At 43.8% G+C, this 474,876-nt stretch overlaps 1 protein-coding gene across 1 annotated transcript; it reads right to left on the reverse strand.

Moving 5' to 3' along the window:
• Nucleotides 1–17,978: 17,978 nt before the first annotated feature.
• Nucleotides 17,979–455,122, reverse strand: SCARA5 (scavenger receptor class A member 5). The gene is made up of 9 exons (XM_077489221.1): nucleotides 454,885–455,122; nucleotides 432,389–432,515; nucleotides 359,317–359,445; nucleotides 257,349–258,023; nucleotides 211,050–211,130; nucleotides 195,458–195,556; nucleotides 134,582–134,635; nucleotides 54,870–55,064; nucleotides 17,979–19,075 (listed from the first exon to the last, which is right to left on the reverse strand). The coding sequence occupies exons 2-9, from the start codon at nucleotides 432,498–432,500 to the stop codon at nucleotides 18,939–18,941; spliced, it is 1,482 nt and encodes a 493-aa protein (XP_077345347.1). The 5' UTR covers nucleotides 432,501–432,515; nucleotides 454,885–455,122; the 3' UTR covers nucleotides 17,979–18,938.
• Between the last annotated feature and the right edge of the window lie 19,754 nt (nucleotides 455,123–474,876).

A 474,876-nucleotide genomic window follows, 5' to 3' on the forward strand; every position in this document is an offset into this window, starting at 1 on the left:
ATAGCCAGATGGGTTCCATATGGAACTTTATACCCGGAGGAAGGTGCTGAGAACCTTTAGATCTAGTATGGGACGGATGCCCCATTCAGTTTTGGGCATGGTGAACAGGTTTGAATAAATGAAACCTGTCCTCTTCTGGGACAGTGGCTATGACCTCTTAAGAAAGTAGCTGCTCTAAAGCAGCATGAAGTTCCAACAGTCTTTGCGGTGATGTTGGCATGTTTGACAACATGATGCACGCTGGAGGCAAAGACTTAGACTCCAATGTGTAACCCCTGGATATGAACATCTCCCATGTCCAGGGACCGGATGGCCCACTAACTTAGAAGAGGACTTGGAGGACAGGGGGTCCAGGATCTAATATCTACTAGCTCATTCACACAAAAGAATAGGGCCACAGGCATAAACTCCAGTTGCTGTCAGGATACAATATATCCAGGATCCTGAGAAATAGCTTTGGACCAGACAGCTAGAGTCCGGCAGATGGACATGGTCACAATTGCAGGTTGCAAGGCAGGATGTGAGAGGGAGGATAAGGCCTTAGAAAGGGCCTTTTTATCCCCTAGGTCTTTAAACACAGGGCTTTCCTCGACAGGCACAGTGAGGGTTTTGTTAAAACAGGAAGTCACTTGATCCATAATGGGAGCAAACCACTTTCTCAGGAACCTCTCCTCCATAGATTATTTCTGGATAAAACACTTAGGCCGCGTACACACGGGCGGACTGTTCGCCCAACTTTGTCCGTCAAACAGTTTCAGCAAACAGTCCGCTCAAAATTAGCATGGACGGACTTGCCCACACACGACGAACGAACAGTTTGCTGAAACCGTGCGCGATGACGTGAACGGCACGTACGACGGGACGGAAAATACAACGTCCTATACACTGCATTACAACTTTCGGCGTGTAAATCCTTTCTGAGCATGCGCGGAACTTAGTTTGACGAACAAGCCTACACACGAGGGGACTGTTCGCTGAAACCAAGTTTCAGCGGACAGTTTTTCGGAAATTCCGAAAAACTTTGTTCAGCGGACTGTTCGCTGAAACTGTCCGCTGAAAGCCCACACACGGGCGGACTGTCCGCCGAAACACTGTTCAGCGGACAAAGTTGGGCGAACAGTCCCCGCGTGTGTACGCGGCCTTAGAGCAAAGACCTTTTCCAGGTTAAGCCCATCATCATGCAATAGGGCAGTGATGATGAACTTTGGCACCCCTGATGTTTTGGAACTACATTTCCCATGATGCTCATGCACTCTGCAGTGTAGTGGATCATCATGGGAAATGTAGTTCCAAAACATCTGGGGTGCCAAGGTTCGCCATCACTGCAATAGGGAATACACTAAAAAACTAAAAAAGTTATAATGGGTTGAGGGCTTTTTACAGACCCAAGGCTATACACTTTAGGAGTAACTGACAAAGACAGTTCCAAATCTAGTCGTGTGCAGAAGGAAGCTGTATCCTTAAAGTCGAACTAAATGTAAAACTTTTTTTTTTCATTTTGGATAAAGCAACATTTGTCTACCTTAGGGGAGATTTCCTTAATTTCTTGTCCTATACCCAAAACAGGAAGTGAGAGATAATCCCTGCAAAGTGAGGGAACCCTGAGGTGTCACTAGAGATACTAGAACTAGTGCCCCTTTGGAAGATTTCTCCTCTTTTACTTTCACTTTGGATTAGAATGGTAAGCAGGACAAATAGAGAGGGTGAATCTCACTAAGCCCTTGTACACACGGTCGGAGATTCCGACAACCAAATCCGTCTGAGTAATTCAGACGGATTAATTTCCGGAAGTGATGTTGCATACACATGGTCGGACTAAATTGTCGGAAAATCCGATTGTACATAACGTGATGGCGTTATTTCGTTACGACGGGACTACGTTCAGGCTACTAGCCAATAGCTTTGGTCTAGGAATTTGATCTGAGCATGCGTGGCACTTTGTCCGTCGGAGTAGGCTACACATGATCGGAGTATTTCCGATCTGAGCATTTTGTCTGAAAATTTTACCAGCAAGTTGGAAAAATTGGTCCGTCGGATATTCCGACGGAAACAGTCCGATGCATACCACACACAGTCGGATTATCCGACAAAACGGTCTGATAGGAAACAGTCCAACGGAATCTCCGACCGTGTGTACAAGGGCTAACAGGGACAAAAACAGCAAAAAAAAAAAACTGACAGGTATTCTAATGCCTCTAGACTCTATTCTAAACTAAACAAAAAAGTTTTGCCTTTAGTTACACTTTAAGATATGGAGTCTGTAGACTGTGACCCCACTTGTATCAAGTCCTCAAATAAAGATAAAGTAAAATCCTCATCATCCTCTTCTGAGTATGCAAAATCAATTGCAGCCTCAGAGAATCCAAGGATGGACACTGGATGAGAGGGCATGGAAGCATTTTTGTGGGCCCTGCATTCTGATTTATCTCAAACGCAAATTTCCAGTCAGCTGAAATACGGGTGGAGCGCAAACCGGCAAATCCTATACAATACATGCTGATCCATGTCTTCTTTGATATAAGTGCAGTACAAGCTTCTTTTTTAAAGCGGTGTTTCAGCCCTAAGTCAGCAGCTGAAACAAAAGTAGCTGCTGACTTTTAATAAGGAGACTTACCTTTCCAGGGCGCCCGCGATGTCGGCCGCCGAGGCTGACATGTCCCTCGGCTCTCGGGTCCCAGCGCTGCCATCCTCACCGAGGGAAACAGTTAGTGGACTGCCCGTTTCCTACTGCACATGCGCGAGTCGCGCTGTGCTCTGTGAATGGGACGCGCTGTGTTAGGGAACACACAGTTTCCAGAACACAGCGCACCCCATTACCCAGAAGACAACATGGAGGAAGGGAGAAGACGAAGATCACAGAGGAGCAGGAAGAAGGCAGACTAGGAAGACTGCCTAGAAACAGGGATTTCAGGCCAGGTAAAAAAAATTATTTTTTTTCAAATGTTTTTTTTTTATTTCTTTTTAAGAATATTAATGCTTTTTATTTTTTATTTTTTTAGGGTGGCCCTCCACTTTAAATAAATGATTTGAAATACTGCACCATTAGACTGTTCTTTTCTCTACTTCTCTATATGGCAACACTGGAGCTTTGAATACTATATATATCTATATATCTATATAGATATATATATATAGTATCTCACAAAAGTGAGTACACCCCTCACATTTTTGTAAATATTTTATTCTATCTTTTAATGTGACAACACTGAAGAAATGACACTTTGCTACAATGTAAAGTAGTGAGTGTACAGCTTGTATAACAGTGTAAATTTGCTGTCCTCTCAAATTAACTCAACATACAGCCATTCATTTCAAAAACTGCTGGCAACAAAAGTGATGTCCAAATTGGGCCCAAAGTGTCAATATTTTGTGTGGCCACCATTATTTTCCAGCACTGCCTTAACCCTCTTGGGCATGGAGTTCACCAGAGCTTCACAGGTTGCCACTGGAGTCCTATTCCACTCCTCCATGATGACATCACGGAGCTGGTGGATGTTAGAGACCTTACGCTCATCCACCTTCCATTTGAGGATGCCCCACAGATGTTAGGTCTGGAGACAGGCTTGATCAGTCCATCACCTTTACCCTCAGCTTCTTTAGCAAGGCAGTGGTCATCTTGGAGGTGTGTGTGTGGAGGTTATCATGTTGGAATACTGCCCTGCAGCCCAGTTTCTGAAGGGAGGGGATCATGCTCCGATTCAGTATGTCACAGTACATGTTGGCATTCATGGTTCCCTCAATGAACTGTAGCTCCTCAGTGCCGGCAGCACTCATGCAGCCCCAGACCATGACACTTCCACCACCAAGCTTGACTTTAGACAAGACACACTTGTCTTTGTACTCCTCCCCTTGTTGCCGCCACACACGCTTGACACCATCTGAACCAAATAAGTTTATCTTGGTCTCATCAGACCACAGGACATGGTTCCAGTAATCCATGTCCTTAGTCTGCTTGTCTTCAGCAAACTGTTTGCGGGCTTTCTTGTGCATCATCTTTAGAAGAGGCTTGCTTCTGGGACGACAGCCATGTAGACCAATTTGATGCAGTGTGTGGCGTATGGTCTGAGCACTGACAGGCTGACCCTCCACCCCTTCAACCTCTGCAGCAATGCTGCAGTAATGCTGGCAGAACTCATACATCTATTTCCCAAAGACGACCTCTGGAGCATGTGCACTCAACTTCTGTGGTCGACCATGGCGTGGCCTGTTCTGAGTGGAACCTGTCCTGTTAAACCGCTGTATGGGCTTGGCCACCATGCTGCAGCTCAGTTTCAGGGTCTTGCCTAAAGCTTGCTCTTCCTCCTGGGGTTTACCCAATGCCTACTCTCACCCTGAGGTTTTCCTAATTCCAGGTGTCCCCCTGAGGTTTCCCTAACGCCTGCTTTCGGCCTGAAGTTTTCCTGATCCCTGTTCTTCCCTTGAGGTTTCCCTAATACCTGCTCTCCCCCCAAGGTTTCCCTAATGCCTGCTCCCCCACCCCCAGGTTTTCCTAATGTCTGCTCCTCTGCTGAGGTTTTACTAATGCCTGCTCTCCCTCTGAGGTTTACCTAATGCCAACTCCTCCTCTGAGGTTTTACTAATGCATGCTCTCCCCCTCCCTGGTGTTTCTCTAATGCCTGGCCTGCTCTCCCCTTAAAGGTTTATCTAATGCCTTCTCCTCCCCTGAGGTTTTACTAATGCCTGTTCTCCCCCTAAAGTTCCCCTAATGCCTGCTCTCCCGCTGAGGTTTTTTTTCTAATGCCTGCTCCTCTGAGGTTTTACTAATGTCTGCCCCCAGAGGTTTACCTAATGCCTTCATCTCCTCTGAGGTTTTACTAACGAGTGCCTGCTCTCCCCCTGAGGTTTACCTAATGCCTGCTCCTCCCCTGAGGTTTTATTGATGCCTGCTTCCCCCCTGAGGTTTACCTAATGCTTGTTCTCCCCCTGAGGTTTACCTAATGCCTGCTCTCCCTTTGAGGTTTACCTAATGCCTGCTCTTTCCTTAAGGTTTACCTAATGCCTACTCTTTCCCTGAGGTTTCTCTAATGTCTACTCTCACCCTGAGGTTTCCCTAATGCCTGCTCTCCCCCTAAGGTTTTTCTAATGCCTGCTTCTCCTCTGAGGTTTTACTAATGCCAGCTCCCCCCCCCCCCCCCCCCCGATGTTTACCTAATGCCTGCTCCTCCTCTGAGGTTTTACTAACTAGTGTCTGCTCTTCCCCTGAGGTTTCACCAATGCCCACTCTCCCCCTAAAGGTTTACCTAATGCCTGCTCCCCCCCCAAGGTTTTATTGATGCCTGCTGTCCCCCTGAGGTTTATCTAATGCCTGCTTTTCCCCTGAGGTTTACCCAATGGCTGCTCCTCCTCTGAGGTTTTACTAACTAGTGCCTGCTCTCCCCCTGAGGTTTCATTGATGTCTGCTTTCCCCCTGAGGTTTACCTAATGCTTGCTCTGCTCCAGAGGTTCACCTAATGCCTGCTCTTCCGTTCTGCCCAGCAGCACATACTCAGAGGCTTTGTGAGGCCTTAGGCAAAACCTAGACATGAGGCCCCATCGATGCCCTTGAACTGCGCAGCAGGCCTTCACAGATTGAGATCCTCGTGCGGTGGATGGGAAAAGTGACTTGCGTGGACGCAACGTCACTCCTCATTGGCCAGGCAGAGCATCAGGTGTCTTAGGTTACGTGAGAAGTGAGTGTAACAGGGCTCTTAACATTGCCTGCACACAGCGGCATTAAGATGTCCTGTCACCTCTAAAATAAAGTGCTGCAGATCAGATGTTTGGCACATTTAAGTGAGACAGGGCTCTTAACGCTGCCTGAGCACAGCAGTTAAGGTCCCCTGTCAATGAAAACTGGGGTAATGTGTGTCACCTGGTAATTTTGGGTTCCCTATTCTGCGCTTCAACTCCAAGAACACCCTCAGCCCCTCTGACACACCTGGTTGATTGAATCAGTACAGACACATGTAGCGTATAGTACCTTTCAACTTACTGTAGGATATAGGAAATTGCACACATGCTTAGTGGTAGACACTATTTGTCTAGAATTAGAAACTTGCATAAATTACAAAAAGTGCAGTTCACAAAGCAGAGTAGAACTGCCCTCAGGTAATAAACGTAAACAAATATATCTATAAAGCAGCTTTATATCAATAGCAAAAAAATCAATACGAGACTAGGTAAATCAATATTTAGCAACAAAACTGTAATCTAAACGGGTCTAAAGGAATAGCAGTTTCCTAGTGGTTTTCGAGTGCATGTGACAAAAATTTGAGAAGGTGGGGTCCCCCTTTAAATGGCAACAACTGTTATCCCCGGTCCAAGAAGTGACGTCATACAGGGGAGGGCTGGCAGCCTGTCCAGTCAAGTGGCCCATTGAACCACCGAATCAGCTCATCCATGCCCACCTGGTTTTTCAATGCAGCCTCACCAGTGCCGCCTCATCAGTGCCCATCAATTCAACCTCATCAATGCCCATTAATGCAGATTTACCAGTGTTCATAAATGCAGCCACATCAGTTCCCATCAATGCAGCTTCACCAATGTCCCTAAATGCAGGCTCACCAGAGTTGTAGTTTCCTCTGCCCTGCTTGGGAACTTGAGCGTGGACTACAACTCCCGGAATGCAACAGCAGCCGGCTGGGCTGCCAGCCCAACTTCCTACATGAGGAAAAATAAAAAGGCAGCAGCCACCGGCTGTTTTCAACATAGGTTAGAGTGGCCTAGGCGGCAATTGCCACTCTGCCCCCTGGCCCAGCCCACCCCTGAAGCGTCATACATGACACTTCCCGGTCTGTGTACAGGAGGGTGGCTGAGTGGACGAAGGTCTACTAAGCTACTGCCGCCCTTCCCAGTGCCACCCACCATGACAGCCCCGGGCCCGCAGGTGGGACAGTGGTGCCCGGTAAACATGGTGAAGGGGGTTGCACATCGTGCCAGTGCTGGCAGTGATAGGCGGCTTCCTAGCCACTTGAAACACTTCCAGATGAAAGGCGACAGTCAGCTTTACTAAAGTACATACACTCCCAGCTGCTATAGGAGCTGGAAGTGTGTAAAAAAACAAAAAACAAAAAAAAATAGAGCACTGTAAAAATCAGAATCCCCAGCAAGTAGCTGGGGATTAGGATTTTACTGCCCCCCTATCCTGGCGCCCTGAGGTGGCTGCTTAAGCTGCCATATGGTAGTGCCGGCCATAGCCCTGGGGCCACTACAGTTATAGGGCAGTCTATAGGCTCGGTTCACACCAGTGTGCTGTGCAACCTCACATGTGATTCACACCACACCACACTGCAGTGCAAATCACATGTGAAGTCTGTGCTATGCGATTTCTGCCATACAGATAGTATGGCTAAATTTGCATCGCATTTGGACCAAGGTTATGCAGGACCCTTTTTTGGTCTGCACCAGAATCAGATCACCTAGGTGTTCACACCCTTGCGATCCGATTCATGTCTGAATTGACAGTTTGCACAGAAATATGTGAACCGATGTGGGGGTGTCATCAAAGAGGAGTTCCCCTTAAAAAAATAAAATTAAAAGTCAGCAGCTACAAATACTGCAGCTGCTGACTTTTAATAAATCGGACACTTACCTGTCCCAGGGTCCAATGATGTGGGGGAATAAAGCCCCGCTCGTTCCCCCCTCCGCTCGGCAGCACCGGAATTCTAACTGTTCGCACCCGGCTGTAGCTTCACAGCCGAGCACCCACTGCGCATGCGTGAGTGGCGCTACGCGCCATGATTGGCCACGCAGTCATCTGGGACTTGTCACGTGTCCCAGATAACTGACAGGAGGGAGGGGGCAAAGCTGAGCCCTTCCTGCACTGAGGGGAAGTGATGTCACCAGTCCAGGCACTGAAGAAGACAGACTACGAGGGATCCCCTAGCAACAGGCATTGAGAGGTAAGTTAAAAAAGAAAAATTCCAAATTTTATTTTTTTTAGGAATATTCATGATTTTTTTTTGTATTTGTATTGGCACTTCCAGTGGTTCGCATAAGGCAGTGTGAACCACCTGCAAGTTAGATGCGATGTGGGAACCCGCAGTGGATTCGCAGGGTTCTCGCATTGCACAAGTGTGAAGTGAACCGAGCCTAAGTGTTGGTTCACACTGCAGTGATGTGGGAACCCTGCAAACCCACTGTGGGTTCCCTCATCGCATGTCTCCCGGCAGCAGTTCACAGTGCCCTATGCAAACTGCTGGGAGTGTCAATACAAAGTTAATGACACCCCCCCAAATCAGTTTGCATGATCACAGTGTGAACTATAAATTCGGACAGGAATCAGATCGCATGGATGTAAACACCCATGCATTCCGATTCTGCTGCAGATCAGAAAAGAGGTCCTGTGCGAGTTTGGTCCGAATGCCATATGAATTCAGCCAAACAATCTGTATGGCTGAAATCACATTGCACAGAGATCGCATGTGATTTGCACTGCAGTGTGGTACAAATCACATCCGATGCTGAACATCGCTGCAGTGTGAACAAGTCCTAAATCTTCCTCTCTAATCGCTGGTGCATGTTGCAGATGTGAATAGGACCTGTGGGCAGTATCAGGGCCAAAGAATAACAGGGTGGGCAGTTCCTATAGATGGCAGTAGATAATGGCTGGCTGGCCCTCTTACCAGACCTGGGGACGCAGTAACAATGGTTCCTCCAATCAGGATTAAGCTGATTCTGGGTTGCCTGCGGCGACTGGGTAGTGCCCAGATCTGTATTCCGGAAATAACCTCATGCCTTTCTTAAGAAGGGACGGTTCTAGGCTGTGTGGATTTCTCTCTGGTGGTGCAGTGCAGTGGAATTCTCTCTCTGATGGAGTCCTGGGTGCACTTCCCCAAAATTCTCTCGGGCTTCTGCTTTTCTCTCCCTCCTATTCAGCTGGGCATGCTGGGGGGCTGCAGTTTCTTCCTTTAGTGTTGCTATGTCCAGCCCTCGGGACTACATTTCCCACAATCCTCCTCTCTGCTTAATTTTAGTGTTTTTTTCCCCTGTCCAATAAGAAGGAGGGGGAAGAAACACTAGTACAGTGGTGAGGAGGAGGAGGGGGGGGGGAGGGGGAGAGCCCGCAGCAGCTTCTCTCTCTCTGCACACAGCCACTCCGATCTTCTGCTCAACTCTGACAGGAGGAAGGAGGGGAATGGGCAGGAAGCAGAGAGAGAGAGAGCCTTCCAGTCTTTTAGCAGCGGCTCGAGCAGGAGGTAAAGGAGGTCAACCTGGACCGCTCCTGTCATTTGCAGCCGGGGAAAGCAAGCGGGATTGGGATCCACGGCACCCGCTTACACAGATCAGGCAAATTCGGCGATGGCGAGGCCCCTGCGATCGCGAGGCCTAAGGCGATCGCCTAATTTGCCTAATTGGAGAGCCGCCTCTGCACATACTCATCTTTCCTTTAGCTCCCTTACCACTTTAAAACCCAAAAGCCCCATGCCAAAAACTACCAGGATTCAAGTGACAAAAAACAGCTCCACAGAGACGTGGTTTGATAAGAGTGGTGTGGAAGAACGCAAGTGGTCTGCACGGAGCCTGGACTTCAACTCTACTGAATACCTTTGGGGGTGAATTTAAACAATAATTGCAAGCCAGGTCTTCTTATCCGACATCAGTATCTAACCTGTAAATGCTCTTTTGCCTGAATGGGCACAAATTCCAACAGATGCACTTCAAAATCATGTTAAAAGCCTTCTTAGAAGAGTGGAGACTGATATTGCTGCCATTGGCCATGGTTTTGAAAGAGGACGTCAAACAAACTGATAAAGATGTGATGGTCAATTGTCCCTTTGGCGTATATCTCCTGTTAGAGAGTAAACTCCTCTGTGGTGAAGCACATCGTAAGCATTTCAATGTTGTCAAACTGCTAATTGATATGTTCAACATTCAAAATTACCAAATTAAATTTTCACATTTGTGGAATAAAATTCTTGAAAGCACCTGGCATAAAAGGCAAGTTACCAAGTTTATTTACTTTAAAGTGTAACTCCACTTTCATGTGGAATAAATTGGAAATAAAGAAAAAATAATATAGCGCCTATAATTGCTACACTAATCATATTGTAATTGAGTGTTATTAAAAAATACCTTTCCTTTTCAATCTGCAGTCAATGTAATTTTCTGAGAATACATTGCTATATGGCTTCCTGGAGCTGTGTACTGACCACTCCCCAGAAACATAATTTCCTGCTTTTGTGATTGGCTCACCAATTTCCCAGAAGTCTGCCTAAGATACAAATCAGATTTCAGGCATCCCTTGCAACAAATATGTTATTTTTTGAGAGCTACTTTCAATTGGAACCCGTCTAAAGGGATGCAAGCCCAGCAGATTTCCTCATTAGGGATGGGTCAAACACCCCCCGATTCAGTTCGCACCAGAACATACTGAACAGTCAAAAAATTTGGCAGAACACACAAACACCGTTAAAGTCTATGGGACATGAACATGAATAATCAAAAGTGCTAATTTTAAAGGCTTATATGCAAGTTATTGTCATAAAAAGTGTTTGGGGACCTGGGTCCCGCCCCAGGGGACATGTATCAATGCAAAAAAAAGTTTTAAAAATTGCATTTTTTTGGGAGCACTGATTTTAATAATGCTTAAAGTGTAAAGTGTTTAGAACAGTCCCTGCACAAAATGACATTTCTAAAGGAAAAAAAGTAATTTAAAAGTACTCGTGGCTATAATAAATTGTCGGTCCCATCAATACAGATAAAAGAAGTAATTGAAAAAAATGGCATGGGATCCCCCCAGTCCATTATCAGGCCCTTTGGGTCTGGTATGAATATTATGGGGAACCCCGAACCAAAAAAAAAAATGCGTGGGGGTCCCCTCAAATTCCATACCAGGCCCTTCATGTCTAGTATGGATATTAAGGGGAACCCAGCGTCAAAATTAAAAAAATAGCATGGGGGTCCCCCTCAAAATCCACTCCAGACCCTTATCCGAGCACGCAACCTGGTAGGCCACAGGAAAAAAGGGGGGCGAGAGAGCGGTATCAGGCCACATGCCCTGAACATAGGTAGGGTGCTTTGGGGTAGTTAGTTACGTAAGTTTAGTTGCCTAAACGGACGGCCCGCCCCCTCTGATGCCCCGGGAAAGCCATGGGGAAGTCCTTGTGCGTCAGAGGGGGGCGGGGTCACCCGGGAATGTTACCGTGTGGCCCTGCCCTCAGTTATATCATTTTCTTTCCTTTTTCGGTCTGTCAGTGGAGCAAGAGAAGATGAATGGGCTACCCCAAAGCACCCTCCCCATGTTGAGGGCATGTGGGCTGGTACGGTTCAGGAGGGGGCCGTTCTCTCATCCCCCACTCTTTTCCTGCGGCCTGCCAGGTTGCGTGCTCGGATAAGTGTCTGGTATAGATTTTTGGGGGGACCCCCACACCATTTTTTTCTAAAATTTTGGCGCAGGGTTCTCCTTAAAATCCATACCAGACCTGAAGGGTCTGGTAGGAATTTTGAGGGGGGCCCCGTGCCATTTTTAAAACAATTTTGGTGTGGGATTCCCCTTAATATCCATACCAGACCAGAAGGGCCTGGTATGGAATTTGGGGGGACACCCACGCTATTTTTTTTCATTTTTGGTTCAGGGTCCCATTAATATTCATACCAGACCCAAAGGGCCCGGTAATGGACTGGGGGGAACCCATGCCATTTTTTTCAACGACTTCTTTTATCTGTATTTCTTGGGACCAACAATTCATTATAGCCACGAGTACTTTTAAATTACCTTTTTTTCCTTTAGAAATGTCATTTTGTGCAGGGACTGTTCTAAACACGGGCAAAATGCGCCACTTTACAGGCATACTATAGACGCCCCCCAGGTACGAAATTTAAAGGAATATTTCACTTTTATTGTTTCACTTTAAGCATTATTAAAATCACTGCTCCCGAAAAAAATGTCAGGTTTTAAAACTTTTTTTTGCATTGATACATGTCCCCTGACAATAACTTGATTATAAGCCTTTAAAATGAACACTTTTGATTTTTCATGTTAATGTCCCATAGACTTTAACGGTGTTCCAGCGGCTTTAGAATTTGCCCCGAACACCACATATTGTTCGGTGTTCTGCAGAACTTCCGAACAACCAAAGTTCGGGCCGAACTTATGCTCAGACAAAACCGTTCGCCCATCCCTATTCCTCATTAGTGCCCATTCAGCTCTACACCTGACAGTTAATTATGAAACTACTCCCATTACACTCACTTAGTACAGAGGCACAGACAAACACACAGGGATTTCTTCAGAATAATAAAAGGTAGGAATCTGCAACAAAGTTTGTTATAATTCTTGCAATGTACATAGATCACCCAGAGGAGAATGTTTTTTTTCTCAACAAAAGTGGAGTTACGCTTTAAAGTAACATCAAGGCAGGTTGTAATTCAGGTCATCACCATGCCGAGTGTCTCGGACTGCTTTAATTCTTGCACAATACACAATATGGTTTCCATGTTAATGCCCAAATCCATCCCATATGTTTGGTCCATTTCCCAGAGAGCAGGCTCACATCTTTTACAGATAAACACAATTCTTTACTGAAACCCGAGTTAATGTGCCGTAAAAAGTTTACATAGAGAATTACTTGTACTTCAGACCTTTCATTCACTAACATGTACTTTCAAAGACAACAGAGACGAAGGGCTTTTGGAGATTGTTGTAAAGTTCCAAAATGTAATACTGAAGCAGAACTAATATTGTGTACAGAGTTTTTGAGGGTTTCCCCCACTACTGCACAGCTTTAAACTTTCAGAATCAACCTCAACATTCTTATTGTTTTCCAGCAGCTTGATCTTGTAAAGGCTGGAGGAGAAGCCGGCCGGCACAGATAGTCCTTTGCCTAACCACTGACTATAACCTTATCTAGGGATACCTAGGTGTTACCAGGACATCTAGAAACTATAATCATGCAGCATGTTTTGGGTTTGCCCTTGGTCTCCTCTAAGCTGAACATGCCTTAGCCCTTGTACACATGGTCGGAGAATCCATCGGAATGTGTCCTATCGGACCGTGTCGTCGTATAATCCGACTGTGTGTGTGGTATTCATCGGACTGATTCCATCGGAATATCCGTCGGACCCAATTTTCCAACATGTTGGAAATATTTCCCGACCAACTGGGCCGGTTGGACATACTCCGATCATGTGTAGCGAATTTTGATCGGACCAAGTGCCACGCATGCTCAGATCAAATTCCTACATCAAAGCTATTGGCTACTAGCCTGAATGTAGTCCCATCGTAACGAAATTACGTCATCACGTTCTGAAAGATCGGATTTTTCGACAACTTAGTCCGACCGTGTGTATGCAACAGTTTCGGACAAGATCCGACGGACAAAATCCGATGGAGAAAATCTGACGGATTTGGTTGTGGAAATCTCTGACCGTGTGTACAGGGGCTAATACAACTCCTTGTTGGGGACTATTAAATAGGACACCCAAAAAAGCTCAACTAATGTCTCTTGTTTGGAAGAAGCAGTGGTCCTACTCTTAGGACCATGGTACACAAGCAGTCCTGTCTCTGTTGATAGCTTGCCAGTGACACTATTGGTTTATAGTGAAGATAGATACTCTGGGTTGGACTTACTTAAAGTGGTTTTAAACCTCAGACATGAAAAGTGTATAGTCTATTTGCCTTTAGTAAATCCACCACCCCAGAGTGTATATGTGCCATGAAGGCCTCTGTTCAAGCACTTCATTTTATTGGGTGACAACCATTAGTCCCTGAAGAGAATTCCCCAAGGCTGCCTGTCATAATACTGTGAATCACATACCCAAGTCCACTGTATAAGAAAATATATGCATTCTTGAGCCCTGATGAAGAGGTCACCTTTGGATCCACTAAATGCTTTGGACCCACAACATATTATACAGATTCTACTTGAACTTCATATGAGAATAAACTTGTTTTATATAGTTTTAGCACTTTAATGTGGTGCTCCAATCCTTAGTGTACGAAATGTCATCTGGTTAGGGATGGTAGAACACGGAGGGATGGGGGAGTTTGTTTGAATAATAAAAATAAAATAAATAGTGTTTTTGGATTGTGGTGGTCAGATGCAGTGTAGTTCCATTTTAAGGGCTTGTTTCTACTGGCTCTTGTTCTTGTTGGAGGGGTTTTGCATTTTTATACAAGTCTATGGAAATGCAAAACCCACTTCAAACAGGTCAGGAGGTCAACTGCAGATTAAATGCATCTGTCAACAAATATTAAAAGATCTCTGATGAATCTCAAACTGATGCCATTGACACAAGACATGGCATTGACTGAAATTGACTTAAAACTGAACTGTGGGAATTAGACAAATCCTACCCTTGCAATACCCCCCAAATCCCACCCTGCAAGGATCAAATACTTGTTTAGACTAGCGGTGCAGTGATAAGGTGTAATACTTCATTCTTCACTTTGTCAGGGTTGCTCAATCTCTGCAACCAGTTTAACTCAGAGTTATCTAATTAATTTTGCTTCGCAGTTCCAAGCTTGCCTCCTCACATATACACTGCAGGGTAATAGCCCCTACGGTACACAATTTAGGGTAGCAGAGAAAATCATTGGAACCTACTGGACGGAGGAATAGGGCCCCACTGCAAGAGTAGATTTTGTCTCATTTTCAGAGTTCAGCTTTAAAATTATTTGAATGTGTTAAAGATTATTGCACTGAATATGATGACACAAAGGGGCCACCAATTGTCCTGCGCTTCGGGTGAAAGAGAACAGTGCTGGAGCCTACTGAACCGAGGGGTGGAGTAAGTAATCCACATTACCCCTGCACCTCTACTATAATTGGGGACCCCACTGTAAGTGTAGTGTTGGTCAGCTTCATTAATGTGTTGAAGATTACTGGATTGTACGTGATGACACTAAAATGACCGCCCACATCTTGGAGCTTCAAGTAGAAAAGAACAAAGCTGGAGCCTGCTGGATCAAGCGGTAGGGTAATTACCTCTCCAGGAACCCTCTGAAGATGTTCTTTGGGACGATACGCATTAGGGCGGAGGCAAGCAGTGACGCCATCATCCGCCCAGGTCAAAGTTTGTCTTTCATACTCGTACCAGGCTGTTCTTTGATTGTAAACTTGTGAATAAAGTATATATGGATGTTTTTAATAATAAAATAATGTTTGTAAGTACTGCACTCCTTTCTCTGGCCATTCATTTCAGTGCGAGGGATTTTAAGGCACTTTTTTTTTTCCTGGCAACAGTTAAAGCGATATTAGATCTCCCTTTACATGAGGTCTCAGGCTCTGATAAGGTTAGTTTATGTGGTGGAGGCTGAAGCCCCTTAGGCTGATGAAGGCTTTCATGAATTACAGCTCACGGTTGGCGTATCACCTTGGGACTTTATTGTGTAATATAAATTTTATAGTTGAAATTGTTTTGTGGACTCAATTTATTTATGACAGCGCAACACAATCTTCTATGCAAGGATAATTATTGCATCTTAAAATAATGTTGCTGTTTCTTCCTCCTTATGTGTAGGATGCTGCCTTGAGTTGAAGCGAAATGTTGGTGGAAGCCAACCATTCATTCCAGTGCAAGGAATTTTAAGGCACCGCCTTTCTGGCAACAGTTAAAGTGATATTAGACCTCCCTTTACATGAGATCTCAGGCTCTGAAAAGGGTGTTTATACTTACTCCATTCCTTGCTTTGTCAAGGTTGCTTGATCTATGCAACCGGTCCAACACAGCATTCTCTCTAAAGGTGTTTTGGGCTGCAGTTCCAAGCTTGCCCTCTCACATAGTCAAAAATATTGGTACCCCTGCATTTCTGTCAGATACCAGAAAATCGTTGAAATTACAAATGTTTAGACATGCTCGTGTTTATTTATTTTGTTTGTATTGGTATGACACAAAAAAGTGGAGAAACAAAAAGCATTTGACATATTTCACGCAAAACCCCAAAAATGGACTGGACAAAATGATTGGCACCTTTTGGCACCATAAGCAAGAATTCCAATTCCAAGTTTGTGATGCTCCTGTAATTTGTAATCAAACTCACCTGTATCAGTTAACAGTTGCTGACAATATATATATATCACACAGGCAACCAGTTAAAATTGTAAAAATGTACTCAACCTTTCTGTTGTGTATCTCTGTGTGCCATATAAAGTGTGGAGAACAGAAAGAGCAGCAATGAATTGTCTGAGGATTTGAGAACAAAAATCTTGGAAAAGCATGGACAATCTCATGGTTACAAGTCCATCTCCAGAAATCGTAATCTTCCCGTGTCCACTGTGACCAACATTGTCAAGAAGTTTACAGCCCATGGCACTGTAGTTAATCTCTCTGAACGTGGGCGAGAGAGAAAAATTGATCAAAGAGTATGCCAAAACAGATGTTTTGGGGTTGCTTTGCTGCTTTAGGCACTGGATGTCTTGACCGTGTGCATGGCATTATGAAATCTGAAGACTACCAAATAATTCTGGTGTGCAATGTAGTGCCCAGTGTCAGAAAGTTGGGTCTCCAACAGAGGTCATGAGTCTTACAGCAGGACAATGTCCCAAAGCACATGTCAAAATGCACCCAGAAATGGTTTAAGACAAAGTGCTGGAGAAAAGAATACAATCCCTACAGTCAAACATGGTGAAGGTTCAATTATGTTTTGGGGTTACTCTTCTGCTTCAGGCACTAGATGTCTTGAATGTGTACATGGCATTATGAAATCTGAAGACTACCAAAGAATTCTGGGGTGCAATGTAGGGCTCCAGTGTCAGAAAGTTGGGTCTCCATCAGAGGTCATGGGTCTTACAGCAAAAAAATGACCAAAGCACACGTCAAAAAGCACTCAGAAATGGTTTAAGACAAAGCGCTGGAGAGTACTGAACTGGCCAGCAATGAGTCCAGATCTAAATCCCATAGAGCACCTGGTGGAGAGATCTCAAAACACCACTAGGGAAAATTCCAATCTGAGAGACCTGAAGCAGTTGACAAAAGAAGAGTAGTCCAAAATTCCAGTTGAGAGGTGTAAAAAACTCAGTGATGGTCATAGAAAGCCATTGATTTCATTTAGTTTTTACAAGGGATGTGCTACCAAATATTAAATTGAGGGTGGTAATAATTTTGTCTAGTCCATTTTTGGAGTTTTGCGTGGAATGTGTCAGATTTGGCTTTTTGTTTCTCCACTTTTATGCCATACCAATACAAACAAAGGAAATAAACATGAGAATGCCTAAATATTTGTAACTGCAATAATTTTCTGGACGAAGGGGTGCGTTATTTGACAGAAATGCAGGGGTGCCAATATTTTTGCCCATGACTGTACACTGCAGGGTAATAGCCCACAGCTTCAGGAAGCCCCCCTAAACCACGCATCCGGCACCTAATCTACATGCAGGGCGCCGGATGCATGGATTCCAATGTTTTTTGTTTTTTTTCGAAGCACGTGATTAGAGCTGGAGGCTCTAATTGATTTCAGAGCAGTGCGCCCCAAGCCCACCCACTTGTGTTACAATAGAGAATTAATATTAGCTATTGTCTTCCTGATTCTCCTCCTAGTCAATCAGGAAGCAGGTCCTGAGACCCAATTGGCCCGAGAGGAGAAGCGACTGTATTGGCCACCGAGGAGGAAGAGATGCAGGGGAACCCACTGGGAAGCCTATGAAGCCGCCAAGGAGGAGGAGATGCAGGGGAAGCCACTGGGAAGCCCGTGAAGTCACTGAGGAGGAGGAGATGCAGGAAGTATCCGAAGATGCCCATGCCCTAGATGGGGTAAGTACTGGGCTGGGGGACGGACGAGTGAGTGATGGGGGGACCGCCCGATCAACCGCGTGGTGGGTGGCGCGTGGTTTGTTTGCCCCCCCCACCAAAAAATGGAGCACCAGCTGCCACTGTACCTTACCCCTCCACCCCTAGTCTAAATGGGGGCCCTACTGCAAGAATAGATTTTGCCAGCTTTAAAATTAGATTACTGTATTGAATATTACATGAAATTATAATGAGCTGGTGTACACATAGTATAAAATGATTACATTCGCACACAAGCACACACACAGAATAATTTGACAGCAAAACAAATATAATTTTAAAAAAAAACCTTTACTTCACACTTTAAAATTTTTACAGCAAGTTATCACAATATCAGCTGCTGAATTCTCTGTGTGGCTCAACAGCGTCCACTCTTCAAGCTCTAGTACCGCGCATTATATAGCTGCTCTTCATTGGCTGACAGCCATCGGCAGCCATTCTGTTCTACACCAAGCCTCTTTGGAAAAGCTTATAGAGCATCTAGCACTCTGTGGCTCTCCCATATCTAGTGTATATAAAAGTAGAAAAAAGAAGCACAGTATAAAGTAAAATAAACTTTTATCATATAGACTAGTGTGCGGTCTGCCTGTAAACTATATCTGTGCTGATTTTTTTTTCTTTTTTTTTTTTGGATTTTTAAATGCATTTGTCAATATAACATGGCTCTTGAGTGTTTTTTCTTTGGCATAGTAAACACTTGCAATACATGGAAGTAGAAGCTTGGCACATTGATATTTCCTCCTTCTTGTGACAATGGCGAACAAGCAAAATCCCATCCAATCATCTCATCTCCAGGATGCTTTGTGAACTGTCCAATCACAACTTGCCATTTTAAAGGAAAACTCCATATAAAGCGCAAAATCCAGTAAATATGCTTTGTGAATACTTATTTACCCGGGTTAGTTGTTTTCAGATGAGCAATTAAAGTTCTGCTCCATATGTGTTTGGGCTTTAGCAGACAGTAAAGCCTACCTGTGACACCATTCTTTCTTAAAATACCTTCTGACACACGTCCATAAAGGCTATGATAGCAAATGTTCACAACGGTTTTGATATCTATTCTGTAAGTACAGGGACATCTGCAGCTCACATTTTTAAGAACTATCAAGTGCACATAAGGTGACACGGTATATCTTTACTGGTCATATTACTCGTAGCCAGAGTTCTCCTTTATTGTCCCATGTGCCACCTGGATTAAATGTCTTCAGAGACAGGCTCCCAGTGTGTTAGGCTCACTGCTTGATGCAAGTCACCCCGGCGTCTTCAGCATGGCCGCAGTTGGTTTTGCCCCAGGTGGAGAACAAGCATTGCAGGATAGATTCCTCCGTGCCCTTGCAAGCGACATCGTCCATCCAGATACGCCCCACACCTGTGAAGGCAAGATGCCATTTGTTAGTACAAAGGCCAAGATATACAATCTACAGAAGCAATCTAAGGGTGAACTGAGGCTCTTTGTAACCATTTAGCATCATAGCTAGACACAAGTAGCAGGTGTGTGTTTGATGGCCATAGGCCTAGATTAGTCTCCAAACTGCGGCCTGGGAGCCATATGCAGCCCTTTGCTTGCCTTCATCTTTCCCTTGGGCCACTATTCCTTGCATTGATACAAGACACTGTTTCTCCCACTGACATCAACAGTGGGGAACTATTCCACCCACTGACACCAACAATGCGACATATTTTCTGCCCCTGACATCAGCAATAGGGCATTATTCCTCCCACTGACACCAACAATAGGGAACTATTCTTCCCACTAATAACAACAATATGGCGTTATTCCTCCCACTGACGCCAACGATGGGGCACTATTACTCCCAATGACACCAATGATAGGGCACTATTCCTCCTACTGACATCAACAATAGGGCAATATTCCTCCCACTGACACCAGGGATGGGGCACTATGTCGCCCACTGATACTAAGAATGAGGCACTATTCCTCCTATTGATACCAATGATGGTACACTATTCCTCCCACTGATACCAATGATGGGACACTATTCTTCCCCCTGATACCAATGATGGGGCACTATTCCTCCAACTGATACCAATGATGGACCACTATTCCTCCCACTGATACCAATGATGGGGCAGTATTCCTCCCACTGATACCAATGATGGGGCACTATTCCTCCCACTGATACCAATGATGGGGCAGTATTCCTCCCACTGATACCAATGATGAGGCACTATTCCTCCAACTGATACCAGTACAATTTCTACTCCCAATGGCCACAATCCGACCCCCTTAACCATTTGCCGACCAGCTGCCACAGTTGCACTGCAGAATAATGGCACGGCTGGGTGAAGCGACCCTATGTTACTGCACGGCCCCCAAGCCGATGCGAGTTCCCGGCGGTCAGGATCACCGCCAGGCTCCCGTGATCGCTGCTGACACACGGAGAACCGGGATCTATGTGTGTGTAGACACACAGTTTCCAGTTCTCTGAGGGAAGAAGTGACAGATTGTCTGTTCATACAGAGTATGAACAGAGATCTATCTCTTCCTCTACACAGTCCCATCCCCCCTTCAGTAAGAAACACAAACAGGGAACACAATTAACCCCTTGATCACCTCCTAGTGTTAGATCATTCCAGGTGTATTACCATAAATTGTGTTGAGTTTTGAAAAGCACATAGGAATAATAACCCCCATGACAATAACCCCCACTGTCCACAACAATAATACCCACCATTGTCCCAGCAAAAAAAAACACCAACAGCAATGATAACTCTATCCCCAGCAATAATAATTAGGAATAATACCCATCCCCAGCAAAAATATCTGCGAGTAGCAATAATAATCTCCAGAGGCAATAATAGCCCCAAGCATTATTATCCACCACTGTCCCCAGAAATAAATACCCCTCAGCAATAATAACCCCAACAAAAATTATAATCCCCAGCCATAATAACCCCCAGTAGCAATAAAAAATATTAAAAACCCTCTGTGACAATAATGAAGCCCAATGAACCCCAAACTAAGTAAGAAGAATGGAGTGTCATAATGAACACATTGCCACCCCGAACTCTCCAAAATTCACGACCAAATCAATAGATTGAACAGTCAGCTTCAGACATAAAGCAGGCCATCATAAATCAACTTTCCAGTATCTATGACAAAATACAGGCTATTAACCCATTTGCAGAATCTCTTAAGCCATGTCTACTGATAGTGTCATAAATAGTGCCATGTCGTCAAGCCTGTAGCAGAACTCTTAATAGGCTGTTGTTAAGTCATTTAGAAACAATACACATTTGAGTCTGGCTTTAGTTCATCGGAAGCTGCCCTTTTCATCAATCCAGCTCTCAAACTCTACAAACAATCCATAACCCTGGATATGATAAAGTTACATTCATAACAAGCATCTACCCAAATGTGCCGTATATTTAAAATGGTGATCAGTTAGATACCAAACACCCCTATTCACTATATTGTCATAAGTATTGGGATGCCTGCCTTTACACACACAAAAAATTGAATGGCATCCCAGCTTAGTTTGAGTTCAATATTGAGTTGGCCCACCCTTTGCAGCTATAACAGCTTCAACTCTTCTGGGATGGCTGTCCACAATGTTTAGGAGTGTGTCTATGGGAATGTTTGACCATTCTTCCAGCAGCACATTTGTGAGGTCAGGCATTGATGTTGGACATGTAGGCTTGGCTTGCAGTCTCTGCTCTAAATTATCGCAAAGGTGTTCTATCGGGTTGAGGTCAGGTCTCCCTAAACTCACTCATCTATGTCTTTATGGAGCTTGCTTTGAGCACTGGTTAGAATAGGAAGGGGTTATCCCCAAACTGTTCCCACAAAGCTGGGAACATGAAGTTGTCCAAAATGTCTTGGTATGCTGATGCCTTAAGAGTTCCCTTCACTGGAACTAAGGGGCAAAGCCCAACCCCTGAAAAACAACCCCACACCATAATCCCCCCTCCACCAAATGATTTGGACCAGTGCATAAAGTAAGGTCCATAAAGACAGGGATAAGTGAGTTTGGGGTGGAGAAACTTGACTGGCGTGCACAGAGTCCTGACCTCAACCTCACAGAACACTTTTGGGATGAATTAGAGCAGAGACTGCGAGACAGGTCTTTTTTCATTTACATCAGTGCCTGACCTCACAAATGCGCTTCTGGAAGAATGGTCAAACTTTCCCATAGACACACTCCTAAACCTTGTGGAGGTAAAGCTGTTATAGCTGCAAAAGGTGGGCCAACTCAAAATTGAACCCTACGGACTAAGACTGGGATTCCATTAAAGGGGTTGTAAGCCCTCATGTTTTTTAACCTTAATGGATCCTATCGATTAAGGTGAAAAAACACTTGGCAGTGACCGGCCCCCTAGCCCCCCCATTTTACTTACCTGAGCCCTGGAATTTCCCACAGCGAGGCTGCACTGTCCCTCTGCCCGGGGGTTCTCGGCACTTGATTGGATAGATTGATAGCAGCGCAGTCATTGGCTCCCTCTGCTGTCAATCAAATACAATAACGCGGGCACCGAGGGGGGGGGGGGCAAGTCATACATTCGGCGGCTATGGACGCCAAATTATGGTTTCGGGAGTTCACCCGTAAGCTAACCCCCTGGGAGAGCACTTCTCCTAGGGGGTTATCTGATGCGGGGAGGAGCCGCAAGAGCCGCAGAGGGACCCCAGAAGTTGGTGTTTGGGGCCACTCTGTGCAAAACGAACAGCACAGTGGAGGTAAGTATGACATGTTTGTTATTTTTTTTAAAAGAGCTTTACAATCACTTTAAAAGTTCATGTGCGTGTAAAGGCAGGCCTCCCAATACTTTTGGTAATATAGTGTATATTAAAGCACAAGAGGCTTGACCCTCCATTTGCATCCATATAACTAAAACCACAAATCATAAGAAGAGAGAAGAAATTGGGAAAGAAAGAAAGAAAGAAAGAAAGAAAGAAAGAAAGAAAGAAAGAAAGAAAGAAAGAAAGAAAGAAAGAAAAAGAAGAGAAATAACTAATGGATTTGTTTTTATTATTGGCTTTATGTACAATCTTCCTTCAGAATTGACATTTGCATTATGGTGTGGTGCTTTAATTTCACATTTACGCAGTTCTGCCATAGCCTAAAGGTGACCATAGAAGCTCTTTGGCATGCAGAAGTCACTAGAAGCCCATTGTCTAGACACCAGAGGTCTAGATAAACACACTATTGGACAATAAGAAGACTTTAGCCTTGATTTACACTGACTGTTTTGTAACTCAGGGCTTCAAATCATTCAATAACCATGCTTTTAAATTGTGCCTGTATACATATAAGCCATTGGGTGCCTGTAACTCGAATGTAAACTTAAAAATCTTAAAAGTCCATTGTTAAAAAGGTGGTACAAGACGTCTTATCCATGGACATTTATGGCATTTGTAGCATTTGTAAGTTTATATAAGGATAAGTAGGAACCCAACCAGAGAGCGCACATTCTATAGGCCATATTGATTTGAGAAGTTGAGCTTGTCTCCTTCTGTGCCAGTTGCTCGATGTTTTGAAGAAGAAATATTTTTAGCCCCACAGACTTCAATAGTAGTGCTTACAACACCCTCGAAAATTAGCATTTTTTTTTATTGTCTAGTAACTAGCTTATCATTGTCCAAAATGAAAACATTCAAGCCTGAATATCCTCGAAAAAATGCACCAAAATGCTCCTAAATTGCATGTAAGCATCTACACTCAAGAATAAATGCAGCCTAAAGCGATGATCCAGTGTCATCAACCCATTCCTTTTTGTACAATGATAGGATGAAGATTAGTAAAAATAGAGAAACCGAGGAAACTCCTGTAAGTCATGTTCAATTTGAACCATTTCCTAGTCCAAAATAGATATGAAAGCCCAATCGCCTGGGACTCTATGGCAGATGACAAAGGCAGACTATTATTGGATAGAATTTTGTACATCCCAGCTGGCCAGTGTGTCCTGCAGATGAACCCGAGCGTGAGCGAGCGACATCGTCTCTAAATATGTCATCGGTAAACACTTTCTGCAGAGCTGGTCACAAAGCAGGACAAGGCGTTCCTCTCACTGTGAACCAGCTGTAGCAGTGAAATGCTATTTTTGGGTGGCGCTCTTCCAGATGTAAGATCTGTCTGGACTGTCTCTGTGTACAGTCCTTGGGCTGAAAAAAATGTAATTCTTTTAAAGTGAATTAGCATGTGAGATTTAAAGCAAGACCTCACTGACTTCTGTGGCTGCAGGCACTGCAGAGTTACTCATTCTCAAAACTCAAAACAGAAGCCCTTAAGTCATTCTAATCATTTTGTCAGCAGCGCAGCTATTCCATCCCAGCAGTGACTCAAATTCACATTTCCTCCTTCCAGAGCTTCAATATGTTTATACAGTATAGGAAAGATGCAGAGTCACTGCTAAGAGGGGGAGTTGATCTGCTGTGTTACTGTGGCTCTTCCATATCTGCTCCTATACTGACTATGGCTTGTTTACTGACTACAGTTCCTGCCCTCCCGCTCTGGTACCCGGCTGACTGCAAATTGTTGACTATGGCTTGTTCCTGACCTCTTCCTATTGGTGTTCCCTCATGCCCTGTCACTTCTAGGCACTAGTTAACAGCACTCTTGAGTTCCAGCGACATCACCATCCACCAACCCTTGTGCTACTCTTTCATCCCTACACTCCTTCTCTTCCTACCAGGGATGTTTGGACTGGGGCAGTGAGTAAGGCTGCCCTTACGATTTCAGGGTCCCCAGGTATATGACAGAAGAGCAGGGGAAGCTGAGCTGCTGAGTCTCTACTGGGAGGGGCATCTGAACGGTTGAGAGAATGATTTGGACATCAACACTGTTGTGAACTTCAAGGATGAGCTACTCCCAAGTACCTGCAGCCACATAGGTCAGTGGGGGCTTGTTTTAAAGCTCATATACTGCCTGTAAAAAATATGTAAATACTTGAATGTTCATAGCCTGACCACAGATAGATTTTTTTTTTAAATACTTTTTTATTTCGAGTTTTGCATGACGTTTGCAGTAAAAGTAGGCAGCTGAGCAGTCTGCTGCCAAAGGAAAAAAAAGAACGAAAAAAAAAATACTGAGTGTAGCTCCACCCTTGCAGTCTAATGCCAGGTAATACAGATGCTGGCAGGGACACATAAAAGCAGGAGATCAAGATATATGCGGAGAGTCAGAGGCCTAAGGGCACCAATTAGCACAGTTCTCCAAGCTTCTATCTTAGTAGAGTATGAAGGGGAAGACGAGGTAGAGAAGATCTCCGGGAGGGGAGCCCTGGTTAGAGGCTACACACAGGGAGTAATAGGGCAGGGGCCCAGGATGACACTGGGGGTCCCACTAAAAGTATGCATACTCATGATCCTGCTGTTGTATCCAGGTGCTCTAACCACAGGGTCCAGATTTTGTCAAATTTAGTTGGACATCCTCGACTATTGTAGGATGCTTTGTAAAAGGGGAATGCAGAGTTAACAAGAGTCTTCCACTTACGCAACAAAGGGGAAGTGGGCGATTTCCAATGTAAGACAATGGCTTTTCTAGCGTAGTACAGTAATATGCTTACAAGTATTCTAGTGCGCTTATGGGTGGCCAAAGGGTCAACCAAGCCCAGCAGACTTTCAGTTCCATAGGCACCAAAATAGTCCACAAATTCACTGTAATGTGGAACCAAAGCCATAACTTTTTTGGAGGTGGGTTGCAGCCCTACTCTACACAAGTCATTGTGTAGATTCCCTCACTTTTTGTTCTGGGGGAAGTGTGAGAAGAAAGACCTGAGGTTTGCCCTAGCAATTTTAAGTTTGTTAAAGTTTGCTAAAATTACATTTTTTAAGGGCATACCTTCCATGCTGATGGTCCACCACTGGTTAAGGATCAGTTTTAGGACCAGAATACCTCTTCTCTTACAGCCTGTCTCCAGGGCAATATTGATAGGATATGGAGATGTATAAACACCAGTGCCCCTCTTTCCCATGGATGAGACGTGACACCTGCCTCACTGTAAACTTGACCCTTTCTACTCCCTGGCCTCAGGGTATACGGTAATGGATTTCACCTGCCATATGTTTATTTTTATATTTTTCACATTAAGTCCTCGTGGACTTCCTCCGCTCACATGTGTTTTCAATTAGGTGGGCACTCTGTGGTAAAATGATTACAGCGAAAAAGCAAACACAAGGGACAGATCGGAGAAGAACTAATATCCATCTCTGGCTTAAAACTGTGGACTGTGAGACCGCCAGGCTTTCCACATCGTATCTGATGTGGCTCCCTGCCCTTCCGGGCTGCCTTGAGCCACCATCCTCCATCTTGTGTTATTTTCATGGTGAGTCAGTCTAGTTAAGTCTCAAGCTTTGCCACTTGGCACCGGCAAAAGGTGTTCCATTTCATCTGCCCGTGAAACGCTCAGTTAAGTGGCTTGATTGATAATTGTCTGGTTTGATCACAGCGTTCCCTGTTGGAGGTTGTTGTGTCATTATGTTAGAAGCAGAACGCACACAAACATCAGCACTTTTGCTGGCACTCTTGCTATGTGCCGGCTGGCCTCTGTGCGTATTTCAACACCTCTCCGGGATCCCAGAGCGCCACAGAAAACATCACCACGCAGGATTTATTTCAGGTCTACTGGCAATCTCATCTGCAGCCTAAACATCATTTCTACAATTAGTCCCAGCGAGTTGTTTGTCAGGAATGTGAAGCCTCACGGCCTATTTTTGCAATGGTTGTGTAACAAATAATGCAAGAAATAAAAGTTAAAGAGAAACTCTAGTGTTCTGAGCAAGTAAACATTTTGAGGTATTATTAACATATAACATATTACCTGAAAGTCATTTGTGACAGGGCTTTCCCCTTTTAAGTACGTGCATTTATATATACAGTATACAGTATATAAATATATATATATATATATATATATATATATATAAACATTTCCCCCTCTAATCCTTCTAATGGTCATTTCTGTATATGGAAATGTTTAAAGTGAATCTGTGGTCAGCCTATTGACATTCAAGTATTCTTAAACAGCAATAAATTAACTTTAAACTGAGCCTTCATCGACCTCTGTAACTGCTGGCACTGTGGAGCAATTCATCTACATGCTTCATGGCAGAAACATAGAAGCCATTGATGTAGGCTCTCTCAGCGGCTCGTCTCACCCTCAGTTTACCCCCTCCTTTCTAGCATTGACTCAGCAGCTGAGCTCAGCTCACCCTGATTCCTTCTTTGCTACGACCCAGCATATCAGCTCACCCTACTCCTCCCTCCCAGCACCCTCCTAACCCTGGGAATCCATCTCCCCAGTCCTAAGGACCCTTCATTGGCTAAACGTTAAGGATCGGATCACTTTCAAGACCCTCTGCCTCACCCAAAAATGCACGCAAGGAAACACTCCTCAATACCTATGTGAGAAAATAAATCACTACACACCCATCCGCAGACTTTGATCAACTAGTCAAAACCTCCTCCTCATCCCTAAATCCCGATAAAAATCCAAGGGAGAATGAAGATTCGTAGTCCAGGGACCTCGGCTATGGAACACTCTACCCACTGACATCCGCATGGAAGAAAACCATCGGGCCTTCAGAAAAAAACTTAAGACCCACCTCTTCTAACAAGCAGGAAGCACAGGACGGATCAAAGCGCCTCGAGGCGATTCAGTTCGCAGTTGCAGCGCTATACAAGTCTCTCATTCATTCATTCAGCATTAGTTTAGCAGCTCAGATCCCTCTGTACTCCCTCACCGGCAGTAAATCAGCAGCTCAGCTGGCGTTGTTGCCTGCTCTCAAAAGAGAATCAACAGCACCCACTGATTTTTCTTCCCAGGATTACTGACTCAGCAGATCAGCTCATCCCTCCCAGCATAGACTAAACCGTCCAGTTCCCCCCTACCTGCAGTGACTCTGCAGCTCAGTTCCCCCTGCTCTCCGTTTTGCTGCATTGATTTAGCAGCTCAGCTATCCCACCTTTTGGCATTTACTCAGAAGTTCAGATCACCCTACTCCCGCCAGCAACTCCTCATCCCAACAGTGACACAGCAGCTCAGCTACCCTGTGGCTATGCTCCTCTGTTCCCCCTTCTGGCATTGATTCTGCTTCCTCTGCAGCCACTCAGGGTAGTGGCTCAGCTCCCCCTGCTCTCCCCAGTAAGCGGTGACTTAGGCCCCTTTAACATGGGCTGTCCGATCAGGTCCACCTGTCAGTTTTTCAGGCGGACCTAATCGGGCACTCTATTTACCTCTATGGAGCAGGAGGATGTCAGCAGTGACATTTCCACTGACTCCCGCTGCCATCCGCTCTGATCCTCTCCACCAAAACAGACAGATGATGGTCCTATTTCCAGTCCATCTGGCAGATCGGATTGGATAAAAACAGACAAGCCTCTGTTTTTATCTGATCTCCCCATAGAGGAGAGCCGGACTCTGTCCATCTCCACTCTGCTCAGTAAGTGGAGACGGACCTGTCATCTGCCTGCTCAGCTGGGATTAGCAGAGCGATCCCCCACTGAGCAAGCGCCCCCCACAGAACGGAAGCGCCCATGTGAAAGGGGCCTCAGCAGCTCATCTCAACTTGATCCCTCTTCCAGCATTGACTTAGCAGCCCTCCCTCTCATTAGTGACCCAGCAACTCAGCTCACCCTGCTCCCTCTCCCAGTATAAACTCAGCAACTCAGCTCACCCTGCTCCCTCTCCCAGTATAAACTCAGCAACTCAGCTCACCCTGCTCCCTCTCCCAGTATAAACTCAGCAGCTCAGCTCACCCTGCTCCCTCACCCAGTATAAACTCAGCAGCTCAGCTCACCCTGCTCCCTCACCCAGTATAAACTCAGCAGCTCAGCTCACCCTGCTCCCTCTACAAGTATAAACTCAGCAACTCAGCTCACCCTGCACCCTCACCCAGTATAAACTCAGCAGCTCAGCTCACCCTGCTCCCTCACCCAGTATAAACTCAGCAACTCAGCTCACCCTGCTCCCTCTCCCAGTATAAACTCAGCAACTCAGCTCACCCTGCTCCCTCACCCAGTATAAACTCAGCAGCTCAGCTCACCCTGCTTCCCCACTTGCAGACTGAAAACCACATGGGCTCCAGGTCACTTATCCGGTTATCTATCTGACTCCAAAATTAGAAGAAGGATCCACGTTCATGAAAATGACTCTATCACTTAAAAAAAAGTATAAGGGGCAGGCACCTGGATAAAAGACAAATTTGGAGTTTCCCGGCGCTATCATATAAAACCTAAATTAATACTAGGGGCAGGTTGCAGCAAACCACCGACAGAGGTATAAGCCCTACCACTGAAAAACATATAACAAAATCAAATAAATGGTGATGCGCTACCTTAAGAGAATCTCTTAAGGTAGCGCATCACCATTTATTTGATTTTGTTATAGGCACCTGCATATGTTTTCAGTCATTCTACTCCACCTGAATGCTAGTTGAAATATTTCCTGATCCAATCACTATGATGGTCCGCCATACTGGCCAGTGGAAATGTCTGGGAGATGGATATGCCGACTTCGACACTACCAAGAAAAATTGGGACTTTGCCTGATAAGAACCATTTGGCGTTCCGTTGCAGAGGTTTTCAGTCAAACATTACAATGAAGATTCTGTATGTGCTTGCTGATAATATACTAGTCTATTTTCCTGTTGGATACCTTGTATATGTTAAAGAATGGAGAGGAGCCCATCTGATATAGCAGGAGGCATGTGGACAACACATGCCTGGCCAAATGATGGTGTGGGAAAGATTTCCATTTGTTTCTATTGGAGGGTTGCATAGCGTGCAATTAATGTATATATGTTTATCTCAGCAGGCAGTGGTCTAATCTAGCCTCAATGTGTTTATATTCATCAGATAGATGAGGAGTGAGATACGGTAAATTAAATATTAAAGGGTAAGCCTTCATTCACAAATGTCCTCCTGCAGATACTTGTGGCTGCAAATCCAGGTGTTATGATGAGGCTTTTCAAATGTTTTTATTGGTTTATTGGTTTACGGAACTATTTATAAATGTTTACATGTTGGTCCATGTTCCTATGTGTATGCAGGACCTTTTGGCATGCATGGGAACATGGACCTTCAGTTTGAGTTTTACTCAAGTTTCTAGCCGCATGCTCTTTGGGGCTGAGGTTTGGTGATTGATCGATGTTTTCATTACTGATTATCACCACTCTCAGAACACCTGCTATTGGGGCGGTCTATTTAAGATCTATTGGTTGCCTCAGTCATTGTAATGATTAAGCACAAGATGTATGTGTGAAACGCGTCTATGTGACCGCAGTTTGGTGTCTTTGGTGTTATCTTTGTGAAACAAAATAAAATTGGAAGTTCTGGATGTGTAGCCATTTCTTTCTTCTTTCCAGGCTTAGCCTGTATAAAGGAGCTGCAACTCTCCACCATTGTAGGCTTGTACCTGCATGCAACTACCTATGGTTAGGGACAGATGGTCGAACCCATGACATAATCTGTCTGCATCCAGGGGGGGACATCTGTGCCTAACCGCAGATAGCTGCAGGATGTGCAGATACCTGCAGGTAGGGCTGCTGTTAGAAATTATGGGGCCCAGTAAAGCCTACCTGACAGATGAGCATACATTTTTTTTTTTAAGTCAATATTCTTTTTTAAAGTGGAACTTCACCCAGAAGGGAAAGTTCCACTCTACCTTCTCCTGGTATTGACAGGTACCTGCTTCCACTTCTGGTCAGATCACCAAAGTGGATCCACCGGAAGTCCTCCTCCCACATTCCTCCAGCCCAATCCACCTCCCCTTGCAGCCTTCTGAAACACGTCACAAGTCCAAGAAGGCTGTGGGACCATTCACAAATCATTCACAAAGCACAGTGCGGCTCGTGCATGGGCAGTGGCCAGCTGGTTGTGAAGCCACAAAGTGTCACAGCCAGCTTCCCACATTTAAGTTGGGGGCCAGAAGATCGGTGAACAACTGGCCCAGTTGAGGACAGCTCTGGATCCCTGGACAGGTAAGGTAAAGCTCTTCTTTAAATTGTGTGAGCTTTATAGTTAAATTAATTATAAAGACTTCCAGAAACTTCCCCTTGTAATAGTCACAATAATTCTCAGGCAGGATGCCAGTCATATATAAAGTCAGGCACTGGCCGGGTATACATAAACCCATCTGTCGGCGCGGTGAAACCATGGCTAATGAACCAATGGCTTTGGACCTGGCACCTCTTCATAATATCTAAGTGTACCCATGCACTGACCTCCTGATCCTCCTGTATCCCAGCACCTGCAGCCGGCGGTAGGAAGCAGCATGGCGGGAGACACACAAGATGATCGATGCTGCAGGACTCAGAAGGGTGGTGATCGGTGCAGGGGGAGGAGAGGATATGCAGATAATGGAACCAATCTCCCTATGGCTCCTCCTGCAGCAGTGGAAAGGTGGCGGAAGCAGAGGAGTAGAAGCTGGCTGGGCTGCAGGGGAAGCTACAGGATGATCAGTTACAGCAATGAGGCAGTGCAGCCAGCTCTTCTACTCATCAGGTGCCCAGGTCCCTCTTTTAAACTGATGAGGCCTGGGCCTGATACAGGAAGGCTGGCTGTACTGCTTTATCAGCGGCCCTGCCTGTAGGTACAAGCTAATAGCCGCAGAGACACTGCTTAGTTATACAGGCTTAGCCACTACCGTTGATCATACCACCTGGGAGTGGAACGGCAAATATCCGCAGAAGGGATTTTTTTGCCCACGTGAGGCCTGAGTCCGAATTTTGCATCGTTCTTCACTCTACACCCATATTTATTACAGGGGCAGGGGTCAGGTGTATTTAGAGTACAGAGAGCAGGGGTCCGGTGTATATAAAGTACAGTGCAGGGGTCATGTGTATTTAATGTACTACATGCAGGGGTAAGGTCAACATAACGTGCAGAGTGCAGGGGTCAGGTGTATTTAATGTAAATAATGCAGGGGTCAGGTGTACATAATGGGCAGGGTGCAGGGGTCATATGTTTTGAATGTGCTAAATGCAGGGGTAAGGTGCACATAATGTGCAGAGTGCCGGGGCCAGGGATATTTAAAGTACTGAATGCAATGGGTAGGTGTTCATACTGCACAGAGTGCAGGGGTCAGGTTTAAGTAATGTACAGAATGTAGGGGTGAGGTGTACATAATTTGCATAGTGCAGGGGTCAGGTGTACAGTACTTTTCAAAAGTAGTAGTTTTAGGCAGGTGTGAAGAATTGCTGTAAAGTAAGAATGCATTCAAAAATATATATTTTGATTGAATATTTTTATCAATTTACAAGATGCGAACAGAACAAAAAACCTAAATCAAATCAATATTTGGTGTGACAACCCTTTGGCTTCAAACCAGCATCAATTCTTACACTTGGACACTTTGTACACTTGCACAAAGTCAGGTATTTTGTAGGATTCGAGTCAGGTGTATTATTAACCAATTATACCAAACAGCAGGGCCGGACTTACCATTGGGCTTGACTAGGCTCAAGCCCATGGGCCCCGCCCAATAGGGGGCCCCGCTGAGATAAATAGCCGATGGACATAACACAGGGACTGGGCATGACTGTGAGCCGAGCCGAGTACACTCAGTTACTCTTGGCTCCGCTAGGGACTGCGAGAGGACCCCAGAGCCACTGTAACAACATATTCAGCGACCCATCGCAGTTTGCTATGGAAGTAACGTTCCGTCACCGCCATCTTGCTACACCCCACACTCATCCACAGTAAGGCAGTAAGGATAAACTAAGAAGGGGTAAAGCGGACATGCTGTGACACCCACCGGAGTTTTGCATTTTAGACGTACTTATAACATTAAAGTTAGTACATAGTGAAATACAGTACTTACAACTCCGTCTGACAACTTAGATGTTGAATTTTAAAAGCAGTGAACTTCTGTCAGATTAGCAAACCTGTGAGATGAGCAGGGTTGCCGCTGTTTTTAAAATTCAAGATCTAAGTGGAGTTCTAAGTCCAGTATTTCACTATATAAACGGACTTTACTGTTATAAATACATGTAAAATGCAAAACTCAGGTGGGTGTAACAACATGTCTGCTTTCCCCCTTCTAATGCTTTACACAATCAGAATTCCGGCCAGAAAAAGACCGATGAGAGCTTTTCATCTGAAAATGCGACCGTGTGTATGCTCCATCGGAATTTAGCTGCCCGAATTTCCGCCAGCCAAAAATTTATAGCATGTTCTCAATTTTCCAGACGGAAAAACTTTCTATCGGTAATTTCCGATCGTGTGTATGCAATATCCGACATGCCAAAAATCACGCATGCTCAGATTCAACTACGAGACGGAAGCTATTGGCTACTGGCTATTGAACTTCCTTTTTCTAGTCCCGTCGTACGTGTTGTACGTCACCGCGTTATAAACGATTGGAATTTGATGTGACCGTGTGTAGGCAAGACAGCTTGAGCCGAATTCCGTCGGGAAAACCATCAGAGCTTTTTCCGACGAGAAATTCCGATCATGTGTACGCGGCATTAGTGTATCTTTACACGAGTGTGGGGTGTACCAATATGGCGGCGACGGAACGTCACTTCCGTAGCAAACTGTGATGGGTCGCCGAATATGTTGTTACACCGCCGAGAGGACCCGAGAGCCATTTTTAAACTTTAAGACTGCAATGACAAGGCTGCAAATGACACTGGGGCAAGGTTGCAAATGACAAGGCTACACTAACAAGGCTGCAAATGAAACTGACAAGGCTGCAATGACACTGGACAAGGCTGCAGATGGATGGGCAAGGCTGCAGATGGACACTAATAAGGCTGCATTGATGGGCATTTAAATGTAAGTTTTTTCCTTAAACTTCCCTCCTAAAAGTTTTTTCCCTTAAAATTCCCTCCTAAACTTGGGGTGCTTGTTATACGCTGGTGCGTGTTATACGCCGATAAATACGGTAATGTATAGAAGGTAGAACCCGAAAGTGACTCATGGCCAGGGGCCCCCGCCACCCTAAGTCCTGCCCTGCCAAACAGGTGCTATGGATCACCGCTTTCATATGTAGGTTGAAACACAGTCATTAACTGAAACAGAAACGGTTGTGTAGGAGGCATAAAACTGGGTGAGGAACAGCCAAACTCTGTTACTAAGGTGAGGTTGTGGAAGACAGTTTCAAGTCACAGGTCATACTCCATGGCAAGACTGAGCACAGCAACAAGACAGAAGATAGTTATACTGCATCAACAAAGCCTCTCCCAGGCAAAGATTTCAGAGCAGCCTGGGGTTTCAAGATGTGCTGTTCAAGTGCCTTTGAAGAAGCACAAAGAAACGGGCAAAGTGGAGGACCGTAGACGCAGTGGTCAGCCAAGATGAAAGACACATTATGCTCCCTTCCCTTCCACCTTGGAACTTGTCCAGCAGTACCATCAGCACAGAACTGGTGGAAACCAGTAGAACCCAGGTACATCCATCTACTGTCCGGAGAAGTCTGCCCAGACGTGGTCTTCATTGAAGAATTGCAGCCAAAAAGACATGGAAACAAGGCTCAGCAACTCAACTCTGCATGAAAACATAGGAACTGGGGTGCAGAAAAAGGCAGCAGGTGCTCTGGACTGATGAGTCAAAATTTTAAATCTTTGGCTGTAGCAGGAGGCAGTTTGTTGGTGAAAGGCTGGAGAGAGAGGTGCAATAATGAGTGTCTGCAGGCAAATGTGAAGCATGGTGGAGGTTCCTTGCAAGTTTTGGGCTGTATTTCTGCAAATGGAGTTGGAGATTTGGTCAGGATCAATGGTGTCCTCAATGCTGAGACAATACAGGCAGATAATTATTCATCATGCTATTGTCAGAGCTGGCTTAGCCCTTTCTCCTCTGGGCTGGCCGCTCAGCTGTCGGCTAATTGCCAGCTCTCTTCTCTTTCCACAGTTACCAGCTGTTCCTGATGACGCTTGTCTGACCTGCCTATTTAAAGCCTTCCAGCTCACATCTCCTTTGCCTTCGCGTTGGTCACATCACAGGGAAACATCTCCTGCTGTTTGTTTCAAGACTGGATTGCTGACATCCCTTCTGGCTCCTTATCCTGCTTGCTGTTTCTCTCCTTGGATCCCTGACTTCAGGACTGGCTGATTACCCGATCTGGTTATTGAACTTTGGACTGGCTGACTACTCGATCTGGTTATTGATCTTTGGACTGGCTGACTACCCGATCTGGTTATTGAACTTTGGACTGGCTGACAACTCAATCTGGTTACTGGACTCTGGCTATGCTTTGACTACGCTTTTTTTCTATTTACCTTTTTATTTTTATTAATAAACAAGTGTGATTTGATTGTACTTGTGTCTCAGTCTGATTCATGGTTTCTGACAGCTATACCATCAGGAAGGCGTGTGATTGGCCCCAAATTTATTCTGCAGCAGGACAACGAGCCCAGACATACAGCCAATGTCATTAACCACTACAGCCCCGGACCAATAAACACCTTAAGGACCAGAGGTCTTTTTCCAATTTCGCACTGCGCTGCTTTAACTGGTAATTGCGCGGTTATGCAATATTGCACCCAAACGAAATTTGCGTCCTTTTCTTCCCACAAATAGAGCTTTCTTTTGATGGTATTTGATTGCCTCTGCGATTTTTATTTTTTGCGATATAAATGGAAAAATAGTGAAAATTTTGAAAAAAAAAGATATTTTCTTCTTTTTGTTATAAGAAAAATCGAATAAACTAAATTTTAGTCATACATTGAGGGCAAAATTTATTCAGCCACATGTCTTTAGTAAAAAAAAAATGTCAATAAGCGTATATTTTTTGGTTTGCGCAAAAGTTATAGCGTCTACAAACTAGAGTACATTTTCTGGAATTTACACAGCTTTTAATTTATGACTGCCTATCTAATTTCTTGAGGTGCTAAAATGGCAGGGCAGTACAAACCCCCCCCCCAAATGACCCCATTTTGGAAAGTAGACACCCCAAGGAAATTGCTGATGAGTATGTTGAGCCCATTGAATATTTTTTTTTTTTTGTCCTAAGGGATTGAATAATGACAAAAAAAAATTTTTTACAAAAAGTTGTCACTAAATGATATATTGCTCACACATGCCATGGTTATATGTGGGATTGCACCCCAAAATATATTCCGCTACTTCTCCTGAGTATGGGGATACCACATGTGTGGGACTTTTTGGGAGTCTAGTCGCGCACGGCACCCCGAAAACCAATCACCACCTTCAGGATTTCTAAGGGTGCAAATTTTTGATTTCACTCCTCATTACCTATCACAGTTTCGAAGGCCATAAAATGCCAAAATAGCACAAAACCCCCCAAAATGACCCCATTTTGGAAAGTAGACACCCCAACCTATTTACTGAGAGGCATGTTGAGTCCATGGAATATTTTATATTTTGCCACAAGTTGCGGGAATATTACAAACTTTTTTTTTTTTGCACAAAGTTGTCACTAAATGATATATTGCTCACACATGCTATGGGCATATGTGAAATGACACCCCAAAATACATTCTGCTGCTTCTCCTGAGTACAGGGATACCACATGTGTGGAACTTTTTGGGAGCCTAGCCGTGTACGGGACCCCGAAATCCAAGCACCGCCTTCAGGATTTCTAAGGGCATACATTTTTTATTTTACTCCTCACTACCTATCACTACCTATCACAGTTTTGAAGGCCATAAAATGCCAAGATGGCACAAAACCCCCCCAAATGACCCCATTTTGGAAAGTAGACACCCCAAGCTATTTGCTGAGGGCCATGTTGAGACCATTAAATATATTTATTTTTTTTGTCCCAAGGGATTGAATAATGACAAAAAATGTAAAAATTTTTTTTTTTTACAAAAAGTTGTCACTAAATGATATATTGCTCACACATGCCATGGTTATATGTGGAATTGCACCCCAAAATATATTCCACTACTTCTCCCGAGTATGGGGATACCACATGTGTGGGACTTTTTGGGAGTCTATTCGCGCACGGCACCCCGAAAACCAATCACCACCTTCAGGATTTCTAAGGGTGCAAATTTTTGATTTCACTCCTCACTACCTATCACAGTTTCGAAGGCCATAAAATGCCAAAATAGCACAAAACCCCCCAAAATGACCCCATTTTGGAAAGTAGACACCCCAAGCTATTTACTGAGAGGCATGTTGAGTCCATGGAATATTTTATATTTTGCCACAAGTTGCGGGAATATTACAAACTTTTTTTTTTTGCACAAAGTTGTCACTAAATGATATATTGCTCACACATGCTATGGGCATAAGTCAAATTACACCCCAAAATAAATTCTGCTGCTTCTCCCGAGTACGGGGATACCACATGTGGGGGACTTTTTGGGAGCCTAGCCATGTACGGGACCCCGAAAACCAAGCACTGCCTTCCGGATTTAAATATAAAATGCTACCAAAAAAACTGTTAGCGATCGCAGGGATCAGGCCTGACTCTGCAATCGCTGCAGTTATGTGTTTAGTGTTTTGTAAGTGACAGTGATCGATCGATATTGCACTTGGGTGGGCTGGGCGGAGGGGCAAAACGCAGGTGCTAGCAGGTATCTGGGCTGATCCCGCTAACAATGCGTTTTTTTGGAACCCTGAACTGCTGGGGACGCTAGTATAGATCTGATCAGATCAGATATTGATCTGTTCAGATTCTATACCACTACGGGAGGTGTATGCTTTGCGCGTGGGTGTTAGCGGTACTGGCACTAACCTAGCGCTGCCTGGGGCGACTCAGACCCTGACCCTAAAACCTAATTGATATCACCCGCCGGGTGATCAGGGGGTTAAACCTTTATTGGGTAATAAATGGTGGGTGCCCTGATGCTATAAAAAGCAAACTAACCAGAGTCACCCGTAACACTTATACGGTGATCAGTGGTGAAAGGGGTTAACTAGGGGCAATCAGGGGGTTCAAATTTTTATTAGGTAGTATATGTGGGTCCCTGGCGCTATATAAAAACCTGATGGGGAACCTAAATAACTAACTGGCTAACCAGCGTCACCAGTGACACTTATACTGTGATCGCTGGTGAAAGGGTTAACTAGGGGCAATCAGGGGGTTAAAACTATTATTGGGTAGTATATGGGGGTACCTAACGCTATAAAAACCTGGCGGTGAACCTAAAAAAATAACTAGCTACCTAACGACACTAGTGACACTAATGCAGCGATCAGAAAAACGATCGCTTAGTGACACTGGCAAAAAGGGGTGAAAGGGTTAACTAGGGGCAATCAGGGGGTTAAAACCATTATTGGGTAGTATATCGGGTACCTAGCGCTATAAAAACCTGGCGGTGAACCTAAAAAAATAACTAGCTACCTAGCGACACTAGCGACACTAATGCAGCGATCAGAAAAATGATCGCTTAGTGACAGTGGCAAAAGGGGGTGAAAGGGTTAACTAGGGGCAATCAGGGGGTTAAAACCATTATTGGGTAGTATATGGGGGTACCTAGCGATATAAAAACCTGGCGGTGAACCTAAAAAAATAACTAGCTACCTAGCGACAGTAGCGACACTGATGCAGCGATCAGAAAAATGATCGCTTAGTGACACTGGCAAAAGGGGGTGAAAGGGTTAACTAGGGGCAATCAGGGGGTTAAAACCATTATTGGGTAGTATATCGGGATACCTAGCGATATAAAAACCTGGCGGTGAACCTAAAAAAAGGGGTCAGGGGGTTTGTGTGTCTGTGTGTACCTACATGTCAATGTAGTGTTGGTGCACACTTACTTTTAGTCTTCTCCTCGTAGTCCGGTCAAAAAGACCGCCCCGAGGAGAATGACATCACTTCCTCCTTCCTGTGTAAACAATACACAGTGGGAGAAAGTTCATCATTGGCCAGGAGCGATCCAGAGGGGGTGGCCAGAAACCAACGGCCATCCCCTCATCACAGATTGCTTCTGCAGCGAACCGGACCGCCGTATCCAGCGGGAGGGGGTCCGATCGGACCCCCCACCCGCTGGAAGGCAGGCACGTACATGTACGTGCTTGTGCCTGCCTGTGCCATTGTAATGACGTACATTGGCAATACGGCGGTCCTTAAGTGGTTAAGAACTATCTTCAGTGTAAAAAAAGAACAAGGAGTCCTAGAAGTGACGGTTTGGCCCCTACAGAGCCCTGATCTCTACATCATAGAGTCTGTCTGGGATTACATGAAGAGACAGAAGGATTTGAGGCAGCCTACATCCACGGAAGATCTGTGGTTAGTTCTCCAAGATGTTTGGGACAACCTACCTGCAGAGTTCCTTCAAAAACTGTGTGCAAGTGTACCTAGAAGAATTGATGTTGGTTTTAAGGCAAAGGGTGGTGACATCAAACATTGGTTTGATTTGAATTTCTCTTCTGTTCATTTACTTTCCATTTTGTTAACTGGTAAAAAAAAAACTATTAACACTTCAATTTCTGAAAGCATTCTTCATTTACAAGATTTGTTCACACCTGCCAAAGACTTTTGCACAGTAGTGTATATAATTTGCAGAGTGGAGGTGTAAGATGTACATAATGTGCATAGTGCAGGGGTCAGCAGTATATCATGTACAGAATGCAGAGGTCAGGTATATACAATGTGCAGAGTGCAGGAGTCAGGTGTACATAATGTGCAGAGTGCAGGGGTCAGGTGTAAGCAATATGCAGAGTGTAGGGGTCAGGAGTACATAATGTGCAGAGTGCATGGGTCAGGTGTAAGCAATGTGTAGAGTTTAGGGGTCAGGAGTACATAATGTGCAGAGTGCAGGGGTCAGGTGTAAGCAATGTGTAGAGTTTAGGGGTCAGGTGTACATAATGTGCAGAGTGTAGGGGTCAGGTGTATGCAATGTGCAGCGTGTAGCGGTTAGGTGACATAACATGTAGACTGTAGGGTTCAGGTGTACATAATGTGCAGAATGCAGGGGACAGGTGTACATAATGGGCAGAATGCAGGGGTCATAAGAACAGAGCAGCACCAATCTAAGTGTAGCAAATAAGAAATCAAAGTTTATTAACAAATTGTTGCACTCACTAGACATAAGTGGTTTGTAAGCACATTGATATTAGCAAATGTACATAATGTGCAGAGTGCAGGGGTCAGGTGTATGCAATGTGCAGAATGCAGGGGTCAGGTGTAGGCAATGTGCAGAGTGTAGGGGTCAGGTGTGCATAATGTGCAGAGTGCAAGGGTCAGGTGTGCATAATGTGCAGAGTGTAGGGGTCAGGTGCATGCAATGCACAGAGTGCAGGGGTCAGGTGTATGCAATGTGCAGAGTGTAGGGGTCAGGTGTACACAATGTGCAGAGTGCAGGGGTCAGGTGTATGCAATGTGCAGAGTGTAGGAGTCAGGTATGCATAATGTGCAGAGTGCAGGGGTCAGGTGTGCACAATGTGCAGAGTGTAGGGGTCAGGTGCATGCAACGTTCAGAGTGCAGGGGTCAGGTGTATGCAATGTGCAGAGTGTAGGGGTCAGGTGTACACAATGTACAGAGTGCAGGGGTCAGGTGTATGCAATGTGCAGAGTACAGGGGTTAGGTGTACACAATGTGCATTGTGCAGGGCTGAGGTGTACACAATGTGCATAATGTAGGGGTCAGGTGTATGCAATGTGCAGAGGGCAGGGGTCAGGTGTACATAATGTGCAGAATGTAGGGGTCAGGTGTACATAATGTGCAGAGTGCAGGGGTCAGGTGTACATAATGTGCAGAGTGCAGGGGTCAGGTGTACATAATGTGCAGAGTGCAGGGGTCAGGTATACATAATGTGCAGAATGTAAGGGTCAGGTGTTCATAATGTGCAGAGTATAGGGGTCAGGTGTATGCAATGTGCGGAGTGCAGAGGCCAGGTGTATGCAATGTACAGAGTAAAGGGGATCAGGTGTACATAATGTGCAGTGTGCAGGGGTCAGGTGTACACAATGTGCAGAATGTAGGGGCCAGGTGTACAAAATGTGCAGAGTATAGGGTTCAGGTGTATGCAATGTGCATAGGGCAGGGGTCAGTTGTACATAATGTGCAGAATGTAGGGTTCAGGTGTACATAATGTGCAGAGTGCAGGGGTCAGGTGTACATAATGTGCAGAATGTAAGGGTCAGGTGTACATAATGTGCAGAGTGCAGGGGTCAGGTGTACATAATGTGCAGTGTGCAGGGGTCAGGTGTACATAATGTGCAGAATGTAGGGGTCAGGTGTACATAATGTGCAGAGTATAGGGTTCAGGGGTATGCAATGTGCAGAGGGCAGGGGTCAGGTGTACATAATGTGCAGAATGTAAGGGTCAGATGTTCATAATGTGCAGAGTATAGGGGTCAGGTGTATGCAATGTGCAGAGGTCAGGTGTATGCAATGTGCAGAGTAAAGGGGATCAGGTGTACATAATGTGCAGTGTGCAGGGGTCAGATGTACATAATGGGCAGCATGCAGAGGTCGGATGCACCGTACATAATGTGCAGCGTGCAGGGGTCAGATGTACATAATGTGCAGCGTCAGAAATATATACAGACCACCACCTATTTCACCACCTATTTCACCACCACCCCCTTATGCATAGCACTTCAAGACCACCTTTGCACACACACTGCAAACACACATATACATACAGTATACATACATTTACACTGTATACACAATGCACACAAATAATATCGAGAGACCAACATAGCCATGTATGCTGTGCCATTGGGATTTTGGTTACGCTCAGACTTCCCAACCACTTTAACGGATATCTGCAGCTTGAAATGCGTTTACAAAGTCTTTTCCGCTACTCAAAGAGGCGATCTGTCAAACAATGTACAAGTCACAGAGCATGTCATCCCCCCGGGGAACGGTCTGCGTTATCCAATTCACTCTGTAACCAGATCTACAGCCGAACAATGTGTGCAGCACACTCTGACATAACGTGTAATGTTATAGCCACACAGGGCACGCAAGAGGTTAACCAGAGTCCAGATTTTCATTCCGCTTAAACTTAATTCTTTTCATAACCGCTGTGAGTGAAACCGACAGAGCAAAACATCAAGCTTCACCCGCCGACTGCCTAAAGAGAACCATGAATGAGAACCCTATCCGCTAACCCGCAAATGTCTTCAATTTCAAAATGTAGCTTTGTTTGGTTTTAATGTCCATAATCAAAACCTTTTTTTTTTGTTATTATTTGGAAAATTGTGAAATAATATTTTGTTCATTCTCAAACAAATAAATACAGACAAGACCAGAAAGAAAGCCGCATCAAGGTGGGTCCAGAGAAAAATAAGAGGAGTACCATAGTCAATTTACGAATCCAGTCCAACGTAGCCTGAGGACTTGCATATAAAAGAGCCACCAGAAAAAAGAAACTATAGGCAAAAAGTACATGTAACAATATATGAGAACCAAAATAATAATAAAAAAAAAAAAAAACAGGAAATATATTATATCCATCGAGTCTGCTTCATAATGGAAGGTCATAAACCAAGTAGGACCAAAAGAGAAATGCTACTTCATGGGGGAGAGTAGATAAACCCTCAACACCACCCAGGAGGAAGGTCATACACCAAGTAGGATGGTAGATGTGTGTTGTGAAGGTCTTCGCAAAGGCTCTCGGTTAGTAGGCATTAGCAGGGAAGGATCGTATATGAAAAAGACAGTTCTCCCGGAAAAATAAAAAATAAAAAGCGAGGACCAAAAGAGAAATGCTACTTCATGGGGGAGAGTTGATAAACCCTCAACACCCCCCAGGAGGAAGGTCATAAACCAAGTAGGATGGTAGATGTGTGTTGTGAAGGTCTTCGCAAGGCTCTCGGTTAGTAGGCATTAGCAGGGAAGGATCGTATATGAAAAAGACAGTTCTCCCGGAAAAATAAAAAATAAAAAGCGAGGACCAAAAGAGAAATGCTACTTCATGGGGGAGAGTTGATAAACCCTCAACACCCCCCAGGAGGAAGGTCATAAACCAAGTAGGATGGTAGATGTGTGTTGTGAAGGTCTTCGCAAGGCTCTCGGTTAGTAGGCATTAGCAGGGAAGGATCGTGTATGAAAAAGACAGTTCTCTCGGAAAAAAATAAAATAAAAAGCGAGGACCAAAAGAGAAATGCTACTTCATGGGGGAGAGTAGATAAACCCTCAACACCCTTCAGGAGGAAGGTCATAAACCAAGTAGGATGGTAGATGTGTGTTGTGAAGGTCTTCGCAAGGGTCTCAGTTAGTAGGCATTAGCAGGGAAGGATCGTATATGAAAAAGACAGTTCTCCCGGAAAAATAAAAAATAAAAAGTGAGGACCAAAAGAGAAATGCTACTTCATGGGGGAGAGTAGATAAACCCTCAATACCCTTCAGGAGGAAGGTCATAAACCAAGTAGGATGGTAGATGTGTGTTGTGAAGGTCTTAGCAAGGCTCTCGGTTAGTAGGCATTAGCAGGGAAGGATCGTATATGAAAAAGACAGTTCTCTCAGAAAAATAAAAAATAAAAAGTGAGGACCAAAAGAAAAATGCTACTTCATGGGGGAGAGTAGATAAACCCTCAACACCCTCCAGGAGGAAGGTCATAAACCAAGTAGGCTGGTAGATGTGTGTTGTGAAGGTCTTCGCAAAGGCTCTCGGTTAGTAGGCATTAGCAGGGAAGGATCGTATATGAAAAAGACAGTTCTCTCTGAAAAAAATAAAATAAAAAGCGAGGACCAAAAGAGAAATGATGCTTCATTGGGGAGAGTCGATAAACCCTCAACACCCTCCAGGAGGATAGTGGACCGCATATGAAATAAGCACTCATTCTCATTCTCAAGAGGTTAAGGAAAAGAAAGGGAAAGAAGAAAAGGATGGAAAAAGAAGGGTAGAAGAAGTTGGAGAAAAGCAAAAGAAAAAGGTTGGGTGCGGGCAAGGGGGACACAGCCTGACACCTAAAAGGTCCAGAATCAGGAAAAGATGGTATGAAAACAGGGAGAGTCCGAAAAGAATATCCCGATATACCATGTGGCCAAATAAACAGAGTTGTATCTTGATGTTGTGCTACTAGCTCCTCCAAACGTTGAATGCAAGTAAGTTCAGCCATCCATTCTGCAGTCCTAGTATAAAATGTTTACTAATCCCATTATGCCACGTACACATGACCGGACTTTGACGGTCTAGGTCCGATGGTCTTCCCGACGGACTTTCGGAACGAAACGGACTTGGACACACGCGACCCGACTAAGTCAGTTGGAAAGTCCATTCGTTTTGAACGTGATGACGTAAACGGGACCAAACAAGGAAGTTCAATAGCCAGTAGCCAATAGCTGCCTTGCGTCGTATTTGGTCCATCGGACTAGCACACAGGCGAAGGTTTTCCCGATTTTTAGTCCGTCGGACTTGAGTCCATCAGATAGATTTGAAACATGTTTTATTTCTAGGTCCGTCTGACTTTTGGGAAAAAAAAGTCAGCTTGAGCCCACACGTGATCGAATTGTCCGATGTATTCCGGTCCACCAGACCAAGTCTGCCGGAAAGTCCGATCATGTCTACGCAGCATTAGGCATGTTTTTTTTATGGACTAAAGTTCCTGCACAATGATCAGTAAATGCTTGCGTGAAATTCTCCTGTTTGTTTTGTTTGTTTGAATATATCTACAGTACATCTGGCAAATATGTATCCACGCTATTATCAAAAGTATTGGGACGCCTGCCTTTACACGCACATGAAATTTAATGGCATTCCTGTCTTAGTCTGTAGGGTTCAATATTGGGTTGGCCCAACCTTTGCAGCTATAACAGCTTCAACTCTTCTGCAAAGGCTGTTCACAAGGTTAATGAGTGTGTCAATGGGAATGTTTGGCCATTCTCCCAGAAGAGCATTTGTGAGGTCAGGCACTGATGTGGAAGAGAAGGCCTGGCTCGCAGTCTCTGCTCTAATTCATCCCAAAGGTGTTCCATCGGGTTGAGGTCAGAACTCTCTGCAGGCCAGTCAAGTTCTTCAACCCCAAACTCACTCATCCATGTGTTTATGGACCTTGTTTGTGGGTCAGGAGGAAGATCACTGGAGAGAGCCAGGAGGAAGTTGGTGGGAAGAAGTCCAACTATCCTGTGGTGATGTGAGTCTGCAACTCCCTTACTAGGAAAAGCCTTTGGATATCGACAGGAGGCAACTGATAATCCTGTGGCTAAGTGAGTAAATGACTCCAGTGCTGAGGAGAGTTGACAGAGTGTAGGTTCTGACCTCCTGAAGTACAAGTTACCAGGAGCATTGTGTGCTTCAAAGGGGGAAATAAGACCAAATTCACCAGCGGCCCTTATGGGGTGCTCTACGTGTAATATACTAGAATGCTGCCTATTCAGAGAAGCCTTTGTATTTTGTAAATTAGTTCACATAATACAAAGGCTTCTGTGACTGGGCAAGAGGAGGGGAGGGGCAGACATAGCATGTGCACCACCTGTAATGATGAAGATGCTTAGACCTGAAGAGTGCAATAAAACTGTCAGATGCAAATAATAGGGATAAGCCTAGGAGATGCCATGTAGCTCTTTGGACTTAACTCATAGTATGCCTTCACTTTTTACAAAGGATTAACTAGCTGACATTTTTATGACTTTTTTTATTTTAATTTTCCATCTTTTTAAGAGAGAACAAAATGTGTATTTTAATTCTTATGGTCATGGCATGTCTTACAAATGCCTCCTGATATAACTAAACATTTTTGCATATACTAGAATCATACCCTTGGTGGCTTAAGAATTTTTTGTAAATTATATATATATATATATATATATATATATATATATATATATATATATATATATATATATATATATATAAAACATCTCTACAATCACCTAGGCAGTTTTCTCCAGAACAAGTGTGTCCAATGGGAGATTTCCCTAGCCTCCTGTTCTACGGTCAACTGTGAAATTTTGGATTTTCCATCATTTTCTTTTTTTGGTAACAATGGCCAAGAGGACAAAGAGGTTGAATTGGGGTCACAGATGTTAAGATAAACTTTATCGTGGTTCTAACCCTATCAATCCTCTACCCAAAATGTTTAAAAATATATATATATATACATATACAATAATTCTTCCCAAAACATTGTATCAGAACTATTGAATGCTTGAGGAGTTCTCTTCTTGGTTGACTTGAAGAACCTACTCCTAAGTACTTAAAGTATAGTCATGGCATGGTAGGGAGATGGTGGAGTCACCTATTTAGGGGTATTCTGTAAATGAATGAGGTTTTTTTAGTAAGATTTTGGTGGCTTATTACGTGAAAAAGAAAAGCCAGATTATGTTTTGTTAACCATAACCATAACATGAGAAAGAGAGAGGTTGAATCTTCTCAGTGGGGTCACAGATAGTAAGTAAAACTTGACATTGGTTCTAACTCTTTCTTCCTCTATCCAAACATAAAAAAAAAATTAAAAAAAAATCTATACATAATAATCTCTCTTCTCGTTTGATTTTTGGAATCTATTCCCAAGGACCTAGAGTATGGTCATATTAGAGAGCTTGGTGGGGTCACCTTTTCAGAGGCAGCTTGTAAATAAACAAGGGGTTTTAGGTAGGTTTTGACGGTTTAGTGAAAAGGAAAAACCAGCTTATGTTCTCCACAACAATCTAGAGGAGAACATGTGGCTCAGGCTGTTTAAGCCGTAATTACTCCCATATGGGAGGCCCGTGATAAAACATAATTCACATGCCTCGCACACGCCTATAATCCTGCAGATTGTAACCTTATCTCAATTGGATTGAAGGTCAGGTTTCGCCGTGCTGAAGAGAACGCTCTTGGGTTTGTGTGGTGCTCGGCTGAGTATGCTACTTTTAATTCAGGCTCGTGGTTTGCAGCTGGCAAATTATATTTTCCAAAGCGTTCTTAACATGACACAAGGGCTTTGTTCAACGGCTGCTTTGAGGAGAAGCTTCAAAATGCTGTTCGAGATGAATAATAATAATAATAATAAAAAAAAAAGAATTCAGAAAATATAAAGTAATGTTAGACCCTCCTGTTTTTATAATGAACCCATTCATTTCCACCAGGCACACACTACAAAGGAACTCCATCCTACCTATCAATAATTAAACTTTAGGCCTTGTTCACACGGGCATACTGCAGCATACGCCCATGCCAGGGCTGTATTTGCTGTACAAGCATGCACAGGTCAGGCGTTCCATTCATCCCAGTGCAGGCAGTCCCATTCATGTCAATTGGGATGCAGTGGCTGTGTCTGTGCTTCTGCATTTGGGGACATGCACCCACATAGTTGTCAATTAGGGAGCAGTGGCTATGTCCATGCAGCCACTGCAGGCCAATACACATGAATGGGGCTGCCTGCAGAGAGATGTATAGGGCATCTCTGCATCCCTGTCCGGGAAAACACAGGGGAAACATTGCACTACACCTATGTGAATGAGACTGTATAGTCCTAATAGTTGTCCTTGTAAAAAATAAAAATTAAAAACATACTAGGTTACGGAGCGCAGCACTGTCTTGCTTGTAGGCAAAATTCCCCCTAGATTGCTCCTATCCAGTGCTGCAAGAAATAAGATCCACAGCATGTTAACGAATGTATCAGAAAAACCCCAGTGAATTGGCAGACACTCTGTAAATGCGTGAGAGCTTGCAAACTACCTCTTGGGATCGTGATGTAAACATCCCAGGAGGCACTTCACAGGTGTAGCTGGGTGTGCTGCGGACTGCATGTGCCACTCTCCTTTCACTTCCTCTCCCCACTGGACTTGATGTCTTGCGTACAAGGAGTTGTGAAAAGAACTATCGAGATTAACCCCTGGTGCCCACATTTATTGATTAGTGAGACTACCCTATTTAACAGCCCATCAGCGATCCTTTGTGTACAGCCTTAAAGGGACAGTTTCATGTGCACCGCTGACAGAAGGGCCCCAACGAAAGTCGGCCAACATTGACAATTAGGTGCCAGGTATTTTACAGTCACTTCCAGGGGTACACCTTTGCCAATAACACATACACCCACCTGCTATTGGGGCTGTATGTATAGTATACACACAGGGACACTTTTTGTGTAACTATTGCTCAGAGTTACAGTAAGGTTTCTTTCTGTCATTTATGTGTTCATGGTTGATACTGTTTTTACTGATGTTGTGTGGAATACCGGTATGGGGCTTAGCCTTATAGGTCCAGATTGAGGATATGAAGTTAATGTAGCATTCTTGCCTAACATTAACTAGCCTTAAATTGTCTTCTCTTCCTTCCTGCTACCTAGGCTGCCTAAACTGTTTAAAACAAAATGTGTAACATACTTATTTTCAGCTTGCTCCAATCACATGATCCAGCTCCACTGTGTCAGTAGGTGATGGCTGCAGAGGAGAGGATGGCTGACAACGGCTGGGCATAGGAGCTTATGGGTGATTTTATCACTCCCAGGAAATTCCTAGCCGTTTTCAAACGGTTTATAAACACGTCGGGGCCAGTAGTGTATTTAGGTTTTGTGCTGCCCTAGGCCTGGCTAAACTCGTGCACCCCCTAATTTAAATATGACCCACCCCTTCCTGTCAACCTTGGGGGGGGGGGTGCAATAGATTCCCTTAATTTGCATTGATTTCCTCTCACTTCCTGTTTGGCTATGGGGCAGTGAAGGGAAATCTCTGCAATGGGACAGGGATGGTAAAAAATAAACTGACAGGGGTTATAACCCTCCCTTACTATATCCAAAATGAAAACAAAACGTGTTGCCTATAGTTCTACTTTAAGCACAAAATTCTGATAATTTTATGGAGAGGACTAAGAAGATATAACCATGGCAATGGTGCAGCAGAAAACATATAACACAGTGAGGAAGGTTTGTGGTCCAGGATGAGAGGACAGTCAAAATTAGAAGCTGAGCCCCCCCCCCCCCCCCCCACAGTTGCGGAATGCCAGCCGCCCACATACCGGAAGTAGTGAGGCCTCTTTATGGGGGCACTAGACTAATTTGTCTCTCAGCCCACTCCACCCCATAAGACTGGCGCTACACTAACACAGTAGCGCAAGCCGGTGGGCACTCTTTCAGTGCTGCCCCCCTGCAAAGTGCTGCCCTGGACCTTTTCGGCCTAGGCTAGGATACAGCGTTGGTCGGGGCACCTACCCACCGCTATGCACACCGAAGTCACTGTAATTTTACAGCCATTATTTATGGTTAATTACTGATGACCTGAAAGGCCTTTTGAAGTATCGTCTATATACAATTTTGTGTATTGAAGTCTGCTGCTGTTTCACGGGCATGCCAAATTTTACATGACTTGACAGGTTGGGAATCTGTTTACGTGACACAACCTCTTCTTTCATATTTTACCAAACAATCGGATAATATATTGCATTTGTGTGCACTAAAACTATTTTTTGATGTACTTTTTTTCTGAAAATTTGAGCTTGATAAACCCCATTTTGATAAAAAATTATATAAACCTAAACGCTTATATTGTATGACCTAAAAACTTGGAACCACCAAGTGGTTCTCTTTGGGGATTTTAACAAATTTTTAGGCCTAAAATGTTTTTTTTTTTTAACGTGCGCAAAATAAAAAATAAACAAAGAAAGCAAAAACGGCTCTGGCCCGATGAAGGAGAGCATTTGAACCTCCAAAAAGTGTTGGACGTTCCATGCTTTCTTCCTATAAGCAAAAAATTTAATAAAATTAATAGTTTTTGGATTCTTTGATTTTTGATCTGGCCTTCTAAATAATATTTTTACAAGCAGTAAAAACTCAGAGGTTCTAACCACTCCATCCAAAATTAAGTAAAAAAAATAAAAATAAAAAAAAAAGCTTTTATTGCTAGGTTATGCACAAAAAACATACACACCCAGCAATTCAGTGGTGTTATGTAGGGATCCACTGCTCCACCAGGTCCTGTGCCACCATTTTCTTCTATGATGTCATTGGGAACTTGATCACATGCAAGGAGCATCATCAGGGGGCCACCTGCAGGAACTAGGAGGATACGGTTGTCTCCCTGATGAAGCCCTATAATGCATGTGCCGTAGAGTACTCCTAGGTCTCCTGGGATGAATGATATCGGTATTCCAGAAGGTTTCAGGCAACACTCATGTTATTCTTGCCTTGGTGGGAATCCAGAAGGTCTGCAAAAAGCTAATGGGTTAGGAGTGGACTGCAAGAAGGGGGATGTGGAGAGTGAGGCTACATTTTAATACAATGATATAGTAACCAGAATTGTAATCTGCAGTATACTGCAGTTGCAAAAAACTGAAAAAAAAAAAACACTAAAGAATTAAACGATTTTAGCTCTTCTTAGTCATTTCAAAGTGGAAATCTATTGTTTCCCCATCACTATGATAAAAAATATTATCTACTTGTCAGGCATTAGAGTGTTTGGAATATATGAGTGTCAGCTCCTTCATTCACTTGGCCATTCCAAGTAGCAAAATAGGATTTCTGGGGCTCACGTTTAGTGCAGGCACCTGATGGATGATAATTTGTTTCCAGCAAGACATGTCAGTATATTTCTCACTGTTCTTTCCCTGGAAAAAAACTCTTTATTGAGTTGGCTCTACAGTGGTGGAATCCTCTTATTTTCCCTTCTAACTGGCCTTTGTTCTCAGTGAAACTAATAAGTGTGCCACGTCCAGAACTGCGGGAAGAGACGGCACATCTGGATCTAATTATCCGAGAGAGGTTATCAATAGAAATAGAGAACATAAGCACATTTAACCCCAGCCTGTAATACTCCTTCATTACATGACCATTTTTCAGTTTTTAGTGCTATGATAGTTTGACTGCCATTTACTCCGTCATATAACACTGTATCCAAATAAATTGTATATCATTATTTTGAGACAGATAGAGATTTCTTCTGGTGGTATTTAATAATAAATGGGGTTTTAATTTTTTTACTATAAAAAGGGGAAAAGACCAAAAATTTGGGAAAAATATAGGAAATTTTTTTTTCATTATGGGTAGAGCAAGAGAGGGTTATAGCCCCCTGTCAGATTTTTGTTCACCATCAGTGTCCCATTGGGGAGATTTCCCTTCACTTCCTGTCCCATAGCCACAGAGGAAGTAAGATGAAATCCCTGCAAACTAAGGGAATCCCTTGGGGACCCCCAGGTCACCAGAACCAGTGTCCCCAGTGAAAGATCTCCTCTATTATTTATCTGAGGACAACCCAAAGTTTGAGATTTTCTTTACTTTCACTTTCAATGAAAATGGTAAACAGAACTAATTGAGAGGGGGAAATTCCTTAACGGGGGGGCACATACAGCAATACAAACTGACAGGGGCTCTAATACATCTACACTCTGTCCAAAGTTAAAGAAAACGTTTTGCCTTTAGTTATACTTTAATCTCTGGTAAAATAAAAATGCCAGGAAGGTGCGAACCCCCCCGAAAATTAAAAAGAAAGGACACCCCCAAGGTTTTCTGGCACAATTTTTTGGAAATGAAGAAACATGGTAGAATTGAGATGGGTAAAGTAGATGTAAATTCTTACTGATGACATTCAGTTTGCTAATATTCTGAACTAGGTTTGGGTGCACAGATAAAGTCGAGACCCAGTCCCCAAAACAGTACATTTCTATACATAAAACAGGTGCCAATGTAATTTTTGAAGCCTTAATTTTGCTAAAACATTATGCAATGTTAACATTATGTAATCTTAACCATGATGGTGGGTTACCCCACACAGTGTGGGTCAGTGTATGTCAGGTAGGTCAGTGTATGTCAGGTAGGTCAGTGTGGGTCAGTGTATGTCAAGTAGGTCAGTGTATGTTAGGTAGCTCAGTGCGTGTCAGTGTATGTCAGGTAGATCAGTGTATGTTAGGTAGGTCAGTGTGGGTCATTGTATGTCAGATAGGTCAGTGTGTGTCAGGTAGGTCAGTGTGTGTCAGGTAGGTCACTGCGGGTCAGTGTATGTCAGGTAGGTCAGTGCAGGTCAGTGTATGTCAGGTAGGTCAGTGTGGGTCAATGTATGTCAGGTAGGTCAGTGTATGTTGCTAGGTGGCAAAAAACAGGGGCTTCAGCCTGAAGTCCGAGCCCAGCCCGGGGGGGGGGGGCTGTTACCTACCTGAAACGCACTGACCTACCTGACATGCACTGACCTACCTGACATACACTGACCATTACACTCACCTACCTGACATATACTGACCTATCTGACACACACTGACTTGCACTGACCTACCTGACATACACTGGCCCACAACAGATGAAAAAACGAGCTCTGGACTGCAGCACTCTTCAGAAAACCACTTTCTTTTATTGGAAAATCACATCACAGCTCAACAAACACAGCGAACAAGGAAAAATTGCTGACGTTTCGCACCAGCTGTAGTGCTTAATCATAGGTTTTCTGAAGAGTGCAGCAGTCCAGAGCTTGTTTTTCATCTGTTGCTAGTGGTAATAGCCAGCACTTGTGGGACACTTTACAACCTGCATGTGTGCTCCTAGAGCGGTGAGATCCCTTCTCCTTCATACACTGACCTGCACTGACCTACCTGACATACACCGACACACACTGACCTACCTGACATACATTGACCTACCTGACATACACTGACCTGCCTTTTGGAAATGACTTTTGAAATGACATTTACATTTTAGAACTTCTATAAGATTTTATTGAGTGGATTTGCATCTACTCTAAAGCATTTGAAGCCAAAACCTTTTTGTCTCTTAGTTACAGATAGACTAGGGAACACCTGTCAGATTTTAACTGTGGCTGCATCCTCGATGGAAGGATTAACTCTTCCTGTCTTCCTTTGCCAAATGGCATTTTCCACTGCTGGTATACATTATTGGTTCCTAAGGGCCACAAGAGTTGAATTCATGAGACCCTTTAATACTGCAAATTAGTTCATGCGGTTTATTTACTCAAACTGGAGAGTGCAAATAAATCACCCCCATGAATGCCTCATATTTTGGAGTGAAGACCTGCGGTCTGAAAGTAGGTTCCATTATTCTCCTCCATGAATGTATAGTGTGCCTGAGAGGATCTGGTTGGCCGTAAGCTTCTAAAGACTACCGCGCAATGATCAGCTCTAAAATGTGCATCGTGTACAATCTGCAGTTATTTCTCAAAACAATTACCCCCCACCCCCTGCCGTGATGTGACAATAGGCACCTTCAACCGTGTAACTTGAACTATCAACACATGTCCCAGACATCATGCCACCACTGGATTGGATTACCAAGTTAGGTGAAAAAAAATGTGCATCGTGTATTCAATCTGCAGTTGCATCTCATAACACCTCTACCCTTGTGATATGACAATGGACACCTTCAACTATATAGGAAGAACTATGAACACCTGCCCCAGACATCATGCCCCTATGGGATTAGATAATGCAATTAGAATAAAAAAGTCTGGATCAAGTACACAATCTGCAGCTATATCTCATAAAATCTTTACCCTGGTGACTTGACAATGGATACCTTCAAACACGTAACATGAACTAGCAACACCCGCCCCAGACATCATGCCACCATGGGATTGGATTATGAAATTAGAACATGGTGGTTTCACAAACTTTTACAACCCTGTAATGTTCTTGAATCAGCAGTGAAATGTCTTCAGCATTACAGAACAAGTCCAGTTGAATGCGAGTAACTACGTGAAGATTTACCATGACCAGGATAGCAGGAGAACCTTCACAGATGTCTCACAAAGAAAATTGTCTGAAAGAGTTACAATACTCATCTTCTAACATCATCCTTTTTCTAGTCTAAAATGAGATATTTTGTCCCACGCCCAAACAATGTCTTTAATCCCATCATTTACTCATATCTAGGCAATATTCTGACATATTTGCAAATTTATGAGTCTAAAACAGGCGTCTCCAAAATTTGGCCTGTGGGTTGGATGTGGCCCTTTGCTTACCTTTATCCAGCCCGTAGGGCACAATTCGTTCCACTGATACGAGGCACAATTCCTTCTACTAACACCAATGATGAGGTACTATTCCTCCCACTAACACTGAAAACAGCAAACTAGTTCTCCCACTGACATCAATTATGGGGCACTATTCCTCCCACTGACACCAGAGACAGGGAATTAGTTCTCCTACCGACACCAAGTATGGGGCACTATTCCACCCACTGACACCAATTATGGGGCACTATTCCTTCCACTGACATCGTGGATAGGGAACTAGTTCTCCTACTGACACCAATTATGGAGCTCTATCAGAGAAAGGGAACTAGTTCTCCCACTGACACCAATTATGGGACACTATTCCTCCCACTGACACCAGAGACAGGGAATTAGTTCTCCTACTGACACCAATGATGGGGCACTATTCCACCCACTGACACCAATTATGGGGCACTATTCCTTCCACTGACATTGTGGATAGGGAACTAATTCTCCTACTGACACCAATTATGGAGCTCCATCGGAGAAAGGGAACTAGTTCTCCCACTGACACCAATTATGGGGCACTATTACTCTCACTGACACCAGAGACAGGGAATTAGTTCTCCTACTGACACCAAGTATGGGGCACTATTCCTCCCACTGACACCAGAGACAGGGAACTAGTTCTCCCACTGATATCAATTATGAGGCACTATTCCACCCTCTGACACCAATTATGGGGCACTATTCCTTCCACTGACATCGTGGATAGGGAACTAGTTCTCCTACTGATACCAATTATGGAGCTCCATCGGAGAAAGGGAACTAGTTCTCCCACTGACACCAATTATGGGGCACTATTACTCTCACTGACACCAGAGACAGGGAACTAGTTCTCCCACTGATATCAATTATGAGGCACTATTCCTTTTACTGACACCAGAGACAGGGTCAGGGAACTAATTCTCCTACTGACACCAATTATGGGGCACTATTCCTTCCACTGACACCAGAGACAGGAAACTATGATGTCATTTTTATACTCCCACTGACCACCAAGTCTATGGCATTGTTTACTCCCACCGATGCTGGGGCATTTTCTACTCCCAATGGCCACAGACTTGCCCCGCTAATATTTGAAGGTCAGTAAACTAGCTCCTTGTTTGGAAAGGTTTGGAGAACCCTGGTCTACAAAATCGAATTGTCTCCTGTACATTGGGACATTTAGGACGTTTTTCTCTATCCGTTTGGCAAAATCTCATTAATGTACCCAAAGGTGGCCTATTGGGTAATGATATTTATTCACCTGAACATTTGCATACAGATCTGCTAACATTCACACCATTTTGGGATCCAGGTCACAGAATTATATGATTTTACATAGATTTGACACCTCCTATCTGGTCATTTTAAAACAATATGGATCAACTAAATAATTGATTTGCAAATCAATTTGCTCATCGCTGCCAATGAGTTTAGATGGCAGATACTGTTCACTCCTGTCCCTCTCTGGTTTGTGCTGGATTCCAATGCAGGACCTTACCTTGTCCAAACCTGGCCGTCCTATAGACCTCTTCTGCTCCTTTGTACCCCAACATTCGGCAAACCACATCCCCGTCCTTCTTATCCCAGCCGTCATCACAGACTGTTCCCCAACGCTTTTCATGATACACTTCCACCCGACCTTCATGAGGACCAGAGCCATTCACAAGCCGTACCACACCTTCTTCTGCTGATCCTGCAAGACAGCATGGTGACATGTGTCAAATATGGAACATTGTGACACAAATGTGACATAATTCAATGATTTTGCAGCATGACCTATCAAGTTTACCATACTAAATGTAATTTATTGCAGCTTGCCAAACTTTAGATGTGGAGGCCTCATTCATTTACTTTTTTCAGCTTTTTTCCTTTAAATTTCACCTGGTGATCCTGCCAGCAACACACGTTTTGTCTCGAGTAACAACACACACTGACTGTATTGTATCTGTAGGGGAGCACCAATGTCACCCGAGAATGGGGATACAGAACACCTCCCAGTCTTATCTTATCCATAATATTATAGTCCTCATATATAGCTGACAACTATGTAATTGAAAATAATCATCAAAATAAGAGAACGCAGAAAGGTTTCGGCACACAAGATCTGAAGACAGTTATTGAACAGACATAACAAAACATTTGCAATGGTATATTGAAGAAGTCGTCTCACTTTGATTTTTAATTAATGTGTTTTTTTTCTAAGGGGACAAGGGGGGTATAGCCCGCAATGCTGATCAGTGTATTCTTACACTGGGGGAGTCTCCCCACTGTCAGAATACAATAGCTCAGTGGGCAGGATTCTGCTGGTTGAGCATAAAAAATGGGCCCATCTATGTTCAGCTTTAGACTAGATGGCCTAAAGGATGGACAGGATGCCCCTCCTCCCCACATGGCTGACAATGCAGCAAGGAAAGAGGCAGCTGCTTTGATAGATAGCACGTTTCTCTGTCTCTAAGGACTTGATCAAGACAAGCGTCTAATGAGGAATATAGAGGGAGAGGGTTTTGGCAGCTAGTATGTTCCAGGCAAGAGAGCAAGTGCTTGGAGATGGAGAAAAGTGCTGCCTGTCAAAGCAGCTGTATCATTGATCGCTGTATTGCTAGATGGCCGTGGTGGGAATGGGGGTGGCCTTATCCAACCTCAAAGACAACACCTAGGAAGATGGGGAAAAGTACTACATGAAAGTATAAAGGCAAAGCTTTTAGTTTTTGATAGAGGGAAGATGGATAAGCACACATCCGTGTTTATCATGGTCTGTGCCCCAATTAGGGAGATTCACCCTCTCTATTTGTCCTGTTTACCATTATCATCCAAAGTGAAAGTAAAAGAAAATCCCAAATTGTGGGTTGCCCCCAGAAAAGTAATAGAGGGGAAATCTTCTAATGGTTCTGGTGACCTAAGGGACTCCATGGAATTCCCTTAATTTGCAGGGATTTCCTCTCATTTCCTGTTTGACTATGGGACAGGAAGTGAAGGTAAATCTCCACAATGGGGCAAAGATGGCAAAAAAATAATCCTTACTGGGGTTATAACCATTCCTTACTGCAATGGTCATCAACCCTGTCCTCAGGGCCCACTAACAGGCCAGGTTTTATGTATTACCTTGGGGAGAGGCAGACTAGAATACTGCAATCACTGAGCAGCAAATGATATCACCTGTGATGTATTTCACTTATCTTGCACACCTGACCTGTTAGTGGGTCCTGAGGACAAGGTTGATGACCACTGCTTTACACTATCCAAAATGAAAAAAACGTTTTGCCTATAGTTCTACTTGAAGTTTGGGGAACAAAACACATAAAAAAAAGGGTGATACTTCTCCTTAATATTTTGATTCACAAAGATGCTAATAAGGACATTTTGAGTTTCTTTAGAGCAGCAATGGGCATACCTATATTTTTTAGCATGACAGGTACACTTTAATTATATGTGAGAAAATGAAGAATGCATAGAAAACATGGGAAAGGCTAGAAAAAGTTTAACCATTGCTTTTAAATGAGCTCATGACTAATGCCGGAGGCTCTGTACCATGTAATGGATACAGTGAACATAATTATAAGATTGCTTGTGATTCCTATTCATAAACAAATATGTGATTGGAGTGATTTGGGGCAATTTTGGCATGCAACTCACTGATTGGATAATTAAACTCTTAGATTTTTTTTAAAAACGTACTACTCTTGGGACACAGCTTACATAGCCTGAATGACAAAAAAAAAAAAAAACGAACAAAGTCCCAACAAGTTCAAGAGGAACTTAACCAATGCCCAATAATTTTACTTTTCATTTGCCACTCTGATGCTCCTTTATGCAGCATAAACATAATCACAAGCCCAACAAATCCTGTGTTGTTCTATTCTCACCCACTACTCTTCTGCTATAAATCTCCTGTACAGGGCCACCATCTTGAATTGGGAGTCAATTGTCTTTTCCTTGATTGCACAACTGGCCCCTTGATGGCAGTCCTGTGATCCAACTCATGTGCAGATATAGCTCAGGATGTTGTGGGTGGCCAATTAATGCCATCCTCATTTAGGTGAGGAATCGAGATGTGGGGGGTCAAAATACATCATCTTCTCCTAGTAAACTAGGAATTCAGAAGTAGAGGGCCAAAGTTGAAAAAATGCATTTGCTAAAGAAAAAAAAATTATCTCCAATAGTGACAAAGGGAAGTTGTGGGGAGCAGAGGAGAAGAAGCTGAATTTATATTTGAATGTCTGCTTTTAGTTTTTCTCAGATTCGATATCTATGTGGATCCAGAGTAGTGGAAAATACAACCATCCCCCAAGGCCAGTTCTGTGTCACCAGAGGGTGAGTTAGGATAAATGTCCAAATGCTTCTACTGTATATGTGGACACCCTTCCAGATGATTGAGTTCAGACGTTTCCATTGAAGGGTACTATTAATTCTATAGCACACAAAGATATTTTAGACACCCATTTAGACGGGTTACATGGTTTTACTGGACAAACTTTACCACTACATCTGATTATGAAGCCTTCTATGTCTTGGTCCTTCTCCTTAAGTCATTACCCTCAGCATGAAGACAGATTTAGGCAGGCAGGAGAATTGGAGGGATGGAGGATCCCCCCCAATACCCCCTCTTTCCTAACCTACCACCCTACACAACCCCAATTGTACCCTCTTTCTTTTCCCACCCACCAACAAGCACTGTATACCTATAAGCCTTCTCAACCCTTCTTTCCACCACCTAAAAATCTGAAAACCAACCCACACATTGACCACCACTAGTGATGGCCGAACGGTTCGCCCGGCGGTCGTTTCGCGGCGAATTTCCGACTTTCGCCGTCCGCGGGTTCGAACGCCTTTTTCCGTCGTTCGCCCCGGCGGACTTACGTGTTTAATGTATACAAGAACTTTAACCTTTCGTGACACGTTTATCATGTGTTACAGGACAACCAATTGAGACATGACAGCTCATGGACACTTGGACATTCCCCCTAACCTATAAATACACCCGATCCGGTGGCCATTTTACATTCTTTCTTCTGTCACTGTAGGGAAAGGATCCTGTGTGGAGTAGGGACAGAGAAAACGCTAGCTATTTGGTACACAAAAGTTCTTTTCAGGACTGGTATAGGTGTTAGGTCAGCAGCCTGAGTTTCTTTTGTCAGTTTAGATAAAGGGACAGAGCGCTGTATGCTGCTATTTTAGGGACAGCTCAGCCAGATTAGTCTTTCTTCATCATCATCATCATCATCATCATTAGCTGTTACTATCAGGTCCACAAAAGAGCTGTTCCAGCTAATCGTTCCAGCCTACTCTTTTTTGCCAATTTGTATAGGGACAGGCAGGAAGCAGTGTGTCAGGCAGTGAGGATAATTTTAAAGACTTGCTGTTACTATTAGTTCCACAAAGGTTCTTTTCAGGACTGGTATCAGTGGTACGGTAATAGGCTTGTACACGTATAATATTCTTTCTTCCAAATATAGAAAGAATATTATACTTGACTGCTGCCCTTCTGCTGCAGTCTGCTAATCATTCACAACTCACTTGTTCCACAAAGCTCTTTATCAGGACTGGTAACTTGGTCTGTCTAGGGTGCTACGGTACATAGGCTTGGGTGCGGTACAGTCTGCTGTTCTGTAAGGACCGCTATCGGTCCACAATACATAGGGTTGCCGTGCACTACTGCTGACCGCTGCCCTATACTGCAGCAGTCCTTCATTGGTATAGGGACTGACGTACAGTCTGCTAATCACTAACACACAACCTGCTTGGTCCACAAAAGTTCTTATAAGGACTGGTAACTTGGTATAGGGTGCTACGGTACATAGGCCTGAGTGCGTTACAGTCTGCTGTTCTGTAAGGACCGCTATCGGTCCACAATACATAGGGTTGCCGTGCACTACTGCTGACCGCTGCCCTATACTGCAGCAGTCCTTCAGCGGTATAGGGACTGACGCACAGTCTGCTAAACACTAACACACAACCTGCTTGGTCCACAAAAGTTTTTATAAGGACTGGTAACTTGGTATAGGGTGCTACGGTACATAGGCCTGAGTGCAGTACAGTCTGCTGTTCTGTAAGGACCGCTATCGGTCCACAATACATAGGGTTGCCGTGCACTACTGCTGACCGCTGCCCTATACTGCAGCAGTCCTTCATTGGTATAGGGACTGACGTACAGTCTGCTAATCACTAACACACAACCTGCTTGGTCCACAAAAGTTCTTATAAGGACTGGTAACTTGGTATAGGGTGCTACGGTACATAGGCCTGAGTGCGTTACAGTCTGCTGTTCTGTAAGGACCGCTATCGGTCCACAATACATAGGGTTGCCGTGCACTACTGCTGACCGCTGCCCTATACTGCAGCAGTCCTTCATTGGTATAGGGACTGACGTACAGTCTGCTAATCACTAACACACAACCTGCTTGTTCCACAAAAGTTCTTATAAGGACTGGTAACTTGGTATAGGGTGCTACGGTACATAGGCCTGAGTGCGTTACAGTCTGCTGTTCTGTAAGGACCGCTATCGGTCCACAATACATAGGGTTGCCGTGCACTACTGCTGACCGCTGCCCTATACTGCAGCAGTCCTTCATTGGTATAGGGACTGACGTACAGTCTGCTAATCACTAACACACAACCTGCTTGGTCCACAAAAGTTCTTATAAGGACTGGTAACTTGGTATAGGGTGCTACGGTACATAGGCCTGAGTGCAGTACAGTCTGCTGTTCTGTAAGGACCGCTATCGGTCCACAATACATAGGGTTGCCGTGCACTACTGCTGACCGCTGCCCTATACTGCAGCAGTCCTTCAGCGGTATAGGGACTGACGCACAGTCTGCTAAACACTAACACACAACCTGCTTGGTCCACAAAAGTTTTTATAAGGACTGGTAACTTGGTATAGGGTGCTACGGTACATAGGCCTGAGTGCAGTACAGTCTGCTGTTCTGTAAGGACCGCTATCGGTCCACAATACATAGGGTTGCCGTGCACTACTGCTGACCGCTGCCCTATACTGCAGCAGTCCTTCATTGGTATAGGGACTGACGTACAGTCTGCTAATCACTAACACACAACCTGCTTGTTCCACAAAAGTTCTTATAAGGACTGGTAACTTGGTATAGGGTGCTACGGTACATAGGCTTGAGTGCGGTACAGTCTGCTGTTCTGTAAGGACCGCTATCGGTCCACAATAGATAGGGTTGACGTGCACCACTGCTGACCGCTGCCCTATACTGCAGCAGTCCTTCAGCGGTATAGGGACTGACGCACAGTCTGCTAAACACTAACACACAACCTGCTTGGTCCACAAAAGTTTTTATAAGGACTGGTAACTTGGTATAGGGTGCTACGGTACATAGGCCTGAGTGCGTTACAGTCTGCTGTTCTGTAAGGACCGCTATCGGTCCACAATACATAGGGTTGCCGTGCACTACTGCTGACCGCTGCCCTATACTGCAGCAGTCCTTCATTGGTATAGGGACTGACGTACAGTCTGCTAATCACTAACACACAACCTGCTTGGTCCACAAAAGTTCTTATAAGGACTGGTAACTTGGTATAGGGTGCTACGGTACATAGGCCTGAGTGCGTTACAGTCTGCTGTTCTGTAAGGACCGCTATCGGTCCACAATACATAGGGTTGCCGTGCACTACTGCTGACCGCTGCCCTATACTGCAGCAGTCCTTCAGCGGTATAGGGACTGACGCACAGTCTGCTAAACACTAACACACAACCTGCTTGGTCCACAAAAGTTTTTATAAGGACTGGTAACTTGGTATAGGGTGCTACGGTACATAGGCCTGAGTGCAGTACAGTCTGCTGTTCTGTAAGGACCGCTATCGGTCCACAATACATAGGGTTGCCGTGCACTACTGCTGACCGCTGCCCTATACTGCAGCAGTCCTTCATTGGTATAGGGACTGACGTACAGTCTGCTAATCACTAACACACAACCTGCTTGGTCCACAAAAGTTCTTATAAGGACTGGTAACTTGGTATAGGGTGCTACGGTACATAGGCCTGAGTGCGTTACAGTCTGCTGTTCTGTAAGGACCGCTATCGGTCCACAATACATAGGGTTGCCGTGCACTACTGCTGACCGCTGCCCTATACTGCAGCAGTCCTTCATTGGTATAGGGACTGACGTACAGTCTGCTAATCACTAACACACAACCTGCTTGTTCCACAAAAGTTCTTATAAGGACTGGTAACTTGGTATAGGGTGCTACGGTACATAGGCCTGAGTGCGTTACAGTCTGCTGTTCTGTAAGGACCGCTATCGGTCCACAATACATAGGGTTGCCGTGCACTACTGCTGACCGCTGCCCTATACTGCAGCAGTCCTTCATTGGTATAGGGACTGACGTACAGTCTGCTAATCACTAACACACAACCTGCTTGGTCCACAAAAGTTCTTATAAGGACTGGTAACTTGGTATAGGGTGCTACGGTACATAGGCCTGAGTGCAGTACAGTCTGCTGTTCTGTAAGGACCGCTATCGGTCCACAATACATAGGGTTGCCGTGCACTACTGCTGACCGCTGCCCTATACTGCAGCAGTCCTTCAGCGGTATAGGGACTGACGCACAGTCTGCTAAACACTAACACACAACCTGCTTGGTCCACAAAAGTTTTTATAAGGACTGGTAACTTGGTATAGGGTGCTACGGTACATAGGCCTGAGTGCAGTACAGTCTGCTGTTCTGTAAGGACCGCTATCGGTCCACAATACATAGGGTTGCCGTGCACTACTGCTGACCGCTGCCCTATACTGCAGCAGTCCTTCATTGGTATAGGGACTGACGTACAGTCTGCTAATCACTAACACACAACCTGCTTGTTCCACAAAAGTTCTTATAAGGACTGGTAACTTGGTATAGGGTGCTACGGTACATAGGCTTGAGTGCGGTACAGTCTGCTGTTCTGTAAGGACCGCTATCGGTCCACAATAGATAGGGTTGACGTGCACCACTGCTGACCGCTGCCCTATACTGCAGCAGTCCTTCAGCGGTATAGGGACTGACGCACAGTCTGCTAAACACTAACACACAACCTGCTTGGTCCACAAAAGTTTTTATAAGGACTGGTAACTTGGTATAGGGTGCTACGGTACATAGGCCTGAGTGCGTTACAGTCTGCTGTTCTGTAAGGACCGCTATCGGTCCACAATACATAGGGTTGCCGTGCACTACTGCTGACCGCTGCCCTATACTGCAGCAGTCCTTCATTGGTATAGGGACTGACGTACAGTCTGCTAATCACTAACACACAACCTGCTTGGTCCACAAAAGTTCTTATAAGGACTGGTAACTTGGTATAGGGTGCTACGGTACATAGGCCTGAGTGCGTTACAGTCTGCTGTTCTGTAAGGACCGCTATCGGTCCACAATACATAGGGTTGCCGTGCACTACTGCTGACCGCTGCCCTATACTGCAGCAGTCCTTCAGCGGTATAGGGACTGACGCACAGTCTGCTAAACACTAACACACAACCTGCTTGGTCCACAAAAGTTCTTATAAGGACTGGTAACTTGGTATAGGGTGCTACGGTACATAGGCTTGAGTGCGGTACAGTCTGCTGTTCTGTAAGGACCGCTATCGGTCCACAATAGATAGGGTTGACGTGCACCACTGCTGACCGCTGCCCTATACTGCAGCAGTCCTTCAGCGGTATAGGGACTGACGTACAGTCTGCTAAACACTAATACACAACCTGCTTGGTCCACAAAAGTTCTTATAAGGACTGGTAACTTGGTATAGGGTGCTACGGTACATAGGCTTGAGTGCGGTACAGTCTGCTGTTCTGTAAGGACCGCTATAGGTCCACAATAGATAGGGTTGACGTGCACCACTGCTGACCGCTCACCTATACTGCAGCAGTCCTTCAGCGGTATAGGGACTAAGAGTTTTGTCACAGGGTCATTTAAAAAATGACATGCAGAGGAAGAGGCAGGCCCTTCCGCAGGGGTGGTAGGGGTAGGGCAGGAGCAACAGGCTTGAGCCAAAGTGGGAAGTTGCAGAAGGTGCGTTCAATTACTTTAAAGGATGCACCAGACTTGGTTGAGTGGCTCGCTCAGCCTTACTCTTCTGCACCCTCCTCATCCTCTCGATCTGCACCCTCTTCTTCACTCTCTGCTATGTGCACCCCCAAAGACACTACCACCAACAACACGACCACCACCACCACCACCACATACCTTCCGCTTGAGTCACTGGAATTATTTTCCGATCCATATCAAGAGGACATTTCTGATGCGCAGCCACTCTTGGTATTGGATCAGGAAGAGGAGGTAGCAACAAGCGCTACTCAGCAGTCTGACGCCAGTACCCAGATCAGCCCAAGGAGGAGGTTGGTCCCCGGTGTTGCTGCCTACTCTACTTATAGCGGTGGGGAAGGTGACGTTGATGATGACGTGTCTAGTGATGTCACGTGGGTGCCCACAAGAGAGGAAGAGGAGGGGAGTTCAGAGGGAGATATGGACCAGCAGATAGGGAGGAGAAGCAGCAATGACTTACATTGCACAGCAGGGACAAAGCAGACTGCAAATGTATCAGGAGCGAGTCATCGACCATGTACGGTCACATCTGGCGCTCCCAGGACACCGGCACATGGCTCCGCAGTGTGGGCTTTTTTTAACGTGTCCGCTGCTGACAATAGCGTTGCCATCTGCAATCTTTGCAGTCAACGCGTTAGTCGCGGTAAGCCCAATACTCACCTAGGGACGACCGCCTTAAGAAGGCACATGAGCAGCCATCACCGAGCCCAGTGGGAGCAACGGAACACACAAAGCCACACTGCAGGCTCTCACCGTCCAGCCTCGTCTTCTACTTCTCCTTCTCCTCTCTCCTCACAATTGTCCTCCACTCCACCTTCCATCACGCCAAGCTCACATTTTTCTGCAAAAAGGCAGGCTTCCGTGGGCCTAATGTTTGAGCGTAAAAAAATGATGACGCCGGATAACCCTCTTGCCCAACGGTTGGCGGCTGGCTTGTCAGAACTCATAGCCCGCCAACTACTGCCATATAAACTGGTGGACTCGGAGGCCTTTCGCAAATTTGTGGCCATTGGAACACCACAATGGAAGGTCCCAGGAAGGAAGTATTTCTCAGAGAAGGGCATCCCAGAGCTATATGGCCATGTTCAGCGGCAAGTGAATGTATCTCTGGCACACAGTGTCGGTGCCAAGATACATCTGACCACAGACACGTGGTCTAGCAAACACGGGCAGGGAAGGTATATCAGTTTTACTGCCCACTGGGTGAACCTTCTGACGGCCGTCAAGCATGTAACCCGTGGCACCCGTGTAGATTTGGTTTTACCGCCACGGATTGCATGCAGGCCTGACTCTTCTTCTCCTCCTCCTACTCCATCCTCCTCCCTCTCCTCCTCAGCTGCCTCCTCCTTTTCCGCTGCTAGCGTCTCTTCCACTGCACCGCCCAAGCTCCCCAGAACCTATTCCACATGCCAGGTGAGACGTTGCCATGCCGTGCTGCGTCTGTTGTGCCTGGAAGCAAAGAGCCACACTGGCCCGGCACTCCTTTCAGCTTTGCGTTCACAGGCAGATGAGTGGCTAACACCGCTCAATTTGACAGTTGGTAAAGTGGTGTGTGACAACGGTGCCAATCTGCTTAGCGCATTGAAACAGGGCAAAATCACGCACGTGCCGTGCATGGCACACGTCTTAAACTTGGTCGTGCAGCGATTCCTTGTCAAATACCCTGGGGTCCAGGACATCTTGCGGCAGGCAAGGAAAATCTCGGCCCATTTCAGAAGATCTTACACGGCCATGGCTCGCCTTGCTGACATTCAGCGGCGACACCATCTGCCGGTCAGACGTCTTATTTGCGATTGCCCGACGCGATGGAACTCAACCTTCTATATGCTTGATAGGCTGCTCCAGCAGAAACGTGCAGTTAACGTCTACCTGTATGAACTCTGCGAAAGAAACGGTTCTGGGGAGCTGGGTTTTTTTTCACCGCGCCAGTGGCTGCTCATGCGCGACACATGCAGACTTCTGCGGCCATTTGAGGAGATCACCAAACTGGTCAGTCGCAGCCATGGCGCCATCAGTGACATGGTACCTTATGCCTTCTTTCTGGAGCGTGCATTGCGTCGTGTCATTGATCAGGCTGTGGAGGAGCAGGAGCGGGAAGATGAGGAAGTCGCAATGCTGGATGAATTCCCAGGGGGGGCTACTCTATCTGAGACAAGTCAACAACAGGAGTCTGATGAGGAGTCAGAGGAGGATGGTGCCGGGGCGGATGAGCAGGAGCAAGAAGAGCATGCTTTAAACCTTTCTGGGATCCCTGTTGTGCGAGGATGGGGAGAGGAGAATGAAGAGGACGACATTATCCTGGATGATGAGCAGGAGCCAGGCCACCACACCGCTTCCACTTTAGTGCAAATGGGGGCCTTCATGCTCCAGTGTTTTAATAGGGACCCCCGTATAAAAAGCATGAGGGTCAAGGACCAGTACTGGGTGGCAACGTACTTAGACCCCCGGTACAAACACAAAATGGCGGAAATGTTACCGCCGTCGCAGAGGGCTGTCAGAATGCAGCACTTCCAGGCCTTGCTTCGAGAAATGCTGCATTCTGCTTTTGCGTGCGCTGGCAGAGGAGCAATTCCCACTCCCAGAGAAGGATTTGCGGGTACCAATCCAACAGCGCCTGCAAGAAGAGGCCGGTTTGAAGATGTGTTGGTGACTTCGGATATGAGGTCATTCTTTCAGCCGACCCATCGACAGGTGTCATCCGGATCCAGCATCAGGGAACGCCTAGACCGTCAGGTGTCCGACTACATTGGGTTAACGGCCGATGTGGACGCTCTGAGGAGTGATGAACCCCTAGACTACTGGGTGGGCAGGCTTGACCTCTGGCCAGAGCTTGCCCAATTTGCAATCGAACTGTTGGCTTGCCCCTCATCCAGTGTCCTGTCCGAAAGGACGTTCAGCGCAGCAGGGGGGATTGTGACCGATAAGCGTACTCGCCTAGCTCACCACAGTGTTAACTACCTCACATTTCTAAAAATGAATGAGGCATGGATCTCGGAGGAATTCAACACATGTGATCAGTAGACCATGTATATGTCTATAAACAATTTTTGGAATCAAGCACACAGACCTTCTTAATTCATTTGGCTCACTTCCCTGACCCAAAAAAGCACACCGTACTATATGCCCCTACCCTCCTCTTTGAAGAGGTTGAGCGGTGTCATATTTCTACTGGGGCTGCTTATTATGAGGGGTTCCCACCATCCCTGTGCTGTGCTGACTTCCTCCTGGGTGTTCTTATTATGAGGGGCTCCCACCATCCCTGTGCTGTGCTGACTTCCTCCTGGGGGTTCTTATTATGAGGGGATCACACCATCCCTGTGCTGTGCTGACTTCCTCCTGGGGCTGCTTACGGTGCTGCTGTCAGCGCTGTATGTCACGGAGCTGCTGTCAGCGCTGTATGTCACGGAGCTGCTGTCAGCGCTGTATGTCACGGAGCTGCTGTCAGCGCTGTATGTCACGGAGCTGCTGTCAGCGCTGTATGTCACGGAGCTGCTGTCAGCGCTGTATGTCACGGAGCTGCTGTCAGCGCTGTATGTCACGGAGCTGCTGTCAGCGCTGTATGTCACGGAGCTGCTGTCAGCGCTGTATGTCACGGAGCTGCTGTCAGCGCTGTATGTCACGGAGCTGCTGTCAGCGCTGTATGTCACGGTGCTGCTGTCAGCGCTGTATGTCACGGAGCTGCTGTCAGCGCTGTATGTCACGGAGCTGCTGTCAGTGCTGTATGTCACGGAGCTGCTGTCAGCGCTGTATGTCACGGAGCTGCTGTCAGCGCTGTATGTCACGGAGCTGCTGTCAGCGCTGTATGTCACGGTGCTGCTGTCAGCGCTGTATGTCACGGAGCTGCTGTCAGCGCTGTATGTCACGGAGCTGCTGTCAGCGCTGTATGTCACGGAGCTGCTGTCAGCGCTGTATGTCACGGAGCTGCTGTCAGCGCTGTATGTCACGGAGCTGCTGTCAGCGCTGTATGTCACGGTGCTGATGTCAGTGCTCTGTATTACGGTGCTGCTGTCAGTGCTCTGTATCTCCTGCACCCTCTTGTTTGCCTACCCTGGTCCCTGACCTTCCCTCTCCTCCATTGCCTTCATTAGCTCCATAGTCCTGAATTGTCAGAACAATTTCCCAAATAAAAAAAAAATGCTTGTAGTTATCGATCCCAAATTCACCTCATACATGTATTATGCTATTGTCCAGGTGGTGGGACTACGTGCTACCCCCTAATAATTACCCCGTGGCCGCAAATTCGACCTAAAGGTTTGCGAAATTCGCCTCCCATTGAAGTCAATGGAGCCCGCGGCGAACGGTCATTTTCGCGAACGTTTGTGTCCGTTCGCGTTTCGCGTTCGCGAAACGTCCCGTCGGAAGTTCGTCCATCACTAACCACCACCCTTTCTAACATTGTTTTCAGGGGAGCTCAACTCCATGTATATGTTTAATGTACTCTGTACTGCCTATCCTATACAATATATGTCAAAGAAGGACTACCTCTGAAACAACAGAGGTTCCTTGTATGGTGATGTATTGTACTCAATGTAGTAATTTTGGAATAAAGAATGCATAAAAAATACATTGTAGACAATAGTGCTCCACCATTTGCTCCTCTGTTTACCAACAAACCATAAAGACATGGTTTGTCCAGTTTGGTGTGGATGAACTCATGTGGCCTGCACAGATCCCTGACCTCAACCCCTATACCGAAACAAGTCTTCTCATTTAACATCAGCACCTGACCTTACTAATACCCCTTTAGTGGAATGGGCACAAATTCCCACAGACCTTTTAAACAATTGTATGCTTACAACCTTTGTGGTAACAGTTTGGTGAAGGATCTTTTCTGTTTCAGCATGGCTGTGACCCTCTGCACAAAGCCAGCTCCATAAAGACATGGTTTGACCAGTTTGGTTTGGAGAAACTCAAGTTTTCTACACAGAGCCCTGATCTCAACCTCCATTCCGAGCAAGGTATTCTCATTTACCATCAGTACCTGACCTCACACATGCTCTTTTATCTGAACGGGCACAAATGTCCACAAACATTGTAGACAATTGTGCACTTCCGACCTTGTGGTAACAGTTTGGGAAAAGTTATTTTCTCTTCCAGCATGACTGTACCCTTGTGTACAAAGTTAACTCCAAAAAGACTTGGTTTGACCAGTTTGGTGTGCAGAATCTTGCTTGCCAGAGCCTGGAGTTGAGTTAATACCTCTAATGACAGTATTTAGTATGAGAATATTCTTTTTTTCACAGGTCGTTATCATTTTTTTCCTCACCTATACATACAAAACCAAGCTATCCAGCAAAACTGACAGTTACAGGAGTTGGATCAGGCAGACGGTTTGTCTCCCTTTTTCCAGTAAATTTTCTGGCAGGTATATATACATGGCTTCAGGTTATATTTTGTTTGTGATAGTTGTGTGAATTTTTCTATTATGATCTGGCTATATTGCTATATTATTAGGACAAGTCTTTTTGCCACCTACCTTCCGCCTGGTCTACTACCTGCACACACATTAAATGGATGCTCTATCTATTGAGGTGTAGAGGCCATAACTCGTTGCAGGGTGGCCTTGACTTAATGGGCTTACCGGTTACCTTCTCTCGGGCCTGCTCCATCTAGGGGTTCCCAGGGTTGATACCCAACAACTTGTACACTGACACAGATAAAGTCCTTTCAAAAAGGTATATTTTGCAGTAGAACTTTCACAAACACAGTCTCTTTGGGAACAGAGGGCATGGGTGAAGAACTCAGGTACCTTGAACTGCAGGTTTAGCAAAGTCTCTATTTCCACCCAGAGAGTAGCCACTCACAGCTGGGTACTTCAAGGCTGAAAAGATCTCTAGCCAGAGATCATGGCAGTCAGCACATTGACTCAAAAACTTGAACAATCAACCGAGGGTATACAGGAACCTTTTCCCAACTGTACCTGGAACGTTTCCTGCTTCCTTTATGGTAATGAAAATTGTGAATTCGTCAATGTCCTTCTCAACTCAGTAACCAGGCACTTCTCAGGATACCACTTGTCGGCCCTCCTCCGAAGTGTCCTCCCCCGGTCACTTCCACGAGCTGCGGTGTCCCTCCAAGCTGAGAGCACACCCAGACACCCTGAATCCTCCCTCAGTTACTGCGCCTCGGACCAGTCGGGTCCGAGACTCGGGAACAGATGGATCCCTACCCCAGACCAGGCAGGTCTATCAGGGACCACTGACAGGAACATGTTGCGGGGTGTTGAACACGGGGCTACCCCGGTTCTGGAACCAGACCACACGGGTCTCGTGAACAACTCCGGAACCTCAAACACGTAACCCACACCTATATAAGTACCCCCTCCCAGACTCCTCAGCGTGCCCTGGCCCTCCTGCTGATTGGCTCCGGGAAGGCCGATACCAAAACATCCAACCAGACTCGGTTCTGGCCTGTCATGTGCACCTCACCGTTCACATGACCAGGCAGAACTTTTAAACATAGCATGGCCAGACTGGTGTTAGGCCTACCTACAATAATTAACCCTCAGGACCTTTATTGTCCTGAGGTAAAAAACTAAATGTACAAGGCGTGTGACATTTGATCCCAAATGTCATCCGCTACACAGGGATACAATGTAAATGTGTTAGTATATGATTTTTGTATTATATATCTATATTTCATATGTCTTTTTTCATTTATTTTTTTTAACCTCTAGTCATTACTGCTGCATTCACATGCATTCTGAGGAAGCGGACTGAGATAAACGCGTTGACCTATGATGACTCACGACCACATTATAAATCCTAATGCATATAAAATATTTGAGTATGTATTGCCCGGTAGGATATCTAGTAGTCTAGTGAGTCAAACAAGATTTGAATAGTTCACAATCCAACCATAAAAACAATCAACACTTAAAGTGGTTGTATGCTCAATTTTTTAACTTTTAGCTACAGGAAAGCCTATAATAAGGCTTACCTGTAGGTAAAAAAAAAATCTCCTAAACCTGTACGGTTTAGGAGATATTCCCCTCGGTATGCGCCGCTGACTGCAGCAGCGCATGCGCACAAGGGGGTTCTCGCCATGAAAATCCGGCAGCGGCCAACCGGCCGGACTGAAATCTCCCGCGCGCATGCGCAGGAGTGACGATATCGCGGCTCCAGCCACTCACAGCGCCGGAGCCGCGATACACGGAAGAAACGCTGAGGGAGCATGTCAGCTCCCTCGGCGTGTATCGGGCCAGATGTCGGGGCCTCGTTCTAAGGTAAGTATTTCATAATGAGCTAGTATGCGGTGCATACTAGCTCATTATGCCTTTTGCTTTGCAGGTTTAAAAAAATAAACAAAAAATGTGAGGGTTTACTACCGCTTTAACAGGCAACAAACACTCCATATTAATTAGGACTTAGAATAAAAGGATGAAGACTTTTAAGGACTCAAAACTGAACCAGAGGGATCTGCATTAACCACTTACCGACCTGCCACAGTACATATAATGCAACGGGGTGGCTCCTACAGGTACCACGATATACCTGTACGTCGCTACCTGTTTCCGTGTTTCAGGCATGCCCCCACCTGCCTACTCCCCTGTGATTTGACACAGATCCATGATCCAAAGATTTATTGCCAGGACCTGCTTATTGGCTGATGTCAAATCACAGCCCAGAGCTCTGTGTTGACAATCAGCACAGAACTCTATAAAAAGGGAACAATCATTTCTAAATTTATTGGTTACCATAGTAACCATAGTATTAGTTACCATAGCAACCTAGTATTCTATATTTCTCTGTTTACCATAGTAACACCGTACAACTCTAGGGAGATGATCAGGATTTTAGTTTTTTTGCACACTATGATTGCTTATAGCAGTGACTGTTATAAGTATTTTTACTGAATGAAATAGATTCATTCAGTGTGTATAACTGTGATTGGACACAGCTAATCACATAGTACAGATAGGCTGTGATTGGTCCTTTCTGTACCATGTGATCACTGTGACCAATCACAGAGATCAACACAATAGTACACAATGAATGGCATAAATCAAAGCCATTCCTTGTTTACAATTGTCACGTGATCTTCTGTGACTGGTCACAGCGATCGCATGGCACTGGCAGCAGGCTGGTTCACTGATCACTCATCCGCTGTATCTGGTGTACACAGCGGGTGACAGATCGTGCTAGAGGGCGAGGTGCGTTCTGGGGAGGACGTCATATAACATCCACACAAAACAATAGGGCTCCTGTTCAGGTGTCAGTTTACAATGGCCCGGACAGGTAGCAGTTAAACAAACTGAATACCAATAAAGGAACAGGGGCAGACCAGGGACAGCCAGGATTGGGAGGAAGGTCTAGATGATTGCGGACAGCCCTCCAGAAAAAAAGACGGGTTCTACCAGACTTGCTGCAGCTTCTAATGCACAAAGCTCACAGTGTGCATCTGAGTCGGTAATGTCAGTACAGGAATGGAGCCGGTACAACTGTGCAAGACAGAAGACCATAAAAATCATTTTTAAAACAAGGAAATTTCGATTTGATTGATTTTGGATGGAAGATCCGCCACGCTCCATCTCACTCACTCATTATGCATCATGGATTTTGGCTAACAATATTTGTGTACACAACCATTCAGACTCTAAAGAAGAATGATAATAGCAGCAAACAGTAAAATCAGCCTGCAACCCAGCCTCTGTGTCCAGCTGTGCGGAGAGCTGAGCCTGTGTATATAGAACTCGGCCTGCTGAGAAAAAGGACACATGGCGGCGTGCAGCTGGTGAGTGAGAGGTCGCCTCATTGACCTTTATCCCATAATGCGGAACATCTGTGAGCGCAGTTCATCGTCCAATCAGTGACTGAGTTTTCTTCCTGGTCCCCCCCGTTGTGTATCACTATCTGGTTATTACACCACTCACACAGATGTTCAGCCAAGTGCATGTGACCTGCGAGACGCAAATTACCTTCTTCCTAGATCATTATTCTGCTTACTGCATATTGTGTTCATAGCATGCTTCCAGCCCTTCTAAGTCCAACAACACTCAAACTATTTCAGTATTGGCTGGGGTACACGTGTGCAAGTGAATGCTGAACTGCAGGAAGATATAAAAAGGTACACACTTTTGCAGCTCTGTATTCATTAATCAATTTACCACTGGAAGATTTTACCCCCTTCATAACCAGGGCATTTTTTGCTATTCGGCACTGCATTACTTTAACTAGTAATTGCACATACAACACTCATTAAAGTGGTTCTAAAGGCAGAAGTTTTTTTTTTTTATCTTAATGCATTCTATGTATTAAGGTAAAAAAAAAAAAAAACATCTGTGTGAAGCAGTCCCCCAATACTTACTTGAGCCCCATCTTGATCCAGTGATGTTGCATGAGAGACTCGGCTGTCCGGGACTCTCCCTCCTGATTGGCTGAGACACATAGCAGGCGCCAATGGCGCCAGCTGCTGTCAATAAAAGTCAGTGAGCAAATGAGGAGAGGGGACGGGGCCGAGCTGCAGTTCCCTGAATGGACACACAGAGCAGCGACTCAGCTCAGGTGCCCCCATAACAAGCTTCTTGCTGTGGGAACACTTGGGAGGAGGGAGAGGCCAAGAGCAGAGGGACACAAGAAGAGGAGGATCCGGGCTGCTCTGTGCAAAATCTTGCCTTCAACAATGTCTTTCTTCTTGCCACTCTTACATAAAGGTCAGATTTGTGGTGAGCTCAACTAATAGTTGTCCTGTGGACAGATTCCCCCACCTGAGCTGTGGATCTCTGCAGCTCCTCCAGAGTTACCATGGGCCTCTTGGCTGCTTCTCTGATTAATGCTCTCCTTGCCCTGCTTTTCAGTTTAGGTGGACGGCCATGTCTTGGTAGGTTTGCAGTTGTGCCATACGCTTTCCATTCTTGGATGATGGATTGGACAGTGCTCCGTGAGATGTTCAAAGCTTGGGATATATTTTTTTTATAACCTAACCCTGCTTTAAACTTCTCCACAACTTTATCCCTGACTTATCTGGTGTGCTCCTTGGCCTTCATGATGCTGTTTGTTCACTAAGGTTCACTAACAAACCTCTGAGGGCTTCACCGAAAAGCTGCATTTATACTGAGATTAAATTATACACCGGTGGCCTCTGTTTACTAATTGGGTGACTTCTGAAGGCAATTGATTCCACTAGATTTTAGTTAGGGGTATCAGAGTAAAGGGGGCTGAATACAAATGCACGCCACACTTTTCACATATTTATTTGTAAAAAAAAAAAAATTGAAAACCATTTATTATTTTCCACCCACTTCACAATTATGTGCCACTTTGTGTTGGTCTATCACATAAAATCTCAATAAAATACATTTAAGTTTTTGGTAGTAACATGATAAAATGTGGAAAATTTCAAGGGTTGTGAATACTTTATCAAAGCACTGTAGATATCTAAAAAAATGTTTTAAAAGATTGCATATTGTGATAAATGGAAGTTTTTCTCTAGTGATTGTGATATGATCTGAACTGATCTAATTGGCCTAGAGAACACATCTTCCATACTGTGTACATTCCAGCTGTATGTGGTCATAGCAAGAACGGGACACATGTGCGTTGCTGGTTCCTGACATTACGCTCTGACAAATGAAGTGCTACCCATCTGGGCAATTATTAGCCGGCAATTATTAGCCTGCAGAGGATTCATCAAGGTGACATTTCAAATGCATCTTGAGTCTTCGCTTTGCTGTCTTTCCTATGGATATTTACTTTACGCACACAAGGTACGCTGATTGCTGACCATACATGTGCAGATGATTTAGTTCAGTCTTCGCCTCTGTAACATTTTCAAAATACGTCCCTTCTTAGCCAATAGCATTACTAAGCTACCAATTCACTCGCTTATTATCTCCTGCCTTGACTATTGCAACTTCCTCCTTGTTGGCTTACCTCTACACCGTTATACCCCCTTCAGTCTATTATGAATTCTGCTGCCAGACTCATCTACCTTACCAACCATTCCACGACCTCCACCTTTCTCCACCTATCCCTCCACTGCTCGCCCAACCGATAAAATTCAAATTATTAACAACATACAAAGCTATCCACAACTCTGCCCCAAGCTGCAAGGTGCGACTATAAAACAAAAGGTTTGTGCATGAGCATTGGAGAATTCACTTGTCAGGCCAGAGTCCCATAGCCTTTTCAGAATGTTCACGTAACAAGGCCAGTTGACCGTTGTACTAAGTTCTATGAACTCGTAGTGAACTATTTCCGTGTGATCAAAAAAAACAGCGTGAGCATATGAGAATTCATACTCTGGTCAGATTTAGATCTGTTCTTGGCTGCCCGCGTTGTGGACATATTTCTGCCCCTCCTTAAACTGCCTAAGCCTTTCAAAAACACTTGATTTCTTCATGGATTGTTCACCATAAATCCATTTTAACAGAGCTAAAGTTTCACTTTTTCCATTTCTTGCATAAAATTTGATGTTAATCTGCTGCTCCAGATACATGTCACCCATTTTCCTCCAATGGTGCAACACACACACACACACATGTTATTTCTTCTACTACTTCATAAAGACAGAGTAAACTGGCCTATGACCCAGGCAGGGCTGGATTAAGAGCATCATGTGCTTGGTGCTGAGGAATTTGATGGACCCTTTACTGGGCACCCTTCTGTGTTTCGAAGAGGCCTGTGTTGGGATGCACTCAAACTCCAAAGGGCGCATGCCAACTTAGGGAAGCTTGGCATTTGACTTGCCAGCTTGGCATTTGACTTGCCAGGTTGCCGTAAGGGCTGTGCATTGGCGTGCACTCTGAGGTGAAAAAGAGTGCAGCCGAGCAGGCCTAACACTATGGAAGCCCCAGAATTCTGCAAGAGCCCTGCACTGGCGTGCCCCAGGCTTCCATTAGGACTGCTCATGCGGCGCCCATTATCAATCCCATCACCCTGCCCAGGCAGTGCATGCGGAATGCAGGGCCCGTCAGCGAAGAACTCTGTTGGCCCATTGCTTTTCATGAGCAGTGTGTTCTTTTTGGGTGGCTGGGCCTATATTAAGGTAGGGGCCTGGGGCTGCAGCTCCAATAGCCCCTACGTTAATCCAGCCCTGGACCCAGCTGAGTGGCAAGTCAGAACACACTCAAGTGCAAATGGCTGTGTGCTTCACCACCATAGTGCTATGTCGTAGGCATTCTGGGAATTAAATTGTCATACCATGTATATCAACAAAGTCATCTCAAAGTATCCCTAAACTGTCCTCTCCACTCCTCCAAAGACCTCCTGCACTCTATCTCCCTATTTATCTCCTCACATGCTCTCCTCCTGGACTTCTCCAGAGCCTCTCCCATCCTCTGGAATTCTCAAACTCAATCTCTCCAGCTATCTCCTACTCTGACCATCTTTAGGCAATCCTTAAAGACAAATCTCTTCAGGGAAGCCTATCCTGCCTCTGTCTAACAACTAATCTTGTACTTTCTCCGTTGTATTGTAAGGACACTTCTGAAGTCCCCACCCCACTTCTTCTCAGATAGGACAGTGACCTACTGCTGGTAGTTACAAGCCTTCACCATATTATGCCCATTCCTTACCATAGGTATGCCCAGGACATCATTGGCCATTAACCTTTATTAGCAGAATATCAGCGCATCACTTGTAAGCCATCTTCCACCTGTACTTCTTCATGAAAGCACCACAGTGTTTAGATTATGGGGCCCCCAGGCAATCAGACATTATGGGGCCACACAGTATACAATCACACAGTATACACAGACATGTTTCTATTGGCTGAGAAGGTACTGGAGAGGTAGGGTAGCTATAATCTAAGGATTTTTAGACCAAAAGGATGTTGGTAAGGGACATTTCATAGACAGATGTAAAAAAAAACAACAGATTTTTACATACTTTCACTGGTTTTACTGAGGCTGGCAACCCTGTTGGGGCCCCCTAGTGGCACAGGGCCCTTGAGCAGTGCCCGAGTGGCCCAATGGTCAGTTCGCCCCTGCCTGTATACTAGACTTTAGCATTCTGCTCTATTCAAAAGATTAAAAAGGTGAGGCATCCTGTTCTGTCAGCCAAGATTAACAAGGCGTTTTCTGTAGTATACCAGTCTCTCTCTTTCTATGGCCCTCTCCATAGCTTTACCCAGCCGACCATGCCCTCAGATGTTAATCTCACTACCAGGTATACTAGTGCTCACTTAGCCTTTTGTATCTTGCTCACAGTCCACCATAATTTGAGTCAGAGTGATTACAGCGGATTCTTCTGGGTGATGAACTACCTCACCTAGAGTTCATTCCCTTTAAGGGCCCTTGGCAGTAGCTGACTACATCCACATGGCTGTGGAGTGTTTGACTCCCATTCTCCAAATCTCTAATCTCCTCCCCTCATTTATATGGGTACTAACTCCACATTACACCATTACAGGAAGCTTTATCTAAAAGAGGACCTAACACCCAATTACAAAATTCCCTATTACCACACTATTTTGGGACAGAGCCACCTAGTGGCAAACTAGCTAACTGCACATGCTTACCAGCTCATCCTACACACATTTGCATTCCCCGCTGATTGCAAGATCTCACAAGCAGGGCCCTCCTAACATTCTTGTATTGAATTGTATTTTAACTGTAGTTTCTCAATTTATATTGTAAAGCTCTACACACGCTGTTTGTGCTAAATAAATCTTGTTCGATTTTATTGAAAATAATAATAGTTATATTAACAATAATGATTTGGTCTAAGCATTTTAATAGTTGGATGTTTAAAACAGTTGATGGATGTAGGGTAGAAGTTTAAGGGAAAGGAGTGAAGAACAAAAAACAAAGAATAAAGATAGAGGAAATTGTAAAAGCAATGCATTTCAAAATTAATTTACTTATTTTATCACAAACTATAAAATAATGTTTATGATATGTAGGATAGTGGTGTGGTGTAGTATATTTTGATTTTATTTTCATGCTGTGTCGGTTGAATAGTGTTATGTGGAATGTTACTTGGCTTCAGAGTCTACATTACACATGCTGGAGCTGTGTTGAGTCTGGACGGGGGCCAGTAACTGGAGAAACAGGAATCGTTATGTCGACATCAGTTATGGACAAACTCTGCTGAGGAAGTTCCAACACAGGATACACTATGAGGCCAAACGTTTGAGGACACCTGACCATCACACCTATATGATCTTGTGGGACTACCTATTCTAAAACCCAGTCATCATTTGCCTCCTCTTGGTGGACATAAGAGCCTCCAGTCTTCTAGGAGAACTCTTTACAATATTTTGGAGGGCGTCTGTGGGAATGTGTGCCCCTTTTTGAGGTCAAGAACTGATATTGGATGAGAAAACCTGACTCACATTCGGCATTCCAATTTATCCCAAAGGTGTTCAGTTGGGGTTGAGATCAGGTACTAATGTTAGAGGAGAAGACCTGGATCACAATTAGCATTCCCATTCATCCCAAAGATGTTCAGTAGGGATGAAGTCAGGGCTCTGTGCAAGCCAGTCAAGTTCCTCCACAACAAAATGCTCAAACCATGTCTTTGTGGACCTGGCTTTGTACACGGGGGCCCAGTCATGCTGGAACAGAAAATTGCCTCCACCAAACTGTTACCACAAGGTTGGAAGAGCACAATTTTCTTCAATGTCTTTGTATGATGTAGCATTAATAGTACTCTTCAATGCAAAGCCCTGAACTCATTTTGGCCATATCTATAGGTAGAGGCATAATTAGAACCTTCAGGGCCCCCGGTGCAAGAAACCATGAAGCCCCCCCCCCTTTTCATCGGTCCCACAGCCCTTTCCATCGGTCCTGGGGGCCTTACCTTTGAGCCAAGGGCCCTTCTCTCCACAAGTGCGACCTTTAGCCACTGTCTATAGTTGTTATCAGCGCCGCCCCAAGTGAGACCTGTCTCCCGATTGGCCAAAGCATTTGGCGATGCTATTGGATGCCTAACGCTTTGGCAGAAGAGGAGACAAGGTGGAAGAAGCCTGAGGAGCCGAGCAAACCCAGGAGCCGCAGCTGTGGCTTTCCGCCACTACAGAAGAGGAGGAGGAGAGCCCCGTCACTCCAGGAGAGGAGCAGAGCCCTGCTACAGGAGCGGTAAGTGCTGTCAGACTGGCCAAGGAGGGGGGGTTAGTGAAGTGGCAGCTGAACCGGGGGACGCTCCAGGCTGCATTTGATGGACACAAGTGGCTGCATATACTGGGCACAAGTGGCTACATTTGTGGGGGCAAGTGGCTGCATTTGATGGGCACAAGTGGCTGCATTTGATGGGCACAAGTGGCTGCATTTGATGGGCACAGTGGCTGCATTTGATGGGCACAGTGGCTGCATTTGATGGGCACAATGGCTGCATTTGATGGGCAGAGTGAGGCTGCAATTGATGGGGGGGGGGGGTGTTTCAGTATTTTTCAGTATGTTAGCACGCCCCCCCGCTCCCCCAAAAAAAAATTTGAGCACCAGCCACTACTGGATAATAACATGCCTGCTGCATGTTATTATCCAGTAGTGGCTGGTGCTCAAATTTTTCCGCCACTACAGAAGAGGAGGAGGAGAGCCCCGTCACTCCAGGAGTGGAGCAGAGCCCTGCTACAGGAGTGGCAAGTGCTGTCAGACTGGCCAAGGAGGTGGGGTTAGTGAAGTGACAGCTGAACCGGGGGCTGCGCCAGGCTGCACTTGATGGGCACAAGTGGCTGCATATACTGGGCACAAGTGGCTACATTTGTGGGGGCAAATGGCTGCATATACTGGGCACAAGTGGCTACATTTGTGGGGGCAAGTGGCTGCATTTGATGGGCACAAGTGGCTGCATTTGATGGGCACAATAACTGCATATGATGGGCACAGTGGCTGCATTTGATGGGCACAGTAGCTGCATTTGATGGGCACAGTGGTTACATTTGATGGGCACAGTGGTTGCATTTGATGGGCACAATGGCTGCATTTGATGGGCAGAGTGAGGCTGCAATTGATGGGGGGGGGGGTGTTTCAGTATTTTTCAGTATGTTAGCGCCCCCCCCCCCCAAAAAAAAATTGAGCACCAGCCACTACTGGATAATAACATGCAGCAGGCATTTGTTGTCTCTCTAACTCCCCCCCCCCCCCCCCGGATCACAAGCATGGGTTCTCAGATCTCTACCAAAAGGGACCATGGACTACAGCAGAGTCAGGATGAAATACTGAGCAGGTATGCTGCCCATATGAATCTCAAGGCTTCTTATTCAATTAAGACCAGTGTGTACCTTTAATGTATAACACATATCCTTCAGTATTGTCATGGTTAAGCCTAAAGGACAACACCCTATTAGTAAAAACAACATCCTATTGGATGAACAAATTGTACTGCCAATTTTTCTTAAAGATCGCCAACAGCTCGTAAAAGTAGCTTAGTTTTGGGATCTCATCGGGACCTATAAAACTGTCTTGTGTTCAGTGACGCCAGATTAGCACTAATGAGTCTTGAAATAGTAGTGTACAGGTGCTACGGTTGAATTGTGCACAACAGTTTACTCATCAGTAGTAAAAGTGCCAACAAGGGACCTAATAAACCCTTCAGCAAGATTTTAACGATAAGTATACAAGTCTGACCATTGACCCCATGAAACATAAGTTTATGAAGCCAATGTTCCGAAGATCAGCTTAAATAGCTGGACTGATGAAACAGTGAAAACTTCCCATAGGCAGGAGTCAGCTCAGTGAGTAGTAGACTGCAAGTCTTAACCTAACTTATACCTACCTCCAAGTTACAATACAGATAATGTCTTACCATGATGACTTAGCCATGAACCAGGCAACAACAGTTTTTGAGGGACTTGCAGAAAATTTTCATATATATTCGGGAGAAAAGTAAGAAAAGAGGAAAAAAAAAATCACACAGGAGAGATCCAAATAAGTGTAGGAGTTTAAATATAAAAAAAAATAGGTTTTATGAAGATCTATAAAATATAAAATATGTGTACTCACATCTGTAAAGTTTCAATAAGCCCAGCTGGGGGGTCAAGCAACCTGATATAGGGTTTGCAATGAATTTGTCTATCTCCACGCAGATATGGTGGGTGCTCCCTCTCAAAGCTCGTTGAGATATTCTGGATCAGCCTTTCTCAACCTTTTCAACACAGAGGAACCCTTGAAATTGTTCTCTGGTCTCGGGGAACCCCTGCTAAAAATTAGAACAATCTACAACTCATGATACACTAGATGGTCAGTGGGAAGAATGGTCCTTACACTTGTGGTTTTTGGGAAGAATTACCTCCTTACAGATAGCTAAAAAGATCAATGGAGTCAGTGGGAACTTATCTGAGAGGCAGAAATTACCCAATGCTGAAGGAACCCCTAGCAACCTCTGGAGGAACCCTGGTTGAGAATCACTGTTCTGGATGATGGTATACCTGGCTTCATAAGGATTCCATTAGGCAATGAAGTAATAGATCCAAAAAATGTCAGCAGAGGAGCCTGTGTTTCAAGAGACTTTGACTTACCTTTTTAACAACTCTTTTACCACGAGTGCCTCTGTTGACATCATCTCCATTTTTGGTGCTAAAGTCATTAACTCCATTGCACACTAGGATCCTAATAGTGCCAGATATACCATCATCCAGAACATCTCAACAAGCCATGACAAACACTGTCAGGTATGTGATCAGCTACACAATGCTTCAACGAACATTAAGAGTGGCCAACCACCATATCTGTTGACATAGTGTATTCTTCATAGGCACTGCAGCAGGTTGCTTGACCTCCAGTTGGGCTTATTGAAACCTTACCAGTGTGTGTACATGTATTTTCTTTCAAGTTTATTTATAAAACCTTTTTTTTTTCATTAAAATACACTGGCAGCACTAGGGCCACCTGTTCAAATGCCAACTACAACACTACCTGCCTGGAAATTGCATGTTCTCCCTGTGCCCGTGTGGGTTTCTTCCGGGTACTCTGATTTCCTCCAACACTCCAAAGGCATGCTGGTAGGTTAATTGGATCCTGTCTAAAGTGGCCCTAGTATTTGTATGCATAAAGAGAAACACTGCGCCGCTTTAACTGACAATTGCGTGGTCGTGCGACGTGACTCCCAAACAAAATTGACGTCCTTTTTTTCCCACAAATAAAGCTTTATTTTGGTGGTATTTTATCACCTCTGCGGTTTTTATTTTTTGCGCTATAAACAAAAATAGAGCGACAATTTAAAAAAATTACTTTTTGCTATAATGAATATCCCCCAAAAATATATAAAAAAATATATTTTTTCCCTCAGTTTAGGCCAATACGTATTCTTCTACATATTTTTGGTAAAAAAAAATTGCAATAAGAGTTTATTGATTTGATTGGGCAAAAGTTATAGCGTCTATAAAATACTGGTTCGTTTTATGGCATTTTTATTAATCATTTTATTTTTACTAGTAATCGAGGCGATCTGAGGTTTTTATCATGACTGCGACATTATGGCAGACACATCGGACAATTTTGACACATGTTTGGGACCATTGTGATTTTTACAGCGAACAGTGCTATAAAATTGCACTGATTACTGTAAAAATGAGGGGTTAACCACTAGCTGGCTAGGAAGGGGTTAAGTGTGTCCTAGGGAGGGATTCTAACTGTTAGGGGGCATGGCTACGAGTGACATGTCACTGATCACCACTCCCTATCACAGGGAGCTATGATCAGTGACAGTGTCACTAGGCAGAACGGGGAGATTCTTGTTTACATTAGCATCTCCCCGTTCTTCCTCTCCGTGAGATGATCGCGGGTATCCCCGCGGTGATTGAGTCTGCGGGACCCACGATCCTACTCACGGAGCTCGCGGCAGGGTTGCGCACATGACCACACAGTGGAAAATTAAAAAGGGACCTACAGGTAAGCCCATTTGCCTAGCTGTGCCATTCTGCCTACGTATATGTACATGCGACGGTCGGCAAGTGGTTAAAATAAGACAATGTGCAAGTCACATTGTAATGAATTCAAGCAAGCATGTATAATAATCCATGGCCAGGCGTAGAGAGACCTCCCGGATAATCCTAGTAAGGAAGTGGCAGCAGTACAGAGGAGCAGCGTTGACAGGAACACCAGGAAGTGGCCACGATCTTGTGTTCCACACCAGTTTGGCACCATCTTGAGTTCCATACTGGTTACTCTTCCTCTATAGCAGGCATGTTCAAAGTACGGCCCGCGGGCCAATCACGGCCCGCGGCCCAGTTTTGAATGGCCTGCCTGGTAATCTAAACATATATATCTTTTGTGGCCCCCGACGATCTCCCAGCGCCAGGGCCACAAAAGATTTATAGTCCGGCTGCATTGGAGATAAGAGGCTGTACGAGCGCCGTTCACACAGGAGTATTTCCTGTTTACACGGCAGCCTCTGTAATAGGAAGTCCCGTCTCCGCCATTGGACGACTGTTCTATCCATCAAAGGAGGCGGGAGGCCGCTGTGTAAACAGGAGATTTTCCTGTTCTTTGGCGCTCGTCCTGCCTCCTCCATGTCCCCTCCAAGGCTGCACTGATGGCAATGGTGAGTACATTCCTGGCTAATGGTGGCTGCATTCCTGGCAATAGTGAGTGAAATCCTGGCTAATGGTGGCTGCATTCCTGGCAATAGTGAGTGAAATCCTGGCTAATGGTGGCTGCATTCCTGGTAATAGTGAGTGAAATCCTGGCAATGGTGGCTGCATTCCTGGCTAATAGTGTGTGAAATCCTGGCTAATGGTGGCTGCATTCCTGGCTAATGGTGAGTGAAATCCTGGCTAATGGTGGCTGCATTCCTGGCTAATGGTGGCTGCATTCCTGGCTAATAGTGAGTGAAATCATGGCAATGTTGGCTGCATTCCTGGCTAATGGTGGCTGCATTCCCGGTTAATGGTGGCTGCATTCCCGGCTAATGGTGGCTGCATTCCCGGATAATGGTGGCTGCATTCCCGGCTAATGGTGGCTGCATTCCCGGCTAATGGTGGCTGCATTCCCGGCTAATGGTTACTGCATTCCCGGCTAATGGTTACTGCATTCCTGGCAATAGTGAGTGAAATCCTGGCAATGGTGGCTGCATTCCTGGCTAATGGTGGCTGCATTCCTGGCTAATGGGGGCTGCATTCATGGCAATGGTGGGGGCTGCATTCCCGGCAATGGTGGGCGCGCAGATGGGCACTGACCCTTATTTTGCTTCACAGTATTTTATTTAAAATTTTAAGTTTTTTTCCTGAAACGTCCCTCTTATTCGCCAATAAATACGGTATATCCAAATAACATGCCCAAGCTCATCTCTTCAACACACACAGCCACAAAGGCGAGATAATTCTTGTTGGGCCCTGTATTAGTGTTTGAACGAACACACTTAGACCACATTTTAATGGTTCAAAGAATGTCAGGCAAAATTGTCGGCCCTCGTGCATGTTCACTTTATCAAATCTGGCACTCTTTGAAAAAAGTTTGGACACCCATACGGTATAGTAACCCTTCTTCTTTTTCATTGCAGGTAAAAAATGGATTCCATGCAAAAGTAACACCCCCTCGTAGAGTTCTTGAAGAAGGATGGGTGCAGGCTGTTCAACATTAAAGGTCTCCAACTTTGTGTTTTGTCTTCAGTGCTGGTTTCCCCTTCTTTAAACTGCTTCATCCAACTGTGCATATTACTCTTGTTTATGGTGTTATCTGCTTAAACATTCTGTAGCCTTCTGTGAATGTTGGACAACCTGTACCCCTTCTTCCTCAAGAACTCAATTACGGTACTTATGCTTGGAATGCATTATTTACCTGCAATGAAAAGGTAGAAGAGTTACTATAGAGGAATAGTTACTCTACCAACATATGAAATTACCTACTGTATGTCAATTACTAAAAAAAAAAAAAGGTTATAGACACTTTTACATTACTTTCGGTACAACCCTCGTATGAAAAATCAGCAGGAATTTTCTAACAATACTATTCTTATTAGAAGGAGATGCATTATGAGAAAATATAACACTGAGAACAGTGACGCCAGTTGATAGACTTCAGAAAGGAGAAGCAGATACTTTTGCTTTATTGGGAAACCACCAGTTCTAAAATTCTGCACCGCCATGGGACCAACACATCTGTTTAGAATGGGCTAGAAACATAAGTGGCCAGAGTAGAACTGGCACGGATGCTCAAACAGAGCACCGCATCCCTAATTAACAAATTGAAAAACCATAGCAAAGTATAAAATGGGACTTCTTTGATGCTCAACACCTCAAAAATGTGCACACATGAAGGTGTGTTTAAAAGAAATTCTATTTGTATTGCATACAAAAGATAAAAACCACAAAATGCAATGATCGGTAATAATACATATACCAGGCACAAATAGCCTTCAGTTCAATTTGGCTAGTACAACTAGTATAAATTGCAGCATCACCACCATACTAGATTATATTAAAGTGATGTAACACTTAGAGATGAACTAGAGGGGAGGGAACTAGAAGACTATAGTTTCTCTACGTGTTTCGCTGCAAGAGCTTCATCAGGAGGCCACTAATTGTGAGCTGGTATGGGTGTATAAAGGTATCGGTGTGTGGTCAATCAAGGAGAGAGTAGGTCAGGCCATGATCTGCCTACATTGCACAGAGAAGCAAGGTTGAGTCTTAAATAAGTAAGGTATGTGATGAAAACGGAAAGGTTTGTTTTGAGAATTTCTTTAGCATATTGATTTTGGCTAAGATCAAGTGTAGTATCTGTTCTTATCAGTGTCCACTAGGGGTGCTATGCTGTCATTCTGGCTTAACCAGGAGTTGGAGTGGCTGGCTATGTAGTATCCCTGCTGGAGTGATGGGGGCTCTGAAGACTAGTATTGGCTGGAACAGAAACCGGGGCCTCCAACAGGCTCTTGGGGCATGGGAGTAATTCCTCTGGGAAAAAAGGATGGGCCAGTGTGGGACCCCACAGTGTGAAAAAGCACATGGTCATGGTCACCAAAACTTTTTCTGCACTCTTTAACTTTTGTGTGTGTTTATTTCTCACTAAGATAGAGGGTGTGAGTCCACAGGCTTGCCCTGACGTCTAAGGGGAGGATGGGTAGCCCTCAGGTTCTTTCCTCCCCTGCCCCTGTGAGGTCTCACTTCCGGAGAGCCCATCAACCTAGTACTTGGTGGTCAGCTTCGGCTGGCCATGAGGAGAGGGGTTCTACCAGGCTATCTGGCTAGGTAGACCATGTCCAACCCTATGTGCCTGGAGACTTGCGCCTGGGGGGGGATCAGGGAGAGGTCCTACCCCTTTGGGGGTCGGACAAAGCACGCCCTTAAGTGCACTTTGTAGTGTGTGTTTCACATGCTCGTTTTTTGTTCACTAAACAGTTTTTCTGTTTTAGTTTTTCAGCACCACCACGGATTAAAAAAATTAAAATAAAATATTAGCATGTTGATTGGGGGGGAGGGAGGAACCAGGGAAGATAAAATATAAGCAGATTAGACTTCAGCTTTAATGCAAGAGTTCATAGAGTTCATTTTCAATACTTAGCTAATGAGTTTAATTTTCCACTAGAAACTGACACCATAATTATACCTTCAGCTACCAATCATGGCTGTACATAATATATATAATATGTCTGTCAATCTACTAATTACCATTAGCCCATAGTTAAAGTAACATTCTTCGGAAGGGTCTTCCATGAGAAATATGCAGTCCTGATGCCGGAGGGGGGGGGGGGGGCCTTACCCTATGATCTGTCTGTCATCCAATAGAACAAAGAGTTATCACCGTGTCAGGCTGCTTTCCGGGCGAGCTGCATGGCGTCACCAGTCATCGCAAACAGACACGACGGCCTTCCAAACATCATTACGCCGGCATTCGAAGTCTAATCTAATTTGTTCTGTTTTCCTTCTGAATTTGACGTCCGAATTCTTACAGCTACCGCAAAAATATACACAGGCTTGTTCAATTACACAGCCAGGAATAGAGCGTGTGAAAGGTACTAAATCACAGCAGCCAACCATGTCACAGTTTACTAGGGTTAAAAAATTGAACTGTATGTCCAGGCAAAATTAATTTTCTTTGTTTTGAATGCAATGGGGAAGGATTAGAGCCCCTGTCAGGAACACCGTTAGAGAGATATCCCCCCCACTTCCTGTCCTACTGACAACCTTTCACCCGTTAGTCCCGTTATAAGTGGCTGATCGCCGCCATTACTAATAAAAATAAACCAATATGTAAATAAATAAAAAACTAAATAAAAATTCCATAAATACTACAGTATATCCCATAGTTTGCAGATGCTATAACTTTTGCACAAACCAATCAATATACGCTTATTGGAATTTTTTTTACCAAAATATGTAGCAGAATACATATTGGCCTAAATTGATGAAGAAATTATATTTTTCTAAAAACATTTTTATCGGATATGGTTTACAGCAGAAAATAAAAAAATATAGATTTTTTATATTGTCGTTCTTTTTTTCTTGCACAAAAAATAAAAACCGTTGAGGTGATAAAATACAACCAAACGAAAGCTCTATTTGTGGGGGAAAAAAAGGACATACATTTATGTACAGCATTGCACAATTGTCAGTTAAAATCCATATCGGACCCAAAAGGTCTTGTATGGAATTTATGGGAGATCTTACACCAATTTGGTGAGGTACTTTATTAAAATTCATACCAGACCTCAAGGGCCTGGTGTGAATTAATGAATAACCCCAACGTGTTCCTGGCCAGTAAATTAATGGGGTTGGGTGATGTAACTACGTGTTTTCTAAGGACACACCAACTATTTCCTTAACAACTCTTGACAGGAAGAAGAAAGATATTCAAGATCTTACCAAATGGAATGAAAGTCTGGTCCTTAGATGGATCTGTAAACAAGCACGGTTCGGTTTAAACCTGTGTTTGGACCGAACCAGGGGCTCATCCCTAGTGACCACCTGATGATGGAGGGGAAAGTTTTCCGAGGCTGTGTACTTCATCTGAGAGTCTAGTAAGTAACAGATTAGGCTGCAGATACAATGTTCTGGTTGGGGATGTTGTTGATTCCAAGTTGCACATTCCGGGACCATCAATCCATCCTTGTGGTGTCAACTAATTTTAGTTCTGGAATTTTCAAGTGGTAAGGGTGGGGAATAGATTGGGTGGTTAGAGGGGCAGGCTCAATCCTAATTAATCTTTTCATGTGATTTCCATTTGGGAAAAAAATTTACTTATTTTATTGTAATGTGCTAGGAAAAGTTTGATCCAGAAAAAGATCCCTTGCCGTCTGTTACCAGCATTTTTTTCGTTTTTAATATACTGTGTATATGGCATGTGGTGAGGTCACAAGCATAAACATTACATCACTTCCATGCATTCCAAAATGAAACAATACAATTCAAACTGTCTACATGGCATTGAATGAAATTCTTATGCCGCGTACACACAACCGGACTGGCAGAAAAGGTCCGAAGGTCTTCCCGACGGACTTTCGACGGACTTCTGAACGAATGGACTTGCCCACACATGAACGGACTAAAGCCTGTTCGAAAGTCCATTCCTTTTGAACGTGATGATGTAAGTTCAACAGCCAGTAGCCAATAGCTGCCCTTGCGTCGTATTTGGTCCGTTGGACCAGCATACAGGCAAATGGTTTTCCCAATAGGAGTTGAGTCTGTCGGACAGATTTGAAACATGTTCTATTTCTAGGTCCATTGAATTTATTTAAGAAAAAAAGTCAGATGAAGCCCACACACGATCGTACTATCCGACGGAATTATTCCATCTGATCTTTTCTGCCGGAAAGTCCGATCGTGTGTACGCGGCATTAGGGGTTTCAAATTAAATTTGTGGAGTCACTGATGACATCACACAATCACATGATCTGACAATTTTTTTTTTCATGATTTCAATATGAATATTTGAATGAAATTCTACCTGCATATGGCTAATATAAGGGTCGCTGTGCCAATGTTTCAGGCAGACCTAGCAAAGCTACATAGTCACCCTATAGGGGTAACTGTTCATAGCAAGATCAAAAAAAGACAGAACATTTTGACATTTTGAAAAAAAAAAAAAAAAAAAAAAAACAACAATATTTTCTACTTTCTGTTATAAAACATATCCAATAAAAAAAAATCTAACTTCTTCATACATTTAGGACAAAAATGTATTCTGTTACATGTTTTTAGTAAGAAAAAAACAAATCCCAATAAGTGTATAGTGATTGATTTGTGTAAAAGTCATCGTGACTACAAACTATGGTATTTATACTTGAATTTACGCATGCATAGACACTGGTATGGGCCACACCCATTTTTCATCATCCTAAATTCAAGGATGATGGTACCCGCCCCTATCCCTTCTTATTATCTAGATTGAGGCATTACCTTATATTATACTGGTATTGGCGGTGAACAGTGACTTATACTGGGACTGTGATAGGGTGGTGGGTGATCTGGCGCTAACAGGCACTGGCTGGGAAGGTCACTAACTGACACTGACATCGCTAGTGACACTAATAGAGTGGTCAGTGATAATACTGTCAGTGGCGTCACTAGGGTTGGTGTCACCCGGTGTAAACATGGTGTCACCCCACCCACCAACTATAGTCGCCCCTCAGTACAGACCCCCCCTCAGGATAAACCTCCCCCTCCATCAGTGCAGACCCCCCCGGGATATATCACCCCCCCCCAACCTTCAGTGTAGACCCCACCTGGGGATAAACCACCCCCTCCATCAGTGCAGACCCCCATGGGGATAAACCAACCCCCTCCATCAGTGCAGACCCCCTACCTGGGGATAAACCACCCCCTCCATCAGTGCAGACCCCCCCTGAGTATAAACCATCCCCTCCATCGGGGCAGACCCCCCTGGGGAAAAACCACCCCCTTCCATCAGCGCAGACCCCCCTGGGGATAAACCACACCCCTTCATCAGTGCAGACCTTCCCTCAGGATAAACCACCCCCTTCATCAGTGCAGACCTCCCCTCGGGATAAACCACCCCCTCCATCAGTGCAGACCGCCCTCAGGATAAATCCCCCCAATAAGTGCAGACCCCCCTCAGGATAACCCCCCCAATAAATGCAGACCCCGCTTGGGATACCTCCCAAATAAGTACAGACCCCCCTCAGGATAAATCCCCTCCCAATAAGTGCAGACCCCTCAAGATACCCCCCAGTAGGTGCAGACCCCCCTCAAAATAACCCCCCAATAAGTGCAGACTCCCCTTAGGATAACTCCCAAATAAGTGCAGACTCCCCCTCAGAATAAATCCCCCAATAAGTGCAGAAGAAACAGTCAGATTGCTGTACTGTGTGTTTGATCAGCAGGTTTGCAGCCAAAATCATTGGCTGAAATCTGCTGCCAAACTCATGCTGTGTCCATACACAGCACAGGGCAGCAGGGGCGGTGCCAAATCAGGAAGTACATCGCTACTTATGGGTACGTCACTGTGCCTGGCTGCCCTGCCACTCGCAGTACATCTACACCGAGCAGGTAGGCAAGAGATTAATAATTACAGGGTTTAATATCAAATTAATTGTACATAATGTTTAATGGTCCGCTTTGAAGTTGAAGATACACACAGGTTCTTCAATGCATCATTTACTTGCAACTGATGTTAATTGCAAAAGTGAGTGAAAAGTGGACTCAGATCATCAGCTGGACCAACAGTACAAAGAATGCATTATGCAGTTTATCGATTGCCTAGAACTATCATTGCTGTGTCAGGAGTCACAGAGTGCTCAGAGCTGGTGGGCCCCATGTCAGACATGAATGGGGCCTTTAATCCCAGTTTTCAGGCTCAGCGTCATACTAAACACCAGGAAAGCCAGACATTGTGTCATCCACCTTTCTGCAGATAGCCCAGTCTGCTCTCTGTTAATCACAGCCTGTTCACTGGGGTACCGAGTGTACGGGACGGCTTGTGTGACTCCTATTATATCAAATATTCTTATAATCTCTAAGGATTAAACAGTAATCTGTTTATCCAGACAGGATTGTGTGCCAGAAACATGTTGTTGTAACTAATTCAATGAAAACTGAAACCACACTGGATTCTTTGGGTTGGTGAACTTTGCAGGTCATCTTTGCCCTGTGCAAGAAGTGAGGCCTATGACACTAGAGGAAAAATGCCATCAATAGGATTGGGCTAGGAAATGTATCTGTTCCTTTTTATCAATGACAGTATTGTTTTGGCAGCATTGTGGCCAGCAAAGGAATTGTTTCTTTGACTTCTTTATCGATCCTGCGGCCCGGTAAGTCACCACTGGATCAGCTACTAGATCACCAGTGTTCAAGGACTAAGAACATTGGCCAACTGAGAGTAGAACATAACAGACATGATGGTCCTTAGTCCTGATGCTCTGTAAGTCACTAGTGGATCAGCTACTGGATCATCAGTGTTCAAGGACTAAGGGCGCTGGCCAACTGTAGATAGAACATAACAGACATAGTCCTTGTGCTCTGAACAGCTTGGCTGACTTATTACATTATTTATATGTCCTGGAGGGTTTCAAGAATTGAGTCTGGAACTCACAGTGAAAGGTTGACACCACCACTAGAAGCTGAGGTCATAGCAAGCAAGGTTAAGCTCCAATCGTACTTGAACATGAACATTTTTTGTGCATATTTTAAGCTTTTTTTATTTATCTTCAAGCTTCAAACATTTTTTATTTTGGCCAATGGAAAGCGGTGCTGCCAACCACAGCCAGAAAGAACCACCCTGACCATTGCTATGTTAATTAAAGTGGTTGTAAACCCTTACAAACCACTTTGACCTACAGGTAAGCCTAGATTAAGGCTTACCCGTAGGTCCAAGAAATATCTCCCAAACCTATATGGTTTAGGAGATATTTGCCTGAAGATGGGCACCGCTGTCTACGGCGCATGCGCCATAGACAGCGGCGCGCAGGCACACTGAGCATGGCATCGTCGATGACGAAGATGCCGCACAATGCCGTGTGTCTCGGCTCCCGTGCGCATGCGCGGGAGTGACGTCATCGCTGCTCCGACGAATCACAGCGCCGGAGCAGCGAGACCCATGGAGACCCACCAAGAAGATGGACGCTCGGAACTACAGGGGACAGCGGTGACTGCGCTGGCTCCTGTGTCAGGTAAGTGACACATAATGGGCTACTATGCGATGCATAGTAGTCCATTATGCTTTACCTTTGCAGGGAATGAAAGAGGAAGTAAACTCATCAGGGTTTACTTCCTCTGTAAGGAACGGAGTCTAAGAAATGCTCTTTTCCTGAGTTCCTGATGATCGGGATGGGTTGGCTGTTTCCCACTCCCAGGTCGCTATCTTGGTTACTACCAACCAAGGCCAGTTGAATGAGAGGTTCCAGTGAGTTGCCACTAGAATGGTGAGTGATGGATTAGTACTGCACACAGGTACTAAGGGACTTAGTAGTAGTAGTAGGGTACTACTCACTGTGCAGGATTTCTAGGGACAGGTGAGCAGCAGAACTTCCAGGGACATGAAGCCACAAAGGACATGGCTCAGTGATGCGTAGACAAACATTGCTCGGGCAAGGGTGGCTTATCTGAGCACAGCAGACTGGGTGGAGAATGCGCCTTTATAAGACAGCAGATGGAATCAGGTGGCGTTCAAAGCTGCCAGACCTGTGCAAGAGTCAGATGAGAGCCGACCAGTCGTTGGGACCACAAGTGATAGTTCAGTTTTTCAGCCATAGATAGGAAGGAGCAGTCCGCATGACTGTAGGACTACAAGGAAATGAATCAGCTTTACAGCTGATCTGTGACAAATATGATCTGCGACATTATATGTCATCATCTTCCTTATATCTCCTTCCTGGTTTTTCTGTGCAGTGATGCGGTGGTAGAGTGTCTTGTTCTATCAGAACTGTTAAGCCAAATCTGTTATTCCAGTTTCTTCCCAGGTCCTCTGTCTCTTGCAATCGTTCTTGTAATGGGCATCACTGGGGTCGTAGAGGTTCTTGTGGGTCCTCACCAGGTGGACAAAAGTCTCCACATCCAATACTCCTTTTTTGCTCACAAGTCTGAAGTTGATAGGCGTTAGGCTTTAAAATGCTTGTGTTGCGTACTTTCAGGCACTCCCATTGAAGTCTATAAGGCCAAAATTGTACGATTCTACCCAAAAAAACAAACAAATTTTCTTTTTTGCTATGGAAGATTTTCTAAGAACTAAAGAAGTGGCTGGATAAGCTATGGAACATCTTCTAAGAACTGAAGAAATGGCTTGGATAATCTTCGAAACATCTTGTAAGGATTGAAGAAGTGTCTGGATAAGCTTCGAAACAAACTAAGGACTGAAGATGTGGCTGGATAAACTTCAAAACATCTTATAAGAACTGAAGTGGCTAGATAAGCTTTGAAAATCTCCTAAGTACTGAAGAAGTAGCTGGATAAACTCCGAAACATCTTCTATGAACTGAAGAAGTGACTGGATAAGCTTTGAAACATTTTTTAAGAACTGAAGAGGTGACTGGATAAGCTTTGAAACATTTTTTAAGAACTGAAGAAGTAACCGGATAAGCTTCGAAACATCTAACTGAAGAGGCTTGGATAAGCTTCGAAACAGTATAAGAACTGAAAATGTGGTTGGATAACGTCATCTTCTAAAGACTGAAGATGTGGCTGGATAAGCTTTCAAACATCTTAACATTACAAAACAAGCTCATGTGATTGTGACTACTAATAGTGATCTACAGTGCTGTACATCAAAAAACATAATGTTAAGTTACAGTTGGTTGGCATTGAGACAACTGTAGGGCAATCATATCCCGGGATCAGTCTACAAAATGTGAGGTATCAGGCAGTGGCGTAACTAGAACCTTCAGGGCCCCGATGCAAGAAACCATGAAGAGCCCCCCTGAACCCCAGCCAGGGCCCTTCCCTCCGAGTCCGGCGGTGGAACTCCAGGGCGTGGTCACAGGTATGACCTTTGTGAGCCCTGTAGTTCCACCACTGGTATCAGGAGTTTTTATTTATTTATTTTTTTACATTTTTAGGTGCCCCATTGGGGGACTGTCCCTAGGCAGAATTGGGCCCCCATCCCCAAAAGAGATGAGGTCCTTTTCTCCAGGGCAGATGAAGTTACTGCCCCCAGGTGAGAGGGGGTCCCTGTCCCCAGGGGAGGTGGGGGTCCCTGTCCTCACGTGAGAAGGGGTCCCTGTCCCCAGGGGGATATGGAGGGGGTATGTAATAGTGTGTGCTAGCTGCCTATGCTGCTGTCGGTCATATGTAGAGGGAGCTGCATGGGCCCCCTGCATCACAGGACCCAGTTGCGGTCGCAACTGCTGCACCCCCTATAGTTACGCCCCTGGTATCAGGCATATTTGATGAGAATTCTGCAGTTCAGTTTTCACAAAAAAGTAGCTTCCAACCTAAGAAACAGCATACATGCTTGTTAGAATTTTTAGGATGATTTACTTATATTCACCTCCACTGCAGTAATGTAGTGCCCATGAGCTCCATCTACGTCCTCCAACCAGCTGTTTTCAGGTTTGGCATCTGCAGTCATGTTGGTTGGCCTGCATGTGGTGACTTTTACTACTGTATCCTTTTTTGTTTTGTTTGTTAATGCTTTTAGTGTTGCATCAAAAAAATAGCGGTTTTCAAGGCTTTCTACTAGAATCGTAATTTCGGTGTGATTTCAAATAGAAAAAAATATAAAATAAAATGCATTTTATCTACAATATGTTTTTATTTTTAAACTAACTGATCAATACAGAAAACTGTACACAGGTTGTGTGTAGTACATCCAGTTTTTCCACCCTACTTTTGGGACCTCCCCCTCCCAGTATACAGTAATTGTCAGCTTTGAATAAGCAAAGCTGGCATTACTGTACTCAGAGAAGGTGTCAGCAGCTTCCGCTGTCCACAAAGCAGTCTGAATCTGTGATATAAATAAATAATAATAATAATAATAATTGCTCATACATGAATATAGAAAGATACACAGTACCATCATGTTACTTTTGTAGTTTTATCTTCATTCATCTGCAGATCGAATGGTTGTAAATTATGTCAGTTGAAGCAACCTGACAAGTTAAAAAAGTTTTTATTTTTTTTCATTAATCCTTAACTTCTTCTCGCCCGCGCTATAGCCGAAATACGGCTACATCGCTGGACTTATTTGCCGGGAATGTGTCCATGGACATCCTCCCGAGCATGTGCTGTCAGTATGTACCTGCGGGTCGTGCGTGGTACACTCTGTAATTGCCAAGTATATGAGACTCGAACCCTGCCCCTTACCACGTGATCAGCTGTCAGCCAATGACAGCTGATCACGTGATGTAAGCAGAATATTGGTGATCTGTATATTTTTTCCCTTCACGCTGTCAGCATGAGGAAAACAAAAAGCCGATCACCGGCTTCTGTTAGAGGGACTTCGGTCCCTCACACAGAGAGTCACGGATGCTTCATCTGTGCCTACCAGTGCCAACTGCCAGTGCCACCTACCAGTGCCCACAGTGCCACCTACCTTTGCACACCAGTGCCACTTATCAATGCCCTCCAGTGCTGCCAATCAATGCCCATTAGTGCCTCGTTATCAGTGCCACCGATCAGTGCTGCCTATTGGTGTGACCTACCAGTGGCTATCAGTGCCAATTATCAGTGCCACCCATCAGTGCCAACCATCAGTGCCCATATATGCCACCCATCAGTGCCGCCTCATCAATGTCTATCAATGCCCATCATTGCCACCTTATCAGTGCCCATCAGTGCAGCCTATCACTACCCACCAGTGCAGCCTATCAGTGCTCATCAGTGCAGCCTTATCAGCGCACATCAATGAAGGAGTAAAATCACCTGTTTTCAAAATTTTATAACAAACTATGAAACTGTTTTTTTTATTTATTTTTTATTTTGGTATTTTTTCTTTTTTTTTTTTTGCAAAAAAGAAAAAACCCAGCAGTGATTAAATACCACCAAAAGAAAACTATTTGTGTGGCAAAAAAAATTATACCAATTCAATTTGGGTACAGCATTGCATGACCGCGCAATTGTCATTCAAAGTGTGAGAGTGCTGAAAGCTAAAAATTTGTCTGGGCAGGAAGGGGGTTTAAGTGCCCAGTAAGCAAGTGGTTAATTTACTCTAATCAGCCCTAATTAACTCCATATTCTCTTTCTCCCTTCAACTATTGTTTTCCTGCTGATTTTTTTTTGTTTGTTTCTAATTTTGTTTCTATTTTATTAACTATTAATATTTAAACTTCTTTCTGTTTTCGTGTTGTTTGTTAATATTTTTACACCTTTAACATTCATTTACACATTTCACATTTAAAAAAGCTCAGAATAAAAAAAAAAAAAAAAAAAGAGGCAAATGCTTTGTACCAGAATGCTAATTTTCTGTGTACTTTTACTCATTACACATTTTTTTATTAATTTATATAAATATATTTAGATAAATATATTTATCTATTTTTTTATATTCTTTATTTAAAGCAACAATTCAATAAAAAAAAAATAAAAAAAAGTTACAAACATATTATACCTTAATAACTTGTAAATCCAACATCTAAAAGAGAGTAGAAAATCCCCCATAATATATATTAAATACCATAAAATACCTGCAAATTTGAACTCTATTTATTTTTAAACTAACACTGCTTAAAAAAAGAAAAAAAAAAGAAAAGAAAAACTGTGTTTTGTTTAATTTTGTTGCATGTTATTGTCTAAGGATCGTGAAAAAACAAAAATCATTGCTGCAAGACATGAATTATATCATGTATAATATCATTAATTACCTTGTTATCTTAAGTAATGAGAATGTTTTTGCTGGAAAAAAAAAAAAAAAGAATTGGCCCATAGCCCATAGCAGTTACTATACTATATGTTCAGAGTGCCTCTTTAATACAAGGCTGACCCCTTTCATTCCAAGCACTATGCACATATGGAATATGAATGGCAGTGGGAATAGATGTGGGGAGTGCAGCGTACAACCACATTCCCACTAATGAGAGTCGGAGTCACTCATAGAAGGATAATTGTCATAGAAGAGACGGGATGAGCCGAGTTCACCCTCAGTGTATTCATCCCCCCAGAGATCCCCTCCAGATTATTTAAAGCATATGAGCGACCTCAGGACAGCACGAGGGGGGATGAGGAATGGTTGTAAACTTAAATTACAGTGCAGCTCTGTACTTAAAGCTGAACTCCGGGCAAAAAAACCCCCATTCATTTAACCACCTCCTGCCTGCCATATTGTCAAATGATGGGCGGGTGATGGTTCTCTCGTTCTGGGATGAAGTCCCACTCTCCCCAAGCTTGCACACCTCTGGGGGCATGCGGCGATAGGTGCTGTGCTCTGTCCAGTGGCAGTTGGTGCTCAACATTTTGTGGGGGGGGGGGGGGGCACAAACTGAAAAATACTGAACCCCTCATCAATTGCAGCCTCGCTGTGGTCATCAAATGCAGCCATTGTGCCCATCAAATGCAGCCACCTTGCCTATCAAACACAGCCACTGTGGCCATCATATGCAGCCATTGTGCCCATCAAATGCAACCACTTGTGTCCATCATATGCAGCAACTTGTGCCCATCATTTGCAGCAACTTGTGCCCATCAAATGCAGCCACTGAGCCCATCAAATGCAGCCACTGAGCCCATCAAATGCAGCCACTGAGCCCATCAAATGCAGCCACTAAGCCCATCAAATGCAGCCACTAAGCCCATCAAATGCAGCCACTAAGCCCATCAAATGCAGCCACTAAGCCCATCAAATGCAGCCACTAAGCCCATCATATGCAGCAACTTGTGTCCATCATATGCAGCAACTTGTGCCCATCATTTGCAGCAACTTGTGCCCATCAAATGCAGCCACTGAGCCCATCAAATGCAGCCACTGAGCCCATCAAATGCAGCCACTGAGCCCATCAAATGCAGCCACTAAGCCCATCAAATGCAGCCACTAAGCCCATCAAATGCAGCCACTAAGCCCATCATATGCAGCAACTTGTGTCCATCATATGCAGCAACTTGTGCCCATCATTTGCAGCAACTTGTGCCCATCATATGCAGCCACTGAGCCCATCATATGCAGCCACTGAGCCCATCAAATGCAACCACTTGTGTCCATCATATGCAGCAACTTGTGCCCATCATTTGCAGCAACTTGTGCCCATCAAATGCAGCCACTGAGCCCATCAAATGCAGCCACTAAGCCCATCAAATGCAGCCACTAAGCCCATCAAATGCAGCTACTAAGCCCATCATATGCAGCAACTTGTGTCCATCTAATGCAGCAACTTGTGCCCATCATTTGCAGCAACTTGTGCCCATCATATGCAGCCACTGAGCCCATCAAATGCAGCCACTGAGCCCATCAAATTCAGCCACTGAGCCCATCAAATGCAGCCACCAAGCCCATCAAATGCAGCCACCAAGCCCATCAAATGCAGCCATTGTGCCCATCAAATGCAACCACTTGTGTCCATCATATGCAGCAACTTGTGCCCATCATTTGCAGCAACTTGTGCCCATCATATGCAGCCACTGAGCCCATCAAATGCAGCCACTGAGCCCACTCGCAGGGTTTGCAGCTCTGGCAGCACCACACCCCCCCCCCCCCCCCCACACGCTCTGACAGAGCTGAGGGGACTTACAGCAGCACTGTCTGCAGCAGATCCTCTCAGAGTGGCGATGACCTCCGCTCCAGCGTGAGTCTCCTTCGCTTCTCTTCCTAAGCGCCAGGGATCCCATAGGGTGGCCTGGCGCTTTGGCCAATAAGGAAGCAGGTCTGATATCATAGTTACATAGTTAATAAGGTTGAAAAAAGACACAAGTCCATCCAGTTCAACCATAAAAAAATATAAAAAATATCGTACAATCCAATATACCAAATTCTATACCCACAGTTGATCCAGAGGAAGGCAACAAAACCTCAGCAGAGCATGATCCAATTTGCTACAGCAGGGGAAAAAATTCCTTCCTGATCAATGCCCTGCCTCCTGATAGGCGGGGAGGAAGGTTAGTGTGAAAATAGCGAAAATGTATTCGCTATCATCACACAATTGGGTGGGATCAGGGCGCACTCTCTGTGCCCCCGAGCCCACCCTATTTTCAAGCCTATTAGAGCCTCTGGCTCTAATCAGGTGCTTCAAAAAATACCACCCCCTCCCACCCCCGCCATTGCATGCCATTGCTGAGCCTGTCATCTACTACAGTGTTTCTCAACTCCAGTCCTCAAGGCGCCCCAACAGGTCATGTTTTCAGGATTTGCCTCAGATGAAATGGCTGTAGTAATTACTGAGGCAATGAAACTGATCAAATCACCTGTGCAAAATAATGGAGGGCCTGAAAACATGACCTGTTGGGATGCCTTAAGGACTGGAGTTGAGAAACACTGCTCTACTAGGACCCCCAGGTCCTTTTCCATCCTAGATGACAATTTGTGCCCATCAGTGAAGACAATCAGTGCTTAGCGGTGGTGCCTTTTAGTGCCCATCAGTGCCTGCTTATCAGTGCCGCCATTTAGTGTTAATCAATGCCACCAATCAGTGTCCATCAGTGCTGCCCATCAGTTCCCTGATTATCAGTACAGCCCCAACAGTGCCCAGCAGTGATGCCAGTCAGCACCCAGTAGTGATGCCAATAGGTGCCCATCAGTGATGCTAGTCAATGCAGCCTTTCAGAGCCCATCAGTGCCTGTTTATCAGTGCCACCCATCAGCGCCGCCCATCAGTGCCACCAATTAGTGCCAATCAGTGACAACTATCCATGCTGCCTATCAGTGCCCATGAGGGCCGTCTATCAGTGCCCTGATTATCAGTGCAGCCCCAACATTGGCCAGCAGTGATGCTAGTCAGTGCCCAGCAGTGATGCCAATAAGTGCCCATCAGTGATGCTAGTGAATGCTGTCTTTCAGCGCCCATCAGTGCCTGCTTATCAGTGCCACCCATTAGTGCCGTCAATTAGTGCCAGTGTCACCAATCAGTGCCCATCAGTGCCAACTATTCATGCTACCCATCAGTGCCCATGAGTTCTGCCTATTAGTGCTCTGATTATCAGTGCAGCCCCAAAAGTGCTCAGCAGTGATGCCAGTCAGTGCCGAGTAGTGATGCCAATAAGTGCCCATCAGTGATGCCAGTCAATACTGTCTTTCAGTGCCCATCAGTGTCTGCTCATCAGTGCCTATCAGTGCTGCCAATTATTGCCCATCAGTGCCACCAATCAGTGCCCATCAGTGCTGCCTACGTGTACCACCCATCAGTGCCCATAAGTGCCGCCTATCAGTGACCATCTGTGCTACCTCTCAGTGCTGCATATTAGTGCCGTCTCATCAGTGCCCATTAGTGCCACCTCATCAGTGCCATCTCATTAGTGCCCATCAGTGCAGCCTTATCAGAGCACATCAGTGAAGGAGAAACATTATTTATTTACACTTTTTTTATAACAGAAACAAAGAAAAATAATTTCCAACATTTTCAGTCTTTTTCCGTTTTTGTTTTGCAAATAATAAAGAACCCAGAGGTGATTAAATAAGAACCAAAAGAAACCTCTATTTGTCTCCAAAAAATTATAACAAATTCATCGGGTACAGTGTTGTATGACTGCGCAATTGTCATTCAACGTGCGACAGCGATGAAAGCTGAAAACTGGCCTGGGCAGGAAGGGAGTGAAAGTGCCCGGTAGTCAAGTAGTTAAAAACATTGTTCAAAAACCACAAAGTACATGAATCCACTTTGCAAAGCCAGATATTACCTTGCGAAAGTAGCAGTGACATCAAGTTAAAGCTGACGTTTGATCTGCTTACATTTTGCTTTCCCAGGTTCCTCTCTCGCCTCCCTTCCTCCTCCCCCATTTTTTAATTTGACTTTTCTGTTTTCATTGCATGTCTTATTCTCAGTCATCAGCGGGTCATCAGCGGGTCTCTGCGCTTCTCTAGACATGGCTGGTGGGAGGAGCCGGCTGGGTGCTGTACATAGCTTCCCCAAAAACATCCCAGCACCCTTCCTCAGTACTCCCCTTAGGAGCCATCAGCCCTGATGCAAGCAGTGTGGGGGGGGGGGGGGTATGCAAATATCACAATGCCTTGATGGGTGGGAGTCAGTCTGGAGGATTGGGCGTTCCTCGAAAGGCTGCATTTCCACATGTGATGCTGCGCCTCCATGACTGAAATCCAATGAAAGAAAGGGGCGGGCCAGGGACAGTCAGGCTGGGGAGGGCTAGACTAGGATTGCCATCTGTCCAGGATTCACCCGGACAGTCTGGGTTTTTAATCGTGTGTCTCAGACCGCCTGAAACTGGGACATAATATTCAGAATGGACTGTGGCTCCCCAAGTAACCAAGTACCACAACTGCCCAGTGCATAGGTGTGCACACGGGCCCCACCCCCATACACAGACAGGAGAGGAGAGAGGGCTTGATCTGCTCCTCCTCCTCCCACCCCTACTCATCACTCACACTCCAATCGCTTTCTGTGCCTCAGGAAAATGATGTATGGGCTGGAAGTTTGAAGCTTAGCAATCGGCAGATACTTTGTGGATGAAAAGTATTGATGCCTGAGCCTCCATCCATGGGTGAGTGAGCTGAGCTCACCATCCAATGTCTGCGACTGAAGTCTCCCTTCTCTCTCTCTCCCCTCCCTTCCTTCTCTCTCTCCTGCCTCCAAGCGAGGGACTACACCAAGATAAGGGGAGCCCTGTGGACTCTGTTGCAAGGGAGGCTTTGGAATCCTAATTTAAGGAGGAAAGCTAAAAAATAATTATAAAGGGTGCAAAAGATAAACAATAAAAAGTATTCATACCCCTTGCGATTTTCCACATTTTGTCATGTTACAACCAAAAACGTAAATGTATTTTATTGGGATTTTTATGTGATAGACCAACACAAAGTGGCACATATTTGTGAAGTGGCATAAAAATGATAAATGGTTTTCAAATTTCTTTTACAAATAAATATGTGAAAAGTGTGGGGTACATTTGTATAGCGCCCCTCTGAGTCAATACTTTGTAGAACCTCCTTTCACTGCAATTACAGCTTCAAGTCTTTTTGGGGGATGTCTACCAGCTTTGCACATCTAGAGAGGGACATTTCTGCCCATTCTTGTTTGCAAAATAGCTCAAGCTCTGTCAGATTGGATGGAGAACGTCTGAACAGCAATTTTCAAGTCTTGCCACAGATTCTCAATTGGATTTAGGTCTGGACTTTTACTGGACCATTCTAACACATGAATATGCTTTGAGCTAAACCATTCCATTGTAGCTCTGGCTGTATGTTTAGGGTCGTTGTCCTGCTGGAGGTGAACCCCCGCCCCAGTCTCAAGTACTTTGCAGACTCTAATGCCGCGTACACACGATCGGACTATCCGGTGGACTTCGCCCATGTGTGGGCTCTGGTGGACTTTGAAAGAATACATGACTCAAAATTGTCCGGCTGCAAATCCGCCCATCTGTGTGCTAGTCCGCCGGACTTTTCAAATGAACGTACTTGCCCACAGATGGAGCGGGACAAGACCCCCGAAGTCAGAAGATGACCCCCGCTCCTCCGCTAGTAAAAGAGCGGTAAAAGAGCAGAAGATAGCGGAGAAGCCGGGCGAGAATACCCCCGAAGTCGGAAGTAGAACCCCAGAGCTGTCTAATAATCTACTTTAAAAACCTGTGTTGTGTGTTTTTTATTTACTTTTTCCCCCCAGGTGAATGGGTAGGGGTACATCATAACCCATACTCATTCACATAGGGTGGGGGGCCGGAATCTGGGGGCCCCCTTATTAAAGGGGGCTCCCGGATTCCGATAAGCCCCCCGTCCGCAGACCCCGACAACCAACGTCCAGGGTTGTCGGGAAGATACCCTTGTCTTCATCAACATGGGGATAAGGTGCTTTGAGGTGGGGGGCCGCAGGGCCCCTTTCACCAAAGCACCCACCCCCCATGTTGAGGGCATGCGGCCTGGTACGGCTCAGGAGGGGGGGGGCGCTCGCTCGTCCCCATCCCCTTTCCTGACCGGCCAGGCTGCGTGCTCAGATAAGGGTCTGGTATGGACTTCGGGGGGACCCCCACGCCGTGGCGACGGGACTAGCAAGGTGTCAATATTGCCAATGTAGGCGGCGACATTGACTTCCGTCGCTAGTCCTGTCTACCTGGAGTCACATTCAAAATGAACGGACTTTGCTCTGGACTTTTCTCCGTGTGTGGGCAAGTCCGTTCATTTGAAAAGTCCGGCAGACCTCTGCCAAAAGTCTGGCGGATTGTCCGCAGGACCTAGTACGCTGGAAAAGTCCGGTCGTGTGTGGGCAAGTCCACTCATTCGGAAAGTCAGGCGGACCTCTGCTGCAAAGGCTAACTCTACTAAGTCCACCGGATAGTCTGATCATGTGTACGTGGCATTACAGGTTTTCTTCTAAGATTGCCCTATATTTGGCTCCATCCATCTTCCCATCAACTTCCCTGTCTGACCAGCTTCCCTGTCTGTGCTGAAGAAAAGCATCCCCACAACATGATGCTGCCACCACCATGTTTCACAGTGGGGGTGGTGTGTTCAGGGTGATGGGCAGTGTTAGTTTTCAGCCACACATAGTGCTTTGCTTTTAGGCCAAGGGCCTCTTGGCTGCTTCTCTGATTAATGCTCTCCTTGTCAGTTTAGGTGGACGGCCATGTCTTGGTAGGTTTGCAGTTGTGCCATACTCTTTCCATTTTCAGATGATAGATTGAACAGTGCTCTGTGAGATGTTCAAACCTTGGGATATTTTTTTATAACCCTACCCTGCTTTAAACTTCTCCACAACTTTATCCCTGATCTATCTGGTGTGTTCCTTGGCCTTCATGATGCTGTTTGTTCAAACCTCTGAGGGCTTCACAGAGCAGCTGTATTTATACTAGAGATTAAATTACACACCAGTGGACTCTATTAACTAAGTAAGTAACTTCTGAAGGCAATTTCTTTCAACAATGGCTTTCTTCTTGCCACTCTTCCATAAAGGTCACTAACGACTAATAGTTGTCCTGTGGACAGATTCTCCCACCTGAGCTGTGGATCTCTGCAGCTCCTCCAGAGTTACCATGGGCCTCTTGTCTGCTTCTCTGATTAATACTCTCCTTGCCCAGCCTGCCAGTTTAGGTGGACGGCCATGTCTTGGTAGGTTTGCAGTTGTGCCATACTCTTTCCATTTTTGGGCGATGGATTGAACAGTGCTCCGTGAGATGTTCAAAGCTTGGGATATTTTTTGATAACCTAACTGGTGTGTTGCTTGGCCTTCATGATGCTGTTTGTTCAAGAACAGCTGTATTTATACTAGAGATTAAATTACACACAGGTGTACTCTATTAACTAAGTAGATGACTTCTGAAGGCAATTGGTTCCACTAGATTTTAGTTAGGGGTATATATATATATATATACCTTGCCTGATCCCCTGCGCTACTGTGTGTGCTAAAATCTATGAAGACATAATAATTAATGTATAAGGGTATTCTGCTGGATTCCTGAAAAGTGAAATAATAATAGTGATGGTATAGTGCTCCCCCTACTGGATTATGAAAGTAAAAAAAATATTTCAATCCTCTATTAAATAATAATAAATTAAATAATAATAAATAATAACTCAGTAAACAATAAAGATAAACAACGACCAATAAGGGCAATCCAACAGTGTCCCTTTAAACAAATAAACATAATAGTGATAAATAAATGCAATAAACCACAGTGGTGATATCAGTGTCTATAGGTGAAAAACATCTTGCGTGTAGGCTAGTAACAAAAATATATATATAAAAATATCTGTGGCATGACAAAATATAGTCCAAAAGGTCACCTTGTTCCTTTAAGGGGTATATATATCCTCTGGTGGACCTTGTTCCTTTAAGGGGTATATATATCCTCTGGTGGACCTTGTTCCTTTAAGGGGTATATATATCCTGTTGTGGACCTTGTTCCTTTAAGGGGTATATATATCTTCTGGTGGACCTTGTTCCTTTAAGGGGTATATATATCCTCTGGTGGACCTTGTTCCTTTAAGGGGTATATATATCCTCTCGTGGACCTTGTTCCTTTAAGGGGTATATATATCCTCTGGTGGACCTTATTCCTTTAAGGGGTATATATATCCTCTGGTGGACCTTGTTCCTTTAAGGGGTATATATATCCTCTGGTGGACCTTGTTCCTTTAAGGGCTATATATAGCCTCTGGTGAACGTTTCTGGTGATCCCTGGCAGAAAAGGAATCCTGACAGGTGCTTGCACTATTTCCTATAATGGTCCCGAGCAGGAACGCTCAAAGAGGGATGGTGTAAGAGTCCACGGCTTACTACGCATGCACCAATGGCGCATTGCCGCAAGAGGAAATACATGCCAACTGAGAATGCGACAAAGATGCCTCAGGGCGCCAACCCGCACCTGCACAGAAGAATTGATGGAAAGGGGCAGGAAAATGCCCAGGACGTGCACAGGAAGTGACCTCAACCTGATGGAAAAAAGGCAGAAAATACCCTGGAGGTGCACAGGAAGTGACATCAACCTGATGGAAAAAGGCGGGAAATGCCCAAGAGGCACACAGGAAGTGACCTCAAACTTCCCTATATAAGCCAGACACTGCCAAATTGCTGGATTATCTTCAGACTCCCCTTGTTCCTGTGCTAGTGTGTGATCTGTCTGAACCTGTTGTGACCTGGAAACCTGTTTGACTACTCTTGATTGCTGCTTGCCTTTGACCTCGGATATGTACCTTAACCATTCTACTTCTTTGCCCCTTTTGTACTTAGCTGCCAGACTGGAACCGACCCTAGATTGGGTCCTGACCATTCTTCTTTTGATTAACCCTTTTATGCTTCGTTGCCCAACTGGACTTGACCTCGGCTCAGATCCCGGACTAAGGCTTGCACGGTGCTCCACACCCTTGGCACCCCTGCCAATCGGTGTCCCCACCAAGTCTATGTCTCGAGTACCCAAGCCTTTAAGGACCTGAGGTGAAAGGGAGGCCTCCCCACTACTTCAGGCTCACATCAGGTACGTGGCCCTTGTGACAGATGGAAAGGATTAACACAGTGCTGAATCTTTAAAAAAAAAAAACTTTAATAAAATGTATAAAATATAAAACTCACATTTGTTGGTGCTCTAAATCCGGTGCACTCAGATCATACACAGAGCGTATTCAGGGTGTGCAGCCCCCTTAAGAATAGCTTGGTTGTAGTGGTAGTAACTGACACACAGGATGAGAGATGTACGCTGACGTGTTTCGTCACACGTCCTGTGACTTTTTTAAAGCATGAATATGAACTTAATCCCATAAAAACACATTTCAATTGCATTTGTGAAGAAGGCTTCATGGTGTCCAAGAAGTCCAGCAAGCACCCGGACCGTCTCCTACAGTTGATTCAGCTGCAGGATCAGGGCACCACCAGTGCAGAGCTTGCTCAGGAATGGCAGCAGGCAGGTGTGAGTACAAGAAGACTTTTGGAGGATGGCCTGGTGTCAAGAAGGGCAGCAAAGAAGCCACTTCTCTCCAGGAAAAACTGATATTCTGTAAAACTGATAACTAAGTAGCTCGGGGAACCAAAACATGGATATTTTGGGTCCATGCCCAGGCAACTCCCCAGACCTTAATCGTATTTAGAACTTGTAGTCAGTCCTCAAGAGGCGGGTGGACAAAAAACCCCCCACAAATTCTCACAAACTCCAAGCATTGATTATGAAGAACGAACTGCCATCAGTTAGGTTGTGGCCCAGAACTTGATTGACGGCATGCCAGGGAGAATTACAGAGGTCTTCAAAAAGAAGGGTCAACATACATGTCATTGTCAATAAAAGCCTTTGACACTTATGGAAATCCTTGTAAATATACTTCAGTATACTAAAGGAACATATGACAGAAAGATCTAACAAAACTGAAGCAGCAGACCTTGTGAAAATTAATATTAGTGTCATTCTCAAAACGTGTGGCCACGGCTGTAAATCCTAACCGGATTTGCACCTCAGCTTTGCTGATCTCCTCTGGTCTCTGTCAGCCACTTCCAGTCTACATGCACTCGCCCCATAACAGGGTTATCCGGTATTCGTTTGATGAAAGCACCAGGTTTTAAAAAAAAAAAGATGAAAAACATCCTATGAAATGACGCTGTCGTGTTGGAGCTGATAGAAGATTTAAGTGATTAGGTTTAGATCTAAGAAATACGATTTGTATCTGCCGGTCTATGTGTCTATTTTGTCACTAGAGGGCGCCCAGGCACCAGTTATTATTCCAATGCTGTTTTTGCCTCTCTTTTCATTATTATTTCTGTGGTTTGGACTCGGAACGATTTTGGAACCGTTTTGTTTACTGCACTTCATAATTCATAATAGGGAACAGGTTTGAGGCGGCGTTTTAAAATCCGATCTTTTCCCCAAATATTAAATCAGATTGGTTGGTTAGACACCTGACTTCGCTCTCCTGTACATTTAACCCCTGCTGTTCCTCAATGCCTCCCTACATTTAAATTACTCTGATTTCACTGCACACTGTGAACCTCTCACAATGTGCATTAGAAGCTGCAGCCAATCAGAGAGAGCTTATCTAGCTGGAGGACATCCAGCGTCATCTAGCGCTTTCCTCCCCAGCCAGAATTTCCCTGGCCTGTCCCTTTCATTCATTGGATTTCAGTTTTTTTTCTCAATCGTGGAGGCTCAGCATCAAATGTGGGTGTTACCTAGGATGGTCTTCATGCATATACATCCTGCCTAGAAATGCCCACTCCTCCATATTGACATCTACCTGCCTCATTGCCTGGCTGGAGGACGTCCTGCATCATCTAGCGCTTTACTCCCCACCCTGGCCCATCCCTTTTATTCCTTGGAATCTACTTCTTTCAGTCATGAAATAGTATAAAGGTCGCTAGTAGACATGTGCGCTTCGTTTCGTTCCGAATTAAAATTCCGACTAATTTTCGTTATTTGGAAATTCAGATGTATGCGAATTTCCGAATTAGAATACTACCGAGTTTCCAAAATAACAAAAAAAAAATTCGCATGAAATTCGAATTTGAATCTTTTTTGAATTGTTTTCTAATACTTTTTAAATTAGAATAGTTTTCAAATTCGAATTTGAAAACTTTTCAAATTTGAAGTTTTACAATTTTCAAAGAGAATAAAAGAGAATAGAAAATAAAGAAATAGAAAAGAAAAAAAATTCTATTCTATTCCTTTATTTTTTCGTTCCGAATTAAAATTCGGATGAATTTTCGTTATTTGGAAATTCAGACGTATGCGAATTTACAAATTAGAATACTACCGAGTTTCCAAAATAAAAAAAAAAACAATTCGGATGAAATTCGAATCTTTTTTGAATAGTTTTCTAATATTTTTTAAATTAGAATAGTTTTCAAATTTGAATTTGAAAATTTTTCAAATTTGAAGTTTTACAATTTTCAAAGAGAGTAAAAAATAAAGGAATAGAAAAAAAAAATGATATTCTATTCCTTTATTTTTTCGTTCCGAATTAAAATTCGGACGAATTTTCGTTATTTGGAAATTCAGACGTATGCGAATTTCCGAATTAGAATACTACTGAGTTTCCAAAATAACAAAAAAAAATATTCGGATGAAATCCGAATTTGAATCTTTTTTGAATAGTTTTCTAATACTTTTTAAATTAGAATAGTTTTCAAATTCGAATTTAAAAACTTTTCAAATTTGAAGTTTTACAATTTTCAAAGAGAATAAAAGAGAATAGAAAATAAAGGAATAGAAAAGAAAAAAAATTCTATTCTATTCCTTTATTTTTTCGTTCCGAATTAAAATTCGGAAGAATTTTCGTTATTTGGAAATACAGACGTATGCGAATTTCCGAATTAGAATACTACCGAGTTTCCAAAATAACAAAAAAAACAATTCGGATGAAATTCGAATTTGAATCTTTTTTGAATAGTTTTCTAATACTTTTTAAATTAGAATAGTTTTCAAATTCGAATTTGAAAACTTTTCAAATTTGAAGTTTTACAATTTTCAAAGAGAATAAAAGAGAATAGAAAATAAAGGAATAGAAAAGAAAAAAAAATTCTATTCTATTCCTTTATTTTTTCGTTCCGAATTAAAATTCGGATGAATTTTCGTTATTTGGAAATTCAGACGTATGCGAATTTCCGAATTAGAATACTACCGAATTTCCAAAATAACAAAAAAAACTATTCGGATGAAATTCGAATTTGAATCTTTTTTGAATAGTTTTCTAATACTTTTTAAATTAGAATAGTTTTCAAATTCGAATTTGAAAACTTTTCAAATTTGAAGTTTTACAATTTTCAAAGAGAATAAAAGAGAATAGAAAATAAAGGAATAGAAAAGAAAAAAAAAATTATATTTTATTCCTTTATTTTTTCATTCCGAATTAAAATTCGGAAGAATTTTCGTTATTTGGAAATTCAGACGTATGCGAATTTCCGAAAAATTTGAATACTACCGAATTTCCGAAATAACAAAAAAAATTCGGATGAAATTCGAATTTGAATCTTTTTTGAATAGTTTTCTTTTCAAATTAGAAAAGTTTTCAAATTTGAATTTGAAAAGTTTTCAAATTTGAATTTGAAAACTTTTCAAATATGAAGTTTTACAATTTTCAAAGAGAATAAAATATAATAGAAAATAAAGGAATAGAAAAGAAAAAAAAATTCTATTCTATTCCTTTATTTTTTCGTTCCGAATTAAAATTCGGATGAATTTTCGTTATTTGGAAATTCAGACGTATGCGAATTTCCGAATTAGAATACTACCGAATTTCCAAAATAACAAAAAAAACTATTCGGATGAAATTCGAATTTGAATCTTTTTTGAATAGTTTTCTAATACTTTTTAAATTAGAATAGTTTTCAAATTCGAATTTGAAAACTTTTCAAATTTGAAGTTTTACAATTTTCAAAGAGAATAAAAGAGAATAGAAAATAAAGGAATAGAAAAGAAAAAAAAAATTATATTTTATTCCTTTATTTTTTCATTCCGAATTAAAATTCGGAAGAATTTTCGTTATTTGGAAATTCAGACGTATGCGAATTTCCGAAAAATTTGAATACTACCGAATTTCCGAAATAACAAAAAAAATTCGGATGAAATTCGAATTTGAATCTTTTTTGAATAGTTTTCTTTTCAAATTAGAAAAGTTTTCAAATTTGAATTTGAAAAGTTTTCAAATTTGAATTTGAAAACTTTTCAAATATGAAGTTTTACAATTTTCAAAGAGAATAAAATATAATAGAAAATAAAGGAATAGAAAAGAAAAAAAATTCTATTCTATTCCTTTATTTTTTATTCTATTTTATTCTTTTTGGAAACTGGAAAACGACTGGAATTCGAAAAAAAACTATTTGAAAACTTTTCAAGTTTGAAAACTTTTCGATTCAATTCGAAAACGAATAAACAAAACGAATTCCGAAAATGAATTAGACTAACGGAATAAATTTAACTAAACAAACTTATGTAAATAACTAAGGGAAACAAAACAAAATTCATTTTTTCGTTCTAGGATTTTAGACAAGCACAAAATAAGCACAAAATTTCTCAATTATATTAAAGAATGTATGTACAAAGCTTTATTTAATAAAACATAATAAAAACATATATTTTTCTTGTGTGTTTTTATATACATTGGCACCCTCAATCATTCTCCACCAAATCTATATAGTTTATGTTGGTTTTTGGTTGCGTCAGGAATAAAGGTTGACGCGTTTCGTGGGTTCACCGCTTCCTCGGGACCTCCTGTCTCATATATGGATGCAAAGGATAACATGTACTCTGAAAGCAAGAATATACGCTTAGTTTGTAATACAATACCAAAAAATGATTACTAATTTTAATATATAGAAATACACATAATATTGTATACTGACTATCCCCAGGACGAGGTGAGAAGGAAAGTATACCATATTATGTAGAGTATGTGTATCTCTATATATCAAAATTAGTAATAATTTTTTGGTTATTGTATTACAAACTAAGCATATATTCTTGCTTTCAGAATACATGTTGTCCTTTGCATCCATAGATGAGACAGGAGGTCCTGAGGAAGCAGTGACCCTGCGAAACATGTCAACCTTTGTTCAACCTTTGTTCCTGTTGCAACCAAAAACCACCATGGATTATATCCATTTGAGGGTGCCAATGTATATAAAAACACACAAGAAAAATATATGTTTTTATTTAAATGCTTTATTGGACAAAATAAAGACGTGTATATACTTTTAAATATAATTAATGAATTTTGTGCTTTTTGGGTGGGTGTCTAAAATCCTACCTACCTTTGTACTATTTTTTGACTTTAACCACTTAAAGACCGCCCACCACATGTATACTGCGACGCTCACTGCAATAATGTCACTGGTTCCCAAAAAAAGTGTCAAAAGTGTCCGATTTGTCCGACCGCAATATCGCAGTCCCGCTAAAAATCACTTCTCGCCGCCATTACTAGTAAAAATAAATAAATAAATAAAAATGCCATAAATCTATCTTATAATTTGTAGACATGATAACTTTTGTGCAAACCAATTAATATACGCTTATTGTTTTTTTTGTTTTTTTAACACAAATATGTAGCAGAATACATATTGACCTAAACTGATTTGTTTTGCTGTTTTTTTTTTTTTTTTTGCTGAATTACCTTAAAAAAAAAATATATATATGCTAGACTAGTTCATTAAAGTATAACAATAAGAAAAAATAGCACGCTAAAGTGCATAAAAAAATATAATTACAAAAGCTGCTGCTGTAACTATGAAATACACATAGATCAAAATATTATAAAATAAAACTGCAGCGCTACCATAAATATGAGAATATAAATTAAATCAATAAAGTGTATAATGATATAAGAAAAAAAATTACAAAAGAGATATAAATGTTGAGAACTATAAATTTTAACTAGGATAAAGCACAATCCAATCAAAAAAAGTCCAACAGTGAAGTGAAGATTAATGAAGGATGAAGGACCCACAATCCCTATTAACATGTGTACCAGTGCTGACAAAACCACCCGGTGTCAACAGTGCACCGTCACCACGTATGTATAAAGCGCTTACCAGAGGCAAGCTGAGATGAGCCTGCAATTATCCCACCAGGGCTTGTACAATGTGGGGTTGGATTATACCATCAGAAATGGAGGAAGCCTGGACAGCCAGAATGACAAGGTAAACAAACATGGTATAAAAACGGCCGGTCAAAAAAAAAAGAGAAAACATGTCGCTGAGAGAAGCACGATGACGTCAGTGCGTCTGCCTCCCTATGCGCGTTTCGTCATCAAAAGACGCAGTCTCGAGGATCAGGTGTTCACTTGGTTTGTGGCCGGCCGTTTTTATACCATGTTCATTTTATCTTCATACATGAACCTGCAATACTTTTTATTTATTAAACATAGTGTGGTACAATCTACACTATGGGTTTCTTCTTTTTATCTTGTCATTCTGGCTGTTAATCCATCCTTGAGTCAGTTTAAATTTGTGTCCAGGCTTCCTCCATTTCTGGTGGTATAATCCAACCCCGCATTGTGCAAGCCCTGGTGGGATAATTGCAGGCTCATCTCAGCTTGCCTTTGGTAAGCGCTTTATACATACGTGGTGGCGGTGCACTGTTGACACAGGGTGGTTTTGAGAACCTGATCACGGTGTTGAGAACCTGATCATGGATGTGGAAATATGGGGCAAGTTAGAAAACAGCAATCACAGGTCAATTAGTTTCAGTATAAATCACACTAATAGGAAACATAAGAGGAATACAAAGACACTGAATTTCAAAAGAGCCAACTTCCCTAAACTACGAGGCTTGCTAGAAGATAAAAATTGGAATAAAATCTCAGGAACAAAGGAGTATGCTGTCAAGTTCAGGGCACCAGTCCTCAGGAAGGATGTGTTGGAACTGGAGAGAGTCCAGAGAAGGGCAAAAAAACGAATAAAGGGACTGGAGGACCTTAGTTATGAGAAAAGGTTGCGAGCACTGAACTTGTTCTCTCTGGAGAAGAGACGCTTGAGAGGGAATATGATTCCAATGCACAAATACCATACTGGTGACCCCACAATAGGGATAAAACGTTTCCATGTAAGGGAATTTAATAAGACACGTGGCCATTCACTAAAATTAGAAGAAAAGCGGTTTAACCTTAAACTGTGTAGAGGGTTCTTTACTGTAAGAGCGGCAAGGATGTGGAATTCTCTTCCACAGGTGGTGATTTCAGCGGGGAGCATAGATAATTTAAAAAAACTATTAGATAAGCACCTGAACAACCACAACGTACAGAACTATACAATGTAATACTGACATATAATCACACACATAGGTTGGACTTGATAGACTTGTGTCTTTTTTCAACCTCGCCTACTATGTAACTATGTAACAACACAACCATAACCTGTTACCACCCAAAACATCCTTATGCTGCACAAATGCAGCCATTGGCAGAAGAGGTTTCTGTTCTGTGCTGTATTGCTCCCTGCACGGTGACCGAGCTGTCAAAGGCAGCTCCCGGACTCTAGTAATGATCAAGAGAAGGTGGGATCGGCTCCTAATCATGAGGCTACTGTGACAGCCAATCACAGAGGCCATGCAATCAGGCAGCCCCCCCCCTCCCCGGGAGTAATAGACCAATTAAAGTGGACCTTCCACTCATTGGAACCCTACCCACCTCCGACGCCAGAATTGGCACCTTTCAGGGGGGAGGGGGGTGCAGGTACCTGTACAGTACAGGTATCTGCACCCACTTCCGGTGTAGATTCTGCAGAAGGTACGCCCCTTTCCGCAGAATCTATTCCCCTTTGCGAAGGTCACCTGCTGCCTGCTGGGAAACACACGGATCCCAGAGACAGCGGGGACCATCCTTATTGCGCAGCGCGACTCGCGCATGCGCAGTAGGGAACCGGGAAATGAAGCCGAAAGGCTCCACTTCCTGATTTCCATACCCAAGATGGCGGCGGCAGCACCCGAGAGACAATCGAGAGATCGGCTTCGGGTGCCGACATCGCGGGCGCGCTGGGCGGGTAAGTGTCATTATTTTAAAAGTCAGCAGCTGCAGTATTTGTAGCTGCTGGCTTAAAAAAAAAAAAAAACGGCGGACTCCCGCTTTAAAGGAACGCCAAAGGTGGGCAGGAAAAAGTTAAAGTTGACATTCGGTAAGTTTAAAAGTCTGCATGAGTACACTCCTGACATGGTATAATAGGCAGCAGTAGTATAGGGTTCAAATAAGCCCCCCCCCCTTACAAATTTTGGCTTAAATATAGTAGAAAACACCTGTGATAATTCCCTGAGGTGGGGAGCAGTCAGTGCACTGGCTTGTAGTGCCCTTCTAGCACTCGAGAAAACATGTTGATAAAGGAAAGCTAGCAGCTTGATCTTCTGCGATGAATACATTTATTAATCCAGGTGTGGTACAAAAATAATAAAGCCTTACGCGTTTCAGCATGTAGCCTTAGTCATAGCCACGACTAAGGCTACACGCTAAAACGCGTAAGCCCTGTATTATTTTGTACCACACCTGGATTAATACATTTATTCATTGTGGAAGATTGAGCTGCCAGCTTTCCTTTATCTACGCTTTTATGTTCTAGAGCACCAGCTAGGACTTTGCCTAGGCTGAGATATTAGTCTGCTGCAGCCAGGAGGAAGCATTTCCTCAGTCTCCTCTCCCCCCAGTGATCAAGTCTTTACATTGTAACTTTGTAGCAAGTCAACCAAGAACTACACAGGCACCAGGATTCAAATCATTGTGTCATCTTCGAGCTGGCATCTCAGGCCAGATTGTAGATAGTAACCCTGGTGATGCCTGAATAGTGATGGTGCCATCCTTTTCCGTGTAGGTGTAGGTGAAGGCATTGTCGGGAAGACTACTGTGATCTCTTTGAGAAGTTATACCCCTTATGTTCTGTAGCTCCGGTTAGGACTTTGCCTAGGCGGAGATGATATCATCAGCCTACTGCAGGCAGGAGGAAGCATTTCCTGAGTCTCCTCTCCCACAATGATCAGTTGTAACTTTGTTGTAAATCACAAGGTAAGAGGCTGCAGTGGGGGCTGATCTGTGTCAGATGTTTGTGAATACAGCCAGGCACCAAAATTGACATAACTGTATTATCTCTGAGTATATCAGTCCAGGAAGTAAACCGTAAAATTCTGGAGAGAAAAGCAGATGAAGGCTCTCTCCAGGGGGGTACTATGATCTCTACCCATAAGTGTTACACTAACATATTACTTGGCATGTACAATCTATCTGATGTGAGATCCACTTTATAGATTATAGAGCCTGTTGGAATATCGCCTTGCTCTGTATACCATAACCAAATTATAACCGAAACCATTTTTCATGCCTTGGAGCTGATTTTACATGGTCCCATGTTGACTTACTCATTAAACGCCTGTTATAGATATCAAAAGACATCTGAATATTATTTGGCATGGCGCACTGCCTGGTCTTGGTATTTTGTTTCGTTTTATTAACTTTTTTACTTTTAGCTGGGATCAGCTTTTGTGCGGCTGAAGAGTACAAATTCCGCTCTTGGAAACCTGCTCGTTGTTGTGTTTTTTTTTTATCACCACCTGAAGCAGTGAATTGAGCACGTGGACGGTACCGTGCTGAACACGTCATCGACGGTGGGATTGTGTCTTCTTACTCTGCAGTATAACCAGGAAAGACTTGCGGTTGGATGAGCTTACGTTATGTTTTGGGTTCTGGGAAAGGTTGAGACGGGAGGGAAGTCGAGAAAAGTAAGGTTAGCAAATGTTTCCTGTCATAACATGGCCTAGTCTTACTAAGACCAAGGCCAGGATTGGCAGAGATGCATTTAGTCTTTCTACACACGATCGTATTTTCCGACAACAAAACCGTGGATTTCTTTCTGAAGGATGTTGGCTCAGACTTGTCTTGCATACACCCGGTCACGCAAATGTTGGTCAAAAATTCTGAACAGGAGAACGAGGTGACGTACAAGACATACGACGAGCCGAGAAAAAGGAATTTCAATGGCCAATGCGGCTCCTTCTGCATGATTCAGAGCATGCATGAACTTTTGTGGGAAAGACTTGTGTACACGCGATCGGACTTTCCGACAACAAGTTTTGTTTTCGGAAAATTTGAGAACCTACTCTCAAACATTTGTGTGTGGAATTTCCGACAGCAAATGTTCGATGGAGCATACACACGGTCGGGCTTTCCGACAAAAAGCTCACATCGAACTTCCGACCTTTAGACTAAGGTCAGGATTAACAAAAACAAGTCTAGTTTTTCTAAAACTAAAGCCAGGATTAGCCAAAACACGTCTAGTTAGGATTGACCGAGGCATGTCTAGTTTTATTAAAATTTAGGCTGGGATTGGCCAAGATCCATCAGGTCTTACTAAGACTAAGGCCAGGATTGGCCAAGATGCATCTAGGCTTACTAAGGCTATTGACCAGGGCACAGCTAGTTTCACTAAAACTATGGCTGGGATTAGGCTAAAATGCATCAAGTCTTACTAAAACTAAGGCCAAGGTTGACCAAGATGCCTCTAGTCATATTAATACTAAGGCCAGGATTTACTGAAATGTATTTAGTCTTACTAAGGCTAATACCAGGATTGGCCAAAATGCATCTAGTCTTATGCCACGTACACACGATCTGAATTTTGGTCGGGAAAAACTCTGATGGAATTTCCATCTGGATTTCATTCAAGCTGTCTTGCGTACACACGGTCACAACAAATTCCGACCGTCAAGAACACGGTGACATACAACACATACGACGGGACTTGAAAAAGGAAGTTCAATAGCCAGTAGCCAAAAGCTTCCATCTCGTAGTTGAATCTGAGCATGCGTGAGTTTTTGCATGTCGGAATTGCATACACAAACAGATTTTCGGATAGGAACTTTTTCCGACTGAAAAATTTAGTACATGCTCTCAATCTTTTGCTGGCCAAAATTCGGCCAGCAAAAGTCTGATGGAGCATACACATGATCGCATTTTACGACCAAAAGCTCTCATTGGTCTTTTGCTGGCTGAATTTCCGATCGTCGGCATTACTAAGACTAATTCCAGGGTTCACAAAGGCACATCAAGCCTCACTAAGTCTAAGGCCAGGATTTACCAAGATAGTTTAATCTAGTTGTAGTAAGCCTAAAAAAATGCATGTATGCTTACAAAGACTAATACTGGGGTACCTTGACGGGGCTCTGTAGCTTACGCATGTATTCGCAAATGTGTGCAAACGAAATCCCTGTTTTTAACGCAAATTGTTAGACAGGATAATTCAGTTGGTTGCAGGCTGGTTGGTAAGTTGAGCAGGGAATTTGTTTTGTTTTGCTTTGCATGTGTTGCCCTTCCACGTGCTCCTTCCTGCAACAGGCAGTTATAGGTGAGGGCAGTGGCCATTTGTTTGTACTGTTGATATATTGGTGACGGGACACACTGGACACCTTTGTTGCCATGGTGCTACAGTATATGCTGGATGTCCAGTGCGACCCTGTGCCTTTAAAGAGGAATGGGCTCCTTCCAGGCTCACCTGCCCTCTGCCTATCCATTATAGTGCATGTGCTTCCACTATGGAGGCTCTCATAAATTTAGAGTTAGAACTAAAGAAAATACTAGGGTGTCTTGATGGGGCTCTGCAGCTTAAAGTGATACTAAAGTCTCCTTTCAATGTGTAAAAACAAATACAAACAAATATGTCATACTTACCTGCTCTGTGTAATGGTTTTGCACAGAACAGCCCACATTCTCCTCTTCTGGATTTTTTGAAGAAAAACGATTGGAATATCCCACACACGATTGGAACATCTAACGGAATGATTCCGTGTGACCTTTTCTGCGAGAACGTCCGGTTGTGTGTACGCGGCATAAGAAAGCTAAATATCCACCCTTGTTCCGATCTTTAAGTTTTATTGAAGCATATCAGGTTACATGGATAACAACGCATGGCTTGTTTTACCCAAACATGGCCTTAGTCTTACTTAAACTAAGGCCAGTACTAGCTAAGACACGTCTTTCTTTCTAAGGTTTAGATTGCCTAAGATGCATCTAGGCTTACTAAGACTAAGGTTAGGATAGGCCAAGATATGTCTACAAAGACTAAGGCCAGAATTAGCCAAAATGTGTCCAGTCTATACCAAAGGCCAGGATAGACACAGATGTGCCTAGTCTTACTGAGACTAAGACCTGGATTGGCCGAGATGCGCCTAATGTTACTAAGACTAAAGCTAGGATTGGCCAAATAGCCTATAGTCTTCCTAAGACTAAGGCCAGGATTGACTAAGATGTGTCTAGTCTTACTAAGACTAAGGGTGGGATTGGCCGACATGCATCTATTCCTATTAAGACTAAGGCTAGAATTGTCTGAGATGTGTCTAGTTTTACTAAGACCAAGGACAGGATTGATGGAGACACATCTAGTCTTACTAAGACTAAAGCCATGTTGGCTTTGATACATCTAGCTTTACTTAAATGAATGCCAGGATGGACACAGATGTGCCTAGTCTTCCTAACACTAAAGCCAGGATTGACGGAGATGTGCCTAGTGTTACTAAGACCAAGGCCAAGAGTGGACAAAATGCTTCAAGTTTTTCTAAAACTAAGGCCAGAATTGAATGTCACACATCTCGTCTTACTAAACCAAGATCATAATTAGTCAAAACATGTCTAGTTTTATTAAGCAAAGGCCAAGATGAGTCTAGGGTTACTAAGATTAAGGCTAGGATTGGCCAAACTGCTTCTAGTTTTACTAAGACTAAGGCCAGAATTGAATGACACTCATCTAGTCTTACTAAGACAAAGGTCAGGATTGAATGAGGAGCATCTAGTCTTACTAAGACTAAGGTCTGGATTAGCCAAAACACATCTAGTTCTACTAAAACTAAGGCCAGGATTAGACAAAATGCTGGTCTTAGTCAAGTCTTACTAAGACTAAGGCCAGGACTGACCGAGATTCATCTAGCCTTATTAGGACCAAGGCCAGGATTGAGCGAAATACAAGGCCAGGCTTGGCAGAGACATGTTTAGTCTTACTAAAACTAAGGTCAGGATAAGCCAAGACATGTCTAGCCTTACTAAGATAAAGGCCAGGATTGACTGAAACATACTAGACTTACGGACACAAATACCAGGATTGACCAAGGCACATCTAGTCTTACTATGACTAAGGCCAGGATTAGCCAAAATATCTCTAGTCTTATGATGACTAAGCCCAGGAGTGGCAAAAACATGTCTAGTGTAAGAAAGTTCTAGTATGTGCTAGAATGAGACCACTGCATGCTCACCTCCAAGACTTCTCCAGAACCTCTCCCATTCTCTGTAACTCCCTATCCCAATCCATCTAGCTTTCTTCTACTCTGTCTGCCTTTAGGCAATCCATAAAAACTCATCTCTTTAGAGAAGCTTATTCCACCTACACCTAACACCTGAATGTCTTACCTTCTCCATCCCCACACATTTATTACATTTTGTATCCTTTGCCAAGCCCTATAGATTTTAAGCTCTCAGGGCCCTCTGAACCCTCCTGTATTTAATTGTATTATAATTTACCGGCTCCCTTAAAAGCAATGCATGAAGTGTAGGTGCTATTCAAATCATGTATAATATTAATAATACTGATCATGCTTATGTACTGCGAGATGTAAGTATAATCATTTGTAGGTTTCATTATTTGGGGTTCTCTGAGACTTGAAAACTATTTGAAGGATTCCCCAAGGTAAAAAGCTTCAGAAAGTCTGCCTAATGTGTCACATACACTGACAGACTGTGTCTCGAGCAACCATGGGAAAGGGCTCTTTGTCTGTCTGCTGCATTGATAAAACTGTGTGCTTGGATCCCGTTGTGACCCAAGAAATCCCTCCTTCAGACACATTTCTGAGATGAGTGGCGCTCAGCATCATGAGACCCATCTCCAGTCTCATCCAATGTATCACTTATATAAGGAAGACGAGGGCTCTGTTTATTGACATAAACTCTTCTTATCTGCCTGTACATTGACTCTATGAAGACTACACGCCATTATCCAGACTGCTGAGAGCTCTGAAGAGAGTTTTGATATCTCCTATCTGCGGCAGGACTTCCTGTTCATGTCTGCATTATACCGTTCGCCTTCAAACGGCTATTCATTATACTACATTAATGTCGAAGTAATTGACTTTTGTGCAAAAAAAGACACTTCTAAATAACCTCCATCATCCATAAACAATTTGTACCAAACACGTACAGGATCAGATGGTTAAGCTGGCCATACACCAGTAGAATTTACTGTAATTCACAAATTCTTGTTTTTGGCACGTTTGCTCGATTGTCTAATAGTTAGTGGGGTCAGTTCGACAAACATTTTTGACAGCTGTGACAAGAAAATTCGAAGGAGCAAGATGGAATTTTTATTTATTTAACAAAATAAAATTGGAAACATTGTACATATTGTAATGTACAGAAGATCCCCAAAGCCATCCTGAAAGAAATTTTATGAAACAAAATTCAAACTTTGAAAAGTCAGAATTTTGAGATTACAAGGTTATTTCACCTTTACAGAAAAAATGTCAAAGTGATTTAACATCCACAACATCCCAGTCCCCATTGTATCAACCTTCGGGGTTGCCAAGCTGTTAGTACCACCACAGCCAGTCCGGTGGTCAGGGGATTTGAAATCCCCACTGTTCTTTATTCTACATCTCTGTGATGGCCCTGACCAATCAGAACCAATTTAATCCATCCCAAAAGCAGTGATGGTGAAGAGGAAGAACAGTTGGGATTTCAAATCTCCCGACCACTGGACCGGCTGCCAGGGTGCTGAAAGCTAGGTAACCCCAGAGGTAAGTACAACAACAAGGGGTCGGGGTGGGGAGAGTGAACAGTATTAGTTTGCCTTTTCCTTTTTTCTGTATTCGCAAACTAACTCTGTAAGAGTCAGAATTCTGAGAGGAAAAATCTGAAGAATTTTGAGCCCTTGTACACACGGTCGGAGATTCCGACGGAATGTGTCCGATCGGACTGTTTTGTTGGATATTCTGACTGTGTGTGGTCTCCATCGGACTGTTTCCGTCGGAGTATCCGACGGACCAAGTTTTCCAACTTGTTGGTAAAATTTTCAGACAAAATGTTCTGATCGGACATACTCCGATCATGTGTAGAGAATTCCGATCGGACAAAGTGCCACGCATGCTCAGATCAAATTCCTACATCAAAGCTATTGGCTACTAGCCTAAACGTAGTTCCGTCGTAACGAAATAATGTCATCACGTTCTGAACGATTGGATTTTCCGACAACTTTGTCCGACCGTGTGTATGCAACAGTTTCGGACAAAATCCGTCGGACAAAATCCGACGTATTTGGTTGCCGGAATGTCCAACCGTGTGTACGGGGGCTTAGATTTAAAAAATCAGAATTTTGACATTAAGGCTGGGTTCACACCGCTGCGGGGGGAGAACCGGATGTGATTCGCACAGCAAATCACATCCGATCTCCGTAGCGCTGCGAGTTCAGCCATACAGATAGTATGGCTGAACTCGCAGCGGTCCCGCAGCAAACTCGCACGGGACCCTTTTTTGGGTCCGCAACGGAATCGGATCGCATGGGGGTTCACACCATGCGATCCGATTCCTGTGCGAGTCGACAGATCGCACTGCGATATGCCGACGGATCTGGGGGTGTCATTAACATAACATTGACACCCCCAGCCGTCCGCATAGGGCAGTGTGAACTGCCGGCGGGAGGTATGCGATGCGGGAAAACGCCGCGGATTCGCGGCGTTCCCGCATCGCAGCAATGTGAACCTAGCCTAAAAGACAAAATTATTCCAAGTTTCAAAATTTGAATCCTGAAATTAAAAATTAAAATGATTCCTAGTTTAAAAATCAGAATTCTGAGATTAACCATCAGAATTATTCCTAGATTAAAAATCTGAATTCAGAGATTAAAAGTCAAAATTATTCCTAGATTATAAATCAGAATTCGGAGATTAAAAATCAGAATTATTCTTATATTAAAAATCAGAATTATTCTTAAATTAAAATTCAGAATTCTGAGATTAAAAAGTCAAAATCATTCCTAGATTACAGGTCAGAATTCTGAGAATAAAAGTCTAAATTATTCTGAGATTAAAAAGCAGAATTATTTGTAGATTTAAAACCAGAATACTGAGATAAAAAATGAACGTTTTTCTTGGATTAAAACTGGGTTCACACTGTGTGTGGCGTGGCTTGCAGCAGGGGTCTGGTGCATCCCCATTTATTGTTTCAGGTCTGAATTAGGTCCGAATTTTTGGCTGAATTTGGACCTGAAACGGAGACAAAGGCACACGGGACTCTTCTGCAGTGCTCTCCATGGCCGCCCCAGAGATGTGTGAATCGGCTCCATTGAGAGCCGGTCACACTCTCCTACCATGCAAATTGGATGTGGGTCACAATAGTGTGAACCCAGCCTCAAAGTTAGACTTTTGAGATTAAAAATCTGATTTATTTCTATATTAAAAGTCAGAATTCTGAGATTAAAAATCAGAATTATTCCTAGAATGAAAATCAAAATTTTAATTTAGAATCACATTTTTTGGGGGAAAAAGGAGCGTCCTGGATTCCATTCAGGTAGCAGGTTAGGACAGAATTTTAGTGGCTTTTGAACGAAATTAGCTGACTCAATGATGGCAAAATGGAATGTTCTGATGAGTGATTTTTTTAGAATTTCTGTACAAACATTTGAATGAAATTCAACTTGTGTGAGGCCAGCTAAGTACCCTAGTAATGTAAATTTGGCCATATACCGTAGAATTTCATTCAAACATTTGTACAGAAATTCTGAAAAATTGTATGTCGGAACATTCAATAATTATATTACTCGACAAATTTTATAGGAAAATCCTGAACATTTTGTTCAAATGCCATACCAAATATCACAAATTCCACTTTCGATTTTGGGATGTACATATGCATAACAATAGGTCCGATTTTTTTCCAAATTAAAACCACATTCACAGTTAGAATTTGGTTTACTTAAGAAAAAATTTCCATCCTACTCCTTCAATTATCCTCAACGCTACAGTCGAAAACGATTGGTAATTTTATCTCATTAACCATTAAGGACTTCAATAAACAATCCAAATAGTTTCAAACAAAATTCTACAGGCGTATGACCAGTTTAGGAATTCCAAGATCCCGTATCTCTGCCCACGTCACTTTGTAAAACCCATGCTGCTATTTTAAATATTTATGTTAGTGGTGGTCAACTTCTGCTTCTTCATTCCCTGGGCCAGCCCGATGATGATCCCTGTAGCAGACTCACCCATATGCTTCATGAGATGTGGCATGGTTATATATACAGTTGTGCTCAAAAGTTTGCATACCCTGGCAGATATTTTGAAATGTTGGCATTTATGCCAACATTTCAAAATTTCTGCCAGGGTATGCAAACTTTTGAGCACAACTTTATATACTGTATATATGGCCCAAGAATATTCCAAAGGCTCTAGAATCTGACAGTAACATCATTAAAGCGAAGAGTCCTGTGGATTGATCCCCAATATGATTACACAGACAGACGGCTCTAATGTAAATACACTTAGCTAGCCTGACATCTTCTGTATATTTACTGAGTATATAAAGGATTCTGGGTCATGACACCAAACATCAGCATTCACAGAGGGATTCGTCCTGGCTTCGGATGAGGCAAATCTGCTTTTACTTTACATGAAGCTAAACATTCCTTATAAATGTAGTTTTAACAGATAGGCTGCTGTGTAAGTGTCCATTATGAAAACACAACAATCAGGGCTGTATTTAAAGGGTAACTCCTCTTTCGTGGGGGGAAAAAAAAATGGAAGATTTGGGAATGGAAATGGAAGAAAAAATAATATAGCGTATAGAATTGTGACACAAGTCATATTGTAATTGAATGTTATTAAAGAGGGATTCCACCAAAAAAAAAAATATTAAAAGCCAGCAGCTATAAATACTACAGCTGCTGACTTTTAATAAATGGACACTCACCTGTCCCGGGTTCCAGCGATGCCGGCAGCCGAGGCCAATCGATCGCTCGGCTCTCGGCTGCTGCAGTCACCATTCTAGGTGAGGGAATCAGGAAGTGAAGCGAATCGGCTTCACTTCCCGGTTCCCTACTGCACATGCGCGAGCCGCGCCGCGCAATAGGAAATCTCTGCGCTGTCACTGGGACCCGTGTGTGTCCCAGCAGACAGCGCGGCAGGACAGGAAATGGCGTAGACTCCCACGGGAGTCTATGCCCGGAAGTGGATGAAAATACCTGTCTTTGACAGGTATCTCCACCCCCCTCCCCCCTGAAAGGTGTCAATTGTGACACCGGAGGGGGGGAGGGATCCGATCAGCGGAGGTTCCACTTTAAACTGACCTTTCATTTTTAATCTGCAGGTCAGTAAATTTCTGATAATTTCTGAAAATGCAATATGGCTAACTGGAGGTGTTCTGTACACAGATAGTGTACAGAACTCCCCCCGGAAACATTTCCTGCTTGTGTGATTGGCTCACTGATTTTCCCAGAAGTCTGCACTAAGATACAAGTCAGATATCAGGCATCCCCTGCAACAAAAATTTTTGGTGAGATACTCCCAACATGAAATCATGTCTAAGGGGATGCAGACTCAGCAGCTTTCCTCATTAGAGCCCTGCAGGTGCACAACTGATTGATAATTATGAAACCACTTCCAATAGACTCACTTTCCCACATGGACACAGACAAACACACAGGGATTTCTTCAGAATAACAACAGGTAGCAATCTGCAACAAAGATTGGTATAATCCTTGTAATGTACATAGATCACTCAGAAGGGAATGTTTTTTCTCAACAAAAGTGTTAGGCCGCGTACACACGGGCGGATTGTCTGCCCAACTTAGTCCGCTGAACCGCGTTTCAGCGGACAATCCGCTCGTGTGTGGGCTTCAGCGGACTTTTTCAGCGGACAGTCTGACGGACTTAGTCTTTCGGAATTTCCGTAATTTTGTCCGTCCAAACTTGGTTTCAGCGGACAATCCGCTCGTGAGTAGGCTAGTTCGACGGACTAAGTATGGCGCATGCTCAGAAAGGATTTACACGGCCGAAGGTTGCATTGCAGTGTATTGGACGTCGAATTTCTAGTCGCGTCGTACGTGCCGTACACGTCATCGCGCAAGCTTTCGGCGGACTGTCTGTTCATCATGTGTGGTCAAGTCCGTTCATTCGAAAGTTGGACGGACTGTCTGTCGGATTGTCTGACGAACTTAGTTGGGCAGACAATCCGCCCATGTGTACGCGGCCTTACACTTTAAAACATCGTCCTGTCTAGTCACAATAGAGTGATGATCCAGTTCTGTACAAGCCTTACCCCTTGTGTCATGTGATTATCATAGTAAGACAAAAAAGATGTGTGTGTGTGTATGACTATATATATATATATATATATATATGTACCTGCTTTTATTATATAAACAAAATAATCATTATATATATAATATAATCATTATATATATAAAAAAAAATTCAAAGCAGATATAAAATTAAAAAAAAAAAATATATATATATATATATATATATATATATATATATATATATATATATATATATATATATATTATGCTTATAAACCTATAAAATAAAATGAATACAAAAATATAGTTTCCCTTTCAGGCTTTTTCACACTGGTGGATGGGGGGCTGTAAAAACAGCTGAGCAACAGTTCTACTCCTTCCCCCTTGCCCCAGCCAGCCACCTGAATTTCAACGTTACAGCCTGATGGGGTAGTACACATGCCGTGGCTGCAGTGGCGGCTGGTGCTCAAAATTTTTTGGTGGGTGCAAAGTGAAAATTTCTGAAAATAAAAACCCATCAATTGCAACCTCCCTGTGCCCATCAAACGCAGCCACTGTGCCCCATCAAATGCAGCCACTGTGCGCCATCAAACGCAGCCACTGTGCCCCATCAAATGCAGCCACTGTGCCCATCAAACGCAGCCACTGTGCCCCATCAAATGCAGCCACTGTGCGCCATCAAACGCAGCCACTGTGCCTCATCAAACGCAGCCAAGGTGCCCTATCAAACGCAGCCACTGTGCCCCATCAAATGCAGCCACTGTGCCCCATCAAATGCAGCCACTGTGCCCCATCAAACGCTGCCACTGTGCTCCATCAAACGCTGCCACTGTGCTCCATCAAACACTGCCACTGTGCCCCATCAAACGCTGCCACTGTGCCCCCATCAAATGCTGCCACTATGCCCATCAAATAGTGGCACTGTGCCAATCAAATAGTGTCACTGTGACGCCCCTGCTTGCCATCTGCCCGGCACTTACCCTGTCTTGGTGGTGGGTCAGGCAGCGGGTGACAGCAGCGAGCAGTGGGATCTTGCAGCGAGTCAGACAGCGACTCTTGTGTTCTCCATGCATCTCCTCCCCTCCTCCCAATAGGCGTTCAATCGTAGCACCTGTCCTTTCAGCCAATCAGGTGATGGGTAACAAACCCATGCACCTGACTGGCTGAGAGGCGGTTTGGTGTTAGGAAAGCAAATATTAATTTGCTTACCTAACACACCTGGGTAAACTGCGAGTGCAATGCTTTGGGCTCACAGTTCACCTTTTTTAAGCCTATTAGAGTCTATGGCTCTAATCCGGCGCTTCAAAAACACCCCCTGCTGCTGGAATTCAGGCGCCTGGTGTCTGAAAAAGTGTCGGGCACCTGATTAGGGGGTGGCTCTAGCGGCCATAGATATGCATGAATCTATCCATGATACATAGAGGGGGTGGCTGGAGAGAGGGGGCGGCCCCCGCATTCCCTTATTGGACGGGCCGCCCCTGCGTGGCTGTGATCCTTTGCTTTGCGGTCACAGTAGTTTTAACTTGGGCTGCAAAGTTTGAGAGGTGGCACAGCTTCTCAAACTTTTTTATGGAGATCAATGGGGCTGTACTGCGTCCATTTGACCATTAAAAAAAGAAAGAAAAAAAGTATGCGCCAGGAGGCATTAAACCACATCACACAACATTGGCATACTGTGCCACTTCACAGAGTGCTTTGCAATAAGTGCCATGCATCAGGTAAAAGGGCCGTCTTTAAGGCAGGGCAAAAGGGGCAGCTGCCCTGGGCCCTGTCATTGTTGTGGGGGCCCAAAACAGCTGGCTCATACTTGCCAACTATCCAGGTTTAAATTCCCTTGTCCCTTGAAGTTTTAGTCCTGTGCTGTGTCCCAATATCTCAGTGTGAAGTGCTGCTACTAATGCTGCCCAGATCTGCCCTATTGTTGTGTACAGATGACTCACCTGCAGACCCTGTGTTTACGTGTAAATAACCGGCATTCATATGTAAATAGCAATGGCAATACTAAGTAAATAGCTGCTGCCGGCGGCATTGATATGTAAATAAAGGAGGCATTTATATGTATATCATGCTCCCCTGCAGTGAGGAGACGATGTGCTGTAACCTCTAGCAACTAATCAGTGAGCCGTAATGTGTGCTGTAACCTCTAGCAACCAGTCGGTAAGCAGTATTTAGTAATGAAATGCTGTAACTGCTGGCAACCAATTGCATTTGCTGCCTGATCTGATACAGTAAACTGATTTTAAGTCTAGCTGATATTTATTGTATGTCTCAGAGAAGGTGGAGAGTGAAATTGCATTGGGGGGGGGTCCAAGAAAATTTTTGCCCAGGGTCCAAATCAATATTAACGACGGTAAAAGGGAACCCAAAGGTCAGGAGTTATGGAGAAGACTCCTCTAGAGCAAGGAGTCTCAGTTAGATGCAGGTTAACCAACATAACATTAACTAATTTTGTAATTTGTAATGACTATTATTATTGCATTCGTTTTTAGTCTTTTGAAGTATCCATTTGATCCAATAGATCTTCCAATGTTGCTCATTGCCACGGGGGATATGTACTCAGCAAGAAAGCCAACAATGGTACAAAACCCTACAACAAAAACTCCCATCGGGCACCACAAACACTTCAAAAACCTCTGAAGGCATAACAGAATAAAACAGGCAATGGAAAATAATACAACCTTAATTATGTCACTGCTCTGCTCTGAATATGTCACTCAGGGCCCTTCCACAATCCTCTATTCTTACCGGGCCCAGTTGATCGCCATGTGTTAAAATGAACCAGAGCAGGGCGGCGTACTTCGATCCGGTACAGAGAGGACCCTCAGACATAGCCGACAATCCTCTCATTCTTATAATAGTTGGAATGAGAATAGGAAGGCCTCTCCCAGCATGGCCGCCCTAAACCACCAGGAAATGTCTTACAAATGAGACATTCTTAGGGATAAAACAGATGCACGGGCTTCGGAACTGTTTTCCTTGTGGAAAGGTTAAGCATCTGTTTCTATCCCATAAGAAGCTCTCTACACTGACAACAATAAGGTTCTGTTTACCTATAAAAGAGGAGAGCAGAAAAGCAGCCGTCAAAGATGTCCACGTGGGAGGCGACCTCTCTACAGTTACATGATCTGATTACATGACTTAGGCCACAGCTATGCACGCGTTCACGCCATACTTTAATGACACGTGCTACCTAGGAACAAAGTACCACCACTGTATGGCTGAAGGTCCAGGTGTTTCACTTTAAAGTCTGTTTACTCAAGAGTACGGGGTGGATTTACGAAAAGGCAAATCCACTCTGCACTACAAGTGCACTGCAAGATCTGAAATGAGGGGAAGCTCTGCTGATTTTATCATCCAATCATGTGCAAGCTAAAATTCAGTTTTTTTTTTCTTGCATGTCCCCCTCAGATCTACAGCGACTGCGCTTGCAGTGCACTTGTAGTGCAAAGTGGATTTGCCTTTAGTAAATAGCCCCCTATGTGCTTTGAATATTTTTCTTTTTGTTTAACAAGAAACTTTAATGCCGCGTACACACGATCGAATTGTCCGGCGGACTTGGTCCGGCAAAGAATCCGGCAAACAATCCGCCGGACTTTATAACGAACGGACTTGGCCACACACAGACACTCCGAAAGTTCGGCGATTTCTAATGAGATGACGTACAGCAGGTACGACGGGACTAGAAAAAGGAAGTTCAATAGCCAGTAGCCAATAGCTTCTGTCTCGTACTTGCTTCAGAGCATGTGTCATTCTTAGTCCGCCGGACTAGTACACTGACGAATGGATTGTCTGCTGAAAGCCAAGTTCGGCGGACAAATTTTGAGTCAAAACTACTTTCTAAGTCCGCCGGACTTTACGATGAAAAAGTTCACTGGAGCTCACACACGATCAAATTGTCCGATGTACTGGGGTCCAGTGGACTAAGTCCGCCAGACAATTCGATCGCGTGTACGCGGCATTAGGAACTTTTTTTTTTTGTCAGGTTAAAATTACCCCATTTACCATTTTTGAAAAATTTAATTAAATTAAATTTAAAAAGCAATCCTTCACTGCCTCTGAACTCCCTTGGGTTCAAGAATGAAGCTTACTCAAAGATCTTCTGCATTCCATGTTTCCAGGAATGTCAGATGCTGATGTACCCCTCTGCGCTCTGTAGTTTCTTCCACCTGTACTCTACATCACTAAAAGGCACAGAGGTCAGTAGAAGGAACACAAACACACAGTGGGCGACTAGGCAGCTGACACAACCAAGGAGTGTGCTAAATGCTGAAAATCTTTGGTTTTAAACTCAGAGGAGTTTGGAGGCACAACCAAAGGAACACATTAGGAAATAAACTAATTTCATTGCAGAAACTGACCCCTGCAGTCTGTATGTTCCATACTTCTGACCAGGGCTGGACTGGGACAAAAATTTGGCACTGTACTTCTTCCAGACATGCCCATTTTAATTTTGCAGATATTAACAAAACAGTATATAAACTATAAGCAATTGCTCGCGGTGCACCCGCCCAAGATCTCCCCTGCAAAGCAGCCAGTGGGTCCTGCAAGGAGCTGGCCACAGGCCATGGCCAGCTTCCAGCAGGACCTACAGGCCAGTTCCAAGCAGGGCCCACAGTGTTAAGGCCTTTTTTGAGGTACTGGGTGGGCACTGGGGTAGGGTAAATGGGGGGTAGATAGATGGGATTTGGGGTCAGCTGGCCCTGGGGGTGTCAGGGTCTTTCACCTCAGCGATCCCCCCCCCCTCGGAGTTTGAGCATGCGGACTACAACTCCCAGAATACAACAGCTTGTGCCTGCTAGCTGGTAGCCATGCCCCCCAGTGAACTGACAGTGACAGCTCCAGCACAGCTGACTCTGTCCGCTCACACACAGCCTCCTGATCCATGTGGCTGGGGACAGGCCAGTGCAAGAATTTTTGTGTACTTAGGTGTAGCACCGGCTCCTGAAGAGCACGTGTATTTTGTCATTTAACTTTTCCTGGATCGGCATTTTGGTTTTGGGTTTAATTACTCAAAAATTTGACCTCAGTACCAGTCTGGCTGGACTGCATGGTGTTCTGCCTGACCATAGGGGGCGCTGTCATCCCTGGCAGGGTTTGGAACGCAGTCTAGTTAGGTGCATTAAGAGTTTATTATCTCTCGGAACCAGCCCAGGGGGAGTATCACTCTTGCTCTGCATTCTGGGAGAGGGTACTTAAGGTGCTGATGTCACGTGCTTTGGGGTTCTGGTCCAGAAGTCCTTTCTGACTGTTTGGTCCTGGTCCTCCTGACAAGCCCCCAGGGCTCTCATGGCCTGGGGTGCGGATCCACCCAACTCCAAGTCTCAGGGCTGGCTGGCCCGAGGCAAAGAAACTGAAAGAAGGATTCAGAGGTGGTCCGGTGCCGTCTCGGTTTGTGGAGAGGCCCAGCAACTGTGGAAGCATCCAGGGGAGGACATGGGAGAAGGCCACGCAAGGGTTGGCTTCACAGAAGGAGCCTGGAGGTTAAGTTGAAAGACCCCAAATGAATCTGGTCTTGTGTGGTATCGCCGGACCGGCTGCAAGAGACTGGTTCCATACGAGGGTTCTCCGAGTTGTCTACATCTTTCAGTTCTATTCAAGTGTTTTACAACAAGTCTGTGGCAGAGACTTGGTTTGATTTAAACACCCTGTTGGCTGCTAGGCCTGGTGAGAGAAGGACTATCCGATAAGGGTGTGGATCAAGCTGTGAATGGCTATTCTCTGGATTTCCTGATGTGAGAGACTTTTTCCTATTTGACTTAGTACTAAGAGTATCTGGACTTTCCTACCTAAACCCTGTAACCCTAATTTGAGAGACTGTGTTCGTTTATCCTTTTTTGCAAATAAAAATTCCTTAAGTGGATCTGGCATCAGTCTCGACAGTTCTTGGGCCATCTACCTTGGGAAACCCCTAGACACACACGAGGTCAAGAAGGTAACGGTAAGCCCAATTAAATCAGCCACTCCTTCGGGGGTCAGTGCTACATAGGCAACGGTGCATTTTACCACCCCCCACCCCAAGGCAATTGGATACGTCCCTGACTGCCATTTTCCTCCTATGCATACAGTCCTTTACCATCACAGACCCCACTTACAGAATGAGCCCCCCTTTACCATCAGATCCCCCACTCACAGAAAGATCCCCCCTTTAACATCAGATCCTCCGCTCACAGAAAGAACCCCCCTTTAACATCAGATCCTCCGCAACATAGAAAGAACCCCCCCTTTAACATAAGATCCTCCGCTCACAGAAAGAACCACCCTTTAACATAAGATCCTCCGCTCACAGAAAGAACCCCCCTTTAACATCAGAGCCTCTGCTCACAGAAAGAACCCCCCTTTAACAACAGATCCTCCGCTCACAGAAAGAACCCCCCTTTAACATCAGATCCTCTGCTCACAGAAAGAACCCCCCTTTAACAACAGATCCTCCGCTCACAGAAAGAACCCCCTTTACCATCAGATCCAGCAGCTCTTGAACTACAAGGTAAAGCGGGTCTCGGCCAGCCTGCCTGGCCAGAACATGTGACAGTCAGTAAAGCGGCGATGGTGGCCTTTTTAGGAGGCATCAGATCGGCACAGGGGGCAATTCCGGGACACTGTATTTTCACGGAATGAAAGTGCCAGGGACCCAGGATCCTGTCACTGAAGCCGGCCCACTGAGCTATCGGCCCACCGGGAAACTCCCGGTAGTCCTGCTGACCAATACATGTCTGCTTCTGACCACTGCACTCTATATATTACTTGCTTCTGGCCACTGCACTCTGTCTATTACTTGCTCCTGACCCCTGCGTTCTGTGCATTATTTATTCCACAGCCCTGCACACTGTGTGTCACTCACTCCTGAACTCTGGCACCTTTTCTCTGTGCATTACTTACTCCTAACCCCATGCACTTTGTGTGCTATTTGCTCCTGATCCCTATCAGTGGTGGCCCCTCATGCAGGGTGAAAGGGCACCGCCCCCCATCCATAAGTCCAACCCCCTAATCTACATGTGGGGCGCCGGAGGCATGGATTTCAATGTTTTTTATTTTGCAAGCACGTGATTAGAGCCTGAGCCTCTAATTGGCTTCTAATTGGCTTCAAAAAAGGATGGGCTCGGGAAGCAGAGCACTGCGCCCGTGCTCACCCACTTGTGTGACTTTAGTGAATTAATATTCTCTAATGTCTTCCTGTTTTTCCTCCTAGCCAATCAGCGAGTCATGAGACCCGATTGGCCAGTAGTCCTAAGACTAAGGACTAAGTCCTAAGACACCACTGGATGGATTCCAGGGCTCCTGATTGGCTGGGAGGAGACCACCAGGACTCTGGGCCAGGAGTCGGGTAGAGAGACAATAGGATGAAGCTACGTGCGGGGTTGGCGGGTGACGGGCGAGGGAGCAAAGCGGCACTTGACGGGGTGAGCAGCGGCGATCAATCGAGAGACAGGGGGGTGGAAGGGAGGGTTTGGTGGCGGCAGGATGAATGCATGGCTGGCAGGCTGGGTGGGGGCTGCGGGCCAGCCCCCCTAAGGAAATTTGAGTACCAGCTGCCACTAATCCCTATACTCTGAGGGGTTGATTTACTAAAACTGGAGAGTGCAAAGTCTGGTGCAGCTCTACATGGTAGCCAATCAGCTTCTAACTTCAGCTTGTTCATTTAAGCTTTGACAATGCAAATCCTGGCAGCTGATTGGATTCTTTGCAGCGCTGCACCAGATTCTGGACTCTCCAGTTTTAGTAAATCAACCCCTGTGTGTTAGTTACTCCTGACCCCTGCACTCTGTGCATTAACGCTCCTGAACCCTGCACTTTGTGCATTACTTACTCCTGAGTTTGGCATTATTAACTCCACACCCCTGCATTTTGTGTATTACTTACCCCGTGCATTCTGTGCTTTGCTTATTCCTGACACCTGCCACTGTGTGCATTATTAACTCCAGACCCCTGCATTCTGTGCATTCATTACCCCTGCACTCTTTGGTTTGCCATGGGTCTCTCGGAAAGCACAGGGACTGCAAAGGGGTCTGCATGTTGAACCTGCTTCAACTTGCTTACAATGACTCTGTATTTAATTTCAGGAGAAAAGGAAATGATCTGTGCTAGGTTCCCTGCAAAAGTTTAGACATTCTTAGGAAAACACAGAATTAAAGAAATAACGTACATGAAGCTCATGCAATTTGAAAACAATATATCTTTATTCTGTAACATAATTTCAAAAAATAAAAAAGTTAATTACAGGCTATCAGTTGTGATAAAATCACCACCTATCACCAGATAAAACCCATCCATATTATGCTCATGTAACATACCTAAGTTTGTGGTCTACCAATATGAAATGCATAGCTTTAATTGCAAAGATCCACCATACACTATTAGGTAGGTCCATAAAAGCTAATACTTTACATCCAAAGGTATATTAGATATAACTGTATGTTGTAACTTACATATATATGTGGTATTAATTAGGCAGCAAGCCAGTTCAGCTTAAAATGTATATCCATGTCCAAGCATTACCTAAATGTAACCCTTATGCTGTGTACACACGACCGGACTTTCCGTCAGAATAAACTCTGACGGTCTTTCCGAGTTTTGCTGAAACGGACTTGCCTACACACGATCACACCAAAGTCCCTTTGTTTAGAACGCAATGACATATGACAGGACTAGAAAAGGAAGTTCAATAGCCAGTAGCCAATAGCTGCCCTTGCGTCGTATCTGGTCCATCGGAATAGCATACAGACGAACGGTTTTCCTGATAGGAATTGATTCCGTCGGAAAGATTTAAAATATGTTCTATTTATAGGTCCGTCAGAATTTTTGAAAAAAAAAAAGTCAGATGAAGCCCCCACACAATCGGAATATCCGATGAAATTATTCCGTCTGACCTTTTCTGCTGGAAAGTCCGGTCGTGTGTATGCGACATTATACCTTTCTCTCATACTCTAGAGCATAATTATTATTACATTTGGGTAGGGATATACTACCCTCTACTTTCTGAATTTGTAAATGTCTGTAAATAATTTATGTATGCACTTCCTGCCCCCCTGGGTTTTTGGCTTTGAAACCCCTAGAAGGAGGGAATGGAGATGAGACAGAAAATCTCAGCCACGTGTCCTGCCCATGCTAAAGAAATTCTGAAACCAGAAGAGACTATTTACACTACTAGGCAGAGACTAAAGTTCAGACTGACTCTGAGTTCCAGTGCCACACCACACTTCCTGCTGGTGGGAAGTCCCATTCCAGGCAGGTTGGACAATGGTTGCAGGATACCCCTGTGTCTTTAGGTCTCCAACAGATGTGGCATCATCCTCAGGGGTCCCTGGAACTGGACTTTGCGGCAACATTCATCTGGAGGTATGTCTATTCATAACTATATATACCCAGTTATATGTGCACAAATCCACCAGGACTCCTATGTATGTACTGTTATGTGCTTGTATCACTTCTATACTGGTGTGCATCATTGTACTTATGGGTAATGTTATATATTGGTTGCAGTAGTTCTTCTGCTTCCAATTACTTTGATTACTGGTAAAATTAAAATTCCCAGAGAAGGAATCCATTCTGTTCACAGAAGTCCTGTCCTGGGTGGAGGCACTGCCAACTTTATTATTAAACCCACTATTCCACTTAGCACAAGGTTGGGATTCTCTTATTTACTTACAGGTTAACACAACATCCTAGTTGGGGAGGACCATTTCTCATAATCCCTTCCCAAAAGAAGGCTACATTTACAACTTTTATTACATCCTTTTTACATCATCACGAGACTTGTAAAATTCTTACAGGAGCAACTGCTGGGAGCTCAACTGTTTTAGATTTAGGCACGCCTCCAGAACTACATCCCCCAGGAAATCATCTCCCTACACACAGTGTGTGCGAGCAGGCTCTTAAGAATCCAGATAGCAGCACAGTTTCTGGGTAAGAAGTCAATGTATGAATATGGAGAGGGACAAAGATGGGTGAGTAATCGGGGAGTTCTGTAGTCCAGCAGGCAGGGCTGACACCAGTGGTTGGGATTTTACTGCAGCAGAGGCACTATGTTGTCAGCCCAAACAGGAAGTTGGAAGATCACTGGATTTCTTTACTTCCTGTGTTTTAAAATGAATAAAACATAGACAAAATAATCTAGACTACCATAGCCACTGGGCACTCTTAAACATCTAAAAGAACACAAAGAGCAGTTTAAATTATCTTACCTAATTCTCCTCTGTCCCCTTTGTCACCTTTCTCTCCTTTTAGTCCTCGGTCACCTGTAAAAAAAAAAAAAATATACTGTGAGATATCAAATACAACATTTGTATGGCAACCACCAAACATTTTTGAAGACCCACTAACTTAATACCGGTTTTCGATTTGTTTATAAAAGAGATCGTTGGGTTGTCCTACGACATATGAAGAGAGATGGGAAGATTTTTGTCAATGGCTAGAATTTTAGGCAGGATGGAGACAGCTGGCCACCATGGCCAAACGTTGGTTATGTGCAGTATTTTGATGTGCATGAAAAAGCTGACCCTATGGCAGTCTTTTTTGTATGCCTTAGATTGAACATAGAAAAAACCTTGTTGTGAGAGAATGTATGTTGATGGTCATCACATTACAGATATCGTTAGGACAATGTTTCCGAAGCTTTTTTCAGTCATGGCACCACTTAAAAGTATGCAAAATTTCGAGGTACCCCAGTTCAATAGCCAAAAAGATCCAAACAGGGGAAGCTTCCCCTCAGAATGCCCTTCTGAAATTGTGATGGTGAAGCAACATACGATGTCTATGAGTAGCTAAAGCAGGACAACTGTGGTAAGATATATTTTTGCCATTTCACTCAGGCACAGTAGCTTGGGTGCAATCACATCGATGCTATGAAGTTTGAGCTCCAAGGAGCTTAACAAGCAGCTTCGTAGAATAAAAGTATGACACTGAAAACATAATTTGTCACTTTGTGGCTTGGACATACCCCAAAATATAATAATTTCCGACCCCCAAAAAAGTAACATACATAATTAAGATTCAATCCATTTTGCAAATGGATTTGATTAAAATGACACTTTAATATCACTCTGCGGCTAATGCCGCGTACACACGGTCGGAATTCCGGCCAGAAAAAGACTGATGAGAGCTTTTCATGTGAAAATGCGACCGTGTGTATGCTCCATCGGAATTTAGCTGTCCGAATTTCTGCCAGCCAAAAATTGATAGCATGTTCTCAATTTTCCCGACGGAAAGACTTTCTATCGGTAATTCCGATTGTGTGTATGCAATTCCGACACTCCAAAATATCACACATGCTCAGATTCAACTACAAGACAGAAGCTATTGGCTATTGAACTTCCCTTTCTAGTCACGTCGTACGTGTTGTACGTCACCGCGTTCTAAACTATCAGAATTTGGTGTGACCGTGTGTAGGCAAGACAGCTTGATTGGAATCCGTCGGGAAAACCATCAGAGCTTCTTCCGATGAGAATTCCGATTGTGTGTACGCGGCATAAGTGTAATTTTCCGAAACTAGCAGAGAATTCAAATGGTGTTTCTTTGTCAACAAAGCAACATAGGAGGGCATTTTTGTGTTCAGAGCACCTCCAGAAATCTAATTTCTTGTCCGTGTGATTGGCTGATTGCTTTTCTCAGCATTTATTATCTTGATTGTTCCTAAAATGTTGGGACAGATCATGCCATTGTTGTAGGTAATCTCTCCCCACAAGCACTCAGGAAGAAGGTGTAGAGCCGACCATAGCACACTGAATCATGCAGGCAAAGTAAAAGTGAATTAACGAAATTTCAAATCTATTTTTTTTCCTATAATGAAAAACATCTTATGCTTAGTTTCTCTGTGCAATGGTTTTGCATAGAGGGGCCTTATTCTGGGGTCCCCCACTGGTGCTTTCCACTCCTCCTCTTCTCCGAGTGCCCCATAGCAAGCCGCCTGCTATGGGGGCACTCGCGTGGGCTTGACCCAGGCTGTGTGCGTATATAGACACACAGATTATAGCTCAGCCCCACCCCTCACTTCCTCCTTACAGGATTTGATTGACAACAGCAGGAGCCAATGGCTTTCACTGCTATCAGCAAAGCCCGTGAGACCAGAAAGAGGTGACAAGAGATGCTGCAAACGGGACAGCGCTGGATTGAGAATGGACTCGGGTAAGTATATTGTGCTGGGGAGCTGCTATTGAAAGAAACCCCTACAACTACCTCAACCTACAACAGTTTCTCAAAGTGCCGCCCCACAGGTCCCTTTAGTCTCCCACTGTTCCTCTGCAAAGTCTAGGTCCTCTTGGAGAGACCCAAGAAACCCCCCCCCCCCCCCTTCCTCAGAAACCTCATCCTCTACAGGACCACCAAGTCTGCCCATACACTTTTTGTGTGAGTGTAAACCTTTTTTTTTTTCCTGATGTGGAATTGGATGTTTTGGAAGACTTTATCATGTCCTCATCTTAATAAGGTGAACCTTAATGAAGAGAACCATTGATGTAAGACATGCCTGTTTCTTTCTGGTAATCTCATGAGAATTGGTGATGTCACTATTGTGCAGATCACTGTTTTCCTTGTTGGAGAGGAAGATGTACCTGGGAACTTGCACTGCAAACATCTCCCTGCTTCTGCTTTATTCCTTCCAACACCTCTCCTGCTTCCACCCACCCCAGTCATAAGATCCCCAGCCAATGACAGTGACACTTGGTGATATCACTATTGTGCAGATCACTGTTCTCTTTGTTGGAGAGGAAGATGTACCTGGGAACTTGCACTGCAAAGATCTCCCTGCTTCTCCTTTATTCCTTCCTACACCTCTCCTGCTTCCACTCACCCCAGTCATAAGATCACCAGCCAATGACAGTGACATAGATAATGAATGAGTGTAAAACAAGGCATGTTAAGTGAAAATATGGAAACAATCAGTTGCAAGTAGTTTAGAGGTAATATTGGTTACTAGTTCTTTGCCCTCTGCCTTTTTTATGGGCCTAGTTTCCACAGTTCTTTTTAAAAGAAACCTTTTTCTTGACCATGAAGGACAATGTGATAGTGTCTCTGGGAAGGGTAGTATCCCCCAATTTCCATATACTTACCTGATCTGTGATCCCACACAGTTTGTTGATTCTCTGCAATAAATGCCACTACCTGGCTTTTCCAGGTATGTGTCCTGCTCCCTTATGATGCTACAGGGCCTAGCAGAAAACCATAAGGGCCCCAGTAGTGTCACACGACTGAGGCATTGATGTCTTCACCCCCCCCCCCCCCCCCAGTTGCCAAAAAGAGCTGACTGCAGGACAGAAGAGCAAGAAGTTGGAAGGGAGCAAAGTAAGGTAAGTATCTGGAAGATGGGGATGCCCTTTCCAGAGGCATTGCCACAATGCCCTGCATGGGCAAGGTGACAGTGTGTCTTTAAGATTCTGTTAATGTCTGCACTCACAAGATTTGCTGCTGGTCACATGACCTAACATGACTGCTCAAGGCCACGTGACCCGAAAGCTGAAGTACTGTGGCACCTGTATGTCCCATTTAGAATTTCCCAAAACTGCCTCCATGATAGCTTGTTATTTTTCTGAAACTTTGTTTGGTCACCTACATCTGCACCATCATTTAGTGTGGTCACCCACAAAGATGATAGATTCCGCTTAACAATTCTCCAATTTTTTGTTTTCTTTAATTGCTTGCCTTTTAATGTTGTCTATTTCAAATGTTTGACTTCGTAGGCAATATTCTAGGCATAAGATGTTAGCACAAAGAGGTTATATCTGTTGTGTGTAACTGTAACATAAGGAATTTGCAGTCCGATAAGGATCAGAGTTGGATAACGCACAGCCAATGTTTCTGGATGTATTCCGAGTCCCCCCAGGCCCGTACTATCAGCAAGGCCTCTATTTGTCCACATTCCGGCACCAAACAAGGGTGGAACTGTACAATGTTCATAAACAAATTTCTTTTGTACTATCAACAATGATTATCTTGACTAGGAGTAAAGACTGGTTACCGCATTGAGAAGGATCTGGTTACATAACGCAGTTAGGGGGGATATTCACGGGGAGCAGGCGTTCCTGCAGAAAGGATAATTTCTCGCATGGGATTCTGAGGTCACGAGAACATCCTCAGATAAAGCCACAGGACGCGTATTTCATTGCCGCACTTGTTCCACTGCTCAGAACCATCTGCTATATTGACTTGGATTTATGAGGAACATAAATAGGCAGGGAATATTTAAGAGAATTTTCACTGACATTACCAAAGCTCCATAAATAGAATATATTGTCTTTTGTAAAGCCATATATCTGAATAAAAAGCCAGACATTGGACGCACAGAGCTTTTGTTCAAAGCCAGATTTAATGCTCATCACTGCTGCTCCAAGTATGGTATGCGTTCTCATGCCATAATGCCACCTGGCCAAATTCAATCCCCATAAGCAACTTGTATAATAGCTTCCTTCAGGCAGTTGGGCATGGGGAGAATATATGCTCTCACCCTTTGGCCACCACCCCAGTGGTTAGCCCAAAATAAACTATGCATACCATTGCTGATTTAGAAACTGGGCTTCTTTTACTGTAAAACATATGACAGTCCCTCTTTGTGTATCTGGAACAGACACCGATAAGACAGTATACCCCTGTACAGGCACATACAACCTGCTTGCAATAGAAAAAGTTATCTGTGCTGTTATCTAGTGCCCAGTTCAATATTATAACCCAACTACATGGCACACACAGATCAATTTATGTCAGATCTCTGCTCCATTAAAGGGCTCATAGAGTTAGGCCGCGTACACACGGGCGGACTGTCTGGCCAACTAAGTCCGTCAGACAATCCGACAGACAGTCCGTCCTACTTTTGAATGAACGGACTTGACCACACACGATGAACAGACAGTCCGCTGAAAGCTTGCGCGATGACGTGTACAGCACGTACGACGGGACTAGAAATACGACGTCCAATACACTGCAATGCAACCTTCGGCCGTGTAAATCCTTTCTGAGCATGCGCCATACTTAGTCCGTCCAACTTGCCTACACACGAGCGGACTGTCCGCTGAAACCAAAGTTGGACGGACAATATTACGGAAATTCCGAAAGACTTAGTCCGCCAGACTGTCCGCTGAAAAAGTCAGTTGAAGCCCACACACGAGCGGACTGTCCGCTGAAACACGTTTCAGCGGACCAAGTCCGTCAGACAGTCCGCCCGTGTGTACGCGGCCTTATGCTCTAAATCAGGGATATGCAATTAGTGGACCTCCAGCTGTTGCAGAACTACAAATCCCATGAGGCATAGCAAGACACTGACAGCCACAAGCATGACATCCAAAGGCAGAGGCATGATGGGACTTGTAGTTTTGCAACAGCTGGAGGTCCGCTAATTGCAGATCCCTGCTCTAAATAATACTCTTGGGAGACAGTTCTATACGCTATCCGATAGATGTACATTATATGGCCACAAATTTGTGAATACCTGGCCATCACACCTACTTATACATCCAAAAGCATGTGGGCACACAAATTAATGAGTTCAGGTGTTTTCCGTGAAGAGTACTAATACAAATACAATTGTGTGCTTCCAACCTTGTGGTAAAAGTTTGGGAAAGGCCTTTTTGTATTCCAAAATTACTATGCCCCTATGTACAAAGCCAGCTCCACATAGACATGGATTGACAAGATGTGGAGGAACATGAGGGGCCTGCACAGAGCCCTGACCTCAACCTCACTGAAAACCTTTGGGATAAAGAGTTGGTTACAAGCCAGGTCTTCTCATCCATCATCAGCACCTTACCTCACAAATGATCTCACGGCAGCAAAAGCCATGTTCTACAAAGCCAGCTTCACAAAGACATGGTTTGATACAATATGGAAGAACATGAGTGGCCTGCACAGAGCCTTGACCTCAACCCTACTGAACATCTTTGAAATGAAGAGTTGGTTGCAACTCATGTCTTTTGATCCAACATCAGCCCCTGACCTCACAAATCTCATGGCTGCATGGGCACAAATACACATAGACGGGTGAGGGGCAACTCTAGATGTTCATAGTGTGGAGCTCCACGTGTTCACTTGTTCCTTAAGTCTACTAAGAAGGAGATCCTCCTATGGGCCTGAACACAATTGCCTAACAATTTACAGCCACCCAGTGTGCCCCATACTCAGAGCATAGTGTATACCATCTAAAAAACATACAATAATTTGACCTTTGGAGTAAATAGTGTATGTTAACAGCATATCAGGATTCTTTGTTAAGGTGAGCTTAATTGAACTATAACAAATGCAATTCTACAGGGGTGCACAGAATCACCTTAATATAGCCACCACCAACACACACTAGGCATCAATAAATATCCCTTTCCATTTGATGACATTGTATCCCTCTTTTTGTTTTTACTTTTGGGGAATGTAAGGCTTTGAAAGAACTTACTGGGCCTTGGTCTCAATAAGATTGAGAACTACTGGTCTAGGGAATAACAGAAATCCTGCAATAAATAATAAGGCATATAAGAGATTGTATTTTATGTTATGTTGACTTTGCATTTATAGGGTCACTTTACATCCTAATGCATCCTAATACCCCTAGAACAGTGGTCTCCAAACTGTGACCCAGAAGCCAGATGAGGCCCTTTGCTTGGTCCGGCTCTTGGGGCACTGTTCCTCTCACTGATATGAGACACTATTCTTCCTACTGACACCAGTGATGGGGCACTATTCTTCCTACTGACACCAGTGATGGGGCACTATTCTTCCTACTGACACCAGTGATGGGGCACTATTCTTCCTACTGACACCAGTGATGGGGCACTATTCTTCCTACTGACACCAGTGATGGGGCACTATTCTTCCTACTGACACCAGTGATGGGGCACTATTCTTCCTACTGACACCAGTGATGGGGCACTATTCTTCCTACTGACACCAGTGATGGGGCACTATTCTTCCTACTGACACCAGTGATGGGGCACTATTCCTTCGACTGACACCAGTGATGGGGCACTATTCTTCCTACTGACACCAGTGATGGGGCACTATTCTTCCTACTGACACCAGTGATGGGGCACTATTCTTCCTACTGACACCAGTGATGGGGCACTATTCTTCCTACTGACACCAGTGATGGGGCACTATTCTTCCTACTGACACCAGTGATGGGACACTATTCTTCCTACTGACACCAGTGATGGGGCACTATTCTTCCTACTGACACTAGTGATGGGGCACTATTCTTCCTACTGACACCAGTGATGGGGCACTATTCTTCCTACTGACACCAGTGATGGGACACTATTTTTCCTACTGACACCAGTGATGGGGCACTATTCTTCCTACTGACACCAGTGATGGGGCACTATTCTTCCTACTGACACTAGTGATGGGGCACTATTCTTCCTACTGACACCAGTGATGGGGCACTATTCTTCCTACTGACATCAGTGATGGGGCACTATTCTTCCTACTGACACCAGTGATGGGGCACTATTCTTCCTACTGACACCATTGATGGGGTACTATTCTTCCTACTGACACCATTGATGGGGTTCTATTTCTTCTACTGACACCAATGATGGGGCACTATTCTTCCTACTGACACTATTGATGGGGTACCATTTCTTCCACTGACACCAATGATGGGGTACTATTCCTCCTACTGATACCAATGATGGGGTACTATTCCTCCTACTGATACCAGTGATGGGGTACTATTCCTCCCACTACTGACACAAACATCCCGCCTAAAGTCTGAAGAAATGTAAACTGGCCCTTTGTTTAGAAAGTTTGGAAACCTCTGCCTTAGAATGTACAGGGGGGGTTATATTTGTATATTAATATTCCTCAATGAACTTTTAGCACACATTAGTTCCTGGCATATCAAGCATTTGTGCAAATATAACTATTCATCTTTTTCTGTTTCAATCTGTTTATTAAATTTTTCCAGAATTACAGTTAAAGGTTGTAATTTAATACAAAAGAGTGCAAAATGTCTCTGACGACATGAACAGTCAACAAGTCATCGATAGCATGTTTTAAAGCTAAGAGATTAAGACTTAACTCCATGGAGAGCCACCATTGGGCATTAGAGACCGTGACATAGTAGTCAACTTATTACTGAGAAACATATTTGTTTATATGTCACTAATAGGTCAAACAACCCGTGGGCCTTACATCAGGCCAACCTTGTGCATTCGGCGGAGGGGTCACTATTCATCCTTTTCCTTGCAACAGCAGTCTTTTGTATAGGGCACAACTGTTGTTTCTGGTAGTTCCCAGGTAGGTTATTTCCTGATAAAGTTATCTGCAGAAAAAGGCTCTGAACAAGATGCTCCATCAAACAGAGCATTTGCGCAAAACTTCTAGACACTTTCTTGAAGTCATGTGCTGTATTGAAATGAGGGATTTTAGCAATGAATCAGTAAAGCTGGCCACACACCAGTAGAATTTCGCTCAACATTTGTATTTAAATTCAGAATTTTTTTTTCGACCTTGACATTATTGAGTCAACCTATTTCCACCCTTAAAGTGGTTCTAAATGAAGAAGGTTTTTTACCCTAATGCATTCTATGCATTAAGGTAAAAAACCTTCTGGGTGCAGCCCCCCTACTTATACTTACCTGAGCCCCATCTCGATACAGTGATGTGCATGAGAGCTGTGGCTCTACTGGGTCTCTCTCTCCTCATTGGCTAACACAGCAGCAGGAGCCAAAGGCTTCTGCCAGTCACAGCCAGTGAGCCAATGAGGAGAGAGCGGGGGGCAGGGCCTAGCAATGCTCTGAGTGTGAATAGAAAATGTCCATGCACAGAAGCATGGCTTACAAGCGAGCCCACTAGAGTGCCCCTATAGCAAGAGGCTTGCTATCGGGGGCACTCGACAGGGGGGAGGAGCCAAATTGATTCCCAGAGACCCTATATCGTCACAAGTATTGGGACGTCTGCCTTTACACACACATGTGGGCTCCTTGAGGGCAGGGACCGATGTGAGTGTGCAATGTACAATGTACAGGGATAGGGACAATTGTAGACACTCACTCAGGTTCAACTGAATGGACTGGTGTCTTTATTCAACCTTACTATGTATACTATGTATGAACTTTAATGGCATTCCAGTCTTAGTTTGTAGGGTTCAATATTGAGTTGGCCCACCCTTTGCAGCTATAACAGCTTCAACTCTTCTGGGAAGGCTGTCCACAAGGTTTAGGAGTGTGTCTATGGGAATGCTTCACCATTCTCCCAGAAGCGCATTTGTGAGGTCAGGCACTGATGATGATGAGAAGGCCTGGCTTGCAGTCTCCACTCTAATTCATCCCAAAAGTGTTCTATCGGGTTGAGGCCAGGACTCTGTGCAGGACAGGCAAGTTCCTCCACCCCAAACTCGCTCGTCCATGTCTTTATGGACCTTGCTTTGTGCACTGGTCTAAATCATTAGGTGGAGGGGGGATTATGATGTGGGTTTTTTTTTCAGGGTCTGAGTTAGGCTCCTTAGTTCCATTGAAGAGAGCTCTTAAGGCGTCGGCATACCAAGACATTTTGGACAATTTGATGCTCCCAACTTTGTAGTCTCAGTTTGGGGGATGGCCCCTTCCTGTTCTAACATGACTGCAAGGTCCACAAAGACATGGATGAGCAAGCTTGGGGTGGAGGAACCTGACTGGCCTGCACAGAGTCCAGGCCTCAACCCAATAGAACAGCTTTGGGGTGAATTATGCCCTGTACACACGGTCGGATTTTCAGATGGAAAAAGTCCGATCGGATTATGTTGTCTGAAAATCCGATCGCATGTGGGCTCTATTGGACTTTTTCCGCCGGAAATCCCGACGGAAAAAGTTTGAGAGCTGGAGCTAAAATTTTCCGACAAAAAAAATCCGATCGGACTTTTTCTGATTGTTTGTAGAGAATTCCGATGGACAAAGTGCCACGCATGCTCAGATTAAATTACGAGACCAAAGCTATTGGCTACTAGCCTCTACGTAGTCCCGTCGTATGAAACAAACGTCACCTAGTTCCGAACGATCGGATTTTCCGACAACTTTGTCCAACCATGTGTATACAAGACAAGTTTGGCACAAAATCCGTCTGAAAAAATCTGATGGATTTTGTTGTCGGAATGTCCGACCGTGTGTACAAAGCATTAAGGTGGAGACTGTGAGCCAAGCCTTCCAACATCAGTACCTGACCTAACAAATGCTCTTCTGGAAGAATGGTCAAACATTCCTATAGACACACTCCTAAACCTTGTGGACAGCCTTCCCAGAAGAGTTGAAGCTGTTATAGCTGCAAAGGGTCAATATTGAACCCTACGGACTAAGCCCACGTACACACGGTCGGAGATTTTGCCAACCAAATCCGTCGGATTTTGCCCGTCGGATTTAGTCCGACGGATTGTGTCCGAAACTGTTGCATACACACGGTCGGGCCAAGTTGGCGAAAAATCCGATCTTTCAGAACGTGATGACGTAATTTCGTAACGATGGGACTACATTCAGGCTAGTAGCCAATAGCTTTGATGTAGGAATTTGATCTGAGCATGCGTGGCACTTGGTCCGATGAAAATGCTCTACACATGATCGGATTAGGTCCGTCCGGCCCAGTTGGTCGGGAAATCTTTCCAACATGTTGGAAATTTTGATCGGACGGAGATTCGGATGGAATCAGTCCGATGCATACCACACACAGTCGGATTATCTGACGACGCAGTCCGATAAGACTCATTCCAACAGATTCTCCGCCCTTGTGTACAAGGGCTAAGACTGGGATGCCATTAAAGTTCATGTGCGTGTAAAGCCAGGCGCCCCAGTCCTTTTGACAATATAGTATATATTAAATAGGCTTCTGTTGTGCCTAGCACGTGTGCATTACAATAAGTTTCCCGAATAAAAACCATATTTACAGTTGGTTTAAGAAAAAATTTCCATCCTGCTCCTTTGAATTTTCTTTGTTAAAAAGTGGAGCTCAGCTTGTTTGCACCCTTCCCCCCTCCACTGCCACCGTTGGCACTTTTTTGGGGGGTAACCTGGTTTTGACAGGTACCTGCTTCTACTTCTGACTCAGCCCCCTGCAGAAAACTGAGCCAGAAGTTCGACCCCCCTCCCCTCCTCCTTCCCCCTGTAGTCCTCTGGGACACACCATAAGTCCCAGATGACCACAGAACCATTCACAAGGCATAGCGTGACTTGCACATGCACAGTAGGAAACCGGCTGTCAAGCCGCAAGGCTTCACTTCCGGTTCCCCTTACTTCAGATGCTGACACCTGCAGGGCCCTTTTTATTAGTGATTGGACCCTGGGCAAACATTTTCTTGTGCCCCCCCCCCCCCCATACAATTTTGCTCTCCACCTGCTCTGAGACATACAATAAATAGCAGGTAGACTCCAAATCAGTTTACTGAATCAGATCAGGCAGTGATTGTGATTGGTTGCCAGAGGTTACAGTGTATCATTACCGCTTCCTGACTGTGGTAGCTAGAGGTTACAGCACACATTACGGCCCACTGATTAGTTGCTAGATGTTACAGAACATGATTTCTGCTTGTTGATCGGTTGCTAGAGATTACTGTACAGTAATACTGCTCACTGATTTGTTGCTAGAGGTTACAGCACATCATCTCCTCACTGCTGGGGGCATGATATACATATGAATGCCACCTTTATTTACATATCCATGCTGCCGGATGCAGCAATTCACATATGAATGCCATCTCTATTTACATATGATTGCCGGTTATTTACATGTAAACACAGGGTCTGTAGGTGAGTCATCTGTACACAACAGTAGGGCAGAGCTTGGCAGCATTAATACCAGCACTTCACACTGAGATAGCAGGACACAGCACGGGACTAAAACTTCGAGGGACAAGGGAATTTAAACTGGGATAGTTGGCAAGTATGAGGCAGCTGCTTTGTGCCCCACAACAATGACAGGGCCCAGGGCAGCTGCCCCTTTTGCCCTGCCTTAAAGACGGCCCTGGACACCTGCACCTGAAGCCGATTGAAAGAAATGGCTCAGTTGAGGACATCACTTGATCCAGGGCTAGGTACAGTAAGTGTCTTTATACTAAAAGTCAGCAGCTACAGTATTTGTAGCTGCTAACATCTCTTTTTTTTTAAAGGGGAGCCTGGAGCTCCTCTTTAAAAGTGAACATCAATTTGACCCCTCTAACCATTCGAAAAATGAATGAATGCCTCCAGAAGAAAAATTGCTCAAACAAAATTCTACTGGTGTATGGCTAGCTTAAGGTAGACATACTTTACACATTTTTTTTTCATTTAAAGCATTTGTTCTTCGTTTTATGAGAGGTTGGAAGGATTCGGTCCGTTCTGGTATATATATGGTTTTATAGACCCTGCACCGGCACAAAAGTTGCAGTTCTCCTTCTTGTGGAAGTCATCCATGTAATAGAGGAGGGGTATAAACAGTGTAGAATTTGTAGCAGTAACATTTTATGTGGACACAGCACAATGGACAATAAACAAGAGAATGCTAATAAATAGCTTTATCCGTGTCAGGAGCCATACCCCACAGGAACAATTCTAGGACAGATGTTCCATTCCCAACATTATTAAGGCTCCAAGTTTCCTGATGATTTTACAGTACTGTCTACGTGTACACTGTATCATTGAATCTATCCGGTATCCACTTCTAAGTAAACGAGCTCTCGCTTGATCAGGAATGACCAAAGACAACAGTGGATCCGGGGAACTCCTAAAGAACCGGCATCACCAAATTTTTCTTTGCTTCAAATGGGTTGTGCATTCCCATATGGCAGTGCAACTACCACTTTAAGCAAGTCAAAGGAAGGTCAACTGCAGGACAAATACACCCGTCAATGAATTCTGAATGCATTCCAAACTGATGCCATCACCACAAGGCTGTCAATACAGGCCCTATGGGAGATTAATGGCATCCCTTAAAGCAATGATCTCCAAACTGTGGATCTTTGCTTGCTTTTATTTGGCCCTTGGGGCACTATTTCATCCACTGACACCAACGATGGGGCTCAATCATATCACTGATGGGGCACAATTTTTCCCACTGACGCCAAAGATGGGGCTCAATTCCACCCAATGACATCACCGATGGGGCACAATGACACCAACTATGGGGCACAATGACGGCAACGATGATGCACAATTCCTCCCACTGACAGCAAAGATAGGGCACAATTCCTCCCAATGACACCAATGATGGGGCTCAGTGACAGCAACAATGGGTCACAATTCCTCATACTTACACCAAATATGGGGCACAATTCCTCCCAATGTTACCAAGGATGGAACACAATGACACCAATGATGTGGCACAATTCCTCACACTGATAGCAATGATGGGGCACAATTCCTCCCTAAGACACCATTGGTTGGGGCACAATTCCTTCCAATGATACCAAGGATGGGACAAAATCACACCAACGGTGTGGCACAATTCCTCCCACTGACAGCAATGATGAGGCACAATTTTCCATTCCAATGACACCAATGATGGGGCCCAATGACAGCAATGATGGGACACAATTTCTCTAACTGACAGCAAAGATGGGGCACAATTCCTCCCAAAGACATCAATGATGGAGCAAAATTCCTCCCAATGATACCAACGATGGGACACAATGACACCAATGATGGGGCAAAATTCCTCCCACTGACAGCAATGATGGGGCACAATTCCTTCCAATGACATCAATGATGGTAACAATTCTGTCCCAATGACACCAATGATGGGGCCCAATGACACCAATGATGGGACACAATTTCTTCTACTGAAACCAAAGATGGGACACAATTCCTCCCAAAGACACCAATGATGGGGCAAAATTCCTCCCAATGATACCAACGATGGGGCACAATTCCTGCCACTGACACCAATGATGGGAACAATTCCACCCAATGACACCAATGATGGGGCCCTTAACGACAGCAACGATGGGGCACAATTCCTCTTACTGACAACAAAGATGGGGCAAAATTCCTCCCAATGACACCAATGATGGGGCACAATTCCTCCTACTGACACCAAAGATGGGGAATTGTTTTTTACCACTGGTGTTGGAACCTTTTCTACTCCCAATGGCCACAGTCTGGCCCCCTAAAATCTGTAAACAGGCCCCTTGTTTACAGGTCCCCTGCCTTAAAGTGTATATAATAAGAAAGAAAGGGACCTTTCTTTCTTATTGCATGTCCTTGAGGTATTCCATAACCTACAAAGGAGCTGTCAGAGACCACTGGTGACACTAATCCAGTTTACTCACATCGTCACTGCACAAACCACCTGGACTTTGGTTGTCATTAATTACCATTAATTGTCTATAGCCTTTTGCCATCTCTATGTCAGTGGAGTTCTAAATCACTGGCTGAGCTCAGCCTGAGGTTTTGTGCATGCTGAAAGTGTATGTACTATAGACTGGTGGTTTCCAACCTCAGTCATCAATGATCCCAAGAAGTCATGTTTTCAGGATTTACGTTGTCTTGCACAGGTGCTTTAAATTAATGTCAATGGCTTGGTATTTATAAAAGCTATTATATTTAGGGGAATTCCCAAAACATGGCTTGTTGGGGGCACATGAGGACTGAGGTTGGGAACCACTGATGTATACCCAAAATCTATTTTTCAGTATGTTTGGTATTACGCCTCACTGTATGCAGTTTACTTAAAATGGTAGTAAACTCAATTTTTTTACTTGTACCTACAGGTAAGCTTACCATCAGAGTTAGCTGTAGGTATAATGAATATCTTCTAAACACACACCGTTTAGGAGATATCCACATTGGCATCATCACATGTGCATGCGCAGTCATGCTCTGCTTTCAGGGCATACAGTGTGCTGTGAAGTGCAGAGTGTTGTGCCATGGTACAGCTGGAGCCCACAAACCAAGAAGGAAGACCGGGTGAAGATGGAAGTGCTGCGCTGGAGGGCTTTGTGTGCAGGCAAGTCTGTTATAATGTGCTAGAGTACCATGCATACTAGTACATTATGACTTAAACCAGCAGGGGGCCTAATTATTTTTTTATTTTTGTGGTGGTTTACTACCGCTTTAATCAAATATTATTATCATTATTATTATTATACAGGATTTATATAGCGCCAACAATTTGTGCAGCACTTTACAAAATGGGGGCAGACAGTACGGTTACAATACAATTCAATACAGGACCCTGTTTGTTGCAAAGCTTCTTAGCTGAAGATCCTGCCGGTAACAACATTTTCAGTTGCAGTCCAACATCACTAAGGCCGGGTTCACATATATGCAAATTGCATGGGTTTTTAACCACATTCCAATTCGCATAACAGGTGAATGTGACAGGCTTTCAATGGAGCCGGTTCACACATGTGTGGGGTTGCCGCAGTGCGGTTTTGAAAAGGGTCCTGTGCATTTTTGGGTCTGGTTCAGGTGCGAATTTAGGGAAAAAAATTTCACCAGAATCACACCTGAACCAGTGAACAGAAACACTGGATTCCAGACTGCAAACCACAACTCCATATACAGTATGTGAGCCCAGCCTTAGTCACTGCCTCACAATTAGCAGCAATGGCTCAGACATTCATGTGAGCTCACTCAGTTGGCCATTGGGCTGCTTAGTAGAGATAAGCTTGGGTGTCCTCTGAACTCATCTCTAGCCCATTCAGTTGGCCATTGGACTGCTTAGTAGAGATGAGCTTGGGTGTCCCCTGAACTCTTCTCTAGCCCATTCAGTTGGCCATTGGACTGCTCAGTCGAGATGAGCTTGGGTGTCCCCTGAACTCATCTCTAGCCCATTCAGTTGGTCATTGAACTGATTAGAAGAGATGAGCTTGGGTGTCCCCTGAACTCATCTCTAGCTCATTTAGTTGGCCATTAGACTGCTTAGTAGACATGAACTTAGGTGTCCTCTGAACCCATCTCTAGCCCATTCAGTTGGCCATTGGACAGCTTAGTAGAGATGAACTTGGATGTCCTCTGGACTAAGCTCTACCTGAGCTCTGAATCTCTTTTTATTCCAATGAGCTCCTGACCAGGTCATTCCCACCCCGCTGCTCACATAACAAAGAGGTTGGCTGTGGGGCATGAATGATCAAGCCTACAGTTAAATGGAGTAAAAAAAGGGCAAAAGTTCAGAGTTCGAAAGAAGATGAGTTTGGAGGATGCTCAAGCTCATCTCTACTGCTTAGCTCAGACCTGATAAGCCCAACAGCCAATTTAAGGAACTGCTGAAGGAGCGCCTGTGTGACCAGGCAACACTACTGTTAAAATTGCAAGGCAGTGCCATAGCATTGTCATAGACTTATTTTTAAATGAATTTGATAAAGACCTGCCAAAATACATGATCTATTGGATACACTGTTATTGTACAATGGCAATGCAATGCTTTTAATTAGAAGAATAAAGACTTGGATTTATCTCTATTTCGGAAGAGCTGATCATTTCTGCTGATTTTTTTTTTTTTTTAGGATTTAGGCAATGTCGGGTTAGTTGATTTATCACTTAGAATTGTCACTATGCAACAGGAAGTGCTGTTACTAGTTCCTACATAGACATACAGTATATTTATACTTTTCAACTGTCCAAGATTTCCCAGGACTGTCCTGGGATTTTATCACAATCCCAACATATTGGGGATCTTGGCTGTGTTCCAGACCCAGACCCAAGTGGCAGAGTGTTTGCTCTATCACCCAACTACAGCTCTATGCAGACGCTGTGTGGTGGATTGATCTCCTGCCCAACAGAGTCTGCATAGTAACAGCAACAGAGGGAGGAAAGGGGCAGCAGTTCTGGGCACAGCTTGTCCCACCATCGCTCCTCCTTACCCCCTGTCGGGCACAATTATCCCCCTTCACCCCCTACTGGGAACCATTGTTACCCCCCCCACTGGGCACTATTGTTACCCCCCCAATGGAAAGTATAATTCCTCTCTACCCCACACTGGGCACTATTATTCTTCTCCCATGATGCCCCCAGTTGCTGCACACTATTGTTCTTCTTCACTCCATACTGGACACAATTGTCCCCCTTCACCCCCTACTGGGCACCATTTTTACAACCAACTAGGAACTATTGTTCCTCGTCACCCCTCACTGGGCCCTATTGTTCTTCTCTCCTGATGCCCCACTTCACTGGGCACTGTTGTTCTTCCTCACTCCCACTGGGTCCTTTTATTCCCCACACATATTGAAGTTTCTATTTAAACCCCTTACCACAGCATTATGCCTATATGCATTGCCATTTTGTTCTCGGGTGCACTCCATTGGCTCCCCCAGAACTGTTACTAACAGCTAACACTCAACTACTGATGACTGGGAGCCAGTAGGCACTGCCTTCAATGACCTCAGCACTGTGCAGCCAAGATCAGAAGGCCAGACTAAGAGCTCTGGGCATCATGACCCATTTAAAGCGCTGGCTCCGGGCATCATAAATGGGGTTAAAAACGAAAAATCACCTGAACAGCATTATACCAGATGTGCACTTGCGTACCTCCAGCTGGCTGTGCTTTATTACAGCTATATCAGAATCAGCTTGTATATTAAATTCATACTCCACCCCAAGGAATTCCCAAAGGTAACAATTAGGCATTTCACTTGGGGAACACTGATTACCTTGATTGGCTTGGGGCCAAATAAACTAGCATGACCTGGGAAGGGGAAAGTAGGTGTTAGGGTGGTAGTACATGATCTCCAGCTGATGGATCACGTGTCAGGTCCTTGGAGGTCTGTACGCAGCCTACACAAGCTTTGGTGTCCAACCAACACGCCATTATCATTTTTGGGTGGACCATTCCCTAAACTGCAGAGATACACCTAAGAAGTCATTTAACTCTCAGCGTGGCTTAGTTTTCACTGGTAACAGAATATTTTCCCAGTATCAAAAACCATATGGCAAGCCAATGTAGAAAATGCAGATGGAACAATCACATGGTGCTGTTTAAAATGCTCTTCATTAAACAGGCCAGACCCCGCTTGTTTAATGCACAGCGGCATATTGTTTAAGCTTATATATAAAAATGGTAATATAAATGAAGCACAGGAAATTCTTGCCGATGAAACAGAGGACTCTGGGAAGGTATTGTTCCCGAGGGTCACGTCATTTGTGTGAACTGCACGGACGGACAGCTCCAAGCTCCTGCCGCTGATGAGAAGCAGATGAGTGTTTTCTGCGATTGTTCAGCTGAGAATGTGTTTACCAGTCAGTAATAAGGCCTGAGCTGCGCATGCTATGGGTGCACAGAGGGAATCTGCCCTCTGTACACCCATACGTGACACATTTACTTCCTTTTTTTCTAATACATTGAAATGATAAGTATTCTGCCCCCATCCCCTATTTTTCTATTTAAAGAGAATCCGTCACTGAGGTAAAACAAATTGCATATTAAAGCACAAAACATGTTAAACAATTACTTTTTATTGACTTTCAATGTAGCTCTGAACTTACTAGAAAATCAATTCTTTAGTATCTAATTATTCTCTGTGCTGGTCCAGGTCCTCTGCCCCTCACCTCCTTAAATAACATTTTAGGTAGGAGCCAGGGGGTAAAGTAAAAGTCTGCTGGGGCTGCTGACATATCCAAGATGGTGGTGCCCAACAATAGTCCTAATGCTTCTGGATGTTTATGCAACAGAGGATTATACAGATAAATATTAGGCTTGTGCAATTCGTTTCGTAACGAATCGAAATTCGGACGAATTTTGCATCTTTCGGACATTCGGATGCATCCGAATGTCCGAATAAAAAAATAACAAATTACAACGAATACGAAAGAAATATAACGAATGAATTCGAATGAATTCGACATGATTCGAAATTATTTCAACCGCATTCGAAATTATTTCAACATGATTCGACATTATTTCAACTGCATTCGAAATGATTTCAACATGATTCAACATTATTTCAACCGCATTCGAAAATATTTTGTGACCCGACTTTAGGGCCATGTATCTCGGGGTCACTTGGTGCTAGACACTTCAAATTTGGATATGTTGTAGAGCTAGTATTATTGTGTTTGCATACCAAATTTGGGGTTTCTAGCTATAAGTGACCCCGAGATATGTGGCCCCAAAATCGGGTTGCAAAATGTCATTCTCTGCTCTATTAACTAATAACATTTTGCGACCCGATTTTGGGGCCACATATCTCGGGGTCACTTATAGATAAACCCAAAATTTGGTATGCAAACACAATAGTACTAGCACTACAACATATCAAAATTTGGAGTTTCTAGCACCAAGTGACCCCGAGATACATGGCCCTAAAGTTGGGTCACAAAATATTTTCGAATGTGGTTGAAATAATGTAGAATCATGTTGAAATCATTTCGAATCCGGTAGAAATATTTTCGAATTTCGTTGAAATATTTTCGAATGTGGCCGATTTTTCGAATTCGGTAGAAAACTAAACGAAATCCGAAAACGAATTTAAGGAAGTTAACGAATATAACTAAACGAAATTAATGAATTAACGAATTAAAACGAAACGAAACTAAACAAATTTTTTCCTTTTGCACATGTCTAATAATTAACATGCATAAAATATGTTAAGTGCACACACAATCATCAGTCATAACCTTATGATCACCCACCTAATATTAAGTAGGTCCCCCTTTCCCACCAAAACAGTCCTGGCCCGTGGAGCCACTAGACCTTCCAAGATATGCTGTGGTATCTGGCACCAAGCTATATGTAGCAGATTATTATTATTATTAAGTCCTGTAAATTGTTAGGTGGGTGAGGTGGATTGAGATTTGAGAATTTGGAGTCAACACCTCAAACTTGTTGTCACGTTCCTCAAACAATTCTTCAATTCATCCAACCAGGTCACCTTCTTCCATTGTTTTGTGGTCCAGTTCTGATGCTCACTTGGTAGGTGATTTTGGCTGTTAGCATGGGCACACTCACCAGTCTGTATCTACGCAACCCCATACACAACAAACTGTGATGCCCATTTTTTCTGCTTTCAACACCAGTGGCGGCTGATGGTATATTTCTGGGGTTGGCAAATAGTGCACCCACAGCCACCCCCCTGTCCGGTCGGTCAGACGGTTCCCAGCCTGGCACTTACCCCATCTATATCGTGGGTGGCGGGCTGCTTCCCCTTGCCTCTCCTCCTCAGCATCGCAGCGTCTCCTCCCTCCTCATCCCTCCTTCTCCTAGGCCAATTGGAATGCTTCTCCTTTCGGCAAACCATGAAACGTGTCTCACAGAGGAGAATTAGTTTAACAATAGCAAATATTCATTCCCTATTGTCACACAACTGGGTGGGCTCTGGGTGCAGCCTCTGGCTCTAATCACGTGCTTAAAAAAAAAAAAAAACCCGATTGGAATCCATGCGTTAGGTGCCCCGCATGTAGATTAGGGGACCGGATGCATGGATAGGGAGGGCAATGCCCATGCGCCCCATATGGACAGGCTGCCACTGCTCGACACATCAACTGCAGCACAACATGCTTGCTGCCTAATATATCCTACTTACTTTCAGATGCAATTGTATCAGGATAATCAATGGTATTAAGTTAACTTTTCAGTAGCCATAAAGTTATAACTGATCGGTGTATTATCTCATGGGAAGAGTGCTGTTAAAATGAATGTTCCAACAACTGGGTCTTTTTAAAGTGACCTTGCCAATCTCATACAACTAATCTAACTTGAGGTTCCCCAGAACTGAAAAGGTGATATTCTCTTCAGCGGTTTTGTTTTTCACCTTCCCTCCATTCCAATGCTCAAGCATTCAAAAGACTCTCCAGTTGTCACATTTCCAAGAGTGTTGGATGCCTGTGTCCCTGTGACACTAAAGACCCGTCCTCTGGTGGTGGGGGACACAGCAACCATCACTTAAGAGTGTTGAATGATGAAAATCCTAATAAAGGCTGCAGCGCTGGAATGAAGGGGGGGTGGGTTACATGGGTCAGAAGAAAGCAAAGTATAATACCTCTTCTGTTTTAGAAAACAGTGGTGAGGTAGGTGACAAGGGACACCTGAGAGGGGAGTATAAAACGTCTTGTATTGCAGGGAACAGAGGGGAGGTAGGAGACATGGAACACTGGAGAAGGGAGTATAATACTTCTTCTATTACAGAAAATAGAGGAGAAGTAGGAGACAAAGGACACCGGAGAGGTGAGTGTAATAACTCTTCTATTACAGGGAACAGAGGGGAAGTAGGACACTTGAGAGAGGAGTATAATACCTCTTCTAATGCAGGAAACAGAATGTAGGGAGGAGACATGGGACACCAGGGAGGTGAATCAAATAACTCTTCTATTACATAGAACAGAGGTTAGTTGGAGACTGGGGGCACCTGGAGAAAGGAGTATAATTCCTCTTCTATCACAGAGAACAGAGGGGAAGTAGGAGACAAGGGAAACCAGGGAGTTGCGTATAATGCCTTTTCTATTAGAGGGAACAGAGGGAAGGTAGGAGACTTGAGACACTGGAGAGAGGGGTATAATACTTCAAATACAGGAAACGGAATGGAGGAAGGAGACATGGGACAATAAGGAGGTGAGTATACTACCTCTTCTATTACAGGGAACAGGGCGAATGTAGGAGACAAGGAACACCAGAGAATTATATATATATTAATGTCAGGGCTGGGCTCAGACCTCCTTTCTCAGAGCTCAGGTTGCTCAGCTGTCGGTTAATTGCCAGCACTCATCATTCCACAGTGACTCTCCTGGTGATCATTTCCTGCTTGTCAGCCAGCCCCTTCTATTGGTTCATTTCTCCTGTGCCTTCACCTTGGTCAACATATCTAGAGACTCTCTGCTGTGTTCCTGTTAAAGACTTGCCTGGCTGACGTCCCTTCTGGTTCTTAATCCTGTCTGTTGCCTCCAACTACGCTGATTACTGGCTTCCCGATTTCCTGGCTTGTTCTGTTGACCCGAATTGGCAACCAAACCCTGACTATGTTTTGACTATGTTTACTATTTGTAATATTTTTTTTAAACCACTTTATTAAAAGGTGTGATTTTTTTTTTACTGCATTTTTTGTCTCCGTCTGTTTAATGGTTCCTGACAATTACCTCTTCTATTACAGAGAATGGAGATTAGGTAGGCAACATGGAACACTTGCAAATAATATCTCTTCTATTACAGGGAATGGAGGGGAGGTATGAGACAATGGACACCAGAGAGAGGAGTATAATACATTTCTGTTGCAATGAATGGAGGGGAGTTGGAAACATGAGACGCCTGGAAAGGGAAGGGAGTATAATACCTCTTCTATTACAGGGAATATAAGTGAGGTAGAAGATACAGGACATCAGAAAGTGGAGTATAATATCTCTTCTTTAGCAGCTAATGAAGGAGAGGTAGGAGACACAGGACACCATAGACTGGAGTATAATACCTCTCCTATTACAGGGAACAGAGGGGTGGTAGGAGACACAGGGCACCATAGAGAGGAGTTTAATTCCTCTTCTATTACAAGAAATGGAGGGGAGGTAGGAGACACAAGACACCAGAGAAGGGAATATAATACCCCTTCTATTACAGATAATGGAAGGGAGGTAGGAGACACAGGACACTATAGAAGGGAGTATAATACCTCTTCTATTACTGGAAATGGTGGGGAGGTAAGAGACACCAGACACCATAGAGGGGAGTGTAATACCTCTTCTATTACAGGGAATGGAGGGGAGGTAGGAGACACCAGACACCATAGAGGGGAATGTAATACCTCTTCTATCACAGGGAATGGAGGGGATGTAGGAGACACAGGACACCAGAGAGGGGAGTATAATACCTCTTCTATTACAGAGAATGGAGGGGAGGTAGGAGACACAGGACACCAGAGAGGGGAGTATAATACCTCTTCCATTACAGGGAATGGAGGGGAGGTAGGAGACACAGGACACCATAGTAGGGAGTTTTACACCTCTTCTATTACTGGAAATGGAGGAGAGGTAGGAGGCACAGGACACCGTAGAGGGGAGTATAATACCTCTTCTATTAATGGAAATGGAGGGGAAGTAGGAGACATAGGACACCAGAGAGGGGAGTAAAATACCTCTTCTATTACAGGGAATTGAGGGGAAGTAGGAGACACAGGACAACGTAGAGGGGAGTATAATACCTCTTCTATTACTGGAAATGGAGGGGAAGTAGGAGACATAAGACACCAGAGAGGGGAGTAAAATACCTCTTCTATTACAGGGAATTGAGGGGAAGTAGGAGACACAGGACACCAGATAGGGGAGTATAATACCTCTTCTATTACAGGGAATGGAGGGGAGGTAGGGGACACAGGACACGAGAGAGGGGGGTATAATACCTCTTCTATTACAGGGAATGGAGGGGAGGTAGGGGACACCGGACACGAGAGAGGGGGGTATAATACCTCTTCTATTACAGGGAATGGAGGGGAGGTAGGAGACACGGGACACCAGAGAGGGGAGTATAACATCTCTTCTATTACAGGGAATGGAGGGGAGGTAGGAGACACAGGACACTTTAGAGGGGAGTATAATACCTCTTCTATTACAGAGAACCAAGGGGAAGTAGGAGACACAGGACACCATATAGGGGAGTATAATACCTCTTCTATTACAGGGAATGGAGGGGAAGTAGGAGACACCGGACAACAGCGAGGGGAGTATAATACTTATAATATTAAAAGACAGATGCATTTGCTAAATCTTCAATTGCAGGGAAGCCCCAGTTTGATATTATATGTGACTGATTTTTGTATGTGTGTGAAGGAGGAGGGAGGGGGGTAGAAAACTAATAATTTGGAGCCTTTATAAACAGACCCCTTGGAGACCCCAGCCAAGAGATCTCTGCACATCGATTCGTATCTCTTCCTCTCCCACAAGAAGGTGTCGCCCTCTGACAGCTGGACTCTCCAACTGTTTGTTTATTCTACATTATTGAGCATCCATCAGGGAAATATGAGAGCATCATTGGCTTTGTAATGGTCCCAGCAGTCGGATGGAACTGGGAAGTCTAGTGGGGATGTCCCTCCACTGGAGTCCTGGAGTCAGCATGCAATCCAACCGCAAAAAAAAATCAGTTTTGGTAGAACTGGCCTTTAAACTGATTAAAATCAGCCTAAATATTTCCCAAAGTATTTTAAAACCTATCCAGGGGATACGAAAATAAACTTGTACCCTCCCAGGACCTAACAAGATATTTTTCTATACTGTATAGACAGGACGGGGCCAGCTCTGCAGAAGGAACCAGACTTTAATAAAATGTAAATATGGATGGAGAGAGAAAGAGAGGAAGGGGCACTGCAGAGACCTCACAGCCCGCTACCCTGTCCGCGGCTTCGACGCGTTCCTGACTGTTTGTTCAGTTCTGTGGAGATTATGCAAGTGTGATGGCTGCTCTATATCAGAGTAGGAAAATATACACTGCCTTGACGTGATTCTGTACACTTCTCAAATTTCCTGATTTCAAGGGAGAAAAAAAACAAAAAAATGGACATCTGCAACTCTCAGAAACGTCATCTGGAATAGTTATTTATTTATTTAATGCATCAGGCAAGCGCTGGATATTTTTACCGCTTTGCTCTATGCGTTCACCTCTACCACCTCTCAGATGATATTTATATTCAGGCCAGGCGGCACCACTTACAACTGTCAGGGGACACTGAAGACTAGGAAATTGTTTAAAGGGTCAGTCCTTCCAAATGATTTTTCAATATTCAATAGATACTGCAGAAATCAATTACTTGGCCACTTCTACTATCTCTTGGGGGCTACTTTCGTGAGAGTTCCTGGGTCATTCTGAGGGGTTCCCACCATTCCTGCAATGAGTTCATGGATCTGTACATTTGCTGTGATTATTATGAGGGGTTCCCACCATCCCTGTGTTAAGTTACCAGGTCTGTACACCTGCTGTGCCCATTATGAGGGGTTCCCACCATCCCTGTACTGAGTTCTCAGGTCTGTACGCTTGCTGTGCCCATTATGAGGGGTTCCCACCATCCCTTTACTGAGTTCTCAGGTCTGTACGCTTGCTGTGCCCATTATGAGGGAGGGGTTCCCACCATCCCTGTACTGAGTTCTCAGGTCTGTACACCTGCTGTGCCCATTATGAGGGGTTCTCACCATCCCTGTGCTGAGTTCCCGGATCTGTACACCTGCTGTGCCCATTATGAGGGGTTCTCACCATCCCTGTGCTGAGTTCCCGGATCTGTACACCTGCTGTGCCCATTATGAGGGGTTCCCACCATCCCTGTGCTGAGTTCCCGGATCTGTACACCTGCTGTGCCCATTATGAGGGGTTCTCACCATCCCTGTGCTGAGTTCCCGGATCTGTACACCTGTTGTGCCCATTATGAGGGGTTCCCACCATCCCTGTACTGAGTTCTCAGGTCTGTACGCTTGCTGTGCTCATTATGAGGGGTTCCTACCATCCTTGTGCTGAGTTCTCAGGTCTGTACACCTGCTGTGCTCATTATAAGGGATTCCCACCATACCTGTGCTGATTTTCGGGATCTGTACACCCGTTGTGCCAATTATGAGGCCTTCCCATCTTCCCTGCACTGAGTTCCTGCATCTGTACACTTGTTTTGCCCATATGAGGGGTTCCTGCCATTCCTTGTGTTGAGTTCCTGGGTTCATACATCTGCTGTGCCCATTATGAGGGGTTCCCACCATCCCTGTGCTAAGTTCCCAGGTCTGCGGGCCTGCTTTACCTATTATGGGGGCTCCAACAATCCCTGCACTGGTCCATTATACGGGGCTCCCATCATCCCTGCATCAAGCTCTTCTGTCTGCATTCCTAGTGTGCACATATACTGTATAAAGATCCCAGAGCAATGTGCCTTGCAAATTGTACATTGTTCTTGTTTTGAGAGTCCTTTACAAATTGGGCTTTAAAACTTGGATGGCAGTTGTAATGCCTGCACTGGCTTCTGAAATGGGGTTAGAGCCATATATCAAGAGTTGGTTATACAGAAAACCTCAGACAGTGACATATTTCAGGCATCAAAAGAATAGAAGAGGGAGTGCTTGAGCTGGCATAGAGAGAACAGGAATAGATCCGGAGTCATGGGAAAGGATGCTGCAGATATGATGATAATTTTCTTTAACGTAAAGCAATCTTTGTGCATATTGGAGAACACAGACAAAGCAAAGATTGGGTCCCATAGAAAAGCATCTTCTACATGCCTGTGGTTAGGTTCTCACTTATGTACACCACATAACTTACTATACCACATAAATTACCGCTGATTGTATCTGCATGCACAGATATAATGTATATACGTCTCTTAGAAGCCCTAATAACCACCAAAGAGACCAACGGCCTTTTGGGAGTGCAGGACAATCTGACCACTGTTCTGTCTCACATATATATATATATATATATATATATATATATATATATATTATGAACTGCATCAGGTTGCTGTTGTTCTAAAGTATGCTTACAGTACATCTAGTGGCAGTTTTGAGCCAGTACAATTTGTTTTCTATGTAATTTGGTATCTCCCATTGTCCTCTCCTCCTTTTTCATGCTAGTTAGTTCAGTTCTAGCTAGACTCTCCCTGTTTCTTCCATGTTCCCTCAAACAGTGCTGGTACTTTGCAGAGAGAGGGCTTATGAAAGTTATTGGAGATGATTTACTAAAACTGGAGAGTGGAAAATCTGGTGCAGCTGTGCATGGAGGCCAATCAGATTTTATCTTCAGCTTGTTCAAATAAACTTTGACAAAAAAAAAAAAAACTGGAAGTTGATTGGTTTCTATGCACAGCTACATCAGATTTTTCACTCTCCAGTTTTAGTATATCAACCCCATTGTCTCCATCAACCTAAAAGACTGGAAAAACATCCTCTGTGCAGTACTGAAGTAAATTTGCATTGGATTCGAATTCTGTATCTTACTGAAGAGTTAAACTGCCTGTGGATGGTGCCAGTCAGCAGGTGACCATACTGTCTGCACAGACTGAGTCTAAAGACGTACAGTGCCTTGCAAAAGTATTCACCCCCTTGCTTTTTATCTATTTGTTACATTACAGACATTAGTTCAATGTTTTTTAATCTGAATTATATGTGATGGATCAGAATATAATAATCTAAGTTGGTGAAGTAAAATTAGAAAAATATATACATAAAACTATTTTTCACAAATAAAAAACTGATAATTGGCATGTGCGTATGTATTCAGCCCCTTTGTTATGAAGCCCATAAAAAGCTCTGGTGCAACCAATTACCTTCAGAAGTCACATAATTAGTGAAATGATGTCCACCTGTGTGCAATCTAAGTGTCACATGATCTGTCATTACATATACACACCTTTTTGAAAGGCCCCAGAGGCTGCAACACCTAAGCAAGAGGCACCACTAACCAAACACTGCCATGAAGACCAAGGAACTCTCCAAACAAGTAGGGGACAATGTTGTTGAGAAGTACAAGTCAGGGTTAGGTTATAAAAAAATATCCAAATCTTCGATGATCCCTAGGGGCACCATCAAATCTATCATAACCAAATGGAAAGAACATGGCACAACAGCAAACCTGCCAAAAGACGGCTGCACACCAAAACTCACGGACCGGCCAAGGAGGCCATTAATCAGAGAGGCGGCACAGAGACCTAAGGTAACCCTGGAGGAGCTGCAGAGTTCCACAGCAGAGACTGGAGTATCTGTACATAGGACAATAAGCCGTATGTTCCATAGAGTTGAGCTTTATAGCAGATTGGCCAGAAGAAAGCCATTACTTTCAGCAAAAAAGCGGCATGTTTTGAGTATGTGAAAAGCCACATGGGAGACTCCCAAAATGTGTGGAGGAAGGTGCTCTGGTCTGATGAGACTAAAATTGAACTTTTCGGTCATCAAAGAAAACGCTATGTCTGGCGCAAACCTAACATATCACATCCCCCAAAGAACACCATCCCCACAGTGAAACATGGTGGTGGCACCATCATGCTGTGGGGATGTTTTTCAGCAGTCGGGACTGGGAAACTGGTCAGAGTTGAGGGAAAGATGGACGGTGCTAAATACAGTATTATTTTTGAGCAAAACCTGTACCTCTCTGTGTGTGATTTGAGGCTAGGACGGAGGTTCACTTTCCAGCAGGACAATGACCCAAAAACACACTGCTAAAGCAACACTTGAGTGGTTTAAGGGGAAACATGCAAATGTGTTGGAATGGCCTAGTCAAAGCCCAGACCTCAATCCAATAGAAAATCTGTGGTCAGACTTACAGATTGCTGTTCACGAGCACAAACCAACCAACTTGAAGGAGCTGGAGCAGTTTTGCAAGGAAGAATGGGCAAAAACCCCAGTGGTAAGATGTGGCAATCTCATAGAGACTTATCCAAAGCTACTTGGAGCTGTGATAGCCGGAAAAGGTGGCTCTACAAAGTATTGACTGGGGGGGGGGGGGTATCTCATACCTGCAATACCTCCAAAACAAAGCAAAGCTAACACTGAACTTGTACTAGTACTCATGTAAGCCTATCTAAGTAAACATCCCATCTGTAAGCCTGCTTTCGGCCCCCCTTGTTTTATTGCCTTTTCGGGGGGGGGGGGGGGGGGGTATTTTTATGCACATTGTCTTTTTCTGTTATTTTGTCCTATTTGTTGTTTGCTTCACATTAAAAATAAAAAAATCTTCAAAGTTGTGGGCATGGTCTGCAAATTAAATTATGCAAATCCTCAAACAATCCATGTTAATTCCAGGTTGTGAGGCAACAAAACACGAAAAATGACAAGGGGGTGAATACTTTTGCAAGGCACTGTATGTTAATCCCATAAAGCATCATTTGAAAAAGAACATCCACTCCTAGGCATCTATTCTGGCTACCTAGCCCAAACTTAAAATGTGAGATCAGTCACAATTAATTCTGCTTTGGAACATCCCAGCTGAAAGCCGAAAGCAGGCTTATAGATGGAATGTTTACTTAGATAGGCTTACATGAGTACAAGTACACGTTCAGTGTTAGCTTTGCTTTGTTTTGTAGGTATTGCAGGTATGAGATATCCCAGGATGCACCAGGAAACCAACAAGTAAACTGGAAAGACATCATCAGCAGTCACTTCTGGGTCATGTGTAAATATTCTAGAACTCTCTGGTGCAGACGTCACATCTAATGTGCAGCTTGGAGCAGCAGGATGGTGAGCGGGGTCCAGACTGGAACAGATCAGCTAGCAGATACACATTGGAATGCTATAGCTGAAAGGGAACGGGGATGGGTGAGAGAGGACTGAGTGACAGAGGATGAGAAAAGATAGGGGACCGGAGCAGGAGAAACAACAGATGTCACATGTGGTAAGCAGTGTGGAAGTAATATAGCGGGAGATGAACAGGGACCAGAGAAAGCGGAGGATTAGCAAATCAGAGGATTAGCAGAGCTGGGGGTTACTACTGAGTTGGGGATCAGCAAAGCTGTGGGTACGACTGAGTGGGGCATTAGCAGAGCTGGGGGTACTACTGAGCAGGGAATCTGCTGAACAAGGCTACTAATAAGCTGACAATCTGCTGAACAGGGGTACTAATGAGCTGGGGATCTACTCAACAGGGGTACTAATGAACTGGGGATCTGATGAACAGGGGTAATAATGAGCTCGGGATCTGCTGAACAGGGGTACTAATGAACTGGGGATCTGATGAACAGGGGTAATAATGAGCTCGGGATCTGCTGAACTGGGGTACTAATGAGCTGGGGATCTGCTGAACAGGGGTACTAATGAGCTGGGGATCTGCTAAACAGGGATACTAACGAGCTTGGGATCTGCTGAACAGGGGTACTAATGAGCTGGGGATCTGCTGAGTGGGGGCACTACTGAGCCTTTTAAAACAAATAGAAAATCAACACCTATACAGGGCATTTGCCAAGCTTCATTAAAGTGGATGTTAAACATTTAAGAAATATGAGCTGGGCACATAGATCCACAGTGTTTTGTTATCTCTCTTCAAAGCACTATGTCCTGTAGCTGTCTTCTGCCCCATTCCTCTGTTATCAGCCTGACAAGTTCTCCATCACTATGATAAAAGCAGCTGGAGTTTTGTATTGGGGAGGTTGCTATAAATAGACTAGCACAGCTCTGAACTATACAAAGGACAGACCTCAGAGTCTCTACCAGGGGTGGACTGACAACTCATGGGGCCCCCGGGCAAAAGGAGATTATGGGGCCCCCAGGAAATACATTATGGGGACACACAGTATACACACAGTATACACACAGTATACACACAGTATACACACACACACACACACACACATGTACAGTATACACACACAGAATACGCACACTGAAAAGGTACTGGAGAGGCAGAGCAGCTATAATCTTGGTATTTTTAAAAAAACACTGATTTTTACATACTGTCCCTGGTTTTATTGAGGCTGGCAACCCTGATGGGGCCCCTTAGTGGTATGGGGCCCTCGGGCAGTGCCCGAGTGCCCGAATGGTCAGTCCACCCCTGGTCTCTACCTATGAGGAGAGGGGATGGCGTGCCTTTCCTCCAATCAGCTGTCTTGGCTGTGTGCCCAGGCTTCACTGCAATGATAACCAGGGAGAGAAAATATCCTAACACGATGTGCACTTTCTAAAGGATATATACAGCTGAAGAAAGCTGATATACATGTAAAACTTAGGTAGGGAGATTTGTTTCATCTCTGGGTATCATCTGAGGCTGTTCACTTCATTGGGTATTTAGAGAGTTTAGATCTGCTTTAAAGCTTCAAAAAAGCATCACAGATGCATCAAAAACACATAAAAAAGCATGTTGAAGTACTGTAGGAAGCGCTTTACTGTGTGTTAAAGTTGAAGCAAGTGTAAATGAACCCTTAAGGCTCTTAAGTATCTAAGCAGTGCTAGCTTAAAACTGCTTTTGCATTAATCGAAAAGTATTTTGACAAGTACCACAGTTCCTATATATTGTATAGGCGTTGAGCTTGTATTTAAAGGCCAACATCAGTTTAGAACAAATAGGTACATGCAGCTTACCTCCCACACCTTACATGCCTATGCATAGTAGCGGATAGGCATTTATGGGTAGGATGGGGTGAGTTAAGCAAAGATACCTGTCATTCTTCTATCTGTATGGATGAAAGACAGAATATAAGAGTTAATCTAGGAAACCTTGAATTGGGCTTCAACATTTTGGCTGGAAGGGACCTTTCTTGGGGTTGGATGACATTGGGCGCCATTCAACCCAAAAGCATAGTAGCGGATAGGCATTTGTGGGAAGGATGGGGTGAGTTGAGCAAGGAAAGCTGTCATTCTTCTATCTGTATGGATGAAAGACAGAATATAAGAGTTAATCTAGGAAACCTTGAATTGGGCTTCAACATTTTGGCTGGAAGGGACCTTTCTTGGGGTTGGATGACATTGGGCGCCATTTAACCCAAAAGCATAGTAGCGGATAGGCATTTATGGGTAGGATGGGGTGCGTTAAGTAGAGATACCTGTCATTTTTCTATCTGTATGGATGAAAGACAGAATATAAGAGTTAATCTAGGAAACCTTAAGTCGGGCTTCAACATTTTGACTGGAAGGGACCTTTCTTGGGGTTGGATGACATTGGGCGCCATTCAACCCAAAAGCATAGTAGCAGATGGGCATTTATGGGTAGGATGGGGTGAGTTAAGCAGAGACACCTGTCGTTCTTCTATCTGCTTGAATGAAGTACAGAAAATAAGAGTAAATTCAGGAAACCTTGAGTTGGGCTTCATCATTTTGGCTGGAAGTGACCTTGCTTGGGCTTGGATGACTTCGGGCGCCTTCAACCCAATAGCATAGCAATGGATAGGCATTTATTGGTAGGATGGGGTGAGCTGAGCAGACACAACTGTCATTCTTCTATCTGCATGGATGAGCCACAGAAAATAAACTCAAGTTTGAGTTGTGCTTTACATTTTTGACAGAAAGTGACCTTGCTCGACATGAACATGCATATGAACACAGGTCCTTGTGTTTATTAGTCCGTAACTATTACACACTTCACTGTCCTAGTTACTCTTTATGATTTACCAGCAGCAAATAATTATTCTTGGATCCCACAACACAAATATGGAGACAATGATTTTGTTTTAAAATATTAAACAACAAAGCCAAAGGAAGCTTCACTTGGCTTAGGATCACTTTGGCCCAAGACCGGATAGGAATACCAGGAAAAGAAAATCATATTTCTCTGTTAAATAATAATTGTCAATTAATAACAAATTATTCAGCGAAGGATCAAGCCATCTTCCCCCTGACGCAGCTGTCTTCCATTAGCCTATATACCTGGAAAGTGTTAAGAGTCCCCGGGACAAAAAAACAAACTTACTCATAGTGCCGTACGTACGAACATGTTCTTGTTCCAAGCGATTGTGTACAATATCTTCTGCTTTCTGTTAAAGAGGACCAGGCTGAGCCTCTGTGGTTTCCAAGTTATGGAAGATTATGTTTTGTGGTCTGGGGAATATGAACGTTGGGTTCCAAAAAGTTATGGGATTATGAGGGAACATTTGTGATGTGGAAAAATGAGAACTGCATGTGGTTCTGTTGGAGGAAAACATGTTTGCATAATGAGCCACATGAGTAAAAGTTCCAGTTTAGTGGAAAAGACTTTCTTCTCACCCTCTGCGTTGATTTGGGCTCATGGAAATATTTGTGGCTGGAGGTAAGCCCGATGTGTTGATTGAAGACTTATCTGATTTAATTTCCCAGACTGGCATGCTGAAGACCACAAATGCTTTACCCTCCAGATGTTTTGCTCACTTCTTGATTTGCTCTCCAATAACTGACAATAGGTCAGTCTACCCAGACCAATTTTTTAGTGTTTGATAGATACTGAAGAGTTAAACCCCCTAACAGTTTCTTATATCTCGTGGAAAATCTAGTGGTGAGATCTCTAAGCTGGGGTTTTGGGTCTTCACACCTGCTATACCCATTCAGAGGGGTTCCTGTCATCCATGTGCTGAGTTCCTGGGTCTGTACACTTGCTGAGCCCCATATGTAAGGCTCCCACCATCCCTGTGCTGAGCCCCATATGTGAGATTCCCATGATGCTAAGTTCCTGTGCTTAGGTCCTGGGTCTGTACACCTACTGTGTCCATTATGAGGAGCTCCAACCATACCTACTATGAGTTCCTTCCTGGGTCTCTACTCCTGCTGTCCTACTTGTATGCATTTTTTTCTGTGCTGCATTGCATTGCATCAGGTTAATATTTTTCTGTAGTATGCTGACATCTTGTTGTTTACTTATGTGAATTTGTATCTCCATTTGTCCTCCTCTCCTGTTTTGTGCTATCTACTTTAGTCCTACAGTAGCTAGAACCTCTGTGTTTCTTCTATGTTCTTTCAGTCAGCGTTAGCACTTTGCAGAGACAAGGCTAAGGCCCCTTTCACACATGCGGACAGTATATCCGTATTTCATCCATCCGTTTGCGGATGAAATACGGACATACATGCATTCCTATGGGATAGCGGGTGTCTGCGTATAAACATCCGCAGACACCCACTTTTGTCCGCCTCCGCTACTGTCCGATTCTGCAGACGGAGGAAAATCCTATTTTTCTATCCGTCTGCAGAGCGGATTGGATGAACATGGACAGGCGGTCCGTGCTCATCCGATCCCCCATAGAGGAGAGCAGAGAGCTGACAGGGCGGTCCCTGCACAGTGTGCGGAGACCGCACTGTCCGCCAGACAACGGAGCGATCCCCGCTGAGCAAGCGGATCATCACGGGGCGGATCATTACTGATCCGTCCCATGTGAAAGGGGCCTTAGGAAAGTTATCATCTTTTTACACTTCAAAAGACTGGAAAAACATCATATGTTCTGCAATTATATGAAGTAAAATTCTGTTGGATTATGAGTGGTTTACATCATCTCTATGCTGAGTTCCCGGGTCTGTATTATTACTGTTTTATGTATTATTTGTTATTGGTAATGTAATAGGAGGAGCTCGTTTTCAGATGCAGGAACCACTGGGAAATGGCATGGTGCAAAAGTACAGGCGATTTCCCAACAACTGTGGTGCAAAAATGGTGCAGGAACCTTTTACCTGCATGAAACACAGGCACCACAGCCTATTCAAATTAATGGGCTGCTGTGCCCGAGCAAATGTGGCCCAAGACAATTCCTCTTCATCCAATGTGAGCCAGGAGGGTCAAAATGTTTGACATTGCTGCTTTAGAAGATTATTGTCTATTGGGCTGTTGTTCCCAAGCAAATGCGGCCCAAGACAATTCCTCTTCATCCAATGTGAGCCAGGAGGGTCAAAAGGTTGGGCACTGCCGATGTAGACGATTATTGTCACTTTACACTTCAAATGCGCCTTACACTTCAAATGTGAACATCCCATGTTCTGCATTTTTACAAGTATAACTACATTGGATTAAACTGCCTTGTCTTATTGGAGAGTTGAGCTGTCTGTGGAGGGCGCTTATTCAGCAGTTGACCATACTGGCCAGATGGACAGAGGTCTAAATGGGGAATGGATAAAGTGGCACTTGAAACAGAACAGGTCGAGTAAACTCCAGAGAATGTTGTGCGTGAAAAGTTATAGAAATACTCAAACCATCCCATTTGGCCCCAACATTGCTGTGCTGCCATGCGATTGGCTAACTAGATAACTGTATGAATAAACCAGTGTATGGGCTCACCTAAAAATGCTCAGATTTAGTGATTTGCCAGCATTTTAGTTGTTCAGTCATGGCAATGTATTTCACGGGAGGATGAAAACCTCTCGAACTGACTCATATTAGGTAATCCCATAAACATAGTCAGTTTATTTACTTGGTGTAGGCGGGAACGCTGAATTAGTGGAACAACCAGGCTGTTATTATAATGCCGCGATCTTGATTAAAACCAAGTGTTCGAGTTGAAACGTGTTACACAGACATCCCAATGCCATGCAGTGGGTCAAAAAGCTCCATCAGACCTCACTACATTCCCATCTTTGACTTCATTCAGAAGATGTTCCTCAAGGTCTCACCTTTCCGTCCATGTGCAGACCTAATCATAACTGGAGAATGTTCTTTTTTTTTTAAAAAGTGCCTAATAATTCTAACAGTGCAATATACCGGAGCTGCCAGGTTCACTTAAATCTTCGGCCTTCACAAAGAATCTACAAAGGCATGTGATTGCATTGATTTCTTCTTGATTGAAGTTATTTTTTGATTTACATTGGACAGATTATTTATTCTGGCTCTCCTTCAACCCCATCCTTTCATTTCCATCATCTCATCCATTTAATGATCTTAATGAGCAATTTGCATTCCAGTTTGAAAGGCTGAAGCAGTGGAAACTGACAGCGTAAGAGTTTAAAGCTGAACTCCAGTCTTGCGCAGTTGTACAGGCTCATCTTCTGTACTGAAATGGCTTACTCTGATTGCACTCCACACTGTGAGCCTCTCACAATGTGCATTAGAATTTGCAGCAAGTCATATACAGCCTGTTGCGTCATTACCTGGCTCTTTCATCCGCAACCTAACTGCCCCCCTTCATTCATTGGATTTTGAGGAGGCTCAGCATCACGTACTGGGGTTACCAAGGTAGGACTGCATACAAAGCCTGCTTAAGAACACCGACTCCTCCAGAGTAACACTCACCCATCAAGGCATTTTGATATTTGCATAACTCCTCCCAAGAGCCAGCCCACTGCTTGCATCAGGATTGAAGGCCCTAGGAAGGAGTATTGTAAACCTCAGACCTGAAATATGAACAAAGCATATCTCTCTATAGTGTCTACTAATCTCAATCCAGAGCATTAAGTGTAATTTCTGTCTGTTGCTTTGTTCCTCTGCTATCAGCATGAAACAAACTGTGACAGGGGAGGGACCTCCAGCTGATTGACAGCCTCAGATCTGTTCCTGTGTGCTGTGTGAAGTGGGGTGTGTACCTTCCCTCCAATCAGCTTTCAGAGGTGTCCTTGAACTCTGCGTGATACTGTCACAGGGTCTTAAAGCCGTAGTAAGCCACCATGCTTTCTTTTTTAACCCTGCAAGGTAAAGTTACCGCTGAAAGGGCTTCTATCTTCACCTGGTCTTCCTTCTGGGTTGGCGGGTTCCAGTCCTTTGATTGGACTAGCCACGATGGCATCACTCCAGAGTATGCGCCGTGGAGCCACTATTCACGGCACAGGACTCTGAAGGTACAGCATGAGAATGTGCTGGTGGCGTCACCAGCCCATTCACAAGTTAAAATAAAAGTGCTATCAGTCAAAGCAGCTCTGTGGATTTTAAGGGGTTCCCTCAAAATCCATACCAGACCCTTATCCAAGCATGCAGCCTGGCAGGTCAGGAAAGGGAGGGGATGAGTGAGCGCCCCCCCGTCCCCCTTCTCCTGAACCACACCAGGCCGCATGGCCTCAACATGGAGGGATGGGTGCTTTGGCCCCCCCCCCCATGTTGATGGGGACAAGGGCCTCTTCCCAACAACCCTTGCCCGGTGGTTTTTGGGGTCTGCGGGCAGGGGCTTATCAGAATCTGGAAGCCCCCTTTCACAAGGGGGCCCCCAGATCGCATCCCCCCATGTGAATGAGTATGGGATACATTGTACCCTTACCCATTCACCAAAAAAAAAAGTAGTGTAGTGTTAAAAAATACAGTAGACAGCTTTTGACAAGTCTTTTATTAAAAATCTTCATCCCCTTGTGACGTCACAGACCCATCATCCCCCAGGCGGTGACATCACAAGGGACGTGGCTTCTGGATGATGTAATCCGATTGCCACGCTCCATCGTTATTTAAGAAATGCAGGACATCGGCGCGACAGATCAGCAGGACGCAGCATCAAGGAGGGTTGTCAGCGGGAGCAGCGGCAGAGGAAGAAGAACACCAGACAAGGAAGACAGAAGAAAAGTGGAAGAAGAAGCAGGGGGAGAAGGAAAAGATTGGAGGATGAAGATGCGGGAGATGATGGAGGAAGACTGGAGGAAGCAGAGAAGAAGAAAAAACTGTCTATTGTAATTTTTAACACTACACTTCCATTTATTTTAGTGAATGGGTAGGCCATACTCATTCACATGGGGGGCGGGATCTGGGGGCCCCCTTGTTAAAGGGGGCTTCCAGATTCCGATAAGCCCCCCACCAGCAGACCCCGACAACCACTGGGGAAGGGTTGTCAGGAAGAGACCCTTGTCCCCATCAATATGGAGGCAAGGTGCTTTAGAGTAGAGGGGCACAGAGCCACCCCTGCCCCAAAGCACCCACCCCCCATGTTGAGGGCATGTGGCCTGGTATGGTTTAGGAGGGGGGGGACACTTGCTTGTCCCCTCTTTTTCCTGAACTGCAGGGCTGCATGCTCGGATAAGGGTCTGGTATGGATTTTGGGGGGACCCCACGGCAGTTTTTTAAAAAATGTTCTCATGGGGGTTCGCTCCGGATCCATACTAGATCCAAGGGCCTGGTATGGACCAGGGGGGGGGGGGGGGGCACTCTGTTTTTTCTTTCCATTATATTTTAGCGGGCAATTTTTTTTACATTCAGCGGAAAGCCCGTTGACAACTGATGACTCATTGGTTGTTAAGGATGCGGCGGCCTCCTAAGCTATATACAGTGTAAAAAAAAAATCGCTGTAAAAACGTGTGTCCAAAAACGTGATAAGCACCGCAAAAAGCACTGCAGAAACGTTCAAAAGCAACATGCATAGATGTGCATCGTGCCTACACAGGTGGCTCAACCACATAGTTACCCAGAGCATCCAATTGGATGCTAGCTTTTAATTTTCTGCACAAGAAAAATGAGAGCTGCCATGGGATTGGTTGCTGACGTGATCACTCCTAATTCCCCCCCCCCGTCTGGTGCAGTTGTTTTGGTGACGTTATTTTGCTCCTGGTTATTCAGTACATTGCTAGGCTCATACAGTGAATGATTTTTTTTTATTTCCATTAAGCACACTTGGAAAATTCAATTTTCCTGGAATTTGTACCAAATCCGCTTCACAATAAATCTTTGTTTTCAGCCAGGTCACTTCCGCCCTTGTGGATTTGCACAATAGATAACCCATGTTTATTTTCATTTATATTCACGCCTGGAATCCGAAAGTCCAATATTACGGACTATGAAATACAGATGTACCACCTGCTGAACGAGGGTCCCCAGAGCTCCAAGCCGATGTTGTAAACATACGTTATACCAAGATTATCCTATCCATGGTAAATGCTGAACGCTCAACGCTATTCACAGTTTATGAATGCTACGGAAATTGATTCGCCCTTCTCCAATATAACAGAAAAGTTAAACTTAGAAAAAATTCTTTCTACAATGGAAAAGGCACCTTAGATAACTCTACATGTATGCAGCATATACATAAAAAGACAATTCCAATTTATTATAGCCAAACCATACAAAGATGGCTGCACTGAGACAAGGCTAACCCAACTTTCAAAACATACCTGCCTTTTACTTTTACCAAATTAGCTAATTTGCAGCTTGGGGGAGCCATCAGATCTATTTGAAGGCAATGTATAGTGTCTTCAAGATATATATATATATATATATATATATATATATATATATGTATATATATATATATATATATACACTATATTGCCAAAAATATTGGGACATCCCTCCCAATCATTGGATTCAGATATTTTTAATCACCTCCATGGCCACGGGTTTATAAAATCAAAGCATCTAGACATGCAGAATGCTTCTACAAACATTTGTGAAAGAATGGGTCACTCTCAGAGCTCAGTGAATCCAAGAGTGGTACCTTGATAAGTTGCCACTTGTGCAATAAGTCCATCCATGAAATTTCCTTGCTGCTAAATATTCCACGGTCAACTATTAATGGTATTATATCAAAGTGGAAGCAACTGGGAGCAACAGCAACTCAGCCACTAAGTGGTAGGCCAGGTAAAATGATAGAGTGAGATCAGCGTATGCTGAAGCTCACAGTGTGTAGAAGTCGCCAACTGTCTGCAGAGTCAATAGCTACAGACTTCCAAACTTCATATGGCCTTCAAGTTAGCACAACTACAGTGAGTAGAGAGCTTCATGGAATAGGTTTCCATGGCTGAGCAGCTGAATCCAAGCCTTAGATCACCAAATGCAATGCAAAGCTTTAGATGCAGTGGTGTAAAGCTCGCTGGACTCCGTGGAGACGTGTTGTCCAGAGTGACAAATCACGCTTCTCTGTCTGGCAGTCTGATGGACGTGTCTGGGTTTGGCGGTTGCCAGAAGAACAGTCCTTGTCTGACTGCATTGTGCAAAGTGTGGTGGAGCGTGGATAATGGTGTGGGGTTGTTTTTCAGGTAATGGGCTTGGCCCCTTAATTGCAGTGAAGGGAACTCTTAAGGCATCAGCATACCAAGACATTTTGGACAATTTCACGGTCCCAACTTTGTGGAAACAGTTTGGACATGGCTCCTTCCTGTTCCAACATGACTGCGTACCATTGCACAAAGCAAGGTCCATAATGACATGGATGAGTGAGCTTGGGGGGAAGGAACTTGACTGGCCTGCACTGACCTCAACCCAATAGAACACCTTGTGGTGCTGCTCATGCTGTCTTGGAGATTTCATCCTGTTCCAAAAGTAATGAGACATATTGGACAGTGGGCGGAAACCTAGCAGGCAAGAGTATGAATGTATTTACAGCCCTGGCCAATTAGAAGGGGATGTGCCCAAATGATTGCTGGGTACCTGTATTTAAGTCTGAAGAGCACATCCGCTTGTCATCCAGTCTTCCTCTGAGAGAGGTCCAGGAGGCTGTGGCCTCTGCCCAGCACAGGCTGCCATGCGGCCTCAGGTGGTTGACCTGTGGGCCTAAACCCTTGAAGCTACAACCCAGGGTTCCTTTGCAAGCTGACTGTGGGGAGGATGTCCACGGATCTGCTCTGGTATCACTGGTATAGAGTGTTGATTGGAAGTTGGAAGGCGGCTACCAGCTGTCCCTGGACATTTTGTGAGTATCGACCCCATAAAGGGATCCCTGGGACTGTGTGTGTTGCTGAAATGCCCCTCTTGGTCCCAGAAGTCAGTATACTGGCTTTGTGATCTAAAGGTGACACTGGCTAGTGTCTTGAAGATACAAAGTCCATTGAGTTCCTTCTGCTACAAAGGGACTTGTTTATCCCATACAGGCGCTGTATGGTTCTGCAGATTATCTGCTACACAGTTCTACAGAGAGAGTGGTCCTCACTTGTGCATCGTTAATTTGGAGTATCTTATGGATTCCTTACTCCTATCCAAGTTCTCCAAATAAAACAAAAAAACGCATCCCCTAGACTGGTCATTGGAGACCACGAACAGAAGAGTGTGTGCAACTGGCTGTGCGAAAATACTGTATATCTGGTTGTGGGTTAATCAGTGAGAGACCTGAGTACAAATATTCAGCAACCCCTATGGTGGCATTGCTATATCTTAAAAACATATACAGTATGTGTGACAAATGGTAGTTTGGAGAGCGGCCAATGTTTGAGTGCAGTGCTTTACGCGCTTACACGAGTTTACACGTCTGTAAGCATGGTAAATGAGTATATTACAACACTGCAATGCCCCACTGATGGATTTCTATTGGAGGAAACACGTCGGGTGAAGCTACAGCATTGACATCATCCCACCTGCCGGGGGGGCCAATTGTGTTATTCATGTGTTACATGTGATTTTATACCTTGTCTATTGTAAGTAGTTTTAACTTTATTAAATGCTGGATTTAAAAAACTACTACGCTATGCAATCCCCCTTTGCCTTTATTTTATACTGAGTTTAGTATGTGGATTACCCTGGCCACCCCAATGTCTTTCATCTGAGCCCTTGATCACATCATCCATCCATCCCAGGGGGATATCTCCTATAAGCACAGCCAGACCTCCATCCTTGAGGTCTTACCTGCTGGTAAGTGACCTGTCAGTGGGGTGTACACCCGGGTATAGAGCACGGCAAACCTACACTGGTTCACTGGAATCTGGCGACACATGAATTTGCATATGGACTTTTTGCACTGAGCACTTTTTATGCCTATGAGAGATTTCCTTTGGACTTTTTCGCATTGTTTGTCGCACAAGTTTCAACACCAATAAGCTTGTTTTTTGTATCTGATGAAAAGCTCATTTTTTTCTCTATATATTTGTTTACGCATTTACACTTTATTTGGATAGTGCAACACATTTCTATTACAACACTGGCAATGAAGAATAATTTTACGCATATTTACACGTGCCTATATGCATGTTTACGTGTGTGTATATATGCGTATATTACAATGCTGGCAATGAAAAAAAATCTTACGCTTGTATACGTGTTCATTCCTGTCCGATCCTTTCCGTGTGTTTACACAAGGTCTTTATGAAACAATTGGTCAAGAAGATCCTGAGTATATCAGTAGATCTTTACGTCTCTGTGCAACTGGCCTTAGTATAAGGCCTCTTGCACAGAGGAGTAAAAAAACGCTACATTTTTTACTGATTTAAAATGAGATGCATTGTTGTCTATGGAACAATGCACACAGCTGGGTAAAGATCAATAATAAAGAAATGCGTACAGAGGCATAAAACAAAAAAAAATAGAAAATTGTACATTTGAGTGCAGTAATTTACGCGCATATGCATGTTTACGCATCTATAAGCATGTTAAAGCGAGTGTAGGTGAGTATATTACAATAATGCAGAAACGTCCAAGTAATTTTACTTGTCTTACGCACCTTTACGTGCCTATACTCAACATAACTCAGGTCTTTACACAGTTTCTTTTTACTCAAGGGCTTTCTGTCAACAAGTAAATAACTATAAATCATGATGCCCATGTGCCAGGGGCTTAAAAGTGTGGTAACTGCTTCCTTACTGTACTTGCCTTGCCCATCCAGCAGCACGCTTTGCCTGTTTATTCTCAGCAGCGCTTTCTTTGCCCCTTAGGCTCCCACAGTGGCAAGTTGTGTGATGCCGCAGCCTATGTTGGTATCTCGTTCCTATACTCAGAAACACACACGCCCTCCGACCTCCTTCTGGGTAGTAATCTAAAGTTTGGCATTGCTCCCTGTTTAACTTAATGAGGTGTCTGATGGTCTCTGGTGGCGCTCAGAGAACGCAGCCAGATAAAAAAAAGTTCCATGAAAAGTGTCTCCTGATATCCTGGCTTTCAGGAATACTGCACTAACGAGCAATTATGTGACCCAGTTCTACTCACCAGGGAATTGCATTCCTTTGTAAAAATGCAGAAATCTACCAAATATGGTTTTCTGATTACAGTCCCCTGCCAGCTACATGGACAGAGCTTCGTAACGGCAGGCTGCCACTGCTGACTTGTTTTTAAAGGCGCAGGCTCCAGGGCTTCCATCTACAGTAGATCTTGGACTCTGACCTAAAACAAGCAGGCAAGTTGGCAACCTATGACATCTGAATGTTTGTTTCCATCCCATGTCATGCTTACCTGCTCCTAGGTCTCCTAGGTCCAGTGTGGGGTTTTCTCTATTTGTTACTGCTGGCTTCTGTTTTTTTTTTTTTTGGCACCACAGTCAGATCAGATCCCAAGCACTTCCTTAAATGGCTGGGTGATGTGTTAGTTGACATTTGAGCAACACATCACTGCACATAGACTGAGCCCCCCTGTGCCTCCAGAGTAGGCTTCTAAACACTCCAGAAACTCATGTACTTTGGTGCCTCCTAAGACCCCTGCACCCCTGTGCTTCCATTTACCGGGATCCTTGTTCCTCCAGTTATCACTTTTTTTTTCCCCCCGCCCTGACCTGCTACAGCAGTCCCTGGGATAAACAACACCTGAATGTCCCGGATTGTTTCTTTCCTTCATTGTTTTTAACGCAACAACTATACGGATGCAGCAAATTATTATGCCTCCTGGCAATACTTTATGGTCAGTACGGATGGTTATATTTTTTTGTTTTTCGTCATGACTATCTAATATTGTGTTAATATATATATGCATTTTTGTTTTTTAGTCTTTTGTTCCTTATTTGTTTGAATTTTCTGTATATTTCCTAATCAAATGCTCATGAAATATTCCCTTATTTACAGATATATGTATACCGTGCTATTTCCAATCAATGCCCCTGAAGAAGAGTGTCTTACTCGAAACGCGTCTGTTTTTTCCCCTCATACATGTAGTTCACATGTGTTATGGTTCTTATGATTGTGATTGCCTCCTACTGTATTGCTTTTGAGTTTATGTACACTGCATCCTATGTATTACTTGTCTGTACTTGTATTCCCTATGGAAAATATATTATATTTATTTTTTCTTTTCATATGATCACTTCAAATTAAATAAAATCCAATACGCACTCAACCCCAAGTAGTCTTTTTCCCACTAAAAGTCCCACTTAAGAGGAACCCTTTTAAACTTCATTGTCCATTTAATAGGGATGCAGGAAAACCCTACTTTTTAGACCCACTGGACACCAACCCCCTTTATCACTGCACTCCTTAGCTTTCAGAAACCACCGTGTTCCTGTGTCTCCAGCAAACCCTGGGTCTTCAGTGGTTCCTGGGTCTCCAGCGGTCTTAACATCTGAAGTTATCTAGGCGCTCCTGTGTCTTCCGTGATTCCCTAGTCCCTAGGTGACCCCAGTGGTTCCAGTGACTCCTGTGTCTCCAGCAACCCCTGCATCACCAGTGACCCCCAGACTGCTTTTGTTTAGTGACTCCTGTGTCTCCAGTGACCCAAATGCTCCTGTGTCTGCAGTGACTCCTGTTTCCTCAACAACCCCAACATCTCCAGTGAACCCAGACCCATTAGGGGTTATTTACTAAAACTGGAGAGTGCAAAAATTGGTGCAATATGTATTACATACATATCAGCGTGTTGCAATGTACTCACTACTACTAACGTTATCCACTCCTTCACCCAGGGAAAGGGAGGGGGGAGGTGCACAACCATTTGCCATCTTCTCTCGGGCACTGGAATACCTTATCCTGACACTGGCCAGTGTCACCAGCCTTCCTGTGTCTTCAATGACTCCTCTGTCTACAGTGACTTCTGAGCCCTCAGTAAACCAAGCATCTGTTTCACAATACAGCAGGGCACAAAAAAAACACAAAAAAACCCCCCCAAAAAACAATGCCCTTTGATAAAGAAATAACAGATATAGGTGATTGAGGGTGCCAAGAAATATTAAAATAGATCTCAAGACTTATTAACTGAAATTCAAATACTTTGCCGGGAAAAAACAATCCAACCTATGAATTAAATCTGTGCCTAGAGTTCAACTTTAACTTCCATTCATATTCTATAATTTAGAATTTATGGACATGAACATTGAGAAACCAAGAAAACCTCAGAGAAGAAAAATATATTTTCAGGAGCCCGTTGGACGCTCAATATAACCTCCTCCTCAGTAGTCTGGATTCTATTATCTGTATTTAATCACGAAGAGGAAATCTTCACTCTCTTGAATTATGTCGGGTCGTTAAGGAAGATGGAGAGAACATGAATATTTCTTTCCCCCAGTGTATTCAATTTCCATGTTTGAGAACATTCTGAATTCTGATGGAAGTTCTCTACATTCTAAAGACTTTTAGTGCCCAAATGTTTTTCTACATAATCCTTGGGGCATACCCAGGGGTCCAGAGGAATGTGCATTTATGGAATGCAGAAGATAAGTTGAGATAGAAGCAAGTAACACCACTACAAAGTTCCACAGGTGTATTGGGTGCTCGCTCGAGGGAATGGGCTCACTGCATGCACTGGGGAAAAAGGGGTGCACACAGGGTAAAAACCATTCAATTTATTCCGATCACTTATACATGCCATCAACTTCTTGTCTCAAGACCGATCCGGATTGATGCATTTCACCCATACAGGCTGAATGGTAGAGGTGAACCAATGATGTTCCTGGTGTGCAGCCCCTGTTTCCATTGTACAGCTGTCTCACGAGTCACGATCATGGAAAGATACTTGAGGCTCTGTTATGGTCAGACTCTGAAGACTCAAGAGGTCCTTGGTAAGGGTTTTTTTTTTTCACTTCCAAAACACTTCTTTCTTCTCCTTTCTCTTCTCACCAGTGTCTAGTCCTGCTTCCTTACTAAATACTCTATTTGCAGTACCAACTTCTTGTGTGGATTTACAGCTAGGTATGAGCTGAGTTTGGATGCAAACTCGGTCTGAACCTAGTTCACCAGAACCAATAGGAATCTGTCAAATGATTGCATTCCCACCAGCCCAATGAACTGTGGGTAGGAAATTCTTCACCCCACATTTTACAAAGGGGTAGGCATGTTTGTGAAATCAATGACCTAATATGGTCACTTGGCCATGGGATGAGCTGGGTTTGGAGCCATACGAATCCAGTTCACTTGAACCCATGGGAAGCTGTACCGTTAAGGCATCCCTGGGGGCCTAATGAGCTGTGGGTGGAAGATGCCACACCCCAACTAATGAAACAAGGGGATGGGGAAGCTTGTGTATTTATTGACCTAATATGAACACATGGTCAAAGGATATTTGTACTTATTATACCAAAGCATTCTTTGGATGTGGTGTGCTTAAACTTTATATTTATAATGAAGGCTTAGCCACTGGCAACTCAATGGGGCTATCAAGCCGGTTCATCTAAGTCTAGGTTTTCTTTGTTGAAACCTGGCACTGGGCTGTAGCCCCCAAGATCTCCCCAACATGGGGTGGCTGGAACAAAAGAGCTATGATGTGGAGACTATGCATGAGAGGGGGAGGCAAGTGAGTATGTCAAAGGCAGTCAATCATTAGGTAACGATTTTGTTCTTTAACCTGGTGTTTCCATAATTTTGTCCAAACTGGACCTTTGTAACTATGCAAAAATTGCCAAACCTAAACGTCATCTTTACATTTTAGGGAAAAGTGTGAAAAAATGCCTTGATAAAGGCTCTTCCTAATTGTAAATAATGGCTATAGATGATTGAGGATGCTATAGAAAATGTAAATAAATCTCAAGTACTGGATGGACAGAAATACAAATCCTCGCTTGAATCTATGAATTAAATCTTTGTGTTTAGCCGTTTGCTTGTTTAATGTTTGTTGACATTCCATCCATATTCCATAACTTAAGATTCATCTACATGAACACTGGACAGCCAAGAAAACCTCTGAAAAGAAATGTATCATTCTAGGAGACTGTTGGATGCTCAGTAAAACTCCTCCACTCTGGTCTGGAGTCTATTATCTGTATCTAATCACGAAGAGGAAATTTTCACTCTTTTGAATTATGTTGGGTCGTTAGGGAAGATGGAGGGAATGTGAATGTTTCTTTCCCCTGGTGGTTTTCATTTCCATGTTTTAGAACATTTTGAATTCCACCAGGAGTTCTCTGATTCCCAAAGACTTTTAGTGCCCAATGGTTCCTATATATAAACTAGGTGTGCCCAAGGGTTTCCAAGGAATCTGTGATTTATGTGACGTTGGAGATAGAGCTGAGGAAGAGGTAAATAATACCGCCCCAAAGCAAAACAGGTGTATCTGCCACTTGTTCACGAGCATGGGCTTGCTCCATGCGCAGAATAATCAGAACAACTGCCACACATTGGGTAAAGAAAAAAAGTGATGGTGATAAGTATACTGTATGTATATGAGTATATGTATATTTACTGTATATGTATAAGTGTACATGCTGTCAAAGTCTCACCTCAAAAACAGCCCTAAGTTGACATGTTTCACCCTTATGGGCTTATTTGAAGAGGTGAACCAGTAACATTATCATTATGCAGCCCTTATTTGCATTATACAGCTGGAGATAGAGCGTCTCATACCACACCTGAGCATGGACAGATACTTGAAGTTCTGTTATGATCAGACTGACTGTTTTGGAAGTCCTTGAGAGAGGGGTTCTTCACTTCCAGAAATGTTGGGTTCTTCTTCCTCCTTCTTCTGCTTCTTACTAACTTCTATGAATTTACACATAGAGATAAGCTGGGTTTGGATCCATCAGCCCAATGAGTTGCAGGCATGAGATTCCCTACCCCGAAACTTCATTGAGTTCAATATCACATCCTTGTGATATTATTGACCTAATATGATCACATGGCTATGGGATTACCTGGGTCTGGATCCAAACTTGGTGAAAATCCAGTTCATCTAACCCAATGGGAAGCCATCAAATCATTGCTTGCCAATGAGTAAGAGGTAAATAATACCACTCCAAAGTACCACAGGTGTATTGGGCACACATCCTCCATGCTCTGTATAATGGGAAAAAGGGGCACACAATGGGTAAAAAACTGACTTTAGACCCCTTTCACACTGGGACGTTTTTAAGGCGCTTTAGCACCCATGGGTAGCTTTCACATGATTGCATCAACAGGGGCCCAATGAGCTGCGGGCAGGACATTCCCTGCCCCACAGGTACATTTAATAAAGTGGTGGACTGGAGATGCGTGTGACATCATTGATCTGATATGGTCACATGGCCATGAGATGGGCTGAGGGCTCTTGGAAGGAGTATTGAGAAATGGTGTGATGTTTCCAGCAAGCCATGTGCAGCACCCTGCCAGCCCTGCCACTAGCCTTGATCTGCCTCCATGCATAGAGAAGCACAGAGTCCCATTGAGGACATCACTGCAGCTTAAATAAGGTATGTAATAGAAATGGAAAGGTTTTATTTTGAAATCTAAATGAATGAGGGGGGTAAAGGAGGGACCAGGAAAGACAAAATATAAGCCGATTAAACAGCTTTTTGGCTGAATTTTGACTTTTATAATTTGTTAACGAGCGGTCCTACAAAGTTTAATTACATCGCTTTGCTCTCTTTGGCCGGCTGTCCTCAGAGCTCTGTCCTGAGATTACCCGATTGTGTTACTTTTAGGTGCCATAATTCAATCTTCTCTACACATATAACGAAAAATATTTTCCTTGAAAAACGCGAAAGGCAAGACGATCCTCGCCATTTATTATACGCACAGACGGCTCGAAGCGTAAATACAGCCAGTTTATTTTTATCCCTCTATAATCCCTGCATTGTACATGGATAGTTTTTGGCAGGAGAGTAAGTGACTCTTTGTTCCGAGGTGCAAGGTGAGTGGCGAGAGCCAAAGGCGGGGAGGATCAGAGGCTCTCCGTGTTTATTTTTGCTCTCAGGTATCACCCTCCATACTGGGCTTTTCCCCCCCTCGCCTGCCCCTTGGCATTGCCCGCGAAGCACATTGTTTCACATTAATTCACTTTGCAGAAGTCCAGAAAACACGGTTTTCAAATCACCTCCGATAATTGCAGATTCGGGAAGGCCTGGACTAATGGGAATCTGTTACCAGGAAAGGAACCAAAGATAAGAGAGGAACCTGCTGTTATAGCATGGCAAAATGTTACAATAACAGGCTGGATGTAACTGAATTTTATAATAGCACAAAGTCTCCTTTGTTCTGCTGTGGGGCTTACAACCATTGAATATTTAAAGTGGACCTTTCAGTAACATTAACGTAGCCATTCGTCTAGTGAACCTGCATGTGCGAGTTGGGCAAAAGGGAATATTCTTTAGGCTATTTTCTCTTTGGAACGAATGCTCTTTTATTAAGAGCAGTAGTAAAATCCTGAATTTTGACTACTAGATGGGGCGGAGCAGCATAGAAAACCTTTTGTAACGACACTAGAGAACCAGTGCTTATATTTACAGTATCTCACAAAAGTGAGTACACCCCTCACATTTTTGTAAATATTTTATTCTATCTTTTCATGTGACAACACTGAAGAAATGACACTTTGCTACAATGTAAAGTAGTGAGTGTACAGCTTGTATAACAGTGTCAATTTGCTGTCCCCTCAAAATAACTCAACACAGCCATTAATGTCTAAACCGCTGGCAACAAAAGGGAGTACACTCCTAATGCCGCGTACACACAATCAGAATTTTGGTCGGAAAAAGCTCTGATGGTTTTTCCGATGGAATTCTGATGGGATTTCGCTCAAGCTGTCTTAAATACACACGGTCACACCAAATTCCGACCATCAAGAACACGGTGACGTACAACACGTATGACAGGACTATAAAAAGGAAGTTAAATAACCAGTAGCTAATAGCTGGCATTTTTGCGCATTGGAATTGCATACACACGAACGCATTTTTGGATAGGAATTTTTTCTGACCGAAAAATTGAGAACAATCTTTTGCTGGCTGACTTTCGACCCACTCGTTCTGTATGAATTAGAAGGGACAGAGGTCCAGACCCTAGTGGTGGGGGTGCTCAGGGATTTTGTGTTGCTGTTCTGCTGGGTCGTTTCCAGATGGTTCAGTCTGGATTCCTAATGATATGCTGAAGTCAGAGTTCCCACTGCCTAGGAGGATTGCTAGGGCTTGCAGTCCCTCCTGAAGACACCAATTATGGACTCAAGCAAAGATGGACTCTTTCCTGAAAAGGTTTGCTGGAGCAGGCACAAACCTAAGTTTGGGACTAGGGATGTTAGGGAAATGACTGCACTTTATTCTGGACTGTTGTTACTCAATGGATATAATGCATGTAACCGGCACACATGGGGGGAGGGGGGGGGGGATTTACTAAAACTGGAGCACTCAGAATCTGGTGCAGCTGTGCATGGTGGTAGCCAATCAGCTTCTAACTTCAACTTGTTCAGTTAGGCTTTGACAATAAAACTTGGATGCTGATTGGTTTCTATGCACAGCTGCACCAGATTTTACACTCTCTGGTCTTGGTAAATCAACCTCAATGTCTACAGCTTAGGTCACTAAACACATTGGGGTATGAAGATAACGGTACAAGAGTTAATACAGTGTGAAGATACAAGTGGTTACCAAGGCTAACAAAGGTTTCTCTAGCAGCCAGTCATGAGTGTGTACATGTGGCAGGTGAAATAGTCTCTTGCAGCAAGGTAGATGTTGTTGGCACTCCTTCTGCAGTGACCCATCTCCCATAGCAACGGGAACAGATCTGCACCGCCAAGATCCTAATCCTGTACACAGGTACGGAAGAATAGTTAAGTAGTGTAAAGTGCACACAAGGAGTCTACACAGGTGCATGGTGGAACCCCATGCCATTACTGGGAGTAAGGTAGTGGTGATACGCTGGACATGTGGAGAGGGCAAGGGCTCTGCATATCCCTCCTAAATGCACAAGTAACCATGATGATGTGACATTGTGAGAGTTTATTAGAGATCAGGCGGTTTTTCCAGTAAAGCTACCCCATGTGTAAAGCAGTGACACTGCGCCTAGCGTAGCCCAGAAAAACAAACTGCGGGGTAGGCCTCTCATGTGACCCAACAAGGAGGGAAACGTGGAGGACATGACGGCCAACCACACTCCACCAACCTCTACATGGTTCAACAGGAAAGTGGAGGAAAAACATCAAACTGGAGGCTGTTAGCACCATGTCTCTCTCTCTTCTTTGATCTTAATTCCTGACCTGGGACTCAGGCTTTCCTGAGCATAGGACTTTTCAGTTAATTCAAACCCTCTTTATGGTCAACTAAGAACAGGGGTAGGCAACCTCAGCATTCCAAGTGTGATAAAACTACTAATTTAATGAGACACTGCATGACTCTGACAGCCATAGGCATGACTACTAGAAGCAGAGACATGGTGGGATATGTAGCTTCATCACAGCTAGAGTGCCAAGGTGGCCTACCTTTGACTTAGAACAACTAGAACCAAGTGGAAGAATAATCATGGATAGTTTACTAACTCAACTGCACTGAATATTAAGATGGTCCGTCATGGCCAAATCCTCTAGTGGACCTGAAGCCCTTCAGTTCAATATTGTGTTCAGCAGATCTTAAATCATAATGGTTTTAGTATAAAATGTGTTATCTGTGGCAACACAAAAAGGTCACAAAACGTCTTCAACCTCCAGAAGCTTGGCACCATGAGGAAAACTGTAGCTGCAAGTCCTGCATGAAGAATCAGACCTTTCCTCTGCTGGACCCAGACCAAACCAACGAACAACACGGTAATGTCACCATGAATGGATGTTCAGAGCACAAATAAAGCTTAACAGGCATGAAGACCACACTTGCGTCACAGTAATAATAACATAGGACTTCTTTTGGCTGAAAAACTCAAGCACGCTTCCAGCCACAATGACCTAAAATTCCTGGATACCCAAGAATCTTAGTTTGGCACACTGCGTTCAGGTCCTTCTTGCTCTTTTCTGTAAACACAGTTATTTTAAGAAAATATGCATCATATAATGTTCTTAAGAAGGAAATTATTAGGAGCACTGAAGTGCAAAACAAATTAGGTCATTTGTAAAGAAGATGGCCAATCTTAAAAAGCCAATAACTTTGGATATTAGTTGGAGGCCAGCACACAGGCAGGTGCATGCTGATCTCCCTACACAGGTGGCGCTATTGCACTGACCTTGCAGGGAGAGCGGAGGACAGGAAGAAGACCCATTTCTCTTGGGCCTCTATATGTGTGATTTTGTGTGCTGCTGTACAGTTGGACGCTGCCACCCAGAGGACCCCTGCAGCCTTCTTTGGTGAGGGCAGAGCTTACAGAAAGCCCTGGCTCACTGCAGTTGGCATACATTCTGTGTGTGGTAAGGTTAGAAACAGGAGCCTGCTGGTCAAATAAAGTGAATCTAGCACAGAGACCAGTTCCAGAGGAGGAAGGACAATATAGGGATTGGCAAAGACTACTTTATAAACCTCTCCACTGTTCAGCCTGCCTTTTGCCTGTGTCAATGGCCTGTTTTTCGCTCTCCTGCTGTGAGTTCTATCTCCTCTGTGAAGGCACTCAATTGTTGTGTCTGGAACCCTTAACAAAATAGTCTGTATTCTCGACCACTGTGTGTCCTGAGCCTTTCCTTTGGGTGCCAACGGCATAGGGTCCTCACCAGCCCTCAAGCCCTACAAGCAGGTGCACTTAGTTCTGGAAGGACCTAGTGGTGAGAGTTCTGCACCTGAGCTCTTATCTTAACCTGCCAGTCTCAGCCATGATCAAATTGTCTCACATTACCAGTTGGAATGTTCATCTGGCAGAGAGATCTTACACTTCTATAGGAGCCCTCTCCTTTCAAGCTTTCACACTAATAGACAATATCTCCAGTATGGAGAATTTCGACTCACATATGTTGACATGTGCAATATATCGTGGCTCAAAAAATGAAGACCCAACTGAGCCACCATAGGCCGTAGCTGGTGGTGGAGAGCGCCGGCAGATCTTAGGTCAGTAGTGGGAGATTTATATGGGGTGAAGAAGGCCGGGGAGAGAATTCAACCCCAATTTGTCCTTCAACCCCTTCTGAAAAAACCTAACCACTTTTTATGCTTCATTCTCACCCTGTCCTGCATTGGCAGCCTTTGTAGGCTACTGTATTTTATGTGTGAGGGGATATTATACATTTACTGTATATGAAGAGACAACCAATTTCAGGTCCCCGAGATACAGCCTTGGTCTGACTAATGGACTTTCCCTGCACTTCAAGGGTCCCCCACAGACTGATTGGGGCTCAATGGTTGACCATGTTCTCTGGATTGCCTCCATGACGTGGGGCTGTACAGCAGAAGCGGGATACTCTGTGCAACGAGTAGACTAATACATTGATCTCATTGTTTCCTCAGCTGAGTCATATATATTGTATTGTATTTTTATGGTTGTTTCCAGCAAATGTCCTTTGGGCAATTGTTTAAAAACATGGAATTTCGAAATAAAAATTTTGTATAAATTTTAATGACTTGCTCTTTTCAATATCAGAGTTATATTCAAATTCCCACGCATCCCTTGTTCTGCTGTAGATGCCACTCTATACATCATTTAGAGACACTCCTCAGTGTAAAATGCAGAGGAATTTTTTTATTTTTTATTTGTCCAGTCACTATCTTAGCATAATTGAGTGGTGGTGTCTATGTGTGCCACAAAAATCTCAGGTCATTACAATTCCATAAGAAGCCCCTACTCTGGTGAATCCCAGTCTTTGCTTTCTTACAAAGCTACACCTGCCATTGGAATCTTTATCTTCAGACACTTCCGAGTGGGTTGGATGCCTGGGTCTCCCCGGGGCATGCTATGGCTCCACTCACTGGGCATGGACCTTCAGAAGGCGCAGTTGAGGTTGGGGGAACCAATGGGAACACGCAGGGAGCCAACAGACACAGAAACCCAACAGACCCAGAGGTGCTGAAAACTGAAGATTCTAGTGGCGGGTGTAGCTCTTCAACAGAGGAATAGATCTAATAGAGTCAGTATTGCAAAATATTGTTATGGTACTTTAACGGGTTACCTTTCTTAATTTTTTTTATTTTTTTTTAGTGCCACTGTCACTTTGAATATGGAGTGGTTGTCAAAGGATGCTCAAGTGGCCCTCCTGCTCAAGTCCCTAGTGAAATATACAGTATGTGCCCACTATGTTATCTTCATCTGCCTTGAGCAAGCTTGGGTTTTGCAGGTCTTTAAGACCTTGATTACACATGCCGCAACTTGTACAGCAGACCTCAGAAAGAGAAAAGAAGAAAGGAGCCAATCAAATGTACTGCAATGCAATGAGCATGCTTAAAATAAGGAAAAGCTAAGTGGCAGAGAGAGATATAGTAAGCTCATCAGTGCGTCAATTCTCATTTCACTGCCCAATCACAGGGTGGAGACCTGTAAGTGAAAGTGAAACTGCAACAGAGAAAGATCACATCCCCTTCCTTGAACAGGCAGAATAACTGTGCTGGATAACAGAACTGAGTAACTCTCAGGTCTGGATGGAACCAATACATATCCTTTGGCTGCTCCCCTACATGTAATTCATCCATGCACTTAGCTGTGTGTCTGGAATCTAGCTTTATGGAGTAATGATGGTTGGTAACCTCAGGGTACACTTGTTCTCAGTCTTTTTTTTTATAAACTTCCACGTGGGTGTTCCTGTGGAGTGGGAGTTACTCTAGTAGGGACAGGCTGATACTGGCCTATGGCACTTTTCTTATATTTGTGAACATATGCAAATTAGACATCTGTTGTTGTTTTTTTTTTTTAAACATTAAAACAAATTTTTTGTTTGTTTTTTTAAGAAGGGTAGTAGCTGGAGGGAGGCTGTAAATTCTCAGCTGTATGTTAATTATATCAATCCTGGAATTGACTTCATGATACTCTCATGGCTATGGAGGTGAATGCCCTCAGCCGAAAAGATTAAGTAAATTCTGGTGGCAGGGGTGGAATTTGAGGGCCCCACAGAACCAAGCGTTGTTTTAGCTGGCCAAACCATTCTTGAATGCCTGGGGGGAGTGAGAACGAGTGTGTCTGGTAGTTCTGAGGTACATTCTTAATGCAAGGGGAGATTTATCAAATTGTTTCGGCCCCCTGACATCACCAAGGGGCTACACATAATATTCAGTGTAAGTAATTCAACAGAGAATGTTTACATACTTCAGGAGATAATCAGACATGATACAGGAGATGGTCAGAGGCTCTAGATGTGGTACTTGAGATGGCCAGAGACTGCAGACATGGTAGAGGAGATGGTCAGAGGCTCTAGATGTGGTACTTGAGATGGCCAGAGGCTCTAGATGTGGTACATGAGATGGTCAGAGGCTCTAGATGTGGTACAGGAGATGGTCAGAGGCCCTAGATGTGGTACAGGAGGTGGTCAGAGGCTCTAGATGTGGTACAAGAGATGGCCAGAGACTGCAGACATGGTACAGGAGATGGTCAGAAGCTCTAAATGTGGTACAAGAGATGGTCAGAGGGTCTAGATGTGGTACAGGAAATGGTCAGAGATTGCAGACATAGTAGAGGAGATGGTCAGAGGCTCTAGATATGGTACAAGAGATGGTAAGGGGCTCTAGATGTGGTACAGGAGATGGTCAGAGACTCTAGATGTGGTACAGGAGATGGCCAGAGACTGCAGACATGGTACAGGAGATGGTAAGAAGCTCTAGATGTGGTACAGGAGATGGTCAGAGGCTGTAGATGTGGTACGGGAGATGGTCAGAGGTTCTAGATGCAGTACAGGAGATGGTCAGAGGCTCTAGATGTGGTACAGGAGATGGTGAGAGGCTCTAGATGTGGTACAGGAGGTGGTCAGAGGCTCTAGATGTGGTACAAGAGATGATAAGGGGCTCTAGATGTGGTACAGGAGATGGTCAGAGGCTCTAGATGTGGTACAGGAGATGGTCAGAGACTCCAGATGCAGTACAGGAGATGGCCAGAGACTGCCAACATGGTACAGGAGATGGTCAGAGACTCAAGACATGATACAGGAGATGGCCAGAGACTCTAGACATGATACAGGAGATAGTCAGGTACTCTAGACATGATCCAGGAGATGGTCAGAGACTCTAGGCATACTACAATAGATAATCGAGAGACTCTAGACATGATATCGGAGAAGGCCGAAGGCTTTAGATGTAATATAGGAGATAGTCAAAGACTGCAGATCTGATACAGGAAATGGTCAGACTATAGCCGTGAAACCAGAGATAGTCAGACCAGGTTTACAGGGGAGGACTCTTCGGGAGAAGGCCATGCAAGACTTGGCTTCTCAATAAAAGCCTGGACCGGTTGGAAGACCCCAAGTGAATCCAATCTCGTGTGGTATCGCCGGACCGGCTGTGAGATACTGGTACCATACAAGGGTTCTACAAGTTATCTACAAATTCTTCAGTTTTTACCAAAGTGCCCTGCACCAAGTCTGTGGCAGAGACTTGTATCTGATTTAAACACCTTGTTGGCTGCTAGGCCTGGTGAGAGAAGGACTATCCAATAAGAGTGAGGATCCAGTTGTGAATGGCTGTTCTCTGGATTACCTAATATGAGAGGTGTGTTTCTTTCATACTGGTTTAACACTAGGAGTACCTGGACTTTTTCCTTACCTAAACCCTCTAATCCCATGTTGAGAGACTGTGCTCGTTAACTATCTTTTTGCAAATAAAAATACCTTTGAGTGGATCTGGCGTCAGTCTCAGCAGTTCTTGGGCCATCTACCTCGGTAAACCCCTAGACGTTATTTAGTTATTTCGGATAATTCGTAACTTCGGATAAATTCGTAGAGTTAACTAACAGCCAAATTTGAAAGAACATTCCAATACCTCTAATTAGTTAGTTAGTTAGTTATTCTTTTGACTTTTTGGATTTTCTTTCATATTTTCGAATTTACAAATTTACAAATTTTCAAATTTATGAATTGCTATCATAACGAATGACCCAAAAAAAGAAAAAACTAAATAAAAACGAAAACAAACCAAATTTTTCGGCGGTGCACATGTCTAGTGAAGGGCACTGTTAATGCTGCAACATAGTCTTTTTCCAGCATGGTTGTGCTCCCGTGCATAATGCCAATTCTATAAAAACATGGGTTGATGACTAGTTCGGTGTGGAGGAACATGACTGCCTTGAATGGAGCCCTGACCTTAACCCTACAGAACAGCTTTGGACCTCAACCCTAGTGTAAACTAGAAATGTGCAGAATGAAAAAAAATAGTTTTGATTCGTTATTTACATGAATTAATTTAGTTTAATTCGTTTTCAGAATTTGTTTTGTTTATTTCGTATTCCAATATAATCAATTTGAATTTTAGAATTCAGATAGAAACGTTTTTGAATCAATTTGGAATAGTTTTCGAATTTCAAATAGTTTTCGAATACGAATAGTTTTCGAATTTTGAAAGAGAATAAAATAGAATAGAAAATAAAGGAATAGAATAGAAAAAAAATAGAATAGAAAATAATATAACAGAAAATAAAATAATAGAGTATAATAGAGTAAAACAGAACAAATAAGGATATAAAATAAAAGAGCAAACTATAATAGAATAGACATTAATACAATAAAAAAAGAATATTTAAAAAAAGAATAATCAAATAGAAAAGATTATAACCATCTTCTGAAATTCGAATAAAATAGAAAAGAATATAACAGAAAATAAAATAATAGAGTAAAATAGAACAAAATAGGATAGAAAATGAAAGAATAGAATAGAAATGGATAGAATAAAAAAATATAATTAAATAAATTATAGCCATGTTCTGAAATTCTAATAGAAAAGAATAGAATAGAAAATATAACAGAAAATAAAATAGAATATAATAGAGTAAAGCAGAACAAAATAGAATATAAAATATAAGAATAAGAATGAATAGAATAGAATAAAAAAAGAATATAATTAAATAGAAAGATTATAACGATCTTCTGAAATTCGAATGGAAATTCAAATAGAATATATATATATATATATATATATATATATATATATATATATATATATATAAAAATATAGAAATAATATAATAATTTTCCAAAATTCAAATAGAATCAATTTGAATAGAATAGAAAATAACACAATAGTATAGAAAAAAATAGAATAGAATATAGCCATCTTCCTATACTATTCAAATTTCGAATTGATTCTAATTCAAATCCAAAAACTATTTGAATTAGAAAAGTATTCGAAATAGATTTGAAAACTATTCAAATTTGAATTTCGTCCGAAATTTTTAAATTATTTTTTATTTCGGATTTGTTTAAATTCTATACTATAGTAATTCGGAAATTCAAATAAAAAATTTGTCCGAATTTCAATTAGGAACGAAACGAACTGCACAGGTCTAGTGAAAACCTTTTGACCTCAACCGTAGTGAAAACCTTTGGTCCTCAACCCCAATGAACACTGTTGAACTGAATTGGAATGCCAATTGTGAGCCAGGTCTTCTCATCCAACATCAGTACCTGACCTCACAAATGAGTATAAATTCCCACAGACACATTCCAGGATCTTGTGGAAGCCTTCCCAAAAGAATTGGAGGACAGTATAACCGCAAATGGATGGACCACCCTCATTTGGAATAGGTTGTCCTCCAAGCTCATATATGGTCAGGAGTCCACAAGTGTTTTGTCTTATCATATATTGGATCTGCCTTTGGTTCTTGGTAAGACATCTGGCTATCTATGGCCACTCTAAATATTCTTTGTCATAATTAGGCCACATCTGTAACCCCCAAAAATGAAAATACTAATGCATTGCCTCTATATTGTAGTTTTCCTTCGCTCTACTATGGGTTATTCCCCCGAAAACTTTCCTTGCAGGTTTACAAGCTCTGAAGCTGCCTCGGTGTATGTAAGTCAGTCTCTTTGGCTTGGCACCTCTTTAATTGTGGAGGACTTGGCAGGCCAGCTGGAAAGTGCTTACTAATAATATAAAAGCATTAATATAAGCTGCAATAACACAGGAACTGCTTACAGCCACAATGCGAATCCCATTAATCTCTGAGAACCTGCCGCAGTCACAGGACTCCTTGTTACGGAAAGACAGAGCTTACTCTAGCTCCGCTCGTAGTTAAAGGACATCTCCGCTTTCACCCTTATTGTCCTGGGCATCCTCCTGGGAAGTGTTGGGTTGATATTATCATTAAATTGTAGGATCCTCCTACCTTTCTCAATGAATATGTGACACCAGCCTCGGGCTTGCTAGAAATGTATATATATATATATATATATATATATATATATATATATATATATATATATATATATATATATATATATACGCACATGAACTTAGATGGCATCCCAGTCTTGGTCCGTAGGGTTCAATATTGACTTGGTCCACCCTTTGCAGCTATAACGGCTTCAACTCTTCTGGGAAGGCTGACCACAAGGTTTAGGAGTGTGTCTATGGGACTGTTTGACCATTCTTCCAGAAGCGCATCTGTGAGGTCAGGCACTGATTGTTGGACAAGAAGGCCTGGCTCACAGTCTCCGCTCTAATTCATCGCAAAGGTGTTGTCCAACACCAGTGCCTGACCTCACAAATGTGCTTCTGGAAGAATGGTCAAACATTCCCAGAGACCAGGGATATGCAATTAGCGGACCTCCAGCTGTTGCAAAACGACAAGTCCCATCATGCCTCTACCTCTAGAGTCTTGCTATGCCTCATGGGACTTGTCGTTCTGCAACAGCTGGAGGTCCGCTAATTGCATTTCCTTTCCCTACCATAGACACACTCCTAAACCTTGTGGACGGCCTTCCCAGAAGAGTTGAAGCTGTTATAGCTGTCTCCATCTCTATCTCTATATACTACATACTAAAATAAACCACAAAAAAGCCAAGTTGAAAGACTTGATTAACCACTTCTGTGTCTATTTATAAATAAAATTGCTGGTTGAAAATGACATGCATTTGGTCACTTTGGTGGCAAATTCTGCCCATATTTTGCTTTATATGGCTTAATACAGATAATAGTCGGCTCCATCTAGTGACCATAATGCGGTATTTTTCTTATTGCAGTATTTCAGCAAAAATATTGCATTATGGCCACAAGATGGAGCAAATGAGCATAGGCAATCACTGTATTAAGCAAAATGCAGTCAGAATTTGTCACGGCTGGGCAAATGTCTTCTGACATCAACCATGGCTGCCAGTGTCTGCGTTTGAAAGATACTCAATGTCGTTTAACCCCTTCCTGTGAGCTCAGGCTGTCAAGGATACATACCCCCGGGTTATTACATTGGCCTGGGCTTGCACAGTATTGCCGTACTGAACAGCGCTCACCAAGAAATGGACGGACCTGGGTGGTCACCGGACCAGCAAGATGACACCCCAGTATGTACTGTATGTATGTATGTAAGGATTTTAAAGCGGCACTAACTCTATAGATTTAACAGTTTTAAAAAAAACAGCTTCATCCCCGATAGGTGCCAGGAATATAACTGTCACATTGGTTCTCAACCAAACTGTCATAACTGATCACATGAGCAGCATTATGGCAGTTGCAAATCAAAGAGAGGCTAAGACCCCTTTCATACCACACCGCCCATAGCGTCGGCAGTAAAAGGCCGCTATTTTTAGTGGCGTTTTACCACCGGATTTGCGGCGCATTTCGGCCGCTAGCGGGGCACTTTTACCCCGCTAGCGGCCGAGAAAGGGTTAAAACCGCCGGCAATACGCCGCAATAGCGCCGTTTTGCCGGCGGTATTACAGTGCTTCCCCATTGATTTCAATAGGGAGCAGCGGTGGAGGAGCCTTTTCCTGACGCCCTGACGTCCTGCCATTGCATAGCTGCAGTGTGAAAGCCCTCGGGGCTTTCACACTACAAACAATGGTGCAGCAGTTTTAGGGTGGATTGCAGGTGCTATTTCTAACGCTATAGAACCTGCAAAACGCCCTGGTGTGAAAGGGGTCTTAGACGGGAGCTTTTTTGGCTGAAAATGATAAGAGGGTTTGGTTCCACTTTAACCACTTGCTTACCGGGCACCTAAACCCCCCTTCCTGCCCAGAACATTTTTCAGCTTTTAGTGCTGTCACCCTTTGAACGACAATTGCGCGGTCATACAACACTGTACCCAAATGACATTTTTATAATTTTTTTTTCCACCAATAGATCTTTCTTTTGGTGGTATTTGATCACCTGGGTTTTTTATTTTTTGTTAAATAAATTAATTAAAAATACAAAAAAAAAAAAAATGTTATATTTTGTTAATAAATTTTGCAAACAGGTAATTTTTCTCCTTGATTGATGTACGCAGATGAGGCTGCACTGATGGGCACCGATAGGCTGCATTGATGGGCACTGATGGGCACTAATAGGCAGCACTGGAGGGCACTGATGGGCGTCACTGATAGCTGGCAGTGATGGGCACTGATGAGTGGCAGTGATGGGCACTGGCACTGATAGGTGACACTGATAGGCAGCACTGCTAGGTGGCACTGATTGGCACCACTGTTGGGCATTGATAGGTGGCACTCATGAGCACTGATAGGTGGCACTGAATGCTGGCATTATTATGTGCTGGTGGGCATTGATTCGTGGCACTGTGGGCACTGGCAGGTGGCACTGGCAGGCGGTACTGGTGGGCACAGATGAGACAGCTGTGCCTCTTTCTCTTCGAGACCGATGTCCCTTCAACAGAAGCCGGTGAATCGGCTTTTTTTTCTCCTCGCACTGTCCGCATGAGAAGGAAAAAAAAACCTATTACGATCTTCTGTTTACATGACGTGATCAGCTGTCACTGGCTGACAGCTGATCACATGGTAAGGGTGCCGGGATCGACCCCTTACTCCAATTTGTGATCACCTGAGTCTCACTGACTTGGTGATGACAGCGCGGGGCGCGCCTGGAGCGTGCGAAGGGGAGGACGTCTATTGACAACCTCTTGGCAAAGTAGATCCACGCTGTAGCCCTCATTCGGCTATAGCGCGGACCTAAAGGGGTTAACAAAAATATAAATAGGTGCAGGGTGGAGGTTCAGGCATCATGATGGGAGGACTGGGGATGGGGGATCAGCCTTATGTCAATGTCCATGGTGCTGCGGCAGTAATTTTTCTCTTTCTATGGACTTATTGATGCTGCAACAGTAATACCTGGGGGTTGCCAGCTGCAGTTAGGAGATGACTTTTATATTTATAGCACAACATCCGTATTTAATAAATACTACATTTCCTCTCCTTCAAAACAATGAAATGTTGAGTAAAGAGAAAAGAAAATAGATCAGGGTTACCTTTAGGTCCTCGAAATCCCATGGGCCCTGGGGGTCCTATGTCACCCTGGTCACCTTTTTGTCCAGGAAGCCCCGGGTTACCTCTTTCACCTGGAAGACCTGGAAGAGAGAAGAACTTGTCAAGTACAAAACATCGTACCATGTGTGATATGAAAAATATCTGATTGGGGGGGAAAAAATGGAGATACGGAGATGAAGAATCCAAATTTTTTTTTTTTTTTAAATGATGAAGAGAATATCGAAGAAAACATAATTGACTGAAAGCTGACATCCAGCCTCACCTTCAGTCCTGCAATGTTGTAAAGGCCCCTCTCCTATACTGAAATGGCTTACTTTGATTTCACCATACACTGTGAGCGTCTCACAATATGCATTAAAAGCTACAGCAAGTCAGATAGAGCCTAGCTGTATGACATTCGGCATCATCTAGCACTTTCCTCCTCCGGCTGACTGTCCCTAGTACACCCCTTTCATTCATTGTATTTCTAGTGTCGGGGATACCAACTGCATGCATGCAACAGCAGGGCTGGCCAGATCTGAGGAGCACAGATCACAGGGTAAAACTGGAGATACAAGGAAACGGGGACCCAGGACTGGGATCAGGTACAAGGCAGCAGGGTAAGGATGCAGGACAAGAGTAGGAGCTGGATAACGAGATAACAGATTCTAGCTATAAGGGCAAAACACAGAAGAACTAAATACCCTACCAGCTGCCAGCATCAGTGTAGACTGATCACTGGGATCTGCTGGCTGCTGGGAGACACCCGCTGGTGGACACCGGAACTAAAACCTTATGTCCTGGGAACCACAATGCCACCAGCAGGTGATACAGGTCTTGGCCTGGAGTTGGCTGAGGACCACCCAAGCCTCCAGACTGACACCCACCCATCAAGACAATACAATTGCATAACTCCTCCTGAGTGCCAGTCGACTGAACTGAAGACTCTTGAGAGGAGTACTGAGGCACTGTGCTATGATGTTTTCAGAAGCTATGTACAGTACCCTACTGGCCCTTCCCACCAGCCATGATCTGCCTCCGTTGCATAGAGAAGCACAAAGGACTAGTGATAAGTCTAAAATATGGTATGCAATGAAAATGGACAAAATGGACAAATGTCATTAACATGTTAAGTCACAATAAATAAGCCAACCTTGCTATTTTAGTGCAAGGCCCGCTTTAATGTAATTCATATATGCCTGGTTTTAAAGGAATGATAACCCCACTGTGCATTATAAAGTGTCGGGACACCTGATATGCACACATATGTTCTTGGTCATTGATGTGCTAAATAATGAATGAAAAATGAAAGTGACAGTCCAAATCCATCACCTTCCAACCCAAAACAGCTATGGCCGCCCCCCACGTCTCCCTTTAAGTACCTCTGACGGTCTCAATTTAAGGCAGAACGCAAGTAGCGGAGGTGTTTCCAATTACTGCAACGTATTAAATGGCCAGACAGCTAAGTTTACCGAACTGCCGAAAAACCTTCTCCTCTTATTTCCGCCTGTAGCTGGGGGCTGTTTTAGAAACACGCCTGCCATGGCACCGGCTGTGGACATATTTACAAGGTGTTAAATAAATAATTTTGGGAATACAGTAAATGTTTTAAAATTAGAGGAGTGGATAGGATTTGTGTATTGGCAGAGCCGGGATGGAGAATTAGGCTTTGGCTTCAGGCTGACTCAGAGTGGGAGGGAGCCCGGAGTTTGTGGAAAGACGATCGTATCGCTTGGTGGTCTTGGTCTGGTTCCAGCAGACAGGTGTTTCCAGAGGAATGCAGTAACGGGATCATTCAGCAAAGCAATGCAATGAACAATTCTGATTATCAAAGCTTGGATAGTGAAGGCCAATCAGAAATTTCTCTGTACGTAACGCAGATCTATCTTCAAATTTTACCCAAATTCAAAAGTCCTCAAAAGATAACAGAAGCTGTTGCTCTCATGAGCTCTGCTGTCGAGAAGGTGGAGCCAATGTGATACTTCCAGCAGCAGAGGTCATGTGACAAAATGCCTAGGCTTTGGGTCATGAGAATAAACCAAGAACAGCAGTTTCTGCAATTAAGTGATTTCAGAATTTCTGTTGCTTTTTTGAGATTTTGAGGACGCATGGTGAGCTAGGGGTCTGGGGGTTGTATCTGAAAAACAATTCCTCTTTGAAGGTAATGTATAGCTTTTTTGGGGTTGTTTTTTTTCATTGTCTTATCTTTCTAGATATATAATACTTATCAACATTATGGTCTCGTATCTCAGGAACATTAGCCCTACCCACAGGCGCATTTTGTACCCCCCAATTTCCAGGTGAGGGTGCCCAAATCACGGCCACTTTGTGGGTTGGTCTTGTCCAGAAAGTGCATATTTAGAGACTGCTCACTCACGAGTCTCAGTGCCTTTTTGAGTTACTGCACATGTGCATTAATTCAGATAACATTGAGTGAGACTGTAATCCCGGGACATGGCCTGGGACATTAGGTCAATGGTACAGAGGGCCACTTTGTGGGTTGGTCTTGTCCAGAAAGTGCATATTTAGAGACTGATCACTCACAAGTCTCAGTGCCTTTTTGAGTTACTGCACATGTGCATTCATTCAGATAACATTGAGTGAGACTAAAATCCTGGGACATGCCCTGGGACATTAGGTCAATGGGACAGAGGGCCAAGATGCAGGATTGTCCAAGCAAATCCGGGACAGGTGGGATGTATGATACATGTGCATAAGGGATCATGTTAAAGTATATGCACCCATGGGGGCATTTAGTCCCCCCCCCAATTTCCAGGTGAGGGTGCCCAAATCATGGTCACTTTGTGGTTGGTCTTGTCCAGAAAGTGCATATTTAGAGACTGCTCACTCACAAGTCTCAGTGCCTTTTTTGAGTTACTGCACATGTGCATTAATTCAGATAACATTGAGTGAGACTGTAATCCCGGGACATGGCCTGGGACATTAGGTCAATGGGACAGAGGGCCAAGATGCAGGATTGTCCAATCAAATCCGGGACAGATGGGATCTATGATACATGTGGATAAGGGATCATCCCTAAGTATATGCACCCATTTGAGCATTTAGTCCCCCCAATTTCCAGGTGTGCGTGCTCAAATCAGGACCACTTTATGGGTTGGTCATGCCCAGACCCTGCCTATTTAGAGACTGTACATGTGCATTGATTCAGATAACATTGAGTGAGACTGTAATCCCGGGACATGGCCTGGGACATTAGGTCAATGGGACAGAGGGCCACTTTGTGGGTTGGTCTTGTCCAGAAAGTGCATATTTAGAGACTGCTCATTCACAAGTCTCAGTGCCTTTTTGAGTTACTGCACATGTGCATTCATTCAGATAACATTGAGTGAGACTGTAATCCTGGGACATGGCCTGGGACATTAGGTCAATGAGACAGAGGGCCAAGATGCAGGATTGTCCAAGCAAATCTGGGATAGATGGGATGTATGATACATGTGCATAAGGGATCATCTTAAAGTATATGCACCCATGGGGGCATTTAGTCCCCCCAATTTCCAGGTGAGCGTGCTCAAATCAGGACCACTTTATGGGTTGGTCATTCCCAGATCCTGCCTATTTAGAGACTGCACATGTGCATTAATTCAGATAACATTGAGTGAGACTGTAATCCCAGGACATGGCCTGGGACATTAGGTCAATGGGACAGAGGGGCAATTTGTGGGTTGGTCTTGTCCAGAAAGTGCATATTTAGAGACTGCTCACTCACAAGTCTCAGTACCTTTTTGCGTTACTGTACATGTGCATTAATTCAGATAACATTGAGTGAGACTGTAATCCCTGGAAATGGCCCAGGACACTATGTCAATGGGACAGAAGGCCAAGATGTGGGATTGTGCATGCAGATCCAGGACAGATGGGATCTATGATACATGTGCATAAGGGATCATGTTAAAGTATATGCACCCATGGGGGCATTTAGTCCCCCCAATTTCCGGGTGAGCATGCCCAAATCAGGACCACTTTATGGGTTGGTCATGCCCGGATCCTGCCTATTGAGAGACTGTCCACTCATAGTCTGAATGTCTTTTTAAGTTACTGCAAATGTGCATTAGCTCAATTAAGGTTGAGTGAGGCTGTGATCCGAGGGCATAGCCCATGACAATATGTCAATGTGTTAGAGGGCCAAGAAGCGAGATTGGCAAGGCAAATGTGGGACAATTGGGATCTATGATCTGAGTGGAACCTGTTCTGTATGGTCTTGGCCACCATGCTGCAGCTCGGTTTCAGGGTCTATGTAGTCTTCTTATAGCCTAGACCATATTTATGTAGAGCGATAACACCAAATTTAACATACCTGCTCCCCGTTCACACCTGAGACCTTGTAACACTAACGAGACGTTAACGAGTCACATGATACCGGGAGGGAAAATGGCTAATTGGGCCCAATTTGGACATTTTCACTTAGGGGTGAAATCACTTTTGTTGCCAGCGGTTTAGACATTAATGGCTGTGTGTTGAGTTATTTTGAGGGGACAGCAAATTTACACTATTATACAAGCTGTACACTCACTACTTTTCATTGTAGAAAAGTGTACCATATTTATCGGAGTATAACACGCACTTTTTTCCCCTTAAAATGAGGGGAAAATCATGGGTGCGTGTTATGCGCTGATCCCCGCCGATCTCCCACTGATTGTGATGAAAGGATCGAGCGGAGCCAAGATACACAAAGCCAAAATACACTCGGCTTTACTCGGCTCCTCTTGCAGTCCCGCCCACCTCCACTGATTGCGAGAGGAGCGAGCGCCGCTGACATACAGAAAGCGAGTGTACTTCGGGTAGTGTCGGCTCCTCTTGCAGTCCTGCCTCTGACTGTGAGCAGAGCCGAGTCTAGCCGAAGTACACTCGGCTCTCTGTGTGTCAGCGGCGCTCGCTCCTCTCACAATCAGTGGAGGTGGGTGGGACTGCGAGAGGAGCCGAGTAAAGCCGAGTATACTTCGGCTTTGTGTATCTCAGCTCTGCTCGCTCCTCTCCTCTCAGTCAGCGGGGGATCAGCGCCAAATTTAAATCAGGGCAATCCTGAAAAGAGACTGGGCAAGGCTGCAAAGTAACTGGGCAAGGCTGCAAAGAGACTGGGCAAGGCTGCAAAGGCATGGGCATGGCTGCAGATGGACACTGGGCAAGGGTGAACTGATGTACAAGGCTGCAGATGGACACTGATAAGGCTGCATTGATGGGCATTTAAATGTAAGTTTTTTCCTTAAACTTCCCTCCTAAAAGTTTTTTTCCTTAAAATTACCTCCTAAACTTGGGGTGCGTGTTATACGCCGATAAATATGGTAATTTCTTCAGTGTTGTCACATGGAAAGATAGAATAAAATATTTTCAAAAATGTGAGGGGTGTACTCAATTTTGTGAGATATTGTATCTAAAACTAACATTTTCCGGTGTTTTGGTGACAACTGTCAATCTCTCCTGTATAGCAAGTGAAGGGTAATCTCCCCAGTGACCAAAAAAAAAACTACCCAGGGCTCTGACCAATTTCTATTTCCCTACAAATCTCATGAGATGACATTGCAAAAGCGTCTCCTTGTAAGATTTGGATTGGATACTTCAGGCTTGCTTGGACACCACAGGCAAAAAAGGCACCTATACGATGTACCCCCTACTCATTTACATAGGAGAGAGGTATCTAGGCCCCTCCTGCCCACTGACCCCACAACCACTGGACCAGGGTTGTGGGGTAGAGATCCTCATCCTCATTAATATGGGGATAATGTGCTTTGCCAGGGAAGGAATCTCACCTGGCAAGTTACCCTTCCATGTTGAGGGCATGTGGCCTGGTATGGTTTAGGAGGGGGACATGCTCAGATTAAGGGTCTCACATTTGGTAGAGGTATCTGGCGCCCCCACCCACTGATCCCTACAACCACTGGGCCAGGGTTGCAGAGAAGAGGCCCTTGTCCTCATTAGCATGAGGATAAGATGCTTTGCCAGGGAAGGGGTTCCCCCCTGGAAAGGGCAACATACCCTACCATGTTTACGTCATGTGGCCTGGTGTGATTCAGGAGGGGAGCGTGCTCAGATTAAGGGTCTGGCGTGGATTCTGCGTTAAAATCCAAGCAAGACCAGGACAAGTATTTTTGAGCAAAAGATCAGTTGAAACAATCAAAATGATGATAAACTATTTATTTACAATAGCACTATAGGATCCTGTGTAGGCACTAGGGATGAGCTTCGAGTTGCCTGTTCGCCTGTTCACCAAACAGCGAACGATTTGGGGTGTTTGCCACAAATTCGAAAAGCCGCGGAACACCCTGTAAAAGTCTATGGGAGAAATCTAAAGTGCTAATTTTAAAGGCTTATATGCAAGTTATTGTCATAAAAAGTGTTTGGGGACCTGGGTCCTGCCCCAGGGGACATGTATCAATGCAAAAAAAAGTTTTAAAAACGGCAGTTTTTTCGGGAGCAGTGATTTTAATAATGCTTAAAGTGAAACAATAAAAGTGTAATATTCCTTTACATTTTGTACCTGGGGGGTGTGTATAGTATGCCTGTAAAGGGGCGCATGTTTCCCGTGCTTAGAACTGTCCCTGCACAAAGTGTCATTTCTGCAGGAAAAAAAGTCATTTAAAATCACTCGCGGCTATAATGAATTGTCGGCTCCCCGTAATACAGTGAACAGTCATTGAAAGTCATTGATAAATAAAAAAAAAAAAAAAAAAAGTGTGGGGTTCCCCCAAATTCAATTACCAGGCCCTTCAGGTCAATTTCCAACCCTTCAATTGGGGATGATTGGTAGTATGAATGTTCTTACACTTTTTGATATATGTATGCTCTTGTCAATGTTTTTTAACTGAATCAAATTAAAATGTATATGGATTTTTAACATTTTGTGAAGTATTTGTGTCCAGTGGAGGGGTATTAAAAATCCTACTCTATATTCATTTTCTATGTATCACATTACTGGGATGATACCCTTCACTTGCACTGTGATTCTGGGAGTCCCACTCTCACACACGCCACATATTTAAATTCATTTCTCACAGTAAATTACAGAAAAATTGTCCTTTCGGCCTCCTTCAGGACGCAGTTTTAGACTTGAGAACCAGGGAGTACGGCACAAACCTAATGACACCACTGGCATTTGCACAAACACAGGTGCCAACTACTTTTGCATTTTTCTCACGCTTGTTATGTCCTTTTTATATTTTAACTGCTTTTTAATGCACCTATTAACTTGTGTATGCCTTCTGCGACCTCACGCAAACAACTAAACTTATTTTGGTGCCTTTCTTTTGAGTTATGACTTTGGTGATGTTCAGAACTCTTGGGTTATTCTGCGTATTAATGGCTTGTTGTGCTGAAAACATCAAGGAGTTACAAGCTGCAGCAATATTAAATGGCACATCAATCATTACAAATGTGGGTTCATTAGCCTGTGCAAGGGGCCATTCTGCATAAGAAATTTGTAAAAACATATCAATCACTCCCATATTAGGCTAAGAATGTTGACAAAGTTTGAAAACTCCCTTCCTGAGTACTTAGATTGGGCCCCATTTTGAAAGGAGTCTTAGCCCTTGTACACACGGTCGGACATTCCGACAACAAAATCTGTCTGATTTTTTCCAACGGATTTTGTTCGAAGCTGGTGTTGCATACACACGGCAGGACAAATTTTTGTGGTAAAATCCGATCGTTAAGAACGTGTTCGTTACAATGGGACTACGTTGCGGCTAGTAGCCAATAGCTTTGGTCTTGTAATTTGATCTGAGCATGCGTGGCCCTTTGTCCGATCGGAATTCTCTACAAACGATCAGACAAAGTCTGATCGGACCATGTTGTCAGAAAATTTTATATCCAGCTCTCAAACTTTGTTGGTCGGACATTCCGACAGAAAAAGTCCGGTGGAGCCCACACACGGTCGGATCATCCGACAACACGGTCCGATCGGATATTTTCCGTCGGAATTTCCTACCGTGTGTACAAGGGCTTAGAAGAAATGTGCCACTAGCAAACTAAACTTTGGAATAGGCAATACCTATGTTGTTGGGGGCGCTGTTATACGTCTTTTATCCTCTGAGGAAGTTCGGCCTGTTGTACCTAAACATGGCTGACTTCAGGGATGGCTTGCTGTATGCTGCATCTGGAATGGCAATGTCCCTGTTGGGTAGACTGAATGGATAAAGTGTAAGTCCGGGCGATTTTGTTTTGATTTGGATAGGGTGGTGAAGGAATAAAACTTTGGTTAGGTTTTTATTGCTGGCTCAGTCGCCACTGGAAAGATTTCACTCACTTCTTTTCCCAGTGATCACCATCATAGGCGTGAAGAAGTTGGACAGAGCATGATCATCCCAGCTTTGGCCATAGGTTGCATGATAAATTAGTGAGAGCAAGTTTTAGTGCGTGCTATATAGTTATTATTTTATTATTTATTTTAGGTACTTATATAGCGCCGTCAATTTTACGCAGAGCTTTGCATATACGTTGTACATTTACATCAGTCCCTACCCTCAAGGAGCTTACACTAACTCACATTCATACATACATTAGGGACAATTTTGACAGGATCCAATTAACCTACCAGCATGTCTTTGGAGTGTGGGAGGAAACCGGAGTATAGTTCACCAAAGGTTTGCTTAAAACCAATCTGGAGGCAAGTTTGGAACATGAAGTTCCTCCATCCTTCCACTGCAAAGAAAATTCCACAAAAGCGCCTACATCCAGGTAACTTTAGTCTTAATTGGATGGATTGACTGAGTGGGTAAACGCCTATCAGTCTCTCAAGTTCCGTAAAATGAGTTGTAATTTATTTGAAGAACCACATAATCTTGATTAAAACATAGCAAAAAAAGTGGCATAAAAGGCTATGCAACTCAAAGACGCCAATGAACAATCTACATTGGCCAGTAGCTGAAAAATTGCTTAAATACGTTCAGTTGGAGAAGCCCTGGATGTATCTTTGCACCTGCCAGTTCCAGCCTGGACATTCAATGGCTGGGCTGGATGAGTGGATAGGGCTGATCTTCTTTGTTGTCAATTGTCCATCCTTCCACAGCATGCCACTCAATTTTTTGTTTTTGTTATGTAGAGCTACACCCACAGGAGCAACTGGTTATTGGTTCCCCCTATCCCTGCACAGCCAGGCAACACACATTTCCAACTTGCATTCGGATACAAGAAATCAGTCCATGGACTTGTTTTTGTTGTTGTGGGGAAAACAACTTGGGTAAGGTATAGGGATTTTGAGATGCCCAACTTGACTTGAAGAACAACAGATGAGGACAAACTTTCTTCTCTCTGTAGATCCTATAGAGATGAAGATCCTGGACTGTATTCCCTCCAGAATACATGCAGTCTCTATGGGTCAGTGCCAACGTTCTTTATGAACTAGGAGCTCTCAGTCCTCTTTAATGGAATAGCACAAGGTCCTGAACTGTATGTAGGAGTATAGTGTCTCCTCAGTAGAACATCACACAGTCATGATGTTTGTAGATACTACCAGCCCTTCTGGCTGCTTGAATACTAGCCCACCTGGCTGATTCTAAAGTATTCCCCAGGACAAGGGATACGGATTTAGCACCACGCTGCCCCTGGAAAGTATGCTATGTCTGGCAGTCTCTCCCCTTTGTATGCCCCTGGGTGTGCTGAGCTAATCACACTGTCTCTTGCTCCCCGCTGCACTGGGCAAAAATCCTGTTCAGGCCTCCAACTGATCTGATCTTCCCTTGCCAGTCCGGATGCCTTCTGCATAAGACCCAAAGGTAATGCAGATCCCCCTCTAGCCTTCCTCTCCTTCTTTTCCTCAGCGCCAGCCTGGAGGTAGAGCCCCCAGACCTGGGGTTCCACTCCCAGGCCACATGACAGCAACCTCAGCACTCCATCTTTCACCCGATTCCCCTTCTGGCCAGGCTCCAACATATTTAAGGGCTTACCCAACCACCCTGTCAGGCCCTCTGTCTGGGGATTGGCCAGATTTCCTCAAGTATGCAGATCAGGGCCTCCTGGCCTCTGCCCACTAAGCTTCTAGATTCAGGGGGAGGCACCAGAAACCTGCCCTGTAGAGCCACCCAGCCTGACCTGCAGTAATGTAACCTAATTACAGACACACACAACACATGAGTCAAGAAAATATATTTACCTACACTAGTTGCACACTAGAGGGTACTACATTTATAGTATCTCTCTTCTGTCAATACAGGTTCTGAAGTACAGGTACCACAATCCTTCCAGCTTCCAGCAGCAAATGGAGAAGTCTGAAGGGCATCCTACATGAGTCAAGTTCCTCCTACAGACCTAAGGGTTGTTGAGAAGACCAGTCATGCAGCACACAGATAAGCAGCCCAGGTGACCAGTTCCCTCAACAGGAATTGCCTTGGAAGGTGCTTCTTTACCTATCTGGCCTCATAATCAGGGCAGCACCCATTGTGAGGTGAAGAAAAGTTCTCGCAGGCTTCCCCCAAGCTTTGTGCCATGTAACAAGACAATGCTGGGAGAACTTCACTTACAGGCACATCTTTGATTGTGAGGTATAATGGGGGACAAGTACAGAAAAAAAAAACATGAGGTGTCCTAGAATTAATATCTATCAAAGGGTGAATAGTGTCATGGATTTTGGTTGTGTGTATTTGGTGTCATTGGCTCTTCATAAATAAATTATATCTTTATGTTCTTAATATTGTGCTCTTATGTTCAAAAATTGGGCTTTTTCTTTATTAGAGCATGTCTTATATTAAAACATGCTATACCAATGGCCATATTCATTGTTTTCCCCAGTGTGATTTGCTTGTTGCATCTTGTCGATTACAGGAGTGCCCAGTCATGCCCCAGATCTTTTGAAATCTTTTCAATGTTACTCTGTTTGTATGAACTTAGCCTTGGTGAATGCAAAGGAACTTTTAACATATAAAAATGAGCAAATACACTAGTAATTGCTCAATGTTGCAAGTCTACAGTCTCTCTTGACCCCTGTTGCGCATAAACTTTTGGATCATGATCAACAATAGACATGTGCATTCGTTTTCGTCCGAATGCATTTTCGTCCGAATTTCAGGTATTTTCGTTTTCGTTTTGACAAACGATAACGAAAGTGCAGATTCCGAAAAACGAAAGATCCGACATAAATAAATACTTTTTTTCGTTTTCGTTGTTACAACAGTTCGATATAGAATAGGAGATTCGAAGTGACCGTTCGATATAGAATAGGAGATTCGACGTGACTCCATATGTCTATTGAACCTGTGGTCGAATGTGCCTAAGTTTCGTTTACCTCTATTAGTCCTATTATATAGAAAAGCTTCGACAGAGAGTAAATATTCGACATAGAGAGAACCGAATCAACAGAGAGAAACGATACTGGAATTGGGTGGGGGAAGTAAATAAAAAAAAAATAATGATAATATTCGACGGGATCGTTGCACGTTTATAATAATATTCGACGGGATCGTTACACGTTTATAATAATATTCGACGGGATCGATGCACGTTTATAATAATATTCGACGGGATCGTCGCAACTATACGACACTGCAATCGTACATTTCGGCAATCGAATGCTCCGCCTATAGGCTATATAGTTTAGCAGCTCCATCAAATCTTCTTTATCCATTCGACAGATACCATAAGCCTTCCAAGACAGATTCGACCGTAATTCATGTGGATTTTCGGACGAATGCAATTTTTGCACGAAAAACGAAATAAATAAAAACGAATTTCGGGAGTAACTAAATAAATAAAATTTACGGACGAAAACGAAAAAACGAAACGAAATATTCTAGTCTGCACATGTCTAATCAACAATAGGCTCATGATGAGTATCCTAAATGATATTCAAAATAATCTGAACTAACATGACAACTTTGGATCCAATACAGCACCGAAGAGCAATCAATGTACAGTATTTGGACATCTTTGAAAGAGATCTCTGACTCCTTTCTTATTTAGACTGTGAGAGACTTGTGTTGTTGGGGGTGCTGTGATACGTCTTTTACCCTCTGAGGAGGTTCGGCCTGTTGTACCTAAACATGGCTGACTTCAGAGATGGCTTGCTGTATGCTGCATCTGAAATGGCAATGTCCCTGTTGGGTAGACTGAATGGATAAGGTGTAAGCCCCTGTACACACAGTCGGAGATTTCGACAACCAAATCCGTCGGATTTTGTCCATCGGATCTTGTCCGAAACTGTTGCATACACACGGTCGGACTAAGTTGTAGAAAAATACGATCATTCAGAACGTGATGACGTAATTTCGTTACGATGGGACTACGTTCAGGCTAGTAGCCAATAGCTTTGATGTAGGAATTTGATCTGAGCATGCGTGGCACTTGGTCTGATCAAAATTCTCTACACATGATCATCATGATGTTTGTAGATACTACCAGCCCTTCTGGCTGCTTGAATACTAGCCCACCTGGCTGCTTCTGAAGCATTCCCTGGGACAAGGGATTAGGATTTAGCACAACGCTACCCCTGGAAAGTATGCTATGTCTGGCAGTCTCTCCCCTTTGTATGCCCCTGGGTGTGCTTAGGTAATCACACTTGCTCCCCGCTGCACTGGGCAAAAATCCTGTTCAGGCCTCCAACTGATCAGATCTTCCCATGCCAGTCCGGATGCCTTCTGCATAAGACCCAAAGGTAATGCAGATCCCCCTCTAGGCTTCCTCTCCTTCTTTTCCTCAGTGCCAGCCTGGAGGTAGCACCCCCCAGACCTGGGGTTCTGCTCCCAGGCCACATGACAGCAACCTCAGCACTCCATATTCCACCCGGCTCCCATTCTGGCCAAGCTCCAACATATTTAAGGGCTTACCCAACCATCCTGCCAGGCCCTCTGTCTGGGGATTGGCTAGATTTCCTTAAGTATGCAGATCAGGACATCCTGGCCTCTGCCCACTAACTTTGAGAAACTTTGCCAAGCTTCTAGATCCAGGGGGAGGTACCAGAGACCTGCCCTGTAGAGCCAAGCAGCCTGACCTGCAGTAATGTAACCTAATTACAGACACACACAACACGAGTCAAGAAAATAAATTTACCTATACTAGTTGCACACTAAAGGGTACTACATTTATAGTATCTCTCTTCTGTCCATACAGATTCTGAAGTACAGGTACCCCAATCCTTCCAGCTTCCAGCAGCAAATGGAGAAGTCTGAAGGGCATCCTACATAAGTCAAGTGCCTCCTACAGACCTAAGGGTTGTTGATAAGACCAGTCACCCAGCACACAGATAAGCAGCTCAGGTGACCAGTTCCCTCAACAGGAATTGCCTTGGGAGGTGCTTCTTCACCTATCTGGCCTCATAATCAGGGCAGCACCCATTGTGAGGTGAAGAAAAGTTCTCGCAGGCTTCCCCCAAGCTTTGTGCCATGTAACAAGACAATGCTGGGAGAACTTCACTTACAGGCACATCTTTGATTGTGAGGTATAATGGGGGACAAGTACAGAAAAAAAACATGACGTGTCCTAGAATTAATATCTATCAAAGGGTGAATAGTGTCATGGATTTTGGTTGTGTGTATTTGGTGTCATTGGCTCTTCATAAATAAATTATATATTTATGTTCTTATACTAAAAAATTGGGCTTTTTCTTTATTAGAGCATGTCTTATATTAAAACATGCTATACCATGCTATACCAATGGCCATATTCATTGTTTGCCCCAGTGTGATTTGCTTGTTGCATCTTGTCGATTACAGGAGTGCCCAGTCATGCCCCAGATCTTTTGAAATCTTTGCAATGTTACTCTGTTTGTATGAACTTAGCCTTGGTGAATGCAAATTAACTTTTAACATATAAAAATGAGCAAATATACTAGTAATTGCTCAATGTTGGAAGTCTACAGTCTCTCTTGACCTCTATTGCTCATAAACCTAATTGGATCATGATCAACAATAGGCTCATGAGTATCCTAAATGATATTCAAAATAATCTGAACTAACATGACAACCTTGGATCCAATACAGCACCAAAGAGTAATCAATGTACAGTATTTGGACCTCCCTGACTCATTTCTTATTTAGACATGTGAGAATCGTTTTACAACAAATCGAAATTCTGACAACTTTTTTGTTATTCAAAGATTCAGATATAGCCCAATTTTCCGAATCACAATAGTAAGGAATTTCAACAATTCCAAAATAAATTATAAAAAAAAAATGAATTGTCCAAATTTGAAAAGGAATTCAAAGTATAAAATTAATTAAAATTTGAATTTGAAAATGAATTTGAATTTAAAATGGAAACAAATTGCAATAAATACAGTAAGGTATAAAAGTGAAATAAGATGATGATTCCTACTTAGGCTGCTTTATAGATTAAACAGAACAGAATATACAATAATAGAATAAAACAGAATAGAATAGCATGCAAAATTAAACAGAGTAGAACAGAATAGAATATAAAAGAATAGAAAATAATTGAACAAGATACAATAGACTAGAATTGCATACAATAAAATAAAATAGAGTGGATATAGGCCTCTTCCAAAATCCGAATTTTGAAATTCGAATTGATAATAACAAATATACAAAACAAATTGGAATATACTACATGAATTTCAAAAATGAATTATTCTAACAACGAATATGACTAAATTACAATATTAACTTAACAAACATATACAAAAATAAACACATTTTTCCGTTGTGTACATCTCTATTCTTTTTCCTAATTTTTTTTTCTCTTTTTCTCCTTTTTTTTTATTTATTTTTTTCTTCTCTATTATTCTTCTCTATTAATAGCCTGCCTAAGGGTTGAGCAGACTAAGTTAAAACAGAAATTTGCCATTTCTCGTAATGATCGGGCAAACCCGGGAATCTATTTTTGATGTTGAAATAGAATTAGGATTAACTGATTAATATGCTCCCCTGTTGGATGGCTTTGTGTTAGTAGGTAACTATCCAACTATGGCGTACATGAAACAAAATCTCTTATAGAGAAGCTTACTTTACCTTTTTTATTCGTTTTAGGGGGAAAGCTAGAACATCTTTCAGGTTTTTACTACGCCTCCATAAGGAGAAACATTTTGTTTGTCAACAAGAGTTAGGATTGACATTTCATTAATGTGCCAAAAAGTGGCCTATATGTCAGGCTCAGAAGCAAGTCAAATTCAGTATGGTCCTGTGTTGCTTTGGCTTTCTTTTGAGTTGCTCATGTGGTACTTGTAGGCAGGTGCAGTCTACTTTCTCCAATGCAAGTGGGGCTCAACTGCAGCGACATTGCAGAGGCAGAGGAAGTCAAGAGGAACATGGTTCCTCTATGGTTTCCTGGGTCACTGGGGAAGCAATTGGGTAGTGTAGGGACAGGTCAACGGTCTGTCAGGGACAGTACTAGCGGCAGGGAGAGGTTTCAGATGAGTAGGGCATGAGTAGGGATATGCTATCCTTCCTGGAAACCTCCTCTTTTGGGTGCAACCTGGCTAGGCCGCATCCCACCTATCAAGACTGATGCTGTCCATGCACCAGAGACCAGCTGTTATACCCTTCTTGCAACGTTCTGTAAGTGCACAAAACATGAAGCTTGATAGACATGGATTTCCTAGCGAAATAAGTTACTATGGTATGTGTTGATCATGGAACAACAAAAAAATTTGACTTACAAAGTGCAGAGGATGTTAAATTGTTGGGAAAATAATTTTACCTCTTAATCCAGGCATTCCAGGAACGCCAGGAACACCCTCCATTCCTTCATGACCTTGTTCTCCTTTTGGACCAGGAGGACCTAAAAAAGTGAAACAAAAAAGAAATGTCATCAAATGTAAACCGAACAGATCATTATATGAACAGAGGTTCCTATCATTATTGTGTCCATCATCATCATTTTAAGTCAGCTTAATTCCACCAAATTATGGTAGGGCAAAATTCTGAGAGTACCAGCTCAGACTCTGCGCAGCTTTGTACTTCAATTTTTTTTCCTAGCAGATTTTGCCTACACTAGTCACATGGAAACATTGAAGGTTAAAGCTAACTAAAGCCGAGAACAAAAATGCACAGTCTATAATGCCCCATTGGAAGTCGACAGTGGTTCCTATCATTAAAAATGGTTGGAAAGAGTACAAGAGATACAGAATGCAGAAAAATGGAGGCATCAGTGCACTGATACCTACCAAAATTACTATACGAAATGGGCTTTGTGGATTGATTTTAGTACCTCTGATGTATACAAACAGTTATTACGATGATATGTCATGGTGATGTTCATTCAAGCTTTATTGAATGCATTATTTTAGTATTTTTGGAAGCTGTGATTTGACTATGGGATATAGTCATTGTTTTGATTTGACTGGTCTTTGTTTATGCTGTCAACCTGAACGTGGATAGGCCTTGAGGTCAAACAACCTTAAGATCACCAGATTTTTTCTTGTCTGGCTTTTGCTTGTTATTTATATCTCTTCTCTCTTACTTTTTTGGGCCCATTGGCCTGCCATATTCAGGTGGGTTAAAGGGCTACCGTAAGGTGGGACCCTCAGTTGGAGTGGACTGGGTTGGGGCAAGGTTAGTCATTGCTATGTACCAGTGGCGGCCCGTCCATAGGGGGCGCCCGGGCGCCGCCCCCCCTTCTGTGTAGTCACAATTAAAAAAAAAAACAAAAAAAAGTTTAAAACTGCTCCTTTAAAAAAAAAAAAAGTTCTTTAAGGAAGTGCACTGTGTTCGAGCGCCGGACACAGTGCACTATGGGAAACGCCACGTCAATGCAATCATGAGATTGCAGACGTGGCGCTTCATTTGCGGGCGTTTAGCCCGCCTTGGGGCGCTTTCTGAAGCGCTGAGTAGCTTCCGCCCGGCGCTGTAGTTTGTATCACTACGGCTGGGCTGTTTGATTGACATCTGAGTTGACTCAGATGTCACTTCCTGTCTTCTCTCTCCCATTGCACATGAGAGAGGAAACAGGAAGTAAGAGCAATAAAGCACACCGCAGGAGAGGAGCGGAGAACACCGGAGAGGAGCACACAGTCCACAGGTAAGTGCTGTATCTCTACTCTAATCTCCAGCGTAAGTATGAAATAATGTATCAGCCACACTCCTTTCATAAAAAAAAAGAGTTTGCTATTAAAAGTATTTTATCTGCACCTGGCATGAATCTTCTTGTGCTACTATCATCCAGACACCTTACAGAAAGTCACTGACACCCGTCAGAAGATAGAAGCCGTTTTCGAGCCATAAAATAAATTTAAAAAAATGTGAATATTACATACAGAAGGCTTCAAACATTGTTAATGTAAGATACGTGCAATAATTTCTTCAGATATTTAAATTTAGTGATTTGGAATAATTCACTAAATAGCAAATAATCTAATACAGCATGGGAGTCTGATTCTGTGCTCCCATAGAGAAGGGGGGTGGAGGGGGAGGCCATGCATTAAATAGGAGGAATATTTCCATTAACATACATTATTTTCATTAATTTATGTTATATAGAAGGAAGGGAAGTGTTTGTAAGAAAGCCTTTTTTTTTCTTCTTCATTTTTAAGGTTAAAGTAATAGCTCCATACCAACTGCACAGATCCTGACTTAAAAAAAAAAAGATTTTCTCATTAGGACAAAAAGCAACATGTGAGTCCTCCATCCATGTGTGAGGGGGAGACTAGCTGGAAATCAAACTGTAGGTTGCTAATTAACATTAAGCGCCCAGGCTGCCATGAAGTAAGGTATGGTTACCAGGGACAATAACTGATGCTGTGTGGTTACCAGGGACAATAACTGATGCTGTGTGGTTACCAGGGACAATAACTGATGCTGTGTGGTTACCAGGGACAATAACTGATGCTGTGTGGTTACCAGGGACAATAACTGATGCTGTATGGTTACCAGGGGCAATAACTGATGCTGTGTGGTTACCAGGGACAATAACTGATGCTGTGTGGTTACCAGGGGCAATAACTGATGCTGTGTGGTTACCAGGGGCAATAACTGATGCTGTGTGCTGTGTGGTTATCAGGGACAATAACTGATGCTGTGTGGTTACCAGGGACAATAACTGATGCTGTGTGCTGTGTGGTTACCAGGGACAATAACTGGTGCTGTATGGTTACCAGGGACAATAACTGATGCTGTGTGGTTACCAGGGACAATAACTGATGCTGTGTGGTTACCAGGGACAATAACTGATGCTGTGTGGTTACCAGGGACAATAACTGATGCTGTGTGGTTACCAGGGACAATAACTGATGCTGTATGGTTACCAGGGGCAATAACTGATGCTGTGTGGTTACCAGGGGCAATAACTGATGCTGTGTGGTTACCAGGGGCAATAACTGATGCTGTGTGGTTACCAGGGGCAATAACTGATGCTGTGTGCTGTGTGGTTATCAGGGACAATAACTGATGCTGTATGGTTACCAGGGACAATAACTGATGCTGTGTGGTTACCAGGGACAATAACTGATGCTGTATGGTTACCAGGCACAATAACTGATGCTGTGTGGTTACCAGGGACAATAACTGATGCTGTATGGTTACCAGGGACAATAACTGATGCTGTGTGGTTACCAGGGACAATAACTGATGCTGTATGGTTACCAGGGACAATAACTGATGCTGTATGGTTACCAGGGACAATAACTGATGCTGTGTGGTTACCAGGGGCAATAACTGATGCTGTGTGCTGTGTGGTTACCAGGGACAATAACTGATGCTGTATGGTTACCAGGGGCAATAACTGATGCTGTGTGGTTACCAGGGGCAATAACTGATGCTGTGTGGTTACCAGGGGCAATAACTGATGCTGTGTGCTGTGTGGTTATCAGGGACAATAACTGATGCTGTATGGTTACCAGGGACAATAACTGATGCTGTGTGGTTACCAGGGACAATAACTGATGCTGTATGGTTACCAGGGACAATAACTGATGCTGTGTGGTTACCAGGGACAATAACTGATGCTGTGTGGTTACCAGGGACAATAACTGATGCTGTGTGCTGTGTGGTTACCAGGGACAATAACTGGTGCTGTGTGGTTACCAGGGACAATAACTGATGCTGTGTGGTTGCCAGGGACAATAACTGATGCTGTGTGGTTACCAGGGACAATAACTGATGCTGTGTGGTTACCAGGGACAATAACTGATGCTGTATGGTTACCAGGGGCAATAACTGATGCTGTGTGCTGTGTGGTTACCAGGGACAATAACTGATGCTGTGTGGTTACCAGGGACAATAACTGATGCTGTGTGGTTACCAGGGACAATAACTGATGCTGTATGGTTACCAGGGACAATAACTGATGCTGTGTGGTTACCAGGGACAATAACTGATGCTGTGTGGTTACCAGGGACAATAACTGATGCTGTGTGCTGTGTGGTTACCAGGGACAATAACTGGTGCTGTGTGGTTACCAGGGACAATAACTGATGCTGTGTGGTTGCCAGGGACAATAACTGATGCTGTGTGGTTACCAGGGACAATAACTGATGCTGTGTGGTTACCAGGGACAATAACTGATGCTGTATGGTTACCAGGGGCAATAACTGATGCTGTGTGCTGTGTGGTTACCAGGGACAATAACTGATGCTGTGTGGTTACCAGGGACAATAACTGATGCTTTATGGTTACCAGGGACAATAACTGATGCTGTATGGTTACCAGGGGCAATAACTGATGCTGTGTGGTTACCAGGGACAATAACTGATGCTGTGTGGTTACCAGGGACAATAACTGATGCTGTATGGTTACCAGGGGCAATAACTGATGCTGTGTGGTTACCAGGGGCAATAACTGATGCTGTGTGGTTACCAGGGACAATAACTGATGCTGTATGGTTACCAGGGGCAATAACTGATGCTGTATGGTTACCAGGGACAATAACTGATGCTGTGTGGTTACCAGGGACAATAACTGATGCTGTATGGTTACCAGGGGCAATAACTGATGCTGTATGGTTACCAGGGACAATAACTGATGCTGTATGGTTACCAGGGACAATAACTGATGCTGTGTGGTTACCAGGGACAATAACTGATGCTGTGTGGTTACCAGGGACAATAACTGATGCTGTATGGTTACCAGGGGCAATACCTGATGCTGAATGAATACTAGGGACAATAACTGATGCTGAACGATGACTAGGGTCAGTAACGGATGCTGAATGATGAGCAGGGGCAATGCCTGATGCTGTATGGTTACCAGGGGCAATAACTGATGCTGTGTGGTTACCAGGGACAATAACTGATGCTGTGTGGTTACCAGGGACAATAACTGATGCTGTGTGGTTACCAGGGACAATAACTGATGCTGTGTGGTTACCAGGGACAATAACTGATGCTGTGTGGTTACCAGGGACAATAACTGATGCTGTATGGTTACCAGGGGCAATACCTGATGCTGAATGAATACTAGGGACAATAACTGATGCTGAACGATGACTAGGGTCAGTAACGGATGCTGAATGATGAGCAGGGGCAATGCCTGATGCTGTATGGTTACCAGGGGTAGGGACTATGCTTTTATTTTTTTATTTTTATGGGTTACAACTGATGTTGCGTGATCCCTAGAAACAGTGGATACTGAATGTTTGTTTGTTCTTAGGGGTAAAAACTGATCACAATGGTGGTCTTGAGATATTAATTGACGCACAATGGCTTATAGGGGTAACCACTGTCTGATGGGTTTTATATTTAGGGGTAGCAGCCACTTAGTGAATAGTAGGATTATTATTATTCAGGATTTATATGGCGCCACCAGTTTGCCAACTGATTTTCTCAATAATCTGATTACAGAATGGTCCTTATGGGGTAACAACATTTTTTATTCATGGATTAGCAGAAATTCCTCTCCCCCCCCCCCCTTTTTTTTTTTTTTCCCTTTTAGAACGATTACATGAATAATTATACAGTTTGTGGTGGGTATGTTACTGTTATTAATTAAATTATTAAATATATCTTATATCGGATGTATGATGGTGGCATTGCAATAATAATAATTTATCGCGATGGTCATGTAATGCTGCCATAATCTTATTATCCTTTATTTATAGATTCCGCTCTTATAGCGATAAATGTATATGTCCCCAGCAATTTATTTTCTATAAAATGTTCTGAATGTTCCGTATAATCTGGGCTGAGGCTGATATACATTGAAGACAATGATAATTGCACATTTATGTACAAAATATAATAATCTCCGCTCTTGTCCAACATTGTACATGTATAGCTATTTGCTACAGTATAAGGTAATGCGTGCAAGTACATCATCACTATACAAAATATAGTATATTTTTTATTAAATACCGCAGTGTTTAACCAGTTGCTGACCGCCGGCCGTCAAAAAACGGCCAGGCGGCGCAGCTATTGCGGCGGGAGGCCGTCATATGACGGCCTCCCGTTTAAACAGGGATGCGCGCGATCGTGCGCGCGCATCCCTGTTTCTTCGGTGGCGGCGTGTCACGGAGACACCGCTCGCCACCGAAGGGGGTGAACAGCCATTCGTTATGGCTGTTTACCACGTGATCGGCCGTGATGAAGTCACGGCCGATCACAGATGGTCACACCCCCTACGTGCACGGCGCATGCGCGCGATCGCGAGCGCGCTGCGCGTGCACGTCGGTGGCGGCGTGTTCCCCGGGAACACTGCTCGTCACCGACACTGGTAAACAGCCATTGGCTGGCTGTTTACCCACGTGATCGGCTGTGATCCTTTCACAGCCGATCACTAAAAATGTAAACAAACCGCGGTAACGGGATGTTACCGGGTTCTCCTCCTCACACACTGATCGTGTGTGAGGAGGAGATTGCGGTAACATCTCGTTACCGCCTACAGTACACATCAAGCACACTGATTCCCCCCCCCCCCAATAAAGAGGACCTGTCACCACCCCTCATAATACCTGTCAATCACAGTCCATCAGAGTACCTGTCCCAGTCCATCAGAGTACCCGAGTACCTGTCCCAGCCCATCAGAGTACCCGAGTACCTGTCCCGGCCCATCAGGGTACCCGAGTACCTGTCCCGGCCCATCAGAGTACCCGAGTACCTGTCCCAGCCCATCAGAGTACCCGAGTACCTGTCCCAGCCCATCTGAGTACCCGAGTACCTGTCCCAGCCCATCTGAGTACCCGAGTACCTGTCCCAGCCCATCTGAGTACCCGAGTACCTGTCCCAGCCCATCTGAGTACCCGAGTACCTGTCCCAGCCCATCTGAGTACCCGAGTACCTGTCACAGTTCATCTGAGTACCCGAGTACCTGTCCCGGCCCATCAGAGTACCCGAGTACCTGTCCCAGCCCATCAGAGTACCCGAGTACCTGTCCCAGCCCATCAGAGTACCCGAGTACCTGTCCCAGCCCATCAGAGTACCCGAGTACCTGTCCCAGCCCATCTGAGTACCCGAGTACCTGTCCCAGCCCATCTGAGTACCCGAGTACCTGTCCCGGCCCATCAGAGTACCCGAGTACCTGTCCCGGCCCATCAGAGTACCCGAGTACCTGTCCCGGCCCATCAGAGTACCCGAGTACCTGTCCCGGCCCATCAGAGTACCCGAGTACCTGTCACGGCACATCAGAGTACCCGAGTACCTGTCACGGCACACCAGAGTATCCGAGTACTTGTCACGGCACATCAGAGTACCCGAGTACCTGTCACGGCCCATCAGTGTACCCGAGTACCTGTCACGGCCCATCAGGGTACCCGAGTACCTGTCACGGCCCATCAGGGTACCCGAGTACCTGTCACGGCCCATCAGGGTACCCGAGTACCTGTCACAGTCCATTAGAGTACCGAGTACCTGTCACAGTCCTTTAGAGTACCGAGTACCTGTCACAGTCCATTAGAGTACCGAGTACCTGTCACAGTCCATTAGAGTACCGAGTACCTGTCACAGTCCATTAGAGTACCGAGTACCTGTCACAGTCCATTAGAGCACCGAGTACCTGTCACAGTCCATTAGAGCACCGAGTACCTGTCACAGTCCATTAGAGTACCGAGTACCTGTCACAGTCCATTAGAGTACCGAGTACCTGTCACAGCCCATCTGAGTACCTGAGTACCTGTTCCAGTCCATCTGTGTACCAGAGTACCTGTCACCGCCCTTCAGAGTACCCAAATACCAGTCACCAAACCATCAGAGTACCTGTCACCAGGCCATCAGAGTACCCGAGTACCTGTCACCAGGCCATCAGAGTACCCGAGTACCTGTCACCAGGCCATCAGAGTACCCGAGTACCTGTCACCAGGCCATCAGAGTACCCGAGTACCTGTCACTAGGCCATCAGAGTACCCGAGTACCTGTCACCAGGCCATCAGAGTACCCGAGTACCTGTCACCAGGCCATCAGAGTACCCGAGTACCTGTCACCAGGCCATCAGAGTACCCGAGTACCTGTCACCAGGCCATCAGAGTACCCGAGTACCTGTCACCAGGCCATCAGAGTACCCGAGTACCTGTCACCAGGCCATCAGAGTACCCGAGTACCTGTCACCAGGCCATCAGAGTACCCGGGTACCTATTTGCAGCCCATGTCTCATAGAATATACGTTGGGGTGTTTACTTTCCAAAATGGGGTCATTTTGTGGGTAATTTCACTGTCCTGGTGGTCCAGGACCTTCAGAAGTGTGATGGGTAGGAATGAAATAAGATGTGTCATTTATGCTCCTAGAACGCCTGAACGTACTACTTCAATGTTCGGCCTCTCTATGTGGCCAGGCTGTGTAAAAGTCCTACACATGTGGTATCGCCATACTCGGGAGGAGTAGCAGAATGTATTTTGGGGTGTAATTTTTGCTATATACATGTTATGTGTTAGAAATATCTTATAAATTGACAATTTTGTGTAAAAAAAAAATGCGTTTTAATTTTTTTCCACATATTCCAAAAACCTCTGGAAAAAAATGAACCGTTCAAAAGACTCATTCTGCTTCCCAGATTATACGTTGGGGTGTTTGCTTTCCAAAATGGGGTCATTTTATGGGAAATTCCATTGTGCTGGTACTCCAGGGCCTTCAAAAGTGTAATAGGTGGTTGAGAAATGAGATGCGTAATTTTTGCTCATAGAACGTCTGAAGGTACTACATCAATGTTAGTGCTCTGTATGTGGCCAGGCTTTGTAAAAGTCTCACACACGTGGTATCGCTGTACTCGGGAAGAGTAGCAGAATGTATTTTGGGGTGTCATTTTTGCTATATACATGCTATGTGTTAGAAATATCTTATAAATTGACAATTTTGTGTAAAAAAAAATGCGTTTTAATTTTTTTCCACATATTCCAAAAACTTCTGGAAAAAAATTAACCATTCAAAAGACTCATTATGCCTCACAGATTATACGTTGGGGTGTTAGCTTTCCAAAATGGGGTGATTTTATGGGAAATTCCATTGTGCTGGTACTCCAGGGACTTCAAAAGTGTAATAGGTGGTTGAGAAATGAGATGCGTCATTTTTGCTCGTAGAACGTCTGAAGGTACTACATCAATGTTGGTGCTCTGTATGTGGCCAGGCTGTGTAAAAGTCTCACACATGTGGTATCGGCGTACTCGGGAAGAGTAGCAGAATGTATTTTGGGGGGTAATTTGTTGTATGCATATGCTGTGTGTGAGAAATAACCTGATAATATGACAATTTAGTAAAAAAAAAAAAAAAAAAAAAAAAATCTTCATTTTGCAAAGAATTGTGGGAAAAAATGACAACTTAAAAAAACTCACCATGCTACTTACTTAATACCTTGGGATGTCTACTTTGTAAAAAGGGGTCATTTGGGGGGTATTTGTACTTTCCTGACTAGTTAGAGTCTCAAGAAATTAGGTACACCTGATGTACTGAAGGCCTGATCAGAAGTGATGAATTTTCAGTGATTGGCACCATAGATTGTAGACTCTATAACTTTCACAAAGACCAAATAATATATACTAATGTGGGTTATTTTTACCAAAGATATGTAGCAGTATACATTTTGGCCAAAATTTATGAAGAAAAATTACTAATTAGCAAAAATTTATGACAGAAACGAAGAAAAAGGCATTTTTTTCACAAAATTTACGTTTTATTTTATTTATAGCACAAAAAATAAAAAACCCACTAGTGATTAAATACCACTAAAAGAAAGCTCTATTTGTGTGGAAAAAAGGACGCAAGTTTCATATGGATACTGTGTTGGATGACTGAGTAATTGTCATTCAAAGTGTGAGAGCGCTGAAAGCTGAAAATTGGTCTGGTCAGGAAGGGGGTGTAACTGCACTGTACTGAGGTGGTTAAATACACATCTAATATGTGTGTGTGAGATTAGTATATATCGGCTCCTATCACTGTCTGCATGTGTTTATAAGACTTATAATGTTATACCTGTGGCCCATGATCATAGTATGATCTCATACTACTACACAGAATGTGCAGCCTGGTATATGATGTGCAGAGCCCTGTGTATATGATGTGCAGAGCCCTGTGTATATGATGTGCAGAGCCTGGTGTATAATGTGCAGCCTGGTATGTGATTTGCAGAGCCCGGTGTATATAATGTGCAGCCTGGTATATGATGTCCAGAGCCCTGTGTATAATGTGCAGCCTGGTATATGATGTGCAGAGCTCTGTGTATAATGTGCAGAGCCCGGTGTATAATGTGCAGCCTGGTATATGATGTGGATTATATAAGGGGTGTGGCTTATGGGAAGTGGGAGGGGCCAGCTGTGGAGGGGCGTGGCCTTGCGCCCCCCCATCCTAAAACTTCACCAGCCGCCACTGCTATGTACTAGTCTAGCTCAGCCTCTTTCAACCAGGGTGGCCAGGTACCCGGGGTGCATTGAGGTTTCTTCAGGGGTGCCTTGTCAAAAATTAATCAAAAATTGCAAAGAAGCCAGAAGGTAGATGAAGCCTGCATTTTAGTGACACAAAGCCATAGGTTTTCATTATGCACCATTAGAAAGACACTGACATCCTAACAACCAATGGTGACATCAGTTAATAAGGAGGATGCCTGTTGAAATTGAGGGAGAAGAGAAACATTGGAATACTATTCAGTACCAGTGTGCAAAAGTGTATTTGCTTTGGAAGAATAAACCACCTCTAGCGTTGGGTGTCCTACATGTGGATGTTGCTGAATTGTGTAAAGCTAGAATTTACATTTACATTTTCGAATGGGGGTGCCTCGAGATTGTCATTCATTTTAAAGGGTGTCTTGAGATTGTCTATCATTTTGAAGGGTGTCTTGACTGAAAAAAGGTTGAGAAACACTGGTCTAGCTTAATGGTTGTCTTTCCCTATCTGATGGAGGCAAACGGCCCTCATTTTGTACATCTGCACCAAGACATATTTGGGCTTGATTTACTAAAACTGGAGAGTGCATAATCTGGTGCAGCTGCGCTTGGTAGCCAATCAGCTTCTAATTTCGGCTTGCGCAATTAAGCTTTGACAAAAAAAAACTGGAAGTTGGTTTTTGTGCACAGCTTCGTCAGATTTTGCACTCTCCAGTTTTAGTAAATCAACCCCATTTTGTTTATGTATATTTCTGTATGTATAGAAAACAGAAAATAAAAATGCAAGGTCATGTGAAAAAGTAAGTGCATCCCATGGAAATTGTTGATGTTTTTAGGTTAACATTAGATCTAGATTGAAACTCTAATCGGATTACCTGCCAATGATTGGAACAATCTTTGGGGAACGTGTAGGTTATATCTAGGGTCTGATGTATTCTTTGTTATTGACATATGTGATGCCATCACGCCAAGTCAACAGAAGGTCTTCGGAAAGAAAATTTTGGCTATAACTTTGGCAAGGTATTTAGAAAATTCAACAAATGTTTTGAAATCAATCATTGCATTGTAAAGAAAATAACCTACAAATGATCTAGATTTCAAACAACTGCTAAATTGTCCAGGGCTGGCCTGCCCAGCAAATTAAACCCAACCATTTGATGCTAAAACAAATTGTCCAAGAACTCCATAATTTCATTTCTAAATGTTCAGATAACTTTTGCTACAGTTGGGGTCAAAGTGAATGCTTTCACAATCAGAAAGAGATTGCATAAATCCGATATGCATGACAGGGAAGATAAGAAAGCCTTTGCTGTCCAAAGAGAACATTAGAGCATGATTACAATTTTCCATTGGAGATACAGACAAAGCCCAGGCCTTCTGGAACAATGTGCTGCAGACTGATCAATCAAAATTAGGGGTTGCTTTACTGCTCCAGGGCCTAGGCAGCCAACAGTTAGCAATTTAACTATACATACTGCATCATACTAAAGTGTGCTTGATGAGAATGTGAGGCCATGTTTCCAAAAGCTAAAGTTGAACCTAAAATGAGTCTTCCAATATCAACATTTTATTGTAGTATAAAAATATTAAGAGCAGCAACGTTCAAAAAAATCATCATAGAAAGTCCATGCGGCCAACATGTTTCACAAATCATTGGCTTACACAGGAGACTTGTAAAGTACTGCATAAAGTGCCATCAGGGTGCTCAAAAAGTGTTTGAGGACTCAGTAGACAAACCAATATTTAACAAATAGGATTGCACATAGAGACATCAGTGTCATAGGAGGAATACAGCCCAATATAGGAGCCACTTACATCAAGCAGCAATGGAAAAACCCAAGCAGTGATTCACTTAAGGCTGGAAATCCAGACCGCTCTGCCCAAATGTTCAAAAACAGCCCAATTAATCGGGTTCAGTGTGGGTACATATGTTCGGCCAGCCAGTGCGCCATGATGGGAGCCTTGTAGCCAGCTGGCACAGATATTATTTGGTTATTACAGTGATTGGTTATACAGGAGCTGACTGACTGACATATTTACCCACACTGAACCCGATTAATTGGGTTGTTTTTGAGCATCCTGGTGGAACTTTATGCAGTACTTTACAAGTCTCCAATACTCCAAGATGCCAATACTTGGTGAGCTGATGTTACTGTATCTACATTATGGCCACATGGGTCTTTAATGATTGTTCTATGAACATTGCCGCTTTTAAAATTTGTAAACTACAATAAAACTTTGACAATTTTCTGAATATATTGTGTTATGTCAATTATGGCATCTTAAAAATCCTGTCTTTTTATATATACACCTTCTGTAACTATTTATGGCATGCAGTGTCTTGATCCTCAGATACTCAGCTAACCACTATATCGAGTCTTCCAACATGATAATGATCCAAAGCACACAAGTATATTCACCAAGGAACAACTCAAAAAGAAGAAATCGAGGATTATGAACTTGTCTAGTCATAGCCCTGATTTTGGTTCCCATTAAAATTTTGTAGAGGGGCAGTTAATGCAAGGAAACCAACAAAGATCTTACAAGGGAATTTTACATGAAGAATAAAAGTCATAATTTGTAATGTCATAGACTTTCGGGCATTTATACAAAATGTCTAGTCATTTGCTATGGGGGCAATATTTATGCTTTGTACACACGGTCGGACATTCCGACAAAAAAATCCGCTGTTTTTTTCGACGGATTTTGGACCAAACTTGTCTTGCATACACACGGTCGCACAAAGCTGACGGAAAATCCGATCAATTTTCACATGATTGTGTATACAGTATATGTATGAGTGTGTACAGTGTATGTATATGTGTGTGTATATATATATATATATATATATATATATATATATATATATATATATATATATATATATATATATATATATATAATGTGTGTGTGCGTGTGCACATACATACATATATATATATATATATATATATATATATATATATATATATATATATATATATATATATATATGTAATGTTCGGGGGAGCAGGTAGATCGCAGGACACAGGCTTTTCATACAACAAAGGGTTTATTAACTTAAATAGCTTACAGCAGCCAAAAACAAAAGGAAAAAGGTTTGTAGTCTCATCGACTTGCAAAGTCCAGAATAGCTGTCTTTATCAGAAACAGAGCTTGATCTTGATGGCAGGCAGCTTCCCCTGCCAGGAGCCTTCCAAACAGGACACTGCTGTCCACTTCAGTTGCTGCAACCCAAAACAAACACCAAACACCATCCACCGTGTGTTCTCCACTCCTCCACACACACCTACCACTTCCTGTCTTGTTTTTTAAAGGCACTCCCTTAACAGGTGGGTTAATCAATTTTATTCATTTAAAAAGACCACAACCCAAACAGAGGGGAAATATAGCATCCTTCCAGGACCCAGCCACGGCGTCCTGTACATATCCCCCCCCTGTGCCCCAACGCCAAGGAGGTGGAGGTAACAGTGGAGCTCAAACAATGGACTCGGGAGAGGGCATCTGCATTTTGATGCAGTCTCCCGGGCCTATGCTCCACTACAAATTTAAATTCCTGGAGTGCCAGGAACCACCGGGTAACCCTGGCATTAGTCCCTTTTCCCTGTCTCAGCCATGTTAAAGGGGCATGGTCAGAAATCAACCTAAACTTCCTTCCCAAAAGGTAATATCTGAGGGATTCCAGAGCCCACTTAATGGCCAGACACTCTCGTTCAATTATGGCATAGTTTTTCTCCGCTGGTGTTAACTTCCTGCTGAGGAAGACTATCGGGTGTTCCTCGCCATGAATAACCTGTGACAACACCGCTCCCAATCCTACATCGGAAGCATCAGTCTGGACAACAAATTCTTTTCAAAAATTGGGTGCTACAAGGACAGGGTGTTGGCACAGCGCCGCCTTGAGCTCCAAAAAAGCCTTCTCAGCGTCTGCATTCCACTCCACCATGACCGATTTCCGACCCTTAGTCAGATCGGTCAACGGAGCCGCCAACGTGGCAAAGTTGGGTACAAACCTCCTGTAGTATCCCACTATGCCCAGGAATGCACGTACCTGCTTTTTTGTGAGGGGGCGGGGCCAATTCTGTATAGCCTCTATCTTGTTGACCTGAGGTTTCACTACCCCTCTACCCACGATATAACCCAGGTATTTCACCTCCTCTATTCCCAAAGCACATTTTTCAGGGTTTATTGTAAACCCCTCCTTCCAAAGAGAGTCCAGCACTGCCTGCACTTTGGGCAAATGTGATTCCCAGTCTTTGCTAAAAATGACTATATCGTCCAAGTATACTGAGGCATACTTCCGGTGAGGTCGTAAAATCCTATCCATTGCTCTCTGGAACGTGGCTGGAGCAGTTTGCAATCCAAAAGGCATCCTTTTGTACTGAAAACTCCCCTCTGGGGTAGAAAAAGCTGTTTTCTCTCTAGCGGCCTTAGTCAACGGTATTTGCCAATACCCCTTGGTAAGGTCTAACGTAGTGATATACCTGGCTGGACCTAGTCTCTCGATAAGCTCATCTACCCGGGGCATGGGGTAGGCATCAAACCGGGAAACTTCATTAAGTTTCCAGAAATCATTGCAAAATCGCAAAGTCCCGTTGGGCTTTGGTACCAACACAATCGGGCTCGACCACTCACTCTGCGATTCCTCAATAATCCCTAGGTCTAACATCTTTTTTACTTCCTCTGAAACGGCCTTCCTTTGAGCCTCTGGGATGCGGTAGGGCCGGACAAAAACTTTGACTCCTGGTTCTGTGACAATATCACTAGTGAGCCCTGGCAAGTCTGAAAATGTTTCTTTATTTCTCTGCAAGAACTCCTTTGCCTGCTGACTTTGGGTTTTAGACAGGGTATTTGCTACTTGGACACTCTCCACCCCAACCCGAGGCTCAAGTTTTGTACTAGCCAGGGAGGTCACTGGTTCCCTGTCTGTCCAGGGCTTTAACAAGTTTACATGATATATCTGAAAGGGTTTCCTCTTGCCTGGCTGGTGGACTCTATAATTTACCTCTCCCATTTTTTCTACAACCTCGAAAGGGCCTTGCCATCTGGCCAAGAACTTACTTTCCACAGTGGGAATCAACACTGCTACTCGATCCCCCACTTGGAAGTTCCTAATTTTGGCTGCCCTATTATAGACCCGTCGTTGAGCCTCCTGGGCTTTTTGTAAATGTTCCTTAACTAGCGGCATTACAGTTCGGATCCTCTCCTGCATTTGAGAGACATATTCAAGAACACTTTTATGCTGAATTGGTTCACTTTCCCATTCTTCCTTAACAAAGTCCAGTAATCCACGAGGTCTCCGCCCATATACCAATTCAAAAAGGCGAAAACCCAGTGGAGGCCTGGGGCACTTCTCGGATAGCAAACAGGAGGGCTGGTAACAGGCAGTCCCAGTCTTTCCCATCCCTTTGTACCACTCTCTTGAGCATAGACTTAAGGGTCTTATTAAAACGTTCTACCAATCCATCTGTTTGGGGATGGTAGACAGATGTGCGCAGCTGTTTAATCCGGAACAGTTTGCACACATCAGCCATAACCTTCGACATAAACGGGGTGCCCTGGTCTGTGAGAATTTCCTTAGGAAAACCTGTCCGTGTAAACAACTGGAATAACTCCCGTGCAATAGCCTTAGAGGAGGTATTCCGCAGGGGTAGCGCCTCAGGATATCGAGTGGCATAGTCGAGGATCACCAGTATGTAAGAATGACCTCGAGCCGACTTTACCAAGGGACCCACTATATCCATGGCTATCCTCTCAAATGGGACCTCAATTATGGGCAGAGGGACCAACGGGCTCCGGAAATGGGTCGCCGGAGCGGTCAACTGACAGGTGGGACAAGAGGTACAGTATCTTCTTACCTCTGCTTTCAAGCCTGGCCAGTAAAACCGGTCGGCGATCCGTGCCTCCGTCTTTTCAACTCCCAGGTGTCCCCCTAAAACATCATCATGGGCCAGTTCCAGGACCTTGCGTCTATACTGTTGGGGTACCAATAATTGTTCTACCACATTTTCTCTCACTTTAGTAACCCGATAAAGCAATTCATTACATATTGAAAAATGTGGCCACCGCTCATTAGCACCTGGCTCTTGGGGCTCCCCATTTATAACTACAACCTGTTCCCGTGCCCTGGCCAAAGTGGGGTCCTGCATCTGGGCAGTACCAAATGTCCCCTGGGGAACACCCAAATCTGGCAAGTCAGGGGTAGAGGCCATTTCCTCATCCTCTTCCCCCAGCATTACCTGAAGCGGGGAAGGTTCCCCCCCCTCAGTGTTCAGGTAGGTCTGAGAACCCCACATATTGACATCCTTAACAGTATCAGCACTATTTTCATCATTATTAACCAAAGTCTTGGCGTTTTTATCAACTGGGTCCATATTACGAATATGTGGCATCTCAGGGTTATTACCCTCAACAACAGGAACAGAGGGACTAGTTTCTTCCCAGTCTCTGGACCTTTCAGACAGTTCTCCTTGTCTCCAAAGTTTTGTAAATAACGGACAGTCACGTCCTATGATAACGTCATGTACCAAGTTCTTTACCACCCCCACCTCTTGAGTACCAGTGCCACATGCTGTGGAGATGGACACCGAGATGAGAAGGTACTCTCTAGTGTCCCCATGAATGCACACAACCCGCAACCTTTTGCTTACCGGACCGATCTTCCCAATTACTCTAGGGTGAACCAGGGTTATCATGCTTCCAGAGTCCAGCAAAGCCTGTGCAGGGTGGTGGTTCACTTGGACTTCACACTCAAACTTCCCCTCTCCAAGGTCAAGATGTGTTGTACACGCTTTATGAGCATAAAAAGACCCCCTCCGAAGAACCCCGCACTCCATGGGTTCTTCCTGCAATGGGCAGTGGGCCCGGGTATGGCCCCAGGCACGACATCGCCAACATTGTACATCCCCTCCTCTCCGATCAGGAACAGGTCGCTGAGGGGGTAACGGGTGTGACTCTTGGCCTTCCGGGGTGTTGGTTCCAGGGCTCCTGGGGACATCCTTTCGAAGGGCGGCAGTTGGTCGGAAGGGCCGTGGCAGACTGGGCCCTTGACGCTTGGTGGGGCCAAGCAGATCCTCCACCACCATATATCGTTCCACCATCTCAACAAGGCAGTTCGCGGTTTTGGGGTCTCCATGGCTGACCCACCGTTGAAGGTCATCTGGCAGTGACCTTAAGTATCGGTCCAGCACGACCCGCTCCACAATTTGGGGGCCAGACAACACTTCGGGCTGCAGCCATTTTTTTACTAGTTGCACTAGGTCATGCATTTGAGATCGCGGTGGCCGGTTTGAACGATACTTCCCTTGGTGCACTCGTTGGGCCCGAACGGCCGTAGTCACCCCCAACCGAGCCAGTATTTCTGCCTTTAGTTTTTGATAATTTTTAGCATCTTCTGGTGGTAGGTCAAAATAGGCTTTTTGAGAATCTTCGGTGAGGAAAGGAGCAATTAAGCCGGCCCACTGGTCCTGGGGCCACCCTTCTCTCTCTGCCGTCCTCTCAAATGTTGCCAGAAACGCCTCTACGTCATCACTCAGGGACAACTTCTGCAAAAAATGGCTTGCCCTTATGGTCACCTGGTTGCCAGGGGCAACGACCACTTGTTCACGGCCCTGAGAAAGCTGCTGCACTGCTTCTTTTAAGGCCACCATCTGAGCCTGCATAACCTCTTGTTGGGTCGCTAGCTGGGCTGCTAACTGGGCCACCAACTCGTTGTGGTGCGTTTTTTGTACCTCCAGCTGGGTTGCTAAGCGTTGATTAGCTTCCTCATGGCGAGTCTGCGCTTGTATATTAGCTAAGGACAGCTGTTTAATTAGCTCCTCCATTGTTTCAGCTTTCAACAGTTGTGCAGCTTTAACCCAGGACATAAATTCACTGTACTGTCCCTTTAAATGTCAGTTCAGATCCAATGCAAAAAAAAAAAAAAATAGCAAGAAAACGCCTGTTACTTTGTCCTGCCCGCATTCGAGCACCACTTGTAATGTTCGGGGGAGCAGGTAGATCGCAGGACACAGGCTTTTCATACAACAAAGGGTTTATTAACTTAAATAGCTTACAGCAGCCAAAAACAAAAGGAAAAAGGTTTGTAGTCTCACCGACTTGCAAAGTCCAGAATAGCTGTCTTTATCAGAAACAGAGCTTGATCTTGATGGCAGGCAGCTTCCCCTGCCAGGAGCCTTCCAAACAGGACACTGCTGTCCACTTCAGTTGCTGCAACCCAAAACAAACACCAAACACCATCCACCGTGTGTTCTCCACTCCTCCACACACACCTACCACTTCCTGTCTTGTTTTTTAAAGGCACTCCCTTAACAGGTGGGTTAATCAATTTTATTCATTTAAAAAGACCACAACCCAAACAGAGGGGAAATATAGCGTCCTTCCAGGACCCAGCCACGGCGTCCTGTACAATATATATATATATATATATATATATATATATATATATATATATATATATAAATATAAATAAAATCATATATTGTATCTTGCCACTCTTTAGCTGTGGTGGTTACTAGTTATATTTTTTTTAGGCTAAGAACATTTTCTACGAGTACAGAAAAATACTCTGTGACCTCTTGCCAAAAATCCACTGTCCTCGCAATTGAGCGAGGACAGTGGATTTATCAATATTCTCACCTATTATCTATGAAGTGCAAAACAAAGTGTCAGGAGTCAGGACCAGGTCTGCACCAGTGAGCTCAGCTGTGGCTGTTAATGTCTTTTCTTGCTGAGCCACCTGGGATGCTGGACAGCTCCTGGGCAATTCCTTGAATGATTTTGCCTTTGCACTTCCTGCTTGTCAGATTATGGTGCTCTCTCCAGGCAATATTTTGCTCTTGCCACTCCTGCTGCCGTCTGTATCTTCGCTACTATTGTTACTGACCTTTGGCTTGTTCTTCAACTATGCTTCTGCTTGATTCTAATCTGCAACCACTTGTTATCGACCTTTGGCTTGTTTACCAACTATGTTTCTATCCTTACCTGCTAAATCTGCTGCTAGACCCTGGCCTGCTCATCTCCTGGTGGGGCAAACCGGAGGACTGCAACCTGGTACTGACATGCAGCAAAACCCAGCTACACCATCAGGAGCTCTGGTGAACCAGTTAGTACTTAGACTCCACACCCAAGGTGAGCCCATGTCATCCGCCAGGTTGCCTTCAACAGTCCATCAGCCCATCGGTACAATGGAACAGTGAGCATAGCTACCTAAGGACAGGAGGTGTGTCACTGGCAGGATTACCAGATATTTTATTTCTTGGTAGGGGCCAGGGTTTTCAAATTAACCTGTTGAAATTTGGTCCATTTGGTCTGTTCAATTGAAAGCTCTTTGTTAAATTTGGTACACTAAATACCATTTTTTCCTGCCAGAAATCTTGTGAGCTTAAAACTTCTTGTGGCCACTGTTGTAAATTACATCAGTGTTTCTCAACTCCAGTCCTCAAGGCGCCCCAACAGGTCATGTTTTCAGGATTTCCCTCAGATAAAATGGCTGTGGTAATTACTAAGGCAGAGCAACAGATCAAATCACCTGTGCAAAATAATGGAAATCCTGAAAACAAGACCTGTTGGGGCGCCTTGAGAACTGGAGATGAGAAACACTGAATTACATTGTTCTCAACTATCTATGGGGAACTGCAGAACCACACCACATTATATTATGGAGAATAAGAGGGGAGTTCTGTGGTCATATCTTTTTTTTTCTGTTGTGTTGATACAGAAGGGTGAGTTAGCCTTGTCTCCCTAGGAAAGGATCACCGGGTGAAAATAAAGAATGAAAAAAAACTAAACAAAATCCGCGACCACTTCCAAGTGCTGACAAGATTCAATATATTGAAACATTTTCGTTTTTAGGTTTTGATGCACTTTAACGCTCAGTTTCGCTCATCCCTAATTAGCACTGAAGTACTCCATTCATAACTTTATATATGAGTTATATGATTGTTCTTACTAGACCTCTAGACAGAAAATGATTGAGACCTCTTGGCAGCAGGAGATGGGACTTTAATAGTATCTACCGTATGTTACTTTTCATCACAGGAAATAAACATGGCAGTGGAAGGCAGGCCTTGTCACAATGTCAATACTTCAATGATATCCCTGGCAGAACATTTATAACCACAATATTCAATCATCGTGTGCAAGGAACACAAAACACGCATAGGCTATCTCAAGTTTTCTTCTCTTTGGAGATCGTTTGACAAAACATCATGACTTGTGTAAACGTTATGCTCGAATGTTTGCAAAAATGTGATTACGTTTCTCTATTTAGAAATGCTGGCAACTAATACAGTGACTCAGATATTCTAAAATTAGCAATTGGTCTAAATTTTAAAAAATAAATAAAAAATCAGGAGGAAGGAGGTCCCGATTCATCTATATAGATCTTTATATCAGGAGAGGGGGTCACCAGCAGGAGGAAGGAGGTCCTGATTCCTCCATATAGATCTTTATATCACTAGAGGGATCACCAGCAGGAGGAAGGAGGTCCTGATTCCTCTATATAGATCTTTATATCACTAGAGGGATCATCAGCAGGAGGAAGGGGGTCCTGATTCCTCTATATAGATCTTTATATCACTAGAGGGATCATCAGCAGGAGGAATGAGGTCCTGATTCGTCTATATAGATCTTTATATCACTAGAGGGGGTCACCAGCAGGAGGAAGGAGGTCCTGATTCCTCTATACAGATCTTTATATCAGGAGAGGGGGTCACCAGCAGGAGAAAGGAGGTCCTGATTCCTCTATACAGATCTCTAGTGAGACCTCATTTAGAATACTGTGTCCAGTTTTGGAAACCTCACTTACAAAAAGATATTGATGAAATAGAACAAGTACAGAGATGGGTAACAAAAATGGTGAAAGGTATGACAGATAAAATATATCAGGAGAGACTGAATGAACTTTAATATGTTTAGTCTTGAGGATAGAAGGAAATCTTTAAATACATGTATTTATTTTTATTTGTTACACGTATTTACAGGGCCGCCTTTAAGGTAGGACAAAAGGGGCAGCTGCCCTGGGCCCTGTCATTGTTGTGGGGCCCAAAGCAGCTGCCTCATACTTTCCAACTATCCCAGTTTAAATTCCCTTGTCCCTTGAAGTTTTAGTCCTGTGCCGTGTCCCAATATCTGTGTGAAGTGCTGCTACTAATGCTGTCCAGCTCTGCCCTATTGTTGTGTACAGATAACTCACCTGCAGACCCGGTGTTTACATGTAAATAACCGTCATTCATATGTAAATAGCAGCGACATGCATGTGTAAATAGCTGAGGCCAGTGGCACTGATATGTAAATAAAGGTGGCATTCATATGTATATCATGCCCCCCTGCAGTGAGGAGAAGATGTGCTGTAACCTATAGCAACCAGTGAGCAGTATTACTGTACAGTAATCTCTAGCAGCCAATCAACAAACAGAAATCATGTGCTGTAACCTCTAGAAACTAATCAGCGAGCCTTAATGTGTGCTGTAACCTCTAGCAACCAGTCAGTAAGCGGTAATGTTATGCTGTAACCTCTGGCAACCAATCGCAATCGCTACCTGATCTGATACAGTACTCTGATTTTAAGTCTAGCTGCTATTTATTGTATGTCTCAGAGAAGGTGGAGAGCGAAATTGCATGAGGGCTCCAAAAAAAAATTTTTGCACTGGGTCCAATCAATATTAAATACGGCCCTGCGTATTTACAGTATCGCACAAAAGTGAGTACACCCCTCACATTTTGTAAATATTTTATTCTATCTTTTCATGTGACAACACTGAAGAAATGACACTTTTCTACAATGTAAAGTAGTGAGTGTACAGCTTGTATAACAGTGTAAATTAATGTCTAAATTGCTGGCAACAAAAGTGAGTACACCCCTAAGTGAAAATGTCCAAATTTGGCCCAATTAGCCATTTTCCCTCCCCGGCGTCACGTGACTCATTAGTGTTACAAGGTCTCAGGTGTGAATGGGGAGCAGGTGTGTTAAATTAAGTGTCATCGTTCTCACTCTCTTATACTGGTCACTGGCAACATGGCACTTCATGGCAAAGAACTCTCTGAGGATCTGAAAAAAAGAATTGTTGCTCTACATAAAGATGGGCTAGGCTATAGGGAGATTTTCGAAGACCCTGAAACTGAGCTGCAGTATGTTGACCAAGACCTTAACAGGACAGGTTCCACTCAAAACAGACCTCGCCATGATCGACCAAAGAAGTTGAGTGCACGTGCTCAGCATCATATCCTGAAGTTGACTTTGGGAAATAGACGTATAAGTGATGCCAGAATTGCTGCAGAGGTTGAAGAGGTGGGGGGTCAGCCTGTCAGTGCTCAGACCATACGCCGCACACTGCATCAAATTGGTCTGCATGGCTGTCATTCCAGAATGAAGCCTGTTCCAAAGATGATGCACAAGAAAGCCTGCAAACAGTTTGCTGAAGCCAAGCAGACTAAGGATGTGGATTACTGGAACCATGTCCTGTGTCTAATGAGACCAAGATAAAGTTATTGTTATTGTTCAGATGGTGTTGAGCATGTGTGTCGGCAACCAGGTCAGGAGTACAAAGACAAGTGTGTGTTGCCTACAGTCAAGCATGGTGGTGGGAGTGTCATGGTCTAGGGCTGTATGAGTGCTGCCGGCACTGGGGAGCTACAGTTCATTGAGGGAACCATGAATTCCAACATGTACTGTGACATACTGAAGCAGAGCATGATCCCTTCCCTTCAGAGACTGGGCCGCAGGGAAGTATTCCAACATGATAGCGACCCCCAAACACACCTCCAAGATGACCACTGCCTTGCTAAAGAAGCTGAGGATAAAGGAGATGGACTGGCCAAGCATATCTTCAGACTTAAACCCTATTGAGCATCTGTGGGACATCCTCAAATGGAAGGTGGAGGTGCGCAAGGTCTCCAACATCCACCAGCTCCGTGATGTCATCATGGAGGAGTGGAAGAGGACTCCAGTGGCAACCTGTGAAGCTCTGGTGATCTCCATGCCCAAGAGGGTTAAGGCAGTGCTGGAAAATAATGGTGGCCACACAAAATATTGACACTTTGGGCCCAATTTGGACATTTTCACTGAGTGGTGTACTCACTTTTGTTGCCAGCGGTTTAGACATTAATGGCTGTATGTTGAGTTATTTTGAGGGGACAGCAAATTTACACTGTTATACAAGCTGTACGCTCACTACTTTACATTGTAGCAAAGTGTCATTTCTTCAGTGTTGTCACATGAAAAGATAGAATAAAATATTTACAAAAATTAGAAGGGTGTACTCATTTTTGTGAGATACTGTATATAGTGCTGGAATTGTATGCAGTCCTTTACATATGGTATATTGTGCATTCACATCAACCCCTTCCTTCAAGGAGCCTGCAAACTCTACTTACTGTGAGTGAGAAATGGGCTTTGAAATCAAGACTATTAATCAGAATTCCTCAGACTACAAACTAACTTTAATATAGCAAGCACAGTGTGTATTATCCACCGTAGGTGGCACTTGACTGCAGTGGTAATACAAATGGGGAGTAAATTGAGAGGAACTTGGTTCCTCTATGATTTCCTTGGTCACAATGAGGCAGCTATGTGTTTGGATGTTGGTTCCCCATGTGACTTCAGTGGCCATCCTGGGTCAGGCAGAGTCAATTTAAGACTTTGACCCCTGGGTTTGGCATGCCTGCACCCACCAGGATAACTACCTGTTGCCCAGGGTGGAGGAGTCCCTCATGGTACTGGAGCAAGCCATGTTTTTTTCTACACTTAATCTGGTGAGGGGCTATTGGCAAGTTTCAGTAAGAGAACAAGGCCGAAAAAAGACTGCCTTTGTCACACCCATAGGACTATTCCTTTGGACTGAGCAATGCCCCCAGTACATTTCGGCGCTTGATGGAAAGGTGCTTGGTAAATTTCAATTGTGAGATTGTGTTAAGCTGGTTACACATTATATACTTTTTATACAATTTTCTTGTACAACTTTCCTTTAGATTTACCAAAACCATATACCATAAGGTCAAGCCCAAACACTGTTAAATTGTATGCAATCAGTAGAAAGCAGAACAGTAGAAAGTTTCTGGCCCTAGGCTTTGGACCCAGTGGCGGTGCGTCCATAAGGGCGCACGGGTGCCACCCCCTCTCTCCAGCCATCCCCTCTATCACCAATAGATATATTCATGCATTGCATGAGTCTATCCATGGCCGCCGCTGCCACCCCCTATTCAGGCACCCGGCCCCTTATCGGGTTCCGGGCGCCTGAATTACAGCGGGGGGGGGTATTTTTTGAAGCACCTGATTAGAGCCTCCATGCTTGGCGCTCGCAGTTCACTCAGCTGTGTTAGAAAAGCAAATAAATATTTGCTTTCCTAACACTAAACTGCCTCTCCGCCAATCAGGTGCTCGGGTCTGTTACCGTCATCGGATTGGCTGAAACAACAGGTGCTGTGATTGGATGCCGTCCAATAATAGGAAAGGACGGGAGAGGACATGGAGGAGCATGGAGGACACCACCTGCTGTCCGCACCTGCTGCCCCACCGAGACAGGGTAAGTGCCGGGCAGATGGGGGGGGGGGTTGGACACAGTGGCAGCATTTGATGGGGCACAGTGGGAGCACTTTGATGGCACAGTGAGAGTATTTGATGGCAAAGTGGCAGCGTTTGATGGGCACAGTGGCAGCATTTGATGGGCACAGTGGAGGCATTTGATGGTACAGTGGCTGCATTTGATGGGCACAGTGGTGGCCATTGATGGGCAGAGTGGCTGCATTTGATGGCACAGTGGCTGCGTTTGATGGGCACAGTGGCTGCATTTAATGGGCACAGTGGTTGCGTTTAATGGGCACAGTGGCGGCAATTGATTGGCATAGTGGCTGCGTTTGATGGCATAGTGGCTACATTTGAAGGCACAATGGCTGCGTTTGATGGGCAAAGTGAGGCTGCAATTGATGGGGTTCTTTTTTCATAATTTTTCCGTTTGTTTGCGCCCCCCCCCCCCCCCCAAAAAAAAATTGTGAGCACCAGCCGCCACTGTTTGGGCCTCTCTTGAGCACAGTACACCTCCTCACCAGGCAGGGCCTAGGAGTCAAAAAAAAAACTTTCCAAGGTAACCCCAAATATTTATACAGTATCCTACTCCAGCATGCGCCATTGGCAATAAACATAGTAGTTGCCCAGGAAGATATAAAAATTCATAACTCAAAAAAGCAAACAAAAAAATGTAAAGAAAGAGCTGACAATGTGCAGCTGATATGAAAAATAAACTGATTTACATTTAAATAAAAACTATACGGAGTTGTAATTCTGTACTGCCATAATAAGCTGCATTGCTGAACCACAAATGAAGTGTGTCACCTGCCTAGCTGGAAATCACTTTGTACACGAGACTCCCTGTACAGAACTTCAAATTCCTTTTGCCGATAAGCAGAAAATATCAATGCATTAAACTACAGTATCTATTCAGCTGGTTGCCTGGACTTCTGCTTTAAAGATCAACTGAAAAAAAACATCTACACATGGATGACATCCAGACAACCTTATCTTCTGCCTCACCCCAACTACTTCTTGCCGGCATTACAGATACGTTGGAAAGAAAAGAAGAAGATATCCAAGAAAAGATGAGATTCGATGAGGAGGAAGGAGGGGAGACAATTGCTGGAGGCCAAACATTTCATGTAAAGCCTACTCGGCCTCATAGCTCACCTCGATCATCTTCATCCAAAATAAGAAGTTCAATGGTAGGTTAACCAAACACAAGTAGGAGGATGTGACATACAATGCGAGGAGGAGGAAACCAATATGATGGTGTTTAAAACAACACCAACCAAAGAAGCGAGAAGACGTCTATGGTTACATACCACTGTTGTGTTAATCATTTTTGTTAGTGTTTAACTCGATACGTTGTTGTTGTTTTTTGTGCCAGGTGCTCTGAGGGGGTGTTTTACGGCAAAGAAAAAAAGTGGAAACATAAAGTTGGCCATACACCAGTAGAATTTAGTTTTTGTGGTAATTCTGAAAACAAATTCCTGAGAGCATTCCATCTTGCCATCATTGAGTCAACGAAATATTGTTTGAAAACAATAAAAATTTCATGTAGACGTGCTAGCTGAATGGAATCCAAGACATGTTATGCAGGTTTCTTTTTTGCCGTGAACAGGTGCATTACAACATGTACATCATTTGTTTAGGAAAAAGTTTCAGTTCTGCATCCTTTAAATTTTCTCACCACTATGACCGAAAACAATCATTTATTTGACCCAACTAACCATTGGAAAATCAAACAAATGTTCTGAAAGCCAATATTTTCAAACAAAATTCTACTGGTGTATGGCCAGCTTATTGTCCCATACCTGGGATTGAACATCTATAACGTGAACATGATCATTATTGTTGCTTTATTATTGTTTTTATGCATTGCGTTTGTGGTGCCAGGTAGTACTGTATACTACTGTTGATGGCTTATGGCTCAGAAAACTATTTATTCACATTTTGAATTTTTTTATGTTTTGGAAAAAAATTCTATCCTTTGAATTTTCTCACCACTATGGTTGAGATATTCACTTTGCATGCAGCCACTGACGTCAGCGGTGCATGCTCTGTGAAGGCCCGGCTGAAGATCCAGCAGGCGCTGCCGGACCTTGCCGGGAAGGAGACTCCCGTGCGCATGCACAGGAGTGACGTTATCGCGGCTCTGGCCACTCACACTGCCGGAGGCGCAAACCCAGAATAAACGCAGAGGGAACATGTCAGCTCCCTCGGCGTGGACTGGGATCAGATGCCAAGGCCTCATCATACTAGCTCATTATGCCTTTGCCTTACAGATTCTTTTGTTTTAAAAAAAAAATATTTCAGTGCAGGTATACAACTGCTTTATTGATTACACCTGGGTCTCATCTGTCTTTCACTGGTGACACTTGGGGTTCACCAAATTGTTACTGGTGACACTCCAGCCATACCTTTCTTTCAATGGTGACACATAGGCCTCAGCTGACCCCCAGCCTTTCCTATATTTCACTGATGACACCCAGGCTTCACCTATCTTTCATTAGTAGCACACAGGCCACATCTTATTTTCACTGCTGGGCCGCACTAATATTTTAATGAAAACATCTGGGCTTCAGTTGCCTTTCATTGGTGAATAGTTGCCAGAAGTCTGAAAATAATTAGAGGTGACACTTGGATCCCTGTATTCTTTTGAGTCTTGGATATTCCAACATCTCCTGGGTATAAGGCCTACAGCAAATCCCGTTATATTAGAACCCCTCCTCAATGGGTAAAGCATGTGTACAGATCTGGGAACTCAGAGCAGAAATGGTGGAAACACCACATAATGGACAAAAGAGGTGTGAAGACCTGGGAACTCAGGACAGGGATGCTGGGAAACCTTATAATGAGCACAGATGATGGCGGAACAGATATTGGGGACAGCAGTGGCTGTGGAGTCCTCATAATTAGCACAGCAGGTGTGCTCGCTCGAAATCTCAGAGCAGGGATGGTGGGAACCTTTCATAATGTGCACAGCAGGTGTGCAGCCCTTGGAAATCAGGGCAGGGAAGGTGGGAACACCTAATAATGGGCACAACAGGTGTGCAGACCTAGGAACTCTTGGTCAGAGCAAGACACCGACACAGGAACTCCAAGCAGAGATGGTATGAGCCCCTCATAATGGTCATAGCAGGTGTTCAAACATGGGAACTAAGACCAGGGATAGTGGAAGCCCCTCATAATGGGTTCAACAGGTATGCAGACTTGTGCAGGAATGGTGGGAACCCCTCATAATGGCTACAGCAGGTGTGCAGACCCAGGAACATAGTTAAGGTAGTGTGGAAGCCCCCCATAATGGACACAGCAGTTGAGCAGACCAAGGAACTCAGCACAGGGATGGTGGGAACCCCCATTAAGGTAACAGCAGATGCGCAGACCCAGGTATGGTACCAATTGAGCCCACGAGACACAGAAGAGACTTTGGGTTCAGGTGGATTAACCCTAAGTTCCATCCATATACTGTTTAAATGGAGAAAAAATGTAACACAAATATCATATGATTAAAAAACAAAACAAAAGGAAATACATTTGAAAATAATGTAGATATGAACATAACACGTTAGCACATGGGAGGCATATGTGTCTTTTTTTTTCATTTTGCAGGGTAAAAAGGTTGTGTTTCACTTCAGCATTCTGGGCCTCTTTCCACATTATGAATATCAAAATAATTTGGTATAGAACGAGAAAAACTTCTCTGGAAAAGGAAAAAAATATTCCCCCAAAGTAAAACACACGAGAGCCGTTCAGAGATCCTTTAAACTCAGTGGGAGAACTTGTGTATTTTATGGTGGTGGAAATAACGTTGGAGAGGCTGCACCTAATTATAGCCCCTAGTACAAGCCAGAAGTTGATCTTGTTACTTTCCCAGATCCCTCGTAAGCTCAGATGCATATGGTACTTTATAGTGAGTGTGTGGAAGGTTCTGGAAACAGTTAACGTATCTTCAAGGCCTCTATCAGATGGTGAATTTGCCAGGGTATGATACCCCTTCTGACCCACCTGGAGGCTTATGTCACAAGGGCGGTGCAAAGTACAGTAACCTATTAGGTTTATAGTTGTAAGATCATCTGACTTTGAGTTGTTTGACTTGATCTGTTAGATTTAAAGAGATCCTGTCTGACCCATTTATATTGTTATGCAGTTTGTTGCATTCATGCAGTCTATTGAAATGAATGGGCTGCCAAATCGCCCTAACATGCCGAAAATTAAAAATGACCTTTTTTTCCAAATGCAACACATGGGTATGGTGTGAATCAACACTTGTGTGTGACCTTAAAGCTGAGTTCCACTCATTTTTAATGTAGCGGATGACATTTGGGACCAAATGTCATACGCATGTAAATTTAGTTTTTGCCTCAGAACAATAGAAGTTTTGAGGGTTAATTATGTAGGTAGGCCTTAAAGCGGTAGTAAACCCAGTTTCGAAAAACACTTACATTCCCGGCATGCCGGAAATGCTAACTTTCACATTGGTTGTGCTCTCAACCAAACTTTTAAACCATCCAATGGCTGGTTTAATAACTGATCACATGTGCAGCATTATGGCAGTTGAAGAATCATTAGAGGCCAAGATGGCAGCTTCCTTGACTGAAAACGATAGAAGGGTTTACTTCCACTTTAACACCAGTCTGGCCAGGCTGTGTCTGAAAATTCTGCCTGGTCATGTGAACAGTGGGGTGCACATGACAGGCCAGAACCAGATCTGGTTGGATGTTTGGGTATCAGCCTTCTCTGAGCCAATCAGTGGGAGTGCTGTGGTCCACTGAGGAGTCTGGGAAGGGGTACTTAAGGGGGTCTGGGTCACGTGGTTCTGAGGTGTCCATGAGACCCATGTGGTATGTTCTGGTTCCAGGACCGGGGTAGCCCCGTGAGGGGTCCCGGTCACGGGGTGTTCAACATCCCGCAACATGTTCCTGTCAGTGGCCCCTGATAGACCTGCTAGGTCTGGGGTAGGGATCTGTCTGTTCCCGAGTCTCGGAACCGGCTGGTCCGAGGCGCAGTAACTGAAGGAGGATTCAAAGTGTCTGGGTGTGCTCTTGGCTTGGAGGGACACCACAGCTCGTGGAAGTGACCGGGGGAGGACTCTTCGGAGGAGGGCTGGCAAGTGGCATCCTGAGAAGTGCCTGGTTACTGAATTGGGAAGGACATTGACAAATTCACACTTTTCCAGTACCATTGAGGAAGCGGGAAATGTTCCAGGTACGGCGAAAATTTTTTCCTGTTAACCCTTAGTTGATTGTTCGAGTTTGAGTCAAAGTGCTGACTGCCATGATCTCTGGCTAGAGATCTGTTCAGCCTTGAAGTACCCAGCTGCGAGTGGCTACTCTCTGGGTGGAAATAGAGACTTTGCTAAACCTGCAGTTCAAGGTGCCAGAGTTCTTCATTCGTGCCCTCTGTTCCCTAAGAGACTGTGTTTTGTGAAAGTTCTTGCTGCAAAATAAACCTTTTAAAGAGGACTTCAACTGTGTCAGTGTTCTAGTTGTTGGGTATCAACCTTGGGAACCCCTAGATGTGGAGGAGCAGGCCAAGAGAAGGTAACTGGTCAGCCCATTAAGTCAAGGCCGCCCTGCAATGGGTTATGGCCCCTACATTAATAATTATCCTCATTGTAATGTCCACTCATAATGCTGTAATGTTTGGATAGTTAGATCTTCTAAATTCTAAAGCAAGTACCTTTTTTTTCATAGACTTCTCCTTGACTTCTGGTCATGGCCACCTAGGTGACTACGTCAGCAGCCTGCACCTTTGACTCCTGGGATATCTATGTCATCCATCCCAGAAGTCTTTAGGTATCTTGTATTATCGCTAAATTTCCTGAGCAGAACTGCATCTACGGGACTACTGTGTGGGCATGTTCCTCAGCGCGAGAATGGGAGATGGCAGCTGCACGAACACCCGGAAATGAAGCCAGAGTGGCTTCAACTACCCCCATCCTCCATGGCCACAGCCGAATCGAAGGAAAGAAAAAAAAACTATTTAGATTGTAAGTAATTAGAATGTGCACATGGGCATCACTTTCCATTGTGAATCTGGTGAATTACAACGATCTGAATGATTTTGTTAGCCTAATGTTGGCTCGGAGACTGGAACTGTGCTTTAATATGTTGGGGAGCCATTCAACATGAGTGGCACCACAACAATGCATGTACAGTAAAGATGTTAAGATGGTCCTTATCGAATCCAAACAGCAGGTGCCTGCAGAAGAAGACCAATTATACTCTCCTCTCTGGTGGCCTCTGTCACCTACCTCTCGGCTATTCCCTGTATAAGAAGCAGTAATGTATTATACTCACCTCTTCAGTGTCTCGTGTATCCTGCCTCCCCTCCATTTCCTGCAATAAAAGATTTAATATATTCATCTCTCCGGTGTCCTGTGTTTCTTACCTCCCCTGCATTCCCCATAATAGAGAAGCCAATATACTCCCTATCCTGTGTCCTGTGTTTCCTACCTCCCCTCCATTCCCCGAAATAAAAGAGTAAACGTGTAAGTAAACCCTCCTATCGTTTTCAGCCAAGGAAGCTGCTTCTTGGCCTCTGTTTAATGTACAACTGCCATGATGCTGCACATGTGATCAGTTATGACACCAGCCATTGGATGGTTTGACAGCTTGGTTGAGAGCACAACCAATGGGAGTGTTACATTTCCGGCATATGAAACCATTTTTTATGGATGGATTTACTTCCACTTTAATATACTCACTTCTCCATTATCTTATGTCTCCTATCTACCTTCCATTCCCTGTAATAAAGGACCCATTATACTCTCCTTTCCAATGCCCCAAGTCTTTTTTCCCCTGTAACAGAACAGCCATTATACTCCCCTTTCTGTTGTCCTGTGTCTCCTACCTCTCCTCCATTCCTTGTAATAGAAGAGACATTATACTCCCTCTCCGTTGTCCTGTGTCTCCTACCTCTCCTCCATTCCTTGTAATAGAAGAGGCATTATACTCCCTCTCCGTTGTCCCATGTCTCCTACTTACCTTCTGATCCATGTAATAGAAGACACGTTATACTCTCCCCTATGGTGGCCCGCATCTCCTACCTTACTGAAAAACTGCCTGCCCGTGAGACAAGCAATATACCTTGCTAATAAACTTGCTAACTTCGTCAGAGGAAGTTAGCAAGCTTAGCTGACGAAACGCAGCGTCAGCGTGACGTCAGCATGTTGACGATGAGAGGCCAGATGTAGTGTGCAACAGATGCAGCTTTTAATGGTGATGGCATAGAGACCCTGGGGCTATTTATCTTTTCTGGATGTGGAGATACTGTGTCCTATCTAGATGGAACTCTGATGTACGGAGAGGAATCTGATATAGGGGGAAACACCTGGTGCAAAGGGGAACTCTGAAGTAAAGTGTGCTCTGAAAACCCTGACTTACCTTAGTGTACTCACTCAAAGGCAGGAGAGAGAAGGGGGGAGACTTCAGTCACAGACAGGGATGGATGGTGAGCTCACTCACCACTTGGCAGTCAGCACCTCTCATTCAGCTGTAACTGAGGCTGCTGAACTTCAAATTTCTAGATCCCACTTTCCTTTTCTGAGGCACAGCGCCGAGGATTAGAGTGTGGGCAGATACAGAGGGGTAGAGGTTGGAAGAGGTGCAGGTCAAGCCCTCTCTCCTCTCCCATCTGTATGTGGGGAGATTGTTAGAGCTGGCTTTGGGCAGTGTGAAAGAGAGTGTAACAGACACTCTCAGCTTACACAACTGCAGCCAGCAACCCTGCTGGGAAGCCATAGTCAAGTCTGAATAATGTGTCCAGGTTTCAGGCAGTCTGAAACCCTGACGCATGATTCCAAACCCGAACTGTGCCGGTGAATCCCAGACGGGGGGCAACCCTAATCTGTAGCATCCACACCAGTGCATATACACATTTTCAGTGCTATCTAGGAATTACATCTAACTACTCAGAATTTATCTGCGATTTATATGCAATTTAATTATTTATTTGGTACCTTGACTGACATTGTGTGATTGCCTGAACGTATGGGCGTGTGCGCAGCTGCAATCGGTCTCAAGACAACATTGTCTTTTTAATTTAATTTAGTTGTGGAAGAATTTGTTTTTTTTCACTTGGTTTCTATTGTCAATTTAGAATTTTGATGGTGCATTTTTCTATAATAAATTAATTTCATTCAACCGTGGTGTTCTGCAATGGTGGCCTTCTTGGTAGGATCTCTTTCCTCCTTTATGCATAGTCTGAATTTTAGTCACGTGAACTGCGCCATGTGAATGTTCTCATGGCAATTGGTTGAACTATTATATTATGTAGCACTGACCCCCGAAGGAGCTACTGGTTTTAATGGGCTTACCGTTACCTTCTTCACCTCGTATGCATCTAGGGGATTCCCATGGTAGATGGCCCAAGGACTGCAGAGATTGACAACAGATCCACTTAAAGGGATTTTTATTTGCAAAAGTAATCAAACAGTCTCTCCGTATAGGATCAGATGGTTTAGGTGAAAAGTCCAGGTACTCTTATTGTCAAAGTAAGTATGAAAAGAAAACTCTTACTTTGCATAAATCCAGAGAATAGCCATTCACAGCTGAATCCTCAACTTAATTGGATAGTCCTTCTCTCACCAGGCCGAGCAGCCAACAGGGTACTCGAGTTAGATATAAGTCTCTGCCATAGACTTTGCTACAGAACACATGAGGGAAACTTGAAAACTTGTAGAACACTCGTGTGATACCAGTATCTTGCAGCCGGTCCGGCGATACCATGCGAGATTGGATTCGCTTAGGCCCTTCAGCTTTTCCAGGCTCTTGTTGAGAGGCCAACCCTTACGTGGCATTCTCCTGAAGAGTCCTCACCTGGGTAACTTCACAGTTGCTGGGCCTCTCCACTACCTGAGACGGCATCGGACCACCTCTGAATCCTTCTTTCAGTTCCCTCGCCTCGGGCTACCCAGCTCCGAGATGTAAAATCGGGTGGATCCACACCCGAGGCCATGGAAGTCCTGGGGGCTGGTCAGGAGGACCAGAACCATACAGTCAGAACATGGTTCTGGACCGGAACCCCGAAACACGTGACATCCGCACCTTAAGTACCCTCTCCCAGAAGGCCCAGCAAGAGTGACACTCCCACTGGGTTGGTTCTTAAGAGTCTTAAAACAGAACTTATCAAACATGCTTCTGGACCAGAACCCTGAAACACGTGACATCTGCACCTTAAGTTCCCTCTCCCAGAAGGCACAGCAAGAGTGACACTCCCACTGGGCTGGTTTCAAGAGAAAGTAACCTTAATGCACCCAACTAGACTGTTTCCATGCCTGCCAAAAGTGACAGCGCCCCCTATGGCCAGGCAGAACACCCTGCAGTCCGGTCAGACTGATGCTGAGGTCAAAATTTAGAGTAATCAAACCCAAACCAAACTGTGGTTTAAGGGTAACATTAAATTTCAAAAAACACATAGCGCGTGCTTTTCAGGACCTGGCGCTACTATTATATATCTCTATAGATTTATATCCAATTTTTATGCAGCAGTTGATCCAGGCAAAACTAACTATTCTCTTGTCTATTGCCCTGGGTGCCAGTGACACCCAGTGGCAGTCGCTGGAAACAGCAACAACATTGAGCTTAGGGGAGCGCCAATTGAAAGACTATAAATTAACATGGGTAAATTACCACTGGGCATTAATCAATTTACAAGTCACCTCTGCTTAAGGTAGGGTGGCTACATAAACAGGGACTTGCAATGACTATGGATGTCACTCTTATAGTTTTTATTCCAGAGTGATTCCTGACAAGTACGATTAAGCATTATGTAGCGTGTCCCCCGTAGGAGCCGCTAGTGAATAAGGATCTTACAGCCAGGCACAATGAATTTCCACAGGCTCACTTGAGACGGGAAACAATCCAGCAACTTTGTTTTTGTGTTTTATTTAGGGGTTAATAACCTTGGATGGAGATAGGGGTATGATTACGGATACCCACTTGACTGGAAAAAAATTATCTTCAGGGAAACTTCAACTATGTACCCTCCTTTCCTTCCTCCTACACAAACTTGCTTGCAGATCCACTGCGGTGTCCCCAAGAAAAAAAATCCTTGGCAAAGGCCCTTTACAGGCAGGGACCATAGGCCCCTATACTTGAGAACACTGGGGTGACACCACTCGCACTTTCACTGCACTTCTTCCCGTGGTCACTTGTCCCAGCACCACCTCTCCAGGCTCTGCCAGTTAACCTGGCTGCAACAGCCCCTTTCACTAGAGCTCCTGGCTACATCCCACAGTCCTCCCAGACTGCACACTCACCAGCCCACCCGGCTGACTTCTCCTGGAGACCTTCCGGATGTGCTTGCTGGCTCCTGCTGTCCTCACCCCTGCTCCAGTGCCTCTGGATGGGACTCCTCTGTGTGCCTCCCCCTCCCCCAGACTAGGGGGCTACCCTCAAAGGCCTCTGACAGCCTCCTCAGCACTCAATCTCCAGCTTCCACCTGAACACCACCTGCCCCTGCTGGGCTGACCCAGAGTATTTAAGTGGTGCCAACCCCCTGCCAGTCCATTTGCTAGGGACTGGCTGGGGCCCTCATCAAAACTCCAGGCAGTGTCTCCTAACCTCCCTACCATTCTTCTTGAAGTTTCTCCAAGGTTCCAGCAAGTGGGGGGAGGTACCAGAGGTGCTGCCTGATGAGTAATCCAGCATCCCTGAGTCACTCACCCTAACCCAGATATCACCCAGCCTGGCTGTAAGCGAGGCCCAACAATTTACCTACACTATCACAAAAAAACTATTTACACTTCTAGCACACTAGAGGGTGCTGCAATTACTTTGCCTATGCTATCTAAGAAACAGTGGGACTTTATAAAAGTAAGAAACTCTTCTCATGTTATCTGTATTTTTAAAAAAATGCAGAAGAATTCACCAGGTAGGTCCATGCAGATCTGCCTCCCTAAAAGATAAGGTGTTGGCTCAGTTTGCAACTGAAATATGTAACAGCAGTGGCGGACCATCCATTCGATTCCAATGGGGGGTGTGTACTACGGGCCTTAAGAACAGTTAAGGCCCATACACACAATTGGACTTTTTGAAAACAAACATGCAAATTAGCTGTTTTGGAGCAACATCCGACCATGTGTACGCTCCATCGGACAAACTTTTTTGGTTTTCATCAGACTTTTGTTGGCTGTGCGAACGGACAAACTTTCTGGCAACAAAAGTCAGATGGAGCAAAGTCTGATGGTGTGTACAGAAAACCATAGGACTTTTGTACAAAGTACAAACGTGCATGCTCAGAACCAATGCAAAAGATCAGACAACAATACAGAAGTTGACCAAAGGTGGCGGTAAAGAGCAGAAAAACCACATGATTTGGTGAAAGTTGGCTGAAAAAGTCCCGCCGTGTGTATGCAATACAAGTTCACGGCCTACACCCTTTGTACAAAAATCCATAGGAAAGTTTGTACAAAGTCCGATCGTGTGTATGAGGCTTAAGAAAATGTTTTTAGCTACATAGCAAGCAGGTGGAATTTAAATAGCATTTTTTTTTCTTTTAATGTTTGACTGGAGTGCGCCTTTAACAACTTTAGGATGACTTTAATAAAACAGATGCCAGTAAAAGATCAAGCAATATTATCAAAACATACATTGGAGTCATTGCTAATTAACATTAAACTGATGTTTCTATTGGGATTATGGAGGTGACAGTGAGTACATGGAGGAATTACAGACACCACATGCGGAAAACCATCTGTGGACCATCTCTATGTTATCAGCAACCCAGATCTGCAGCTCGTTCTCTTGATCTTGTCCTCAGTACAAACAAATTGTTCTTTCCTCATTTCACCTCATGTGACTCCACATGGTAGTAACCCATCTACCGAGCCAATTATCACTGCGATCCTATACATTCATTATCTGTCACTGCTGGAAGTCATGTTCCATGACAGATCATAGTTTGTGTTGAAGCAATGCATCCAAGCCACCCCTTCTATGAGTTGACATTTTAGAATTTAGGCGGTACTGGAAAACACTTGGGTAAAATGTGAGAATTATAAAGTGACCTAGGGGACCTCTATGACCTTAGAAGGCTTAAGTTATTCACATTTATTGTTATGGTAAAGTGGGCCAAAAGGAACAGAAAAATCTCTCCAATACACCAGAGTGAAGCACTTTAGCCCTTGTACACACGGTCGGAGATTCCGACAACCAAATCCGTCAGAGTAATTCCGACGGATTAATTCCGGAAGAGGTCCGGAAGTGATGTTGCATACACACGGTCGGACTAAGTTGTCGGAAAATCCGATTGTACATAACATGATGACGTTCTTTCGTTACGATGGGACTACGTTCAGGCTAGTAGCCAATAGCTTTGGTCTAGGAATTTGATCTGAGCATGCGTGGCACTTTGTCCGTTGGAGTAGGCTACACATGATCGGAGTATGTCCGATCGGAGCATTTTATCTGAAAATTTTACCGGCAAGTTGGAAAAATTGGTCCGTCGGATATTCCAACGGAAACAGTCCAATGCAGACCACACACAGTCGGAATATCCGACAAAACGGTCCGATAGGACACATTCCAGACGGAATCTCCGACCGTGTGTACAAGGGCTAAGAGTCTTAAAACAGAACTTATCCACATCTTACTTTTGTCACAAATCCCCATAACAAAGGGGCTATTCTTCATTTTAGGACAGTGGGATGCAAATTATTCCTTAATTCTCCTGGGCCAACTGTCCATCCAGGACTGTACAGATACAACCCGACAATACAGAGATATTTATTCTAAACTTTATACAGCTGTTTCGGGTTTGTAGGTATCTTCTGTGTCAAGAAGGCCCTACAGGGTTCCAGGACTGTACAGATACAACCTCTGACAATACAGAGATATCCATTCTACACTTTATACAGCTGTTTCGGGTTTGTAGGTATCTTCTGTTTCAAGAAGGCCCTACAGAGTTCACCCTGGTTCAGTGGAAGATGTTTTAGTTCCTTTTGGCCCACCTTAAAGAGGAAGTAAACCCTGATGTGTTTACTTCCTCTTTAATTCCCTGCAAAGGTAAAGCATAATGGTAAAAGGTGAAGGTGAAGCCTCCATCTTCTTGGTGGGTCTCGCTGCTCCGGCGCTGTCATTCGACGGAGCTGCAATGACGTCACTCCCGCACATGCGCACGGGAGCCGCCACTCGTGGCACATCACCGTTAAAAGCGGAGCGATCAGTGCGCCTACGCGCCGCTGTCTATGGCGCATGCCTGTCTTTTGGCAAATATCTCCTAAACCGTGTAGGTTTAGGAGATATTTATTGGACCTACAGGTAAGCCTTAATCTAGGCTTACCTGTAGGTCAAAGTGGTTTGTAAGGGTTTACAACCACTTTAAAGTATAACTAAAGGCAAAACTTAATTTTTTGTAGTTTTGTATAGAGTGCAGAAGGATTAGAACACTTGTTAGTTCTTATTGCTGTCTGTGTCCCCGTTAAGGAAATTCCCCCTCTCTATGTGTCCTGTTTACCATTATCTTTGAAAGTGAAAGTAAAAGAAAATCCCAAATTTTGGGTTGTCCCCAGAAAAGTAATAGAGGGGAAATCTGTCAATGGGGACGCTAGTTCTGGTGACCTGGGGGTCCCCAAGGACTTCCCTTAGTTTGCAGGGATTTCTTCTCACATCCTTTGGCTATGGGACAGGAAGTGAAGGGACATGTCTTCAATAGGACACAGATGGCAAAAAAAAAAGAAAAAATCTGACAGGGGTTATAACTCTCCCTTGCTCTATCCAAAATGAATAAAAAAAAATGTACTTATAGTTCTTTAAAGTACTTTTTGATTGCTGCCTAAGTTCTACTCCGTAGAAGCCTTGGTTTTTATCTGCACTCCAACAACGATGGGATATAAGCCTAAAATAGCAGTATAACTTTTGGAAAAATGCCTCTATAATGTATCTGTTCTGTAGACCAGCAGTTCTAGATTTGCAGTTGGCTGGAAGAAATAAATGAATAATTTGTACCACTCTGCTATTTGTCCTAAAATGAGCCTAAGCCCCCTGATTTTAAGATTGTGATGAATGTGAAACTTGTAGATACCTTCTGCTTTACAAAGGCCCTATTGTGATTCACATCCTTAAACTACTCATAGATCCAGGGTGCTGATGCGATGCAATGGATGGCACCATCAAAATAGCAAACAACTTCAACACAGACCTTTTTTTAAAGCAGAATAACCAGTCCAAACCCTTGACAAAGGGGTTCTGTGCCTTCAAGAAATTTGGAGGTATACTGTTGGAGAACTTTGTTTTTACGACTTTACTTTACCTCAGCTGCACAACTTGTAGCATTATATTAAGGGGCCACCCAAAATTATGCCCCGAGTCTGCCCTGAGTCTGTTCTCTCTAAATCCAGATCTAGTTGTCAGTTGGATCTAGTTTGACCTACCAAATGGGGGTTTTTGGTCTTCACTAGCACTCAGTGCCATATACACACACTATTAGATAAATGAACCACTTCAATACTGGGCACTTTCACCCGCTTCCTGCCCAGGCCAATTTTCACCTTTCAGCACTTTTACACGTTGAATGACAATTGCACGGTCATGCAACACTGTACCCATATGACATTTTTATCATTTTTCTGAGACAGATAGAGCTTTCTTTTGGTGCTATTTAATCACCACAGTTTTTTCTTTTTGCTAAACAAATGAAAAATGACGGCAAATGTTGAAAATAACGTTTTTCTTAGTTTCTGTTATAAATTTTGCAAATAAGTAATTTTTCTTCTTCACTGATAGGCTGCACTGATGGGCACTAATGATGCTGCACTGATGGCCACTAATGATGCAGCACTGATAAGGTGCACTAATGGGTACTGATGAGGAGGTACAGATGAGGCTGCACTGATGGGCACTGATAGGTGGAACTGATCTGCACTGATTGGCACTGTTGGGTATGCCCTGATTATCAGGCACTGATGATCAGTGCCCTGATTATAAGTGTAAATGGTGTACTGAAGGCTTTGCTGGTTATCAGTTTTTCTTTCCTCACATAGAGACAATGACTACCGTTAACCAGCAAGTCTGTTTACATGTGATCAGCTGTGATTGGACACAGCTGATCCCATGGTAAATGGCCTTTGTGATTGAACACAGTGGTCAAAGAGTGCGCCTGATGTGCGCCCCAGGGGGCACATGGTTCTGGGAGCATGTCCATGGATGTCCTCCCAGAAATACAGAGCCATGCTGTAGCCATCTTTTGGCTATAGCGTGATAATGAGGAGGTTAGATGATAAACAGATAAGAAACATACCAAAGAACTTCCTATCAATTAGATATGTTGCCTTCAAAAATTAATTGTATACCCTAGTTTCTGTCTGTGTCAACAGGCTTTTGTTTGCATCAAACAGGTTATGCAATCCCATATATTTCTAGGGGAAAGCAAAACCCACTTGAAGCAGGTTAAATGTGGGTTAGAAGGATGTCAACTTTGACTACAGGTCAAATCCAACTGGCTATGAATTCGAAATGGTTGAGAAGCTTCTCAAAAGGATGCCATTGACACAACTCCAAACGCCATCAACACAGGCCCATTTAATGTTGTTTTCTTGTACTGCTACACGTGACCTATTCCTCCCAGGTCCCACAAATCACCCCCCTGCTTAATGTAGCACTCCAGCCATTTGTTATTTCATTTTGGATAGGGTACCCCCTCTGCTTTTAACGTTTTGACATTTTATGATCAGAAAAACATTTTGCTGATTCTCAAGATTTGGTCTGCGACTCATTTTCCCCGTTCCACTTGGATATAAAATAAAGTGCCCCCTAGAGGTCGCTTTGTGTTCTCGAGCTTCCAAGCAGAACCCTTGCTTACAGTTCAGTAAACTTAAAGTGGAGGTTTTCTCCATGCTTTTGTGACTGGCAAGAATGTATTCATCAAGCACTGATGCTATCACATGGAAGGAAGGCGTTTGAGTCACATGCTATTCTATACCTGAAAATACCAGGTAAATGGATTGAAGGAAAGGTGAGTATGTGAAGCTGTGGAGACGATGAACATTTTGCTTTAGCCTGCACAGTCAAATCACAGGTTCTTACACAAGCAACATTTGAAATGTTATTCCACCCAGGGGCGGATCCGGGGGAGGGGGCAACAGGGCAATTGCCCCCCCCCCCCCCCCGAAAATATCACACTGACATGATTGTCACACTGCCCGGTCACAGTCACTTGGCAGTGGCACAGAGAGAGAGAGACTCTAGTGTTTAATTACGCAGCACCAGGACCAGGACCAGGAGGAGCATGGTGATGGGTGGAGCTGCACCGCTGGCATGGCAACCCTGCACTCATTGCTAGAGCCTGGGTCGCCTGGCGTCTAGCAACGAGTGACGTCATTGAGTCACCACTCAGGGCTTATGGTGAGTTGAACCATTTAATTTTATATAACAATGTAATAATAGAAATAATGCACTTCAATCATCCTGACACCATATCAACCATGGTGCCGGGTTGATTGAAGCGCCAACACCAGCCATTTCCCTCGATAAATTGCCCACAAAAAAAAATATATATTTTCTGGCAATGCCATTCCCGAGACTAGACTCTGGATCCGCCCCTGATTCCACTAAGGTGCTCCCATCCACCAGGATTCCCCTAATTCCTGAATCTCTAACTTTGTTTCACAGGGTACATTTCAATACAAGGAATAATCCGATGCTGCCTCTTGAGGATGCCCCACTACCCCCTATAGAGAAATATTTTAAAAATATTTTAAAGGTGTACCATAGGATACTGTATGTACAGTATAACATATCTGTAACTTGAGTTCTTTGTAAGAGATCCCTTAAAAGCCCGGTCATATGAAGGTGTATCCTGGGAGATGGCGCCTACTGCTACAACATGCTTGGCTGAATTCCCCTCCATATACCATGCTTGAAAGGGCACATTTGAGATGAAAGATTATGTGAAAATCTTAATTCTTGGAGAACTGGCAACCTTTCAAGGCAAGACAGGATATATCAAGAAGTGGAGCAGAAAACCTGCTTAAATATTGCCACTTAAGATTAAGTTGCTTTGGTTGTATCAAAGGAAATCAACACATAGAGTAAGAGTTCCATATCAGAGCGTATGGAACCTGAAACTAATATGATAATATGTCAAGTCAGCAATTTAATTGCCTTTGGAACCAGGAGACATTTACAACTAAGTGTTCACAGCTGGAACACGAAATTACTTCCGATAAGATCTCAACGTCTCAGAGACCACGCATTATGTTTGGCTGGCTCCAGGCTCTGAGTGTTGGATGGATTTAATTGGACCTGATCTAATTCTGCTAAATCACGAAAGCCTCAATGACAGATTGGAAGATCACTGTGCTAATTCATTCAGTTGCATCACATCAATAACCACCGGACCATTTACTCTACATTCGTGTTGGGGGTCCGGTCTAGTTTCTTCATTCGCCGCTAGTCTCTAGAGCCCAAATAAGATGTAAAGCATACTTATTCACTTACAGCCAAAGCCTATAACTGAACAGAAGTTGTTGGAGGGTGTGTCAAAAATTGGAAAACCCAGTTTGGATTGAGAAGGCATACCAGAAACGGTTTATCCCATTGGGAGGTTTCCCTTTACATCATGTCCTGTAGATGCAACATGTAGCGAGGAGAAAACTTTCCAAAGTGGAGGAAATGTATTTTTAAATTCTCTTTTAGACAGTTGTCCCCCATTGAACATCATTGTCAGAGAACTCACAATACTAATCCCCGTCTCCGTGCAGCAGTGGCTAATTCCCATTCCCCTAATGCCACTGGACACTGTCAGAGAACTCACAGTGCTAATGCCCATCTCCGTGCAGCAGTGGCTAATTCCCATTCCGCTAATCCCACTGGACATTGTCAGAGTACTCACAGTGCTAACGCCCATCTCCGTGCAGCAGTGGCTAATTCCCATTACGCTAATGCCACTGGACATTGTCAGAGAACTCACAGTGCTAATGCCCATCTCCGTGCAGCAGTGGCTAATTCCCATTCCGCTAATGCCACTGGACATTGTCAGAGATCTCCCAGTGCTAATGCCCGTCTCCATGCAGCAGTGGCTAATTCCCATTCCGCTAATACCAATGGCCATGCGTGGTGTCCCCGACAGGGGCGAACGAGTTCCGGAACGAACGTGTGCACTTGCGCACACATACAAACGTGTGCGCGCAAGTGCGCACGTACGTGCATTCTGGCACGAACATTCAAGTCCACCAATCATGGCGCCCTATATAAACAGAGTCTCTGCGTGATACCAGTGCTGGATCGTCTTCAGCTTGTTCCTGATTGCTGTTTGACCTGTTACCTTGCTCCTGACAAACCCGGCTTCCTTGACTATTCTCCTGGATCACCCCTGCCTGTTATCTACCTTTACTGATTATACAAACCTCGGCTTGGATTCTCTACTATGGCTCTGCTTCCTGATTCTGTACCTCGCTGCCAGCCCGTTGCCAACCTCTGCCTGTCCTTGACTACGAACTTGCCTTCCGTTTATGTACCTTGTTGCCAGCCAGTTGCCAACCTTTGCCACAGTAGACCTCCATATGCAATAGTGCAGTGTTGCCTCCTTTCTGATTTTGCTGACCCTTGTGTGGTATGGGCAGGGTGGGCCTGTTTCTGGTCGACCTGCTTCTCTGCTTCTACCTTTGTCCCCTGGATGTATACTTTTGGGATGGGCCTTTATGAGGTATGAATTACCGGTACTACCTTAATATGGATTATCATAATATTTTTTTTTCCTTTTGTCTTCCTTCCCCTCTTATCCTATGTATCTATGCTATATGGTACATGTTGATATTACAAATATGTTTTGTATATACAGTTTATATATGTTTCAATGCACTTTCTTTTGCATTGTATATTATCATTTGTCCTTTTTGATTTACAATACATGTGTGAGACCAGAAAAGGGTCCTGAGGAAGCGGATGTCTAACCACGAAACACGTAGACTTTGGTTCTCCTTTTTGTGTCTACTCTTGTTTTGCTCTCTAAGGTCTTGTTGATTAACTTCATTTCAACTGATGTTTTATACTAACTTTGGTCCAATTTTTATAAAGAATTTTTAAAATAAAAAATGTAATATTTTATAAAATGGTGTCTGTGAACCACCTCTGGAGATATAATTAAAGTTCCTGTTATTTTGTCTATGAATTGGTATATTTATAGATATGATATCTCCATTGGTTCTTATAGCTAGGTCTAGACCAACTCCCCACCTCTCCACTATTTGTTGTGATATTTTGTGGATTAGGGACCAGTCTGATTTGTATTTGCCCGGGGGCTCCAGTCTATGGGAAACCTTGATCATTTTTTTATGACATTTTGAGACTTATCCAAAAAATCTAGAATGGCAAAAGCAACATGTGGATGTGTCATGTAATACGTAGGAAAAAGTAGACACACAATAAAAGCCACAATAAAATAATGTTGGAACTTTAGAGGTGCGTTGGTATTATAGAAAACAGATCAGAATTAATTTTTTATAATGTAATCGAAACAGAAGTAGAAATTTTCCTTTGATCGTCTTCCCTGGCAAGTACACCTAGCCTAGCCGATACACAGTGTGCCTATCCAGCTGCTGAATTCAGCATTTATTGTTCTTTGTTCTGTCATTCACAGATGTATGATTAAGATGTTTAATTTCTGGTTTAGTTTTAAAACGGTGAAAAAAATAATATTTATAAGGCATGTTTGTCGTTAAATAGACTGAATCTCATCCAATAATTTCAGGCGGTACGAAATAAAATGAGCATAAAAATCAAACTGAACATAACATGGGAGCATATGCTATATTGTCAAAAGTATTGAGACAGCTGCTTTTACACTCACATGCACTTTAATGACATCCCAGTTTTCGTTCGTAGGGTTCAATATTGAGTTGGCCCACCCTTAGCAGCTATAACAGCTTCAACTCTTCTGGAAAGGCTGTCCACAAGGTTTAGGAGTGTGTCTATGGGAATGTTTGACCATTCTTCCAGAAGCGCATTTGTGAGGTCAGGCACTGATGTTTGACCAGAAGGCATGGTTCGGAGTCTCCGCTCTAATTTATCCCAAAGGTGTCCTATCAGGTTGAGGTCAGGACTCAAGGTTGAGGCCAGTCAAGTTCCTTCACCCCAAACTCGCTCATCCATGTCTTTATGGACCTTGCTTTGTGCACTGCTGCGCAGTCATGTTGGAACAGGAAGGGGCCGTCCCCAAATTGTTACCACAAAGTTGGGAGCATGACATTTTCCAAAATGTCTTGGTATGCTGAAACCTTAAGCGTTCCCTTCACTGGAACGAAGAGATCAAGCCCAACCTCTGAAAAACAACAACACACCATAATCCCCACCCCACCAAATGATTTGGAGCAGAGCATAAGGCAAGGTCCATAAAGACATGGATGAGTGAGTTTGGAGTGGAGGAACTTGACTGGCCTTCACTGAGCCCTGACTTCAACCCGATAGAACACCTTTGGGGTGAATTAGAGCGGAGATTGCAAGCCAGGCCTTTTTGTCAAACATCAGTGCCTGACCTCACAAATGCGCTTCTGGAAGAATGGTCAAACATTCCCATAGACACACTCCTAAACCTTGTGGACAGCCTTCAGGGAAGAGTTAAAGCTGGTATAACTGCAAAGGGTGTGCCAACTCAATATTGAACCCTACGGACGAAGACTGGGATCCCATTAAAGTTCATGTGCATGTAAAGGCAGGTGTCCCACTACTTTTGACAATAAAGTGTATACTTGGGGTAGCAGTAAAAAAAAAGAGTAACCGGTGGACAGAATAAAAAAGAGGGGTGCACATTATTCCCTACTAAGTCCAAGCTATAGATATATACATAGTTAAAGCTCCAGGGACAGAAACTTAAATATTCCTCAAGAGTCACCAATGATACAAATCCACTCTGTGTGCTCCAAATCATCATCACTATGGTGCACATAGCCAGTACAAAGAGCAGAGCTGGGGGATGGGCACAGAAGGCCCATCTACTAAAACCAACTTTGGAGATACGAGTATTTGGTGGTAGTCAAGGAACAGCGTATATAAAGACCCTATGTCAGTGATGGCGGACCTTGGCACCCCAGAGGTTTTGGAACTACATTTCCCATGATGCTCAACAACACTGCAGAGTGCATGAGCATCATGGGAAATGTAGTTCAAAACATCTGGGGTGCCAAGGTTCTCCATCACTGACCTATGTCCTGAATGTGCAAGGTGACACGTTCTCTTTTCCTGCAATTTACAAAAACTGAAATATCCTTAAAAGGAAAAGTAAGGCCGCGTACACACGGGCGGACTGTTCGCCCAACTTTGTCCGCTGAACAGTGTTTGGGCGGACAGTCCGCTCGTGTGTGGGCTTTCAGCGGACAGTTTCAGCGGACAGTTTGACGGACAAGGTTTTTCGGAATTTCCGAAAAACTGTCCGCTGAAACCTTGTTTCAGCGAACAGTCCGCTCGTGTGTAGGCTTGTTCGTCAAACAAAGTTGCGCGCATGCTCAGAAAGGATTTACACGCCGAAAGTTATAATGCAGTGTATAGGACGTCGTATTTTTCGTCCCGTCGTACGTGCCGTTCACGTCATCGCGCACGGTTTCAGCAAACTGTTCGTTCGTCGTGTGTGGCCATGTCCGTCCATGCTAATTTTGAGCGGACTGTTTGCCGAAACTGTTGGACGGACAAAGTTGGGCGAACAGTCCGCCCGTGTGTACGCGGCCTTAGTGCATATTCAAACCAAATCAAAATCCCAGCAGTATAAGAATATCATTTGGATAGATCTGCACAAGTTAACATTTTTACATGAGTTGGTGGCCTACCTTGGATCACAGAGATATTTTTCAAGGCTATTGAGTGCTCCCAGTCTTTAAGGCGTAGATCTTCTGTTACATTATTTATGAGAGCCATTTCATGCTTCAGTTGTTGCTCCATTACAATATGTAGGAGTCTCATGTGCCTGGTGTCTTCTGTAACATTGGTTATAAGACTCTGAAGCTCTTGTATCCTGGTATGGTGGATTCCTATGTCATAGGAGAAAGTTCCATTGAGGGCATTAAATGTTCCAAGCATATCACTGATTTGCTCACTAAGTCCTTCAACTTTGGTCGACAGCTCCTTCAGCATGGCATCATGGTGGTTCCAGACATATCTGCTACCATTGACTTCTGTCGACAACTTGTACATTTCTAAATTGTGCGCCTCAGTTTTCTGGTTGAGGATGGTGCCAAGATTGGAGGCAAATGTGTCTGTTTGGCTGGCCATGTTCTGGACGTCATTGAGGTTATGTTCCAGCTTCTCTAAGGACTCTGTCAGCTGAAACAAAGAATCTGAATGATTCTGGAAAAGATCCTGAAGTTTCCAGATATGATCCATGAAATCTCCTCTAAATGTCAGTTGCATGAGCTTAAACTGAAGGTCTCGGAAGCTCTCATTTAAACGATTGACGTTGCTCATTAGTACTTTCAAGTCTTCGGGGGAACTCTGTGGCCTTGAAACTGGAATAAAATAAAGAAACATGAGACTGAGGAGACTATATAATGAATACACAATAATTTTTAGTCTTTGAGAGCTTCAAGTGTCTCTTAAAGGCTGGAACCATGTAACCTTGTTCAATCTCCAATTAATATCATTGCTGATCATGCAGCAGTTGTAGTATGGTTGTCCAGACACTGACACTAAGCAACCCAGAAGTTAATTCTGGGAGCCCAGGTGGTATGCTGTGAAAGGTATACGCTCAACCATCTTGCACTCCTTGGGTCTGGGAATTGTGTGTTCAGGCTACCAGCGTTGCCTTGTGGAAGAAGGAAAGGGGACTATATTTCCCACAAGGGCAAACTGAGACACATTTTAAGGCCTTCTCTTCAACACTAGCCTTTTCTTTGTATTTTCTTCAGCCAGTTCAGGTTTACTGAGACCCTTCTCTCAGTCTGCTCTACAACCAGCGATGGACAGAATTATCAATAGACCCCTGTACAAAAGCAATTTTGGGTCCCCGATTTAAGCACTGGCAAAGTAAAAATATTCAGTGTATCAATTGACAGCTAGATGGAAGAGTAGCACCCTCCTAGAAAGGTGCTAGGATAGTTAAATCTAGTTCTTAGCTCTGCTATAATCAGTGGAGCTGTTGGTGATTGCTCTGGTCTGCTCTTGGTTTCACAGGCTGTGGGTTTGGCTGCCCCCTTGGCTTCTTGATAGTTCTGTAAGATAGTGGGCTAGATGAAGCAAATCAGCAGCTAAATATTTATGTTGTCATAGCCAATCCTTGAGGGAGGGTGCCCAGATAGTGACTGTGTGCATAAATAGGCTGAAGCCTGAAGCTGCCAGGTCTTTGTCCAAGAGGAAAAGATCCCAGCCTAAACAGCTGCTCCTGGGCAGTCCAGCTTTGTTTCTCTATTTGCTCATTGAGGTCATAGTTGTGCGAGCCGGGGGGGCTATTCTACCGAACATTGATAGAGCTAATTGGGGGATTTACCTTTGGGAATCTGGCCTGGAGAGTTTATGGGAGAAATGTCTGGCTGATATTGGAAGGAGGTGCCCAACTATCCAGGGAAAATTTTGAGTACAGACCAGTGTGTAAAATTCAAGCGACTGTGTACTGCTGTGGTTCTTCTAGCCCAGGGGTCTCAAACTGGTGGCCCTCCAGCTGTTGCAAAACTACAAGTCCCTTGAGGCATTGTAGGGCTAACAATTACAAGCATGACTCCCACAGGCAGAGGCATGATGGGACTTGTAGTTTTGTAACAGCTGGAGGGCCGCCACTTTGAGACCCCTGTTCTAGCCCTATAGTCAGCTTGGACATTACTCATGGTGTCCCTGTGTAGCTCAGCCCATTATTTGATACTGCAAGGACTGTGCTACAAATTTTTAGGAGGAAGATAGGTGTCCACACGTTACTAGTTAATGTTGCTGGAGTATCCCATGGTTACTTTGCACCCATCCAATTTCAAATTTGCAATAAAACATAAAAAAAATAAAAAAACGATACCCCTAGACTGATCATTGAGCCAGAAGAGTGACTGAGACTATATGCCTGACTGCTAGTGCACTTATTAGGGAAAAAACTTGGTACACATAATCAGTGGCTCCTGTGGGGGTAGCACTATAGAAGTTATCCATGTCCAGGTCAATGTGACAGTGGGATGGGTCCCATCATCCATCTGTCCCCCTTATAATATAAATTGGCCCCTAAAGAATACCTAAACCCAGAGCAAAAATGTAATACATCGTACATGTCAGCCAATCAGTACTTACATATGCTGCCCCCCCCCCCTTTTTTTTTTGTCCTTTATTTTCACGTGGTTATTCTGCCAGTAGAACAAAGCTTACTACTATAATATGTTAATATCACATAAAGAAAAGAGGTGTGTTAGGACTACAGAACACTCTCCTCTTCTCTATCTACTTTATCTTCTCTTCTCCATAACACAGGGGAAGTGTTCGGTACTCCATAAATGTGGACTCATTGTATGAGTATTCAATACAGCATCATCAGCTGACTACAAGAAGTTAGCTCACTGGATTTATGGCAGGATCAATGGGTATTTTTTTGTTGCACTTATCAAACAGATATACCAAAATTAGAGCTAAAGTTTTGGTATAGACTGTTTTGCATAGTTACATCCAGCTTGAATTGTAAGTATATGTGTGACATCCCTGACCAATCTCTGTGGAAGGTGGAAATCATTGTAATAGGTGCCGCTACTACAGTAAACACTGCTAGCTTCCAGGTCTCATGCTCACTGGAGATAGACACCATTTAGAGAACACTTTGCATTTTCCCAATGCATGCAAAGCATTCTCTGACCTCAACCCAATAGAACACTTTTGGGGTGAATTAAAGCGGAAACTACAAGCCAGGCCTTCTTGTCCACATGAGTGCCTGACCTCACAAAAGTGCTTTTGGAAGAATGGTCAACCATTCCCATAGACAAACTCCTAAACCTTGTGGATGGCCTTCCCAGAAGAGTTGAAGCTGTGATAGCTGAAAAGGGTGGGACAACTCAATACTGAACCCTACGGACTAAGACTGGGATGCCATTAAAGTTCATGTGCGTGTAAAGGCACACGTTCCAATGCTCTTGGTAATATAGTGTATGTCCACTCTGTTTACAACAACTGTTTTATTCTCACGTGACCTACTGTCTGTAACGTATTACGCTGACAATATGTTTCACCATAACTATTGTTTCATCCATTCTCTGATCATTTAGTAACCAGACCTAACACAGAACACCTGCTGCAAGTCATATAGTCCTTGACATCTCTCTCGGATCAGAAATTCATTATTTCTCTAATCACGAGTCCATCCATGGGGAAAGTACTTTCAGGGTCATTGTTGGGTGAACTTTGCTGGAAAGCCAAACGGATTAGGTTATTTAAGTTGAGATTGAAACACGCTTTAGATAGGAAGTCAAGTTAATATTTCTCAAGAAACACGCTGTCATAATACAAAACAGGAGTCTCGGGAAGAGAGCTCAAGGACGGGCGCCAAGCCCAATTAATATATATATGTTCTGCAGTTCTTGATGGAATGTACAGAAATTTGTCAACGGGCCTACTCCATATTTTCACCGATTTCTTGTGAAATATAAGTACAAGGGGGTGCAATGTGTGGCCACATCATATTTTACTTATCGCATCTCCTCTTCAAATATTTCCCTTTGTTTTCCAGTGAAATAAATATGTTATCACAAAATTACTGGTGTGATAAAAGAGATCTGGTTTTCATCACCCTAGAATCCGTCCCTGTCTTTAAAAAAAATGATGTGTGCTTATCCTAAAGAAACTGCTGGAAAACATTTGGATCAAAGCTGTCGCTAGAAAGAATTTTTCACCTAATTTCAGATTTTTTTTTTTAAACAAATATTATCTTTCGGACCTTGTGTCATGCAGAGTACTGTGACTTGACACAATTATTAAAGCAGAATTCCAGGACATACTCCTAGTCTCAGGATCTATGCTCCACACATAGGTCCTTCCTCAATACATTTTCTGTGTGTGCGATTAGGATAGCCGTCCAGCATTTTTGACCCAACACTAATGGTGCGTACACACAAGTGGAATTTCCTCCTGAAAAATCTTGGATGATTTTTCCGATGGAATTCCGCTCAAGCTTTTCTTACATACACACGGTCACACAAAAGTTCTCTGGACTTTCGACCGTCAAGAACGGGGTGACGTACAACACTACGATGAGCCGAGAAAATGATGTTCAATGTTTCCGAGCATGCGTCGAATTGTTTCCGAGCATGCGTGATTTTTTGCACGTCTGAATTGCATACAGACGATCGCATTTTCGGATCGGAACTTTTCCCCGACCAAAAAATAAAGAACATGCTCTCAATCTATTGCTGGCAGGAATTCCTCCAGCAAAAGACCGATGGAGCATACACACAGTCGCATTTTCCGACAAAAAGCTCTCATCAGAGTTTTGCTGGCAGCATTTCCGATCGTGTGTACCTTGCATAAGGCTCAGTTTCCACTACATAGTTACATAGTAGGTGAGGTTGAAAAGTCCATCAAGTCCAACCTATGAGTGTGATTATATGTCAGTATTACATTGTATATCCCTGTATGTTGCAGTCATTCAAGTGCTTGTCTAAGCCCTTGTACATATGGTCGGACATTCCGACGGAAAATGTCTGATCGGACCATGTTGTCGGATAATCCGACCCGTGTGTGGGCTCCATCGGACTGTTTCCGACGGAATATCCGACCGACAAAGTTTTAGAGCTGGGCTATAAAATTTTCCGATAACATGATCCGATCGTGCCACGCATGCTCAGATCAAATTCCTAGACCAAAGCTATTGGCTACTAGCCTGAACGTAGTACCACCGTAATGAAATAACATCATCGCGTTACGAACGATCGGATTTTCCGACAACTTTCTCCGACCGTGTGTATGCAACACAAGTTTCGGACAAAATCCGTCAGACAAAATCCGATGGATTTTGTTGTCGGAATGTCCAACCGTGTGTACAAGGGCTAATAGTTACTTGAAACTATCAATGCCCCCCACTGAAACCGCCTGTGGAAGGGAATTCCACATCCTTTCCACTCTTATAGTAAAGAACCCTCTATGTAGTTTAAGGTTAAACCTCTTTTCTTCTAATTCTAATGTGTGGCCATGAGTCTTATTAAACTCCCTTCTGCGAAAAAGTTTTATCCCTATTGTGGGGTCACCAGTATAGTAAAGCTTTATTAGCTTTGTTGCCCTTCTTTGTACTCGCTCCATTTCCAGTACATCCTTCTTGAGGACTGGTGCCCAGAATTGGACAGCATACTCCAGGAGCGGCGGGACCAGAGTCTTGTAAAGCGGGAGAATTATCATTTTATCTCTGGAGTTGATCCCCTTTTAAATGCATGTCAATATTCTGTTTTCTTTGTTATCAGCAGCTTGGCATTGCATGTCATTGCTGAGCCTATCAACTACTAGGACCCCCGGGTCCTTTTCCATCCTAGATTCCCCCAGAGGTTCTCCCCCCAGTGTATAGATTGCATTCATATTTTTGCCACCCAAATGCATTATTTTACATTTTTCTACATTGAACCTCATTTGCCATGTAGTTTCCCACCCCATTAATTTGTTCACATCTTTTTGCAAGGTTTCCACATCCTGCAGAGAAGTTATTGCCCTGCTTAGCTTAGTATTGTCCGCAAATACAGAGATTGAAAAAAAAAATCCAGATACACAATGAGTACCGTTCATATCTATTCAACTTCAAGTCGCAGCGACTTCAAAGTAGTCCCTGCACTACTTTGGTCCCACTCTGATGCAACTTGAGGTCCACAGACCTCTTGACTCTCCTGCTGCTGTCCATATCTGCACTAGTACTCGTTATTGACCTTGGCTTGTTCCTTGACTATGCTTCTGTTCAATCCCAACCTGCGACCATTCTTTACCATCCTTTGGCTTGTCCCTCAACTACACTTCCACTTGATCCCAACCTGCAACCACTTTTTGGTGACCTTACTGACTACACTTTTGCTTGATCCCTAATTGCTATATCTGCTACGCAGCCCCCGGCTTGCTCACCTCCTGGTGGGGTGATCCTGAGGTGATGACCTGGTACTAACATGCAGCAAAACTCATCTCCACCATCAGGAGCTATGGTGAGTACCAGTTAGTGCTTAGACCCCACACCTTGGGTGAGCCCGCATCATCCGACAGGACGACCTGCTTATGTACATGTTCAGCTGCTTAGTTTGAGCCTCTCTACTGCTATAGTTACTGGTCTTAAAGCTTGACCCTTAACTGTGACACATGGTTACATTGGTTTAAGCTAGACCAATTTAACTAAGTATAAAATATCCATACCTGGAATTCACCTTTAATACTCCCTGAAATATGTCCAAAATATTACCCCTAATACTAACACCTAATCCTCCCTGAAACAAGCCAAAGCAATTAATCACCCCCAAGCATAACACTTAATCCTTCTCTGAACCAACCTTAGCAATCAATCAACACTGACCCTAAGCCCTTGTACACACAGTCGGACATTCCGACAACCAAATCCATCGGATTTTGTCCGAAGCTGGTGTTGCATACATACGGTCGCACAAAGTTGTTGGAAAATCCGATCATTCAGAACGTGATGACGTTATTTTGTTACGACGGGACTACATTCAGGCTAGTAGCCAATAGCTTTGGTCTAGGAATTTGATCTGGGCAAGCGTGGCACTTTGTCCGATCGGAATTATCTACAAACGATAGGACAAAGTCCGATCAGATCATGTTATCGGAAAATTTTACAGCCCAGCTCTAAAACTTTATCGGTCGGATATTCCGACCGAAACAGGATGATGGAGCCCACACACGGTCGGATTATCCGAAAACACAGTCCGATCGGTCATTTTCCGTCGGAATGTCCGACCGTGTGTACAAGGGCTAACACTTGATTCTCCTCTGAATCAAGCATTCACAGTAGAAGAACGTCTAGACAAAACTTAGAAGGGTTAGAACCCCTGATGGGTTTTTACTGCTATGCAGGGCTATATTAGAGAGATTTACCTTAGTTAATATCTTGATATTTGTGACCACAGCTACACCAGACAGGAAGTGAGGGAAAATTTGCAATAGGGCAATAGCCCTTAAAACAGAACTTCCGCTTGCTGACCTGTCCACCTTTTACCCCATCCCCACCTCATCCAACTAAACAATTGCAGACAAAACTAAAAGCCCCTTATACTTACCTGACATGGCACACTGGGTTCTGAGTTTTCTACCTTCTTCACTGCAGAGGAGAAGGGTGTTTCTTTGTGTGCCCACATCACTGCTTTGTTGAGGTGGGCACTTCCTATTGGCTGTCCAACCTGGGATCTCCTTTGGTCCTGAAGACCAGTGTCACCAGTTGTGCCTCACGAAAGTGAGGGTGATTTGACAGTGGATTCTGGGAAGTTTAAATCGCTGTTAGAGGGGTTTTTCCTTTGAAAGGGGGAATGGGTGGTAGTGGGGTGGGAGGCATGAATGCAAGCTGGTTTAATGTAGGCCAGGAAACAAGCTTTAAGTAAGAAAAGATCAAAGAGGGGAATGAATACATCCATAAGTCTAAAAATCTCCATGTACATATTTTATTGAAGTGTTATTACATTAAACATTGCGCGATAAAAGTCTCTCTGGTTTTAATATGTCTCCAAATTTCTCATTTGTCTTTTTGAAAAATGACAGCCTCTTATCTTAAAGAAGCTTTTTCTAAACTCTCACTTTGAAGCTGTCTTCACCTTTCACTAGAAATTTTCGAATGCCTATTTCTGGATATATCTTAAGATAAATATTATGTTGAAGACTTTGTACTATTTATTCTTCAATTACACAACACCTTGTTATTAATGGTATGGGATGATGGATTGGAGAGCAGGAAAAAATATTCTTCTTTTTTTAATAATTATTTAATTCTATTTTAAGACAAACATTTACTTAATTATCTTAAATGGGTACTGTGTTTTTTTCTGTACTTCTAAAAGTCCACAGACAGTATGTGCTATTTTATATTATTATTATTATTATGTTTTAATAATAATAATTATATAAATGCATTAAATCTATAGACCTATTTTTATAAACAGACTACAATCAAATAATTTTTTAGTCTTGAATAGAACAGGGAAGAGTTGGTACCTCTGTCAAGGTTTAAATGCCATCTGTGTTGATGATGATGATTCTCAACACGATACCATAAATCTGTTTCAAGAGTTGTGTATGTATCAGGAAATCCAACCTATTAAGCAATGGTCCAGGGGCTCTCTCCTACCTTGGGGGAGATTATAGGGGACATACAAATGGTCTTGGAGGGACAATGTTTGTATGTTTATAGCAAATCTGCTTAGCATTTCTAATTACATTGTCCTGATGTGACCCAGTTGCATTCACCTGGTGGCCGGGGGCCAGAGCATACAAAGACTATCTATGGCAAGATGGCTATACAAACAGTTTTTCCTGGCCCATACCAAGTAGTATAGCGACTTCCAATGCATTCCTGAAACCCCTAGTCATATGGAGGTAACCTCCAATCTTGTTAGACAATCAACATATGCCTTGATACATTTCACGGTCATTGGATCAAGGTGACCAAGTTACCCATGTGGGTATAAATACATGTATTAGAGCAGGGGAAGCCAGTTGGATAAATAGTGAAACATGTTCATCATTACAGGACAAGTCCAGTTGAACCATAGCAACTACTACTAGCTATACCATGACCTGGATACATAAGAACCTTTACAGAAACCAAAGACGAATTGTACCATCTAAACATTTAAACCATAACCCAACAAACACATGCTAAAAGCATGAGAGTGTAGTGTTACCCCCAAATGAACCATGGTTCTTTCAAAAAAACAGTACAGAGGCAGCCAGGCAAACAGAAACATTTAATTCACTCTGGCTCATTGAACCGTCTAGGGAATGTCTTTTCAACGTTTATTTGCTAGTAGAAACTTGGGAGGGGGATTTGGGGGTGATGCGGGATACTCCAAAATGTATAGTATTGCTGGCAGATGACAATTCTTGCTTATTAGATATAGCACTAGTATAGGTAGACTGGAACAGTCCATGGTTCATTGTTCGGGACCGAAGTAGCTTGAGCATAGATAGAAGCAGACTGGAACAGTTCATGGTTCACAGCTGGGGATCATGAAGTAGCATGACCACAGATAAAGGCAGACTGAAACAGTCCATGGTTCACAGCTGGGGATCATAAAGTAGCATGAGAACAGATAGAGGCAGATTGGAAAAGTCCATGGTTCACAGCTTGGGACCATGAACTTAGGTGCAGCACAGAAAATAGGCTTTACTCACAGGATCCTGAAGCAAGATCAGTCCATAGGTACAGCATCCTGTAAAGTTGTCCATATTCCAGTTCAAAGGGCTCCAAGGGCAAGCAGCCCCCCAGCTCACAGATCCATCCCCACAGGGGGGAAGTGTCAGAAACCATGAATCAGACCGAGACAGAAGTACAGTTAAATCACACTTGTTTAATAATAAAAGTAAATAGAAGAACTGTAATGAAAACATAGCCAAAGTTTGGTAACCGAAACGGATAGTCAGACAAGCCAGAAAGTCAGGAAGCTGGAGATCAGAGTAGTGGAACAGCATGCAGGATCTGGAGCCAGAAGGAATGTCAGCCAAGCAAGTATTTAACAGGAACACACTAGATACTCTCTGTGATTTTGACCAAGGCGAAGGCAGAGATCATCTCGGTTGGATGGCTTAAGTAGGCAGGACTGATGAGCAGGATATCATCAACAGGTGAGTCACTGTGGAGAGATAAGAGCTGGCAATTAGCCGACAGCTGAGCGGCCAGCTCAAAGAAGTAAGGACTGAGCCCAACCCTGACAGGAAGATAGAGAATCTCCTCAGGGCTCCTGATTATTTAAGAGCAGCCCAGTTGCCATCTGGGCACACCTTGGTAGGGATTGGCTAGGCCCTGCTCAATATTTAGGCTGGACATTTAAATTCTCCCTCCCTAAGTTTCAGAAACTTCCCCTAAAGGGAGGGGGAAGCAATCAAACTCTGAGCCTGTGAAGCTGTGAACAGACCAGACCAAGCAATCACTCAATCACTGCTCCAATGATTACAGAAAGAGCCATAAACTAAATGTATCTAGCAACCTAACTAGGAGAGTGCTATATAAGGTTCTAATCACACTGATATGAATGGGCCCTTATAATGTCCCGTTTCCCCAGATTTGATTTTGAACAGATGCTAGTCCGCTATCGGTTTATCTCCACCGTTCAGATCAGAGTTTGTTTCCAAGTGGGTCATCATAGGAGGAAAAAGAATAAGGTTTGTAGAACATGACTGGTACACATATACTGCCGTTTTTTCCCTCCCCCGTTCAAGAGGATTTTTAGAAAGGAGAGCAAGCACGTCCAGCTCACAATCTTTAATGTACCTGGGCAGAACGCCAACGCAACATAAAACTAAAATAGTTTGGATGTGTTATGTGACCGGTTGAAGTTAGTTTAACCCCTGGAGAGAGTCAACCAGAAGTTGACTCTGTGAACCTTCTTTAGAGCTACGCAAAATGTTGTGGTCAGGAAAATAAACAGTTGAAGGAGGAAATATTAAAAATAATAAATAAAATAATTGCTGATGAGAAATTATAAAATAAATGGAACAGTCTATGTGTAATAAATACCTCCCAAGTTTCTGAGATGAGAAAAGGAGACAAAATGTTTCTAGTTTTGGATAGAATGGGGAAGGATTAGATCCCATGATGGGTTTTTACTGTTAAAGAAATTTCACAAACATAAAAATACATGGGAGTCACCCTTTTTAAATATAACAATTCACGGGCTCACCCAAAGTATTGGATGATAGCCTGTAACCATACTCAGAAAAGGATGCCACCAAAGAAGGTTTGTACTGACAGTTACCTAACACCTAAGTGTTGTGTAATTGGAAAAACACTTATTATTGAAAATCTATAGATAACACAAAATCACAGATATAAGACCCATAAGACATTGATTTAAAACTGTCATAAACACCTCCCAGTATGGACCACACACATTCTCACAGTACTGGCTGCATGCTATCTGGTCACAATTGCCATGATGAGGTGGAAGATCTGTATATGAATAACCTTGGTTAATAAATTCCAGAATAAATTTGTGATGTTGTAATCTCCACAAAATCAGTCATTATATCAAAGCAATGCCCAGTTTCAATAAATCATAGACAAATGGTAAAATACATTTATAAAATTGAAAAATGTGTCCAAATAAAGACAATAAATGAAATAAACAAATGTGTTTTATATTTAAATGTATTTTATTGTGCAATCCTTTTCCTGCATCTTCTTTAGACATCCTTATGCAGGGCAATTAAAGGCTAGCAAAATGTATTTTAAAGCGGAGGTCCACCCTAAAGTGGACCTTCCGCTCATTGGAACCCCCCCCCCCCTCCAGCTCCACAATTGGCACCTTTCAGGGGGGAGGGGGGTGCAGGTACCTGTACAGTACAGGTATCTGCACCCACTTCCGGCGTAGATTCTGCAGAAGGTACGCCCCTTTCCGCAGAACCTACGCCCCTTTCCGAAGGTCCCCCGCTGCCTGCTGGGAAACACACGGATCCCAGAGACAGCGGGGACCATCCTTATTGCGCAGCGCGACTCGCGCATGCGCAGTAGGGAACCGGGAAATGAAGCCGAAAGGCTCCACTTCCTGATTCCCATAACCAAGATGGCGGCGGCAGCACCCGAGAGACGATCGAGAGATCGGCTTCGGGTGCCGACATCGCGAGCGCGCTGGGCGGGTAAGTGTCATTATTTTAAAAGTCAGCAGCTGCAGTATTTGTTGCTGCTCGCTTTTAAAAAAAATAAACGGGGGACTCCCGCTTTAAAGCCAATTTTTCTACATTTAATATGTGTATCATTTTCCAGCCTAATTTTAATCTATTTGGATAACAATCATGGGGGAGTGGGGAAAATAAGTTAAAGTATACAGTCCATCTAGCACCTACCCTGTTAGGTTGATAGGATGTAGACAAATTTAGTTATTTTTGGCTCCTCTGTAATCAGTGGAACAGTTGTTGAGGATACTCTAGAGCTCACAGGTTTGATTGCTCTCCCCTGCCTTCCAGAGGCTTCTAGAACATAAAGGGCTGGGCAAGGTAATTCTGAGGTTGAGTATTTTTTGTGATTCAGCTAATCCTCAGGGTAGGTATGCCCAGAAGGTGGCTGGAGAGGCTTATGCCGCGTACACAGGACCGTCCTTTCTGGCCGAAAAAGGTCCGACAGTCTTCCCGACAGACTTTTGGAGGAGTTACGATGGACTTCTGAGCAATGTACAGGGGTAGGGACAATTGTAGACACACACTCAGGTTGAACTGGTTGGACTGGTGTCTTTATTCAACCTTACTAACTATGTGACTTTCGAATGAATGGACTTGCCCACACACCAACGGACTAAAGTCCGCTCGAAAGTCCGTTCATTTTGAACGTGATGACGTACGACGGGACTAGAAAAGTAAGTTCAATATCCAGTAGCCAATAGCTGCCCTTGCGTTGTATTTGGTCCGTCGGACCAGCATACAGACAAATGGTTTTCCCAATAGGAGTTGAGTCCGTTGTACAGATTTGAAACATGTTCCATTTCTAAGTCCATCGGAATTTTTTAAAGAAAAACTATTGGACTATTCCGTCGGACCTATTCTGCCGGAAAGTACGGTCGTGTGTACGCGGCATTATATATAGTCTGAGATTTAGAGCAATAGGGCTTTTCTTCTTCTCCCTGCTAGAGGGAATCCACTCATCTGGGTGGTGGTGGCTATCCTCACTTGTGGCCGTTATCCTGCTTTCTACTGTCATTAATTGAGGTCCCAGCTTTGGCAGAGTTGGCCCATCTTCAAGATCTCTTTTGTTGGAGCTAGTCAATGGACTCCTCATTTGGGAACCTGGTCTGGAGAGCTCATTGGGGAGTGTCCAGAGTATACTGGAAAGAGGGATCTGGTGATCCTGTGATGTTAAGAGCACTGATCAGAATTCCTGATTCTAGAGACTGTATGCTGTATCCCGAGGGTAAAAAAACAGTAGTGCCCTTGAAAGGACTTAGTTTCTGCCATCTGTACTTGTTTCTACATGGAGACTACTCAAGGAGAGACCTATTGAATACCCATATTTGATGACGCTGGAGTATCCCATATCCCCCTACATCCCATCCCAAGCTCTTCAGCAAAAAAAATGCTCAAATACATCACCTGCCCTGATCATTGAGCCAAAATTAGTGAAATACTACTTCCGCACAAAGTCTGGGAAAGAACATATAGCGACTCCTACAGGGTAGCGCTACATCCATATTTAAAGTATATGGGTTTTTTATCTATCACTGATAAGGATGAGCTTGGGTTTAAGCCAAACCCAGAAGTTAGCTGTCATTGCTTGACCATTGCATTGCAAAGAAGAGATGCCCCACCCCACAGCTGCAAATATACAAAGGGGATGGGATGCTCATGGCATCATTCACCTAAGATGGCCATCTTAGGTCAATGACTTTGACTGCTGCTTGCATCAAGGTTGAGAGCTCTTGAGAGGAGTATTGAGACAGTTTGCTGTGGTGTTTTGCTATGTAAAACACCCTGCTGGCCCCTCCAACGAGCCTTTATCTTGCTGCATTGGGTAGCGAAGCACTGTGACCACTGTACATGGGTCCAACATAAGGTATGCGATAGAAACTGAAAGTTTTCTTAATTTTTTTTTTTGTTTTTCATTAGCATGTTGATGAAGTAGGATGGTGGAATCAAGGAAGGCAATAGACTTCAGCTTTAGGAAATTCCAAATTTGGATTGCATCGAACCTGGCCAGCTTCGGCAGATGGATATGGCATTGCACATTAAAACACCGGACCAGCTCCCCCAGCGTGGATCCATTCTGATTTTTTGCCATCACTTCTACAGGCCACAGCTAAAAAAAACTGCATAGGGTAAACTTTTTATCAGATTAAAAAGGAATGTAAAAAAAAAAGAAAGACCTGGGGTTTAACAGGGTTACGATTACAGCCGCTACTGTGTGTGGAAAGACTGTTTAGCTTGGCTGATTTATGAAGACTTCAGATTACACGGCTTCTTTCCGACACCTGTAGCTTCCCAGGGATCCGGCCTGCAAGTGATGGAACGTGACAACCGCATTTCAGAGGCTCATTAAACTGGAAAATCCGTTTTCCTTTTACTGGAAATTAAGAGGATTTATTACGTTTTCATGTTAGCTTTCTGCGGGACTGTGTGACCGCTCTGCATTCACTATAGCCACAGATGGGCTTGACACATTAACCACGTGACCGCACTGTATTCACTAGTATCCTCTATAGAGCACTCAATACTGCTGAACACCTTTGGGATGAATTGAAAAGCTGATTGTGGACCAGGTCTTCTCATCTATTTAACATACTTGACATTAACCCTACCAAACACTCCTGAGATGAACTGGATTTATGATTGTGAGCCTGGTTCTCTCATCCTTCATAAATACCTGACTTCAACCCTACTAAACATGCTTGGGATGAATATGAATGATGATTGTGAGCTAGGATCCACCATCAGTATCTGACCTCAACCCTACCGAATACCCTTGGGATGAATTGGAACAATGATTGTGAACAAGGACTTCTCATCCACAATCAGTAACTGAGCCTAACCCTGCTGAACACCTTTGGGATGAATTGTAAAGCCGATTGTGGACCAGAAATCTAACATCAGTACTTGACGTACTTGACATTACCCTACCAAACACCCCTGAGATGAACTGGAATGATGATTGTGAGCTAGGTTCTCTCATCCACCACCAATACCTGATCTCAACCCTACTGAACACGCTTGGGATGAATTGGAATGATCATTGTGAGCCAGGCCTTCTCATCCACCATCAGTACCTGACCTCAACCCTACTGAACACCCTTGGGAAAAATCTCCCCAGGGGGGCTTTAAAGCAGCAATATAGCTATATAGATTATAAAAAAATATGTAGTGGCCATAACCCTTTGCAGGGCGACCTTGACTTACTGGGCTTACTGGTTACCTCCGCTTGGCTTGTTCTTCCACAGGTTCCCAGGGTTGATACCCAACAACTTGGACGCTGACACCAATAAAGTCCTTTTGAAAGGTTTTATTTTGCAGGGGTAACATCGACAACACATTCTCGTATGGGAACAGAGGGCAAGGGTGAAGAACTCAGGCACCTTGAACTGCAGACATAACAGAGTCTCTAGTACCACCCAGAGAGTAGCCACTCGCATCTGGGCGCTTCAAGGCTGAATAAATCTCTAGCCAGAGAATATGGCAATCAGCACGTTGATTCAGAACTGGTAAAATCTCTGACCTTGAACAAGTTGTAACTGAAAGTGAACAGGAACCTTTTTCCTCTGTCTCCTTGATAGTAATTGAAAAAGTGTGGATTCGTCAATGTCCTTCCCAACTCAGTAACCAGGCACTTCTCAGGATGCCAGCTTGTTGGCCCTCCTCCGAAGAGTCCTCCCCCAGTCACTTCATGAGCTGTGGTGCCCCTCCAAGCCGAGAGCACTCCCGGACACCTTGAATCCTCCCTCAGTTACTGCGCCTCAGACCAGCCGGTTCCGAGACTCGGGAACAGACGGATCCCTACCCCAGACCAGGCAGGTCTATTGGGGGTAACCAATAGAAGCATGTTGCGGGATGTCGAACACCCCGTGACTGGGACCCCTCACGGGGCTACCCTGGTCTAGGAAACAAGAACAGACCGCTCGGGCCTCACAAACTCCTCCTGAACACGTGACTTCAACATCTTAAGTACCCCTTCCCAGACTCCTCAGCGGGGCCCGGCAAACCCACTGATTGGTTCTGAGGAAGCTGATACCCAAAAACGTCCAACCAGGCCTGGTTCTGGCTTGTCATGTGCTCCTCACCGTACACATGACCAGGCAGAACTCTAACACAGCCCAGCCAAACTGATGTCAAATTTAACCTACATAATTAACCCTCAGAACCCCATTACTGTTCTGAGGCAAAAACTAAATTTACACGTGAATGACACTTTGTCCAAAATATCATCCGCTACAAATATTTTATTTAGAAATGTATGAAGGTCAATGGCATGTTGCCGTTGGAGATATAGATTCTGGTTAGGGGATAACAGAATTTTAAAATAGTTGGATGATCCCTGTGGGTCCATAGTCCTCCATATCTCCAGGGTGAAATTGGCCTGACCCGATGCGGTCTACAAGCAGTCACACTAGGGACGCCCCAGGAGGATAAAGGAGGTCAACACCAGCAGGAAATTCCCACTGATATCATTGTGTAAAGAGGGGGTTATGCAGGGTCCTGACATATTACAAGATATCGAAATGGATTCCTAATGTTTATCATTAATGTATATGTCTCCTTTATGAAGATTTTAATTAATATTCGTTGTTAAAGGCCAATAAGGTTCCAAGTGTTTATTTAATATAGAGATATTCTAGATGTGTCTTTCCCATGCCACACCCTTGGGATGAACTGGAACGATGATAGTGAACAAGGACTTCTCATCCGCAATCAGTAACTGAACTCAACCTGTCTGAACACCCTTGGGATGAACTGAAATGATAATTGTGAACCAGGTCTTCTAATTTTAACATCAGTTCATGATCTCAACCCTTGTGAATATCCTTGGGATGAATTGGAACAATGATTGTGAGCCAGGTCTTTACACCCAACATCAGTACCTGACCCTAACCCTACTGCAAATGCTGGGAATGACTCAAAACACGAGTCGGGTCCTCTCATCCAACTTCAGTACGTGACCGCATGAATGGGCACATACATATCCCAATAGACACCCTCCAAAATCTTGTGGTAAGCCTTCTTGGAAGAGTGGAGGCTGTTATAGAACCAAAAAAGGCAGATCTAAACCCTACTAATGCCTATGGTTTGAGAACAGGATATCCAACAAGTTCGTATAAGTGTGGTGATCAGGTGTCCACAGACATAACAATCAAGTAACTTTAAGCCCCTGTACACACGGTCGGAGATTTCCACAACCAAATCCGTCGGATTTTGCCCGTCGGATTTTGTCCGTCGGATCTTGTCTGAAACTGTTGCATACACACGGTCGGACAAAGTTGGCGAAAAATCTGATCTTTCAGAACGTGATGACGTAATTTCGTTATGATGGGATTACATTCAGGCTAGTAGCCAATAGCTTTGATGTAGGAATTTGATCTGAGCATGCGTGGCACTTGGTCCGATCAAAATTCTCTACACATGATCGGAGTATGTCTGATCGGCCCAGTTGGTCGGGAAATATTTCCAACATGTTGGAAAATTGGGTCCGATGGATATTCCGACTGAATCAGTCTGATGCAGACCACACACAGTCGGATTATCCGACGACACGGTCCGATAGGACACATTCCGACGGATTCTCCGACCGTGTGTACAAGGGCTAAAGGAGACAACATATGTAACATATATGGCCAGCTTAAGTGTATTTGTGGCTGTGCTTAAATTATTAGACAATATGCTCCTCTATAGCCAAATCAATGCATAATACCTTATTTAAATAAAGAATTCCTTATTCAAAATCAAGGCTTTCATGATTTATTTGGTCAACAAAATCCAAGGAAATTGAAGAAGAGAACTAGAAGTCTCCAACTCTAAACGAAACAGGTCCTCACTACTGCTATAGTTATTAGGAACAGAACCTCTGTACAAAATCTGTTTTATTAGAAAAACTTTCATGGTGGAAGTCAGATAAAGATTTCCTTGAACCATGAAATTACACAACCTGACCTTTCCAAAACAAAGGGGAGCATTGTGTTCACTGAGGACATTTTTGGATGGGTATTGTTGGCTAGGATGAATCCTGGCACCTCAAATGCAGACCAGACAATTAAAATAAAAACAGCATATTTGTTTAAACTTAGGGTGGAGGAAATATAAATGTGAGCCCAGCACATGGCTGATTTGGCAGTTTGGAAGACGGCTCTAGCGCAGGAGAATGAGAAGAGCAGAAAGTTGCACATGCACGATCTTGGATACACGTACATATTTTTTAGACGTGCTGCATCTCTTCCTGATTTTTCGCTGCTCTTCATTGTTTTACTTTTTTTTTTAAACTATAAGTAAAGCAGTAAAGGGTTAGAATCTCTGTTGGGTTTTCATATTGTTGTGTTATATAGGAGGGTATTTCCACTCACTTGCTATCTCAGTGACATCCAGAATATTGTAGTGTGCAGTACACCCGGTTTACTCCCTCTACTTGTTCATACTCAGTGGAGTAATAAGTAATAATAGCCATAGCAGCCATGTGGTTGCTATAGGTCATGGGGATGGACGGAGGGCCCCATTAGTGTCACTTACCTAACACAGGAGCCAGCGATGTCACCGCTGTCCCCTGTAGTCCGGAGCATCTATCTTCTTCCGATATCGCTGCTCCGGCCACTCACATCGCCGGAGCAGCGATGACGTCGCTCCCGTGCATGCGCACGGGAGCGACCAATAACGGCATATCGCCGTTAGCAGCAGCATGCTGCTAACGGCGATAGTGCGCCTGCGTGCCGCTTTGCGTCATAGACAGCTGTCGCTGTCTTTTAGTAAATATCTCCTAAACCGTGTAGGTTTAGAAGGTATTTCTTGGACCTACAGGTAAGCCTTAAGCCTTAATCCTTACCTAAGGATTTACAACCACTTTAAGGCATTATAAACATTAGGGTGTGCACCCCAAAGCTCACAAACACATGCACGTGTGTATGTGTGTGTCTACACATATACATATATATGACCCTGGCACATTGATCTCCCTAAGCACTAAGCATAAGCACTTCTTTTATGGCAGAGCTGGTGAGAGGAAGATCTTTCCTATCTTCCCACTGGCACAAAGAGCGACAATGCTAATGCACATGGGGTGATTAGGGCGTGCCCTGGCACATCCGGTATACCCCGTGTGCATGCCTATGGTCAGGAGCGATAGTTTTTGCTGTGGGTGTGGAACAAAGCGTTTGTAGTTAAAGACGGGGCAGTTGAGGAGGGAAGGTGCATTCAAAATATAATTAAAACATGTATTTTTAACTTTCCACAACAGCAAGTTTAAACAATCCCTGTAGATGTTTATTATAGAATAATTGTGTGCAGGAGTGCTAACGTTTATGTCATAATTAAGGATGAGCCGAAACCCCCCCCCCCCCCCTCCGGTTCGGTTCGCACCAGAACCTGCGAACAGACCTAAACTTGGTGTGAACTTTAGAACCCTATTAAAGTCTATGGGACTCGAACGTTCAAAATCTAAAGTGCGTTACATTAGAGGGGCGGGGTCACCCACACGTCATTGGGGAAGCCAGGCTTTGCCACTTGCATCAGAGGGGGCGGGATCAGGTGACGGGTGGCCCCGCCCTCCTCATATAAGAAATGTCAGGCTGCCGGGATCCCCGCAGTGTCTCCACCAGTGGAGACAGAGGATGGATGTATGTGCTGAGCTGGAAGGAGAGATCACCTGTCGCTGGATCAAATCAACCATTGCTGGACCCCGGCGAAATGATCATCCATCGCTGGATAGCAAGAGTGGATTACCACCACTGGAATATTTAAAAAAATATATTTATTTTTAGTAAAGGACTTTATCAACCTGTGTGTGTCTTTTTTTAACATTCTTTTACACTTTCTTTATGAAATTGTAGGGGTACTTTTGTACCCCCTTACCATTTCAAACGGGGGGGGATCTGGGGGTCCCCTTGTTAAAGGGGGCTTCCAGATTCTGATAAGCCCCCTGCCCGCAGACCCCCACAACCACCGGCCAGGGTTGTGGGGATGAGGCCCTTGTCCTCATCAACATGGGGATAAGGTGCTTTGAGGGGTCACAGATCCCCACAGCATCCTCCCAATGTTGAGGGCATGTGGCCTGGTACAGTTCAGGAGGGGGGGCACTCTCTCACCCCCCTCTTTTCCTGCGGCCTGCCAGGTTGCGTGGTCAGATAAAGGGTCTGGTATGGATTTTTAGGGGGAACTCCACGCCATTTTTTTTTTAATTTGGCGTGGAGTTCCCCTTAAAATCCATACCAGACCTGAAGGGCCTGTTAATTGAATTTGGAGGAACCCCACACTTTTTTTTATTTATTTTTTTATCAATGACTTTCAATGAGTGTTCTCTGCATTACGGGAGTCGACAATTCATTATAGCCACGAGTGATTTTAAATGACTTTTTTTCCTGCAGAAATAACACTTTGTGCAGGGACAGTTCTAAGCACGGGAAACATGCGCCCCTTCACAGGCATACTATAGACACCCCCCAGGTACGAAATTTAAAGGAATATTACACTTTTATTGTTTCACTTTAAGCATTATTAAAATCAGTGCTCCCGAAAAAACATCCGTTTTTAAAACTTTTTTTGCATTGATACATGTCCCCTGGGGCAGGACCCGGGTCCCCAAACACTTTTTAGGGAAATAACTTGCATATTAGCCTTTAAAATTAGCACTTTAGATTCCATAGACTTGTACAGGGTGTTCCGCAGCTTTTCGAATTTAACACCCCAAATTGTTCACTGTTCGCCGAACAGGCGAACAGCCAATGTTCGAGTCGAATGCGAAGCTCATCCCTAGTCATAATATAAAATATTGTGATGTTCAATAATTTTGCTACTATAACTCTTTTTTAGTTTTACTTTTTACTGACTACTACACCATCTACTTTTTCACCACTTTCTTGCTGTGGCGGTGAAAGTGGTGAGAGGGTTTTGCATTGAGATGACATTCTTGTCCTGACAAAGTCCCCACAAAAGGGCAGGCCAAAATGTGTTGACTTCATGCCTCTGGAGTCCCCATCCCCGCATCTGCAGTGCCTTGAAAAATTATTCATACCCCTTGACATTTTCCACATCTTGTCATGTTACAACCAAAAAGATAAATGTATTTTATTGGGATTTTATGTGATAGACCAACACAAAATGGCGCATAATTATGAAGTGGAAGGAAATGATAAATGGTTTTCAAAATTTTTTAGAAATAAATATGTATTTATTGTATATGCTGTACCTAAATAAAGTCCTTTTTTCCCACAAATAGAGCTTTCTTTTAGTGGTATTTGATTACCTCTGCGGTTTTTTATTTTTTGCGCTATAAACCAAAAAAGACAAGCAATTTAGAAAAAAAAATTTTTAATGACAGTGATCAGCAATTTTTAGCAGGACTGCGACATTGCGGCGGAAAAATCGGATACCTGACACTTTTGACACTTTTTTGGGAACCAGTGACATTTTTACATTGATCAGTGCTAAAAAAATATGCACTGTTACTGTACGAATAACACTGGCAGGGAAAGGGGTTAATATCAGGGGCTATTAAAGGGTTAAGTGTGTCCCTAGGAGGTGCTTTCTAACTGTGTGGGGGATGGTCTAAATGGGTGAACACAGAGATCCTTGTTCCTGCTCAGCAGGAACACAAGATCACTGTGTTCTCCCCTGTCACAACAGCGATCTGCCTTGTTCACATAGGCAGATCGCCATTCTTCCTCTCTGGAGAATGATCAGCAGGTCCCGGTGGACATCGGCGTCCCTTCGGACTTGCTGATTGGCTCCCCCTCTGTCCAATCAGAAAGCGCGCACCCCCCGTTGTCTATTGCACAAAATTACGCACGGGTACATCGTTTTGCGCAATAGAGCCACCATGCCAAGGTATTTCTGCAGTGAGCGGTCTTTAAGTAGTTAAGGATGTAGGGTTCCCCCCAAAATGTTACAAAACCCTCATTTGAGTATGAAGCCTGGAAGGTCAGGATGGGGGGGGGGGCAAACTTGCGAACCCCCACCGTGATCTTACCAGGCCATGTGCCCTTAACATAAGAAGGGCACCTTGCCAGGAGAGCCCCTTGAAAAAGCATATTGTCCCCATTATTAGTATTGTGTCTGTTCGGGTCTGTATCCTGGTCATGGCAAGAACAATACTAATGTCCCCAATAGTATAGCGCCCCCAAAAATGCAGTGTGAGCAGGATCAGCCCACGATCTCTGCCAGCAATTGCAACATGTAGCAGAATAAATTTTGGCCTACATGTATTAAGAAATTTGATTTTATTGGATACGTTTTATAACAAAAAGGAGACTTTTTTAATTTTCAGCCTTTTTTCTTTTATATAATAAAAAAATAAGTGGGGATCAAATACCACCAAAAATTGCCTATTTGTGTGGAAAGAACGATATCATTGTCAGTTAGTGACCCTCCCAGATAGTGTCTGTTAGTGCCAGATTGACTGCCATCCTATCACAGGCCCCCTAAAAGTCGCTGGTCATTGGCAATACCAGTATAACATCATAGCTTCAGAAATTCCAGTACATATCCCATAGTTTTTTGATTCTATCATTTTCATACAAACCAATTAATATACACTAATTGGATTTTTTCATAAAATTAGTAATTATATTTTAAATTATTTTTGGATGTGTTTTACAACAGAAAGGAGAAAATATTGTTTTTTTTCATAATTTTCCGTTATTTCGGTTATATAATTAAAAAATACCACCAAAAAAATTTGCAATTTGTGTGAAAATAAATCATAAAAATTTAATTTGAGTACAGTGTTGCATGGCCAAGTAATTGCTAGTTAAATTAGCACAGTGCTGAATAGTAACAAAAAACAGCCTGGTCATAAGGGGAAAAAACTTTCCGAAAGTCAAGTGGTTAAAAATATCACATTCTCCAGTGACTCAGATCCTCATCAATTTTGGCTCAGAGGGCTGGATGTCCTTCGTACTGGAAGATTGGGAATTATTTTGGTAGAAAAATGGTACCGTGGAGCAGTGCCGGCTGGTACTAAACATTTTTTTGGGAGGGGTGACCAAATGCCCCGCCCTTTATCGGTCAGTCAATCGGTTGGTCACCAGCTCCGCACTTACCCCATTTAGGTCATGGTCATCGCTTCCTGCAGGTGGCGGCTTTACCCGGAGTCTCCTCCTGCTTGGCTTCATGGCGGCTTCCCCCGCATCCCCTCCTCCTCTACCTGTTCTCCTCCAATACCAGCGTTTCTCCTTTCTGGCCAATCCAATTTCAGGATCCCCTTCCTAATTGGCTGGGAGGAGAACCAGGAAGACAATAGCGAATATTAATTCGCTATTGTCACACAAGTGGGTGGGCTCAGGGCGCAGTACCCCGAGCCCACCCTTTTTTAAATTCTTTTTAGAAGCCTCAGAATTTTTAGAACTGAGGCTTCTAAAGAGCTTAGAATTCAAGGTGAGTGTAGAGTCCAACCTAAATTCTAATGGGATCATTATTTTGTTTTTTGCTGGAGGTCTACTTCAAACTTTTTTATATTTCATTTCAAATGCACTAAACAAATATTAGGGCTGTGGAAATTAAAGATGAATTCCTCGATTCATTTTTTTGATCAATCAAATTTATTTTGATCGGTACTCACCTCTCCACCGGTTTCCGGGTCTTCAGGGAGCTCTGTCGGAGATCCAGTGACGTCATGGACATCAATGTCACTGGACTCCTCCCCCCTTCCCCAAGTTTCTCCGTCTGCTAATGCAGAGAAGGAGGGAAGAGTCCGGTGACGTCGAAGTTCTGATTGAACGTAACACATACGGGGGAGGAGCTACGCATGACGTCACCCGCTGCTGCACTATGGAACTAACAATGATTGTCGGCTTTACATGCTGTGTTTTTATCATCTTTATGTGAGTAGTTTGTGTTTGAACACAAAAATGAAATCTTATACTTAAGCAGTGAGCACTTAGATCTTTTCTTTCTACCCATGACCTGGTGTCCTTGCTGAGATCTAAGGAGACGTGAGAGAAGTTTATGGTCCGTGTTAACCCTTTTGATACCCGCTTGCATGACCACCTGCTTGCACAGGGGCCCATGCCATAAGGTGAGAGTCATTAGTTAGACCGGAGGTGGAGGGATTGTCACGCTACTGTTTGAATTTAAAAATTTTAATTAATTTTTAAATATTTTATTTGTGTGAACTGTGAAGTTAAGTCATGGATTGTAGAAACTAACTAGTGTCGGGTGATTTTATATAGTGTATACCACATTTACCACTGACTAATGCAGAGTTGGAAATGCAAGGAGATCAGCTAAAAGTAGTTGGATCTGTATGTGCATTCTAATTAATTGAAATTAGTTGATTAATCGATTAAAAAAAAACGATTAATCGAATACGACAATTTTAATCAGTAACAGCCCTAAAAAAAATTTTTTTTCATTAAAAAAATTATTGCACACTTCCTTCCTGGAAGGGATGTCCGCTCAGAAGTAGACTGTTACAATCAAGACGTTGTATGCTCAAGTGACTTTGCGTGTATAATCCTGCGTGAGATTTACATTCTCTCTACACCGATGGCGACAAAGGGCCCTGCAGACCGTTCTACACTCTCAGCAAGGCCCATGAAATATACATTTCTCCAACACACTGGAGGACTATACATACATACAAAAAAAATCTTCATGGTTTATTTATACTCAAAAAGACAAACAGTTTCATATGAGATCTAAATTACACGGTCAAAAAATGTGCGAAATTCATAAACATCCCAAGGAGCGGCAGATATAGATGGATAATTCCCATCCTAATTTAATGTGCATGATAAAATGCTCTGACATTTGCTTTTCCTGTGTTCCCTATTTTAGAAATCTATTCTCAAGAGCGGCGTGAGCACTTGTGGAATGTCAGCCGCCAGGATGCGATTTACATATTTACACTGTGTACGTTACGCTGTGTGATCTCTACTACTATTTCAAATGTTCACCATATAGAAGCGATTTGGCCAGCAGATGTGAGTTGCTATGAATCTGTGACTCGGCGCAATAATATTTTTATTGCTGTGATGTCTTGTCATCATTTCGGCTCAACATTTGTTGATGGAAAAGGGGCCTGACGAGCCAATCACACGCCCCCGTTCACAGCGGTTTATATACAATATCATCCGGGCGTCTGCTCTAATTTATCAGTGTTTTTTTCCATTTATGCCCCGTCAAAGCAAACTCTATAGGTGCCGTAGGCTGGCAGAAAAAAAGATTCAGTTTTAGTGACGATGAGTAAATAATTACGTTGGCATACATACCGCAGTGTTTTTGTTCTGGATTATGGGTGGTCTAAAAAATTTTGCAATGTAGTTAAACATCTGAGAGTCCTTTTTTTATTTATTCTATATATATAGATATATAGATGAAATAAAAACAGAACTCTCAGATGTTTAACTATATTGCAAAATTTTTTAGACCACCTTTAATGGTATCCCAATCTTAGTCCGTAGGGTTCAATATTGAGTTGGCCCCCCCTTTGCAGCTATAACAGCTTCCACTCTTCTGGGAAGGCTGTCCACAAGGTTTAGGAGTGTGTCTATGGGAAGGTTTGACCATTCTTCCAGAAGTGCATTTGTGAGGTCAGGCACTGATGTGGACGATAAGGCCTGACTTGCCTTTTCCACTCTAATTCACCCCAAACATGTTCTATGGGGTTGAGGTCGGGACTCTGTGCAGGCCTGTCAGGTTTCTCTACCCCAAACTCGCTTATCCATGTCTTTGTGGACCTTGCTTTGTGCACTGGTCCAAATCATTTGATGGAGGGGGGATTAGGGTGTGGGGTGGTGTTTCAGGGGTTGGGCTTGGCTCCTTAGTTCCAGTGAAGGGAGCTCTTAAGGCGTCAGCATACCAAGACATTTTGGATAATTTCAGGCTCCCAACTTTGTCGGAACAGTTTAAGGATTTCCCTTACTTGTTCTAACATGACCACCAGTGCACAAACAAGGTCCATAAAGACATGAATGAGCGAGTTTCGGGTGGAGGAACTTGACTGGCCTACACAGAGTCCTGACCTCAACCCAATAGAACACCTTTGGGATGAATTAGAGTGGAGACTGTGAGCCAGGCCTTCTCATTCAACATTAGTGCCTGACCTCACAAATGCGCTTCTGGAAGAATGGTCAAACATTCCCATAGACACACTCCTAAACCTTGTGGACGGCCTTCCCAGGAGAGTTGAATCTGTTATAACTGCAAAGGGTGGGCCAACGCAATATTGAACCCTACGGACTAAGACTGGAATGCCATTAAAGTTCATGTGCGTGTAAAGGCAGGTGTCTCAATACTCCAAACTGCTGGGCACCATTTCATCCACTGATACCAACAATGGGGCACCATTTTTCCCACTGAGGCCCAATGACAGATGATGGGGTCAAATTCCTTACAATGACATCAACGATGGGGCACAATTCCTCCCAATGACACCAATGATGGGACACATTTCCTCCCACTGATACCAATGATGGGGTACTATTCCTCTCACTGATGTCAGGACCTTTTTTACTCCCAATAGTCACATTTCTACCCCCCTAAAATCCAAAGGACAGTAGACCCTTTGTTTAAAATGTTTGGAGACCCCCTAAAATAGACTCACAATGGTTGAGAAAGCATAAGCCGCCTTGGGGAAAGGACCCTGTTCGCTCCTGAAATGTTGGCTTTGTTTGACTCATGTGATGTTACATAATTAAATACATGTCTACTATTCATCTACAGTGTAGCTCTGGTGGATTTCTTCTTTTTTACTGTAAGGACTTGACACAAGGAGCAAAATAAAATTATGTAATTTATTGTATGTCCAGGCAAAGAATAAATTACATTGGTTAATACCCCTCGTGTTGGTTCTGACACCAACAAAAGTAGGTGGACACTTGACCATCACATGTAACTATATGGCCAAAAGTGTCCCCCCCCCACCTCCAAATGTAGTTAAGAGTACTGTTACTACTACAGCAGACAAAGAGATTTTAGACAATTGTCCTTTTCCACCCTTGTGGCAACAATTTGGTGAAGGTCCTTTTCTGTTTAAGCATGACTCTACCTTTGTGCACAAAGCCAGTTCCATAAAGACATGGTTTGATGAGCTTAGTATGGAGACACTTGAGTGCCTGCACAAAGCCCTGTTTTCAACCCTACTGAACACCTTTGAGATTAATTGGAATGCCAATTATGAGCCAGGTCGTCTCATCCAACAACAGTACCTGACCTTACAAATGGGCACAGACACACTCCAAAATATTTGTGGAAAGCCTTTTCAGAAAATTGGTGGTTGTTGTAGCTGCGAAAAAAAGGACCACCTCCATAACAATAATCATGGTTTTGGAGTGGGACAAACTTAAACAAACTCATATAGGTGTGATGGCCAGGAATCCACAGGCTTTTAACTGTATCATGTATCTCCTTAGTCTTTCATTCTTGGCCTATCTATGGTCACGCTAAATATTCTTCTGTTTCTGAGTACTTTGTTTAAGTCTTCTCATCTAACATCAAATCTTGCAAATGGACTCAGATTCCCACAGACACACTCCGAGATCTTGTTGAAAGTCTTCTCAGAAGATTGGAGGCTCTTATAACCCCAATATGGCCTATTCTATAATAATGGCCATCTTGTTGGAATTGGATGTCTAACAAGCTTATATAGAAGTGATGGTAGGCAGGCCGGGCACCTCCTCAGTTCTCTGGTTGCCTCCCATCCCATGAAGTACCCCCTGCCATATTTTAAAACAAATGTTAATATACATACCTTTTTTTCTGTCTTCTCTCTAATTACTTTTCTCCAGTGGTGGGCAGTCTTTATTGCTGTAAGGAATGGCTCTAATATAGTGACCTGGATGCACAGGAAGTGGGTTTAATGATGCTGGGTGTAATTAAACCTGGAAAAGGAGCAATGCGGAACCATTAAGGACAAATCCGAATATTAGATAAACAGTGCGGTGAAAGTGTTTTTATTCTTATTTTAACTCATGCTGGGCTACTTAATAAAAAAAAAAAGGGGGGGGGGGGGGTTGGATTGAAGCCAGTGGATTGTCATAGCAGCCCTGCAACTAGCATTTATTATTATTAGTATTATTATTATACACTATTTATATAGCACCAACAGTTTAAGCAGTGCTTTACAATGTAGAGGGGGGACAGCACAATTACAGTACAGTTCAATACAGAAGGGACAGGAGGGCCTTGCTCATAGAGCTTACATTCTAAAGGGAGGGGGTGGTGGTACAAATGCGGGAAATGATTTGATGGGGATGGTCCTGGGACAATTGTTAGGTTTGTCAGGTGAAGCAGAAGCAGAGTTGAACAATGGGAGCCTATGTATTTTTTTTAGCACAATTTCATTAAATCAAAACTCTGGCCTTTTCTATGGTTGTTGCCCCATTAATGAGTTTATCTTGTACTGTGGGGGAAAACTTCAGCTGAAGCATGGGACAGCATAGCTGCTTAGTAGTTAGCACTTATGCCTTGCAGCACTGGGGTCCTTGGCTTGAATACTGGCCAGGACACTGTCTCCATGGAGTTTGCATGTTCACCCTGTGTTTGTGTAGGTTTCTTCCCACATTCCAAAGACACGCTGGTAGGTTAATTGGCTTCTGTCTAAAGTAGTCCTAGTATGTGTGAACAAATTGGGTGTGCACAAGAGCATTGCAGGGATCTGTGTTTTAGGACACTTATACCCGGGAATAGAAGGTGTGGGTGGAGTGGTACGTCTAGCCATGATTTTTTTTTTTAAATTGTCTTTTGTAAGATGCATTTTCTGGCGTCAACAGATCACAGGTTGGTAATTGCGTAGAGTTGTTGTAATCATGGTCCTCTTTAGGGGGGTGTGCAATGCTCAGACATTCCAGGTAACTATTTGGATCTCCACCATCGTACGCAAATAAAAAGGTATGGTGTCAGGCAAAGAGGGTAACCGAGTTCGCCTAATGGTGAAGGAGAATGGTATTTAACAGTCATGGAGGACATTCATCTTCAAACTGCAAAAGAGGGAGCAGGGCAAAGATGGCCTATAAACTCCCAAGTCCTTAACATAAAAAATACTTCAATTCATAGAGTAGTGATGTCTGGTATTCTTCTTGCACTAGAGAACCCAGTAGGTTAACAGTAGCATAAAAAAAAAACAACATGAGTATTCTACATGCTGGTGCCAAGCCCCAACAATTGGAGAGGGTTGAGGAAAGACTTGGCCACCTACCCTGTAAAAAATTTACCAAGAAAATTCAATGGAAAAGGTTTTTAAGCGAATCAGACCTGGTGTCCATAGAGCTGGTCCACAGAATGGGCAAGAGTCTGATATGACTAAACAGTGGTTAAGGGTGGTTAAGACCCAAAGCCTATTATTGGGTCCAACACTTCCAAGTTTGGAAGATATTTTTTTGAGCCGTCTTTACAAATGAGTAATAAATATTAGAAATGTTACACACCCAGGCCATTTTTGGTTGTTTACACTTCCTTCAGGTAGATGTAGAGCAATAAGGGCTCGGACTAATAGGTTGCAGAATAGCTTATCCCTAGAGCTGAAGATGAACTGTCAAAGCCAGGTTAGTTTTAAGTGTTGGATACATGCATATGTAGCACACGCCCTAAGGAGACACGGGTGAATTTGGTCCTATTTCCCTGTTGAGAGCACACACAGCATTTTCTTCATTCTTCCACTGGCTCAGAAGACAGTCTTGGAAATTATTTTTAAGGTTTTTTTGAGAGCATGGGATGGATACCCCAATGAACTGCAAACTGAACAACCAAAAAACCCTCAATTACTGGACAAATCCGCTGTCTGCACTGCACCACCTGATTGCCCCACATGATAACTATTGCTGCAGGTAACTTGTACTCTCTCCAGAGTTCAAATCTTCACACAGTAACTTTCCTTCAGAATTGGGGATCATGTACTCACTTAGCCACAAGATCATCAGTTGCCTCCTGCCGATATCCACCTAGTGAGGGAGATGTAGACTCCCACGACCATAGGACAGCTGGACTCTTCCCCACCAACTTGGATCTCTCTCCAGGGAACTTCTGCCAGACCCATCTTGATCCCTGGACATGGATCTGTGAAAAGCCCCCTCCCCCCCCAGCTAAGCCTAACTGGGACCTTGGTGTCTTCCTTAAGGCTTACTCCAGGATCGTGCACCAGTGGGCAGAGCCTCAGCACAGGGATCTACTCCTGTAGGACTGGACCCAGGAGCACTGCACAGACTGCCTTGGCCTCAGACTATTTATTTATGGACACTCTCTTCGCCTTCTGGGCACACCTCACCCCAGGGATTGGCTGGAGTTCCATAAAAATTTGGACCGCCTGTTCCGCCCTTCCTCCCACTATACTTATAGAATCCTCTAGGAGAAGGGGAAGTAACAGAAAAGCAGCCCGTAAAACACTGGGCAATCCTAGGTAATCAATCCCTGCTCTACTAATTACAGTGGGGCTAACTCAATTTACCTAGCAGCATAGGAGGGTGCTACACAAACATTGCATACTGAGCTGCATTTTAATTTTAACTTGTAATTATTTAAACAAAAAAAATATCAGAAAAGGGATTAAAGTCTGAGGAACACAGAAAAGTATAAGAGAAGATGGAAGATCATAAATCCCTGAAATAGCAGCAGTGAAGAGCAATTGGTCCTCAGGGTATAATGCGATGCTCTATTAAATGCAGTAGTTCCCATATCCTCTATTAAAATTAGAATAGTTAGTTGAAGTGAGCTGCATGGAAGGGATCCAACAAAGGTTGGAGGATTGCTGTCTGTATCACGTAGTTTAAGAAGCACCGATGAGAGGTTACTGCAAAGGCCAGACTTTATGGAGCAGATGGGGGAACTGTGGTCATTATATTTTTATGGGAGAATAAAAGAAAACACAAGTCCATCAGGTTCAGCATTTTAAAGAACCTCTTTTTTTGGCAATTGTGCAATTATAAGGAGAAATTTTCAACATTGTAACTTTAGTTGTTGTGCCGTCATTCCTTGCATCATCATTCTCAATGCTTTGTGTTTTTTTCATGCTGAACAAGTCATAGCCTTGCTACCTGAAACCTGCCTGAACTCTGAGTGCCTACCCACCCTGCCCACCAGGGGAGGGCTGGCAGCCTTAGGCCTGGGGGGCAAGTCCAGTCAAGAGGCCCATTGAACCACCGAATCAGCTCACCATCCATGCCCACCTGGTTTTAAACTACGGCTCTCCAGCTGTTGCAGAACTACGCACCCATGAGGCATTGTAAAACTCTGACATTCAAAGACTTGACTAGGCATGATGGGAATTGTAGTTCCTGAACTGTATGGCCAAAGTTTGGAGACCCCTGAAACCACAAAATTCCCACAAACACTTAACAATAAAGCTGTACAGTATGGGCTGGTTCAAACTGCTGTGATGTCAGACATCGCATGTGATTCACATCGCACTGCTGTGCAGATCACATGCGATGTCTGTGTGATGTGAATTCAGCCATACAGATTGTATGGCTGAATTTGCATCGCATTGAGACCAAACACGTAGAGAACCTTTTTTGGGCCGCACCAGAATTGGATTGCATGGGTGAATTGACAGTTTGCACTGCGATACGCAAACGGATTTAGGCGTGTCATTAACTTTATATTGACACTACCAGCAGTTCACATAGGGCAGTATGAACTATCTGCGAGTCAGGTGCAATGCGGGAAGCCACAGTGGATTTGCAGGGTTCCCACATCGCACCAATGAGCACCGAGCCTATAGGTGGAAATTATTCTGCAACAACATGCCTACTTCCCAGATACATCACTGGTATACAAGTCTAGCTTCAAAACATACAACAGCATGCACAGCTCTCAAAACACACAGATCAGTGCCCATCAATGCAGCTTCACGGTCACCAATATAGACAGTGCCCATGAATGCAGCTTCACGGTCACCAATATAGACAGTGCCCATCGATGCAGCTTCACGGTCACCAATATAGACAGTGCCCATCAGTGCAGACAGTACCACCCATGAGTGCAGCTTGATCAATGGTCATCAATGCAGCCTAATCAGTGCAGACTCACCAGTGCAGCCTGTTTAGTGCCCATAAACACAGCCTCACCAGTGCAAAAAGTACCCATTAGTGCAGCCTGATCAGTGCCCATGGGATGTGGGGGTCAGCTGGGGCCCAGGGTGTCAAGGCCTGGGTCTGTCTCACAGCCCTCTATACAGTACTGGGAGCTCAAAATCTCTCCAGGCAATTGCAGGAATATATTCTTGTGGGATAGCGAACTCACAGGTCTATGTAGCATAGCAAATCTCTGCATGCCTGTCCTAGCCCTCAGTGCCCACTGCCCAGAGTTTGAATTTCCAAATACACTTCAATGTGTGACTGGGTTAAATTCACAGAAAGCACGGAGGGCTCCGTTCAAAACAGGAGAACCAAAATGCAGTTGTGCCCCTTCTCTCCTCTCCACTCCCTATATGCATCTCGCTGCAATTCACCCGCTGCCTGACCCACCACTAAGATGGGGTAAGTGGCAGGCATGCAGCAGGCGGGTGTCCTCCTGAATCAGTCCGCTCCACTGACTGGGGGGGTCTAGGGGGTGGCTGTGTGCGTCTGTGCTTCCTGCCGTGTGTGCGGGAGGAGGGGGATTGCTTGGACTAGTCCACTGGTGGGGGGGTGTTAGATAAGTCTGCTGGTGGGGAGGAGGGCGTTATCTAAGTCTGCTGGTGGGGAGGAGGGCGTTATCTAAGTCCGCTGGTGGGGAGGAGGGCGTTATCTAAGTCCGCTGGTGGGGGGGAGGGGGAGGGTGTTAAGTCCGCTGGTGGGGGGGAGGGGGAGGGTGTTAAGTCCGCTGGTGGGGGGGAGGGGGAGGGTGTTAAGTCCGCTGGTGGGGGGGAGGGTGTTAAGTCCGCTGGTGGGGGGGAGGGTGTTAAGTCCGCTGGTGGGGGGGAGGGTGTTAAGTCCGCTGGTGGGGGGGAGGGGGAGGGTGTTAAGTCCGCTGCTGGGGGGAGGGGGAGGGTGTTAAGTCCGCTGCTGGGGGGAGGGGGAGGGTGTTAAGTCCGCTGCTGGGGGGAGGGGGAGGGTGTTAAGTCCGCTGCTGGGGGGAGGGGGAGGGTGTTAAGTCCACTGCTGGGGGGAGGGGGAGGGTGTTAAGTCCGCTGCTGGGGGGGAGGGGGAGGGTGTTAAGTCCGCTGGTGGGAGGGTGTTAATTCCGCTGGTGGGGGGGAGGGGGAGGATGTTAAGTCCGCTGGTGGGGGGGTGTTAAGTCCGCTGGTGGGGGGGAGGGGGAGGGGGAGGATGTTAAGTCCGCTGGTGGGGGGGGAGGGTGTTAAGTCCGCTGGTGGGGGGGAGAGGGAGGGTGTTAAGTCCGCTGCTGGGGGGGAGGGCGTTAAGTCCGCTGCTGGGGGGGAGGGTGTTAAGTCCGCTGCTGGGGGGGAGGGTGTTAAGTCCGCTGCTGGGGGGAGGGGGAGGGTGTTAAGTCCGCTGGTGGGGGGAGGGGGAGGGTGTTAAGTCCGCTGGTGGGGGGGAGGGGGAGGGTGTTAAGTCTGCTGGTGGGGGGGAGGGGGAGGATGTTAAGTCCGCTGGTGGGGGGGGAGGGTGTTAAGTCCGCTGGTAGGGGGGAGGGTGTTAAGTCCCCTGCTGGGGGGGAGGGTGTTAAGTCCCCTGCTGGGGGGGAGGGTGTTAAGTCCCCTGCTGGGGGGGAGGGTGTTAAGTCCGCTGCTGGGGGGGAGGGTGTTAAGTCCGCTGGTGGGGGGAGGGTGTTAAGTCCGCTGGTGGGGGGGAGAGGGAGGGTGTTAAGTCCGCTGCTGCGGGGGAGGATGTTAAGTCCGCTGCTGGGGGGGAGGGTGTTAAGTCCGCTGCTGGGGGGGAGGGTGTTAAGTCCGCTGCTGGGGGGGGTGGGTGATAAGTCCCCTGCTGGGGGGGAGGGTGATAAGTCCGCTGCTGGGTGGGGAGGGTGTTAAGTCCGCTGCTGGGTGGGGAGGGTGTTAAGTCCGCTGCTGGGGGGAGGGGGGGTGTTAAGTCCGCTGGTTGTTAAGTCCGCTGGTGGGGGGAGAGGGGGTGTTAAGTCCGCTGGTGGGGGGAGAAGGGGTGTTAAGTCCGCTGCTGGGGGGGAGGGTGTTAAGTCCGCTGCTGGGGGGAGGGTGTTAAGTCCGCTGGTGGGGGGGAGGGGGAGGGTGTTAAGTCCGCTGGTGGGGGGAGGGGGAGGGTGTTAAGTCTGCTGGTGGGGGGGAGGGGGAGGGTGTTAAGTCCGCTGGTGGGGGGGAGGGTGTTAAGTCTGCTGGTGGGGGGGAGGGGGAGGGTGTTAAGTCCGCTGGTGGGAGGGTGTTAATTCCGCTGGTGGGGGGAGGATGTTAAGTCCGCTGGTGGGGGGGAGGGGGAGGATGTTAAGTCCGCTGGTGGGGGGGTGTTAAGTCCGCTGGTGGGGGGAGGGGGGGGTGTTAAGTCCGCTGGTTGTTAAGTCCGCTGGTGGGGGGGAGGGGGGGTGTTAAGTCCGCTGGTGGAGGGGAGGGGGGGGTGTTAAGTCCGCTGGTGGAGGGGAGGGGGGGTGTTAAATCTGCTGGTGGAGGGGAGGGGGGGTGTTAAGTCCGCTGGTGGGGGGGAGGGGGGGTGTTAAGTCCGCTGGTGGGGGGGAGGGGGTGTTAAGTCCGCTGGTGGGGGGGAGGGGGGGTGTTAAGTCCGCTGGTGGGGGGGAGGGGGGGTGTTAAGTCCGCTGGTGGGGGGGAGGGGGGGTATTAAGTCCGCTGGTGGGGGGGAGGGGGGGTTTTAAGTCCGCTGGTGGGGGGTGTTAGAAAAAAAAACACACTGCCAAAATGTTTAATTGTAATGATGCCTAACTTCTCCCCTTAGAAATACCTTACTTCAGGCTGGGGAGCGTTGATGGGGAGCACTGCGCCAGGCCCAGGTCCTTGCCAAGTTGCCACTCTTCGGGGGTGGGGGTGATGAAGCAGCCGGTCTTGTTCCTAAGCCGACTGCAGCTAGCCACGCCTCCCAGCAGGTCACGTGCGACGTCACGTTCTTGACGCCGGGCGTCCCCTCCCCCGACGTGCCACACACACCTAGCCTGCCTCTGGGTCTCCTGGGAGGTGGGAGTTGTAGTCCTGCTGCGCTCACACCTCCAGGAGCTTTAGCGCAGCTGGACTACAACTCCCACAATGCAGCGCAGGCTGGGCAGCAGCTTCGAGCCAGCCAATCGGCGGCGGCTGCGGGGAGGCTATTTAAAGGAAGCTGTGACCCGGGCGGCCGCTCCAGTCACAGCAAGAAAAAAAAAAGAAAAGAAAAAAAAAAAAAAAAAAAAGAACAGCCAGCAGCCGTTAAACATAATTTAGACGCCGGCCTGGGGGGAAATTTCCACCCTGCCCCCCGGCCCAGCCCGCCCCTGCTGCCCACCCACCCCCAGGGCATTCACAACCCTACCAGCCGGCATGACATCATATGACATAGTGGACTTGAAGTGGCTATATCTGGATGATGCCTGCAGCTACAGGCAACATCCAGATATTTTTTTTTATCAGCTACCGATTCCCTACACTGTAATAGCCATCTTAGTGGCTGGCTAGCCACTGGATTGCTTTTACAAGCAGCGGGAGGGGACATACCTTCCTCCCGTCACCATCTCCGAGCTCTCCCGTTTGATCAGGAAGCCAGAGATTCAATGCGGTGCTGGGCTACCACAGAGCTGGTTGAGGACTGGATGGTCCCCCACTATCTCTTTGACTTTTGAAAGACAAGACATCACTTCCGGCTCTGGCAGATTTAAATACCAGTGGTGGCCCGTCCTTACGGAGTGCAGCGGCACCTCCCCCCTAATCCATGCGCCCTGCCCCTAATTTACATGCAATGCAGGGCGCTGGTTGCATGGATTTAAATTTTTATTTTTTTAAGTACATGATAAGAGCCTAAGGCTCTAATTGGCTTCAAAAAAGAGTGGGCACCTTACCCACGGGGGGCTTGCCAGCCGCCACTGGTAAACACTGCCATTTTTCCCTAGAAAGCAGAGATCTATTTTTTTAATGCTTTCCAGGGTTGAGGAGATATCGGGGGGTAGAGGAGATATCCATTTTTCCCTAGAAAGCAGAGATCTATTTTTTTAATGCTTTCCAGGGTAGAGGAGATATCTGGGGGTAGAGGAGATATCCTTGAAGACCCCAGATGTCTTCAAAAAGAGGACCTGTCATGTCTTATTTCTATCACAAGGGATGATCACTTACCTTATAAATAAACGTGATTAATAAAAAATCAAAAGAACAGTGTAAAAATAAAAATAAAATAAATAATGATTTTTTTAAAAATATAACGTGCCCTGTCCCCTCGTGCTCAGAAGCGAACGCATACGTAGGGCACGCCCCCATATGGTAACAGTGTTTGCACCACATGTGAGGTATTTCTAAGAATGTTATAGTGAAAGAAATAATTCTAGCACTATACCACCTCTGTAACTCTAAACTGGTAACCTGTAAAAAAATGTTTAAAGCGTCTCCTTTGGAGATTTTTAAATAACGTAGTTTGGCGCCATTCCATGAGCATGCGCAATTTTAAAGAGTGCCTATTTACTCGGCGTGACATCACCTGTTAGAAAAAACTTGGGTGATATATTGTGTTTTTTTGCAATTAAATTTGTTAAAGTGTATTAATTGCATTTGAAAAATCGCTGCACAAATACCGTGTGATGTAACAAATTGCAACGACCCCCATTTTATTATCTAGGGTCTCTGCTAAAATTATAATGTTTGGGGGTTCTAAGCAATTTCCTAATGAAAAAAATATAGATTTTTACACGTAGGAGAAAAATATCAGAATTGGCCTGGGTGGGAACTGGTTAAACTGGAAGCCATTATTTTTTTGAGGTTTATATAGAGTAGTGAATGGTTAAATCTGACCTCCAACCTTCTCTTCCATCTTGCACAGTTGTACAGACACCTCTCCTGTTCTGAAATGGCTTACTCTGATTTGGTCTAGGAATGCCGTCTCCTCCCGATGGACATTCACCCATCAAGGTATTTTGATATTTGCATAACTCCTCCCATTGATTGCATCATGGCTGAAGGCAATTGAGAGACGTTCAGCTCCATCTAGTGTCCATAATGCAGTCTTTTCCAGATGGAGGTATTAGATGAAATTACAGCATTATAGCCACTAGAGGGAGCTGATAATCATAGTAAATAAACATATTAAACACATTACAGGGATTATTTATGAAGGATGTGCGAATGCCGTAACATTTGTAATACAGTAAGTTTTTTCTTATGAAAAATACAAGATTCAAGTTAGAAGTATAAATCTGAAAGTCACATGAAAATAACTGAACATACACACAACTTTTTTGTTAAATATGAGTAAGAACTAAATAAAATCCTAAGCTCAAAGAACAAGTTCCATATGATGACTCGAGAACTTTTCCTCACTTGACACCACTCCGGCTCTCAACCCCCTATGACTCCCAGCCATTGGAACAGTCTGCTGGTAATTATTTAAATGCAGCCTTCCTCTGGGTCATGTAGCATGTAAGTCATAACTTCTAACTTTGGAAGAGTTCCCTCCATCCCCATTGAGTTTACTGCTTTCATTTTAATAAGCTCTGCAGATTTATGTTCGCTTCAATCTGCCATGCCCAAATCTTTTTTGTGCCTGGCACTGCTCTGGATGCAAATTTAATTAAAGTTAGCTTTTGTTAAAGGGAAACCATAGCAAGCGAATTTTGATTCATTGTTGTGCCGTGTTTTCGGAACGTCTTTCACCGTTTCATTTGCTTGCTCTTCCATATTTTGATTATTATATTTTATAGCTAAATGTGTAAAGGCTCCCTCTAGTGGTCACCTCAATATCAGGATTGAAGTGGAGCTCCAGGCAAACAGCAAAGTATGCTGTTAAATTCAATAATGTAAAATGTTTTGCCCTCTAGCTTATGTTCATTAAAGGTCTTCTTGTTGGGAATCACCTAGACTGAGGAACTTCACAAGCAGGTGGCAACCCTATGTCCTCACACTGCTTTGCCTTCACAATGCCAAATATATTATGCATTAGCATAATCTCTCTGATCTGGAAGGTGAGTCAAGGTGCTTGGAAACGTGTACAGAGATCTTCCTGGCTGTGCTATACGACATGCGTGCGTAAATTGCAAAAGTTGCTGAGAGGAATCAGAAATGAATTTGCAGGTTAAATACTAAACACATGTATTTTACCTGAGTAGTTTTTTATTCCCCACCACCACCACCACAGTCACACCAAGCCTTTCTGATTTGGCAAAGTTCAGACAATTCCTGGGAGTGTTAAGGCTAATTCAGATTCCCTGGATTCGTTCTTGGAGCTCTTTGGATTCCCTAGATCGTTTTCGAAATCTACTGATTGGGCTATCCTTGCTTGATTGACTGGTTGTTGCTGACATTCGAGTCCACTACTTCCGGTAAGAGTGTATACCAGCTTTTCTCAACCTTGTCAACACAGAGGAACCCTTGAAATAGTTCTCCGGGCTAGAAGAACGCCTGCTTAAAATGAGAAATCTACAACTCTTGATACATTAGTGGGATGGTCAGTGAGAAGAATGGTCCTTACACTTGTGGTCACTGGGAAGAAATACCTCCTTACAGATAGCTAAAAAGATCAATGGTGTCAGTGGGAACTTATCTGAGAGGCAGAAATTTCCCAATGCTGAAGGAACCCCTAGAAACCTCTGGAGAACCCTTAGGGTTCCACGGAAACCCTGGTTGAGAATCACTGGTGTATACCCCTTATCTCGGGTGGAGGACACACTATCCCTGATGCTCTACATGCCTGCTGAGGCCTTTGTACCCTACTTCTGGGCAACAACTTTTTGTGGTGGACTCCATATATGTTTACCATAGGATTGTTTCACCTTTGGGACTTTCTCACCTGTGTTTCTACTCATTATATACATGTTCTGTTTTATATTAATTATATTTCAGATAGATTTTTATCACAAAGTTTTTAATATTTACACACAATACTTGATATATTGTTTATTCGTTTTGTATTTTTAGCGCTACAGGAGAAAGCAAAGCAGAGTTTAGAGGTCATTGAGTAAGAAATGCAGAGTTCAGGGGGCAGGACAAGGTAACACAGAGTGCAGGGGTCGGTAGTATATAGATGAGAGTTCAGAGGCCTGGAAAAAGTAGTGCAAAGTTCAGAGGCTTAAAGTAACAGAGATCAGGGGTCAGTAGTATGTAACTCTGAGTGCAGAGGTCAGTACTATGGAACTCTGAGTGCGGAGTAGACATGTGCACACTGAAATATTTCCTTTCGGAATTTCGTTTTCGTCCGAAAAATACATTTATTTAGTTACTCTCGAAATTCGTTTTTATTTATTTTGTTTCGTTAAAAAAATGCATTCGTCCGAAAATCCGGGAATAATTAAGGCCAAATCTGTCATTGAAGGCTTAGGGTGTCTGTCGAATGTTCTAAGAATATTTGACAGAGCAGCTAAACTGTACGACGCCGCAATCGTACATTTCCGGTCGAATGTTCCACCTACAAGCTATAGTAGAATTCTAATGTTGTATCTAGTAATAATTATATGTATTCATTATTATTACTAGTCAACCAACATTAAAATTCTTCTATAGCCTATGGGCGGAGCATTTGACCATAAATGTCCACTCGTGGTGACTGCTTTGTTGAATCTTCATGTCAAATCTTTTCTCTCTATTTCGAATAATCTTGGACTAATAGAGTTAGGTTAAGCACATTCAACCCTTTTTGCTATTGTCTCTATAATGTTGAATCTTTTCTCACCATGTCGAATAATCTTGGACTCATAGAGTTAGGTTAGACACATTCGACCTTTTTTGGTATTGTCTCTATAATGTCGAATCTTTTCTCTCTATATCAAATCTTTTTTCTCTATGTCGAATAATCTTGGACTAATAGAGCTAAGGTTAGGCACATTCAACCACAGGTTCGATGGACACAGATTGCTATTGTCAGCGTCATGTCGAATCTCCTATCTATATCGAACTGTTGTCACAACAAAAACGAAAATAAAGCATTTGTTTGTGTCAGATCTTTCAGTTTTTGAATTCTGCACGTTCGTTATCGTTTGTTAAAATGATTATGGAAATACCCAAAATTCGGACGAAAATGCATGTGGACGAAAACGAATGCACATCTAGTGCAGAGGTCAGTAGTATGTAACTCTGAGTGCAGAGGTCAGTAGTATATAACTGAGTGTAGAGGTCAGTAGTATGTAACGCTGAGTGCAGAGGTCAGTAGTATGTAACTAAGTGCAGATGTTAGTAGTATGGAACAGAGAATTCACAGACCAGGAGAAAGCAACGCAGAATTCAGAGGTCTTGAGTAAGAAATGCAGAGTTCAGGGGCGGAACAAGGTAACACAGGGGTGCAGGGGTCGGTAGTATGTAAGTATGTATCCCGATGAGTAAGCTTCTGTGGCCAGATGAAATGTTTTGAGGACGTGGCCGGGTGGTCCAGGTTGAGAATGCCATTCACTATTACAGAGCAGCCTTTGACTAGATGTGCGGCTCCCAGGACACCTATCACTCTCTAGTATGTAAAAGAGAGTTCACAGGCCTGAAGAAAGTAATGCAGAGTTCGGAGGCCTGGAGTTCAGGGGATTGCCAGGCAAAAATAAAGGAAAAAAAATCTATAGAGAAAACAAATGCAGCCGTGCCATCTAAGTACTGGTAAGCTGTAGTTCCTGTTCTTGGGTTGAGACTATACAGTAAATATACGGCAGCATATAAGGCAGCTCCCATGGGCAGATTCACATACCTTTACATGATTCTGCACTTCCGCCAGCGATCCGCTCCAACTGTGATTGGACACAGCGGGAGCCAATCAGCAGGCCCCGCCGATCGTTCCGGAGAAACGCAGAATGGCATTCTGCCTATGTAAAAAGGCAGATCGCCGTTCTGTGGGAAGGGAAGGCTGTGATCCTGTGTTCCTACAAAGCAGGAACACTGATCTCTGCCTTCCCATAGTAAAAGCACCCCCCCCCCCCACACACAGTTAGCAGCACTCCCTAGGCACACATTTAACCCTTTGATCACCCCTGATGTTAACCTCTTCCCTGCCAGTGTCATTAGTACAGTGATATTGCATATTTTTAGCACTGATCACTGTATTGGTGTCACTGGTCCCCAAAAAGTGTCACATGCCGCATACACACGACTGGACTTTTCGACGGACTAGGTCCGACGGTCTTCCCGTCAGACTTTCGGCGGAGGTCCGACGGACTTTCTGAACAAACGGACTTGGCTACACAAGACTGGACTAAGTCTGTTCGAAAGTCTGTTTGTTTGAACGCGATGATGTAAGATGGGACTAAACAAGGAAGTTCAATAGCCAGTAGCCAATAGCTGCCCTTGCGTTGTATTTGGTCCATCGGACTAGCACACATACGAATGGTTTTCCCGATTTTTAGCCCGTTGGATAGATTTGAAACATCTTCTATGTCTAGGTCCGTCTGATTATTTTTTTATAAAAAGCAGTCAGATTAGCCCACACACACGATCGGATTGTCAGACGGACTGATCCCGTCGGACCTAGTCTGTCGGAAAGTCCGGTTGTGTGTACGCAGCATAAGTGTCTGATTTTTGCAGTCCTGCTATAAGTCTCTGATGGACGCCATTACTAGTAAAAAAAATAAAATTAAAATTCCATAAATCCGTTTGTAGACGCTATAACTTTTGCGCAAACCAATCAATATATGCTTATTGGGATTTTTTACCAAAAATATGTAGCAGAATAAGGATTGGCCTAAACTGATGAAGACATTTTTTATTGGATATGTTTTATAGGAGAAAGTAAAAAAATATAGTTATTTTTTTCAAAATTGTCTGTCTTTTTTTGTTTAAGCGCAAAAAATAAAAACCGCAGAGGTGATAAAATACCACCAAAAGAAAGCTCTATTTGTGGGACTTGTGCTGACTTATTTAAACATCGCCACACTCCACGGGTTCCTGAACAGGAAGAGCAAAGGAAGAGGAATGTTGCTCAAGCACTTAGAAGACGTAGAAGGTACAATCCCTATGGGAAGGTTGGTTATGGAAGAATGTCAAAAAAGCTTTGATGATATATGTACAAGAGGAGCCCAAAGTTAAAACAAGTCTCTTAGGTTTTCAAAGTGGTGGTTCCTTTAGCCATACATTTTATATAATACATAACATATTATCATACTTAAATAGTCAGGTTTGAAAAGACACATTTCCACCAACTGAAAAATGTATGAGCTCAAAACTAAGTTTTAAATTTGGGGTCGGATATCATTTATATAGATTAACCGCTTGCTGACCAGCCGCCGTCATTATACTGTGGCAGTTTGGTACGGCTGCGCGAATCGCCATAGGTGTACGTCGGGCGCGCGATGCTGGAGGGGATGCGCGTGGCCAGCGGCCGCGATGCCCACCGGCTACCCACAATCTCTTCACAGAGAGTAAGAATGGAGATCTGTGTGTGTAAACAAACAGATCCTCGTTCTGACAGGGGAGTAGCGAGAGATCTGCTGTTCCCAGTGATCAGGAACAGCGATCTCTCTCCTCCTCCAGTCAGTCCCCTCACCCCCACAGTTAGAAACATCTCCCTAGGGAAAACATAACCCCTTGATCGCCCCCTAGAGACATTTATACAGGAATCAGTGGCTATTTTTAGCTCTGATTGCTGTATAAATGTCACTGTTCCCACAAATAGTGTCAAAAGTTTCCGATCTGTCCACCACAATGTCGCAGTCCGGCTAAAAATCGCAGATTGCCGCCATTACTAGTAAAAATAAAATACATTTTAAAAAAAGCCATAAATCTAGCCCCTATTTTATAGACACTATAACTTTTGCGCAAACCAATCTATATACGCTTATTGCAATTTTTTTTACCAAAATATGTAGAAAAATACATATTGGCCTAAACTGATGAAGACATTTTTTTTTTACATTTATTATAGCAAAAATTAAAAAATATATATTTTTTCAAAATTGTCGCTCTTATTTTGTTTATAGCCAAAAATAAATAAAAACTGCAGAGGTGATGAAATACCACCGAAAGAAAGATCTATGTGTGGGAAAAATTGGATATCATTTTTTTTTATGTTGGGTCCAGTATCACACTACCAATTGTCAATTGAAGTAACTCAGTGTCATATCGCAAAAACTGGCCCGGTCGTAAAGGGGGTTATGCTTTTGGAGGTCAAGTGGTTAAGGGGCGTTAAAAATAACTTTTTTTTCCTATTGTTCTTGTTGTGAAAACACACAATCAATCTACTCCAGCTATTAGATAATGTTTTATGGGCAGCAAAATCTTTCTTCAATTTATCTCTTACAAATAACCTGCAAGGACCATGAATCCTGGATTACAAGACATGCATCATGATAACAGCTCAGATACAAACACGTCACATAAATAAGACAACAGTAGGGTGAAAAAGTGAAGAATGAGCTTGGACATTGCCAAAGGAATGTTTTGTATCAAAGACTGAAAATTCTGCTTCTCCCCCAGCAGTGTACGTGGAGTCCATCTGCTGACTCATCCAAACACCGCCAAACTCCACATGTTCCTGAACAGGAAGAGCAAAGGAAGGGGAATGTTGCTCAAGTACTTACAGTAGAAGGTACAATCCCCATCGGAAGATTGGTTATGGAACAATGTCAAAAAAGCTTTGATGTTATATGTAGAAGAGGAGCCCAAAGTTAAAACAAGTCTCTTAGCCCTTGTACACACGATCGGAGATTCCGACAACCAAATCCGTCGAATTTTGTCCGAAACTGTTGCATACACACGGTCGGACAAAGTTTTCGGAAAATCTGAAGTGATTACGTTATTTCGTTATGACGGGACTACGTTCACACTAGTAGCCAATAGCTTTGATGTAGGAATTTGATCTGAGCATGCGTGGCACTTTGTCCGATCGGAATTCTCTACACATGATCGGAGTATGTCCGATCGGAGCATTTTGTCCGAAAATTTTACCAACAAGTTGGAAAACTTGGTCCGTCGTTTACTCCGATGGAAACAGTCCGATGTAGATCACACACAGTCGGAATATCCGACAAAACGGTCCGATCGGACACATTCCGTCGGAATCTCCGACCGTGTGTACAAGGGCTTAGATTTTAAAATTGGTGGCTCCTTTACTCAGAAGGTACAATCCCCATCGAAAGCTTAGTTATGGAAGAATGTCAAAAAAGCATTAATGTTATATGTAGAAGAGGAGCCCAAAGTTAAAACAAGTCTCTTAGGTTTACAAAGTGGTGGCTCCTTTACTTAGAAGGTACAATCCCCATTGGAAAGGTTGGTTATGGAAGAATGTCAAAAAAGCTTTGATGATATATGTAGAAGAGGAGCCCAAAGTTAAAACAAGTCTCTGAGGCTTTCAAAGTGGTGGCTCCTTTACTTAGAAGGTACAGTCCCCATCGGAAGGTTGGTTATGGAAGAATGTCAAAAAAGCTTTGTTGATATATGTAGAAAAGGAGCCCAAAGTTAAAACAAGTCTCTTAGATTTTCAAAGTGGTGGCTCCTTTACCCATAAATGTAATATACTACATAATACATTAACATATTTAAATAGTCAGGTTTAAAAAGACCTATGTCCATCGAGTTCAACCAATTAAAAAATAAATTAGCTCAAAACTAGGTTGTAAATTTGGAATGGGATATCATTTATATAGATTAATCAAACTCTCATAGGCATCATTCAGGCAAAATATGTATGTATGATTTCCTTGAATATTCAGATAAAATCTTGTGAGCAACTAAAATATCAGATTTTTCCACTGCAATGTTGCAGTCCTGCTATAAGTCTCTGATCGCCGCCATTACTAGTAAAAAAATAAAATAATATTCCATAAATCCGTCCCACAGTTTGTAGACGCTATAACTTTTGCGCAAACCAATCAATATACGCTTAGTGGGATTTTTACCAAAAATATGTAGAATAAGGATTGGCCGAAACTGATGAAGACAGTTTTTTTGTTGGATATGTTTTATAGCAGAAAGTAAAAAATATCGTTTTTTTTTTTCAAAATTGTCTGTCTTTTTTTGTTTACAGCGCAAAAAATAAAAACCACAGAGGTGATAAAATACCACCAAAAGAAAGCTCTATTTGTGGGACTTGTGCTGACTTATTTAAACATCGCCACACTCCACGTGTTCCTGAACAGGAAGAGCAAAGGAAGAGGAATGTTGCTCAAGCACTTAGAAGAAGTAGAAGGTACAATCCCCATGGGAAGGTTGGTTATGGAAGAATGTGGAAACAGCTTTGATGATATATGTAGAGGAGCCCAAAGTTAAAATAAGTCTCTTAGGTTTTCAAAGTGGTGGTTCCTTTACCCATAAATGTAATATAATACATAACATATTATCATACTTAAATAGTCAGGTTTCAAAAGACACATTTCCATCGAGTTCAACCAATTGAAAAATTTATGAGCTCAAAACTAAGTTGTAAATTTGGGGTGGGATATCATTTATATAGATGAATCAAACTCTCATAGGCATCATTCTGGAAAAATATGTAAGTATGATTTCCTTGAATATTCAGATAAAATCTTGTGAGCAACTAAAATATCTGATCAATATGACTAAGCAGGCAGCATGGGACACACTCCCAATATAAATGTGAAAACCAAAAATAAAATTTAAATATAGTGCGGTTTTTCCCCTTACAATTTTTATCCCAATAAATATGATATGTAGTAATGGTGTAATATTGTATTACGTAAGCCATCGCACAGCCACAACATCGGGGAAATATGCTTCAATTACCTCCACACACACAGACAGATTGAAATCAGGTTGATTGATTTGACTAATCCTGGTTGTGGCGCTGCCCAGCATGAGCAGTAGGCATCAGCATCAGTATACCACCGCACTAAGGATTACAAGTTAAATTGGCTGAGCGGGAGTAGGATAAAAGCACATAGTGTCTTGTCTACCAATAGGAATACCCCTGATGGTTTGATGAGATGCTGAGATTTCCTTTGGAGAGCAGCATGGAGCTGTTGCAGTGCCATGGATTCACATTTTATATGCTGTACATAGTTGGTCCAATGGAGCACTTGTCAAATGTTGGCACCCCAGATGTTTTGGAACTACATTTCCCATGATGCTCTTGCACTCTTCAGTGTAGTTGAGCATCATGGGAAATGTAGTTCTAAAACATCTGGGGTGCCAAAGTTTGCTTTCACTGGTCTAGGGAGACTAAAAGGCTGATTTTGACCAAACTTAAATGTGAGGCCACACTTTCTGAGGTGAGCACATATCTAATGGGGTGAGCACTGAGGGGAAATATAAGCACTTTCGAGGATTTGTGAAGAAAAAAAGGGAAGTTATATTTCACTTCATTGCACTGAAGCACTTGACTAGCCTAAGGATTTGGACTGTCTGGAGAAGAACTTTTATTAGTTTAATATTCAATCATTGGCACTTATTTATTTGAGCACTCATGATTTAAATATATATGTTAAGAGAGATGTGATATGTTTTATATTATTTTTCACAATTTTAATTAGTAGCACAGCATATTTTAAGTATAATTTCCTGCAGTTTGTCTGGACCCTTTGTAGCGTAATGCTCCGTACACACGATCAGAAATTCCGTTAGAAAAAACTTGGATTAACCTGTCTATGGAGTGTACTTGAGTAAACAATACTTACCCGGGACAGCATTGGACCCTGGATATAGCTTTATCTATCCAACACAGTTGAATTTATATACAGTATATCCAAATCTACCAACAGTTACTGCAGCTTCCAATAGTTCTATCCCCTGGATTTTGGTAGGTTCCCATTGGGCCAGCAGGCATATCTACACCAGGATATTTTATGTCTTCATATATTCTCTTTTTCCTTTGTATACCATGGATATCTCTTATAGTGGATACCTTTTACCACTGCAGATATACTGAGTCATAGCTTTTCTGTGATATTCAATCTACTCGGTACCCGAAGAAGTGGGTTCTCCCTCAAAACACGTAGACCAGCCTACTACTATTGATCACATATATCTAAGCTCTATATTATGTGTATATTTTAATTGTGTGCTATATGGTACATTTTATGATATCTTGTTAATGTTGTATTTTTACAAAACAATTTAGTGCTTACTGGGCTATGATGCTTATACTTAACCACTTCCCACCCGGCCAATGCATATATACGGCCGGGTGGGAGCCGTCTACTCCTGATAGGACGTTCAGGAACGTCATTCAGGAGTAGCGGGATCGTGCGCGCGCGTGCCCGCGCAGCGGCGCGATCCCGATGTGCTCGTGTCACCCGGACACGGCACATCTCAGATCGGCAGGAGGGCTCTGTGATTGGCCCTCCTGATCACATGACGGCCGTGTCCAATCACGGCCGTCATGTAATGTAAACAAACAGCCGGTTGCTAGGCAATCGGCTCTCCTCTCCTCACACGGAAGTCACCGCTGAGGAGAGGAGAGCAGAACGCTGCAGCCGGCTGATGATCAGTGAGTATGGGCTGCTTTTTACAGCTTTTTACTCACTGATCATCAGTGTAGTGTAAACACACAACACACCACACAGTACAAACACAGTCCCCACATATGTCCCCAAAACACACATTTCCCCAAAACATACATGTCCCCAAATAATAAAAACACATGTCCCTAATAATAAAAACATGTCCCCCACATATGTCCCACTAAAATCACATGTCCCAATGATTATCTGCACACATATGTACGTGATCACCTGCACACATATGTACATGATCATTTGCGTACATATGTCCGTGATCACACAAACCAATTATTATACACTTAACGGAATTTTTTTTACCAAAAACATGTAGCAGAATACATTTTGGCTTAAATTTATGACAAAATTTGATTTTATTGGATTTCTTTTCAAATAGAAAAAAGAAAATATTGTTTTTTTTCCAAATTTCCGCTTTTTTTGCGCTTATATCGCAAAAAAAAAAAAAACGGAGTCGTGAATAAATAACACCAAAATAAAGCTCTATTTGTGCGAACAAAATGATAACAATTTCATTTGGGTACAGTGTAGCATGACCGCGCAATTGTCACTGAAAGCGCAAGAGCGATGAAAGCTGAAAATTGGGCTGGGAAGGAAGGGGGTGAAAGTGCCCTGTATTGTAGTGGTTAAAGTCCCGTTACCCTTCCTTTTGTTTTTGTTTACAAATTAGCTCTGAACCCGGAGAAACCTATGGGCCCATTTACACCATTGTGTTGTTGTAATGTGCTTGTGGTCCAGCGTGCTGGGGGGTCATTTGTTTTGAGCCCATGCATTAGACCAATTCATATCCTGTCCACTTTGGCATATTGCTTCAATGCACATTGAGTTAAAGCAGCCCATGCATTTCGAATGGGCCGCCCACATATCAGAAAAGAAAAGATACACACAGAATTTTGTGTGACACAGTACACCATAACACATGGTGGTACTTTATGTGCATTGGTGTGCCACTCGAAATTGTCCTTTTTCTTTATTCATATTGAATGGTCCCCCAACACACCTTTACGATGCACGTAAAGCACTACCGTGTATCAAGGTGTAATGCATCGTGCAAAATACTGCATGTACATTTTCCTGTGTGCTCTGGTGTGTTGGCAGCCCATTCAGAATGTATAGGCTACTTTAACTCAGCATGCATTGATGCAGCACATCAAAGTGGATAGGTCTGAATGGGCCTTAAACCCACAGATGATCCAAAGTCAACAAAAAGCCTTCATAAACCTATGAAACATTATATGCTAGTATTATGGCAATATGATGGTGGTTCTGCCAAAAAAAAGAGATTATGGATCCAAGCATGCTCATTAATTTCTATACTGACTTTGATCAACCTCCAGATGTCACCCATAGATCCCTTTTTGGGCACCACCTTCCTGGAATTTCCAAAAGGACAAGTAGACTTATCTCCTTTATCTGGCAGCCAGAATAGCAATTGTTTGGATGAAGTCTACAGTCCCCTCAGGGCCTAGTTAAACAAACTGTAAACCTAAATGGATTATAATAAATGGAAAGATGACAAGTATGCATGAAAATAAAAATGTATTTAAAATGACGTGGAATCCTTCAATCCAACACACATTTACCAAGTAACCTTCATTATATGATACTTACGTAGAAGATCTCTGTCCTACTACTCCCCTTTCCCTTCCTTTCCTTTCTTTCTTATGTTTGATCTTCCTTCATTGCTAAAGTCCAACTCTGAGTGCAAGAAAAGATTTTCTATGTAGTGGGTCTCCCTCCACACTGCAAGGGTTTACGGCTCTGTAAATCTAGGGGTAAACGAGTGATACTTTACACCTTGCTCCTGCAGGCTCCCTTCATCCATGAGACCGCTCTCATGAAGCTTCCTCTCTGAGGATGCTTGTAATCATTATTATTAATGTTGAACAGTAAACGTCTTCTCTTTTCGATATTGGCTCATCATATGCTTGTAGGCATTTTATTTATTTATTGAATATATTTGATTTCAATTAAGGTCTTTGCTCTCCCCTAGGTGTATTGGCAGATATTATCACACAGCAGTATTACATTGGTTGGGTCTCCATGTTGAGTGCAATAGCAGTTTTCTTCCGCCTACCATCCCTGCAAAACGCTTCCCCCCTTCATCTGGAGGATAATACTTTCCTAAGTCTTGCACCCTTCCTGACCTCTTTGCACCAGCCGTATGTGTCTCCACGCTTGCACATACCCATTGTACCAGTTTCTTCCTCTCTTTTTGCATTCTTTCAACTTTGACTGGTATGTTTGTTTTTACTTGGCTTCAACGATGCTCATCCCTGTAACTGTGAATATGATTTTGATGTGTGACTCTATCTCATTATAGAATATCAATACAACAGCACTACTTCGTACAAAATGCCCTTGAGGAAAGGACTCTACCTAGGTCCAGAAATGCATTAGGATCAGTATTGAATGATCTGTATTTTTATATTACATAATTCTGTCTATTTTGTATATGCAATCCTGTTTGGTGTCACATGCACCACGTGTATTTTTTATACAATTTTATATTAATACATTTCTACATTTTTCAGTAATTGTTTATAAGTTGCCTCTAAAGTCCCTTAGTATTCCTTGGGGGTACTTCTTTTCCAATATCTTTGGGTTGTATGCTCAATTTGAATTGCTCAGGCTTGTAATAAGTTTACTTTAAGAGTGAATATTGCAATTCTTCCAACAGCCCAATGAAAATGTATTCTCTTTGAGATGAATGATTCCATAGCCTTCAGAAAACATTCATCGACCAATGTTAAAACCTGGAATACAAAGCAGTATGACTACAGCAAATGCTTCAATAAACAAGCTTATAGTTTATATAAAAGTTTTATTAGAAAAAGTCTTTCTCCTAATAGCATACAATTAGTAAAAAATTCTGACAAGCAGGACAACATGTTGAAGTATGGGACCAATTAGATCTCAATAAGCATTTGGCTCTAACAATCAGTCAGAAGAAAAATAACAAATGCAGGAAACAGACTTAAATCTGACCGAAAACCGGAAATTTTCATTAAATCGGTTTTCTAGATGCCACAGATCTCCAGGGTGATAGCAGCTTGGGTGTGGCAAATCATTAATAAAACTCTTTTCCATAAAAAAAATGATATACTGTATGAGAACAACTACAGCAAGTAGGATCTAGGACAGTGATCAGCGAACCTTGGCACCCCATATTTTTTGGAACTACATTTCCCATGATGCTCACACTGCAGAGTGCATGAGCATCATGGGAAATGTAGTTCCAAAACATCGGGGATACCAAGGTTCGCCATAACTGATCTAGGAAAAAGCAGACTGAGGGGGAAAAAACTTTACCCAACATTTACCCAAATGCTTTGGATGGATTGACAACCATGGTGGCTAACTGGTTGGTGAAATTCAAGTCTAAGGATGGGCCACAGAGGCAATTCCAATATCATCTGCTGGCTTCATCAGTAATTTAAAAGCCACTCATTATAAGTATGTTTTTAATTATAAAATGAAGTAGAAATAAATAGAAAAAATAAGCTTCTTTTATCCTCTTCTGTTCCAATTTCAGTGCTATTCACACCTTAGTAATTAACGTGCCCATCCTCTGCAGGTAGACCCTTTGGACTTAATGTGTATTTTGATAAAAAAAAGTAAGGCCCGCTCTTTAAATTTGCTCCCACCTTGCAAACCTATTGGAAAAAGTTTACAAAATGTCTGTTAGAGAAAAAAAAAATACTATACTTTCCCTGGCTATATTATCCATGGTGCCTAGACAATGGTGACATCATCCTTCTTCCAGCAAGATCTGAAGAATGCAGAGTACTCCAAATCATACTGAGAAGATGCTTCCAGCACTCTACTGCAGCCAGGAGCATGCATATAATTTCCACCTAAGGTGGCCCATTCCCCCCTCCCCCACAATCCCATTCTCTTCCTTGGGTTACCATCACCTATCCCTACCTCCCTGAATGCTACCCCACATTTGTAACTCCCTGCCTCTGGATACAACCACACTGTGGCCTGGCTACTAGTGTCCTGGCAACCAATGATGCTGTGCGGCATAGCAACGCAAGTTGCTATTATGCAGAAGGTTGCCAATGACACAGTGTGGCCCAGATGCCAGAGTCCTAGCAAGCAGTTGTGGACAACGTTTTTGCCTCACTTTGCCTCATTGGTAGCACGCCCCTGGCTGCAATTTCATCTTGTGAGATTTTGGCAAGCCAGTAGAAAGGTGAGTGTACTATATTTTTGTCTTGCTCTTCAGGTCTTGTTTATGTCTTTATTTTAAGTGTTTCAGAAAGGTGGGAGCAGGGGGGATGGGGCAAAGGTAAACCGCAGACCTTGCATGTGGTACAAGGCCCACTTTAAGTTTCTATTAGCCACTCTAGCATTCCGTTGCCGTCCACCACCTTAAGTGGTGAAGTCTAGCAGACATGCTAGCTAGCACCTCCTTCATGGCCACAACCTTTAATGGTGATGTTTCATTAGATTAGACTTGATTTAAGCATCTCCCTGCCCACCCACCACCTTCAAATGAGATGCAGACGCATTGCCCTCCCAACACGTTCAGGGTAAACTTTTTCAATATACTCAGATTAAACGTTATCTGTTGCAATTGTCTTTGTCTCTACTGGGGGGAATTATCAATGAATTTCTGGGCATACAACAGGAACTACGAAATGATCTCTCCAAAGTAAAGGGAATCACTTTTGTTATAAGGTTCTCCAAACTCAAAAATTTAGAATTTTCCATCACTTTCTGTCCCATTGTAAATGGTCAACTAGAACAAATACAGAGGGGTGAATTTCATTAGCTTAGACATAGAAATAAAACAGACCTCAGATATAGTCAGTTAGCCACCCTGCACTCCACACAGTATATAACGTGACTGCTCATAGTGACCACCTCTCAGTGTAGGTTATATGTTCATTTCTGTTCATTTGCAGAATATCAATAAGAACTCAGGATTGTAGTCTCATTACAGAACAAGCCCAAACATGACCACTGACCATGGTGCTGAATACATAGATGAGCAATGGGAGAGATTTACTAAAACTGGAGCACTCAGCTTCTAACTTCAGCTTGTTCAATTAAGCTTTGCCAATAAGACCTGGAAGTTGATTGGTTTATATGCAGAGCTGCACCAGATTTTGCACTCTCCAGTTCTAGTAAATAACCCCCAATGCTAAATAAAAAAAATCCCAATATCCTCTGGGCCATCTACATACCATGCAAAGTAATCAAATAGCAGACTTTTACTGTAGGCACTTTTCTCCTTCTCAGAATTTGGTGCAGCTGTGCAAAGTTACCAATCAGCTTCTAACTTCAGCTTGTTCAATTAGGCTTTGACAGTAAGCTCTCATTTACATCGGACCATTTTGACATGCAATTTGACATGTCAAATTGCATGCCGAATCGCTGCTTATTGCCGGCAACAGCACCTTCCGAATGCGGTTGCCACCTGTGGACCCTGGCAACCAATGGCCAGGGTTGTCGGGAAGAGACCCTTGTCCTCATCAACATGGGGACAAGGTGCTTTGGGGTGGTGCAGGCCCCCCCTGCCCCCAAAGCACCTACCCCCCCATGTTGAGGGCACGCGGCCTGGTACGGTTCAGGAGAGGGGGGGCGCGTTCTCATCCCCACCCCTTTCCTGACCTGCTGGGCTGTGTGCTCAGATAAGGGTCTGGTATGGATTTTGAGGGGGCTCCCACACAGTTTTTTCGGCGTGGTGTGGTTCCCCTTAAAATCCATGCCAGACCAAAGGGCCTGTTATGCTCTTGGAGGGGGAAGCCATGCCATTTTTTTTTCATTTGTCGTGGAGTTCCCCCTAAAGATTCATACCAGACACAGTGCCTGGTATTGTCAGGAGGTTGGATCCCTGTTCATTGAAGTCGGACGCATGTCCGACTTCAAGTTGCAGGGCAAAGTTGGATCCAAAGTGGCACAACTTTTGTGTCGTACCAGTGTGAACCCGGCCTGAAGCCTAGAAGCTGATTGGTAACTCTGCACAACTGCACCAGATTCTGTGTGCACCAGTTTTAGTAAATTTCCTCCAAAGCATCATTCTTTGTTATGGTGTTAATGGCTGGTCCTCTCATACTCCCATCTTTTTTTATAGCCAACGTGATACATTTAATCAGATCACCTCATCCAATCATATTCTTCTATTTAATCACATCTTGAATATTTGAAAAACCATTGAAAATCCCCAACATTGAAGTGGTTGTAAAGGAAGAAAGTTTTTTATCTTGATTCATTCTATGCATTAAGATAAAAAGCCTTCTGTGTGCAGCAGTCCCCTCAGCCCCCCTAATACTTACCTGAGCCCCCTCTCTATCCAGTGATTTTGTAGGATTGTCTCGGCTGCTCGGTACTCCCTTCCTCATTGACTGAGACAGCAGCACGGCGTTATTGGCTTCCTGCTGCTGTCAATCAAAGTCAGTCAGCCAATGAGTAGAGAAAGGGGGTGGGCCCGGCTGCAGCTCTGTATTTGAATGTATACATGGAGCTGCACCTTGGCTCAGGTGCCCCCATAGAAAGCTGCTTGCTGAGGGGGCACTTGGTAGGAGGGAGGGGCCAGAAGAGCCAAAGAGGGACCGGAGAAGAGGAGTATTCAGGCTGTTCTGTAAAAATACACTTCAAAGAGCAGATAAATATAACATGCGTGTTATTTTTAACAAAAAAAAAGTAAAAAAAAAAAATGAGACCTTACAATCACTGTAAGGGACATTTGGGAGGTATAATGCTGCTTTTAAAAGATTAATACTACTGCAAGGGGAGGTGCAGTGTGTCCAACATTTCCAGTGTTGTATGAAATCCTCTCTGTAGTTTTGGATTTTTTTTTAATGTACACACCATAAACAGCACAATTACGGGATATAGTATAATCACTTATAGGACTATAAAGGGATTAATATTATTTGTATGAGCTGACTGCAGAGTGACATCATACATAATAACCCCTGGATCTAATTTATGGGAGCCCTGAGGGACTAATATTCTACAGGGAGGTAGAATCATTTTTCAACCAATGAAGCCTAATCGTTTTTATGTTTCCAAATCTGTAAATGGATATTTTATAAGATTTTTTTTTCTCTTGAAAATCCTAACTATAAACAAACAATGGAGATCACAAAAGATTTGCAACTAATTCCCCATTGTCATGATAAGCCTTGGATGATATTGTCTGTTGGAGCCCCACCAGGAACATTAGATTGTCTATGGATCTGGAAAGCAGAGAGAAAATGCATCAATATTCATGCAAATGTTGCAAATATTACTGTTGCAAATATTTTTCTTTAAGCAAATTGGTGCTATTTTCGAATACTTAAAGAGGGGTTCCCATTTAAAAAAAATAAAAGTCAGCAGCTACAAATAGTGCAGCTGCTGACTTTTAATAATCGTACACTTACCTGTCCCAGGGTCCAGCGATGCGGGAGATCGAAGCCCCCGCTCGTCTCCCCCTCCTTTCGGCGGCACCGGCATTGTAACTGTGGGCGCCTGGCTGTGGCTTCACAGCCGCGTGCCCACTGTGCATGTGCGAGCGGCGCCGTGATTGGCCGCGCAATCATCTAGGACCCTTCACGTGTCCCAGATGATTGACAAGAGGGAGGGGGCAGAGCTGAGCCCTTGCTGTGCCGAGGGGAAGTGACGTCAAGAGTCCAGGCACCGAAGGAGGCAGACTACGAGTGACCCCCTAGCAACAGCCATTTAGAGGTGAGTAAAAGAAAAGAAAAATTTTTAGGCACATCACAAATTTTTTTTTTAGAGTGGAACACCACTTTAAGTTGCATTTCACAGGGTGAATGTAACATCCATTTGGATAATCCATTTGGTTTCTTTACATGTTAACTATTACACGTATCATTATATGGATCTCTGGTGAATATAAGAAGTACTGAATACTACATATTCTGTAAACATTTGATCCTACTAAGAGAACCACCCTAAGAACTTTTAGACAGAAGGAAAAATATCCTAAGAACAATCAATCAACCAATCAAAAGAGAAGATAAACTAAGAACATGTGATCCTAAGAGAAAACAATTTAAGAACAATTTAAGAACATTTAAAAAGAAGAGAAAATACTTTAAGAATAATTGATCACAAGAGAAAATACCCTAAGTGCAATCAGCCAGAAGAGAAAATACCCTACAAATAATTGGTCACAAGAGAAGTTACCCTAAGAACAATAAACCAAAAGTAAAAAAAATCTAAGAACAAGTGATCAGAAGAGAAAATACCCTAAGTACAATCAAGCAGAAGAGAAAATACCCTAAGAACAATTGTTCACAAGAGAAAATACCATAAGAACAATCAAGCAGAAGAGAAAATACCCTAAGAACAATTGTTCACAAGAGAAAATACCCTGGAACATTCAACCAGAAGAGAAATTACACTAAGAACAATTAATCAAGAGAGAAAATATCTTAAGAACAATCAACCAGAAATGAAAATACTCTAAGTCCTTGTACACACGGTCGGAGATTCCGACAACCAAATCCGTCGGAGTAATTCCGACCGATTAATTCCGGAAGAGGTCCGGAAGTGATGTTGCATACACACGGTCGGACTAAGTTGTCGGAAAATCCGATTGTACATAACGTGATGAGGTTATTTTGTTATGACGGGACTACGTTAAGGCTAGTAGCCAATAGCTTTGGTCTAGGAATTTGATCTGAGCATGCGTGGCACTTTGTCCGTCGGAGTAGGCTACACATGATCGGAGTATGTCCGATAGGAGCATTTTGTCGGAAAATTTTACAGGCAAGCTGGAAAAGTTGGTCCGTCGGATATTCCGACAAAAACAGTCCGATGCAGACCACACACAGTCGGAATATCCGACAAAACGGTCCGATAGGAAACATTCCGATGGAATCTCCGACCATGTGTACAAGGGCTTAGAACAATTAATCTGGAGAGAGACTATGCTAAAAACAATTAACCAGAAGAGAAAATGCCTTAAGAACAATTGATCAGAAGAAAAAATACATTACGAACAATCAACCAGAAGAGAAAGTACGCTACGAACAATTGGTCACAAGAGAAAATAACCTAAGAACAATTCATCAGAAGAGAAAATACCATAAGAACAATCAACCATAAGATTAAACATCTTAAGAACAATTCATCAGAAAAGACAATAATACCCTTACAACATTTGATACCTAACAGTAGTGTTCACATTCAAATTAACTTGTTCTATAGTGTTGAAGAAGTGTCATGGTGTATTCAAGTCACATCTTCAGATCTCCTGAGTGTCAGGAGGAAGCTTACAGAATTTAAAGAAGATTTACAGGTATGGCTATGGATAGTTACATCGGTCCAGCTTGGTCTAATGTATTTTTGTGCCATACCCATGGAATCCCTCTTGAAGCTGGAAATCCCTGTAGTAGACTCTAGTAATCCCCATTAGTTTCCGGGTCTTTAGCCAAGCAGCTGCCCTTCTGTATTATGAACACAGAAGTTCACCTGCCTGGCACGTGTGTCATTCAGACATTGTTTTGCATTTTCTCAATGAATGCAAAGTGTGCTTCAATTGGATGAGGTGGAGAGGTGGGCAATGGGATTGGTAAAAGTTGGACCAAAGTAATTATGTAAAAATATATGAACCTCAAATTCTTCTTTAACCACTTGCTTACTGGGCACTTAAACCCCCCTCAGTCCCAGACCAATTTTCAGCTTTCAGCGCTGATGCACTTTGAATGACAATTGCGCGGGCATACAACACTGTACCCAAATTAAATTTTTATCATTTTTTTCCCACAAATAGAGCTTTCTTTTGGTGGTATTTAATTACAGCTCGGAGTTTTATTTTTTGCTAAACAAACAAAAAAAGATGCAAAAAAAAAAAATCATGTTTAATAGTTTGTTATAAAATTTTGCAAAGGGGTAATTTTTCTCCTTCATTGAAGTGCGCTGATGAGGCGGCACTGATAGGCTGCACTGGTGGGCACTGATGGGCTGCATTGGTGGGCACTGATAGGCTGCATTGGTGGGCACTGATAGGCTGCACTGGTGGGCACTGATAGGCATAGTTAAGGCGGCACTAATAGGCAGCGCGAGGAGGAATAATAGCCGATTACCGGCTCCGTTATATCACATGATCAGCTGTCATTGGCTGACAGCTGATCACGTGATAAGGGGTTGGGATCGACCCCTTGCATGGATCGGTGATCAGGCAAGTCTCATAGACTCACTGATCACAGGGCGTGCAGGCCGCTCGTGCACGGGACGACGTCAATAGACGTCGTCCCGTAAAAGGAGATCCACGCTGTAGCTGTCATTTGACTATAGCGTGGGTCTCAAGTGGTTAAGGATATACACTCCAAAATGCTTGATTACCACATCTATAACACTACAGAACAAGTCCAGTTGAATGTGACAAACAATCACTAGATATACCATGACCTGGAACAATGAGAACCTTCACAGATATACCTCAACCGTGGCTTGGATGAGCTATGAAACGTCTTCAACATTACAGAACAGCTCTTGTTGAATGTTGCGATGATAATGAGGTCTGAAAGGGAAAATGTGGTGCATACTGTGTCATCCTAATTTTTCAACATTTTACAAGGCTGCCACAAAACATTTAGGATTTCAATCTGAAGTCTGTGATGCAAAAAGGGACACAGATCAGGCTGAACCAACCTAGAACACAGTATACACGCAACAACCTTTTCAGCAAGACCATAAAATATACTTAGTTAAAAACTGTCAACTGCTAACTCTTTAATCTAATCAAATACAATCAAATTGAATGTCTTAAACCAAAAATGTATTATGTCACAATCTACTAGTTCTAATGTCGCGTACACACAAACGGACTTTCCGGCAAACTAGGTCCAACGGTCTTCCCGACGGACTTTCAGCGGAGTTCCGACGGACCTTCCGAACAAACGGACTTGCCCACACATGAACGGACTAAGTCTGGACTAAAAAAGTAAGTTCAATAGCTAGTAGCCAATAGCTTCCTTTGCGTTGTATTTGGTCCAGCATACAGACGAATGGTTTTCCCAATGGGAATTGAGTCCGTCGGACAGATTTGAAACATGTTCTATTTCTAGGTCCGTCTGATTTTTTTTTATGAAAAATGATCGGATTAGCCCACACACGATCGGATTGTCCGATGGACTGATTCCGTCAGACCTAGTCTGCTGGAAAATCCAGTCGTGTGTACGTGGCATTAGAGTAGTGGCCACATTTGTTTTTCTTTTAAGCTTCTTTTGGCATATTTTCAACTGGTAATACTAAAAATAACTTCCTGCCCCTATGTTGACGACATCACTTCTCCACTGTATCTATGAAGGGAGCCATGGTTGTCACCCTAGACTGCATTCCTGATACAGACTACAAACATGCCTGTGTCGCTTTATCTCCATTACATGGAGGGTAGAACAATTGACAGTTTACAGAAGATATATAGGAAAGAAGATATTCCACCCCACATAATGCCCACATATGATGCTGAACCTCTATGATTGCAACAACTGAAATAAATGAAAGGGACAGGCCAGGGACAGTCCTGCTGAGGGGAGGGGGGGGGGGGGGCTAGATGATACTCACCTTCCAGCCCCGTAACATGGTTACATGGTAGACCCTATTTGACTTGCTACACCTTTTATTGTGAGATGCTAGTTATGTCCAGTCAAAACTGCAATAAATCTGGCATTGGATCGGGTCCTGCAGTGGTGTGCAGCCATTTGTTTTATTTCTCCAGTGTTTTATGGTGGTGATTTGGGGTGGACACCTGCACAGGAGGCCAAATTAATTGATACTGGAGTGGTGCTATTTTGTTTTTGGATGAGATGATCCTTGGTAGTTTACTAGGAAATGTGTTGAGCGTCTATCACAATCACCATTTCAGATTGGACTTCCGTTACAAAATATCTCCCCCTCCATCACTCTTGAGAAGATATTGTATCATCCTGGCTCTGGCTAAACTAAATCTGTCAAGAAAAGCTTGGAAGGGCTGATTCCCTGAGGAAAAAATCTCCATCTCTTTAGAGTTGCTTCTTTCTGTTCTTCGCTCGACACAACTCTCTCTGGCAGGCATAACGATCCTTACCACTTCCATTATCAATTTTTAAGAACAGGTGACAGGGTGATAGGAATCTACATAGGGTTACAGAGGCGCTCTGCCCTATTCAGTTTTGCAGCAATAAGGGAAGCCTTTTGGCACTTTCTCAAACACACTAAGCCCCCGTACACACGGTCGGAGAATCCGTCGGAATGTGTCCTATTGGACCGCGTTGTCGGATAATCCGACTGTGTGTGGTATGCATCGGACTTTTTCCATCTGAATATCCGTCGGACCAAATTTTCCAACTTGTTGGAAATATTTTCCGACAAACTGGTCCGATAGGACATACTCCGATCATGTGTAGAGAATTCCGATCGGACAAAGTGCCACACATGCTCAGATCAAATTCCTACATCAAAGCTATTGGCTACTAGCCTGAACGTAGTCCCATCATAACGAAATTACGTCATCACGTTCTGAAAGATCGGATTTTTCGACAACTTTGTCCGACCGTGTGTATGCAACAGTTTCGGACACAATCTGACGAACAAAATCCGACGGACAAAATCCGACGGATTTGGTTGGCAGAATGTCCGACCGTGTATACGGGGGCTAAGATACCTAATCATTGCTTATGCATTATGGCAAAACATTTGTGGAACCTGTCTACCACACCTATTTGAGCTAGTTGGACTTCCCATTCCAAAACCATGGGCATTAATATAGAGTTGACCCATTCTTTATGACTTAAAAAAACCTCACTGTTCTGGGAAGGTTTTCCACTAGATTTTGGAGTATCACTTTGGGCCTATAAAGATAAAAATGAATTTGTGAGGTCAGGTACTAATGTTGGGCAAGAAGACATTGATCCCGATGTGGATCCACTTTAAGGTGTTCAGTTGGGTTGAAGTCAAGGCTCTGTGCAGGCCACTCTAATTCCTCAAGATCAAACTGGTCAAACTATGTCTTTATGGAGCTATCTTTGTACACAGGGGCACAGTCATGCCGGAAGAGAAAAGGGTTTCCACCAAACCTTTACCAAAAGGTTGAAAAAGCACAATTGTCTAAAATGTTTTGTATATGTTGTTTTTTTTTTAACCATACAATTTACTGGAAGCACCAAAACATGTAAGTATAGCAAGTGTCATGGTCAGGTATCCACAAACACTTGGCCATTTAATTTGCATATTTGCCCTTTCCAAGGCTTCTGTAAAATTCCTCAATTCTCGCTTCATTGAAGGTCTCATCATACAGTATCGGAAGGTCGTATATAGATTTCAAGAGTCTCAGAATCAAATAACAGTTTTTTCTATTCTACTTCCAACAGCGCAGTGCTGTTTCCCCTCTTGAGCTTGTCATCGGAGTGGGATTGCACCAGGCAGCTGTAGCCATTTACAAAAACATCTGCTTTGTGTCAGTGAATTACGTCAATTTTAACATCCGAAGCGATCTCGCAGCGATGTCTGCCAAGACAAAAGGCAGAGCCACCCCGGACTCCACCCTGAGACCGCTTTCTCCAGATGATGGATTAACTTCTCAAGTCAGCCCTGCACAGAGTCATGTACAGCATAATTTATAGCTGAGAAGATAAGATGTGATTGGGTACATTATCGGGCCCTCCAGAAAGTCGCTGGTTCCGAGCCAACCTGGCCCACAATGATCTACTTCCACGGTTTAGTGATTCCCTGGGGGATAGACTTGCTTAATTGCCTGCACATGATTGACGGTATTATATTACTATAATTGATAAGAAACCATGTTTGCATTTCTTTCTGCAATCTCAATAAATTTGTTATGCAATCCATTCCCTATACTAAATTGAAGGGTCACCAGCATGTTGATATGAGAAGGGATTATTATTATCTAAATAGATGTTGTTGTCAGCCAGTGAGCATTCATTGTTGCCTAAAACCGCAATAAGCAGGATTTTTTCATGCATGAGTTGGTCCGGATGTTTGAATTTTTGAATATTAAAGGGAATATAAAATGGTGTAGTGGTTAGCACTTCTGCCTAGCTGTACTAGCCTTTTTTGAATCCCCATGAGGACACTGTCCACATGGAACATGCGTGTAATCCCAGTCCTTGTATGGGGTTACTCCAGTTTCTTCCCACACTTCAGGGACATGCTAGTAGGTTAAGTTGGCATCTGTCTAAATTGACCCTAGTATGTGTATGTTTGCTCATGAGATAGGGACCTTAGACTGTAAGCTCCTTGACAGCCCGTTCACACCTGAACGTTTTGTAGCCCTACGCCTGAAGCTACAAAACGCTGGAGGGGAAAAAATCCATTATTCTCAATGGAGATGGTTCACATCTCCACTCCATGTCGCCTGAAGCCCTACGCCTGAAGCTCAAACAAGTTCCGGACCCTTTTTTGTCGCGCGAATTGGGCTGATTTGGGCGTTTTCATTCCCATAGAAACTAATGGAAACGCTCGATTCGAGCGTTTAGCGTGGCAACGAGCGTTTCTACGGGCGTTTTGACGCTGTATCTGCTCAAGAAAAAATAAGCAGATGAAAAATATTTTTCCTATTGGCTGAAAAAAAAACGCCGAAGTTAAAAAACGCTCGTTGTCGCGCGTTGTAGTGTGACAAAACGCTCGTTGTCGCGCGACAAAACGCCGGTAAAAACGTTCAAACACGCTACGCTCAGGTGTGAATGCAGCCTGAGAGCAGTATGTATGCCCAATATTTAAAGTGTTGCATCACTTGGTGCTATATAAATACCTGTAATTTGTTTTATAGCAAGTGCTTACCGTGAGCTATTATTTTCTTGTTTGCCTTGAATATGACTCAAAATTTTACATTTCCTCTCTCGTATGATTTGTCATTGTACAAAATGCAGAGTTTTGTACATTGGCTCTCCGTGGTTCTACAAAATCTTTGCTTCTGCTTAAGAGCTATCATGAAACACAATATTGCCAAAGTTTGCCCCATAATCATACCTATATGAGCATGTTGGGCTTCCCATTCCAAAACCATGGACATTAATAAAAGCCTGCACTCTACTGCAAAGCACAAATTTTGGAGTGTGTCTGTGGGAATTTGTGCCCATTCAACCAAAATAACAATTGTGAGGTCAGTTACTGATGTCGGATGAGAAGACCTGACACACAATTATTGTGCCAGTACATCCAGGCCACCACACCTATTTGAGCTAGTTGGACTTTCCATTCCAAAACCATGAGCATTAATATGAAGTTGGCCAATGCATTATGCTTAAAAAAAAAACTCAACTCTTCTGAGAAGGCTTTCAACAAGATGTTGGAGTTTTTATCTGGGCCTATTCAGGCAAAAGCACATTTGTGTGGTCAGGTACTAATGAATAATAAAGAAGAGTTAAATCCCTGTGGGGTTCCAGTTCAAGGTGTTCAGTTGGGTTAAGGTCATAGCTCTGTGTAGGCCACTCAAATTCCTCAAGACCAAACTAGTCAAACCATGTTTTGATTTCCATGATTAAGCCCCTGGGGAAGGGCGAAACAGGTTGTAGTAGTGGTCTGGGTGAATCCAGCTGAGGTTGCTTTTGCTAACCACTCGGGCCAGGTGAGGTGTGCAGCAGCCAGGCAATCTCTTCCTATTTCTGCAGTATGCTTTGGGTCTGGATGGACTTTTCCTCAGCCTGCACCCTTACTAGTCGGTGGTATCCAACTCATCGGACCTAGACAGCCTGAGTGGGTACCCTTAAGCATTTATCGTGGGTCATGTTTTTATGGAGCTATCTTTGTACACAAGGGTACAGTCACCCTGCAACAGAAAAAGGGTCCTCTTCCAAATTTTTGCCACAAGGTTGTAAGCGCACAATTTTCTAAAATGTCTTTGTATGCTGTAGCATTAGTTGTACCTTTCACTGGAAACACCTGAGCTAAATCATTTGCAGGAATTCCCATATACTTTTGATCACATAGGTAGACGTAAAAACTATAGATAGAAACATTCTTTTTTTAAAACATAAACACACATTGATAGCTTTATTTAAATCAAGCTCATCTATTCTGTTCTATAAAGGAGGCAAATTAAAAGATAAAAATGTTATTTCCCATATGTGTTCTTCAAAATTTAGTTTTCCTTTAGGCTCCATGCACACTGGAGCTCATAAACTGACGTTTTTTGAAGTTTGGGCGTTTTTTTTAACAGCCCATAAACTCCACTCTATGTTATCCTATGTGTCCATGCACAATTGGATGTTTTTTTTTTAGATTTTATCAGCAGTGGAGTTTATAGGCTGTTCTCTGAACGCCATAAAATTGTGTTCAAAGTGCCGTTTTTCTGACCACAAAAAACACTTAAAAACGCCAAGCGCCGATAAACGGGCATAAACACACATTGACTCGAATTAACGTGTGTTAATTCATTTGGGGATGCATTGTGGGATTTTTGGAGTGTCCTCTGTGTATTTTTATTAAAAACGTCCATAAGCTCTAACGCTAAAAAACGTGTAAACGCTAGTACAAAACGCTGTTAAAATCACGTTTTTCAATCAGCGTTTTCTGCCAGCAATCTGGCTTCCAGAAAAAAGCTTTTTAGAGCTCCAGTGTGCATGGAGCCATAATGTGTTGGTACTTTTTATTGCTTTTCTCAATATTCACAGAATGTTTTTCTTGGCAGCTATAAAATATACTTCCAACAACACAATGACATTCCTCTTTTCGTTTGAGATTTTTGCAAACTCTGCAGACACAATAACAAAAGATGGCGCTTTGATCTGTCAACACGGTGGTTAAAGGTGCCTATAGATGTTAAATGACAATCTCCTGATCCAACTGTGACTGTCAGCACTGGGCGGCAAGCTAATATCTATGGGACAGTGCCACTATCCCAGGCTCCTGGGGGAAAGTAGAAATTGGACAAGTTAGCAAACGTTGTCCAGTGTCCATTCCTAAACCCTTGTATGCTGGGAGCTAAAGTGTCTGCAGTGTACCTCCCTCACTCTGCTTTATGCTAAACATGAGCAGTTTGTAGGTGGGGTGCAGTGGCAATGATACACACAGTCCAAGTGCTATGAAAGAACTTGATTACCTTGAAACCAACTGGGAACACTCACAGGTTCAACAACATGTAGAGAGCAGGTTTCAGCCAAACTGACAGTGCCTGTTGAGAGGGGCAGAATGCGACCTGGCCAGCTCATGCCCAAGCGGGAAGTTGCAAGCCCTACACTTTCCCTCCTCATCAGGAACCTTTCCTTGCTGCTAGTTCTGTCCCTACCAGACAGGGTATCTGTCCCTACTCTACCCACTTGCAAAGTAAGTCCCAAACTGGGGGGCCAGGGCATTAAATAGGCTCTGCCTGACCAATGGTAGCTGCTAGATTCACATAGATAGCTTTCTCAGTTACCCAGGAAACTATCTTCAACTGCAATGGTGCTGTAGAAGAGCGCCACCTACAGTGGAGATGGTAGACTGCACCTGCCTAAAAGTTGACCAATGAGACCATTCATGCTTAGGGAACACCTGGTGGTATGGATTCCTGAGCCCTTGTACACAGGGTCGGAGATTCCGACAACCAAATCCGTCTCAGTAATTCCGACGGATTAATTCCAGAAGAGGCCCGGAAGTGATATTGCATACACACGGTCGGACAAAGTTGTCGGAAAATCCGATTGTACATAACGTGATGACGTTATTTTATTACGATGGGACTACGTTCAGGCTAGTAGCCAATAGCTTTGGTCTAGGAATTTGATCTGAGCATGCGTGGCACTTTGTCCATTGGAGTAGGCTACACATGATCGAAGTATGTCCGATCGGAGCATTTTGTCGGAAAATTTTACCGGCAAGTTGGAAAAGTTGGTCCGTCGGATATTACAACGGAAACAGTCCGATGGAGACCACACACAGTTAGAATATCCGACAAAACGGTCCGATAGGACACAATCCATCAGAATCTCCGACCGTGTGTACAAGGGCTGAGAGTGGTCTGGTCCTGCCTGTACCAGAGACTGTTTGTAGCATATTAATACCTTATCAAGGTCACCAGAGATGGGGATTGTGGTTAGCAAGGGCAGAGGAGACACTGGAACTTCGGTTTTAAGATAACTCCCTTATGGAAGACAAACTCTAGCATTCCCCAGCAACTCACAATAGTTATGGTGGTCCAACATAAGCACAGCTTCTACTGTATTCATAAACAGGTTGACTATCAGCCAAGAAATATAATTTTAGATTGAACTTGTTCATAAATGGACCATGTGTTAAAAGCAACAGCTTTCCATCCAGTCATTGTTTTCTCGGTTGAGTCTGGTGGAGTTGTTGAGATCCCTGGAAAAATTAAAACATCTTGTAGGGGTTTCAAACTGAAGATTTAAAGGGGTCACAAGTAACTTTTTGTTGGGAAGGGGGATTACATAACCAAAAGTCATGCTTGGAGGCTTAACTAAGGAATCTGCCTTAGGACGGGGGGAAGGAATTGGTGCTGGAGACTACTGGGGCAGGTCCTGGCCTATAGGTTGGCACAAGTGTAAAGGAAACATGCAAATTGGTGTCTATAAGTAGTTGTCTGCTATGTTGGGTTTACTAACTTAGTGACAGTGAGGAGTCAATTCTCGTAGAGGTGCCCCAAATGTAGCCGCGTGATGTAGGCTCCACTTCTCAATAAGGTGGGGTCAACTTTAGAGTCATGTGTGGTGTGGTCCGGCACTTCCCTTGGCAATTTGGCCAATGGCAATAAGGAGTTTAGCAAAGCCTGTTGCTTCTGAAAGAGTCAAGAGTTCTGAGTAACTTGCAACCAGATTGTATTATGTGGGGTCGCTAATTTTGACAAAGTCTTCAAGCTGAGGCACTTGTGACTCATTCCCCATCCTCTCATGTCACAGCTCTGCTGCTTGTCTGCTCAGGTGCTGCCCAATGCTATTACAGGATGGCAAGGAGAATCTCTTCAGCCCTGTGTAAAAGCCAAATTGGTGGCTGATGCTGCATCTCCTCCTCCTTCCCGACCCTGACATTACCTCTGCTCTGAGCATCATCCAAGGAAGCCTTATGTGATCTGTAAAGACAATCTATGAAGATTACGTAAGGCCCAGGGCAGAGGTAACATCAGGACCAGGGAGGGTAAGCCAGAGCTTCAAGCTGAAATAACAAGACTCAAAACGCTTCTGTAAAGTGTCAGAGGCACAGCAAAACAGCTTCAATGATATATATATATAAGCCCAATCAAACCAGCAGCTCCTTCGGGGGTTAGTGCTACATATATATACATATACATATATATATATATATATATATATAAAAATAAATAAATAAATAAATAAATATATATATGTATATATATAAATAAATAAAATAAATATATATATATATATATATATAAATAAATAAAATAAATATATATATATATATATATATATATATATATATATATATATATATATATATATATATATATATATATATATATATATAAAGAGAGAGAGAGAGAGAGAAGTTCTTTGGTAGGATTTGCATACCCTTTAATATATTTGTCTCCTGTCTTTGCAATGTTGCCACATGTGACCAGAATTTCTTGCTTTTCATTTACAAGCATTTAGCTTCTATGCTGTAAAATATTTGCATTCAATAAAATATACTAATATAATTCAGGCTGGAGTTTCTGCCAGAAATTTGGATGGCATTTGGATATAATTATAAATTATAAAAATAAAAAAAAGAGAGACTATAAATTTACAGTAACAGTCTAAGATTTTATTAAATGCACGTACCATGACTGGGGAGGAAACCAGCATCATATCTGTATTTTCTGACAATTAGACCTGAGTGATGAGGTCGCTGGAGAATATTTAATGATTTGTGGATCAGGGATGTGTAATAAATTGTCTTGAACAATTGAAGGATTCTTCCAGATTGCCATAAAGAATGAGCGTTCTGTGATTTATTGTTTAGGGGAATGCTTTTGAAACACAATAAATACGCAAATAAAGTACTGTCAAATTTCCGTGGAAAAAACAAATTAACTAAAAGGTCACAGAATGTCGCCAACAAGGAAGGATCCTGACCTCCCAAACAATGGGCAGATGATCGGAAGCGATCATAAAGAAATATGCGTGGCATTCTTAAAATTAAAATCTTAAAAACTTCAATTTTTAGGATAACTGTACTTTTAAAACACATGAGCTTTTTTTTAAATATGTCCAAGGATGCTAATAAATTTATTGAATATGTCTTATTTATTTTTTTCCTTTGTGCTTTGAAAGATCTCAGGTGGCGGTAATTGCAGGCCTTGCTTTATTTGTATTCAACCTGTCTGCATCTGCACTCTAACTGCAGACAAGGACTAATGACAAGAAAGGTAGCTGGTTTATAGTCCGTTTGTTTCAAACTGATACCAAAAAAAAAAAAAAACCTGACCGGGGATTTAATAATTCCCTGCTCTAATTATATATATATATATATATATATATATATATATATATATATATATAGTATAGGGATGAGAAGCACCGTTGGAGTTCTGAACGCAACCAGATAGGTCCCCATAACCATAACCACCATACAGTGAATGAACTAAAGGCAAAAGAGGTTGCAGTACAACAGTCCCAGTGGGTTTTCCTTACCAAGGGAATTACTCAAACCAGTGAAATAAAAAAAAAAATTAGACTGCATTCTGGTAGTGAAATGGTTTGGTTAATTTCTTTCACATTATTTTCCTTTTTTTTTCTTTTTATGTTTTCTTCCTCTGATCTTCTATAGTGGATCTTGCTAAAAGGAATAGCAAATGTGGCAGAAGTGATTAAAGAGAGGTCTGCAGAGAGCTCATGTGTTAGCATTGATTGTTAAAAGGGTATTGGTACCCAGCAGTGATCTAGAACTGTCTCATGTAATGTACCTTCAGATCTCTGACTGCCTTCAGAAGCATGTTCCCAGTTTTCAACAACTCTCATAGCGTGTCTGGAGTCTCTGACCATCTCCTGTATCATGTCTGCAGTCTCTGACCATCTCCTGTATCATGTCTGCAGTCTCTGACCATCATCTGTATCATGTCTGCAGTCTCTGACCATCTCATATATCATGTCTGCAGTCTCTCACCTTTCCCTGTATCATGTCTGCAGTCTCTGACCATCTCCTGTATCATGTCTGCAGTCTCTGACCATCTCCTGTATCATGTCTGCAGTCTCTGACCAGCTCCTGTAAAATGTCCTCAGTCTCTGACCATCTCATGTATCATGTCAGCAGTCTCTGACCATCTCCTCTGTCTTGTCTGCAGTTTTGGCTATCTCCTGTATCATGTCTGCAGTCTCTGTCTCCTATTTTATGTCTGCAGCCTCTGACCTTCCCCCTGTATCATGTCTGCAGTCTCAGCCCATCTCCGTATCATGTCTGGAGTCTCTGACCATCTGATGTATCATGTCTACAGTCTCTCACCCTCTCCTGTATCATGTCTGCAGTCTCTGACTATCTCATGTATCATGTCTGCAGTCTCTCACCTTTCCCTGTATCATGGCTGCAGTCTCTGACCATCTCCCATATCATGGCCGCAGTCTCTGACCCTCTCCTCATTCTCTGCAGCTATTACCTTATGTACCACCATCCCCTCCCTTTAGAATTTAAGCTCTACGAGCAGGGCCCTCCTGTACCTTTTGTATTGTACTGTAATTGTGTTGTCCCCCCTATACATTGTAAAGCGCTGAGTAAACAGTTGGCGCTATATAAATTGTGAATAATAATAATAATCTCCTGTAAAATGTCCTCAGTCTCTTACCATCCCATGTATCATGTCAGCAGTCTCTGACCATCTCCTCTGTCATGTCTGCAGTTCTGGCTATCTCCTGTATCATGTTTGCAGTCTCTAACTGTCTCCTATTTTATGTCTGCAGCCTCTGACCTTTCCCCTGTATCATGTCTGCAGTCTCAGCCCATCTCCGTATCATGTCTGGAGTCTCTGACCATCTGATGTATCATGTCTACAGTCTCTCACCCTCTCCTGTATCATGTCTGCAGTCTCTGACGATCTCCTTTATCATGTCTGCAGTCTCTGATCCTCTCCTCTATTGTGTCTGCAGTCTCTGGCCATCTCCTGTATCATGTCTGCAGTCTCTGGCCATCTCCTGTATCATGTCTGCAGTCTCTGACTATCTCCTGTATCATGTCTGCAGTCTCTAACTGTCTCCTATACCATGTCTGCAGTCTCAGACCATCTCTGTATCATGTTTGCAGCCTCTGACCATCTGATGTATCATGTCTACAGACTATCACCTTCTCCTGTATCATGTCTGCAGTCTCTGACCCTCTCCTCTATTGTGTCTGCAGTCTCTGGCCATCTCTTTTATCATGTCTGCAGTCTCTGGCCATCTCTTGTATCATGTCTGCAGTCTCTGACCATATCTTGTATCATGTCTGCAGTCTCTGACCATCTCCTGTATCAAGTCTGCAGTCTCTAACTGTCTCCTATACCATGTCTGCAGCCTCTGACCTGCTGCTGTATCATGTCTGCAGTCTCAGCCCATCTCTGTATCATGTTTGCAGCCTCTGACCATCTGATGTATCATGTCTACAGTCTATCACCTTCACCTGTATCATGTCTGCAGTCTCTGACCATCTCATGTATCATGTCTGCAGTCTCTGACCCTCTCCTCTATAGTGTCTGCAGTCTCTGGAAATCTCCTGTACCAACATCTCCAGTCTCTGACCCCCCCCCCCGTATCATGTCTGCAGTCTCTGACCATCTCCTGTACCACATCTGAAGCCTCTGACCATCTCCTGTACCATATCTGCAGTCTCTGACCATCTAATGTAAGATGGGTCTAATATAAGGGGGTCATCTGATGTAAGGGGGCGCTTATGTATGGGGAGACTCTGAAGTAAGGGCCAACTTTGATAGGGACTCTTATGTAAGGGGGGGGGGGGTATAATGTAAAGCGTGAGTCTGATGTAAGGGGGGGGCTTTTATGTAGGGGAGGCTGTCACGTAAGAGGAAGTATAACATAATGGAGGCTATGATGTAAAGGCAAACGTTGATGGGGACTCTAATGTAAGGAGGGCTCTGATGTAAGGGGGGTTTCTGATAGAGACTCTGATGTAAGGGGGGAATTTGATGTAAGGGAAAACTTTGATGGGGGTTCTGATGTAAGGGGGCTGTCATGTTAATGGGGGAGTCTAATGTAAGGTGGGGACTCTAATGTAAGGGGGTACTCTGATGTAAGGGGGGGGGGCTTTAATGGGAACTCAGATGTAAGGAAAAATGTTGATGAGGTCTCTGATGTAAGAGTGGACTCTGATGTAAGGAGGGCTCTTATATAAAGGGTAAGTTTGATGCCAGGGGGGCTTTCAGGTTAAGGGGGAATATGATATAATGGTGGTTCTGATGTAAGGGAAAACTTTGATGGGGGCTCTGATATAAGGGGAGCTCTGATGTAAGAAAGGACTCTTATGGGGTCTCTGATGTAAGGGGGAATCTGATATAAGGACAAACCTTGATGGAGAAGGTTTGTAAGGGGGCTCTCATGTAAGGGGCAAGTCTAATGTAAGGGGGTCTCTGATGTAAGGGGGGCTCTGAAGTAAGCGCAAACACTGATGAGGTCTCTGATGTACGGTTGGGGGGGGGGGGACTCATGATGTAAGGAGGCTCTGATGTAAAGGGAGCTGTCATGTAAAGAGTGAGTCTGATGTAAGAGGGGCTCTCATGTAAGGGAAGCTCTCATGTAAAGGGGCAGTATGATACAACCGGGGCTCTGATATAAGGGCAAACTTTGATGGGGTCTCTGTTGTAAGGGGGGGGGGCTCTGTTATATGGTGAACTTTGATTGGGATACGAATATAATTTTTTTGGCCCCTGAATATTTCTAAAATATATGATGTGGCCCTCATACTGAACATTTGGAGACCTCTACTTTAGCACATAGGCGTGCCATTTAAAATTAAAGGCACCAAAACACACTTTTGGGTGCGCGGTACAAGAACACACCTTGTGGTTACCACAATGCAAAAGTCTTAAACACCTCCACTTAATTATGGTGAGAAAGAAGTTTTGCTTCTCCTGACGTGGATGCTGAGTTGATAAAAAGGGTAAAATAATAACATAGTAGCTTCAAAGCCAAGAACACATGAAGTCACGAGTTAATAAAAATATAACCGATATACAACATTTCGCTCTACAGAGTCACGGAATGTGGTTTTCATCTCGGCTCTGTAACGTTTCTCCTGCCAAGGATGATATTTGGCTTTTTCCTGAGTCGTCATTTCTCTTACAGTAAATTTTGCACTAGCTGTGCTATAGACTGAGTGTTTACACACGGCTTGGAGATGATCATGTGAGATGGTTACTCTGCCTATGAGGCTTGGGAAAAAATATGTAATTAATTGGTCCCGGCAGTAACATCATTCAACTACCACAGAGCAAAAGCCTGTTTTTACACACAAAAAAGTGCTCATAGAAAAAAAAATACAGTATATCGTGGACCTTTCAGAAATTCTATCATGAAATGACAAGTTCTCTTGCAAGAAGACCCCCAGCCCCTTTCCTGACAATTTCTCTGTTGGAGCTGAACATTCTAGTCGTCATGCTGGGCTACAGCCCGCCATATTTATTCCTTACTGATGATGATGATGATGGTCAGCTCAGAAGGGGCAGCAAAGGCGGCAAGGGGAACTAAGCCCACCCTCCAGTGATGGAGGGACTCAGGCATGCCAGACTAGAAATGGGTGGCATGTAGGTAAGCTGCTGAAGGGTTAGAGACCCACTAGGGAAAAGGACATGTCAGACAAAGACTCCACCCTACACCAATTGAGAACTATTGCGGAGAAGATCTGGGATGGGAAGGCTTCAGAAGAAATCTACCAAACGTACTGCCCCACAAGAAGGGTTGTTAGGAAACAGGCTGGGCTCGGATGGGCCAACATCTGATGTTGGATTGTTCAGAGATTATTTGGTAGCCCACCTGTAAACTGATTGCTGCCTATAAAAATTTTAAGGCACAACTTCATCTGCCCCACAGGATGGGTTGTAGAGTACAGTCTAGATTTGGATGGAGCATCATCAGATGTTGGATTGTTCAGAGATCATTTGGTCACCCACCTGTGTACCTATAACAATTTGAAAGCACTACTGCTGAGTGGATCCCTATTTAAAAGGGACATCATCGCCATGTTGCAAGTGGTTGAATTGAGACACTTATGTAGACACACTTATCCTTTGTGGGTTACAAATACTTTCAGTTTAAGGTTATGTGCTTTACTGTTGAGTTTAAAGTCCCCCCTGCCGGAAAACTCTGTGGTAGTTCTACCCACTATCCAGTGGATATTTAGGGATAATAGATCATAGCCCTAGTTGGCTACAACCTTTAGACAAGGCAAAAGCACCATCCCCAAGTGAGAACTACTACAGAGAAGACCTGGGAAGGTGAAGGTTTTAGGAGGAATCTTTCAAACACACTGTGGTAAAACCTTGATCTGCCCCATAGGAAGGGTTGTTAGGGTACAGACTGGACTTTGATGAGCCATCATCTGATGTCAGATTGTTGAGAGACCATTTGGTCACCCACCTGTGTACCAATTGCTGCCTGTAAAAATTTAAAGGAGATACTGCTGAGTGGATCCTTATTTAAGGATACATTATCACCTTGTTGCCAGTGGTTGGATTGGGCCACTTTGTGAAGGCACACTTATCCTTTGTGGGTTACAAATACTTTCAGTTTAAGGTTGAGTGCTTCACTGTTGAGTTTGAAGTCCCCACCTCCAGCAAACTCTGTGGTAATTCTACACACTGGCCAGTGGATATTCAGGGATATTAGATTGTAGTCCTAGTTGGCTGCAACCTCTATACCAGCTTTTTTCAACCTATGTACCCCAGTTCTCAGAGAACCCCTGCTAAAATTAATTAATTGGGGGTGGGGTAGTGGAAAAATGCCTCTAAAGACCTGCAAGACATATGCAGGCACCATCAGAAGGGAAGCCACTTAGCCACAGCTCAAATAATCTCTAGAAATCTTTTGAGGAACCCTAGGGTTCCACAGGACCCTGGTTGAGAATGGCTGCTTTAGACCATGCTCTTGAGTATATCTGTGTATTAAATACTGTTATACTAATACTGTTTCACTGTGGCTTACATTGTCATTCCCTGCCTACCTAGCATGTCTGAAACAAGGATCCTACCAGTTGGCAATGAGAATGAATCCTATTTGTATTAATTTAATCTTGTGGTTATGCTGTACTGGCAACATTGCGATTCCGTTTCATTATTTCTACTATTGTCTTGCTATTCCTTACCCATTGAGGTTGTCCTTCATCATCACCCTTTTGTCAATAGTTGGACTGGGACACTTTCTGAAGACACACATACACTGAATTTAAACGCTCCACTGCCAGCAAATTATGTGATAGTTTTACGCAGTGGATAGTCAGGGCTATCCGACGGTAGCCCTAGTTAGCTGTAAACTTTAGACTATGCACATATAGCCAGTTATATATATGCCAATTAATAAGATCTGCCAAATTGCTTTTGACTAAGAATTATGCAGGCACTATCATAAGGGAAGCCGGTTAGCTGCAGCTCAAGGAACCCCTAGCAACCCTTTGAGGAGCTCTAGGGTTCCATGGAACCCTGGTTGAGAATGCATGCTTTAGAACAGTGTGGTCTCCAAACTGTAGCCCAGGAACAAGATGTTGCCCTTTGCTTGTTTTTATCTGGTACTTGGGGTATTATGCTCCCCACTGTCAGCAACAACGGGGCGTAGTTCCTCCCACTGACATGAATGATGGGGCACTATTCCTCCCACTGATACCAATTATGGGCATTGTTCACTTTTACTGACACCAGGACATTTTCTACTCCTGCTGGCCACGGTCCAGCCCCCAAGAGATTGAAGGACAGTAAACTGGCCCTTTGTTTGGAAAATTTGGAGACCCCTGCTTTAGACCATGCACCTGGGTATTCTTATGTATTAAATATTGTTATACTGGTATTGTTTTATTGAGGCTTAGTGTTTTTCCCTAACCATCTAGTGCATTTGAGGCAAGGCCCCTCGCAGGCGACAATGAGAATAAAACCTCATTTGTACTGCCAACAAAGTGCTACTGCTTTATGATGTATACCATTGTCTTGCTATTACCTACCTGTAGAGGGTTTTCTTGTGTTTTTATGCCACATATGTATGCTATTGATGTATGGGTGTGCTATTCAGTCCTTATTCAAGGTGGGATATCACTGGAAATGGCAGGAGAACCCAACACTTCCAGCTGCTTCCAACTGCTTTACAGTTCACATACATGTTATGCTGCCCCAACGGGGCATAGAATGTATATAGATTGTTTTCCTAACCATTTTCTATGAACGTTTTATATTTAGTTCACATGCTGCCGTCTAGTGACCTTTTGTGGTAATGAACTTGTTTCTTATGTTCTTTTTCCCTCATGTTATGACTCACTTCCTTTATATGTAATGCTCCACCCTTCTTCCTGTTATTGTACTTCCTGTGTCATGGATGCAGCTACAAGCCACATGTAACAGGGCACATGTATTCTGCATTGTAAGCTACAGACAATATCATCTTTTGACCACATTAATACCACAACCTATTCAACTGTTTGTATCCTGTTATCTGCGGTAACTTGATGTTCAGAATAAAAGCATCTTTGTGGATGGAATTGGTATTTGGTGAGTTCAAACTATCTGATGAGGATTGTCCTCAGTGATTATATCGTATACAAGCGAGGCATAGAGGTCTCACAAGGGATAGTCGCTTCACAACAATCGGAGTCACAATATATGTATTTTAATTGTGTATTTAGCTGTTTGCTTTGCACCTTTAATACCACCTGTAGACAAACGGTCATCTAATAAAAGAAGCAGCTGGCAACTCCATAACATCCAGTGTATTTATTTTCAAGCTTTCACAGTGAGTACAGTCAGCAGCCGACTATTTTCGGAGATAAGCCTTGTTCACAGCACTTGATATGCTTGATGTTATGGAGTTTCCGGCTGCTTCTTTTATTCGATGACCGTTTGTCTATTAATGTGTGGAAGGACACCTCAGCTTGGACACCTTTCCAAAGTAAGGCTTTGTTTCCCACTGCTCTGAGCCATACAATCTTTGATCAAATTTAATACCACCTGCTCTTTATTTCACGAAAACTCATTTGATGCCCTTTTTTGTTTGTATAAAAATGTATTTGCACCATTTTTAAAAGTCTTTAAAAAAATTAGGTTCATCATGAAAACTTTCATATCGGCACTCTCAGTTCCTTAATAGCTAGGGGAGGAAATTTATAAGACCAACACGTCTGCTTAAGTAGTTCTTTCTGTCAATATTATCCCATAGCCAGACTGTGTGTTCCGTATTTTGTTTCTGTGACAAAGAAATTGTTTATTGCTGACTGTGTGGTACAAACCGCAATTTATAGAACAGTAATTACCGAAAGGTATAATACAAGCCACAGAAGCCGCAGTCTGAAAATCATTATTCCTGGGATAGAGGATAATTAGTAGCAAGGATAATAAGATCTCATTATCCAAGATATTCCTTTGCACCCCAGAAAGCCAACCCTGACTTAATTAAGAGAAGGAGCCATTGTGGAATATTTGGAAAAAGATGAATTCTAGCGGTATAAACAGACTTGTAACTGTTCTATAAATGGAACACTTTGCACAAGTTATCATTTCTCAAAGTGTTTATATTCTGCTGTAGAAAATGATATACCCAAGCTTAGACCGCAGTACATCATTATGTCAGCATAAGTGTCTGGTGCCTCTCAATTAGAGATTTTTTGTCTTTTGTAGGTTTTTCACAATCCACAAAGGTTCTAAAAAATTTTTTTGCACATATGGTAAAAATCTGCATTTTTTGGCTATAAAAATATTTAAAAAATCTCCTGAATATTATACATTTTCCAGAGACCTTATAGAATAAAAATATGGTGATTGCCATTTTTGTCAACTATTTATTACATCTATATTTTCAATAAAAAATACACGATATTACTGAAAGTTTTGGGACACCTGCCTTTACACAAACTTTAATGGAATCACAATTTTAGTCCGTAGGATTCAATATTAGTTGGCCCACCCTTTGCAGTTATAACAGCTTCAACTCTTTTGGGAAGGCTGTCCACAAGGTTTAGGAGTGTGTCTATAGGCATGGTTGACCATTCTTCCAAAAGCGCATTTGTGAGGTGGTTGCCATTTTTTTAATATTGCACAATATTTGCACAACTATTTATTACATCTATATTTTCAATAAAAAATACACTTTATTACTGAAAGTATTGGGACACCTGCCTTTAAATGCACAGGAACTTTAATGGCATCCCAGTTTTAGTCTGTAGGATTCAAGTTTGAAGTTTTGTATTTTGATTGCACAAGAGGACACGCTTATTCACATTTATGTGAGGTTGGGATAGAGAACCAAAGCGCCTTGAGAGACCCCTATGGAAAGAGGAAGAGAAGAAGAGGAGGAGAGTTGTAGGTGACACCGAGGGAGTGCTTAGAAAGGTAGAGGAGAACCAGGAAAGAGCAGAGTCATGGAGGCCAAGAGAGTGGAACTTTTGGAGGAGCAGCAGGTCGTCAACTATGTCAAAGGCAGCAGAGAAGTCTAAGAATATGAGTAAAGAGTGTTAGCCCTTGTACACACGGTCGGACATTCTGATAACAAAATCCGTTGGATTTTGTCTGACGGATTTTGTCTGAAACTGTTGCATACACACAGTCGGACAAAGTTGTCAGAAAATCCGATCGTACTTGACGTGACGACGTTATTTCGTTAGGACGGGACTACGTTCAGGCTAGTAGCCAATAGCTTTGGTCTAGAAATTCGATCTGAGCTTGCGTGGCACTTTGTCCGATCGGAATTCTCTACACATGATCGGACAAAGTCCGATCAGATCATGTTGTCGGAAAATTTTATAGCCCAGCTGGAAAACTTGGTCCGACGGAAACAGTCCAATGGAGCCCACACACTGTCGGATTATCTGATAACATGGTCCTATCGGACATTATCCATCGGAATGTCCGACCGTGTGTACAAGGGCTAAGTGGGTTTTTGGAGAGCTGTTTCTGTAGAGTGTTGTGGAGCAAAAGCCTGATTGAAAGAGGTCAAGAAAGTTGTTATCAGTGAGGTAGCAGCTCAGACAAGTGTAAACTAGGCATCCTTGGAGTTTGTAAGTATATGGAAGCAAGAACATGGGTCTTTTAAGTATGTGGGTGAACAGTGCATGTTTTAGAGGGAAGGGGAATTCACCAGTAGAGAGGAAAAAAATTAAGATGTAAGAGAGTGTAGAATAAAGCAAGAGGGTGACCATAGTAGTTGTACTTTTATTATTGAATACAGAGGTGCATATCTGCCTAAAAAGCAGCCCTTGGCTTCATGACTTTGGAACTACAGGGTGTTTTCATACATTTTCCTAGAGTCATCCTTTAAGATGCTCATGTCATCTTTTAAAACAGATGAGCATTTTGAAAAAAAATCCTTATAATTTATTACATCTCAGCTTTGAATGTTTCCACAATTTCAATGATTTAGCGCCAGAAGAAAAGAGCTCTTGACTTTTTAAGTGGAATAAGTGGTAAGTTGTAACATCTGCCAGCGTGAAATTTACATTTTCAGGGGGATGTTAATGAATGTTTACAGATGTAGAAGTGATCCTTAGTGGAACGAGGGGAAACTCACCCGAAGCTCCACCATGTCAGGGTTTCCAACAATAGATCATTTTCACTTGCCTGTAAGAATCTTTCCTGTCAATTATTCCTTTGTATATATTATATTTCATAGTTTTCCTTCTTTATTGACTGTTTCTGGTCAACCATTTTTAAAGTGAACATGAAAGGCAAATTAGAAGGGCCACTTAAAGATAAAGCTTATTTGCCTTACCTGATTCCTTCCTTCCTGTCATCTGAAGCATGTCCCCGTTCCCTAACAACTCTTATATCATGTTCACAGACTATCTCCTGTATCATATCTGTTCTGTAGTCTCTGGCCATCTCCTCTATCATGTCTGCAGTCTCTGACCATCTTCAGTATCATGTCTGCAGTCTCTGACCATCTCCAGTACCATACCTGCAGTCTCTGACCATCTCCTGTATCATGTCTGTAGTCTCCGACCACCTCTTGTATCATATGTGTAGTCTTTTACAATCTCCTGTACCATGTCTGTAGTCTCTAACCACCTCCTGCATCATGTCTGCAGTCTCTGACCATCTTCAGTATCATGTCTGCAGTCTCTGACCATCTCCAGTACCATACCTGCAGTCTCTGACCACCTCTTGTATCATATGTGCAGTCTTTTACAATCTCCTGTACCATGTCCGCAGTCTCTGACCACCTCCTGTATCATTTCTGTAGTCTCTGACCATCTCTTGTAACACAGTGACAATCTCTGACCATCTCCTGTTTTATGTCTTCAGTCTCTCACCATAACTTGCATCACATCTGCAGTCTCAGACCATCTCTTTTATTATGTCCACAGTCTTTGAGCAACTGTTGCATCATGCCCAATGTCTTTGGCTATATTCTGTTGTGTATCTGCTGTCTCTGACATTCACTGCATTTTACAGTATGTATGTCCCTTTGGAAATGTTGAGGTCTGCACTAGAGGCCCCTCATATTATCATTTAAGGTATTTATATAGCACTGTCAATTTTTGCAGCGCTTTACATATACATTGTACATTCACATCGATCCCTACCCTCAAGGAGCTTACAATCTAAGGTCCCTAACTCACATTCATATACTGGGGCCAATTTAGACAGAAGCCAATTAACCTACCAGGCATGTCTTTGGAGTGTTGGAGGAAACCAGAGTACCTGGAGGAAACCCACACAGGCACAGGGAGAACATGCAAACTCCAGGCAGGTAGTGTCGTGGTTGGAATTCGAATCTGCGACCCTTTTTACTGCTAGGCAAGAATGCTACCCACTACACCACTGTGCCACTCATATAAAGAAAGTTGACTACCACTGCTTTTGGTAGTGCATTTGGTATAGCAGGGCAGGGCTAATCTGGGGCACATTCCAAATGCAAAATACATCTATACAACATACATCTATACTACAATATACTCATCTAAGATGAGCAAGGTCTGCATTTTTATACAAGGGCTACTTTAAAAACCCTAACTCTAGCAGCACATACTCACCTTTGCTTGCTCTTACACCACTCTGCTTCACCCCCCAAGTCTAAGAAAAGGAACCCTTGTGAAGGCTCCAAACTGACTTGCCAAAGCTTATACAAAGTTCTAGACTCCATATCTGCCCCCATGTGCCTTTGTGGCCAATCACAAAACCACTTAGTGCTGTCACATGGGAAAGGGGAGTGAGACACATGCTCAACCATATTTTAATGCAGAGGTTATTTCATTCTCTCCCAGCAACTGAACCAATCAGGGTGGGAGCGAAAAAGGTAAGTATATTTTACTGTTGGAGTGGGGTTTAAATTACTAATTTCCTTGGCACTTCACAGTCAAAGTAAATATGAATTTATTCTGTTTGCTGCAGGAGATGTTATTTCGGTACTTTTAGCTGCGGCATGCGGCCAGGGCACAATTTCCACAATCACCCATCCTTCGGGATGATCCTATTGAAAGGACTGCTGGCCCAGGGAGACCTTCAAAAACCTTTATCTTCCCTGTATAGTACACTGCTGTGTGTCACCTCCACTTGTGGGAAATTTGGAAAGAAGATAGAGAGGTCTGGGAGGACTGTCTGGACAGGGCCCCAAGCTGGTTATCTCCTCCAGAAACAAACTTATACAGGTCACATTTCTGCACCGGATGTAATATACCCCCTTGAGGGTCTCTTGGATGTATCCGGGTTGGAAATCTTCTTATTCCTGCTGTCGCAGACACCCGGGATCTTTTTTGCATATGATTTTGACATGTCCAAAACTCACTCCTTATTGGTCAGAGGTTTGATTAGAGAGTTAATTAGTCATTGCCTACAACTGTCATTACCTGTATTTAGTCTTGCTAGGACTTCATGAGGACATACAACGGTCTCATCATTTAAAATTGTTGATTTCTTACCTCCTGTATTATGCTAAAACTGAGATCCTACTGAAGTGGACATTGTCAGAGTCTCTCACGGTGGCATCCTGGGAGGCCATGATAGATGCTTTGCTTCCCATGTACAAGATTACCTATACGAATAGAAGATGTCCATGGAAATTTGACAAAGTGTGGCTTCCTTGGACATCCAACTAGTGGTGGTTACTAGTTATGTAATACTGTGTAGTACTCCCTTAAGTATTATCGGCTCTAGCCAATAGATAGTACCCGGATGCATTCTCCTTTTCTCCCACCCTTTTCCCTCTCCGATCCTTCCCTCTCCCCCACCCTCTACCCCTCTCCGTTTAGACACCCTCCCCCCCTCGGCCTGCTCAACATGTGCCCATAACTACTTAGTTGTACATGATGTCTTATGTTGGCTGGTCTTTCGCTTGTCTACTCTATACATCTGAACGTACTGAACTTACCATGTCTGTTTTATTCCTATTGTATTTCTATTGTTTTTATGCTTTTATACTTTTTCAATAAGTAAAAGGGAAAAAAGGAAAATAAATGGAATTTTATTGCTGTTGGTGTCAGCATATGCAAAGGTAGGTGGGCACTGTCTGCTTATTGGGTGAGGACATATGATAGTGTGAATGTACTGGGGTTGATGTCGACCAATAATAAAGAACTATTTTCAGGGATGGGTATATATTTCCAGGACCTTAGCCATCTGTCACATCACTTCTTTTTTAGTTAAGTGACTGGTCTTAGAAGCCACAAAAAGCTCCCCTATATTGGGGGAATAAAGGAAAAAGTAGACCATTTTACTTCTCATTGTGACAATTAGGATTGGCAGCTAGAAATGTAAGACCGCCATGTCTCTCCTCGTTCGGTTCCAGATGTACAGAATCAGAGAGGGTGAACTGCAGTACACGGTACACTATTACACCAAACCTGGACAGACTCTGAATGAACAGAAACATTAAAGTCCCATCCATACACACTATCAGATTTTCTGATGATTGTTTCCTTCAGATTTACCAAAACCATATAATATGAGGTCAAACCTTTCAGTTTGTATGCAATCAGGCAGGCCCTTGCACTACATGGTTTTGGTAAATCTGAAGACAAAAATCAACAGAAAATCTGATAGAGTGTATGGGGCTTAAGAATTCAGATAGACTATCTGGCCAGCAGGGTGTCAGTCTATAATCTTTTACTACACATGGGATTGTGCTTGTGGCAAGAAAATGGTGTGTATATGTATATGTGTACAGCCCTGTATCACTATGCAGGAGTATGTCCCCTGACTGTATTCTTTGGAGAGACAGCCCCTATTTTAGAATTAAATCCCGTCCCATTTTTCCCATGAGATCTGTATAATAGTACATAGTGCCCTTTTCTTTTTTGCTTAGTAGCACATCCTGAGACAAAATGGGGAGAAGGTCACATATTCCTATTTAGAAGTACTGGCCGACCATCAGGGAAGCACAGCAAAAAGGTATTTATTGTAGGTACAAAGAGTTATCAAGGAAATCTTTCACTTTGTTCTGAAGGATACTGGTTTGCTAAACCAAATGACCAATGCAATGGGAAAAAGACACCACATTCCAAAACCATGACCATTAGTATGAAGTTAGTCCTTCTTTGCAGCTATAACATCCTCTACTCTTTGGGGAAGATTTTCTACACAATTTTAGAGGGAGTCTGTACAAAAGCTTGAAGTCAGGATTCTACTGTTCGGTAGAGTTGAGATCAGGGCTCCAAGCAGGGCACTCAAGTTCCTCCACACCAAACTGGTCCAATCATGTCTTTATGGAGCTGGATTTGAACACAGGGGAACAGTCATGCTCGAACAAAAAAAGTGTCTTCTCCATATTGTTGGGCTGAAGGAGCACAAATATCTACTGTGCCTTTGGAAGTGGGTTCACATACTATTGGCCATAAAGTAGGTATGGTGGTCAGGTGTCCACAATTGGTATAATGTATGTCCGCCCTGCACAGAGATCCAGCGTGTGGAAATCTCAGCTCCAATACATGTAGTTCCTTGGAAGTACATACAGTTTGCACACAAGACTTACACATGCTGATGATAGCAAAGCACAACTTGGACCTGACCCTAATCTAATGTACTCACAATGATAAATGTAATAGAATATGAGGATTCATGCAGGGAGGGAGAACCTTCGTGTTGAACAGTGCTAATAACACACAGAGATGACTGTTTCTGCCAATCACCCAGAGAAATGACTTCTCTCCTGTTTTGTTACTAAGAATATGGCTTGCCAATTGTTCTGGGATTACTCATTCTTAAACCGTTTAATCGCTGGTTACACCCCAAATTACGGTCGCTATGAAAAGAGAAGACGGATAACGTAACGCAGAGGTGGGTCTGTTACAAAGAAAGGCTCCCATTCTTTATGTCTTCTTTAGGGTTCCAAAACCTATATGGTGTATACTAAGTACAACACATTATAATTTAAATGGTAACTATAGTGTAGTTTTGGAAAGTACACATTTTCAGTAGTGTTGCTTGAACAGATCTGTGTTCTAGCAAGCAGAACATCTGCAAAATCTTCTTCATCTTCAAGGACAATAGATCCCCAGCACCCCTGCCATTATATACATTCAGTGCTGAAGGTGCCGGAACTGTGTTCCCTCGCGTTCCCGCTGTAGACTGCCAAAAGACCCCCCTCCCAAAAAAAAGCCCTGGTTTGGAGACGTTACAACTCGTTTACTTATGTGATTTGGTATCTCTCTCTGTCTTTCCCTGCTCTTTAGTGCTAGTTAATTCAGTCCTAGCTATACCCACTCTCTTTTTCTTCCATGTTCCCTCAGTCAGTGTTAGTCTAGATCAGGGTTTCTCAACCAGGGTTCTTCCAGAGGTTGCTAGGAATTCCATGACAATGAGCAATTTTTGTCTCTCAGATAAGTTCCCACTGACACCATTGATCTTTTAAGCTATCTGTAAAGGGGTAATTATTCCCAATTACTACAAGCATAAGGAGTGTTCTTCCCATTGACCATTACACTAATGTATCATTAATTGCAGGTACAGTAATTTTTAGCATGGGTTCCCGGAGGCTGGAATGTTATTTCAAGGGTTCCTCTGTGTTGAAAAGTTTGAGAATGGCTGATCTACTTCTCATCTATACAGGTGCAGGACTGAGTGTAAATCACATGCGTTCCCGCACCCACAGCAATAACGTGCTGCTGTTTAGCAGACGTATGGGGGTGCCATTCGTTCTTAATTGCAACACCACACATTGCAAACTGCAATGCATTTTCGCATGCATGAAAATGCATAGCACTATGCAGTTTCCATGTGACTGTGGTTTTAGAAAAGGTGCAAAGACCTTTTCCCTGTGTTTCATGCAGGTACAATAGCCCATGCAAATGAAGAGACTGCTGTGCCCACGTAAACATGGCCACAGGCAAACTACAATGTAGCCTTAGTACTTTGCATAGACAGGACTAATGCCGCGTACACATGATTGGTTTCTCCGTCAGAATAAATTCTGACGGTTTTTCTGACGGAGTTCCGCTGAAACAGTCTTGCCTACACACGATCACACCAAAGTCTGATCTTCTAGAACGCGGTGACGTACAACATGTATGAGGGGACTAGAAAAAGGAAGTTCAGTAGCTAGTAGCCATCAGCTGCCCATGCGTTGTTTTTGGTCTGTTGGAACAGCATACAGACGAACGGTTTTCCCGATCGGAATTGATTCTGTCGGAAAGATTTAAATAATATTCTATTTCTAGGTCCGTCAGAATTTTCGAAAAAAAAAAAAAGTCAGATGACGCCCCCACAATCGGAATATCTGACTGATTCCGACTGACCTTTTCTGCCGGGAAAAGTCAGACCGTGTGTACACGGCATTAGGAAAGTCATTGTCTTCTTAGGCCGCGTACACACGCGGGGACTGTTCGCCCAACTTTGTTCGTCAAACAGTTTGAGCGGACAGTCCGCTCAAAATTAGCATGGACGGACTTGGCCACACACGACGAACGAACAGTCTGCTGAAACTTGCGCGATGACGTGAACAGTACGTACGACGGGACTAGAAATACGACGTCCTATACACTGCAATGCAACCTTCGGCGTGTAAATCCTTTCTGAGCATGCGCGGAACTTAGTTTGACGAACAAGCCTACATACGGGCGGACTGTCCGCTCAAACCAAGTTTCAGCGGACAGTTTTACGGAATTTCCGAAAAACTTTGTTCGTCAGACTGTCCGCTGAAACTGTCCGCTGAAGCCCACACACGAGCGGACTGTCCGCCGAAACACTGTTCAGCGGACAAAGTTGGGCGAACAGTCCCCGCGTGTGTACGCGGCCTTACACTTTAAAAGAGTGGAAAAGCTCATAATATTTTCTCCCCCACGTGCCTCCTGGACTCCGAACTATGCTTTCGGCCCCACATCCAATCAGTGTGCAAAGCTTAATATAAATATATATATACGCTGCGCTAAAAGGGTATAAATAAGATAAAATAAAAATAAAAAGCACAGTAAATAATCTCAAATTAAATAAATAATAAACCAATGAATTATATATACCATACAGTGGATAATGAAAGTGCCTAACTATGTATTCTAAAAAAAAAATAATAATAATAAAATCAGCAATATATTAAAATCATAGATATCTCAAAATATTATAACTAATAAATGAAAGGGGTGTTCCAGCGGAATTTTTTTTTTTTTTTAAAGTTAGCAGCTACAAACACTGTAGCTGCTGACTTTTAATAAGGACAATTACCTGTCCAGGGCGCCCGCGATGTCGCCCCCCCTGAGGCCGATACGTCCCTCGTATCGTGTCCCGGCGCCACCATCCTCACTAAGGGAAACAGGCAGTGGAGCCTTACGGCTTCACTGCCTGTTTCCTACTGCACATGTGCGAGTCGTGCGATGCTTTGTGAATGGGGCACTCTGTGTTCTGGGACACACACAGTGCCCAGAACACACCACAGCCTGCCAATGAACTTAGAGAGTGATTGTCTTCAGGGCAGAGCCTGTTGTCCATTAACAGAGATGCAGCCTGGGCCCACTGTGTGCATCAGGTACAAAGGCTCTTCATTGACATACTGTGATGTTTAAAGGAAGCTGTACTGCACCCTGCTGACCCCTCCCACCAGTCGTAATCTGCCTGAATTGCATAGAGAACTACAGAGATCCAGTGATGACATCATTGGATCAAAAATATGATCTTGAATAAAAAAGAAAATAATTTAATTTAAAATGTCATTAACATGTTGATGATGGGGGGAGTAAGAAACCAAGGAAGGCAAGCTGATGTGTAAAAATTGGACAACTGAAACACTTTCCTATCCTGACCTTATTTTTTTTTTCTCTGTATATTTGTGTTATATAGGCTAGGGTGGGGCCATCCAGTAATGTAACCGAGTGACCCCGCCCTTGCCTATATAACAGCTATCAAAGCCAAAAGACAAAAGAGATAGAAAAGTAGTGGTGCGCTATACACATAAAATAAAGAAATAAAAGTGCTGAATGTCCAAGTGAACCAGTATTGCAGTAAAATATATATCTAAAGGCTGGTGCTGGCAATTACCAAGCTAACGATGTGTAGAAAAAAACAAAATACTGGCTAATCATAGGCAATTAATACAATCAGAAAAATGTGCAAAAACAAGTGTTACCAATTGCCAGACTTAAAGTGGTTGTAAACCCTTACAACACACTTTGACCTACAGGTAAGCCTAGATTAAGGCTTGTAGGTCCAAGAAATATCTCCTAAATATCTCCTAAATCTATACGGTTTAGGAGATATTTGCCCGAAGACAGGCATGCGCCGTAGACAGCGGCACGCAGGCACACTCAACGACGGAGCTGCCGCGCGTGTCGGCTCCCATGCGCATGCCGAATGACAGCGGCGGAGCTACGAGACCCCAGCAAGAACATGGATGCGCCAGACTACAGGGGACAGCGGTGACTTCGCTGGCTCCTGTGTAAAGTAAGTGACACATAATGGACTACTATGCGATGCATAGCAGTCCATTATGCTTTGCCTTTGCAGGGAATGAAAGAGGAAGTAAACTCATCAGGGTTTACTTCCTCTTTAAGTACATGAAACAAGGTGCATATATCCCGAGTGAAAATAATAATGAAAACAATTTTAAAAGCAAATATCGGATCATACATGTGCATAAAAAAATTAATAAGTCCATATGAAAACATATATCACAGTGTCCATAAGAAATGCCTCTTTCTGCGGAAATATATGTAGTGCAAAATATAGTGGCTCTGTAAACCCAATAATAAAGTGCAAGTGCTGGTAAACAAACTTTTGCAAGGTGCTGTTAGTGATGGGTGACTTGTGGAATCCTGCGTGCTCATTAAATATATGGGTGCCTCCTTACCTTACTGCTGTAAGGTAACAGCATGTAAATATATAACTTTGGGGTCCTTGGTGACCGTCTTAGTGTGGTAGCCCAGGCTCTTTTTGTTATAGGTGTCCTGCCTACAGTCAGCGTTAGCATCCCCCTTTAATAGTAACCTTTAAGATATCCGGGATGGAAGGGTCTCGCCAGTAAACCATAGTTAGAGATTAAGGACAGGAGGGATGCCCCATAGTGTAGTATATTTAAAAGGTATTTATTCAGTTAAAATAAAGCTAGACAGGTACTCACATAACAATGAATGAAAATAAGGCAGTGTAAAAACGAGCAGCAAGCTCCATAGCGTCACTTCCGGTATCACAGTCCCGATGCGTGTTCGTCACGATCACGTGACTTCATCAGGGGAACGTGTAATAAATACCTTTTAGGGAGCTTCCAGATTCTGATGATAAGCCCCCACTTGCAGACCCCGGCAACCAATGGCCAAGGTTGTCAGGAAGAGGCCCTTGTCACCATCAAAAACGGGACAAGATGCTATGGGGGGACCCCAAAGCACTCTCTCTATGTTGAGGGCAAGTGGCCTGGTATGGTTCAGGAGGGGGGACGCTGGCACGTCCCTCCCTTTCCTGGCCTGCCAGGCTGCTTGCTAGGATAAGGGTCTGGTATGGATATAGGGGAGCCCCCATGCCAATTTTTTTTATATTTTGGCGTGGAACTCCCCCTAAAATCTATGCCAGATCCAAAGGGCCTGGTATGAGGCGAACCCACGCTGATTTTTTCCTTGATTTTTCAGTTATATTGCCGGGAGCCGGCAATACATTACAGCCGCAAGCAAGTTTACATTTTTTCCTTTAGAAATGTAATTTTACTGAGGTACTGTTCTACATATTGTACAGATGCGGCACTTTACAGGCAGACCAAGGGGACCACCCAGGCACGATATTTAAAGGAATATATCATTTTTGTTGTTCATTTTAACCATTATTAAAATCACTGCTCCTGAAAATATGGTGATACATGTCCTGTAGGGCAATTCCCTGGGACCCCATACACTTTTTACGGCAATAAATTGCATATAAGTCTTTAAAATTAGAATTTATGATTTTTCATGTTCGTGTCCCATAGACTTTAATAGGGTTCGCATGTTCACTCAAACTTTTTGCCTGTTCGCATGTTCTGGGGCGAACCGAACCGGGGGGTGTTTGGCCAATCCCTATTAAGCAGAATTTGAAACAGAACAATGGTATATTTAACAGAGCAAAAGGGATCAAATAAGAAAAGTTCATAGTTAGGGTTTACATTTATGTTAATAGCTTACATTTGGTGGCACACATTAGAAAGTGCGGAATTTTTTTGTTTAGACTGGAGTTTTTCCTTCCATTAATACAGAGTCTAATTAGAAAATAACAAGTGATTTTTATTTGGTTCTGCGTCTGTTGTAAATTTTCGGATCTAACTCAAATTCCGTAGTGTTTTTTTCTTGCCTTGTGTGTTTTGAACAAAATTGAAGAATGATGACCTTCACGTAGCACTGCATTTAATACTTGGCTTAATGAGTCATTTAAAGCAGGCCATTATTACACAACATGGAAACCACATACTTTATACATCCGACCGCGGGAGGAAAAACAGATCGAAAACTTTCCCAGCAAGCTTAGAAAGCCTCACAACTTTCTCTGTAAATAATAATAAATTTCCCGTAGACCGAAACAGATCTTTATGAACTGCTGCTCAAAAATTTGAGAGGTAGTCCACCCAGAACTGATGTTTCTGCTAGGAGAATAAGCCCATATTGGTTTATTAAAGGAAGGCATCTGAAAAACTCGAGTATTTAAAGTGGTTGTAAACCCTTACAAACCACTTTGACCTACAGGTAAGCCTAGATTAAGGCTTACCTGTAGGTCCAAGAAATATCTCCCAAACCTATATGGTTTAGGAGATATTTGCCCGAAGACGGGCACCGCTATCTACGGCGCATGCGCCGTAGACAGCGGCGCGCAGGTGCACTGAGCGGGGCATCATCGATGACAGCAATGCCGCGAGTCTCGGCTCCCGTGCGCATGCGCGGGAGTGACGTCATCGCTGTTCCGGCGAATCACAGCGGAGACCCACCAAGAAGATGGACGCTCGGAACTACGGGGACAGCGGTGACTTCGCTGGCTCCTGTGTCAGGTAAGTGACACATAATGGACTACTATGCGATGCATAGTAGTCCATTATGCTTTGCCTTTACAGGGAATGAAAGAGGAAGTAAACTAATCAGGGTTTACTTCCTCTTTAATCCATCCCCTGCCTGAGCCGTTTTTGCATTTATGCAAACATTACAAAAATAATTTTAGGCCTGGAGATTAGTTAAACCCCCCCAAACATTATATATTTTCTGTAAACAATAATTAAAACACAATCCGTGCAAATAGGTAATCAGGCAGCTAGCAAGGAATGGATAGAGAAATCAATAGGTAGCCTAAAGTCAGGGCAGGTAACAGGTGAAGTTTATTCAGAGATAGCCCAAGGCCAGGGCAGGCAGCAGATGATACAGTAACCAAGAGACAATCTGAGGTCAGGGCAAACAGAACAATAGACTAATCAAGAAACAATCTGAGGTCAGGGCGCAAAAAAACGAGAGAGTGATCAAGAGACAGTCTGAGGTTAGGGAAAGTAGCAGGTGAAGTGCTATACAGAGATAGTCCAAGACCAGAGCAAGCAACAGATGGTACAGTAACCAAGAGACAATCTAAGGTTTGGGCAGGCAGAATAATAGACTAATCAAGAGACAGTCCAAGGTCAGGGAAGGCAAAATGACAGAGTAATGAAGAGACAGTCTGAGGTCAGGGAAGGTAGAAGGTAAAGTGTTATTCAGAGATAGCCCAAGGTCATTGCATGCAGCAAATGATAAAGCATTTATGGGCAGTTTGAGGTCAAGGAAGGTAGCGGGTGAAGTGTTATTAAGAGATAGCCCAAGGCCAGGGCAGGCAGAAGATGGTACATTAACCAAGAGACAATCCAAGGTCAGGGCAGGTAGAACAATAGACTAATCAAGAGACAGTCCAAGGTCAGGGCAGGCAAAATAATAGAGTAACCAATAGACAATACGAGGTCAGGTAAGGTAGCAGCTGAAGTGTTTTTCAGCGATAGCCCAAGGTCAGGGCAGATAGCAGATGATACAGTAATCAGGTGACAACCTGAGGTCAGGGCAGGCAGAATGATGAAGTAATCAAGAGACAGTCCGAGGTCAGGGCAAGCAGAAGACCATGGAGTAATCCAGGAACAGACTAGAGTCAAGGTAAGCTACTTCAATGAAAATCAGGGTCCACATCCCTGTACAATGATTATCAGCCCTTGAAGTCTTCCTGAGCTTGTTTCCCCATGAAACAAGTAGAGACAGCAACCAGGTGAACGAGGACCCCTCATGTACCAATCACGGCATTGTTCATGCCTCTGGGGAGACCTCAATATGAAATAGAGTTTTATATAAATGTAATCTTTTTGTATCTATTGATGTTAACTTCATATTTGTCAAAAACATTTGGTAAGCATATTTTTAGTCTCTCATCCCTATGCACCAGAAAAAGTCCACAGTATCTGCTATTTTTCTCCCTCCTATCCTTCCGCCTTAGGGGTGGGGATTCCTACATTAAGAATGACAGGGTAATCAAGAGACAGTCTGAGGTCAGGGCAGGTAGCAGGTGAAGTGTTTTTCAGATATAGCCCAAGGTCAGGGCAGACAGCAGATGAAACAGTAATCAAGAGACAATCCAAGGTCAGGGCAGGCAGAACAATAGATTAATCAAGAGGCAATCTGAGGTCAGGGCAGGCAGAACAATAGATTAATCAACAATCCAAGATCAAGGCAGGCAGAACAATAGATTAATCAGGAGACAGTCTGAGCTCAGGGCAGGCAGAACAATAGATTAATCAGGAGACAGTCTGAGCTCAGGGCAGGCAGAACAATAGATTAATCAGGAGACAGTCTGAGGTCAGGGCAGGCAGAATGATAGAGTAATAAGGAGACATTCTTAGGTCAGGGAAAGTAGCAGGTGACGTGCTATTTAGAGATAGCCCAAGGTTAGGGCACACAGCAACAGATTAAATCAGGAGACAATCCAAGGTCGATGCTGGCAAAAAAAGTAATCAAATGACAATCCGAGGTCAGGGCAGGCAGAATAAGAGCATTATCAGGAAACAGTCTGAGGTCAGAGCAGCCAGAAAAAGACGGTGTAATCCAGGAAGAGGCTAGCTTAAAGGCAGGTTACTATAATGAGAATCAGGGTTTAAGTCCACATCCTTATTCAAATAGAGCGCCAGAGTCATGATGCCCAACCAGGCCAGACAAGCCGGAACAGGCAGCGCTTAGCAGCAGGGAACGGTGCATGAGAGGGGCACCACAGCCTGCCAATGAACTTAGAGAGTGATTGTCTCCAAAGCAGAACCTGTTGTCCAATAACAGAGATGCAGCCTGGGCCCACTGTGTGCATCAGGTACAAAGGCTCTTCATTGGCATACTGTGATGTATAAAGGAAGCTGTACTGCACCCTGCGGACCCCTCCCACCAGTTGTAATCTGCCTGCCTTGCATAGAGAACTACAGAGATTCAGTGATGACATAATTGGATCAAAAATATGATCTTGGAGAAAAAACGAAAGAATTTAATTTAAAATGTCATTAACATGTTGACGATGGGGGGAGTGAGAAACCAAGGAAGGCAAGCTGATGTGTAAAAATTGGACAACTGAAACACTTTCCTATCCTGACCTTATTTTTTTTTTCTCTGTATATTTTTTTTCTCTGTATATATATTTTTTTCTCTGTATATTTTTGTATTCTCTTCCAAAATAAAACCGTATCTGTAATTGGTCAGTAAGATTTGTGGAGATCATTTATCTTTCTGTCTTTGTCTAAACATGACCCAATGATCTCCTTTATCAGGCAGGAAGACTTTGTACGGTCACTGTGCTATGTACAAAACATACATGAAGTCATATTTCATCTTGATTTCGGTAATAGCCAAGCCCAGATTTATCAAATGTTATTTTAGATAACACTAATTTGAACAATCCTATGTTATGGAAGCAATACATCAGTGTGTGAGATATTTCACGTTTATCCATTCCCCTGGAGGAAAAAGCAGCATTAAAATATGGTATTTCAAGATAAATTAATGCAGCCTGATAACTCAGACTACAGAGGTATATAAATCCTACCGCCTTCTGAGTGTCTGTTTTTTTTTTGCCAAATGGCAATTTTACAGTGGGGCCAATAAGGTGCAAATACAAATCAAGTGGTGCAGCCCCATTGACTTGAATGGTTGAGTTTAACAGGTGGTGCCACCTGTCAACTCCACTTGCCACTTTAAATTTGTTGCGACATGTGGACAGCCTCCCCTGACTATATATAAAATTTTATGTGGAAGCAGGCAGGGGGCAGTAAAAACACGGCTCAACTGCATTTTTACCATCCTCACCCTCCAACCGCCCTAAGTATATCTTTTCCTCTGTGGCGACATTCGTGGAACAGGAAAGGTCAGAGTGCTCACATCTTTTTTCACCCTCTGGATAAAAGATTGTCATGGCCCTGAAGGTTAAAGGGAGAGTAAGTGTTAAGGCCCGTACACACGATCTGACTTTTTGACAACAAACATGCAAATTAGCTGTTTTAAGGCAACATTCGACCGTGTGTACGCTCCATCGGACAAACTTTTTCAGTTTTCATCTGACTTTTGTTGGCTGTGCGAATGGACAAACTTTCCGGCAACAAAAGTCAGATGGAGCAAAGTCCGATCGTGTGTACACAAAACCATAGGACTTTTGTACAAATTAAAAACACGCATGCTCAGAACTAATGCAAAAGATCAGGCTACAATACAGAAGTTGGCCAAAGGTGGCGGTAAACAGAAGAAAAACCATGTGAGTTGGTGAAAGTTGGCTTAAAAAGTCGTGCTGTGTGTATGCAATAAAAGTTCACGGCCGACACCCTTTGTACAAAAATCCACGGGAAAGTTTGTACAAAGTCCAATCGTGTGTATGAGGCTTTAGAATTACAAGGAGAGCTAGTGTGAAGAGCATTACATGGAGTGCTAGAGGTACAGGCAGAATTACTATACAGGTTAGTACTAGGGTTAGAGAGACTATAAATGTTATGGTTAAAATAGAAGTCAGTGTTAAGATTACAGAATGGGTTAGTGTTAGGCCTCTTTCACACGATAAGCCTGCTTGGATCTGCCTGTCCGTTTTTCAGGCAGATCCAAGATCCGGGCCACCCAATGACTCCTATGGGCAGGTGGATTTCAGCAGAGATGTGTCCACTGAGACACCCGTCTGCCATCCAATCCGCTCAAGACAGATGTGTGGCGATTCGGACATGCTGTTCGTTTTCGGCAGATCTCCCCATAGGAATCAGAGAGCCTCTGACAGGTCCATCCCTGCACAATGAGTAGAGACAGACCTGTCATCCGCCAGCTCAGCAGAAATCAACGGAGCCATCTCCTGCTGAGCTGGTGGAGTGCGCTGAGCGGATCCGCCCCATGTAAAAAGGGGCTTTATGGTTACAGAGAGGGTTAGTGTTAGGTTTATCAAGAGGGGTTGGTGTTAGGGTTGTAGGGAGTATGAGATTTTGTGCTACATAGAGGGTTACTGTAAAAGTAGGGGTAGTGTTAAGGTTGCTATAAGGATTAGTTTTGAGGTACAGGGACTATAAGTGTAGAGAGTTATTTATAGAAAGAGTTAGTGTTAGGATTACAGGGAAGGTTAGTGTTTGGATTACAAGGAGGGTTACTGATACAATTACAGGGAGGGTTAGTGTTAGGATTACAGGGAAGGTTGGTGCTAGGATTACAGGGAGGGATAGTTAGGGTTACCAAGAGGGTTTGTGTTAGGGTAACAGGAAGGGATAGTTTTAGTGCTACAGAGAGGGTTACTATCAAAGCAGGGGTAGTGTAAAGCCGCGTACACACGTAGCCGTCTGTCCGACGTACTTAGTCTGGCGGACTTACCGCCAGACTGTCTGTCGGACTTTCCGAACGGGCTACTTGCCCACACACGGCACTTTTTCAGCCGTACTTTTGAAATGAACGGACTCGCCCACACACGTGGAGAAAAGTCTGCTCATTTCGAGTGCGTCTCCAGGTAGGCGGGGCCCGCGAAGGATACGTCGCTGGCCCCGCCGCCTGGTATGGACTTAAAGGGGAACCCCGACGCCGGAAAAAAACGGCGTGGGGTCCCCCCAAAGTCCACAACAGACCCTTGTCCGAGCACGCTACCAGGCCGGCCAGGAAAGGAGGGGCTCGCCCCCCCTCCTGAGCCGTACCAGGCCGCGTGCCCTCAACATGGGGGGTGCCTTGGGGAAGGGGGGGGCCGCGCGGCCCCCCCACCCCAAAGCACCTTGTCCCCATGTTGATGAGGACAAGGGCCTCTTCCCGACAACCCTGGCCGTTGGTTGTCGGGGTCTGCGGGCGGGGGGCTTATCGGAATCCGGGAGCCCCCTTTAATAAGGGGCCCCCGGATACCGGCCCCCCACCCTATGTGAATGAGTATGGGGTACAATGTACCCCTACCCATTCACCTGTAAAATAAAGTACAAAAAAAATACAACACACAAGATAAAATAATTTATTGCACAGCTCCGGGGGTCTTCCGTCTTCGGGGGTCTTCTCGCCGGACTCCTCCGCTATCTTCTTGTAGCTCTTTTACTAGCAGAGGAGCCCGGCATTCTTCTTTGTCGCCGCGGCCTCTTCTTCCGACTTCGGGGGTCTTGTCCCCCTCTTCGGTTCTTCTGCCGGGCCACCGCGCCTTCTTATAGCTCTTTTACAGGCGGTGGCCCGGTCTACTGTCGCTGCCGCCGCGGCCGCTGCCGCAGCCGCCTTCCGTTCTTCTTCTTCTTCTTCTTCTCCTGGAGATGTTGACTCGACGTTCTCTCTGGCCGCAATGCCAGGGACGCACTGCGCTGCCACTTATATAGGGACAAGGGGCGGTGTCACATGGGTTGATGTCACATGGGTTGGTCACATGGGTTGATGTCACATGGCGACAGTCCCAGCATCCTCCGGGACTGTGACATCGTAAGGGGGCGGGGTCACCATGTGACACCAACCCATGTGACATCAACCCATGTGACACCGCCCCTTGTCCCTATATAAGTGGCAGCGCAGCGCGTCCCTGGCATTGCGGCCGGAGAGAACGTCGAGTCAACATCTCCAGGAGAAGAAGAAGAAGAAGAAGAATGGAAGGCGGCGGCGGCGGCGGCGACAGAAGACCGGGCCACCACCTGTAAAAGAGCTATAAGAAGGCGCGATGGCCCGGCAGAAGAACCGAAGAGGGGGACAAGACCCCCAAAGTCGGAAGAAGAGGCCCCGGCGATGAAGAAGAAAGCCAGGCTCCTCCGCTAGTAAAAGAGCTACAAGAAGATAGCGGAGGAGTCCGGCGAGAAGACCCCCGAAGACGGAAGACCCCCGGAGCTGTGCAAAAAATTATTTTATCTTGTGTGTTGTGTTTTTTTTGTACTTTATTTTACAGGTGAATGGGTAGGGGTACATTGTACCCCATACTCATTCACATAGGGTGGGGGGCCGGTATCCGGGGGCCCCCTTATTAAAGGGGGCTCCCGGATTCCGATAAGCCCCCCGCCCGCAGACCCCGACAACCAACGGCCAGGGTTGTCGGGAACAGGCCCTTGTCCTCATCAACATGGGGACAAGGTGCTTTGGGGTGGGGGGGCCGCGCGGCCCCCCCTTCCCCAAGGCACCCCCCCATTTTGAGGGCACGCGGCCTGGTACGGCTCAGGAGGGGGGGGCACTCGCTCGCCCCTCCTTTCCTGGCCGGCCGGGTAGCGTGCTCGGACAAGGGTCTGTTGTGGACTTTGGGGGGACCCCCACGCCGATTTTTTTCGGCGTTGGGGTTCCCCTTTAAGTCCATACCAGGCGGCCGGGCCAGCGACGTCTCCTTCATGGGCCCCGCCTACCTGGAGACCCGCTCGAAATGAGCGGACTTTTCTCCGGGCGGGAAAAGTCCGTTCATTTCAAAAGTACGGCGGACTGGCATACACACGGCCGGATTGTCCGCCGAAATGCGAGTCCGGCGGGAAGATTGGAGTGTAAAACTACATTCTAAGTCCGCCGTACTTTCGGGTCAAAAAAGTATGCCGGAGGCTACACACGGGGGGATTGTCCAGCGGACTTGAGTTTGCCGGACTTTTCCACCCGCTTGTTTGATCGTGTGTACGCGGCATTAGGGACACTAGAAGGTTTTGTTTTTGGGTACAGGGAGTAAAAGTGTAGGGGGCTAGCTTTTGAGTTTTATGGAAAGGGTTCATTTTAGGATTACAGGGATGGTTGGTGTTAGGATTACGGGGCCCGGGGGGGGGGGGTTAGTGGTAAGATTACAAGGAATGTTAGTGTTAGGATTACAGGGTGGGTTAGTGTTAGGCCGCGTACACACGGGTGGACTGTCCGCCCAACTAGGTTCGTCAAACAGTTTGACAAACAGTCCGTTCAAAATTAGCATGAACGGACTTGACCACACACGACGAACGAACAGTCCGCTGAAAACTTGCGCGATGACGTGAACGGCACGTACGACGGGACGAGAGATTCGAAGTCCTATACACTGCAATACAACCTTCGGCGTGTAAATCCTTTCTGAGCATGCGCGGAACTTAGTTTGACGAACAAGCCTACACATGAGCGGACTGTCCGCTCAAACCAAGTTTCAGCGGACAGTCTTACGGAAATTCCGAAAAACTTTTTTCGTCAGACTGTCCGCTGAAACTGTCCGCTGAAGCCCACACACGAGCGGACTGTCCGCTGAAACACTGTTCAGCGGACAAAGTTGGACGAACAGTCCGCCCGTGTGTACGCGGCCTTAGGGTTACAGGTAAGGACTAGTGTTAGGATTCCAGAATGGGTTAATGTTAGGGTTACCAAGAATGTTTGTGTTAGGTTAAAAGGAAGGGTTAGTTTTAGTGCTACACAGTGTTAGGGTTATTAGAAGGGTTAGTTTCTGGGTACATGGACTATAAGTGTACAGGGTTATCTTTAAGGTGTATTGTAAGGGTTAGGATTACATGGATGGTTAGTGTTAGGATTACAGGAAGGGTTAGTGTTAGGATCACAGGGAGGGTTAGTGTTAGGATTACAGGGAGGGTTAGTGTTAGGGTTACAGGGAGACTTAGTGTTAGGGTTCCATGATGGGTTAGTGTTCAGGTTACAAGGAGAGTTAGTGTTGGGGTTACCTAGAGGGTTTGTATTAGGATTGCAGGTAGGGTTAGTTTTAATGCTACAGAGGGGGGTACTGCCAAAGTAGGGGTAGTGTTAGGGTTACTAGAAAGGTTTGTTTTTTGATACGGGACTATAGATGTAGAGGGTTATCTTTAAGGTTTATAAGAAGATTAAGTGTTAGGATTACAGGGAGGTTACTGTTAGGGTTCCAGGATGGATAACTGTTAGGATTACAGGAAGGATTATTATCAGGAGTTCAGTGCCAAAAACACATAATCTATTTTACGCAGTGGAATTGATATTTTACAGGACGCCAAAGATGGATGCTGGAAGGCAGATAAATGTTGCCATTATTTCATTATTTTGCTTGTGGTCCCTTTAAGGGGGGGCGGCAAAAGACCGAAGGGGTACTCAGGGATTCTCACCCATGCAGGGTGAAGGGTTTCAGAGTGTTCCAGTAGAATGGCTGATTTACAGTTTTCTAGGATTGTTCGGTCCTGGCATGAAACCTGCAATTCGAAGGCCCGAAGAGGTTTTGCGTGGGAAAGAGCTTCCAACCCTGACTACAGGTACATCAGTTCTGAAAGGGTTAACCTGTCTGCAAGAGAAGGCTGAAAAGGCAGGAAGCAGTCAACAGGAGTCCATGAGGTGTTGAATGGAACAGGGCACCCCTGTGAATGGACTGTGAGCTGTCTGTCTACTGAGATGCTTACTGAGCAGAAACTTTAAACCCTGGGGTGGGACAGGCTTATGCTGGCGGTGAGCTGAATTGTTGTTGATTTTGTGTACCTGAAGTCTATGAACTGTTTAATTTTGTTTTCAGCGGTTTTGAACAATAAAAGACTGTTTGCTTTGCAGAATCAGCTGGATGGTGCTCCAGAACATCCATAATATCACAATACACACACACACAACCAGAAGATACATAGGATTCCACTGAAGTTATATAGTTATATAGTACTAGGATTACAAGAAGTGTTATGCCGTGTACACGCGAGTGGACTTTTCCACAGCAAAGATCCGACGGAACAAATCTGTTGGCCAATTTGATCGTGTGTGGGCTTCATCGAACCTTTGCTGACGAAAAAACAGATGGACTTTAGATTTAGAACATGTTTCAAATCTTTTGAAAAATCCGTTCGTCTGTATGCTAGTCCGATGGACGAAAAGAGATGCTAGGGCAGCTATTGGTTCCTAGCTATTAACTTCCTTATTCTAGTCCGTTCGTACGTCATCACGGTCGAATCCGTCGGACTTTGGTGTGATTGTGTGTGTCCAAGTCCATTTGTTCGGAAAGTCCGTCGGAAGTCCACCAAAAGTCCATCGGGAAGACTGTCGGACCTAGTCTGCCGGAAAGTCCGGACGTGTGTACACAGCATTAGGGTTGCTAGAAGGGTTAGTGTTAAGGTTACAGGCACCATGATTATAATGGGTTATTATTAGGGTTACAGGCAGAGGGTTGGTGTTAGAATTACAAATAGTGTTACTATTAGGGTTTCAGGGAGGGTCAGTTTCAGAGTTATAGGGAGGGTTAGTGTGAGGGTTAAAGGGAGAATTTGTGTTGGGGGCACACGTAGGGTTAGTGTTAGGGTTATAGGGAGGGTGCTATAATTACAGGGATGGTTAGAGTTATGATTACAGGCATGGTTAGGGTCACAGGCATGGTTAGTGTTAGGGTCACAGGTATGGTTAGTGTTGGGGTTACAGAGATGATAAATGCATATAGAGAGAATTAGTGTGTGCGGTTTACAGGGAGGGTTAAGGATAAAGGGAGAGTTGGTGTAATGGTTCCAAAGGGGGTCGTGTTTGAATGAATAACACTACACAACCACAAGATACATAAAGTTCCACTAAAGTGTGTATATATATATATACTCTCCTATTGTTCTTTAGTATAAAAGTTTATATATATATATATATATATATATATATATATATATATATATATATATATATATATATATATATATATATATATTTATTTATTCTCTCCTATTGTTCTTTAGTATAGCAAAACTATATTTTTTAGATTGCATTGCTGTCCTTATAGTACACAGGACTGAAAGCGTTAAAAAGCAGCTTCAGGCAACTAGTGTAATAATGCAGCAGCTTTAAAGCCAGGAACATATTAAGTTGTGGATACTAAAAAAATAAAAATAAATAAGACACAGCGTTTTATGTTATAGAGTCACAGAATGTGGTTTTCATCTCTGCTCTGTAGCTTTACTCCTGCCAAGGATGACATTCTGCTTTTTCCTCACTTCTCTTACAGTAAATTGTATCCTAGCTGAGCTATAGATTTAGTGTTTACACACAGCTCAGTGTTGTGATGCAATCAATTTGCCTAAAAGGTTTGGGAAAAAGTTGTGTAATTAGTTGGTCTCAGTTGGAATATTATTCAACTAGAGTGGAACAAAACTTGTCTCCAGCTTCAATAAAAGTCTTTATTTCTGTAAACAACTATATTAGATGGTCATGGTGGTCTTAAAAAGAATGTGTCTTTCTGCCCAAAGTGATAAATTGACAGGGTCTCTTGATAGTACACCCTCCTACCTACTTATCTTCTCCAAGCTCCAACAATTCCTGCCTTATGGGTTGTGTCTTAGAGCCTTAGTTTAATTCTTGTTATTGTGTTAGAGCCCTAGCTCCAAGGCCCAACAGCCCAACTTCATTCTTGGTCTTACCTCAGAGCCCTAACTCCAAGGCCTAACAACCCCCATCATTCTTGGTCTTGCTTCAGAGCCCTCGCTCTAATCCCCAACAACCCCTATTCATTCTCATTATTTTGTCAGAGCTCTAGCACCAAGGCCAAACAGCCCACCTTCATTTTTGATTTAGTGTCAAAGCCCTTGCCCCAGGCCCCAATAACACCTCTTCATTCTTGTTATAGTCTCAGAGTACTAGCTCCAAGCCTTCACAACCCACCTTCAGTCTTGTTCTTGTGTCAGAGCCCTAGCTCCAAGTCCCAACAACTCCTCTTTATTCTCGGTCCTGTGTCAGAGCCATAGCTCCAAGCACCAGCAACCCTTCTTCATTCTCATTATTGTGTCAGAGCCAAGAGCCCTAGCTCCAAGCCCCAACAACCCCCATTCATTAACAAACGGAAGTAGACTCTGGATCAGCTGGCTGTGATTAAGCACTACTGCTAGTGCAAAACGTCAGTGTTTTTTTGTCTGCTGTGTTTGTTGGGGTTTTTTGATGTAATTTTTTAAATAAAGAAATGCATTTTTTTCTCAAGAGTGTGGCAGTCCAGAGTCTACTTCTGTATGTTGCTATCGGCAATTGCCTGCACCTGTGGCCTCCGGGCAGAGAGAGGAGTTTACTACCTGCATGTGTGTTCCTGGGGCGGTGAGATTCTCTCAACCCCCTTTCATTCTTGGTCTTGTGTCAGAGCCCTAGCTCCAAGTCCCAACAACACCTCTTCATTCTTGTTCTTGTGTCAGAGACCTAGCTCCAAGCCCCAGCAACCCTTCTTCATTCTCATTATTGTGTCAGAGCCAAGAGGGCTAGCTCCAAGTCCCAAAAACCCCCCTTCATTCTTGCTCTTGTATCAGAGCCCTAGCTCCAAGTCCCAACAACTCCTCTTTATTCTCGGTCCTGTGTCCGAGCCATAGCTCCAAGCCCCAGCAACCCTGCTTAATTTTTGATCTTGTGTCAGAGCCCTGGCTATTAGTCCAAACAACCCCTCTAAATAATGGCATTCTGTCAGAGCCCTAGCTTCAAGCCCCAACAACCCACCTTAAATATTGATCTTGTGTCAGAGCCCTAGCTCCAAGTCCCAACAACTCCTCTTCATTCTTGGTTCTGTGTCAGAGCCATGGCTCCAAGCCCCAGCAACCCTTCTTCATTTTTGGTTCTGTGTCAGAGCCATGGCTTCAAGCCCCAGCAACCCTTCTTCATTTTTGGTTCTGTGTCAGAGCTCAGAGCCCTAGCTCCAAGTTCCAACAACTTCTCTTCATTCTCGGTATTGTGTCAGAGCCCAGAGCCCCAGCTCCAAGCCCCAACATCCCCTTTTCATTATTGGTCTTGTGTCAGAGCTCTAGCTCAAAGCTCCACCAACTCCTCTTCATTCTCAGTCTTGTATCAGAGCCCAGAGCCCTAGCTCCAAGCCCCAAGAACCCCATTTTCATTCTTGGTTTTGTTTCAGAGCCCTGACTCCATGTCCCAACAACCCTCCCTTTAATATTGACCTTGTATTAAAGCCCTAGCTCCCAGCCCCAACAACCCAACAACCCCCATTCATGCTTGGCCTCATGCCAGAGCCCTGATTACTATCCCCAACAATGCCCCTTAGTTCAAAGCCTCATGTCAGAGCCCTAGCTCCAAGCCCAAAAGTTTTCCTTATTTCCTTTACAACTACTTTTTCTACAATGGACAGGCAAGGATCTAATGAAAAAGGTTCTTAGAATTCCCCGATCTGGATTTTGATAAATATTTGACTACTTTTTTGCATGAAACATTGTTAAGCACCAGAAAAATGGTAAGCTGCCACTGGATACACCCCCCCCCCCCCCACACACACACACACACACACTGGAAGAGTGGACAGCTGATATCAATAATACTCCCTCTCTCCGTACAAGTTATTATACATGTATGTTAATAGAGGTTGCCCTACCAAATATAACAAAATTTGGGACCATTGGATGCAAATTGTAGACACCTGTTCCTAAAGACTTGAGGGTTTAGTCACGCCCCATACAAGGGTTGTGTATTTGACCTCTAGGGAAAAAGTACAGATACATGTGTATGCTCATACTGTGTACTCTCAACGGGACAGGGAGGGAATGTCTCTCTTCTTTTGGGATGTGTTTATTCTTAATGCTGCCAGACATAGGGCCATTTATGCAAGTCTTATGATTTAATTCATACTTCTAATGTACCAGGGGGTTGTTCCCTTTTTGTTTTGTTCGGTGGTATGTAACCATCTATGCCATCTTGTATTTTTCAGTATTTATTTATATATATGTTGTCCAATCAACCAATGCACCCCCCAGGTGAGATTACAAGTTATAGGCATCTTGTGATGACTTTATTCCACTGCATAGCTTTATGTCATCTGCATACATACAAATGGTATGTTAAATCTCACTCTAAAAATTCTATATAAAAATATAATTTATGAAGAGGTTACAAAGTATTGGTCCCAACACTGAACTTACTATGTTGCTTCTCCAAAAAACATGCGTGTCTTACCTGCCAAAATGAAGACTCCAACAAGGATGAGAAAGACTAGTAGATACAGGCCAACGACGGCATACTTCAGGGCTGCTATGGAGCCCAATTGTCCGCAACGGCGAGATGGTTTTCTGCCCTTCGTAGGACCTGCATAAATAAGAAAAGGTTTTGAGAGTGGGAACAGAATGTCACCATGTTTCAAAAGAAATGGAGAAAATCTCATGATCATGTCTAGATTATCTCCATTCAGGTACACATATGCACTTCTAAACAACTCCCAGCATTCTATTTCTGAATGGGACAGTCCCTATTTTGGAACCCAATCCCTCTGACTCATTTTTCTACACATCTGCCCATCACTTAGGCCTGATATAGAGTTCTTATTGAATAAATCAGATGCATTTTAAAACATCCTGTATACATTATTTTTTTCATAAATTAATCTCTTATTTTTTTCTGTAAAAGTATTTTCCCAGTGCTTATACTTTGCTTGCTTGTAAGTACCTAACCCTTTATTCTTTTTGGCCATACTCATTGGCTTCATCTCTCTGCTTTTTATAGGATACATATTTAGTGCACTATTAATCAGCTACAAGACAGCCCTCTTGATGAAGCCCAAGGACTCTTTTTTGGCCTCTGCCAACTAGTTTCTTGGCAACTTTTTCTTCCTGTTACCTCCCTATTTTGGAAAAATATGGATATGCTGTATTAGTGCCTACTCAAATTGCATTTAGTAACTTTTCTTGATGTATGTTATGTCCCATGTGTTTGCAACTTGGATTTAATGCTAACTGTGATACTTGCAATATATCGCTGTCCATGTCTTGTTAAACAAAGTTTTACAAAATATATATTTCTGTTAATGAAAGAGGGACACTTTTTATCACTGAATATGTAGAAAAAGAGCACACCACTGACCCACCACAGTTGCATGAACCACAAAGAATTCATATGCATCTCTTTGTAGTTTTGGATAGAGTTTGGGAGGATTGGAACCCCCATCAACTTTTTACTGTTGACATAAGAGACATTAGATCTCCAATTCCTAAAGCTCAACTCAGGGAAACAAAAAATAAATAAAATAAAAAATCCCATGCAGTGGGACCTTGCTTGCACTGCACAGATCAACTGCTAGTTTTTGTCTTTGTCTAGGGGGTTGGAGAAAGCTTATACTCAACCGATTCTTTGCTCCACCTGCAAACGGCACTCGCCGAAAATCTAGCGGTGGACTATTCCTGACGTCCTCATGTCCAGACCTGGTCTATAGGCATGATGACATCAGGAACAGTCCACCACACAAGACCACTAGACCGCAGGGAGGTAGGAGCCACAGGAACCGGTCTTGTGCAGGGAGGATCGGAGAATTCGGTAAGTATATCCTTGTTCTCCAATCCAATAGACAAACACAAGCCTCACTGCATGGGAAAACTTTTCTTTTGCCCGGAGTTAAACTTTAATATCAAATGTTGTGAAGGACCATCTCATTGGTCAATCTGATTGACTTTGATTAGACTGCTCATGTGTACGTCGGCACCATGAAAAGAAGGGGTTCTGAGTGAAATCCAAATATGTAGGAAGCAACAATGATGCCATCCCAATGGTCCATTTCTTTTTTCCATAAACGATTTATTGAAAACATTTCGGGGTACAGAACATAAAATGGGGGAAAGGGGAAGCAAAAGATATCAGGATACAAAATATAAAGTACAGGTGTAGGGGAAGTAGAGGGTACATCTTGTACAGAGTTAAACTTCCACGATCATTAAGATGTCACCTAAACATAACTTTCTAGAGAATAAAGGTAATATTCAAAGCATCGTCATATACAACATAACAGTTTGAGACAAGCCCTTCCAGCGTGGTGTATAATCGACCTAATGCAATTGTACAGCGCCCTGGATGCCCAGGTGGAAAAGTCGGGGAGTTTGGTCCATTTTTTTATTTTTTTTATTGGATTTTCAGCAGGAGAAGAGAGCCAGCATGTTTCAGGGGTCCAGATAGTTGTATGGATATGTAGTACCCTTCTAGTTAGGTTGCTAGGATATTAAGAAAATGTAATTCTGTTTTGCCCTTATGTAATGAGTGGAGCAGTCATTGATTGCTTTTGGCTGTTCTGGATCTCACAGTCTGCAGGTTTGATTGCTCTCCCCTGTTTTCCAGATTAACATAGAGGGTTGAGCAAGGCAAATTGGCTACTTGAATATTTGGTGTGCTTCAGCCAATCCTTGGGGAGGTGTGCCCAGTAGGTGGCTTGAGGGGCATATAAATAGTCTGAGACTTAGAACAGCGGGGCTTCTTCTCCCTGTTGTAGAAAAGCCATCCGTTTGGGTGGGGGTGGCTACCCCCACCTACAGCAACTTCCTGATTCCAGGTAATATTCATCGAGGTCCCAGCTGTGGCATAGCTAGGGGCCTATTTCTAAAGATCCATTTTTTAACCTAATCAAGGGAACCATGACCTAAGGAACTTCGCCTGGGGAGCTCATTGAAGAGTGTCCAGTTATAAGGGGTCTGGCTGTCCTGTGGGTTTGTGGGCATTAACCTCTCCCTCACTGACGAGTTTGAATTCTGGCAGGAGGCATCCGGTGATTCTGTGATATTATGAGTACTGACCTGAGCTCAGGGTTCTAGTGACTGTGTGTTGTCTCCTTTCGGTGGAGGAGCCAGTAGCATTCCTGACAAGGATAGATTCTAAAAAGAGACTCAGTTTGGTCACCTGTACCTGTTCCTCCATAGCGACTGCTCAGGGAGATTTAGCAAAAGTGAAGTGTCTTCTTGCAAATATTTTGCGAAATTGGAGTATCCCATATCACCCTACATCTCCTCAAAGTTCTTCAGCAATGAAAATCCTAAAATACATTCCTTAGACTAAATTACTGGAATTATCGATCCAGAATGAATGAACTGTTGTTCAATGCCTAAATTACAGCAGCTTCTTTGCGGGTAGTGCTACATATACAGTATAATCAGATCCTACCAACAGCATTTTGCTGCACAATTCCTGGTGGTAGGATTTGATTTTCCTTTCCTTTTATTGAAAAATATTAGGTGTGATACAGAGAAAAATATACAATCTGTTACATATGTTTTACAACCTGTTATCTTCTGTAAACAAAAAGTAAAGGCTATAATGGGGTCAATTAATGTTTGCATAATCCCCTCTCATAGATAAAACAGTGTGAACAATTGCCATTAAATTCCCACAAGAGAGCTGGACAATCCTACACCTAAATAACTTTGTGAGTCCACCACCTTGTAGGGCACAGGGTGCATTAGCTCAAGTATCTCTGACTTTTCAACTAAATCCATAAAACTTTAATAACAGTGTAACATATAGTATTCACTGGAAGGCACAATGTCTCAAGCCAATAGGACATACCTCCCCCCGTGCACAAAGAGTAGGATCTGATGTTATATATACAGCTATCATCACAATCCAGTTGAGTAAAGCCATTTTTGAAGCTTCATAATACATAAACCCTGATGAAGTGTCGGAAACCCTGAAACATGCTGGTTCTCTTATCCATATGAATTTCTTGAAAAAACATTTGGGTTCTTTGACCATTGCTGTTATAGACTTACTGCTTCTTGAATATTTGAGTTCTTTATTGCTGTGTCCCCACTGAGGAGATTCTCCCTCTCTTTTTGTCCCGGTGTCCATTGTTTTAGTTATTACTTATACAGGAATAGAGAGGGAATTTTCTAATGGGAACACCAGTTCTGGGGACACCTATCTACGAGGGGAATTCCCTTACTTTTTAGAGATTCCCTTTCACATTCTATTGCGTTTTTCAAGACAGGAGGTGACGTGACACAGAAAAAAAGAAAAATTTTAATAATAAGAGTAGGATCTAATTTTATACACACAGCTATCATCACAATCCAGTTGAGTACAACCATTTTTGAAGCTTCATAATACATAAGCCTTGATGAAGTGTCTGAAACCCTGAAACATGCTGGTTCTCTTATCCCTATGAATTTCTAGTAAAAACAATTGGGTTCTTTGGCGATTGCTGTTATAGCCTTACTGCTTCTTAAGTATTTGAGTTTTTTTATTGCTGTCTGCGTCCCCACTGAGGAGATTCTCCCTCTCTTTTTGCCCTGGTGACCATTGTTTGAATTATTACTTTAATAGGAAAAGAGTTGGAATTTTCTAATGGGAACCGCTGTTCTGGGGACACCTATCTACGAAGGGGTAATGCCCTTACTTTTTAGATTTTCTTTCTATTGCATTTTTCAAGACAGGAGGTAAAATGACAGAGAAAAAAAAAACAATTTTAATATTAAGAGTAGGATATGTATTTATACATACAGCTATCATCGCAATCCAGTTGAGTCCAGCCATTTTTGAAGCTTCATTATATATAAGCCCTGATGAAGTGTCTGAAACACGTTGACTTTCTTATACCTGTTTCTAATAAAAATACTTTGACATATTCTGTTACAGCCTTACTGCTTAAATATTTGATTCTTTTTATTGCTGTCTGTGTCCTAAATAGGGAGATTCTCCTTCTCTTCTTGCCCTGGTGACCATTGTTTGAGTTATCACTTAAACGGGAATAGAGAGGGAATTTTCTAATGGGAACAGCAGTTCTGGGGACACCTATCTACGAGGGGAATTCCCTTACTTTTTAGAGATTTCCTTTCACGTTCTATTGCGTTTTTCAAGACAGGAGGTGAAGTGACACAGAAAAAAAGAAATATTTTAATACTAAGAGTAGGATCTAATTTTATACACACAGCTATCATCACAATCCAGTTGAGTACAACCATTTTTGAAGCTTCATAATACATAAGCCTTGATGAAGTGTCTGAAATCCTGAAACATGCTGGTTCTCTTATCCCTATGAATTTCTAGTAAAAACAATTGGGTTCTTTGGCGATTGCTGTTATAGCCTTACTGCTTCTTAAGTATTTGAGTTTTTTATTGCTGTCTGCGTCCCCACTGAGGAGATTCTCCCTCTCTTTTTGCCCTGGTGACCATTGTTTGAATTATTACTTAAATAGGAAAAGAGTTGGAATTTTCTAATGGGAATCGCTGTTCTGGGGACTCCTATCTACGAAGGGGTAATGCCCTTACTTTTTAGATTTTCTTTCTATTGCATTTTTCAAGACAGGAGGTAAAATGACAGAGAAAAAAAAAACTATTTTAATATTAAGAGTAGGATATGTATTTATACATACAGCTATCATCGCAATCCAGTTGAGTCCAGCCATTTTTGAAGCTTCATTATATATAAGCCCTGATGAAGTGTCTGAAACACGTTGACTTTCTTATACCTGTTTCTAATAAAAATACTTTGACATATTCTGTTACAGCCTTACTGCTTAAATATTTGATTCTTTTTATTGCTGTCTGTGTCCCAAATGGGGAGATTCTCCTTCTCTTTTTGCCCTGGTGACCATTGTTTGAGTTATCACTTAAATAGAGAATAGAGGAGGAATAGAGGAATAGAGAGGGAATTTTCTAATAGGAACATCTGTTATGGGGACACCTATCTACGAGGGGAATTCCCTTACTTTTTAGAGATATCCTTTCACATTCTATTGCATTTTCAAGATAGGAAGTGCAGAGACACAGAAAAAAAGAACAATTTTCATATTTTCCTACTGTACCCAAGCCAAAAAAAATGAAGTTTTTGATATACATACACTTTAAATAACTAATTTTTATAGCGGTCTATCAACACAAACAAACTGAAAATGAAAGAGAAATAGAAGGGTTTGGTTCTAAAAGCAGGACAGTCCCTGAAAATGATCTATGTAAAAATATGGCAGTTATCTATAAATAGTGTTCATTTTTCACTAGACTCAAAAGTCTGGTGGTGATGGGAGAAAACATTAATGTGCTTTAAGGCTTATCTCCAGTCTTCCCTTATCGTTTGTTTGAAAGCAAACCAGAGGACCTGTCATTTAGCACTACAACCACTAAATGACTGATCCGTGCCTGACTTCTGGTTGTAAAAAAAAAAAGTGACCAGGAACTTTGGGTGAAGTCATTAATCAAATATTGGCATGACTATAACTGGTCAATGACCTCACCCCAAAACCCTCAGCTGGCTTTTTTTAATACAGAAGTTGGCCAGGAATCTGTAATTTAGCTGTGGTAGTAGTGGCAGGGCAATATTGTTGATTAGTAGGTTGACTTGGCGGCGGGTCAATATTATCAGATGTTGCTCATGGGGATTGCAGTTCATCCATATCACTGAACAACGCAATTGATGATAATAATCCATTGTGGCACACTGTTTTTTTCCTCAATAAAGTTTTTTTTTTTTACTTTTTAAATTGTTTTTGCAAATAAGTAACAAGAAGTACTCATTCATGTAGGGGGGTGCTGGATATCTATTGGCTCCCTTGTTCTAAAGGGGGCTTCCAGATTCCAAAATGTTCCTGCAACTACAGGCCTTAACATTAGGGTTGCCACATCATCCCTTTAATCCAAGACACGCATTAATTACTCGGGTTCTGGGGCTGATTAGGGTGGTAATTAAAGTCACTTGGTGCCTCATCTGCATTAAATCAGCCTCGGAACCCGAGTACTTCATATGTGTCCCGGATTAAAGGGACTATGTGGCAACCCTACTCCACGTCCCTTTTGGGGGGGAAAATGTGGGAATGAGACCCTTATCCTCTCAACATGAGGGCAAGGTGCCTTGCAAGGGTAGTGAGGATTAGTCAGCTCTTGCAAGGTACCCCCTGAATGTTAGAAGACTTTTAAGGGCTGCCTTAATCTTGACATTAGTGGTCACCTATTGACTTCATATGTCTATTGGCAAATTCAGTAGTCAGTTCCCAGCTCTGCTTAATAAACCCCTTCCGCAGATCCTAATTTTTCCTGCTGCAATATCTTCTCATAGCCAAAGCAAGGGAGGTGAGCTGGTAGTTCAGGTGCCAATGGCAGAGCTATAAGAGGCCTGTGAATGACCCTAAATGGCATTCATCTAAAACCTAAAATTTAGTGTAGGTTATCCTGATCTTTTGCAGGCACTGTCCCAGTTCTTCCAGGTCACAGTCGAACCCCACTTCTAATACATAAAAAAATGTTAATTTTGTTCATTTTATCCAGATTTAGAATCCAGGTGGTTTCTAATGCCATTCATCTGAAAGCTATTAATACAAAATGAGAAATTTATGAAGTTTAACTTAAAAAGCAGCATACAAATGTAATATATCACGATTGTTTTGACTAGGTTTCATGAAATAATGGTGCCGAAATGCTTGACGCAGTAAAAAAAATATAATTAACAAGTCAAATATCCCCCCTCCCACCCCCGCATTGTCCTCAAACAGTTACTGTTGAATGGGTCAACGTATAGGACGAATGCATCTGAGTAAAGAGAAAACCCAAAAAAGCCACAAAAGAGAAACAGATGTCTGTAACACAAAAAGCACAATAAATTGTGGTTTTAAAATGTTTAGGTTTTAATCTATAAAATCTGTAGAGGATACCAACTTAGAATATAAGAAGACACCACCTCTACAATAGTTGTGTGTAAGACCCGTGTGATGAGAGACAAGAAGTCAATATAAATGTCATGTTCGAATCCAAAATTGGTCTGATGAACTAAAAAATTTGCTGATAAAGTTACATCAGCTCCCAGTTACACAAATAGATATTAATACATCCCAGATGATTTCTGTTGATGTTATAGAAAAACCTCGAAATAGTTGCTAGTAGTCTTGAATTACTTGAAATAGTCTAATGCACTATACACACGGTTGGAAATTCCGATAGACAGGTCCGATCGGATTATATTGTCGGAAAATCCGATCATGTGTGGGTTGTATTGGACTTTTTCCATCGGACATTACGACGGAAAAAATTTGAGAGCAGGATCTAAAAATTTCCGACAAAACAATCCGATTGGACTTTTTCCGATCATTTGTAGAGAATTTATGACGGACAAAGTGCCATGCATGCTCAGATCAAATTACAAGACCAAAGCTATTGGGTACTAGCCTCTACGTAGTCCCGTCGTACGTAACGAATGTCACCTCGTTCCGAACGATTGGATTTTCCGACAACTTTGTCCAAACGTGTGTATGCAACACCAGTTTCGGACAAAATCCGTCTGAAAAAATCAGATGGATTTTGTGGTTGGAGTGTCCGACCGTGTGTACAGGGCATTAGCAGCTAGAGCTGTATTGGGAGGGTGTGAGCATGCTGTTTATATTGACATAGATGCAACAACCATTCTCATATATTATACTGTGATCATCAGTTCTGCCACTAGGTGGTAATACTATGTATACAGTAATGTTATCTTCTTCCCAGGGGAACTAAATGGTTATGACACAAATTTCTGTCTCTATGTTCTTGTATTCCACATCAGCAAGAAGGGCTCAATCATTTGTCCAGCAAAATCTTGATTGGTAAAATTCATATCTGCAGCAGCTTTACAACAGTAACCAAATAAGACATTAACGTTCCAACACTCTGGGGGGTATAGAGGGTCAAAACTGGAATAGTAGTTGCTCAGGTTAGTGTCAAAATTGGCCAGGAATTATTCCTATAATACATCCAACAGCTTTGGTTTAAATACTTTTAACTTCTCCTTCTCCTGTAGTATTTATTCTCCACCACAAGTCTTCTGGGTTGAATGATGGCCTGCATTATTTGGCACACTTCTTGTGAACCCAGGCTGTTATGGTCCTGCCCACTGTATATGATGCAGGCTCACCTAGGCACAGGATCTAAGCACTAGCTGGTCTTCGCCAGAGCTCCTGATGGTGGGGATGGGTTTAGCTGCGTCCTAATGCTAGGTCACAACCCTTTCGCTTGGCCCAGTAAGCGGGGGGTCAGGTAGTCAATGAAGTAGATATGAATCAAGCAGAAACATAGTTGATGAAAAAGCCAAAAGGTCAGTAATGAGTAGTAGCTGGATGGGATCAGGTGGAAGTGTAGTCGATGAGCTAGCCAAGGGTCGATAAGGAGTGGTATCAATAATAAGGATAGCAGCAGGTATGCAAAGGAGCAAGATATTGGCTGGAGATAGCACAATAAGCTGACAAACAGGAAGTGCAAAGACATGGCTTAAATAAAAAGTTCATAGAAGGAGCAAAGGGTTCAATGTTCACCAGTAACAAGATACAATGTGAGGTTTTTAAAGGAATCAGGCAGGGAGCTCTGGCCAACATCTCAGGTGGATCAGTGAGAAGAGCCACAATCAGACACTGCAGAAGTCCTATCTTTGGATCTGAATCTTGACACTGTAATTTGGTGCTATTGTAAGGATGAAGAATCACCAGGAGAGGTGGAGGAAGCACAGATCCACTGTTGTACCGCATTCCCTTAGATACAGCTTCCTTTCCAGCAAGGAGAACAGCACAGGAGTGAAATCACCAAATCTCACTCCAAATTTGGTAAGAATAGCCAAAATTCTATAATATAATCCCCCATTCTTCTGCAGGCCAGCTCAGCTCATTGGGGCCCAACTCTTATGTCAGAGCACTCAGGTTAAAATCCCTTTAAGTACTGATACAGGCAACTGACTCTGTGTTACTTGCAGTCAACTCTGTCCCTCTTTGATCAAAGTGTAATGGGATTTTGGCCTCTCACCAATTACTAATTCAGTAGGTGACCTCTCTCTGTTCACTTTGTGAAGCGCAGCCGCTCAGTAGCTACACCATTCTTCACTCTTGGTCGGGCAGCAGGCACCACCAACATCTTCCAATGTTCTAAGATGTATGTCTCTGGGCCTCACTCCTTCTCAGTGATGAGTAGACTGCCAAGCCAGTAGCCAAATGTGCACACAGTGTTCTCAGAACATCCTGTACACTTCTTATCCTCAGCTCGAGAAAACAACGGGGAACCATCTGTCCTTTTTGCCTCAGAGCCCCCAATGACCCCTTGTGAGATCTACAGTTTCCTTCTTCCAGCTCACCAAGCCAACTCAGTCAGTCAGAACTACACCTCCCACAATCCTTGCAGTCCACATCCTCTGTGCCTTCCTATTGGGCAGAAGGTGGGCTCAATATTGGCTGTACACAGCTGTACAATAAGAATACCCTTCTGTAGCTGTGCCTGTGCATCCTCTGCTGCCAGACACAGAATTGTTTTCCTGTCAATGCTGCAGACTGGGCTACATAAGAAATTTCCCACAGGCACCATAATAATCAAACCTTCCTTGGTGATACGGCAAGCAGTGAAAGAAAAGAATAAACAGACTCAGGACACATACCCACCAACTGAACATATAAGGAAACCCGTGATATCTGTGTGGATTAAACTGGACACCGACTGGATTCTGCAGATTTGTAGGACATTGGCAGTGTTTGCTGGATAGTTTTAGCAGCTGAATGACCTCTTTAAAAGGATCTATGCTGTGGAAGCTCTGTCCAATAAATTCAAGCAGAGGGCAAAGGACTAGTTACCAGTATTGCTTGTGTAGCACCCTGCCCAGAAAGTTAGGCTAAATTAGTTTTTTGGCTTCACTGTACTTTTGGGTTTTTGGGGTTTTAGTTTTTTTTTGGGTCTGGTTAGGATTTTCTAAGGCTAGTGGTTGATTGCTCCTGTCTGCCTCTGAAAAAGTCTCAGAATAGGAGGATCACCCCTTGATCAACTCTTGATTTATGCATATTTATTGGACTCCAGCCAATCCCTGGGGAGGAGGTGCTCCAAAGATGGCTGAGGGAGGTGACAAATATTTGGGAGGCCTGGAGAGAGTGTTCTTCCTCTGCTAGCAGGGTCCCCATTCTCCTGGGGTTGCTGCCTCTAGAAGGCAACTAGTGAAAAACAAGAGTTGCAGTTTGGGTCTCAGCAGGTGCTGGGCTGAGGGCTTTGAAAAGATTGCTAAGGTATTTTTGCTGCAGGGCACTGATCTGGAAAAGGAATTTTTGCCCCCCTTTACTGAAGATTGTCATCTAGAAGCTGGGTGGCAGACAGCTCCTTGCACATTGTGAGTAAGACCTGGTTTTGTTTTTTTCATGTCTGCCTGCTACTATAGGGATATGGGCAGGTCTGGACTTACCATCGGGCTTGACTGGGCTCAAGCCCATGGGCCCCACCCAATACGGGGGCCCGCAAAGATACATAGCCGATTGTACTCGGCTCCGCTACGCTCACAGTCACGTCCAGTCCCACCCTATGATGGACATAACGGGACTGGGCGTGACTGTGAGCCAAGCCGAGTACACTGGGCTACTCTCGGCTTCGCTCGGGACTGCGAGAGGACCCTTAGCTGCCGAGAGGACCCTTAGCTGCCAAGAGGACCCAAGAGGACCCGAGAGCCGCTGAGATACACAGGACTCTGTATCTCGACAGTGCCATTTTTAAACTTCAAGACTGCAATAACAAGGCTGCAAATGACACTGGGGCAAGGCAGCAAATGACAAGGATACACTGACAAGGCTGCAAATGACACTGACAAGGCTGCATATAGACACTGACAAGGTTGCATTGATGGGCATTAAAATGTACGTTTTTTTCCTTAAAATTTCCTCCTAAACTTGGAGTGCGTGTTATATGCCGATAAATACGGTAACGTATAGAAGATAGGGCAGAAAAGTGACTCAAGCCCAGGGGCCCCCACCACCCTAAGTTCTGCCCTGGATCTGGGCTAAGACGTTTGTCCTCCTGTTGATTCCTGATTTTGTTTTTTGAGCATTCTGCATTCCTATCCTTTTCCTGTTCAAGTTCTAAGCAATAAACTTACAAAAAGACATCCCTTAGACTGAGCCTGTCTTGTCGGTGTGCATGGAACTGTGTCTGTGTCTGGTAGTCCCTGTACTATTCTGAGAGAACCTGTGTACTCCCAGGGGCCCCTCCAGGGGTGAGTGCTACAATTGTGGGCTCCCCATAGCTGACCTTTTCCCCATTTATGACTTATCATGCTTTGTTCAGAACTGTGTCTTTGTGTGGAGGCAGCCATCTTGGTGGAGGAGCATGGCTTTACTTTCTCATGTCAGAGATGCCCCCTGATGACTGGCGATTGGATAGCTGATGAGGTAATAATGAAGAATCCGCAGAAGAGATGGAGGAAGTACAGACCACAGAATGAAAGAAGCAGAAGCAGGGAGATCTTTGCACTGAAGGTCCAAAGTACAGCTTCCCTTCCAGCAAAGAGAACAGTGATCACACAGTGACATTACCAAATCTCACTCCAAATCTGTTGACATTAGCAGTGAGAAGCAGCAGTGCCTAGATGATATCACAATAAAGATATACAGTGCAGCAACAAGGCTCATAGGACAGGGGTTTCTAGGCACAGGAAGTGCACTGTTATTTTTAAGGAGAAATTCATGACAAAAGGTACATTTTTCAGGGTCTCCTTAGGAACAATTACATTTCTAGATGTTCCATATAGGATAGTAAATATACTTTTTATGAGTTTGGGTCCACTTTAATTGGCAAATTATGTAATCTTGCTTTACGGGAACATAACATTAACAGCTTATAAATTTGGATGAATAAAAAGTAATTAGAGTATTGGAACCTCAACAGGAACTTTAGACAGGATGAACTGTGGGTGACAATGAGAAGCTGCAGAGAATGCAGTCCAGGAAACCTTCATTGGATGGATGGCTCTGTATGTAACTCAAGACGGGCCTCCGAGACCCTTAGTAGTGTAGACTGGATTCAGCTCCATAATAATACTACACACATGTTATATCTCCTTGTGCTTTCACACATAGTTGTGTACATATTACTCATTGACTCCAACTATGTGACACCTCATGATAAATAGAAAACATCCTAGTTATGGATGAGAGAACATTTATGCAGCTGTTCTTCTGGCACCTCCAACAGGCCTGGAGGAGATTCAGGAAGATGTGGACACTGGCACTGGGGATGGAACTGAGCCCTAGGGACAAGGTGGATTCTTTGTATAAGTCACCATAGCAAAGCCCAGAATGACACAAACCTGTGACCCTAACCAACATTCAAAGGGGAGCTCTCTTCAGATATGTTTTTTACTTTAACCCAGCAGAGGGTATTTATTATGTAACTTACCATTGATATTGTTGGTCTAGAGTTCATGAGGAAAAATCAAAGATCAAGTTCCTTCTGCTCAACTCTGTGTTTACAGATCATGCCCCCCTCCCCTGTGATGACAAGAAAATACATATCATGTCACTAGGCCACGCCTTGAAATAGCGCTGTTGGACAATAGTACCGTAGCAAAAATGGAAAATGAAGTACCACACCACTGCTGAGCGGTTCAGTATCACAATCAGGGGTCAGGCTTGGAGACTAGCAGCTATAGTAGTAGAGGGGCACCCACTGACTAGATGGATAAATGAACAAGCTTGTCACTCCTGCAGATGACACAGGCTCTCCTGAGGTGCGCCCCGCACCTTGTTTCTCATGAACCTTGAACTCTTTGCTCCTCCCAAGAACTTTATGATTTAAGTCTTGTCTCTGCACTTCCTGTTTGCCTGATTATTGCGCTCTCCCCAGCCAATATCTTGCTCTTGTCACTTCTGCTGCCGTCCGTATCTCTACTATCTCTTGTTACCGACAAGGGGTAACGAAGGGGCATAAGTACTAACTGGTGTTCACCAGAGCTCCTGATGGTGGACATGGGTTTTGCTGCATGTTAGTTCCAAGTCGCGGTCTTCACAATCACCCCACCATAAGGGGAGCAAGCTGGAGTCCAGTAACAGAGTTAATAGGTAGGGATCAAGCAGAAGCCTAGTCAGTAAACAAGCCAAATGTTGGTAACAAGTGGTTGCACGTTGGGATTACGCAGAAGCATAGTCGAGAATCAAGCCAAAGGTTGGTAACGAGGGGTAGCGGAGATACGGATAGCAGCAGGAGTGAAAAGAGCAAGATACTGACTGGGCAGAGTGTTATAATCTGGCAAACAGAAAGTGCAGAGACATGGCTTAAATCAGAGAGATCATTGGAGGAGCAAAGAGTTCAAGGTTCATGAGAAACAAGACATAAGGCAAAGATGACTAAGCAATCAGGCAGACAACTGCCCATCATCTCAGCTGGCTCAGTGAGAAGAGTTACTGCCAGACGCAGCAAAGGTCCCAGGTCCAGGTCTTGACATCCAAATACAACTTTGTTCAATAAAAGTTGGGGGGGGGGGGGGGTGATCCAACATATTTCGGGCATTTTTGACAACAATGTGAGTGAACTGGACCTTTAATGTTATTTCTTCTGGTGTGATTACAAACGCAGGCATCATCAGCAGCTGGTTTGGTAGCCAAGCTCTGATGAAGGGGACTATTATGGACCCCTGAAACGCACTGAATATTCTTTGGATTGCCTCCATGATTTGTTTTGGAAATAAGTTGTATCTGGACCTCTGGTGTGGCGCTTCAATTTTCCATTTTTTCACTAAAATGAGACTGTGGAGATCCTCTGAGATGTAGAAGCTGCCTGCCCGGGAAAGCAGATCATTCCACATCAATACTTTAAGATGGCAATACCAATAACCAATTTTTCCATTTTCCTCAACTAGAAGATGTTACAAGTCTTAGGCAGCAAAAAACATAAAGGATGGGGGTAAAATACAATAAGACAATATGTTCCCTGTATTTTTTTGTTTATAGCGCAAAAAATAAAAACAGCAGAGATGATCAAATACCACCAAAAGAAATCTCTATTTGTGGGAAAAAAAGGACATCAATTTTGTTTCGGTACAGCGTTGCACAACCGAGCAATTAAGTTAAAACGACGGAGTGCCAAATGCTCTGGTCATTGAGCAGCCAAATCTTCCAGGGCTGAAGTGGTTAAACAGCCATCTCTTTATATAAATGCTATGAGTCAAATGCAAAATAAAAAAAAAGAATAGGGTGTTACAGCGGCAAGGCGGCCAAAACCACAAAGCCACTGCCAGGGAAGAGAAAAATTCATATAGAGTATTTCTAACTCTAGCAGGGTAACCATGTATCATCACCACATTTCTAGATCATAGAGACGGTGGAGACATAGCAGCTTTGTTGTCATGGTGCCGGAGATAGGAAGGGTCTATGTAGTGCAGGTGTCCGTCCATCCCGGCCAAGCTGTTTGGCACAGAGATATAAAAAATTTGATTCTTGCCGTTGCCTGAAACCACAAATCCACATTGGTTTGTTGTACATGCGTAATGCTGTTCCCACACTGATCGGCTTATAGGTCACGAGTAAGCTTGGGGTCCGTGCTGGGTGTGGGTCTTGTATCCATTGGCTGGTGGTCACTTCTAATTCGGGTCACTTCTATAAAACTTTTATGAAATGCTTTCACTCTAGCAATGAACTGGTCATTGCTCTTGGATGGAATACGATGAAATTATGGAACCAAGTCAATGCCTCAGGTGATCAGCCATGCAATAAACCACATGTGTGTGTGTCAACCAATTAAAGTGTAAAGTTTATCCTAGTTTTCAAATATACTCACAACCCCCGTTAGGTTTCTAATGCTGAACGTGTCCAGAACTAGAGAACTAAAACTTCCTTGCTTGCCATGGATGAACAGAGCAGTGAGGGAGCAAGAGCTGGTCATTATGTATGATGGTGAGGTCAGCATTAAAGTGAACCTGTTCCTTTTCCCTACATGGGCAGAGGACAAGTGCACTTTAATACAGAACAAATATATTTTCATATCGTTATCTTTTAAAGCTGCTTATATTTTGCCTTTTCTAATTCCTCCTTTCCCCATCATCAACATGCTAATTACATTTTCTTTGCATAACTTATTTTCGATCCAGTGAGGTCATCATTAGGTCTCTGAGCTTCTCTATGCAATACATGTGAGCAAAGCTGTAAGAGTCCAGGGCTTACTATGCATGCACCAATGGCACGTTGCCTCAAGAGGAAATCCGTGCCAACTGAGCATGCGCCAAAGACGCCTCAATGTGCCAACCCACACCTGCACAGAAGACCTGATGGAAATAGGCAGGAAAATGCCCAGAAGGCGCACAGGAAGTGACCTCAACCCAATGGAAAAAGGCGGAAAATGCTCAGGAGGCACACAGGAATTGACTTCAATTTAATAGAAAAAGGCGGGAAAAAGGCCAGGAGGCGCACAGGAAGTGACTTCAAACTTCCCTATATAAGCCCAGCCCAGACACTGCAAAATTGCTGGATTATCTTCAGTCCCCTCTTGTTCCTGTGCTAGTGTGAGATACAGAGGAGATATCGCATGTGTGGGGGAGTTTGAGAGCTTGCTTCCATTATGATTGGGGTGAGCAGTACCAGCTTAGACTGTCTTAGCAACATCCTAGCAACAAGGCAGGATGGGGGGACACCATCTCTGAGAGTTTTTCCTTTAGGCTTTGGATGGTACCTGGATGGCCTACACCTATAGCAAGGTCATTATTCAACTTTGGTCAAAGCTGCACATTTTATTTTTATCTACAGGCACCCCGGGGTATTCGGCAAAGGTGAACTAACCCAGCACCCGCTCTGCAATCCACACCACCATTTTTCAAAAAATGTGGCAGGCTATTTCTTCCTTTTTCCTTCTGGCCAGGCCACTGATGACATCTTCACAAGTGGTGCATGAGATCTGGAACATGTATTGTTATTTTTTATTACAGTTCCTGTGATGGTTTGGGCAAGCATTAATGGCTGGGAGTGTCTTAGCAACATCATAGCAAGCAATGAGGCAGGATGGGGGATGCCATCTCTGGAAGTGCCAAACTCCAGGGAAATCTCATGAGTTTTTAGAAGAAAGTCTCTTTTTTTGTTGTTTTTTTTTTTATACGTTGCCTAAGTTTCAGCAGCATCAGGGTTGGCTGGCATGATGTCCCTCGCGATATCTCTCCCTGGAAGACTTCCAGTGGGCACCTGTGAGGCCTTGGCCTCTCAGGGAAATAATTCAATTTCACAAAAGGTAAATTCCACAGAAAAAGAAGCCAGCGGGCTTACCAAAAAATGACGTAAGTTTCGAGAACAGAGGATTTAGAATCAATCAGGGAAATGTTGATCATAGATAATATTTTATAATAAAATATGCTGGGTAATAAGATATAGTGAAAAGATGTGGCTGGGTTTGGTTCCACTTGCATTGCTCCAGGCTGTTAGGAGGCTGCCCTAGTATAGGGGAATTTCTTTCTCACTTGGTGGAGCTGCAGATGTTGCACTTCTTAACACTTCTTAAGACCCCCTTCTCTGAAATCCACCAATTCTCCAATCCCATTGCTGACATCACATGTTTCATAATATTCCACAGACCAGCATGGAAAATGTAAACCAGCCCCTTTTCTAAAAATCCCTGACTCATATGGCACAAGATCAGCAGTGGAGTTCATGAAAAGTTAATTTCGTTGTAGTTCTAAACTGTTGCTACAACATCAATTGTACGTTCCAACACCTTATAATTACATTTTCTTTAAAGATCCTTTAAAATGTTATGAAGACCTTGTTAAGAAGAAATTACTCAATCAGCATACCTCATCTACATTTTTTCTTTAATCCTTTCTCTCTCCTTTTTCTATCATTGGTGCAAACACAACCATTTAATTGTCTCTGTCCTGCATTTCTGCCTTTGGGCAGGCTACCCTACTGCTCCCTAATCCCTAGAGAAGGGGTCTCCAAATGTTCTAAACAAAGGGCCAGTTTACTGTCCTTCAAATTATAGAGGGGCTGGACTGTGGCCAGTGGGAGAAGAAAATTAGATTAAACAATGCCCCATGATTGGCATTGGGGGGGGGGGGAGTAATAGTGTCCCATAGTTGGTATCAATGGGAGGAATAGTGCCCCATCATTGATATCATGGGAAGAATAGTGTCCTATTGTTGGTGTCAGTGAGAGGAATAGTGTCCCATCATTGTTATCAGTAGGAGGAACAGTGCCCGATCATTGGTGTCAATAGGAGGAATAGTGCCCCATCATTGGTATCAGTGGGAGGAATAGTGCTCCATTGTTGATGTCAGTGGGAGGAATAGTGCCCCATCATTGGTGTCAGTGGGAGGAATAGTGCCCCATCACTGGCATCAGTGGGAGGAATAGCACCCCATCAGTGGTGTCAGTGGGAGGAATAGTGCTCCATTGTTGGTGCCAGTGGGAGAAATAGTGCCCCATCATTGGTATCAGTGGGAGGAATAGTGCCAGATCATTGGTATCAATGGGAAGAATTGTGTCCTATTTTTGGTTTCAGTGAGAGGAATAGTGTCCCATTGTTGGTATCAATGGGACGAATAGTGCCCCATCATTGTTATCAGTGGGAGGAATAGTGCCCACTCATTGATATCAGTTAGAGGAATAGTGCCCCATCGTTGTTATCAGTGGGAGGAATAGTGCCTGATCATTGGTGTCAGTAGGAGGAACAGTACCCCATCACTGGTATTATTGGGAGGAATAGTGCCCCATCATTGGTGTCAGTGGGAGGAATAGTGCTCCATTGTTGGTGTCAGTGGGAGGAATAGTGCCCCATCATTGGTGTCAGTGGGAGGAATAGTGCCCCATCACTGGTATCAGTGGGAGGAATAGGACCCCATCAGTGGTGTCAGTGGGAGAAATAGTGCTCCATTGTTGGTGCCAGTGGGAGAAATAGTGCCTCATCATTGGTGTCGGTGGAAGGAATAATGCCCCATCATTGGGATCAGTGGGAGGAATAATGCCCCATCATTGGTATCAGTGGGAGGAATAGTGTCCCATCATTGGCGTCAGTGGGAGGAATAATGCCCCATCATTGGTATCAGTGGGAGGAATAGTGTCCCATAATTGGCGTCAGTGGGAGGAATAATGCCCCATCATTGGTATCAGTGGGAGGAATTGTGCCCCATTGTTGGTATCAATGGAAAAAATAGTGCCCCCTCCATGGTATTAATGGGAGAAATAGTGTACATTGTTGGTGTCAGTGAGAGGACTAGTGCCCCATTGTCAGTGTCGGTATCTATGCACCACTATTGCTGACAGTGGGGAGGAATAACGTTCCAAGAGCCGGATAAAAGCAAGCAAAGGGCTGCATCTGGCTGCAGTTTGGATGCCACTGCCCTTAAGCATAACCACCAGGCCTGGACTATAACTAACCTGCCAGCACTCTATGCACTCATACATACAGGCAACCTGCATCGGGGCTGCCTGTGGGGGACTTAAAGGGAAAAATTTTATTTTGTTGTGAGGGTTTAATGGGTTTCATAGCATCCAAAAACCTCTACTCAATCTGTCCAAACCTGGACAAAACCACAGCTGCTTTGCTATGGCTTATCAAATTAAGAAACATAGGAGGTATGTTGCCACTCTGCTCTAAGCGGAAGTGACTCTTTAACTTCAATTCTGCCAGGCCATAGCCAACCTGAGCTGAATTGATAGTTCTGCTGTCTGTCTTAATTTTCTCCTAAGACCTGGTTTCTGTCTTTCTTCCTGCTGCAGGAGAGTATGCCTGGCAATGGTATAAGAGCATCCAATAATTAGAGTTATGGATATGTACTGTATGTCTCCTGGACCAACCACTAGGAGGTTTATTGCAGTGATGCATGTCAGGGAAGTGCATACATTTTTGGGATGACCTTTAGAAAGTTTTCTTACCACAGAGGCTCTGTCTTTGGAGAAGATATGCTACTGTTCTTGACCACCTAGTGGGGCCATTATTAATGCAGGGCAAAAGGGGCAGCTGCCTCTGGCCCAGTCATTGTTGTGGGGCCCAAAGCAAGTGCCCCTCAAACCCGTGCTGCCATCAAATATTTGACAACTGGATTTAGCTATATGAATGTTGGGTGGCGCTGGTGTTTGGTTGGGTGTTATGCATGAAGTCTGTGCGGTGATTGGCCAGCTCAATAAGAAAAACCTTGTCCAGGGAGAGGGTCTGTCAGTTCTGGGCACAGTCACACCGACCCTTCTCCTTCATCGTGTCCAAGCCACAGACCATCAGCCCGCTGAAGAACTTCTTCACCGGTGGGTGTGCCTGATGCTCGCCTGACATTTTATGGACACTATCAAAGTGAAACTGCTGGGGAGGGGGGCAATGCAGGGGTCTGTGGAGAGAGGGGTCCTGTTTAATGATGGGGGTAGTATGGGGGAGGAGGTCCTGTGTAATGATAATGACATATATGGTTTCTAGTTCTGTCCAGCAATTTTTGTGATTCATACACCATACACAGCCAGCAGGGTGACACGGCTTTCTCTTTAAGCCCTTGTACACACGGTCGGACATTCCGACAACAAAATCTTGTTGAAACTGGTGTTGCATACACATGGTATGCAGACAAAGTTGTCGGAAAATCCGATCGTTCGTAACATCAAGACGTTATTTCTTTTTTTTTTTCACAAATGACGTTATTTCATTACGACGAGACTATGTTCAGGCTAGTAGCCAATAGCTCTGGTCTAGGAATTTGATCTGAGCATGCGTGGAACTTTGTCTGATCGGAATTCTCTACAAACGATCGGACAAAGTCCGATCGGATCATGTTGTCGGAAAATGTTATAGCCCAGCTGGAAAATTTAGTCCGACGGAAACAGTCCGATGGAGCCCACACACGGTCGGATTATCCAACAACACGGTCCGATCGGACATTGTCCATCGGAATATCCGACCGTGTGTACAAGGGCTTAGAGTTCAAGAAAACAGTGGAGTCATCTGCCCATTAGGGATAAGCAGAATGATTTTGCGGGCATCGATTTAGCAGTAAAATTGGCAATTGCAACTTCCCCAAGCCTTTGTCATGAACGATTAGCTTGACATGTCTTCACCTGGGTCCTTTAGGTGAAATTGACTTTCACCTAGCAAAGCCATGAGGTCATCATCTCTGTACTGACCTTATTATAAATTGCTTTGTTGGTAAAGAAAGCCAACTCTAATGCTAACACTAACTGTCATTTCTTCATTGATATGGTGACCATGTAAGGTCAAGGTGGCCATAAAAGTGAAGCTCTTCTTTTCTTTTCCAACATTTTGTTGTGATTAGCTTTAAATTTCACCATGTGGACTGGTTAGGTAAAAGAGACTTGTAGCAAAGCCATGTGGCCATCATCTCAGCATCACTAACATAATGACCAATGACTTTGCTGATAAAAGAAAGCTAACCCTAATGCTAACCCTACCGCTACTCTCCGCTCTGATACTGGTGACCACTGGGGGTCAAGGTTACCATTAGTGTTAACTTCTGTCTGTTCCAAACTTTTATCATAATTAGCTTCAAATTTCACCATATGGAAAGCTTCGAGGAACCTTACTTGAAAAAGAAAATCACATGGCTTTGCTTTGTAACAAAGCCATGTGGTCATTATCTCAGCACTGATATGATTATCAATGGCTTTGTAGATAAGGGATGCCAAGCCTAATGCTAACCCCAACGCTAATCTCTGTATTGATATTGAGATCACATGATGTCAAGGTTACTGTTAGGTTTTCCTCTGTTCCTCAATCTAATGTAATGTTCTCAGCTATAGAGGCATAGCTCCCAACTGTCCCTGATTTCGAGGGACTGTCCCTGATTTCGAGCAATGTCCCTCTGTCCTTCATTCCTGCTCATTTGTCCCTCATTTTGGTCTGATCTATATAGCTGTATAAAAAAAATGCAATTTTTATCTATCAAAAAGTGTTTTCCAGCACTAAACCTTTCATTTGATTTCTAAATTGCTGCATTTATAAATTTCAAAAGCCAATATAAAGGAATAGTAGTGGTTAAAAAAAAGCACTTGTGGGTTTAACCAATCTTGTTTTTTTTGTACAATTCTCCTTTAAGGGGGCATGGCCAGGGTTGTGTCCTATATCTACATACTTTTGCTGATAGGTGTCCCTCATTCTCATCTCAAAAAGTTGGGAGGTATGATAGAGGGGCTGTTTTTTGGCACAAGAACAGGTCTAGGATACAGGGGTGTAACTACAGATCATGGGAGTCCCACAGTCCCAAAAATGTTGATGGAACAAAACTCAAAAATAGTCACAATATCAATACTAGAAGAAGATCACAGGGGCAGATACAGACAGATTCAAATACTTTAAGTGGTGTTGCCACCAAAATGCTTAAAATTAATAAAAAAAAAAAAAAAAAAAATGGAAAAAAAATGTACTCACCTCTAAATGCCTGTTGCTAGGGGGTATTTGTAGCTGCGGACTTTTAATTTTTTTTTTTCCTAAGGGGGCACCCCACTTTAAGCTATCTTTAACCACTTGACCCCCAGGCCTTTTTCTGACACTTTTGTTTGTAAAAATCTGTATTTTTTGCTAGCAAATTAGTTAGAATCCACAAACATGATAGCTTTTCTAAAGTAGAGGCCCTAGAAAATAAATTGGTGGGTTTTGCCATTTTTTATATTACACTGTATTTGTGCAGGAGTTTTTAAAATGCATTTTTTTTTACATTTTTATACAAAAAAACACAATACATAACCCATTTTTTGGTCAAATATAAAATATGATGTTATGCTGAGTAAATAGATACCAAACATGTCACGCTTTAAAATTACGCACACCCGTGCAATAGCGACAAACAACGTAAATGTTACTATCCACAGGCGACGCTTTAAAATCCTTTATAGCTTACCACTTTACAGTATATTTACATAAGGGGTCTAGTTGTAGAATTTCTGGCCATGATCTGACATTCGCAACGATCGCTGTTTGCGCATGCGTGCGGGATGGATGGGGTCACGTTAAAAAAAAGAAAAAAAAAAAAAAAATATATATATATATATATATATATTTTTTTTTTTTTTTTTACCCACTTGCTTTAATTTTAATTTTCTTTTCTTCAATTTAATTGCTGTCACTATTGTGACAGCAATAAGCATATGACAGGTACTCTTTATGGAGAGGTCTGGGTCAGTGATTGTCAACCAGGGTTCCTCCAGAGGTTGCTAGGAGTTCCTTCAGCATTGGGCAATTTCTGCCTCTCAGATAAGTTCCACTGACACCATTAATCTTTTTAGCTATCTGTAAGGAGGTAATTCTTCCCAATGACCACAAGTGTAAGGACCATTCTTCCCACTGACCATCACACTAATGTATCATGAGTTGTAGATTCCTAAAATTTAGCAGGGGTTCCCCGAGGCCGGAGAACTATTTCAAGGGTTCCTCTGTGTTGAAAAGGTTGAGAAAGGCTGGTCTGGGGTCTATACCAATGTGAGTGTGCAATGTACAGGGATAGGGACAATTGTAGACACTCACTCAGGTTGAACTGGATGGACTGGTGTCTTTATTCAACCTTACTATGTAACATCGTTCTGCATACTATGTAACTATGTAAGTCCTCTGCCCTTAAAAACATTTGATGACACCAAGGTCTGTTTTTTTTTTTGAATGCTTTTGATTTTCAAAAATGGCGCCGTTGATATCCAGGTAAACCGGAAGTGCTGTCAGGTCATTGGGTTACCATAGTCGAGAGCCAATCAAAGCCAATCCAGTCTTTGTTTGGCCCTCCGTTCAGCTGTTGGAAGCGCCAGCTGGTCAATTGGGTCTCCCGGTGAGATGGGAGAGCCTGAGAAAGCCGCTGAAGGCAACGTGAGAAGGGGGATGTCCCCGCTCGCAGCTTGCAAAAGCAATCCAGCGGTTGGCTTGAAAGCTAGGTTTGCTTTTACAAGAAAGATGACCACCAGATATAAAAAAACTGTTGAAGTCTAGCGATGTACGTCAGTGGTTGGCAAATGGTTAAATCTGCTTTGGTTTTCCTAAGTCAGCCCCACCATTTATAATATTAAAAAAAAGATTTCAGCTTGACATTTCTGCATGCAGATTAATATCGTCGTGAAGGGCATGTTTTGGAAATCCAGTCTTAGGTTACTGTGACCGGTCAGTGCCAAAAAATGATGCTAAAGAGGGCTGAGTAGGAGATAAATGGGCAGATATCTGCATGACACCATTGTATGCCTTGGATGCAGTTGAAAACCGCGATCTGTGCTCTGTCAGTGAGCTCACTGCAAACTTAGTTCACAGTGTTATACGTAAAGAGCTACTCCACCCAGGAATGATATTTCAGTTTTGGGTATAGATGTCAGTAAAGTGAATCACTAATTGGCTTCCTTTACAGCTCAGGTTTTATTGTCAAAGCTTAACTGAACAAGCTGAAGTTAGGAGCTACCATGCACAGTTGCACCAGATTCTGAGTGCTCCAGTTTTAGTAAATCTTGAGCTTCTATTAAAAGTGCTGTCCCATGTCACTATACACTATCATTATCATGTTGCATTGGGGGAGATGGGGGGAGTGCTGAGCCGGCACCCACTCCACCAGTCCAGTGTACCTCTGTTACCTCACTCCCAGTAACAGAATGGAGTCCCACCGAGCTCATAGCACAGACTTCATGCATGCATATATACTGAACGAATTGTAGTTTACAGTTCAATATGAACTATGTCCTTTTCCCGAAAACGAATTACTGTAGTGTGACTGCCCAGGCATACCTCTGTGAGGTCAGAGTGCACTATGGCATTGTCCATGGCTTGGCTGTCTCCAAAAGTCCCGGTGTCTTTAATGGGCTACAAGGCGCAGCAGCCCCAATACCTCCAAACAGGAACAGAACCAAATGAATCGGACAAAGATTCCAAATGGCTAAAGGGCCTCAGACCTCAGTCATCCCCCTTTTAATTGTACAGGTGGGCTGGCTAAGAATAAAAAGCCTCGGAACTGAGCTTACAACAGTTAACCTTTTTCCCGGCCTGGGCTAGCTGCTAACTCACTAGAACCAATATATTTCAATGTGCCTACACACGTGTCATAAAATACAGGGCCTGGCACTGCTCACATCTTTGAAGGATCCACGTTTGAGTACTTAGGACAATGGTGGTCAGCTTGCTAGATATAGGAAGCCTCAACTACAGTACATGTAATGCTGTGGAACAGGGTTTTCCAAACTGTTCAGTACATGGGCCACATTGTATTTTTACAAATTCTCACCGCTGAAAAAAATAAGCTTCATAATCAATGAATAATCAGCTCCCCTGCCCCTTTTTTATTCAAGAGTCCGTATTAACATCCAGAAGTGCCTAGCAGATTTACTCCTTACATCTAGGAGGGCCCAGTAGAGTCCCCTTTACATCCTGGAGTGCCCAGGATAGTCCCCTCTTAAATGCAGGAGTACCCAGCAGAGTTCTACCTACCTTTCAGGCAGCAGAGCAGCAGGGTTGAAGCTGGGAGGTGGAGCCGGAAATCTGGTCCACCTGAAGGAGCATATCTTTCTTCAGCTGGAGCTGGGGCAATCACACCATTGGTTGCTTGGATGCTGGCAGTCCCAACCATGGTGGGGGATATATGTTGGGGACTGGAGGAAGGTCACAGCTTACTGAGAGTAGATGCACCACCTCTGTTTATTGATATCTGCTGCCAACCAGCTACTGTTTCTGTGCGCAGATACATTTCTATCAAAGACCTGATTCCATTGGATAAATTGTCTTACCATGAAAATGTACCACAAAAATTACCTAATACAAACAACTACAGACTTTCCCACCCTACCAGATATTATCTCAGAATGGGAACGAAATCTAAACCACTAACTAACTGATGACTAAAAATGTTAAGTCATAAAAATAGCACATGTTTCAGTTGTTAATTCTAAAATGTAGGAAACCGTGTACATCATATTTGCATATACATCAGATCTGAATACACCTCCCACCCTTCAGCTTTTGATTATTACCCCAACAGTCATCAGATCACCAATCATCAGGGGGTCAGATCTAACATTTGGAAGACAAAGCCCATCTCCTTTACCAAGCTGGTCAACTCTACTGATAGACAATCATAGACTATGGCAAGTAAGTAATGAAGAAAACATCAGCTGAAGGAACACCACAGGCAGTACTAATGACTAGTCCCTTGCTCAGTCACTACCTACCTTTTTTTTTGGGCACATCTTTCAGGGTACAGTTACCCTTTAAAGCTGAACTCCAGGAATGATGTTTACTTTCATTGAGCCAGCTTGGTATACCTGATCAACCTCTGTGGTAGCTTGCAGGTGTAACCTGAATTAGGTACCTCATATCGGGAGGAAGTACTCGCACACAATATACAGGGTATTGATGTTTTTTATTGTGCACAGTTTGTTGGCAACAGTTAAGCTGATCTTCAGCACTGATAGAAGCAATCCTGAGAATATATAGTCTCGGCAGATATAGTATATGTTACCAGAGGACGGCTTCTGTTATGAGGGTTAGTGTCCTGTCTGAGCATAGAAAAGGGGTGTTCTAAGCCCTTGTACACACAGTCGGAGATTCCGACAACCAAATCCGTCGGAGTAATTCCGACAGATTAATTCCGGAAGAGGTCCGGAAGTGATGTTGCATACACACGGTCGGACTAAGTTGTCGGAAAATCCCATTGTACATAACGTGATGACGTTATTTCGTTACGATGGGACTACGTTCAGGCTAGTAGCCAATAGCTTTGGTCTAGAAATTTGATATGAGCATGTGTGGCACTTTGTCCGTCGGAGTAGGCTACACATGATCGGAGCATTTTGTCGGAAAATTTTACCGGCAAGTTGGAAAACTTGGTCCGTCGGATATTCCGACCGAAACAGTCCAATGCAGACCACTCACAGTCGCAATATCCGACAAAACGGTCCGATAGCAAACATTCCGTCGGAATCTCCGACCGTGTGTACAAGGGCTTAGAGTCTGTACCAGCCCCTCGCTTACCAGAGTGTGAAGAAGGAACCTTCACTGAGCTATCCTTCTTCATCTGGAACCTGACCCTCACAAGCGGGATCTTCTTCTTGCCACTCACCCCCCCAGAAGCACAGCTAAATGACGCGTGGTTCCTTATTTTAAAAGGTTCTGTCATTTAAGATAACTACCAAAGTCTCTGGAAAGTTTGGTGCCCAATCAGACTAGATTCCTTTCTCATGGCACTGTATGCAATCTTTAAGGGACCAATTCCCTTATGAGACTCCTCTTCCCATGCAATAATGGCACTAGGCCACCTACAGGTGGGATGGCTAACTGCACCTGCCGAGAAGCTGTAAATCACAGCAGTAGACTATGCTACTACAGAGATAGGTGCACTCTCATGGTGTGCTGTGCTGAGTGGCTTCCCTGCTGCCTAGTAAACAAAAGGGGGTCGTTCACTTGGCAAGGCCGCCATTCAGATTTTTTTCAATTAATGCAAAGCGTTCTCTGATTGGATGAGGTGGAGCTTGTGCCATCACCACCCCTCCTCTCTGCCTAGTCCACTCAAAGAATGCTTTGCATTCATTGAGAAAAATGCAAGGCGTTCTCTTAATGGTGGCTATGCCAAGTGAGCGACCTCCCCCCTTGTGGTAGATCGTGGCCCAGCACTATGGTAGCTCGGCTACTGTATCGATTTCCAGATTGAACAGCGGGTGAGATCAGGTATCACATATAGTTACATTGTGCCAAAGTGGCCCAGTGTTATGGACAGCATTCATGTGTGCAGTTTCCTATCAAAGCCAGCAGGTGGCAGAGGTAAACACAAAGTAAAAGCGTTACTGACCCGTTGGCGAGCCAGCTGGATGAAGGGAGCCTTTGTTGGCTCAACAGTTTTAAATTATTTCCCTAATTTCTTTTCTTTCTTTTTTTTTTTTCTCCCTAATAGAAATGTCATTATGAGCGGGGATTTTGCCTAAACTAGCTGCTGACAGCTGTTCCCACTAACAGTGTTTGAATTAATGTCACCAGCTTTTCCATCTGTGTCCATGACATGTGTCTGATAGATCTGATGAGCACAGACACAAGACAGCATGTGGCCGGGACACACCATTGGGAAAGTACCAAAATCTAGGCTACCCACCGACTTCCAATGACCGCCAAATACATAGGAAAAAAAAAATGTCACTCTTTCCCCAAAGATAGGGTCAGTGTGTCAGTTTAAAGCATAAACATGAGTGTGAAGACAAAATGATCACACTTTAATTATGTTTTATTTTTTGGAACAATCATATGGCAGCTGGATATCCACTTCAAAGAGATACACTATATTGTCAAAAGTATTTGGACGCCTGCCTTTACACACACAAACGTTAATGGGATCCCAGTCTTAAGCGTCGTACACACAATTGGATTTTCCGATGGGAAATGTGTGATGGCAGGCTGTTGGCGGAAAATCCGACCGTGCGTATGCTCCATCGGACAATTGTTGGTGGATTTTCCGTGGACAAATGTTGGGTGGCAGGCTTTAAAATTGACAAATATCTATTGTTGGATTTTCCGAGCGTGTGTACACAAGTCCGTCTGACAAAATTCCAAAGTACAAACGCGCATGCTCAAAAGCAAGGACAAGCCAGAAGCGGTCGGTCTTGTAAACTAGCACTTGTAATGGAGAATTAACATTTGTGACTTGGCAAATTATGAAATCTCCAAATGGAACGCACATTCTCTTCTTTAATGGGATAATAATGAAGTTGCTTTGCTGGTGATACTGATGGAGTTACTGCAAACACGTTTAAAGGCTTTTTTTTCTAGTGATATCAAGAATAATATTATTATGATTTTTTTTTTTGGTGTTACCACAACACCATTATCCCGTAGTTTTTCAAATCAAAGATACAACTATGTTGGTGACCCTTGTCAATTTTACATTGTATTTTTTTAAATGTAAATGTCTTAATATAGGGGGTCACCAATGCCAAGAGTTGATGAAAACAGGGGTCCGTCATCCGGAGATAATTCCGAAAATCATCTGGATTATTCTCCTGGAGCTCCAGCAGCAAAAGCATATGACATAATTGGTCACGATTAATAAAGCAACCAATTTTTAGTCCAAGAAATCCTCCTGTTCCAATAATAAATAACACGTTATCTCCTCCTATTCCGCAACATGTCTGGTTAACGAACGCCTGTTCAGAAACGAACTGAAAAGCATGACATGAAAAGCACGAATCAACACTCACCAAACTTCTACTAACACAAAATTAGCAGAAGGAGCCCAAAGGGTGGAGCTAAAGATCTGAAAAACCACGTAGTACGTCACTATGTTTGTATTTGCTGGCCGACAATTTCTTGCCGTTTGTATGCAAGACAAAATACAGGCACACGCCTTTCGGACACAAGGTCCGAGGTTTTGTCTGTGGAAAGTCTGATCGCGTGTAAGAGGCTTTAGTCAGTAGGGTTCAATATTGAGTTAGCCCACCCTTTGCAGCTATAACAGCCTCAACTCTTCTGAGAAGGCTGTCCACAAGGTTTAGGAGTGTGTCTATGAGAATGTTTGACCATTCTTCCAAATCATTTGGTGGAGGGGGTATTATGGTGTGGGGTTGTTTTTCAGGGGTTGGGCTTGACCTCTTAGGGAAGGGAACTTTTAAGGCGTCAGCATACCAAGACATTTTGGACAATTTCGTGCTCCCAACTTTGTGGGAACAGTTTGGGGATGGCCCCTTCCTGTTCCAACATGACTGTGCACCAGTGCACAAAGCAAGGTCCATAAAGACATGGATAAGTGAGTTTGGGGTGGAGGAACTTGACTGGCTTGCACAGAGTCCTGACCTCAACCTGATAGAACACCTTTGGGATGAATTAGAGTGGAGACTGCGAGCCAGGCCTTCTCATCCACATCAGTGCCTGACCTCACAAATGCGCTTTGAGAAGAATGGTCAAACATTCCCATAGACACAATCCTAAACCTTGTGGACAGCCTTCCCAGAAGAGTTGAAGCTGTTATAGCTGCAAAGGGTGGGCCAATTCAATATTGAACCCTACAGACTAAGACTGGGATTCCATTAAAGTTCATGTGCGTGTATAGGCAGGTGTCACAATACTTTTGACAATATAGTGCATATCCAAGACGCGCTAGGATTTCAACACTCATCCATTCAAAAAGGAAAGACTGGAAAGACTACAATCTTTCGACAAGCTGACTCTGTCTTCTAAGGCTAATTTCTTTAAATAAAACCTTTCTGTTTTCAATACATTGCTTTATTTATACCCAGTGATGTCATGACTGGGGCTCTGTGCTTCTCTATGCAATGCAGACAGATTGTAGCTGGTGAGAAAGGCTGTGTATGTAGCTTCCTGAAAATATCATAGCACCCTTCTTCAGTACTCAACCTTAATGCAAGCAATGGGCTGGCTTTAAAGAGGAAGTAAACTCTCCCACTCTGATGCTTCTTTTCATTTAGACCATTATAATAAGTAATTATCAAACTATAGCCACTGTAATCCAGCCCAAATGGCAGATTACTTACTATTTAAAGAAACTTAAAAAAAAATTGTTTCCAGGGGTTAGGCAGCGCCATCTTAAGTATTGTTTTCTGAGTCCACAGTGGAGTGTATTTCCGCCCTTACATTGAGCACTTCCTGTACTTTTAACCAAGCCTCCTTCTCAATCCAACGTTTCTATGGCAACCCTTCTTCCCTGTTCATAGCTTACTTGTTTATTTCATAGTATTTACTTGTGCCGATGTCTAATGTTTCCCTTTGTCAGACTTATCAGCTTCAGCTGATAAGACTGCAGTAATGGCCAAGTTTAGACTGTATGTGAGGTCACATGGTGTGTAGGAGGAAGCTCTGAGTGATTAGCAGAGTTCAGTGTTGTGCTGTAGGAAGTCCTGATAACAGATATATAAGCACATAGAGAGTGAGCTGTAAATCAGGGGAGATCTGGGCATGCTCAGTGACTTCATTCTACAGAACAACAAGGATTACAACAATACTAAGCAAGTAAGGAGATATCTACAAGCAGTGTTCATTAGGGATTTTTATGCTGATTTACATGGGACAAAGTCGTGGGGGAGGGTTTACAACCACTTTAAGCAAAATATAATCATGCCTGGATGGGTCGATGTTAGTCTGGAGGAATGGCCTCACCGAAGCAGACTGTGTTTGGATGTAGACCATCCTAGGTAATGCCCAGTGTGATGATGAGCCTCCTTGATTGAAAGAACTGAAATCCAATGAAGGAAAGGGGAGGCAGGAACAGTCAAGGAGGACGTCTTCCAGCCAGGAAATGAGGAGGGCTCTATCTTACTTGATGTAGCTTCATATTGTGGAAAGCTCACAGTATGCAGTGAAATCAGAGTAAGCAATTTAAGTACAGGAGAGGAGCCAATACAACTGGGCATGACTAAAGGGAAGACCGGAAGTCAGATTTAAGTTCAATCTGAAGTTAGTGGGAGACAGAGCTGGACCGGTTTAACTGGTGGTGACTGGTTACTGATAGGTATCTCCATGGAGAGTATGGAAGGAATCACTTCCCATAGGTTGTCACCTAATGGTGGTTGGTGGTGATAGACTCCCTTGGAGACTGGGGCTGCTACCTTTCTGACATAACGATGGGGTCCTTTCAGCAGAAGACACTTGGGTGAATATGAAGGAGCATCTGGTGTAAAAAAAAGGTCTCACCTGATGGAACGTTCAGTGAAGATATGCAACTACAAGTGGAGCCAACGCGTTGTAGGGGAACAGCCTCCCCCTTCTTCAGGGCTGTTCTGAGTACTTTTGTAGGGTGGTGGGTTCCGAAAAAAATGAATCAAACTCAACGGCAGATTAGTGGTGTGTCGACAAACTGAGGAGCTAGATTTATGTTAAAGAAAGCAGAGACTATGTCTAGCCCAACCTAGGCTTCACATCATGCCCACCCTTACAGTATTGTCATTCTGTAACCTTGGGACAAGTATTTTTTTTTAATCACTTCCCGCCCAGCCATCATTTTACAATAGGCTACCATCCTAGATGGCTGTCTTATGATATCCTCCAAGTGCGTGCATTGTGGGCTCTCTAGGGGCCATTCAGCAGCAGCATGATCTGTCACCCGAACGAGTAGAGAAAAAGAGCGATGCAATTGGTAACACTCTAAATATTGCTTCTGTGAGGTGGGGTGCACGCCCTGCCACTGCAGCAGAAAACATGGAACAGAGAATCTTCAGATCGGCAGCACATCCACACAGAAAGTCTTTATTGAAGCATAAATATTAAAAGCAATGGATGGGTACAGGCAGGGGAAATGCAGGTAGGTTGACGCGTTTCACACTATAGAAGTGCTTTGTCAAAGCACTATATAGCACTATAGTGTGAAACGCATCAACCTACCTGAATCTCCCCTGCCTGTACCCATCCATTGCTTTTAATATTTATGCTTCAATAAAGACTTTGTACTTTACTTTCTGTGTGGGTGCGCTGCCGATCCAAAGCTTCTCTGTTCCATGATTTGTCACCCGTTGTGTTCACCAGACACAGCAGAAGACAGATCCTGGTACCATGTGATCGCTGTGACCATTCATGTGTCAATAGTACACAACAGTTTTCATTTATAGCCGTTCATTGTATACTATTGTGATCTCTGTGATTAGTCACAGTGATCACATGGTTCAGGGGCTAATCACAGCAGAGCTGTACAATGTGATAGCTGTGGCCAATCACAGCTATCACAGTAGTACACAATTGCACACGAATGGACGCCATTCATAAAAATGATTGCTTATAACAGTGATCAGATACTCATTGTAATAAGCAATCATAGTGAAAGAAATAAAATCCTCATCACCTCTCCAGAGAAATACAGTGTAACTATGGTAACATTGCACTGCTCTGGTCAGAGTATGTAAAAAAGATTGTTAAAAAGAAGAAAAAAAAATAGTACTTTTTTTTTTTTAAAGTGAAAAAAATTAAAACAGTTATTTTTTTACTTACTGTCCCTAATCACCGATACACAAATCATACGATTAAGCTGTACTGCTCTGGTGGCAGTATGTGATTTTTTTTTTTTTACAGGAAATGTTATTTAATTTCTTAGTTTTCCCCAAAAAATTGTGATTAAAAACGCCATGCCTTTTACTTAATACCTTGGGGTGTCAACTTTGCAAAAAAAGGGGTAATTTGGGGGGTATTTGTACTGTCCTGGCATTTTAGGCCATCGGTACAGCAGGAATAATCAATTTTGAAATATATATATATATATATATATATATATATATATATATATATCCTAGATTGTAAGCTCTAACGAGCAGGGCCCTCTGATTCCCCCTCTCTTGAATTGTATTGTATTGTAATGTCTGCCCTAATGTTGTAAAGCGCTGCTTAGACTGTCAGCGCTATATAAATCCTGTATAATAATAATAATAATAATAATAATAATAATAATAATAATATATATATATATATATATATATATATATATATATATATATATATATATACACCATCATTTTTAGACTCTTTAACTCTCACACAGAATAAATAATATACACGGGTTATTTTTACCAATGAAATGTAGCAGAATACATTTTGGCCTAAATTTGTGAAGGATTATTTATTTGCAAAATTTTGTAACAGAAACGAAGAAAACATTTTTTTCCCCACATTTTCTATTTAATTGCTATATAAAAGAAAAAAATGATTTTACAGAGAAAAAATAAAATAAAAGCCCAACTGTGATTAAAGACCAGCAAAAGAAAGCTCTATCTGTCTAAAAAAAAATTTTTTTACATTTCATTTGGGTACAGTGTGAGTAATTGTCATTCAAAGCTGAAAATTGGCCTGGGCAGAAAGGAAGTGAATGTGTCTAGTATGGAAGTGGTTAAATAACAGACTCAGACGAATGGAAAAAAAAATAAAAAAAAATAAAAGAAAGGTCTTGCGTTGTAGCGGTCGATGTCGGCAAAAGAAAGCTCTATCTGTCTAAAAAAGAACAACATGTAAAAAATGTAATTTGGGTACAGTGTGACTGAGTAATTGTCATTCAAAGTGTGAAAGCTGAAAATTGACCTGGGCAGAAAGGAGGTGAATGTGTCCGGTATGGAAGTGGTTAACCACTTAAGGACCGCCTCCTGCACATATATGTCGGCAGAATGGCACGGCTGGGCACAAGCATGTACCTGTACGTTGCTTTTTAAGTGCCCAGCCGTGGGTTGGGAGCGCGCTGCCGTCCGTGCGCTCCGACCCGGTCCTGAGCTCTGTGACCGTGGCCGCGGGACCAGCGGACCCGATCGCCACTGGTGTCCCGCGATCGGGTCACAGAGCTGAAGAACGAGGAGAGGTCTGTGTAAACAAACCTCTCCCCGTGCTTCCTACTGTGGCTGCCACCAATCGTCTCTTCCCTTTTATAGGGAAAGACGATCAGTAACGTCACATGCCAGGCCACGCCCCCTGAAATAAAAAAACACATAACGTCATACATAACACTACACTGCCCCCTAGTGGTTAACTCCTTCACTGTCAGTACATTTACACAGGAAACAGTACATTTAAATAGCACTGATTGCTGTATAAATGACAATGGTCCCAAAAATATGTCAAAAATGTCTGATGTGTCCGCCATAATGTCGCAGTCACAATAAAAATCGCTGATCACCGCCATTACTAGTAAAAAGAAATATTAATAAAAATGCTATAAAACGATCCCCTATTTTGTAAACACTATAACTTTTGCGCAAACCAATCGATAATCGCTAATTGCGTTTTTTTTACCAAAAATATGTAGAAGAATACGTATCGGCCTAAACTGAGGGAAAAAAATGTTTTTTTTATATATTTTTGGGGGATATTTATTATAGCAAAAGGTAAAAAATATTGCATTTTTTTCAAAATTGTCGCTCTATTTTTGTTTATAGCGCAAAAAATAAAAACCACAGAGGTGATAAAATACCACCAAAAGAAAGCTCTATTTGTGGGGAAAAAAAAGGATACCAATTTTGTTTGGGAGCCACGTCGCACGACCGTGCAATTGTCAGTTAAAGCAACGCAGTGCCGAATCGCAAAAAGGGGCCTGGTCCTTTGGCTACAAATTGGTCCGGGGGTTAAGTGGTTAAATAACAGATTTTGAGACGAATGAAAAAAAAAAAAAAAGGTCTTGTGTTGTAGCGGTCGATGTTAAATAAACTATTTCCCTCCAAATAATATTAGCCCGTCCGGAAAAGTAAAACCAATAATATAAACATTTCTAAACCGCCGGTCATGCGTTTTCTTCTTAACACTCACTGTAAAATGAAACAATGTGACACAAATGACTTCCCAACAAACAACATTAAGGCCTAAGAGGCGGTAATGAGTCGAATTCCGTTCACCTCTTTCCAGATGCCTCCAAAACTGGGGAGAATGGATATTTTGGCACGGGCCGTATCGATGGCGAGAAACTGCGATACTCAAATGTTCATTGGAAAAGTATTTCTTTTCCCCTTTGGTCGCAGATGGGATTTAACATATATGGGTCGTGCTATCAGGCTTTGTGTTTCTCTGCTTTTACAGCTGCAGGCTCCAGCTATTTTTTTTTATTTTTTATTTTTTGCAAGGATAGCGAGTGGGCGGGTTTGGGGGAGACGCGAGCCAACATCGCCTTTTGTTCTCCAAGGACCTGATAGAAGTGCTAATGTCCGTAATATATCGCCGTTATCCCTGCTACAAGAAAAAAAAAACCCGATCATATGTTTCCTTGCAAAGAATCTCCCGGTTTCCTTTAAAAAATCTCCCGGTAATTAGAACCAGATCAACATAAAGCGCGTGTTACGATCTTGCTAAGATCACGTGCCGACGCGGGGCCAAGCGTTCCTGCTTGGTTGAGGTTTATTTAGGGACACGGGCTATAGATTAAATAATATGACAAATGGAGATCTCCTTTGTGCCTTTCCAAGAAACTATTAGGCCATTACTCAAAAAAGAGTCGTGGCCAAACCACAACAAAACCTACGGCGTTGTTTGAGAGGAATAACAAGTGACAAAAAGCCAAAAAGCCCCAAAAAAAAAAAAAAAGAAACTATTTGTAAACAATTTGTGAGAATTCACATTTCACGGAGTTGTCATGTGAGTTATTGTAATAGATTAGAAAATCAAAATATAAAATATTATTATCTTTTAAGATATGTGTGTTAAGGCACACGATCCAAAAATCTGACTTTTTTTCGCTTAATAAGTAGAAATTGAATAGGTTACTAAAGTCACGAAAATTCTGGTACGACAGAAAAAAAAAAAATCGGAAGTGATGTCACGTGTTGTAATGTATTTGTATTGTATTGTATTTTTGGACAACAACTGTACTGATTGAACAAAAATCGTACGATTTGGCATTGTAAGAGAAAAATTTCATGCTTGTCCAATCAAATAATATCGGATAAACTGTCGTGACCGGCTCTCGAAAAGCTTTGTACTAAGGATCCAATTATCGTACGATCACGTCGAAAGCGGTAGTTTTTAGCCGATTTTTGGATCGTGTTTACGGGCCATAAGGCTCCATTAACATCTACAGCAGGGGTAGGCGAATCCCCGGCGCTGGTGCACACAAAGCCTCTTTTGCCAGCACTCAACTCCTTCCCCATCAGCAGAGCAGCGCAGGGAAGTGTCAGTGAGACACAAATGCATTCCAATTTCACAATTCCCCACACCGCACCCGCACTGGGGGAGGCACTGCGCCCCCACACATTGTAAACAATGGGAAACATTGATTGGTTCTCTAACTTTGCTACATGTAGCTACAATCGTCAGCTCTTGATGGGGAAGAGATTGGGTGCAGTTATGCTGCAGGGGGGTCCCTGTTTCCAGGAGGAGGAGGACTGTCATTGGCCACTGCCAAAGCCAATCACGGTCCTGCTAGCCCTGCCCACCATCTGGATGGAAGATGGCTTGCTTGGTTGCCATGACCAATCTCAGAAAGAACAGATTTTACTGTGATTGAGAAAACCACGATCAGGTGACAGTTTGTGAAATTACTGTTGAGCTTCTGGAAGCTTTGTTGAAAAAAAAAAATGATATATATTTATGTGGCACTTACTACTGACCCCTCAGCTCTGCATCATCTACTACTACCAACTTCTACATCACCTACTCCCAACCTCAGAACTCTGCATCACTTACTGTTGAACCCCGGCACTCTGTGTCAGTTTAGCCACAACCATTATTCAGCGTAATGAAAATCACACCCAATATTGCTGTGGCGATTGGCACTGCACTTTTTCTCAGCTGCGGGGGCCCAACTTATGTTTCTGCACTCAGGCCCACTGCTTTCAGAAAATGCTCCTGACCTGAGCTCCACATTGCGTATCCATTCCAGATGCTTGCATGTGACACATACATATCACATACCTCCCATACATCACATACATCCCATACATCCCATACATCCCAAACATCACATACATCCCAAACATCACATAAATCACATACATCACATACATCACATACATCCCATACATCACAAACATCCCATACATCACATACATCCCATACATCACATACATCGCATACATCCCATACATCCCAAACATCCCATACATCACATACATCTCATCTATCACATACATTTCATACATCACATACATCTCATACATCCCATACATCACATACATCCCATATATCTCATACATCACATACATCCCAAACATCACATACATTCAAAACATCACATACATCACATACATCCCATACATCACATACATCCCAAACATCACATACAAACACGTGGGCTGGATGCGAGAGGCAGATCAGCAGGATGAGTGTGCCAGGACATGTAGATGTGTTTCATATCTGCTTACTGATATTGGTATTGCACAGAGCAGCCCCTGATCCCCCTCCTCTGGAGTCCTCTGGGGTGCTTCTGGTTACTTGTCTTCAGGGAGTGCCCGCATGAGAAGCCACTTTCAATGGGGCCACTCCTGTGGGCTCACTCATGAGCTGCCTTGTCTGCATCCATTGACACAGACTTGCCTCTGCCCAAGCTTGCTTGGCACAGAATTTGATTGACAGCAGCGGGGGCAATGACGCCTATCAATCTGTGCAGAAATAATTCAGCTTATACCAACAATATAGCACCACATCCCTTGATTATATTGTGTATTTAGAGATTATGGGATTATTTAGGTGCATGCTCAATAAATCCATAAAGATTTCATTAAAATATGTAAATTTTATTAATAACCATTAAAAAGGGTAAGTATTCAATACAGTCCTTGTGTGTACAGCAAAGTGCATAGTTTCCAACATGTTTCACCCTATAGATGGGGCTTCCTCAGGGGATGCTGTCCACATGAGTAACAGAGCCTTCCTGGAATAGAACGTTTGCAATTAATGATGGTTCAAGGAGTCAGACATCATGTGACCAAGCAACAGACTGCAAGTAACCACAGGAGGCATTAAAGGACCAGGGAGTCTAATTTGCAGAAGAAGAAGACACAAGGATGATAGATCCCCATTAAGGACACTCAAAATAGAAGCTAGGGTCCTGTATGGAATGTATATCTCCTCTGTTACTCAAGTGGACAGCATCCACTGAGGAAACCCCATCTATAGGGAGAAACATGTTGGGAACTATTCTACTTTGCTATACCCACAAGGACTCTATGGTATGAGTCTTTTGTACTTGCTTTTATGGAATACTTAACTTTTTGTTAATGGTTATTAACCGGTTCCCGACCACCTCACACAGATATACTGTGGCAGAAGGGCACATACAGGCTGAATCGTGTACCTGTATGTTGACCTTTAAGAGGCGGTCTGCGGACACGCGTGCACCCGTCGGGAGCTTCGTGAGCGAGTTTGCGGAACCCGCGGACTCGATGTCCACGGGGATACCCGCGATCGTCTCATGGAGAGAAAGAACGGGGAAATGCTAATGTAAACAAGCATTTCCTCGTTCTGCCTAGTGACACTGTCATTGATCCCTGCTCCCTGTAATCGGAAGCGGTGATCAGTGTTGTGTCACACACAGTCCCTCTCCCCCACAGTTAGAATCACTCCCTAGCACACACATAACCCCCTACTGCGCCACCTAGTGGTTAACTTCTTCACTGCCAGTCACCTTTCCACAGTAATCAGTGCATTTTTAATTGCACTGATCGATGTATAAATGTGAATGGTCACAAAATTGTGCCAAAAGTGTCCGATCTGTCTGCCATAATGTCGCAATCAAGATAAAAATAGCTGATCATCGCCATTACTAAAAAAAAAAAAAATATTAATAAAAATGCCATAAAACTATGCCCTATTTTGTAAACGCTATAACTTTTGCGTAAACCAATCAATAAACGACTATTGCGATTTTTTTTTAAACCAGGGACCGGGTCTGGCTAGGACTGCACTAACTAGCACTAAATAGGATGGGAGGACAGAAGGAGATCTATGTAAACAAGTTGAAGTTGCTCCACACTGCCACTAGATGTGAGCATACTACAGAACAATAATAACGTATGCAGTTCAATACCACACAAAAACTGAGGAAACACAAAAGAAGTGGGAAGGGTCTAGCTAGGAGTAAACTAACTAGTGCTAAACAGGAGAGGACAGAGGAAGATACCAAAGTCACATTGTAAACAAGTTGCAGTAGCCCAAAACCGCCACTAAATGTGAACAAACTACAGAAAAATGATAACCTCCTTCAGTGTAACACCACCCCACTACCATCACCCATCACACCACCACTACCCAAACCACCACCCAAATAAAACCAAACATAAAAAAAAGCACCAAAAACACCCAGAAATGAAAAAAAAAAAAAAACTAGCCACCACACCGCACAAAAAAAAACGATAACATCCTTCAGTGTAACTCAAGACATAAAAAAATTACATGAAAGTGGGGCAGAACGACTCTGCATCTATGAATAAACAAATAGCAGCAAAATAGTCAATATATGAAAAAGTACAACAAAAAATCCTCCTTCCAACGAGTTTTGCTCAAAGAATGTAAATGCTGTCTAATTGACAACCCAAAGCAGCACTACCTTATTCTTCAATTTTACAATATGTTGTCTAGTATTCATTTCAAGTGCTACCAACATCTAAGCCTGGATTTCTCAACCAGGGTTCCTCCAGAGGTTTCTAGCGGTTCCTTGATCAATGAGCAATTTTTGCCTCTAAGCCCTTGTACACACGGTCGGAGATTCTGACAACCAAATCCATCGATTTTGTCCGACGGATTTTGTCCGAAACTGTTGTATACACACGATCGGACAAAGTTGTCGGAAAATCCAACGTGATGACGTTATTTCGTTACGATGGGACTACGTTCACGCTAGCAGCCAATAGCTTTGGTGTAGGAATTTGATCTGAGCATGCGTGGCACTTTGTCCGATCGGAATTCTCTACACATGATTGGAGTATGTCCGGTCGGAGCATATTGTCGGAAAATTTTACCAACAAGTTGGAAAACTTGGTTCGTCGGATACTCTGACGGAAACAGTCCCATATAGACCACACACAGTCGGAATATCCGACAAAACGGTCCGATCGGACACATTCCGTCGGAATCTCCGGCCGTGTGTACAAGGGCTAAGAAAGGTTTACACTGACACCATTGATCTTTTTAGCCATCTGTAAGGGGGTAATTCTTCTCAATGACCACAAGTGTAAGGGGCATTCTTCCCACTAAAATTCACACTAATGTATTAGGAGTTGTAGACAGGGCATTTTTTCAGAGGGAATGCTGGGGAACGCAGTTCCGGCACCTTCAACACTGAATGTATGCAATGGCAAGGGGTGCTGGGGTATGATGGAGGGTCTACTGATGCTGATGCTGGGGTATCTATTGTTGCTGGAGAGGATCTATTTTTGTGTGGTAATCTATAGTTTCTGGTGGAGGATCTTTTGTTACTGGGGGTCAATTGTTGCTGGAAGGTATCCACTATTTAAGGAGGGGTCTACTGTTGCTAGCGGAGATCTGTTGTTTCTGATGGGGGGCAATTGTTGCTGGGGGGGGCTCTATTGCTGCTGGCTGTGGGGTATCTATTTTATTGCATTTCTTGTTGTTATTCCTTACAAATTACTTAGCACTACAAAATGATATTTGGCTCTATATTCTCTAAAAGGAGTCGTACAGCGAGTTGGGTAGTGGGTGGAACCAAGGGTCGGTGCTCAGAGGTGAGTAGGGGTGGAACCAAAGATCGGTGCACAGAGATGGGTAGGAGCAGAACCAAGGGTATCGGTGCTCAGAGGTGGGTATGGGGAGGTACCAATGGTCGTGCTCAGAGGTGGGTAGGGGCAGAACCAAGGGTCGATGCTCAGAGGTGTGTAGGGGTGGAACCAAGGGTCAGTGGTGGATAGGGGGTGGAAACATTAAGAGACTCAGAAGGGGGGGGGGGGTTCCTACACCTATTCTAGGAGGAAAAAAAGCACTGGTTGTTGTAGACATAAAGTTTTATCAGGAGTTCTCTGAGACCAAAAAATTATTTCAAGCATTCCTCCATGTTGAAAAGTTTGAGCAAGGCTGATCTAAGCCATGATGAAGAGGGAGTTTTGAGAGCCAAAAATGTATTGGCTTGACATAACATGAGCAATAAAGTCATTCTTTCGGCTCTCTTCAGGCTACTCTGGGAACCCCCAGGGTGACTCCAGAGGGTAGAGAGTTGCCTCTAAAATATGGACTCCAAGTCTCATCTTCTCTACCTTTGGGTACAGTGCTCTACCAATACGTCTTTTGTCAAAATAGAATGTAATAAGGAATGCACATTGACACTTTATAGACCACTCCGTGAACCCCCAGGGATACTCAGTTGGCTTACAGCTGTCTCTACAATATGGACTTCAAGCCTCATCTTTTATACTTTTGGTTCCAGAGCTCTACTAATACGTCCTCTGTCCAAGAAGAATATAAAGAAGAATTCACATTGGCATATTCAGACTACTCTGAGGATTCCCAGGGACACCCCAGTTGACATAGAGTTGCCGCTAAAGTTTTGACTTCATCTTTTCTACCTTTGGATACAGTACTTTGCCATTGCGTCTTTTGACAAAACAGAATGTAAAGAGGAATTCACATTGACACATTCCGACTGCTCCGAGGACTCCCAGGGACACCCCAGTTGACATGAACCTGCTTCTAAAATTTGAACTTCAACCTCAGCTTTTGCACCTTTGGGTCCAATACTCTACTTAATATGTCTCTTGTGTTAATAAGAATGTAAAGAGGAATGCACATTGGCACTCTTCAAACTACTCTGGAGACCCCCAGGTATACTCAAGTTGACATAGAGCTGCCTCTATAATTCAGACTTCAAGCCCCATCTTTTATACCCTTCGTTCCATTGCTCTGCCAATACAACCCTTGTGGAAGCAGAATGTAAATAGGAATGTTCATTGATAAATAGAATGGTTAATCCTGCGCTCCAATGGAATATGAATAAATAATGGTCAATGGTGCTGCAACTACCGTATGGGCCAAACACTACCCAGAAAAGAATATATAAAGACAATCAAGTGATGGCGTTGCACTCCAATGTAAACTGTGATAATATAAATACCCACTTACAACGTGGACACGGATTTGGGAAGTAAAATAATAGCAACATAATGTACATAAATGAATGTACATTGCCACTCATGAAACTACTCAGAGGACTTCCAATGACACTCCAGTTGAAAAACAGCTGCATCTAAAACTTAGACTTCAAGACTCATCTTTTCTACCTTGGCATCCAACTCCCTACCAACACATTTCATGCCGAAATAGGATATAAAGAAGTATGTACAACAACTTTAAAATGACCTTGAACTTTCCCCACCTGCTTGAAGAATTTTTTCCTGTGCTACCCTCATCTGATGATGGCCCCCACAGCTTTACTGGTGGTTTGATCTTGCCATTGCAATTGTTTGCTAATTTAGGCTCTCAAGTGGGTTTTGGGGTAGTTGGATGTCTGTCTTGCACTCATGACAAAGCTGGCCATACACTGTTAGATTTTGTTCTTTTTTTTGCATTGCCTGTGAGCTGTACGAAAAAAACTCCAATGGATTTCTTCATCAACACTATACAGGCAGATAGTAGACAAATCTCCTTCTGAGAGCCAGCACCACTGATTGAATGCAGCCATTGTTTGGACAACAATGTTCTGTATGGTTCCTTTAATTTTATCATTGAAGGACATTGGGTGGGAGGGAGGTGACAGGGCCACCTATGTAATGAATTTCAACCGGTTCATCTGGAACTGTCTGAAGTTCGTACAGTGAATGGCCAGCTTAAGACAGACATCAAGGTTATGTCATGCTAAGTTTGAGGCATGTTCTGGCTGTGACTGGCACAGGCTTTATTTTGACTGTTGATATGTTGGAAATTATGCGTATCATTTCAATAAAGCTGTGACCTTGGAAAACAAACATGTCAGTAGATTAAGAAAAGCAGAGCTACAGCCAACGAAACATCATCTAAGAAGGGTTTAGACCAGAATTTCCCAAAGTAATCAGTACTGAACCTCAAAGGTCAATGGAGCTATCCAAGGGGCTGGTAAAAAAATATAATTGTAGTACTTTTATTTAAACTTGAATTCATGATATCATTAATGTAGCACACCTCTGACACCTCAGTGGCAGGATAGCACCTCCAGAGGCCAGGGGGGCTAGCATTTCACCGAGTCCATGGATAAAATAGGGGGACTGAGAAAGGATATTGGGTGCCAGATTTGTCTTTTTAAAAATGTCTTGCAGAATGGTTAAGGAGGTGAGGGTTAGGGATTCCAGATACTGTTGCAGATCACTTTCAGACTCTCCAGATCAATATCCAGCTTCACAGTGTCATAACCTTTAGCAACCTTGTTCAAAAATCTTTTTTGTTCCCCTTTGCTGTGATGTGTTGTTCAATGGAGTTTTGCACTTGCATTTGAAGAAATAAAGGCACTTAATTTTTACTCAACCCGGAGTGCGGCTATCCAGAGTTTTGTTCTGCTTCTATACATTTGTCATAACCTTTAAGCCGACCCGGCATCACTGTAAGCACATTCCCAAATTTCAGTGCGTCCTCCAAGCGAGTCTCCAGACCCTTCTGAGGGGCCAGCCTTTTTCCTGGTTCTCTTCAGCAAGGGGCCTCCCCTGGGTTTCCTCCTTGGTGCAAGTTCCTTCAGACCAGGCCAGACAGCTTTAAGACCACTTCAGCGCACATTAGGCCCCAAAGAGGCTTTGGGCCTAACAGCAGAACTCCACCCTGCAGCACCTTCCTAGGCATCTGCTCTGGGAAAGAGAGGAAATGGCCTGTCCCAAATATTTATATCCCCCCCCCCCCCAGCATGCACCAGTGGCCTAAACCTCCCACTAGATTGGCTGAAGGAAATATAAATATTCATATCTTCGTTTGGTGGGGAAATCTCATATTTTGACCAGTGATGCCATTGACATCTGCTGGCGACAGTGAGACATCACAAGCCAACTTAGAATGGATGTAAACCCAATCCATGAAATTTGAATAGTTTCATAGTTGCATAGTTAGTTATGTTGAATAAAGACACCAGTCCATCCAGTTCAACCTGAGTGAGTGTCTACAATTGTCCCTATCCCTGTACATTGCACACTCATGTCAGTCCCTGCCCTCAAGGAGCCCACAATCCAAGGTCCCCATTCATATACTAGGGCCAATTTTGGACAGAAGCCAATTAACTTACCTGCATGTCTTTGGATTGTGGGAGGAAACCAGAGTACCTGGAGGAAACCCACGCAGGCACAGGGAGAACATGCAAACTCCAGGCAGGTATTGTCGTGGTTGGGATTTGAACCAACAACCCTTCTTACTGCTGGTGAGAGTGCTACCCACTACACCACTGTGCTGCCCATATATCTGCAGTCTTTTCTTATCTCTCTTCAAAGCACTAAGTCCTGTGGCTTTCTCCTGCTCCATTCTTCTCTTATCAGAATGATAACTTCTGACAAGTTCTCCGACACATGTGATAAAAGCAGGCTGAATTTTGTGTCAGGGTGGGTGCTATAAATAGATTAGCAGAAACCTGCTCTACTCACAGGACAGCTCTGAAAGTCTCTGTCTATGTGGAGGGGAGGTGTGTGCCTTTCCTCCAATCAGCTGTCTCCCAGTGTAATCCAACACTACACTGCTGCTGATGAATGAGGAATTGAAAATTCTAACACAATGTGCACTTTCTAAACATTATATAAAGCTGAAGACAGCAGGTATACATGTAAAACGTATGTAGGAGGATTTGTTTCATCTCTGTGTATCATCTGAGGCTGTTCACTTCTCTGGGTATATGTGAGGGTTTACATCCACTTTAAGCTTAGGGAAAAAACAGGTGAAAACTATACAGTCAGGCTAAGCTAACTAGATCCCAGCCTGTCTAGGGGGTTGATTAATAATCTGAAACTTTATGAAGTGGTTGAAGAGTTGAAGAGTTTGGCGACCCCTTTTGTAGATCTACTTGAAAGGCCCCTTCACAACATTGTGGTGTGTTGTAGTATACATTGTAATTGCCAGGCTAGTCATTTACATGGCCTGCCAATGCTCCAAAATGCACCTTAAAAGAAAAAAAGTAATTTGCTTTATAACAAGCCGCATCGGAACTGAGAATTATGGCATGGATATCTCACTGTTGGAGTATCCAAGACATATTAGAAGCCAGGGCTGACTCTTGCCACCACTTGCCAGTTATAGTCTCCACCTATACCTAACATATCACTTTTGAAAGAACTGGCCCCATTACCTTTTTTCTTATTTTTTTTTTTTTACTAATGTAATTTAGAATTGTTGGTCCTTTAATCTCATTTTGGATAAAGTTTCCTAAAACATATTACTTTCAGCATTTAAGACCTTCTCTACTCAATATAAAACCAAGATGAAGTTTCCAAGTGTGAAAACTGTGGTAATTTTCAATTGTGATGAAGTGAAAGGATTAAACAGCCATTCAAAGCATTTATAAAAATGTCTCTGGATTAAAGTGTTCTGGCTGGAGGAGATGCGTATCCCATTCAAATATTGTTCTGTAAAGTCGATGTTTCCAGGCAGACGCACCGTAAAAATGGATTTATAAATTCTGTAATGAGCATTTTCTGGAAGCCGAGGATATGGGGAAAAGAGAATGTTAGAAAATATTTAAAGTGCTTCTCTGATTTTTTGGTATGCATTCCCATTTCCCATATCTCTTTTATTGCCAATTTTGTTTTATTTGACAACAATACTTTTTTAATGGTTTTTAATTATTTTGGTATGAATTCTTAATTTTACAAATAAACATTTATTACAGGGGTCCTTCATGAGACTCCTTTTGCAAAACCATGAAAGGCTCTCTTTTTAGTAGGGATGACGATCAAGTTTGGGGTAATGCAGGGTTCACCCCAAACTCCAGCTTTTTGCGCTTTGGCGAATGGGTAAACGAAATGGCCTGTTCGCTTGCCTGCCACAAACTGAACCCAGCCACATTAGGCTCCATCATTACTTAGAAGCAAGCCCAGCATTACTTATACCATTTTTTCCCAATTAGAGTTCCTTCTGACATTTTTAGAGGTTCCCTGAGCAGTAACCAATAGTAAATTGATGTCCTACCTACATTGACTACCAATTCAAGGAGGGAGCATGTCTATACTGCCTGCTAATATAAGGAGACACTACAATTTTATTTATACGTGTTTTTTTTCTGTTATTATTTGTCTAATTTCAAGATTATTACTAAAAATTCTGCATGGAGCAAGAGTACTTAAAATGATCTTCTCTGGGTGTCATATATGCTAGGTATGACACATTACTTGCTCTTATTTAAATCATTCTACAACATATTGACCACACTAATATGCCCTGCCCTAGGCTGGATAAATTGAGTTTTTGGCTCTGCTGTACTTAGTTGAGCAGCAATTTTTCAGGTTTATCCCTAAACCCCGAGAGTCAATTGCTCCTGCCTGCCTCTGGAAGAAGATTCCAGAAATAGAGTAGGAGGAGTTAACCACTGGGTTAATATTTATCTGAATATTTATCTGACCCTATCCAGTTCCTGGGAGGTTGGCCCAGAACAGGTCTACATACATTTTTGGAAGGGTCTGATCAGTGTGTAAGCAGGTTAAAATAGTTAGATAGGTGCTGTTCCACCTGGGAGGATAGGAGTTAATGCCTTTCCCGGTTCTTTGGTCTTTTGGCGAGTTCTTCATTGGGCCTGGCCCTTTGATCCTGTTTGGTAAAAAAAAGAACAGTGGCCCGGCGCAGGAGAAAGAGGGAAGGGGGTAGAGGTTTGAGTTCTGTGCAAAGGGTTTGGTGATTTTCCCCCGTGGAGAGCCCAAGGAAAAGAAAGAAAGCTGTAACCAAGAACCACAAGTGAGAGAGAGACAGAGAATGATACCTGTGAGGAGCAGAAGGAGGCCATCTGTCACCATGGAGATGTAAAGTCATCTAAACCTGGGGTTGGGCATGAAGATATCAGCACTGGAGACTTCCCCTGAAGGACTTACATCTGCATGAGAGTGCCTCTGAAGAACTGTAATTGCTTGGACTTCATCTTTTCAGGTATGCTGGGGCAGCACACACCTGTAGTTAGGAGGAGTATGGATGTAGGAATAACCTTGCACCTATATGTGCAATGTGTTTATGTGTAGAATGTTAAATTTTTATACTTTTTCATAAGTAAAGTATTAAAATGTTGCCCGTGTCATGGTTATGCAGTGATCTTCCTGTTTGCTTACCTCCCCTCATGTATTCAGACTAAGAGGCCTGCCACTTCCACCTGGTGGTTTTTATAACCTCTCCTCTAAGCATGGCTCCACCCCAGGCCCTATCAGGGAACCTTATATTAACCTGTGCACTGCAATCCAAGAGTGCTGATCAACCATTGTGTATTCCTTTGTGTGTTTAGCTTCCTGTTACCTGCCGTGTGCTCTTCTGTTGTTCCGTTACCGACTTTGGCGTGTCTTTGACTATCCCTGTTTGCCTGTGATCCTGACCTTTTGGCGTGTCCCTGACTATTTCTGTCTGCTTGTGGCCCCGACCTTGGCTTTGTCCCTCACCATCCCTATCCTCCTGTTGCTTACTGTGGGTGTGAGCTGGGGGACCCTGGGGGTCGCGATCTGGAGCCAGTTGCAGCCAAGTCCATCCTCGCCACTTGAGGCTCTGGTGAACACCTGCTGGCTCTTAGACTCTGCGCCCCAGGGAATCTTACGCTCTAACCCCAGTGGGACCTGTCTCCCGTCCGCAGAAGTCAGTCGTAGGGTCCACAACCTTGCGGTGCACTCCTGAACCCTACGGTGTGCATCTGTCACCTCGCCTCAAGGTGACCTGACACCCTGCTTAGTCTGAAATTACTAGAGAGGTGTATTTTCAAGATACTGGCACATACATTGTTGTCGAGTGGGTCTTAACACATTGAGGTATGAAAGTATTAGTGTGGAATGAAGTAATTTGAAGACATAAGTAGTTGCCAAGAGTAATCAAGTGTAACAAGCAGCCTGTCAATATTGTGTACCTGTTATAGATGGAGCAACCTCTAGCAGTGAGGAAGACATTGTCAGCACTCCTTCCGCCAGTGAAGTATTTTGGGTTTGTGCTGCCTGAGGCAAGACTAAAATCAGACACCCCCATCTAAATTTGTCCCACCCCAGCACCGGTATATCGTTCTTGTTTCAGGGTCTGATGAGGAAGCTGCAGCTGTTCACACAGTGAACCGTTGCGGCTTCCTCATCTGACCCTGAGTCATGATTAGTCTCAGGCCAGATATTTGGTCAATGAAGTAGAGGATGGGGTCAGTGGGGCAGAGGATGAGGTGTCACTGGTGGGCACTGATGAAGCTGCACTGATGGGCACTGATAGGTGGCACTAAAGGGCACTGATAGGCAGCACTAAAGGGGACTGACAGGTGGAACTGATGGACTGTAGGGATGAGCTAAATGTTCGGGTCGAACATAAGTTCAAGGGGCTCAAGCGTTCAAGGGGTTACTAAAGCAGTCGGGCTAAAAGATGCCATGCAGTGCTTGAGTTGGTCTGCCTAGGGGACAGGAGCCACACTGGGGCAGAGATTCCATCAGCTCTGCAGGGGCAGGCTCAGAGGTGGTTGACACCACGCTAGGCTTCAGCTAGGAATAGTTGTATGCAACAATGGCACCAACATTCTCTCTGCCCTTCGACAGGGACACTTGGCCCATGTTCCATGTTTGGCACATGTTCTGAATTTGGTGGTGCAGTGGTTCTTGAGCAGGTACCCAGGCTTACAGGAACTTCTGAGGCAGGCCAGAAATGTCTGTGGTCATTTCTGCAGGTCATACAATGCCAGTGCTCGCCTGGCTGACATTCAAAGGGAATGCAACCTGCCCAAGAACCGCCTCATTTGTGACATGCCCACCAGGTGGAACTCAATGCTGGCAATGCTGCAGCGGCTGCACATGCAGCAGAGGGTAATCAATGAGTACCTGTGTGAGTATGGCACCAGGATAGGGTCAGGGGAGCTTGGCTGGCTTTTTTTTCGCCATGCCAGTGGCTACTGATCAAGGATGCATGCACTGTCCTGCCACCATTTGAGGAGGCCACGAGGATGATGAGCAGTGACAGTGCATGCATCATTGTTATTGTCCCTCTTGTCTTCCTGTTGGAGCACACGCTTTGTGGAATAATGGACAGGGCACTTGAGGCAGAACAGCATGAGGAAGTGGAGGACTTCCTTACCTCTCAACATCCCCTTTATCCAGATAGCATTCCTGTGGGCCCACTAAACACACAGGAAGCAGAGGAGGAGGATTGTGTCAGCGTAGATGTAGAGGATAAAACTCAGCAGCAGTCTTCAAGGGAGGATTTTCAGTCCCCAGAAACCCAAGGAGTTGTACATGGCTGAGAGGAGGTAGTTACGGATCATGTAATCCTTAGTAACCCAGAGGACTCAGAATCGAATGGCTCTGCAAACTTACTCTGCATGGCCTCCCTGATTCCGCAAAGCCTGCGAAAGGACCTTAGGATTTGTGGTATCAAGGAAATGGATCATTACTGGCTTGCAACCCATCTTGATCCACGTTACAAGGGTAAGGTTGCAGAACTCATCCTGCCTTCGCAGAGGGAGCAGAGGATGAAACATCTTCAGGAGACCTTGAAGAAAGGTGTGTGCAAAGCATTTCCGGACCCTGGAAGGTTACCATTTTCTGGTGGTGGACAACGTGTTGCTGAGGCTTCATTCAGTCAGAGGAAGAGCGGTGGAGAAGGTGGCCAGCTGACCAATACCTTTTAACAATTTTTCAGTCCTCAGTGCAAAGGTCTGATAGGCAGCACTGATGGATACTGATTGGCAGCACTGATGGGCAATGTTTGGCAGAACTGATGATTCCTCAAAACTTCCCTCTGCCAGAATCTTACAGGAAGAATCCTAGAGCAAACTTGGACAAAGGAAGAGGGAACTAACTTGTTCAACTTGTTCCGTGGGATTCATGCTGGGACCGGTAGACCTTCACTTTTGGGAGGGAGATGGAGGAGGTGGGTGGAAAGCACTAGGCGTGGTCACGGAGCGGCAAAGGAGTTGGGAGTTAAATCCTCTGCTTTGAATGCTGGGTCCTCGACCGCCCTCTGAATTAGTGCGGGGTCCCTTCTGCCTGGGGGGCAGACCCAGGCAAATGCCTTGTTTTACTCGCAGAAGATATGTCCCTGTCTTCCACCAGTGGTCTCCTAGAGCAACGGGAGTGGATTCCCATCCTGTACAGAGGTACAGAAGCACAGGAATTAAGTGCATGGTGGGGCCCACTCCGCCACTGGGAATTAGTAGTGGAAAACGCTGGACAGGTGGATGTGGACATTGGCTCAGCGTGTGCCTTCTAAATGCAGATTACAAAGAAGGTGTGTACTGTTACTGGAACTGAGAGTTAACTGGAGAACAGTTATAGTGTCAGTGCGCATGATGTAGGTTCATCTGTAAGAGTAGAGGTCCGACTTAAGGTTGAGTATTCCCCACAGCAGCCTCAGCCTTGTCCCAGGGCATTGATAAAGTTAGCACAAAGTAAAGGTACCCAGTGTGTAGTACAGTGGCCCTGCACAAGGTGCCTAGTGTAGCCCAGAAGAACCCACCCCATTGAAGGCCTCTCAATGACCCTTGCTTGGTGCCCAATGAGATGGGAAACATGCAGGATGTGACAAACAACCACCCACCTACCCTTACAAGTGCTTTGTCTCTAATGGAGCTTCTGCCACTGGGAGGCAGCCTGTGTTACTGAAGAGCTGTTGTTGTCAAGCCTCACTATGTGCTTGGCTGAGAGCCTGGAGAAACCTGGACTTAAAAACTTTTGCTGGAGCATGCAATTTGAGGAAGCTTTCACTGAAGATTGTTGCAGGGAAGCTGGTTGAGAAGCTGTCTCTGGACATTGTGAGCAGGACCTTTTGCCTAGAGCTGCAGGTGTGCCTGTGCTTTGAGGGTTAGATGCCAGAGGTTGCTATGAGGACTTTGACTGCTCTTACAGAGTCTCAGACTAGCTAACTGTCCCCTTTCACCTCCAACAAAAAAGAGAGCTCTGATCCATTTTAGCAGGCTAAAAAGTACAGTGCTTGTGGTGTCTAACCTGCCCCTCTCTAAGCTGTAAACAAAAAATTTCTTATCCTGCCAATTCCTGTGTCCCCCTCTGTGTACTGACCGTTGTAATCATGGCTGCTGAGCCCTGACTACCATGGTCAGTTTACGTGCCCCTGTTATCTGCGGCTCTCCTCTGTTCCCCTCACCCCTCCCTCCCTGCCCATCAGCTCTGTGTGTCCGTGTCTCCAGCCCCCCCCCCCCCACCTCCTGCCACTATTGGTAGTTAAAAAAAAGTTTAAGAATTGTCACTGGCAGCCCCTCTATTTTATCCAGGCATAATGAACTCTGAAAGCGTTTTTTCTAAATAAAGCCTCTAAATACCCTTTTTTCAGCTATATTTAGGCTGGTCACGTGACTCCCAGGAAAGAGTTGGGTTTAGGGTTAAGAGGCTAGGATTAGAATAAGGTTGGATGTTAGGGTTAGTAATATTCATTCCGCTATTTGGTCTGGATAATTATCACAGAGACAGAAATTAGGCAGTGGAAGTACTGTAATCTTCCAAATGGGAAAAATGTTCTGATGACAGCTGTGTCTAATATGGAACTTCCCCTCAATTTAGGGAATTTTTCCTCTAATTTTTCCCTTTAGTCTTTAAGAGAGGAAGTTAAGAAGAATCTCCCTAGGAGGACACAGGAAAAAACTTTTCTTACGTTTTCTTACTTAAAAAGTTTTGGCTATACATACATTTTTGAAAAGTTATTTCTTATGTTTCTTTTTCCCATCATTTGGGAAATTTTCTTTTCTTTCTTTTTTTTTTAAGATGACTTTTATTGGAAATTTTTAAGCAAAACATCAGAAATCCATACAAAACCACAATAAAACTAACAGTACAGTCCATTATATTCTACTTGCCCCTTGGTATTATTGTTAGTTGGTTTTGTGTTCAAGTAATTTAACATAGTTAAGGATTTACAGATGGTATAGATTAATATAGGAATTCAATAAGGAAAAAAAAAAGAAGAGTCTTGGTAGAAGTGAGGCATGGGCTCTAAATATGATCAGATTATTGTAGGTGGCCTCTATTGTCATAAGTGAATTTATAGAATGGTAATATTGAATCAGTCTGTTGTTTCCATTCCCCATTGGTTAGATAGAGAGGGTTTCTTCATGGTAAGGAGAATTATCTTCTTAACGTAAAACAATTCTAAGGATGCATTGCGTATGAGAGGTGAGCGAGAGGTCCTCTAGCATCCCAAGAAAGCAAATTGTTGGGCAACAGATACTTGGTAAGTTCAGGGGCATTTCTAGGGTTCTAATATACCAGGGACACATCTGGGAACACAGATTAAAATATAGAGGGGCTCATACCATGATGGCCCCTTTGGACATCCTATTTCAGATTAGGAAAAATCGTAGTAGAAGTGAGCCATGGGTTCCAAATATGATTATATTGTTGTAGGTGACCTCTAGCGTCATAAATAAGTTTAAAAAGAGGTAATATTGAATCAATCAGTCCTTTCTATTCCTCAATGGTTAGATCAGTGATGCTCAACCAGGGTTCCTTGAAACCCTAGGGTTCCTCCAAAGGTTGCTAGAGGTTCCTTCAGAATTGGGCAATTTCTGCTTCTTAGATAAATTCCCACTGACACCATTGATCTTTTTATCTATCTGTAAGGAGGTAATTCTTCCCAATGACCACAAGTGTAAGGACCATTATGTGGTAGATTTCAAATTTTTAGCACGGGTTCCCCGAGACCGGAGAACTATTTCAAGGGTTCTCTGTGTTGAAAAGGTTGAGAAAGGCTGGGTTAGATGGTGAGGATCTCTTCCAGGTGAGGTAAATTAAATTTTTTGCATAAAAGAAAATAGTTCTAAGAAGGTATAGAGCAGGAGAGGTGATCAAGAGGTTATCAGATACTCGGTAAGCATTTCTAGGGTCCTAATAGACCAGGAGAACCTCTGGGCACACAGATTAAAATATTAAGGGGTTGGTACCACGATGACCTCTTTGGATCAAATCCAAGACTAATATAATCTTTTTACCTGAAAAAAAATAATGCATACATAAAATGCATCCTCTACATATCTCAAAGGAGACCCTGTACAGTCAACACAAGACCTGGGGCCTGTGCCTTTATTGCCAGTGTATAGCAACTCCCCTGGATAAGCCAAAAGTTAACTCAATACATTGTGTTACCCCTGACCTGAATCTAGGAACATGCTGGGAGCTACATAAGGAAAGAAAGACGTCTGCTTCCATGTCACATCCTTTAAAGCAATGTGAGTTGGATCTACAGTAAGGCTCAATTTGTATATTACATTTGATAGAATAATTTCTTTTAAATAAGAGAGAACACATACAATACTGTATATGTTTTCAAGTGCCATTCTGTCATCTGATGATACAGTGCCTTGCGAAAGTATTTGGCCCCCTTGAACTTTCTAACCTTTTGCCACATTTCAGGCTTCAAACATAAAGATATAAAATTTAAATTTTTTGTGAAGAATCACCAACAAGTGGGACAAAATTGTGAAGTGGAACGAAATCTATTGGGTAATTTAAACTTTTTTAGCAAATAAAAAACTGAAAAGTAGTGCGTGCAAAATTATTCGGCCCCTTTACTTTCAGTGCAGCAAACTCACTCCAGAAGTTCAGCGAGGATCTCTGAATGATCCAATGTTGTCCTACATGACTGATGGTGATAAATAGAATCCACCTGTGTGTAATCAAGTCTCTGTATAAATGCACCTGCTCTGTGATAGTCTCAGGGTTCTGTTGAAAGCGCAGAGAGCATCATGAAGACCAAGGAACACACCAGGCAGGTCCGTAATACTGTTGTGGAGAAGTTTAAAGCCGGATTTGGATACAAAAAGATTTCCCAAGCTTTAAACATCCCAAGGAGCACTGTGCAAGCGATCATTTTGAAATGGAAGGAGTATCAGACCACTGCAAATCTACCAAGACCTGGTCGTCCCTCTAAACTTTCAGCGCAGACAAGGAGAAGACTGATCAGAGATGCAGCCAAGAGGCCCATGATCACTCTGGATGAACTGCAGAGAACTACAGCTGAGGTGGGAGAGTCTGTCCATAGGACAACAATCAGTCCTACACTGCACAAATCTGGCCTTTATGGAAGAGTGGCAAGAAGAAAGCCATTTCTCAAAGATATCCATAAAAAGTCTCGTCTAAAGTTTGCCACAAGCCACCTGGGAGACACACCAAACATGTGGAAGAAGGTGCTCTGGTCAGATGAAACCAAAATCAAACTTTTTGCCCACAATGCAAAACGATATGTTTGGTGTAAAAGCAACACAGCTCATCACCCTCAACACACCATCCCCACTGTCAAACAGGATGGTGGCAGCATCATGGTTTGGGCCTGCTTTTCTTCAGCAGGGACAGGGAAGATGGTTAAAATTGAGGGGAAGATGGATGCAGCCAAATACAGGACCATTCTGGATGAATACCTGTTGGAGTCTGCAAAAGACCTGAAACTGGGACGGAGATTTATCTTCCAACAAGACAATGATCCCAAACATACAGCAAAATCTACAAAGGAATGGTTCACAAATAAACGTATCCAGGTGTTAGAATGGCCAAGTCAAAGTCCAGACCTGAATACAATCGAGAATCTGTGGAAAGAGCTGAAAACTGCTGTTCACAAATGCTCTCCATCCAACCTCACTGAGCTCGAGCTGTTTTGCAAGGAAGAATGGGCAAGAATTGCAGTCTCCCTATGTGCAAAACTGATAGAGACATACCCCAAGCGACTTGCAGCTGTAATCGCAGCAAAAGGTGGCTCTACAAAGTATTAACGCAAGGGGGCCAAATAATTTTGCACGCCCCACTTTTCATTTTTTTATTAGTTAAAAAAGGTTCAAAAATTCAATAGATTTCGTTCCACTTCACAATTGTGTCCCACGTGTTGGTGATTCTTCACAAAAAATAAAAATTTTACATCTTTATGTTTGAAGCCTGAAATGTGGCAAAAGGTTGAAAAGTTCAAGGGGGCCGAATACTTTCTCAAGACACTGTAGCTAGGGCATTTGTTTCTGGGCAATTCTATTTTTAATTCAATTAGCAAAAGTTTATTTTGCTGTACCTATCATTATATTTCTTCATAGTAGAGTCGCAGGTATAGTACAGAACCACACACCATTGTAGTAAATCACGATGACAACATTTAAAAAACTGGCTTTAGCAAGCTCTCCATCCATCAGGAGGCCATCCTCTAAGGTGTTTCACCCATGTAGACTCTTAAGCGCATTGGAGCGGTGCTCTTTCATATTCATTTTATTATATTTTTTTCATGTTTCATAGGTGTAGTGTACAGTGCCTTGCGAAAGTATTCGGCCCCCTTGAACTTTTCAACCTTTTGCCACATTTCAGGCTTCAAACATAAAGATATAAAATTTTTATTTTTTGTGAAGAATCACCAACAAGTGGGACACAATTGTGAAGTGGAACGAAATCTATTGGATTTTTGAAACTTTTTTAACTAATAAAAAAATGAAAAGTGGGGCGTGCAAAATTATTCAGCCCCCTTGCGTTAATACTTTGTAGAGCCACCTTTTGCTGCGATTACAGCTGCAAGTCGCTTGGGGTATGTCTCTATCAGTTTTGCACATCGAGAGACTGAAATTCTTGCCCATTTTTCCTTGCAAAACAGCTCGAGCTCAGTGAGGTTGGATGGAGAGAGTTTGTGAACAACAGTTTTCAGCTCTTTCCACAGATTCTCGATTGGATTCAGGTCTGGACTTTGACTTGGCCATTCTAACACCTGGATACGTTTATTTGTGAACCATTCCTTTGTAGATTTTGTTGTATGTTTGGGATCATTGTCTTGTTGGAAGATAAATCTCCATCCCAGTTTCAGGTCTTTTGCAGACTCCAACAGGTTTTCATCCAGAATGGTCCTGTATTTGGCTGCATCCATCTTCCCCTCAATTTTAACCATCTTCCCTGTCCCTGCTGAAGAAAAGCAGGCCCAAACCATGATGCTGCCACCACCATGTTTGACAGTGGGGATGGTGTGTTGAGGGTGATGAGCTGTGTTGCTTTTACGCCAAACATATCGTTTTGCATTGTGGGCAAAAAGTTTGATTTTGGTTTCATCTGACCAGAGCACCTTCTTCCACATGTTTTGTGTGTCTCCCAGGTGGCTTGTGGCAAACTTTAGACGAGACTTTTTATGGATATCTTTGAGAAATGGCTTTCTTCTTGCCGCTCTTCCATAAAGGCCAGATTTGTGCAGTGTACGACTGATTGTTGTCCTATGGACAGACTCTCCCACCTCAGCTGTAGTTCTCTGCAGTTCATCCAGAGTGATCATGGGCCTCTTGGCTGCATCTCTGATCAGTCTTCTCCTTGTCTGAGCTGAAAGTTTAGAGGGACGGCCAGGTCTTGGTAGATTTGCAGTGGTCTGATACTCCTTCCATTTCAAAATGATCACTTGCACAGTGCTCCTTGGGATGTTTAAAGCTTGGGAAATCTTTTTGTATCCAAATCCGGCTTTAAACTTCTCCACAACAGTATTACGGACCTGCCTGGTGTGTTCCTTGGTCTTCATGATGCTCTCTGCGCTTTCAACAGAACCCTGAGACTATAACAGAGCAGGTGCATTTATACAGAGACTTGATTACACACAGGTGGATTCTATTTATCACCATCAGTCATTTAGGACAACATTGGATCATTCAGAGATCCTCGCTGAACTTCTGGAGTGAGTTTTCTGCACTGAAAGTAAAGGGGCCGAATAATTTTGCATGCACCACTTTTCAGTTTTTTATTTGCTAAAAAAGTTTAAATTATCCAATAGATTTCGTTCCACTTCACAATTGTGTCCCACTTGTTGGTGATTCTTCACAAAAAAAATAAAAATTTTATATCTTTATGTTTGAAGCCTAAAATGTGGCAAAAGGTTGAAAAGTTCAAGGGGGCCGAATACTTTCGCAAGGCACTGTATGTGTCCTGTGTGTATGTGTGTTGGAAGTAGGGGAGTAAGATGGAGCAAGGTACCTGACTTGGGTAAAAAAAAATGGCAAATCCGGGCCTGATGAGAGCTGCTGCAAAATACAGAACCTTACTCCATTCAAAACCTAAAAAATATGTTTTGGCTTTGCAAACAATTTAATTTTAATTTGTGAGGATGTTATTTATTATGTGTTTGTTTTTTACATTTTTGGGGCATTTCTATTATTTATTTTTTTATATATATTATATTGGTGGTAAGTGAGAAGCCCCAGTGACATCCACTCATATATTGGTGGTCAGTGGGCAGCCCCAGTACCATCTCCTTTTATATTGGTGGTCAGTAAGGAGCCCTCAATAACCTCCCCTCTCATATTGGTGGTCAATGGGCAGCCCCAGTATTATCCCCTCCTTTGTTGGTGGTCAGCAGGGAGCCACCAATAACATTCCCTCTTATATTGGTGGTAAATGGGCAGCCCCAATAACATCCCCTCTTATATTGGTGGTCAATAGGGAGCCCCAGTACTATTCCCCCTTGCCAATTTGTAGTTCTAGTATTGTCACAATTGTCCATTTGTTCCTCTTGAAACAATTAGCTATTTGTTGCTGTAATGTTGTCACGATTACATGTGTTGCCCTTGTATGTACCTGTCTAAAGTCAGGTACATCCTTATACCAGTCTAATCACATTAATAATGGCAGGGTGCAAACATACATTTATAGGGCAATACACTAAAAACCATGATGTAATTATACATGACAACATAATAATACAGCATAAAAACAGTATGCACTTGCATCAACAGTATATACAGCATCCACGTTTAATTACAACACCAACAGATTGTGGACAATGCATTGCTTAGTAGAGCAATTACAGGGATATGACATGGCTCAGATGTAATATGCTGGGTCTAGCAAGCCGAGCCATTTCATAGCATGTGGGAGCTTTTTCCCAATTTGGAGAACTACTTGTGTTGGGGCGCACCAGCTCGATGCAGTCTATGTAAATGTGCCGCCCCAAGCTCAGCTCTTGGTGCACCCATTGCCCTAGTATTGTGAAGATTCTCCATTGGTTGCCCTTGTATTATGACGACTGCCCATTTGCTGCCTTTGTATTGTCACAGTTGGCTATTAGTTTGCCCTAAAATTGTCTGTTGGTTGTCCTAATATTGTCACGCTTGCCCATTTGTTGTCCTTGTATTGCCCCTTTTGTTGCTAATGTATTGTAATGTATTGTAAGTATTGTCTATATTTATTGGCCTAGAAGTGACACAATTGCCCATTGGTTGCCCTAACAGGGTCACAATTGTACATCAGTTAACCTAATATTGTCATTCTTTCCCACTTGTTGTCCTTGTATTGTCATGATTCCCCCTTTGATGCCACTGTATTGTCAGTATTGTCTATTGGTTGCCCTAGTAGTGACACAATAGTTGCCCTAGCCATGCCATGATTATCCAATTGTTGCCCTTATATTGACACTATTGCCATTTTGCTGCCTTTGTATTGTCATGATTGGCTATTTGTTGCCAGGATTGACCATTTATTGCCATTGTATTATCACGATTGCCCATTTGCTGCCTTTGTATTGTCACAGTTGCCCTAGAATTCTCATGGTTGTCTATTGGTTGCCCCAATATTGTCATGTTTGCCCATTTGTTGTTCTTTTATTGTCATGATTGCTGCTTTGATGACGCTGTATTGTCAGCATTATCTAGTTATTGCTCTAGTAGTGTCACAATTGTCCATTGGTTGCTCTAGTGTTCTCACGATCACCAATTTGTTGCCCTTGTATTGTCACTATTGCCCATTTGCAGTCTTTGTAATGTCATGATTGACTATTTGTTGCCCTAGTGTTGTCAGGATTGACCATTTGTTGCCTTTTTCTTATCGTGATTGGCTACTTTTCTCCTTAGTGTTGTCATGATTGCCTATTAGTTGTCCCAGTATTAACACAATTGCACATTTGTTGCCCTTGTATTGCATGTTGTTTACTGCTGGGGTATTGCTTTCATATTGCACATCAAATAACACAGTTCAGTGCTGTGGTATGTACTGTGATATGTTTTTGTGTCAGTATTGTTTGTCTTGGGGATCACATCATTATAGTGGAACAGTCCTGTCCCCCCCTCAGAATCTCAAGCTCAGGGGGTTCCATAAATCCCCAGGTATGGACTTTTATTATTAATACAGTCATCAACAAGGCAACCTGAGCTGTGTAAGTTTATTCAGTTTGGGGGGTCATGAGTGTTTTTCTGTATTGCTGACACAATGATAACTGTCCTCGCGTAGAATTTCATCTTTTTTATCCAACAGCTGTTTGGCAGCCCATGATGAAGGTTTGTGGTTTGTGGTCATCTGCTGAGGGGAATATGGCTGTGGAATGATCATCTGTGGATTTGAGTTATTATTTTTACTAATCTGTCCTGGGAGAGTCAGTTCCTGCCGTTCTCAGGAGGCTTACTGAAGAATAATCCTTCGCATTGGTTGTTCGTGCCACTAATGTGTTCAAATCATTTCCAGGGACACTTCATTGCTGAACCAGCATTTGTACGCTAATGCCATGTATACACGACCGGACTTTCCGGCAGACTAGGTCTGACGGTCTTCCCGATGGACTTTCGGCGGACTTCCGACAGACTTTCCAAAAAAACGGCCTTGGCCACACACAATCACACCAAAGTCCGACTGATTCGAAAGTCCGACGGATTGGACCGTGATGATGTATGACCGGACTAGAATAAAGAAATTCATAGCCAGTAACCAATAGCTGCCCTAGCATCGGTGTTCATCCGTCGGACTAGCATACAGACAAATGGATTTTTCGACCGGACTTGAGTCAGTCAGAAAGATTTGAAACCTGTTCTAAATCTAAAGTCCGTCTGATTTTTCGACAGCAAAGGTCCGATGAAGCCCACACATGATCGAATTGTCTGAAGGATTCGTTCCGTCAGACCTTTGCTGTCGAAAAGTCCGGCCATGTGAACACGGCATTAGAAATCCCACATTTGGATGACCATATTGGATTGTGTAGTGGTCATTTGGGGAATCTAACCTTGCACAGGCGAATCGTAAACTGCACGTGGGCAGGGCTTGACCTGCCAGGTAGGGACACTGAACCCACTAATGCAGAAGCCACGGTGATTTCAGCATTAAGGCGGCATTCCAAACATAGTAGTGAGACAGACAATTTGCACAGTTAACACCTTGTAAGCTGTGGCCATACTTCCTACTCCATTGAAACTACAGCACTGCAGACACAACTTTGGTTAGCGGGCACCTCTCTCCAGGTCAGCATTTCTGAGCTGGTGCCACAGAGCTTATATCAGTCTCCACCAACCCAGCAGTCTTGTCACCTTATTCCCAATGACAATGTTTATTTGTTACTATTGGATACAGGAAACACACTTCTCCATAGCTCCATGCTTGTTCTCCTCCCGGGGACCCCTCTACATCTCTCTCTCCAGGCTACATCCCTAGGCGCTCTAGCAGTCCCAGCAGTGCAGGGTATTTTAGGAGAGGAGAGCTAGGAGAAGGAGCAGATTCCTCCAGTAGTGCAGAGTATTTTTAGGAGAGGAGAGATAGATAGAGGAAGGAGTAGAGTCCTTCAGTACAGTAGAGTATTTCAGGTGGGGAGAGTTAGGTGGAGGAAGAAGTAGAGTCCTGCAGCAGTGCAGAGTATTTCAGGAGAGTGCAGTAGTGCAGAGCTAGTGCAGTAGTGCAGAGTATTTTAGGAGAAGAAAGTTAGATAGCGGAAGGCGTAGAGTCCTCCAGTAGTGCAGAATATTTTATGAGAGGAGAGCTAACTAGAGGAAGGAGTAGAGTTCTCCAGCAGTGCAGAGTATTTCATGAGAAAAGAGTTAGAAAGAGGAAGGAATAAAGTCCAGCGGCAGTGCTGAGTATTTCAGGATATGAGAGTTAGATAGAGGAAGGAGTAGAGTCCTCCAGCAGGGCAGAGTATTTTAGAAGAGGAGAGTTAGAGAAAGGAGCGGAGTCCTCCAGCAGTGCAGAGTTTTTTTAGGAGAGGAGAGTTAGACAAAGGAGGGAGCAGAGTCCTCCAGCAGTGTAGAGTATCTCAGGAGAGGAGAGTTAGACAGCGGAGGGAGCATAGTCCTCCAGCAGGTTTGAGTAGTTCAGGAGAGAAGAGTTAGATAGAGGAAGGAGCAGAGACCTCCAGCAGAGAAGAGTATTTCAAGAGAGGAGATTTAGATAGTGAAAGTGTAGTCACAAGTACATTGTGCATGGATATAAGACTCCTGATCAAAAAATTCAGCATTTTATAACTCTGATACGTAATTTGAATGCACGGTAAACTGCATATTCCATTTATACTCTGATTTTGGGTTTCTTGGTGGTAGAGCGAGTTGCGCGCCAAAATATTATTAAGGAGATGAAGTGTTAAAACTACACGAGGGTTAGAATGCACCATTGCTCAGCTCTGCAGTTGGCGATAATCCGGAGAATTAAATTAACGGGGAGTTTCAGGGAGGTGAAAACTGGGCTGATGGAAAACCACAGAGCTGGCCCGTTCCACTATCGAACAATGTTCTGCCGGGATTGGGCTACAGACCAGCAGTTCTCTACCCCAGTTAACTCAGCTCAGGAGACTCATTGGAATTCTCTATCAAGCCCAGTCCAAGGTCGAGTCCATTTTAATAGTTACTTCTTATTTAAAGCACGCCTCCAGTCAAAACTTTTTAGTTTTCATTTTAGAGAAAGTGGAAAGGAGCTAGATTCTTTTTTTTAGGTTGTTGCTTCTCTTTTATTCCCTTTGGGGAGAATCATGCTTATTTCCCATCCATGTGACATATCGGGGAGAAAGAGGAACCTTTCACTGGTGTCCCCAAGATAAATAAGTCAGAGGTTAGTTTTACACATGTGATTATCCTTTTAATTTTTAGTCATACAGACCAGCTAAAAATTGTTTTAGGATAGAGTGAGGACGGAGTAGAACCAGGGATGAGCTTTTTTTGGCTAAAACTTGAGTTCCGATCAAACCAGGAAGAAAGCTTTCACTCCTGTCCAATGTTACTCATTCAACTGCAACCAGAACATTCCCAGCCTTGTAGCTGCATGTACACAAAGGGGCAGGGATGCCTGTGACATCACTGAACTAATAGGACCACATAGCTCTGGTAGGTCAATACCAGGACCATGTGGCCATATTAGGTCAATGTGCCCCACAGCTGCATGGACACAAAAGATCAGGGATGCTAAAGACAACAATGACTTAATATGGCCACATTAGGTCACACTTGCTTAAAATGGCTATGTGGCTATATTAGGTCACTATTCCCCACAGCTGAACACAAACAAAAGGGCAGTAATGCTTGTTACATAATTAATGTAATAGGACCACGTGGGCTTAGTAGGTCAATTATATTATATTACCTACTGGGGCCATGTGGCCGTATCAGGTCAATATGCCATGCAGTTGTGTGTACACAAAAAAGTAGGTTGCTCTTTCATCTCTAAGGTAAAATGGTCACATAGCCGTAGTAGGCCAATGACATTAACATAGTCTGGCTATGTACCCATATAGCAGCTGCATTTACAGAAAGGGATGGGCATGCTCATGACATCATTGACTTAATATGTCTGCAAGTCCATTGTAGATCAATGACATTGTCCTAATCTTGCCATGTGGGTATGTTAGGTTGATATGCCCTGCAACTGCACGCATACAAAAGGGTGGGGATACTCTGTCATCATTAACGTAATATAGCCATTTGGCCATATTAGGCCAATGACATTGACTTATTTTGGCCATGTAGCCATATTCAGTTGATTTGACCAGCAGCTTATGACATCCCATAGGGCCATATTAAGTTGATATGCCCCTCATCTGCACGTACACAAAGGGTGGGAATGCGTGTGACATCATTCACCCAATATTGCATTGACCTAATAAGGCCTTTTGGCTTATTAGGTCAATATGTCCCACAGTTGCACATACACAGAGGCGGAGATGCTTGTGACATCATTGACCTAATATAGCCACATGGCCATATTAGACCAATATGCCCCACAGCTGCGCATACACAAAAGGGCACTGATGTTAAATACATAACTGACCTAATATGGCCACATGACCATATTAGGTCAATGATATTGACCTAATATGGCCATATTAGGTCAATTATGTCACAAGAATTCCTGCCTCCTTGTGTATGTGCAGCTAAGGAGCAGGAAATGCCCTGGCCACAGTTGATTGGGTGGCAGTGGTTAGGAGCGATAGCTTCCTTCTGGGTTTGGTCTGAACCCAAGTTTGGACCAAAAACAAGCTCATCTCTAATTTGAACCACTCTGAGGTATTTATGGCTATCAGGAGCACCAAAAAACGTTAATGAGGCTCTACACACCCAATTCAAATCTGGAATCAAAGGGTAATGATGCAAATTCAATTGTACATGCAAAAACCTTGATATGTGACTATGTGACCTAGGATATTTACACATTATATCTAGAAAAATACATATCCTATCAACAAAGCCTATATAAACTGTATATATTAAAGAGGGAAAGCTGCAATTAAATGAAATACAAAAGCTTTATTGTTCAGTAAAAATAAGAAAAAAAGTGTTGAAAACAAAAAAAATCCCCCTGCTAGCACAAATCCTATTTTTTTCTGTTATAAAATGTATTGCCAAGGATTGAATATATAGCGTATATAAAGAATGAGTACATCTGCAAATACTAAAACTATTAGATGTCAGCGCCAATCTGTGAATGTTTGTAAATGGTAAATCCATCCAGCAATCATTGTAAACACATTAATCATCCGATGTATTGCTGCAAAGGTTATCCAAATTATAAAAAAAAAAAAAATTCCAAAGAGACAATATCTCATTCAGCAGGCACTCCCCCTTTCCCTGCCGAAAGTATGGTATGGACCCAAGGACACAAATAATACATGATGGCACAGGTCAATTGGATCCCCTTATATGTATTTTAAAAATGGATATCCATGTAACAGTTTCAGTGTGAGATCATAAGCATTCATATGATCGAATGCAGCCTTTCTCAGCCTTTTCAAGGAGCCCTTGAATTAACTTTCCATTCCCGGGGGACCCTTACTAAAAAATCATATATCTACAACACATGTTACATAAGTCTGATGATCAGTGGGAAGAATGCTCCTTACACTTGTAGTAATTGGGGAGAATCGACCCCTTACAGATAGATAAAAAGATCAAAGGTGTCAGTGGGAATGTATCTGAGAGGTAGAACTTGCTCATTGCTCAGGGACACCTAGTAAACTCTGAAGGAATCCTAGTTGAAAAACCCTAGTCTGATGCCGCGTACACACGATCGGACTTTCGGCCAGCAAAAGACCGATGAGAGCCTATCATCGGAAAATGCAACCGTGTGTAGGCTCCATCAGAATTTAGCTGGCCGAATTCCCGCCAGCAAAAATTTAAGAGCATGTTCTTAATTTTTCCGATGGAAAAAGTTTCTATCGGAAATTCCGATCGTCTGTAGCAATTCCGACGTGCAAAATTTCTACGCATGCTCAGAAGCATTGAACTTGATTTTTTCTCTGCTCGTCGTAGTGTTGTACATCACCGTATTCTTGATGGTCGGAATTTGGTGTGACCGTGTGTAGGAAAGACAGCTTGAGCGGAATTCTGACGGAATTCCGTCGGGAAAACCAGCAGAGCTTTTTCCGACCATAATTCCGATTGTGTGTGTACGGGATATAATATAATATTGCCCAGCATCTCAAATGATGACCACTAAACTTCAAATGCAGAAAATCCCATACGGCAGTGGTTACCTCTTTCTCTAGAAGGGAGTCTGATGAAAGTATGGTAATGACACAGATCACATCAACCATCTACAAATTTTCCTCATACTATAATGGGTTGGTGTCCATTCACCCCTCAACAGAAGGTAACTATGTGCCAAAAACAATTCTGTGCAACGCTGTAGGTGGGAAACGCCTCAACATAACTTGACACATTTTGCCATACAAGCTGGCTACATCAGAAGAATGGGGATTTGCCCTCACTATTATGATATTTGTTTTTCCAGATAGGAAATGAACATCTGTGCCGCTCCCGGTATCATTGAGGGTCTTCCACTTGTTAGCAGGTCCCCAGTGGTCATCAACAACCCCTCGTTCTGGACTAGAAATATCCTACTGTAACCTTGTGAAACACAAGGGGGTTGAGGTAGCCGCCACTCCTACCTGCAGAGAAGGGTCTGCCACCTTGTCCTATACCAAATACAGTAGCCTCAAGGCATTGCGATAGGTTTCATTCCCTCTTGTATCAAGCACCACAGTTCCTGAGATAATTGGTGGTACAGAGCTTCCTGTGATACAAATCAAAGAAGGAGCAAGAGTTAAACATGCATATCAGTGTCACTGGGATGAGGTGACAGATGCTGAGCTGGCTGAGTCCGGTGCACGCTACGCAGCACCAGCTTAGAAATGCTGCACAGAGGAAGAAACCTGGTAATGATCTGCGATATTCAATGCAATAAATGAGAGAGCTAAGCCACTGAACCAGAGTTAAACCAATTGTCTGCTCAGGAGAAGTGTTACTCATTATCATTGTTCACTTTGGCAGCAGATATCGATGTAGTTTTAGCCTTATGCCCTGTATACACAATAGGATTTTCCGACAACAAAACTGTGGATTTTTTTCCAAAGGATGTTGGCTCAAACTTGTCTTGCATACACACAGTCGCACAAATGTTGTCGGAAATGCCAAACGTCAAGAACGTGGTGACATACAAGACGTATAACGAGGTGAGAAAAATGAAGTTCAATTGCCAGTGCGGCTTTTCTGCTTGATTCCGAGCATGCGTGGAATTTTGTGCGTCGGAATTGTGTACACACGATCGGAATTTACGACAACAGATTTTGTTGTTGGAAAATTTGAGAACCAGCTCTCAAATTTTGTTTGTCGGAAATTCCGACAAAAAATATCCAATGGAGACTACACATGGTCGGAATTTCCGACAACAAGCTCACATCGAACATTTCTTGTCGGAAATTCTGATCGTCTTAGGAATAAAATTACATTTTAGTTTTAGTCCCATTTTAGTCGTATTTTAGTTGACTAAAATCTCCAATACATTTTAGTTGAATAAAATAATTTTAACTAAAATCAGATGTGTTTAGTTAAATTGCAATGCATTATTCAAGCATTTCTCTAGAATTTCCAAACTCATTATATACTCCTGGAGTAAAAACAATCTAATATCATGTTATTATTTATGGTATTAAGGTTTGAACAAACTCACAGATACAGATTTAGCCACGCTGGACAGTCTGCGGACTCCTGTAATGATGCACAGTGCTCTGGATGGAGGTCTGAGGAGGCCAGTAATGCTGCACGGTTCTCTGGATGATGGTCTGGGGAGGCCAGTAATGCCACACAGTGCTCTGGACGGTGGTCTGAGGAGGCCTCTAATGCTGCAGAGTGCTGGACGGTGGTCTGAGGGATGGCATGTAATGCACAGTGCTCTAGATGCCACTGTCAGTGGTCAGAGGAGGCCAGTAATGCATGGTTGCACAGTGTTCTCTGGATAGACGTGGTCTGAGGAGAAGGGAGGGGAAGCCTCAGGCCTGCTGTAATTGTAACCACAATTACTGTACACTCACAGTGTGCTCTGCTCTGGGTGCCTGGTGGAGGTCATCTTGTCAGGAGCCGGGACTCAGGAGGCCTAAACTTGGCTGGCCTGTAATGCACAGTGCTGCTCTCCTCTTACTCTCATGCCTCGTACACACGGTCGGACTTTCCGACGGAAAATGTGCGATCGGATTGTGTTGTCGGAAATACTGATCGTGTGTGGGCTCCATCTTACTTTTTCCATCGGAATTTCTGACACACAAAGTTTGAGAGCTGGATCTAAGATTTTCCGACAACAAAATCCAATTGTTTAAATTCCGATCGTGTGTAGACAAATCCGACGCAAGTGCCACGCATGCTTAGAATAAATTACGAGACGAAAGCTATTGGCTACTGGCCCGTTTATAGTCCCGTCATACGTGTTGTACGTCACCTCGTTCTGAACTTTTGGATTTACCGACAACTTTGTGTGACCCTGTGTATGCAAAACAAGTTTGGGCCAAAATCCGTTGTAAAAAATCCAACGGATTTTGTCATCGGAATGTCCGACCGTGTGTACGGGGCATCACTCTCAGGTCTCAGGCATTGGTGCGCTTGCTTTCTGGGAACAGATTGCGGAAGTAGGCGGAGCTCCGCGAAAAACCAGAAGTCAGTTCACGAGGGTAAACGTTCTTGCCTCACATTTTCGTCTCGTTTTCATTCTTTAACGAAAAGGGATCTGATTTTCGTCATAGTTTACGTCAGTGGACGAAAATGTGCTGTAATTTTTGTTTTGTTTTCATCACTGCAAAAATGCCGAAATCTTTGATGAAAACATTTTACAGTGGAACCTTGGATAATGAGTAACGCAGTTAAAGTGGTTGTAAACCCTTACAACCAACTTTGACCTACAGGTAAGCCTAGATTAAGGCTTACCTGTAGGTCCAAGAAATATCTCCTAAACCTACACGGTTTAGGAGATATTTGCCAAAAGACAGGCACCGCTGTCTATGGCGCATGCGCCGTAGACAGCGGCGTGCAGGTGCACTGAGCGCGCCGCTGTCAACGGCGATATGCCACGAGTGGCGGCTCCCGTGCACATGCGTGGGAGTGACGTCATCGCGGCTTCACCGAATGACAGCGGCGGAGCAGCGAGACCCACCAAGAAGATGGATGCTCCGGACTACAGGGGACAGCGATGCATAGTAGTCCATTATGCTTTACCTTTGCAGGGAATCAAAGAGGAAGTAAACCCATCAGGGTTTACTTCCTCTTTAAGGAGCGTTTTGAAAGACGAGCAACTTTTTTTTAAAATTCTGACTCAGTTTGTGATTGTTTTCTTGCAAACAAGCAGAATTCAAGCTAATGGGGTGCACAGTACCGCATTTGGCCAGAGGTGCGGGGGCGGCGGTGATACTCAGAATGGTTTGGAGCCGTTCGGAGCCGTTCGGAAATACTCAGAATAACTCAGAAATACTTGGAAACACTCAGTGTTTCTGAGCCTTTCCGAGGCTTTCCAGGTTCTGCCGAGCTCTCTCCAAGTATTTTTGAGGCTTTTTGGCTCCCCTACCTCTGGATACATGCGGTATTGCATGCAATAGAAGTCAATGCGGAACAAATTATCTTTGTTTCCATTGACTTCTATGGGGAAACTTGCTTTGATATGTGACTGTTTTGGATTACAAGCATTCTCCTGGAACGGATTATAATAATAATCCAAGGTTCCACTGTAGCTGATGAAATTAACACTGCTCATTATACCCTGTGTTTAGGCATATACAGTACCACTGGCAGCCTCTGGGGGCATGAGCCACCAACTCTCCAGGTCACCTTGTAAACCCTGCCCAGGAGTATATCACCTCTTCTGTTATAGGGAACAAAGGTAAGCTAGGAGACATGGAACATCAGAGAGGTAACTATACTACCTCTTATATTACAGAGAACAAAGGGGAACAATCAAGAGAGAGAACGAAGGGGGGCAATCAAGAGAGAGAACGAAGGGGGGCAATCAAGAGGGAGAACGAAGGGGGACAATCAAGAGAGAGAACGAAGGGGGACAATCAAGAGAGAGAACGAAGGGGCACAATCAAGAGAGAGAACGAAGGGGGACAATCAAGAGAGAGAACGAAGGGGGACAATCAAGAGAGAGAACGAAGGGGGACAATCAAGAGGAAGAACGAAGGGGGGCAATCAAGAGGAAGAACGAAGGGGGGCAATCAAGAGGGAGAACGAAGGGGGGCAATCAAGAGGGAGAATGAAGGGGGACATCAAGAGGTGAGTATAATGATTCTTCTATTATAGGAAACACGAGCCTGAGTAGGGTGGAAGGCAAGGGACAGTAGAGCAGAGAGTTTACTACCTCTTTTGTTACAGAGAATCGAGGGAAGGTAGGAGACAGTGGGCACTGGAGAGGTGAGTATTCTTGTTCTAAAACAGGAAATGGATAGATGGATAGAAGATAGGGGACCATGCAGAGTGGAGTATAGCACCTATGCTATAAGCAGATAATAAAGGTGCGATGGGGGACATGACAAAACTCACAGGTGAGTATACTACCTCTTCTTTTACAGAGAACGAAGGGGAAATAGGAGACACTGGACACTGGAGAGTTGAGTATAGTAACACTTCTATACCAGAAAACGAAGATGTGGCAGGAGACATGGGACATCTAATTGGTGAATATACTACTTCTATTACAAAAAATGGAGGGGAGGTAGGAGACACTGGACATCAGAGATGTGAGTTATAACCTCTTCTATTACAGGTAACAGAAGGGAGGAAGGAGATACAGGACACCAGAGAGGGGAGTATAATACCTCTTCTATTACAGGGAACAAAGTAGAGGTAGGAGACATTAGACATCTAAGAGGTGAATATACTACTTCTATTACAGGCAAATGAGGAGTGGTAGGAGACACAGGACACCAGAGAGAGGAGACGGGAGTATAATACCTCTTCTATCACAGAGAAAGGAAGGAAGGTACACAGCACACCAGAGAGGTGGTCATAATGACTCTTCTCTTGTAGGAAATGTTTCATATGTTTTTTGTGTACTATCTGAGCTTCTTTAACTCTATTGATCCATCTAAAGGCATTTTAACCTAATACTGATAGTCAGCTGACATACTCTAGCCGAACGATGTGTGTCCCTGGCGTATGAGTGGTAAAAAATGTTGGATCTGCATCAGATAGTTCTGCCAACTTGAATTATGTAAAATATTCATCAAGTATCTTTGTCTCTCAATATCTTCCTCTATACAGTATTTATTGAAAACAGGAGAAGCAAAACCCTGTCAAAGAAACAAATACAAAATACATTTCTGTTATCTATGTGTAAGATGAGAGAAGTGTACTGTTTTCTGGAAGTAGTGTTTGGCAGAAATGTCAATGATTCAGATTTTGGTCTACTGTAATCCTGAAGGTCTACTGCACTGCACACTAACCGCAGGGGGTCACTCGCCTGGCACTGCCACCATTAATAGAGTGCCTTGTATGTTTTTCAGTGAATACAAGGTGTTCTTGGATTGGATGAGGTGGACAGGAGGGGCAGTGGTGTCATGTGTGGTGGCAGACCCATCCCATTGGCTGTTCATCCGCAAGGCCCTCCCATGCTCCAGAACTGCAGCTGCATGACGGGGGAGACTGGTTGGTGCACGTACAGGTTGAAGAACTTGATCACCAGTCTCCACTGGAAGAGGCACTGTTGAGGGACAAGTAACAGTGGACAGGTAAGCAAAGAAGTGGGTTACAGGTTTTTTTTTAATAATTGTAAATGGGTGGGGTGGCAAATTGGCCTAAAGATAGGCTTCACGTGATTAGTAATTTTGCCCTACAAAGGCAGGACCTTGGTTTAAAAAAATGAAGGCTTTTGTTTGGTTGATACTAATGTACATACAGTAAGTCCACATAAAAATAATCTAGTTTGGTGCAAGAACTGATGTATGGTCCTATCAAGAAAAAAAGTGGGTTAGAGATTTATTTTTAATAATTGTAAATGGGTGGGGTGGCAAATTGGCAAAAAGATGGATTTCAAGTGATTACTAATTTTGCCCTACAAAGGCAGGACCTTGGTTTAAAAAATGAAGGCTTTTGTTTGGTTGATACTAATGTACATACAGTAAGTCCACATAAAAATAATCTAGTTTGGTGCAAGAACTGATGTATGGCCCTACCACGCTGCTTGAGGTTCCGAAGAATCTGCTATAGAAATGAATTCAATCAATTTCTAGCAGGTTTCGAAGTCTCTTTAAAATGAAAAAAAAAAAACATTTCTTTGGTATGAGGTCACAGTAAGAACCAAAGTAAAAATAACCGTTACGTCAGCCAGTCTTGGCCTAAGAGATGTTTACACCAGACCCGATCCCTGTGTTTTCCCATATGGCAGACATGGTGGGTGCTGGTATGTTGTCTTACATTGGTGTAGCCCTCTCCAGCTGCCCGGCTATGGCTTAGACATACCATGTTTCTTCCAGGGAACACAGCTCTCAAAGTCCCTTGCTGAGTTCTGTCTGAGCATGAGAGTTCAGTCCTTGGCACAAGCAACGATCTTCACACGTTCACTGACCTCGAATGTCTAATGGAATGGGCAGAAACACTTCAAACGAAGGATTGTGTAACTCAAAACGGCTTAGCTAAGCATCAACACTATTTTTTTTGTAAGCTTTTGGTATGTGGAAGAAGAACCTCATAAACTACAGAGAAACACAGCAGGACATGCACAGGTGTAGAGTTTAGGAGAACCTGTTATAAACTGAAAGTCTTATAATAGAAGTGTGGAAGCTGCATTGGCAGGATTTTGTGTTTTTCTTTTTTAAAGATGCAGGTTCCAGGGCTGTCATGTAGTCAGCATCTTGCTAGGTTTCGGAACCCAACCCTTTACATACCGGTAGGGGAAAAAGTAACATGCTAAGCTCATAGATAAATAGAAAGCACTATCCGATTCCTATAAGCCTTTCTGGCTACCATTCATTACACCTTGACAGCCTCCAAATCCTTCTCTAGAGTTTCTGAGGATTGAAAAAAAATTAACCTGGGCACCACATCCCATGAAGCAATGAGGGCTGCTTGGTGAACTGTTGGGAGATGTCCACCATGGCCATGTAGAACATTTTAGTAAGCTGAGATCTGCACAGGAATTCTTGGAGCTGTTGGATCCCCACTGGAGGTAGCCAGCATATCTGCAATCCCCATATGAAGTTTCATTGCCAGCATCTAATGCAGCGCAGGTTCACTTCAACTCCTTTATCACTGGAGTATATTGTACTTTCATGAGGTCCTTCTGGACAGAAAGTGTTTGCCTTTCCCAGTCAGGACACCACTTACCCACCCTAACCCCCCCCCCCCCCCACCCACCCAAAAAAAACAATTCTAGATACATTTTTGAAGCTCTAATTTAATCTGCCAATATTTTATCTCTCCTGCCCCCAATGGCTTATGCCATTTAAAAAAAAAATACAACCATTTCCATTTTCATTGCATACCGTAAAGTGGGAGGAAAGACTAGACGATGATGGACATCCTCCAGGCAGGAAATAAGGAGTTTTCTATCTGACTTGCTACAGCATCTAATGCACATTGTGGGAAGCTCACAGTGTACAGTGAAATCAGTACTTTCAATACAGGAGAGGAGCATTTAGGCAGGTGCAGTCTACTTTCTTCATTGTAGATGGCACTCTTCTGAAGCGGCTTTGCAGATGTGAGGAAGTCAAGAGGAACTTGGTTCCTCTATGGTTTCTTGCATCATTGGGGAGGCTATCTTATTGGATGATGCTGCTCCATATGACTCCAGCAGCCATCTTGGGTCAGAAAGAGCCTATTTAAGGCCCTGTCTCCCAGGCTTAGAGCGCATTTTTGCATGTGGGTAGTGTAGGGATAGGTCATCCGTCTGACAAGTACAGTAATTAGCATCAGGAAGAGGTTCCAAACAAGTAGAGAAAGGATAGGGACACACCATCCTTGCTGGAAACCTCCCCATTTGGATATGGACCAGCCAGGCCTCAGAACAGATGCTGTCGACACATCAGAGACCTGCTCTGCTACACATTGCTAAAATTGTCAAGAGTGCTTTTGATTGTGTGCCATCCACCTGGGTTTGTTGTGAATTTCTGGATTCTGCATTAATACAAGTTCTGCTTACGCTGCACCTTCCCTCAAGCTTGTAAAACTGTGCAAGTGTGAGGGGAAGGCTAGGGTACAGATTTAAGCTCAAACACACACACACACACATATTTGTTTAAAATTATCATATGAAGAATAATGGTATTATGTGGCACCACCCATCACTCCATCCACCAATGGATGTTTCTGACACACAATTAAATTGTGTTTTTTTCTTTTGAGCAACAATATGATATCCACACCATCCTGGGTGTTGAGAGTGACCCCCTCTTTCCACCGCATGCACAGTCTCAGCCATAGTGAACACTTTGGAGTGTACCATTTTTCCATTGCAAACACCCACCATTAGGCATACAAGGTATGGAGAAGCAATCTTTCAATGAGGATACCTGTTCCTTGGACAATTGTGTAAAAGAGGACGCACCCTCTCACTTCTTTTTGTGTCCATAGGGCAGGAAGTAAATGAAAATTCACCCAATGGAACACAGATGAAGACAAAAACTGCTAGGGGTTCTAACACTCCCTTTCTCTATGTAAAAGGAATGTGGTGGCTTTGGATATTTCAGTGAACATAAGGAAACCAGTACTTACATCCATCACACAGGTTCATCTTGGAGAGGTTTTTCCCATCGAAGGTCTCTTCGAACACAGATCCATTCTCTTTCTCATCAAATGTATGGAGATACATGGCTTTATTGTCCATTGTCCTTGGCTGAGTCTATGTAGAAAACATACAGAGAAAACGTGATTTAAAGATAAATTCCAGACATTTTTTTTCCTAGTTTCATGCTCATTAACAATACTCTTTAAGAGGAAGTAAACTCTCCCATTCTGATGCTTCTTTTAATTTAGTCCATTATAATAAGTAATTATCAGACTATAGCCACTGTAATCCAGCCCAAATCGCATATTACTTACTGTTTAAAGAAACTTTAAAAAACTTGTTTCCAGGGGTTAGGCAGCACCATCTTAAGTATTGTTTTCTGAGTCCAAAGTGTAGTGTATTTCCGCCCTTACATTGAGCACTTCCTGTACTGTTAACCAAGCCTCCTTCTCAATCCAACATTTCTATGGCGCCTCCTGCTTCCCCGTTCATAGCTTACTTGTTTATTTCATAGTATTTACTTGTGCAGATGTCTAATGTTTGTCTTTGTCAGACTTATCAGCTTCAGCTGATAAGACTGCAATAATGGCCAAGTTTAGACTGTATGTGAGGTCACATGGTCACATGGGGTGTAGGAAGAAGCTCTGAATGATTCTAAAGTCTCCTCGGAGTTCAGTGGTGTGCCGTAGGAAGTCCTGATAACAGATAGATAAGCACATAGAGAGTGTGCCGTAAATCAGGGGAGATCTGGGCATGCTCAGTGACTTCATTCTACAGAACAAAAAGGATTACAACAATACTAAGCAAGTAAGGAGATATCTACAAGCAGTGTTCATTAGGGTTTTTTTTATGCTGATTTACATGGGACAAAGTTGTGGGGGAGGGTTTACAACCACTTTAAAGGTGAATGTTCCTATTTGAACAGCAGGAGATTCTATACGAACATTTCCTCAATGGCATTAATAGTTTATTGTTTAATGCTTTACCCAAGTTGCCCTTTAAATATATATTAAGAAAATTTCAATTATCAGATCAAAAAATACACAATATTAAGTTATGTCTTTGCCAAATCACATAAACATAGCATAGAAAAGATCAAATTCAAGTTTATGTAAATAGAGCGAGGAGGGATGGAAGGAAGAAGTAATTTTCATTGTTAGTCTGGAAAAAAATAATAATATTAAATTTAGCGGTCATTGCCCTTTGGTCTAATCTTTTTTATCTCCTGGATATGAGAAATCCGGCTATTTATCAGAAGAACGGAATATGTCCAGGCTACGGGTCGCATCCAATTCAGCTTTGGATAGTTATCTAGGAACGATTAGGTTATGTTATGATACCCCTATCAAAACCAGAATGGGAATGTAGACCCACGGTGTGTTTTATTTGACTCTCAGCATATTGTTTTAGGATTTGGGTTTCGGAAGAACGTTTCCAATAAACATTATATGTGCCAAAGTTTTCATAAGAAAAGGTGACCCACGCAAACTGGGGTGGGGAGTGGTGGTGAGACGTAATACTAAAATATTAAATGAGAACTAAAATGTCAAGTTAAAATGGATATTTTTGCAGCCCCTGATTGTTGGACCAGTTGTGTGATCACAAAGAAGGTCTTTCCCTAAAGTAATATTTAGGACCATCCCTAATATATCCCTTTTCCTCAAGAGCTTTTACCTAGACTTTACCTACCTTTTCCTAACCAGTAGATGTTTGTCCCTGTCAATACATCATCCACTGTGGGAGTGCCAAAATGACCCAGTAGGGGGCTATATATAGTCCAAGATGGCTCCATGTCCATATCAGACACAGGCTCCCCCAAGATGTCTGCTTTAAGCCCAGTGGGAGGCTGGCATGCTCCCCTCCCAACATTCCTTTTGCTGCTGCTTGTCTTGGCAGAGAACTTGGAGATGAGACAAGCATCAGATGTTGAGCAGTTATTGTCAGGCAGCCTCGTAGCTAGGCTTACACAGCATGTTGAAAAGGGACAAAGTACTACATGTACAGTGTTCCTTAGGGGCCAAAAATCTAATGAGAGTTCCTTTTTAAAGCTCCTAATGGGTTCCCATCCTTTGGCTTTGTGTGCCAGCCAGTGGCACATGAAATACTGTACAAGTAGAGGGAAGAATGGATTCTACTTAGTATCAATGAATCCTAGAGACTGTAATATCCCATAGTCAATAAAAAGCAAAGCTGAAAGCAGGTTCACTCTTCCAAGAAAGGGATCCAAAACACATCTCAAACTCAACCGTGAACTACTACAAGAAATTAAAGATTAAGGCTTTTTGGAATGTCCTTTATAGTCTACAGGCTGGAATATTATTGGAACTCTGTGAGCAGATCTCAAACATGCATATCAACCTAAGAATATTTCTAAACTCGAAGCTTGAGCCAAGAAGGAACACCAAATTCCTCAAACAAGAACAGAAAGTCTGTTAGCTTGCTACAGCAACATTTGGGAGATGTGTTTTCTGCTAAAGAGAAAGGATCTAAGTCACAGAGTGCCCGTCCCCTCCACTACATTCAGAAAATAAGCAAGAGCACCCAATTTGCTTTAAAGCAGGTGGGGAGGAGCAGGGTGGTGCGGAGGCAATAAATACACAAAGTCCAGTTGCAGAGAACAGGACTTGTATTAATACAAAATCCAGTAATTCTCAACAACACATGACCAGGAACACTCACAGCAAATAACAGAGATGTGTAGCGGGAACAGGTGTCAGATGTGCAGGCAGCTTCTGTCTTTGGGGGTGGAATGAAGCCTGCCCATATCCAAATTGAGAGGTTTCTAGGAAGGATTGCATGTCCCTATTGTCTCCCTACTTGTCTGGAACCACCTGTCCCTACACTACACACACATGAAATGTGCACCAAGCCTGGGAGCCAGGGTCTTAAATAGGCATGCCTGATCCAAGATGGCTGCCAGAGCCTCAACTGGATTGCTTCCCCAGTGACTAACGAAACCAAAGAAAAGTCATTTTCTTCTTGACTTTCTCTCCAGCTGTGGTCAATCACCACCTACAGTGGGGAAAATAGACTGCACCTGCCTACAAGCATTCTTCTTTAAGCCCTTGTACACATGGTCGGAGATTCCGACGGAATGTGTCCTATCGGACCGTTTTGTTGGATATTCCGACTGCGTGTGGTCTCCATTGGACTGTTTCCGTCTGAATATCCGACGGACTAACTTTTCCAACTTGCCAGTAAAATTTTCCAACAAAATGCTCCGATCGGACATACTCTGATCATATGTAGCCTACTCCGACGGACAAGGTGCCACGCATGCTCAGATCAAATTCCTAGACCAAAGCTATTGGCTACAAGCCTGAACATAGTCCCGTCGTAACGAAATAACCTCATCACGTTATGTACAATCGGATTTTCCGACAACTTTGTCCAACCGTGTGTATGCAACAGTTTCGGACAAAATCCGTCGGACAAAATCCAATGGATTTGGTTGTCAGAATGTCCGACCGTGTGTACAAGGGCTTAGAGATGTAGAGATTGCCTAGACCCCCCTCCATTTTTTCCATTTAAACATGGGGTGTAGCAAGTACCTGCTCCCAATTCTTTATTCTCAAGCTAATCAAGGATACCTTTTGCTGGGTCCACCAGAAAATCCCACCCCCTGCCCACAGCCTCCTTGCATCATGGCATGCATCCCAGGTGTCTTCAGGACAGTCTCATTCAGTCAGCACATCTCACGCATGTGCTGTAGGGTGTCAGCTGTGACTGATCAGATAGTCGACCCAAATTCAAGATGGCAGCATGGGATCAAAGACAGTGATGAAGGCTTTGGGTTGGAGGAAAACAATGCTGGACTTCTTGGGCTAGTAAGAACGTGTTTTGTAAAGGTCAGCAGCTACAGTATGGTTTTCAGACCCAGGTGAACATTCTCTTTGTTCTTATTCCGCACATCAGGACATACTTACATGCCCTGTTAAGCCCCAAGAGTTGAAGGAAGTACCCATCAACTCAAGTTACAGAGTAGATTGTGATTTACTCCATGAATCAGTGCTGTCACAGCAGAATCCATAGCCCTGTAGGAACTCCAGGAACTCATAAATTATCCAGGACTTTCCTTCTTGGCTAAATGGAGCAGCTGGGGGTGAAAAAAGTGGATACTTGTGTGTTGCCGGAAGGTTAAGTAAACCAATGTGGGCACAGCCCAACTTCACATTAAAGCTTGTAAGAGGTGGTCCAAGTAATGCCTCCTGGTGACTGGAGCTGTTAAGCTAGCTCTCCAGTCCCAGGGGCTTATAGTTTTGCAAGGACGACTTCTGGAGGATTGGTCACCTCACCGGTTATAGTACATTGTTCTTCCCTAAATGGCTTGAAGCCTCAGCAGGAGTACATTTTCGCCTAACTTGAGGCTTCAGTAGAAACGTGGTTCCAAGAGAGTTTACACTGAGGTCCATGATACACAGCTGCTCGGTGACAAAGAAGGCGCAACAAGAAAAGATACCGTCCAACCCCCTGGACCAATCTCTCCATTACCCTACCATTACTGCTTTCTCCCTCCCCCCAGGTATTGGCTGTGCTTAACCATTTAAGCCCCGGACCATTTGGCTGTCAAAAGACCAGAGCGTTTTTTTGCGATTTGGCACTGCTTCACTTTAATTGACAATTGCGCAGTCGTGCGACGTGGCTCCCAAACAAAATTGATGTCTTTTTTTTCTCACAAATAGAGCTTTCTTTTGGTGGTATTTGATCACCTCTGCGGTATTTACTTTTTTACGCTATAAACAAAAAAATAGTGAAAATTTTGAAAAAAAATACGCATTTTTTTTACTTTTTCTATAATAAATATCCCCAAAAATATATAAAAAAAAAAAAACATGTTTTTTCTCAGTTTAGATCAATACGTATTCTTCTACATATTTTTTGTAAAAAAAAATAGCAATAAGCGTTTATTGATTGGTTTGCACAAAAGTTATAGCGTCTACAAAATAGGGGATAGATTTATGGCATTTTTATAAATCTTTTTTTTTTTTTACTAGTAATGGTGGTGATCAGCGATTTTTTATCATGACTGCAACATTATGGAGGAGAGATCGGACACTTTTGGTGCTATTTTGGGACCATTCACATTTATACAGTGATCAGTGCGATTAAAAATGTACTGATTACTGTGTAAATGTGACTGGCAGTGAAGGGGTTAACCACTAGGTGGTGCTGTAGGGGCTAAGTGTGCCCTAGGGGGTGATTCTAACTGTAGGGGGGATGGGCTATGTGTGACATGACACTGATCACCACTCCCCATCACAGGGAGCTGTGATCAGTGTCCTGTCACTAGGCAGAACGGGGAAATGCTTGTTTACATCATCATTGCCCCGTTCTTCCTCTCCGTGAGACATAGAGTCTGTGGGACCCGTAATCACACTCACGGAGGTTGTGGCAGGCGCACACACCCACAAACCACTTCTTAAAAGGAAACGTACAGGTACGTTAATCTGCCTGTACGTGCCCCTCTGCCGACGTTTATCGGCGTGAGCCAGTCGGCAAGCGGTTAATAAAGGCACCAATCTTTATAACACAGTGGCATGAATGTTAGTAGGATAACTTGCTTTATTGTGATGAGACAGAAACTGTCCACATATGTGGCACAGAAGTACTTATCTACAGTATCTCAAAAAAGTTAGTACACCCCTCACATTATTGTAAATATTTTATTCTATCTTTTCATGTGACAACACTGAAGAAATGACACTTTGCTACAATGTAAAGTAGTGAGTGTACAGCTTGTATAACTGTAAATTTGCTGTTCCCTCAAAATAACTCAACACACAGCCATTAATGTCTAAACCACTGGCAACAAAAGTGAGTACACGCCTAAGTGAAAATGTCCAAATTGGGCCCAATTAGCCATTTTTCCTCCCTGGTGTCATGTGACTCGTTAGTGTTACAAGGTCTCAGGTGTGAATGGGGAGCAGGTGTGTTAAATTTGGTGTTATCGCTCTCACTCTCTCATACTGGTCACTGGAAGTTCAACATGACACCTCATGGCAAAGAACTCTCTGAGGATCTGAAAAAAAAGAATTATTGCTCTACATAAAGATGGCCTAGGCTATAAGAAGATTGCCAAGACCCTGAAACTGAGCTGCAGCACAGTGGCCAAGACCATACAGAGGTTAAACAGGACAGGTTCCTCTCAGAACAGACCTCACATGGTGGACCAAAGAAGTTGAGTGCACGCGATCAGCGTCATATCCAGAGGTTGTCTTTGGGAAACAGACGTATGAGTGCTGCCAGCATTGCTGCAGAGGTTGAAGGGGTGGGAGGCCAGCCTGTCAGTGCTCAGACCATAAACCGCACACTGCATCAAACTGGTCTGCATGGCTGTCGTCCCAGAAGGAAGTCTCTTCAGATGTGTCAAGCGTATGTGGCAGCAACCAGGTGAGGAGTACAAAGACAAGTGCCTCTTGCCTACAGTCAAGCATGGTGGTGGGAGTGTCATGGTCTGGGGCCATATGAGTGCTGCCGGCACTGGGGAGCTACAGTTCATTGCGGGAACCATGAATGCCAACATGTACTGTGACATTCTGAAGCAGAGCATGATCCCCTCCTTTCAGAGACTGGGCCGTAGGGCAGTATTCCAACATGATAACGACCCCAAACACACCTCCAAGACGACCACTGCCTTGCTAAAGAAGCTCAAGGTAAAGGTGATGGACTGGCCAAGCATGTCTCCAGACCTAAACCCCATTGAGCATCTGTGGGGCATCCTCAAACAGAAGGTGAAGGAGCCAGTGGTGTAGAGTGGGGGGGGGGGGGTGCGGAGGGGGCCGTGGCCTCGGGCGCAAAACAGTCTGGGGAGAGGGAGCAGCCAGAGAGAGTAGAAGAACAGCTAGAGTCATGCAGTGTAGTGGTCAGTATAGGAATACTGTAGGTAGGATAGTGTAGTGGTCAGTATAGTGATCAGTGTAGTGGTCAGTGTAGTGGACAGTATAGTGGTCAGTATAGTGTAGTGGACAGTATAGTGGTCAGTGTAGAGTAGTGTACAGTATAGTGGTCAGTGTAGTGTAGTGGACAGTGTAGTATAGTGGACAGTATAGTGTAGTGGACAGTATAGTGGTCAGTGTAGTATGGTGGTCAGTGTAGTATGGTGGTCAGTTTAGTGTAGTGGACAGTATAGTGGTCAGTGTAGTGGTCAATATAGTGGACAGTATAGTAGTGTGGTCAGTATAGTGGACAGTATAGTGTAGTGGACAGTATCGTGGACAGTATAGTGGTCAGTGTAGTGTAGTGGTCAGTATAGTGGTCAGTATAATGTAGTGGTCAGTTTAGTGGACAGTATAGTGGTCAGTATAGTATAATGGTCATTGTAGTGGTCAATGTAGTATAGTGGACAGTATAGTGTAGTGGACAATATAGTGGACAGTATAGTGGAGTGGACTGTATAGTGGTCAGTGTAGTGGTCAGTATAGTGGACAGCATAGTGTAGTAAACAGTATAGTGGTTAGTGTAGTGTAGTGGACAGTATAGTGTAGTGGTCAGTATAGTGGTCAGTATATTGGACAGTATAGTGGTTAGTGTATTGGTCAGTATTGGTCAGTATAGTGGACAGTATAGTTTAGTGGACAGTATCGTGGACAGTATAGTGGTCAGTATAATGTAGTGGTCAGTATAATGTAGTGGTCAGTGTAGTGTTGTAGTCAGTATAATGTAGTGGTCAGTGTAGCGGACAGTATAGTGGACAGTATAGTATAATGGTCATTGTATTGGTCAATGTAGTATAGTGGACAGTATAGTGGAGTGGACAGTATAATGGTCAGTGTAGTGTAGTGGTCAGTATAGTGTAGTAAACAGAATAGTGGTTAGTGTAGTGTAGTGGACAGTATATTGTAGTGGTCAGTATAGTGTAGTGGTCAGTATAGTGGACAGTATAGTGGTTAGTGTATTGGTCAGTATAGTGGACAGTATAATGTAGTGGACAGTACTGTGGACAGTATAGTGGTCAGTGTAGTGTAGTGGACAGTATAGTGATCAGTGTAGTGTAGTGGGCAGTATAATGTAGTGGTCAGTGTTGTGGTCAGTATAGTGGACAGTATAGTGGTCAGTGTAGTGATCAATGTAGTATGGTGGATAGTATAGTGGACAGTATAGTGTAGTGTAGTGGTCAATATAATGGTCAGTGTAGTGGACAGTATAGTGGCCAGTATAGCGGACAGTATAGTATAATGGCCATTGTATTGGTCAATGTAGTATAGTGGACAGTATAGCGGAGTGGACAGTATAGTGGTCAGTGTAGTGTAGTGGTCAGTATAGTGTAGTGAACAGTATAGTGGTTAGTGTAGTGAAGTGGTCAGTATAGTGTAGTGGTCAGTATAGTGGACAGTATAGGGGTTAGTGTATTGGTCAGTATAGTGGACAGTATAGTGTAGTGGACAGTATCATGGACAGTATAGTGGTCAGTGTAGTGGGCAGTATAGTGGTCAGTGTAGTGTAGTGGTCAGTATAGTGGGCAGTATAGTATCATGGTCAGTGTAGTGATCAATGTAGTATAGTGGATAGTATAGTGGGCAGTGTAGTGTAGTGGTCAGTATAGTGGACAGTATAGTGTAGTGGACAGTGTAGTGTAGTGGACAGTATAGTGGACAGTATAGTGTAGTGGTCAGTATAGTGGACAGTATAGTGCAGTGGACAGTATAGTGGTCCGTGTAGTGTAGTGGTCAGTATAGGAATCAGGTTGGTTAGTACTATTGTGAGGAAGGGAAGGGACAGGACTCGGGGAGTGCTAAAAGTCTGCAAGTTCGAGGGGCGCAAATTACTTGCCTTGCCCCGGGGGCTGACAACCCACGCTACGCCACTGGGAGGAGCGCAAGGTCTCTAACATCCCCCAGCTCTGTGATGTTATCATGGAGAAGTAGAAGAGGACTTCAGTGGTAACCTGTGAAGTTCTGGTGAACTCCATGCCCAAGAGGGTTAAGGCAGTGCTGGAAAATAATGGTGGCCACACAAAATATTGACACTTTGGGCCCAATTTGGAATACAAGCTGTACACTCACTACTTTACATTGTAGACAGGTGTCATTTCTTCAGTGTTGTCACATGAAAAGATAGAATAAAATATTTACAATAATGTGAGGGGTGATAGTAGATCAGATTGAGACTTCGCAAGGAGGGGGTATTGTGGTACTGACACATCAGCTACACAATCCTCTATGTAAGACCTATGTCCTCGCATGTTTACGGATGAGCCAATGGTTTGGTCCGAACTTTGGCTGCTCGCATGAACGCCCAAACGTTTGCTCGCTCAGCCCCTTTGTTCAGTGGGAGCAGAAAAATCATATAAAGAAGTGGTGGCTTTACTACTTCCCGCTAACACTGGTTCCTAAGGAAGCCCCAGGTGTTTACATCTGCGAATCCCTATTAACCACTGGCATCAACAGGAGTCTTAAGCCCACCACTGAAGCAAAGGGGTGGAGATAGCAAGCGACATCACTGGTCAATGCCCATGTTTGGGTAATGTTATCAACACCAGGGCAGGACTTAGGGTGGTTGGGGCCCCTGGGCTTGAGTCACTTTCGGGCCCTACCTTCTATAGATTACCGTATTTATCGGCGTATAACACACGCCCCAAGTTTAGGAGGAAAATTTAAGGAAAAAACTTTTAGGAGGGAAGTTTAAGGAAAAAACTTACATTTAAATGCCCTTCAATGCAGCCTTATCAGTGTCCATCTGCAGCCTTGCCCATCCATCTGCAGCCTTGCCCAGTGTCATTGTAGCCTTTTCATTGCAGTCTTGAAGTTTAAAAATGACGCCGCCAAGATACAGAGTCCTGTCTATCTTGGCGGCTCTTGGGTCCTCTTGCAGTCCCGAGCAGAGCCGAGAGTAGCCGAGTGTACTTGGCTTGGCTCACAGTCATGCCCAGTCCCTGTGTTATGTCCATCATAGGGCGGAACTGGGCGTGACTGTGAGCGGAGCCGAGCACGCTCGGCTATGTATCTCGGCGGGGTCCGCGGGGCCCCCTATTGGGTGGGGCCCATGGGCTTGAGCCCAGTCAAGCCCAATGGTAAGTCCAGCCCTGATCAACACCATCCCCACCCCTTCATTTATATAGCTGATGACAGTTTGGGGAGCCGTTATTGGACTAAGAGTAGCGTTTGGAAAAGTCGTGTACGCCAGGTCCTCATCTTTTTTTCCGGTCAGTCAGAGGGCACTGTTAAGCCGCGTACACACGGGCGGACTGTCTGGCCAACTTAGTCCGTCGAAACACATTTCAGCGGACAGTCCGCTTGTGTGTGGGCTTCAGCTGACTTTTTCAGCGTGCAGTCTGGCGGACTAAGTATTTTGGAATTTCCGTAATATTGTCCGTCGTACTTTGGTTTCAGCGGACAATCCGCTTGTGAGTAGGCTAGTTCGACGGACTAAGTATGGCGCATGCTCAGAAAGGATTTACACGGCGAAAGGTTGCATTGCTGTGTATTGGACTTCCTATTTCTAGTCCCGTCGTACGTGCTGTACACGTCATTGCGCAAACTTTCGATGGACTGTTTGTGCATCCGTGTGTGGTCAAGTCCGTTCATTCGAAAGTAGGACGGACTGTCGGTCGGATTGTCTGACGGACTAAGTTGGCCATACAGTCCGCCCGTGTGTACGCGGCTTTAGATGTTTTTACAACGAGGGACTTATTTGTGGATTTTTAATAAAGGATGCGTCAAACATTTGTGTGTCTTTTTATAGTTAACAATTATTTTTTTTGTGATTGAGTAATGCTGCGTACACACGACCGGACTTTCAAACGAACGGACTTGGCCACACACGATCACTCCAAAAGTCAGACGGATTTGAACGTGATGGTGTAGAATAAGGAAGTTCATAGCCAGTAGCCAATAGCTGCCCTAGCGTTGATTTTAGTCTGTCGGACTAGCACACAGACGAACGGATTGTCCGCTAAAAGCCGAGTCCAGCGGACAAATGTGAAGCCAGTCTTATGTAGCACTAACCCCCAAAGGAGCTGCTGGTTATTTTTGGGCTTACTGTTACCTTCCGTTCTCCTTGTTGCACGTCTAGGGGATGTCCCGTGGTAGGTGACCCAGTAACTTGAGACTGACAATAGATCCACTTGAATGGATTTTATTTGCGAAAACTCAAACCATTGAACAGTCTTTCAACTTGGAATCAGAGCGTTGGAAAGGAAAGTTCAGGTACTCTCAATGCCAAAGTCCAAAAACGTTAAAGAACTTGCTTACTTTGACTGCATCCAGAGAATAGCCATTCGCAGCTGGATGAACACTTAAGTTGGACAGTCCCTCTCTCACAAGGCCTAGCAGCCAACAAGGTGCTTACTCAGGAACAAAGTCTTTATCACCGACGTTGCAGAACATGTAGGGAAACTAAGCTGTAGGACACTTGTAGGATACCTGGATCTTTCAGCCTGCTTGGCGATATCCACAAGACCGGATTCTCTCGGTTACTTCAGCCCTTCCAGGCTCTTGTTAAGAAAACCAACCCGTACGTGGTGTTCTTCTAAAGAGTCCTCCCCTGGAATGCTCGAAGTTCAATGGGTCTCTCCCAAACCGGAGACGGCACCCATCCACCTTGGAATCCTTCTTTAGTTCCCTTGCCTTGGGCTAGCCAGCCCAGAGGCATTAAAGTCGGGTGGATCCGCACCCCAGGCCATAGCCTTCCTGGGGGCTGGTCAGGAGGACCAGGACCATGTAATCAGCACAGCATACTAGACCGGAACCCCCCGAACCACGTGACGTCCGCATCTTAAATACCCTCTCCCAGAGGGCACAGCGAGGGGGCCACTCCCACTGACCTAACTCCAAGAGAGAGTAAATTAAACACCCAACCAGACCATAATTCCACGCCTGCCACCAGAGACAGCGCCCCCCTGTGGCCAGGCTGAACATCTCACAGCCCAGTCAGGCTGACACAGAAGTAAAATTTAGGCAAATAGACCCAAACCAAACTGTAGTTTGGGTAAAGTTATATTTTGAAAACACATAGCGCATGCTCTTCAGGAGTCCGCCGCTATGCTTACTTCTAGGTTTCTTATTTTTGTTTTGGGAAGAAAAAGTCCACTGAAGCCCACACATGATCTAATTGTGCGACAGACTCTGGTCCGCTGGAAAGTCCGATCATATGTACGCGGCATAAGAGTACTATGTACCCCATACTCATTCACATGGAGGGATAGGCAGTATCTTGGAGCCCCCTTATTAAGGGTCTTCCAGATTTCGATAAGCACTCTACCCGCAGACCACCGCACACAACTGGACATGGTTGTGGGGATGAGGCCCTTGTCCTTATCAACATGGGGACAAGTTACTTTGCTAGGGGGGCTCCCCCATGGCACCCCTCCATGGCACCCCCCATGTTGAGGGCATATGGCTAGGTATTGTTTGTTTGGGGGGGGGGGGGGGCTGGATGCTTGTTCCTCCCCTTTCTGGCCAGCAAGACAGCATGCTCAGATTAGAGATATGGTATGTATCTTTTTTTTGCATGGTGTCCCCCTTAAAACTGAAAGGTCTGGTTTGGATGTCTTGAGGGACCTCACACATTTTACATTTTACTTGTGTGAGGTACCCCCTTAAGATTGATACCAAGCTCAAAGGGCCTGTTATGTGTTTTGGGTGGGACTTTATACTTTATGCACAATTTTGTTCTCATTCTTGCTGTAGGATGCGGCGCTACAGCAAAATTGACATTGGCAAAATTGGCATTGCCGACAAAATGATATTCATTACCAGCTTTTTTTTTAAAAAAACAGCGCACAGGTCCCCAAAAATTCATAGCAAACTCTTGGATGGGTTAAAATAAACATCAAAATTGTTCATTAAAAGTTGAACTCCAGGCAGATATAAATGATACAGATGAAAGCTGCGCTGTGATCATTATAACACTTAAAAAAAAAAATGCAGGTACCTGAATGTGACCTGGTATTACCCTTTTGCAGTCCCTGCACAGCAGGGCAAATGTGTAAGAGTAGGAAGCAGCATAAGAAGCCAATGGGTTCAAGAAGCATGCGGATAGGATGGGAGAGCAGAGCAGAAACATGAGCTCATCAGTCTGCTGCTGCTCCTTTTCCTGTCTAATCACACCCATGGGTGGGTTAAATAACGGCGACCATCAGAATAAGGACATCTAGTGGCAGAAAAAAAGTACTGCGGGGGAAATGTCTATAAATAAGACAGAAAAAGATTTTAATGGGTTATTTATTTTTATCTAGTTATATAAGGCCGGAGATCTGCGTTAATAAGTCGGTGAATTTATGCAGGATATTAGCAATAACTGTTTGTAATCTGACCTTGTTTTCACAAAGGAAAAAAATCAGCCACCGGAGAGTACATAGAGCCCCACACTTTAATTATATCTAATATTCCTCTATTTGTGCAGGTGATGAAGGCCAGCCTGGGGGTGTAAATGACAAGGAAATTAATGAAATCAATACAGAGAGGGGCTTCTAATGGACCCAGAGAGTGTGAAATGTATTGGTGGTGGGGCTTATCGGGAAATGGATGAATTGGCAGCATGACAATACAGCGAAAAAAATCCAGACGAAGCAATTGTTATAATAGCGCTTGTAATTGCTATTGCGTTTAGGACTCCAAAGGGAGACCATGCTACACACACATACTTTTGTAGTTTAACCCTTAACCACTTTTGTTTACATTTTAAAATCTTTTTTTTATTTTATTTTATTAAAATATAATTTTTTTGCTAAAAATTACTTTAACCCTCCCTCCCCCCAAACAACTATTCATTTTCTGAATTTTCTTTTTATGTTGCATAATATTTGTGCAGCTTTTTATCAAATGCATGTTTTCATAAAAAATATACAGAATTTTTTTGTGCAAAAAAAAAAAAAAAAAAAAAATCACCCCCATGCATGCACGTGGAAATCACAAAATTCATAGGTGTTGCATAGGTGGTCAGCTTGAAAGTGAACCACTTCAGCCCCGGAAGATTTGGCTGCTGATTGACCGGGCCATTTTTTGCGATTTCAGCACTGTGTCGCTTTAACTGACAATTGCGCGGTCATCGCGACCTCCAGGCACAAGCATCGGCACCCCCACAGTGCAGCAGGCACGTGCGCAAGCACCTGCTATTCCGATCCCTTGAGCCGACATATAGCTATGACGATCATGCCAACCTAACGCAGTATAATGGTTGGCAAGCGGTTAAAGAACTCACAAGTGTGGCCCTCTCAACACTTCCAGAGGGCTGCACAATAGTGCAGGCTTCACAGTGACTGATCACTGTGAAAGCCAATCACAGGCTATCACAGCGATCAGGTGATCCAGAATCGAATGTTTCGGGTCCCGATCGCTAGAATAGGGCAAGGGGCCTTTCAGTGAGACCCCGGTGGGAGCGCACCGAATGGCCACAAAGGAAGATATCTGTAAATATGCAGAACCCATGGAAAAAAGCCCAGTCCGGTGGGGCCGCATATTTGTGTCAGACGCCAAGGGTTTAAAATAATAAGCATGTCATACCGGGCAGCACAGTGGTGTAGTGGTTAGCACTCTCACCTAGCAGTAAGAAGGGTTGGTGGTTCGAATCCCAACCATGACACTACCTGCCTGGAGTTTGCATGTTCTCCCTGTGCCTGTGTGGGTTTCCTCTGGGTACTCTGGTTTCCTCCCACAATCCAAAGACATGCAGGTAGGTCAATTGGCTTCTGTCCAAAATTGGCCCCTAGTATATGAATAGGGACCTTGGATTGTGGGCTCCTTGAGGGTAGGGACTGATGTGAGTGTGCAATGTACAGGGATAGGGACAATTGTAAACACTCACTCAGGTTGAACTGGATGGACTGGTGTCTTTAATCAACCTAACAAACGATGATACTTTTGCTCTGTGCATAGGTTTTGCACAGAGTGGACTCCCCAATTCTCTTCGTCTGGGGTCCCCCCGCCGGCGCTTTTGGTCCTCTTTATTTGTGTCTGCCCCCATAGCATGTGCTTGCTATGGGGGCAGATGTGCTCAGTACTGAGCAAGGCTCTGTGTGCTACCACACACAGACAGTGTGGCTCGGCCCCGCCCCTGAACCCTCCTCATAGGTTTTGATTGACAACAGATGGAGCCAATGCCTGTAAGGAGAGAGAGAACGAGAAAGCAGTGATGCTGCTCTTGTGCACAGCACTGGATCGAAGGAGGAGCCAGGTAAGTGTGTAGGAGGGCTGATACCGGAAGGGTTTTTTTTTTTTACCTTAACCACTTCCATACCTGGCCTATTCTGGCTCCTACATGTAAAAATCATATTTTTTTTCTAGAAAATTACTCAGAACCCCCAAACATTATATATGTTTTTATAGCAGAGACCCTAGGGAATAAAATGGTGGTCATTGCAACTTTTTATGTCACACGGTATTTGCGCAGCGATTTTCAAACGCTTTTTTTTGTAAAAGGAACAGTTTCATGAATTAAAAAAAAAAAAACAGTAAAGTGAGCCCAGTTTTTTTGTATAATGTTACGCCAAGTAAATAGATACCTAACATGTCACGCTCGTGGAATGGCGCTAAACTTTGGTACTTAAAAACATCCTTAGGTGACGCTTTACATTTTTTTACAGGCTACCAGTTTAGAATTACAGAGGAGGTCTTGGGCTCGAATTTTTACTCTTGCTGTAACGCACAAAGCAATACCTCACATGTGTGATTTGAATGCCGTTTACATATGTTGCTACGACTTACGTAAGCGTTTACTTCTGTGCGCCAGCACGCGGGGACGGGGGAGGGGGGTGCTTTAAATTTTTTCTTTAATTTACTTTTATTTTATTTTTTTACACTTTCTCTTTTAAAAAAAAAAAAAATGCGGTCACTTTTATTCCTATCACAAGGAATGTGGGTGACATACAAGACCCCACATCTCTCCATAAAGAGGACCTGTCATGCACATTCCTTGTAATAGGAATAAAAATGATCAAAAAAAAATGTAATCTATAAGATTTATTCTATAAGACCCACATCTCTACTTAAGGCTGGAAAGACTGGGATAAAAAAAAAACACCTCTCTTTCCAAATGACGGCTACAGCGCGGATCTGCCATGCCTTGCTTTGCTTTGCCAGGAGGCCGTCAATAGACGTCCTCCCCTTTGCACGCTCGCTACGCCCCCCTGAAGGGCGCACGTTGTGATCAGCGAGTCCATGAGACTCGGGTGATCACAGATCGGAGTAAAGGATCGATCCCGACCCCTTACCACGTGATCAGCTGTCAGCCAATGACAGCTGATCACGTGATGTAAACAGAAGATTGGTAATCTTTTTTTTTCTTCTCACACTGACAGCACGAGGAGAAAAAAAAAAACAATTACCGGCTTCTGTCCCGAAGAGGAAGAGGCGAACCCGCCTCATATGTGCCCAACAGTACCGCCTGCCAGTGCCACGAATCAGTACCCACAGAGCCCGCCAATAAGTGCCCACCAGTACATAAGTGCCAGCAATCAGTGCCACCTATCAATGCCCACAAGTGCCACCTATCAATGTCCACCAGTGGTGCCAATCAGTGCCTCATCAGTGCCACCTAGCAGTGCTGCCTATCAGTGTCACCTACCAGTGCCGATCAGTGCTCATCACTGCCACCCATCAGTGCCACCTATTAGTGCCCTTCAGTGCCACCTATCAATGCTCTTCAGTGTCGCCCATCAGTGCCACCCATCAGTGCCCACCAATGCCACCTATCGGTTCCAACCAGTGCCACCTATTAGTGCCCATCAGTGCTGCCTTATCAGGGCCCATCAATGCAGCCTATCGGTGCCCATCAGTGTAGCCTACTAGTGCCCATCAGTGTAGCCTCATCAGCGTACATCAATGAAGGAGAAAGATTACCTGCTTGCAAAATTTATTAAAAAATATAAAACAGTTTTGTATTTTTTTTTTTTTTTTTATTAAAAAACTGATCAAATACCACAAAAAGAAAGCTCTGTTTGTGGGGAAAATAGAGAGAGTTTCCCCTTACTTCCTGTTGTGTCTCTGGGACAGGAAGTGAAGCGAAATCTTCTCAATGGAACACAGATAGGCAAAATGTAACTAAGAGGTGCTGCAACTCCAAAAAGACAACTGGGTGCTGCAAAGTTTAGCTGTGCAATCTGCTGATCACTTGCTTGATTTCTAATGCTCTGCCTTGAATGTTGTATTAATAAACACATCCCCAGCATCCCTTCAGGCATGCATGCTCCTCACTGCTGGCCACAGGATAATGCAGACTTCAGCTGCAGAATCTGCTGATCAGTTGCATGATTTGTAAACCCTTGCCTCAAGGGTTGTATGAAAGAATATATCCCCAGCATCCCTTTAGGCGTGCATGCTCCTAACTGCTAGCCACAGGATAATGCAGACTTTAGCTGTGCAATCTGCTCATCAGTTGCTTTATTTATAATGCCATGCCTTGAGTGTTGTATGATAGAATACATCAACAGCATCCCTTTAGGCGAGTGCTTCTCACTGCTGGCCACAGGATAATGCAGACTTTAGCTGCACAATCTGCTGATCAGTTGCTTGATTTGTAATGCCCTGCCTTGAGTGTTGTATGATAGAATACATCTACAGCATCCCTTTAGATGTGCATGCTCCTCACTGCTGTCACAGAATGCTGCAGACTCATATGCTCCCTGGGTGCTGCAGACTTTATACAATCTGCTGATCAGTTGCTTGATTTGTAAGTTGTCGTAAATTTGTCACAAGTTGAGTTAAGGCTGCCCATTCACTTCTAAACATCATATTCACTCCAGGACGCATTCCAGCTTGGCTCTCTATGGTGCTTTAAACGAATGCACGTTAACAAGTGTTGTATCAAGCTTTGTGATAGGACAGCCCTTTCACTTGAATGAGCTGCTCAATGAAGCATGTGCAGCATCCTGCTACTCTACGTTACGTTAAACGTGCACACAGTAACATGTGTTGTGTCCCGCGTTGTGTCAGGGCAATCTGTTCACTTGAATGGACTGTCCAATGCATCATGATGGACCAAAAATCCAATTCACAGCCTGGTATGCTGCAGTGCATTAAATGCACGTGCGGTAACGTGTTTTGTTGCACATTGCACTGGGGCAGGCTTTACACTTGAAGAGAATGCCCAATGCACCCCAATAAATCAAAAACCCCATTCCCATCAGGATCCGTTCCCAGCAGCCTGGTACTCTGTGGTATGTTAAATGTTAATATGTACTGTGTGGTGCATTGTGTTAGGGCAGCCCATTCATTTGAAGGAGCTGCCCAGCGTACCACAACCGAGCAAAAATCCCATTTCCACCAGAACCCACTGCCACCAGAACCCATTCCTTCCAGGACCCATTCTCTCTTGGACCCATTCCCACCAGAACCCATTCCCACTAGAACCCATTCTCACCAGGACCTTTTCACACCTGGACCCATTCCCACCAGGACCTATTACCACAACAACCTATTCCCACCAGAAGCCATTCCCTCCAGGATCCATTCCCACCCAGACCTCTTCCCACCTGCACCCATTCCCACCAGGACCCATTCCCACTAGAACCTATTCCCACCAGAAGCCATTCCCACCAAGACCCATTCCCACTAGAACCTATTTCCGCCAGAAACCATTCCCTCCAGGACCCATTCCCCTCTGGACCCATTCCCAACCGAACCCAATCCCACCAGAACCTATTCCCACCAGAAGCCATTCCTTCCAAGACCCATTCTCACCAACACCTATTCCCACCAGAACCTATTCCCACTAGGACCCATTCCCACCAGAGCCCATTCCCACCAGGACTCATTCCCCCCTGGACCCATTCCCCCCTGGACCCATTCCCCCACTGGACCCATTCCCACCAGAACCCCTTCCCACCAGGACCCATTCCCACTAGAACCTATTCCCACCAGAAGCCATTGCCTCCAGGACCCATTCTCACCAGCACCTATTCCAACCAGGACCCATTCCCACTGGGACCCGTTCCCACCAGAACCCATTCCCTCCAAGATCCATTCCCACCAGGACTCATTCCCCCCTGGACCCATTCCCACCAGGACCCATTCCCCCCTGGACCCATTCCCACCAGAACCCATTCCCACCAGAACCCATTCCCTCTAGAACCTATTCCCACCAGAAGCCATTCCCACCAGGACCCATTCTCACCAGTAGCTATTCCAACCAGAACCCATTCCCACTAGGACCTGTTGCCATCAGAACCCGTTCTCTCCGGGATCCATTCCCACCAGGACCCACTCCTACAAGAACCTATTCCCACCAGGACCCATTCCCAACCAATTTATTCCCACCAGGTCCCATTCCCACCAGAACCTATTCCCTCCAGGACCCATTCTCACTAGGACCCGTTCCCCCCAGAACACATTTCCTCTGGGATCCGTTCGCACCAGGACCCATTCCCACCTGGACCCATTCGCATCAGAACCTATTCCCACCAGGACCCATTCCCACTAGAACCTATTCCTACCAGAAGCCATTCCCTCCAGGATCCATTCTCACCAGCACCTATTCCCACTGGGACCCATTCCCACAGGACCCATTCCCACCAGAACCCATTCCCACCAGAACCCGTTCCCACCAAGACCCGTTCCCACCAGGACCCATTCCCAACTGAACTTATTCCCTCTAGGACCCATTTCCACCAGAACCCATTCCCTCCAGGACCCATTCTCACCAGGACCCATTCCCACCAGGACCTATTCCCACCAGGACACATTCCTATAAGGACCCATTTCCATTAGAACCCATTCCACCAGGACCCATTCCCACCAGGACCAGAACTCATTCTCTCCAGCACCCATTCCCCTTTGGACCCATTCCCACCAGAACCCAATCCCACCAGAACCCATTGACACCATAAGCCATTCCCTCCAAGACCCATTCTCACCAACACCTATTCCCACCAGAACCTATTCCCACTACGACCCATTCCCACCAGAACCCATTTCCTCCGAGATCCATTCCCACCAGGACCCATTCCCCCCTGGACCCATTCCCAACAGAACCCATTGCCACCAGGACCCATTCCCTCTAGAACCTATTCCCAGCAGAAGCCATTCCCTCAAGGACCTATTCTCACCAGCAGCTATTCAAACCAGAACCCATTCCCACTAGGATCCGTTCCCACTAGAACCCGTTCTCTCCGGGATCCATTCCCACCAGGACCCACTCCTACAAGAACCCATTCCCACCAGGACCCATTCCCAACCAAATTTATTCCCACCAGGTCCCATTCCCACCAGAACCTATTCCCTCCAGGACCCATTCTCACCAGCACCTATTCCAACCAGGACCCATTCCCACTAGGACCCGTTCTCCCCAGAACACATTCCCTCTGGGATCCGTTCCCATCAGGACCCATTCCCATTAGAACCCATTCCCACCAGGACCCATTCCCACTAGAACCTATTCCCACCAGAAACCATTCCCTCCATGATCCATTCTCACCAGCACCTATTCCCACCGGGACCCATTCCCACAGTACCCATTCCCACCAGAACCCGTTCCCACCAGAACCCGTTCCCACCAGGACCCGTTCCCACCAGGACCCGTTCCCACCAGGACCCATTTCCAACTGAACTTATTCCCTCCAGGACCCATTTCCACCAGAACCCATTCCCTCCAGGACCCATTCTCACCAGGACCCATTCCCACCAGGACCTATTCCCACCAGGACACATTCCTATCAGGACCCATTTACATTAGAACCCATTCCACCAGGACCCATTCCCACAAGGACCAGAACTCATTCTCTCCAGCACCCATTCTCACCAAGACCCATTCCCGCCAGGACCTATTTGCCCCCAGAACCCATTCCCATCAGAACCCATGCCCACAAGAACCTATTCCCACCAGGACCCATTCCCACCACAATCCATTTCTACCAGGACCTATTCCCACCAGAACCTATGCCCACCAAACCCCTTCCCACTAGAATTCTTTCCCTCCAGGACCCATTCCCACCTGGACCCATTCCCACCAGGACCCATTCCCACTAGAACCTATTCCCACCAGAAACCATTCCCTCCATGATCCATTCTCACCAGCACCTATTCCCACCGGGACCCATTCCCACAGTACCCATTCCCACCAGGACCCGTTCCCACCAGGACCCGTTCCCACCAGGACCCGTTCCCACCAGGACCCATTTCCAACTGAACTTATTCCCTCCAGGACCCATTTCCACCAGAACCCATTCCCTCCAGGACCCATTCTCACCAGGACCCATTCCCACCAGGACCTATTCCCACCAGGACACATTCCTATCAGGACCCATTTACATTAGAACCCATTCCACCAGGACCCATTTCCCACAAGGACCAGAACTCATTCTCTCCAGCACCCATTCTCACCAGGACCCATTCCCGCCAGGACCTATTTGCCCCCAGAACCCATTCCCATCAGAACCCATGCCCACAAGAACCTATTCCCACCAGGACCCATTCCCACCACAATCCATTTCTACCAGGACCTATTCCCACCAGAACCTATGCCCACCAAACCCCTTCCCACTAGAATTCTTTCCCTCCAGGACCCATTCCCACCTGGACCCATTCCCACCAGTACCTATTCTCATCAGGACCTATTCCCACCAGAACCCATTCCCATCAGAATCCATTTCCACAAGAACCCATTCCCATCAGGACCTATTCCCACCAGCACCTATGCCCACCAAACCCCTTCCCTCCAGGACCCACTTCCACCAGGACCTGTTCCCTCCAGGACCTATTCCCACCAGGATCCATTCCTACCAGAACCAATTCCCACCAGAAACCACGCTTACCAGAACCCTTTGCCTTCAAGACCCATTCCCCCCAGGATCCATTTCCTTCAGGACCCATTCCCACCAAGACCCATTCCCTCCAGGGCCTATTCTCATGTCATAAAAGATAACGAATGTAAGTACCCCTGGCTATATTATATGGTTTGTAACTGTCACTTGTCCTGACCAGCTTGGCCTGCATGTGAAAAAATAAATAACTTGTTAGTTGCTTGGCTTGCATACTGACCCTCCCAGTTAATAAAAGGTTTCAAAAAAGCTGACAGTCATAAGCAACACCATCTGTGTTATATGGTTTGTCTCAACCCCTGCAACTGTCACTTTTTCTGGACAGCTTGGCCTGCATGTGCAAAAATATTCAATCAAATATTACATTGTTAGTGGCTTGGCTTGCATGCTGACCCTTCCAGTTAATAAAAGGTTTCATAAAAGCTAACAGTTGTAAGCATCCCCAGCAATATTTTATGGTTTACCCCAACCCTGTAACTGTCACTTTTTCTAGACAGTTTGACCAGCTTGTGAAAAAAAATGTAATATTATATTGTAAGCTCTTATGAGCAGGGCCCTCTTAACCCGCTTGTATTTTATTGTAGTGTAACTATGCTGTCTCTCTTTATATTGTAAAACAATGTGAAAACTGTTGGTGCCATATAAATCCTGTGTAATAATAAAAAATAATAAATAAAAACAATATATAAAAGAAAATAATTCTATCATTAACCAAACAGGAGAATACATTATTATTGCAATTAAGTAAAAAATAGTAAAAGTAGAAAAAATATATATTCAAACAAGGCCACTCACCTGTCCTACCAGGTGCTCTCCCAGAAGATCCGGCGCTCCTCACGCTGACGGTTCAATTCCACCAAGTGCAGATCACAAGTGTTCCTGCAACATGGGGAAGGACTTCTCCCAAACTTTGCTCCAGAAATCCAACTTGTATGTGAGATAAGTTCAGCCAAGCTTCCCCTGTCCTGTCTGCATGCCTCTTCTCCACTCACATGTTTGAGAAGTGGAGTTTTGCAGTCACCTTGTTTTGGGAGGAAGAAAAAAAAAAAAGAAAAGATGGTTTTATTTCTTATTTGACAAACCACACAATGCAACCTCCCACTTTTTTTTTGGAAGGAAAAAAATAGGATGTATTGATGAGCCTCAAAAATGTTTAGTCCTAATTTTTTTTTTTTTTAATGCTCAGTGTTGCTGATGTAGTCATGCAGAAATGTTGGCTCATGCTGGTAGGACACTGCCCTCTTGTGGCGGTACTGCTAACTGCAGACAAGGGAAATTGAGGTTGAACTTCAAAGTGTATGTGAAGACAAAACTTTATTGTTTAGGTTTGGATTGAGTAGGGCAGCGTTTCTCCACACTTATTCAGTTGCAGCACCCTTTAAATGTATGAAGTATGCTCATCAATGGCGATCCTGAGTGTGTGACGATGCATTAATGAATTTAAAGCTCCGCCCCCCCACCAAAAAATTTAATATTTGTAGCTGCATGTCTTTTAATATTAGGGCTAAGGATGAGCTCAGACGTGTTCGCATACTCCACGTGCAGAGCCCACCAGGAAGTCGGCGCCGCGCTAATCACAGGCTGTGTGACATTGCCCGATCTCTGCAGCTGCGCATCAGGGCAATGTCTCACTGCCTGTGATTAGCGAAGCGCTGCGCCAACTTCCTGGCGGGCTCTGCACGTGGAGTATGTGAACACGCCTGAGATCATCCTTAATTAGAACACTTACCGGTCCAGGGAGCCCACGATGTCAGCACCCCAGCCAATTTTCTGATTGGCTCTCAGGTGCTCCTGCCGCCGTCCATAGTAAGGGAACCCAGCAGTGAAGCTTTTCAAGCCTTTCGACTGGGGAAGCGCGCTACGCTTTCTAACTGGCCTGGTGGCGGAGGAAGGAGGAGAAGGGCAGAGTTTGCTGAGGAACAGTCTCCCATAAGTGGGTGATGGGTGTCTGTCAAAAATAGGTACCCTCCCCCCCCTTAAGGTACTGGAGGGGGGAAGGAGGCAGATAAGCGGAGCTTCCACTTTTGGGTGGAACTCCGCTTTAACCTCACATCAGGAGCCCTCCTCCATATCAGAGGTTCCCCATCACGTGAGAGTCCCCCTTTTTTAACACCAGGGTCTCCCCTTCACATCAGAAGCCCCTATTGCATCAAATGTCCTCCCTTCTATGTCAGTGGTCCCGCATCACATCAACATCAATGTCCTCCATACATCAGAGGCCTCCCATCACCACAGAGTCCCCCCATTATATCAGAGTCCCCCTATAAATGCCCCTCATCACATCAGGGTACTCCCTTGATAGAAGCCCCTCCCCCTTCGTGTAGCACTACCCCCAAAGGAGCTGCTGGTTAGATTTGGGCTTACCGTTACCTTCTGTTCTCCTTGTTTCACGTCTAGGGATGTCCCGTGGTAAATGGCCCAGTAACTCGAGAGACTGACAACAGATCCACTTGAATGAATTTAATTTGCAAAATGTAGACAATGAACAGTCTCTTAAATTGGGAGCAGAGGATTGGAAAGGAAGTTCAGGTACTCTTAGTGTCAAAGTCAAAATGTTGAAGAACTTGCTTACTTTGACTGCATCCAGAGAATAGCCATTCGCAACTGGATGTTCACTCAAGTTGGACAGTCCCTCTCTCACAAGGCCTAGCAGCCAACAGGGTGCTTTACTCAGGAACACGTCTCTGCCACAGACGTTGTTGTAGAACATGTAGGAAAACTAAACTTGAAGAAAACTCATAGGATACCTAGATCTTTCAGCCAGCTTGGAGATATCCACGAGACTGGATTCTCTTGGGTACTTCAGCCCTTCAAGGCTCTTACTAAGACGTGGTCTTCTTCTGAAGAGTCCTCCCCTGGAATGCTTGAAGTCACTGAGTCTCTCCCAAACCGGAGATGGCACCCAACCACCTCAGAATCCTCTTTTAGTTTCCTTGCCTCGAGACATCAAAATCGGGTGGATCCGCACCCCAGGCAATAGCCTTCCTGGGGGCTGGTCAGGAGGACCAGGACCATGAAGTCAGTACAACATTCTGGACCGGAACCCCGAACCACGTGACGTCCGCATCTTAAATACCCTCTCCCAGAAAGCACAGCAAGAGCGCCACTCCCACTGGGCGGGCTCCGAGAGAGAGTAACTTAAGCACCTAACCAGACCATAGTTCCATACCTGCCAGAAGAGACAGTGCCCCCTGTGGCCAGGCTGAACATCTCACAGTCCAGTCAGACGGATGCTGAAGTCCAAATTAAGACAATTGTACCCAAACCAAACCTCAGTTCAGGCCAGTGGCGGCCCGCCCATAGGGGGCGCCCGGGTGCCGCCCCCCCTCTCCCTAGGTGTAAAAAAAAAAAAAGTTTAAAAAAACAAAAAAAAAGTTAAAAAAAAAAAACGGGCCCTTTAAGACATTTAAAAAAAAAAAATGTCATTTAACAATTTGACATAGTGTACTGTGGCGCCGGTCACAGTGCACTATGAGAAGCGCCACGTCGATGCAATCACAAGATGGCGCTTCATTTGCGGGTTAAAAACCCGCCTTGCGGCGCACTGCAGAACGCCGACTAGCTTCCGCCCGTAAAATCACTGTGATTCTACGGGCGGGAGCATTGTCATTCTTAGACAGGCAGTCACTTCCGGCTTTCGGCTGCTTCACAAAACCCGGAAGTGACGTCAGCAGCTCCGTTCCTTAGCCCGAGCGGAGCTGCCAGACAGTGAGACAGGTGAGTCACCGCATAAAGGCTTTCTAGTTTCTACTTTGTTGAGAATGTTCATGCATTTAGCTGAATGAATGCAAAAAGCTTTCACAGCCAGAAAGGTTTCCCCAGGCCAGGCGACTTTTGCCGTGGCCAATCAGAGAATGAGCTCTGAAGGGGGAACTCCACGCCAAATTTCTGAAAAAAAATTTGACGTGGGTTCCAGTGGCGGCTGGTGAAGTTTTTGGATGGGGGGGCGCCAGACCCCGCCCATCATGACCCCGCCCATCATTTTGGCCCCTCCCACTTCTCATAAAACACGCCCCTTATGTAATCTGAAAAAAAAAATTGGCGTGGGTTCCCCCCTCCGAGGGCATACCAGGCCCTTAGGTCTGGTATGGACATCTCCTGGAGAAGAAGGAGAAGGAGAAGAAGAACGGGCGGCGGCGGCGGCGATAGAAGACCGGGCCACCGCCTGTAAAAGAGCTATAAGAAGGCACGGTGGCCCGGCAGAAGAACCGAAGAGGGGGACAAGACCCCCGAAGTCGGAAGAAGAGGCCGGCGGCGAGGAAGAAAGCCGGGCTCCTCCGCTAGCAAAAGAGCTACAAGAAGATAGCGGAGGAGTCCGGCGAGAAGACCCCCGAAGACGGAAGACCCCCGGAGCTGTGCAATAAAATATTTTAACCCTGTGTTGTGTTTTTTTTTGTACTTTTTTTCACAGGTGAATGGGTAGGGGTACATTGTACCCCATACTCATTCACATAGGGTGGGGGGGCGGGATCCGGGGGCCCCCTTATTAAAGGGGGCTCCCGGATTCCGATAAGCCCCCCGCCCGCAGACCCCGACAACCAACGGCCAGGGTTGTCGGGAAGAGGCCCTTGTCCTCATCAACATGGGGACAAGGTGCTTTGGGGTGGGGGGGCCGCGGGGCCCCCCTCCCCCAAGGCACCCCCCCCATGTTGAGGGCACGCGGCCTGGTACGGCTCAGGAGGGGGGGCCGCCCGCTCGTCCCCACGCCCTTTCCTGGCCGGCCGGGTAGCGTGCTCGGATAAGGGTCTGGTGTGGATCTGGGGGGAGCCCCACGCCGTTTTTTCGGCGTAGGGGGTTCCCCTTGGAATCCATACCAGACCTAAGGGCCTGGTATGCCCTCGGAGGGGGGAACCCACGCCAATTTTTTTTTTCAGATTACATAAGGGGCGTGTTTTATGAGAAGTGGGAGGGGCCAAAATGATGGGCGGGGTCATGATGGGCGGGGTCTGGCGCCCCCCATCCAAAAACTTCACCAGCCGCCACTGGTTCAGGCATAACTTTAACTTTGAAAAACGCATAGCGCGTGCTCTTCAGGAGCCGCTGCTACATTCAAACGAGAGTCCCCATCACCACAAAGTCCCCAGGGCACACTGGGTCTCATGTTTGTTGCTCCTCAGGGAAACCCATAATGGTTTTTGCCTGTCCTCCAACATGAACACTTCCCATCATTTACTATCATAGAGACACAGCAGGAAGTTCTCTCAAGGGGATATTGTCAACTGGCAAGGTTTCCCCACTGGAAGATTTCCCCTCACCTCCTGTTCCTGTGACAACTCAAACAATTTGGATGTTTTATCACTTTCTATTGGATAATGGTCTGATAATGAGGAGGATGAATATCCCCAGTGGGGACACAGCAATGACTACTGTGGGAAGGATAAGAAAAATGTGGTGTGTTTTGGAGTAGTAGATGTTCTCAGCCAGATCCTGAGCAGTGTAAAGGAAATTATCATTTTTAGTCAGTTCTCACAAGAGCGGTCAGTTCTTTGCTTGAGTAGAGACTGGGTGTACAAGGAGTAAATCACCAAAAGCAAGATGTAAAACGTCCAGATTTCATTTTCTTTAGACTCTTATATCATAAAAATGCAACGTGAGGGTTCAGTGGGTCACCCTTCATTAGGCCTACAGTACAACTTGTTCTTCACAACTGTTCTCTTCTTCCACAGGAATCCCCCTGTCCCTGTCTCCTCCAAACTGTTTCTCTATTGGACCAAAAAACCCTCTATCCATTCCTCTACAGCTGTCCCGCAATTAGGCTTAAAACTCTGTCCTTCTCTTTAACAAAGCAAACCCTCTTTCGCACATAAATCCCTCTGTCCCTTCTCTATTGAGCCCAAGCCCCTCTGTCCCTTTCTTCGTCCCAACTGTCCCTCTATTCCCTCTATTAGACCCAAATCTCTCTGTCCCTCTCTTCCCCACAACTGTGCTTCTATTGAACCCAAACCTCTCTGTATCTGTCTAATATCTCACCTTCATGACTATTGGACCAAATGCACAGGTTCCAGAACCCCTATGTATATTTAATTTACTTACTTCCAGGAGTACTCACAGGCAAAGTCCATGCACCAGCTTCCAGGACTCTATTGCCCCTCTATTGGACCTCAAATCCCTCTGTCCCTCTCTCCTCCAGGAGACAGGGATCCCAGGTGCATTCTCCAGGTGCACATGTACAGATGACATAAAGTGTTGTAGTTGTGAAGTAGCCAGTTGGGCTACTTGAAGGGCCTGCCTGCCAGGACATCTCCTTTGGACCTTGTTTGCAGGATTGGTGAGCGGGCACTTGCCCATCCTTCAGAGACACTGCATGCAGACAACATTGCCTATTTTTCTTACACTAGTAGAACACTGTGTTGAGCTCGTCCTCTGCCAGGCAGTAAAAGTGATCTTTCTGTTGCAGAAGATACACAGTATGCTTTACATCACTCCTACCAAACAGGATATCTAAGTGCACCAACTAAAGTGGCTAGCTGAAGACTCAAGGCCTTCTTCTCTCAAGGGACTGAAGTTACTGGTGCCATATGGGCACACACACACATACTCAGGACTCAGTATATGTAGTGTATGAGCGGGATAATCTGAACTTGGGGGTTACATACACTAATAAACACTGAATAAGGTGCAGTGTTTATGGTTCTTTGGGACTGTGGTGTCAGGGGACAGAAGGGAGAGGTCTGACATAAGAAGGGGTCATTCCTCTGCCCTCCTCCTGCCTGGATTCATAGGGCCAAGATTTAACCACTTCTGGACCACCCACTGTATGTAACATCATCACTTTGATGTTATATACTGTGGTTATGGCATAACCCCAGTATTTTTTTAAACAGTGGGTGATCGTATTTGACATAAAAGTGGTCCTGGTAGCGGGTTCGCCATAGGATCACTTTTATGAACAGAGGGAGAGATGCCGCCTGCCGCTTCCTGGTCATTTCCCCCACTTACCGGAGCCGTCTTGTGGAGCGATGGGCAGGAAGTCAAGTGAGGGGAAGATGGCCCTCACTTGACTCTATGCCCTTGGAGGACCAGAGCAATGCCTGACGTCACTTCTGCCTAACTGCTTTAAAAGGCCAAATTTTTTTTATTAGTAAGCATAAATTTACTTTTTTTTTTAAGTGTAAATGTGAGATCTGAGGTCTTTTTGACCCCAGATCTCACAATAAAGAGGATCCGTTATGCTTATTTCTATTACAAGGGATGTTTACAAGTGATCAAAAAAAATGTTTTAAAAGGAACGGTGTAAAAATAAAAAATAAAAAGTAAAATAAATAATAAAAAAAGAAAAACTGTTTTTAAAGCGTCCCATTCATCATCATGCACGTAGAGGCGAACGCATATGTAAGTCACGCCTCATATGTACACAGTGTTCAAACCACACATGTGAGGTATCACCCCAAATGTTAGAGAGAGAGAGCAATAATTCTAGACCTCCTCTGTAGCTGTAATCAGGTAGCCTGTAAAAAATAAAGTGTCGCCTATGGAGATTTTTAAGTACCGTAGTTTGGCTCCATTCCACGAGCATGTACAATTTTGAAGTATGACAAATTAGGTATCTTTCACATTATACAAAAATTGGGCAAACTTTACTGTTTTTTTTTTCCAAACAAATTGCTTCCAAAACAAAGCTGCGGAAATACAGTGTGACATAAAATATTGCAACAATCGCCATTTTATTCTCTAGGGTCTCAGCTAAAAAATATCTACATATATATATATATATATATATATATATATATATATATATATATATATATATATATATATATATAGATATATATATATATATATATATATATATATATATATATATATATATAATGTTTGGGGGCTCTAAGTAATTTTCTAGGAAAAAATACTGATTTAAACTTGTAAACAACAAATGCCAGAAAAAGGCCTGGTCCTTAACTGTTTTTTAACTACTTGCCTACTGAGCACTTAAGCCCCCTTCCTGCCCAGGCCAATTTTCTGCTTTCAGCGCTGTCAAACTTTGAATTACAAATGCGTGGTCATACAAAACTGTACTCATATGACATTTTTAGTGTTTTTTTCACACAAATAGAGCTTTCTTTTGCTGGTATTTAATCACCACTCAGGTTTTTATTTTTTGCTAAAAAAAAGACCAACATTTTTGAAAAAAAGAAAAAAAACAGCAGTTATCATACACCTGTATGCACTGTATACACCTGTAAACAGGGAACCACAGTGGAGAGAAAAAACACATTGGGAGAGGGACTTTTCTCAGCCACAAGGCCCAAGGAAAGAAGAATCAGGGGCTGAAGGGCAGGAAATAGAGTCCAAAAAAAGAAGGAGGGAAACAGAGTAGGGGGAATCTTTAATTTGAGTAATGTTACATTAACACATATATTGCATCAGAGTTTGAAATGCGGCCTGCAGAGACCCATTGGCAAATTCGATTTGTATATAGATGTTGATAAATACACGAGGAAACTCAGTATTAAAAAATATTTTTTTTAATAAAAATTCCAATCCAGTCAGTGCAAGTGGGAGTGCATCAGTGGCGGTGGACAGTGGCCTAAAAAATCGATCACTGTTTAATCCACCGAATACAGCTACACAACATTTGGAAGTCTTTAAAAGCCTGGTATTGCATGACTTAGACCACCTGGTACCTAAAAAAGAATGTGGATCCCAGATACATCAAAGAAGGGATAGAGATGTTAGATACCAGGAATGACATAATAATAAGGCCAGCAGATAAAGGATAAAGGTGGGGGGGGGGGGGAGATAGTTATTCTAAGGAATACTACAATAATTGGTTAACACAGCCATTCTCAACCAGGGTTCTGTGGAACCCTGGGGTTCCTCCAGAGGTTGCTAGGGGTTCCTTGAGCTGTGGCTGAAGAACCGCCTATTTGATGATGCCCACAGAGTTTAAGGTTCAGCATCACTTACCAAAGCCAGCAGCATGACACCAAATATCGTTTTAGCTCTCTCTAAGAGTGGCATTCAGAACAGCACTCTGAGGGGGACATTCTTCCTATTGACCACCAATATAAGGAGCATTGTTCCTATTGAGCCCTCATGATTTGGTTTTAGTAAGGGTTCCTCGAGACAGGAAAATTATTTTTGGGGTTCCTCTAGGGATAAAAGGTTGAGAAAGCCTGAGTTAACAGAAATGTTATCAGATGTAGACACCTATAGCAAACTAGATAAAGACCCCAGTTCCCAAGTTGGAGGCCTTGGGTGAATTTGGTTATCAGTCACATGTATTAACCATGAACGAAAAAAAAATCTTATACCAAGTAGTAGCCTTATACCAACCATTTACACACTACCTAAAACCCACAAAGATTTAGTAAACCTCCCCCCGCTAGACCTATTGTAGGATCCGTGACATCAAAGATAGGCCAATATTTAGACCAATTTTTACAGAAAAGCATTGTAGTCACGAAAGCCTACCTTAGAGATACTAAAAATCTGCTACAGTTGTTGCAAGAAGTAGAGTTAACTGGGAAAGATGAGATTTGTTTAGTTACATCAGTTGTGACATCTTTATACACAGTAATCCAACACGTGTTTCCTCTATTGGCCCTGAATTGGGCCTTGAGCAAAAGAGAGGACTTACTTATACACGGAAAGTTTTTTTTTGCGGAATGCTTTAGATTTCTGTCTTTCCCACAATTATTTTTGGTTTAACAACAATTATTTTACCCAAAAGAGAGGAGCAGTTATGGGTGCAAAATTTGCGCCCAGTTTAGCTAATCTCTTTATGTGTTTCAGGAAAAGAGGGTGGAGCTCCTGTTATAATGGTCTTACATAGACGATCTGCTCCTCATATGGTCCGGATCAGAATCTTCCTTGAAAGCATTTTTACAGTAATGTGAATAACATAAAATTGACCAGTCAGTGGAGCAAGGAGCAGATTAATTTTTTAGATGTCAATATCTATAGATATAATGACAGTTTGGAGACTAAAGTCTTCTTTAAACCAACGGATCACAATAGCTTTTTACCCACACACAGTGGTCATCACCCTCTTTGGCTGAGAAATGTTCCTAAAGGCCAAATGATGCGGGTAAAAAGGAATTGCTCCACCACTGAGAACTATAATGCACAATCTTTAGTATTAAAAAGCATATTTTTAGAAAAAGGCTACAACGCTCAACACTACGATACAGTTGTAGAGGAGATAAGAGCTATTTCCCGAGAAGAATGTCTAAGGGATAAGATACCAAAGACAAGTAATAAAAGCCATGAATGGGGTTTTATATCAGCCTTCCATTCGCAGTATAGAGAAGTGGAGACTATCTTTAAGATCCACTGGCATATTCTATGTCTGGATAAGACACTCAAAACGGAGCTTCCACCCATGCCTAATTTTATCTACAGGAAAGCTCCAAATTTTGGAGACTTAGTAGGTAATCTAGTGTTAGACCGCCCAACTAGAGGTCCATCATTTTGGGACAGAGATGGCTTCTTTGCTTGTAGAAAATGTCTAAAGAAGTGTCTAGAAGTGTCTAGACCCACTCTAGTGTCTAGTGTCTAGGGGTTTGGACAAGTTCACATCAATCTCTAACAATAAGGAATTCTCTATCAAAGAATTTATCACGTGCAACACCTCACATGTGGTCTATGCCTTGGAGTGCCCATGTGGGTTGATGTATGTAGGTAGAACCAAAAGGTATAGATAGGTGGCGCTGAAGGACACTAATAGGTGGCATTGATAGTTAGCACTGATAGGCACTGATGGGTGGCACTGATAAGCACCGGTAGGTGACACTGATAGGCAGCGCTGATGATGAGGCACTGATTGGTAGCACTGATAGGTGGCACTGGTGGGCATTGATAGGTGGCATGGGAGGGACACTGGTAGGTGGCAATGGTGGGTACTGATAGGCCGCACTGATTTGCACTGGTAGGTGGGACTGGTGGGCACAGATGATGCAGCAGTGGCTAGGCTTGTGCAATTAGTTTCGTAACGAATCGAAATTCGGCCGAATTTTGCATCTTTCGGGCATTCGGATGCATCCGAATGTCCGAATAAAAAAATAACGAATTACAACGAATACGAAAGAAATATAACGAATGAATTTGAATGAATTCGAATGAATTCATCATGATTCGGTAATTCTTTAAAGATCTAATGAAACAAAAGGTCAGCTCAAAGTAAATCTTATAGTCCAATCAGCTAATTAATTTTGTGCCGGAGGATGGATTACTGGCAAAGTGCATTCCTGAGAACTGAGTTAGAAGGGTGTTGTATTGTATTTGATCCGAGGAGAAGAGACGTTGTCATTGTGTGTTAAAAGATTCAATAAACAAACGACTTTCCAAACTACGAATCATTATCACGAATGTCTATACATAAATAGCGAATTTCAACGAATACGAACGAATGAATTCGACACTCTACGAATAATAACGAATTATTCGAAAACGTATTAACGTAACATAACGAATATAACAGAACAAAATTATGTATTTTACGAATGACAACGAACCGAAACGAAACAAAATTTTCCGTTGTGCACAAGTCTAGCAGTGGCTCTAGCTGTTCGACGCCTATATCCCTCTGACAGTAGCCAATGATCAGCTTTTTTTTTTCTCCTCACACTCTCCTCAGGAAAAAAAATAGCAGATTACCGGCTCTGTTTAAAACACATGATCAGCTGTCATTGGCTGACAGATGATCATGTGGTAAGGGGTCAGGATCGGGCCCTTACTCCAATCTACAATCTTGTAGACTCGCTAATCACAGAATGCGCCATACATGGACTGGCAGTTGTAGTCGTCTTTCGGCTATAGCGTGGGTGTGAAGAGGATAAACAGAGTGGTGGTCAATCGGTTACAGTGTTTGCCATATTGTGATCTGTCATTGTTAAAAATGTTTGCCTCTGCTCTCTGGGGTTATTCACCTTGAGGAGTCCCCTGAAAGCAGCCAGACAGTACCATTGAGTTCTATGGCTCTTGATTTTCAGTCATTACCACACAGCTGATTTACTTGAGATATTTTTGTCTCAATGGTGGCCAGTGGTAATTTTTTTTTGGGGGGGGGGGGGGCAGAAAACAGTACCAACCGGTGGTGGTGGCGATGGCTTTCCCTTCCTTTGCTCTCCACAGTTATTGCCGCGGCTTCGGTTTTCTCCATCCTCCTCGGTGCCAATTGGGACTCTTCTCTTTTTGGCCAATCGGAAAATGGGTCTCAGACCTGTTTCTGATTGGCCGGATTGTGGATCAGTGTTTCAATAGCGAACATTCATTCCCTGTTGTAACACCTGGGTGGGCTCCTGGCGCAATGATCTGCACCACAAGCCCACCCTATTTTAAAGCCTATTAGAGCCTATGGCTCTAATCAGGTGCTTAAAAAAACACCCCGCTACTATAATTCATGCGCCCGGCATCCTGAAAGAGCTGAATATGGGGTGGCGGCCGTGGTTAGAGCATGGGGGTGGCAGCCATGGATAGAGGGATGGCTCTTGGGCACTCCTAATGGATGGGCCACCACTGATTTGTCTGTTAAGCCATACTGCTACTGTTTGTTTCCGTTCCTAAGAAATGTCCATTTCTATGTTTGAAGCCTGGTTCACACTGGTATGACATACGCTCTGACTTTTGGGGCACGTCTCATGATGATAAGTACAAATCAATGGTTCCCTTCTTAACTGGTCTGATTCAAGTCGGTCTGACTTTAGAAAAGGTTCCTACACTAATTTGGTCCCTTTTCAGCCCATTCAATATCATTAACCACTTGCTCACGGGGCACTTAAACCCCCTTCCTGCCCAGACCAATTTTCAGCTTCCAGCGCTGATGCATTTTGAATGACAATTGCGCTGTCATACAACACTTTACCCCAATGACATTTTTATCATTTTTTTCCCACAAATAGAGCTTTCTTTTGGTGATATTTAATCACAGCTGGGAGTTTTTATTTTTTGCTAAACAAACCAAAAAAGATGGAAAATTTTGAAAAAAAATAAATAATGTTTCATAGTTTGTTCTAAAATTTTGCAAACAGGTAATTTTTCTCCTTCATTGATATGCGCTGATGAGGAGGCACTGATGGGCACTGATAAGACGACACTAATGGGCACTGATAAGACGACAATGATGGCCACTGACTGATAGGCACAGATAAGGCGGCACTGATGGTCACTGATAAGATGGCACTGATGGGCACTGACAGGCATTGATAGGTGTTACTGATAGGTACCACTGATAGATGCCATTCATGGGCATTGATAGGGAGCACTGATGGGCACTGGTAGGTTACACTGATGGTCACTGATAGGTGACACTGATGGGCAGCACTGTTTACGAGGCACTGATTGCTGACACTGATGGGCACTGATAGGCACAGATAAGGCGACACTGATAGGCACAGATATGGCGGCACTGATGGGGACAGATAAGGCGGTACTGATAGGCACAGATAAGGCGGCACCGATAGGCACAGATAAGGCGGTACTGATGGGCACAGATAAGGCGGCACTGATGGGGACAGATAAGGCGGCACTGATAGGCACAGATAAGGCGGCACTGATAGGCACAGATAAGGCGGCACTGATGGGGACAGATAAGGCGGCACTGATGGTCACTTATAAGATGGCACTGATGGGTGGCACTGATGGGTACTGATAGGTGTTACTGATAGGTACCACTGATAGATGCCATTCATGGACACTGATAGGGGGCACTGATGGGAACTGATGGGCACTGGTAGGTGACTCTGATGGTCACTGGTAGGTGACACTGATGGGCAGCACTGTTTATGGGGCACTGATTGGTGACCAGTGATGTAAGTAACTCAGTTAAAATGAACTGAGTTACTTAACGCTACTTTAGAGGGTAACGAGTAATCTAACTGATTACTCTTCCCCTCATGCTAACGCCGTTCCCATTACTTGGGTGGCGTTACCGCAATTATATCCTGTCTGGACCTTTTGAAATGAACGGACCTGCTCACACACGGAGTAAAGTCCGTTCATTTTGAACGTGACTCCAGGTAGACGGGATTAGCGAAGGAAGTGAATCTCGCTGCCTCCATCGGTGAGATTGACACCTCGTGAGCCCCGTCGCCTGGTATGGATTTAAATGGGAACCCCTATGCCGAAAAAATGGCTTGGGAGTCCCCCCAAAGTTCATAGCAGACCCTTATCCAAGCACGCAGCCCGGCCGGTCAGGAAAGGGGGTGGGGACGAGCAAGTGCCCCCCTCCTGAACCATACCAGGCGCCCCCCCCCACCCCAAAGCACCATGTGCCCATATTGATGAGGACAAGGGCCTCTTCCCAACAACCCTGGCCGTTGGTTGTGGGGGTCTGAGGGTGGGGGGCTTATCAGAATCCAGGAGCCCAACTTTAATAAAGGGGCCTCCAGATTCCGGTCCCCTACCCTATGTGAATGAGTATTGGGTACGATGTACCCCTACCCATTCACCAGGGGAAAAAAGTGTTAATAAAAAAAACACAACACAGGTTTTTAAAGTACTTTATTAGACAGCTCCGGGGGTCTTCTTCCAACTTAGGGGGTCTTCCAGCTGGGCTCCTCCGATATCTTCTGCTCTTTTACCGCTAGCTCTTTTACTAGCAGAGGAATCTGGCTTTCTCCTTCGTCGCCGCTGTCCAGGGGTCTTCTTCTGACTTCGGGGGTCTTATCCCACTCTTCGCTTCTTCTGCCGGGCCTCCGCTATCTTCTTACAGCTCTTTTACTAGCGTTGGCCCGGTCTTCTGTTGCTGTCACTGTCGCCGCCTTCTTCTTCTTTGCCTTCTTCGCCTTCTTCTTCTTCCTTCCGATGTTGACACAACGCTCTCTCAGGCCGTAATGGCAGGGACATGTTGTGTGGCGACTTATATAGGCATAAGGGGCGGGGTCACTGGGTGATGTCACATGGTGACCCTGCCCCTTATGATGTCACAGTCCCAGCATCCCCCGGGACTGTGACATCATAAGGGGCGGAGTCATTGTGTGACATCACCGGGTGACCCCGCCCCTTATGCCTATATAAGTCACCACACAACGCGTCCCTGCCAAGAAGAAGAAGAAGGCAGTGACAGTAACAGAAGACCGGGCCAACGATAGTAAAAGAGCTGTAAGAAGATAGAGTAGGCCCGGCAGAAGAAGCGAAGAGCGGGACAAGACCCCCGAAGTCGGAAGAAGACCCCCGGATGGGAGAAAGCCAGGCTCCTCCGCTAGTAAAAGAGCTAGCGATAAAATAGCAGAGGAGCCCGACGAGAAGACACCGAAGTCGGAAGAAGACCCCCGGAGCTGTCTAATAAAGTACTTTATAAACCTGTGTTGTGTTTTTTTTATTAACACTTTTTTCCCCAGGTGAATGGGTAGGGGCACATCGTACCCAATACTCATACATAGGGTAGGGGGGGCGGAATCTGGGGGCCCCCTAATTAAAGGGGGCTCCCGGATTCTGATAAGCCCCCTGCCCGCAGACCCCAACAACCAATGGCCAGGGTTGTTGGGAAGAGGCCCTTGTCCTCATCAACATGGGGACAAAGTGCTTTGGGGTGGGGAGCCGCAGGGCCCCCCTCCCCCAAAGCACCCCCCTATGTTGAGGGCATGTGGCCTGCTACAGTTCAGGAGGGAGGGGGTGCTCGCTCGTCCCCACCCCCTTTCCTGACCGGCTGGGCTGCGTGTTTGGATAAGGGTCTGCTATGGACTTCAGGGGGACCCCCACGCCGTGTTTTCTCCATAGGGGTTCCCCTTTAAATCCATACCAGGTGACGGGGCTCGCGAGGTGTCAGTCTCGCTGATGGAGGCGGCAACATTCACTTCCTTCACTAGTCCCGCCTACAGAATATAAAAAAAGTCAAGTCCAATGTAGTAACCGAGTTACTAATGCAATTACTTTTTGGGAGCTGAAATTTGTAACTTAACTAATTACCTTTTTAAAGTAAGATGACCAACACTGTTGGTGACACTGATGGTTGGCACTGTGGGCACTGATAGGTGGCGCTGTGGGCACTGATGGTGGCACGGTGGGTGTTGATGGGTGGCACTGTGGGCACTGGTAGGTGGTGCTGGTGGCCACTGGTAGGCAGCACTGTTGTGCACTGGTAGGTGGCACAGGTAAGCACGGATGAGCTAGCGGGAGCTCTCCTTGATTGGGACTGATGTCCCTCTGAGAGCCTCCGGTGAAAAAAATAGCTGATTACTGGTTCTGTTTACATCACATGATCAGCTGTCATTGGCTGACAGCTGATCACATGGTAAGGGGTCGGGATCGACCCCTTACTCCGATCTGTGATCAGCTGAGTCTCATAGACTCGCCGATCACATAGCGTGCCGCACGAGCTCTGCAGCGGGCACACAGGCCACTCGGGCACGGGAGGACGTCTATTGATGTACTCCCGGCAAAGTAGGTCTGTGTAGCCATCATTCAGCTATAGCGCAAATCTGAAGCAGTTAGAGTTGAATCAAAGCCAGATCCTTGTCCTCACCATCCGACTTGTGACATCCGACATGGTGATTACAGCAGCAGGAAATGGAATTTATGTCACACTTGGATTGTTTTGATTGGTCAAAGGACAAGTCAGACTATCTCAAAGTCAGAGTAAAATGTTATCCTGTTCATTCAAGTCGGATGGAAATAGGACCGATGTAGGACTGGTGTCGCAGGGCAAAGTAGGATGACAGTCGTACAACAGTCGTGTTGTACCAGTGGAAGCCTTACTACAACTTGTGTCTTTCGTTTGTGGTGTTCGCACTAATATTATCACCAGGTGTGTCACGGGGCTGAGACTGTTCTTGGGGTTTAGAGGCAGAGTACAGAACCAAATATACTCAAGCGGGTCCTGCATGGATAGCGCTACATCAGACCGGCCTCTTGGGAGGGGCCTTTTGGCTGGGACCAGAGGAATTTTTGATTCCTGGCCGGAGGGCCTGGTCATTGTGTTGCACAATGGCCACCTTTTTCACTCTCCGCTCCACCATCCCTTCCCCACTTTATTATTATTTTTTTGTGTGTGTTGTGTCACGTCTTTGTTTTGTCACTGTGCACGTGTGATGAGTAGGGTGTTGATCCTCGGGCCAACCCTGAAAGTCTTGTGAGAGGTTGAAAATAGGCCTTCTGGCTTGGTTCGCCCTCTCTCTCTGGGGGTCTCCCTTTGGGGGAGCCCCAACCGAGTACTTGGGTCGGTCTGTTTCGGCAGACCTTCCGGAGAAAGGTGGTCGTCTGGTTTCGGCCAGATGGGCCTTGTATGGTACCTCAGTCCCCGTCTGGAGCCTAACGCCCCGGGGGATCAGGGTAAGATCCTTCCCACGTGGAGGACAGTGGTACACCCTTTGCACGTTTTTGTGATACACTCTTTATGTGTGTGCACTTTTTTTGCCACCAGGTGGAAGTTTTTGGGTGTGTTTTGTACGTCACAGGCTTTTCAATAAAAAAAAAAAAATGGGTAGCGCTACATATGTTTTTTTCTGGGCTTACATACACTTTAAAGTTCCACTTTTTTTTTTAGGGAACATAAAGAAAACATACAAAACAGGGCACATTTTCTGTAAGTTCACTTCTCTGTCCATTTCCTGCAGACATTCATTCATGTAACTGCTCAAAAATGTGTTTTTTCTTTTTTAAGACTGGAGGGTCTCAGTTATAATAAAAAATACATTATATGGGTGTCACAAAGTCTGACTTATTTGTTTGATTTATTTGCTAGACATTCTGGTGGAGCATGTTCTCTGTGAAATTCTTCAGATACTGTTCTCTGCTTTATCCATATTTTATCACACTGGGAACATTGTGGATTATGTCTCTTTGTCAACGCATGCTTCAGCTCGCAGATTTATAGTTATCTGTGGTGCCCCAGAATCCTCTACATACTTATTTATGAAGGTCAAAAAAGCAATGGGTGTTTATTTGCCACTTTTTGCCCATTTTTGCTACAAAAATTCTCCAAACTTTTACCAAAGAACAATATAAGACAAAAAATTGGTGAAAGAATTATATGTTTTTAAGCAAAACTACTGAATGATAATGATATTACAACCAGGAAAGCACTATACAGATGTTCTTCCTTTGTAAGTGGGCAGTTGGGCTATTGCAGAATTGCATTACAACTTGGCCGCCATTTTTGCAAAGATCTACACCATATGGCAGTGTCCACAGTTTCAGTCTGGGACACCAGTTCAGACTCCTCTCCCTTTCTCCTTTCTTCTTTCCTTTCCTTATCTTTACCCAGACAGAAGACCCAGTAGTCCAGCACCATCCACCTTAAATAGGTACTCCCATAATGCTCCAAAAATAAGAGGAGCATACCTTAAAGGGGACCTGACCCAACTTCACCTGCTTACACCTTCATACCTCTCTCATCCATAACTAGCTCTCTGTTGGGCCCAAATCCCTCTGTCCATCTCTCCTCCACAACTGTCCATCTAATGGACCCAAATCACTCTGCCCCTCTCTTCTCCGTGACTGTCCCTCTATTGCAGCGGTCGCTACCTTTTGGACCTCACAGACCACTAAACTCACAATTTTAAATCCCACGGACCACTAACATAAATTTGACATGCCTTATACACGCAATGCTCCGGGTCCCTGCCTCCCTCCCCATGGATCACACTGCTGCCTTATACACACAATACTCCGGCTCTCTGGCCACCCCCCCCCCCCCCTTCCCATACTCTGCATTGCACTGCAGACTCATCATTGGATCTCACCTCCTTATCCAGTCATGTGTTCAAGCTCCATGCTCCCTCCCACAGTCTGTACTCAGCACTGGCATTGGAAGTCCCCTCCTTTTTCACCTACCTCTCTCTTCTGCACAACTACTGGCACCTCCCTCTTTCACCAGGACCACAGTGGAGGCATCAGGCATCAATGCGAGCTGACAGTATCGACTCTCAGCGCACATTGAGGACCATACTGGAAACAAAATTGGGCGGCATACATCCACCACCATGCTGATTTGCGGCAGAGCCGCTAGGGACCTTCAAAATTTTGTCGTGGACCAGGGACTGGTAAATTCTTCCAAAACCTTCCATGCCCCCCCCCCCCCCCCCAAAACAAATAAGTTTATATTCACACAATAAATGTATGGGAATGCAAAATATGTATTGAAATTCCAGAAGGCTCTGGATGGGGCTGGGTTTCACTGTAGGGAGATGAAGGCTCTGGAAGGTGTTAAGCCCCATACACACTATCAGTTTTACTGCTGAGTTTTTCCATCAGATTTACCAAAACCATATAATATGAGGTCAAACCTTAGGAGTTTCAATGTGTATGCAATCAGGCCGGCCCTTCTACTACATGGTTTTGGTAAACCTGAAGGAAAAACTCAGCAGAAAAACTGATAGTGTGTATGGGGCTTTAGGTGACTTTGCAGCAGACTTGGTGTCACAATAGGATAGGAGCTTTTTGGTGGGAGCAACTGTGTGGAATGGGGTCTCTGGAGGGTTTTGGTTGTCTCTCCAGGGGGTTTTCAGGGGCAATATGGGAGATTGGAGGGCACTGCAAGGGCTGGTGGACACTGTGGGGCACTATTGATGGGAACTATGAGGGAGCTGAGTCTCTGTAGCAAACTAGGTATTGCTGGAAGTAGGGGGCCCTGTGGGAGGTTGGCAGGCACTGTGGGGACTAAGCCCTCTTAGGAGGGCACTGTGAGAGATTGAGGGGTACTGCAGGCCACTATGAGAGCTGGAAGGCACTGTGAAAGATTAGGTGATCTGCAGCTATCTGGAGGCCCGGAAGGAGGGAGGCAGGCTGCAGCTCGGCAATGATCCACGGCCCAGGGGTTGAGAGCCATTGCTATATGGTCAAAAGTTATTGAACTCAGGTGTTTCTATTAGAGGCTACTGTTGATGCTACAGCAAAAAAAAAAAACATTTTAGACACTTGTGTACTTTCAACCTTGGTTGTACTTTCAACAGTTTGGTGAAGACCAGTTTCTGTTCCAGCATGATTGTGCCCTGTGTACAAAGTCAGCTCCATAAAGACATGGTTTTACCAGTTTGGTGAAAAGAAATTGGGTGCTCTACACAGAGCGCTGACCTCAACCCTACTGAACACATTTGGACTGAATTGGACAGTTGAATAGGGCTGGTTCTTCTCATCCAACATCAGTACCAAGCCTCAAATGGGAACTCATTTTCTTGTAGAAAGTCTTCTCAGAAGAGATAAGGCTAATAGCAAAGGTGGACTAACGCCATTTTAATGACCATGGTTTTGGAATATAATGACCCATCCCCATTCCTTCCATCCCCCAATTTTCTTTAAAGAAAACTTGTGTATGATATAGAGGAGCAAAGCTAGACCAGTGAGTCTGTGGGAGTCTTGCCAGAGATTAGGTGAGTATAGCTGCCAGAACTGCTCTTTTAGGCTACTTGCACATGGGGGGTTTAACCCATCAACATCAAATCCTGGCATTTTTTTGTAGCACTCAGCCCCACTTCCAGTGGCCTGTCAAAATCAGAATCTGAAATACATGCCACCTGGACCCTGAGCTAAATGGTACTCCCATTTTGGGCTGTAGGGTGGAATGCAGTACTGCATATGAGTACCATGTATTTCGACCAACACATTTCAGGAGGTCAAAGATTTTTACAGGCTGCTGGCAACAATGCTGGATACTGTACCTGCACCTCCCAACACCTGAAATACTGGTGTTTGATGCTGATGGGCCAAATAGCCCATGTGCGTGTAGTCTTTTCTATCTACTGCTAGAGAGTGATTTTTTTGGGCAACCTACTGATCTTAGAATAAAAATGAATATGGTGGAGTTTAGTGAGGAGTGAAATGAACAAGCGAAATTTAAAGCTGGCAAAATGTAAACGCGCTTATTTGACTGAATATATACATTTTTTTTAAGGAATCCTTTGAGTTAAA

The sequence above is a fragment of the Lithobates pipiens genome, unplaced genomic scaffold (assembly GCF_037356315.1).
Source record: "Lithobates pipiens isolate NorthernLeopardFrog02 unplaced genomic scaffold, aLitPip1_a1.2 Scaffold_18, whole genome shotgun sequence".
Classification (NCBI taxonomy): domain Eukaryota; kingdom Metazoa; phylum Chordata; class Amphibia; order Anura; family Ranidae; genus Lithobates; species Lithobates pipiens.

Bases quoted from the DNA above. Each gene is read 5' to 3' on its own strand.
- SCARA5 (XM_077489221.1), bottom strand. From the start codon at position 432,500: ATGGACAATAAAGCCATGTATCTCCATACATTTGATGAGAAAGAGAAT. The intron at 211,131-257,348 runs GTAGGCCACCAA...TCACTTTTTTAG, and splicing joins AAATATCTCTGTGATCCAAG to GTCCTCCTGGTCCAAAAGGA. The intron at 134,636-195,457 runs GTAACCCTGATC...TTTTTTTTACAG, and splicing joins GGGATTTCGAGGACCTAAAG to GTGACCGAGGACTAAAAGGA.